This window comes from Hemicordylus capensis, chromosome 4, assembly GCF_027244095.1.
Source record: "Hemicordylus capensis ecotype Gifberg chromosome 4, rHemCap1.1.pri, whole genome shotgun sequence".
Classification (NCBI taxonomy): domain Eukaryota; kingdom Metazoa; phylum Chordata; class Lepidosauria; order Squamata; family Cordylidae; genus Hemicordylus; species Hemicordylus capensis.
Genome location: NC_069660.1, coordinates 285044815 through 285524444, shown reverse-complemented (window position 1 = coordinate 285524444; position 479630 = coordinate 285044815). Strand labels below are relative to the sequence as shown.

Sequence of the window (479630 nt, the reverse complement as noted above, 5' to 3'; positions counted from 1 at the left end):
GGCAGCTCCCCCACCTGTCACACTTCCTTCTCCCCTCCCTCAGAGTGCTTGCTATCTATCTATCTATCTATCTATCTATCTATCTATCTATCTATCTATCTATCTATCTATCTATCCATCCTGGCGTATTCTCATTCCCAGCTTCCTTACTTTCAGGCGATTGAGTGAACCTGTCCAATTACTGTATCTTTCCAATCTGATGATACACTACAAGCAAGTATTTCCAGGTGATTCATGCTACTAAGAAGAAAATTTTATCTTGCAATAGAACTGCTTAGGAGTGAATAGTGAAGGACTTTTTATTTTATTTTATTTTTAAATTTTATTTATTTATTTATTTGAGTTATTTATTTTATTTTATTTTATTTAACATATTTATATAGTGCCCCCAAAGCAAGTCTCTGGGTGGTTTACAACAAGACAATAAAAACAACAAATAAAAAGGTTAAAACATTACAAAAATTTAAGATTTTAAACCATGTTAAAACTATTAGAAACCATCAAACCCGAAGCTTTGGAACATGCTCCCTGTTAAAACAGTATCTATTTAAAAGCCTGGGTGAACAAATGTGTCTTGGCTGCCTTTTCAAAATTTGTAAGGGATGGGGAGGTTCTTATTTCGGCAGGGAGCATGTTCCAAAGCCTCAGGACAGCAGTGGAGAAGGCCTGTCCCCGAGTAGCCACCAGACAAGCTGGTGGCAACTGCAAACAAACCTCTCCTGATGATCTCAATGGGCAGTGTGGTTCATAGCGAAGAAGATGTTCTCTTAAGAACATTAAGAGCAAAGACGACGTTTTCTGATGACATCCAGCAGAATGTAGTGTTGGTGGGGTCCTGTAGGCCACGTGGGCCAACGTTCTGCTCAATGCAGGGAATCCACGGCTAGAGCCTCCCTAACAGCTGGTTGTCTAACCTCTGCTAAAATACTGCCAGTGAAGGATAAGTCTATCGCCCTTCTAGCTAATTGGGTTCCATTGTCAAATTGCCAGTTAAGTTTCTTCTGATATTCAACCAAAGTCTTCCCTCCTGTAACTTAAGCCCATTAGATCTAGGCATGCCCTCTGGGGCAGTAGAGAGCAAAAGTTTGCCCTCTTCTGTGTGACAGCTTGTGAAACGAAGAATATGGGATTGTCTAGATGTATATTTGTGTGGAAGGGGTGTGTGTGTGTGTGCATCTACCTACCTACCTAAAGGAAGAGAATCAAGAGATAGAGATATACGTTGAGTAATCAGACAAGATAGGGGAAACCGTGTGAAAGCCAGAGTTGGAGGTCCCAAAATGTATTTTTCTTCACATTAACCTCAGAGTTTCCATCCTATTTAGGACTGAGTTCTGTCCCCTATCAAGCCCACCGTCCTCTGCAGCACCTTTCCCAACCGTTACCATTGGCTGTTGGTGCTACTGGAGGAAGAGGAGCATGCCAGGACCTGAGTTAATATCTCCCTATCTGCTGATGAGTATTTGGGGAAATTGTGTAATGTGGGAGTCAGAATTCCATTTCCATTTTTTTTTTTAAATGGTAATGGCTATGAGCTCATGAAGCTGTCTTCTGTAGAGTCAGACTGTTAGTCCATCAGTATTGTCTTCATTGACTGGCAGCAACTCTCACTCCTGCCAGTCCTTTTATTTTATTTATTTTATTTTATTGTTGCATTTATATACCGCCTTTCGTTAAAAGACAACCCCAAGGCGGTTTACAAAAGTTAAAACATGCAATAAAAAGACAATAAAAACATTAAGCTAAAATATAAAAACAATCCATTCATCTTCACCATTCATCTTCAGCAAGCAAAGCACATGCTTTACCGTGGAGTTTATAGCCTTTTCCTGAGCTTGCACAGCTACAACATTCTAAGGGTTCACAATAGCAACAGAGAGGCCCTTCTCTGGCTTCCCTGCCAAGCAAAGTAGTTACCAAACAGAAATGTCTTCTCTGTGGTGACGCCCTGGCTTTGGTCCTCCTAAGGCAACTCTGGGGCCATCATTGCCCCCATTGAGGTGCTAGTTAAGACTAAGACCATCCTATTTCTCCACACTTTCAGTTAATAGCAATGACGTTTATTTCCTTTCATCTTTTTGGTTGCAAGTGTTGCTTTGTGCAGCTATTTAATTCTTGAGTTCTGTTTTGTTATAGAGTTTATTTTTCTGAAGCTGTTATAAGCTGCTGATAACAGCTTTTCTTAAATGGAGAGACGGAATATAAATTCCTTAGATATGTGCAGGGAGATTGGATGGGACTGGGGGAGGAGGGGTTCCCACTCCTCAATACATGAGGCCAACTTACACTCATATGAATCAGGCTGTCATTTATTTATTAAACAACCCAAATAAATAACCCAAAGTGCTTAATTAAGAGAAAATATGGAATGCACATGTCTGCCTTCTGGACATGCATAGAGGGACAATGGAGTTGAATGTGGAAATGAGAAGGAAAACTATAAGCAGCAAAGAAAGTGATGTCAGGGAAGACTGGGCAAAAATGTTGGGGGAAAGATGGTTTGATGGAAAGAACTTTTTTAAAAAGGCAGCAATGTTCACAATTGCTGTCGATGTAAGCCCTGTTTAGAAGTTACATACCCTAATGTTCTAATGTGAGTGTGTGGCTAACCCCATTCCTTTGCTGCTGTAAACAACTGTTGTATGCGGGAAGATATGGGGCATGCCAGCACAAACAAACCCAGGGAGTGTTTCTCCCCATGACCAAGAAAACCATGCTGAACCAGAGACAATTTCTGAGACTCTGAGGATTTGTTTTTAATGATATGCACCAGATAATAGGGAAGAAGGTAAAAATTAAGCTATCAGGGAAAGATAAAGGATGAAGACATATAAAGGGAAGGCTGTTGGAAAGCTGTTATGTTCAAGGAAAAAAGGAAGGGAAGAAAAGAAGGCATGTGCTGTTAGAAAGCCATGGCTAAGACAGGAGACTACAGGAAACTTTAAATAAGGGGCTTGTGGAAGAATTGAATGTGAGTACAAACCTAGGAATCCTGTGAGGAGGAGGGAAAAAAAGCACCACTGTTAATAAAAAGGGGTGGAATGTAACAACAACAACAAAAAGGTTGTAGCAAAATATGCAAACTTCACATTGTTTTTCACAGATTGTAGACTTGTTTTTCAGAATTCACTTGTTTTAATTCTGGCCTCCAAAAAGCAGCCCAGAAGAATGTGTTACTGGACATCTGCAGTCCAATATCTGGGGACCCAAACTGGAGAACATAGGAAGCTGCCACATATTGAGTCAGACCATTGGTTCATCTAGCTCGGTATTGTCTACCCAGACTGGCAGCGGCTTCTCCAAGGTTGCAGGCAGGAATCTCTCTCAGCCCTATCTTGGAGAAGCCATGGAGGGAACTTGGAACCTTTCTGCTCTTCCCAGAGCGGCTCCATCCCTTAAGGGGAATATATTACAGTGCTCACACATCAACTCTCCCATTCATATGCAACCAGGGCAGACCCTGCTTAGCTAAGGGGACAAGTCATGCTTGCTACCACAAGACCAGCTCTCCTCTCCTAGACTAGCTCTCCTTAGAGAGCTGGTCTAGGAGATACCCCCCTGCGATGAGCGCTCTAGGCAACCGTGTCTGTGTCCTTTCGGGCTGCAAGCAGCCCAAGGGGTCACATGACCTCGGAACTGGAGTTAAAGTTGCACTTGCACCCTTAACCTCAGTAAAAGGCTGGGATAAGAAGTAGGGTTAGGCGGGCAGGCAATGCTAGGATCCACACAGATCCTGGTGCTGCGCACAAGCAGCTTAGCCTAGGCTGGGCTGCCCTAGCGTGGGTTTGGCTGCTCGTGAGAATGGGCTTAATAGCTCCTTCCTATGTCAATCATTACACTATTGTGGATGCTTACAGGAGATACAAGAGGCAGGCACACAGAAAACTGCCATATACTACCGCTATCCACATCATATCAAAACAAAGGTTGGAGGCATGCAGTCCAGGTTTGGAGGCTCATGAGAACCCATGAAAGTCCCTCCAACTTAGCTCGCTCAAATGTGGGTAGCTCAGCTTCTCTACCTTGTTCTTTACCAAGGTAGGAGGAAAAGAGAGCTCCCCTACTTTGATGTTTTTGGTTATGTGAAAGCATTTCCCTTCTGCAGCAGCTCCTGGCAGCTGCCATGTTTGCCATAGAGAGCAGTAGCTACAGGGGCTGCTATGTGATTGTGGACATATGATCCAAATTGTTGACTGAATGCAAGCACAGGCTGTTTTCTTAGTGGTCTCTTATATTAGTCAAGGATATTGAAAACTGAATGCTCTACTTTAAGGGAAATCCAATGGCATCCAGGTTTGTTTATCTTCCATAATGCAATTTTCCTTCAGTTACTAGTAGCTACCCATAGTGCTGCAGGATTTTGAAAGCCTACGCTTGTCCCATAACTGCAATAATCATTTCTGTTTATACACCCAAAGCTGTCAAGTGATCTTTGGTTAAATACAGAGAAGAAAATCAGGAATTTTAACAGGCAGAATGTGCATATGAATGTTTGTGTAATAGATATTGAGGGCATTATGCCTCTTTAACGTTCCAGAATCCGTAGCAGAACTATTCAGAGTTTTGTGTGTATGTCCATTAGCACAGAGGTTCCTAAGCCTGGATTCCCAGTTGTTGCTGACTTATATCGCCCATCATCACCAGACACAATGGTCTTTGGAGCCATAGTCCAACATCTGGAGTCCTAAAGTTGGTAACCACTGCATTAGCACAAATATAAAATACAACACCTTAACATCCCAGATCATAAGGATGATCTGCAATGCAAGCTGATATCCAATGCAATATTTCTGCTTGTTACTGAAATGTCTTAAAAATTCTAAAATCAAAATATTCTCCTTCAAGTTTCAGGGTGGTATAAATAGGGTTATATATTATTGACTGCTAATGGAGCATGTGGATAGGCCTCAGCAAGCTCCTTTTTAAAGGTGACATATTTTGGAGTGTTGGAAGTCAAGTCCAAAAGTCTTGGGGGAGAAGCCTCAACCTCCCTCTGAAGAAGCAGAGAGCACATATGCTTTGCAGGTACAGAATTTTCCGAAAGAAAGTTCTTCTCCTTCCATCACTCAACAGACATATCCAATAACACTGGAAATTTGTGACGGAGGATATTTCAGACATGACGTGACATTTTTGTTGTGGATTTCCCTTGTACTTAGGGTTACCCAAAGCAATCCTATGAGGTAGGTTAGACTGAGAGACAGTGCTTTCTCCATGCTTTCCAGTGAGTTTCATTGCTGAACTCTGGTTTGATCCCAGATCAATGTCTGGTCAATATCCAATATACTATCACACCCAGGACCCACCTTTAACCACAACCTTCAGCATTGTGCTCACTTTAAAATGTTTTAAATATTTCTCTGCCTTTTTCTCCTTCTATTATTACATTTGTGCTCTCTTCCTTTTTACCTCCCTCCCCTTATCCTCTAGGCCAGTGTTCCCTTTAACAGAGCTTCCCAGATGTTGTTGACTACAACTCCCATAATTCCCAAGCAAAAACTATTGCAACTGGGGATTCTGGGAGTTGTAGTCAACATCTGGGAAACTCTGTTAGAGGGAACACTGCTCTAGTCTATTACTCTTTTCTCTATCTTAATGCTTCTCTTAAAAATCTGAAAATGGTAGAGATGCTATTAGTACAATCCACCTTTTCCCAGGGTATCCCGACTCACCCACTGAAGAGGGTATACCACATTGATGCTTGAATCTTTCAGTTAGAGAAGCAATGTGCACTTTTTGGACAAGATTTCAATACACACTTTTAGAAACAGACTCCAAGGCTATGGACAGCTCTTAGGCAGAAAAAGAACCAGCAATTTGCTCTATATAATTCTTTATGTGCTGTCCCTGCTATTAATATAGCACATTATTATTCTCTGGTGGAAAGTACTTGTTCTCTCTTTAGGATGTATTTAGCTTAAGGTACTTCTGAGAGCCAGGGGGAATGTCATTATATCTCTGCCTCTTTGCACACAGCTGGAAAGTAGAAACACTGGACCAAATTCACCCTAGGTGAAACTGCTGAAAATCAGGCAATCTGAAGAATGAAAGAGCAAGAAAGGCCTGGCACTGGTGTAGGAGCTTTCCAAGGAGCAGAAATGGTGACAGCAAGATGAATGTTATCTGAGCATGCTATTAGAAATCCTTGGGAAGCTTTGAGAACAACAAACAAAAACTGTTGCGAGTGGAAGTAAAGAACCAATACAGTAAAGGACAGTGAGTTTGAGAAGCACTTTGCTCCGAACAATTGCACAGCTGGGGCCTCAGGGGAGAGGGTTTGTTATGGAAGAGCTGAAAGGTCATGTCATATTGATTTAGCACCTCTACGTATTATTGATGCTTTGCTCAGTGCCTGATCCGTCCAAAAGAAAACAGGAATTTTGTACCATCTGTTTATCAACGAGGAGGAGAGGGAAAATAGAGGCTGCCTTTCATTCATATGCAGTTTAACAAAATATTTATAAAATGAAATACATTTTCACCAGCCATTTTAAAGTTCACAGCTAATGTATGCTGTTTTACAGTGGACAGCAAAATGAAGACCTTTAAATGTAATGTGACAGAAATCTTATCTCCAGTGGTGAATCAGTATGTGGGTCTTGAAAATAACTGGATACACATCTAGTCAAGTTCTAGATTTCTACATACAGCATGACTGCAGGCTACACTGACTGGTCCTTTGCCTCTCCCCATCTATCCAGGCTCATGACACAGGTGATCACAGACAGAGGTGTTCTTCACCCTGGAACTTGGGGCCCCAGTCCGTGGCCTCAGAGGTCTTGGGGGGCCCTCCAAAGACTAGGGGGAGCTCCTGCCACCATCCCGCACCCACTCCGCTGCTGCGCCAAACTGTGGCTTTTCTGTAATTTTTTCCATCATGTTCAGGGGTTTGGGGTGAAGTGAGCAGGCCTCCCCCCCTGGTGGTGGTGTGGGGTGGAGCGGCTGCAGTGGTCTTCTAAAACTGCGAGGCGCGCCTGCACAGTTCGACTAGATCATTGCAAGCCCGTGATGTCATGGGCTTGCGATGATCTAGTTGAACTGCGCAGGCTTACCTCTCAGTTTTCAAAGACCGCTTGGCTGGACGGACAGACCCAGTGGCTCCTCTGCCCACTGCCGCCAAGGCGGGTGGTGGTGGTGGGGAGGCCTGCTCAGCTCATCCACCACCTCCGCACATGGTGGCTAAAATTACAGAAAAACTGCTGTTCAGCATGGCTGGGCCTTGTGGCAGTGATGGCAGGGAGAGGCCTGATGGTGGGTGGGTGGGTGGGTGCTTGCGGTGGTGGTGGTGGTGGGCGGTCTGGGCATCAAAATCAGCTCAGTGTGCCACTGATCCACAGAGGCAGGATTACTCTGCATGACTTGTGTGTTTCGGAGATTAGGAATCCACCAATAGGATTAAAAATAAATCGGTGGATACTTTGACTTCATAAGTGTAGTCCACCCTGAGCTTCAAGTGTGTAGAGCAAACATCATGAAATAAAAAAACTAAAACTCCTACTAAAAGTGAAGCCAACCAACGCCAGGTTTCCTGTTTTCAGTCTTACAGAGAAGCCTCTTGGTATGCTGTGCAAGACTGGTTTAAGAGGGTAACATGTATGCAGCCTTTGCAAGAGTAGTCTAGTTTTCAGTCAAGGATGAAATTGGTAGGTGGATCAGAAATTAAAGACAGAGTTTTTGAAATCAGTGCTAGCCACTGGGCTGTGCACAAATTGATTTTTGCAATTTAATTTGACCTAGAATCAAATCACAAAAATTTGAATTGATTTGTTGAACCTGCTGGTCATTGCTGACCATTTCGACAAATTGAATGGAAAATTAACAAGAAATCAGCATTTTGCCCGTAGGGAACAACAGGGAACTCGAGTCACCCTATTGCTCTCCATTGGTAGGTCCTAGGGACACCAAGGTGGGTTGGGTGGTAGGGCATGACGTGATGGGTGCCAACTACTGTACCACCCAACTCATGAAAGAAACAAGCAAGCTTTTAAACTTTTCCATACAAAAACCCCATAGGATACTATGGTGGTTTAGGTTAAAAAAAAAATTAAAAGTTGTCTGCTTGTCTGTTTCTTTCACATCAAACTGTAGCACCCAACCCACCCTTGGGGAACAATGGGGTGATTTGAGTCCCCCATTGTTCCCTATGGGTAAAACAGCACAATGTACTGTGCCCACATTTTGCAACCCTGCCTTGAAAAACAACACTCCAGAACAGAATCAGTACACACATACAACACATGTTGCCAAATGCACAGTCCAAAGATGGACAAAAACGAATCACACCGACCCAGAATTTGCTGCCAGCCACAGTGCTTGTGCTGCAGTAACATCACTGGCACAAGTTGCTCTGTCTCTCACACAGTTCAGACTCCTTACTCCAGCATTACAGCTCCAGCTGCCACAGCAGCAGCACTACCACCCTTGGCAGCCAGCATAGCCATAAGCTCAACTAGAATGTCTTCAGCCACATTTTGACTGAGTACATCTTGCAATGCAGAGCAGTGAGTGAAGCACAAGTTAGTCTCAAGGTTAGACATGGAGCTCATAACAGCAGTCACCAAGAAATATAACAGGCACATAGAGCTGAGCTGCCACTGTCCGTTTCTCGCCACAACACCATCTCACAAACAGACCAAACCACAGCTCCAGGCAGGCACCCAGACAAGCAGCTAACCAAGAAGCAAGGAGACCTCAAGCCAATTGGCAGCTAGTGCCAGAAAACCAATCAGCAAGGGTTTTGGTTTGGTTTGAAAAGCCCCCAAATTGGCTGAACAAATTGCTTGAACAGATTCATGCCGAATCAGGGCTGATTAAATTTAACCGCAAACCTTAAATAACCTCAAACTTTATTTAAGGGGTGATTTGATTTGTGGTTGAATCTGCAAATCGCCCCATGCACAAATGAAATTGCACATGCCTACCAACCACAGATAATGTCAACAGAATTCTTCTGGGCTTAATTTCATGGGTGCTATTGGACATGAACCTGGGGCCCCAAGTCTGTGTGCCCACTCTCCTAGAGGGGCACATGATGTTCCCCAAGGGAAAAGGGGGCACCTCTTATACTGTATTTCTAGAATGGCTTGTCCTAGAGTTCTGAAATTTGGCACAGAGGTAGAAGAGCTTTCAGGACTCTGAGTATTGATTTTGAAGCAGATTGGTTAATTTTAAATTTTAAAAAAACTCCCCCCCCAAAAAAAGTCATATAAGTGGCTTGTTTCATGGAAGAACATTACAAAAAAGTGGAACTGTAGCCCCCCCCCCCCGGCTTGGGTCATCATTCCACCCCCATATAGAGGAATCTGCCCATTGCCTTTATAAAAAAGGATAACCACCACTCTCTTTTCACCCCTTTTTATATTTCCAGAATGGCTTGGGCTAGAGTCCTGAAATTGGGCAGGTTAGCAGGACAGTGTGAGCTGATCTTGAGGTAGATTGGTCAATTCATTGATATTTTTTTAAAAAAAACATTAAAAATAAATAAATAAAAGGTCCTATGTGGCTTGTTTCATGGTAGAAAGTTACAAAAACATCTGGAATTGAAGCCCCCCCCGGAACATCATTCGACCCCCCCATGTGAAAGATTCTGCCATTTGCCTTCATTAAAAAGTGCAACTTGTCCCCTCGCCCCTTTGCCCAACCCTTTATATTTCAAGATTGCTTAGACTTCTGAAATTAGGCACACACGTGTAGTCTCTCCCCCACCCCACCCCCACCCCCATCCCAAGTGCGTGTCTGGCCCAGACCTGAGTGAAATGCATATACGTATACAGAGAGGATGCTTAGGGGTTTTTTTGGACGGGGCAGTGCAGCATAAGCTCATTAGGTCCAGAGTCCAAAATTACCTACTTGTACCTCTGGTTATTTTGAATCAGATCTCAGACCAATCATCTCTTTACAGTATGCCTGTACAGTCATGAAGACTATAATGGAGCTCTGGTGAATGGAGTATCTCTAAGCATGTACAGAGTGCCAGTCACTACTAAGCAATCAACTAGTTGGAATGAGAGAGAAAGACAAACCATTCCAAGGCCATGACTCCCAGGCAGATCTAAGTGCCAGTACCAATGCATTATTATTATTTGTTTAAATTCAGTACTGGTTCTCTTATTGCTGCTGCTGAAGACTCCCAAGATATAGGCCCTCTTGCAGCTTTTTGCTCCTTTGCATTCCTCTGAGGGAATCTGCCAGACTGAGTGTATAGCTTGCCTTGGCTACTATTACCCAGTAGACTGTATATTTCGATGAGAAGCAGTCATGGGAACAAGAAGAAAAAACTACTACGTGGTTTTTCTATAGCCTGCAGTTCTTTTGCACTGTGAGCAGGACTGGGATAATGGGTATGCTCCCATATACCACAAAATGACCACAAAAACAAAACACCTGGAAGATCCAGGTAGGCATGACAAACAAACAGGGGCCCTGTTGTATCATTTAGAGTTTACCATAGTGTCATAGTCCAGTCTCATGCTGCTCTGTAACATTGGCAGAGGAGGAGTGTGGAGAGAAACAATCATACAGTGGCCCCATTCACATGTAATGGGAAACTGGAGTCGAAGGGGCCTATGCTTGAAATTTCTGTACGCCTGAATGTGTGCAACTGTGTTTTGGACCCAAAAGCAACACAAGGTTTCCTTTCCAAAACTCCAATTTCAGTTTGTAGAGGGTTTCACTGCTTCTGCCTGAGGTTGTAATCTGGCACCATTACATCTGAACAGTACACTGAGCTGTAACTAGAGTCGAGCTGTAACTGGAGTCCTCAATTGCTCTGGCTGTGATTGGCTGCGTGGGCTGTCCATCACCCCAGAAGGAATCTAATGCAGCCAGTTCCCCTCCTCTCTGCAGTCTCCCTGACTGCAGTAGGGGTCCCATAGGTTATGGGAACAAGGAATCACAGGGTGGGGGCAGGGGTGGCATTACGTGCAGATGCGTTATTATTTTTTCTTCCCATTCCATTAAGTAAAAGAAAGCAAGACAGGTCTGTTTCAACTATTTTGCCTCTCTACGGCAAGGAAAATAAATAGCCAGATAATATGCTGCCAAATTACACACAGCTACTCTGAGAGGGTTATGGAACGGAAGTAAAGAGTACTTCATATGCAATAACCTCCAGAGGGGCAGCCACGTTGATCTGTGCAGCAAAAGCTCTTGTGGCAGCACCTTAAAGACAGGCACTTTTTAAATAGCATGAACTTTCAGAAACGAGCCCACTTCATCAGATGTGTGTGAGGTGTACAGGAGGCTGGTAGATGTACATATAGGTATGCCTCTGCTGACTAGGCAAAGAGGCACCTTTTTCAAGTACTGCCTGAGTGCAACAACTCTCTCTCTTCAGCCCAACACAGCATCCCTCACAGTGATTGTTGCTGATGTCCTCCTTATGAAACTCTCTTTTAGGATGGGGAATCCCTTAGGGACAGAGAATTAGGCTGGGGATGATGGGAATTGTAGTCCAGAAACCTCTGGGGACCCAAGATTGGGAACCCTATGCTAGAAAACTGTCTCCAAAGGCCATGAGTACCATCAATTACCTCATGGTGTATACCATGGATTCTCAACATTGGGTCCCCAGATGCTATTGGACTTCAATTCCCACAATCCCCAGCCCCAGTGGCCTTTGGTTGGGGATTATGGGAGCTGAAGTCCAATAACATCTGGGGACCCAATGTTGAGAATCCCTGGTGTATATCACCAATTAACTTGGAGAAACATCAAGTAACAGGTATGAATGATCAAGTTATCAGGAGTTAATGCGGCTGCCTTGTATTCAGTCCTGGTTTTTCCAGTGTGAACCCTATTCACCCAGAGTCACTTATTCACTACACACCTGCTCCATATAGTAAAGTAAAAGGTAACGTGTGCTGTGGCGTCGGTGCTGACCAGAGAGCCCTGTGATTTTCTCTGGTAGAATACAGGAGGGGTTTACCATTGCCATCTCCTGTGCAGTATGAGATGATCTCTTTCAGCATCTTCCTATATTGCTGCTGCCCAATATAGGTGTTTTCCATAGTCTGGGAAACATAGTCTGGGAAACATACCAGAGGGATTTGAACCGGCAACCTCTGGCTTGATAATCAAGTCATTTCCCTACTGTGCCATTAGGTGTCTGCTCCACGTAGTAAAGGATATAAATTCATCTGAAGAGCCTGCAATCTGGAGGCCAATCCATGGGTCAATTTCTGAATTATTGCAAGTACCAGGAGGTTCATTAAAGGAGTGTCAAATTGAATTCTTAAATAGCCTAACCAATTAATCAGTGAGGACAACATTGTTAAGCCAATTCTTTTGGAAAAAAAGTTTGTCCGCTGACAGACATAAGTAACAGCTAATATAATTAATGTTGACTCTAACTAGACCTGAGCAAATATTAATTACTTCATTGAAAATGATAAAATAATTCCTAGGCTGTCAAAGGGGCTGAATGACATGTAATTTTTCAATGGCACTAGCTAACTATATATTAGGAATCTAAGTTCCATAACAAATCTGTAATCCTTTTAACAAAAGGTTGCTCGGTTGAAAATAACATTGTAATCTTTATTTAACCACTTAGAATCCTTTCAATATACAGTGAGTAATAGCCACATGTGTGTGGTTCAGTGTATCTGCTGATGCCAGAAATGTGCCCTTAAAAAACATACACAGACAGAAAGAGCATGCAAGGACGCACACACCAATGACTAGAACAGTGATTATTACACTGTGTTGACATAACAGGAAATACAGTCCCCAAATGTAAAAAGTAAGATAAATCTTGTTTCTGTATTTACTAGCCTGCCTATAAATTGCTCTATTGAGAAACCGCCCTGAGCCATTTTTGGAAGGGCGGTATGAAAATCGAATAAATAAATAAAATAAATAAAATAATAGCGGCCACATTCAGACACCACAGCATAAGAACACAGGAAGCTGCCACATATTGAGTCAGACCATTGGTTCATCTAGCTCGGTATTGTCTACCCAGACTGGCAGTGGCAGCGGCTTCTCCAAGGTTGCAGGCAGGAATCTCTCTCAGCCCTATCTTGGAGAAGCCAGGGAGGGAACTTGGAACCTTTCTGCTCTTCCCAGAGCAGCTCCATCCCCTGAGGGGAATGTCTTGCAGTGCTCACACAACAAGTCTCCCATTCATATGCAACCAGGGTAGACCCTGCTTAGCTAAGGGGACAAGTCATGTTTGCTACCACAAGACCAGCTCTCCTCTCAACAAGCCATGGCTATGTGATGTGATAAGGTACCAGCATGAGCCTTGGACTCTCATGCCCCCTCCTCTTCCTCACATGTGACAGGAGGAGATTAAAAACTTATCTTGTGGTTTGAAGAAACTGCTGTTCCCCATGCTATCAAAATATGAGCAGCTGTGGCTTATTAAAGCAGTTTGTTCACAGTCCGGAATACAAAACCATTATTTGACCCTGATTTGTAAGCTGGATAGGGCACTAGTGATTTGAACAAATCAGCAAAGATTCTTGTGGCACCTTAAAGACTGACACAATTGTTTAAAGACTAACACAATTGATGTGGAATAGAGCCCATGCCAATAGATACAGAGAAGGATTTTCTCGGTGGATATACATAGCGGAAGAGAAAAAGAAAAGAGGGAAAACTGGGGTAGAAAAGTTATGGAATTTGAGATTATTTAAATGTAATGGACTGACCACAGCAACAATAGCAATATTTATGAGTAATAAAGGCTGCCATTATTGCTGTGGTCAGTCCCCACTATGCAAATTTATTAGCACTAGAAGTGAAATGGTGTCAATGGACCACCATGTAGACAGATGGGAAGCTTAAGCAGCAACTCCTCACTTAAATTGGTTATTGTTTTTTGTGGTGATGGGGTGGGGTGAGGGGGAGAAAGGCACTCTTGGGAGGCGGGAGAAAAATATGTTTTGGGGATTGACGACGTAGATTATTAAGGTTGGCACTGGGAGTTCAGTCAAATGTGGTGGAGGGAGAGTTCTCAAATGCTTTGGGGGGATCTGCACCCCTGCAATAGATTATTTAAGCTTAAAAGGGGGATTCCAGACCTGTATTGTTGCTTTTGAACTTTGGTGCTGGAGAAGACTTTTGAGGATACTATGGACAGCCAGGAAAACAAACAAATGGATCATAGAACAAATCAATCCAGAATTTTCACTCAAGGCACAAATGACCAGGCTCAAACTAGCATACTTTGGACACATTATGCGAAAACCCAGCTCCCTAGAGAAGTCCATAATGCTGGGCAAAGTTGAAGGAAAGAGAAGAAGAGGACGACCAGCAGCAAGGTGGATGGACTCAATTACGAAAGCAATGGATACACCACTGAGAGACCTTAATGGCCAGGTTGAAGACAGATAATCCTGGAGAGAATCTATCTATGTGGTCGCTAAGAGTCCACACCGACTTGACAGCACTTAATCAATCAATCAATCAATCAATCAATCAATCAATCAATCAATCAATCAATCCAGACCTGTGATGGCACCAAATTAGTGTTGACTGCAAGTGGTTCAGGAAGTGACTGCTTAGTATGCAACTTAAATGTATGAGATGAGCACAGAGATTATTTGCATAAGCATTGCAATAATAGATGATATGCAGTCTTGCTCAGGGGTGTAGCTATAACTGAGTGGATGGACTCAAAGAACTTGGGCTCCCAGCTCCTGAGGGCCACCCAGCTCCACCCCTCCCTATTTTCTTTATTATCTCCCTCACTCTGAGGGGCCTCCGGGGAGAGGGGTGAACATGGGCCTCTTCCCCCCTAGCTACGCCCCTGGTTGCAATGCTACCCCTGAAAACTGGCCCACAATCTCCTGACTGAAGCTGTCCATTTCCCTTCTTCATGGTAAGGTCAGCCCCAAGGATCAGTAGCAAAGTTCTGTTTAAATGCAGGGCAAGCTTTTATAGAAGAAAAAAATAGGCTGGATCTTCAGGATTTCTTCCAGAAACTTTGGGCATTTCCATTCACACAAGACGGGGCTGATTGTTGCTGATTCCCCTCCCTCTCTGCTCCTGAGGACTGGGGGACCCTCCAGAATGACTGCATGGAGAGCTCCACACCTCCCTATTATCTCCACTATCTCTCTCACTTGAAGGGGCCGCCGAGGAGAGGGGCGAACACCATGGGCCTCCTCTCCTCTAGCTAAACCCCTGGATCTTCTTGCTGGTTGAAGCTGCAGCCCTAAACACACTCACAAGTAAGCCCCACTAAACACCTTGGGATTGTAGTCTACTGTGTTGCAAGTCAACATGCACAAGATTGCCCTGTAAGTAAGTCACTTGAGATGTGTACTGAGATAGCGAACCCAACCTCCCTGTCTTTGTTGTTCAAGCTCAGACAAACAGAATCCAACCTCTTGATGAATTCTAACTGCAGTTTCACACTGGTACCTTGCTTTGTAGTCCCTTTGCTGGAAAATGGAAACTTTCAGGTCAGCACCAGCTTGTCCTGGGAGACTGAAATATTCTCCCACTGGCTTCTGGATGTTGCCATTTTTACTGTCGGGTCTGTGTCTGTTTATTCTTTCCAGTAGAGATTGACCAGTTTGTCCTATGTAGATAGTTGGGTGGCATTGTTGCCAGGTGATGGTGTAAGCATTTAGACAGAATCTGAGATGGAGTCAGAGAGTCCAGACAAACACTTGTATGGAACCAGAAGTTACCTTTATATTCTGATACTTTAAATTTGGCAAATGTTCAGTGTGTGTCCCCCCCCCCCGAAACAACCTTTTGTCCAACAGGCCTCAGTCCAACAGAATGTGCACAGAATGGCCCAGATGGTACAAGGCAGTAGTTTGAAATTTCCTGCAACACTTGAGTCTTTTAGGGCACTAGTGTGCCAAGCTACTTGCTGACACCTGCTCCTCACAGTCATTCTGTCCCCTAATGGTCTGATGGCTGATGGTTTCCACCAAAATGCCAGCTCTCCACTCCCCAAATAAATCCTCCTCCTCTTCCACTTTTCTCCCCAAAGCTGCTCTACAGCATTCCACATCTCTTGGTAACAGTTGCTTAGCACCCATTGCTTAGACGTTGCCTCTGACACCAGCTACAATGCCATGCATCACTTTGGAGGATGAGCAAATAAATGGGCCCCGATGGTACAGCTGATGTTGTTAGGCCCTGTCATATTCTTGCCTGAGTGAATATAGAGACATAACTGGCACCTCTGTTTGCTGAAAGTTCTGGTTCCTGTGTTTGTGTCTCCATCCTGTGGCCTGTTGTTGCTGGTGGCATGGCTAGATGGCTGAGGCGATCTGTAAGCAAGGACAGGTGTGCATGCACTCTCTCTGATCTGGAGGCGGGCCAGGCCAGCAGCCCATTGTTCACAATGTTGCTCCTGTTGTAACACAGCTTCTGATTGGCTCCAGAAGATCTCACAATACCATACAAGATCTCACAAGGCCCACAGAGGTACAGCAAAATCAGCTCACATAAACCTCCTCAAAAGTGACCTGCAATTTAGGCTCAATTTTTAAGTCATGGTGAGGGGCTTGCAGCCGAGGCCAGCCGTCCCATATCTCTGGTCATGAGCAAGATGTCCCCTCCCCTTTCCCCCCCATACTTGGGACCTGGGTGGATGGTTGGTCTGGGGCATGGGAAACCCAGATTCTGCGCCCTGTTCCACTCTGCAGGTTTTTGGCTGGCCTGGGGCTCAACGTGTGCTCTCTCATCCTGATTTGAGTGTGAAGCAATGCAATTTGAAACTTTACAGAGAAGGACAGATAAAAAAGAATACATAAAATAACAATAGTAATAATCAGAAGGAGAACAGATCCTATTTGCATATAAAGATAGCTGTTATCCAACATCCTAACTGAGCCAAGAATCTAGAGGACAGGACAGAAGTTAGTTGCTGTCGAGTCCTAATAGCAATAGAGCAAAACCTAGCCACCTTATACGTAATGGAAGGAATTTTATCTGAAAGCAAAAAAGCAACATAAAATTCTTCTCAACGACCAGGTAAAGATAATACAATTGGAGTTAATAAAGTCTGTCGTATGTCCTTATAGAATAAGCAATGCAACAGAACATGTTGTAAATTTTCAACATCCCCTAGACCAGAAGGACAAAGTCTGTCACTCCTTGGGACCTTCAAAAATTCCCCCAGAAAGCACTGCAGAGGGCTGTACATCGTGTCTCGCCCGATTTGAGTGTGAAGATAAAATGCTTTATTGAGATCCTGGGAGAAATCAGGGGATACAAGCATAACACCTGCACAAAAATATAGGTATGTACTCCTTAGTAGCCATATGAAAAGAAAAGAAAAAGCTGAGCTCAAGGACATTCTGAAATGTGGGAAATCTGTAAATGGAACACTGGAATTCATGGGATCTAATCCAGCAATGCAGTTCTTCACTGCATTGCTGGATTAGATCCCACAAATTCTGGTGCTTCTTGTGAGACGTTAAACCACATCTCTAGCTTCTTACCTGATTCTTCTCTCATTTATTGGTAGCCATAGAAAATGTTATGGTTTTTCAAAGGAAAGGATCATTTACATGGCAAAAGGTTAATTCTGGGCTGCAAAGAAAACAATGGGCAGCAGCTCAACATAGACTAGCCTCTAATTTACAATGTTCTGTCATTTGCCCGGATTTGGGAACTTTGCATTCAGTGATTCCAGTGTTCCAATTATTTGACTTGGTATTTGCTACTCGCTATTTTCTAAATAGCTCTGATATTTCACCCCAGCAGTCTCCGCTAATAAAATCAATCCTTAATTTGGTACCAAAAAAGTCATTTCTAAAAGTGCTCTGGGAAATGATGGAATGAAAAGATTCACTTTAGTGTAGCTATCCTATTGAATCAGGACAGTGAGTGCATGCAAAATTGCAATATGCTTTATTCATTAAGCATGTATCAACCAAAGCCATTGTATACAAAAGAGCGTTAATGAAAATTTCTTCCAAACAATGCAATAAAAAAAGAGTGTCTCCTTGGAGCAATTGGTTTTTGGTAGTAAAATGCAGCATGGGGAACATGCCAACCCATTTCTGCAGAACTGACTCAGCCTGGGCTTAATGAATAATCAATCTATAACATGAGACAAACTAAAAATTATTTATATGACCCAAATGCAGCAGGCCTAAACTCACTAGAGTTTAAGGAGCATGTGAGCTTGAGGGAATATTGCCACTTCTACTTCTTTGGGCTAGGTATTAACAACATGATCTTTGGTATGAAATCTGAACTCTTTGAACTCTTTGATTTTTAAGCCAAATAAATTAACTCTGTCTGAAGCTAGAAGTTGCCAGAGGCCAAAATGACAGATCAAGCTAATTAGGTATCTGTCTGGCTGTGTGCTGCCATACGATGTCTTTTGCTTCTGCTATATCACAGTCTTGTTCCTTTATATTGTTTTATTGTTCCTATCTTTTCAAACTTATTTTTAATTATAAGCCACTTTGAAGGCTTTTACAAGTGGATAGCAGCCCATAAATATTAAAATAAATAAATGTGTGAGAGAGGATAGGAGACATTTTCAACTGTATATGGAATTCCACCTTTATTGAATTCCTCTACATATTTCTGTCAAGGGCTGAAGAGCTTGGACATAAACTGTGTAGTTTATGTGCTGCTGTTTATTATGGCCACAAGCATTTTGGCAGTTTCCATACACCTAAATGAGACCCCAGTCAAGACCATCAGAACATATGGTGCTTGCCATACCTACATGTCAAAGTACTGCCTGTTATACCTGGGGGTGTATGATGTACTTTGAACTCAGTCCTGTGCTGAAGGGCACAAATTATGTTGTATCTGGATTCCTAGTTATAAGCACCACATTTGACCTTCAGATACATAAAATGGAGTACCTGATATTCTGGACTGTTGTACATTCAGATCTCTCACTATCACCTCACCTCTGATTATATAAATAAATACAGATTTAACACCCAAAGTGATATGGGTCTTTCTGGTTTGGTGAACCTATTGGCTTCTAGTTCAGAGACATAAATGTTGCTACCCAATGTGAACCCAATAAATCGCAGATGGAACTATTCCTTTGTGTGACTACAGACACCTATTTAACAAGTGATTCGCTTCCCATAACATTATGCTTCTGTTTGGGAAACAGGTTGTCTGTATTGTCCTGCCAAATGGTGAGACAATCTTATCACATTTCTACACTGGATCAGGACTGGGGAAGCAAAGGAGTATGTACTCACTTGGCAGCAGGGTGTAAACAGATCCCCCAATGGTTACACACATGCTGTGACAAGTTTCTGTTTGGTAAGCTGTTGCCTATATGTGGTGGTGGTGGTGATGGTGGTAGTGTGTGTGTGTGTGTGTGAATATAGCTAAGAGCAGTGAATGCATGTAGCTTCTTTTCCCGTGCATTCATGTATGATTAAAGATGCCTAATTTTGTTCTATGATCCAAAGCCCTGCAGGGATCCAATGTGGACTCAGAGTTCCTTATCAGCAGGGGCTGCAACATCGTCTTCAAAGTTGGGGGACATCCTGTATGTGTACAGATCTGCGTTCACTGGATCCCTCAAACTGAGACAATTATGTAGAAAACAAGTCTTATTGAAACCAATGGCATTTCATTCCAATTAATGTATGTTGCAGTGTGTTCATATAAAACCATTCTTTGAGCCCATCTAGATTACAGAATATAACACCTTAATACTGCACAGTGCTCTGCAGATGGATGAATGGGGTGTATGTTCTGGTTCTATGACTCTCCAAAGCCTATCGACACTGCTAGTCAGGGGCGTAGGGAATGTTTGCGGGGGCTGGGGGACAAAGTCTGGCCGGCAGCTCCCCCACCCCCTGGATGTTCTTTTGCACATGCCCTGCATCTGATGTCAGATGCCAGGGGGCGGGGCCAGTACAGGGAATGGGGCTGTCACAGCCCTGGCATAATTTCATTTCCCTTGTCAGTGGTTGGTGGAATCGCTGAAATGGAGCTCCCAGCTGGCAAGCACTTTGCTCACCAGCTGCATGTGGGAGGGGGCAAGGGCGCAAAGGGGGCACCCTTGGGGCCTAGGGTCAATTGTCCTCCCTTTCTCAATGGTCACTACACCCCGGCTGCTAGGAAACACAGAGAGCCTCCATGTCTCCTAAAGATTGTGTCTGTGTTCTAGGATGCTTCCCTAAAGGAGGGAGCATCCCATGGCACAGATGCAATCCTTAGGAGCCACAGAGGCTCTCCATATTTGCTAGCAGCAGCAGCAATGGGCTTGGAGACTTATGGAACCAGTGTATAACCAGCACAATATGGAAATCATCATCAACAACCTTGAATCTACTTAGATACCCAATCTAACATGGGTTGAACTGTAGCTGCAGCCAAAAGAAAGCCATTTCTTACGTTGCATTTTTCCAACCTTGCAATTAACCTCTGTGATGTAGAGCAAGCATGTAGTTTGACAATATATGAATGATGGCCTCAGTGAGTGAGTGTCTGTCCATTTGCCATATGTAATTGGTGAGGAAGACACATTTATATATCACGGAATGCCCTCCCAGGTGAAATTTATTAGACTTTTTCAATTGTAATCTATAGATGATTGGGCAATACCATTTAGTTCTATTCACACATTCTGTTAAATGCACATACAAGCTATGTACAGTGTGTGCATGTACAGATCTATACACACATCATTATTCACATCATGTTTAGTGCATGTACAGTAGTACACTTCCTATCTGTAGCCTGCATTTGAGAGATCCTTTACCCAGGTTCACTTCTGAAGTGAATGCATATACATTCCACACAATAACATGTACATGAGTCAGACAATGTACATGTTGGACGCACATACAACATAGCATCTGATTAGGGTTTTTCCTCTTCTGCCAGCCTTTCTATAGCCACAGAGTTGGTTGTTTTTTTTCTTTCAAAGTATATTTAATAATTCTATTTTTCTGTCTTTTAATGCAATTTTACTACATTTTATTTGTTTCACTGTAAGTCACTTGGAGGGACGGTGTGTCAGAAGAGCAAGATATACATTTAAACAGAAATTCCATCGGCTTCCTGAGCTGTATATAGGTAGGGAAAAAGACTCTCATGCCATTATTCAAAGGTTTAAAAACATGCGTTCCCTCCACTCTGTCAGTTAGATTTATCTCATTGCTCAGCTCACACACAAAGCACATAGTGTTATTTTGATGGTTTTATGAAGAGCGGAAGTTCTGAAGGATTTCTAAGTAACAGTGATACCTTAAGCTTCAGTTCCAAGTATACTCACTTGGAAGCAAGGGAACAATCCAATCACAGTTAAGCACTTTTAAGTCTCATTGATTTCCATGGGAGAGTGAAGCACACACTTGGCTCTCTAAAAGTACTTAATTTTGACTGGATCGTTCCCAAAATGTACAATCAAGTCAATGATACTGAAAACAGAACACAGGAGGAGGTGCTAGTGACTGTATTTACCTGGATCCAAGACTACGCCCGCCCCTCCCCCCCGCCCCAGCAAATTTGTTCATGTTAGATATCAGGGGGTCATCTTAAATCCAGAGTCCTCTTCCTTTTGAGTAAATAAGGGTACAACCTGAGCTTAACCTCTATTTTCTTAAGGGGAAATAATTTAAGACTTAAATAAGTCTTAGACTGATGAGCAATCTTGTATTTGGGTAAATAAAGTACTTAGGGCTGCTTAACATTCCTTCCCAACCATTTGTCCACTCAAAATCCCTCCACCACCAAGTTAATTTACAGGGCCTCATATCCATTATCTCTCAGGGTGGGAAAAACACATTTTTGGAGAGAGGTTGGGATTTTGAGTGGACAAATGGCTGGAAAGGTTTCAACACTAAACAGCCACTATCTGCCCATTCACCTGCCAGTCCTCTTCCCACCTTCAGCTGCTTTGCATTATTTTTAAAAGAATATTTTATAATATGTTATACCTTAAGGGCTGCCCTAAGGTATAAAAGTGTTTGCGAAGAGGATATTTGCTGTAGAGCTGTGGCTCGGGGGTAGGGCTTTGTGTGTAGAAGATCCCAGGTTCAATCTCTGGCTTCTCCAGGTAGGGGTGAGAAAAATCCCTGTCTGAAACCCTGGAGAGATGCTGCCACTCAGAGTAGACCAGGGCCACAAAATTTCAGTTCTCCAGCTATGGTTGGACTAGAACGCCCATTATCCCCATCCACAGCAGACACATGGATGATGGGAGCGACAGTCCAACAATAGCTGGGGGGTGGGGCTGAAGTTCTGCAGCTCTGGAGTAAGGAGGTGTATGAACAGCTCGTGTAGCTGTGGGTGTTGGGGAGCAGCGCTGCAGCCACATGCGGCCTTTTGGGCAGTGAGCACCACACGTGGAAAAGTGGTGGGGCAGCAGAGGAGCAGGTAAGGACCTGCTTACCTGGTTTTTAAGGGAACCGCCCTCTGTCCTGCTGGACTGGTTCGAACGCCAGTGCCCAAACTGGTTAGGCACTTCCCTAAGGAGGCGCCAAACCGGTTCGGGTGCATCCCTACCCTGGAGTAGACAATACTGAGTTACATGGACCAATGGCCTGACTCAGTATAAAGCAGCTTCCTATGTTAATATTTAATTCACCAAAATTTTAATGAAGTACTGCCTACAGGACACAAGTGTTCATTCATGCGCAAAGCTTAATATTAGTTCTTTACGATAAAAACTGGGGAGTATTTGGGAAATATATATGATATCACTTTAATACATTTTTATCCACCAGGCAATTCTTAGCTTCTCTAATACGGTCTTTATCACTCACTTTGGAATATTTCCCTTCACTTGGCAGTCACAAGACTATCTCCTAATTGTATAGATATCTATGTTGGTCACCTAACTCAGCCAGCTTTTTTGTTTTGTTTTGTTTCTGAGAAGTGGTGGGCGGAGGGGGGGGACTTCAGTTGTAAATGAAATCAACAGGAGCTGTTTTCTGGCATCTGTGGAGATTAGGCCTTAAATACCTTTTGGGGCACACAAAAATTGGGGTATCCAAACTGTGAAGGCATTTTTGTGAAGTCAGCCTGATGCATCCCACTAACTGGAGTAGATGGAGTAGATCAGGGCTGCACAACTCAAATGCCCTGGTGGGCTGGAACCATCTACAATGTGGAGTGCAGGGGCCAAGATCAATTTTTTAGCACATTATTACATTAAAATTAAAATTATTATATTAGTTACTTGTGGATCTATCCCCCCGTCAATGGACCCATAGTTTTAACCAAGGATAGTGGTCAGAGAAGAGGTGCTGTCCTTGTGCTCAGTGAGTGGGGCCTCTAGAGTGCATGTCAGCCCCAAACAAATGCCAAGTCCTCTCCTCTCCCTAGTTGTTGTTGCTTTCAGGCTGCAATACTAGGCATGCTTACATGGGGGTAAGCCTCACTGGGCACATCTTGGAGCATATTTCTGAGAACGCACGCACAGGATGGCGCTATAAGGCATTTCCCAGCTCTTGTGTTGCTGCAGGATACCTGAGGGGCCAGTAAAATAGTCTCTGTGGGCCGAATCTGGCCCCCGGGCCTAATGTTGTGCAGGCCTGGAGTAGATGCATTTCAAAACCTCTCTTTCCAGGTCTAACTCAGTTCCTGCTCAATGACTCCAGCAGAAAGAGAAATGCGCTGATGGTGAATGGTCCTGAAGATATCAGCCCTTTCTATACAGATGTTAATTCTCAATGTTCTTGCATAAGCCCTGTTCAGACATTACACTGTACGAGTATACAGGTGTCTGTACATGTTTTTGTCTGAATGACTGTTCCTGCATTCATTTTAAAACTGAATCTGGGTACAGAGCCCTCAAATGCATATAACAGCTAGGAAGTGCACTGTTGTACCTGTGCGCTACATAAAGTGTGAATAACTGGGCCGGTATGCACTGAAACTCATACGAGTGTTCAACCTAGTGTCTGAATAGGGCTACAGTTTTGCAATATCCCTCCATACACTCTAGCATAACCAAGACACTGAACCAAGATGGGGCTCTGCCAATAAGAGAAGATTTGATCAACCAAGTCTGCGATCCCGTGCTTGGTCTGAGGGGCAGGTTTTGAAAAGCAGGGCTGGAGCTGTATCTCGCTCTTCCTATGGCAATTCTTCCTCCCTCCTAGCAAACATGGCAAGCCTTTGACTAGCTTAAAGTATCACACTGCTTGGAATCCATACCTGTTTCTGACAAATAATTAAACCCCATCATGGTTGAACAAATGTGGTTATGACAGCATTACTTCTTATAAAGGGGCAGTGAGATCCCAAGTGAATTCTTAATTAGTCAGAAACGTATAAGGGGGAGGGGACAAGTGGCTTTCAGAAAGCATTGAGGGTACTATAACTGCTTCAGGTTGGGGTAAAATTAAGCAGCAATTGGGTAGCTTTTCTGCTGTGTCACATCCTAGTGCATGGAACAGGGATAATTGTAAACTATAAAATCTAACTTTGCAGGTGATTTTGTTTTTGTCTTCCTGGAAATATTCTCGTTCGTACTCACACAGGGACTTCCAAAGCAAAACACACATGTGACAAAGAAGCATTGCACCAGCACTAATATCATGGAGAAAGCAACAGCTGTATAGAAAACCCAGGAGGTTGCTTCTATGCAGCAGGATGAAAAAGTACTAAGTGCCAACCTGTAATTAAACTACATCTCCTTCAGCAGTGCCAAGGGAAGTGGACTTCCACAACTATTGATTCCCCATCAGGTGACCCTTTGCATGTGGTGAACCTATTCTGGTCAATGACCATAATAAAGATTCTGATCATGTGGAGAACCATTCACAGGATTGACGTACATGTGAATTCCTACCAGAGACCCACTGCAAAGAAGCCACCTTATGGCGGAAGGAGCAGTTATGTGGATCTGTCCTTGGTGCAGCATCAACAACATCACCAGACACTGGGGTGAGAGACACAACAAATATCAATGCAGCTCTTGGCTTTCCATCATGCAAACTGGCCTTAGAACCAAGGACTAATGAAGTGAATCATTTAGACTCAGTTCACTGGGTGTGCTTCGGCTCATGTTGGTGAGACTGGCCATAAGAGACTTAACCTTATAGGCATAGTAATCCCTTAAGTTGACAGAAGGAACCACTTTCATCCCATCATCAAAATCACAGCTCCTCATGGCACTTTCTAGTTGCTTTTGGCGCCTATAAAAATGGGAGAACTTGTTAAAGATGAGTGTGATGGGAAGGACTACCACCAGGATCCCAGCTAGGATACATGCAGAAGCTGTCAGCCTGCCTGCTGTGGTCACTGGGACAACATCTCCATAGCCAACTGTGGTCATGCTAACTGTAGCCCACCACCAGCAAGCAGGAATGGTCTCCAGGCCCCTGTTTTCTTCTTTTTCAATTGTGTAAGCCACTACAGAGAATATAGAGATTCCAACTGAGAGGTAAAGCAAAAGAAGCCCTACCTCCCGGTAGCTATACTTGAGGGTAGCCCCCAGGGATCTGAGACCTGTTGAGTGCCTAGCAAGTTTTAAGATGCGGAATATCCTCATGAGTCTCAGGACTTGGGCTACTCTGCCTAAATTAGCTAAAGCAGGACTACTTTCCACCACCAAGTTAACAATTAAAGTTATATAAAATGGAAGGATAGACATGAGGTCAATCAGATTGAGTGCATGCTTAAAAAACTTCAAGAAGTCTGGGGCTACCGCAAACCTGGCCACCAGCTCAAATGTGAACCATGCAATACCAAAATGTTCCACGATTTCAAATCGGGGATCTTCCTCAGAGTTCCCATTGCTGTTAACGATCTGAAAGTCTGTGAGGCTGTTCAGGCACATGGTTACAATGGATCCAAGAACAACCATGATGGAAAGGACACTGAATATTCGGCTCAAGACAGAATAGCCAGGATTGTCTAACGCTAACCATAGCTGCCGCCTGACTTTCCCAAAGGGTTGCTTGTCAAACTTAGCGGCATCATTGTAGAAGGCCAAGATCTCATCAAAGGAAGAAGTGGTGCTTTCCTGGTGACTGTCATCTTCCCACTTTTCTTGGTCAGGTTCCATTTTTCTCCCATGGTAGCTGTAACTGCAGCAAGAATCAATAAAGAATTCATTGATTCCCCAATATTCAATCTCCTGGCTGAAGGAAAACACACAGAGCTCACCCATCACATGCAGCTTCCCAGTGTTATAAAAATGTAGCACATAAGGGAAAAGTTCAGGGTTCCTGTCAAAGTAGAACTCATTCTTGGTGTCATCGTAATCATCACAAAGCTCTAAAATAGATTCCTTTGAATTGCAGCTCAGCAGTTTACCCAGTCGTGTTTCAGGGAATCGCAACAAGGTGTTGGATCTCATCTTTTTCTTAAAGCCCCCAACATTGATGCTGATCTCATTGTCTTCAAAATCAGCCTCTGTTAAATCCCTCAGGCTCAGCCCTTTCATACTGAGTGTCTTCCAGAACTATATGGGGCAGGGGAGATGACCTATGGAATAATTAAAGTAGGCAAATCAGTGTTAGCTAATACCGGGAAAAATCTTCATTCTCCCCTCCCACCTTTGTCTTCTCTCTGAATACAGACAGGCACCCCACCCTCCTCCACTGGGTGGCTCCTCTCTTGGAGATGCAGCTTTTGTTCTTAACTAGAGGTGAGAGGATCATTAATTCACACTGAAGCACAGAGCAACACCCTATCCTTCCTCAGTCCTTTCCTGGCTTGCCTTTCCCTGCTCATCCCTTCGGCAATGCTGTAACTGACAGACACAATACCATGCATAGCCCTCGAGTGTCACAGCCCTTCCTTGAAAGAGCCTGAAGCGACTGGAAATAGGGCATGGATTTTAATGGCTGGATGGGCAGCCAGAAACAGCTGTAGGGCGCCAGGTGACATTTTAACCATGCTTTGCTCCGGAGTGTGTAGTGCTGGCGAGTGAGCGCAGTGAAGACACCACCCTTCGCTTTTTTCTCTCCACCTTCCAGGTACAAAGTCAGGGCTCCCCACCAGAACAAAGAACTATCAACGCCAGTAGCTTCAGGAGCCCAAATCCCTATATTCGGCCAAAAAAAGGGGGTCACCCCACCAGTCAAGTCCTCGCACCAACCGCCGCCCATTACCTCAAGAGCTGCGGTGGCTGCTGAAACCCCGTTTAGGAGCGTGAAACTTCTCCAAGCACCTCGCCAGCATCGCCGGGGCGGGGTCCTTCCTCCAGCGTGGAGATGCCTCGACTCCAGGACCCGATCCTCTCCTAGCTTTTGCCTGGCTGAGGCAGACAGGCAACAGTCAGTGCCGGGAAGCGTGAGCTGCGGGCACGGCTTCCATCCTAAGAGTTGAGCTACTACAACTACTAGCCAAGGCGCGCCGCCGTGGTGCTGAAGGGACAGCTCCCCTCCAGCCGCGCCTCTCCGCTTAAGGCAGCCGCCGCCGCTGCAGAGCAGCAGTCATGGCGACCACCGACAGCCCCCTACACGGGCAAGCCAAGCCCTGCTTAGGGATTGAGTAGGAACACAGACAGACGCTCCCCAGGTGGGCGCCGCTTGCTTTTCTCCCGGTGCCGCTGCAGTGGAGAGGCACCTGTGCTGGGATCTACAGCGGGATGGACTCGCTGCACACCTTGCATGTGGGAAGGGAGGTTTTGAAAGCGTGTCAGTGCGCACAAGAGCAGCCTGGCGACTGAACGGGCGTGAGTGTCCTCGTGGGAATTTCCCTCCACGTCCCCACACCTCTCCACCCCCCACCGCCGCCCCCAGCCTCCCCGCCCTACCTGCACATTCCAGTGCAACCCGCGAAGACGCTCGTCTCCAGTGAGACAGAGAGACGCCCCTCCCCGCGTCTTCCCGATTTGCCCACACCTTGTCTTAAAGGTCGAAGTTCGTCAGGCATCGCTTGCAGCAGGGAAGAAATGCCTTTAATTGACATCGACAGGCTGGGGCGACGCCGCTGTTTTTCCTCTGCGTGAGCTCGCCTTCAATTATTGATCTGTGCACAAAGCGGAGGAAATGGGTGTGTTTTGTGGAGCTCGCCTGGAGAAGCGTCTCCATTGCCCACACAGGCATCGGAAGAAACGTGGCTCTTTTGCTTTATTCAGGGCTTGGTCAGATCTGTTGCCAGATTAAGCAGCCCGTCAGTACGTGTGCAGTGCGAATGCCTGCCTGAGGACCCTTCCCCACCCACGTGCAGCTCCTGCCACAGATGCCAACCTACTCCGGTACCGATGACAGATCTATAGTTAACAAGCTGCCTCCCTCCCACTCCGATGAATGGGAGCTTTCTTGCCCTCGCCACATGCTGACGATTGTAACCCGGTTGCCCCAAGTCCAGAATCAACGTGTCCCACTAGTCACACCTTCCTGGTTGGCACAACCCTTAACGCTGAGAGGTGAGTCGTGTCCATCTTCTGAATGGAAAGCAGATCTCTCTCCACCCGCCCTCTGCTAGAACGGGTCAGCTAATGATATTTATAGGTATTAGGTTCAGAATGGACAAAATGAAGTATTGTTTCACACAATGCATCCTTACACTTAAATAGCCTTCAGGGGAACTAGACAAATGGATGGAAGTCAGGACTGGAAATCGGCATTAACCATCAGAGTTAAATGGAACCTCCATGTTCAAAATCAGTTTATCACTGAATACCAGACTTATTTTACGTATTTACTAACAGAGGGGTGGTTGTTTTTACCCCACCCTTCAAGCAAAGCTTCCTAGGGTGCCTAACAATGTTTAAATAAACAATGACAGTTATTATAACCATACAAAACAATCACACTAACAAGTCGCAATGAATACAGAATCACAGGGGGGGATGGGGGCCATCTTATTTATGGACTATTTCTTGTTCTGTGTAAACCGCTTTGAGAATTTTGGTTGAAGAGTGGTATATAAATATTCGAAGAAGAAGAAGAAGAATCAGCAACATCTGCTGGGAGCCCATTAAACAGTGCATTCTGGGGATATTCTGGGCTGGAGCGGGCTTTTATCTTTTTGCCTTGCTTGTAGTCTTCCTCCAGGCATTTGGCTGGCCAGGGGCCAGCGGCCAGTGTGGCAAAGGGGCTGTTGAACTAGATAGCCCCTCAGATAGATTCAGCAGGGCTTTTCTTATGAGAGTCCAACGGGCCCTCTCTTACTCCCTTCTCCTGACGTGTTCTCTTGCCTTTTACGTTGAAGAGTGAAAGCAAGACGTCAGTCCCTTTTAGTTTGTGATCATAGGGACTGCTAAGGGTTGCTTTTACCATAGCTGAATCACAGACATTTTAACATATGAGACTCTCATTGATCTGTAATGGGATGTAAAGCCTTTGTTGCCTAGAACTGGCATTTGATGTCTCTCATGCTTATCTTGCATTAGTGTTGCAAAGGAGTGTTGGCTCAGACAGTCCTTTTCCATTGACTTGCTTGTGTGCAAGTGAAAATGACTGCTCATGTGAGCAGACTTCCCTGCACATGAGCAGCAAAGCATCTATTGTTGCCTGGGTTTCTGTCCCATTCTGTTCCCACATAGTGGGGAGGAGATGGCCAAGGCATAGGAACACAGGAAGCTGCCATTGACTGAGTCAGACCATTGGCCTATTTAGCTCAGTATTGTCTTCACAGACTGGCAGAGGCTTCTCCAAGGTTGCAGGCAGGAATCCCTCTCAGCCCTCTCTTGGAGATACCAGGGAGGGAACTTGGACCCTCAGATGCTCTTCCCAGAGCAGCTCCATCCCCTGAGGGGGAATATCTTGCAGTGCTCACACTTCTAGTCTCCCATTCAAATGCAACCAGGGCAGACCCTGCTTAGCTAAGGGGACAAGTCATGCTTGCTACCATGAGACCAGCTCTCCTCCTTGAGGCAGGAGGTGGCCAACCTGAAGTGCTCCAATTTAATGCTAAGGATTATGGGAGTTGTAGTCCAGCAACAGCTGGAGTGTCTCAGGTTGGCCCCCCCTGCATTGTGGTCTTTGCCTTTATACAAATCAGTGGTGGAGCCACATTTGGAGGACTGTGCACATTTCTGGTCACCATATCACAAAAAGGACATTGTAGAACTGGAAAGGTGCAGAAGAGGGCAACCAAGATGACCAGGGGCCTAGAGCACCTTCCTTATGAGGCAAGGCTACAGCATCTGGGGCTTTCTAGTTTGGAAAAGAGGTGACTTATGGGGAGATATGAGGGAGGTGTATAAAATTATGCATGGTGTGGAGAGAGAGAGAATTTTTTCTCCTTCTCTCACAACACTAGAACCAGGGTCATTCTGTGAAACTCATTGCCAGAAAATTTAGGGCTGACAAAAAGAAGCACTTTTCACACAGTGCATAATTAATCAATGGAATTGTCTGTCACAGGATATGGTGATGGCCACTAGCTTGGATGGCTTTACAAGGGGCTTATACAAGTTCTCGGAGGACAGATCACTCAGTAGCCACTGGTCTTGATGGCTATGGACTGCCTCAAGCTCTTTCCTGGAGATTTCCAGAGGCATCTGGTGGGCCACTGTGGGAAACAGGATGCTGGACTACATAGGCCTTGGGCCTGATCCAGCCAGGCTGTTCTTATGTAGGATTTACATAACCTGTTTCCCCAGAGAACATAATAGAAGGGTGGGGGGAGAATTGTGTGTGCTCAAAGACAATGCTAGTGCTAAGTTTCTGAAAACATGTTGCTTTCAAGTCTGTAAAAAAACAACAACACTACTGTTATTGTCCAGTCTTTGTCTATATTCATAGAAGGGTACAGTTCCTTTCTTGAGAAATGCAAGAGTCTAATTCAAGTCCTATTGACGTTTCATTACCCCCACCCCACCCCATTTTGGAGGATTGTTTGGTTTTGTCCTAGTTATACCAATCTGGGAAAACTTAGACACAGAGAAGTTGGGAAAGAGGAACAAATAGAGAGTAAGACGCCACATGTTCCTCACAGCAGTTCCAGTGATAGCAGAAACCCTTGTATTTTCTTCATTCTACCCAAGTCCTTCTCTGACTGATCTCAGTAAATCTAGATGAGGATTTGTTTAACAAGGGAGCTGCTGCCATCAATATATCAATACAACAAATGCAGTGGGAATCTAACTACAGGGACAGAGGGACATCAGGGCATGGTTCACATATGCAGTGCATCAATGATGCTTTTGCCATGCTGGTGCTCCATTTGGAAGACCATCTGCATGTTCTTTCCTTTGCCTTTTGAAGAGGAAGACTCCCGTAAACCTGTTCTCCACATGGAGTGCCCACTCCACGTGCACACATAGATTATGTGTGGTGCTGCAAGAGGTGCACCAGTCAACTTCTACCAGTCAACTTCTACTCTAGGAAGAAGCTCATCAGCTTGGTAAGCATGGCCTTGTGGTGCTGTGCTTATTAGTGCATGTGTTTCCTTATTCCTTCCTGCTTTTGACTTGCCCTGAGGTCTCAGAGTCCGCTGGGGAGGGAGGGTTTGCACCACCTGGTTCCTCCTCCAGTCAGGTCAGTCCCTCCATTGAGCTCCTCCACAGAGAAACTCAACTGTATTGAGGGAGCTCCCACAGGGACCTCCCTCATCATTGACCTGGCCTCCCTAAAATAGCCCCAAATACTCTGAGCACAGTCTCTGAGCACAAGACGGCTCCTGGAAGCCCTGCCCCTGCTTGCACCTCTGGATCCAGCAGCCCTGCCCTGGGTACCGTGCTGCGATGTACAGGCACATACCAGAGCCGCATGGAGTCCTGGTGCCTTCAAAAGCCATGGCAATACACACCTGGCAGTGTGCACCAGCGGCCTCATGGGAGCATCTGAAGAAGAAGAGGTTCCTGCTGCTGCAGAAGCCAGGGGACAGGTGAGTCCATGGCACCACGCACAGCAGAGCCCCAATGATCAGTATAAAGTAGTAATGCACCAGACAATTCTCATTCCTTCTTTGTCAATTCTCTAGTGACCTTTCTCTGTACATCTCCTCATACCATGACTCATATCTTGCTTTTGTTATTGTTCACAAGCAGAATATGCATTAGGAAGATTGTACTGATACAGGGCTGAGCAGAAGGATTTGTTAAAACTGACCCAGCCAAACCCATCGGTAGCACTTATACTGGAAATTGGCATATCTTCAGTCCTTGTTTCTGCTTCTCTGTCCACCTTATATTGAGTGACAGTGCTCTAGTCCTCTTGTCAGGGGTGCAGGCAGAGGGGAGGCTTAAAGAGCAACTCCTCACTTACATTTTGGATGGTGGTGGTGGAAGACATGGGGTGTGTGTGTGTGTTGGGTTATTACATTTGGCAGGAGGGGTTCCTATAAAATGTGGGGGCAGTCCACAAAAGCTTAGGGGGGATCTGCACCCTTGCCAGGAATAACATTTCACAGATTTGTAGCCAGCTTGAGACTCCTACCCAGATCCCCCTAAAGGATGAATAGAACTTCAAAGAGCCAGTGTAGTAGAGTGTTGGACTAGGACCGAGGAGACCTGAGTTCAAATCCCCACTCAGCCAAGAAACTCACTGGGTGACTCTGGGCCAGTCACTTAACTCTCAGCCTAACCTGCTGAGAGGTTAGGGGTTGTTGTAAGTATAAACATAAACATGTACACCACTCTGGGCTCCTTGGAGGAAGAGCGGGATATAAATGTACTAACTAACTAACTAACTTAAGTAAGTAAGTAAGTAAGTTGCAAGTGATCTTGGTCTTCTAGTGCAACCTCCAGCTCAGCACAGGAATCTGCTACAGTAACATTGACGGATGGCGATCCAGCCTCTGTTTGACAGCCCACCACTGAGCAAGGCAGACGGTTCCACTGTCAGACAATTCTGAGATTCCTCCTAACATTTAGCCCAAACCTGCTTGAACTTTTTTGTAATGTCAGCCTGTGGGTTGGTTCCACCAGTCTGTGTGGTATGATTCATACTGAGCCCTTTCTCACGATCACAGAGAAAGGGCTCCATGCTGCAGGGGAGGAGGAAGCCTTAAAACACTTACCTCCTCTGCAGATGATCCTGGCCTTCTTGTTGGACGAGCGGATCTCTCTCCAAGATGTTCACCAGCTGCTACTGGCAGCCGGGAAGTTTGGGGGCAGTGAGGCCCCTGGAACTTTCATAATGCACTGTGTGAGTGTGCAGTGCATTGTGGGGAGCCCTGAAGTCTCCCAGCCCCAGCTACAAGCAGCTGGGGAGCCCCACTTGCTCCTTCTCTGCAAGGGCAGCAGCAACTTTGTTAGAGGTTGTTGATTTTTACCCACAATAGGTAAAACAGCAGAGCACTAAGGAATGAGCACACACTCCAGTTACAGAGTAGGTAGCAGAGGATGGTTTAGATATTGCAGCTGTTTAGAGAAAACACATGGAGATCCTTGTATGACTAAACACTAAACATTTATTGGTTAAATACACTTAGACAGGAAAGACCTATCTCTAATCTAAAGGACTACATAGTGGATAGGTAAGGAGAGAGAGAGATGTTTCCATCTGCTCTCTAGGAGGAAAGGAAGGATTGTGACTCAGCACAGGAAGTGCTGCAGAGTCAGTTCAGGGGTCATAGAGTAGGGGCAGATAGGGAGACCCTGACTCACTGTCTCTACTCCCAATGCCCCTAGTGGTCATTAGGACAGTTGGTGGAAAAGGTCGATGCACTGGAAGTTCCTCTCCAACAGACTTCCCTGAACAGCAGCAGCAACCCCAGCCCTCTCTGGAGATGCACCCGAGCCGCCTCTCCATTTCCCACTCTTTTCTTTGCCTCCCTCCAACCAACAAGGCAGTGCACTCTGGGGCCTGCAGCCCAAGTGGCACCTTACCTTGCCAGGGAAACTGCGGAGCGACTCCTCCGAGCGGATGCAGGCCAATTCCCAGGACACAGGCAGCTGCTGCTACTGTGCCTCGGCTGCTCTTCTCCCCCCCATTTCGTGTATGTCTTTCGCTCCAGCCTGGCAGCAGCCATGAGAAGCATGTGGGCGAAGCAAAGGCGGCCAATTGGAATCAGGCAGCAGCGACCAACTCGGGAGAGAATGGGCAACGAGGAGAAGTGGTACCGGGGTGTGTGTGTGCAAGTGAGAGACCAGAAGGGGCATTCGAGTCAGAAGCTGTGCGGGGCCCTCGAAAATGCGGGGCTCGTAGCATTTGCTACTTTTGCTACTAGGTTAAGCTGGTATAGCTGGGGCTGGCAGACGATAAGCAAATTGGGTTAAGAGAGCACTCGCATGGACTCTCGCACGGGCATCTTTGGAGGATGAGCACAGATAGTTAATAGGGCACTTGGGCAAGGGAAGACTGTCTTGGACTCAAACCAGACCTCAGCGGAGTGAATTTTAGTGGAGGTGCCCTTTAGGGTGCAAATTTGGACTGAGCATTGTTGGCTGGCCCTAGCCTAGAAACAAATACAAATTCGATGAAAATTTATATACCGCTTTTCAACAGAAGTTCCCAACATGCTTTACATAGAAATGAATGAATGAATGAATGAATGAATGAATAAAATAGCTCCCTCCCTGTCCCCAAAGGGCTCACAATCTAAATAAGAAACATGAGATAGACACCAGCAATAGCCATTGGTGGGAGGGATGCTGTGCTGGGGATGGAGAGGGCCAGTTGCTCCTGCCCCCGCCTGCTAAATAAAAGTGGTAATAAGAGTTCCCACTTCTAAAAGGTGCCTCTGTGCTCCGTTAGATGTGCTTAGCTGGGCCTATAACCCCCCTGTTGCCAAGCCAGCCCAGCCACAAGCGACCCGGAGGACTAACACAGATGCATGCCTTGCCTCACCCTTGCTCCAGCCCTCTCGCTGACTCTCTCATCCAGTACTCAGTCCTGGCCCATCCTCACCAGGGATGTAGCAGGCTTGGGAGTGGCCCAAGGACAGACCACCACTTGCCTGTGCTAGTCACACCCCCTGGGTCAGCCAGTGCAGAGGGCATGGCCAGCACTGGGAATGGGGCGGGATGGGCAGCCCCTTGCCTGTTCTCAGTCGGTGCTTTGTTCACCAGCTTGGGGCAGGAGAGGGGTGAGGGGGTGCCATGGCAGCCCCTAGACCCCAGCGGCCCAAGGACATTTGTCTCCCCTTGTCCAATAGTGGTTACACCACTGATCCTCATCCACTCTTCAGTCACATGTGTCTGAACGGGACTGTCCCACTGCAGCCTGTCCCAGCGCTTAGCTGAGGCAGTCCTAATCATGCTTATCTACCTGTCTGGAAATCAGCCCTATTGAAATCAGTAGGACTTCTTTCCCAGTAAATATGCTGGTGATCAGGGCTTTGAAAGATGTAATTGCTTTTAATAGCCTCAAACTGCCACAGTTTAAAGGACTGTAAAACCCTTGGGCAGATGCAACTATTAATCATAGGCATGTATAAAACCTTGGGACTGTTTTTCCTGCTGATTTCTTATCCAGACTGGCTGGACCAGATGGAGTTTCACTAAAGCTTGCCTTCCACTTGCTCTGGCAGGGCACAATGACACACTTGACATTGACTCTGGCATTCTTGGGTATGTATGTATGTATGTATGTATGTATTTATTTATTTATTTATTTGATTTATATACCGCCCTTCCGATACGGCTCAGGGCGGTTCACAACATGATAAAAACAATTAAAAACAAATTAACAATTAAAATCAAACTATTAAAACACAATAAAACCAATAAAACAGCTAAAAGCCCTGAAAATCAGGGCAACAATTTAAAACAGTTTAAAACAATTAATCACTTTTATAATGCTGGTTGCCTCACTGCATTCAATGGGAACTTTGTTGGCATAACGTCTGTGAGGTTTGTGCTTGCTTTGCAAAAATCCCCCCCCCCCGCTACTAGGTCAAGCACAGGTCAAGTATTTGCCGGGCAAGGACAATCAGATCTGCAGTTGGAAGAATGCCAATTAGTGTGATGACAGATCAACACAGGGTATGGATGAATTGCTCCAAGAGAGGTGGCAGAACAATTATCGATTCCTTGCACAAAGCAGATGGTTGCTGGCTGTAGAAATAAATACAAAGGCCACAAGTCAACACAGAGTTAGGCATGCTTAAATCCATTAGTGTTATTATACATTACAGTTGTGCCATCGAGTCGGTGTTGACTCCTGGCAACCACAGAGCCATGTGGGTTTTTTTTGGGTAGAAAACAGAAGGGGGTTACCATTGCCATCTCCCGAGTAGTATGAGATAATGCCTGTTATCATCTTCCCATACCGTTACTGCCTGATATAGGTGTTTCCCATAGTCTGGGATATCTACCAGCGGGGATTCGAACCAGCAACCTCTTGTTCCCTAGGCAAGTAGCCTAACCTAGTTCACAGGGTTGTTGTGAGGAGAAACCTAAGTATGTAGTACACTGCTCTGGGCTCCTTGGAGGAAGAGCAGGATATAAAATGTAATAATAATAATCATCATCATCATCATCATCATCATCAGCAGCAGCAGCAGCAGCAGCAGCTACTTCCCCATTAGGTGGCTCTACTATACTTTAAGCACATCTTAAAGCTGGTATGTTTCCCAGACTATGGGCACACCTTGTTCTAAGTCCCTGTCCAATCCCAGCACAGAATCCTTCCTGTAGTTATTGCTAGTGTTTACATCATGTTTCTTTTTAATTGTCAGCCTTTTGGACTCCGAGCATCTTAATTGAGTGAGTGAGTGAGTGATTTGTTTTATTTATTTATTTATTTATTTATTACATTTATATCCCGCTCTTCCTCCAAGGAGCCCAGAGCGGTGTCCTACATTGTGGCCTGCCAGAGCAAGTGGAAGGCAAGCTCTAGTGAAACTCCAGCTGCTCCAGCCAGTTTCTCCTCACAACAACCCTGTGAAGTAGGTTAGGCTGAGAGAGAAATGACTGGCCCAGAGTTACCCAGCAAGTATTATGGCTGAATGGAGATTTGAACTCGAGTCTCCCCGGTCCTAGTCCAGCACTCTAATCCATCATCATCATCATCATCATCATCATCATCATCATCATCAATTCAATTTCTATACCGCCCTTCCAAAAATGGCTCAGGGCAGTTTACACAGAGAAATAATATATAAATAAGATGGCTCCCTGTCCCCAAAGGGCTCACATTCTAAAAAGAAACACAAGATAGACACCAGCAACAGTCACTGGAGGTACTGTGCTGGGGGTGGATAGGGCCAGTTACTCTCCCCCTGCTAAATAAAGAGAATCACCACGGTAAAAGGTGCCTCTTTGCCCAGTTAGCAGGGGATAACAATTCATTATGTAACTGAACTGATGTCAGGTAGCCCAAGCCCAAATATTTAACTTAAATGGTTTACAGGCCAGACAGTTAGAAGTCTTGTGGTAGCAAGCATTAAATGTCCACTTTGCTAAGCAGAGTCCATCCTGGTTTTCATTTGAATGGGAGACTGAAGCACTGTAAGATATTCCCCTCAGGGGATGGGGCTGCTCTGGGAAGAGCACCTGCATGCTTGCATGCAGAAAGTTCTGAGTTCCCTCCTTGGCATCTCCAAAATGCCTGCAACCTTGAGAAAGCTGCTATTGTGTAGACTTGGGAAACTGTCTCTTGTGTAGACAATACTGAGCGAGATGGACCAGTGGTCTGACTCAGTATAAGGCAGCTCCCTATGTTGATCAGGGGGCACCATTTAAAGAGGGGTGGGTAGGGGGCCAATAAACCATAAGTCTTTACATTTGTATAGTGGTTTTGAGTGTTCAAAGCACTTTGCATGCACTCTTTTGTTACCCTTCCCACAAACCTGCAAGGCAGATTCATGTTCCATGCTTGCTCCCCACTTCTCTGAACACTGAGAAGTTCAACAGGTGCTGTTAAGGGCAACATTCTGCTTCCAGAGGCAAAGGACCATACGACACCCCCACCCCACCCCAATCACCTACTGGTGAGTGCTCAGCATCCTCAGGCCAGGCTGCCAAAACAGCAGTGGCAAGACACAAGTACTCTCAGACTCTGCCACCAAGTCAGGCCCTGGGGGTAGGTGCACTCCTGTCAGGATTGGAGGTCCGGACTGAGAGACTCATGCTTAAACATATAGATGTGAAAATAAGCAATGAGGCTGTTCTTACGATCAGCCGGAACTGGGCTAAGGAAGCCAAGCCTGGTCTTGGCTGATCATGAGAACCGCTGGGATTGCACCCATTCCCGGTGGCAGAGCTTCGGCAGCAAACCCACCTGTGAAGCCAGTCTCTTGAATGAGGTTAAGGGAGCAAGGACTCCCTTAGCCCCATTTTTTACACTCTGTGCAGCGCTGGATGCTTTTATCTGGCAGTGCAACACAGACAGGTGCCCGCCCGCCACTGGGGGTTCCCCATAATGCACTGCACACTTGCGCAGTGCATTATGGGATTTCGGGGGGGGGGCAGGATGATGTGTCCTGACCCCCTAACCTCCGCACTGTCAGGGGCAGTGGAGGGTTGTCTGGGTGTGTGACCTGCACACCCAGCTTCCTCAAGGGATTGTCTGCGGGGAAGGGAAGATTACTGAACCTTCCTCCCTGCCTGCCCATCAAGCCCTTCTCTGGATTGTGAGAAAGGGCTCAATATGTTTGAGACACTTTTGATCTGGGAATCAAAATCTTATTTATTTTGCTGCCACCACCAACTTAAATCCTAATTTGGGCTTCTAACACTAACTTTGGAATTGCGCCTAACTGGTAACATAGGGAGAAGTAAATAGACACAGTTGAAACCGTTTTGAAGTTCTAAAACAAAGGAAATAACTTTATTTTTGTACAATAGCATCAGTGGTTTCTGAGTCACTACAATGTAGGGTCAAATGTGTAATGGTTTCTGAGAAAAAGTAACAGAACTGGCAAGACTGCACAACACCTCTTATATTTTAAACTCAGGTACTGATAGAAGATTGTACTTCTATTAGTACATTTTCCATAGAAAATGTGGTTCAGTGTTGGCAAGTGTAAAGTGATCCACATAGGGACGAAAAACTCCAACTTCATATATACGCTGTGAGATCTGAGCTGTTGTTGACTGATCAGGAGAGGGATCTTGGGATCGTGGTGGACAGCTCATTGAAAGTGTTGACTTGATGTGCGGCAGCTGTGAAAAAGGTCAATTCCATGCTAGGGATGATTAGGGGATTGAAAATAAAAATGCTAATATTATAATGCCCATATACAAAATCATGGTGTGGCCACACTTAGTACTTCTATGCACAATTCTGGTCACTACATCTAAAGAAGGACATTGTAGAACTGGAAAAGGTGCAGAAGAGGGCAACCCAGATGATCAGGGGCCTAGAGCACCTTTCTTATGAGGCAAGGCTACAACACCTGGGGCTATTTAGTTTAGAAAAAAGACGACTGCGGGGAGACATGATAGAGGTCTATAAAATCATGCATGGTGTGGAGAAAGTAGATCAAGAGAAATTCTTCTCCCTCTCGCATAACACCTGAACCAGGGGTCATTCCATGAAATTGATTGCCAGGAAATTTAGGTCCAACAGACAGAAGTACTTTTTCACACAACGCGCAATCAACTTGAGGAATTCTTTGTATGTACATCTTTGGGCAGTTTATAATTAAATTAATTTAGATGACATTAATGGGTCTTCATGATGTTTTCCTGCATATATTGTGTAGATCTTTGCTGTAGTAAGTAACTTTACCATTAATTCCATATCTATTTCTGGTGCCTCATCTTTTAAATGGCATGACAAAACCATTGCCTCTCCAGTGATTTCAATTGCCCCTCCTTGTTTTTCCACCCACATGTGACCATTCTGTTTCTGGCCAGCTAACAGAGGGGCAAAGTAGATGTGGTCCATGACTGGAACTCCTGATGGCTTTTTCCTTCTTCACAGCCACACCATTTCCCAATTTAAATCACCCTCTGAAGATATTATTAGCTGCGTAGGGGGAAAGGATAGATACAATATGAATGCTAACTGCAGTTGGTGGTGGTGGTGGGGATTATTTGGATCAGGACCACAACACAAGGGAAATGGTGTGGCCACAACAGAAATGGCCCCTGGGCTGCTTTTTACGGAAGAAAAGGCATTGGGAGATCTGATGGTCCACACGCAGCGCATGTGTAGTTTGGTTTTCTTGGTTCAGGCACATTGTTAAGATCAACTAGTGATCCTTGTTGCAGAATCCACCTTCTCTCTCTCTCTCTCTCTCTCTCTCTCTCTCTCTCTCTCTCTCTCTCTCTCTCTTTCTTTCTTTGGGGGAAGAGAGGGAATCAGGCAGATGCAAGCGTGTGGTTGCTATAGAAATGCTAACTTAATGGGAACACAATAAAGACAATTTCAAACAGTTATTCTTTATTGCAGTCTTGGACAAAGCAATTGTTTCCGACAATGTGGATTCCTTGTACACAGCATCCGATAGCGGCATGGTGAACAAATGGTGAGGACATCTGACTTCCTCGTTCTTGAAGGCCACAACTCTGAGATTTGCTCAGTCTAAACGACTTGATTTCTTCTCTCCCTTCCCCTGACCTGTTGATCTAAAATGGATTCATCTGACACAAGACCCTGTTGCTCATTACTCGATCCCACAGCTATGAGTTCCATGGACTAATTAGACTTTACTAGCTAGGCTGGGCACAGAGCATCTGAGCCTCCGCCGTCCCGGTTGGCCCGCTTCTCCTCCCCTGCCCGCGGTTTCTGGCTGGTGGGATGGCTGGAAAGCTGGCCTGCCACCTCCCCGCCCCCACCTGTCCTCCAATTCCCAATTGTGGCCCAGCCTGGCCCGCTGCCTGCACCCGGTGGCCGGCCTGCCACCGCCTGATGCTCCCAGTGGCCGGGCAGCCTGCTGCTGCCTGCTCCTGCTGGCCGGCCTGCTTCCCCCCCCCCGTCCCTGTTGCTAATTGGCAGCTGCTCGCGAACACTCACGGGAGCTGCCATGCATGGGATTAGCGATGGGTATGCCTAGGAGAAATAAATACATAGATCATGAAATTTGACTTGTGGCACTTCCCGAATATCTTCTTCCACTAGCTGCATAAGACTTACCTTGTTTGTGGCCAGGGGTTTCTTGATTGTTTCAATGTTCATTTCATTTTAATAGCAGTGTTGCCTTAACTTCTGGGATAGGTTGGAAGGAATACAAATGGAAAGAATAAATGACATTTTATGCACGTCAGTTGTTTGGCATGTGTTGAGGGCAGGAAATTCCCTCTAACAGGGATTCCCAGATGTTGTTGACTACAACTCCCCGAATCCCCAGCTGTAATGGCTTTTGCTTGGGGATTGTGAGAGTTGTAGTCGACAACATCTGGGAATCCCTGGTAGAGGGAACACTGGCTGTTGGGGGACACATGCTGCTAACCTCATTCACTTTTTGTTTGAAACAATTCTTTGCATCAATGAGGGCTATCACCTTTATCTTCCACAAAATGAGAAGTTGAGGGGCACACTGTGGCCCATGGGGTGGCAGATGCCTGAAACAGAGGTTAAAATGCAACACAGATCAGCATTTGCATTGGTGCACGAAGAGTTTCGGAAGCTCTTTCTTCCCAAGAAAGAATGTGAACTGACAATTATGAAAAGAAAAGTAGAAGAGGAATGCAATACGGTGCTGCCTACCACCCACTGACTGATGTCTTCATGGAAAAGTCAAGGCAGAGCTAAAAACGGTTACAAGAAATGTCTGAAGATGGTTTTATTTGTGAAAGTAGGAAACCTATATTTGTTCATTCCTTACTAGTACTGCTTGGAAAAGCAAGTGTACATCAGGAAGATGAAGACTCAGCATACCGCTGTTCAATGCACAGACTAAAAAGGGAAAGGAGAAAGAGGGGGGCTCAATCCAGGTCATTTTTACTCCGTGGGAGGAATTAGTCACAAAGGAAAAGCTCTCTTGCAATGTGGAATGTACCTATGTGAACAGCAATGGTAAAAAAAACAATGGGGGTCTCCTTTCCCTATTGCTTTTAATATACTTCAGGTTTTGCTCCACCTTAAGGAGTTCCCAGTCCTCGGTGTTTTTAGTGAAACAGAAATTAAATGTGACAGCTCCATCTCTTCCATGAATTTCCCACAGAGATCTCAGATTGGCGGTTGCAGCAGGCCAGACAGCGTTCGACTGAATGCATCTTTTTCCTATGCAGGTGGTCTGGGAGAACAAATCAAGACATCAGCTGCTCCCATTGCAAGATCTCAAAAGAGCTTTATAAATATCAATTAGCTTGACCTCAGTGCATGCCTTGGAGGGGATGGTTAATGCTTTAGAACATAAATCATGCCTAGAAGACGGTTAGCATGACGGCTTATTGCTGTCTGCATAGCATTATTTGTGGCTCCCACAGGCTTGTCAGGTGTATAGATTGCCTCCTCTTTCAGCAGAAACATTCTTGATGCAACTGTTACCTTGTCTTGCAGTCACATTTTCTATTATTTTTATGCAGCTTCATCTCATTATTCATGAAGAGCTGGAGGAGAGCTTCTAGGGCCCAGGAAAAAATGTTGTTGTTGTTATTTGCCCTGGGGCAAACAGTAGCAGTGGGGAAATGACTTGACTAGCAAGCCAGAGGTTGCCAGTTCGAATCCCCGCTGGTATGTTTCCCAGACTATGAGAAACACCTATATTGGGCAGCAGTGATATAGGAAGATGCTGAAAGGCATCATCTCATACTGCATGGGAGGAGGCAGTGGTAAACCCCTCCTGGATTCTACCAAAGACAACCACGGGGTTCTGTGGTTACCAGGAGTTGAAATTGACTTGACAGCACACTTTACCTTTACCCTAGGCCTGTTTTAGGTGACCCTAGGCCTGTTTTCACCTAACCTGCTTAGTTGAGTTGTGAGAATAAAATTGCATCATCCAATCTACTTTGCCCTGAGATTTCTGGAGGGAAGGCAAGATTCATGTAGGATGATGGCACACTTTACATTAAACAGTAGCTCTAGAAGTGTGAGTCACTCAGTGCCGTGGGTAAAGGGTTAACTTCACCACCCTCCAGCAGAATGACCTTGATCCATGGCTACATTTGTCGCTTAAATAAACTGCAGGGCTTCCGAATCAGTTTCAGATCTCCTACTGTCATATCTAGTTTGGCTCTTAAATAGAGCCTTATTCAGACATTGGCCTGATTCACACAATCGTATGGATCTAGGTTTAAAGTTAGTAATTGACATTAGCATGATTGTGTTAAGTTGAACCCATGCCAAGGTGGGAATCTTAGATTTATCTCAGGACACAAGCCGACATTGGTAATCCACATGCTCATGATGATGTCGGTTACTGAGTTTAAACCTAGATTCAAAATTATGTGAATCAGGCCAATATATGGTTCATGCATACAGATATCTGTACACATATACACATTTTTGTGTGACTGACTGCACATGTGTTCATTTAAAACTGAATCTGGGCACAGGCCTTTTCAAATACATGGTATAGATAGTGTACTTTTGTATATGCATTGGACATAATATGTAAATAACTATGTGTGTACAGATCTGTACATGTGCACACTATACATTGCTTTTACATGCACTGAACATAATGAGGTCATTTACACAACCAAAAATGGTGTTCTTCCCAGGTTTGGGAGCTGTGTATGCTCCCATTTTCAGTTGTGTGGAAGCAAGGTAAGAGGAAAACCTGGGTAGAAATGATTGGATGGAAGCAAGGTAGGAGGAAAAGCTAGGTTTTCTGAGGTAGAAGTTGGTTTCATTGAAATCCAAAGTGATTAGTTCCAAGCAAAGATATTTAGGACTGGGAAAATAAAAATAACTATGTTGGAAAAGATTTATTGCTATTGAACCTGTTGCTCAAGCTGCTTGCACTGTTTAAAGAGTGAGATCATAGATGTTAAAAAACAAACAAACCCTAGTTTATTTGCTTTTACTTTAGGAGATGGTGTCTGCTCTTTTTTTAATTGGAGAAAGGGAGCTGTAGTAGTCTGGATTGCAGCGTTGGGGGAGGTCGCTATGTAGTGCCTTCAAAGACCTTTCCAAGGGCCTGCAGTAGAAAGAGGACTTGAAGATTGAAACTCAACATGAGAAGGGCAAAGTCCAGCCAAGGATCACAGCGGGACCAAATTCTGCAAGTCCACGATTAAGCTCCTGTCTTTTTACAGAGTCGACTTGAGAGATCAGTGTAGGCTTTTCCAGCTGGGGATATCAGTCATGTAGCTGCTGGTATCTCATACCAGCCTAAGAAAATTACAGCAGACAATCCACTGAATTATAAAAGCTGGCTGATCCTTTTAAAGAATAAAATGTTATGCAACGTGTTGTGCATGGCTGAAGAGCCAGCATTGGAGAGAGGGGTTTAAACTCCTTAAGTGGTGCAGTGGGGAAATGCTTGACTAACAAGCAGAAGGTTGATGGTTTGAATCCCCGCTGGTACTATATCGGGCAGCAGCGATATAGGAAGATGCTGAAAGGCATCATCTCATGTTGCATGGGAGATGGCAATGGTAAACCCCTCCTGTATTCTACCAAAGAAAACCACAGGGCTCTGTGGGCGCCAAGAGTTGAAATTGACTTGACGGCCCACTTTACCTTTAGGTGACCCAAGGCCAGTAACACTGTTTTCACCTCACCTGCTTAGTCGAGTTGTGAGAATAAAATTGCATCATCCAATCTACTTTGCCCTGAGATTTCTGGAGGAAGGGCAAGATTCATGTAGGATGAATACCTCTGATTTCAAACAGCTCAACCAAGTAAATGTGAAATAATTTGGTGAAATCATTGAATGTTCTTGGGGTTTAAATTAAACTTCACCTGTTTAAATAGGTGAAGACCTTTTTGTTCACTCAGGCCTTTTAAATTTTGATCTGATTTTAACTGATTTTTTTAAAATGTCTTTTAAATCGTTTTGAATTGTGTATTGTATTTTCTCCCCCCCCACACACACTTATTTTGGGTCTGTTATTTTTTAATTTGTTGTATGTTTTTATTTCATGTTTTAATGTTGTGTTGTAAGCCACCCAGAGAACAATTTGTTATGGGGCAGCTAATAAATAAAGATGACATCTCATCTCATCTCATCTTATATATTATAATTTTATTGGGCTGACATCCAGACGAATGTTGGAGATGTGACTTTATACTCTTAACCCCAATAACTCCTATTGGCCACTAGGGACAAGTGGACAAGTAGAGAGTATAGGACTGCTCCCTTGTTCTTTCTTTGCTCTTGTTTCACTGCTCTAATTCTCTTGCTAGTGGTAGACTGATACTCTTAGGACACTCAGTTCTTCTTTGTTCTCCCTGTTCCTTCTTCTTCTAGTACAGGATGCAAGCTTTTAAATTAAAGTTTGTAACTCCTTTACACAAACCTTTACTTGTTTTAGCCCATAAAAAATTGTGAGCTCTGTTCTTATCCAACTGGGTTCCTCTGCTAAATAAGGGGTTGACTCAAATTCTCCCCTACAACTAATGCTGTGCTTGAGCAATGAACAGAGTTGTGCCCATGCAAGGCAGTCACATAGCTGTGCCAAGTTGTGGGAATGCTTGAAGTTGTGTTCTGGTGCTCTTGAGCAAAGGTTCCCTGGGAAATGAGCAAGGAAGAGGTCTCACAAGAGGCGTGTGGCCTTCTTGTGCAAGCACAAACATATTTGTGCTTGTGCAATCCTAGTCTGGAGTGCAAGATCTTGACTGAGTGCATCTGGTGAACACAACATCTTTGCACTAGTACAACTTGTTTGCCCAAGCACAGCAGTAGTCTGAATGTCGGCCTCTTTGACTAAATAGAAACTCTCCACATTTGGAGAAGATTGCTTTGAGATAAGAAGCTCAGGCCTACAAGTACTGGCCCACATGCTGTGGTGATATGAGGGGGGAAGAGGGGCTGTGTCCTTGCAGAGAGGCTGGAGTAGCTGGACCTCTTCAAAGCAAGCAGCTACCAATCCAGCCAATTTCACTATTATGAAACAAACCGTACTTTTAAAAAATTACTAGATCACCATTTCTGTGCCTATGTTCTTAAAGTTGAACCAAACCAGTTAAACATTGTTAAAGTGTTCTAGATCCTGGATGCTGAAGATGGGGGGGAAACTGTGTTAGTTGTCCTGGGCATTACACTGGCAATCTTCATGAGAGTCACAGCAAAATGTACAAATGTCTATGGCAGCAGCTTCTCCCTGCTTTTCCAGGTGGGAACATGGAATAACAACAACAACAACTAGCTGAACCAGGCGCAGACCATCTGTGCCTCTAGTCCCCCCGGCTCCCCCCCACCAAGCCCACCTGCCCACCGCCGGTTTCTCCCACCCGCCCGCCGCCACTTTCTCCCACCTGCCTGCCGCTGCTTTTTTCCCCCTCCCGTCTGTCCACCCACCACCACAGTTTTTTCTCCTCTTCCATCTGGCCGCTGCCAATGCCACCGCCACCACTTTTCTCTTCCCCCATCCACCCACCGCCGTCGTTTTTCTCTCCCCCTGCCATCTGCCTGCCGCCGCTTTTTTCTTTCCCCCATCCGTCTGCAGTCGCCTCTTTTTTCTCCCCCGCCCCCCCCACCACTGCTGCTTTCTTCCTCCTCTTCTCCCTCCTCACTTGGCTGGGCCGGGCCGCCTCCATTATTAATGCCGGAACTTTCACAGCGTGTCGCGAGAGTTCTGCCGCCAAATCCTGGGCACGCATGCCAGCTAAGAGAATTAAATATATAGATGATGATGATAAAAATACCACCACCACCATTTGTTAGCCATCCCATAACAAATTATTATTATTATTATTATTATTATTATTACATTTATATCCCACTCTTCCTCCAAGGAGCCCAGAGCGGTGTACTACATACTTGAGTTTCTTTCACAACAACCCTGTGAAGTAGGTTAGGCTGAGAGAGAAGTGACTGGCCCAGAGTCACCCAGCTAGTTTTCATGGCTGAATGGGGAATTGAACTCGGGTCTCCCCGGTCCTAGTCCAGCACTCTAACCACTACACCACGCTGGTTCCCTGTTCTTTTTATATACCTGCTCAGACTTTCTAAAACACACACAAAAAACCCACTGTATACAGTTACAGCACTGAGAGCAGATCCAGAAGCCCTACCCTGGCATGTCACCCCCTCCACAGCACTGCTTACAGTGTTGTCAGCATTTGCCTGAAGAGGCAAATACTGTGATGGTGGTGGCTTCTGTGATCGGCAACCTGGGATGATCCAAGCTGTCAATCATGGAAGTGCCTGCCATCAGGGTTACAGCGGTTGCAGACCAACGCTGCCGTAACCAAGAGCAGTGCAGTGGAGGGAGGGAGCAGAGGTGCTCTTACCCCTGGACTTTGGGGCTGAAGTCCAGGGCCTCCACACCCCTTGCCCCCCCCCCATAATCTTTAGTCTGTCCTGGATGGTGTGTTTGTGCCCTCAAGAACCAGAGGTGTACTAGGTAATTTTGAAGCCTGGACCTTTGGAGCCTTTGGAACCTCCCCCCACAGCTGGATGACCTCCCACTGCAAGGTAAGCATCATCCCCCTACACACACACACACACACACACACACAATTTTTAACACGTGGGTTCTTGAAGAAAACAAACAGCAACTGAACTCGTAAGAACATAAGATTATAAAACCGGTATATTTATGCAAAGATACATTGGCAGAAACTTTTCAACACGCAACTTAACATATTCCCATCCCTCATATTTCTTTCCCCACTCCCCCCTCTGTCCCCCCTCTGTCTCTAAAGCACCCAGCACAGGTCACAATCACACTTGGCTGCCCGCCAATGGCAACCACACCACCCAGGACAGACTAAAAAGGATTTGGGGGTCCGTAGGGGGTGTGGAGGCCGTGGACTTCAGTCCCAAAGTCCAAGGGTAAGAGCGCCACTGTCAAGAACCTACATGTTCTGAGCCAGCGTGGTGTAGTGGCTAGAGTGCTGGACTAGGAGACCCGAGTTCAAATCCCCATTCAGCCATGATACTAGCTGGGTGACTCTAGGCCAGTCACTTCTCTCTCAGCCTAACCTACTTCACAGGGTTGTTGTGAAAGAGAAACCTAAGTATGTAGTACACTGCTCTGGGCTCCTTGGAGGAAGAGTGGGATATAAAATGTAAAATAAAATAAAAATTAAAAAAATGTTAGATCCAGGCTCCAGAATTACCTCGGTGCACCTCTGAGAGTGAATAACATGCCAGGGTAGGATTTCTGGATCCACTTTCAGGGCTGTAACCGTGTACAATGAGTTTGTTTAAACACATACACATTTGAATAGGGATTTTGTCTGCTGCAAAACTGGGTTGGCCAAAGATCAAAATGGGTCATAAAAAATAATGGTGGTAATGAAAACTCTGTAGCACCATTTCAACGTCTCTAAATCTAGCAACTGCCATGCAGCCAAACTAGAAGTGGTGTGGGAATTCCATGATTTGAACTCCTGATCTCTTTTTCTTTTTCAAAAGGTATCCATCGTGATTTGGATCATGACATAGTGCAGGTAGGAAGGGTAACATTTAGCACTTCCACTAATCCCCCAACTCAGATCCCTCCTGAAGCTGTAATTAGTTGCAGAGAGGGAAAGTAATGTGTGCTTTGGGTACAACAAATACTATTGTAGTTGCATGCTTTCACTGCTACAAAATATGTTTACAAGAATTCTCATCTGAAAGTGGATTAAAGGACAGAGATATAAACAGAGGAAAAACTGGGAATATAGAGCAGGGCAGTAATCAAGGAAGTGACAAAAGTTAAAATTTGCTTTTCACCTCTGAAAGTGTGTGAGCTTAAGTAAAGTACACATGCCTTTAAAGAGATTAAAGTATATACCAGCTGAGCAGCCGTTGTAAACTCTGAGCATCCCTTGCTTAACACAGCAAACAGTATCCTAGAAACATATGTGGTGAGCAATAACAGTCATAAATCTTATGAGATTATGTGTTCCTAATGTGAGATTTCAAACTGATCCATTCTGTTAACAGTGCCAAACTTCAACAGGGTTCAATCAAGTTTGGCTTAATCTGAATTTATTTACTCTGGGTGAAGATGATGATTCATTGACTATGTCTGTAGTCCAGACTGTTGAACTAATTTATCAGGCATTTTGATGGACTGGTGATTTGTTTTCTCTGAATATCTCTTTGTTTATTTATATCATGATCATCAGATGAGAGCTGGGCTACAGAGAGCAAGAGCTGCGTGTTCTGCTATGAATTAAACATTCCAAGCAACTATTCCATCTGTTAGCAACAGTAAACACCTTGCAGATAGGCATTCGGCTGTAGCTGAACTGGAAATGAGTAAGCTGAGAGAGTTGGCATTGCCTTCTGCAGATAGGCACTCGCCATTTTAACCCCTGGATCTGTGTTATGGCAATATAGGTGAGGAGATAGTTTTTACTCTAGAACTGAGCATCTGCATCCCATAATGGCTGAAGATGTTTTCATTATAGGCCCTAATGGCTAGAAGAGGCTGGCTTAAATCAGCATCAATGGCCTATAATGTCTGGTGGCTACTAGCCATTGAACACCCCATCTACTTGAATGGAGGCTGGAGAGGAACTGGCAGTAAGCATATAGAGCTCTTCCAGATGATAGTAAAATGCAGGACCTGCCCAGCTCCTATACAAGCTCCAAATGAAGTGGTGGATTAACGAGGAGGCAGGGTAAGCATTTGCCTAAGGCGGCAAAATTTGAGGAGCAGCAAATTTTGCCCCTCCTCAAATTTTGCTGCCCCTCTCTGTGGGCAGCGGCAGCTACAGCAAGGGTGGAGTGAGCTAGGAGAAAGTTCCCCCCTTTACCTTGTTTTTTAAAAAGGCAAACCTTTTTTGTTTAAGGTAAAAGGGCAGCAAAAGCCTTTTTGTCTAGGGGTGGCAAAAAGCTTAATCTGCCCCGTCCAAATGCTATCTTACTCATAATCCACACACTTGTATAGGCTTCCTCACACCTTCACTGCATGATCTTATCATATGGCCGCACACTGAGCAGGCTCCTCGTGTGCTTTTTGCAGCACCGCCTGCTGAGCAGCTTTTGCAGTCGTAGAAGAATGTGTCCCTTTCCACAGTCACTGCAAAAGTAGCGGGAGGTCCTTCTCGGATTGTAAGAGCCAGCTGGCAGATTCTGCAGCAAAAAATTGTGTGAGGTCCTTACTGGCTGTGTGGCCAGAGGGCAAGATTGCACCAGGAAGGAGCACAGCGCCTTCACAAGCATGTGGACTGTAAGAAGGCATCTGGAGCGTGGATGGGGCTTTGCAGATCCTGCACTGTAGTCAGCAAGGAGGAGATAGAAGTCTGAGTTTTGCAGCTGGGTGGCAAGTGAGGGACTCCAAGAGCATCGTGTTTGCTTTTGGGCGGACCTGTCAGTATTTCTTTTGTCATGGTAGTTGCAGGCTTCCCCATGCTCAGTGCATATCATTTTAAATTAATGGAGACTGCAGAAATTCTGTTCATATCTAGTGCTCTCTCTTCACAAGGAAAAGGAGACTAAAAGGATGTCCCCTGAAATATCCTACTGGCATGCACAAAAAGAGAGTTAGAGGGGGAAAGTGGTTAGAGTGTGGGACAAGGACCAGCAAATTCCCTGTTTCAAATTCTCCCTCAGTCATGAAATTCATTGGATAATTTTGAGCCAGTTATCTCTCAGCCTAGCCAGCCTCACAGGTTGTTGCAAAGACAGAAGCCGGAAGGCGGGGGGGGGGGGGGGGGGGCATATACATTGCCCAGAGATTTTTGGGGACTGGTGAGATAAGCATATTAATAAATGCATGCACAGTTGCCAGGGATAGTCTGTCAGCAAAATATCATGGATATTCTGTCAGCAAAAGATCAATCATGCCCATGAGCTTTTTGCTTAGGAAATTGGAGCAGGGGAAGGACTAACTCCAGCCTCCACTTCCCTCCCAAAGAGCTGGTTGGCTCAATCACCAGTTTTCAAACTGGGGCGGCTTGCATATAGCAAGAGCAAAGAGAAGGATGATCTATTGCCTGCCCATGGCAGCTGCCTGAACCCTCACCCTTCACCATCAGGAGTGGCTTTTCAGGGTGCTCAGGGGGATGCAGTATGGAGAAGTGGGAGGGGAAGAGCACTTGCCCAGGAGACATCGCGCTTTCACTGCGCCAGAGCCAATCCAGAGTTGTTCTCACATCTTGCTGTGCAATATTATCTCTGTCTCTCTCACCATCATGTCTGGTGGCCACTCAGAGGTGGGCCTTCTCTGTAGCTGCTCCTGGGCTGTGGAATGCACTCCCGGCAGAAATCCGCAATTTCAATTCTTTACTGGCCTTCAGGAGAGCCCTTAAAACCTATCTGTTTGGCCTGCCCTTCCAGGGTTTTTAAGTAGTTGTAATTGGTTTTTATCGTTGTAATCTGGCTTTCAGGGTTTTTTAATTGCTGTGATTATTTAATTGCTGTTTTATGATGTTTTAATTGTTAATTGTTATTTTATACTGTTTTATAATTTTTGTTTTAATTGTTAACTGATTTTAATGGTTTTGTTTTAATTGTAAGCTGCCCTGAGCAGGGGTGTAACTATAATAGGGCAAGGGGAGACAGTTGTCTGGGGGCCCACTGCCTTGGGGGGGGCAGAGGCAAGTCACATGACTGACTCCCCCAGCCACGCACCCACCCGGGCTTCCTTCAGTTATATTCATCCTCCGAAATTGATGTGAGTGTTAAGACCTGGAGCTACCAGAACAGCATGTCTTTCTCGGCCCATTTTAAAATCTTCTCTTTGGGCCCACTCCAACTTTGCTACGCCCCTGGCCCTGAGCCATTTTGGAAGGGCAGTATAAAAATCAAATAAATAAATAAATAAAAATAAAAAGAACATAAATCACCTCTTTCCTAGTATGGGTTTCCTCTTGCCTAATACGTTTTCTCCATTTGTTTTGTTTGTGTTCATTTGTTTGCTTTGCATGCATGAATGCTGTTTGCTTTAAAGAGTTGCTGTGGTCGGAGGAGAGGTGGCGTGCCTCACAGGCCAGAGTACCTTTTGCCATTTTGCTTCACCAATTCTCATGAACTTTCAATATGGCAGTTCCATTCCCCCCCCCCGCCCCTGTAATGGTTAAAAGACACTGAAATTCATATTCTCCACAAATTTGTCTAATTCTTTAAAAAAACACCCCCAAACCCCAACCTCCAGCTAAGCTAGTGGCCATCACCATGTCTTAAGGCAGAGTAAATGACAGGCAGTCCTTGGGCCCACACGTATACTTGCCAAATTGTACTCCTTCACAGAGGTGTAGCAAGGCTGGAGTGGGCCCAGAGACAAGATTTTAAAATAGTCCCCCCTAACTGAAGCTCAGCTCATGAAGTACAGAAATCTTAAATGAGGCTGAATAGTGGTAACAAAAAGCATAGTAAAATTTATTTTATATCTATATCTATATCTATCTATAACCTATGTGCCACAATAGAACATCATCCTAAATTATTTTTAAAAAGGCTTTGTAAATTGTGGACGATGCAAGTCATTTAATGGTACTAGAGAAAGACATGCTCTTCTGGTAGTTCCAGGTCTTAATACTCACATCAATTTTGGATGATGAATACAACTGAAGAAATCCCAGGTGGGTGCATGGCTGGGAGAGTCATTCATGTGATTTGCCTCTGGGGGGCCCCCAAGGCAGTGGGCCCCCAGACAACTGTCTCTCCTTTGCCCATTATAGTTACACCCCTGCTCCTTCAGTTTGATCCTATGCAGAATTATTCCTCTCCATTTCTTGAGGCCAGTCAGCTTAGGCACACAAACCTAAATATGTTCGGATTGGACTGCAAACCCACAGAGAGCTGTAGAGAATGAGATTCTGTTGGTACCCAATTTAGTAGAACTCCTGTTCTTTTATTAATTGCATAAAAGGAAAAGCACCCCCCACCCTGCCAACCTTTCTCATAATTCCATGGCCGTTGGGAGAGAAGCAGCCATCGCTGAAATGGCTCCTTCTATCCAACCAAAATTGTTTTAAACAGTTTTATATTGTCGGGGATTGGTTGTTTTGTTTTTTTGGTTGTTTTATTGTTGACTTATTAATTGACCTTGTTTTATTGTTGTGAACCACCAAGAGTTGATAGGGTGGCATAGAAATATAAGAAACAAACAAACAAAATATTCAATGCACAGGAGCTTTCTTCCAGTTTGAATATGGCGATCTTTCCTTAAAGTAAAGTAAAGTTGTGCTGTTGAGTTGATGTCGACTCCTGGCGCCCACAGAGCCCTGTGGTTGTCTTTGGTAGAATATAGGAGGGGTTTACCATTGCCGCCTCCTGCACAGTATGAGATGATGCCTTTCAGCATCTTCCTATATCGCTGCTGCCCGATACAGGTGTTTTCCATAGTCTGGGAAACATACCAGTGGGGATTCGAACCAGCAACCTCATGCTTCCTAGGCAAGTTACTTCCCTGCTGTGCCAAAAGGAAAAGAAGACTGTGTTACTAGCAGTGGCAATTGTATTTTACATTGTGTTTTCTGTGACTCAAAATACTTTACCTGATCATCATCCCTATCTGCAAAATAATCTACAGGGAGCACCTAAGAACAATATAGTGTGAGATACTGCAAACATATCTGGCATGTTTAAACACATCCTTTCAGCTTATCCGCCTTCCTTCAAACAGCTCATGAGAAATGGATGATTGATTTTTCCATCCCTTCATTAAGGGATGAAATTATTGCTTTCATCTCTGATAACAGATTCCAGATGAAGGAGCTTGTTAGGCCTATATTTGTAAACTATCGAAGATGCATCTTTTCTCCTCTTACCTTCCATCACTTTTGAATCAATCAAGCTTTTTTTTATTTTCCAGATTCATATTTATATAGGCATCAGTATCAGACCAATCAGATTTGCTGTAATTAATTGCATATGAAGAAGGATCAAAGGCCCATGCCGTCACAATCTGCCATCAACAGTGGCCAGCCAGATGCTCTGGAAAACTCACAAAATGGACATGATGGAGATAATCTGCTAGTGTGCCAGCTGTGACCATTTCTGAATCATATGGACCTGTCTAGGATTGTCTATGCCCTTTTCACCTTTGGTCTTGACTACTGCAACACATTCTGCACGGGGCTGTCCTTGAAGACCCTTCTGAAACTTCAGCTGGTAACAGCCAAATTCTGGTAGATATATGATTGATGTCCATAGCAATGGAAAATATAAGATGTATCAAGTGACTTGATAAAGGTGTGGGGGCGAACCTTTTCATTTTTAATTCAATGGCTTGTTGATTTCTCAAAGCCAATTAAGAGGTTTAAAAAATGTATATTAAATCAAAAATCATTTTAAATCAAGAGGTATATATATATATATATATATATATATATATATATATATATATATAAATGTTTATATCTGGTAGGTTTATATCTGGTAGGTTTTATATCTGGTAGGTTTTATATCTGGTAGGTTTCTACCTGTTTATTTCTGGTAGGTTTCTTAGTTTTTAGCATTTTATTTATAACTTTTGAAACTTGTGAAATTTGAAACTTTACTGTTTTAGTGGTTTGTTTTAATTGTAAACCACCCTGAGCCATTTTGGAAGGGCGGTATACAAACAAACAAACAAACAAACAATATTGGCAGCAAGGAAGGGTCCAGTCAACCACTGCTGCTGTTTGGGGCTACCGAGACCATTGGCGGAGGTAGACAGGCAAGCAAGGGATGGGCCTGGGCCTGTCAGCGGCCTGAGGGGAACGAGCGGCCATGGCGGTAGTGGTCACAAGGAAGGGCCTGGTCAACTGCTGCTGCTCCTGTGGGGAGGAGCAGGAGCGGGGCTTGGGTGAGGCTGGGGAGGTCTCTGGGGATAGGGGGCTGTAGCTTGGCCAATAGGCGGCAGCAACACTGCAGCTGCAACCAAGAGGGGTGAAGGTGAGGAATGGAGTAAAGGGATGGAGGAGTGGCCAAGAGGGGTGAGGGGGATGGAAGCAACTGGATGGAGGAGGAGGAGCAGGAGTGCGGCTCAGGTGAGAGTGGATAGATCTCTGAGGTGAGGGGAGCTGTGGCAGGGGGTGAGGGGAGCAATCAAGTACTAGCGCACAAATGCTCTGTGCAGGTTAAGCTAGTTCAAGATATTTTGCTATGACTGTATCAGTTACACAAGTTACCAGTGTGTTTCCAGGTACAATTCAAGGGTCTGGTTTTTTGTTTCTGATTTTACATTTAAAGCCCTTCATGGCTTAGACTAAGTTTCCTAAAGGAGCTCCTACTTCAATCAGCCTGTTGCAAGAGATCCTTCGGAGAAGTTCTCTTGTTCATCCTGCCAATCTCTAAAGTTGGGCAGCAATGAGTGAGTAAGACTTCTTGGTGGTAGCCCCCTTCTTCAGATCTCCCTCCCTCCTAATCTTTGGGTGGCAGCTCCCCCCCTTCTAGTTTCCCCCCTTCTGCTGCTGCTGCTGCTGTTGTTAATAACATTTATAAAACACCCCATCCAGAGGCTCTGGGCTCTGTCTGGCTCTGCTGTTTTTATGATCATTATATTTTTATTGCATATTATATATTTTTCGCTGCCTTCAGTATGCAAAGAAAGGCAGGACACAAAATTTTAAACAAACAAATGCAAATACAAACAAGCGACTAATAAACAGCCACTTCTTTTGGGCTTGGCTCCAGCATCTATTACTCAGAGAGATGCTGCCTTTTAATGCAGAGGTTTCATTTTAAGTTTTTATGGTTAATTGCTATTCAATGAATTAATTTCTCTAACCTTTTAAAGCCATTGATCCTAGTGGGCATTGTGTGGTGAACTGCATGTCCATCATATGCTGAGTGAAGAAATACTTCATATTTGGTTTGTATGTAACCTGCTCTCAATAAGTTTAATTGAAAAGCCTCAGTTTTTCAATTCAGAGGGGATAATTTATCTTTATTTATTGTCTCCACTCTGATTTATTTAGAAACCTCTGCCATGTCCTCTTCAAAAGCCATATTTATTCTCAGCTAAGAATTACGGGTGTGTGTGTGTGGTTTTCTCAACTAAGAACTACACCCTTATTTGCCAAAGTGTGTAATGAAAACTTGGTGACCATTTTGCTATATAAATGTGCTTTAGGAAGAGGCAATTTGTTCCCCACAAAGCAATAGGGATATAGGGTACTTAACACTTCCATTGCCACTACTTTCCTCCTCTAATTCTTCGAAGCCACTCCCCCCCCCCCACAGAATTCTAGATGCAAATTTAGAGTAATAGTAGGATGCTTGAATGGCACACACTCACAATGACCCTTGTAGAGTAGTGAATTCCATTCAAAGGTGTACTTTCCATCCAAAGTAGCACATAAGCTACTGAAATGAACAAGAACTGCATTAGGCTAGTAGAGCACTGCTGTGTTATTGGGTAAATCCTACTCATTTCATTTGGGCTTTTACAGGAGAAGTTTCCAATGGACAGTGCCCAATAATAACCTTTCCACATCTGGTACTAAGGGGCAAGGTTTTGAGGTACAGTTCCAAAACTCAAAATCCATATACAAGCCCTCCCTGCCATCCAAAGAGGCTTATAATACCACAATAAAATATAAAAACAAACACATATTCAATAGAAGTACAAGATGCAATGCTTAAAACAATCAGCGTGAGAGATTAAAACCCCAGCAAAAAAGTGTACCAACATTAAAACAAGGCAGTATTAAAAGGCCAGCTGGATCAGAGGCTTGACTTGGATGATAATGTCCTTGCTCATGCAGCTAGGAAGAGAATGCACTAAGAGCATTCTGGATAGGATGCCCTCCATGGATGGATGTCCCAACACCATCCTGGCATGTCATCTATAGACATCCTGACAGGTGCATTTTCAGCACATCCCCTTCCTAATTGTCTGGGCAAGGTATCATCTGAACCAGCCACAGAGAAGGAGCCAGCTAAACAGAGAGAGAGAGAGAGAGAGAGAGAGAGAGAGAGAGAGAGAATTCCCCAGCTTGAGGGGCTACTGTAAAGAAGGCCCTCGCTCAGAAACTCTGAGAGCAACAAAACACGCAAGAGGTCCCTCTACAAGACCTTATAGGGTAGGCAGATTGATGTTGGGGATGCGTGTAGAATCCAGAGGAAAGAGCTGTAGCACAGAAGGACCAGGCAGTGGAGTATATTTAGCAATATTAATAGTTTAGTGAAAGAAGTCTTGACTGCAGCAAGGCAAGTACAGACAGCATTCTATTCTCCTGCAGCTTGTTGGTTGGGTTTTTTTTGCCCTGCCTCCATTCTACAACTGAACGAAAACTGTAAATAACCTAGAACAAGACCTGGATCAAGGAATGGATTCACTAGGAACACTACCAAGTGGGCCTTCAAGTACCCTGGTTGCAAGCTATTTAGGGCTTTATAATGGCTTGGGACCAACACCTCGAACCAGGCCTGGAAGCAGATTGGCAAACAATGCAGCTGCACCAGCACTGGGGTTTTGTCCCTGCCAAAACTCTAGTAACTGCATTTTGCACTGGCTGTAACTTCCAGAGGGTCTTCAAGAGCAGTCCCACACAGAAAGGCTTTCAAGTAAACTCACCAAGCCAGGTCTGTGAGCCAGAAGCTGACACAGCTGGCATATAGGCCACAGCTGGGTGATCGCTCCATTGCCATCATCCGACCCTTCAGGTACGAGGCTGGAGCTGAACTTATAATACATGAAGTGTGTGATTACAAGAAGATGATAGAAACCTATCCTAGTTTATGCCCCATCTGTCATTCTATTGTTTCACCCACACTGTGGCATATGGCAGCAGAGCATGTTAATTAATATTGTTTTTGTAAGCCATTAGAGACTGGTTGTTTCAATTAGCTGACTGCTGTCCCTTTAAGAGGCAGCCCAACCAAATCTGAAATGCAGCATTTCCATAAAAAGCAACAAGATTAGAATGATCCTCACTTGTCCCTTACTTTCTTATCTTCTCTGTGCAGCCGTAAAGCTGGTCCCATGGCTCCATGTTGGGAAACGTGGCTCTGAACAAATCTCTTCTTACTCTCTCTTTTTTCCGCCTGACACATACAAATCCATTTTTTTTTAAAAAAAATGCATGTGTGTTGAAGCCACTTGAATCAGGTTGAAAATTAAATAAATATCTTAAAATGGTAGATTTCAAGGATAATGAAATGACATTGATGAATTTTGATTCTTTCTATGAGAACGGAATAAAGATGAGACACCACAGGGTGTGTGTGTGTGTGTGTGTGTGTGTGTGTGTGTGTGTGTGTGTGTTGCAGGGGTGGTTGATCTGGAAGTACAGGTGTAAATACTGATCAAGTCTCTTTGATGGATGCTTGTGGCTTTTTTTGTGGCTTTTTTGTGGCTTTTTGTGGCTGATGCTTGTGCACTCCCACCAAATTGGGCAGTCCAAGACATTGTGACCCGGGAGCGAAGGACATTATACTTCAATTCATCTCTAAAAATCCCCTCCCATGGAGGAAGTTGCATGTGAGCTGATGAGACCACACAGAGGTCTCATCAGGTAATGCAGAGGTGCACCTAGGTAATTTTGGAGCCTGGAACTAAAAGCCTTTGGAGCCCCCCCCCCGCCACCACGTTAAGCATCATACCCCTAGACACACACACACATACATGCACACATCGTAACACACACAGTATTTTGAACACGTGAGTTCTTGAGGGCACAAACAGCAACTGAACTCACAAGAATGTAAGACTATTAAAAAGGTATATTTATGCAAATATGCATTGTCCCAAGACCCCAAGGAGACGCGGAGATGTGTGATGGTGAAACAGTCAATATTTATTTTGATTTGATTACAACCATACAGGCTGGGATTGGCTAGCCACCCCCCATGCAGTGCGGTAGCTAATGGGCCGGCCACGCTGTGGCCGCCACCTCCTAAAGACCGTGGCGATAGCACCCTGGCTCCAGGTGAGTCCTCCGCCAATAGCGGAGGTGCCTTTCTTAGCCGACCTAAAGTCAGGCATTTAACTAACAGCACATCATCCCCCGACGCTGCAGAGCCATACGTTGAGGATGCCGCCTGTAGCAAGGCATGGGCCACATCCCTGATCTGTCAAGCCTCAAGGGATCAGCCCACCCTCATAGATTTACGTTACCTCAGGTGCCACACCCATTTAGTTAGCATTTTTTACCGCACTGTACCTGCCCACCCCATGGAGATGACTTGTCAACTAGCTAGCTAGCCACTAATTAAAAAAACCCTTGATATAGCCTGAGGCAGGCGAAAAAAGGGAACGCACCAATAGCCAATCAGGTGTGTGCCCCCCAAAATTCCTGCCCGGCCCCAATTGGCGACCAGTGAGAGCCCAGACTATATGTGAGGGATGGGAGGGTGGGTCTGCTTGCTCGAGGAGGACTGAACTGGCGCAGGCGCGCTGGCGGCCACCTGCCTTCCGGCCCTGCCCCCGGAGGTGAGCGGGGCCAATCAGGGCCAGCTCCCAGCCCCACGTGCTCCTTGCGGAGGGGGCTGGGACAAGCCAGACGTGCCGCTGGAGGGCGGCGAGCGGCTCCATTAGCACAAACATTTCAGCACACAGCTTAACATTTCCCCATCCCACATCTTTCTTTCCCCACTCCCCCACTCTGTCTCTCAAGCAGGGGTCCCACCTGGCGCAGGTCACAGTCACGCTCAGCCACCTGGCACAGTGTGGGCCGGCAGCAGCGTGATGTGTCAGCCACACCACCTAGAACAGACTAGAGAGGATTTGGGGGCCCCCTGGGGGTATGGAGGGGCCTGCCCGGAAGTCCGAGGGAAGAGTGCCTCTGATGGCATGAGGGCAGTAGCCTGTTTTTAAACAAATGTTGTTGTTGTTGTTGTATCGTGCTGGTTAAATTCACTGCTGAGAAGCTCATGAAGAAGAGATCTATTAGAAATCCAGAAATCCGCAATTTGAATTCATTATTGGCCTTCAGGAGAGCCTTCAAAACCTATCTGTCTGACCTGGCCTTCCAGGGTTTTTAAATTGTTGTAAATGTTTTTAACTTTCTGTAACCTGGTTTTCCAGGGTTTTTACACTGTTTTGAATGTTTTAACTGTTAATTGTTTTATGGTGTTTTATAGTCTCTGTTTTTAACTGTTAATTGATTTTAATTGTTTTTGTTTTAATGTAAACCGCCCTGAGCCATTTTTGGAAGGGTGGTATAGAAATCAAATAAATAGATAAATAAATAAATAAATAAATAAATAAATAAATAAATAAATAAATAAATGGCTATTATTCATCATGATTATATGGAACCTCCATGTTCAGAGGAAGTATGCCCCTGAATACCAGTTGCTAGAAAGAAACAGCAGGACAGTCCTACCCATTTCAGGCACTGCTTGTGGACTTCCAAGGCAGTAGCCTACCCACTGTGGAAGCAGGATGCTGGACTAGGTGGACCTTGGATTTCATCCAGCAGGGATCTTGCGTTCCTAAGCCAGGAGTTCTCAGACTACCCGAGCCAGTTCAGGCACATCCCTCAATCTGACCACATGGGCCCTTTTGGCTATTGTTTTACAGCCAAGTTTGCCATTCCTCACCAGTCTATTCACTCCATTCCTCATTAAGCAATGTACTGTTTATTTTTATACCGCACCATCCAGGTACAGGATGCCTTTACAAAGAACGAGAGGGTTTGCCATCTAAATATTAACACAAGGGAAACAACAGAGCACGGGGATGGAAGTGGAGGCAGGGTTAAATGGGAAAAAATACGCAGTTGTTTCAGTTTCATGTACTGGAGCTTAGGGCCTAGGGGGTCGTGCCAAAAGCTTTGTGGGAAAAGTGGGTTTGAAGAAGGGATCTGAAGAAAATACGAAAGGAGGCATCACACAAAAGGTTCCGAGCAGAAGCGGCAGCAAGCAAGAAAGGGTGGAGTCATTTGAGAGAGAAGGAGAACTTATCTGGCTTATCACCCCAAAATGTGTGTCATGTTCTGATCTTTTATAACAAGCTTGCTGCCCATCACAGTTGGATTGGAACTTTCCCCATGATTGCCTTCCAAATCTCTCTTTTCCAATGAGTGTCTCTTTTCCAGATTACTCTATTTCCAAATTATTAGTTTACATTAGTTGAATTTCATTCACATTTCATCACTTTCAACTCAGATTTGCTCCTCTCATCAGTTGTTTGATATTGATTGTCCTCAGTCAGTAGGGGGTCCCCCCCATTTTTTTTTTACACAACACCCCAATTTGTTATAATCAACTACAGTGAATATAAACGAAGTTAACATGATGTTTATCCATCTCTTCCAGATCATTAATATAAATGCTAAATAAAACCAGATTTAACCCAGATCCCTCTAGTATCCCACTGGATACTTCCTGATGAACGCTATGCTGTTTATTATTCAATACTCTTTGCTTATGGGGCTCAGCCTGTTTTCAGTCTATCTGACAGTGTTTGCATTTCAGCGAATATACATTAATTTCCCCCCAGTAATATTTAAGTCCCAAACACGTCATTCAGGTATGCCTGCGCTATATTTGCTGAGCTCCTATTACCCACCAGTTTTATTATAGTTTTGCCATCAGGAAAGCTTGTAAGGACCACACTTTTTGGTTTAGGGAGAGGGGCCCCAACCAGCTGGTACCCAGCCTCATTTTGTGTGTATCCTTTATGATGAAAGAAGCATTCAAGTTCATGGGAATCCATACAGCAAAGCGGTGTCACGACTGAGCAGCTGGAGAAAATATATGTAAGGTTAGCCTCAGCCCATCTACATCTCCAGCAAATGTTGTTGTGTGTGAGAAAAGCTGGTTTTGTGGTAGCAAGCATGACTTGTCCCCTTTGCTAAGCAGGGTCCACCCTGGTTGCATATGAATGGGATACTACGTGTGTGAGCACTGTAAGACGTGTGAACACTGCAACATGTTTGAGCACTGGTTGCATATGAATGGGAGATTATATGTGTGAGCATCTCTTAGGGGATGAAGCTGCTCTGAGAAGAGCACCTGCATGCTTGCATGCAGAAGGTTCCAAGTTCCCTCCCTGGCATCTTTAAGATTGGGAAGACTGGGGGAGGAGTAGCACTGTATATCCAAGAAGGGATAGATTCCAACAAGCTAGAAAACCTAGGTGGACTGGAGTCCTCCACGGAATCATTATGGGTAACATTACGAGGACTGAAAGGAAATGTGTTACTAGAGATGTGTTATTGCTCTCCGGATCACAATGCTGAGAGTGACCTGGAGTTGGAGAAGCAAATAAGAGAGGCATCAAAGAGAGAAAGGGCAGTAACAATGGGAGACTTCACCTACCCACACATAGACTGGGTAAATTCACACTCAGGTAATGAAAGAGAGGCCAAATTTCTAGATAGGTTAAATGACTGTGCCTTAGAACAATTAGTCGTGGAACCAACCAGAGGGATGTAGACCTTGCACTTAATCCTGTGTGGTGCCCAGGACCTGGTGCGAGATGTCAGAGTTGCAGAATCACTGGGTAGCAGTGACCATAGTGTGATCCAATTCAGCAAATATGCAAGTGGAGAATTGTTAATGAAGTCCAACACAGATGTGATGGACTTCAGAAGAGGAAACTTTTCAAAAATGAGGAGACTGGTAAAAAGGAAGTTGAAAGGGAAAGTCAGGAGGATCAAATCACTCCAGAAAGCATGGAACTTATTTAAAGCCACAATACTAGAAGCTCAGTTGGAATGTACACCAAGAAGGAGGAAAGGTACCACCAAGTTCAGGGGACACCAGCGTAGCTAACAAGTAGAGTCAGGGAAGCTAAAATAGGGAAGTAGACTTCCTTCAGAAAATGGAAGTCCTGCCCAAATGAAGAGAACAGAAAGGAAGAAACTCTGGCAAAGGAAATGAACAGAAAGGAAGAAACTCTGGCAAAGGAAATGCAAGGAGACAATAAGGGATGTAATAAGAGAGTTTGAGGTGCATATACCTAGTGTCAAGGGGAACAATAAAAACTTCTTTAAATATATCAGAAGTAGAAAAACTGCCAGAGAGGTGGTTGGTCCCTTAGATGATGAGTGTTTAAAAGGGATTATTAAGGAGGATTAGGAGATTGCAGAGAAGCTGAATGAGTTCTTTGCATCTGTCTTCACGGTGGAGGATACTGACCATATACCCTCTCCGGAATTGAGCTTTTCAGGTTTAACGGCTGAAGAACTGGACCAAATTGAGGTGACAAAGGAAGATGTTCTAAACTGTCTTGAAAAACTAAAAATTAACAAATCGCCAGGGCCAGAAGGCATTCACCCAAGAGTTCTGAAGGAACTCAAATGTGAAATTGCTGATCTCCTAGCAAAAATATGTAACTTGTCCCTACAATTAGGCTCTGTACCAGAGGACTGGAAAGTAGCCAATGTAACTCCAATTATCAAAAAGGGATCCAGGGGGGATCTGGGAAACTACAGGCTGGTCAGCTTAACTTCGGTGCTTTAGAAGATCTTTGAGAGAGTCAACAGGCATGTGGATAAAGGTGACCCAGTTGACATAGTATACTTGAACTTCCAAAAAGCTTTTGACAAAGTTCCTCATCAAAGGCTCTTGAGGAAACTTTACAGTCATGGAATAAGGGGACAGGTTCATGTGTGGATCGGTAACTGGTTGAAAGACAGGAAACAAAGGGTAGGAATAAATGGACAGTTTTTACAATGGAGGGAAGTAGGAAGTGGAGTCCCCCTGGGATCGGTACTGGAACCAGTGCTTTAGATCATAAATGATCTAGAAGTTGAGGTAAGCAACAAAGTAGCCAAATTTGCAGATGACACTAACTATTAGGGTAGTAAAATCCACAACCGATTGAGAGGAGTTGCAAAAAAAAAATAAAATTAAAAAAAATCTCCAAACTGGGGGAGTGGGCGACAAAATGGCAAATGCGGTCCAATGTAAGCAAGTGTAAAGTGATCCATATTGGGACAAAAAAACCCCAACTTACTTCACATATACACTGATGGAATCTGAGCTTTTGGTGAGTGACCAGGCGAAAGATCTTGAGGTCATGGTGGACAGTAGGGATGTGTGAAACATTTCGGGTACAGAACAATCTGTACCAGAAACAGCCAATTTAGGGTGATTTGGCCCCGAAATGAATCACCCTCCTAGCCCCCCGAAATGTTTCAGAGCCAAAACGAATCACAACCATTTCAGTTCTGAATTATCTGTTGTTTTGGCCCTCCATTTTGTGGCCGCTAAGTGCCTTCTTCTTCCCCTTCCATTTTGAAGAATGACGTCTATTTGAATTTCCCACCTTTTTGCCTCCCATTGTCTTCAATGAAAAAAGGTCCGATCTGACATCTACTTTAATTTCGGGTCCCAGGGCCAAAAAAGTGGGGTGGGGTGGTAGTGCCTAATGAGTGGAGACTACCACCCCAATTGCAGAGGGATTGAGCAGAGGGCTGATTTTTGGTTAACTTTTGAAGTTTTAGTGTCTTTGGGGCAGATTTGGGGCATACTGTAAAGTGGGTTCTGGGGCTGAAGAGTGGGGTGGGGTGGTAGTGCCTAATGGGTGGAGTCTACCACCCGAATTGCAGAGGGATTGGGCAGAGGGCTGATTTTTGGTGAAGTTTGAATAAGATTTTCAATGAGACACCATGAATCCACTCTCATTTGCTATCATAGAATCGACACATAGAACACCTCAGAAACCCTTTACCCCATGGGTTAGAAACCCATGGGGGTGGTTGGCTCCCTATGTGCACTACACCACCACTCTCTCTGGGCCACTCCAGCATCCCCCAAGTGCACTTATGGAGCTGCTGAAACCTCCATTATACCTTATGAGGAAAAACCTTAAAGACGCGTAAACTTCAACAATTCACCAAAAATCAGCCCTCTGCCAAAATCCTTTGAAAAAATTCTGCTTCTTTACCCCTACCTTGCACTATCACCAGCCCCACACTGCTCTAGGCCACCCCTTTCCCCCTGACGTGAAGTGATACATCCTCCATTATACCTTATGATGAAAACCCTTAAAGACGCGTAAACTTCAACAATTCACCAAAAATTAGCCCTCTGCCCAATCTCTCTGCAATTGGGGTGGTAGCCTCCACCCATTAGGCACTACCACCCCACCCCACCCCACTCTTCTGCCCCAAATCCCACTTTATGTCCCAAATCTGCCCCAAAGACACTAAAACTTCAAAAATCCACCAAATATCAGCTCTCTTTCCAATCCCTCCGCAATTGGGGTTGGAAGCCTCCACCCATTAGGCACTACCACCCCACCCCACTCTTTTGGCCCCAGGACCCAGGTTTTTTTTAGTGGATTTGGATTAATTCAGATCCGAATCGAATCTGGCGTGATTCGGATGGGTCAGATTTGGACCCCAAAACAAATCAGGGGTGTTTTGATTCGGATCCGAATTGAAACACCAAAAATCTGAATTGCACACCCCTAGTGGACAGCTCATTGAAAGCGTTGATTCAGTGTGCGGCAGCTGTGAGAAAGGCTAATTCCATGCTAGGAATAATTAGGAAGGAGGTTGTAAATAAATCACTAATATTATAATGCCCTTATACAAATCTATGGTGTGGCCACATCTGGATTACTGCGTACAGCTTTGTTCACCGTATCTTAAGAATGATATTATAGAACTAGAAAAAGTGCAGAAGAGGGCAACCAAGATGATAAGGGGCCTTAAGCTCCTTCTTTATGAGGCTAGGATACAGCCTCTGGGGCTTTTTACTTTGGAAAAGAGGCAACTAAGGGAAGACATGATCGAGGTATATAAAATTATTCATGGAGTGGAGAGGGTGGACAGAAAGAGATTTCTCACAACAATAGAACCAGGGGTCATCCCATGAAACTGAAGGTCGGGAAATTTAGGACTGACAAGAGGAAGTGCTTTTTCACACAGCGCATAATTAACCTATGGAATTATTTGCCATGGGATGTGGTGATGGCCACCAGGTTGGTTGGCTTTAAAAGGGACAAATGGAGGACAGGTCTATCAATCAATGGCTGGTGGCTGTGGGCCAGCTCCAGCCTCAGAGGCAAGATGCCTCTCAATACCAGTTGCAGGGGAGAAACAGCAAGAGAGAGGGCATGCACATACTTCTTCCCTGTGGGCTCCACAGAGGCACCTGCAGCCCATTGCTTCCTGCCAGTCCTCAGCACCACTTCATGCCCATCCCCAGCGCTGCGCTACATGGCTGGTAGGAGCATGCTGTCACTGTGAGGCAGGGCAAGGGGAGGCTGCTGCCGACACCAGGAAAGATAACGTGCCACCACCGGGGTAGGGAGTGCGCTACCACCATGGGGGGCTGCCCAGGAGGACCCAGGCCACCTATGCCCTCACGACACCATTGGGTTAGAGCCCAGTACCTCTAATTTCCTACTGTTTAAGCTGCAAGGGTAGGTGATGCAAGGAGCCTGACAACTGTTAAAACACACTGCTACGGGCAGGGGTGACCCTTCCAGGAGGCGAGGTGGGGCCGTTGCTTCAGGCAGCAGATTATTGGGATGCCAACAAGGCAGACAAATGCCCTCCTGCCGCCTGCATTAAAAAGAGAGAGCGCGAGAGAGAAAGCAGGGGAGGAGGATATGCTTCCCAACAGGGTTGGGAAGTGCTGTGCTGCTTCAGGTGGGCAGAAGTTTTGAGCCACCACTGAGCACCGGGTGAGTTTATATCACCTCCTCCAGTTCCTTACTCCATTGGGTCCCCGTGGATTCTATCACATTTAACAGAACAAAACAAAAAACAAAGAGCAAAGTGAGGTGCTGTGATCAGGACCCACAAATAAAGAAGTTGGTGGAAAGATGGGAAAGAGTTGAAAAGAAGTACTAAATGACAGAGTTTACTTTCTGCCTTTGTCTTTGTACATGAGGTTTTTGTTTGTTTGCAAGGCACACCATGTGTAGGTGGTGTGTGTGAACCTTCTGCTTTCCATCTCAGGAAACAAATCTATGATAGTCTGATATTGTGGCATTGTGATAGTTTGCATTATGATCACGTGAGACATGGCTTGAGCAGATACCGTTCATCTGTCTGAACAGTTTATGTAGTAGCCAAAGTTGCTGATCTTGCAGAGACTATTTGAACTTCTTAGTCATTATAGTTGTCTCTCAAAGGACTGGTGTCTTTTGTTCACCTGAGGTATTGGTGCGATTGCCATTGTGGCTAATTGTGTGGAAACTATCTAGGCATTTAGGTCTCTATGGCTACAACGGGTTATGCATCATGGGATGTTTTTCAGAGAGACAACCCCCGTCCCCCAGAACATCATGATTGACTGAACACATCATGCACCAATGATATATTGTTAAGAATAAAGAATATACATAGCAACACTCCACCTTTATTATCACACTCGATCCTATATCTGTAGTAATTGTAATATGTACATTACCTCTGGTCATCTTTGCATGTAATATGAAACCAGAGTTTGTAGAACCTGTGCTTAATTTTTGTAACCCTAAATCACATCGCAGACGTTTGTCCAACCACAGCCTGGCAACCTCTGGTTTCAGGGTAGGGGAGTCCCTCCCTCTTCCTTGTCAGCTGAGGCCACATCTCTCATGTCGCCAGACTGTGGGAAAGGTGTCAGAATATCTGCAGGGTGGTAGGCCTTGGCCACGATTGTGGTTACTGGATTGTGTGCCAAGCATGATCAAGCCTTTTTGGAATGAATGGACCACCTGCCATGGGCAGAGAAAGGGCATTTAAATCCCTTTAAATGGCATGCAAGCCCTTCTTCTGACAGCAATTGCACTGCCACCCTCGGAAGAGCCCCACACCAAAACAGTCTCACACAAGCACAATTGCTGCCAACAGGAGGATGCCGAGGGGCACTATTTTTCTGTTACTCAGGGAAGGGATCATGAGGACTTCCTAGGAGGAAATATTTATATGAGGGAGAGCAAAGGATCCTGGGGTCTGGTTCACTGTGACGCTCTAGCGATGGCCAACCCTGGCTGATCAGTCCAGGGGTACACAATCCACAATCCTGCGCCCATGTTCACTGGGGGGGGGAGGGGGATCAGAGGCTGCAAGACCTTTGGTCCTCCATCACATCGAACTGTGCTCTCATGAGGTTGGCCATCTAAATAAAGGGGCCCTCACTTGTGTGGGGCTCCCGTTCTCTCTGATTAATAATAAAACTTTTACACAACAACCCCCTCCTCTCCAGGCAACCCTTTTATTCACCCAATGGAGAATTTGCACTCCATGTGTCCGAATAGTACCGGGTGGGCAGAGCAGGGAAACACCAGGACTTGGGATAGATCTTCCCTCTCATTCAAATATCCTGGGGTCGGACCCCATGTTGCAGCATATGCAGATCAGGTGTACAGGAATTCCAACTTCTGCCCCATTTAACTCCAGTTTAGTGTTACATGCAAATTGGTCCTCTGTGTCCCAATGGTCTGGCTTACAAAGACCTCTGGACCTATCAAGATTCAGTACAGCCACAGTCAATCAGGCCCTTCCATTGACTGGTCTATCAGGTCTCTCCATGCTTTAGGCTATATTTCTATGCCTTAGTCATCAGAAGCGCTTGGGGGTTAGAAGTTTTCACCCACAAGCACACTGGTTCAAGCCCTGCAATTTTAACATGTCCATCAATGTAAGCCAGGAGTGTTCAATGTCAGCTGCTCTGGCTTCCAACAGGGGCTGATTTGACCCACAGCTGCCTCCAGGAGAAGGTAAGGTATGGTTACTCTCACTTGGCCTGGAGTACATATCTAAATTCCAGCAGAGCATATTACGTTTTATCCCATTGCGACAGTAAACTTAGCTAGTAACAGGTTTCCCTCTGCCAGATTTTTAACTTGGAAAGCAGCACTAAAGCAAAGCAAAGGGAAAAGGTCGGCGCTCCCATTCCGTTCTACTTCTGTACTTGACTGTGTTTATGTTACATTGTTATTCCAGGAGTTCAGCCGTATCTCTGTTGGGAATAGTTTCGGCATATCAGGTTTAATGCCATTTCTTCTGTGGCCATGTGGAGGAAGACAAACAAGAATATAACTAGCTGACAGATCTCCTTTCAAGCTGCTGCTTGACTTGCGAGAATGTTAATTGTGGAATGTTAAACCTTCAAGAGGGCAAACCTTCTTTGTATAGTGCAGCAGTCAGTATGGAGGCATATGATGAGGTGATGGAAGAACTCCTACCTACCTATCTCGGGCTTTCATCATGCTGGTCTGGTGTACACGTTTGTATGTGGTTCTGAATCTAAACCATGGGTCTTAAACTGCTGCCTTCCAGCTGCTGTTGGATTACAACTCCCATCATCCCCATCACAATGCCAGTAGCCAGAGATTATCAGAGTTGTAGGCCAATATCTGCAGAATGACTGCAGTTGGAGACCTCTGATCTAAACTATCAGGCGACACACATAAAAATGACGTCTCTCATTGCTACTACTACGAACATTTCTATGCCACTTTTCAAGAAAATTTCTCAAAGCGGTTTACATAGCAAGCAAGCAAACAAAATTCCCTGTCCTAAAAAGGCTCACAGTCTAAAAAGAAACACAACGAAGATACCAGCAACAACCACTGGAAAAATCCTGTGCTGGAGTTAGAGAGGGATAGTGGCTCACCACCTGCTAAATTTAAGAGAACCACCACTTTGAAAGGTACTCCACTCTCAGTTAGCAGGGACCTAACTGCTCTCAGGGATGAATATAGGGGCAGGTGTCATATGTGTCATGTGACACATTGCATCACAATGAACTCAGGTTTGTGCACACTCAACAGGGAACTGCACCTGGACCAGCCTTTTTGATACAAATGAACCTGTTGGTATCAAAAAGCCTGGTCAAGATGCAGTTCCCTGTTTGTCACATTCACATGTTACTTGTTTGGGTGGTGCATTTCCACACCACCCTGTGCATGTGTGAATACTGAAGCCACATACAGTAGATGGGGCCAAACACATGGGTCTTTCTTCATTTGTTCAGGAAGAAGGATGCTAGAGGGGTAGGAAGATCCTTGCAATTGGCTCCACTCATGCGGTTCCTGTATTCATGTTCATTCCCACAGTTGTTCAGAATTGCACCATGGGGGAATGGGTGCTGTAACGGATTGTGCGTAGTGGAAAATTCCTTTCCTGACTCAGGCCAGGTTACTGGATAATCTCCCTGACTGGTCTAAACCAGTTCCGTAACAGAGGGAGACGTTAGTGCCGAGTCATCCCTGTCCTGTGCTCTGAGAGGCAGACTGGCTGGTTTAAAAATCTGTAACTTTCAAGACCCGAAAGTTAAGAAAAAGGTTCTGGGGAAACCCAAAAGTTCTGGTAGGTTCCTGCTGCCATCAAACACTCTAAGACTTACCTAGAACCAGATTATTGGATTGAGTGCTTTAGTTCAAGGTCCCTCTATAGCTGATTATTTATTTATTTTATTTAGCAAATGTATTGACTGCCTGACTTCTTTATACTCGAGGCAGTTTACATAAATTAAAACAACAACAAAGACAAGGGGGGGGGGGAAGAAAAGGAGAGGAAAAAAGAAAAAGATCCCCCCACCAACACACACATTAAAAACTAAAAGCCTGGTTTTCAGGAGCTTCTTAAAGGACAGAAGGTAGGGGGCATTGTGAATCTCAGGAGGAAGAGGGACCCATAAGTAAGGGGCTGCAACACAGAAGGCCCTCCCATGAGCCCAGGCTCCACGTACCTCCCCTGGGCCCGGAACTCTGAGAAGGCCCACCTGAGACGACCTCACAGGGCGGGTCGAAGTTGGACAGGAGAGGCAGTCCTGAAGGTGCACAGGTGCCAAACCCTGAAGGGTTTTATAGGTGATAACCAGCACCTTGAATTGGTATGGGGAGATATGATCGACATGTATAACATTATACATGGAGTAGAGAGTGAGGAAGCAACCTGCCTAGAGAGCAGGAGGCTGTTGGTTCAAATCCCTGCTGCTGTGTTTCCCAAAATATGGGAAACTCCTAGATTGGCAGCAGCGCTATATGGAGATGCTGAAAGTCATCATCTCATACTGTGCGGGAGAAGGCAATGGTAAACCACACCTGTATTCTACCAAGAAATCCTGGCTCTGCAGTTGCCAGGAATCGACATTGACTCGACGACACAATCTAGAGAGAGTGGACAAAGTGAAATTTGTCTCCCTCTCTCACAACACTGGATCCAGGATCATCCCATGAAACCGAAGGTCAGGAAAATACTTTCCCACACAGCACATAATTAATCTATGGAATTATCTGTCACAGAATGTCATGATGGCCCACTAGCTTGGATGGCTTTAAAAGGGGCTTGGACAAATTCATGGAGGACAAGTCTATCAATGGCTTCCAGTCTGGTGGCTGTGGGCCACCAGTTGCAGGGGAGCAACGGCAAGAGAGAAGGAATGTCCTCACCTGGCTTCTCAGAGGCATCTGGTGGGCCACTGTGTGAAACAGGATGCTGGACTGGATAGGCCTTAGGCCTGATCCAGCAGGGCTGTTCTTATGTTCTTAATCAGCCCTATGTGAAGCAGTTGGTGAGTGGGAGCTCTCTCAGAGGGCAGCTGTGTGTAAAGCTGGAGTGCTTTTATGTATTATTTTCTAGCAACTGTCAACCTCTTGTAGGATTCCTTTTATTCTACCATTTCTAGTTGATCTGTAAGCTGACTATGGGTCATAAATAAATATATCTTATCTTATCTATCTATTCTTTGTATAATGAGTTCACAGGACACCAAATTGCCATTCTAAGGGTGGAAATTTAGCGACATACACCCAGTTCAATATGGCAGTTCAGGTGGAATTTTAGGCTCTGAGATTTCAGCAGTAATCCCAGTGTACTAACGCAAAAACACAAATAGAATTCACAAGTTTTATCTGCCTTTGTGGTGGAGGCTGGAACACTACACTGAGGTGTAAGAAGCTAGGTGGAGGAATCTAGAAGAGTAGTGTTGTGGAAGTAGGTCGAGCATATCCAGCGTCTTCTGATTGAATAGCAGCTGCCCCTTTAAACATTTTGCATCTTCTTCTATCTCTGAAGCCTGCTCCTTTAAGCTGCAGGTAGGGGGAAAGAGGAGCAGACTGCTCAGAAGAAGAGCTCTGGACAGGCTGAGGCATGACTACAGTGAGAGGAAAATGGGACTGTTTTTTCTTATGGAGGGCAGCTGTTCCAGTGTACCATCCCTGCTACCTTGTCATGCCTTTGTTTGTAGTCAGTCTGTGCAATCTTTTTACAACAGCTGATTAGATGGTCCACTGTTTCATCTGCTTCTTTACAAAGGCGGCACTTGCTGTTTGTTGTGGATTTTTCTACTTTTGCTCTTATTGCATTTGTTCTTAGTGCCTGTTCTTGTGCAGCCAGTATTAAACCCTCTGTTTCTTTCTTCAAGTTGCCATTCTTAAGCCATTGCCAGGTCTTGGTGATGTCTGATTTTCCACTTATATTGTGCAAATATTGACCATGCAGGGGCTTATTTTTCCATTTTTCTGCTCAGTTCTTGACTTGTTCTTTCTTGTAGGCCTGCTTTGTTTCATTGGTGTTGAATAGTTTCACATTATTGACCATTTGAAGTGCATCTTCTTCACTGTCCTTGATATATTCTTCAAGGCCTCTTTTCTCCTTCTCTACTATTTGATGGACTTGCAGCATTCCTCTTCCACCTGAGCTGCGAGGGAGGTAAAGCCTATCTACATCACTGCGGGGGTGCAGAGCATGACTGACGGTCATTATTTTCCTGGTCTTATGATCTAGCGTCTCTAGCTCTGCCTGGGTCCAGTCTATTATTCCTGCAGTTTATCTGATAACGGGTATAGCCCAGGTGTTTATGGCGTGTATGGTGTTTCCGCCATTGAGTTTGGACTTGAGGATTTTTCTAACTCTCCTGATGTATTCACTTCCAATTTTTCTTTTAACTTCAGCGTGTGCAATGTTATCAGCTTGGAGAATGCCCAAGTATTTGTAATGTTCTTTATCTTCCAGGTTCTTGATCTTGCTTCCATTGGGCAGTTCTATTCCTTCTGTTTTTCTTATTTTCCCTCTGTTCATTATTAATGCAGCACACTTGTCTAGTCCAAACTCCATTGCTATATCGCTACTGAACATACGGGCAGTGTTTAGCAGTGATTCAATTTCTGACTGGGACTTTCCATACAACTTCAGATCATCCATGTACAGCAGATGGCTTATTTTACTTGATGTTTTAGATGTTTGGTATCTGAGGCCTGTTTTGTTTAGTATTTGTGAAAGTGGGGTCATGGCGATTACAAAGGGGATAGTGAGTCCCCTTGGAAAATGCCTCTTCTAATGCTAACCTGTCCAAGTGTCTCACCATTGATTCTTAACTGTGTACTCAGAGGCATATCTAGGGAAAATAGCGCCGAGGGCAAGCATTGAAATTGCGCCCCCTGTCCAAACATCTGACACCCATCTTTCAGATAACTTTACCATGATATCAGTTGAAAAATACAAGTCTGAAGGTCACATACAAGTCACATATCTGAATATGTGTACAGTGACTTATTTTTTTATATATCTCTATATCTATCTATCTATCTATCTATCTATCTAGATATAGATATAGATATATATAAAAATTGCCTGTAGCCCCTATGGGGGGCTTCCTAATGGCCATGGGGGGGTCTGCAAAGGTTCCCCCTCCCCCCTGCTGGCCTCTAGGGCCTCACAGGCACCATTTGAGCATGTGCGGTGGCCATTTTTAAAGATAATTTTTTTTAAAAAAAATGGCAGCTCTAAACAAAATGGCCACCACGCATGCTCAAATGGCCTCTGTGAGGCCTGGTATGGCCTAGGGCCTCACAGAGGCCATTTGAGCATGCGCAGTGGCCATTTTGTTTTCAGCAGGCTTTTAATTTTTTTTTTAATTTTAAGAAATGGCGCCCCCCTTCAAGTGGTGCCTGAGGCATGTGCCCTGCCTGCCCCACCCTAGATACGCCCCTATGTGTACTCCACATGCTCATTGCTTTTTAAAATAAATATCTAAATGTTTTTGCTGACACCAGTTGTTTCTAAACATTTTAGTATCCATGTGTGAGGCAATGAATCAAAGGCTTTCTTGTAGTCAATCCATGCAACACTTAGATTTGTTTTTCTTCTCTTGCAATTTTCCAAAATCATTTTGTCAATCAGCAGCTGGTTGTTTATTATTATTATTATTATTATTATTATTATTATTATTATTAATTTGATTTCTATACCGCCCTTCCAAAAATGACTCAGGGCGGTTTACACAGAGAAATAATAAATAAATAATAATTGTGTTGGGGAATGTAAATTAACTAAAGGGAAACTGGTATAAGGAAATCTACGTGTGAAATTAATTCATGGAGATATGAGTGGGAAATTAGTGTTTTGGGCTAAATTAATTGAAGGGGAATTGATTCACAGCGTTTGGGGCTCAGACCCCCAACTTAGTCACGTACTCATTTTGGACAAATAACCTGTTTCCATCTAGTGGGAGGCTTACATCTGTGGGAGGCTTACAAGCTGGTTGTGAGAGCAAAAGGGTTCCCTTGTCGTTTGTTCTCAGCCAATGCTGCTCACAGGTGTAATGCCTCTGAACAAAATGTTACATCTTCTTAACCCAAATGCCCACCTCCAAGATAGTATAAAGCTTCAAGCAGGATAATTCCTTCGCTGCAACTCCTTCTCCTACTGTTCTGTTGTTGTGGCTTTTCCCTCATGGACACTTTCAGCATTGCATGACCCTTGGGAGCAACTGAGCATGCTCAGTGCACATCTAGTACTGTGTGTGTGTGTGTGTGTGTTTCATTTTCTTTAACATTACTAACTTATTTACTAATTTACAAACTTACATTTTCTGTTGCATATCTAGGGAGCCCCCTAAGTATGTAGAAACCACCACCTTTTGGTGTGGCCCTGTTAGGCATTGATAGGCACTCAACCACTTGAGCTTCATTAGTATATATAGACAGATATATGGTGTTAGGAATCGTGTTTTCATTCTTCTCCTTGACAATGGGGGAAGAAGGAACTGTGGCTCACATATTACTCAGTGAAATGTGATGGTTAGGAGCTGCCTCCACTTCTAGAAGGCTCTACAAAGTATGTCCGCGCTGCTGCAGAGCTGGGCTGTTCTGTTTCATACTACTATGTATGGCACAAATGCAGTTGAACCGCTATCTTCATTGAGAATAATGGAAGAGAGAGAGTTGATCTTGTGGCAGTGAGCATGAATTATCCCCCTTGCTAAGCAAGGTCTGCCTTGGTTTGCACTTGCATTATGATGATGATAATAATAATTTAAAAAAACTTTATATGTTAGCCGCTCCATAACAAATTGTTCTCTGAGCAGCTCATGACACAGGATTAAAAAAACAATAAGATACAATAAAAATACATAACATTAAATCATAACTGACAAAAAGGGAGAAAAGAACATACAAAATACAATAAAACCAGTTTTAAAACTCATTTTAAAATTAGCTGAAAATCAAATCAAATCAGATCTGAAAATCCGAATTTAAAAGGTCTGAGTGAACAAAAAGGTCTTTACCTGGCATCTAAAAGAACAAAGTGATGAAGCCAGGCAAACCTCACTGGGGAGGCTATTCCACAAACAGGGTGCAATGTTACAGACCAGGCCTGATCTATACACCAAATATGCTCATTAGCTGGTATATAAAACAGGTCTGGACCAAGTTCTTTTCTATTAGTGGCCACGTATGATCTGGATGCAAAGAAGAAAAAGAGATCAAACCACTCAAAGATTCAATGGGCTTTATTGAGTATAAAAGGCTAATCTAGCAAAGCAGAAAGTAGAACACTATATTAATATCAGCACAGTATTTAAACCAAACTTCCTAGCCAGTACCAATATTCACCCGTGTGCCTAGCTACATATGTGTGTGTAATTAAATCTTCCTAGATTCTAATACATTTCAGATACAGGCAGAAAGGAAGGGGGGGGATGAAGGCTGTGGGCTGGCATGGTTTTGGGGAGATTAGTAGAAGGGAAGAAGGAGGGGAGGAGAAGGGAGCAGGGACAGGATGGAGGAGATTCCAAGCTTGTAGGAGCAGCATATTTATCAGGAACGGAGGCTTGAGAGAGAAGAATCACTTCAGCTGAAGGGGTGAGGCACTTGGCGGAGACAGGAGTTGTTGCAGTGCCCAGATCATGGCTGATAGCTGGAGCCTCGTGGCTTGGGGAGTCTTGACTTTCTCACTGTGCAGTAGAAGTCACAGACAGCCTCTGACCATGGCAGAGTTCCTGCTTTGCCCCATGGCTTAGCAGCAAAACCCTGGGATTCTCGTGAGCAGCTTTGCTGTAGGCAAAGATTGCTAAACTCTCTGTCTCAAAAGCCTCATTCTTATAGTGATTTTCTCTTTGATCCTTGAATAGAATCTATTCAAAGATCTCCTCTTTTCCTGTGTGTCCAAAAGGTGATAATTTGCTGCTACCTTCTGAACAAAATCTTAATTATTCAGGATATCAGCTAGTCCAGAGAGATCTCTGAATCTCATCTTCTGTAAACTCTGTGCGCTCAGGAAGGGAGGGGTGGGGAGCATTGCCGAAGGCAAATCTGCACTTGAGAACCACAATGGCATCTCCCCAGAAGGTGTTAAAAAGGTCAGTAAGGGGATTCATCCTATTTGGTGTGAGACAGTCATTCCATTATTTCTTGTATATCTCTCATCTAGTGTGTAATTATATTTAAAGTAACATATATGAGCGTGAGACATTCAATACATTTGTAGCATCAGTGAGGTGTGATTAAAATCTACAGACGGATCTCTGTATGTATTTGGCTATGTTGAACTTCCATGGAGAACAATACAGTTAATCACTGACAAAGATTTAACACTAATAGGAAGGAGGGGGGGGGAATCAGCCCCCTGGCTCCTTCCACAGACACTTGGTAGCCAGTGGTATTAGCATATGGATTACAGCATTCAGACCTGGCTTCATTGTGTTTCCTTGCATATCCATTTTAACAACACAATGCTGGATTCCTCCTGCTCCAGAGAGCAGTTTGACCTGGGTGCCAGTTCACCTCGAGTTCAGGTATCATCTCTTAATAAACTGAAATCAGACACAGGCCTATATTTCACCATACTTCTGAGTTGGTATCTCTGGTTCTGATAAGTTATGACTGTTCATAACAGCAACACCCCCGCCCCCCAAGGCCCTCTCCCTAGTAGCCACCCGCCTCACTTTGTTTGGCAGGAGAACCTGGAGAAGGGCTTCCGAAGAAGATCTTAAGGTCTGGGTTGGGACATATGGGGCAAGGCGCTCTCTCAGGTAACCCAGTCCCAAGCCATTTAGGGCTTTAAAGGTTAAAACCAGCACCTTGATTTGGGCCTAGAACTGGGCTGGATGTGTGACAACATGTGCACTGTCTGCTTCAAGATATCCCCCTTAAGGGATGGATGGGGCTCTCTAGCTCAGTGGTTGCATGCCGAAGGTCCCAGGATCATGCCCTGGCATCTCTATGTAGGCCCGGGAGAAAATCCTTCCTGAAACCTTGGAGAGTCGCTGCCAGTCAGTGTAGACAATACTGAGCAAGATGGACCGATGCTCTGGCTCAGTATAAGGCGGCTTGCTCTGTTTCCAAGTGGTGTTGCAATTGTAATTACGCAATGGTTCATAGGAATGGAACAGCTCTGCAGAATGGAACAGCTCTGCAGCAGCATAGATGTGCTTTGTAGACCTTCACAGTTGCTCTCTCACCTCTTTGTTTGTGAGCTGCTCAAAGAACAATTGTTACGGGGTGGCCAGTAAATAAAGTGGTGGTTGTTGTCCATCCACGTTTTGCTGTGCAGTATTTGAGCCTGCATCTTTATGATGTGAGCTGATCTAGGTAGAGGGCCTGGGCGCTCCATTTTGTTGGCAGATGGCCCCTTGAGCTCCTCTCGCCCACAAGAGGCTGCTTTAGCTGACACCAGGCCCACAAAAGCTGGACAAACAATCAGGGAGCTGTAACCAGATCACTGACCATCCCATGCTCTGCCTCTCTGAGTAGGAAGTCAGTTGCCGTGGAGAAACCATCCTCTTCTGCTTATAAGTAAGAAAATGCTCTCCAACCAAATTTATGAAGGGTCCAAGGGTCAGCTCACAGAGGATCAGATTGTTGACGGTTTCATCTTAAAAAATGTAAAATTACCCAACTGTTAAAAGCTGCTTGAACAAGCCTGACCTGCAAATGCTATTAAAAGACTCGCTTTCGGGCCAGTCTCGGTGACTTTATCCTCTCAGGGGCTTCTGAGTGGAGGCCTGTGTTGCTCCCAGAAAACCTTGGGTTGTGTTGTAAGCACAGCTGCAGTCATGACAGCCAGGCTGGAAAGTTCTGCTCGCTTCCCCCTCTGCTCTAAAGGGAGGCTTGAGAAGGACTTTGCACCTGTGCTGATAGAACAATGCCCAGCACCGGTGAGGCTCCTCTGCTCCAGGGGAGCCGATGGTGTTTTTGAAGCTTTCTGCAGCAACGTGGAGTCATCATAAACACAAACAAAGGAGGCATCTATTAAAAGATTTGCAGAGGGGGGAGAAGGGAGGCCTCAATGGGTTTCTTGTGCGATTTGGCTGCCTTTACAGAGGTTAAAGATGCAGCCAGTGCCAAATGATAAGCATTACACTCCGGAGACCAAGAAGAAATCTGCAAGTAATTGTTTTAAGCTAATTATTCCCTGCAGGTTGATTGATGCTTATGTGCTTAAGGGTTAAGGACTGTTAGTTAAGGAGGTTATGAAAACAAATCACCTCTTTGGTAAGGAATGCCAAGCTGCCTGTTCAGTTTGAAACTCCTTCCCCAGGTTTTGCTCTGGGTGTGTTTAGAGAGTGAATTTTTGTTTGAGGGAGGTAATGCCTCTTTCCTGATTGAAGGAGTCTATTAGGGATCGTTTAGCAAAGGTAAAGCAAGGGTGAGTATAGCCGGGCCTTCTGGTTCAACAGAATCCCTTTTGAAAACCAGGAAGCGTAAGCCTATGATAGGACTGGGTCAAATGGCAGAGAACACCTCACAGTCTGTCATTACCTGAAAGCTGTAATGGCAACTTTAATGTGTTGGTTCACACATTATACAGTAGCAAACCCAGGTCTGCCACAAATGCCACAAACCCAGGTTTGTACTCTTGGCCACCAGTCCCATCTCTCTGACAAATGTAACTGGATGATGCATGTGTTTGCAAACAAGTTTTGCTACGTTCACACTTTTCTTTTCTTTCTTTTTAAAAAAAAAGGCTGTACACCTAAAAACCTGAAGTGTGTAACACCACCTTTAGCCAATGTCATTTTTCGCGTTTTATTATTTTAGTTTGTTTATTTATTTATTTATTTAATTTATATACCGCTCTTCCAAAAATGGCTCAGGGCAGCTTACAACAAAATAAAAACAAAACTATTAAAATCCAAACTAAATCAATTAAACAATTAAAATCATGTAAACATTAAAATAATTTAAAACCAACATTAAATAAAACTATAGATCTAATTAAAAGCTTAATTACCTAGTGAAGTAAAACAGGTTATGTTAGCCCTGAAATTTTGAGTGCAAGATCATTGGCCATGGTTGTATATGTGTTCCGACATGGAACACATATACATGGATAAGCCAACATGGATGGTGTGCAGAATGTGCCTGAACACTTATCCATGGGTCCGAATACCCAGTATGGAATAACCCATATATATCGCCCTATTCACATGTTATGTTCAACTCATGTACAATCTATGTATTGTGAACACAAGTACAGTTATTCACACATTACCAGGGGCAGAGCCATCACTGGGTGAATGGGTTCAAAGAACGTTTACAGGGAGAGTCGCTCCTTTCCAAATGGGGCTGTGTGGCCCCATTTGGGAGGGAGACCATGCCCTCACATCTGACGTCAGATGCAGGGGCGTGGCTAGCCGGTCCCCTGTGTCTGACATCAGACATCAGGGGCGGGGCCAGGGGTCTGCAGTGGCGGCCAGACATGGGCCATGGCCGGCCTCGCTCCGCAACTGCACATTATGTTTAATGCATGTACAGTCTGCATCTGAGAGGGCCTTTACCCAGGTTCACTTTTAATGGGAACACATGTACAGTCAATCACATTCACACACACCATGTGTACAGATACCATGAAAATATGAATAAGATTTATTAGAGCCCAGCTTTATTTATTCATTTAACAAGTTTCTATAACACTCAAAATTCACATCTCTGGGTAGTTTACAATTAAAAAGTACGAATAAACAAAATTAAAACATTAAAACAACATCACATTTAAAATATGTTAAAAGTATTAAAACTGTAAATCTAATTAAAAGCCCGGGTGAACGAATGTGTCTTGACTGATCTTTTAAAAGTTGTCAGAGACAGGAAGGTTCTTATTTCAACAGAGAATGCATTCCAAAGCCTCAGGGCAGCAACAGAGAAGGTCTGTCCCCGAGTAGACACCAGACGGGCTGGTGGCAACTGTAGATGAAACTCTCTGGATTATCTTAATAGGCAGTGGGGATCATTGCAAAGAATATGTTATCTTAAATACTCTGGGCCAAGCCGTTTAGGGCTTTATAGGTTATAACCAGCACCTTGTTTTTTGCCCAGAAACTTATTGGCAGCCAGTGTAGTTCTTTCAGTACAGGAGTAATATGGTTTCTCTGAGATGACCCAGAGACAAACCTGGCTGCTGCATTCTGGGCCAACTGCAGTTTCTGGACTACATACAAAGGCAGCCCCACAAAGAGCACATTGCAGTAGTCAAGTCTTGAGGTTACCAGCATATGTACCACTTTTCTAAGGTCATTTATCTCAAAAAACAGATGCAGCTGGCGTATCAGCCAAACCTGATAAATAGCACCTCTGGTCACCACCTCAATCTGGGACACCAGAGAGAGGTTCAGATCCAGAAGCACACCCAGATTGCAAACCTATTCCTTCTGGGGAAGTGTGAGATGGAGTTCCGGTGCATCGACCTGCATACTGCTCTTGTCACCACATCTTTAAAAAGGACATTGTAGAACTGGAAAAGGTGCAGAAGAGGGCAACCAAGATGATCAGGGACCTAGAGCACCTTTCTTATGAGGCAAGGCTACAACACCTGGGGCTATTTAGTTTAGAAAAAAGACAACTGTGGGGAGACATGACAGAGGTCTATAAAATCATGCATGGTGTGGAGAAAGTGGATAGAGAGAAATTTTTCTCCCTCTCACATAACACTAGAACAAAGTGTCATCCCAATAAATTGATTGCCAGGACATCTAGGACCAATAAACGGAAGTACTTTTTCACACAGCACATAATCAACTTGTGGAATTCTCTGCCACAAGATGTGGTGACAGCCAATAACCTGGATGGCTTTAAGAGGGGTTTGGATAACTTCATGGAGGAGAGGTCTATCATCGGCTACTAGTTGGAGGGCTATAGGCCACCTCCAGCCTCAAAGGCGGGATGCCTCTGAGTACCAGTTGCAGGGGAGTAACAGCAGGAGAGAGGGCATGCCTTCAACTGCTGCCTGTGGCTTCTAGCGGCATCTGGTGGGCCACTGTGTGAAACAGGATGCTGGACTAGATGGGCCTTGGGTCTGATCCAGCAGGGCTGTTCTTATGTTCTTATGTTCTTAAAGATGAAATGTCAGAAATTTTACCAGAAATTCAGATGAATGAGGAGCCATGTGATTGGACTCAAATGAATCTGGAATTAGACAGCAATCCCGAGGAATCAATGCTAGATTCAGAAGGGGCTGCACAACCTGAACCCGAACTGAGGCGCTCACAGAGACCCAACAAAGGGCTTCCACCCAAAAGACTCTCACTCATGGCCAAAGGAAGAGAGATGCAAGAACCCACCACATGGGAAGACATGGAAAGGATGCCAACTGATGAAATTCTTGCACCAGTTGTAAACCACTCTTCAGTCAGAACATTGCTCAGCGTGGCAGCAGCCAAAAGGATGCAAGTTGAACACTTGGATGTAAGGACTGCCTTCCTACATGGGGAAACCGAGGAAGACATCTACATGCAACAGCCACCAGATTTCAAGGAACCTGGAAAGAAGGGGCTAGTGTGCAAACTGCAAAAGAGCATCTATGGCTTAAAACAAGCAGCCAAAGCATGGAATGAGAAGCTGAATCAATTGCTACATAAGGAGGGGTTCACATAAGGAGAGGCTGACCCCTGCCTGTATCCCTGCAATCGGGCTCTGTACCAGAGGACTGGAAAGTAGCAAATATAACACCGATTTTCAAAATGGGATCTAGGGGTGATCCGGGAAATTACAGGCTGGTTAGCTTAACGTCTGTTCCAGACAAATTGATGGGAAGCATCCTGAAGGATAAAATTGTAAGCACATAGAAGAACAGGCCCTGCTGGGAGAGAACCAGCATGGCTTCTGCAAAGGTAAATCTTACCTCACAAAACTTTTTGAGTTCTTTGAGAGTGTCAACAAGTGTATGAATCAAGGTGATCCAGTTGACATAGTATACCTGGACTTCCAAAAAGCTTTTGACAAAGTTCCTCATCAAAGACCCTTGAAGAAAATTAGCAGTCATGGGATAAGGGGACAAGTGCGTGTGTGGATTGCTAACTGGTTGAAAGAAAGGAAACAGAGGGTAGGTCTAAATGGGGAGTTTTCAGAATGAAGGGAAGTAAGAAGTGGGGTCCCCCAGGGATCTGTACTGGGTCCGGTGCTTTTTATGAAAAAAATTAAAGGGATAGGAAAGTCCGGCTCAGAGGTGGGGTCAGTGGAGGCCACACACAATGTGGTGTGGTGGGAGACCACCTACTCATCATGGCCAGGGCATGTGTGTCTGGTGTGTGTGCGTGTGTGCATGCGCGCATGTGTCAGCAGAACCAAACGAAAGGAAAGAGATGGGGGAGGAAATAAATATATACAGTACACATTACACAAGCATATATACAAATCCAGCTATACAGCAGCTATACAGTAATATTTATACCATCAACAACTATCTATACAAAACCGGACCAAAAACACTATCTACTGAAAGGAAAGAAAAAACTTCTACTAGTGACAACATACACACACACACACACCAGAAGAAACCTCCACACACGTACGCACGCACGCACGCACACATACACTCACACAACACCTATCTACACAAGCACATATTTACACATACTGAAATATTTACAAATACACATTCTGGCAGTCGTGCTGCCAAGCAACACAAAAACAACACATTTTAATACACTTAAAATCTACATTTTTACACATCTACACAGTGCCACACTGGCACAAACTGCCTAGTGTCTGTGTGTGTGCCCACAGCCCCCCAAATGCTGTGGTCAGGTGGAACCAGGGGCTAGTTCAGCATTGGGTTGCACCAGTGGGTGTGTGTATCCAGTTGCCAAGTCACAGCACTAGCAGGCACGCTGTGACTTGGCATGGCTGAAGGAAGAAGAGGGGAGGGGAGGGATGAGTGTAAGCTTCTGCTGGGCAGGTGACCGGCACCGTGGGTCAACCATGGGCCAACCATGGGCCAATCACTCACCCAGCTCAACCTCCAGCTCGGGGTAGTCCAGCAGCGGGAGGTTAACCTTGAGGAAAACCAGCTGCTCGACCAAGCCAGGGTCCAACTGGGACTGAGCGGGTGTTACCACGTTGCCAGCACGTGAAAACACCCGCTCACTCTGGATGCTGATTGGCAGGCAAGCGAGGAGGTGCACAGCAATCACCGTAAGGTCTGGCCAGACTTGGTGGTGGGTTGCCCAGAACTGCACGCAGTCCATCTGGGGGTCTTCCTCCACAGGCTCCTCCAAATATTGGGCAAGGCATTGCGCAGCCCTGGTAGGCCGAGCCTCCAGCAAACCGAGCAAGGCGCCAAGGCATACCTGCTTAAACCATTGGGCTGATTTACCAGGAGGAACTGCCTGCTGCGTTGGCATCACTGCCTGGGATGCCACACTGCCGGGTGTGAAAGAAGAAGGAGCAGGAGCTGAAGGGCCGCCTACACTAAATAAATAAACTACTGCTGCTGGGTGTGGGTCGTGCATGCTCGGGGGGTGCACCATCACCACCCTCCTGGTCTTTGCGGGTCCTAGTGACCTCCTCCTCCTTAACTCTCTTGACCAGGAGGTCCCTCCACCTGGGCGAGTCATTGGTGCAAACGACATTGCCCTTGATGGTCAGGTCACAGAGACAAGCCAGGAATACTCCTCCCTGTCACCCAATGCATTGACCAGCCTGTCAACAACCCTGACCCTCAGCCTTCCAGCCAGAACACGTTCCTCTGGCGTGGTCAGCGAAGTCCAGAGTTCACCCATCAGCTTCTCCAGGAGGAGAACTGCGGGCAGGGTCTGGCTCAGAGGAGTAGTGTCGCCACACAAGCTCTTTGTGGCAACCAGGAAGGGCTCAAGTGCCAACACCATCTCAGACATGAGCTTCCACTTCGCATTGGATAGGTTGCACATGCCCAAGGACTCGTTCCTCACCAGGTCGTCAAGGGCCACCTCCTGCTCCAGCAGGTGCTGAAACAAGAGGAAGGTGGAGGTTCACTGGGTATCTACATCCATGGGGATGAGATGTTGTGGAAGCCCATGGACATGCTGCCGCTCACAAAGCAGGCACCTGGACTTCTCACTCTGGTGGAAGTGGGCTGCAATCTTGCAGGACTTCTCCACAAGCGCAGCCGTGGCAGCAACAGCACCTAGCATGGTGTAGCCATGTTCCCTAGATGCCTTTGCCTCCTTGAGGCCAAGGGCATCCCTGACAGTCAGGTGGTGCATGTGTGCCATGCAGCGGATGTTCACACACTCCATCACTGACTCTACCACTGTGGTAATGTTAGACCCATTGTCTGTGACAATGAATCCCCACGAGAGGTGTGGCAATCTGCTGATCCACTCCTCTATCTGGCGGCCGAATACGGCTGCCACCTCCTCCTTGGTGTGCTTGACAGCCAAGGTCTCCACATGCAAGACTGCCCACCTGTGCTGAAATGCGGTGTGGGATGCGGTGGAGCCAGAGGCAGCACCACTGGAGGTCCCTTCTCTCTCCAGACCCCACCAGTGGGCAGTCAGGGCCAGGAAAGCAGCGTGCATCCCACTCACACTGTTCCAGAGAACAGTGGTGAAATGCACGCTGGTACCAGCTGGTGCTGCACGCAGCATGGCTGACACAAGCTCCCTGCACCACCTGTACAGGGAGGGGACCACATTTTGGCTGAATGTGGTCCTTGATGGGATAGTGAGTCGGGCACTAACAGCTGGAGTATCTGGTGGATGCCAGAGTTCTTGACCACCTGAAGAGGTTGGTTGTCAGTGGCCATCATCTCCCCTATGAGATGGGTGAGGAGGTGTGGGTCCACGTGACCAGACTGCTTGGTGCCCGATGACTGTGTCCACCGCTTGACTGGCAGCGTGCCCTGCTTCATGGAAGCTGGCGCACCACCCTTGTCAGAGCTAGTCGCAGGCACACGAGATGCACTAGCGCTGCCAGCGGAGTCAAGAAGATCCAGGTGACACCGTCGCATGTGTTGCCACATGGAGGTCGTACCCAGATGCTTTGCAGTCGTTGCCCTGACTGACCTGTGCCCTGCAGTGGACACAGCGAGCAGCGGTTGTGGCATCTTGAGGGACCTCAAAATACTGCCAAACATCACTGTATTGGGGGGTCTCAGATGCCCTGGGTGCTGTCTTAGACCTCTTGGGTGACTGCGGACCCAGGGGGGCTGCTGGTGCTCATCCACCAGCATCACCCCCCTTCTGCCCTCCGCAGAAGAAGAAGGGCCTGGCTTCACTGGAGGAGGGGCCGCCCCCTCCACCTCAGCAGCAGACCCTTCCTCCTTGAAGCCATACTGGGAGGACACAGCACTGGACTCTGTCATGACCTGGACATCATCAGGGGAGCCCCCATTGAGTAGCGAGAGAAGTGTTGGAGGGGCTGCAAGAGGGAGGGAAAATCTGCCTGCACTGCTAACAGTCAACTCCCTGCCCTCCGCCCCCACTACAGAAGGAGCTTCCCTGGCAGGAAAGCCCTCCGCACCACCAGGTTCCACATGGGGCGGCAACACTCGTGACGCACCCCCGATGGACTTGCAACCGGTCCAGGAACTGGTTCAGCGGCAGCAGGCTCCTCCGGATAGGAGAGCCTTCGCACCACCGCCTCACCTGGGCCAAAGAATTCACCCAGGATTCTATGGGACCCCAGGACGGCGTCTTCTCTGCCCCCTGCGACCCCCTGGACCAGCTTGGGGATTCCTAACACCTCTGCCTGCCACCCTGCTGTAAGCTTTGCTCGCAATACGGCGCTCAGATATTCCCGCGAAAAAACCTTTAAAAAAAAAACCTATTGGGGGAAAACCTTTTTTCTTTTTAAACCCCTATTTAAAGAAAAACCCCTTTAAAAGAAGCCTACCCACCCACTCCACCTACAACAATACAATACAATAAAGAACAATGCAATCAATAAACTACAAAATGGAGGAAGGGGACCTGTAAAAACAAGAGATAACCTACAAAAACAAGAAACAACCTGCAAAGAAAAAACACAGAAAATATACCTTCCCATACCCAAACATGAAAAAGAAGGCCCTATTTAAAAAACACTAAAGGGGGAAAAGGGGACAACAAAAATCAACCACTTACCCCCTCCGTCGTCCTGGAGATCTTCTGCCCCACACACTGGTCAGGGGGGAAAAAGAAGGAAGGCTCAGACCATTGGCAGGCTGGCACAGCGCGGGCGGGCAGGCACAGCGCGGGCGGGCAGGCACAGCGCGGGCAGGGGTAGGGTGGAATGAAAAAGCTTTCCAGCAATTTCACCTACCCAAAAAACAAATTAAAAGTAAAAATACAAAGAAAATAAATAAAAAGGCTGGTAGGAAGAAACGCTGTGGGAATGGGGAATGGGAGGAAGGAAAGGGGAGGGGGAGAGTGGCGTCTGGAACAGGCGGTGTGCTAAGCACAGCAAGAAAGGGATTTATTTATTTATTTATTCATCAAATTTGTACACCGCCCCAAACTTTCATCTCTGGGCGGTTTACAATAACACACTTATTGTAAATTAACAAAGAAAAGCACCTGCTCCAGAGAAAACAAGTCGGGGGAACCCCCAAAAAGCCCAGAAAAACAACAACAACTGGCAGTGGCTACTGAGCTGAGGAGGGGCTCTCAGCCAACATATTATCAAGCAGCTGCTGCCACAGCCACCAAAAGCAAAGAAGGTGGGGGAAAGTCTGGGTGGATGGGCCAGAGAGAGGCCTCAGCCCAAAGGGCCTGGGAGGGGAAAGAGAGACACAGACACTCACTCAGGGGAAACAAAAATAAAAGCAGCAGAAACACACAGCAGAACAGACACACACCGGGGGGGTGGGGGGGGGAAGGGTTTAAAGAAGCAGGGGCAGAGAGAAACAGGCAGAAGGGAACAGGGTATTGGGGGGGAAACACAGCAGTGACTGCCAGGCAGACTCACCACACCAGCACAGCTACAGCAGGCCAGAAGGAAGCCCAGGAAGACTGCAGCCAGAGTGATTTGGCCAGGCCAGAGGCTTGGCTTTAAATAGGATTTGAAACTCCCTCCTTTGGGAGCTCCCACCTCCCCCCACCCCCGCCAGTAGGGTGCCAGTTCTCAAGGACTGGCACAGTGCACAGCCTACCAGAGAGCCCGACTCATCTGGCCAATCAGGGAAGCAAGAGCTCAGCCAATGAAATCAAGCAAAACATAATGGAGAACAAGATTGAAAATGGCCACTATAACCTTCAAACCGGTTTGAACAGGCTTGAACCAAGCCGGGCTTGATTGGTTTGAACTTGGACCGGCATTGCCAGTGAAATGCCCTGTTTGGTCCGAGCTCAAGCCTTCGAACTGAACCAGTTCAAATTCAAACCGGATCGAATTCGAGCCAGTTTGCACATCTCTAGTGTGCATTTGCAGCTGCAACCTACTCCCACTATTCCCAATGGCGGTAAGTTGCCACTGCGATGATGCACAGCTTCGGAGAAGCCCGCACCTTCAGAAGCTGCACAGATAAACTAGAGGAGAGCTGGTGGTCTTGTGGTAACAAGCATGAATTGTTCCTTTTGCTAAGCAGGCTCCACCCTGGTTTGCATTTGAATGGGAGACTACATGTGTGAGCACCGTAAGATATTCCCCTTAGGGGATGGGGCTGTAGCTCAGTGGGAGAGCATCTGCATGCTTGTGTGCAGAAGGTTCCAAGTTCCCTCCCTGGCATCTTCAAGACAGGAGCAGGAGAGACTCCTGCCAGAAACCTCGGAGAAGCCGCTGCCAATCTGTGTAAACAATACTCAGCTAGGTGGACGAATGGTCTGACTCAGTAGAAGGCAGCTTCCTATGTTCTTAGTCCTTTAGGTATTTGAAGAGTGCTGTCATGTCCCCCCACCATCGTCCCCCCCCCCGCCAGGCTAAATGTCACCTGAATCTGTATAAGGCAGCTTCCTGTGTGTTCCTATGAACTCTTGGTTGGCTTGGAAACAGTGAGAGCACATCCCTCTTGGACAGCTCTTGCGGCACAGTATGTAAGTCACTGGAACTACTTATGAGTAATTTAGTAAGGTTGTCAGCCACAATCTAGAAAGAAACACAAGAGGGATACCAGCAACAGTCATTGGAGGGATGCTACACTGGACTGAACAGGAATAGTTGCCCTCCTGCCGCTAAATGTATTTTTTTAAACCCAGCACTTTTAAAGATGCCTCTTTGTTCAGTTAGCAGTTCTGCACCCCACGTAGCACAAGTTCACTCAAAACAACCATAAATCAATCTCCAAAAGAAATCATATTGTAACATACTGGATGAACAAACAATAACATCCCATTAAGCACTGCAAACCAACTCTACAAATAATTATGTAAAGCCAAAATGAAAACAGCATGGACAAATATAATGCTGCAATGAAGTTGAGACTGTATAAAGGAGACAATAAAAAATGAACTTATAAAACTCACCATAAAATCTAAGAAACCATGAAGACAAAACTAGTCTCTCTCCAAAAGGAAATTCTTCTGATGACATAAGTTTCAACAGAATGAGAGCGATGCTGGCAACTCTTCTGCATGAAAGGAACAGGACAATAGCTGTTCCCCTGTCATAATTTTCCTACAATTTATGTCCCATTGATTCAGGATTTACTTTATGAATGGTCGGTTTGTTGATGGTCTGATGGATGGAGGGTCCAGACTAGATGGCTTTTCAGGGATATAGCTATAATTCAACAAAGAGGGAGAGAGACAAATGTCCTTGGATCCCTGGGGGTGGGGTGGGGGGCACTGGCTGCTCAACAGCAGGCTCTTCACTCTCCCCCTCCCACCTCCCCGACTCACTGGCATGTTGTTGGCTCCTGATCGGAAGACTCATCTCAGCTTCAAAAAAGATGAGCCCTCTCCAGGAGGTATGTAGGTAATAGGTAACACCTATTATATAAATTATATATAATTATATAAATAGAATGTTAAATGCATATATCTTTCTGAGCTGGGAAATGCACATGTGAAAGTGTGTGTGTGTGTGTGTGTGTGTGTGTGTGTGTGTGTGAAAGTGCCTGAGTGGGTGCAGAGTATGTGATATTAATTGCTTAGGAGTGAAATAAAGGGTGTGCCGAGAATGCTTTGTTTTTCATCATGTCCTTACAATTCTTCTGTAGCAAAAACATGGAGAGGGAGAGAAGCCCAGGGGTCCTCTCAGCCCAGGAGTCCCAGGGCCCACTCCAACCTTGCAACACCCTTTTGCCCTTTGATTCTGTTAATGAAATGACCTTGATCCAGAATGTATTAAGTTGTATATTTATATCAAAAACTCCACATACTTTCCCAGGGATGCTTGCTTGGAGCCTACGTATTGTCTTTTATGGGCCACTTGAAGATCGTTTTATTCTCCCTGGTCTTTTAGAAATAATGGACAGCATCCAGACTAATGCTGTCCTTCCATTAGAATGTTTCATGTGCACAACAATTTCCCCCAGTCCTTCTTTCTCTCTGCTGATTTCAATGAATGTCCATGAGGGCCCTCTAACCCTCAGGGACATACTGGGGGTGATGGCACTGGAGAAAGCAGAGGGAAAGTAGGGGATCTGGAAAAATAGTTGTGTGCAGAGGATGTTCTACAATGAGATCAGGATTAGTCTGGATGCTGCCCAGTGTTTTTCACTGCTGTTTTAACTGCTGTTTTAGTGGTGTTTTAACCTGGGCACTTTCCAGATTAGACCCTGCAACGGGGTCACGGCGTATCTCTGAAGTGTACTTCCACACTTCCTGTGTTTTGACACCGCAGTCCCAACGCTGAAAGCAGAGTGCCATTTATATTTCCAATGTCTTGTTTTGAATTTAATCACTGCAATATAGTGCTATAATGTATATCCAGTGTAAAAAAGTTGCTGGTTTTTTCGGGTTTTTAGTTTTCGCGAGACTGCTCCCTGTGCTGGGCCTCTCACTATTTATGTTTTGGATGCGATTTGCCTGAAGGGAAGCATTCAACAGTTCCTGTGGTGCCCAAATGGCACTGTATGTGAGCCATTCTGCATATTTGTAAGTAGCCTAAAATTTTCCTTAATACATAAGATATAAATATATGTCAGTGAATACCTATACAATTGTCAGTCAGTTTTTTATTTGCTTTAAACCAAAGGTCAGCACAAAAGAATAAAAAGTCCAATTATACATACAAAATCTCTGCAAAAGTGACAAAATGTTCTACACGCATAGAAGATGATCACCCCAGCATTATACAGCCATAGAAAGTACATTTCTTGTGGATTTTTTCAGCAGCTACTACAAACATCACAGTCGTGTAAGACACATTTAATATAAAACTGTATGCCTTTTTCTTTTAAATTTCATTGTGGTTTCTAATGTTCCTATTGTAAACCTACACTGCAGATCAATTCTACAACAGAACAGCATAAGCTTTTCACTAAAAAGATCCCTAGCTTCTTCCAATTTCTGACCTTCCCGTTTCATAACAGAAGCTTATTTGATCATTTTGAGCTCCGAGGTTATTCCTGTGATTTTGGTTTTGGTAAAGGTGTGTGAATACAAAGTGAGATTGATCTCAAATGCAAGTCAGGTTCTATCAAGAGGCAGCCATTTCACTTAGCCAAAGCGCTAGGTTTTTTCACAAAGCTAACCAGCACCCTTGGAAACAAAAGCAAATGCAATTTTATAGCAACATTGGGTGTTGTTGTGGGATTTATGCTAAGGCTGGGATTTCAGAAAAACATGCTCAACAAATGCCACACAATTATGGAGCAACCTTCATCCATCCATCCATCTATCTAATTTTAAACTGTCTTATATAAAATCTCAGGGCGGTTTACAATTTAAAACAAAGAACTAAAACCTAAAAATTATGTAAAAACAAATTAAAATTACTATCAATAAAACTTTAAAACACCTCTCTTCTCTGGGAGGCTCACCAAAACCTGAGTCTGAGAATGTTTTGGTAGTCCACTCTACGACCTTTTGTCTGAATTGGTTTTAAAGGATGAGGTTAAGCTGTTATTTTAACCTTGATAGATGTAGAATCCAGAGGAAAGAGTTGTGGCAGACAAGGACAAGGCAGAATCGGGAATATTAATAGTTTAATGAAATAGATATTAACCACAGAGAGGCAAGTGCAGACGGCTTTCAATGCTCTTGCTGCTGGTTGTTTGTTAGCCCCATCTCTGCTCCAGGACTGGACTAAAGGTAACTAAAGCACCATTTAAAAGCTGGTGTTGGAGACATCTCCAGCAGTTCGTTTAATGAGTGGAGGCCACACCATCCATCAGGTTCAAGGTTTATTATCATGACATGCTGGGTAGAGGTGTGCAAACAGGTTCAACGTTGAACATGTTCGACATCGAACCATCCCGTTCAGTCCGACCCCGGACCGAACACCTCCCAACTGTTCGGGAGGTTTGAGGATATTTATTTATATATTATTACGTACCCCCTTTGGGGGAGTTGTTGGAGGCGGCGGGGTGTGTGTGTCTGCGGAGATTCCACCTCCCTCCGCCGGCCTCCCTTTATGCTGCCACCGGCCGTTCAACCAGCTCTTTGGCCCATTCGGGCCTTCCCCCTCCAGTGTGGTGGCCATTTTGGAGGTGCAATTGGCATCTGCCGAACGGCCGGTGGCAGCATAAAGGGAGGCCAGTGGGGGGAGGGGGGACCTCCACAGACCGCCCTGCCTCCTCCAACAACTCCCATAAAGGGGGTAAGGAATTTATTTATTTTTTTAAAGTTTGCGAACACTCCCCCCCCCGGACCGAACCGGGGGGTGGGGTTCGAGGGGGTGCCAGACTGAACTGGCCTGGTCCAGTTTGGGTCCAGTCCAGACTCAAACTGAACCAGGCCAGCCAGTTCCAGGCACACCCCAAATGCCGGCCGGGTGTCTGTACACCCAGTAGACTTTGCAAGAGTGCTTTATACAGTTACAGATCTTAACGCAAACATAGACCCACCAATTAGGGGCTTAGAGCAAACTGAACCAATCATAATAGAACAAAGTTTCAGCATTATGCAAAGTAAGGATTGTAAAGTTCCCACTATTCAGGAGCTTATAACATAACCAGTTACCAAATTACAGTAAAGATCAAACATCAGACCATACAGCTAGTAACATTGAGAGCATGCACCAATCACCATTTGCCAGCAGTTCTTAACCTCCAGTCTATATGTTGTCCCAATTCCTTCAATTCCCTCCAAATAGCATATTGATACATTATGTTACCATAGCAACCCTTGCAGCAGTACTGAAGTTCATAACTCACAGGCCTAGCTTAGATACTTGACTAGGCCCAAACCAGACCCAAATAAAGGTTTTTTTCATCACTGGCCTGGATCAAGGAATGGATAAACCAAAACAAACAAATAAACAAACAAACAAACAAACAAACCCCTACAACAGGAAAGGACTGTAGCATGGGGAAATATCTGAAACATACATTCCCCCCTACACCAATGTTCATAGCCCTATCTCTACTCATGTATAGCCCAGTCCTTGTGTGCATGTTCAAGTGTTTGTACACATGTACATATTTTTGTCTGAATGACTGTACACATGTTCATTTTAAAAGTAATCCTGAGTGCAGCCCATGTCAAGTGTGGGCTACAGATATGAAGTGTTTTACTGTATGTGCAGTGAACATAATGTGTGAATAACTGCATGTGCATACAGCTCTGTCTGTATGTACACTGCACACAGATTCTATTGCGCTGAACATAAAGTGGAAATAGTTCTATTGTCTGAATAGGGTTTAAGTTTTTAAAAGCCAGTATTCTGTTTATACAGAGCAAGAGCAAGGAGCTGGGAGTGGGTGCAAGAATGGAGGAGGGCAATGGACTCTCCCCAGTGATTATCCTCTGCAACCAGCCTTCACAAGCATATAGACTGCCCCCCAAAATGGAGGCCCCATTTAGCTATCATTAATAAGAATTGCTGTTATTTTCTCCTCCGTGAATTTATTATTATCCTTTTAAAGCCCTCTAAGCTAGTGGCCCTCACTAATACCAGCAGTGAATAGCTTGTGTGAAGGAGGTTTAGCTGTTCTGAACTTAATGCTAAACAGTTGCATTGGCTGTCCCTGAATGCTATTATTATAAGGTTGGGAGGGATCTCTCTATCCATTCCCTCTACACAGTTCCCATCCATTGTGTTCTCTCTCGCTCCGTCTCTCTATCAAAAAAAGAAAAAGAAAACAACTCCCCCACCAAGAAACAAACAAAAAACAAAACCAAAAAACCAATGCTCCAGTTTCACAAAACTATATAGAGGCAATTCCCACAAGCAGAAAAAAATTAGGCTAGGAGAGCCTAGCCCCATTATTTGCAGGCAAGCCCAGTGGTTTACAAGCAGCTAGCCCGCTTAAGTAGCTCGCCCCTTAGCCCAGGTTAGCGGAGCGAGTGCTCTGCTAACCCAGGTTAACGGATCGAGAATTGCTGCGGCGTGACTCTGTGCCGCAGCAACTCACGAGTACACCCCCGACCAGGAGGCTGAAAAGCAGCCTCCTAGCTCAGGGGTCTCTCCAGCATGCCCTGCGCACTCGCGCAGGGCATGCTGGAGCTTCTGGGGGCTGCTTGGCCCCTGATCCTCCCAGCCCCTGCCGGCTCCGTAACAGAACCGGCAATCAGGGCTCCCTCCCTGCTCATGTGCAGGGAGAGGGGGCTAAGCCGGCTCTCCCAGCTAACCCCTTAGAGGCTCTTCTCATGGATCGTGAGAAGAGCCTCATAGTCTCTCCTGCCAAGGAACATCCACCAACTCCTTGATCATTTTGATTGCTCTTCTCTGCACTTTTCTCAGCAATATGATATGCTTTTTGAAACTGAGCAACCAGACCTGTACAGTATTCCAAATGAGGCACCACCACCATAGATTTGAATAAAATCTGGTATGGGGTGTGTCTGATTGTGCTATGTGTTTAGGAAGTCAGACTGATGGGTATTAGCTAGAGCGGGGGCACAATTAAAGGCGGCCTAATAAAAAGCATATCCATTATTTGCTAAATGCCAAAACTAAATGCATATGCATTTTATTGCATTTATTACCAGCTGAATTGCATATGATCATTTTATTATATCTTGTTGCTTATTGCTTTGATATGATTGTTGTGTTTCATAGTGATGTAACGTGGATTGTCAAATATAATTGTTATTTTTGTCATTTCACTTGTGAATCTCTTTAAGTGCAATATCCATGGAAAACCAATATACAATTACGGTGACTACCAACCTACAAAGGCATTATTATATGGACTGTTTTATTTCCAGTCCCTTTCCTAATAATTGCACATGGACTTATTCGCTGATACATTGTGCAACATTCCGTCTGACTTGTAAAGAAACATGCACACAGACACAGTTGTGTGATGAATTGTTTCCAATGGCCGTCCATCACACAACTGCATTTGCACAATTCTTGCATCGTGCACAAGAGCACTCTTGTGTAACTGAGTGCATGTTCTGTTACAAGGCAGATGGAATGTCATACCATATGTCAGCCAGTTTTTCACTGATATTTTCACTGCCGTTTTTCACAATGGAGATTGATATTTTCATTGTACACTGTATCATGACCCCTGGAGCTCTCTCCTGCATATTCACAGCCCGCTCAAATCATAGGTACATAAACAAGCTGCCTTATACTGATTCAGACCATTGATCCCTCTAGCTCAGCATTGTCTACTTTGATATCTCACCTGCTCTCCAAGTTTCCAGACAAGACTCTTTCCCAGCCCTACCTACCTGGAGATGCCAGGGGTTGAACCTGGGACCTTCTGCATGCAAAGCAGATGCTTTACCACTGAGCTACAGACTTCTCCTAATGGCTCTTCTTAGCTTGTGATCCACTAAAATAAACACATCCAAAAGCCCTTAGTGTAATTGTGATATTGGGAATTTTTGATCCAATGTGTAGCATGCACTTACATTATACCTATTTTTGTTGCCTATTTATCCAGTTAAGACTTCCACTTTATTCCATGTTAATTAGAGAACTCATGGAGTACTGTGTGCAGTTCTGGGTGTCGCACTTTAAGAAAGATGGAGACAAATTGGAATGAGTACAGAGGATGGCAATGAAGATAGCCAAACAAAAACAAGCCCTATGAGGAAAGGTTGAAAGAGATGGTTACATTTAGCCTGGAGAAAGAAGACTGAGGGTGCGGTGTGGGGGGTGGGGGTGGGACATAATAGCACTCTTCAAATACGTAAAGGATGAAGAACATAGGAAGCTGCCTTCTGCTTAGTCAGACCCTTGGTCCATCTAGCTCAGTATTGTTTACACAGATTGGCAGTGGCTTCTCCAAGGTTTCAGGCAGAGGTCTCTCCCAGCCCTATCTTGGAGATGCAAGGGAGGGAACTTGTAACCTTCTGCATGCAAGCATGCAGATGCTCTTCCCAGAGCAGCCCTATCCCCTAAGGGGAATATCTTACAGTGCTCACACATGTAGTCTCCAATTCAAATTCAAACCAGGGTGGACCCTGCTTAGCGAATGTGACAATCCATGCTTGCTAGACCACAAGAACAGCACATAGAAGAAAGCAAATGCTTGCTCTTTGCTGCCCCAGAAGGCAGGACCAGATCTAATAGGCTTACATTACAAGGGAGATGGTAGGAGCAATTTGACAATGGAACCAATTACCTAGGGGGCATAGTAGGCTCTCTCTCATTGGGGATCTTCAAGCAGAGATTGGACAGCCATCTGTTGGAAATGCTCTAGGTCTGGATTTCCTGCATCAAGCAGGGGGTTGGACTAGATGGCCTGCAAGACCCCACTGACTCTATGTTCTATTATTCTCACCCTTTTTGAGGTCTTCCCAGTCTGCTTGGGGTTTCTCCATCCTGAAATTCTGTATAACTGGATGTCATCTAAAAACTGGCAACTTCACTATTCACTCCTCAGCAGTTCTACAGCAAGTTAAAAATCCCCTTTTAGTAACATGCATCACCTGGAAATACTTGACTGTAATGTATCATCAGATTGTAAAGGCACAGAAATTACATAGGGGGAAAATCACTCTGCAAACTGCAGATTTAAGGCAAAATGTTCAATTCAAAGGTCGTAAAACAATACCTGGAATGTCTATAAAGGCTTCTATTCTTCTTATGATTTCATGTCAGAGAGCAGAGTAGATCTTACTGTGCTGACTATTGAAGACATGAATGGTTTAATGTTTGCATTTTACTTTTGGTTTATCAGTTTTCCTAAGCTTCCATTTTAAGTCTGCTCTTCAGAGGGAGAAACATATATTTTTGCCACTGAATATTTCAGAAATGGAGCTACATCTCAGAACCCAGGAACTTTATATTACTAGCAGGCTTTGAAGCTAATATCAGCGGTTATTTTTTCAAACAGCTCTAAAGTTACAAGTTACACACACGGATTCACAAATTTGGGCTTAGCTCACTAGCCAGCCATTACTTGTGGACACCAGCAATCCCTTCTCTTCTGTTGAATCCTGCTGTTTCTCACAGCACTGGAAATGAGACTTCTGGGGAGAAGATCTGTTGGTGCTAGGAGTCCTGCTTGCCAGAGAGCTGGGGACACTTGCAAATGGCAAGTGGATTTGTAAATACCTATACAGTGTGTGTATATGCATGGCTACTGGGGGGGAAAAAATCCTCTCTACAATGCCTGACTGCTGCTGTTCACGGAGAAAAGTGACGCATACACAAACTGGTGGATTTATGCAATCCAGTAGCTGGAGGGATCAATTCAATTACTAGGGGTTACTTATACTCTGTGTGAATAAATATCACTGGAGCATAAAGTAAAAAGGTCAAATATTGTTAGATAGAATACAACACATCCCTCCCCTTTATAACAACCAGAATTCAATTGATTTAAAATCTGTTGACAGTCTTGAGGTCTTTAGGTGGTCTCCTGTCATGCACACTTCTCCTAATTCTTGGGGTCTCTGGCAAAGGAGATGTTAGTGATTTGTTTTCTGGTACAGAGGTTTGTCCATCACTTTCAACAGCCTCCCCTGTGAGGTCAAAACTGGAGGCAAGATCAAATTCCTCTCCAGTTTCTCTCTTGAGATCAGACTCCCTCCCCTCTTTTCTCATAATATACATGCTTGAAAGTCTCAAACTGTACAATTTCTTTCCATCACCCATTAGGATACAATATCCTTGGATTTCAATTATTTGTTTTGGCCCAGAATATCAGGAACATCCCTTTCTCACTTTATAAGGTAGCTGTACTCGAACAAAGTACCCCACCTGAAATGTTCACCGTTTCGCACCCCATTTCTGATCCACATACAATTTGTATTTTTGTTGCTTCTTCCCTACTCGATCATGAATCTTTGCATCCTCAGTGTGGGATGGCATGGAAAGTCCTATCAGTTGCTGCTACTGAGTATGTTTGGGGGTAGCTTTGCATCCTCTTAAGTAGTTCAAAATGTAATTTTCCTGCAGTAGAATGAGGAGTAGTTTGATAAACAAATGGAGTTTCATGGATTGCCTCTTTCTAGGGTTGCTGTTGCATAGTAGCCAGTTGTAAACTTTCTATCACTGATCTGTTCATTCTTTCCACTAAGCCATTCCCTTGAGGATGGGACAAGGAAATAGTCTTGTGTTTTATCCCATGGTTGTGCAAATATCGCTCCATTTCAGATGAGGTAAGCTGTGTCCCATTGTCAGTCACTAGTTCTTTAGGAAGACCTTCTGTTGCAAAAACTGGAGCCATGAACTGGATCACCTTGTTTGTAGTAATGTTGTCAACAAATGAAACTTTTGGCCACCTGGAATAGTAATCCACCATTACTATAACAGATCTTTGTTTTGTGGGTTGGTTATCAAAAGGCCCCATTACATCCAGAGCAAGTTTTTCCCATGGACCATTGGGATACTCTACTGGAGTCAAGAGGTGGTAAAAGTCTTCTGCGATTTGTCACATATAGAACAAGTCATACAGTGCCTGTATTTTCAATGTGTTTATCTATACCTGGCCACCAAATACTTTCTCTGATTTGCCTTTTAGTCGAGCTCATGCCCAGGTGGTCTCAACACCAGCTTGTTGAGAAGGGACAGCTCACTTGCTACATGCATGTATGGCTGAAGATGTTCAGGTACCTTGTTTTTGCATGACCATCCATTAGTTATGTAAGGTTTAAGCTGAGTAAGCACTTAATCAGCACGGAGGGCTGCTTTCCATTCAGAAGATGTGATCACTCCATTAGTGGATGCAGCTGTTTGAGTAGTTATTACTCCTCCATCCTCTTCTTTTGGGATCTCCTCTTGGCCTGGATGGAACTGGAAGTTTTGATAAACAATCTGCAATTCTGTTACGAATACCTGGCAGATATTCCACCTGGATATCAAAGTCCATAAGTCTGGTGATTCATTTGGCTACTCTTGGGGTTGCTCAACTAAATCCCCGAGTAGTAAATAAAGCAGATAAGGATTTTTGGTCTGACCATAAAGTGAATTCTCTGCCCACAAGTAAGTCCTGAAGTGCCTCACCACTCAGAAATGTGCTAGAGCTTCTTTTTCAATGACATAATACATCTTCTTTGATGCAGTAAGCACTCTGGAAGCAAATATAACTGTAACTTCCCTGTCCCCTTTTTCCTGGGTCAAGACAGCAACTAAACCATATTCAGAAGTATCAGTGGTTACAATAATCTGTCTGCTGGTGTCAAAAGAAGTGAGAGCAGGGGTTTCACCAATGGCCAATTTGATAGTCTGAAAACTAGCCTTGCAGGATGCATCCCAGTTAAATGCTACATTCTTTTTTAAAAGAAGACACAATGGAGCAACTTTGGAGGCAAATTGTCTCACAGATTTAGTAATGCTCGCAGAATTCTAAAAATCAGCGGAAAAGTGTATCCTTGTTGTGTGGCTCTGGTGCTTCCCGAATAGGTTTCACCAATTCTATTTTGGTATATATGCCACTCTGAGATGTTAAGGTTGTAACCATGATTGGGTTGGGGAGAGTAAGTGGATGGGGGAAAGCAGGGATGAACCTACCTTCCCCTAGATGATTGATGATCTATCACACACTCACACTATCTGTGCTGCTCTGAGTCCCGACTTCCAGGAATCCCAAAATGTATTGTGTGAGCAGCGTGGTGCATTTGGGGATTCCTTTGTTAAGTCAGGTGCTCTAGGCACCCAACTCTGTGTCTGCTCGGGCTGTATGCAGCCCAAACACACATGCAACCCCATACCAGGGGTAAAGGGCATGCTTGTGCTTAACCCAGGTTAAAGCCCAGACTTAAATGGACTTTTGGGGCAGCCAGTGCCAGGAGTGGCCTCAATCCCGGCGCATCAGACAGGCAGCCAAACCAGCCAAGGCTGCTCAAGTCTGGATTTGGCTGCTCATGTGAACAGCCTTGTTTGGTGACCCAAAAACATCACCAAGAGTGTGCAAAACTGACATTTCTCTGCAGAGATATTAAGTCTATGTTATCAGAATTTTCTTAAGACTTATGTCAATTTAGCATCATGCTCTTCAATGGTTTTGCCACACACTAATATGTTATCCTGAAAGTAAGTGATGCCATCTGTAGCCCCCCAAATTGCATGCATCATTCTTTGAAATACTGAAGCTGAGGAGGCTAATCCAAAGGGTAGTGTTTTGAATTGAAAAAGACACCATGGGGTAATGAAGGTTGTGAATTTGTGAGAACATTTGAGCAGAGGAATTTGATGATAAGCTGAAGACAAGGCCAAAGTTGTGAACATGGAGGCCTCTTTCAGAGTAAGAAGCATTTCATTGATACTGGGTAATGGATGGCAATCCACTACCATGTTGGAGTTCACATCTCTTAAATCTGTTGGAAGTGAAGGACTCTGCGCTGTCTCATGTCTGAATGACAGAGGGGAACAAATTAGTGAGTCAGAGAGCTAGAGGGGTCAAGACATTGGTTATCCCTTTTCTACTGCTCTGACACTATCCCTTTGATATGTAGATTGCTACTCTCAGGGACTTCCTTCCTTCCTGCCTCTTCCTCTTCCCTTTTCTTCTCCCTTGCAACACACACACTCCTCTCTCCCTGGACCATGTGTGCAGAGATGCAGAAAACATCCCTCTGCATCCAGCTAGCTAGCTAGATTAGAGATCCTATCTCTCCACTTTCCTATCTAGAATGGAGTTCTCCAATAAAGACTCCTTATATTGATTTGAAACTATGAACTGGCTCCAAGTTTCTTTTACTCTCAGCATACATGCATGCCTAGGCAGACTCTGCTGTGTTTTGCCTCTGTGCACTCTGCTGTAATAGAAAGGTATCTCTTAACAGAGAGAATTCCCAACAAAATCTACGCACATTTTAAGTGTACCATTTGATTTTTGCACAAGAACAATGGGAGAGACCCATTCTGATGAATCAGCAGGTTCTATGATGTCAGCATGCCGTATTCTTAAGAGCTCCTCTTTAAGTGGTTGGTGTAATGCTAAGGGTACGTCCCTCGCTTTGTGTTGTAAAGGTATTGCATTTGCCTTCAACTGACTTTTATGTTTGAAATGTTTGGCAGTGCCAGGAGTATCAGCAAAAATACCAAAGAAATCAGATCAGTGTATGGATGCTCCATTATCTGTAATATGGGTTCCATGCTATTTGGGTCTAACACGATCCATATATTTTTTCTGATGTTTCCAGCCCAATATTGAGACTCCTTTTTGTGACACATACACTTTCCCTTCTGCAGTACATCCTTTGTATTCCAGGACAACATTGATGTATCCATTTATGGGATAGGGGGCCCTCCATAACTCCGTAGGTGGGTGTCTGAAGGCTACAGGTTCAGATCTGACATAGTAAGGAGTTTCTTGTAAAGCAGATGGGAAATGATAGTGTACGGAGAACCAGAACCAGCCATCATCAGCATTTTGTGGCCATTAAGTTTAACTTGAGAGTGTGGAGAAGCAGCCTCTAAGTCTGTTACACTTAAAACACTGTGAAGCAGTGGTTCATCTGCCTCATCCTTATCATTTGATGAATCAGTAATGGAGTGGAGAGCAGATCTGCAAACCGTAGCAAAGTGTCCCATTTTATTGCACCTGTTGCAAGTGACCTTCCATGCAGGACAGAGCAAAATCTGCTGTGTGGGCAGAGTGCTGCCACTTTCTGGGCCAGTGCCATATGAGATTGGGATTGGAAGGATTTAGACTGAACAGCCTGGATTTCAGGAGGTTGGTTTTGGGGTACCAAAGAGAGCAATTTGGCACACTGAAGAGGATCATAGGAAGCTGCCATATACTGAGTCAGACCACTGGTCCATCTAGCTTAGTATTGTCTACCCCGACTGGCAGCAGCTTCTCCAAAGTTGCAACCAGAAATCTCTCTCAGCCCTATCTTGGAGATGCCAGGGAGGGAACTTGGAACCTTCTGCATGCAAGCATGCAGATGCTCTTCCCAGCGCGGCTCTATCCCCTAAGGGGAATAGCTTACAGTGCTCACGCATGTAGTCTCCCATTCATATGCAACCAGGGCAGACCCTGCTTAGCAAAGGGGACAAGTTATGCTTGCTACCTAGAGACCAGCTCTCCTCTAAAGAGCATTTTCCACCCTCCTAGCCATCTCTATAACTTTGTCCAAGATAAGCTTCCACTCCAGTAGCAGTTTTTTAATGCAGTTTGGAGCAGTTTGTTTTCATACAAATCTGATCCCTGATCAGTTCATCAGTAAAGTTGGCAAACTCACAGGTTACACTGAAGGCATACAATGCTGTGGCTGACATATTGATCGATAGATTCACTAGGCAACTGGGATCTAGAATAGAACTTGTAATATTCAGCAATCACATTTAAAGTAGGGTTGAAATGATCATCTAAGGTTTGAAGAGCAGTTTCATAAGGGCTGGAGTCCCCTTTCAAGTTGGTAAGAAAGGGCAAATGAGTATATATTCTTTGGCCTTCAGGGCCAAAGATATTGAAGCAATATAGCCTTTTGCTTTGCTGGAGTAAAATCAGGGGCAGGGGCGTATCTAGGGTAGGGCAGGCAGGGCACGTGCCCCGGGCGCCACTTGAAGGGGGGCACAATTTCTCAAAATAAAAATAAAAACCGCCACCAAAAACAAAATGGCCACCGCGCATGCTCAAATGGCCTCTGGGAGGCCCTAGGCTATGCCAGGCCTTGCAGAGGCCATTTGAGCATGTGCGGTGGCAATTTTGTTTTCAGCGGCCATTTAAAAAAAAAAAACCAATTATTTTAAAAAATGGCCACTGCACATGCTCAAATGGTCCCTGTGATGCCCCAGAGGCCTGTGGAGGGAGGGGTAATCTTTTCAGCCCCCCCCCCCCCATGGGCTCTAGGAAGCACCCCAAAGGGGCTACAGGTAAAAAAAAAAATTAAAATTTAATATAATATAAGTCACTGTACACATATTCAGTTTGGCACTATGTACAGAGAATCAGGGTTGTGAATACTGAGCTGAAGCTTATGATCTAGGATTGTATTCATATGTTCTTACTTTGCTTCTTGTGATAAGTGTGTATGTATGTATGTATTTGTTTATTTCGGCCCAAGGCCAGCATAAATACAAGAAAAAGAAGGGAAACAACAACAAAAACTTGTGATAAGTGAGTTAAATGTGATAATATGGCTATTAATGGTGAGTTTATCTTTGAATCAGTGTGAAATTCTTAGTATTAAGGCCCACTGGGAGCTTCTTGCTCTCTTTTTCTCATTTTAACTGTCTGAAATACTAGAATATATTCCAAGCAGTGCCACAGTTTACTCTGCATATCCTTTAATTATTTTCAGAGTATCTGGGAAAAGCCAAATTCTCCATTTATTTTCAGAGGCGTATCTAGGGAAAATAACGCCTAGGGCAAGCACTGAAATTGCGCCCCCCTGTCCAAACATCTGACACCCATCTTTCAGATAACTTTACTATAATATCAGCTCAAAAATACAAGTCAAGCTCGTTAATCTTTTAATATTTCAAAAACTATTTAGCAGTGGACGTAGCCAGACCAAAAAATGCTGGAAAACTACAAATTTCAGTATTCTGGGGCTCATGAAATACCCAAATACTATGTGGAGGTGTACTTGGGAAACTAAACAGAAATGCCTGTCTAATTCTCTACTATGCATTGTAGCATCACTATTACATAAGTTTTAAAAATAAATGGAGAATTTGGCTTTTCCCAGATACTCTGAAAATAGTTAAATGATATGCAGAGTAAACTGTGTCACTGCTTAGAATATATTTTAGTATTTCAGAAAGACAGTTAAAATGAGAGAAAGAGAGAATGAAACTCCCAGTGGGTCTTAATCCTAAGGATTTCACACTGATTCAAAGACAAACTCACCATTAATAGCCATATAATTAAGACATCACATTTAACTCACTTATCACAAGAAGCAAAGTAAGAGCAAATGAATACAATCCTAGCTCATAAGCTTCAGTTCAGTATTCACAAGCCCTGATTCTCTGTACATAGTGCCAATCTGAATATGTGTACAGTGACATATTATATTATTATTTTTTAAATTTTTTTACCTGTAACCCCTTTGGGGGGCTTCCTAAAGGCTGTGGGGGGTTCTGCAAAGTCCCCCCCCCGCTGGCCTCTAGGGCCTCGCAGGGACCATTTGAGCATGTGTGGTGGCCATTTTAAAAAAATATTTGGGTTTTTAAAAAATGGCATCTGAAAACAAAATGGCCACCGTACATACTCAAATGGCCTCCGCGAGGCCTGGCATGGTCTAGGGCAGGCATCCCCAAACTGCGGCCCTCCAGATGTTGCTGAACTACAACTCCCAGCATACCCAGCGACAATAAATTGTGGCTAGGGATGCTGGGAGTTGTAGTTCAGCAACATCTGGAGGGCCGCAGTTTGGGGATGCCTGGTCTAGGGCCTCACAGAGGCCATTTGAGCATGCATGGTGGCCATTTTGTTTTCGGTGGCCATTTTTTAAATAAAATTATTTTTAAAATGGCGCCCCCCTTCAAGTGGTGCATGGGGTACGTGCCCTGCCTGCCTCACCCTAGATACGCCCCTGTTTATTTTTAAAACTTATGTAATAGTGATGCTACAGTGCATAGTAGACAATTAGACAGACACTTCTGTTTAGTTTCCCAAGTACACCTCCACATAGTATTTGGGTATTTCATGAGCCCCAGCATACTGAAATTTGTAGTTTTCCAGCATTTTTTGGTCTGGCTACGTCCACTGCTAAATAGTTTTTGAAATTTTTAACGATTAGCGAGCTTGACTTGTATTTTTGAGCTGATATTATAGTAAAGTTATCTGAAAGATGGGTGTCATATGTTTGGACAGGGGGGCACAATTTCAGTGCTTGCCCTAGGCGCTATTTCCCCTAGATACGCCTCTGATCAGGGGTCTCTATAGTGAGGAGGTAATTGCAGAAACAGGATCTCCATTGTTTCCAGAGAAGAACCGGTTCTCCTGGGGTGGACCTGATGGTGGGATCTGAGTCGTGCTGCAGTGGACATCCAGTGAACAACAGAGTAGGAAAAAGTACTTCCAGGGGTTGTGCAGGCCAGAAAGCTGGATAAAACATCATCATCAGTAATAGTAGAAAGCAACAATCCAGGAACGTAGGCCCAGTAATGCAGTGAAATGAAGATGCAGGAACCTTCACAAGCTTTGCAGGCTCACATGTATAGGTGGTTCAAAATCTCACCACCAAATTCTTTATAACTGCTTGCCTCTTAAACACAAAGCAATCTTATGTTTGCTTAACTTTATTCAGCAACAACTCAATTTTTCTCCTCCTTTCCTTCTCTTTCCTTTCTGACTCCACCCCCCCCCAGTTTCTACAGGATCCCCACTGGGACAAACTTCTAATTAACAAAACAAAATATTGTCAGATAAAATACAACACAGGGTCCAAGAAGTCTTGTAAGAGATGGTTATTGCTTAAAGCGATGTAATGTGGATCAGCCAGCTCTCAGAAGGCAAGTACGATAGATTGCCTACTCATGCATGTTTCTCTTTATATATTTTAAATTGATTGCACTCCTTGAGCAGCTTTTTCTTATACCAATTATAACGCTCAGGGCAGCCATACCTAACAGTGAGCTTCCAAGTTAAATAAGCCAGTAAGTGCATACACATTTATGTTTCTCTGGGTAATCATGACCCCTCTATACCATTGTGCAGTAAATGCTGTAGCTGTCAGTGATATAATACAGACGCAAGTCCCTCCAATCAAAGAAAGCTGTGCAGTGAACATGCAATCATACTGGTCTTGAAATAAAATCAACATAGAAATATATATATTACAGTAACTTAAAAATAACAGGAAAATGGCAGCTGACCATAATCTCCAAGCAAGTAAAATGGTATGCATTTCGGAATCAAATAAGTTGCCTACTACCATCAATATGGTTTCCATCAGCTACACACACACACACACACACACACACACACTTTTCTTCTTCTTCCCCTATGGAATGAGGCACACACACAACTGTTAAGTCAAAAGATATTCAGACCTGTGAGTTATTACAGCAAATATCCATAATAAAGTTAATAGAGGATCATCAGGTACATGTGAGCGCTCTTGGCAGATAGTATTGACAAAATTGTCTGACTCTGAACTGCTCACTGTTTGGTTTTTGTATTCATTAATAAATTCAGCATGCAACTAATCAGGCCTAGATATCGCCAGTGTTGTAAACGTGAGTCTGGGCTGCACCACCAAACTGCAGAAAGGGACTCCCATAACTGAATGTTCTTCCATGTGAAACAAAGACAACTTTCTAGGCTAGCCTTCTCCCTACCATGCAAGTTTTTTATGTACAAATAATTTCAGGGGGATGGAGCAGCATTCATTCATTTGAGCACCCACCTGCAGGCCGAAGTGGTATAGCCCAAATGCAGGTTTACCACCTTGGTGTGGGTCAAATTAGACATGACAGTGGCAGACCAAACTTGGCTTTTACAGAAGTTTTATGACACCGTGGCTGAAATGGAGGCAATTGTAAGCACAGCATGGTGGGAAGCAGGAGCTGGCCCCTGCCCAAATCCTTTGCCCTGAAACTGCTGTTCCTCAGTCATTTTTCTTCTGGCAGGGATTACCTCCAGTTCCACCACTCCTCTGGGGAGAAAAATCCAACTGGAAGACAGCAGTTCTAAAGAAAGAAAGAAATCACAGGTGGGTGAACACCCAGAACTACTACACATCCAGAATTGCCTTGAGGACCAGATTCTAGTTACAACTTACAGTGAGTTCAGTATAGAGGTTATTGGTTTTGCAGATCTAAGAGTGCTGATATGAGAACTGTGAATGATCTCTGCTAATCCTTGCTGACTGAGCAGAGGCACTTTTAAAAGCAGGGAACTCTAATATTTAGCAGGGAGAGAGCGACTGCCCCTGTTCAGCCCAGCATAGCACCTCTCCCATGCTTGTTGCTCATGTTTGTGTGTGTGTGTGTGTGTGTGCAAAATTATGCATGGTGTGGAGAAAGTGGATAGAGAGAAAATTTTCTCCCTCTCCCATAATACTAGAACCAGGAGTCATCCTATGAAATTGACTGCCAGGAAATTTAGGTCCATCAAATTGAAGTAATTTGTCACACAACGCATAATCAACTTGTGGAATTTTCTGCCACAAGATGTGGTGACAGCCAACAACCTGGATGGCTCTAAAATGGGTTTGGATAACTTCATGGAAGAGAGGTCTATCAACGGCTACTAGTCGGAGGGCTGTAGGCCACCTCCAGCTTCAGAGGCAGGCCTCTGAATACCAGTTTCAGGGGAGTAACAGCAAGAGAGCGGGCCAGCCCTCAACTCCAGCCTATAGGTTCCCTGGAGCATCTGATGGGCCACTGTGTAAAACAGGATGCTCCGATGCTGTACTAGATGGGCCTTGGGCCTGATCCAGCAGGGCTGTTTTTATGTTCTTGTGTGTCTGTGTCCATCTGTCTATTTCTTTTTAGGCAAGCATGTCACCATTTTGGAATTTTGTCTTTCATCTGTTTGTAGAAGGGTTGACTTTGTCTCTTGCTGCTGTAAGGTATGGACTGCCTCTTATAACAGACTTTTCACAAATGTGGTCCAGTAAGGGAGGACTATTGCCTCCATAGCCTGCTAGTGGGCTTCTTGGAAGCATTTGGCCAATCACCGTGGGAAGCAGGATGATGCACTAAATGGGCCTTTAGTCTGATCAGGGCTTCTGGCAGTGTTGGCTTGGCCTCTGGAATGGCTGAGGATCATTTTTATTGCCAGCACACAGCATATTTTACTTCACCTATCCCAAGGCAACACGATGTAGTAATCTCACTAAACTCTGTCCCACTTTTCCTATGTACTTCTACTACCGTTGAGATTCATCTAGATCACCTTGACAGCTGAGTTATTCTCTGGGCCAGCCCAGATGTCACATGGAGCCTCAGTTAAGGCTGGGCTCTGCATCAAATATCTTAGCCTTGGCTGCATGTTCTCTGTCCTACCATCCCTGCATGAGTGTTGACTTCCTATCTAGCCTACCTGCTTCAAATGCTGAGATCCTTAACTTACTTCAAACCTTAATTGCAGATCTCAGCATATTTGAAGTAAACAAACCAACCAAGATTGGTTGGTTCAGACAGACAGACAGCCTTGGTTAATTTTAACCTAGATAGGAAGTGGATACTCACATGAGGTTGGGAGTGGAGAACACATGCACTCGAGGTTCAGAGATATTGCATGGAGCCTGGCTTTAACTGAGGTTCCAGACAAATTTGGACATAACATGAAACCAGAGTTAAACGTGGCAAAGGTTATCGCTCCATTACGTCCGAATTCATGCAACTGCCATTTTGCAGTAAAAGCAACCTGTAGTTTGCCTTGCCAAACTCCAGTCTGGACCTTCGTTTTGCAGTAAGGTTCACCGCCAAGACCAGAGGTTTGGCTGCTGAAGTGCTACATCTGAACGTGGACGGTGCCATAACCACGATTCTGTGAGGTTTTTGAAACCGCAATCATAGAGACGCTGGCACAGACCCACCTGGGATTGTGGGTCCATGCCTGTGGCACTTCTCGCTGGCCACTTCTCCAAGCACCAGGCCCGCCCCTCCTATCTCCGATGCAGCTATGCGGTTGCCCAGCAACAGAGATGACACTGAGCCGAGTCTCACAATCAGTGAGACCTAGTTTTGGAGAGTTAGCGGGGAGAGTGGGCGGAGTGCTCACTCCGCAAACCCAGTTTTAGGGGAGGGGTACTTAAGCGGGTTAACCGCCTGGGAGCCACCGGGCTTGCCTGTGAGCCCGGTGGCTCCCACGATCAGGCAAAATCGGGCTAGGCTCCCCTAGCCCAATTTTGCCTGATTGTGGGAATAGCCCCACTATGTTCCATCCAAAACTTGTCAGAATATCAAGCGGCAAAGTAGCACAGGGGTATTCTCTCTCCCCACTTTGTCCTTTGCTCCTCCCTCTTGGCAAGCAGGGGGGAAAGGGGAAGAGATGACAAGATGGGCAGGAAGTGCTTCACTCCCTGAGAATATAGTGACAATGATGTATGTTCACAAGCACAAACACTCCAGGTGGCAACATAAGCAGGTCACCATGGGAACATTTGAAAGGGTGGGTGGATTTAAAAGACAACTCCAACCAGTGATTCTTGGACAGCCAATTTCTATTTGTTTCACAAATAAGTTGGGGAACGTCCTTTGGGGACGTTTGCACTCCCTAGGCTTACACATGAGAAGGGCCAGGCAGTAGGATCAGCATTGCCAGCACACAGAGGAGTGATTCCTCATATGTGATAATGATGGATTCTGATTCCAAGTGGACCAATCACTCATGAGAGTGTACAGTCATGGGGACACCCCCTCACAACTCATGAGGAGAACCGTCTGTGGGGACCAGGGTGTCATGCAGAATCTCTAATAATGTGTGATGACAAAACAACCCCTTTCCCCACATACAGCTCTCTCATGAGAGTGTCAGACCATGGGGGCTCTATATCGAGCCAGGTTGTTCTGTGCAGGAAAGCCACGGGGAAGGGTACCCCAGCAATTGCTCTCCTTTTCTTGATGACTGCCACCACATAGATGTCAAAGCATATCCCCTGCCAGTCCTTCCACCCATGTGGACATGTGACACCCTTGCTTGTGCCCTGAAATGGCAACCCTGCTTTCCTGAGGTCATGGGAAATTTGGGCTCCCCTCTCCTGTGATTTCCCACGGCAGCAGATCTGCATACAGCACGATGGCCTCACTCAGGAATTTTGAAAGGGAGTAAAGATCCATCCCCACACATGGTATTCCCCCGTCTGCACATGCGGCTAGGCTCGGACAAGTGGAGTGTCACAATCTCCTTTGTGTCCATGCAAAGCTTCCTAGGTCACAGTGGGACAGACCCCCTAGGATCCTTCGCCTTCCCTCATATTCATATCCCCTCCTGGGAAGTCATCATGTTCCCTTCGCTTTCCTGAATAACATGGAAATAGTGCCCCCCCAGATCCCCCCCCCCAATTGTGCTTGTGTGGGACAGTTTTGTATTGGGGCTTTTAGGAGGTGGGCAGTACAATTGCTGTCAGAAGAAGCACTGTCATGGTATTGCTTTTATTTTATTCTATCTATCTATCTATCTATCTATCTATCTATCTATCTATCATATTTCCATACTGCCTGATATGTACCTCTCTAGGCGGTGTACAAAATTTAAAATATTTAAAAGTCATAAATTAAAATACATGACAATAAAAACAAGAGAATAAAATAGTTATTAAAGCAAAATTTTAAAATTATCAAATAATTTTAATTTTAAAGAATAAAAAGCCTGCAAAAACAGGAGAGTCTTGAGGTTCTTCCTGAAAACAAACAGAGAAGGAGATGCTCTTATTTCAGTCGGGAGCATATTGCAAAGCCCCAAGGCAGCCACAGAGAAAGCCCAGTCATGGGCTACCACCAAACAATCTGGTAGCATCCGTAACCGGACCTCTCCAGAAGACTGTAATGTGTGGCAGGGTTTATGACAAAGAAGGCGCTATCTTAAATATCCTGGACATAAGCTGTTAAGGGCTTTATAGGTAAGAACCAGCACTTTGTATTTCACCCGGAAGCATATTGGCAGCCAGTGCAGTTCTTTCAAAATTGGTGTTATGTGGTCCCTTCATATTGCCCCAGAGACCAATCTGGCTGCCGCAATCTGTACGAATTGTAGTTTCCAGACTACGTACAAAGGCAGCCCCACGTAGAGCGCATTACAGTAGTCACGCCTGGAGGTTACCAGCATATGTACCACTGTTGTTAGGTCATTCACCTCTAGAAATGGACATTGCTGATGTATCAGCCAAAGCTGAAGCTGATAAAAAGTGCTCCTGGCCACCGCCTCAACCCGAGAAACCAGGAAGAGCTTTGGTCCAGGAGATTTAAATACCCTTAAGGGATTTAAATGCCCTTTCCATACCAAGGGCGGGCAGATCATTCTGAAAAGGCATGATAGTGCTCAGGACGCCCCTTTCGAGATCGTGGCCAATCACAGCTGCTCTGCTGATGCGTTGCCCATAGTCTGGCTACAGTGCTTGCTGGGATACAGCTTCGGTGGCCAAGAGCAGGGAGGGGCCACCCTGCCCTGAAACCGGAGGCTGCTGAACCATGGTTGGACGAACGTCTGCAATGCAATTTATGGTTTCAGATTGAAACCGCGGGTTCGTCTACTTCCAGTTTCACATTATGTACAAATGCGGCCTCATCCAGCTGCCTGAGAACAACTTCAAAGGCATTAGTGGGTAACTTGATGTCCATATATTCCGCTCTTTCCCCTGCTTAATCAATCATAAAACCACAGGTGCAACTTTCTTGCAAGTCCTTTGCTATTTTTCTTTTGGGAGGGAGAAAAAGACTGGTAGGTTTTGAAAGAAATGCCACTCTTTTATTGCTTGCGTGCTACAGCAATATTAAAAGTAAACCAGCCAGTGGTTGCATTGAAAGAAAATGTATATAAATGAAAAGCAGACTAGTGAACAATAACTCAAAGAATCCACATCATGAAAAGCTTAAAGGGACACTGTCAAGTTGATTTAGGTCAACATTTCTAGGTTTTGTTAAATAGGAACAATGCAAAAGTTTCTGTCAAGTAGTTTTTCTCATCTGAAATGTCAGTGAAATAAATCTCTAGTTTCCATGTATTTATCCAGTTTCCATATTTGTAGTCTTACCACTGGATACATCTCTTTAAACATGACCACCAAGAAATGAAGCTGGGTGCAAAGTAGCGAATGGAACAATTAGGTGATGATGACCACTACAAATTCAAACTCATTTAAAACCAGTGTAATAGAGGTGGGTTTCCTTTACATGGCAATCCATGTCTTTCAAGAAGGCATGGGTTCCCAACCTTGGACCCCCAGATGTTGTTGGACTACAACTCCCATCGTCCCTAGCTGTAACGCCATTGTGACTGGGGCGATGCGAAATGTAGTTCAACAACATGTGGGGACCCAAGGTTTAGCATTAGGGATAAATCTGTAGTGGGATTTATTTTACAAAACTGCTCCATTTCAGTTCATAGGATTCTTGTGGTTCTGCTTTCTTATACCTTTCATTAAGCCTCACAACAGCTCATAACTTGAAGAGCGGATGACTTTGCCAAATATAATCCATGTCCCTTACACTCAGGGACTTTTGAGTCATGCTTGTAGTTCAGCTGCAGTTTAGTCTGCCAGCAACACACAACATTTTTGGTATGAGGATATGGCATGGTGAAAGGACATTTAGGAACAATATGAAGCTGCCATCAACTGAATCAGACCATTGCTCCAGCTTTCCTGATCCTGGTTAATCTTACTGGCAGAGGCTTGCCAAAGGTCTCAGGCAGAGGTTCTTTTGAATTGGTAACAATTCCCAGACTGTTTGCAAAGCTGCACTCAAATACTGAACCTTACTACAGATCAGAAAAGGAAGTGGCATAGGTTCTCTGATAAGTAGTTTGGTTAAACTCTGATTGACATTGTTCATGTTGTGTGGGAATTTGTCCTTGCATGTGTAAGTCAGTCGTGTGCTTGCCTCTGGCAGGGCCCTTCTACAATATTTTTGGTGCATTTGTCGTAGAGTTGCTATGCCCCCCGAAATTCTGGGTTTCACCCGGATTTTAAGCATCTCACCCAGATTGCTTAGCCCACCCAGATTCATCCAGATCTCAGCTTTCTAGCTTTCTTTCTTTCTTTCTTTCTTTCTTTCTTTCTTTCTTTCTTTCTTTCTTTCTTTCTTTCTTTCAAAAAAAAAGCTAAACTTTAGCCCTTGTAGAAGCAGAATTATGGAGCAAAACATGCAGTCACTATTCTGCTCAAAAATTATTCTCAGGCCAATATGCAAATTAGGCACCCGGATTTGGAAAGCCAGAATATGGCAACCCTAATTTGTAGAGAACCCCATATCCCTTCAGTCCACAATGCACAACTTTTGGGCTGGGTCTTAGATTTCTTTCAGGTGCAGCAAGAAGAGAGAGCCTCATTTATCTCAAAAAACAAACACACACACACACACACACACACAAACAAGGGCAGCTCAAAGGAGGGGGGAGCACCTCTCAGACAAGCAGTTTGCCTCCCTTCTGTTTCAAAAATCTAATATGTGGCATACACAACTCACCCACCCATAAATGCACTTTGCCCCTTCTGTGCCCCCCTCAATTTTTTTCTGGTGCTGCCACTGAACGTTAGAGAGCTTTTGAGTGGGTGAGCGGGAGGAGGTTCCTCTTCTCCTGCAAGAACTAGAGCATGATTAGGGTCATTCTTCCTGATAGTATTTGAAGTAACTCAGACCAACTCAGTGACGATCTCCAAGGGAAGTTGAACAAAAGCAAAGATAACAATTACAGCTACAAGAATGAAATGTAGCACAAAAATGAATTAAACCTAAAGTGCTCCCAGAGAGAGCAAGAATGAGCTCTTTATCTTGCCTAGGTTGTCAGCAAATATCTCACTGGTAAGGAAAGTGGAAGGCATTTAAATGCATTCTAAACTAGACATCCCTGCAGACTCATAAGACATACACCTCGTAACTCAAGTTACTCATAGGCAGAAGCCCCAGAACATAAAATCAAGCAGTATCTCTATCTTTTAAAACAATTCTTTCAAATAATTGCTTTTACATTCTTTCTGGACTGAGACATGGGGAAGATTCTGAAAACCAGGGCCGGCGTGAACCAGTGGCTAAACTGTTGTACTTATGTTCAGTGCCCATGTATTCTTTCTCTGGGCCTGATACATGCCAGGGGGCCACTTCCTCCTCCCTGATTGGTTCCAGAAAATCTCACGAGACCTTACAAGATCTGGACACTCCTCATACATCCACAGTTATAGGGAAATAAGTCTGCATCAACAACCTCAAGCTTGGCCTACAATTTAGCCTCAGTTTTCCCCTCATGGTCATAGGCTTGCAGCCCAGGCCTGGGTTCCGGAATGTCTGGGCCTGGATAAAGTGTCCCCTTCCCTGCTCCTGCCCATGCTTGGGCTCTACTTGCATTAGAATGGCAAGTCATTCACTGCTCTCAGCTAATTGTTTCCTTTCAGCATAGGTGAAAGGAACACAAGTGAAACTTGAGGATGGCCCGAGAAATAGACCAATACTTAACACTACTAGTAGTGAATGCTACACCTTGCTGTGCGTGCAGCAGAAGGATGGGGCAATCCCATCAAATGTTCATTGCTCTCTCCACCCCCAGATAGAACACGCCAAGCATTCTGCCTCCTCCATTGATAAATGAAGCCCTGATTAATCCCAGCCTGCTAAGTAATTCCTGATTAATCCCAGCCTGCTAAGTAATTCACTAGACCAGGGCCGCATTCGCACGTAACTGCAATTAAATGGGACAGAAGTTGGAATTTGTGAACGTCCAAATGCATGCAACTGTGGTTTTGCGGCAAAAGTTACCTGTGGTTTCAATCGGCAAACTCCGATTTGAACCTTCAATTTGTTGTGAGTTTCACTGCCCCAACCTGAGGTTTTGCAGCAGCAGAGTTACATCTGAATGCGGATGCCTCCATAACCATGATTTTGTGCAGTTTTTGGAACAATAATCACAGAGAGGGTAGCCCAGACTTGCCTGGGATCACGCCTGCTCCATGCCTGCGGTGCTTCTCGCTGGCTGCCTCTCCAAGCACTTGCCCCACCCCCTGCCTCCGTTGTAATAAAGCAATTGCCCGGCAACAGGGATGTCACCCCATCCCAAGCTTCCAAGCCTGTCAAATGGGAAAATCAAAGGGGGCCATCCCCTTTCCCCACTCTGTCCCTTGTTCCTCCCTCCTGGCAGTCAGGAGAGAAAGGGGACAGGATGGGAAGGTGAGCAGCACTATGTGCTTAGCTCTCCGAAAATGAAGCAATCAAGATGTATGTTCACAAGCACATGTAGTCATGGTGGCAAAATAAACAGGGCAACCCCATTAGGTCTCTGGGATGGGAACATATGGCAGGGTGGCAATATTCAGGGTCAAGTTTAAAGGGCAGCCCCAACCAGGAATTCTTGAATAGTTCAGGTCGATTTATTGCAAAATAATGTTGGGTAAGGGGGACCCAGCCCCTTCCCCTTGGATGAACGTGTGCAGGCCCTAGGCTTACTTATGAGAAGGGCCAGGCAGCAGGATCAACCTTGCCTCCAGTGAAAAGAGAGATTCTAGGGGTGTGCACGGAACCGCAGAGCTGCAGTCCGGCACTGGGGTGGGGGGTTCCTTTAAGGGTGAGGGAGGGTTTACTTACCCCTCCCACCGCTTTCCAGACTTGGGCGCACATATTTCTTTTAGTAATCGGGGCAGCAGGATACCCCCCTGCCGCCCCTTCCCCCGCGTGACGTGTGCGCGCGCAAAAGTGAAGTGTGCGCACAACGTGCTTCTTAAAGCCTTTTGCAGGCTGCAGCAGCCCTGCGGGGGAAGGGGTGGTATCCTGGCACCCCGATTACTAAAAGAAATACATGCTCCCGAGTTTGGAAAGCAGCGGGAGGGGTAAGTAAACCCTCCCCTGCCCTTAAAGGAACCCCCCACCCCAATCCACCCGAACCCAAACCACCCTTGTCCGGACTGGTCCGGAGGCCTGTAAAATGGCCTCCAGACCGGTCCGGGCACATCACTAAGAGATTCCTCACATGTGGTAAGGATGGATGCTGCTGCCGAGTGGATTGCTCACTCATGTAAGGCCATGAGGATAACCCTTCACAACTCATGAGAAGAACCGTCTGGGGGGACAGGGGGATTGGGCAGAATCACTAATAATATTCCCCACCAAAGGCTCTTGAGTAAACTTAGCAGTCGTGGAATAAGGGGACAGGTTCATGTGTGGATCAGTAACTGGTTGAAGGACAGGAAACAGGGCAGAAATAAATGGACAATTTTCACAATGGAGGGAAGAAAGTGGGATCCCCCAAGGATCTGTACTGGGACCAGTGCTCTTTAACTTGTTCATAAATATCTAAAAATTGGGGTAAGCAGCAAAGTGGCCAAATTTGCAGATGACACTAAGCTATATAGGGAAGTGAAATCCACAACAGATTGTGAGAAGCTGCAAAAAGAGCTCTCCAAAATGGGAGAGTGGGTGACAAAATGTCAAATGCAGTTCATTGTAAGCAAATGAAAAGTGATGTATATTGGGGCAAAAAAACCCAACTTCACATATACAGTGATGAGATCTGAGCTGTCGGTGACTGACCAGGAAAGAGATCTTAGGGTAGTGGTGGACAGTTCATTGAAAGTGTTGGCTCAGTGTGCGGCAGCTGTGAGAAAGGCTAATTCCATGCTAGGAATAATTAGGAAGGGGATTGAAAATAAAAATGCTAGTATTATAATGGCCTTATACATATCTATGGTGCAGTCACATCTGGAGTATTGTGTACAGCTTTGGTCACTGTATCTTAAGAAGGATATTAAAATGGGAAAAGATGCAGAAGAGGACAACCAAGATGATCAGGGGCCTGGAGCACCTACTTCAGGAGGCTAGGCTACAGCCTCTGGAGCTCTTTACTTTGGAAAAGAAGCAACTAAGGGGAGACAGGATAGAGATGTATAAAATTATGCATGGAGTGAAGAGGGTGGACAGAGATAAAAGTTTCTCCGTCTCACACAATACTAGAACCAGGGGTCACCCATGATATTGAAGGTCGAGAAATTTAGGACAGACAAGTGGAAGTACTTTTTCACCCAGCACATAATTAATCTATGGAATTTTGTTGCCATGGGATGTGATGGCCACCAGCTTGGATGGCTTTAAAAGGGGCTTAGACATATTCATGGAGGACAGGTCTATCAATGGCTACTAGTCTGGTGGCTGTGGGCCACCTCCAGCCTCAGAGACATGATGCCTCTCAATAGCAGTTGCAGGGGAGCAACAGCAGGAGAGAGGGCATGCACATACCTCTTCCCAGAGGCATCTGGTGGGCCACTGTGTGAAACAGGATGCTGGACTAGATAGGCCTTGGCCCAAATCCAGCAGGGCTGTTCTTATGTTCTAATGTGTGATGAATACCCTTCTCCTGTGGACCGCGCTCCCACATGTATGCGGGCCAGATGGCAGATGCCACCCAGTCTGCTTGTTCCACAGAAGCAAGCTGTGGGGACAGATGAGCTGTTCTTGTGGTAGCACACATTAATTGTCTCCTTTGCTAAGCAGGGTCTGCCCTGGCTTGCATTTGAATGGGAGACCACATGTGAACACATGTGATCATATTAGGGAATGGGGCCACTCTGGGTAGAGCATCTGCATGCTTACATGCAGAAGGTTCTAAGTTCCCACCCTGGCATCTCCAAGATAGGGCTGAGAGAGACTCCTGCCTGCAACCTTGGAGAAGCCACTGCCAGTCTGTCTAGACAATACTAAACTAGATGGACTAATGGTCTGATTCGGTAGAAGGCAGCTTCCTGTGTTCCTATGTTCCAGCAACCCCAGCAACAGTTCTCCCTATCTTGGCTACTGCTGCAAAGAAGCAGTCAAAGTGGGCCCTCTACCAGCCCTTTCACTGATTTGAACATGTCCATCTTTATTTTTGCCTGGAATAGCGACCCCACTCTCCAAGGGATGCAGATAATCAGGGCTCCCCTCTCTCGCAATACTCCAAAGTGGCAGATCTGCATACGCTGCTATGTCAGTCCGATGGCCCTGGGACACAAACCAAACATAAAACATATAAGGGATTGCTAGCAAATGTTACATTACCACAGGCCATTTGGATAATTGTGTTTGCAGTCTCTGTGATATGTATTCAAAACCAGTTTTCCTTTAGTTGGACACATACGTCATCATACTGCATATCTTTCCCATACTAAATGAGTTTTATTTTTCGACACACCAAATCAAGAGAGCGCTTATGTTCGTAAAGAAATCCTGCTGATTTTAAAGGTCTGGTGCATACTGAAGGGCAATCCAGAACACAGCCTCTATCCTGAATCAGATCCAAAATAAAGTTCCTAGTCTGAATACTTATTGTAAACCCATCATTCACTTCTCATGGATGTTAATGCAAGAGTTGATTAAATTTGTTTCTTCTGGCTGATAAACCTAAAAACTGGATTCACACACCCATGCATTGTATGGCTAAAGTATGTACCACAAATATGACCCTGTAATTCTTAGTTTGGAAATAGAGAAATACTTCTTACTGTAATGAAAAGCCCCTTAAACAGCCCTTGAAAAGTTGGAGCGGGGTGAAAGCAGTCTGTTTTTATTTTGGAGAATGAGATGATGTACCTGCCAGAGCATGCTAACAAAGACATTGCCTAGGAATGCAACTCTCATTTTTATTATTTGCTAAGCTTGGATGGGAGATACTGATTGCATTCTAAACATGAGTATATGCATTATAGCCATTTCTGGCTCCTCATAAAAGTAGCAAGACTGCATGGGACAGCTCACTGTGTTACCACTTTGACGATGATGCCACCTAGATTTTGCCTGAGTTAGGGTTTGGAGTCAATTAAGTTCATGAGAGCAGAGTAGTCTAGTTGTATAGTGACAGGAAATTAAATTATATAAAGGCCAAAAATATTGTGCCCACAAGAACAACAAGAACAGACAAACAGCCCTGCTGCATCCTGCTTCTCAGGGTGGAAACTGCCCTCAGACATTTTTGGAAGGGCGGTATAGAAATCGAATTAATGATAATAATAATAAGAAGAAGAAGAAGAGGAAGAAGAAGAAGAAGTGAGGCACTACCCCCAGTGAGGCACTACCTGGGCCCCCCAGTGAGGCACTACCTTGGCGTGGTTGTGGGGCTTGAGTGATCTGATGAAGGTGAGAGCTATGCCAGAGGTCCAACCATACTGGACAGGTCACACCAGAGGAGCCAGACAAAGAGTGCCTCTCCCATCAACAATATGGTGAGACGTAACTTTAATAAATCTATACCGGATCGGTCGTTGCCCGGGTCAACAAGGACCACGCCAGATGCTATAGTCCCTGGACATCTGGTGGCAAGTGGGCAACAGGACTCAAGATCTTCAGTTGAGCAACCAGGGCTAGAGACAGGATCTTCAGTTGAGCAACCAAGGCTGGAGACAGCAAAGTTACTGGAAGAAACGTCGCTTAACCAAAAAAATATATATGAAAAATGCCAACAAGGAAATAATGATCTGCTATTACAAGTCTAGTCCAACTAGAAGAGGTTATTTAAAAAGAATGTACAAAATTTGGAAAGAGAAGCATCCAGACACAGAAATAACAGAACAAAGGCTAGCAGACCAGAGAAGATTCATAATAAGAAATAAAGTATTCACAGGAGTTGAGCTGGAAGAACTGGAAAGAGCAACAGAGGCTCAAGATATGGAAGAAGAATTATCACCAATTGAAGAAGTTGCTCAGGCGCAGGTGGAGGAGGTGTTGGAAATCGAGGATGCCACTGTTGCTGAACTGTTTCAAAATCAAAACCAGGCAACCTCCCCTTTGCCTGCACCTCAAAAACCCAAATGCCGTTTAACAGAAAAGCAACAAGAACTAAAGCAAAAAATAACTGAGCAGATGAACCAAACAACCCAGGGGCGTAACTACCATTAGGCAAGGGGAGGCAGTCATATTGGGGCCCCACTGCCTCAAGGGGGCCCCCAGAGGCACATCACATGATTCCCCACCCGCCATGTTGCACCCCCTATGAATTATGTTGAGTCTCTTGGAGATCGGCAGGAGTAGACAGTAAAGAAACTAGATTCAATGTGAACTGGATATTCACCGTATTCATAATGGGGATGTGAGTGTGAGTGCAGGATATATTGTGAAGTGTGTTTGTGTGTGTGTATCAGCGAGGGGCCCATTTTAAAATCTTGTCTCTGGGCCCCCTCCAACCTTGCTACACCCCTGAAACAACCACCAGGGTTCGACATCCAGCTCTAAAAATAGTTGCCAAAAAACAACTTGCTCAGGCATTAAAAGATGTCAATGCTGCACTTGCAGAAATAACAACCAATAATTTGCAAGAAACAAACCAACTAATGTACAGTGCAGCAACAATAACAACACAAGAGCTTGGATATAAGATCAGTGGACCTGTCAAAAAAGAAAGCAGTACATCAGCTAAATGGAAGATTAGATTAGAAAATAAAATCTCCAGGCTTAGATCAGATGCTAGTAAATTGAAAGATATGAAAGACAAGAAGCTGAAGAATGAAAACACCAAACAGTATCTGATCCAAAAATACCACCTAGATTCAAGGAAAATTAGAGAAGTCCTGGAAATAATAAAGCAGCAAATAACAGCAGTGTCAAAGAAGATTAGCAGATATGAAGCCAGAATTACACAACACAGGCAGAATCTCCAATTCCAGTCGAATCAGAGACGTTTCTACCAAAGCATAGAAGGAGAAACTGCAAGAAACCTAGAAACACCAAATCAAGAAGAAACAGTGCAATTCTGGGGGAAATTATGGGACAATCCAATAGATTATAATAAAAAAGCAGGCTGGATGAAAGAGGTCAAAAATGTAACCAACAAATGCAAGATCCAATAATAACACCAGAATTAACAAGTGAAAGAGCAAAGAAAATTAAAAATTGGACTGCTCCAGGCGACGATGAACTGCATGGCTTTTGGCTTAAACACCTAACAAGCCTTCATAAACAACTATCAGAACAGTTCAATCACATTATGAAAGGCGGTGATATTGAACAATGGCTAACAACTGGGAAAACTCATCTCATCATGAAAGACCCAGCAAAAGGTGCAGTTCCAAGTAATTATAGACTGATAACCTGCCTGCCAACCATGTTCAAATTATTAACTGGAATAATAGCAGATGAAGTCATGCAACACTTATTAACTAACAAACAGCTTCCAGTTGAACAGAAAGGAAATTGCCCGAACACCAGAGGCACAAAAGACCAGCTGCTGATTGACAAAATGATTTTAGAAAACTGCAAGAGAAGAAAAACAAATGTAAGTGTTGCATGGATTGACTACAAGAAAGCCTTCGATTCATTGCCTCACACATGGATACTAAAATGTTTAGAAACAACTGGTGTCAGCAAAAACATTCAGATATTTATAAAAAAAGCAATGAGCATGTGGAGTACACAGTTAACAATCAATGGCGAGGCACTTGGACAGGTTAGCATTAGAAGAGGCATTTTCCAAGGGGACTCACTATGCCCTCTATTGTTTGTAATCGCCATGACCCCACTTTCACAAATACTAAACAAAACAGGCCTCGGATACCAAACATCTAAAACATCAAGTCATATCAATCATCTGCTGTACATGGATGATCTGAAGTTGTATGGAAAGTCCCAGTCAGAAATCGAATCACTGCTAAACACTGTCCGTATATTCAGTAGCGATATAGCAATGGAGTTTGGACTAGACAAGTGTGCTGCATTAATAATGAACAGAGGGAAAATAACAAAAACAGAAGGAATAGAACTGCCCAATGGAAGCAACATCAAGACCCTGGAAGAGAAAGAACGTTACAAATACTTGGGCATTCTCCAGGCTGACAACATCACACACACTGAATTTAAAAGAAAAATTGGAAGTGAATACATCAGGAGAGTTAGAAAAATCCTCGAGTCCAAACTCAATGGCGGGAACACCATATAAGCCATAAAGACCTGGGCTATACCTGTTATCAGATACACTGCAGGAATAATAGACTGGACCCAGGCAGAGCTAGAGACGCTAGATCGTAAGACCAGGAAAATCATGACCATCAATCATGCTCTGCACCCCCGCAGTGATGTCAATAGGCTATACCTCCCTCACAGCTCAGGTGGAAGAGGAATGCTGCAAGTCCATCAAACAGCAGAGGAGGAGAAAAGAGGCCTTGAAGAATATATCAAGAACAGTGAAGAAGATGCACTTAAAATGGTCAATAACGAGAAACTATTCAACACCAATGAAAGAAAGCAGGCCTACAAGAAAGAACATGTCAAGAACCGAGCAGAAAAATGGAAAAATAAACCCCTGCATGGTCAATATTTGCACAATATAAGTGGAAAATCAGACATCAGCAAGACCTGGCAATGGCTTAAGAATGGCAACTTGAAGAAAGAAACAGAGAGTTTAATACTGGCTGCGCAAGAACAGGCACTAAGAACAAATGCAATAAGAGCAAAAGTAGAAAAATCCACAACAAACAGCAAGTGCCGCCTTTGTAAAGAAGCAGATGAAACAGTGGACCACCTAATCAGCTGTTGTAAGAAGATCGCACAGACTGACTACAAACAAAGGCATGACAAGGTAGCAGGGATGATACACTGGAACATCTGCAAAAAATACAAGCTACCTGTAGCCAAACATTGGTGGGACCATAAAATTGAAAAAGTTGAAGAAAATGAAGATGTAAAAATATTATGGGACTTCCGACTACAAACAGACAAACATCTGCCACACAATACACCAGATATAACTGTAGTCAAGAAGAAAGAAAAACAAGTCAAAATAATCGACATAGCAATACCAGGGGATAGCAGAATAGAAGAAAAAGAAATAGAAACAATCACCAAATACAAAGATCTACAAATTGAAATGGAAAGGCTGTGGCAGAAAAAGACCAAAATAATCCCAGTGGTAATTGGCGCCCTGGGTGCAGTTCCAAAAGACCTTGAAGAGCACCTCAACACCATAGGGGCCACAGAAATCACCATCAGCCAATTACAAAAAGCAGCTTTACCGGGAACAGCCTATATTCTGCGACGATATCTATAATAACCAACAGTATTGATGATAAAATTCTGGCATCCCAGGTCCTTGGGAAGGACTCAATGTCTGGATAAAACAAACCAGTCAATAACACCTGTCTGACTGTGTAAACAAGAAATAATAATAGCCTGTCAGATCCTCCAGGAAGCTGACAAACAGAGTGTTAAGGCAATGACCCTTCCCTGCTTTTGCTTCCCAGAGTTCCTTTACAGCCGTGGTATGACTTACAAGCCAGTTAATTCCTGTACTTTTGGAACCTTGTTGTTTATGCATATATACATTTTAGCTAGTTTGACCAAAAAGCAGAGGACCGGAAGCTTGTATCTTCACCCAGGTCAGGACCAGGGGTGCCGTTAATGATTTTTTAATTTTGGAAAAGGAAAAAAAAAAAAAACCCTTCCAAAAAGGTCCTATAAGTGGCTTGCTTCATGGCAGAAAATTACAAAAACTTCAGGTACTGAAGCCCCCCACCCCACCTGGGGGCCATCATTCCACACTTTTGTGGAGGAATCTGTCTATTGTCTTCATAAGAAAGGGTCAACATGCCCCACTTTTTGCCCAACCCTTTACATCTCCAGGCTGGGCTTAGAGTTCTGAAATTGGGCATATCTGTAGCCCAAGATGGCAGGACTCCATGTATTTTTATTTCAAGGAAATTGGACAGTCCTGTAGTTTTTAATGATTTCCCCCGCTACTGCAGTAAAGCTGCCAGAAAGAGAGTATTTCACACCTAGTGAAAGTGGAACTTTTATATCTGAATAAACAAACTATGAAGCAAGGGACATGTGTTGTGCTTTTAATTTATTTTCCTTACAAATGCACTATATGTCCAAGTTGGTTTTGTGTTTGAACTGTGCAGCATAGGACATGTGTTGTGTCCCAGTTCATTTGTGAATTGTCAAGAAGCTATGTGAATCCATTGGGGCTTCCATAGTCTTCCCCCCACCCTTTCTTTTCCATAGTCTTTCCCCACCTTTTCTTTTCTTTTGGCAAATGTACTCTGGGCCAGATCTGTGGGTTGGTGGTGAATGATCAAGAAGATGTATAGATCTTTTGTTGGTTGTATAATCCTCCCCCACCTCCTAAATGCACTCTGGCCTAGACCTGTGGGTTGGTGGTGAAATGAGAGGATGCTTAGTTTGCTGAGGGGGCCCAGTAAGCACATTAGGTCCAGAGTCCAAAATTATCTAGCTGCACCTCTGGTCAGGGCTGTACAACTTTGGCCCTGCTTTGGTTCTTGGACTACAACTCCCATCACAGCCAACCATAATGACCCATAGTCAGGAATGATGGGAGTTGTAGTCCAACAACAACTGGCAGTCCAAAGTTGTGCAGCCCTGACCTAAGTCTTTGTATTGCTCATTTGCGAATTAGAATGCTGCATCTTGGCATAGAAAACTTCTTTTTTCAACTATGAATTCACTGGGTGGCTTGTAAGGATGAATTCACATGTCATACTGATACAGCAGTGAGATAACTGTATTATGTGAAACCTTTGAAACATCTGACTTTAGGAATGATATGGTTGGTTTTCTGTGGTGTGTGTCTATGTGTGTGTGTGCTTGTATCAAGAGCAGAGTGACCCTCAAATGAAAACAAAAATTAATGTGGTCATAATCCATCAAGATCTGCCATGAAATGTTTGAAACTGCTAATTGTGCAACCTGATCCTGTCCATGTTTACTTGGAAGTAAGTCCTTCTGTGTTTAATGGGCTGACTGCCAGGTAAGTGTCATAGGATTGCAGCCTGAATGTATGAATGTAGAGCCATATCACATGATATGCCAGGTTAACACAGCTTGTGACCTACAAAGCCAAACACAACCACTCAACAATATATTGTAGCCTGCATGTGCTTGACAACCCCTTGTCTTTGCAAGCCCATTCCTTCAGTGTCCAGTGGCAAAGGCTTTTTCTGCAGCTGAGAGAGCACAGAGGGGGAGGGTGGAGTGATTTTCATTTTGCTGCAAAAGACCTTTCTGCTTCCAGAAATACGTCCATGAGAGCTGTGCAACCCTCACAAGAAGAGTTCTCAAACCTGGGTTCCCAGATGTTGTTGAATTACAATTTCCATAATCCCCAAACACAGTGGTCAAAGGCCATTGTGGCTGGGGATGGTGGGCATTGTAGTCCAACAACATCTGGGGATCCAAGTCTGAGAATTCTTGGTCTACACCTGTGGTTCCCAACCAGGGTTCCTCCAGATGTTGCTGAACTACAACTCCCATCATTTTCAGTTAGAATTTATTGTGACTGGGGCGATGGGAGTTGTAGTTCATCAACATCTGGAGGAACCCTGGTTGGGAAACACTGGTCAACATGAACTGGCAACGACCCTCTAGAGCGTCAGATGGGTATTTTCCGGCTCTCCCTGGAGAGGCCATGCCAACCTGGGGCCCTCTGTATGCAAAGTAGATGTTCTTCTAGTAAGCTACAGTTCTTTCTTACATCTACATCTACGGTAGTATCTTCATATTGATAGCCAGAACTTACTGCCTTATAAGCTCATAGAGACAGGAGGAACCCAGCAATATATAGCATGGTCATCGTGGTTTCTGAGAATACTTTCAGGGCTCAAGATCTGAGCCACCAAGGTATGTGGCCTGTGGGTAGCCACCCTACAAGTGTGAGGTAATAAGATTCATATTTTGGGTAAGCCAGGAGAAAGTTAGTTCCTTATATTCCAACACATCTTCCTGTGATATATGAATATCTCCTCCTGCAGTTCTTCCCAGCTCAGGCAAGACAAAGAGACTTGCACTTTGGGCGGTATAAAAATAAAATAAAATAAAATAAAATAAAATAAAAACTTTATAGGCAGCAGTCTGATTTCCTTATGTATCCTGGGCTCCATTTGGCATCCATTTTGATTCTGTAGGGGAAAGGGAATATGCAGGCCAGAAGACTGAAAAGGTCCAATCAGCATTACCAAATGGGATCCTTCTTCTTCTTCTTCTTCTTCTTCTTCTTCTTCTTCTTCTTCTTCTTCTTCTTCTTCTTCTTCTTCTTCTTCTTCTTCTTCTTCTTCTTCTTCTTCTTGATTCCTACATATGGTGTATGTTAAAGAAGAGAGCTGTGTTGGTAAACACACCCATGGCAGCCTTCAGGGGAACTGCTGCCAATCACCAGCAGAACAATAGAGCTCTGAGGCTGAAATTGGCCATGAAGTGTGATATGCCATGCAAAGGCGCATGCCTTTGTTTTTCCAAATGTGTTCATGTTTCCATATGCAGTTTACTAAAACACAGAGCGTCTCTGTGGAGCTAGAAGCGGCTGTCATTTGGCAAGAGCCTTCTACCAAACAGAACATCAGTCTGGGAAAAGAGGAAGCCTGAGAATCAGCCCAGTGCTTGTATTTCTTTGCATGGTATCATCTCCATGACAATAAGAATGAACACTCAATTCCTCTCCATTGAGGGATTTGCAAGGTTCTTTGTGGATGCTAGAATCCCTCCAACCATGGTTCTGGAACACCTTCTTTTTTAAAAAAACTGAAAGGATGTGAAGCAATGGGTTTGAATAGTATGATGAAAGATGCAAGACAGTTCTTCACGTGTTATGCACTGCACGTGAGGACCAGTTCAAACATGCACTAAGGGGTTATGCATCAAAACTGTTCATCTGTACGCTACCAGTGGGCTCAAGCTGGAGAATCTGGCAGCAGGACTCAGATATATGACTTTCTGCTCCACTGGGTTACTCCACAGTTGGAGGAAACGTCTGGCCTGATCCTTGTTGTCAGCATTAGTGTAATAATGACTAATGGACATAGCATGAGTCTGACAATGGCTAGAAGGTATACTGCTGATTGTCAGCCTAGCCAGATTACGTGATCTGGAGATTCAATAGGGCTCCTGTACCATGCTGCTCATTTCTGGCCCCTTGGGCAACTAATACCCTGTTGACCTGAAACGATCACTTTGGACCACTCCACTGGGTCCAGATACCATCTCAGGGAGGAGCCTTTCTTTATCATGGGGCAGTTTTGAAACAAGCTGCAATTTTCTTATGGGGTATTTCAAACAAGCCATTCATCACTTGACAATGGAGACAATAATACCCCTCTGAGAGGATTCCACCACCTCAGATAATGAATTGGGTCTAATACATTACTGACAAAATCCAAGTTTCAACACAACTAGCAAGTAGTCCAATAGCTTCAGTTTGATTATTCACTTTACTTTCATCTATATGTTCCGGGAGCTGATGTGAAGGTTGCCACTTTCTGACACTCTAAAGCTATTTCTTTGCCTCAACCTCTCCAGGGACATAGCTACCTATGTGATGTTCCTAATGGATTTCTTGCTACAATGCCAACAAACACTCATCACAGAGATTGGGGGTGTCATGATCTGCAGCTATGCCCCCTCCCCCCATCACCCTGGACAAAACAGAGACAAGAAGGAAGATGGGGTACAGAACCTACCTGGAGGGTCCAGGACCCTCGGGGACACCCAAGTACCCTGCACTCAAAAACAGGAGGACACCAACAGGAGAACTTGCTGCCTCCATACTTGAATTCTGAGGAATCCACAAGTGAAACAGAGGCATTATAGCCTTGCCAGTGCCAGAGAGTAAGACAGCAGATGAGGCAACTTTCAATTACCAAAGCCTTGCTCTTGCAGGTGGAATCACCTCCCTTCAAACCTGGGTGACACTGAATAAAAGTCTGCAGTCTGCTCTAGGTCTGTGTTGGATCAACCACTCATATGAAGTTCATCTTGGGTCTGCTTCTCTAGCCTGGTTTGCAGTTCCAATTGGTTTGACTCTTGGCCTGCCTGACTCTGCTTTGTTAGCATTCTGTACCTGCTGCTCACTGTATGACCCTAGACAGTCTGCCTGGCTTCTACTGTACCCTCCTGTGAAACCAGTGCTACCCCTCCCTGGCAGAAGCTATTTGGTGAGTGTCAATATGGACCATAGCAGGTGGCCTCATATTGTTAATGTCTTGATGTTACTGGCAGCTGTACAGGAGGGAAAGTGATGGTACTGAGCTATATGGTATTGACAGGTGATAGGACAAGGACAGGGGTGGTGGTGATAGTTCTGGATAGTGGTGGTGGTGGTGGTGGTTCTGGATAGTGGTGGTGGTTCTGGATATATGTGTTCTCATGCTTATATCACAGAGTTGATGGGATGAATGCAAAGATAATGGAGCAGTTGCTTCTGTGGGCTGACATCTTTCCCATCAGCCAGCCCGAGTCCATCTGCAGCACCTTCTGCCTCCTCCCTCTGAAACAAAGAGCCTGAAACTTGTCTTATATCTCCAACTGCTAGGGGGACAGAAGAGATTGGCAGACACAAACCAACATTTCCATCATTATATTGTACTTGAATTTGGATTTGGATTTTAATTATAGGTTGCTTTTTCAGTGAATCTTGGCTGAAAAGTGGGATATAAATAAGTGAATAAATATAAGGCTGGTACTGACCTTCCTGAAATATTAGCATCTTATGACAGCTACTGGGAAGCCTAGCAGACAGGCAGTTAGCTCAGTCCATAGCTGAGTCATCTTTAGTACATGCTAGTAGAAGTATAAAGAAACGGTGGATAGGTGCAGACATGGTGTGGATCCATGGTTTATTTTAACTAAGGTTTATTTAGCAAACCTGGATTGGAGCCACAGAAGATAATCAAATCTTGGTTTGCTTCACCATATGATGATTTGTTCAGGTCCCAAGTATTCTCCTTACCTCCAGTGATCTAGGCTTTCCGCTCTCTATGCAAGTATCCTGCGAGGGTGGAGCTACTGAGCCAAACCTAGATTAAACCACAGTTGTGGGTTCATCATGAAAGACCATGAGGCTGTTCTCATGCACAGGCTAAACCAGGCTAGGGCCTGCACATGAGAACTACTGAGATTGGGCCCAATCCCGACAGGCCAGCACCACATAACCCCATTGTGAAACCCACCTCCTAAACGAGCTTGAGGGAGTGAGTGCTCTCTTAGCCCTGGTTTTTTAAAAATCGTGTGCAGTGCTGGCTGCTTTTAGCTGGTGCTGTAGCATTGATGGGTGCCCGCCTGTTGCTGTGGAGATCCCCACAATACACCATACGCTTGCACGGTGCATGATGAGATTTCTGGGATGGTACAACACATCCTGGCCCTCCACGCTGCCTAAGGCATCTGAGGATCATCTGGGCACGCGGTGAGCATGCCCAGCAAGAGAGAAGTAGTCATCTTCAGGGAAGGCAAGTTAAGCAGCCTTCCCCACTACCCACCCAGTAGCCCTCTCACTCAACCGTGTGAATGGGCTCAATGGTTAGGACAAAGCAAGAACCAACATCTGACCTTGGGTTCAGATAGTGGTTTTACTGCTCAAAATAAACCACAGGGGTTTTGTTTGTTTGTTTGTTTGTTTGTTTGCCTGTGTGGGTTCAGACATACAAACTAACCTCAGTTAGACACACATTATAGTTCCAGGTGATGTCTGAACCCACCCTGTCTCACAAACTGCCAACATTCTTTGATTCTTTGGAACGAACACTATTCATAACGGAACGCAGCACATATAAAACTGCCTTAAATTGAGTCGGACCTTTGGTTCATCTAGTTTAGTATTGTCTAGTGTGGTAGCAGCTAGACTGCCTGGAGATGCCAGGGATTGGACCTTCTATGTGTGAAACATGTGCTCTTTCACTGAGCTACAGCCCCATCCCTGGTTTTTGTTTGTTTGAAATAGCTGACTGTCTTATATTGTGTCAGATGATTGGTCCATCTAGCTTAGCATTGTCAGGACTGATAGGCAGTGGCTCTCCAGGGTTTCAGGTGGGGGCTTTTCCTAGATCTATCTGGAGCTGTCAGGGATGGAACCTGGGACTTTCTGCAGACAAATCATGTGCTCTACCACTGAACTGCATTCCTTTCCTTATACCCTCACAGAATGCAAGTGGGAAATTGTTTCTCTGAATAAACGGCCACATCACCATTTTCCTGAGCATGGAAAGCTTTCACATTTGAGAGAAGACAACCCCCCCTTTCACACACAGAGACATATATTTGGCAGTGGTACGGTCTCATGAAAGACCATGTGCACACCTGAACAATTTGTTCCATGTGCACACCTGAACAATTTGAATTGGCTTGGATTTGAAATGAGAAAGAAGGCATGGAGCCTAAATAGGAAAATATGTCCATAGAACCCAATGTCCCTGATTTCTCAGACCACTCCTGCACTTTAGGAGCAGCTGGGAATAAATCACCAAAGACCGTCTCTTTAATTCTGGGTGCAATACGTGCCTTGAAGCCAGATCTATTTGCCGGTGGAGCTGTTACAGTGTTTGCCTCTGCTGGCTAAGCGAATAAAGTTGAAGGGTTTTGGAAAGGTTCCTTGTTGTACACTGCTGTAGCAATTGCTATAATTGTGTGTGATTCAAGACTGAAGTAAATCAACAGTGCCACCTCACTCTTTACCAAAAAAAAAAAAAAAAAAGATCTGTTCCTTTGGCAGTCACTCAGACAACTGCTAAGTTTAAAACAGAATTCATTGCACCACACCTAGTATGTTTAGTGTTTGTCACAAGAGACTGGACATGGAAAATAAAGGTATATGATGCTTGTGGTGCTTTATCGGGCAAAGGGAATAATAAAAGGTATTAACCTGACTCCTGAAGTGATTATGGATCCCAGATCAGATAAACTGCTGTTTAGAAGGTCTTTGTGTATACTCTATCCAGCCACATTTATGGTGTAAGTTGCCCCTTCCCCCAGAGAAATATAGTGAGGGCTCAGTTCTAAACAGTAATGTTTGGGAAACACACAATCTAAAACAGACAAATCTGTATGTGTTTAGGTTTTGCTTTCTTTCCACTTTTAAATATTAAAAATTGACTCCAGCTGTGGGGTAAAGTAACGCCCAGCCTATAAAGACATTGACAAATAAATCACAGTGCAATTTGCTGCGCATTTTTGTGAGGTCTAAACACCAGTTCTTGAAGGGAATTTTCCATTATTACATCTTGGGAAGAGGTCTTTGCCACCAACAACTCATTTGACTTTTATACTTCATTTAAAAAAAAATATCACTGAATTCTAGTGGGGCCAGGTCCTGCCATGACTCCTCTGGCAGATGGGCCATCACTTTTAACTCTTGAGTTGTAAACTAACTCCATAGAAGCAGCCATGTTAATCTGCTACAGCAAACACACAAGAGAGGGTTTCAGGGACTGAGGAGCATGGGGATGGTTCTCACGACCACAGGGCTGCTCAGCTTCTGCCCTCCTGCAGATGTTGGCCTACAACTCCCACAATCCCTGGCTATTGGCCACTGTGGCTGGGGATTATGGGAATTGTAGTCCAAAAAAGAGCTGGGGGGCCTAAGTTGAGCACGCCTAGGGTAGAAGGAGCATCCAACCAGGCTCCAAGCCCTGTGCGCACTCCTGAGAACTGGTCATGTGTTGGCAAATGTCGAAGTAAGAAGAGGGGAAAGTAATCGTCTGTTAGCCTCATCTGGATAGGACAGTGTGGGGTGTGCTTTTCCTCCGCCCTCAATACAGTGCTGGATGTATGAGATGGGTTGGCTGCTGCCATCCTACCCAGAGTGGGCTAGCAGACAATCACTTCCCCTTCTTCCTCCTACCTTGATTTTTGCAACACATGCCTGTTTCTTCGGAGCTCCCACAGGGCTTGGAATCTGGCTGGCACCTCCTCCCACCCTGATTTGGGGTGGGAGAACCAGCCCATGGTGTAGCATAAGCTTTTGTGAGCCAGAGTCCACTTTGTCAGATGCAAGATTTCAAATCCCAAACTCCATTATGAATACGGCCATACCTTCAAGGTGGAAATAAGGGCTTGAGACTCTGGTGTGAAGGTGTAGCTGAAAATACAACCTCTATGGCCTTCCTGTTAGCTCTCTGAAGAGTTTACAAAGATGTTGAGGCACCCAGTTGCATGGAGCCACAGATTATCTCTCAACAGCAGGGCTTTGGGTGGCCTCTTTATAAGATGAGTTGAAAGATCCTGTGGGATCTTTCACTTTGCCAGATGTCATTGGCTGACATTCAGATGAGTGTTGCACTAGTATAATACTGTTGCGCTAGAACAAGGACCTAGTGCAAGGGCATTGTGCAAAAAAAAGGAACCTATGTTTCTGACTAGTTTTTCACTAGTGGATGATGTTGACAAGTTGCACAATGTGTTTCACAACTGGTTGCACAATGCATTACACAGCCTGATTTATGTACTGTTAGTAGTACATGTTGCACAACTGGCTGCACAATGTATTGCACAACCTGTAGCATACCATCATCTATGACCTGGAGAAGGTCTTCCACTAGCAGTTGCACAACATAGCAAAGCACTAAAATTTTGCATCGCTCCATAAGCTTCTGAAATGTATGCAACTCCAGTGGTGCCAGTACAACACTAGTCTGGATGTCAGCCACCAATAGTCTTTTTAATTAATTAATTACATTTCAAAAACAAATGTCTCCTGGAGGTTTACAGAAAAAATAAAACAATAAACCACAGATTAAAACCAAACAATTAAAACCAGTTGAAATAATATAAAAACAGCAGCAACAACAGCAGCAACAATTAGGGGTGTACACAAACTGGAAATTGTGATTTGGTTGGAATTCAGACCAAATTTGAACCGAGCCGCTGGTCCCCGAATCGGTTCAGTCGAAGTGACCGGCTGTCCATTTCATTTGACTGAACCAATTCAGTGGTTCGAGGGGCTATCATTTTAAAGGGGAATCTGGTGAGGATTCCCCTTTACAAGCAAAGAGGTGGGGGAATCCTTGAAAAGTGTTCTAAAGGGCAGCTGGGTGGTGGGGGGCGGCAAGAGAAGTAAATCAAAGTTCTTACCAGCCCAGCAGCCGCCGCCACCACTCATCCCCTGGTGCAGTTCAGGCATGCAGTGCTCCATCTCCAGCAACCTGCCAGTGTGATGGCAGCACAGTTCTGGCCTCCACAGATGTCCGGAGGCCATACAAATGGCCTCTGTGCATCTGCAGAGGTAGGAACCATGCCGCTGCTGCACAGGCAGATTGCTGGAGTGGGAGCACTGTGTGCTTGGGCTGCACCCGTGGGGTGAGCAGTGACAAAGGCGGTGGCTGGCATGATCTACTTCTCTTGCCACCCCCCTGGATACCCTTTAGAACACTTTTCAAGGATTTTCCCGCCCGTTCGCATGTATAGGGGAATCCTCATCAGATTCCCCTTCACAAGCATAGCCCTTCAATCCCAAACCAGTCTGCCATGGACTGGGCTTGGTTCATTTTAATTGTGGACTGGACCGCCTCTGGTCTGGTTCATTATTGAACTGTCAGACCTGCCCAGTTCGAGGTGAACCAGTTCAGCACCGAACTGTTTGTGCACACCCCTAACAACAATAAACCCACCTGCAGATGATCAAAGGCTTGGTTAAACAAGAGTATCTTGAGAGTTCTTTTGACGACTGCTAGAGATAGTGAAGCTCTGACAACAACAGAGAGTTTATTCAAGAGTATCAGGCAAGAGACAGAAAAAGCCCTACCCTGAATCTCCACCAGATGAGCTGGTGGCAACCACAGGCCGACCCCTCCAGTAGGAACATGCAAACCAGCTCGAGGTTGAGCTGGTTCGCCCTCGAGCTAGACCAGGCCCACTTTGGCTCAACCTCCATCACTCACACACACACACACACACACACACGAGCCAGCTCGGAGCTGGTTTAGGGGTTCTAAGTAATTTTTTTAAAAAATTAAGATTCACTGCTGGATCTGGGTCGGTGGTGGGGGGTGTCTCTGCCATCTCCTCCATGCCCGCCAGCCTTCTCCCACTCTAAAAAGGACTGGTTCGATCCACTCTCTATTTTGGGAGGTCGCTGCGCATGCCCAATAGGCCTCTGCATGGCCTGGGTCATGACGCAGCCATGCTGAGGCCCAATGGGCATGTGTGGCAGCCACCAAAATGGCCACTGCCAGCAGAGGAAGGGCCAGAATGCCCCTAAAATGGACCAAACTGACCCTTTTTAGAGCGGGAGAAGGCCGGTGGGCGGAGGGGGAGATGGCAGAGACACCACCACCCCCATGGCCACTGCCGCCGATCCAGTGGTGAGTCTTTAAATATATATATATAAACTTAGAACCCCCCAACTAGCTTGAATTCAAGCCGAGCTGGGAGTATGTTTAGGGGGCACAAAACCGAATATGCTTGGTTCAGTTCAAGTCCGGACTGGACTTGTACTAAACCGGGCAAACCAGTTGTGTAATACCCCTATTCTCCAGAAGATCTTAATAAGCAGTGGGTATCCTAAAGCAGAAGGCACTCTCTTAAATACTCCTAAAAATATTGCTGTCTAGTGGTCTTAGAAGAGGAAACCTGGTGTGTTAAAGTAGCTTTTTAACCTTCTCCCTTATTTAGAGAGGTTGTAGAGAAGAATCTCCTTCACATGACAGAAGATTATATTCTCATTGCTGTTGTAACATGCAGATTCTGAAGGGCCCAAACAGCAATGGAATTTGTAAGACAGCATTAAAGGTAAAACAAGAATATTTATGCAAATATTCATTAACAGAAACATTTAACTTAACAGTACTCACGCACGTCTTTCCCACTTTCCCCTGTTGTCTTTAAAAAGTCCAATGTCCAGCTGATCCAATCTGCTTTGGGGAGAAGGAAAGTAAAACAACTGTCCAACTGGAACTCCTGGCTTGATCCAGCTCTTCTGTTTTCAAGCACTTTATTTGCAGCTTTCCATGAAGGTCCACAAGACAAACTCAAACTCATTAACAGCCCTAAGCAAGGGGTTAGGACTGGCTCAACTTCTGCCTTATTTATCAGACATCATTTATCCATCCATTATCTCTCTCTGGGTCTACTCACAGCAGAGTAGATACTTGACCACACCCACCAGCCTGAACCAATTACTACACCCTATGGGTGGGGTTACACTATACCTTGGCAACTGCTGCTCTGAGGGATAAAATGGTGCCTCCAACCTTGTACTAGTGTTACACTTCTATAATTTATTCAGAAAAGCATAATTCTTTATTGACCTCATCCTCCTCACCCAGATTTTGTACCCCCTTCGCACTGCTCCCTTTTTACTGAAGAGGGACCTCTGATGATGCAGGTTTAAGGCTGGAACTGAATTATGATCCAAACCCAAGCCCTACACGCTGTCCACTGAAATGCATGGTTGCAAAGCTGCACTGGCAAATTGTACAATGGCACTAGGCATGGAATGATGTTATTGGCTAGGACCAAAGTAAACATAATGGGATGGAGACCAGGGAGATGCAGAGCAGGTATGGAGAGGACAAGTAACATCCCTAAAGTGAGCACAAGGCTGCTTTCCAGATGTCTGCATCAGTACAAATGGAGGGAAATACCCCCATTTAATGTGTAACCAGCACTTATTTCTACAGAGTCTAGCTGATCATCCAGGGAAGTAGAGTGGTTTTTAGTCCCATCTTCCCCATACATCTTGAGATAGGTTAATCAGGCTGAATAGGTTGGTCTGAATATGCTTCTGCCTCCCTGCTCAACAAGCCACAAGGAGATTGGCAATTTTCTGTAATAGCTGAAGCTCTTGAACAACCTTCAAGGGCAGCCCCATGTCAAGCACATTGCAGTAGTCACTCCTCAAGATCACAGAGGTATTGATAGCCCTTTGTATGTTCTTCTCCTACGTCCAGCTTTGTGACCTCTGGCGTGTCACTGGGCAAAGATTATTGCGCCCGTACTCTGTAGAACACCTAGCACACTGGTGCTTCTAAATAAATGTTAGCATCATTTAGCAATGGACATTGAGAAAATACTCTGCTCAAAAGAATATTTAGGAAATGGAACCAGTTACAAAGGAAGACCTTTGAGCTTCCTTCTTTGAAGATGTTTGTGCCAGATGGGCAATTACGCTAGGTATGCAATAGAGTGTGGAATACATCCTATAGTTTAGTTTTCTGAACATTAATTGAATAATGCATTTATGACAAGATTTGTTAAACAAACACTGCTCTTTATGCTGTTCATCCAGCTATGTCATCCATTTCCATTTTGGAAAGCAATTACAGTACCACTCAGAAATAAATTAGATAGATAGATAGATAGATAGATAGATAGATAGATAGATAGATAGATCTCCAGCTTTTCCTGATGGTGTAATTCAAGCCATATCACTATAAAAAGCATATTAATGAAATGATATAACCATTAAAATGTAAATAAAACATACACCATACAAACAAAACACAGACCTAGCAGCAAAAGCCTCCAACAAATTCCAAAATACCAAGAGCTGGAAGCCAAAACCAACTATAACTAGAAGTCAGGCCATAGCCACAAAATTAGTCTCCCACCAAATATACGATGAAAGCCAAGCTTGGTGTCTAGAATCATAAAGTGTAGGGGTCATATGGATCTCTGTGGGTAGAAGATTCTATAAGGTTGTGGTTACCATCGAAAATACTCTGCTCCTTGTGGATGCTCACTGTACTCAGATGGAAAAGGCACCTGGAACAGAGCCTCAAACGATGACTGGAGTGTACAAATAGGCCCACGTGGTAGATAAAGTGGTGATCCTCTTTATTTAGCAGGAGGAGAGCAACTGGCCCTATACATCCCAGAACAGCATCCCTCCAGTGGCTGTTGTGTCTATCTTATGTTTATTTTATTTTATTTTATTTTATTTTATTTTATTGATTGATTGTTAAATTTATATACCGCCTTTCATTAAAACAATCCCAAGGCGGTTTACAGTAGAATTTAAAAACAAGATTGTTAAAATGACACAATTAAAATATTAAGCTAAAAATATAAAACAAATCTGATTTGTTTTATATTTTTAGATTGTGAGCCCAAATTTTAGATTGTGAGCCCTTTGGGGACAAGAAGCCATCACACACACACACACACACACACACACACACACACACACACACCACTTTGGGAGCTTCTGTTGAAAAGCAGTATATAAATATTAGTCGTAAAAATACATACTGATAAGCAATATTGTTAGCATTGTCCATGAACATTGGTGTTATGCAGTACTTTGAGTTAGTAACATTTTGTCCCCAATATCCTCTAAGACAGGGCTTCTCAACGTGTGGGTCCCCAGATGTTATTGGACTTCAGCTCCCATAATCCCCAGCCCCAGTGGCCTTTGGTTGGGAATTATGGGAGTTGAAGTCTAATTACATCTGGGGACCCACAGGTTGAGAAGCCCTGCTCTAGGATAATAATTAGCAGAAATAAACTTTTTGTCCCTGATATTCTCTATTACTGTAATTAGCAGAAAGAATGATGCCTGCATTTCTCCTCCACATTTACAGAAAATTGTTGGCTGCATCATTTTCACCCTGCAATAACTAAGCCGATTAGAATAGAAAATATTTATGAGAGTTTTTTAAAATGCAAATGGCAGTACATTCCCAGTGCTTTTCAGTGACAGGTTCTACAGACAAGCTGTGACTGACTGGAAACTCTCCCAGTGCACTGAAACAGTTCACATTTGAAACTTGCAGAAATGATTTTCTATCAGAACACAGGATTATGCTCTGCGAATGGACTTCAATTTCCCACAAGATATACCTAAATGGGAAATGAAACAGGTGCATATGGCCCATTCTAGCTGTATTCACGGAAACAGGAAGCTGCCTTCCACCAGGTCAGACCAGTGGTCCATCTGGCTCAGTACTGTCTACACTGATTGGCAGTGGTTCTCCAAGGTTCCAGTCTTCCCCAGCCCTACCTGGGTGCTTTCCGGATTAGCTCCTCAAAAGCAGCAAAATGCTTCTGTTCAGGCAAATAACATTTGAAACATAAACAGCAGGGGGAGCAGTCTCACGGAAACTAACAACCCGAAAAAGCAGCCTTTTTATACTGGATACATGATGTCATAGCACTATAGCACAATGATTAAATTTGAAACAAGGCATTGCAAATGTGAACAGGACCATGCTTTCAACAGAGGGACTGCGGTGTCACAACACATGAAGTGTGGAAACACACTTCAGAAATCCGCCATGACCCCGTTGCAGGGTGTAACCTGGAAAGCGCCCTGGAGATGCCAGAGATCAAACCTGGGACCTTCTGCATGCAAAGCAGATGCGTTACCACTGAGTTATAGCCCAGCCCCATCCCATCCCATCAACTAGGATGATGTTGATTCAAACATTACTCTTCTAAGCAAGGAATGGGTGTGTAACATCTTTATTACCCTGGCAACCCGAGGAAGGGATCCCTAATTGGAATGTCATAGGAAGCCAATTGTTCCAGCTTTACCATTGGGACTAGAACCACCCTACAATATCCCAATAGGTGCCACCACCTGTTGAGCTAAAGAACAGTTGGGCTTTTGTATTAAAGGGGAGAGATTTAACTGGGGTACCGAGTTACAATCCTGCCCATTTCCAACATCTATCCACCCAAATTTCCTAGAGGAGGAGCAAGTTCTTTTCCAAGTAATTTGGCTGAAAGAACTGAGAAGACATCAGCAGAGAGTGAGAAAGGTTTAGTCAAAATCCCCCCAGATCAGAACATACTAGGAGCCAGTTTGGATGATATTCTGACTGGTCTTTTTAGGTGCATGGTGATGGAACATAGACACACATCTCTCCCCCTCATTTGACACACCATCCCACTACAGTACCACCTAACTGTGTTCAGGCTGAGCCATCCCTCAACACATAGTTTTGATACTACAGTCACCTAATGGCACAGCAGGGAAATGACTTGACTAGCAAGGCACAGGTTGCCGGTTCAAATCCCTGCTGGTATGTTTCCCAGACTATGGGAAACACCTATATCGGGCAGTAGTGATATAGGAAGATGCTGAAAGGATGCGGGAGATGGCAATGGTAAACCCCTCCTGTATTCTACCAAAGACAACCACAGGGCTCTGTGGTTACCAGGGCACCAACTCGACAGCACACTTTACCTTTAGGAAGTAATAATTACTTCATTCATATATAAAAAGTTTGTTCACATGACTTCTGGCAGGGTAGGAGAAGTGCCCAACTGAGGTAGGGGAGCTGGGCACACTCCTGATTTTTAGTCATGTGCTTGGAAACAGTAAGTTGGGAGGCAGGGAGAATGATCGTGTGCAAGGCGGCCACTAGGTAGGATGAACACACTCTACCCAGTTTCTGTCCCCAGCTTCTTACCAAAGTAGGAAGAAAAGCCGTCCTACCCAGCTGCTTCCTTGCACATGTTCATGCTCCCTGCTTCCTACCTTAAACATGAAGGACTGTCTTATTCCTTTGCTTTCCTCCTCTCACTTGTGAAGAAGAAGAAACACCACACAACTCGGGAAGCAGCTTCTCTCCCCTTACTCTTAAGCAAAGACAGTTGCTGCTTGAGAAAGATAGGTACTGAGGCTATTCACACAACTGAAATCAGTTTAGGACAAGTGTTCTCTCCGTGTTTGGAAGCTGTGTGCACTCCCAATTTTTGGTTGTGTGGGAACAAACAACTAGGTAGGAGGAGGAAAAAGTGACTGTGTGGGAGACAGGAGCTGAGGAAGACAGCACTGTTCTACCCAGCTTTCATACCCAGTATTTGACCAAGGTAAAAGGAAAAGCTGTCCAACCCATCTCCGGCCTCCCACACAATCACATCTCCCTCCTCCTACCTAGTTGTTTGCTCCCACACAACCAAAAATTGGGAGCGTGCTCCCAAACCTGGAGAAAACACTTGTCCTACTCTGTTTTCAGTTGTGTGAACAACCTTAATAGCGGTCTTTCTCAAGCAGCAATTGTTTTCAGTTGTGTGAACAGCCTCATGGCTTCCTTAACACATTAGGTGCTGCTACCTGGGATAAGGACACTATTAGCAGGGCTAGCCTTTCAAGCATTCAGACTGAGTCGTAAGTAAGATAACTATAAATAAACTTCACTTTAAAGGTAAAGACCAGGGAGCTGGCCTTCTGATAGTGAGCATGAATTGTCCCCTTTGCTAAGCAGGGTTCACCTTGGTTTGCATTTGGATGAGTGACTACATGTGAGCACTGTTTGTTGTAAGATATTCCTCTTAGGGGGATGGGGCTATAGCTCAGTGGGAGAGCATCTGCTTGCATGCAGAATGTCTCAGGTTTACTCCCTGGCATCTCCAGGTAAGACTAGGAGAGACTCCTGCCTGAAACATTGGAGAGCTGCTGCTAGTCAGCAGGGATGTACCCAAATCATTTTGGCGCCCCATTGAGGAGGCGCCAAAATGATCCAGCTCCCTGTAGCTGAAAGGTTTCAGTGTGGGGTGAGGGGTTTCTTTAAAAGGAGACAGGTAGGTCCTACCTGCCCCTCCTGGAAGCCTCCCCCACCCCACACTGCTCCATCGTGATGCTGTCCTCAGAAAAGCATCCCTGCTGCGGTGACAGGATGCTTCCCCTAGCATCCCTCCTGCCTACGCCGCACAAGGAATGCTGGGGGAAGCATCCCGTTGCCACGGTGGCGCAGTTTAAAGGAGACAGGGATTTCACGGGGATGCTTTTCTGAGAACAGTGCCACGATGGGGCGGCGCAGGACAGAGGAGGCTTCCAGGAGGGGCAGGTAGGACCTGCCCGGCTCCTCTTAAGGGAACCCCTCACCGCCCTTGGGATGGCGCTGAAGCAAACCGGTGCACATCCCTTCCAGTCAGTATAGACATTACTGAGCTAGATGGCCCAATGGTCAGACTTGGTATAAAGCAGGTTCCTAAGTTCTCTAGTCTCCTCCACCTGTTCTGGCCTGGACTGGAAGAGTGCTCTCTTTCTCCTTTAGGATTCTAAAACAGGCAGAAGAGAGTCTCAAGTAGGAGCAGTTCCCCATTAAGAGGACAGTATGAATCAGCCTTAAGGAAATATTTGGTTTAGAGCTACAAGATACAGCAAACCAATTTGTTTGCCCTGGAAAATGATATCATGTTCGTACATGGCTCAAAGCAAACATGGTACCCACACAGATGATCTCCAGAGCTTCATCATGCAGATAGAATTCATCCAGGGAGATGAGCCCAGCACTCATTCTTGGCCTCCTTCCTAGAAGGATAATGTCCTATGATTTCAGACCACAGCAGAGCCGCACAATTCAGCATCAATTTATTCCTGGCGTGGCATAACCGTTTGGTGTTTGATCCTCTCCTGAAATGTTTCGTGAAGAACAAGTGAAGAAAAGGAGAGAGGAAAACAAGAAGTCTTTTGCTCTTGTGCTAGCAACAGATTTGGGCAATGATTATTAAAAAAACCCCAGGACAGACTGGCCTCCAGGTTAGGGTTGCTCAGTACTGGGACTGAAATTGGCAGATAGTCAAGGAGAAAAGGATGGCGGGGAGGGGGGAGTTGTACGGACCACTCTATTCTCAGCTGTTTAAAATTCAGGCTCTCTTTAGCAGCAAGGAATCATCTGCTCCACACCATCTGGCAGCTGTGAAGAAAAATAAAATTGCATATACAAGCACTGCCAATTTACAATTTAAATAGGGCTCTTATGTATGGTAAAAAATTAGGTACAAGAGATCTGTTTAGATGTGTTCTATATTAGGTTAATTATGTCTAATACATATCAAGGGAGGCCAGCACTGCTCCTTTATGCCAGTTAGCCTTCCCGATGGGATGGTCCAGATGATATGCCTGTCGGCTCAATCTAAAGGCATGGGGGAGGAGGTCGGACAAGCCCGTCTCCCCTTCCTCCCAGCCTCCAAATTGCAAGGCTGGGCTGTTCACGCTAACTGCCCCTCCACATGTGTGTGAATTGATGTCACATTTAATTCACGTGTTTAGGGGTGGCTTGGATGCTGTGGGCCCTGTGCTATTATTTTATTTTATTTTATTTTATTTTATTTTATTTTATTTTATTTTATTAGCACATTTATATACCGTCCAGAACTCATGTCTCAGGGGAATCATTGCACCAAGCAGTGGGGGAGACAAGCATGCCCATGCTCCTCCCCCAAGCATTTCAGAGGGCAGGATGGAGTATCGCCCAAACTGGTCGGCCATAGGAGGAAAAAGAAGTGTATCTCCAATCAAAGAAGTGGGGAGTTTGGAAAAGAGGTGACTGCACCTAATGGCGCAGCAGGGAAACATTTGACTAACAAGTAGAAAGTTGCCAGTTCGAATCCCCACTGGTATGTTTCACAGACAATGGGAAACACCTATATCGGGCAGCAGCAATATAGGAAGATGCTGAAAAGCATCATCTCATACTGCGCAGGAGGAGGCAATGGTAAACCCCTCCTGTATTCTACCAAAGACAACCATAGGGCTCTGTGGGGCACCAGGAGTCAAAATTGACTTGATGGCACACTTTACCTTTACAGGGAGACATGATAGAAGTGTATAAAATTATACATGGAGTAGAGAGAGTGGACAGAGAGAAATTTTTCTCCCTGTCTCACAAAACCAGAACCAGGAGTCATCCCATAAATCTTGCCAGGAAATTCTGGAATGACAAAAGGAAGTACTTTTTCACACAGTTCATAATCTATGGAATTCTCTGCTATGGGATGTGGCAATGGCCATTAGCTTGGATGGTTTTTAAAAGGGCCTGGACAAAGTAATGGAAGACAAGTCTACCAGTGGTTACTAGTTTGGTGGCTACAGGCCACCTCCAGCCTTAGAGGCAAGATGCCTCTGTATACTAGCTGTAGGGGAGCAACCGCAGGAGAGAGAGCATGCCCACAGCTCTTGCCTGTGGGCTTCTCAGAGGCATCTGGTGGGCCACTGTGTGAAACAGCATACTGGACTAGATAGGTCTTGGGCCTGATCAAGCAGGGCAGTTCTTATAGCAATAGCAATAACATTTATATACCCACTCTATAGCCGGAGCTCTCTAAGCGGTTTACAATGATGTAGCATATTGCCCCCAACATTCTGGGTACTCATTTTACCGACCTCGGAAGGATGGAAGGCTGAGTCAACCTTGAGCCCCTGGTCAGGATCGAACTTGTAACCTTCTGGTTACAGGGCAGCAGTTTTACCACTGCGCCACCAGGGGCTCCCTGATGTTCTTATGTTCTTATGAGTACACAACAAGAGAAAGAAGTCAAGCATCTCTACTCAGCCCCAGCAGGAAGTGACCAGATAATCCAACACTGATTGAAAGGCAGGTGGTTGGGCAGGCTGCCACATCACTGAGACACAGCTGCAGGGGAGAGCAGAAGCACTTTAAAACATTATTCTAACAATGCCCTTCCAGTAACTGGCCAGCATAAGGCCCTCACGAGCCAGCTCCTCCGAGGCCTTGTGCTCTAGTGTGTGGAAGTGGTGGAGGCAGAGTACCCCACCTCTCTTCATACCATCTTCCACTTACTGCATGAGGGTGTGTATGTGTGAGTACATAGGAACATAGGAAGCTGCCATATACTGAGTCAGACCATTGGTCTATCTAGCTCAGTATTGTCTTCACAGACTGGCAGCAGCTTCTCCAAGGCTGCAGGCAGGAATCTCTCTCAGCCCTATCTTGAAGAAGCCAGAGAGGGAACTTGAAACCTATTTTGATACCAATAGTGTGAAAGAACGTCATAGGCCTCATATTCAAAATTAGGTTAAGGGCGGAGGGAGATGATAATATCATGAATTGTGGAGATGGTGGATAGGGAGATATTAGTCCTATACCACTGTTATGTTCAAAGCATGTACATTCTGTGTGCACCTCCTATCTTTACTCTGTATTTGAGGGGACCTGTACCTAGCTTCACTTTTTCAAATGAGCAGATTTACATTCATACAAAAATATGAACATGTATACAGATATCTGTATTTATGTACAATGTAGTTTCTGAAAAGAACTATATATGAATACGAATACTACAAATATGTATATACTGCTTTTCAACAAAAGTTCCCAAAGTGGTTTACATATAAATAAAGGAAGGAAGGAAGGAAGGAAGGAAGGAAGGAAGGAAGGAAGGAAGGAAGGCTCCCTGTCCCCAGAGGGCTCACAATCTAAAAAAGAAACATAAGACAGACACCAACAACAGCCACTGGAGGGATGCTGTGCTGGGGTTGGATAGGGCCAGTTGCTCTCCCCTTGCTAAACCTTCAGGGGAGATTTGTCTGAGGGTGCCACCAGTTTGCCTGGTGGCGACTGAAAGGTGCACCTTCTCTGTGGTTGCCCCAGGACTGTGGAATGCACTTCCTGCAGAGATTAGCTGCTCCATCCTAGGTGACTTCTAGGAAACAGTGGAAGATACATCTCTTCAGCCAAGCTTTTGAATTAGTTGGTGTTTTAAAGGATATTTTAATCTGGTGTTATGTTTTAACTGTTAAATTCTTGGTTTGTTTTATTCTTGGTTTGTTTTATGCTGTAAACCAGCTAGAGCAGCGGTTCTTAACCTTTCCTTTACCACGAACCCCCTTTAAATATCTTTTGTTGTTGCAGACTCCCAGGACTTAACTCAATATTTGAAGTCCTACCTAAAGTGCATCAAATATTTCTTTAAAGTTGCTCATCAAGGGTCTTCAATTTTAGGAAGGGAGAAATAAATAAATGCAGACACTTTTATTACAATACTCATATTTCTATTGGAATGAACCTATACAAATTTAAAATAATAATAACAACAATAATACTGAACAGTGAATGATGGCCTAATATTACTTTTTAATTTAAATTAATTAATGCGAAAACTGGTGCTGTATTTCACTTACAAGTCTCATTATATTGGGCTTAATAGCGGAAACTTGTATTCTGAGTTCTGACTCTACGTTTGCCAAATGGTTTCTATACTTATTTTTAAGATAAAGGAGAGCAGAGAATGATTTTTCACACAAGTATGTTGTTACAAAAGGCATCAATACTTTCAGAACCCTCTTCGATAGTTCCAGAAAGTCTTTGTGTAAGTGAGCCCAGAAATTCGCAAGGGACTTTTCCTTGAACTGCAATTTCAGAGCACCATCCATGGATATTTCTATGAGCTTGTCTCCCTCTGTTGCTGTGAGCCCTTCTAGTTCATAAACATGAAAATGGATCTTTAATCCAGTTATTGCTTGCATCAGGAACAGCAAAATATTCATGGAAACTATGCAGCAAATATTGTAAATGTCGTGCCATGAGTGATGTGTCCTCCTCGGACAATTCTTTGTTGAGGGAACCAAGAAAGTTTGTGAGGTTTGAAAATGCCTCATAGTTCTGTTTCGATAGGCAATGATGCCACAATTCCAACTTTTTAATCATTGCTTCAATCTTGTCTTCAACTTGAAAAACTGTAACTAAATCCTTGAAGATTTAAGTTGAGCATATTTAAATGGGTAAATATATCTGACAGATATGCTATTTTTACTAACCATGAAAAATCACTCAAATGATCACTGAGGTGAAATTGCTGCTCTATAAGAAATAATCTTATCTCTTCTCTCAGTTCCCAAAGACGAGACAAAACTACCTCATGATAACCAATGAACTTCACAGTGTAGTAAAAGTTAATAGTGTTCACTGTCCATTTCTTTTCAAAGCTGCTCAAAAAGTCTTGAATTCAGTGCTTTGCTTTTTATAAAATTGACTATTTTGACTGATTCGTTTAAGGTCTGTTTTAGTTTTTCTGGTATATTCTTAGCAACTAGAGCTTCCCTATGTAAGCAGCAATGGTACCAAGCCACCGACGGTGTGATTTCCTTAATCCGTGCTATAAGTCCAGTAAGCTTTCCAGACATTGCTCATGCCCTGTTTGTGCTAATTCCAATGCATTTCAACCAATCAATATTACGATTTTTTACAAACTCATTTAAGCTGTTGAGTATTTCTTCAGCTGTGGTGTGTACCAATGAGGAGATGAACAGTAAATCTTCGACAATATTTCTCTTGTGCTCATATCTAATGGAACACATCAAGGTTGCTATCTTTGTTATGTCTGTGCTTTCATCCAGTTGTAGAGCAAAATAGGGGGACATGCAAACTCTTTTAATAACTGTTCCTTAATATTGGCTGACAAACTGTGGATTCGCTTCTTAACTGTGTCATTTGACAATGGTATTAAGGAAAGATCCTTGGCAGCTTTCTCACTGATCAATGCAGAAACCATGATTTTTGCAGCAGGTCATATAAGTTCTTCAGCTACTATGTGTGGTTTTCCGGTTTTCACAATTAGTTGAGAAACTTCAAATTAGGCCCTCACAGCATTTTCATTGTTACAACCAGTTGCAGTCTTTTTTTACCATTTTCTTGCTTTCCCGAAGCTCCAGCTCCTTACTTTTGAAAAAATCGATGCTCTTCGTGGCATGTTCTTTATGTTTAGTATCAAGATGTCTTCGCAGTTTTGACGGTTTCATGGCCTCATTGGACAATACATCGTAACATCACACACACTGTGGTAGTTGCTTGTCTTCTGGGCCTGTATATGTGAAGCCAATAGACAGATATTCCTTGCTATAATGGCGAAACTTTCTAAGATGACTGGAAGAAGCTTCACTTTGCTTTGAACAAGATGCACCCTCATCATCACCATTAGTACTTTTGCATTTCAGATTCAGCCAGCGATCCATCCTGAAGGTCAGTCAAAAGGTACTGTCACAAAATTCACCACGATGACATCAAAAAGTCACATTACTTGACAATATGTAAAGAAATGAACCAAACAACCGTAGAAATCGAAGAAGAAACACGATCATTCCGAAGTGCATCCGAACACTCACTCAGTGACTGACTCAAACGCGAAAACAATCGTCCTCTTATACATGAATTTCTTCGAGAACATTCTTGACACGGCCAAAAACAACAACCGGCTCCTCGCGACAAGTATAAATGCTTGTAACATTTATTCAAGCCTTCACGGACCCCCTGGGAGGGCATGGCAGCCCCCCTGGGGGTCTGCGGACCACAGGTTAAGAACCGCTGACCTAGAGACTTTGGTAGTGGGTGGTATACAAATTTATTAAATACATAATACATAAAATAATAAATAAAGAGAATGAACTACTTTTAAAAGGTGCCTCTTTGCTCAGTCAGCCAGGGAGATATTTCCCTTCTCATACTCATGATCATCCAATGAAGCTGATTTGCTGTAGGTCAGAACCAACAAAAGAAATTACTTCTTCACACAACATATAACAAGAAAGGCTTATAAAGAGATTAGATAAATTCATGGAGCATGGGATACATTCATGGAGCATGGAACAGGTATTAGCTATGAAACTTCTACTTGGCCAGACACACACACCCCCAATGTATTGAAGTATTGTACTTTAAGTGGCACAGCAGGGAAATCCTTGACTAACAAGCAGAAGGCTGCCGGTTCAAATCCCTGCTGGTACTATATCGGGCAGCAGCAATATAGGAAGATGCTGAAAGGCACATTCTCATACTGTGTATGAGGAGGCAATGGTACACCCCTCCTGTATTCTACCAAAGAAAACCACAGGGCTCTGTGGGCACCAGGAGTCAAAACAGACTTGACGGCCCACTTTACGTTTACCACTGTGTACCAGATGATGGGGACAAGTGATAGGGGGTGTCTTTCATGCCCTGCATCTAGAGGCATCTGGCTCACCACTGTTGGAATCAGAATGCAAGACTATGTGGACCTTGTTCTGATCCAGCCATGCAATTTTGCTGTTCTTTTCACTGCAGTAATACACATAACGTAAGTGTGCCTGAATATGCCTGTGTAGGCACATTTTTTTACACCACAGTCATGCAGGATCATGAAATAGTACCTTTTCTTTTCATTTCCCCTCAACATGTGCCTAATTTAGAAGGTGAACAGCAAAGGCTTTAAGGAGAAAGATAAAAGTAGCTGTGAGCTTGGAAAGCAGCGTGGAAATATGGCTCAGGTACAGCAAAGCACATGTGTAGTTCTGTTCCCGTCCAAGGTTCCATCAGCTGCAGTGGGCAGCAGATCAGATCGACCAAAGTGACTACCAGATATATGCACAAAGATAAGAAAGTGCTAAACTTGCTTGGTATATTAAGGAGCACCAATGCTTTAGATGGAAAGATATATAAAAAAACAGTGAGACAAATGTAGGTGCAATCTTTATACAGATAGCAAACAGATTCATATATTCATTGGGCTTTTCCAGATAAAAATTGCTCTGAAATTGCAAATAAGTATACACTGAGAGATTGCAGAGCATCCAGAGGCTCCCAGAGATTCTTGTCTTTCTTTTCAGGATCTGATGGGGACATCACCCAGGCATCAGGCTTCTTGTGTTATTTCTGTTGCATACCCTGCTGGCCAGCTCTTGCTTTCTTTGATTAATTTATATTAGCTGGGAAAGTAGTTTGAAAAGTGGTGGGTCAGTCACATGATAATGCTGGGGACGCCCCGAGAGCATGCCCATCTGATGTCATCAGAGGGCATCCTGATGCACTCTCTGGGTGTCTTTTAATTGTGCGTTCATCTGAATTGCTCCTCTACAGGCACTGCAAATCCTTATTAAAACCTGATGCTTTCAGGGTGACCTCATCCTACTCAAGTGTGCTGGCTGGCTTTTATCTGAATGAGCCCATGGTGGATTGTCATGCCCACTCTGTCTGGGTCCTCTCTAGGACTCTTCCCATGCACCATGAATTTGATTTGTATTGTGCGGTTAACACAAAAGTTATTAGAGGGGAATACATGGTCACACACATGGACATTATATGGTGACCTCAGAAGCCTTCTGCCCTTTGGAAGGTGGCTAAAAATTAGTCTTTGGTGAATTTGTGCCATCCCAAAGTACCCACAGGTCACCTTAAAAACCTATTAATTTAATACAATGGCCTGGTTCACACAATCATTTATTAATAATAATAATAATAATAATAATAATAATAATAATAATAATAATATGATTTCTATACCACCCTTCCAAAAATGGCTCAGGGCGGTTACACAGAGAAATAATAAATAAATGAGATGGATCCCTGTCCCCAAAGGGCTCACATTCTAAAAAGAAACACAAGATAGACACAAGCAACAGGCACTGGAGCTACTGTGCTGGGGGTGGAGAGGGCCAGTTACTCTCCCCCTGCTAAATAAAGAGAATCACCACGGTAAAAGGTGCCTCTTTGCCCAGTTAGCAGGGGCATTTGAATCTTGGTTTAAGGTAGGTTACCAATACAAGTGTGATTGTGTGAACCCATGTCAAAGTGGGAATCTCAGATTCATCTCAGGTCATAAACCACCTTAGCATGGGTTCACACAGTCACACTCATGTCAGTATCCCACATCAAATCTAGATTTGAATGACTGCCTGAATCAGGTCAGTCTAAAAAGGACATCTAGCTAAAATGACCACACCCAAAAGCTATAGAAGCCAAGTTTATTAAAACATGGATGATAACAGGGACTACATTTACACAAAAGAACTACATTTAGGGCATCTGAGAGTAACCCTCAGTAACTTAAGACATGGAGCAAAATCTTTCCTTCCATTTGTACAGCTGTGATTAAGCAGCGCTTGTAATGATGCCTTTCTGCTCCTGTGTTCATATTACTGCTTCTGATTTAAAGCTGCTCTCACTTTCTGTCCAATTTGCTGTTTAGTTTTCCTTTGTGGTTAGTGTCATGCACAATCTCATCAAGCAGAATCTCATCAAAAGCCACTTCAAATACAATTTCCCCTTTTACAATGGTAACATCATCTCTCATTCTTCGGCAGCACTAGTATGCACTGGAAAACATCTATGTACGCGGGGAAACAATGCATCACAGAGGGAGTCCTTAAAAGGCATCAAAACCAAACCAAATATCCATGATTGCAAATTCTTTCAAGGCCTGGGAGTGGTGGACCGAATTCCAGGAGTGTGGCCAGATGCAAGGATTGCTGCAGCTCTCAGAATTAAAGTTATTAGTTAGCACACCCCCTGGTTTGAAATATCAGATATGGCAGTCCGCATTTGGGCCATTCTATGAGTTTGGCAATCCCAATATCAATTTTTTTAAATGTCCACAAAACCGAGCCAGAGTTCGGCAAGTTTAAGTTCCATTGCTTTCTGCTGGAGAAAAGTTCAGCATGTCTTCACTCTTCCACTGAAACCAACAGTACATATATAGCCTGATCTTATGCATATGTTTTAAATGATTTAAATTGTAAACCGCCCAGAGATGCAAGTTTTGGGCGGTATAGAAATATTTTAAACAAAGAAATAAACAAATATTTCTTCAGAAGTTAAATCCACTGAGTGCAATGGGGCTTACTTGCAAATAAAGGAATCCTTTGCATAGGATTCCAGCCTTCAAGCACTTACCTTGACTGGATTGTGCCCCATGAGACTGACACTGAAATGTCCAAGCAGCTTGTGTTGGCCCAGTGGCACAGAGAATTGTCCAGGGATTGCAACAGTGCAATGGTCTGGCCAGAGCCTTTTGCAGTAGCCACCACGGATGTTGCTGCAGAGGATCTATTTGACTCCAAAAAAGGACCATACTTCTGATAAGAAGTAGGCACTACTGCTGATTCCTTTCTGTGTCATGCTGTGAGCCTCTTCATTTCACCACATGTGGAAATTGGTGCAAATCTGCAAAGATTCGGGTGATACTAAGTTGCCAGATATTAGCAACATAGGAAGAAACATAGAAAGTTGCCTTCTGCCGAGTCAGATCATTGGTCCATCTAGCTCATTTTTGTCTCCCATTCAAATGCAAACCAGAGTGGACCCTGCTTGGCAAAGTGGATGATTCATGCTTGCTTCCACAATACAAGTTCTCCTCCACTAGAGCAGTTTGACACTTCTCACAATGGCCAATCAGACACCTATTTGGCTATCTCAAGCATCAATAAGCAAGAACATAATTGCTGCTATTGAGACCTTTAAATGAAGTATGACGTATTCTTCTTCTTCTTATTATTATTATTATTACATTTATATCCCGCTCTTCCTCCAAGGAGCCCAGACGGTGTACTACATACTTGAGTTTCTCTTTCACAACAACCCTGTGAAGTAGGTTAGGCTGAGAGAGAAGTGACAGGCCCAGAGTCACCCAGCTAGTTTCATGGCTGAATGGGGATTTGAACTCGGGTCTCCCCAGTCCTAGTCCAGCACTCTAACCACGACACCACACTGGCTAATGAGACATGATAGGGCAACCACAAGTATAAGAACATAAGAAAAGCCCTGCCTAAGGCCTATCCAGTCCAGCATCCTGTTTCACACAGTGACCCACCAGATGCCTCTGAGAATACCACAGGCCTTCAGTTTCATGGGATGATACCTGGTTCTAGTGTTGTGAGAGAGGGAGAAAAGATTCTCTCTGTCCGCTCATTCTAAAGGTAAAGTGTGCTGTCAAGTTGAGTCCTGTGGTTGTCTTTGGAAGAATACAGGAAGGATTTTCCATTGCCTCCTCCTGTACAGTATGAGATGATGCCTTTCAGCATCTTCCTATATTGCTGTTGCCCAATATAGGTGTTTCCCATAGTCTGGGAAACATACCAGCGAGGATTTGAACTGGCAACCTCTGGCTTGCTAATCAAGTCATTTCCCCACTGCGCCGGTAGGTGGCTCTCTCTATTCCATGCATAATTTTATAAACCTCTACCATGCCTCCCTGTAGTTGCCTCTTTTCCAAACTAACAAGCCCCAGATGCTGTAGCCTTGCCTCATAAGGAAGGTGCTCCAGGCCCCTGATCATCTTGGTTTCCCTCTTCTTTTCCAATTCTACTATGTTCTTCTTAAGATACGGTGACCAGAACTGCACACAGTACTCCAAATGTGGCTGCACCATAGATTTGTATAAGGGCATTATAATATTAGCATTTTAATTTTCAGTTCCCTTCATAATGGTCCCTAGCATGGAACTGGCCTTTTTCACAGTTGCCACACACAGTCGACACTTTCAATGAGCTGTCCACCATGACCCCAAGTATGTTACCCTTGTGTCTGCCTCATTCCTATATAATGTGGGATTGGGTCTATTCTTCAAATAGAATGGAATGCATGAAGGAGGGAAGCAAAGCCAGCTCCTTTCCCATGCCCTGTTTCACTGCTCACCATTTCCCCCCACCCTAGTCTCTTCTGGGACTAGAACTAGAAGGCTTGAAGAAAATTGCCTAAAGCAAAGGAGCAGAGATAAGGCAGGCTGGATACTTGGCGACCTCCTCCATGTTCTCCTTTTTCTGAAAAGGATAGACTCCCCCACTTCATATGAGAATGGACAGAAATGTGAGTGACTGCCTAGTGGGTGTCATTAGGGTGAGTCCCTAGTGGATGGCTGCCTAGAAATGTGGCTGCCTGCAGGGGTGTAATTAAGGGGTGGCCCATGGAGCAAGGACCTCCAATGGCTCAGTGCCCCAAATCTCATCAGCCACCTCTCTCTTCCATGACCTCTTCCAGAAACAAATTTCAGCTGTAGACACACCTATACAGAGCATGGGAGAGAGCTCTTGGCCTTAGCTAACTTTCTACCGCTTCTGCCCTTAAAAAACATACATAATTGTTCCTGGGAGTTCCGTTATCAAAAGGGTCCCAGATCTTTTAAGTACTTAGCAACGTCCCTGGTTCTTTGGCAAGATTAGTGTTTCCAGTTGATAGGCATCCTCTTTCCAGTGGACATCACTGACTGCTGTTACTGAAACAATATCTGCTTTAATAACTATTCTTTATATATACTCCATCCTTTAATCATGATTGACTTTATAACTTATGATAATCAAATAAGAAATTCTTGAACTCACCAAGCAGTGCCTATTTTATGGAAAGAAACAATTGCATGGGATTTATATCGATTCATCATGTATTTCTCCATGCGGCTCTATGTTTTCTTGAAAGAAAACCCAACCCAACCATTTGCAATCAACTAGAATGTGGAGTTGCTTTCCCTTACCCCACCCCCACTCCGTCATGCATATGTGGTGGGATTACAGTCCTTCCAAAAAAAAAAATAAAATCACTCTTATAAGAGTAAATTACAAAGCTGAAGAAAGCCTTGGGGGCTTGGAACTTGGGTGGATTCCATTTATTCCATATGTGTGAAAACTGGACATGGAACAAGATGATCCACAACAACCAACTCAAGACTTCTCCATGTGTGTTACACCCATAAGCTTTTCTGATTGAAATCCCCATAAATCTTTTCCATTATAATCAACTTCCTTGTCTAGTACAGCTTGATTTCAATTTAGGACACTCTTAAATTTTTTTTTAATTCTTTCCATCATGTTTATACCCATCATAAAAAGCCAATCTCTAAATACAGTATATCAAACGACCTTTAATACACACACACACACACACACACACACACACACACACACACACGTTATTTTCAAAAGAAAGATCAGTTCCTCATGACTAAACAAGCTGGAAAAGGGTCACAGCTATGAAGGATAGGATAAACCACTGACCTTTTAACTTTCAAATTGTTATAATATGGTGAAAACATAATAAATATAAGGAATGCTCTGCAGATTCTAAACACAGAATCAAATTCATGACAAGAAAAGATTTACCTCCCCTGAAGGAAGGTAAATCTCACATGGCATCTCTGGAAAGCATATTTTATATACCGATTGTTTTGAAAAAGGCTTCAGTAATATTTCTAACAAAAAACTGGCACGTGTTGAAGTATGAGCATGTGTGTGTTGGAAGTAAGCACAGTATATAACCATCCAGGTCATTTATAAATTTTATTCACATGGGCTGCTCTGAAAGAACTCTGTTTCTCAGTTCAGACATAATGCTAATTCATGGTTTAGCACTATGAGAACAAGCCTAAATGATTGTACGGTTGGTACAGCTTGTGTGCTCCCCTTCTCTTACCCACAAGAAGAGGAGGTTTAAATCTTCCTCTTTCACTTTAGAACAAGCCATAGTTCTCCATTACGTATGAACTCAGGGAACCGTGGTTTATTCTAACTACAGTTCAAACAGATCAGGATATCAAATCAAGATTTGTTCTCATAGTGCTAAAGCAGGGGTGGCCAAACCTGGCCCTCCAGCTGTTGTTGAACAATTTATCGTGGCTGGGGATTATGGGAGTTGTTCAAAAACAGCTTGAGGGCCAGGTTTGCCCACACCTGTGCTAAAGCCTGGGTTTCATCTGAAAATAATCTTTAAAATCTCTTTGTGATTGATATGGCAATCTGCTCAAGGGCTGTGGTGATGTAATAAAATCCCTGGCAGTGAATTGGTTGAGCTGCCATAATGTCACAGAAGGATGGGCAAGCAGAAGGATCTAGTAGAGGAATAGAAAAAATGGACTTAGGAAATGAAGACCTGAGAAGGTAGCAGGCCAAAGAAACAGCCTAGGGAAAAGGGAGTGGGGCCATTCACACAACCAGGCAGGGTGAGGTGGGGATGCTGCTCAAACTCACTTTCCCTCCTGACAAGCACAAAAATGCTGCTGGGATCATGGATGGTGCTCCCAGATGTGCCATGCAGTGCAGAGCAGGGGTGGAGCCACCACTGGGCAAATGGGTTCAAAGAACCTCGGCCACCACCAATCAGGGGCCACGAGCCCAGCCCCAGACATGTCCCGTGTGGCCCCGTTTGGGAGGGACACCACACCCTCGTGTCTGACATCAGATGCGGGGGTATGGCTAGCCAGGCCCCTGCATTTGACATCAGACGCAGGGGGCCAGGCCAGGGGGCCATGGCTGCAGCCGCATACAGCTATCACCAGCCTCCCTACTCTACTGGTACAGCGCTCCGGAAGCTGGGATGATGCATCCCAGCCTCTGAATATCCCACAATGTATCGCACCATGAGTATAGTGCCCTGACAGGATCCCCCATCAAACGGGCGCTCTAGGTGCCCATCTCTGTGTCTCCTTGAGCTGCGTGCAGTTCGAGGAGACACACAATCCCGGCAGCCAGGTTAAGGGAGAGCTTGCTAAGAGCCCAGCTTGGGAGCAGGGTTAGGCTGGGCAGGAGTGCCGGGATCCACGTAGACCCCAGCGCTCCACACGAGCAGCCTCATAGTCTCACAGGAATGAGGGGTAGAGGAGGCAGCCAAACTGAGAGATGTCTAAAAGAAAATGGAAAACTGGCAGAGGGAATCAATGGCAAGCAGAGATGGGAAGGCCTCCTGCCTCAGCTGTCTCTCTAGCAGGCTTGAGCTAAATGTTGATTATCAAGCCCTCAAGGTAGGAAGTCTTGTCTTGTACCATACACAATGATAGCACTATATAAATAAGGTTGAAAATCGCATTGTGATTTAGAACAAGTCAGATCTTTGGCTGCAGGCCTTTTATTCTTGACATCTTGAGGAGCATAGTAGTTTACTATTTCTGGGAAAGAAGAAGAAGAATCCCTTGGGATGTGCTGTACCCAGGCATAATGAATTAACTGTTCACTTAAGTATAACCCAACCTCCTGACTTCCCTTCTCCCTCTCTTCCCTGGGACTAGGAGAAACCTTGCTTAGATCCGTGTTGAACAGACAGGTAGTAAGGTTTATACTAAGCCTTGTTTTCTACTGCACAAGTTTTTGTGCAGGTGGGCCTGTGGAGCTGAAGAAAGCAGTAGGTTGTTTCTCAAAAAGGAATAAAAGAGAAAAATAAACCCCCCAAAAAGATGAATATTTCCCCCCTTTCAATATCTATAATTTTCTACAAAGCTTGTTAAGTGCAGCCTACCCCATACATGAGCATCTCCTTGTGCCAGAATTTTCCAGGAAAAAGGAAGGAAGGAAGGAAGGAAAGAAGGAAGGAAGGGAGGGAAAATGAGAATGAACAGAATAAGAAAGAGACTGGAAGGGAGAGAAATAGCAAAAGGAGGAAGGAAAATGAGAAAGACAAAGAAAGCAAGAAAATTTGAGGTGTCCTGCAAAGAATAGGAGAGAATAAGGGGAGACTCTGATATACCTTTTGTATAGGGTTATGAAGACTGGAAAGAAACAATATTCTTCTTCTTCTTCTTCTTCTTCTTCTTCTTCTTCTTCTTCTTCTTCTTCTTCTTCTTCTTCTTCTTCTTCTTCTTCTTCTTCTTCTTCTTCTTCTTCTTCTTCTTCCCCCTAAGAAACAACCTATTTCCTTCTTCAACTCCATAGGCCAAACTGCACAAAAACATTGAGGCGGGTCTCATGAACCGTGAGACCCGCTTTTGCTAAAACTGCGGGGTTAGGGTTAGGCAGACGAGCAGGCAGGGAGCCCTGGGTGGCCGGATCGGCTGCCCACATGATGGCCGGCCATGTGACAGAGCCGGCGGGGGGTGAGGGGAGCAGGAGCCGCGCGGCCCGCGCTGGGCATACTGGAGAGACCCCCGAGCCGGGAGGCGGCTTTTTGCCTCCCGGTCGGGGGTCTACTTGTGAGTAGGTGCGGCGCAAAGCCGCGCCATGGCTACTCACAAGCCTAAAAAGCAGGTTTGCTGGAGCACTCGCTCTGCAAACCTGCTTTTTAGCAGGGGTTCTCGAGCGGGTTACCCGCTCAAGAACCACCGGGCTCGGCTGCGATGGTTCTTACGACCAACAAAAATCAGGCTAGGCTCTCCTAGCCCGATTTTTCTTGGTCGTGAGAATCGCCCCATTGTTTCCATGGCACTTTTTTTTTTTCCCCCACTTCACAAAATGTGTCCAGTTGCTCATTAGAATGAACCTTGCCAGGTAGTTGTATATTATTACCTTTTTTGTAAATTTTAATTATCAACAACTGTGTGGAGCTTGAATTCAGCAGTCAGTTCAACAGAGAACACACTGTAGGAACAATTTTGTGCAGTAAGCTGTTTTGGTTCTGCTTTCTGTACTCTCCCTGCCTCTACTGAAGCCAGTGGCTATCTAAACAATCATTTGAGTAATTGGCATCAAATGGAACTTCTCAGAACTGGCTGAGTTTAGAGCTGGGAGCTTTTTCCTGGGAAAACACAATGAGAACTTGTGTTGCTTGGCGATTCCTATCTTTCTGGTATCTTGAAGTTAGCTTATGTGTTTGTATGTTAGACCAGGGGTTCCCAGCCTTGAAACCTCATATGTTGTTGGACTAAACTCCCATCATCCCAAAAGCCACCGTGACCGAGGATGATGGGAACTGTAGTCCAACAACATCTGTGGACCCAAGGTGGGAACTTCTTTCTTGATAGCAGTCTGTTAATTCAACTGGAAGGGGAAGGTGTGTGTCCTGGGAGGAGAGATCATACCTCCAGTATACAGTACCTCCAGTGACTGTTGCTGGTGTCTGTCTTATGGTTCTTTTAGATTACAAGCCCTTTGGGGACAGGGATCTATCTTATTTATGTATTATTTCTCTGTGTAAACTGCCCTGAGCCATTTTTGGAAGGGCAGTATAGAAATTGAATAAATAACCACAACAACAACATTGATAATAAAGTTCAGCCATCCCAGGTCCTTGGGAAGGACTTAATGTCTGGATAAAACAAACCAGTCAATAACACCTGTCTGACTGTGTAAATTATTATTATTACTCCTCCCTTCCTGTCCTGCAACATCAATCTGGCTCCTTCCTCACTTTATGCTATTTCATTATTTTAAAAATGAAAAGAAAAAAATATGCAAGGAATCCAGTAAGGTATCACAGTAACATACACACAGATCCTGCAAGGAACAGACACTGATGAAGAAGTGGCAATTTATCACAAATTTGCCAGCTATGCTGAAAGGCAAGCAACAAAAGCAGCAGAACTGACAAAAAGGAAGCTTTTTTAAAAGCTGTATTACCCTGAAAAGTTTCAATAGCCAGTCCACACTGAACTAAAAGAGTGCATTCGATTAAAAAATGACAGGGCTGGTTCGGACAATACCTTACCTGCCCAAGTGATTATAAAAGGGACTCACCAAAAGTGCACCTGTCATTATGTCTTCCATGGGGGTCCCACCAGCACATCCTTTTATCGCATGGGTAGACTGTTCAGCTGAATGGCTGCTTTACGGACACTCCATATACAGGTTTAGACAAATATCTGGAGCACATGTAGAGCAGCCATTTGAATGAACAGCCCCCCATGTGATAAAGGGGCATTCCAGGGGGCACAAGGATATCCATGAAAGACCTCATGATGGGTGTGCTCCTGCCACATCCCATTTTTAATCAAATGGGCCTCTAAAGTATCACTCAAACCAGTCCATTGCCACAGATCAAGACTGGAAAAGCATGAAAGGACAATGAAGAAAACGAGGGATTACCACAATCTGACGTTGTCTGGATGCTCTGTACAAAGTGAGTGAGCAAATGGTGGCAAATCCCAGAGAAAGAGGCTAGTGTGGAAATAACTTTAACATAATGACTATGTTATTCAATAAACATAATGAATATGTTTTGTACTGAAACATGACAAAAAGACAGAAGCCATAAAATGACTTGTATAATTATATAGTAAACAATAACACACAATGGTTTGGTTCTGAACTTTATTTAATTATTTTTGTTTGTTTATTTATTGTTGAATTTGTATACAGACTTTCATTAAAACAATCCCAAGGTGGTTCACAACAAAATTAAAACAAGACTATAAAAATTACACCATTAAAATATTAAGCTAAAATATAAAAACATGGATCTGACTAAAAATATTTAAAAATACAGGCACAATATAACCATACAAAATAGAAAGAAGCAGCAGTAGAGACAATCATATAAAAGCCTGGGTAAAAAGCCAAGATTTAACACACTTTCTAAAAACTGTGATGGGGACCGAGGAGTGAATAGCCACTGGGAGAGCATTCCAGAGTCTGGGGGCAGCAACAGAGAAGGCCTTGTACCACATGCACGACTGCCAAGCCTCCTTCATTGTCGGCACCCATAGCAGAGCCCCCTCAGACGACCTCATCAAGTGGGCAGCAACCTTTGGGAGCAGGCAGTCCCTCAAGTATCCCGGGCCCAAACTGTTAAGGGCTTTAAAGGTCAAAACCAGCACCTTGGATTGGACCCAGAAACAAACTGGTAGCCAGTGCAGCTTTTTCAAAATGTGTTTGATGTGATCCCAGCAGGCAGCTCCAGATAAAATCCTAGCTGCCGCATTTTGCATTAGCTGCAGTTTCCAAATATTCTTCAAGGCAGCCCCACGCAGAGTGTGTTACAGTAATCCAGTTGTGATGTAACTAAGGCATGGGTAACTGGGGCCAGATCTGCCTGCTCAAGAATGGGACACAGCTGGCACACTAGCCGAAGCCGTGCAAAGGCACCTCTGGCACCGCCTCCACCTGAGCTTCCAAAAGCAGAGCCAGGTCCAGCAATACCCCCAAGCTGTGTACTTTCCCATTCAAGGGGAGTGCAACCCCATCCATAACCAGTAAAATCTCCTCATCCTGACTGGCTCTCCTACTGACCAACATTACCTCTATCTTATCTGGATTCAGTCTCAGTGTATTAGCCCACATCCAACCCATCATGGCCTCCAGCCCCCAATTCAGGACATCCACTGCCTCCCTAGGATCAGGTGACAAGGAGAGATAGAGCTGTGCATCATCTGCATATTGCTGGACTTCTGACATATTAGCAAACTATGGTGCCATAGCTCAGTGGTAGAGCATCTGCATTGCATGCAGAATGTCCCAAGTTCAATTCCGGGCATCTCCAAGTCGGGCTGGGAAAACCTTCTGCTTGAAACCTTGGGAAAGCCTCTGTCAATCCATGTAGATCAGGGGTTCCTAACCTGTCGTGTTCCAGGTGTTGTGGACCTACAGATCCCAACATCCCCAGCTGCAATTTATTGTGTCTAGGGGTGATGGAAGTTGTAGTTCAGCAACATCTGGAGTACCACCAGTTGGGAACCCCAAGTGTAGACAATACTGAGCTAGATGGATCAATGGTCTGACTCAGTATAAAGCAGTTTCCTATGTTACATGAACAAGTTCTGGGTTCCCACATGTTTATAAACCAGTGCCCAAACTGATTTGTAGGTCCTTTTCCGGACCACCAGACCAGTTTGGAGGTCCGGCGGTTTGGATGATTCGGTGGCGGGGTTACCTTTAAGGGACCAGGAGGGTGCTCTTACCCTCCCCCATCATGTTTCCCCCACTGGCGCTGTGCCCAAAATTGCTGCATGGGGCAGCAGAGTACCTTCTTGCCGCCCTGGTCAGTGTCAGACCGGAAGTGGCCACTTCTGGTCTGAGGCTGACCAGGGTGGCAAGAAGGTATGCTGCTGCTCCGCACAGCGATTTTGGGCACAGCACCGGTGGGGGAAACATGGTGGGGTGTGTGTAAGAGCACCCTTTTGGTTCCTTAAAGATATACACACACCCCGCCAAACCATTGGTTGGATGGTTTGTGCACATCCCTCCCTCCTTCCTTCTCTCCTTTCACCACTTGCATTTCATCTTTCATGGCAAACTATAGTTTGCCATTACATCCAAGGCAGGCAAAGTATAGTTTGTGCAAACCATCATTTGCTTGTAAACCAGAACTGGAAACCTCACATAGACCATTCAACAAGTGATGGTTTGTTGCAAAAGAGGACATATGAAAGTGATGACGTGGACCCGTGGTTCCGTATTTTGTCTAAACTGGCCCTTTGATAGCTCAGCCGGTAGAATGCAGAACTGTAGGAGAATTGGCTGCTGGAATCCTTAGGTCACTGGTTCAGTTCTGGCTTGAAGTCATTTTGGGGATGGGGTAGACAGTGGTAGAACATCTGCTTTGCATGCAGAGGGTCCCAGGTTCAATCCCTGGCATTTCCAAATAGGACTGGGACAGATCCTGCCTGAAATCTTGGGAAAGCCACTGTCAGTCAGTGTAGACAATACTGAGCTAGATGGCCCAATGGTCTGACTCACTATAAGGCAGCTTCCTATGTTCCTATATCTGAATGGAGGCATTGTCATTTTCATTAAATTTTACAGTAACTTTAAAAAAGCATTATCCTTTTAAAACTCCGCTTTAGACTACATTTAAATGCACTCAGGCTTAGTAGCTATGAGTTGCTAAAGAACAATACAGGACACAGTTAAATAACCAGTTGGTTCACCTTCAATCAGAAATGTTCTAACGTAAATAAATCAGTAGCACTTACCTACTCTCATAACAGTCAAACTTTCATCAACCTTGTTTGCATGCTCTGCCTTTGTGGCTGCCACACCCCTGAGGCTCACAGATGAGCAATTTCCTGAAAGACAGTTTATCCATCATTAACCAACCTTGCTTTGTAATGCCCGTCTGCAGGGGAGTGTTGGACATGTTCTAGGATATATCTGTAGTCTGTGCAGGGCAACAGCTAGACCCAACATGCCTGGTCTTTGCTTTGCACAAACTAAGAGTTTCTTCTAGACCACATCCCAGAGTCCTTTGCAACACACAGGAATTCAGTGTCAAATGCTCAGAAGGTTCATTAGTAGAAAATCCACATAGAAAATGGTCCCTGAGGACAGGCTATTTGAAAAACCACTAGGAGGATAAAATATGATTTGTATTATATATCCCTACGATACTTGCCATTCTATGACAGACTACGAAAAGCTATCCCAATGTTCCTCAGTTCAGGGCTAACTTTTGGGAGATGGTTTACAGACTAGAGCCTTGCAATAGAGAAGGGGTTCTCAAACTGGGGTCCCCAGATGTTTGTGGACTACAATTCCCATTGGCTATTTTGACTGGGAATGATGTGAGTTATAGTTCAACAACATCTGGGACTACAGTAGAGGATATGCTGATTATCAGGGAAATCTTAGGAGAAGAGATCATCATCTGATTGGTCTTCTTTGGATATATGCAGACTGGAGAATGTGTGGCACTTGAGATTTGGGACAAAGGACAGTCCACTGTCGGTGAGGCTGTTCAGAAACAACTAGTTGCCATCAGCCACTTTCAGTAATCTGTCCAAAAGTGGAAACTGACTACTATTTACAAAAAGAACCTGCTTCTATTTGGGGATTTCATTGTCAAAAGTCTTATGCGCTTGCTTTCAGTCATGTAGTGTATGCTGACATCTGGTGGTACTGGGGAACCAGATCTCTGGTAAATGGAAAAACCTTTTGATTACTGTTTCAACCTCAGCCTTTCCTGCTTAGCATTTCCATTTTTTATTAATTTCAAACTTTGAATTACATGCCAACTGCAGTGTCTAGGAGTAATACATTTTCAGTATTGTATGATAGTTTTGCTTCAGGTCTTTTCTTCTCCTTCTCCTTCTTCAAACAATGGTTTCTAACAATGGTTTCCAAACTATGTGCCCATTGAAAAAGTAGCTGGAGTTTCTCATTGAGAAGATCCGTAATAGTGGACCAGAGTCACTGAAAGACATGTGTAGGATAGTGCTGGGTATGTTTAATGAGGATTCTCAGTTTGTACAGAATGATAGTGAGGCCTAAGGGCCAAACTACCTGCGACATTAAATCTGTTTTAAAAGATGGGCTTAAACCAAGAAGTGGACGGGAAGTGATCTTTCCATGTCAAAAAAACAGGAGGTGCTGATCTAGTTCAGGGGAGATGGTTTACACTCCCCCCCCCCATGCCACCTTTGTGCCAAAAATCACTCCCCGATGTTCCTGTTTGCTGCAAATAGCTGTTTCAGGCAAAAAGCTGCTAGGGCAGTTCACACGAAAAAGCAGCTAGGGCCATCCTAGTTTGGGAACTGAGCACATGACCCACTCCCAATATTTCTTCATTTGTTGGTTAAAAACAAGGTTGAAGGCACCGTCTGTGATCATGTGCCAAGTAGCAGCTGTGTCGGAGGGCTTTTCATCCTACCTCATTCAGGAGCTGGGTACAGCTGCTGAGTAGAGGGAGCTCTTCGACCCAGCTGATGCTGAGCACACGATCATAGATGGTGCCTCTAATCAAATGTTGGGAGTGTGTGCAGCTTCCAAACTTGATCATGTAACAAATCATGTTAGTAATAAATATCAAACTCTTTTCTCAGTTAAAGTTGCTTCTTGATCAATTAAGTATAGAGGATAAATAATTTCTCTGCAACACTGCTGCCATTTCTGTGTTGTCAAAACCCAGAAATGTCAGGTGGAGAATGTTGGTAACCCATCTCAGAGCGACATTCTCCTGACATTCTTATCCAACAATGGTTGAGCTGAGGTGAGTGACTTATATTCTCCAACCAAAATTTCCAGGTTCTGACAACATAGAAATGGGACCAGGAGCTCTATGCGAACCTGTGGTTCTTCTGTATTTAGTTGCTGCCATTATATGTAAACCTATCCATGGTGATGTGGCTTCTCCAGAGAAGGCATTAGAAAGTGTTGGCACTACAACCAAAAAGGCCCTGCTCCTCTTACTCACCTCCCAAGTCTCAGTTAGATGGAGTAGGACCTCAGATGTTGAATGGAGTATACAAGAGGGCACATATGAGAGAAGATGGTCCTTAAGGTGTCCAGGTCTCAAGCCATTAGCACTTTAAAGATCATTTAAATTTAATTAAAGGTAATTTTAATTTAGCTAGGTCTTAGAGCATGAGTTGTTCCACAGATAAAATAAAGCAAGACTTCAAATAGAATACTAGAATCTCTCCTGTTCATATGGAATCAATGGCACGTGCTCCAAAATAACCAAAATAAAACAAGAACCATATTCAAACAGGAAGCACTAGAATACTGGCTCAATGGTTTTAGGCAAACATTTATAGTATTATCACAACTGACATTTTAAAGACGCTGTTGGGATATGAAGAGAGTTAGTCATGTAACAAACGAAAGAGAGCTTGTTTGACAGACAGTTGTCAAGGTTTAAAGAGATCCATTATATGGCTATTTCTTGCATTAAATTTTGGATTAAAATTACATTTAAATTTCACTTCCTTTGCTTTCACCCTGCTTTTGATTAGCTTTAAGAGTAGTTGATGGTCTTGTGATTTGGGATTTTTTTATGTTAATATTTTGTGTACATGGACTGGAATTTTATATGAAATTGTGGGTTTGATCTTTGACCTCTGTTTACTATAATACTGATTTCCCACTAATTTGATAGCGTAGGTCCCTACTAGTATAGGGGTCTACTGTAAACAAGCTGCTCATTTTACATAGCTGTGTTTGGCTCCTAAGTAAAGAAGTATGCATGGTGTATACTTTGGGTACTGTAGTCTACTATAGGAATAATAAAAACCGCATAATAACAGTTCAGCTTCACAGGTAATGTACACGTTTGAATAAATATGATTCATGCCTGTTTGGAAGAAAAATATCATTTCTTTACAGTTCAATCCTCTCCATGTTTACTCAGAAGTAAGTCCACATGAGTGGTTCATCCCATGCAACTGTGCTGAGAACTGCAGTGGTAGTTAATAGATGTAGTATTGCTTTGTATTACATGGAATGTTTAAGAACTATAACCTGCTTCATTTATTGAAGTCAATGGGATGCTTTACTTTTTGGTATTTTGGTATTTTTGCTAACAAGAAAATAATACAAGAATATCAAATATGAATTAGAAAAACTGGGTATTCTGTTCAGTACCTACACTTCAGGGGAGGAAAGCTGGTCTTGTGGTAAAAGTAAAGTGTGCTGTTAAGTCAGTTTCGACTCCTGGCGCCCACAGAACCCTGTAGTTTTCTTTTGGTTACCATTGCCGCCTCCTGCACAGAATGAGTTGATGCCTTTCAGCATCTTCCTATATCACTGCTGCCCGGTTCATGCCAGCAGGGATTTGAACCGGCAACCGTCTGCTTGTTGGTCAAGCATTTCCCTGCTGCACTACTTAAGGTGACATTCTGTCAGTGATACTGTATATTAGCATAAGTCTCAGATGGCCTGTATCCACTGATATTTGAATAAGCTCTGAGCTCTACTAATTTAATTTATAATCAGAAAGAGTAGCTATAATAATTAACACAAACATTTGAAAAATGAGTTAATGTCAACATTAAATCACAATATTGGGGGAGCAGAGCACTGGTGGGTTTTTTTAGTGTCCTTTTTTATCTAGGAAATGTTATTGCAAACACAAATGAAAACATGGAATTTGGGTGTATGACAATGCCAAGAGAACATTTCAGTATAGAGGAAATTTCAAATTCATCTGCTTCCAGAAGATTCTAAGGACCTTCTGAGCACTCTCCACTACCAATTAAGAAAGAGGAGGGCAGATCACTAGCCCCTTTAGTTGCCAAATTCAGGGAGCCTCTATTGTTGTTAATCCACACCGCAAGCTAACAATAATACTGGTACTAATGATGGAGGTTACATTTAGACTGCAATTTACACAGCTTTCCAACAGGGGGTGGGGGGAGCTTCAGTATATTGTATGTATTCCTGCCTATAATGTATTTACTATTTTCACAGTATGACTCATGAACATTCTGACTTAACTAGTATTTCAAGTTGCTCAATATACATATAAATTAAGTAAACAGGTGTTTCTTGGTATTGAATAATCTTTAACTGCAGACATCTTTTTAAAAAGCCATCTCCCATAATTTTGTACACAGTTCAGTTATTGATCATTCTGCACAATCTGTTTCCCAGCTACCAACATTCTACTGCATTTCTTATGCATATTCAGGATTTCCGGTACTCAACAAGCAGCATGCAAAGGTATGAACGAGGAGGAGGAGGAGCACTGTTTCAGAGAAGTGCATTAGCTGTGCCCCTTTTGGCAAAGAGCTGCTCAGATGGCAGTAGTCAACAGATAGAGGCGGGGCAGCTAGGTAGTATCTTGCCGCCTTAGGAGCACCCAAATAATTTGCTGTTTGAGGCTACCTCCACATAGGAACATAGGAAGCTGCTTTATACCAAACCAGACCACTGGTTAATCTAGCTCAGTATTACCTGTACTGACTGACATTGGACCTCCAAGGCAGGAGTCTTTCCCAGCCACCTAATGGCGCAGTGGGGAAATGACTTGACTAGCAAGCCAGAGGTTGCCGGTTCAAATCCCCGCTGGTATGTTTCCCAGACTATGGGAAACACCTATATCGGGCAGCAGCGATACAGGAAGATGCTGAAAGGCATCATCTCATACTGCACAGGAGATGGCAATGGTAAAAAGGAAAGGAAAGATCATGCCATTGAGTTGGTGTTGACTCCTGGTGACCACAGAGCCATGTGGTTTTCTTGGTAGAATACAGGAAGGGTTTACCATTGCCTCCTCCTGTGCAATATGAGATTATGCCATTTCAGCATCAATATCGCTGCTGCCCAATATAGATGTTTCCCATAGTCTCCCAAGCTTGTCAGCTAAAGGAGGCTTACAGGTGAGCAGTGCTAAAGGCCAAAGAAAATGGGCATTGCTTCCAAGTGTTGTGTGTACCACAAAAACAGAAGAGCCACCATGCTGGATCAAACCAGATCCAGAAGTCCATCTAGTGCAGCATTCTGATTTCCACAGTGGCAACCCAAGTTCTTCTGGAAAGCTAATGAGTCGGACATTAGTTCTCTCCCACTGTTGCTTCTCAGCAACTGCTACTGCATTTACCTGAATCTATGACGAGGTTTTTTCCAGTGGGGGTGTTCATGGGCTGCGGTTTGAGGTCCAGTGTGAATTCGAACCAGTTTGCGGTTTCCCATAGGGAAACATACCAGCAGGGATTCGAACCAACAGCAGGTTGCTGCCCCACTGTGCCATTAGGTGGCTCTGGCAATGGTAATCCCCTCTTGTTTTTTTTTACCAAAGACAACCACAGGGCTCTATGTTCACCAAGAGTCGACACAGACTCAATGACACACTTTACTTTACCTTTTACCTGGAGATGCCAGGGATTACACTTCTGACCTGTTGCATGCAAAGCAGATGCGCCTCACCTTGGCTCAAAGAAAGACCACCTCTGACTCTGGAGGGGCATCAGCTGGCTCAGTTTGGAGGAAGTCAAGGAGAGGGGCTTCTGGGTTTCATTCATCTTAAGATATTGATGGATCTGTCATCACTGTTCCCTCTAACAGGGATTCCCAGATGTTGTTCACTACAACTCCCAGCATCCCCAGCTGCAATGGCCTTTGGCTGGGTATTATGGGAATTGTAATCAATGGCATCTGGGAATCCCTGTTAGATGGAACACTGTCTGTCACCCACAAATTAATCTAATCCTTTTACGAGCCATCTAAGGCAGCAATAATCAATATGTGACAAGTGAATGCCTGAAGGAAAACTACCTTTTAATTTGTTCGCTTCTGTTCTCCTTTGCCTGTTTCCCATTCTAATTATTATTATAAATATTCCTCAATAGTAATATGTGCGTTCATTGACAATGGAACCATGCATATATTCTCATAGTCAGTGAACAGAGATCTATTAGAAGCTGAAGGACATGCTGTTATAATTGCTGTGTGGCTTGTGTTCCTGGGAGTATTGCCCAATAACAACAAGCAAACCTGGAGGAGACTAGGAAATGACTAATTATTCAATCAAAGGGCCTTGACTGACAATACAGTTTCCTCCTGTGCCAGTTTACGTCACCTTAAGTGGCACAGCAGGGAAATGCTGGACTAACAAGCAGAAGGCTGCTGGTACTATATCGGGCAGCAGTGATATAGGAAGATGCTGAAAGGCATCATCTCATACTGCATGGGAGGAGGCAATGGTAAACTCCTCCTGTATTCTACCAAAGACAACCACAGGGCTCTGTGGGCGCCAGGAGTCAAAGGAAATGGGAGCAGCATTCAAGCTTGTCAGCTAAAGGAGGCTTACAGGTGGACAGTGCTAAAGGCCAAAGAAAATGGGCCTTGCTTCCAAGTGTCTTGTATCACAAAAACAGAAGAACCGCCGTGCTGGATCAGACCACATCCAGAAGTCCATCTAGTGCAGCCTTCTGATTTCCACAGTGGCAACCCAGATTCTTTTGGAAAGCTAACAAGTCGGACAGTAGCTTTTTGCCACTGTTGCTTCTCAGCAACTACTACTGCATTTACCTGAATCCATGACTAGGTTTTTCCCCAAGAGGGGTGTTCATGGTCTGTGGTTTGAGGTCCAGTCTGAATTCGGCCTGGTTTGCTGTCTGGTTTGGCCAAACCATCAACTGGTCAGGTGGTTCAAGGTAGCGCCGGGGTGGAGGGCAAACAGCACCTTTAAAAAGAAAGATGCAAGTCCTTGCCAGCATGTCTGCCACTCCAGACCACTTCCTGCTGTGGTGGCTCCCCCCTCCCTCAGCAACCAGCTTGTGGCAGCAGCATGGCTTCATTACTCATGTGGCCTCGGGGCATGTGCGGAGGCCAGGTGAGTGATGGAGCCATGCCACAGCCACGCTGGGCTGCTGGGGGGAGTGCCACTGCAGCAGGAAGCTGCCCTGGAGTGGTGGTCACACTGGTAAAGACCTGCATCTCTACTTTTAAATGTGCTGCTCCCTGCCTCCTCTCCAGCACTGCCTTGAGCTGCCAGACTGGTTTGTGGTTCGGCCAAACCAGACCAAACCAGTTTGCTAGACCGTGAGCTGGTCTGAATTCGGACCGTGCACAGCCCTATTTCCAAGTTCCTTCATGTTAGAAATCAAGGGGTCATCTTAAATTCAGAATCCTTTTGGGAAAGTATAGGTATGATCTGTATTTAAACTTTATTTTTAACAGGCCCGTCTTAAATTCAGAGTAATCTTGTATTTGGGCCTTTGAACCATTTAGCCCTCATGACTATTAGCCAGTGATAGACTTGTCCTTGATGGATTTGTCTTTTAAATTTGTCTTTAACGCCATTTTAAAGCCATGAATCTGTCTTTAAAGCCATCTTCTAGACTACTCACCACCACCAGGGATTCAGACAGAGGGAAAGCTTGAGCAGCAACTCCTCACTTATATTTTAGGGGGAGAGAGGAAAGACACTTCTTTGGGGCAGAGGGAGAAAAAATAAAGATATGGGTTATTATGTATCTTGGGAGAGGGCAGTTCAGTAAAATAAGGCATCCCTGGTCATCACCACCTCCTGTTACAGAAAACTCCACAAATTAATTATGCACAATGTGAAGATAGTTCCTTTTGTATCGCTTGCCAATTAATTTCATTTGCTGATCCCACTTTCTAGTACTATGAGAAGAAAATCTCTCTATCCAGATTCTCCACACCACGCGTAATTCTAAAGACCTCTATCATGACAACCTTTTACACCTTCAGACAACTCCCCCCCCCCCAAATCTTAGGGCTTATATAACACCAGGAACATAGGAAGCTGCCTTATACTGGATCAGACTATTGGTCTACCTAGCTCACTACTGATGACACCGATTGATCGTGGCTCTCCAAGAATCCTTCCCAGCAATGCCAGGCATCTCCAGGTAGAGATTCCAGGTAGAGAGATTCCTGCCTGAAACCTTGAAGAGCCATTGTCCTTCAGAGAGGCTCTCCACATGAGCAGTGCGGAGAGCCTGCAAGAGGTTTTTGGGAGGAGCACAGGCTTAACTCGCTCTCCCCACACATGAGCCCAACCGGCCACCCACATCGCCAAGGAGCCAACAGGAGCAGTGGGGATCGGGGGGGGGGGCTCCTGGCCCCCAGAAGTCCAAGAATGCCCCATGCAAGTGTGGAGGGCATTCTGGGGAGCCCCTGGACGCCAGGAGGCTCTCCAGAGTCGCCACACCACGACAAAGGGGGGGAAAGGGTTAGCAGAGTGCGCGTCCCACTAACCTCATTTAATGGGAGGGCTGGCGGCATTTAAGAGGGCTGGCTGCCGGGAGCTGATCTTACTAGATGGCCATAGGCCAGTCACCATCTCGCAGCCTCACTGGGGTGTTGTGAGGATAAAATGGAAGGGAGTGTGACCAACCATGTATGCCACTCTGGGCTTGGGGGAAAGGGGGAAATCATCCATCTATCCATCCCTTGGCAGGACTCCAACACAGAGACCCACAGCAGGGTATATCTCCTAGGCAAAAAGCAGGGGTGGGATTAGTCTGGTGCTGGGTTGTTGTTGGGTTTTTTATCCCGCTCTTCCTCCAAGGAGCCCAGAGTGTACTACATACTTAGGTTTCTCCTCACACCAACCCTATGAAGTAGGTTATGCTGAGAGAGAAGTGACTGGTCCAGAGTCACCCAACTAGTTTCATGGCTGAATGGGGACTTGAACTCGGGTCTCTCCAGTCCTAGTCCAACACTCTAGCCACTACACCACGCTGGCTCCAACTACACCCTCGCCCCCAGATGTTGTTGGACTACAACTCCCATCATCTTCAGCCACAAAGGCCATGTCTGGGGATGATGGGAGTTGTAGTCCAACAACATATGGAGGGCCCAAGGTTAAGAAACCCTGGTCCGGGGATTTAGATGCCTCTCAGAGGCCGCCAGTGCAGAGATAATTCACAGTGCCTGAATACAAGCTACCTACTTGCCACTGCATTGCTCAAGGGAGCTCCATACGCAATATCTCAGTGGCCACCATGCCTTAGCCAAAGTTCGTAGGATGGGAAACAGCCCTGAGCGAGGCCGAGGTCGTGCTAAATTCTGCATGCGCACTGTCAATTTGCCATGCCTTGAGCAAACACGGAAGTGTGTAACTGGTGTCGTCGGCTGACTTATCCACGTTTCTCTCCTTTTTTAAAAAAAAAAAAGAATCTTTACTGGGCATGCGGAAGCAAGCGATCCTCTTTTATTTATTTATTTATTTAACATATTTCTATACTGCCCCCGCCCAAACTTAAGTCACTGCATCCCAAACGCCCGAACCAAAGCAATGCAATGCAATGGCCATCCGCTGCCATTTTTTTTATTTTGGCACATCCCCGTTACTGAGATAGGGGAAACGTTAAATAATCCCAGGGGCTCTTGGTGCTCGGACAGAAGCCGGGTGGGGCCCGAAGGCCGCGGAAAGAAGAGCAGCTGCTGATTTCCTCTTGTCTCTTTACAGTCCTCTGCCCAACTCGTGCAATCACAAGTGTGTGTTCTGAAGGGAGCCCAGCCAGCCAAGCCCATCCATCCCCAGGTCATAGCGCCACCCCGCCTTGGCCCAAGCCTCTTCGATGCACCTGCTCTCTATTCCGGCTGGAGGGAAGGACGACCTTTTCCCCAAACAGCCCTCCCCCTCCTGCCAAACAACCCCTCCCAGCCCAGGAAGTGGGAGAAAAGTTTGAAACCCGGCTTCCCTTCCTCCCAGTGCTCATGGCATCGCTCGGGACGACCCGGTGGACCGCAGTCTGCTGCCGCTGAAAACAGCGGAGGGGGCGGGGTTTAGAGGGTCGTCTTAATTATGGCGACGCTACAATTAACCCAAAACGTCACTTTCGAGGGAGAAGAGATGAGCAGCGGGTTTCTTTCCAGTGGGTGGTACTACGCAAATCAGGTGAGCAAATGACAGGCTGCGTTAGAAGTGCTGGCCTCAGTCCTAAGGGAGGCATTTAGCCGCTGGAAGCGAAGAGAGCCGTTTGCTCTTGAGAGAGCTTACTTCCAAGTAAACCTTACTGAGTTCAGCCCAAGAGAGGGGCAGATGTTTGGTTCTGCGGCCAGGCTCCCCTTTGGTCACATTTGTTTGATTGATTAAGTGCCGTCAAGTCGGTGTCGTCGACTCCTAGCAACCACATAGATCGATTCTCTCCAGGATGATCTGTCTTCAACTTGGCCTTTATGGTCACATTTAATTCGCCTAAAATGACCCTTCACAATTAGAGGCTGTTTTCAAACCGATGTGGCCCGTGACAAATGTCTGGGAAATATGGGTAGCTGCGGTGTTTGTTCTGTGAAGTGATGCGGATGTTTGAAATATAGCCTGTTGTGAAACACAGTGTAATATGAAACTGTCCTGTGTTTCCCCAATAATGTTCAGTAAAAGGATGTGATGGAACATCATCACAGTCAGTGTCTCTCCTTCCTATGCAAGTAGCAGCCAGTGAGTTGAGGCAGCAAATGCTGAATGATACCACATCACATTTGGTTCTGCTAGACCCAGGGCTCTCAAATGGTTGGATGAGACCACCCTGTGGGGGCGATCTCAAGAGGGCCATTAGTCCGGAGGGGGCTGGGAGCCAGAGGTTTCCTTTGCCCAGTGTCTCTGAGACAGGGCCGGACTGGGGGCACTGGGATGGCAGTGGAATGTATGTGAGGAAGGCGCTGGGTTTTGAGCAGAATGGGTAATTAAGGGTGGGAGTATTCACTGCTGCTGAGTGCCCCACAGATAAGGCACACTGGGAATATGCCCTGTGGGCCAGTCCGAACCTGCTCTGAGACACAGGGGCAGTCGGGAGTAGCAGGAGGCCAACAGGGAGACAGGAGCTAGCAACCACCCAACTCCTCCTCCTAGAAGAAACCCTGCTGCAGGCCAGTGTTAGGAGCCCAACTCTTCCACTGCTCACAAAACCCAGGGCAGCTGGACTTCTTTGGCTGATGGAAGAGGCTCACAGGAGTTTGTTTCTCAAAGGGGAAATCTCTTCTAGCCCATGGGCCAAAGAAGTGCTGCTGCTGTGCCAGCCCTCAGCTTTGTGAGTCGTGGAGCTGGGTGTTGCCGGCTCCTGTCTCCATATCTGCCACCCGTTGCCCGTACTGTCTCTGTGCCTTAGAGACATCGACTAAAGCCTCTGCCTCCCAGCTGCTGTTCCTGTCCTCAGCTTTGTGAGTGGCAGAGGAGCTGAGTGGTTGCTGGATTCTGTCTCCCTGTCCACCTTCCTAGGCCTCTGAGATATTGGAACAGCTCTTTGGGACTGCTTTAAGTTCCTTCCCAATGATGTCTGTTCCTGAATTTTGGATTTGTATGCAAGCTGAGCACAAAGAATTAAGTGAGAAAGTGATGAAAATACTGGTTCCCTTCGCAGCATCCTACTTGTGTGAATCAGAGTTTTCAGCAGTTGCTGCTATAAAAAGCGAATTCCAATCAGAAATAAACTTGGAGCCCAAAATTAGACTGGCAATCTCAAACATAAAGTCCAGGTTTGAAAAAGTTAAGAAGGAGCAAGCAAGCTCATCCTTCTAATTGAAAAGGTTGATGTGCTTTATTTATCTCAACATAATTAAATCAGTAGCTTAAATTATATGAGGGGGCAGCGGGGGTTAATGTAACTTTTAATATTGTTTTAGGGGGTCAAAAAGAACCCCTGTACTAAACATTACCAGAGAGATGTATGGGAAAGGCACAGGTTGACAGTAAGCCTGTATTCCTTGTATTGGCAAGTATCATTCATTCATTCATTCAATTTCTATACCTTCCTTCCAAAAATGGCTCAGGGCAGTTTACAAGAGAAATAGCAAATAAATAAGATGGATCATTCCTAGGACAGCAACCTCTTGGAATGTTATCAAATTCTAATGCCTGTAGAAGGTGGGTGAACAATACTGATTTTCTATCATGAGCTTTTTAGGGTCAGTTAAGAACGCCCTCTTGACTGTGCCATAGGTACAGGTCTGAACAACAAGGACACACAGAACATTTCTTGATGGCTGTCCCCCTACTACTACTACTACTATTTATATACTGCTTTTCAAACAAAGAGGTCATTTGCACAATCAAGAACTGAGGCTCTTCACATGAGCAGTGTGAAGAGCTTAATGGGGGTTTGTGGGGAGAGCGGGTCAAACCCGCTCTCCCCACAGACAATCGCTTAATTGTCCCTGGCTTTGCTGGTCAAATGACCGTAACAATAAAGATTTGATTTGAATTGTCCCTGGGTGACTGGATAGGCTGCTCAGATGATTACCGGTTCCGTCACTGAGCCAGTGTGAGCGGTGGGGTTTGGGGGCCTCTTGGCCCCCAGAAGTCCCTGAAAGCACTGCCCAAATGTGTGGTGTCTTCTGGAGAGGCTTAGCCTCCCCATCAAGGGGCTACTGATGAGTTGGTGTGGAGCGAAGCTGCATTGCACCGACACACCATCATTTAACCCACTTTTCAGATGCCCTTGCACCCGAAACCTGGGTTAAGAGGCAGGCTACCAAGGAGGGCTTGCTGCCATGCTGCGTCTGGGAGCCGTGTGGCTTCCTTGGTTCTCACGCGCAGCTAAAATCAGGCTGGGCTCCCATCCATAGCCCAATTTAGCCATGCATGATAATAGCCTCACTGTGTTCTACCCAGATTTGGGAGCTGTGTGTGAAATCCCAGGTTTTCTTCCTGCCTGGCTTTCACACAACCAAAAACTGGGAGCACACACAGCTCCCATACCCAGGTAGAACACAATTTTTGATTGTGTGAATAACCTCAAAAAGTTCTCAAAAAATTACACAGGAAAATAATAACAATCATAAAATGGTTCCCTGTACCCAGAGGGCTCACTGTCTAAAATGAAACACGAGGGAGATACCTCCAACAACCACGAGGCATGCTGTGCTGGGATTGAATGGGAACAGTTTTTCCTTCCCTGCTAAATAAAAGAGAATCCCCACTTTGAAATGTGGCTCTCTGCCTAGTTAGTAGGGGATATCTCAATACCGAAATGTTTATTCAGCCAATGGAAACTTTTCAAAGTCTGAGGTTCAAGATGCTGAAGCACCATAAGACTTCTTTGTCTGTATTGGCTTCTAATGGCAAATTAAGCAGATGTGAGATAATTTAATCTATTGAAGTATGAGGACACACTCCAGCCAATGTTTAGTGTCTTTAGATCATGTCTTAAATCTGCTTAACTGTGGCTGGTCACGCCCATAGAATTTTATATTCTAAATGACCATTTAATCTTCATGGCTCTATCTTTTTAAAATTGTGCCATTGTTGTTTGTCCATTTCATGTGTTATTACCAGCTTCAGTTCTTTGGGATGAGGTCTATTATACATTGAAATACTTTTGTGATGGTCTGGAGGCTGTTTATACACATGCTTGGTGACTGTTGTGTTGCCAGGACTGCTGGGAATCTCATGAATATCCCCTTCCAAAACGCAATTCCTTTTGATATTTCTGCTTTACATTAACAGAAATAAGAAACAACCACGTCTTTAATAAGCTCTCAGGCAATTCATTCATTTATTTATTTTTAAAAGAACTTTCGAAAGATTAATTGCAGTGTTCATTAAGCCTGCTAGTATATTATCTGTGCTTACTTTTATATTCCATGTTTCTCAAAGGTGGTGCTGTTATTTGCCTAAGCATTTCAAGTGCCTCACCCTTATGCATTGACAGAAATAGCAGTGTGCAGCAAACCATACCTGATTCAGTTTTTCCCCTTTAAAGCATGTTAATTTCCCTTTTTAAAGCATGTTTGTTACAATTGTGGTGTGAGCTATAAATAGAACTTGTGGACTGGGAAGTGTGAGTTAATTTATCACTCTAACAATCGACACTGCTAGAAAGAAGAGACCTGGGAGGTTCAAAGCTTCTAATTATTGATTTAGTTCATCTTAAACGTTAAGCTGACTGAATCTTTGACCTTTGAAAATTCTGTATATCTGTATCTATCTGTTTACAAAATAACTTGCATTCAGCAGAAGGACCTAAGCAATGTTAAAACCATTTTGGACCTACTCCAGTTCTTTTCTTTTAGGTGGTGGAACTTGGATTTAAACCGATCTGCTGCTCCTGAAATGTAGAAACTGAGGGGCTGTGACAGAACACAAATATTTGGCACACAACCCTGATGCTCTCTCTAGGGATGCAATCATACTTGGCCATGCTGAAGCCCATTTATGTCAGTAGGAATAAGTCTATACAGCAGGATTAAAACCCACAGGTGCAACCTGGCAGCAGTTTCCTATGCCCCTTTGGCTATTGTGGCTGGGGATGATGGGAGTTGTAGTCTAACAGCATCTGGCAACTCAAGGTTGGAAACTGCTGCTGTAGCACATAGGCAGGCCTGGGAGAAAGTGTCACAAGTGCTTATATACTCTGGGATCAGCTGCAGTGACTGGCAAATCCTGTTCCCTACATTAACATTGTGTTAAATACTTCATTTCACCCTGTAGGGTGCATTTGGGATGGTGGTTGAGGTTTTTTTGGTAAGTTAAATACCTGCTGGGGAAGCCTGATCAGGACCATGGTCTGCAGAGAGATGGTATTTAGATGCTTTCCTGCCATACCATGATCTTAAAGGAAGTCGCACTCACCAAAGCTCCTGCTAACCTTGGGCAGGAAGCCACTAGGTATGCTTGGTGGCTGCCAGGTTCTCTCTCCACCATCTGGATTCCACAGGCTGGATGCATATCTAACCCATTTGCAAGCACATCTGCCCAACAGCTGGTGTTGCATACTGTGTTGATACTAATGGAAAGGCCAATTCTGTTGTCATCTATGGGGTTGTCCCACACTGTGTTGTTTCTAATTAAACAAGTGTATCTTCCAGTTTTTTCTGCACGGTCCTGCAAGAAATCAGGAATGCCGGCAATCTTCTCATTTTTAAAGAATAAAAAAATTATGTCTTGGTGGCTTTCAATACTATCAACCATAGTATCTTTCTGGAGAGTCTGAGGGAGTTGGGAGTGGGGGGCACTGCTTTGCAGTAGTTCCGCTCCTACTTTTCGGGCAGGTTCCAGATGGTGTCCCTTGGAGACTGCTGTTCTTCAAAATCTGAACTTTTGTATGGTGTCCCTCAAGGCTCCATATTGTCTTAGTATGTTGTTCAACATCTACATGAAACCGCTGGGAGAGATCATCAGGAGATTTGGTGCAGGGTGTTTTCAATATACTGATGACACCCAAATCTATAACCTCCGTAAATGCCTGCCTCGAGGCGGTGATGGGCTGGATGAGGGAAAACAAACTGAGACTTAATCCAGATAAGACAGAGGTACTCACTGTGTGGGGTCAAAACTTGGGAAATGAGTTTGATCTGCCTGTTCTGGATGGGGTCATACTTCCCCAGAAGGACCAGGTAAACAGTCTGGGGGTTCTTCTGGATCTGAGCCTCTCCCTGGTGTCCCAGGTTGAGGTGCCTTCAGCTGATATGCCAGCTGTGCCCACTTCTTGAGATAAACTACCTCAGAACAGTGGTCCTACAGCTGGTTCAGAATGCGGCAGCCAGGTTTGTCTCTGGGTCATCTTGAAGAGACCATATTACTCCTGTATTGAAAGAGCTACACTGGCTGCCAATAAATTTCCATGCAAAATACAAGGTGCCGGTTATAACCTATAAAGTCCTAATCGGCTTGGGCCCTGAGTATTTAAGAGAACGTCTTCTTTGACATGAACCGCACTGCCCATTGAGATCATCAGGAGAGGTCTGTCTGCAGCTGCCACCAGCTTGTCTGGTGGCTACTCGGGGATGGGCCTTCTCCTCTGCTACCCCGAAGCTTTGGAACACGCTCCCTCCTGAAAGAAGAGCCTCCCCATCTCTGACAATTTTTAAAAAATCTTCAAAGATGCATCTGTTCACCCAGGCTTTTAATTAAATAACATTTTAATAGTTTTAACATTGTTTTAAGATACTGGTTTAAAATTGTTGTCATGTTTTAACTTTTTGCGGTCATTTATTTTAACCAGTGTTTTAATTTCTCTGTTATTTGTTTTAACTAATGTTTTAACTTTCCTGTTGTCATTTTTGCTGTAAACTGCCCAGAGACGTAAGTTCTGGGTGGTATACAAATATGTTAAATACATAAACAAAGAAATAAAATAAGAACCTGCTTTACTGGGAGGGAAACAGATTTGGGCAATGGGTATAATAAGACCACAGGAGAATTCTGCTGGCTCAGACCAAAGGCCTCAGTGTTCCAGCATCCTGATTATGCCAGTGGCCAAGCAGTTGCCTATGGGAAACATGAAGAAAGTCGTGAAGGCAACAGCCCTCCCCAGCAACTGGTGTTCAGAGAAAGATTGCTCATGAACCTGAATGTAGCATTCAGCCATCTTGACTAATAGTCCTTGACAGATGTATTCTCCTTAGAATGTGTCCATCTAAGGCATTACCACACCCTGTGGTAGCAAATTCCATAAATTTTGCATGTGCGATGTGAAGAAGTAACATAGAAACATAGGAAGCTGCCATATACTAAGTCAGACCATTGTTCTACCTAGCTCAGTATTGTCTACCCAGACTGGCAGCAGCTTCTCCAAGGTTGCAGGCAGGAATCTCTCTTCTCCCTATCTTGGAGATGCCAGGGAGGGAGGTTGGATCCTTTCTTCTCTTCCCAGAGCAGCTCCATCCCTTGAGGGGAATATCTTACAGTACTCACACACATCAATCAAGTCTCCCATTCATATGTAACCAGGGCAGACCCTGCTTAGCTAAGAGGACAAGTCATGCTTGCTACCAGAAGACCAGCTCTCCTCTCCACTGGTACTTCCCATTGTCTAGATACAAAATGTTTGCAAATATTCAGTGTGCCTTAAACACCTATAACATTAGGCACTTCTGTTAGAGTAGGATAAATGTTTAGGAACAATTTAGAAATCAATCAATCAATCAAATAAATAAATAAATAAATAAATCAAATAGGATAAATGTTTAGGAACAGTAGACAATATAGCTTGGTTATGATCTATTAACAGCAGTAAGCCCATCTCCAATCGAGAGAAAGTTAGTGGAACCAAAATCTTGTTTATTTTATTTTTATTTTATTTATTTTTGCATTTATATACTGCCTTTCGTTAAAAAGATAACCCCAAGGCGGTTTACAAAAGTTAAAAACATACAATAAAAAGACAATAAAAACATCATGTTAAAAGTATAAAACATATAAAAACAATACAACAAATACATTTGTTGAAGTCCATTTGAAAAGGTAGATACAAATAACATATCCCCATGTTTTCAACTGGATTTAGGCGCAACTAACTTTTGCCAGACTGAGGCTGAGTGAGTTTTTTGCACAGCTTCCCTGCTTTCTGGTTCAACTATCCTACCCAAAAGTTGTTCTTCTATCTTTTTTTTTTTAAAGCTTTTCACTGCTCAATTACTTGTCAACGTATTTTGAACCAGGCAACAAAAATAAACATTGCAATCTAAAAGAGACTGCGCTATTTGCATGGGAACATGGAGAGTCAATATGGCTTAAGGAAGAATTACACGAAGGATGTGGCTGTACAATGTAACAACATTATTTCATCTTTACCACTCTCCTTCGGTTTAGGTTTAGAAGACTCTGGTCATCTGCTTTGGATTGCCTCAGCTGAGTTGAGCAAAGCTGATATAAGGCTGAGGAATAATGTTTGGCCTTGAATATTTTGATTATATATTTGCTTTCATTTCTGTATCGCCCTTTGTCCTAAGACCCGGAGTAGTGAACAACACATCAAAACATTAAGTTCACTTGGTCTGGATGCAAGAAGAGATCCTGGCTTGTTCTAAGTGACAATCTGAGTGCAAAGAGGAGGGGGTATGTGTGGGAGGCAGGGGCATAAACTTTGTGGGGGCAGCAGGGCTCAAGTCCCCTCTGGGATTTCCCAGAGGGGGCAATGCCCCTGCTGGGCTGCCAGGTGAGGGCGGTGGGGCTCAAGCCCCCCTCTGGATTTCCTGGGAGAGACAATGCCCCCCCCCCCAGCTGACAGGTTGCATCCGCAAGCTCTCATGCTCAAGTTGATCAGTCAGTTGAACAATACAGGCAGTCCTGTGTTGTCTTTGTAGCAACTCAGCAAGTTCTTAGGAGGCACGGCTACCTCTCTGGGCTCTTTCACTATGATTCTCTGATTAAAAGTAGTATAACAAGGAGAAAAGCTAGTGGTGCTCTATGCATGCAGGTGCTCTGCCCAGAGTGACCCCATTCCCTAAGGGGAATATCTTACAGTGCTCACATTTATTCTCCCATTCAAATGCAAACCAGGATGGACCCTGCTTAGCAAAGGGGACAATTCATGCTTACTACCACAAGACCTCTCCCCCATGTGCCCAGTGGGACCCCCCCCCCCGCAAACTGAGAAGTCTACACCCCTTGAGGGAAGGGAGTGCACACTCCCAAAGCAATGTTATGTGAAGCCATGATTTAATGCTGGCTCCATGTTATGTCTGAACTGGCCCATAGTTTGGTTTTATCTAGATGTACTGAATGCAGGAGTCAACTCATAATGACTGCTAGTTCTCATGCATGCTAATAACTGTTTGATATTATATGGACCAGTAGCAAAATTATTTTTTAATTATTTTTTAATTTTAATAAAAAATATTTTTTTTATTTTTGTTTATTAAAAACTAAAAATAGCATGTATACATCTCTTGAACTTCCAGAAGTTATAAGCAACAATCCAATTATAAGTAACAATACAAGATTCAACTTCCCTTCCTTGCCAACTCTCCCCCAACTCTCCCCCTCATATCAGATATTGCAGAGAACGAAGAACAATGAATTAATCAAACTCATACTCAAGAAAACCCAAATCTTGGGTGTGAATATTGACCAGAAGCTGTATTAAAATTTATAAAAGGTTCCCAATTTAGAGCAAATAAATCATCTGAGTTACTCCTTAGATAAGCTGTGATCTTAGCCATAGAGGCATATTCCCATAACTTTAATAGCCACTCATCCAAGGCCGGGACTGCTTGTAGTAATCTCCAATTAGCCGTATAAAGAATCCTGACTGCAGTAATCATGTATAAAGACAACTCTGTATATTTAGTAGGTATATAAGGTTTAGTCATATTTAACAGAAAGAGTTCAGGTAAGTAAGTAAGGAAAGTTTATCTTTAACATTTCTTGCACCTTAGAGTAGATTTTCTTCCAGAATTGTTGTGCTTTACTGCAAGTCCACCACATGTGATGAAATGTCCCCACATGGGTCTTACATTTCCAACAAACTCCAGAATAATTACCGTCCATCTTTGCAATCTTCGTGAGAGTTATGTACCAATGGAGATACATTTTGTACCAGTTTTCCCTTAAGGTAATATTTGCTGTAAACTTAATATTGACTTTACATTGATATTCCCATTGTTGCATATCAATTGTCCTGTTTAAATTTTGCATCTGCTTTATCACAGTAGCAAAATTAAATATGGGACATTCTGTCATATTCAGCTGAATGCTATCTAACCTTGGAGACTGTAATAAAATATAGCCAGCTCCAGAATGAGTCTGATCGACTACTTTATCAGCTCAGGGAATCTGTTCCCTCTGGTGGAGTGATCTGAGATTACCCCCAAATTTGACAGTGGTCATCTCCTGATTTTGCTCCTTTTAAAGCCCTTCATTCACCTTTCCCACACAGAGAATCATTATAATCCCCCCATATCCTTGGCAGGAGGATCATATTGCCATCCTAAATGGTCCCCATAACTGATTCAAGCACTAAGTGAGCTACTTGCCTCTGACCATCTGCACTGCATTCAATCATCTCTACTAACAACCCTGCTAGTGCATCCTTGGAGTCCTACAATGCCCTAGTCCAGGAACTACAGCAGCTCCTCTCTTGTAAGGACTGTGAACCATATGAACAGCGCCAGTAGGCCTCCAAGCAGTGGTTTGACAAAGACTGTGTTAATGCCAAAAAAGCCCTTGCCACCACCTATCAAGTCTATAAATCTAGTTCTGGACTGTTGTCCACCTAGAAGCTCCTTGAGCAGAGCAGTCAGTGCAAACTCCTGCTGGCTCATAAGAAAAGAGATGCCACAAAAGATGCCTGAATGGGTCTCATTCAAGCCTTTAGATCCAAAGTCTCTGCCATGTTTTGGCATCTTACAAAGTGCTCTCCTAGCTACAGTCCAAACCACTTGGATTGTTACATTCACCCAGCAATCTGGGAGAAATACTTTCATTACCTATACAAAGACCCTGCTGCTGATTGCGGAAGCCCTGCCTGTGCCATTAAGGATACTCCAGCATGGGCTCTGGTGTCAACCTTGTAGATCCACGGTCTAGTTGCCCAATTAAAACCGGGGAAGGCTCCAGTGGAGGACCTTATTCCGCCGGAGGCTGTTAAAAATAATCTAGACTGGTGGGCCCCTATTCTGGCATCGCTCTTCACCTATATTTATTTATTTGATTTTTATACTGCCCTTCCAAAATGGCTCAGGGCAGTTTACAATTAAAAACAGAAACCATTAAAACCAATAACAATTAAAACAGAGATATAAATATTAACACCAATTAAAACATCTTTAAAAACAATTAAACTATCATAACAATTAAAACCCTGAAAACCAGGTTAGCATTAAAACAATTAAAATAAATTAAAAACCCTAAAAAGCCAGGCCAAACAGATGGGTTTTAAGGGCTCTCTTGAAGGTCAATTAGGAATTGAGATTATGAATTTCTGCTGGGAGTGCATTCCACAGCCCAGGAGCAGGCACAGAGAAGGCCCGCCTCTGAGTCGCCACCAAACGAACCGGTGGTAACTGGAGACGGACCTCCTCGGATGACCTTAACGTGCGGTGGGGATCATGTAAAAGAAGGCGCTCTCTAAGAAATCTCGGACCCAAGCCGTTCAGGGCTTTAAAGGTAATAACCAGCACTTTGTATTTTGCCCGGAAACATATCGGCAGCCAGTGTCATTGTTTCAAGACAGGTATAATATGGTCTCTTTGGGTTGCCCCAGAGACCAATCTGGCTGCCGCATTCTGAACTAGCTGAAGTTTCCGTACAAAGTCAGCCCCACATAGAGCACATTGCAATAGTCAAGCTGGGAGGTTACCAGCTGATGCACCACTGTTTTGAGGTCATCCTCTTCAAGGAATGGGCGCAGCTGTCGAATCAGCATCAATAAGGTTTTAAAGGCTGAAAGGGAGGAGGCAGTCCGAATCGGGGGGGGGGATTCTAAAGTGAAGGGGTAGCAACAGAGAAAGCCCTTCCACGGGCCCTAGTACTATGGACCTCTCTAGTCCTACAGTATGTACTATGGACTAGTCATGGTATGGACTATGGACTAGTACTATGGACCAAAAGGAGTTCTACAGTACTTCATCGGTAAATACTCTTCCTGCAGTGTGACCTCTCTTTATGCTGCCTTCATGGATCTTAAGGCAGCATTCAAATCCATCTCATGTGTCAAAATATGAGATAGGTTGGAAGCCTCCTCCATTAACTGTGCCTGCTATATCTCCTTCGCACCCTGCATGTAGACACATCACTCAAGGTGAGATGTAGCCCCCAAGGCCACCTCACAAGAGCTGTTACAACTCAGTAGGCAGTGAGTCTTAACAGCCTTAGTCTGACCCTCGGTGACTTAGGGTGGACTTTACATTTTACTCACTCAGTACTGATTCAATAGAAAGACTTACACTCCTCCTTTTTAATTTTATTTTACTGCTCCTTATAATCTGGCCGTTATCCATTTTTATTACTTAGGCTTTTATGTATTTCTGTCTTCTCATGTCTTTTAATTCTTTTGCATCCATTTTTATGCCCCCCTTTTTATGCCTTTTATGACTTTTATTACTTTTCAGGTTTTTATGCCCTCATGCTGGTATACTTTCTACTATTTTTAGTATTATTATGTACCTTACCATTCCATATGTAATCACTTTTTATCTACTCTCACTTTTAACATGTAATCACCCTTATACTTTATGCTGGTCTATGTCCATAATAAAGACTGATTGATTGTAATAAAATATGAACTACCAAATTAGTGAAGGGGGAAACTGCACAACTGAATAGATTCCGTTACTGCTGAAGCCAGAGGCAAATGCACAGTGGTTATCATCTGTAATGTTATTTATGCAGAAATAATCCTCATCCATTTACTTAGCTAGGCATGAATTCAGTAATTGAAAAGTTCATTTTTCCTCATCCTGGAGATGTTATAAATAAATGAAAGTGTATGAATATCTGCATGCTGTTCTGCATATATTCTGTATAACATACATTTTATTTTTGCAGACTTTGCTCCTAGGTATCTTGTTGGCAATCACAGGAAATTTTCTCATCAGCATCTCTTTGACTGTGCAGGTATGAAAATTTACATCATATGACAGGCTGCAATTAACTGCTTGTAACTAATCCCTGAATATGTGTAAATTAAATAATAGCATGCCCTTCACCAGTTTGAACTTGCTTTTACTCCTCTCTAAGACTAGATGGCTCCCTAGGCCAGTTCACATAATTGGCAAACCATGGTTTGTTGTGACTGAGAATATAGCTTCCAATCATATTGAGCCTGTACACTCCTTCCTCCTGAGCTCTGGTGCAGAGCTTGGATTTGGACATTTTGTTTTGTTATTAAACCACAGCTTTTCTGAACCTGGAGCTGCTGGTTAACTGTAGTTTACAAATCACAATTGAACCAGAATTTGAAAGCACAGTTGAATTTCAGTGTCACATCCTGGTTTAACTGCAGGTTGTAAAAACGGCAGGTTGGTTCGGCTCAAACTGGCTCGGAACATACTGGTAAAGGGTAATCTGGTAAGGATTCACCTTTACCGTAAGGGGGAAGGGGAGCCCGGGGGCTTAAATAAAGAGTTGGGGTGGGAGAAAAGTAAAACTTTACTTCAAATTTTGCCAGTTGTGGCAATTTCGGAGGTGGTCGGGAGTGGCGGTGTGGACTCTCTCCCCCCCACTCTGCCAGAGTGGGCAGGCCTGGTTCAGGCCTCTTCATGTGCACAAAGGTTAAAAAAAATGCCTCCACACATGTGCAGAGGCCACTTTTTTTACACACGCACACACCCCTGAAATGGGCCTGCCTGCTCCGGTGAAGGAGCCCCACCCCCATCCCCGTGACTGCCTCAGCCACTGCCACCGACAGTAAATTTGAGGTAAAATTTTACTTTCCTCCTACCTCAACTCTTTTTATTTCAGCTCTCTGGTCCTCCCCTTGCCCCATACTGGTAAAGGCGAGTCCTTATTGGATTCCCCTTTACCAATACGGTCATGAACCCTTCAAACTGGGCTTGAATTTGAGCCGAACTGGGCAAGGGTATAGTTATAACTGAGCAAAAGGGTCCAAAGAACCAGGGCCTCTAGCTCCTCAGGGTCGCCCAGCTCTACTTCCTATTGTCTTCATTGTCTCTCTCACTCTGAGGGGCCACCAGAGAGAGAGGTGAACACAGGCACCCTCTCCCCTAGCTACGCCCCTGGAATGGGCCCAGTTTGGGTGTGCAAAAAACCAGACCGGACCCAGTTTGACTTGAGTCTGGTTCGACTCAAACTGGTTGTGTGCACCTCCCTACTGGATAGAACACAACACTTGTGTGGCCCCACAAATAAAGGGGTCATCGAGACATCCTTATTTGGCCTGAATAAACTCCTATGGGTTGCCTGTATATATCTAATTTTTACTGCTATTTTTGGTTGTTCGATTATGGCTTTTCCATTGTTGTCTTTATTATTGTTTCTGTGTTTTTAATTTTACACTACTTTGATGGGCCACAACTGGGTAGAAGAGTGGCCTATACAAATTAATTCTAAATAGTGAATGACTTTTCTCCAGTTGTTTTCCACTTTTGTGGATAACTTAAGCAAGGGTGCAGTGATATCAATTCAAACTGATACATGTCTGGACTTCCTTCTTTTCTGTTTTAGGTGACATGGGAATTAGCATTGGCATTAGACTGCCTCAAGCCTTCAAAGTTGCAGAAAAATTAATATTTTGAAAGTAACTCAAAGTCATGCTTTGCAAACCACCTACACGACTTGCTAACTTTGGCTCATGTTGACATTTTTATTCCAGAAGAGTTATTTAGGGGATTGAAGATTATGTAATATCAACATTTTGTATAATAAGAGCAAGCAGCATCCCGATTAACACTGCCTTTTTGTCAATGTGTGTTTCATGTGTGTAACCATTTTTCCTGATCCCCTCCGCTGCCCTAAAAATATGCCCCCGAGGGTCTCCCAGAGTCTCAGGGACATATTTTTGGCAGGGAATTGAGGACACTAGAAGGATGTGAGGATTAGGAAACATTATTGTGCATATAAAACAATCTAATGTGAGGTCAGCATCGGTCTGGATGCTGCTTAACATTATTTCACCCACGTAGCACAAAACGCCTGTGATAACATATTAATATCAAGTATCAATATTGATAATATATATCTCACAATCAAGATAAGCCTAGAATCCAATTTTGACTGATCCCATCTTATACAGATTTAATTATGCAGATAAATCCATGAAAAATCATTCATTTTTGTGTTCTTAATATCTAACTTCCAGAAATCCTCTCATCTTCTCCTGGCACGCCAAGCTGATCAGAAATCCTATTACAAAAGCAAGCTCTGGTGGTGTGGAATTGTACTTATGGGGATTGGAGAAACAGGGAACTTCGCAGCTTATGGGTTTGCATCAGTCATGCTAATTGCTCCATTAGGAAGTGTGGCTGTCATAGGTGAGACATTCTCCCTCCCCCACCCCCAATATCTTATTCAGCTCTGTTTATCTCTTGGTTTCTCTGTCTAAGATAATTGCATAATGATGAAGGCGGGGGTGGGGTGGGTGGGTAAGAAAAACATGAGAGAGGTCTTTGGAGAAATAAATTTACCGGATGAGATACTTTTTCATTAGATAGGATGAATTATTGAATTCCTGCCCTATTCCATGTTATAGTCACTAGTTTGTGAACTGCCTAAAGCTTGTTTATTTGGGTGGTATAAAAATGCAACAAATAAATAAAACATATAAACCCAAGCTAGGGTTCTCTTGTTCTGATCTCAACTGGAAAGCTTATCTTCTTCTTTCTGCATTATATCTGAACTCAGTAAGCATTCTGGTCAAACACATAGTGGATCAGTCTCATTCAGGACCTGTTCTCACAATCTCTGCAGTATATGGTGACCACAGGAAGCAGCTAGTGGTATGTTACCATGCTTCTTGTATGATTGTTGTGCTGCTGTGTCCATGTAGATCTTATGCATGGATTGGGCCGTTGTGGACAATAATCTGCTGGCACTTGGGGACATGCCAAGAGGGCAGCTACCCTGGTGTCACTGACAGATGTCCCAGCGCACTCTTGGGGCATACCTTTGGATCTATTACTAATATACCGCTTTTCAACAAAAAGTTCTCAATGAGGTTTCCATAGGGAAAAAGACGAAGAATGTTCTTAAAAAGACAGACAAATAGACACCAGCCACAGCCACTCTGCATTTTGAAGTACAATTAATGGATGCCCTGAAAACACATTAGTTCATCTGCCAGTGATGTCAGGGTGTGCATGCGTGCATGTAGATATTGAAAAGCATTCTGTGCAGGCAGCAGACAATCGTCCGAACTGACCCATTATTTCTACTGGCAGAGGAATGCATGGAAGGTCCAGCCAGATTCCAGTGAGGGGCTGTATTGTGGAAGACATTCTGTACTGGGAGTGGGTTGAACAGTTATTCCAGTTACTAGGCCCAGTGACCACAGTGTACCAATCTAATGACTCCTCTCTGTTCCTTCCATGCCCTCAGAAAGTGGCAAGGCCTACATGCATTTTCCAGCATGGGATTTCCCCCCTCTTATGTGTGCTAACAGGCATGTGACCAAAATGTTTCTGCTGGAACATTCTTCCCTGTAGAGCTGCCTCTGCAGAGTTTCAGAATTTTATTCTAAGTGGTTCTTTCTAAAGATGGGGTGTGTGTGTTTGTGTGTGTGTGTGTAAGATATTAGTATTTCAGTCCTTTAAAAAGAAAGGGAACCTAAGCACTTATAGCAACAAACTGTCAAAGTGTAACTGATGCTGCGTTTTGTTGTTCAAGAGAAAAGAAAACCAAAGAGCATAAATAATAAGGAAAAGGTCACATTTAATTAATGAGTTTGACTTGAAGCCTCCTAAGATTGTTCTATTCTGTATTTTTGTATAAATTACTTGGAGAGGATGCTTATCAAATTTGTCATCAATATGAAGCTAGGGAAAATAGCTAACACCTTAGAAGATAGAATCAGGATTCAAAACAATATTGTTTATCTTAACAGCCTTGAACGTTGGGCCAAAACCAACAAGATGAAGTTCAACAGAGACAAATGTGCAGGCCTGTATTTGGATACAATCTAATGCACAAGTATAGGATGATTCAGATCTGGAACATAGGAAGCTTTCATCTACTGAGTCAGACTATTGGTCCATCCAGCTCAGTATTGTCTTCTCTGACTGGCAGTGGTTCTCCAGGGCAGCCTTCAGGGAGGAATTTTTCTCAGTCCTACCTGGAGATGCTGAGGATTGAACCTGAGACCTTCTGCACACTACGCAGATGCTCTGCACTGGGGTATGGCACCATCTTGCTCAGTATTATCTGCTTCAACGGGTAGCTGCCATACTCTCCGGGGATTCAGGCAGGAATTTTAATCATTCCTATCTAGAAATGCTGTGGATTGAACCGGAGACCCTTTGCACATTAAACAGATGTTCCACTGAGCTTTCGTCCTCGGCTTGGCAGCAGTACATGTGAAAATGATCTAGATGCTTTAGTGGACCACAAGCTGAATATGAGCCAACAGTGTGATGCAGCTGTTGAAAAAGCTAACGCAATCTTGTGTTTAACAAAGGCATAGAACCAATGGGTTGAAATTGCAAGGAAGCAGATTTAGGGTAAACTTTAAAGGAATTTCCTGACTGTAAAAGGTTTCCAACTGTGGAACAGCCTGCCTCATGCCTTCTCTAGAAGTTTTCAAACAGAGGCTGGGTGGCCATCTGTTAGGTATGCTGTAGCAGTTTCCAGGACTCAGCAGGGGGTTGGATTAGATAGCCTCCAAGGTCCATTTCAACTCTAAAGTTCTATGAGTCTAAGGTTGCAATCCTAAGCATACTTCCTGGGAGTGAGTACTGTTGAACTCAAGAAGATGTATTTCTGAGTAAACATGCTGAGGGTTCAATTAACGGACATGAAGGGTTATGCTTAAAAAATCCCCTTCAAAGTGATTGGATAATTAGCAGCTTGAGAGAGTATTTATATGCTATATGTATATAGGTTTGTAGGGACATTATAGCCCTTTTCACCTGCACAATCTGTGTACAGTGTTACACATTATGTTCAATGTGTGTGTATGTATGTATGTATGTATGTATGTATTTAGCATATTTGTATACTGCACACTACCAAAGTCTGTAGGCGATTTACAACATTAAACCAAACCAAGAAATTTTAAAACATAAAAGTTCAAATTAAAATAGCTAAAAACCACTAAATAGCTAAAAAAAGCTTGGCTGAAGTGATGTGTCTTCTGTTGTTTCCTAAAGGTCAACAGGGATGGAGCAGCTCTAATCTCAGCAGGAAATGTGTTCCACAGCTGTGGGGCAACTACAGAGAAGGCTCACCTATATAGTACATAGGAAGCTGCCATATACTGAGTCAGACCATAGGTCCATCTAGCTCAGTATTGTCTATACAGACTGGCAGCGGCTTCTCCAAGGTTGCAGGCAGGAATCTCTCTCAGCCCTATCTTGGAGAAGCCAGGGAGGGAACTCGAAACCTTCTGCTCTTCCCCGAGTGGCTCCATCACCTGAGGGGAATATCTTCCAGTGCTCACCCTTCTAGTCTCCCATTCATATGCAACCAGGGCGGACCCTGCTTAGTTAAGGGGACAAGTCATGCTTGCTATCACAAGACCAGCTCTCCTCTGGTACACTTCCTATCTATGCCCTGTATTTGAGGGGACCTGAACCCAAGTTCACTTTTAAGATGAATGCATGTTCACACAAAAACATGTACACATGTACACCTGTATGCACATATAATTTAATATCTGAGGAGGGCTTATGCTATTTGGCTAGTTGGATGACAAAAGTTTAGATTACAGAGGGTTCCATAATTATATTTTGCATTTTATTTTGTAAAATTTATATTGCATTTGTACTTCAGTGGCAAGTGCATATGGTGTAAAAATATAGCTACAGGTGGACCACGGTCCCAACATCCAAGGTTCCACATATCTGTGGTCAGGCAATTGATACCCAACCTTGGGATATATGGTAATAAAAAAGGGTTTAAAAACGTGTATCTGCAGTTCCTAGATGGCCGGTCATTCCCAGCCACCATTTTGCATCAGAGCCATTTTGTGGGGGGGATTGGGGGGGATTTTAAATTCATTTCTTGGTGGGGGGAAACCCAAATTGGGGGGAGGGCATTGCTGGACAGCTGGAGACCTGTGAAGCACGCTATGGCACTTAATCTCTCTTAGAGGAGATTCTCACAATCGGCCAAAAGCGGGCTAAGGGAGCCTAGCTTGCTTTTGGGCAAGCGTGACAACCACCGGGCTTGCAGGCGAGCCCGGTTTTCCCAAAGCGGGTAATCCGCTTAGGTAGCCCTCCCCTTAGACAAGGTTAGCAGAGCTAGCGCTCTGCTAACCCTGTCTATTTGATCGTGAATTGTTGCGCCGCGGCTCTGTGCCACGGCAACACATGAGGAGTCCCCCACCAGGAAGCTGAAACAAGCCTCCCCGCCCTGGGGGTCTCTCCAGGATGCCCTGCGTGCTTGCGAGGGGCATCCCGAAACTTCCGGGGGCCACGCAGCCCCCGATCCCCGCAGCCCCCACCGGCTCCATAACTGGGCTGCTGGTGTGTTCGTCTGAGGGGAGAGTGGGCTAAGCCCGCTCTCCCCGCTAACCCCATTCAGGCAAGCCTCACTGATCATGAGACTCACCTCTTAGTTTCACTTTTTAAAGCCATTTCACCCCCTGCAGGAACCTAACCCCTGAATTGCCATTGACTCAATGCCTCTTTACCCACAGTTTCGTTACTGTGGAAATGGACAGGATCGGAAACCCCCATCCCCACCCCGGATAACGAGGTCTACCTACTCCTATGTTAGTGAGAAACTGCCAATTACAGACTGACTGACACCTCATGAAAAAAGCAATATCTATGCTGATGTCTAGCTGCTTCAGCATGTTCCAAAACTAAAATTTGCTTTTGCTATGATAAAGCTGCCACCTAATGGCGCAGCGAGGAGATAACTTGACTAGCAAGTCAGAGATTGCTGGTTCGAATCCCCGCTGGTATGTTTCCCAGATGATGGGAAACACTTACACCCGTGGTCAAATGTGTTGGTACCCCTCTACAAAAAAAGAAGAACCCACAATTGTCTCTGAAATAACTTGAAACTGACAAAAGTAATTAGCACCCATCATTGTTTGTTCCGCGTTTAACAAAAATCAGACTTTGCTTTAGAGCTTTGATGCAACGGAATATTTCAAATAATAACACAAATGAAAATGGCATGGACAGATATGATGGGACCCCTAACCTAATATCATCTTTAGAGGCAATCACTGCAAACAGGTGATTCCTGTAGCTCTCAGTGAGATTTCTGCACCTGTCAACAGGTAGTTTGGCCCACTCTTCCTGAGCAAACTGCCCCAGCTGTGTCAGGTTTGAAGGGTGCCTTCTCCAGACTACATGTTTCAGTTCTTTCCATAGATGTCCGATAGGATTCAAATCAGTGCTCATAGAAGGCCACTTCAGAATAGTCCAATGTTTTGTTCTTAGCCATTCTTGGGTGCTTTTAGCTGTGTGTTTTGGGACATGATCCTGTTGGAGGATCCATGACCTGCGACTGAGACAGAGCTTTCTGACACTGAGCAGTACGTTTTGCTCCAGAATGTCTTGATAGTCTTGAGATTTCATTGTTCCCTGCACAGACTCAAGGCACCCCGTGCCAGATGCAGCAAAGCAGCCCCAAAACATAACCGAGCCTCTTCCATGTTTCACAGTAGGTATGGTGTTCTTTTCTTTAAAAGCTTCATTTTTTCATCTGTGGACATAGAGCTGATGTGACTTGCCAAAAAGCTCCACGTTTGTCTCATCTGTCCAAAGGACATTCTCCCAGAAGCATTGTGGTTTGTCAATATGCATTTTAGCAAATTCCAGTCTAGCTTTTTAATGTTTTTCTTTCCACAGTGGAGTCCTCCTGGGTCGTCTTCCATTGAACCCACTGTCGCTCAAAAAGCGATAGATGGTGCGATCAGACTCTGATGGACCTTGACCTTGGAGTTCAGCTTGTATCTCTTTGGAAGTTGTCCTTGGCTTTTTGTCTACCATTCTCACTATCCTTCTGCCCATTCTGGGGTCGGTTTTCCTCTTGCGGCCGCATCCAGGGAGGTTGGCTACAGTCCCATGGACCTTGATCTTCTTAATAATATTTGCAGCTGTTGTCACAGGAACATCAAACTGCTTGGAGATGGTCTTATAGCCTTTGCCTTTAACATGCTTGTCTGTCATTTCTTTCTGATCTCCTCAGACAGTTCTCTCCTTTGCTTCCTCTGGTCCATGTTCATTGTGGACACACAATGATACCAAACAGCAGAGTGACTACTTTTCTTATTTAAATAGGCTGAATGACTGATTGCACGACTGGAGACATGTGTGATACTAATTAAAGAAAACAGCTAATTTGAAAAATCACTCTAATCCAATTATTTATTATCTTTTCTAGGGTACCAACAAATGTGTCCAGGCCACTTTATAATATCTTTGTAGAATGCAATACTTCATCTCTTTTCACACTTGCTTTGCTTTACTCGATGACATATCAAAGGCATGCAGGTATACATGGGACAACTGCTTTTCATTTAATTGCTTTTCAGGAGGCATAAAACACTTTTTCAATGATCTGTAAGGGTACCAACAAATTTGTCCACGTATGTATATCAGGCAGCAGCAATCTAGGAAGATGCTGAAAGGCATCATCTAATACTGCACGGGAGATGGTAATAGTAAACCCCTCTGGTATTTTACCAAAGACAACCACAGGGCTCTGTGTTCACCAGGAGTCGACATCGACTCAATGGCACACTTTTACCTTTGTGATAAAGCTAAGAGGAAACTTCAGTTTGTGGCAGTGGATATGCATGCAGTGGTGGGCATATGTGACTTAAGCAGCTACAGGTCAGCATGGGATTAGGCTGTTTGTGCAACTCTCAGGGATAGGAATAGTTGTGATAATAAGCTCTGTGCTCATTAGGTACTGTGTTGGTGATTGTTGTAGCAGCTGTCTTGGTACCCTGGTGATATAAGGAAGAACATCAGCAGCGGCAACATTAGACCTAGTTCTTCTCAGTGAAGTAAAATCTCTCTCTGGGCTGTGCCATTTTAGAATGCAGATGGTGGCTCACATGATGGAATGCTTAGTAAAGTGTGCTGTCAAATCAATTTTGGCTCCTGGCGCCCACAGAGCCCTGTGGTTGTCTTTGGTAGAATACAGGAGGGGTTTTCCATTGCCTCCTCCCATGCAGTATGCCATTCAGCATCTTCCTATATCACTGCTGCGTGATATAGTACCAGTGGGGATTTGAACCGGCAACCTTCGGCTTGTTAGTCCAGCATTTCCCTGCTGTGCCACTTAAGATGACGATGATATGCTACTCCATTCAAAAACATCCCCCGCCCAGCCCCCACATAGAAAACTAGCAGGGAAAGTAGCAGGTTAAAATACCTTTATTTTGTTGTTTTAATATTTAAATATTTGTAAATTGGCTTGGATGCCTTGGCGGAGGTAGTGTATAAATGCAAGTTATGCAATAAATTATATAACCCAGACACAGATTTACTCTTACAGTGAGAGCTAGGCCTCAGAGTGAGCAGTAATTTGTATTCTGGATGGTATATGTCTCCCCATCACACTGCTTTTAAATCATCCAGCTCTAGTTTTACAAGATGTTGCTTAGATACCAGTACCTTCTGCCATGAAAGCTGTCATCTTAATGTTTCACAAGAAGTGATAATCTAAGTGGATAGGTTTCTTCTTAAGTGCATCTTTTAAAAAAGTATTATTATTTTATTTTGCAGCATCCAGAATAGTCAGTCATGACTAACCACCACTGAAAACAATGGGTGTCGTGGTTAATTTGCATCCCATTAATTTCTGTAGGACTAATTTGTGACTAACTTTAGTCCAGGGATTCTCAGCGTTGGGTCCCCAGATGTTATTGGACTTCAGCTTCCATGATCCCTAACCAAAGGCCACTGGGGCTGGGGATTATGGGAGTCGAAGTCCAATAACACCAGGGGACCCAACGTTGAGAATCCCTGCTTAGTCTGAATGCTTCCCAATATTATCATTATTATCCTTGGTTAATCCTTATAGCAACTGTATTTCAACTATTTATAGGGGAAGAAAAGATATGTTTCCTCAGGAGGGGGTTTCCTGCTGATGAAGCAAGTGTTCAGGCTGCTGTTTATCTCTGCTTAATCCCTTGACAGCATTTGAAACAGGACCCTGAGTCTAACAAATGTTTTGTAATTCAAAGCACCATTTGTGGGCTTTCTGTTACACATGGCATTTTCTCTGCTGATTGCTTCTATAAGTCATTGGCAGAATTTGTTTATTTTGATTGGATGGAAATATTCTAGATATTTTCGAATGTAAGAACAGCAGAAACGTTTGCAATTCCTTGAACTGATGTCCCTTCTTATATGGGGCATAAATGGGCCCCTTCTCATAGAAACTGTGAAGTTAGGCCTGGTCTACATGTAACCCCTCTTACTCAGGAAATGGGGTTTTTGGGTTCAAGTCTCTATTTACTGTGTGTGTGTGTGTATATATATATATATATATATATATATATATATATATATATATATACACACACATATTTTAAGACAGTGTATTTCCCGGTGGTTGCGAGAAAGAGAACAACAACAACAACAAATCATTTCTTATGCCAAACTCAAGGGTTTATAAACATTTACATTTGTTTTCTTTGTAGAACTGAATTTGCCAAGCATGCATAGAGGTTAACTTAAAATACCCAATTACAAATTAATAGAAAATCATAAAACATACATACATACAATACCATCATAGGGCCACTAAATAAAACCCAAACCAACCCCCAGTCTCTTTCTTCTAAAGGAACTATCCCAACAGTACTCCTGCATAGTCCATAGTAGGGATGTGCACGGAACCGCGGAGCTGCGGTTCGGCACTGGCGTGGGGGTTCCTTTAAGGGTGGGGGGAGGGTGTACTTACGCCTCCTGCCAGTTTTACCCCGCCAGCGCGCAGTTTTTGGTAAGCATTTGGGGCGGCAGGATACCTCCCTGCTGCCCCTTCCCCCTCTTGGCAGCAAAAGGCTTCAGAAGGCCTTTTGCGTGTGTACACGTCACGGAGGCGTGTGCACACGTCACGGAGACGTGACGCGTGCATGTGACGTGCGCACGCGCAAAAGGCTTTCTGAAGCCTTTTGCTGCCAAGAGGGGGAAGAGGTGACAGGGAGGTACCCTGCCGCCCCAAATGCTGCTTACCAAAAAACATGCGCCGGCAGGAGAAAAGCAGCGGGAGGGGTAAATACACCCTGACCCCACCCTTAAAGGAACCCCCACCCCAGCGTTCGAACCTCGAACCCCCCCCCCATGATTGGACTGATCCGAAGTCCTGTAGAATGGCCTCTGGACCGGGCTGTGCACATCACTAGTCCATAGTCCAGACGTCCCGTGGGTGAGCAGCCGAAATGACAAAGATCTGGTGTAACGAGGTCAGGTGGACCCCTCCAGAATATCAAACCAGCATGCAAATCTTGCTCAAGAAGAACTGCAATATATAAGCAAGTTCATAAAAGAACAGAAGATCTCCAAATCTCTCTTTCCTTCTCTGCTCAGGAGCTTTCTGCTGGGTTTGAAAACTCTAGAAGATTCTAAGGACCTTCTGAGCAGGCTCCACAACCCATTAAGAAGGGTGAGGGGAGATCATATACCCTTTAGCTGCCAGTTCAGAAAACCTACTAATAGTACTGGTCGTAATAGTGGGGGTTACATACACATACAGAAGAATGAGGTAATAGAGCTTTGAGGTGGTAGAGGACTATACCACTTTAAGCTGCTAATGTATGTTCCCTGCATGGTGATATGTTGCCCTGTGAAGAAAACAAACAAACAAAAAAGCCAACCAACCAACAACTTCTGCAAGTAGCACACTAGAACTGCAAGAAGTAGCCTGAACAATAACCTTTCTCTCTGATATGCTCATTTTTGCTTTCTTTTGTTTTTTGTTTTACTTTCAGGGTATTGTTCACAGATAGGATCATTCAAAATCAGAATTTTGTACATACAGTCTGAAGGGATACAGGCCGGCCCACTCTAACGCCTCTGGATTCTTACCACTTCGTTCTGTCACAAGTGTGGACTGGGCCTTAGTGACAGAATCCATACTATCATTGCTACTGGGGAAATTGTGCCAAATATAATCTCTCCAGGGGAGTCTTTCTCAGCCATGACATGGACAAGTATTAGCCATGTGAACCAGCACCATCAGTGGGTCTCTAAGAATGTTAACTGGGATTTTGATAGCACAGCTGAGTATTCATAGACAGTGGCTGACATATTGTGCAATGGCACATCGGCCTAATAATGTTGTGTGCAAAAATGGAGTTACACAAGAGCAGCAACCCCGTTAATTCCAATTGGCGTACTCGTGTAATGCTATTTATGCAGTTTGGGCATTTGTGCTCCTTGTGTGCATGCAACACTACTAGCCTGATGAAACGCATCTGACTGTACAATGACTGTATAAGGAATTACAAGGACTTGAATTCAACCAAGAATCACAGGACTACAAGATTCATCCAGCATAGATCTGAGGACTTTTTATGATCAATGAATTAACCAGCAGATGCATGAGGACTTTTTATATACTATGATTTTTAAAGCTTTTAATTTTAAGCATATAGATAGATAGATAGATAGTACTATCAACTTTTATTATTACAATATCAAGTTTATATGGGGTGTGTGTGTGTGTGTTATTAATCTAGGACTACATTGTAGTGACATTTATGCTGGGAATGATCAGCGGGAGAAGGAGAAGGGGATGGCCTTATACTCGGTGGCTGGATATTATTAAAAATGACACTGGAATGACCATGGCGGAATTAAAGGAAGCTGTACGAGATAGGACAGCATGGAGTGCATTGATCTATAGAGTGACCGAGAGTTGGACACGACTGAACGGATAGAGAGAGACATTGTAGTTACTCCTGATCTTTTACATTACTTCCATTACACAGTATGTCAGCCCAGTGGCTGATAGGCTGAATAAGGAAGCGCTGGTGAAATGGGAGAAGCTCCAATGTTTCTGAAGAGTTCCATACTAAGTTAGCACCGGTGTGTGTGTGTGTATGTCTGTATGTGTGTGTAAGAATTTCAGTGACCTCCCCTTCCCCCAGAAGTCCTCTGTGTCACCCAAAAATATGTCCTTGAGGGCTGCAAAACCTTAGGAACATATTTTCAGGTGGTAGAGAACACTCAAAGGTCGTCTAAATTTGTCCCTGCTGCTGGGCCAGCAGTGGAGCAGAGTTAGCTGAACTTTTCAGAAGTGCCAACACTTCTCCCATTGCATTAGTGCTTCATCATCAGTCAGGATGTCAATCATTATAAATGGAACAGGGTTGACTCATCATGTTGGGAGCCCTTCCAGCAGCATCCTTATGGTTACCATACGTGTGGTCCAGCCCTTACGGTTTGTGAAAGGAGGAGACTTCTGATAATTGAACAGTTTGGAGCCTTGTCCATGTACTGGGCAGCTATGAGTAGCAGGGAAGGAAAAGCCATGATGAAAACAAAACACGTAAAGGCTGCAGGTGTGAACCAGATGATGGGCACTGCTGAGACATTCAACCATTGGTTACTAAGTGGGTGTCTGATGGGATTTGTATGTGTCGATTGTAGCAGAATAAGATCTGTTTGGGGCAGTATAAGCAATGTCTTTAGGATGTATTGACAAACATGGCCTGCTGGATTATATCCAAAGCCAGATTGCCCAGTTTACCAAGGATTTATAAAGAGTATAAGTGGAAGCTAACTAAGAGCCTAGTTGCATTGTCAGGCAGAATATTATCACTGAAACAGGTACAATGGAATTTATTGTCGTCATTATTACTAATGGAATACAATTTTGTCACAGCAACAAAATGCTGCTTTTGTAGATTTTGTGTGGTTTTTGTGGTTAATTTGCTGGCTGTTTTGAATGCTGGTTTTGTGGGTAATTTCCTGTGGTCAAAATTGGCTCTGATTTTTTATGCTGTAACCAACCTTGAGTCATATTTATTCATTGGGCATGCAAATTATCTTTACTTTTATCATGAACTCTTTGGGTAACATGAGGCAATTTATTAGGGGGGGAAATCACTAGTAATCCCAACATGTTTTGAGCTGAAGTTCTTCTTCAGGAGATATGACAGAAGTGTTTATTTAAAAAAAAAAAAAAATCCAGAGGAACGGAAATCATTGGGAATATCTTGAAAAGCTGTGTGTGTGTGTGTGTGTGTGTGTGTGTGTGTGTGTGTGTGTGTGGTTTTGCCTCCTTGTTTTTTGCTTTAATTTTATCATGACAGGATGGATAATAGATTGGCAAAGAGTGAACAAGAAACCTGACAAAAATGGTAAGTGACAATTGTGGTGTCATGGTTAGAATGCTGGATTAGTACTAGGGAGTAGGGATGAGCCCGGACCGGTCCGGAGGCCATTCTGAAGGCCTCCGGACCGGTCCAGACATAAGGGCGGACCGGTGGTCCGGCACTGGTGTGTGGGGCTCTTTAAGGGTGGGGGAGGGTGTACTTACCCCCCCACCGCGTTTCCCCCGCCAGTGCGTTTGTTTTGAAAAGCTTTTGGGGCAGCAGGATACCTCCCTGCCGCCCCTTCCCCCAGTCGTCGGCAAAAGGCTTCAAAAAGCTTTTTGTGCATGCGCACGTCACATCTCCGTGTCACGTGTGCGCGTGTGTCGCAGAGACGTGACGTGCGCGCGCAACGTGCGCATGCGCAAAAGGCTTTTTGAAGCCTTTTGCCGATGACTGGGGGGAGGGGCAGCAGGGAGGTATCCTGCCACCCCAAAAGCTTTTCAAAACGAACGCGCCAGCAGGGGAAACGTGGCGGGGGGAGGGGGTAAGTACACCCTCCCCCGCCCTTAAAGAGCCCCCCACACCAGTGCCGGACTGCAGCTCTGCGGTTCCGTGCACATCCCTACTAGGGACGCCCAAATTCAAATCCCTGGTCAGCCCTGAAATTTACTGGGTGACTCTGGGCCAGTCACTAATCTCTCAGCCTAACCTACTTTACAGGTTTATTATGAAGATAAACATAACCATGTACCCCATTCTGGAGTTCTTGAAGGAAGAGTGGGATATAAATCAGTTCCTTGAAGATTATGATTCTTCAAGCTACGTCCGTTCCGTCAAGATAATGATCTCAGAACTGTGGTGCATTCTCTGGTAACCTCTAGGCTTGACTACTGCAATGCACACTATGTGGGGCTGCCTTTGTAGTTCGGAAACTTCAGGTGGTCCCAAATGCAGCTGCTAGATTGGTCTCTGGGGTTTCTCCAAGAGACCATATTAGGCCTGTTTTGAAACAATTGCATTGATTGCCAGTAGTTTTCCAGACAAAATACAAAGTGCTGTTAATTACCTTTAAAGCCCTAAATGGCTGACGACTGGGTTACCTGGGAGAGCAGCCTTTAAAAGAGCCCTTAAGGTACATGGGTCATGATCTGGCCACGCAAATGGCCAGAGTGCATGCACAGACACCTCCAAAATGGCCGCTGGAGAAAGGGCCAGAACAGCCTCAAAATGGGCCCAAAGGGCCCTTGGAAGAGCAGGGGGAGCCCGGCGGGGGAGGGGAAATGGCAGAGTCACCCATCCCTGGGCACAACAGTGAGGTTGTTTTTTTTTCCTTTTAAAAATTAAAACACTTTAGAACCCCCAAACTGGCTCAGAGCTGACCAGGGTGAGATGGCTTTAGGTTGAGCCAAACCGGGCCCAGTCCAGCTTGAGAGTAAGTCCTCGAGTTGAAACAGTTCAATGGAGAAGTTGGCTAGATCTTGAGCCAGTTCGCACAGCCCTACTCAAAAGTTGATTGTACCCACCTAAAAGGCTCCGTGCAAGAGCCAAGACTGTAATTGTTTTATTTATTTAATTTATATACTGCCTCCAAAGGCTCTAGGCAGTTCACAAATACAAAATAAAACTAACGGTTAAAACAATTTTAAAAAACATTCAGAGATTACTAAAAGCCTGGCTTTTTAAAAACGTGTCTTAAGGGCTCTTTTAAAGGCTGGTAAAGATGTTAAATTACGAACATCTATAGGGAGCATATTCCATAGTCCAGGAGCGACTACAGAGGAGGCCCATTCTCAAGTCACCACCAGACGAGCTGGTGGCATCTGGAGATGGACCTCTCTCGATGACCTTAATGTGCGATGGGGATCATACAGAAGCAGGCGCTCTCCCTGGTAACCCAGTCCTAAGCCATTTAGGGCTTTAAAGGTAATTACCAGCACTTTGTATTTTCCCCGGAATGGAAGTCCGCTGTACCCGGCAGTAAATGTTTTTAAAAATATACATATTATTATTTTACTTTAGAACTGGCTCAAATTCAAGCCAAGACAGGGATCTTTTCAGGGGCACAAAACCGAACATGCCCGGTTCAGTTCGAATCTGGTTCAGACTCAAACCGAACCAGGCAAACAGGTTTTGTGCACACCCCTACCTTTGAGACCAGATTGGAGTAGCCTTTTGGATATTTTGCAGTTGTCCTAAACTTACTTAATCTTCTTTAATATCTTATAATGATGTTAAATAATGAACTTTTTTCTCTCCAGGTAGTGCAGTTGCATCTGTCTTATTCCTAAAAGGGAGCATTAGACCTGAAGGCATATTAGGTAAGTAAGTGACTGCTGCCAAGTAACTTGGTGCACTGTTGTTTATAATGAACAGATTGTGTTTCTCAAACTCTTCTCAGTCACCAAGCCTCAACATTTAAAAATGCACATTCATGGCTTCAGGAAGGAAAACCCTTTTCCATGCCCTCTGTTGTCAGCGGAAGATAAGCATGAGCTAGAATGTTCTGGTTCTGCTCTGAAAAAGGTACAGCAAGCCTGAGTTTTATTTTGTTGCTTAAAATTTGGTACTGTACAATTATAACCAACAAAACAATACAAATTAAATGGTAACAGCTAATATTAACAAAAGTATTGGTTTCATTTTGTATATAAATTATTAAAGAGAATCAAATGGGGGGGGGATATCCTACAGGATGCCAGTTAACATACTAAGAACAGCCCTGCTGGATTAGGCCCAAGGCCTATCTAGACCAGCATCCTGTTTCTCCCAGTGACCCACCAAATGCCACTGGGAAGCCCACAGGCAACAGATGAGGGCATACCCTCTCTCTTGTCGTTGCTCCCCTACAACTGGTATTGAGAGGCATCTTGCCTCTGAGCCCGGAGGTGGCTTCTCCTTCTCTTGTGACAGCCCCGTTAAAATGGCTATTTCAATGTGCTCCAAAACTATTCCAGCTTTCAGCATAGTTCCTGAGCTCACAGATACCTTGAGGTCATTCACACAATCAAAAACTGTGTTCTACCTGGGTTTGAGAGCTGTGTGGGCTGCCAATTTTCAGTGAACCTGGGTAGAAGTGACTGTACGGAAGCAAGGTGGGAGGAAAACCTAGGTAGCTTTTCCGCCTACCTTGCTTCCACACAATCACTTCTACCCAGGTTTTCCACTTACCTTGCTTTTACACAACCAAAAATTGGGAGCACACACAGCTCCCAAGCCCAGGTAGAACACAGTTTTGTGTGAATGACCTCCTTGTCTGTTTTCTGGAACCAAACCAAATGGATGAGTTTAACCATATTCAGTGTGCTGTTAACCAATCTTCTACAACCCTGGATTTTGAATCCCAACATCCATGGAACCTTCTGTCTTCATTTTTCTGAAAAACCTTTTATTTGCATTAGAGGGCATTTTCTATTTCTGTTCATACTTTTGCTGCCAACATCTAAACTAGAAAGTTATATTTTGATATTTTTATGGCAGCAGAAGTCATATTTAAAAAGCGTGTTCTTACTTATTCTAATCAAATCTCATTTAATGTTGATATTTGTACACAAAGCTCCTTTTCATAAAAAGCAACAATTTGTTCCATTTGTACTAATTTGACTGTTTAAAAAAAATATTTCAGCAATATTTGCTGGCAAACATGATGTTCATTGCACAAAACACTGGACCTTCTGACTGCTTTAAAGCTATTTCTGCAAATAAAAACGGTCTTGCGTTACAGTCCGTTTATTAGATATGTTACAAATTCCAGCAATTTTTTGTTTGCTTTACACAGTGATGTGGCAAAGAAAATATTCCATTGCTATTTTTTCTGCTGAATTTTTTTTCATTTCTGAAAATGCATTGTAAATTCATTAGTAAAGTACTGCAGTCAAAGGAAACAGGCCAAAGTTGTAATTAACATTTTTCCTAGAAATCATGCATGTATGTATAGGACACAGAGATGCATAGTTCTTTGGGTGTGCTAAAATTAGTATGTTAATAGCTTTTTCAGTATTTCCGTTTTTGTTTCTTAAAATTTAACCCATGCAAAGAAGTGTATACTCCTGGGTTCTGATGTGTTAATATATCTACCAGTGTCCTATTTGTTTAAAAATCCATACAAAACATTGCACTTTTGTCTGAATGTGTCATTTAAGGGAGATAAGGATATTTAGATGCGGTGATGTGTCTACACCTACAAATATTAGAATAGTTAGGACAGTGGTTTTTCCCGTGACACTCTATGGATGCGAGAGCTGGACTTTGAAGAAGTGACAGAAAAAGTATTGATGCTTTTGAACTTTGGTGCTGAAGAAGACTTTTGAGGATACCATGGACAGCCAGGAAAACAAACAAATGGATCATAGAACAAATCAAACCAGAATTTTCACTTGAGGCACAAATGACCAGGCTCAAACTATCATACTTGGGACACATTATGCGAAGACCCAGCTCCCTTGAGAAGTCCATAATGCTGGGAAAGGTTGAAGGAAAGAGAAGAAGAGGACAACCAGCAGCAAGGTGGATGGACATGATTACGACAACAATGAATGCACCACTGAGAGACCTTAAGGCCAAGTTGAAGACAGATAATCCTGGAGAGAATCTATCTATGTGGTCGCTAAGAGTCGACACCGACTGGACGGCACGAAATCAATCAAAGTCTGAGGCTTACTGTACTTCAAATTACAGTCAGGGAAAATGCACCAGGATCAAACAATAGTTTCAGATCCTTGTCTGTTCTCTAACCGTTATGAGTTCTTCTTTTAAGCAAAGTGCCTCTGTGTATATCAATGTGCTGGGGAGCAACAGTGGGAGAGGGCTATTGATTTCATGTCATGGTTGTGGGCTTGCTAGGGGCATTCATTGGCAACTATGGGAAATAGGATTCTGGACTAGATAGGCTTTTGGCAGGATCCAGCAGGGCTCTACTTAGCTATGACAAAACAAAGAAAGGAGATGGTTAAATTGATACATCACTCCTGAGAAAATGCAACAGGCCACTGCATTCTAATCTACTATGGGAGGAGAGTTGGTCTTGTGGTAGCAAGCATGAATTGTCCCCTTTGCTAAGCAGGATCTGCCCTGGTTACATTTGAATGGGAGACTACATGTGTGAGTACTCTAAGATCCCTTAGGGGATGGGGCCACTCTGGGAAGAGCACCTGCAGGCTTGCATGCAGAAAGTTCCAAGTTCCCTCCCTGGCATCACCAAGATAGGCCTGAGAGAGATTCTTGCCTGCAACCTTGGAGAAACTGCTGCCAGTCCTTGTAGACAATACTAAGCTAGATGGTCCAATGGTCTGATTCAGTTTAAGGCATCTTCTTATGTTAGTGCATGTATGTATTGTAAATACAGCAACATGCACTGTGTGCCATTGTCATATGTGACAATTTGCACGTAGCATACTGTTCTTGCCTTTTCCCTTGCAGAAGTGCTATCCATGTTAGGGGATTTGTCATGTTCAGAGTGTCCTCTGCACAACTTAAGAAGAATGACTTCTAGGACTTTTTTTGTAAATAAGGAGACCATGTGTCTTGTAATGTAATGTTTGTAATTGTGCAGCTGTTTGGAGAAAGAAATCCAGTATTGCTCCAATAGCCCTGTAATATTTAGTTTTTGGATTTAAGTGATGCACGGAGACTTCATCCCTTAGCTGATCATGTTCCCCTTCAGTCTTGTGCACTGCACATAGTTTTAACTCCAGTTCTGTTCTGATTTATTTTATTTCTGTGAGTTCGTCTTTGCCATGAAGTTTTTTTTTTAACAATGTTGCTGCATTCCATTGGCATTAGCTGTATAATGGCAGATACGGTGGATATTGGGAAGGTTGTGCAAGCACATAAATATTGTACGCGGCAGGGTTTTGTTTTGTTTCCAACTGAGTGTGTGCTATAATGTCCCTCTGATGTTCTGTGCAGAGTTTTGCCCCCCAGAACCTCACGTTCCACATTAATTCATGGGCTGTGGGAGTGAGGAACTAGAAGCCACTCTGCCAATTTTAAACTGGCCAGTCAGCAGCACCAAAGAACATGAGCTGCACTTAGGAAGTAAAGAACATGCCTCTGTAGCTGTTCAGGGACACTGTCACGAGCCTATGTCCTCTTTTGTATGGATGATGCATGTGCATGTTGCATTAGAGCAATGAATAAACCCAAAGAGAAACAGAAGTAGAAGCTACTCCTGAGAACTGTAGGATAGGGGAGAAGGATCAAGTACTTCTTCATGAAATGCATACTTTATGACATTTGCTTCCCTTGGAATGTGGTGATGGTCACCAGTGGAGATGGATTTAAAAGGGGACTAGACAAATTTGTGGAGAGCGATAGGATGTCACTGGCTATGAGTTATAATGATTGTGTGGAACCTCCAAGTTAAGAGGCAGTTTACCTCTGAATACCAGTTGCTAGAGGAGGGTGGACAATAGCAGGGGAGGGCTATTGCCTCCGTGTCTTCCTGGTAGTCTTCCCAGAGGAATCTGAATAGCCACTGTGGAAAATGGAATGCTAGAACAGGTAGACCTTAGCAAGGATCCAGCAGGGCGCGTATGTTCTCCCTATTTCCGATGCTGCATTTCCTACCCTTTACACTGCTCTCCCCTTCCCAGGAAATACTCTTGAGCCATCAAAGAATCCTTAGGCTGAAGACTCCAGGCACACGGATCTCAGTCTTCAGCCTGAGGAGTTCTGACAGCTTCCAGTAGCAGTTGCCATTAGACTTGATAGACAGGAGCCAAGAGAACAGTGGAAGCTTCCCAAGTAAGGCCTCAGAGCCATGTTAGTGGCTGCCAGCTCTGCATTTATGCAACTGCCACATGGACAGTTAAATGTGTGATTGATAGATATAGATATATAGATATAGATATATTCAAAATGACTATTTCCTCCATCCCCCAGTAAAGTTATATGTCAAATTCTATTTTTGAGCCCTTTGCCTTCTGTGTAGGACATAAATGCCTAGATATTATTGTTACATATTGCAGATCTATCAACCTACTCATCTATGTGAAATCCAAATATCATCCACGTTTGAGTTTGTCACATTAATATAGCCCCATGTTACGCATTTGGCTTTCAAAGGGGGCCCTGCCAGCCAATTCCTTCATAGCCTTTCTCAGACCTGCTCTTTTTTTTCTTTGTGTTAGTTTCAACATAGTTATGTAGCTGAACTGTGTCTGATGCACTCACACTCCATGATGATATATCTTTACCTGGTGTAAATTGGTTAGGTACCATCTGGAATTCTAACCCTCTGTCTCAGTGCAAATCATATATTTTAACCTGATGATGGTTTCCTTATGGTTGATAGCTTTATGTTGATTAAAATATGCTGAGCCTATGGAAGAAAATAATGGACCAGCTGCTTAGGATCAGTGCTCCAACCCAGTATTCTGTAGCTGACAAGCAAAAAACCCAGTGCTACAGAGGGAAAATGGGTCAGCAATAGGGTAACTCACCCAATGTGAGCGAGTGGATAACAAGTTGGACTTAGTCCATAAGCTCACATCTACCTTATTTCTGGCTGGAACAAAGAGTGATTCACACATGCACATATATTTCTGGATATCTCATCACTCAGTGACTCACAACTGAGCATATGAACTGCCTCTGTTGAAAAGCATTGTGTTGGAGGTGTTGTGTGAGTAGAGGAGCACTTACCATGTCTCCAGCTGTGTCCACCCCCCCATGTGCCTCCGCGGTGTGTAAAAGTGCACGTTTGTGACAACATGCCACTGAAAAGGTGCTTCTTGGAATTTTTTCAGTTATGTGTTGTCACATCACTTATATGTTAACACAATCGGGCATATTCCCCTTTTTGTGGAAAAGCGAAGCAAGTTGCCCTCGTGTGTGTAGAGAAAACTGTAGCTGGAAGTAGGGTAAGTGCATGTCAGACTCAAACAGTTTGGAGGATAATCATGAATAATTCAGTCATGTGAAATTAATTGAGAGGGGTATTGACAGATAACGGAGTAACTGCAGAAGAACAATGTGATAAGAATGAGAACTGGGAGGATGATCTAGATGCTTTTGTGACATTTTCATCATAAAAACTGATTTGTATAAACTTGCCTGTAATGTGAGATAGAGAGTGATACCTTATCTGCAAACATAACCTGTTTGTCTAAATGTCTTTATTTAAAGGTGGAACTGTGACAGTTACAGGAATATTTTTGTTGGTGACATTTGCTCCACATGTTACTCAGGAACCCACGGCAAGGCAGATACAGACTGATATCGTTAGCTGGCGGTTCCTGATTTATGTGGTGAGTGTAATGTTCGTAATTCACTGTATATAATTCAGGCACTCTTGTTTAGCATTGCAAGGCAAAGAGTCAAAGCCGCTTCCCGTGGGACGGATTGTTCTTTAGATCAAGGATGTTGCTATGCTCACTTCAGCTGCTATTCCTTCCACATTCCTTGGGTCAAACAGAGTGTGAATGTAAGAGTGCCTCTCCATCTGAATGGAAACAAGCAGAGAAATGGTAGATGGGATTCGCCATGATAGTACACAAAACACAGGGTAATGTAACAAAAGTAGCATTCATGTAGTGCCTTCCTGTAAACTGAGGTGTATTTTACATAAGATTATGTCAGTCTAGAGACCTGTAACCAAGAAGCTGCTGGCTATTTTTAACTGATCTATGCAGAGTAGTTCTCTCTATCCTCTCTGCAACCTTTGGAGTTCTTCCAACATGGTTTTGAAGGAGGATGGTGTATTTAACTGTTTTTGTGTCCAGGGTTGCAGGTCACCTTAGCATTCCCGAATAACACACAGCGCCTCTTGTTTCCAGGATCAATTAAAGGTATTTAGAATTGCACTCTTGCCGAAATGCACAAAAGTTTCCTGCAAAACATATGAGGCATTCCACAGGTCGCACACTTTATTGCTCAAGCACAAACATAGGAAGCTGCCTTATAGTGAGTAGACCATTGTTCCCTATGGCTAAGCATTGTCTACACAGACTGGCAGTGACTTCTCTAAGGTTTTAGGCAGGAGTCTCTCTCAGCCCTATCTTGGAGATGCCAGGGACGGAACTTGGAACCTTCCCAGAGTGGTCCCATCCCCTAAGGGGAACATATTACAGTGCTGACACATGTAGTGTCCCATTCAAATGCAAACCAGGGTAGGTCCTGCTTGGCAAAGGGGTCAATTCATGCTTGCTACCACAAGACCAGCTCTTCTCCCTAATGTTTCTGCTAGCACAACACTATTCTGGAATACAAGCTCGAGACTTAGCATACCTACGTAGCTCAGTATTGTTATATGTGCTCTACACTTCCTGAAGTTTCGAAAAGTTATAGGGGCAGCCAGGGGACGTGCCCCGGGCACCACTTGAAGGGGGGGTGCCATTTTTTAAAATTAAAAAATGGCCGCCAAAAACAAAATGGCCACTGCGGATGCTCAAATGGCCTCTTTGAGGCCCTAGGCCATGCCAGACCTCACAGAGGCCATTTGAGCATATCACATTAATGTCACAAAAGAAATTTTGTTTTCAGCAGCCATTTTTTTAAAAAAAGATTATTTTAAAAAATGGTCACCGCACATGCTCAAACGGTCCCTGCGAGGCCCTAGAGGCCAGCACAGAGAGGGGGAACCTTTGCAGACTCCCCACAGCCTTTAGGAAGCCCCCCCCCGAAGGGGCTGCAGATAAAAAAATATTTTTTAAAATTTAATATAATATAAGTCCCTGTACACATATTCTGTTTGGCACTATGTACAGAGATTCAGGGCTTGTGAAGACTGAGGTGAAGCTTATGAGCTAGGATTGTATTCATTTATTCTTACTTTGCTTCTTGTGATAAGTGAGCTTAATGTGATATCTTAATAATATGGCTATGAATGGTGAGTTTGTCTTTGAATCAGTGTGAAGTCCTTAGTATTAAGGCCCACTGGGAGTTTCTTGCTCTCTTTCTCTCATTTTAACTGTCTTTCTGAAATACTAGAATATATTCCGAGCAGTGACACAATTTACTCTGCATATCCTTTAATTACTTTCAGAGTATCTGGGGAAAGTCAAATACTCCATTTATTCTTAATACTTACGATATAGTGATGTTACAATGCATAGTAGAGAATTAGATAGGCACTTCTGTTTAGTTTTCCAAGTATACCTCCACATAGTATTTGGGTATTTCACGAGCCCCAGCATACTGAAATTTGTCATTTTCCAGCATTTTTTGGTCTGGCTACATCCACTGCTAAATAGTTCTTGAAATATTAAAAGATTAACGAGCTTGACTTGTATTTTTCAGCTGATATTATGGTAAAGTTATCTGAAAGATGGGTGTCAGATGTTTGGACAGGGGGCACAATTTCAGTGCTTGCCCTAGGCGCTATTTTCCCTAGATACGCCTCTGGGGGCAGCATTACCTCAGTGTTAGCTTCCTTTGGAGTCGAGGTCACTAGAAGCTGAGAGTGCCTTTGCAATATTTGGTTTATTTACAGAAATACCAGTTGCGCAGAGGTAAAGGGATCCAGCACCTATGTACCTACAAGCCAGTGGAACCACCACTTTGCATCAGACCCTCAAAGAGAGACCTTGCCCCACAAGGTAGATTCCAGCCACGCCACACCGCACCACCCCCCCACCCCACGATCCATGAGAAGAGCTTCTGTTGGGTCTGCCCAGATCCCTGGGCGGCTGGGTTGGACGCCCACACGACTACCAGCTCCGTCATGGAGCCGATGGGGGCTACGGGGATCAGGGACCACCTGGCCCCCAGAATTTCCAGGATGCCCCACGTGAGTGCGTGTGGCATTCTGGAGAGAGCCCCCGGGGCTGGGAGGCTTGTTTTAGCTTCCCGGTGGGAGTCTCCCCATGTGTTGCCATGGCGTGGAGCTGCGCCACGGCAGCATACAACTAAACAGGATGAGTGGAGTGCTCGCTCTGCTAGCCTGTTTTAAGGGGGGGGGGGCGGGTAGTTTTGGTAGTTTGATGCTGGGAGCCATGCGCCTCCCGTGGCAGCAAACGACCAGGAGAGATCAGGCTAGGCTCCCTTAGCCCAATATCTCCTGGGCGCTTTCTAGACTAGCGGCTGGAACAGCAGGAAAATGCCTCTGTTTGGGCAAGTCGCATTTGAAACATGAACAGCAGGGGGAGCAGTCTTGCAGCAATTAACAACCCAAAAACACAGCAACTTTTTCACACCGGATCTATCTATCTATCTATCTATCTATCTATCTGAAACATTTAATATACCACCCACTCTGAAGACTCCGGGCGGTGCACAAAAACATGCAAAACAAGACAACATTAAAATTACATTCTAGAGCCCATCTCCCAACATAATAGGGAATGTCTACTGTTCATTAAAGACCTTGAGTGGCACAGCAGGGAAAAGCAGAAGGTTGCCGGTTCAGATCTCTGCTGGTACTATATTGGGTGGCAGCAATATAGGAAAATGCTGAAAGGCATCATCTCATACTGCATGGGAGGAGGCAATAGTAAACCCCTCCTGTATTCTACCAAAGACAACCACGGGGCTCTGTGGTCACCAGGAGTCGAAATCGACTTGACGGCACACTTTACCTTTTTACCTTTACTGTTCATTAAGGAACATTGACCTGACCTCCTGGACTGTTAGCCAGAAATCTGCCTCACAAAAGAAATGGCTGGACAGCTTTCATAAGAGGGTTGTCTACACTGCCAGGCAGTGGCTCCCATAGGGTTTTGGACAGGAGTCTTTAAGGCTATTCACACGAGCCGCCTAACCCAGGCTAGAGCATCCCAGCCTGAGCTAGGCTGCTTGTGTGCAGCATCAGGATTGGGGCCTATCCCGGTGCTGCCCACCTGCCTAACCCTGCTTTTAACCGCGTCCTTTAGCCAGAGTTAAGGGTGTGAGCATGCGCAGGGTCGTGTGGGTGCTGCATGCAGGAGCCTAGAGCACCCAACTCCTGAGGGTTCCCTCAATGCACTGCACTCATTGCATGGTGCATTGTGGGATATGCAGAGGCCAGGTTGCATTCTCCTGGCCTCCAGAAATCTGTGCTGCTCCAAACAGTGTATCTGTTCTCCCACCACCAAAGGAGGATCATCTGGGGGGAAGGTGAGTTCCATGCATAGCCGCCTTCTCTGTCCCTAGAGATGCCAGGGACTGAAGGTTGGGCTTTTTCCTGGGAAATAAAATGGTGGCCATCATGGGCCAGTTGCCACAAAGAGCCACAGCATTTGAAGCACTGCTGCCGGTCACAGTGCAGTTTTATGAAGCAAGACTTTAAAGGATAGGTTATCCACACATTCCTGTGCTTCTTTGGACCCTCAAAAATGTTGAGATAGTTTTGGGGTTCCCCTGTGAAATGACATGTTTTCAGCTCATGTATTAACCTCTTTGACTCCCCCCTCCATGCCCGCACCATTGAACTGAATCTTTGCCAAATATTTTATTTGGCAGTATAATTGGGTCAATATTAATTTAAGCACTCAAAATAGCTATGCAGATGCTAAGTATTGTTGTTATTTCTTTCACGTTTTGAGGGTTAACTTGACCAGGTTAGGAGACATGGTGCCACGTCCTCCCCTCTTGCAGGCAGATTCCTCTTCTCTTCCATTTTCAGAGGTGAACATGGAATACTGCTGTGTTGGTATTTAACCTAACCATGGTTGGCTTCAAATGTGGCTGCCTTCGCACATAACTCCAAACTGGAGGCAAACAAGCCAGAGGTTCCATTTCGTGGTCTTCCGAATGCGTGAAACCATGGATTTGACACAAAAGAGGTTTTTGAGCCAAAACTGAAATCGGAGCCTTCAGTTTGTAGAGAGTTTTGAGGTTTGAAGGCAGCATCGTATCGTTCGAACTCTGCTGCCGCCATAACCTGAATTTTGTGCTGTGGCTGCTGCCAAAAGCATAGAGAGGGTGGCTCAGACCAGCCCCTAAACCCACCAGCTCTGTGCCTGCCATGCTTCTTGCTGGCCACCTTACAGAGCACTTGCCCCACCTACCACTGTGTCTGTACTCTTGCAGCCATTGCCCAGCAACAGGGGCACCAAAGGGAAAATTGGTGTTGGCAATCCACATTGGTGGATACCCCCTCTCCACTGTGCCCCATGATCTTGTGTTCCTTTGACCCACTGTGTCCCACTGTGTCCTTTGACAATCTGCAGACAAAAGAGATGGGATGAGAAGACGGGCACTTTGTGGAGAGGTCTCCACAAATCAAGTGATAAATCAAATGAATTAAATAAATAAATAAACAATGAACTATTTGCACAAGCACAAGCAGTCCCAGTGGCACCATGAACCAGGCAATCCGGTTGTTTCCCAACACAGACCACACACGCCAGGGGAGTGATACTCAAGGTCTGGGTTGGAAGGCAGCCCCTGGAATTCTTGAGTGGTTCTGTTCTATTTGTTGTACAAATTAGTAGGGGAAGGAGGGTCCAGCCCCTTCCCCCTTGGGTGCAAACACATAGGGGCTATTCTCACAATCAACAAAAATCGGGCTAGGAGAGCCTAGCCTGATTTTTGTTGATCGTGTAAACCACTGGGCTCGCGGGCAAGCCCGGTGGCTTACAAGCGGATCATCCACTTTGGTAGCCCTCCCTAAAGCCCGGGTTTGCGGAGGAAGCGCTCCGCAAACCTGGGCTTTCTGATCGTGAGTAGCTGTGGCACAGCTTCATGCCGTGGCTACTCACAAGGAGACCCCCGGAGGGGAGGTGAAAAGCCACCTCCCGGCTCCAGGGGTCTCACCAGCATGCCTTGCGTGCTTGCGCAGGGCATGCTGGAGCTTGCAGGGGCCAATTGGCCCCTGCTCCCCCCAGCCCCCGCTGGCTCTGTCACAGAGCCGGCAATTGTGTGGGTGGCTGATCCGGCTGCCCAGGGCTCCCTCCCCACTCATCACCCCAAACCGGGTCTCACTGATCGTGAGACCCGGCTCATACTCTGGCATTACTCATGAGAAGAACCAACTTGGGGTACATCGGACTGGATCACTAATAATAGGTGATGACGCCCCTTCTCCCAAGGACTACTCTCTCATGAGAGCGGCAGGCCATAGAGATTATAGCCCGGAGGGCTGTTGTTACCCAGCCCCTTTACTAGAGCCACACAAACCCCAGGGAAGGGTACCACGCTAATACTGTACCTTTCTGTGTTATGGCGACTGGTGCACAGCAGGAGTGAAAATGTCCACTCTGGCAGTCTGGTCATCCCTTGGCTCACATACATGGTGATTTATACCCCGTACAGCCACCTGACTGGCTTGCAGCGTTTCCTGAAAATAGGGGCTCCCCTGACCCACTATTCCCCGCCACAGCCAATCTAGATAGGCTGCAATGCTTTCCCCAGCCCAGCAATTTTGAATGTGTACTAGGAGCTGTCCCTGAGCTTGTCAGACTTAGTCCACAGAGAAACATCCAGACACATGGAGTGGTTCGGAGTAGCTCGGACTCCTTGGGAGTCTTCAGGGGTTGAGTGTGGAGGGGAAAAGAAGGCATATGAGTTCTATTTTTAAATCGCTATTCTGGGGCCCCCACGTCAGCAGGTCCCCCTACAGTTGGATGGCCTAACTTATAAGGGTGCAGTCCTATGGACACCCAGAGCTGCCCTCCCTAGAGGACTGGCCCTTTCATGAGAGGGCTAATCCCCAGCTGGCAAGCCAACATGGGAGCAGGAGTGTGTTGTGGGTTCCTGGACTGCTTTGACTGGGTGTGCCATCCCAAGAGCATCCTTTGTTACAGTGGACCAGACCCCAGGATCTTTTGCCCACTCTCCATATACATAGAGCCTCCTAGGAAGTCGTCATGATCCCTTCCCGGAGTAACAGGAGAATAGTGCCCCCCACCCGTTACCAGTAATCGTGTTTGTGCAAGACTGTTTGGCTGTGGGGGTCTTGCAAGGGCGGTGGCACAAGAAGGCTTTAAATGCCCTTTCCCTGTTGAGGGCAGGCAGTCAATGCCAAAAATGCACGATCATGCTGGGCATGCCGCCTTGAGGATCATGGCCAATGGCTCTTAGGGATGTGCACAGACCGGTTCGGAGGCCATTCTGAAGGCCTCCAGACCAGTCCGGACACGGGGTGGTTCGGTTCAGGAAGATGGGGTGGGGGGTTCCAATAAGGACGGGGGGGGGGTGCTTTACTTACCCCTCCCAACAACCGTGCCATATTTTATTGAGCAATCGAGCGGCAGGATATCTCCCTGCCACCCGCTTCATTCCCCACTCGGCGGCTCCTCCTTTTGTATACAGAATCGGGCAGCAGGATATCTCCCTGCTGCCCCCTTCAAAACCCCGCTCGGCTGGCAGCCGCCCCCTTCAAACCCCCTGCCGCCCCCAAGACCCCTGCCGCCCCCTTCTTGCTAAATCCCTTCCCATTGCAAGAGGGAGGCAGGAGAACTCCCTGCCGTCCCCTTCCCCTTTGCTGGCTTGGCTGCAAAAGGCTTCTTAGAAGCCATTTGCAGCCAAACCGGCAAAGGGGACGGCAGGGAGTTCTCCTGCCGCCCGTTTTCTAAAAGGAACTGCTCCTTTTAGAAATCGGGCGGCAGGAGAACTCCCTGCCATCCCCTTTGCCTGCTCAAAAGCCAAGCCGGCAAAGGGGACGCAACGAGTTCTGCCGCCCGATTTCTAAAAGGAGCAGTTCCTTTTAGAAAACGGGCGGCAGGAGAACTCCCTGCCGTCCCCTTTGCCGGTTTGGCTGCAAATGGCTTCTAAGAAGCCATTTGCAGCCAAGCCAGCAAAGGGGAAGGGGACGGTAGGGAGTTCTCCTGCCGCCCTCTTGCAATGGGAAGGGATTTAGCAAGAAGAGGGCGGCAGGGGTCTTGGGGGCGGCAGGGGGTTTGAAGGGGGCGGCCGCCAGCCGAGCGGGGTTTTGAAGGGGGCGGCAGGGAGATATCCTGCCGCCCAATTCTGTATACAAAAGGAGGAGCCGCTGAGCGGGGAATGAAGCGGGCGGCAGGGAGATATCCTGCCGCCCGATTGCTCAATAAAATACGGCACGGTTGTTGGGAGGGGTAAGTAAAGCTCCCCCTATCCTTATTGGAACCCCCCACCCCAGTGCCGGACCGCAGCTCCGCAGTTCCGTGCACATCCCTAATGGCTCTTGCCCTCCTGACATGCTGACACCTTTCCTGCAGTCTGATGATGTGAGTGCTATAGAGCTAGCTAGGATGCAGCCTCACCGGACCAGAGAGGGGGAGGGACTAATCTGCCCTGAAACCGGAGGTTGCCCAACCCAGGTTAGAAGATAATCTGCAGGACAATTCCGGGTTGTGGCGGCAGCCTGAGAATTTGCAAGCACAGTTCAAACTCCAGTTGCAAATTCTAGTTTGAAGCTAACAATGGTTAGGGTTGATGTTGATGCACTGCAAACGTAATGCTATACCTCCATGGTTAGTTCCCTAATGAGAAGGAAAAGAGAGCTCATACAAGCGGGAGGGGATGAGGGGTGAGCCTGTAGCATACTCCTGATCTCCTAACCTTGGTTAAGAGATTGGGAACATATATCTCCGTTATTTCCTTTTGTTCCCTCAGTATATTAAAGAAGCACCTTGCCTTTCCAAATGCCAAATGTTCAATGATATTTCATTCCTGATGAAATATCTTAAAATCATAGGCTTATTAGGGGGAAAATACCTTTCTTCACCTTCTAAGCTTTAGGCTGTAGTCCAGGAAAGCACTTAAACACATGTTTGAGCATGTTTTCTGAACATTTACTGCTGATGACCTAATTTTTCTGGGAGAAGTGAAAAGGGGAGTGCCAGATTTTAACTATGTGCTTTTTATTGATTTGAACATATTGGGGGCAGTTTAGAATTATGAATTGAAAGTTCCAGATTTTGAAGCCAGGATACCAAAGATTGCCTACACCTGATTGGTTGTTTTATTTATTTATTTGAGTTAGTTTTTATTGTTTGACCATAAACCATAACAAAAACTGAAAATACATATAAACAGAATGCAGTACAGATGCCTAAAATCATAACGGAACAGAATAATCATATAACAAAACACAGATGATTGAAATCAACCAATTTCCTTAAAACAATCTACTGCATGCTTTTCCATGTAAATTTGTCTCGCTCTTTCCATAACAAATGCAAAAAGAGACCATTTTTTCAGTTACTTAGCTCTCCTTACTTGGAGGAAAAAATAAAGATCTATTTTCTGAAATGCAGATTAATAACCAAAGCAAGAAAGGAATTTGGGGGAACTCTTTTCTTTGTGAAGGTCACCTTAAGTGGCACAGCGGGGAAATGCTTGACTAACAAGCAGAAGGTTGCCAGTTTGAATCCCCGCTGGTACTATATTGGGCAGCAGTGATATAGGAAGATGCTGAAAGGCATCATCTCATACTGTGTGGGAGGAGGCAATGGTAAACCCCTCCTGTATTCTACCAAAGAAAACCACAGGTCTCTGTGGTCGCCAGGAGTCGAAATTGACTCGATGGCACATTCTACGTTTACCTTTTCTTTGTGGATGGTATAGATGCTGCTGTGTAAGAGGGCAGTACCACTCCTTTTACCTATTGTGCAGTTGTGTCTTATGCACTGCATTCATTATTCCGCCACCACGGTTGTGCAACGGTTAGAAGAAGTTGGGGTAAGCAGCGAGGTGTCCAACTTTGCAGATGACACCAAACTATTTAGGGTAGTGAAATCCAAAACGGATTGTGAGGAGCTCCAATAGGATCTCTCCAAACTGAGAAGTGGGTGACAAAATGGCAAATGCAATTCAACGTAAGCAAGTGTAAAGTGATGTACATTGGGACGAAAAACCCCAACTTCACATATACGCTGATGGGATCTGAGCTGTCGGTGACTGACCAGGAGAGGGATCTTGGGGTCGCGGTGGACAGCTCGTTGAAAGTGTCGACACAATGTGCGGCAGCTGTGAAAAAGGCCAATTCCATGCTAGGAATCATTAGGAAGGGGATTGAAAATAAAACTGCTAATATTATAATGCCCTTATACAAAACTATGGTGCAGCCACACCTGGAGTCTTCCTGCATACAATTCTGGTCACCACATCTAAAGAAAGACATTGTTGAACTGGAAAAGGTGCAGAAGAGGGTAATCAAGATGATCAGTGACCTGGAGCACTTTCCCTATGAGTCTAGGCTACAGCATCTGGGGATTTTTAGTTTAGAAAAAAGATGACTGCGGAGAGACATAATAGACGTCTATAAAATCGTGCATGGTGTGGAGAAAGTAGATCGAGAGAAATTTCTTTCTTTCTCTTACATAACTCTAGAACCAGGGGTCATCCCATGAAATTGATTGCCAAGAAATTTAGGTCCAACAAATGGAAGTACTTTTTCACACAACACATAATCAGCTTGTGGAATTCTCTGCCACAAGATGTTGTGACAGCCAACAACTTGGATGGTGTTAAAGACCAGGCCTGATCTATATACCAAACATGCTCATTAGCCAGTATACAAAACAGGTCTGGACCATAATGTCACCAACGTGACCTTGTTCTTTTATATTGATGACCACGTATGATCTGGATTGCAAAGAAGGAAGGAGATCAAACTAGTCCTCAAAGAGGTTCAATGGGCTTTATTGAGTATTAAAAAAACTAACAACATAATCTAGCAAAGCAGAAAGCAGAGCACTCTATTAATATTAATTAATAACAGTATTTAAACAGAACATCTTAGCCAGTACCCATATATTCCATTCAGTGTGCCTAACTGATGTGTGTGCAATTAAATCTTCCTAGAGCCTAGTACAGTTTAGATATAGGCGGAAAAGGGTGGGGGGAGGAAGGAAGGCTCAGGGCTGGTAAGGTTTTGGGGGAGATCAGAGATTAGTAGAAGGGAAGAAGGTGGGGGGGAAGGAGAAGGGAGCCGGGGGAGGATGGAGGGAATTCCTAAGGCTTGTAACGGAGCAGCATAATTACCAGGATCAGAGACTGGAGAGAGACGGATCACTTCAGCTGAAGGAGGGGTTTGGATATCTTCATGGAGGAGAGGTCTATCATCGGCTACTAGTTGGAGGACTATAAGCCACCTCCAGCCACAAAGGCAGGATGCCTCTGAGTACCAGTTGCAGGGGAGTAACAGCAGGAGAGAGGGCCTGCCCTCAGCTCCTGCCTGTGGCTTCCAGTAGCATCTGGTGGGCCACTGTGTGAAACAGAATGCTGGACTAGATGGGCCTTGGGCCTGATCCAGCAGGGCTGTACTTTTGTTCTTATGAGTGGTAGTATCACTGTCCTCTTGCACAGTAGCATCAGTAGGGGATTTAGAACCACACAGCAGTGCAGGCAGGATCTGTACCCACCCGCATTTCACAGCAGAGAATGTCGGTCAACATTTGTTGGAAACTTAACTGTGTGAATGCTCTTCTTTTCGGAAGTGCTTTTATGTCACATAGGTAACGTGTGTAATTATGAATGGGTTTTTATCCACCGAACAGGTTTTCAGGGGGGCTACAGGACTCCATGGGGACAGCTAGTGATCCCCCCCTCTCTGTATGAAGCAACCTTTGAAGCAAACCTCTCTCGGTATGAAGCAACCATGAAGCAATCTTTGCTTCTGGACCTAAACTTTGGAGAACTCATACCCTTCAGCTTTATCTAATACCTTCAACACCTAGTTTTGTTTATCTAAAAATAAGAATTACTGGCATAATGGGATAGATGTGCATGCCACCGGCAACAACAATTTAACCATATCATTCATGGAAACATCTGAACTGGCTCAGGGCAGTGGCAATGGCAGAATGAGGGTGTTTGAACCTTTCCCATGCCAACTTCTCGATCAAAAATCCCCTCCTAAAATTGCTCCACTGGTGAAAGAAAGGTATAAATGAGCTACAGCCCATCTCCATTTGTGTTGCCAAGACGCTTCCTAGATTGGACACTAGAACAGTGCCTTGACCTGTCTATTAAGTGTACTTCTGAATTGTCTGTGTTTTGACATCACAGTCCCTGCGCTGTCAGCAAAGTGCCGCTCACATTTCCGATGCCGCCTTTCGGATTTTATTGCCCAGTGCTATCTTCCACCTGCATCTCACCTTCTCATGTTGTTTCTGTCCTTTTTAATCACCTCTTCCTTGATGTTAGAGATTTGGAGGGGTGATCATTTATCCACCCCACCTGCAGCAGAAATGCCCATGGTGGCTGGTGAGGGTGGCACCAGGGGGCAGGCAGGACGGCGAGAGACACCTTTAAAAGTAAATTAGAAGGTGCTTACTAGTGGTACTGCCACACCTGCAAGCTGCCTCGGGCAGCAGCGCTCTGCCCGGCATCCAGCGTGGCGGTGGCACAGTTCCAGCATTCTCCTGGCCTCTGCGGGAGAGCTGGGGAGAGCTGGTCTAGGAGAGGAGAGCTGGTTTAGGAGAGGAGAGCTGGTCTTGTGGTAGCAAGCATGACTTGTCCCCTTAGCTAAGCAGGGTCTGCCCTGGTTGCATATGAAAGGGAGACTAGAAGTGTGAGCACTGCGAGATATTCCCCTCAGGGGATGAAGCCACTCTGGGAAGAGCAGAAGGTTCCAAGTTCCCTCCCTGGCTTCTCCAAGATAGGGCTGAGAGAGATTCCTGCCTGCAACCTTGGAGAAGCCGCTGCCAGTCTATGAAGACAATACTGAGCGAGATGGACCAATGGTCTGACTCAGTATATGGCAGCTTCCTATGTTCCTATATGTTCCTATGTGTGGTCAGCAACACCATGCCAACCATGCAAATGGCCTCTGTGCATGCGCAGAGGCCAGGTGAGTCCCGGAGCCACACCACTGCCACCACACAAGATGCCGGGCAGAGCGCTGCTGCCCGAGGCAGCTTGCAGGTGTAGCAGTACCACAGGTAAGCACCTTCTAATTTACATTTAAAGGTGCCTTCCGCTGCCCCCCACCCCAGTGCCACCCTTACTGGCCACCACTGAGAAGTGCATAAGTAAGGAGAGCATAAGTAAGGAGAGCACTGCAAATTAATATTGTCTGGAGACATGGAGTTAAAGTTCTAAGTAAAGTGGTTTATTTAGGAAATACATCAGAGAGATAGGAAAGGCCTCCATCTTGCTACATGGGGAAGGGAAGGAGGAAGAGGAAGTCTGTCTCTCAGGTGAGAGAATGAAACCTGAGACTATCAGTCTGACAAGGGGGAAGTAGAGCAGAGAAAGCATAGTCAGAGAGAGGATCCTCTTGCCCACTTTCTCTACCCCTAGTGGTCAATAGGGTTGCTTGTGCTAAGAGTCGATGCCATCCGGAGCTGCATCTCCAACATTTGGCTGAAGGGTGAGAGATACAGCACACATGTGACAAAATAAGAAATGAGCATTAGAATTTTCAAACTCCAGTCGTGCCCTCAGTCAGGGCCTTCCCTAGACATTGGACTGAACCACAGAATTAAGTGGGCTACAGTAGAATGAGTTATGAGGTAAAATATTAGCTACATATAAGCGCAATAAAGATAATTCAAAGAAACCTGGGGGCCATTCAGATAGGGCTGCTTTTATAGGGTTCCTGTTGGTTCCTTCCAGTTTTTCCCCATGCACCGTTGAAGTCCGTGTAGGGTGTACCACTCCCAGAGTGGTACTTTATGATTAACATAAGTAGGCTTTTCTTAAAGCCTCACTTTTTGCTTTTATTTTAAAAAAAACATTTGCTTAGTGATTTTGCTGGAATTCATATGTGCCAGCCTCATGCGGGTGCATATGATGTTCTGCAAGATCATTAAGCAACTGTTTGTTTGTTTTTAAATACACACACACATATATATAGCAAAAAGTGAGGCTTTAAGAATAGCCTGGGAGTCAAACAGGGTCAAGAGGCTCTTCAAAAGGGAAAAAAAAGAGATGAATTTCATTAAAAGAGGAAAACAAAATGCACCATGCGGATGTATTGAATGATGTTCTGCAAGATCACCAAGCAAATGTTTAAAAAGAAAAAATTTAGACTTTAAGAAAAGGTGCTCTAATACTATGGCCCTTCCATACATCTCTGAAGAAATATAGGGGTACTTCAAAGTAAAAAGTGGAACTTTTTAGCACAGTTACAATTCAGGCTAAGCTCCGATGTGCAGGGGGAAACCTGAATTGTGTATGGAGTGCACCTTGATATCCCACAGGGACTTCGAGGTAAATCCCCCTGGTGTGTGAATGCACACCAACCATTCCCATGGTGAAGCAAAGTAAATTTGCCTCCTGGAACAGCTCAGGCTGAAGACTAGAGCAGAGAGGAATAATTAGTGCTTTGTTGTGGTCTACACAGCCTCCACTTACGTGGCAAAATCCAGGCCAATGCATTCCCATTCTCTGGCCCAGGATGCACACACCACACCAATCTGTTAACCATACATAAGAGACCAACTTACATGCTTCCTCCCTTCCCCTCTCATCTTCTCCCACATAAAATCTCTTCTCTTTTCCCTTGATTTAGTGTTGCATCTGCTGCACTAGTGTCAGTCATATTTAGTTGTAGCTTTTTAACTAGTTTGAAGCCGATTTGCTGGTTAAAGTAAATCCTGACTAATGGTAACTATAGCAAGTGCTGGTGAAGGCATCTTACAGACAGTGTGGTGTTATTAACCCTGCCGAGGAAAGGAAAGAGGGCACTGACACAGGAGAGGAAAGGGAAAAGACCCATGGCCAGGGCTCTCTGGAGAGGGAGCTAAAAGGCCCAGGTGCCTATGCTTACTGAAACCCCATGCACAGCAACAGCAATTCTTGCCATTGGAACAATATTGATTCATCATGTGGAGGGGGAGGCTGTATTGCCATTCCCTTAACCAAAAACACCACAGAGGCTACAAACTATTTTTGCCCCGCACAAGCTAGAGACATCTGAGAGAGATGTTCACATTTCTCTAGGACTGTGGATTATGAGACCATGATTAGTCCAGAAAAGTGATTCTATGAAGAAATAAAAATGAGATATATGCATTTCATACTTAAAGCCATTAAAGATGAGCATGGAACCAACCTTTATTAAAAGCAAAAATACCCTTTCTTGACCTGTCATCTCAATGTGTGAAAAAACACCAGTTGCATCTGAAACATGAACTGTTCTGCAAGAATTAATTTTCTTTCAGTTGCCTCTGGGAATAAAAGTGTGATGTCCAGTTGAAAAATTACTTGGGGCGGGGGGAGATCTGGATTACTTACTAATATATATTTCATATTACAAATTGACTTTTGCATTAATATGACACATAATTTACATAAATGAGTCTTGCAGATGAATGTGCTTGCTTATCCCATCTTTCTTCATATTAAAAATAGCAATGGCAAACTCTGAAAACTTAGTTAAGTGCATGTGTGGGCATTTCATCATTGCTACAGCCACGACTCTTTACAATTAGAGAGCTTTGAAAATGAAGAATAAAAAAACCAATCTCAAGATAAGGGCTAGAAAGAGAAGAAAGCAGTTCTTTTATGAAACAATGGGACTATGAGAATTATTGCAGAGTTTGAGATGTACTTGCTTTACTTTTCTAACATTGTGTTTAATACTTGTGTTAAAAAGCGGAATGTGTGAAGCAGCCCATAGATCTTACAGTTATTGACCAACCATGGTCCACAGGCATAGGGTCTGCTCCAGAGGCTGGTGAGGTTGGACATTTGTTAGGGCCCTAAACTGTTCAAGATTGCTTCCTTTCTCATTCTGCACCAAGAAACCAAGATGGTTAGAGGGACAGCAAGATTTGTCCTCCTTTCCTGGTTAACAGGTTCTTCCCCACCCTCAAATCCTAAGGCCGGCACTAGAAATGCACTTTCTGGAACAGGGTTGGGCAGGCATCAGGCTTAGAAATTAGAATCAACTCTATTTTTACTGCAACCCTGAAGTCCATCAGTCAGATCCAAGTGCAAAGGAGTGGCTGGGAACAAGAGAGGGATGGACGTACACGTGCAATTAAAAATGTGGCGTGCCTCTGAACACATACTCAGCTCAGTTTGTTTTCGGGACCAGAACCACAGTCCTTTCCTGCAAAAATCTGCTCCTGGTTTCCCCCAAAGCTTTCTTTATTTCAGCAGTTAATTTAGGGATGGTGTGTGTGTGCTCCAGGTGGGGGCAGTTTTCTTGTTGCTATTGTTAAACATTTGGGAACTGGAACGCTTGCCAATCTACACAAATCATCCCAATCGATCTCCTCACATTATTGTAGAATGTGTTTACTGAGCAGCAACCTATGGCCCAGATGGAAGCAACTTTGAGGTGTGAATGCTGTGCATATAGGGGTGCTGGTGATTATGAAGCACCAAGCCTGGACCATATGCAGTGTTAAGGCAATTCCATCTGTAAAATGTCTTGCAAGGCAGCCTCTCTTGATGTATCATTAAGCTCGGCTGGTATATTTTTCTTTTATGCAGCCTTCTGACAGGTAGTTGGCTAGGCAGTGATTGAAAACCCATGCTTGGTTACAAATGTGTTGCAGGTGTTTTGAGCAGAACTGTAAGTTTAGCCCAGATTTTGATTAGGGAAGAGGACAGAAGAACAAGTGAAGGTAATTAATGCAAATGGTAAGTATGATGAGCCATATTTCAGAACTGGAGTATACACTTATAGCTGGCAATCTTTAAGCTGCTTACGCTGGAGTAGTCTCACTGCAATTAAGTGATTGCAGGCGATCCGTATTTAACATTTCTTGCCAAAGTGCTATGTACAGTGATGATGGCTCTATAGCATTATTATAGTTAAACTGGGATGCCTTTGCTTGTCAGATTATTGCTGCCGGGGGGAAATCCCAAACTCCACAGTCCTTTGTTTTAAACCTTTTCAAGGCTATAAAAACAAAATAAGTGCTTGAAAAGGTAAGAAAACTAGACAGCAAAATGTGGACTTTTCTTCGTCTTCTGAAAGGTTTATGGGAATAATTATTTGATACATGGTAAAAAAGTTACTCTGCTTACTCATCCTTAAAACTGTTTGAAATAGGAATTAAGTATGTGACATATTGTTAAAGATTTTTCCTCTGAAGCTTTTATTCTACTTTCTAGCAACTGAAGCTTTTTACCCCTTTTCCTTCCAGATCTTGGAAGTAATAATATTCTGCATTCTTCTGTATTTCTATAAAAGAAGACAAGTAAAGCACATCATGCTCCCATTAACAATGGTGGCACTGCTAGGTAAGAATGTCATGTTCTGTTCAACTCCAGTGATGTTTTGTGCTGCACACAGACCCTTTTTGGTTCTCTCCATTCACTTATATGTTGTGGTGGCAGGTCCCAAGCATCTCACAGAGTGTCAGAACTGTGCCCAATTCTGCTTCCCCCACCACCCTATGCATGCGTATATGGATCCCAGTTAGGGGTGTGCATGAACCAAAAACTGTGGTGCTGTTCGAATTTGGATCAAATTTGAACCGAACTGTGTGCTGCCGAACCGGTTCGGTCAAACTGACTGACCAGTCCACCCTGTTTGAAGATACTCATTCAGCGGTTTGAGTGACTTATACTTCTAAGGGGGGGGGGTCCTGAATACAACCTAAGTAGTAGCCAGGTGGGGGCAACGAGAAAAGTAGTATGGTTTTTTCCTGGCTGGTGTGGCTGGCAGCACCACCACTTCCCCCCCACCCCCGGCACAGCCCCAAGCACACAATGCCTCGTTAGTTCCAGCCTCTGCGGAAGTGTGGCGACCATTTGCCAGACATTTGCACATGCGCAAACACCATTTGTGTGGCCATTCAATTTGCATAACCACACATATAGCCTTCATGCATGCGCGGACGCCAGAACTGCATTGCTGCCATGTGGGCGGCTTCCTAACAAGGCATCACACATGCTTGGGGCCATGCCAGGTGGACGAGTGCCAGCAACTGCACTGGCTGGGTAAAAACCTTATTATTTCTCTTGCTGCCCCCGCCCAGCCGCCCATTCACTGTTGAACTGGTTTGCCCAAACCAGACTTTGAACCAGGCAGGTTCGAGGTGAACTGGTTCGGCAGGGAATGGTTCGTGCACACCCCTAATCCCAGGATGCACAGGTAGCTGGAAGAGATAAAATGCAAAGGTGGACTTACAGACCATTTTTGGATCCTACCCCATTTCTCTGCAAATAGAAAATTAGCCCAGCCAGGAGAAACCTTGTCTCCCAGGTGCTTACTTGCTGATGTTCTATTTTTAGGGAGTTCTTAACTGTGGAGAATATCTAGAAACTGTATTGCCCACTTTTAGTCTGAAGTGATACAGTCCATTTTACCAGTTTAGGTCTCTACCATCTCATTTCTACTGCATGTGTAGACCACATAACTGGCTCTGCATTCTATATGAAAAGAGAGAGACTACGCCTAGGGCAGTTATCCTGTGGCAGAAGCATGCTAGGACTCCTGTCTGCCTTCTCTTGGCTAGCAATACAACAAATATTTGACCACTGAGCATGTGCAGTTGAGATGCAGTAGAGACATACTGTCAGTTCCAACAACAGGCTTTGTATCGGCAGGATGGCACTTGAAGTGATTTCCATAAGTGGATTCATGCAGACGGACCACTCAGGCAACTCACTACATAGGTGATTTTGTTGATCTTATACACTGAAGGTGGATTTCTGAATAGTTCCAGTTAATGGAATAGATGGCCCATTTGAGTTAAACCCAAATGAATCTCTTTAGGTTTTTGATTGATTAAGTGCCGTCAAGTGAGTGTTGACTCTTAGCGACCACATAGATAGATTCTCTCCAGGATGATCTGTTTAGGCCATTTAGGTCTCTCAGTGGTGCATTCATTGTTATCGTAATCAAGTCCATCCAATTTGCTGCTGGTCGTTGTCTTCTTCTCATTCCTTCAACTTTCCCCAGCATTATTATTTCTTGTTTACACAGCCAGACAAGTGTTATTGACTGGTTTGTTTTATCCAGACATCGAGTCCTTCCCAAGGACCTGGGATGCCAGAATTTTATTATCAATGTTGTTGCTGTTATTATTATAGATATCGTAGCAGAATATAGGCTGTTCCCAGTAAAGTTGCTTCTTGTTGTTGTTGTTGTTGTTGTTATTTTGCATTTATATCCCACTCTTCCTCCAAGGAGCCTAGAGCAATGTACTACATACTTAAGTTTCTCCTCATAACAACCCTGTGAAGTAAGTTAGGCTGAGAGAGAAGTTACTGGCCCAGAGTCACCCAGCTAGTATCATGGCTGAATGAGGATTTGAACTCGGGTCTCCCTGGTCCTAGTCCAGCACTCTAACCACTGGGTTTTCACATAATGTGTCCAAAGTATGATAGTTTGAGCCTGGTCATTTGTGTCTCGAGTGAAAATTCTGCTTTGATTTGTTCTATGATCCATTTGTTTTGTTTTCCTGGCTGTCCATAGTATCCTCAAAAGTCTTCTCTAGCACCAAAGTTCAAAAGAGTCAATACTTTTTCTATCTTGCTTCTTCAAAGTCCAGCTTTTGCATCCATAGAGTGTCACAGGGAAAAACATTAGCAGTCTTCCTGTAGTTGCATAATTTTGAATTGGAATGTTGATTGATTATCCATTCCCTACTGCAGCTGGAGAAAGGAAGAAAATAACACAAATAGTTTTATGTAGCGCTTTCCCAAGAACCTAAAGATATTTGCACACATTGTGAGATAAGATATAAAGTACTTTACACCCTCTACAGTTCTATTTAAATCATAGATCTTTTCAAGTACTTAGCACAATTCAGTTGACAAGTTTATGAGGCTATTCCCACGATCAACGGAAAGTGGGCTAAGGGTGCTGAGCCTGCTTTCCGTTGATCATGGGAACCACCGGGCTCACAGGCGAGCCCGGTGCTCCCAAGGTGGCTAGCCCACCAAAAACACCCTCCCCCTAAATGAGGTTAACAGAGCAAGTGCTCTGTTAAACTCATTTTGTTGTTTGTGTGTCACGGTGGTGCGCGGCGACACATGAGTAGACCCCCGGCTGAGAGGCTGCAAGCAGCCTCCCCGGCTCAAGGGTCTCTCCTGCGCACTTGCACAGGACATCCTGGGACTTCCAGGGGCCACATGGCCCCCGATCCCCACAGCCCCCACCACTTCCGTGATGGAGTCAGCAGTTGTTTGGGTGGCCGATCCGGCCACCTAGGGCTCCACCGCTGATCGTCTGTGGGGAAAGCGGGCTAACCCAAGCTGTTTAGGGCTTTAAAGGTTACAACCAAAACCTTGTACTTTGCCCAGAAACTTATCGGCAGCCAGTGTAGATCTTTTAAGATAGGAGTGATATGATCTCTCCGAGATGACCCAGAGACCAACCTGGCCGCCACATTCTGGACTAACTGCAGTTTCCGGACTACATACAAAGGCAGCCCCACATAGAGCGTATTGCAGTAGTCAAGTCTGGAGGTTACCAGCAGATGTATTACTGTTCTGAGGTCATTTATCTCAAGAAATGGATGCAGCTGGCGTATCAGCCGAAGCTGATAAAAGGCACCTCTGGTCGCTGCCTCAACCTGGGACACCAGGGAGAGTTTTGTGTCCAGAATCACCCCCAGACTGCGTACCTGTTCCTTCTGGGGAAATGTGACCCCATCCAGAACAGGTAGATCAAAATCATCTCCTGAGTTCTGACCCCGCACAATAAGTATCTCCGTCTTATCTGGATTCAGTCTCAGTTTGTTACCTCTCATCCAGCCCATCACCGCCTCCAGGCAGGCATTTAGGGAGGAAGAGCTGGCAGGACAGCTGGAAGGGGTAACAGCTAATAGATTTCTGACTTCCCTTCCCCTGTAACAACACGGTGACCTGCCAACTTTACTTCCTCTATTCCCCACCACCACCAGAATAGCCACTCCACAGTCAGTGGACACACCCCCTGTCTCCCCATCTTCAGACAAACCAAGACACATCTGAAACACCCAGGATCTGAAAGCAGCAGAAGCCAAAGAATATCAACAGGCCCTTGCCCTTGTTACCCCCCAAAGGGGCGACCTCCTTAGGTGCCGGCCCACCGCCACAGGGCAGCAGCCCTTATATAAGCCCAGAAAGATGCCCAAACTGGGCAGCTGACCCTCAGGAACTGCTGACTCACCCCCTTTGGCCCCGATCCTGCACAGACTCACCTGCAGGGCAGCCACGGTCCCAGACGCTAGGGGACAGACAGGCTGGCAAGCTGTCAACAGCAGACAGCAACCACACACAGGCTCTCACCACTGGGCAGCCACTGTCTCTAGGAAGCAGATGTTAAAGCCTCTACCTCCTCCCTGCAAGGCCTCTGGCAACTGAGGCACAGAGCACAGGGCAGTACTTAGAGAGTCTGTCTGAAGAGAGATTTTGACTAGCACCAGCCAAAGTCAACAAACCAATAGCTCAAGCATAAATGCCTGGACCTATCTAAGAGCTTTGCAGAAGCATATGCAGGCCACATGGCTAGATGGGCAATGAAAGACCAATTCAGTTTTTGTCTCTCTCTGTGCACTGGTTTATATATACCTTCTCCCCCTGGAGTCAAAGAAAATTAAAATTAAGTATTGTACATTTGTTTGTGTTCTTCTTCACAGTACACTCAAGCAGCAGTAGAACAGTCCCACCTTGCAGAATAAAAATTATGGAAATGTATTGCAGCCCCTGGGAACTTACTCCTGGGCAAGATCACTGAAATGAATTGAATATGGAGCATAATGAGTGGGATATAAAAGCTCAGATATTTATTGTATTGTGCCTGTGCAGGAGGTAGTTGTGCATAAAAAGGAAATGTAATGGACCCCATAGTTTTAAAAGAATTTAAAATAGCTCAGGTTCACACATTCCAGTTTATCAGCTTGGATTTAGGTTGCCGAGTGATTATATTTCATGCAACACTCTCGCACTGGAAGTTTTATCTCCATTCTCAGTATTTTTCAATATCAGTTCAGTGTGCTTGCCTCAAGGTACCACGTGACATTGTGAGGAAGCAAATTTTGGGAAAGTTTGAAGTGTCTTAATCTGTATCTCTTGTGGTAAATGACCCTCTCCTCTTTTGCTGGGACAAAAGCATAACATTGGTATATCAGAGCAATTACACAGTTTTCACAAAAAGCAGGTTTGCACAAGTATAATAGTGTTACACTGATGTTTCCTACATATCAAGTTCAAATAGCACACCTGCAACCCTAAGCCCCCTTGTATGCATGCTTGAGAGCCTTTCTTGATCTGCAGCTTCTGAGACTTGTACACTGATGTTACATAGGAACATAGGAAACTGCCATATACTGAGTCAGACCATTGGTCTATCTAGCTCAGTATTGTCTTCACAGACAGGCAGCGGCTTCTCCAAGGTTGCAGGCAGGAATCTCTCTCAGCCCTATATTGGAGATTCTGCCAGGGAGGGAACTTGGAACCTTCTGCTCTTCCCAGAGTGGCGGCTCTATCCCCTCAGGGGAATCTCTTCCAGTGCTCACACTTCTAGTCTCCCTTTCATATGCAACCAGGGTGGACCCTGCTTAGCTAAGGGGAAAAGTCATGCTTGCTACCACAGGACCAGCTCTCCTCCTGTGAACTACACATTATGTTAAGCACATCTCTGGCCTTTGCATGTTTGCTTGTTGTTTCCTGAATAGCAGCTGCAGGGGTGCAAAAATCAAAGGGCAAATAACATGCTTATAACATGTAGTTTATCCCTAAAGGAAGTAACTATAATGTAGTGACAGACCACATGCTTTGCATGCAGAAGGTGCTAGGCTTCTTCCGAATAGTGAGAAGGGCTCCAGTGCAGTACTGCAGGGAAGGTGGGTTAGAAGTGTTTCTCAACGTTTTTGGAGTCATGGACCGGGTACATCCTTTGTGTGCAGTTTCCAGGACCTGGAGTTAGTAAAAGGGTCACCCCCCCTCACCCCCACCCCCAGGCACCCCCAAATCAATTTCAAGCTCGTGGAGGCACTGCTGCTGGGAGCTCTCCAGAGCTCATTTCTAGGCAGGCAGCCCTCGCTGCTGGGATGACACTTATTTAGCTTCCTCCAAATGAACATTATCCCAGCAGTGAGGACTGCCTGCCTAGAAATGAGTACAATAAGTACTCGTTTCCAGCAGCAGTGTCCCCCACTGGCTCCCAGCAGTGGTGTCCCCCACTGGCTCGAAATTGTTTGGTGGGGGGATTAATTCCTCATGGACCAACATGGACTGGCACTCAACTCCTCGCGGACCGGAACCGGTCCACAGACCGGTGGTTGAGAAACACTGGGTAGACTTACCTTCCCAGCAGACAACCGCTTCTTCAGTGCTGGGTGCGCTTCCCACGTGCCCAGATGATTCCCTGTGTGTCCAGGCAGCAGGGAGGGTCGGGGCCCAGGATGTGTCATCCCGGCCCCTGGAAATACCAGGATGCACCACCTGAGTGCCTGGTGCATCGTGGGGATCCCCCTTCCCCTCCCCAGGCTCCCTGCAGTCTGGCAGCTGTGATTGCAAGCAGCCACGGCTGCTAGACCAGGGTTTCTCAACGTGTGGGTCCCCAGATGAAATTGGACTTCAACTCCCATAATTCCCAACCAAAGGCCACTGGGGCTGGGGATTATGGGAGTTGAAGTCCAATAACATCTGGGGACCCACACGTTGAGAAACCCTGTGCTAGACGATCAAAACAGGGTTACAGGGTGGCTGCTTAGGCAGCTTTGCCACCATGGTGACGCCAGGATTGGCCCGATCCCAGCAGTTCACACAGGCGTGCAAAACTGGGCTAGGGAGCCCTTGCACACGTATGTGAATGGCCTGGCTCTGACTTGGTATAGCGCCGTATATTTCTATGTATGTGATTAACACTGTGGGTTTGCTGCGGAAACACGAGTGAAATCCTGATGTATCCACAGCAAACGTGATTGCCACATAAAGTATGGACCTGCTCTCGGAGGCGCCATGTCACAACTGGCAGTCAGAGTCTGTATGGTGATAAATATATCTGTGTAGAGACATTACTACTACGGTTGTGCCGTGCAGTGCCCTAAGGCGACATATGGGCTGGCACTAGGGTGTCAGTAGCCACCAGGTGCAGCAGAAGCACAAGAATGATGATAATTCTAGGGAAGAGGATGAGGAGATAATGAGCTACTTGTTCATTGGCCATAGGAAATGGCCATACACTGGGTCAGACCATTGGTCTGTCTCGCTCAGTAGTTTCTACTCTGACTGACAAAGGTTCTCCAGAGTTTTAGGCAGAAATCTTTCCCAGTCTTACCTGGAGCTTTCCCAGAGAGCAGGCTTTACCACGGGTTTTCTGTGAGGCTTTACTGTGAGTTCAAAGGTGCCCCTATGCAAAAAGTGGATTTTTAAAATTCCATATAAATCGGGCTACACTCTAACACCAGATGAAAAACCCAAATTGTCTGTGAAGTGCTCCCTGATAGCTTGTGGGGACTCCGGGGTAAATTTGGCTGATGTGTGAACACACACCTCCATTCCAGAAGAGATGCGAACCTCCATGCCTCGGGGTATCTGAAGAATGAATCTGCTTTGCAGCAGATTTGAGGCATTTTAATTCAAGGGATTAGATGGGCCATTCGTATAGCCATCAGCACCTCCTTTGTTGATCTCCATCAACACCTTTGGAGAAAGCAGAAGCCCCTGAGTTTTTTCCAAAAGCTGCTGGAAATAGAGGATTTTTTAACCCTGGACATAACTTGGGCTAAGCCAGAATTCACAGCCTCCCTTCGGAGAAAAACAAAGCCCTGTCTGTCCTGGTCCCTGATAGCCCGCAGGGAGGTTGGGTTAAATCCAGCGAATATGTGGACTGGCACACTCCAATCAGGAGTGGATTTGGTGGTGGTGGGGAACCCTGTCTGTAAAACCTCCTGGAGATGCCAGGGATAGGGATGTGCATGGAACTGGCTGGCCTGGTTCAGTTCGAGTCCAGACCGGACTCGAACCAGACTGGGCCAGTTCAGTCCAGCAACCACTCAAACCTCCCCTCCCCCCCAGTTCGGTTCGGGAGGGTTTGCAGAATTTTTTTAAAAAAATAAAAAATTGCTTTTAGGAGGTTCAGCCTCCCCCCACCAGCCTTCCTTGCAGCCCAAACTGGCCATTCGGCCAGCTCTTTGACCTGTTCGGGTCTTCCCCCTCCAGCGTGGTGGCCATTTTGGAGGCCACCATGCCTGCAGTAGGCCTCTGCATGACCCAGGCCATGCAGAGGCCAGTTGCACAGGTGCTGTGGCCTCCAAAATGGCCACTACACCGGAGGGGGACCGAACAGCCGATTTGGGCTGTAAGGAAGGCCGCTGGGGGGAGGGTGAACCTCTGTGGACCCCCCCACCTCCAACTCCCCTAGAGGGGGTGTGACATTGCAGCCCAAACGGCCGGTTTTGGCTGCAAGGAATGCTGGTGGGGGGAGGGGGAACCTCCGCGGACCCATCCCCCCCCCGCCTCCACCTCCAACAACTCCACCAGAGGGGGTAAGTGACATAAAAATATTTTTTATATTTTTAAAAAAGAAAAGAAAGTCTGCAAACCCCTGAACAGTCGGGGGGTATTCTGTCTGGGGTTGGACTGAACAGGGGGTGGTTCGGTTCGACTCCGGACTGTCGAACCAAACCAGCTTGACATCGAACTGGCTCGAAATCGAGCCGGTTTGCCCATCCCTAGCCAGGGATTTAACTTGGAATCTTCTGCATGCAAAGCAGATGCTCTTCCACTGAGCTTCCATCTCAATTAAGTAATCTGGCAGTTAACCTGTTTTAAGTAACCCAATTAAGTAACCTGTTTTCTAATTCACAGTCAAGGAGCAATATTCCTTGACTAACCTTGCACTAGCCCTAACTCAAGCCATCAAAGGAAGAGTTAATGTCTTCCCTATTGGTTCAAACAGAATCAATATAATACCTTTAGCGGGACCAACTGATAATCACAAAGCAGTGAATTGGTCCTAATCAATATAATGCCTGTTATGGCACAATGTGATGGCATGAAAGAAGAGTCTGCTGATCAAAAGTCCACCCAGTCCAGCACCCGCTTTCCACAGTGGCTTACCAGATGCCTCTGGGAAACCAACATGCATGCCATGAAGGCAAGACTCAGCGTTGCACTCCAGCCACTGGTATTTAATGGCATAATGGCGCTGAATCTAGAGATTCTATATAACCATCCAGACTAGTAGCCCTCAACCCTATCTTCCATTAATATCAATTCCAGTTTGCTGAGGAGCCAGGGTTGTTGCTAGGTACATAAAAGATCTGAGCCGCAGGCCCACAGCCCCCCTTTTTTAATAATTAAACTCAGTCATACCCCCCCGCCGCAAGAATAATTATGGGTGTTTGTTTAAAGTCTTTAATCATATAGTACCTATGGAAGTGGAAGCAGCAGAGAACAAAGTGATGCTAGGAGCACTCGTCCATGCTCTTCGCAAGTGCCTCCACTGCTGCACTTCCTTTCTGGATGAAATCATGGAGGAGGGAGGTAGTAGATGGGGCTACCATGGGGCTCTGCTAAATTCATTGGGGGCCTGTGCCCCATCCCCTAATGACACCTCTGGGAGGAACAACAATGGGAGCAGACTATTGTTTTCATGTCCATGATTAATCCAGCAGGATGCTGGATTAGATGAATTTAGGAATTTAGGAAGCTGCCATATACTGAGGAGATTCTCACGATCAGCAAAAAGCAGGCTAAGGGAGCCTAGCCCGCTTTTTGCTGATCATCTGCTGCCACGGGAGCCATGCAGCTTCTGGCAGCAAACCCTCCTAATTCCCCCTTCCCTTAGATAAGGTTAGCAGAGCGAGCACTCCGCTAACCCCATCTTTTGGATCATGTATTGCTGCAGCACAGCTCCACACCATGGCAACACACAAGGAGACCCCCGCCAGGAAGCTGAAACAAGCCTCCCAATCCTGGGGGTCTCTCCAGGATGTCCTGCACGTTCCCGCAGGGCATCCTGGAACTTCCGGGGGCCATATGGCCCCCGATCACCACAGCCCCTGCTGGCTCCATGACGGAGCCAGCAGTTGTGTGGACGGCTGATCAGGCCACCCAGGGCTGCTTTCCTGCTCATCTGTGGGGAGAGTAGGCTAAGCCCACTCTCCCTGCAACCCCCTTCCCAGCAAGTCTTACCGATCATGAGACTCATCTCACTGAGTCAGACCGTAGGTCCATCTAGCTCAGTATTGTCTACACACAGGGGCGTAGCTAGCCCGCCGGTGGCCCGTGTGCAGCCACAGCGGGCGCCCCGATAGCCTCGCCCCCTGTGTCTGATGTCAGACGCAGGGGATAACCACACCCCTGCATCTGACGTCAGACGCGGGTGCGTGGTCTGGCTCCCGAATTGAGCCTTGAGGCTCCGTTCGGGAGTTGCTGCTGCTTGCCATTTTTAACTGCTGAAGCGGCCACGTGGCCCCTTCGGCAGTTAGACGAAGCCTGGTGCTGCGTTCGCAGCGCCAGCCAGGAGCGACTCTTCCCTGCCTTTGCAGGGAAGAGCCACTCCTGGCTGTCACTGTGAATGCAGCGCCAGCCTTTGTTTAGCTACCGAAGGGCCCGCGCGGCCCCGCTTGGGAGCTAAACTACCGCCCCCGCGTCTGACGTCAGATGTGGGGGGGCGTGTCGGGGCTGCTCTCGCGGTTCCTGATTGGCCACTGGCCCGGGTTCTTTGAACCCGTTGGCCGAATGGTGGCTCCGCCCCTGTCTACACAGACTGGCAAAGGCTTCTCCAAGGTTCCAGGCAGGAGTCTCTCTCAGCCCTATCTTGGAGATGCTGCCAGGGAGGGAACTTGGAACCTTCTGCTCTTCCCAGAGCAGTTCCATCCCCTAAGGGGAATATCTTGCAGTGCTCACACATCAAGTCTCCCATTCATATGCAACCAGGGTGGACCTTCTTAGCTAAGGGGACAAGTTGTAGGCGCCACAAAAATTATAAAAGAGTTTTCATTCTCTCTCCATTACCTGTAAGTATGTACATGTTGGCAGAGAGTGCAGCAATGGAGGGGAAGCTTTTTTATATCTGCCACACCACCCTTCATAAGCAGAAAGGTCAATGTTTCATTGGCAGAGGAAGGCTGTATTTTTCCAAGAAGGGAAGCAAAAAAACAGTTGGCATACACCTGCAAACTCTGGGAAGGATGCAGTTCTGGAAACTGACTCACTGGGAAGCGGCATGCCTAGCCTGAAATTTGCAGTATGGTAGATTGCAGAGAGGTGAAGCAGGGGAGACTGGGTAGGATTTCTGCGTTTCCCGCTGTTGCAAATGATGTCACTTTTCAGCTGCTGCAGTGCTAGCTAAATAGGATCTGTTATCGGAGTCAGCAAAACCAATTCATCCCTCTTCAGTGCTGCATTAACCAGAAGAACAATTTCTGTGTTTAATATTTAAAGAGGCTCTTAGGGGCTTCCTATGCCTGATCATTAAACTTATATAGAAACTGAGTGGAAATGGCTCCGCCGTCTCTGATAATACTGTCAGTTTTAATGTCTTCACCTTCCTGCAATATAGCTGTCAGCAGGAAGGACGGAAATGGCAAGTTTTATGGACAATTTTTTATTTTACGCCATTTGACTCATGTTTCTACAAAGGTGCATGCCAACGTTTTGCTTGCCTAGGTTTATCTCGGATCGTTTTGCTTTGGTCTTCACAATGTATATAAATGTTGCAGAACTGTGCCTAATGGTGGGAAATGGCCCTTCTGCTAGGGTTTCTCAAATGTGGGTCCCCACCAGTGTTCCCTCTAACAGGGATTCCCAGATGTTGTTGACTAAAACTCCCAGAATCCCCAAGCAAAAGCCATTGCAGCTGGGGATTCTGGGAGTTGTAGTCAACAACAACAACATCTCGAAATCCCTGTTAGAGGGAACACTGCTCCCCACGTGTCATTGAACACAATGACACATAATTCCCAGTCACAGTGACCAAAGGCCAAGCTTGAGAATCCTTGCCTTATGCCAACGGGTAACTTTAAACTTATAGGATACATGCAATAGAGCTATTTTGCTGGAAGATTCTGTGGCTGACATCCTGACTAACAAAGCGGTCATTCACACAGTAGGTCATTCACTCAATCAAAAACTGTGTTTTACCTGGGTAGTTTTTCCTCCTACCTTGCTTCCACGCAATTACTTCCACCCAGGTTTTCCTCTTACCTTGTTTCCACACTACCGAAAACTGGGACCGCACACAGCTCCCAAACCCAGGTAGAACATAGTTTCTGATTGTGATTGTGTGAATGACCTCAAAGTGTATGTGCTTCAAGAGACTGCAGGAGCATGAGGGGAGCCCTCAAACAACTTGTCTATTCCCCCTCCGTGCACACTATTGTGCAAGAACCCCTAGAGTTCCAGGCACTTCCCATGCTTTGGAAAGTCTCCCTAAGATTGGAAACGCATACCTGAGGGTCAGCGATGTGTTTCCAGTCTTAGAGAGCCCTTCAGGAAGAGCTTAGAACTCTAATGGTTCTTGTGCGACAGTGTACGTGCAAGGGGAATGGAGCAGTTGAATGAGGACTTCTATGGGGGTACTGAAATAGATTAGATTGTCGCCCCAAGCAAAGAGTTAGGATCAGGTAAGGTACCCTTTGTCAGAGGTTCATATATGAAAATTACTAAGTTTAGTAAAGGAACTCAAGTGACATGATCAGGTGAGCTGTGACCCATAGTTTTGGGGGGAAGGAAAGGCTAACTAGGGGCTGTGGAAAAACTTTTAAAAATCAAAATATCAAGATCGTACAAGGACACCCCAGCTATTACAGATGTGGGAAATCCAGAGGTTTGTGGGTAAATACATAGTCATAAGGCAATAGATGCACTGTGTGTGCTTGAAATAGGTGTACCATTTGTGTAGAATTACAGGCTCCCCTTTCCATTAAAAGGGATCCTTGCTGTGCTACCCTAAACTTCATTACAGAGTATGAGGGATCTCTGTGGTATTTTTTACTCCTCACTGATAAGTAGGGATGTGCACAAATTGATTTGTTCAATTTGATTTGTGCCCGAATTGAATCACCCCTGATTTGTTTTGTGTCCGAATCTGTCCCCCAAATCATCCCAGATTCAATTTGGATTCAATATTTGGATTGATGTGGACCACTTATAAAGGTCCTAGGGGCACCAAATTTGGGTGGTGGGTAGGTCCCTGTGGGTGCCACCTACCACCCATATCTCAAGGCACTTGGCTGATTTTTAATGAATTTTTTAGTTTTTACTTATTTTGTATATTTCCATCATAGGAAATAATGGGTATTCAAAGTCACCTATCCTAATCCTAACATTGATCCCCAGCTTTAATTTAAAAAGAAAGCTAAGCTCTAGCCCTTGTAAAAGTGGAGTTATGGAGAAAAAAGTGTGGTCACTATTTTTCAAGTGTTTGGATTCTTTGGTTTATAATAACTTTTCCCCATAAAGAAGCCCTATGAGGATTCATTGCACAGCTTCATTTCTTCTGTTCATTTTGACTGTCATTGGACAGTGCCAACTGTCCACTGCCATGTGCCAATTAGACCCCCCCCACACACTTGCAAGGCAGTGGGGTACTCAGTTTATTTTTTAGGAATATTGAAATGTTTAGATTCTTTGGTGTCTAATAACTTTTTCTCATAATGAATCCCTATGAGGATTCATTGTACACCTTCATTTTTTCTGTTCATTTTGACTGCTATTGGACAGTGCCAACTGTCAACTGCCATGTGCCAACTACACCCCCCCCACACATACACCCACATACACACACATACACACACACTGGGATAGTCAGTTTATTTTTACGGGATTTTTGAAGTGTTTAGATTCTTTGGTGTCTCCATTTCACACCTTCATTTCTTCTGTTCATTTTGACCCCACTGCTTTGCATCCCATATACCAACTACCCCTACAAGCCACTGGGTACTCAGTTTATATTTTAGGCATTTTTGAGGTGTTTAGACTCTTTGGTGTGTAATGAATCCTCATAGGGTTATTAGGCACTAAAGAGTCTAAACACTTGGGGAAAAAATCCTAGAAAATAAACTGAGTAGTACCCCACTGCCTTGCGGGTAGGAGGGGGGTATAGTTGGCACATGGCACAGTTGGCACTGACCAAAGACAGCTAAGACGAATAGAAGAAATAAAGGTGTGTAATGAATCCTCATAGGAATTCATTGAGGAAAAGTTATTATAAACCAAAGAATCCAAACACTTGAAAAATAGTGACCACACATTTTGCTCCATAATGCCACTTCCATGGGAGCATCTAGACATGCATAGAGTGTTTCACCCCACCACAAATAAATCATTTTCAGCAGAGGCTGTTCACACATTCATGCAACAGACATCGAGCAATGAGAAATTTAGCAAATATGCTTTTGTGAATCAGCCTGTTTTATGTATTTATTTTCCAGCATCTCTGTCCATCATTTGTGTGAAAGCTGTGGCAGCCATGATTATACTTTCTGTGAAGGGGAACATGCAGCTAACCCACCCTATTTTCTATATCATGCTTACTATAATGGTAGTAACGTGTGTTTTCCAAGTCAAGTAAGTTTTTAAAAAATATATGTCCATGTACTACTTTGTTTTCCCATTATCAACCTCATTTGTTAATTTCTATTTTTCTTTACATTAATGCTTAGTGTCATAGTTTAAAAATACAGTCAACTCTAGACAAATCCTTGTCAAGCTCAATGGTGATTATATGAGGCACAGATGCATTATTATGAGTTCCCTTCTAGTTCTGATTTATGAACATTATGCTTTATTTTGTATTTAGCCTTGCAGATTTTCTAGAACCTGGACTTTTATATTTACTGTACATTTCAGACCAACTGAACTTTACTGTTCCCTGCTGCTTTTTCTTTATTATTTTTACCATAGATTTTAGATCCAATTCCCAGATCCCACTTTCAATGGGGAAAATTCACATTTTCCTCCATTCTGTGCTGCATTGTATTCATGGGTTATAGGGAGATCATTCCTTATGTCTTCCTCCTCTTCCTCCTCTTCCACTGGCTTAGAACAGCTGATCATAGATAATGAAATCCATTTTCTAAATATGGATTGGCTACACTAGGAAACCTCAGGGTACAGAGGAGGATCATTTATTGCCACATTTTGAGCATTTGAACTCTTTGTCCAGGTGACCCTAATTCAGTTATTTCAAGAAGATCCTAGAACTGTATTCCATCCCATCCCATCCCAAATTTTTACCATCTCTGATTCTGAGATGATATGAATGGCAATTCTGAACTTTCCTTAAAAGAAATGAGTGCCAAATCCAATGTAATGTGGAGTTCTCTGTTTGGAATGTCTAATGTCTTTAAAAATAAAACAGAACAGAGGAGAGCTAATTTGGCTAAGGGCCACAGCACTGAGGGAGGGGATGTCTAACCCTTTCCCCCACTACTGCAGACTCAGTTGAAATTGCCTTCCCAAAACTGCTGTTAGTCATAGAGAGAAAACTTAGGGGCACATTTTTTGTGACCCTAGGTTTTCCCTTTCATGGCTAATAGCAATTTAGGGGTTGGGTTAAAGGCAGGGAATTGGTGAGGGGAAGGATGAAGGTTAAATTCTGGTCCCCTCACACCATGATCTCAGTACATTTCATTCCTCTCATGTAGGTTCAAATACCCACTATACCATGTAGTTCAATGGAAGATGCTGGGCCAGTTACTGTCTTTCTATCTGACCTTCCTCACAGAGTTTGTGTGATGATAAATAAAATGTGGAGAAAAGAAGGGCAAAGTACAACTTTCAGAAAGGGCAGCATGTGAATAAGCTAGACACAAAGATCCTATTTTGATATGAAACTGCCTGAGTCAAACCCTTCATCCATCTAGCTCAATATTGTCTATACCAGAGGTGCAAAACTTTAGCCCTGCTACCGATGTTTGGGGTGGAGAGCTAGTCTTGTGGTAGCAAGCATGAATGGTCCCCTTTGCTAAGTAGGGTTCACCTTGGTTTGCATGTGAATGGGTGACTACGTGTGAGCACTGACTGCTGTAAGATATTCCCTTAGGGGATGAGGCTGTATCTTCGTTGCGGAGCATCTGCTTGCATGCAGAAGGTCTCAAGTTCAATCCCTGACATCTTCAGGTAGGACTGGGAAAGACTCCTGCTTGAAACCTTGGAGAGCTGCTGCCAGTCAGTGTAGACAATATTGAGCTAGGTAGTGGTCTAGATCAGGGCTGCTCAAATTCGGCCCTCCAGCTGTTTTTGGACTAGAACTCCGATTCAATAGCCAGGGATTATGGGAATTGTAGGCCAACATCTGCAGGAGGGCTGAAGTTCAGCAGTCCTGGTCTAGATGGACCAGTGGAGGGCCAGGTGTACAACCCTGATCTACACTGATTGGCAGCCACTCTCCAGGATTTTGAAAGGAAAACAAACAAATGGATCCTAGTACAGATCAATCCAGAATATTCACTCGAGGCACAAATGATCAGGCTCAAACTATCATACTTTGGACACATTATGCAAAGACCTAGTTCCCTTGAGAAGTCCGTAATGCTGGGGAAAGTTGAAGGAAAGAGAAGGACAACCAGAAGCAAGGTGGATGGACAGAAATAAATGAATGCACCACTGAGAGACCTTAAAGGTCAAGTTGAAGACAGATGATCCTTGAGAGAATCTATCTATGTGGTTGCCAAGAGTTGACACCGACTTAACGGCACTTAATCAATTTCTCAGTTCCCCCTTGAGATGCCCTATGGATTGAACCTGGGACCTTCTGTATACAAAGGATGTGCCCTACCACAAACCCCTATACAGTGAAGCAATCATTTTAATAGCCCTGTAAAGTAAGTCAATATTGGTAGGTACCCATATTGCAGATGAGGAGTGATTCTGATAAAATAGTGACATCTCAGTTCATCTGGTGATCATAGATTTGAACCAGGAACCTCACTGCTCACGCATTCAACCACTAAACTACTCCAGCTCTCAAGGAGCAACTTACAACCAGGCATAGCTCAAACCTTACTTTAGTAGCTCATTTGAACAGCTCTTTTTCTGCAGCGTCTTCATGAATTTGTGTTGGATTCCTTCAGAGCAGCATTGGGACAAATGGCCAAAAGTAATGAGGTGTTTTCAGTGACTTTGAAATCCTAACTATCCCACGAATACGCAGGATATTTTTATTTTTAAAGCTCCATGGAGACTGCTCAACAGTTGCTGAAATAACCACGCAGTCACTCCTAATGTCTAAAACAGATTAGAAGTTGGCCGTTAACGTTGTATCAATAAACCATTTGGAGAGTTGGTCTATTTAATGGATGCACACAATTTTCTGCATCGCCTCATGACTTATATATTTAGGTCCTGATCCAATCATTTGTGCATGTAGCCCTCTCAGAAGATCAGTAATTGTGAATAAATAAAGTTTAGCTGGTAGCAGGGAGGAAGGCTAAATCCAGGCTAAATCCAGCAGGAGGAAGGATAAATTCTCCCTTGGCTTTCCCTCTGACACAGCTGAATGGTGCTATCCTTGTTTTTTTCCTGAAAGGACTACATGTGTACAGCTGGATCAGCTGAGGAAGTTTGCATAGAACCCATTTGGACATGTAGTTCCTCAGGCAATTAGGGACACTTATGCTTCCTACCTAGATCTAGGCATCCATGTGTCATGGTAAGAAGATGATGTCAAGCCAGGGCTTTTCAACTTGTGGTGCAGGTACCACTGCTGGTGCTTCGTAGCACATGGCACTGCTTCCCTGGGAACCACATGGCACTTCTCCACCTGGCCCAGTCTTAATGGAGGTGGAAATGGCTGTGGCACCAACAGTTCTGTGGCAGCCCAGCCCTTCAAAGGAGGTGCTAACTGAGCAAAGAGGCACCTTTTAGAAAGTGGTGATTCTTTTTATTTACTAGGGGGAGAGTAACTGGCCTTATCCATCCCCCCAGCACAGCATCTCTCTAGTGGCTGTTGCTGGTGTCCATCTTATGTTTCCTTTTTAGACTGTGAGCCCTTTGGGGACAGGAGCTATTTTATTTATTTATATCTATGTATAAATGGGAACTCTGGGGAACTTTTGCTGAAAAGCGGTATGTAAATATTGGTCTTATTCGTATTGCAAGTCAGGGAGAAGGTGGCAGGTGCAAAGTAGAAGAGAGACTGGGATGCAGCCGCATCTGGAGGAGCCTCTCCCTTGCTTCAGGAATGGTTATCATGCTTGCCAGCGGCGGATTAACGGAGAGGCAGAGGAGGCATTTGCTTATGGTGGCAAAATTTGAGGAGCAGCAAATTTTGCCACTCTTCAAATTTTGCCACCCCTCTTTGGGTGCGGCAGCAGCTGCAGCGAGGGGTGTTTGAGGAGAAACCCCCCCCCACCCTTTTATGTTTAAAAAATGCTGCTGTGCAGCAGCAACAGTAGCTGCGGGGAGGGGGAGATGAGAGGAAGGTTTTCCCTTTTGCCCAGTAAAGAATGTTGCTGCCGGCGGTGGGATGGGGCATGGTGGTGGCTGCAGGGATGGTGGGTGAGGAGGGGACAGTTCCCTGTTTTACCTTTTGAAAAGGCTGCTGCGTGGCAGGATGGGGGGGCGGTGAGCTCCTTCCAGCTCCCCTCCTCCCAAGGGACTCCAGGCCTCTCTGCTGCGCAGCCCATTTTTTGCCTCCCTCCACCTGCGGAGGAAGGCCGGAAACACTTAAAAAACAAAAAGGATGCAAGGAGAATTTCAATAGCAGCTTGTGATATAGTGGGGCGGGGTGTGTGTGTGCTTGCTGTTCAAAGAAAATAGGCTTGTTCACGTGATTATGAACAGGGCAGGAGAAGCCTCCTACCCTAAATAGGGAGCACAGTACACTCCCGTTTGCTGATTCCAGCTTAAAGCCAAGGTTGGAGGGGGAGGAAATGGCCGCGTGGGAAGTAGCACTGGGAGGGAGAGGTTTGTACCCAGCTGCTGATTGAGGTAGGATGAAAAGTTCTCCTACCCAGCTGCTGCTTCCCACACAATCACTTCCTCCCACTCTGACCTTGGCTTTAAGCTGCAGACAGTCATCCAACGATTTAGGGTAGGAGGCTTCTCCTACCCTATTTATCATCGTGTGAACAAGCCTAGTGATACATAAAGCCCACCAGGAATGCCCAAGCCCTTGGGGACACCTAAAGCGCTAACTGAGCGGCCCCTGCTAATTGAGCAAAGAGGCACTTTTTAAAGTGGTGATACTCTTATATTTAGCAGGGGGAGAGCAACTGGTTCTTTCCAACCCCAGCACAGCATCCCTCCAGTGGCTGTTGCTGGTATCTGCCTTATGTTTATTTTTAGATTAAGAGCCCTTTGGGGACAGGGGGACAACTTATTTATGTATTATTTATTTTTCTATGTAAACCACTTTGAGAACTTTGGTTGAAGAATGGTATATAAACATTTGAAGTAGTAGTAGTAAAGTAGATTTTTGGATCCTGGCCGTGGTATTTTATATTTTGATTTTGTCCCGGACATGCAAAACATTAAATCTGAATGTTGGAAACCTATTTATTTTTAAAGCAGTTCATGCTTTTCTTCAGACTTGTTAAAATTAGCTTTAAATCCTGTGACTTCCCCATGGTTTTCTAACTCTGGACAATATGGGAATTCTGATTCAGAGATTAAAACATCCTCTGCAGTGCAAAACAGGCTAATGAGATGTTGCTCATATGATGTATGTCGGTACTTCAGATTTTCCTGTTCTATTTTAGTAACTGACTATAGGCTTTTCAGAATGGCTTCAGAATATGTATTGTTTCTGCTACTTGGAATGTTCGTATGCCAAGAGGCAAATTGCCAAATTGTTAATAAAACTGTAATTGCCCTGGGCTGTGAATTCTTGTTGAGGTGACTGTAAAAAGCACACTTCAGAACCTAAATGCCCTGCTGGATCAAGCCAAAGATTCATATAATTCAGCATCTTGCTTTCTACAGCATCCAACCAGATGTCTCTGGGAAACTCTCGAGTAGAGCATGAAGCTGGTAACTCTGCCCCACTGTTGCCCCCTTCCCCAGCAACTCATATTTGCAGATATACTGCCTCTGAACATGGAGTTTTCAGATAGTCTCTCTGGCCAATATCCATTGATAGACCTCCATGAATCAGTCTGATCTTTATTTAAAGCCGTCTAAGACAGTGATCATCACCATTACGTGAATAGTCATTCATAGACTATAAACCTTTCCTCCATAAATCTAATCTAATCACTTTTGTTCTCATAGGTTCTTGGATGAAGCACTGCAACTCTATGGTACAGCAGAAGTCATCCCCATGAACTATGTCTTCTTCACTGTGAGTGCTGTCATGGCAGGTCAGTGTTCACTGAGTAGCCAACAAAAGGCACTGGAACTGCTTCTCACCCCCGCGCCACCAGTTTGGATTAGGAGAGCCCTTGCAGCTTGTAGATATGGCTTCATCTCTGTAAAAGACAGTCCCTGGGTGCCCAAATAATGGAATCTGGGTGGGCAGGGGGGTGGCCGAATGTATTGCAGTGTCTGAGGCAAGGTGCAAAATGCCACCATGCCCCTTTTCAAAACCAACCCTTGCAAGCTTTGAAGTGCATGGGGCAGGGGCAGGGGCAGAGAGGAGGGAAGGTTGCCAGCTTAGAATCCAAGGGAGAGAGTTGTGGTGTGCAAGGACAAGGCAGTGGAGGGAATCGGGAATATTTATCATTTAATGAAATGGATATTATTTACAGAGAGACAGGTGCAGTCTGCCTTCAGTGCTCTTGCTGCTGGCTGTTTGTTAGCCCCGCCTCTACTCCAGGACTGGAATACACGTAACTAAAGCCTCATTCAAAAGCTGGCCTGGATCAAGGAATGGGTTAACCAAAAACACCACAGCCAGCAGCCTCATCTCCTCTCCTCGTGCTTCTTACATGCTTTTGTGCTTTTTGCAAGCTCTTCTTTCTTTGCAAGGAGAGGCGCTGCTTGCAGAGTTAGCAAGGGTCGAGTTGGCCCCAAAGAGTTGCTCTGATGGGGATGGGGTGGATGGGATCTTGCCACCTGCTGGTGCCCTGACAATCTGCTGCCTCGGTCAACTGCCCCAGCTTGCCTCATGAAAGGGCTTCCCTTGTGGGAGGGATTGTGTAGCTAGGGGTGGGCTTGTTTTTTACGGTGTCTCCAATAACATTGATAGGACAAAGTGAAAGGTCAAAACCTGCTGCCTCACATGAGAAATTTTGAGGGGTGTGTGCGCGCAGGGGTATAGCTATAATTGAACGGGGCGGGGGGAAATGTCACCTGAGCAACATCTTGTTCTTTGCTCTCCTCCTGCTGCCTCTTCAAAGATGGAGGTGGGGGTGGGGGCAGGGGCCTATCTTCATTTTTTTCCCCAGGGCCCACTCCAAGCTTGCTATGCCCTTGGGGGTGGTGGGTGGGATTACACTGAAAGCAAAGAGCAAGTTTAGGCCCCAGTTAGGCAGTACAGCCCTTTACTTACTCCCATATACCAACACAAAGGCCAATGTGGTTTAGTGTTTAGAGTATTAAAGTACTACTGGGGAGACCTAGGTTCAAATTCCCACTCAGCTATACAGCTCCCTGGTTGATCTTGGGCCAGTCCTCACCTCTCAGTTAATCTACCTCCCCAGGTTGGAGGATAAAATGAGACGGGTGAACCATGGTCATTGGAGAAAGGATAGGATAAACATGTAATGAATCAGTGAAACAAGATAATGGCTGCCCATTGCTCCTTGGGGGGGGGGGATAAAGTGCACTTGGGGACACCATTGCAGTGGGGACAAAATCTCCCTAGGTCATAACATGGCTGTCAGGACACATCCCAAACTTGTCTCATTGGTAGCAATGAACAAGGAGTTTATTGCTACCAATGGAAGCTTCTATCCTGGCTCCTGCTTCAGAGAAGAAACTTTTGTCAGGAATGCAGCCCAAGGGTTAAACTCTCCTTCTCCCCACCCCAATTCTGCCCCTCCCGCCCCATGGTTCCTATTTTAATTGGAAAACTGAAACAAGCACAAATTATAAGTCTGGTGTCACGTGTAGTTTGACCCTTCACTTTCCCCTTGAAATCTATGGGTCTTTAAAAGTGTGTACCAGTGACTGAAGCGTGCCTGGTCCACTATCCAGAAACATATTTGCTTATTGCTTCAGATGGGCCAGTCCAGCAATCCAATGCCATCCAAATCCGGCTTTCTTGGGGTTGACATTCCCCATCTATCCTGTTTTAACAGTTTATTACAGGTACCTGCAGTGACATACAATGAATGTTTTCCCCATGTGGATGTTGGCTTCCCATTCCTTTACCTGCTAAAGTAATTTCGTCAACGAAGCAAGCCCCTAAGATAACAACCAGCTGTGCTCTGTAGCCGTCAGCATGTATTTTCTGTTTCATCCGTGCTAGGCTCAAGCAAAGGAATTAGAATGAATCCAAAGCCATTTTAAGCTATTAACATTTTATCCTGGGTGAGAACTTTTGAACTGGATATGATTGAAAAGAAACGCCAATTCCCTAAGAATTGTATGTGGTGGTAAGAACAAGTGAGCAAAGTGGGACCAATATGCCGCATTTGCAGTGAGCCAAAAAGTTATTGTTACTATAACTTTTATGACCCCTCCAACACACACAGGGGCCTGCTCTGTCGCTGGTTTTCAGGAGATCTGCATACAGAAATTCCATTAGTTTATGTCAATTGCTTGTTTGGAGCTAACCAAAGCTTAAAAATATGGATTGGTTCAGCAGCTGGGTTAAAACAGCCCTGTGCTGCATGATCCAGAGGAAAGACTGACCCCTGACCAGCTGTAATGACGTCGCCAAATGGAGAATCTTATTCTTTGTGCTTCTGGGCCAACTCTTAAACATTCTTACTCATACTGGGTCTGACCTGAATACAATCCTATTAAAAACTAAAATAAAGGTACACAATTAGCCCATATATGCCAAGTTTGTTAATTTTGAACAGTTAACATTAATTATTGGCAATGTGAGATGCCCCTATGCAAATCCATTAACATTAGGAAGAGTTCCCAGTCTGCTTATGCACTTGCCAGCATTATGCAATTACTGGATGCTTAGTTAAATGGCCCAACAAGCCATAAACAATGGAAACAGGCATATGTTCTAAACATATCTGCAATCATTTTTCTAGCCCGGGGTTTCCATCATTAAGGTGGCCTGAAGTTTAGTGCTTCGCTTCTTGAAGACCACATGACCACATGACCACATGAAACTCTGGATGGGAATTATAGCTGCTTGCTTTAATCAGTTTAATTGGTGGGTTACTCAACAACAGTTTTAATCACAGGTCAGCATTTATTTCCAGTTAATTAGTGGGGCTAAGATGGAAAGGCACAGTGCTACACAGGCATATTGGTTCCCTCCCCCATGCAGAAAGTCCCAGATTCAGTCCCTACTATGGTTTCCATTTAGAAGGCTCTCAGGTCTGTGCAGTTTGAGACTCTGAAAAGCTGCTGCCAGTCCAAGAAGACAGGACTGGACTAGATGAGCCAAAACTTTAATTCCATATAAGGCAGCTTTGTAACTTGCACATTAAAGAGCGAAACCACTACGGATTTTCTTCTAGTGGATAAGAACCTCAGGCAACCCAAGTGGGTTATAATGCTCAGATGAAATTGGTGGCTGACGTGATGCACAGAATTATGGAGGACTTCAAAGGGAGAATTGGGGCTGCTCAGAAGAGGCAGTTGCACAACCAGTGTGCTCCTGCAAATTTTCCCATTCAGGACAAGGGGGAAACTTGCAGAAGCACAGGTTGCACAACGGCCCCTTCTGAGTAGACCCAACACGTCATTCTCTCCCCACCGCACCAATGGCACCAGCTTCCACTGCTAGCATTGAACATGTGCTGCCTTGCAGGGAAACTATGTTCTTCCCTTAGGATCCTTCAAAAAGCACCAAGACTGAAGTTTCAGCAATGTGCAAATGTATTTAAATGTAATCAGGTACTTGTTTAAATGGCTGATGATTCATCAGCTGAAAGTCTTTAACTGGTTGATGGCATTAATGAGTAATCCTACTTAGGGGCCTTTAAATTTTCCATCACATTCTGGATTTGTAGTTTTTATAAATGTTTCCTGTGTCTTTATCATCTCACTGGCACACATTGCAGAACTTGCCACATAGGTGAACAGCAGTTAAGATAGCGCTTTTACTTTTCTAATACTTAGAGGCAAAAGAATAATCCTTCTGGTGCTCAGTGACAACCATGCAATCAAAATTTTGTAACTTAATTTACATTTGCAGTAATGCATTGCATTAGCAAAAGATGATGGAAATTAGGTATATCCTCTTTCTATATTTTTTGTCTACTTTCCTTAAGGAAAGTTTTATGAGATCACCAAGCATTGTGATCCATGTGTGTGTCCGTGTGTGTGTGTCCCCACCCCCATCAACTTCACAATGCCTGAATCTATATGAACCAAAATGGGTACAGTTGTATAGACATATAGGGACACCTCAACGGCATAGTTTGTGATGATGTCATCCACCCCAATTCAAGATGGCGGATGCATAAATGTCTGCGGTGCAAGTGGACTAACTTGTGGACTGTATAACCTATTTTAACCAAATTCTGTACAGTTGTAGTGAGTGACACAAAGAGACACTTCAACAGTTTTATTATTTATTTTTATTTATTTATCAAATTTGTACACCGCCCCAAACTTTCTTCTCTGGGTGGTTAACAATAGCATAAAACCAGTTAAAAACATATTAAAAAACTTTAAAACAATTTAAAAATTTAAAAATTAACAATTTAAAAATAAACCAGAGATTAAAACCCAAATTTTTTTTAGGAAGCTGAGAAAGCTTGGGCTCAAAGATGGGTTTTCAGGTGTTTTTTGAAAATTGCCAGAGATGGGGAGGATCGTATCTCAGCAGGGAGTACATTTCACAATCTTGGGGCAGCAACCGAGAAGGCCCGTCTCTGTGTAGCCACCAAACGAGTTGGCAGTAACTGGAGATGGACCTCCTCAGATGACCTCAGTGGGCAGCGGGGCTCATAGTGAAGAAGGAACTCTCTTAAATACCCGGGTCCTAAGCTGTTTAGGGCTTTATAAGTTATAACTAGCACTTCGTATTTTGTTTGGAAACTGATTGGCAGCCAGTGTAGCTCCATCCATAAAGGAGTAATGTGGTCTCTCCAAGATGACCCAGAGACCAACCTGGCTGCTGCATTCTGTACCAACTGAAGTTTCCGGACTACATACAAAAGCATCCCCATATAGAGCACATTACAGAAGTCAAGTCTGGAGGTGACCAACAATTGTACCACTGTTTTGAGGTCATTAATCTCGAGAAATGGGCACAGCTGGCATATCAGCCAGAGCTGATAGAAAGCATCCCTGGCCACCACCTCAACCTGAGAAACCAAGGAGAGGTGTGAATCCAGAAGTACTCCCAGACTGTGAACCTGTTCCTTTTGGGGAAGTGTGACCCCATCTAGAACAGGAAGATCAAAATCGTCTCTAGAGTTCTGACCCCGCACAATAAGTACCTCCATCTTATCTGGATTCAGCTTCAGTTTATTCTCCCTCATCCAGCCCATTACTGCTTCCAGGCAGGCATTTAGGGAGGATATGCCAGCTCCTGAAGAAGTTGACATGGAGAAGTAGATCTGGGTGTCATCAGCATACTGGTAACACCCAGCTCCAAATCCCCTGATGATCTCTCCCAGCAGTATCATGTAGATGTTAAAAAGCATTGGCGAAAGTACGGAGCCTTGAGGGACACCATACTTAAGCTCAGATTTTGAAGAGCAACAATATCCAATTGACACCATCTGGAATCTATCTGAGAGGTAGGAACCTCTGTAAAACAGTGCCTCCCACCCCCAACCCCCTCAGATGTTCCAGAAGGATACTACAGTTGATAGTATTGAAAACTGCCAAGAGATCCAAAAGGACCAACAGAGTCACACTTCCTCTGTCAATTCCCAATTGGAGATCATCCATCAAGCTGACCAAGGCAGTCTCTACCCCATAGCCCGCCCAAAAGCCAGTTTGAAATGGGTCTAGATCAGGCCTACTCAACTTCGGCCCTACTGCAGATGTTGGCCTACAACTCCCATAATCCCTGGCTATTGGCCACTGTGGCTGGGGATTATGGGAGTTGTAGTCCAAAAACAGCTGGGGGGCCTAAGTTGAGCAGGCCTGGTCTAGATAATCAGTTTCTTCCAAGACCGCCTGGAGCTGAGAGGCCACCACACTCTCAATTACCTTGCCCAGCCATGGGAGGCTGGAAACAGGCCTATAATTGCTCAACTCCGAGGAATCTAATGCAGGCTTCTTTAGAAGAGGTCTAATGATTGCCTCCTTAAGACAAGGAGGCATCCTGCCCTCCCTCAGAGAAACATTTATTATTTCCACCAGGATGTCTACAACAACCTCCCTGCTAGATCGAACAAGCTATGTTGGACAAGGGTCAAGAGAACAAGTGGTAAGCCTCACCACTCCAAGCAGCTTGTCCACATCCGCAGGAGTCACAAACTGAAACTGATCCAGTCAAATCGCATAAGAGGAGGTGTTGGGCACCTCCAGCTCAGACATCAAATTACTTGTGGAGTCTCCAAGTCGGCCAAAATCAAAGAGATTTATCTGCTAGAAACTCTTTAAACACATCACAGCGGGTAACTGATGACTCCAAATTCTGATTCAAGGGAGGGGGAGCAGATACTAGTCCCCTCACAACCCTGAACAACTCCGCTGGACATGAACTCACAGAGGCAATACGAGCAGAAAAGAATTGCTTCTTTGCTGCACTTATCGCCTGAGCATAGATCTTTAAATGTGCTCTATGTCACAGTCTGTCAGATTCGAGTCGAGTCTTTCTCCACTTGCGCTCCAGTCATCTACCTTGCCACTTCAGCCCCTGTAGATCTTCTGTATACCAAGGGGCCAAATTTGAAGCGGGTAGGAGTGGACGCTTGGGAGCAATCGTGTCTACTTCCTCTGTGAGCAAGTTGTTCCGGTTCTCAACCAGGGCATCAACAGGATCACTGGCAAAGCCTGAGCCATTTTGGAAGGGCGGTATATAAATCAAATAAATAAATAAATAAACATGGAATCCCTCCAAGGCTTCTTAGAATCTTACTGAATCCAATAACCTCTTCGGGTGGACCATTCTAATGGGCCCCTCGCCCCTGCGGAGGTGGGAAGTGGTTGTTAGTCCAACCTTAACCAGATGGTGGTCTGTCCATGACAATGGGGAAATCACAGGAGTCTCCACCCATGGAACACCACCCTGATCAGAGTAAAAGAACAAATCAAGCGTGTGACCTGCAATATGCATCGGTCCAGAGATCACTTGGGATAGGCCCATAGTTGTCATGGCCACTACGAACTCCTGAGCTGCCCCGGACAGATTGATCCCGAAATGAACATTGAAGCCCCCCAGCACCAAGTCTGGGAGACTCTAACGCGAGTTCCGCAACCAAATCCATGAGCTCAGTAAGGGATTCCGCTGGACAGTGGGGCGATCGGTACACCAACAGAAGTCCCAATCTATCCCTGGTCCCCAAACTCAAGTACACACATTCAATATGGTCCGATACCCTAACAGGGACCCTGGTAAGGGAGATGTTATCCTTATAGACCATAGATGCATGGATGTTTGAGGCATTTGGACCAAATTTGATACAGTTAGGTAAACATAGGGACACCTCAAAGGCAGTTTGTGATAATGTCATCCACCCAGGTTCAAGATGGTGGACGCGTGAACTTTTGAGGTGCAAGTGGGCTAACTTGAGAACTGCCTAACCAATTTGGACTAAATTTAGTGCAGCAGGGATAGTGAAAGGAAAGTAGGCAGTTTAGTTCTTACCAGAACTACTTATTAAGTAATAGGTCTGGCAGGATTCAGAGAGCCATATGAAACCATCTTTTACTGGGCAGCTTCATTCATAACATGAAACCTGAGGTTCCCCCAGCCTGTCATATGGAGGGAATCTGAAGTTAGTGCTGCAGACAATCACATACCTCTGTTTGTTGGAACCAGCTAAGTTGGGCCAGAGGTACATCCTCTGGCCGGGCCTCCCCAGCCTGCTTTGCACTGCCTTGCAGCCAGTGGTCCTGATAGCGAAGGGGGCAAGCTTGCCTGGATCAAACCAGAGATTCATGAAGAGTGTGGGTTCAGACATAATGTACATCTCAGTGGGAGCAGCACATGGTTTGACCAGACAACTTCAAATCTTGGTTACACATCTTGACCTGAGGTCCTGAGTGAACCTTGGTGTGGGTTCGGACAGTCACAGACAAGTTGGTTACCAACGTGTATTTACATGTATTTATATATGAAGCCATCCACTGAGTCAGACCATTGGTTCCTCTCAATTAGTACAATGAATGGCAGTAGCTTTTCAGGGCTTCAGACAGGGGTCTTCCCCAGCCCTACTGGAGATATCAGGGATTAAACCTGGAGCCTCCTTCTGTAGGCAAAGTATGTGCTGTCCCACTGAGCTACAGTCCCTCATATGTGACTTTCTGATTACACACTGGACCTTTGGGGGCATTCCTATTGCAGCCTCTTGTGCCCTCTACAAAGCCATTCCTGAGGGTCAGGGCCATTCCAAATAGCGAGCAATGTAGCACAAGAGACTGCAGCTGGAGGGGGCATCAGTATCACCTCCATGCATGCATTCAAGTGCCTTAGCTGCATAGAAGGAGCTTTTGGATCCCAGCCTACCTCTTTATATATGATTAAGAGCATTTTTAGTATTTTCTCGTGTTAGTATTTTCTTGTGTTAGTTAAAGAAATTTGCTTTCTGTAAAATGTAGTCATCATTCAAAGTGATGAAGTTATTGGTTTGTCTCAATTCAGGGGCAATATTTTATCAGGAGTTCCAAGCTGCAAGTCCGCTGAGTGGTTTCATGTTTCTCTTTGGGTAAGTACATCCTTTGAAAGACCATTAGCCAAGCTTGTGCAGATGCATAACCAAATACAACTGGACTAGGAAAATGTCAGCTCTGTTGCAGGGATCCAAAGAGCCCTATGGACACACCGAGGCTTTCTGGAGTTGCCTTTCTGACTACAGATTTTTGTGTAGGGGTGTGCTAACTGGTTCAAATTGAAGGTTCTGGGTCGAGCCGAACCACCCCCAGGACATGACCTGGCCACGCAGGGTCCCACTGCACAGGTGCGGTGGCCTCCAAAATGGCTGTCACACCAGGGGATAGGCCCAGAAAGGGCCGAAGATGCCCAAACTGGGTGATTTTTAGGAAAAGGAAGGCCGGCAGGAGAGGGGGAACCTCCACGGACCCTCCTCCACCACCTTGGAGAAGCCCCCCAGAGGAGGGTAAGTTAAAAACCAGAAAGAAAGAGAGAGAGAGAGAAAGAAAGAAAGAAAGAAAGAAAGAAAGAAAGAAAGAAAGAAAGAAAGAAAGAAAGAAAGAATTCCCCAAAATTGTTTGTCGAATCCCCCTGATCCGAATGGGGGCAGAGTTTGAAAGGGGCCAAAACCAAGCTGGCCAGGTGCAGTTCGAGTTCGGTTCAAACTTGAACTGAACCAGGCCAGGTGGTTTTGTGCACACACCTATTTTTGTGCAGCATAAAGATCATGCTCCAAGGTCCTCTAACTTTCCAGAGTGGCATCCCACACCAGGGACTGGAAAGGTGTGGCGTAAGAGTGGCTCAGAAGCCTTAAGGCCTGCACAGAAGCTCTGCCAGGGGCAATGTGGATACCTTCCTATGCATTGAACTCAACAACATTGCAAAGTGACACAAATGAGTGCAAAAGCTTATTGTTTTTATGCTCCGGCTCACAGGGATAGTTTTTCATACTAAATACACAGAACCAAGGACCTGTATATAGGTTATTCGAGTGACCCTTGGTAGGTCACTTGAACGTATGTAGCTGCCTTATCCCAAGTCACACCATTAATTGGTCCATCTTGCTTAACATTGTCTATTCTGACTGGCAGTGGCTCTCAGATGAGGACTTGGATCTGGGGCCTTTCCAAGGCAAAACAGGTGTTCCACCATTCAACTGTGGCCTCTTCTTCCGCTTCTCCTCCTACACTCCACACCTGGCCTATATCATCCAACTCAGTTTGTCACATGGATCCTCCTGACTGTGTGGAGAGCATATCTGCATCGATGTTGGATGTTGCTGCTTATTATTTCTTAAGTATCTAAAGGAAAACTAGGTGCTGTGCACTGTAAAACGCAGAATTAACAATAACATCCTGCCCTTAAGCTTACAATCTAAATAAATCTGCTCATGAAGAAAAGGAGAGAGGAAGAGGGTGTAGAAGGATAATGGAGGAAGAGAGGCACTAGATGAGGAAGCCACTGAACAGAGAAAGCTGCCTTATAACATCAGCCCCTCTGGCTCAGTATTGCCTACACTGATTGGTAGTAGCTCTTCAGGGGTTCAAGATGGGGGATGTAAAACATGCATGCTGCCACTGAGATACAGCCCCTCCCATAAATTATAAACTCTCTGCACAGTTGGGGGGATCCATATTGCTATACATTATAGCCAGGGTGTGAAATAGTGCAATGTGGAAGCATCCTCTCCAGTTAAGTTATTGTGTAGAGGTTGGTGAGGTGGGAATGGGGTTGGAGGGGGAGGCAGGTGGGGCTAGCAAAGGGCCAGGGCCAGTGAGGGAAAGAGTCAGGGCAGTAGAGATGAGGTGGAGTTGCACCTGCAGCAGGGCCTCACGGGAAAGCTGCCTCCAGGGCTGGAAGTAGCTATAATTGAGCGAAAGGGTTCAAAGAACATGGGCCCCCTGCTCCTGAGGGCCCTCCAGCTCCATCCCTCCTTATTTTCTTCATTATCCCCTTCACTCTGGGGGGCCACCAGAGAGAGGGATGAACAAGGGCCCCCTCTCCCCTAGCTACACCCCTGGCTGGAAGGATTTCTGCCACCTCAAACTTCTTCATCATCATCAATGGATATTTATATACCGCTAGTTCTGTCATAAATCTGTTAGCTCGCTAACCCAACAGGATTTATAACCCTCTTCAGCACTTCCCCTGTGAGTTAACAGAAAGTAGCAGTGAAGCTGCACGAAGGAAAACAAAAAGGCTCGCAAATAAAATAGTAAATGAATCAAGTCCCCCTGAACTGCACTAGGTACCCCCCTCTAACAATAACTGAGTAATAATTGAAAAGAAGACAACAGAGCAAGGAATGAAAAAGAACAAAGGATACCAGAGCAAAGAATTAACGGAACAAGAGATCAGAGCAGGAAGAAACAGAACAAGGGCAAACTGGAACTTGGAAAAGTTAAGGATTCAAAATAGAACATAGTCCATGGTCAGCGAAAGTTGCTAACAGCATTGGCAGAAAGCACCAACTGCTTGATATATGGCTCAAGAGAGCCAGCAGCCAATCAGGCTTCCCTGAGTCAGCACTTCTGTTTCCTCTCTTGTGATCTTCTGCACCTGCGTGTCTCCCACTGAGCTTTCCTCTTGAGACATCTTCTCAAGACAGGTGAAATCCCAGCCTCCTCCTGATCAGCCTGCTGCTGATCAGGATTCATGTCTAACACCTGTTCCGATTCCTCAGCTGCAGAGTCTGGTCTCCCTGCCAAATCCTGTTGCTGTGTCTCTGAGCCCTCACTAGCAGGCGAATCCTCCCGTTCCTCCTCTGACTCTTCTGAGTCAGAAGTCTGAGCCATGACAAGTTCCCAAAGTGGTTTACAAAGAGAAATAAAAATAAATAAAGATGGATCCCTGTCCCCAAAGGGCTCACAATCTTAAAAAATATTTAGTACCCCATGCATGCTTTGTGTGAGCAGGCACCTTTGTACGATGGGTGGGGGGGCAGGGGCACCTGTGCAGGTGAAGAGGTGGGAGTGCTTTTGGCTCACTGGGTGGCATGTGATCCAAGCCATAGGTGCCCCTCCCCACTTGGCGCCCTAGACGACCACCTAGTTCACCTGGCTGCCTCTGTGTGATATCATAGCTCAGACATGTGTCTTCTGTACCTAGTGTGCTGAAGGCCAAATGAGAAACCGCCCCTTGTGAGGCATATGTTCAAAGTGGCCCCAAGGCAGTGCCTTCAATGCCCCACTCAAGTTATCTCATATCTTCCAGAAGTGTAATTATCACAGCGCCAGTCAGCAGGCTATAACCATGTCCCATCCAGTTCATTTGGATATTACTCTATACAAATGGGTCCCCGGGAATAGCTTGGGCTGCTCTTTGGCAAAAGAACCAGGGTGAACCAGCCAAGCCCAAGCCCATACAGAAGAGTAGATAATCCTCAGGGCCAGCCTTTTTTCACCACCTGAGATAAAAAGGTTAAGAGCTTGGACAGTATGGAGCTGCTTATATACACATATGCCCCTTCTGCTCTTCATATGGTCAGAAGAGCTAAGTCTTGTGGGCGGAGCAATGCCATAAGCTCCTCCCATGAGAGTTAAATGAGAACAAAATCTTGAGACGTTATTGAACCAATGTGGTTCACGAACCATTAAAGTATCATCAGATGGGGCCCTTAAGATGCTGTGGTCATTTGGAACATTTTCCTTAGTAGAAGTCTGTTTCTTATGGAAATGATGATATTGCATGACTTTGATTATGCTTCTGCAGGTGTTTTCTGTCCTTTCTCGGGGTATTTATAATCACCCAAAATGGAGGCAAGGATCATTTGAAGAGTTTTTATATCGACTATGGACACATTCCTGGTAAGCTTCTTCCTGGAAATACTCTGGGAAATACTTTGCCTGTCATCCCTTTTCACATAGCTGAAAAACATCCATTAATTGACTGTCTGAGGAGAAAAACCACATCAGATATCTCCTCCAATCACTTTAAATAAAAATTGCTTTTCACTTAATTTCTGTTCCTATTTCCAGTTGTGTTTTTTTAAAAAGATCTTGAATTATTTCCAGCCCATTGCCAAAGTCTATCATGACAAAGCCTTGTGGCAAGAAAACCTTTAAGGGGGAAATAATTAAACTTGTTAGATTTGATTCATCATAGCTTCTCTGAGTATTTTTTTTTTATTATTATTCTAATCCCACAGGGAAGAAAATGAGCAGCAAAATACAGCCAGATTCCCACAGCTTATCCTATGGCTCTTGTTGTAATGAAGGTGACTCTGTGAAGGCTCAAAGCATCTTAAATTCCAGTTAACAAGAGAAACCTTCTATTTATTGGCTTCAGACTCAGTACCACCCTTTCATTACACATGTTCATTATGTGTCAAGTTATTTTATCCTGACAGCTCTTATGGTTATTTAATCCTCTTTGAGGATCCCCTGGCTATTGCAAATGCAATGCAGTTTAAGCCAGCTATTGTGTCTGAAGAAAGCAAGCAGTCATTAAATGGACCTGGGTGTTTTCCGGTGCAATGGTTCTTTGTGCAGTGGTTCATTCCATGATCACTTCCTTTTCCACAGCCAAGTGATCCTTGTCCACAGATAAGCATGCTGTTGAGTCGCATCCTCCTTGCCTCATGTAATCGGCCTGGGTGGAGAGCCGGCCTTGTGGTAGCAAGTATGAATGGTCCCCTTTCCTAAGCAGAGTTTGCCTTGGTTTGCATTTGGGTGGGTCATTATCAGTGTCCCCTGTAACAGGGGATCCCAGGTTTGGTTGACTACAACTCTCAGCATCCACATTTGCAATGGCTTTTGGCTGGGGATGCTGGGAGTTGTAGTCACAACACCTGTGATTCCCTGTTCCAGGGAACACTGGTCACTATATGTGAGCACTGTCTGCTGTAAGACATTCCCCTTAGGGGATGGGGTCAGATCTCAGTGACACTTGCATGCGGAACGCCCCAGGTTCAGTCCCCGGCATCTCCAAGTAGTACTGCCAGAAACCTTGGAGGGCTGCTGCAGTCTGTGTGGACAATATTGAGCTAGATGGTACAATGATCTGACTTGGTCCAAGGCAGCTTCCTATGTTCCTAATTTCCATTTCAGTGGAATAGTATGAGGAGGATATATATCAGATGTGTACCTGATCCCACATATACAAGATTGCACCCTTGTATGCCGGGTTAATTGGAGGGATCATAGCTCAGTGGTAGAGAACCTGTTTTGCATTCATATTCAATTTCTGGCTTCTTCATGTAGGAGAAGACATCCCACCCATCCCATCTGAAACTCTGGAGAGTGCTATCACTCTGTGTAAAGCATCCTTAGCTAAATGAACCTGTGGTCTGATTCAGTATTGCACCCTTGTATGCCTGGTTAATTGGAGGGATCATAGCTCAGTGGTAGAGAACCTGTTTTGCATTCATATTCAATTTCTGGCTTCTTCATGTAGGAGAAGACATCCCACCCATCCCATCTGAAACTCTGGAGAGTGCTATCACTCTGTGTAAAGCATCCTTAGCTAAATGGACCTGTGGTCTGATTCAGTATAAGGCAGCTTCATATGTTTACATACCCCTTCCCCTTGGTTCTGTACTGACATCACCTAGCTTGGGATTGCCACTTTGCCTAGAAGTATGCCTTGAAATCTGCTCTTTTACCACCTTTTAATTACCCCGATTGTGCAACAGCTTAGTTAAACAATGTTAAGAAATAGCTATTCTGTGTTCAGTGATCCCGAGTCTGCATTCTGGGATTGCAAACACGTGTAATTGGACATAGTGAAAATAATTATTACTAGCCGACTCCGCACAGAACATCTGTGAGGTATTTGGAGTCGGTGTTTCCCACCTGGGATGGTCCTTCCCCCACCCTCCCCACCCACAGTTTCTGGCTGACTTTAAAGCTGGCCTATCCCCTCCTGGGCCGTATCCTCTACCTGGTGGCGTAGTCACCTCCTCACGCCGCCACCACCTCGCCACCGCTGCTGGGCCCGAAACCACCGCCAGCACAGCCGGACCTGCCACCGCCTCGCCACCGCAACCCACTGGCTCGCCGCGGCCCAACCTCAGCACCGCCTCAGCCTATCAGGCACCTCCGCCACCCAGCCAATCAGCTGGGCTCTGGGACACACATTCTAAAGGCGCACCCAAGAGGATTAAATATATAGATAAAAACTCTTCCAGAGGTATGTTTTCCAAAGTGTAGGTTTCTAATCTGTAGTCCTGCATAGCCATACTTTGACTGACAGTGTAGGGCAGTTCACACGATCAGAATTAAGTGTAGGAGAAGCCTCCTACCTTAATTCGGGAGCTGTGCATGCTCCCAATTTCCAATCGTGTGTCAGTTAAAAACTAGGTTAGAGGTGGGGAGCTTGATCATGAGCTAAGCCCCAGCTGGGTAGGATGGTTTTTCCACTTATCTCTTTCAGAAGTTGGGGACGGAATCTGGGTAGGGTGTGCTCATCCTACCCAGCTGGGGCTTGACAGACAATCAAGCTCCACACCTCCTACCATGTTTTTATCTAACACACAGGCAGCAAACAGGAGTATCCACATCTCCCAAATTACAGTAGGAGGCTTCTCCTACCCCCATTCTGATCATGTGAACTGCTCTAGTGTGTCTATATATGAGCCTGCTTCTTTCTAATGCATTTCAGAGCTTTTCTTACCTGGGTGAAAGCCACAGAGCCTTATGGACCAATGGAAGGGCACTACCACTCATGCAAAGGGAGAGCTCTGATTCCTGCCGATTCCTCCCTCCAGCTGCAGCCCTCCATATCACATTCAGCGCCAATCTGTAGGATGATGAGACCCTGAGAAGCAGCTTTTCAAGGAACGGCAGCAAGGAGGTAGCAGCAGGAAAACTCCATTGCATAGCTGGAGCTTCACTCATGGTTGGCTGCCATCCAGTGTGTTTGCTTTCAATCATCTGCTCCCAGATATCATTTACACCCCACCCCACCCCGCTAGTTTTTGTCTTGGGTTAGGTTGAAACAACTCATTTGGCCTTTGGAAATATCAGTCCCAAAACATGAGGGGGAAGAATAATGTGGCACGGGGATTTGGCATGTTGGTGGTTCTCCTGTCCCAGATGGACTGTACCATGCATGCACAGCTTGCAGAGCTCTTTGCACTGAGGTGCTGCAAAGTAGAGGCTGTGAAAAAATGAGCAATACCATGCAGAATCTGGATGCATTCTACTATGCAAAACTAAGAGTCTCCAGTGTGGACATGGTCTTAGTATTTGGGAAGAGACCTGGAAAACCTGTTGTTTAGGCCTGTAGTTTTCAAACTATGTATCTTCAAGGGACACTTTATGTCTTGCAAATGATTCTGGGGCAAATTATCAGTTGCACATTCAGTTCATCTGCATCCTTGGCCTGTTGGCCTCCCCGTTGCCTGGCCCCTATGTGAACTGTGTGCTCTCATACATACCCAACACCACATATGCAAAGAATAAGCAATATTATTTGGCAACCCATCCTTTAAGGGAACTTATCATCCATTTCTGATCTTCCTATTGTGGAACCCCTGATCATCTTCCAAAGAAATTGCAGGGCTGCCTGGAAGAGAGTTTGGAAACCACAAGTTTGAAGATAAGGATATTTCCTGAAGCTAAATCAAATGTTAAACGAAGCAATAGATGTGTTTCAGGCATTTATTAGGGAATTATTGACCATGGTTGGATCCAAAGGTGCCCTATTACAAACCTCTTAACTGTTTTACACCCCACAGTAGATGTGAGGTAAAATAAGCCTAATATACTTTTCACTTCCCTTCTGCACCTTTCCAGTTCTACAACGTTATCCCATGTCAAAAGTATGCTTGCTTGCTTGCTTTATCTATCTATTTATTTATTTGCATTTGTACACAGCCCCAAACTTTCGTCTCTGGGCGGTTAACAATAGTATAAAACAAGTTAAATTATATACAAAAACTTAAAACAATTTAACAATTTAAAAATAATCCACGAATTAAAACCTTAAAATTTACATTGTAGAACTGGAAAAGATGTAGAAAGAAGAAACTAAACGAGCAGGAAACTAGAGCATCTCCTATAATACAAAAGGCTGAAGTCAGAGGCATAACTAGGGAAAATGGCGCCCGGGGCAAGCACTGAAATGGCGCCCCCCGCCCCCCCCCCACATACTACATTATACTTAGGTTTTTCCTCACAAGTGCCCCCCGCCGCCGCCAAGCCAGGCCACTGACTGGCCGCCAGGTGCCAGCAAAGCAATGGGGGGGGGGCACGGGCAGCGTGGAAGGGACCGATGCGCTCCCTTGACTGCTGCAGCGTTGCTGCACTGAGCAGGAAACATTTGTATTAACAAAAAAAATTTAAAAATTAAAAAAAAAATTTTGTCATGGCGGCGCCCCCCACGTGACCAGAAAAGATGGCGCCCGGGGCACGTGCCCCCCCTGCCCCCCCATAGTTACACCTCTGGCTGAAGGGTTCGCAGCTCATTAATTTAGAAAAAGGACTACTCAAGGAAGACATGATAGAAGTTTATAAAATTATGCATGGTACAAACAAAGGGGAATAGAGGGAAGATCTTCTCTCTCTTTCACGATACTAGAACTCAGGATGATCCATTTCAACTGATTAGTGGGAGATTCAGGGAAAGGTATTTCTTCACTTAATTGGCATATGGAATTCACCATTGTCTTGGAATGTGGTGATACCAGTAGTATAGATGGCTTTAAAAGGAGATAAGCCAAATCCATGAAAGGAGAGATCTGTCTGGGTCTGCCAAGAGGTGGGTACTGGAGAACCTGCTGTACGGGCGCCGCACAAGAGAGGTAGGTGCTTGTGTGTGTGTGTGTGTGTGCATACATGGGGATAATCCCATTGACATCCTATATGCATATATGTGAATAATCTCATTAAAACTAATAGGATTTTCTCTTGTGTAAATATGCATAGCATCGGGATGCCTCTCACACAGGTTGTGTGTGCATGTGTCGCTGGAGAGGGAGGAGAAATAGCTAAGTAGCAAGCTGAGCACAGTAAACTGCAATAATAGCAAGGGACACTTGCTTAGCAGCAGTTCTTGCTGGTAGATTGCGCCGGGAGGCAATCTACATGCAGCGTGTTGTGTAGAATCCAGAGGAAAGAGTTGTGGCACAAAAAGACAAAAGCAGTGAAGCAGAATCCGGAATATTAACAGTTTAATGAAATAGATATTATTTACAGAAAGGCAAGTGCAGACTGCTTTCAATGCTCCTGCTGCTCGTTGTTTGTTAGCCCCCACCTCTACTCCAGGACTGGAATACAAGTAACTAAAGCACCATTCAGAAGCTGGCCTGGATAAAAGAATGGATTAACCAAAACACACCACATACTAGGCCCAGAAAATCATGTTGGCACTGGCTCTTAGTCATGATGGGTATATGGAACCTCCATGCTGTTTTTGGACTACAGCTCCCATGATTCCCAACCACAGTGGCCAATAGTCAGGGATTATAGGAGCTGTAGGCCAACATCTGCAGGAGGACGTAAGTTGAGCAACCTAGCTGTATTAGTGAGGTAGGAGGGAAAGCCCTCTAACCCAGCATGAGGCTCACACATGATCACTTCCCTTGCCCCTTACCTTGCTGTTTTCTTGCACACAGCTACTGAACGAGGGTAGGATGCTTGGTCCACCCAATTAATTGGTTACTGTGTTTACACGCAATTAATTGTGTTTATACCCCTGCTAAGTTGGCAAAGTGGCACCTTCCAAGGTGGTGGTTAGCAGGGGGAGAGTAACTGGCCCTATCCACCCCCAGCACAGCATCCCTCCAGTGGCTGTTGCTGGTGTCTGCCTTATGTTTCTTTTTAGATTGTGAGCCCTTTGGGAGACAGGGATCCATCTTACTTATTTATTATTTCTCTGTGTAAATCACCCTGAGCCATTTTGGAAGGGCGGTATAGAAATCAAATATATAAATAATATTGTGTGAATTAGCCTAAGACTTGCCTAGCTGGATCAGCCATCACCTTCAACATTCTGTTTTCTACAGTAGTCAACTGGGATGCATCTGGGAAGCACATAAGACATAAGCCCTTCCTTGCTGCCCTCCCAACAATGGGTATACTGCTTCTGAACAGTAGAAGGTTCAGTAGCTAGGTTCAGCTGCTGGGTAGGATGGAGCCCTCCTACCCAGCATAAGCCTCACAGAAGGGATCACTTCCTCTGCCTCCTGTCTTGCTTTTTACTCACTGACGATTGCAAAACGGGAGCACATACAACTCCCAAACTTGAGTAGGACAGCCCGTGACCTACCAAGCTAATGATCATTTGAACTATCCTTTTCTGTTCTTTATATTCCACAGCTTGTGCTTCCTCTTGCACAATCAGAAACATAAGAATGACCACAGAACAGGGTTGCTCAGCTTAGGTCCTAACGCAGATGTTGGCCTACAACTCCCATAATCCCTGACTATTGGCCACTGTGGTTGGGAATCATGGGAGCTGTAGTCTAAAAACAGCTGGGGAGCCTAAGTTGAGCAGGCCTGCCATAGAACCTACCCTATATAGCACTGTGCGAATGTTTTAGCATTTGCACAATAGTATTCATGGCTCTTTTCCTGCCACTCACAGTTCTTTGGACCCAAACTACAAGATTGGATCCAAAGCTGCATCTGGAGAGCAAGAGGAAATAAGAAGCTGTAAAGATTAGTTACCGTCTCTAAACAAATTGGCTGAAGATGTCTCCTCTGTAATGGGCAGCACCACATCAGGATTCCCCTCTGATCAGCACATGGTGTTGGGAGGAGAGAAGGGGGCAGCTGGACTCTGTCACACACACCCCACTTGATTATCAGAGCCGACAACACTAATCATCTGCATGATGGCATATGTGTAGCACATGAGCACCACACACATGCTGCCCCCAGGTGCTGGCTCTGTAGATTCCCCCGCTAACTTCCATAAAAAGAATGGCTAGTTTTCTACCCCAGGAACTTGCCTACAAGAGGCCCCAAAGGATGCTCTGTAGGGGAAACTGGGGTGCAAACCTGGCAATTCTGTTCAAGTTGCCTAATATAGTTTCCCCACAGAATATATCTCATCTGTGCTTCAGATGGTAACTAAAATTCAAAATGTTTGTGGTGCCTTTACAGTCTGCCAGCAGGCTTCATACAACGCTAGCCTCTCTCATCTCTTCTGCACACTGTATTGAAAGAGAGTTTAAGAACATTTCCTGGTGTGCTGAATTGTTCAAAGAACTACACCTCTCCTGGTGCCAAGTTTTCCATTCTTTTGCATTGTTCTGATTATGTGCCTATGGGTATCAGTTGTCATCCGGAAAAGAACCAATAGCCCTGGTGTGTGGGTGAATAGACAGACACTGTAGTAGCAGTCACAATTCAATTTACCAAGGGCAGCTGAGGTTTGTTCCACGAGTAGAACTCTGAAGCTGCAGGATTGACAAGTATACATGCATTCATTGGAGGCTAAAATCAATCAACTCCGTTTTTCCAAATGGGACTTGGCAGAATCTCAACCTTGACTTCATCATGAACAGCAAAGACCACTTGTCACTTTGCATACTCATACTTTGCATACACAGTACTGTAGCAGCTACATTCTGTATCAAGCCACTTTTAGTCATTTTCTTAATGGCACTTTTTCTGCACCTTTTCGGAACCTTCTATTGGGATGGTTAAACTCTCTCATTCTGTATTTGTTTCTACACATGCAATATAACCTGTGGTTATGATGCTAGCTCTGCAAGTCAAATATTCTTTACTTAACTCTTTAGTGCGATGCCTAATTTCACTCCAGTAGTGTAGCTCCAAAATAAAAGTAAGTACTGTTACTCACTGATACTGGATTGTCTCCTTACGTTGGCATTATGGACTAGGATTGCCAAACAGCCAGGGAGAAATTCCCCTCCAGATAGTCCTTTAAGAGGGCTGTCATCTGCTGAAATGAGCAGGTGACTGTTTTTCATGCTACTAATGTCTCCTATTCAGACTTGTAGATTTGGCAACCCCTCCCATGCACAGATCTGAATAAGTGTCAGTCAGAAAACACATGTGGAATGCCCTTTGTTTCACTTGGATTGGCTCATCTCCTCCCATTGGTGCAGAGTTTGCGGGGAGCAGGAGCCACAGAAAGGCAAAAAATAATTTCTTTGCTCAATAGCATCTAGAATCCTCTTGTCTGCCAGAGCAGTGTTGTTGTTTTTAAGCACTCTTCACTATCCAAGCATTATATCTCATCCACTACCAGAGACTGAAAAGATAATCTACTTTGTATAATTGTGGTAAGTCTCTAAATTTGAGGTATCTTTGGACATGATGTTTTATTGAAGACAATTGTATGTGTTATGGATTTCCTGGTGTTTTATTGATATTGGCTATTTTAGATTAGGTGGATTCTAATTAATACTAGAACTACCATACAAGAGGCACCTTTTCAAGTGGTAGCTCTCTTATATTTAGCAGGGAGAGAGTGACTGTCCTTGCTCAAACCAACACAAGAGACTAAAACAGCCAATATAAATAAAAACACCATCCAATCCATAACACATACAATGAGCTTCAATAAAATGTCATGCCCAAAGATACCTCAAATTTACAAAGTTACAATAGGTTACCACGATTATACAAAGTAGATTAGCTTTTCACAATCTCATTCCATTTTCATGTAAACTGCTTAAAAAGCCTTTTTATTGAAAAGCAATAAATTAATAATAAAATATGAGGGATTCATAAGGGCACTTCTAAAGCCACCCATTGAAACCATCTGTGGGGTAGACCTCAAATGTGATCCAATGCTGAACCCACTACACTATATTCACTCCAAAAAAGGTGGAATTTACAGCCATATATACATATTTCTAGAGACCCTGCTTATACCACAGTTCCACAAATGCAATATACAGGACTCTTGTAACCTGTGGTGCTCTGCAATGAACTGTCCAAATGCAGTAGTTTGTTGGAACATGCATGCATGGGGCAGCTTTACAGCTCACTCTACAAACCCCCGCAGCAGCACTCACACTCAGCCTACACATAGATCCTTTTCCTGGAAGAAAATTGTGGAATTGTGGAATTGTGGAATTCTCTGCCACAAGATGTGGTGACAGCCAACAACCTAGAGGGCTTTAAGAAGGGTTTGGATAACTTCATGGAGGAGAGGTCTATCAGCAGCTACTAGTCAGAGGGCTGTGGTCCACCTCCAGCCTCAAAGGCAGGATGCCTCTGAGTACCAGTTGCGGGGGAGTAACAGCAGGAGAGAGGGCATGCCCTCAACTCCAGCCTGTAGCTTCCAGCGGCATCTGGTGGGCCACTGTGTGAAACAGGATGCTGGACTAGATGGGCCTTGGGCCTGATCCAGCAGGGCTGTTCTTATGTTCTTATGCTCTTAGAAGTTCCACATGCTGAACAAGGATAGAAGCTGTGCATGTAACAGGAATCCAGGAAACTTAACCCTCGGTCCACCTAGGACCATGTGTGTGTGGGGGGGGGTAAGGAGGCTTCTGTACACATATCCCTAGAACAGGCCTGCTCAACTTAGGCCCACCCCCAGCTGTTTCTGGACTACAACTCACATAGTCCGCAGCCACAGTGGCCAATAACCAGGAGTTATGGGAGTTGTAGGCCAACATCTGCAGGAGGGCTGAAGTTGAGCAGCTCTGCCCTAGAACAAGGAACATCACTTAGAGAGGGGCTGTGCAGGTAGTTCCTCTCCCTTGATCCAGCTACCAGAGTTGCATACACATCATCCTAGGGTTGCCAACTGTCCCTCATTATGCAGGATGTCCCTCATCTCAGGGATGAAATGTTAGTCCCTATAGGACTAAATAAATGAGCATTTGTCCCTCATTTATTCAATAGCTTATAATTCAATTATATATACACATCAATGATACTCAGGCTCTTGATTCCCACACGCCTCCCTGCCCCTGCCCCTGCCCCTGCCAGTGCTCACAAACTTGTGCCCCTCATTCTGGCAATGAAATGTTGGCAACCCTACATAGTCCTGACAAAAAAATCAGTGATAGCACCAATCACCTGTTTAGGAATGGGAACAGAGCAGTAGAGGTCACTTTCTCCCTGCCAAACAGCTGGCTGCAATTGCCAATTGTTTGACAGGGCTACATGCATGCATAGTTGGATCAGTGCCTTAGTCCACAATTCTAAGCACACACGCATGAAAGTGTAGGGAATCCAATTAGACTTTTCATGGAATATGGCCAGAATGACGTTGCACAACACTTGAACGAAGAACGGGTCAGTAATATCACCACCAGTGAACTGCTCACTTTGACTAAATTCCCAGCAGATCTTTGCTCTGCCATGCCCAGCCTAACATGTGTTCTCTGAGTAGCCTACAGTGGTTTGCTCTGCGCTTAAGATGACTCATTTGCTAATGGCTATTTTGCGACCAAGACCTTTTCAAGTGAACCAGGGTTACTGCTCTTTTCCACACAGAACATGAAAAATAGCCTTCCACCAAGCAGAGTAAGCTATAGCACATCTGCTGGAACTTGGCTCTCATTCACTTAAGCATTACACATGCCCTTTGGTAAAGCAAACCACCTGTTGCCTGTGCACAATTTAGCCCTGAGCGCTCTAAATGTTTCTCTGAGGAGGAAATCCATCCAAACCACTGATGGGGAGTGACAACCTTGGCATTCTTTTCTACTCCATTTGCTGGTGTGCCATTTATTGTACTCTGCACAGAGCCCTGCGGTCTTTAGCCTAGCTTTTGCCCTTGCAACAAAAACAAAGAGGTTCACACAATGCCAAAAGCAAACAGATTCTGTGTTTCCTATTTCTTATGCGCTCTCGTTTCCTAAGTGGGACTGATATCCCCTACCATTCCAGAACCAAAGAAAGTACATAGCAAATAAGAAGGGGGAGGGAAAGTAACAAGGAGAAGAGGAGAACAATGGTAGGAACATACCACACTTAAAGTCTGCAGTAGGATCAGGGGCGTAGGTAGGGGTGAGGGGGCCCGTGTTCTCCCCTCTCCCTGATGGCCTCTCAGAGTGAGGGAGATAATGAAGAAAATAGGGAGGAGTGGAGCTGGGGGCCACTCAGGAGCTGGGGAGCCCAGGTTCTTTGAACCCATTCACTCAATTATAGCTACACCCCTGAACAGGATGCTGTTAAATAAGCTGCTCTACTAATCTATCCTGTATTTTGTTTCTGGTCTAGAGCCAAAAGGTTGCTCGTACTTAAATGTTTTATTTTTTAGAAACATAAGCTAATTAGGAAGAATGTGCCAAAAGTATGTTTGGGGCCAGGTTTTGAGGTGGTTAAGAAACTGTTTCAAGAGGGGTTCTTGATTCTTGTCAATATTTTGGGTGACAAATGTCATCTTTAACCTTTCGTGTGAGCTGCAGATGATCTCATCTAGCAGAAATGGCAAGAGGCAGCCTAAATGTTTGGAGAGGGGGTGCTGAAGAAAGTGGGGGTGAGGCTTATCTGACACCCCCATCAGTCCTATGTGCAAGCAGCATTCCATTATTTTAAAATGGTTTTTAAAAAAAGGTTTGGGGGCAGTAGAGAAAAATGCGGGGCCCACCCTAGTCCTCCCTCCAGCTACAGGTCTGACAAAAGGCAAATTTTTGGTGGCCATCCATCTTTGTTTTTTATATAGCAAGTTCACCAAAAGGTGGCAGTGTCAACAAACACTGGCTTACGTGTCCAGTGCAGGTCCACTTGCAGTGGTGCAGGGCTCTAGAGCAGACAGCAACTTGCTGTCCAAGAGGGCAGTATCAGAACGATCGACCCCTTGTGTGATCTCAGGTCACACACTACATCAGGTGGGAATAGTGGAAGTCCTGCGCAACATGTGATCACACAGTCTGCCTGTAGTTCCAAAACTGCCTCCTTGTGCAGCGCTACGACCACATGTGTTAGACCACTGCAATGGCATAGGCAGCTCTTCCATGCCCATGCTATGCTGCGGACTGTGTAAAGCAATGAAGACGCTCCTCGGATTATTTGAAAACTACGTGCATTGAACACCCCTTGTGAGACAATCCAGCAATCTGAAGTGTCCATATGCAACTTCTCATGCATGCAGAGGTATTCCAGCTCATAGTGGTATAAGTGTCAGTAAGCCATAGATTATTTCAGGAGTTTCTCAGGCTTTATTTTTAATACTGTCCAGGGATTCTATGTTGTCTCCTTTGCTAAGAAATCCCAGCAAGCCTGTGTGTCCAAAGGGGAGCACTGGGCTTCCCTTTGAAGACAGTCAGGCAGCAGGCAACAAGCCCACAGAGGTGGTGACAAGCCCACCTTGGCCCAACTTCAGTGGCTCAAAAATTTCACTCAAAAGTCCAGGCGTTCCCAGACAGTAAAGCACAGGGGTTAGCCCATGACAGGCCCACATAGAGAGCCCTTTCTCACAAGCAGTGAGACAGTGCTACCCAGTTTGCAGGGAGGAAGCCCAAAAGCACTTTCCTTCCTGCAGATGATTGATCTGAAGTCCCTGGGAGGGCGGATCACCTGCCCACATAAGCACCAGCAGCATCAGCTGCTGCCAGTAGCTCTGAGTGCTGAGATGCCAGGATGCATTGCTGTGTCACCCTGTCCCCTGGAGCCCCAATGCACTGCATGAGTGCATGATACATTATGGGGATCCCCCTCCCCAAGTCTGCCAGCCACAGCTGCATGCAGCTGCAACTGATGCACCATTTTTTAAAAAGGGGTTAGGAGAGCCTATTGTGAAGGGTGGCTCTGTAGGCAGGTTTGCCACCATGGTGCTGCCGGGATCAAACTCAATCCCGGTGGTTCACATGTGTGTGCAAAACCGGGCTGGGCTCCCTTAGCCTGGTTTTGCACGTGCATGTGAATAGCCTCAGAGAGTAACCCAAGGAACCCCAATTCCACCTGTGTCCAGGGCAGTCTTTTGTGGGTATCCGCACAGCACAGTTCTTTGTTCAGCTCAGCAGTTCTGGACCCCGTGGCACAATGTTCCAACTTGAGGACTTAGCAGTCCAGTGGTTCAGCTTAGGGGGAAAGGGCAGCACTTTGGGCAGTAGAGTACCACTAAGGTCGCCCAACAAAAGAATTCACATTGAAGTTTGAGAGCAGAGGCTTTTTATAAGGTTTTTCCCTCTGCGAAGTTCCCAAAGCAGGAAAGCTCAGAAATATAAGGGGGACAAAAGGGAAGGTTCTAGCACAGGATCTAGAGGAAATGTATGAGTGGGACAGCTGTGATTCAGATGGATCCCAGGACAAAAGGGCTCTTTTGTTTCAAATCCAATTTTCTGCCCGGACACTAGCCTTGATTGCATGGTAGTGTGTGGTTGTTCAACTCCTCAGGAACAAGTTTCTGTTCACAATCTCTGGCTTGCCTTCTTGGAACCTTGACCTCATTAGGTATGCAAGGAATCCCTTGATTAGGTGTGTTCCTTCTCCTCATGCAGCTTACACAAGTGCAGCTATACATGACTTGGCAGTTTGATTCATTTGGGGACTCACCACCCATTTTGATATCAAACTAATGCCTGTCAGCATTCAGGGTTCTGCTCTGCCTTGCTTTGGTTAAAGGCCAAAGATTCCAAGATGGGAGGTAGGCTCTGCTTTGCACAACAACAGATGGGAGTGGCCACCATAATGTCCAAATTGTCCCTAAACAGACTGGGAAGATGCTAGGATGTAGGCACAGTAGTGCCTATGGTGGACATCCAGATTAAGTTACTTGTAAGTAGTCCCATTGAAATTAATGGCTTGTATAGTTATGGTCAGGAACATTAAAACAGCATTCCACTATTAGACGCCCTAAACATTAGATTGCTCATAAAATCTATAAGCCATCTCTGAAATTTTACACATATGATATACACCGACAAGCTGAACTATACCAAACCAGATTACCTAGTACTTATCTTATTAGCATCTGTTGTAATATGGAGAGAGATGCCAATGACCCGGTTAAAACTAATTTACCCTGAGGTAAGTGTTGCAACAATGTTATGTGTGCGCACACTCATTTAACCTTCAGCAACATTTTTGTTCCATTGAGCAAGAATGGACTATCACTACGGGACCATATGCGATTGCCAGATATTTTATCATTAGTCCCATGACTTTAGGTAATTGCTTACAATCACAGCTGTTGAAAAAAGTGAGCTGGTTCTTATACATTTGTGAGTAAGCTGCTTTCTTAAGAGTTGCAGAGAACACACAAATATTCTGAAGACCAATCAGCCAAAAGCAACAGTAAAGAGTCCATTTGAAACAGTTTGTGAGTTGTCTAACAAGTTGTGCATTCCTATTAATATCAACACAAGATCAATATTCTACACAGACCAAAATGCAAGCCCAAAACTATCTACCCAAAGCTGCAAAGCCTTCTAGGTGTCCCAATCCTTATATGTTTAAAGGTAGAGGTATTGTTTTTATACTCAAACAACTTTACACTCAGATAACATTTCAAAACAAAAATCAAGTGTTTCCTTGTTACGAGTTTATAAAAAGATCATTGGGCTGGTTTTGATGATGCAGTCCCCAACCCCAGCAGAAGGGGATGCACCAGGAGCAGACCCATGAAGGAGATGAACCAAGGGCTCATCAAAGGCGCATCATGACATCCTCTGTGGATGTCACAACAACAACAACATTTATATACCACTTTTCAACAAATGTTTCCAAAGCAGTTTACATAGAGAAACAAATAAATAAATAGGATGGCTTATTTATTGCCTGGAAATAAGTTCCAGGCAAATTGATGGAAAGCATCCTCAAGGATAAAATTGTAAAGCACACAGAAGAACAGGCCCTGCTGGCAGTGAACCAGCATGGGTTCCGCAAAGGTAAATCTTGCCTCACCAACCTTTTGGAGTTCTTTGGGAGTGTCAACAAGTGTGTGGATCAAGGTGATCCAGTCGACAAAATATAACTGGACTTCCAAAAAGCTTTTGACAAAGTTCCTCATCAAAGACTCCTGAGGAAATTTAGCGGTCATGGGATAAGGGGACAAGTACATGTGTGGATTGCTAACTGGTTGAAAGACAGGAAACAGGGGGTAGGTATAAATGGAGAGTTTTCGCAATGGAGGGAAGTAAGAAGTGGGATCCCCCAGGGATTTGTACTGGGACCGGTGTAGAAGCAGGGGTAAGCAGCAAGGTGGCCAAATTTGCAGATGATACCAAATTATTTCGGGTAGTGAAATCCATAACTGATTGTGAAGAGCTCCAAAAAGATCTCTCCAAACTGAGTGAGTGGGCGACAAAGTGGCAAATGCAGTTCAATGTTGGCAAGTGTAAAGTGATGCACATTGGGACGAAGAACCCCAACTTCAAGTATATGCTGATGGGATCTGAACTGTCGGTGACTGACCAGGAGAGGGATCTTGGGGTCGTGGTAGACAGCTTGTTGAAAGTGTCAACTCAATGTGCAGCAGCTGTGAAAAAGGCCAATTCCATGCTAGGGATCATTAGGAAGGGGATTGAAAATAAAACGGCTAACATTATAATGTCCTTATACAAAACTATGGTGCGACCACACTTGGTGTACTGCGTACAATTCTGGTCACCACATCTAAAAAAGGACATTGTAGAAGTGGAAAAGGTGCAGAAGTGGGCAACCAAGATGATCAAGGGCCTAGAGCACCTTTCTTATGAGGCTAGGCTACAACACCTGGTGCTATTTAGTTTAGAAAAAAGACAACTGTGGGGAGACATGATAGAGGTCTATAAAATCATGCATGGGCTAGAGAAATTCTTCTCTCTGTCACATAACACTAGAACCAGGGGTCATCCCATGGAACTGATTGCCAGGAAATCTAGGACCAGCAAACGGAAGTACTTTTTCACACAACGCATAATCAACTTGTGGAATTCTCTGCCACGAGATGTGGTAACAGCCAACAACCTGGATGGCTTTAAGAGGGGTTTGGATAATTTCATGGAGGAGAGGTCTATTGACAGCTACTAGTTGGAGGGCTGTAGGCCACCTCCAGCCTTGAGGGCAGGGTGCCTCTGGGTACCAGTTGCGGGGGAGTAACAGCAGGAGAGAGCGCATGCCCTCAACTCCTACCTGTGGCTTCCAGCAGCATCTGGTGGGCCATTGTGCGAAACGGGATGCTGGAGTAGATGGGCCTTGGGCCTGATCCAGCAGGGCTGTTCTTATGTTCTTATGTCAAAGGGCTCACAATCTAAACAGAAACACAAGAGAGATGCCAGCAACAGTCACTGGAGGTACTGCGCTGGGGTTGGATAGAGCCAGCTACTCTCCCCCTGAGAATCACCATGTTAAAAGGTGCCTCTTTGCTAAGTTAACACCCTCCAAGCATGCCCTTCTACCCATGGGGGGCATTGTTCATCTGAATGGCCCCTATACAAATGCTCCTTATACTTATTTAAACCAGTATTTGGAGTGCATATATAGGGGCCATTTGGAGTGCATATATAGGGGCCATTTGGATGAACAGCCTGTCACCATGTGATAAAGGGACACCCAAAGAGGATGTTAGGATGGCCCCCTCCATGATAACATTTGATGGGGGCTATATTGCTGGAACCAGCCCAGTATTTAAGACCTTTGAAATGATGTGCTTCCCATGCAATAGACTCCCAAATGAAGAGCCCCCAACATGTGTTTGACTCTCCACTAACCATCTTTAGAATTGGAAGAAGGCAGCTGTTTGAATATATATAATCTTCACTGGTTATAAAAACTCTTTACTGCATTTTGTTGCCTCATTTCCAAAACAGATCTATCTACATATGCTAAAATTGCCCTCCGCCAGAGTCTTGAAGCACAACTGGGACAAGCAAGTATTTTAGTGTTTTTGCTATAAATTTATGATTGAGGCTTTTCCCTGGCTGTTCTGAGTAATAAAAATGGCTCTGATGTGATCCGTTTGTCTGTTTGCTCCATCTACAATATTATTCCAGCAATGTAGCCACAGGCATTAATGATACATTCTATTAATAAAAAGAGAACCAAATGGAGATATTTTTACAAGATAAAATATGGCACACAATTAAAATTCCCCTTCTAAATAAAAAAACAAACGTCTGTTTTCCTAATAGAGGACTTATTTTGACTCTATCTTTTAAAGAAGCCATTTCTGACCGCTGGGAGTTTAAAATCTACATGGTTTTAAAGCCTTGTGCAACCATAAATAAGTAATTTGCATATTCCCCAACAGACATAGACAAACCATCTGCATTATGAAGCAACAGCCTGCTCAGCATGTGGATCTCCTGATGGATGCCAAGATGTAACAATCTGCATATAGACATCTTTCAGCTGTGGTTTACTTCAGTGTAATGTCAGTGGTTCTTCTAAAGAAGAGAGGCCAACATCCTGGCAATGCTCGATTATCAAATAAATATGCAGCTCAGTTTTTTCTGCTTTGGAGTTCACTCAATGCAAACTGTTCACTCAATGCAAAAAAGGAGGAAAATGTAGTTACCTATTTGCCTGAATCCAAGACTAGTTCTTTAGTGTTAGAAATGCGGTGGGGCAGGGGGTTCATCTTAAATTCATAGACTTCCTCCTTTTGGGTAAGGAGATATAGGGTAAATACAGATATAATCTGTATTTAACATCTGTTTTTAAAGGGGGTCATCTTAAATTCAGAATCATATTCCATTTGGATAAATACAATATGCCTATTCAATTCACTAACAACCATTCTAAAAGGAAAATATGACCCAATTTCAGAACTTTTTCTCCTATGTTTATAGCTTCCCTGCTGTATAGCAAGTTGCAAAGCTCTAGAACATATATAGAACATACATTACCTGCCAGAATATATAGGAAGCTGCCATATACTGAGTCAGATCATAGGTCTATCTCGCTCAGTATTGTCTACACAGCCTGGCAGCAGCTTCTCAACGGTTGTAGGCAGGAATCTCTCTTCCCTGACATCTTGGAGGTGTCAGGGAAGGAACTTGGAGCCTAGATGCTCTTCCCAGAGGGGCTCCATCCCCTAAGGGGAATATCTTACAGTGCTCACACTTCTAGTCTCCCTTCCATATGCAACCAGAGTGGACCCTGCTTAGCTTAAGAGGACAAGTCATGCTTGCTAACACAAGACCAGCTCTCCTTTCTCTTATACATCTTATACTAGTTCAGGATATCAGTAAGATAACCAGTATATCACGAAAGTCTGAAAAGATAGTAAAACTTCAGAGTCATTCCAGTAATGATGTTCCTGAGATTGGCTGTGCCCCTAGACTGGCAAGGCTCCACCCATAATCCACAAATCTCAGTCAGTGGCCAAGCAACCCAACAGCTCACACTCTGGTTCCCAGCGGTGGACCGAGACATCTCTGCGCCTGAGAAAAGGCGCCAAATGCTGTCTGCCCTTCCTTTTTTCAAGCAGTGGCAGGGAGCATCTTGGCAGTGCCCAATAATCTGCTGCTTGAGGTGATCATGCTCTAGAGTCCTCTGAAGATGCTGTCACTTTTCATGAAATACCAGACAGATTGAGAACACCACTGGGATTCACCGTACCCTCTTGCTGGTGAGTCTTGTTCACTCACCATATGCCCCACACAGGCACTTCTGTTCCGTCCAGAACGTTTCCACTTCCTACCATGTATACTCTTTCATTGCTGCTATTGTTGTCAAGCTTTCCTCTTAATCCTGCAGGAGGCCACTCCGGACTGTAATGGTGGAAAGGAAGTGTCGCTCCACTTGTTCACTTGGAGCTTTCGAGATCCAGTGAAATGCTTTGAATATGCTGAAAGAAGAAAAGACAAGGTGGTTCTCATGACCAGCTCTACCTGGGTAGGACAAGACAATCCCAGGCAGAGCTCCCGATCTCACCACTCCTCCCCTGGGTAGCCCCAACTAGTAACCCAGGCTTAAAGTGAGGTAGGACAAGTGTGCACCTCCTACCTCACTTGATGGTTGTGCGGAGCTCTGTGCTGCCAGCAGTGGCTTCTGGTCTGCCGGCAGCCATTTTTAGCATAGAGCCAGGTTGAAGGAGTGGCCAGGCAGCACAGATCTTTTGCAATGCACTGTGCTACTTGTGGGATATCCAGCAGGCCTGGCTTGCTTCCCCACTCCCAATTGCTGCTGGGCTTGTCGCCACACCACTCAGGTGGGCACATGGGTGAAGGAGCCCAACAGAGGCTGAAATTGTGTGGGAGGGAGCAGGCAGGTTCCTGCTTTCCCTCAAGCTCTCCCCCCAAACACACACATTTGGTCATAAGAATGACTCCTTCACTCTGTGGGAAGAGGAAACACTAGGTGCTCTTGCTTTCTGTCCTCACACTCCATGATGTCCAAAGACACTCTGGGTAGATCTCATTCCCTCCAAGAGCAAATGCAGATGGTTGAGTGCCTATCAGTTTAGATATGGAAACAGGGACATTCCAAAAGAAGAGAGTGTTTTCTTCATAGTTAGGAGACTCTCTAGGTATGTGGTTTTGCAATAGAATTTTTAAAACAATCTTAAGATAATGGCCCTTTGAGATTACTTTCAGAACATTCAGGGCATGCAAGAGAAAAGAAAATACTAAACTGCTTTCATTATCTGGAGCCGGTGTGTGTGTGTGTGGGGGGGGAGGGGTGCTTCTATCTTTTCTGCCACCTTTTGGGCCAGAAGGTAGTATGCTTTTGCTGCCCGATCACAGCTTTGCTAAAATCCCAGCTTTCTCCATTGTTTTCTGCAGGCAGCTCTTCCTCCTGCCTGTGGGAGAAATCAAAATAAAAGGGGTCTTTTCAAAGACCAGAAGACAGACAGACTGCACGAATATATCAATTACGTCTATGGATGAAAGCAGCTGAAGCATGTTCTGTCTGTCTGTTGAAGGCCACGGCACAGGAGAATGAAGGTTTGTGGGGGTGGGGGGAGGAAACTGGACTGATTAAACCCTTAAATGGTTTATAGTGGGGGGTGGGATTAAAGTTGGGGAGATACATAAAGCGAGGCTTAAAAACCCCTCACCCTGCTATAGTTTCAGGAGGGAGGAAGCACTGCAAATCTGGCTGAACAGAACTCCTCCTCTAAGGAATAAGCAACATTTTGTTAGAGGTCCCACTGTTTATACAGATTGTACATTCATTTGACAATTGCTGTTGACTCCCACTGGGGGATGCTTCAACAGGAACTCAAGCACATGGCTTCAAAGGTTACCTAGTAACAATCAACATGCTTCCAGTGGGATTAAAGTAGACTTTTTAAAAAAAATCTGATTGCAGAGTATATTCAAAGGCCTTCTCCGCTCTCCTCTTGATACTCCTCTGCTTCTCTTCATCTGCTTTGCTGTGGAAAGATCTGGTTGTAGTTCTTAGCTAATTTGATACATTTTTGCGATAATTTGGAGGCCCTTGATATATTTGCCAACTAACTTACAAGAGCTATTGCACTGTGAAAATATTCAGAAAGCCTGGATGCAATTAATATGCTGACAAAATGACTTGCAGAAAGAAGTTATAGGTTTGTTAACTCTTTAATCCTGGCAACAGACTAAACACCCCAATTGGAGTGTCTGTATTGCCACATCAAGTTGGTCATGCCTTCGGAAAGTCCCTTTGAGAATGCTAGTGTGGGGATTCTCATGGTATGGCCCTCGGGGGCTGTTAGAGAGATTATAATCTGCTGTATGTAGCACTTCACAGAAGAGTCCCAGACAGTGCTTCTGAGTGCAGTAATAGCCCAGCTAAATGGAATTTATTTGGTCAAGGAGCCACAATCAAAGAAATAAGACATCCAATGGGAGACAAGTGTGAGACATCCAGGTTTGCCACATTTGTCTGAAACTATTTCTGGAATCTGCCCCTCCCCACCCGCAACATCAAGCCATTAGAATTTCCAGGGCTGATTTCCATCATCACCTGGAGACTGATGTGGATTCCTGGAGAATCTGAGCCAAGCTCAGAGGTTTGGCAACACTAGAGGCACTGTGTTCATAAGATCCAGCAGATATGTCCTCTTCATCAGCATTGGGATCATTTCCTCTTCTTGTTCTTCCTTCCCCCAGACCAGGGTTTCTTAACCTTCAGCCTCCAGATGTTGTCAGACTACAACTCCCAGAATCCCCAGCCACAAAGGCCATGTCTGGGGATTCTGGGAGTTGTAGTCCAACAACTTCTGAGGGCCCAAGGTTAAGAAGCCCTGCCCCAGACCATGTGCGACAGATTCTGTGAAGGCATGGCCATCAGCTTTTAAAACCAGCTCGTTAAACCACTAGCTGTGGCATTACTGAAAAACAAGCAAGGCAATAAGAGACTTACTTGACCACAATGTAATACTGAAGAGCATTAAATTCAATGGGACTAAATTTCAACTCAAGAGTAGTGGAAACAGGTAAACACAACTAGAGCCCTGGTTCAGATATTCTATGAAGTGTGGATGCTTGTAGCATCTGAGAGCTCGCTTGGAAGCTCTGCCCCTGTGCAGACACACTCAAAATCCCTCCACCACATACTTACAGTATTTGTCTGATGCGACAAATGCTGTGTATGCTCACCTGTGTATTCCTCACCTCATGGTGAAGAATGCTTGGGTGCCAGTGCTCCACATCACAAGGAAGGATTCATCCTCATGAACAGGTGTGTGTCTTCAGAGAACTGCAGTTTTCGGGGGGAGATTTCAAAGCACATCAGTGCAGGGGGAGGCGGGGCTTCCAAGAATTCTCTTGAGGCTACTGTACATGAGTACAGCATCCTCACTTTATAACACAACTGCATAGGGCTAAGGCAGGCCTGCTCAACCTTGCCCCCCCTGGCAGCTGTTTTTGGACTAGAACTCCCATAATTCCCAGCCACAGTGGCCAATAGCCAGGAATTATGTAGGCCAACATCTGCAGGAGGGCCAAAGCTGAGCATGCCTGGGCTAAGGGTTTGCTATAATGGCCTTTAGGCAGGAGTAACCTAACAGGGCTCTCTGGATTGCAGTCAGATATTTGAACCCTGGTATCCTAAATTCTCTCTGCCATTTCTTTTTCTCATAATTAATCATGGCCAATTCCTTCAGCTTCTCAACGCCATTTCACATATTACAGGAACAAAGCTGGGTTAGCTATTGAGTGTACACCATTGAAACCAATGGGAACTTCCCTCCTGGAGCAAATATTAGCCATAAGGCCATCAGCGCCCTCTCTCCACAACACAGTTTTGATCTGAACATTTACAAACAAACACACACACACGCACAAAAACAATGCATTTAGTGTAACATGTAGTTTGGCCCTCTGGTAAGTGCACAAGTATGATGCAAGTTATCAAACACCTGTTTTCCCATTCACATTTTATCTAAAGACATAAACATGGAAAACACTGGCATTCTACCCAACAGCTACAAAGCATTTCTTTTTCAAAACAACCACCACCACCAGGCTCACAGAAAGCTGGATTTGCTCAATATTGCCTGAGGCAAATTACGAGGAATGCAGCAAGAAAGCTTATGGCCTCAAGCTGATAAAAATTAGAAAGATCCCCAAAATAAACATATGAAGCATTCAAGAACATTTATTTAAATCTTTAGCCCTTGACCCAGAGGAGTTGCAGGACTTTTTCAAAAGCTTCCAAATCAGACAGACCTGTTATTTGAAACTTCTCAGTCAAAACAAATGAGGTTAGGACTTGAAGAGTACTGTGTAGGGGGAAGTTCCAGAAGATACGGCTCACCAAAAAGGTGTCGATTTCCACTCCTTCGAGCTTCTACCCCTGCTAGCTGATACCAAGGCCTGCTTCAGACGTAACAACCATCCATGGTTTCTTGTTACATGCATTAGCTGTGGTGACTCTTGGGCTCAAGTTATTCCCCCTCCTTCACACGAAGGCAGGAGATTAGAAACTGAAGCTTCTAATCCATGTCTGCCATTTTGCTTGATTGAGACAAACCATGTTGTGCAAAAACTAACAAAATATATTTTCCAGGACTAGTCATTCAAATAAATGAAAGTCCTAATTGAAGGGACTATCAGATACAAGAGCCACATTAATGCTGACAAGCAGCACCCTCAAAATAGCCTCCGATTTCAGCCACTGTAACATTTGGAACCTGTCATTTGGTGAGAGAAGAAGAGCTGTCAGGATGAATGCTCTCCCTGGTTTAATTCGCCTTGAGGGAGCTACTACTCTCAGTCTTTCCTGAAGCCTAAAAAAAGATTAATAGGCCATGTAGCAGATGGGCTATGCCAAACTGCAACTTTTAACAATGGGAAATAGAATTTCCCAACCTGAGGATATATCATACAGCATTTTTTGCTTACTCTGGCAGCCAGATGGAGAGGATGGCTCTGTACAGACTTCTGATTGCTCCAGGGTGGACTTAATCTCTGCTCATCCCTCCTGATTTTTCAGCTTTAGCTTCACATATTTAAAATGTGCTGTACCTACCTGTGCTGGCTGACCCACACCCAAAGGTTTCAATGCTGCTTGGACAGCATGTGCCCAGTGATCTAAATCTCATCAATTTATCTAATCTGAAGTCATCATCGAATTTGCAGAAACTCCATGCTTCAAATACTAGCCTAGTCTTTAGCTCAACATTCTGGGCAGGAAGGTAATTAATATATGCATGGGGATCTAGGAGACAATTGAGATATATTAGAAACATTTGCCAACACAGAAGTCTGTATATTCCTTAGGGGCTGGTATTGCAACTGCAATTCCCTAGAAGTGGAGGAGAGCTGGTTTTGTGGTAGCAAGCATGACTTGTCCCCTTAGCTAAGCAGGGTCTGCCCTGGTTGCATATGAATGGGAGACTTGATGTGTGAGCACTGCAAGATATTCCCCTCAGGGGATGAAGCTGCTCTGGGAAGATCAGAAGGTTTCAAGTTCCCTCCTTGGCTTTTCCAAGACAGGGCTGAGAGAGATTCCTGCCTGCAACCTTGGAGAAGCTGCTGCCAATCTGCACAGACAATACTGAGCTAGGGTCTGACTCAATATATGGCAGCTTTCCTATGTTCCTAAGTGTCCAACTTCAAATTCACCCTCTCTGGGCCAGCTCAATAATTAAGTTTTACTAAATAGTTTTGGGGAGGGGGCTGTAGCTCAATAGTAGAGCTTGTAGAAGGTCCTGGGTTCAGTCCCTGGCATCTCCAGGTCGAGCTGCAGAATGCTCCTGCCTAAAACCTTAGAGAGCCAGTAATGCCAGTCACAGTTGACAATGCCATCAACAGCTAGATGGACTGGTAAAAGGCAGTTTCCTGTGCTCCTAATTAGACAGACATGGAGTTCTGACTTTTCTATACAATTTTTAGGGCAGTTTGAACACAAATCCCTTGACAGAACCAGCTGGCCATGAAATAAGAAAGCAAGGGAAGGAAAGGGACAGCTCACCCAATGGGAAAAAATAGTTGTCTGTATTTGAAAATCTGTATTAGATTGTTGTTAACTTAGATGAAAACAATAACATTTAATGGACACCTATACAGCTACTCATCACAAGATGACTGGTTCCAATAATTCCTGGCCATGTCATGTTACCAAGACACACAAAAGACACGTGGTGTGGTGGTTACAGTGCTCATCTACTAGGACTGAGAAGACTTGGGCTCAAATCACATAGGATGATGCCATATAATGAGTCAGACCATTGGTCCATCTAGCTCAGTATTGTCTACACAGATTGGCAGCAGCTTCTTCAAGGCTGCAGGCAGGAGTCTCTCTCAGCCCTGTCTTGGAGATGCCAGGGAAGGAACCTGGAACCTTCTGCATGCAAGCATGCAGGTGCTCCTCCCAGAGCCGCCCCAACCCCAAAGGGGAATCTCTCTTACATGTAGTCTCCCATTCAAATGCAAACCAAGGTGCACCCTGCTTAGCAAAGGGGGCAATTCATGCTTGCTACCACAAGACCAGCCAGCAAGTTGAGTGGGTGACTTTGGGCTAGTTGCCATCTTTCAACCTAAGCTACTTCACTGGATTGTTGAGAAGAGAAGAACGCACACTGCTTTGAGCTCTTTGGAGAAGGGTGGGATAAAAATGTAATAAATTGTTATGGGCAGCTATAACATTTTAGATGGAAGGAGCAACTCTATTCAAAGCATAGTAAGCTGCACTTACAATCTAATACTAATAGATTAGAATACTTACTAGCCATCTGGACCCTCCCCAAGAGCAGAGAAGCAGCCGATTGCCAAGATGACTGGCATAGAGAGCCAGCCAAGACAGCCATGTGCCTGCAGTCAAGGCGCTTAACTCATGGAGCTCATCAAGATGGCAGCCCAGAGAACCAAGGCTATCTTGGTAGAGGCAAAACGGACTGCCAAGGAAGCGTAGCCCCAATCCTCTAGGACCAAAGAGAACGGCAGTCTTCCGTTTTCTCCTCTTGTCCACTTTCTTCCTGCACCCCAACCCATGAGGGCCCAAATATGGAGGCTGTGAGGCAAAGGAAAGACATTATCTAATTCTTGTTCAGGGTTGTAAAATGTGAGATGTAGTTGACCTTGCTGCTGGCTGCTGTGGACGATTTTCTTCATTGTGTTATTTAGGCAAACGCTCATACTATGAAACCAATTAAGGAGTTCCCCGTAAGGAAGAAAGGATCCCAAACCTACATGATAAATAGCCTTGAACTATCATTGACTTTCATTTCAAAAGATTTGTGAAATCCATCATTGTTGCCATGAGAAAACCTGCTGTCTAGTTACAGATTATTTGAAGATTTTTATTTGCACATTTATACGATCCAAAGCATTGGTAATATTTTTCCTATGGGGACCTCTTGTGGCCAGTTTCAATGTTCACAATTTTCATGATTACCTCAAATGTGGTATAATAGGAACATAGGAAGCTGCCATATACCGAGTCAGACCATTGGTCTATCTAGCTCAGTATTGTCTTCACAGACTGGCAGTGGCTTCTCCAAGGTTGCAGGCAGGAATCTCTCTCAGCCCTATCTTGGAGAAGCCAGGGAGGGAACTTGGAACCTTCTGCTCTTCCCAGAGCGGCTTCATCCCGAGGGGAATATCTTACAGTGCTCACACAAGTCTCCCTTTCATATGCAACCAGGGCAGACCCTGCTTAGCTATGAGGGCAAGTCATGCTTGCTACCACAAGACCAGTGCTGGTCCATCTAGTTGAGTAGTGCCTATAGTGATTGACAGCCACCTAATGACACAGTGGAGAAATGATTTGACTAGCAAGCCAGAGGTTGCCAGTTCGAATCCCTGCTGGTATGTTTTCCAGACTATGAGAAAGACCTATGTCGGGCAGCAGCGATATAGGAAGATGCTGAAAGGCATCATCTCATACTGCATGGGAGATGGCAATGGCAAACCCCTCCTGTATTCTACCGCAGGGCTCTGTGGTTGCCAGGAGTCGACACAGACTCCACAGCACACTTTACCTTTTATAGTGCTTGACAGCAGCAAAACAGGGTCTCTGCTTCTGAAGATGCTGGGAACTGAACCTGGAACCTACAACCTACTGCATGCAAAGGCTCCTACAGACCTTGGCCTCTTCCCAAATTGTAAGTTAACTGTTCATAAGAAGAAAAAACTTCAATACACATCAGATGTCTTATGTTCAAGCCGTCCTCCTCTCTCCCCACCCACCCCTCATCGTGGATAGGCTATTAAAATAGCTGACAAGTGCTTTAATCTACCACAACCATTAGTATTGTGCTGGCATTTCTATCTAGCAGACAGGTATACCACGTCAGGCTTAGCATAGGAATGACCAATGTCCTTAAAACACTATGTGAAAACCATTGAACCAGAAGAATGGAGTCAATCTGTTTCTGAAATATAATTAGAAGACTGTCTCGTTGTACAAACATCTACAAAGCATTGCAAATATAGTCTTTGAAAAGTCCTATGAGCAACCAAACCCCTTCAGAGCCTATTAATATCTTCCATTTCATTTAACTGCAAGTCAAATAGCTTTAACCCATATTTACTCCTTCCACAGGAAACACAACTTGCCCAGCTCAAGCACTTATACCCTAAAGCTTTTTTGAAAACCTTCAGTTTCTACAACCAAAGCTTTGATCTTAAATGGATTTAAATGGAAGAAATTGCAAAGATGCAGAGATGAGGTCAGTTAATGCTTATCCAAACCAATAGGTTTGTATAGTTTAAATTACACTCCACAGTATTCTATATATCAATATGAAAAGGCCTATTTCCCAAATATTTCTGCTACATTAACCACATTATTGACACTGCTCTGGATTCCTAGAGTTGTCAAAGCCCATCATTAAAGAACCTTAATACACCTAGATACTTCTCTCTCTGACAGGTATATAAATATGATAAACAAATACTCTTGATCAGGACAGTACTAGAATATCACCATGTTTTTGACTCTTTAGCTGCTTCCTGGGGAACTGCAAAATAACTAACCAGCAACATTACTATGGCTTTCCTCTTTCAGGAGTATATCACTATTTAAACAAATGTGCAATTTCATCAAGAAATTCCTGTTCTAGACATAATTATAACAAAAAACTCTAAATCAAATGAAAATATTCATATGAATTATATACTGATCTTTAAGCTTAAACACAAAAATACCTGAACTTAATATATTATTTCAAAAAGTGCTGAAATTTGGGACTCTTATTAATGGAGAACTGGAGTGGCTGCAGGAACGCGGGAGGTACCAGCAGACTTGGGGTGACAAAAAATGTTCAAGGCAAAAAAACCTGGGGGGACGGGACTGCAAAACTGCCCCCATGTTAGTCAATGGGATGGAATGTTTGTGAGCTCAGATATTCAACACTTGACATGCAGGTGGCAGAAGTAATGGAACTCTGGTGATGGTAGGGAGGGCTTGAACAAAGAGAGCAGGAAATTTCAGATTGAAGAATACTCCTTTCAGATAGTCATGAGCCTTTATGCTTCTGAGCAGGGAAGGTATGTGAAACTCTTGTTTTTTCACCAGCCACTCTCATAGATTTGTGTTTCTGATGCAGGTGATCTGAAAAGGAGCTGGGTCTGAACTCCCGTGTCCACCAAGACAAAAACCACTCCAAAAACAAACTAACAAAAATGCATATGAAGTAAGATTGAAGTTAAAGCAGGCATTCTTGGCTTTGCTGCTAACTTGTTTTGTCACCATGCTCAGCCACATGTTCAGGCAACACTTGCACACTAGGGATATACTGCAGCATTTTGCTGCAGGTCCATTCTTGTGCCATCCTAATTGCAGAATTCTAGGAAAAGGAAGGCAGTTTATAGATAGGAAGGCACTTCGGGTTGCACAGCTGGGACAGAGGCGATGTTCACCAAGTCTCCCTTCCTCTGCAGCTCTGTGCCCCGAGCCCCACCCCAGACTGACTCCTGAGAACTCGGAAGCAGGATGGCGTGTAGCACAGGGGCTTCAGGAGGAATGGAAGGATCTCAGAAAATCACACCCCTAACCTTGCATGAATGGAAGAACTCGGGATACAGCCCTATGAATACTGAAGACTGTCAAATGTTCATCCAGCTGTGGTAAATTAGCCCACTCAAATATCAAGGGTTCCATTTATTGGGTTCTCAATTATCAAGGATTGTAAGATACTTCCTTATAATTTTCCATCAGTTCAATCCAACTTTGGGAAGGGAGGGTTAGACTTATTACTATTGCTGTATTTCTCCACCTTCGGCAGATTTAAGTCTTGTGGTCTTCCAACAGACAGACAGACAGACATGGAGCATATTCCTATGTCTAGTGACAAGTGCTGCATCTTTAAGCACGAGCTATAGAGATAGCTATAGAGATAGCACAGGACCAAAATTCAGCAATCCGCTTGCTTCATGCACATGGATGTACAAAACTGTTATAGGCAACCATTTATGGTGGTGCTGTGAAAAGAAGCATGGCTTTCTCAAGGACACAGAATCATAAAATTTGGAAGGGAATTGGGTGGTCTTCGAGTCCAAGCCTTGCTCCATAAAGAAACTCCTAAATCTTCACAGTCAAGTTCAAATAGATAGACAGACAGACAGACACACACACACACGTCCATATTATTTCTACATTGTGAGGAAGATTGCCTCAATATTAAACATAACATTTGACTGTACTGAAGTTTATTTTAGTGGTCATGGATTTAATGATGGGTGCAGAGTTGTCTCATATGAAGCAATGTTCATATTTAAACTAAGTAACATGATTTCACATTCCCAACATAATGACTGTGTGGTATTAAGGACAAGCCAGTCCAAGTTCTTTTAATGATAATGAACACCTGTATCCCAAAGCAGAACAAAATGAAAGTTGCAATTCAGTTGGAAGAAGAGGTGAGGCTAAGATGGGTGCCACCCCTCAAGGCAATTCATAGCTTTAATATTATTACATTTCATTTCAGCTCTCTGGATAGACTCAGACAAAATGCATGTGATCTCTTCTGAATAGGATGGGAGGGATAACTATGTGTCACATGCAGCATTCACAGCTCCGCCCATACACAGCTAGTCTCTCCGAGGGCTTTTTTTTGGGGGGGGGGTAAAGCCCCTAGGTTCACTAAACAGATGGGCTAAACAAGCCACTGCCAGACTCAACAATTTTTAAAAGAGAATTAAATTATTAAAAAATGTACATGACAGTGGTTTCAGCAGCATACAATGAAAAAAAGAACCCTCATTTGAGGAAAACCCATTATAAGGTAGGGGGAGTGCTGGCAGAAATACCAGTTGCTTGTTTAAAAACAAACTAAAAATCCATTGTGTACATATTCAGGAAAATATATGTGCCTCTTGAGTAATGGAAGAGGCAACTTACATCAATATCAAACTATACAGAACAGTTTTCAGTCTACTGACACTTCCCTCGCATTTTACATGCTAACAAGAATGTGAAGTACATTTTTGCAAGCTTTGGATCTAAACTAAGAAGCCTGCAAACTTTCAGGAAAAAGGTGTATTTGGATTTTTTGTTTGTTTTTAAACACTGAATTTAAACCCAGGTTAGACTTCAATAGTAAGCCTAGCAAATCTGTACTGTGGCGATGCTGGATTTCTTAACAAAACAAGCCCCCTCTTATCTCCTGGTTGACCAACCAACATTTGCAGTAATCCTGTCAGACAGACAAATCCGAGCGCTTCGCCACATCCGAAAGCCAAGGAGAAGTCGCCTTGTGTGACAAACCCCAGGAGAATTCTGGAGCAATGCGATGTGACATCTGGCAGCGGGTCAGGCCATAAGCCCAGCATGGCGTCTTCTTCCTGCTCTGCCGTCATTACAGTCAAGGCAGAAGATGCGCTACCTTCAGTTGCCTTCTTAGCCCGCTCCCTCTTTTTTCTCGCCTTTTGTTTTGAAACCTTGTTCTTGAACCTGTCACTGTGTCTGGGTTCCTGAGGACCACAGAAATGCGGATCTTTGTCAAGCTCCAACAGATCTTCCTCGGCTGGGATGCAAATCATGGTATGCAATTCAGGGCTACCTTTTTTGAGAAGGGACAAGCTGACCCACACTAATGCCCTGGGGTAATGCTGCAAGATAGGCAAGAGAGCATCTTCTGTCAGCTCCTTCCGATCCAGCTGAGAAGCAAGGTGACGCATTCTCTGACTTTTGCTAGCTGTAGAAAGACACCAGGCTGAAACTTGCCTTAAGAGTTTTCTGGCCCTGTAGAAAACATACAACCAACAATTGCTTTCTTGCAATATAGTCCACTATGTTTTACTAGAATATCTGCAAATATTTATATTAGCAATATAACCATATGCCGGATGGTGGTGGTATGGACACCAACACATTTACTGAATTAAGCTTTGAGCAGAAGCCCGTGCAAATGTTTATCCCGCCCTGTCTTCAAGAACCACAGGGTGGCATGCATGCATTCTCACACCACCACTACAGGCAGACTAAGCCAAGAGATAACTGGCCCAAATAAACTTTGTGGCTGAGCAGGGATTTGAACCCAGGTCTCTTTGGTCCAAGTGCAATATCCTAACCCTTACACTACACAGCATGCTCTTGTCGAAAAAGTCATGGGCCTTTTTCAGACTATGCGGGCAAAAGGTGCTTAAGAGCTAATTGCTACATCACTGGCTTCAGTTTATTGAAAGGAGCTGCTGAGAACTGAGCACGCCCACTTGAAGCAAACATAAAGAGGCTCAAGAGAGGAGTGTGTATGTGTGTGACGAGAGCCAGTGTGGTGAAGTGGTTAGTATTAGACTAGGACCAGGGGGACCCAGGTTAAAAAACCCCGCTCAGCCATGAAACTCATTGGGTGACCAGTCATTTATTTCTCAGCCTAACCTACCTCACAGGGTTGTTGTGGGGATAAACATAACCATGTACACTGCCCTAGGCTCCTTGAAGGATATATAAGTGTATGTATGTATAAATAAAATAAAAGTCTGCTGACTTTCTTCATTGTCAGACAAAAGCAGCTCCCAGCTTAACAGTTCATCAACAGTCCTGAAATACAGGTTATTGGAGGGGAGCAAAACTAGGAACAGAACAGGAAAACTGGGAGGAGAGACCTGGTCTTGTAGTAGCAAGCATGACTTGTTCCCTTAGCTAAGCAGGGTCTGCCCTGGTTGCATATGAATAGGAGACTTGCTGTGTGAGCATTGGAAGATAATTCCTCTCAGTGGATGGAGCCGCTCTGGGAAGAGCAGAAGGTTCCAATTCCCCTCCCTGACATCTCCAAGATAGGGCTGAGAGAGATTCCTGCTTGCAGCCTTGGAGAAGCCGCTGCCAGTCTGTATAGACAATACTGAGCTAGAAAGACCAATAATCTGACTCAGTATATGGCAACTTCCTATGTGTTTAAAGCTCAAGGGCCTAAGAGGGCGGAGTACTCCGGGACCTAGCTTTTGACCCAAGACAACAACTTGCACACTCGAGTCTCTACATACGAACTCTTATCAGAAGTCTGTTTCTCCCACTTTGGCCGACAAAGAATCAATTTGTTCTATTTACCTGAGAACACAGAATGCCTGGCTTGATGCAGCTTCCTCTTTCTTACACAACTCTGCCATTTTCTCAGCCCCTTCCATCTGTGTGCTGGTTTGGGAGCATGGCTCCATTTGCTCAGCCACCTGGCCAGCCATCGGCGCTTCAGCTACGAGTGTTCCAGAGCTGGGACCACCGGAGACCTGTTCTTCAGTAACACAAGCCTCACTGTCTAGGGCTGGTGTGTGCATTTGTTTTCCATGAGCTCGGTTTCGAGCCTCCCAATCCTGAGTGAGCTTGTCCCAGGGGCACAAGAACGGCGCCAAGGTTCCATGCTTTATATAATTTGCTCTTTTTGCAGGAGGGTGCCTGTGACAGAAGAAGGAGGTCAGTTTTCCTGAATATTTCATTAGATTTTACCATATTATTAAAAATAATTATATCACACCCCTCCAGCACAATACTACTCAGGGAGGCTGAGAGATATAAAAAATCAAAAAATCACACCACCACAATATGGAAATAAAAGTAGACAGAAGAGCACTACAAAGTTAATAAAGACTAGCTAAAAACTGGAACTTAATTACAACTAAGCTTAAAAACTCATCATCAGATACAGAGTGCAAGTAAGAGCACTAAAATTCCTGTCTAAAGAAAAGGGGGCTTCAAATATCTTCTTCTCTTTATATATATATATATTTCCCTTAGGTGTACCCGTCGCTAATCCCGTGTGTCGCAGCTCTCATGAGATTTTGTGAGCCGCTAGTGATGGGGATGGGCGGGAGGGAAGAAAATGGCGGTGGTCAGCCGGGGGAAGAGGGAGCGTGGGAAGAAAATGATGGAGACGGCAGCAAGCAAGAGGGGGAAGTAGCGGCCAGCAGGTGGGAAGCACGGGTGCAGGGAAACAGCGGCGAAGGCTGGCTGGTGGGTGGGGGAAATGGTGGAGGGGGAGGGGAAGAAGACTATGACAGCAGCTGGGGGGTGGATTCGGCAGCAGCCAACTAGAGGCGCAGATGCTCTGCATGCAGCCCAGCTAGTACTTTTTTTAAAAATCCTAGGAGGAGTCTCCATCACAGCTTTTAGAAAGCATGTTAAATCGTGGCTTTTTACCTAGTCTTTTATAAGTTCGCTGCTGCTCTTTGTACTTTGTATTGCTTTTATGCTTGTGTTTTAAATTTTTAATCAGATTTGTTTTTTATTTTTAGCTTAATATTTTAACTGGGTCTTTTTTACAATCTTGTTTTTAAATTTTGCTGTAAACTACCTTGGGATTGTTTTAATGAAAGGCAGTATATAAATTTAACAAACAAACAAACAAACAAACCAAAAAGGCCCTGCCTCTAGTCCCAGCCAACAGAACCTCAGCCAGTAGAGGGCTGCAAGCAAGGCTGATATACCACAGATGCATATCCCCCTCCAAGCTACAATATCCTACAAGCTACTTCTGAAAGTCCCCTTTGTTTCAAAAGCTGTGTGCGCCATGTGGCATACTAGGCAGCGTACAATAGCTATTCAAGGAACAAGTCCAAGGGCCCTTTGCAGAGCAGAAGGAGTTGTGTGGATCTTTGATCCCAATCATTTACAAATGTGATTAGAATTTTTTTATATATATATGTGTGTGTGTGTGTGTGTGTGTGTGTGTGTGTATGTGTATGTGTATGTATAGTGCTTCCAAGTGTTTGAAGCACTTCAGATGTATCCATATATTTAATCCCTGTAGACGTGCCTCTGTGGGGATGTGTCCCGGCAACCCAGCAGATTGGCTGGGCAGTGAAGGTGCCAGATTGGCTGGGCTGCAGGAGCCGTTGGGATTGGCTGAGCGAGTGGCAGGAGGCTGTTCAGTTGAGCTGCAGCTCTGGGGGGAAATGGCGGCGGCCACGGCAAGGAGATGGTGGTGGCCACCGCGGCGGCAGCCACAGCCCTAGCTCGGCCATCGCAGCTGTGGCCTGGGCTGGGAGGAGGCGGAAGGTAGCGGGACAGACTGGCCCTGGAGGCGCCTGCAGGGGTGAGTGGGGAACGGGCGGTGGGGCGCAGCCCCCTCACCTGTTACAGTCTGGGGTGGGAAGGAATCGGGCGGCGGGGCTTCCCTGTTCACCATCAGAGAGGAGGAGCGGCGGGCCCTTTTTGGCCGCCTGCAGCCCGGTGAGGTTCTCTGTTGGGGGAGGAACGGAAGGGAGGGAAGGCAAGAGAGCACGAGCCTGGAGCGGGGGGGGGAGAGAGGAGAGACCAGGGCAGGAGGGAGAGGGAGTGGAAAACAGCCAGCCCCAAAGCACACAGATGCTCTGTGCAGGTCGGCTAGTTAACTTGTAATCCTTACAATAATCCTGTAAGGCAGGGACTCTCAACCATGGGTCCCCAGATGTTGTTGGGACTACAACTCATTTTGGCCATTGTGGCTGGGGGTGATGGGAGTTGTAGTCCAACAACATCTGGGGACCCAAGGTTGAGAATCCCTGCTGTGAGCTAAGTATTATCGTTTGTATATGGGAGTAGGGGAGCTGAGCTGAGGCCAAGGAGCAGCAGTTTGCTTAAAGCCACCTATGCGTTCGTGGCAGAGGAGAGACTCGAACTAGGGAAGTTCCCATTCATAGCTTACTCTGTCACCTCTTTACGCCAGTTCTCTTTCTCTCTCTTTTTTTGCTTTTTTTAATTCACCAAAGGAAGTAAAAATTAAGGGGGCAAAATGCGGAACCGACTGAACAAGACGGCTGAAGAAATTTTGACACACGTCACAGACTTGACTTAAAATGACTATCCATTTAAGGCACTTACCTCTTAAACTTTTCCAGAAGATTTCTCTCTAGTTCTTTGGCAAACTGGATACCAGCAGGGCAGTCCGGATAATCATGCGGAACATGAGGTGTTCTCTTATACAGGGAATGTTTCAGAGCCTCTTGCAAGCCACCCACTCGTGCCCCGTGATAGATCTACAAGGCAAAAAGCATCAGACTCCCTGGGGTGCAGAACGACAATACAGACAAAATCCTAAGGAAACACTCCCGCAGTAAGCAAACTAATATTCTTCCATCATCATCATCATCATCATTAATAATAATTTGATTTCTATACTGCACTTCCAAAAATGGCTCAGGGCGGTTTACACAGAGAAATAATAAATAAATAAGATGGATCCTCCATCTTATTTGTTATGACAAAGACAAGTTTCAAATGGGTTCAGAAAGAACTGTGAAACTCAGCACAAGTCCAGTACAAAACTTTTAGTATTTAAAAGTCAGTTTTGCTGAAAAACGTAATAGGATCACAACAACAAATATTTATATAACACTTTTCAACCAAGTTCCCAAACGGTTTACATAGAGAAATAAAAATAAATAAAGATGGATCCCTGGTCCCCAAAGTCTCACAATCTAAAAATAAACATAAGGTAGACACCAGCAACAGCCACTGAAGAGATGTTGTGGTGGGGCTGGATAGGGCTAGTTGCTCCTCCCTGCTCAATAAAAAAAAATCACCACTTTAAAAAGGTGCCTCTTTGCTCTGATATCAAATAGATTAGGATCACTGGGTGATTCTGGGCTTATCTCTCAGCCTGACTTCACAGGGTTGTTGTGAGGATAAACAAAACCATGTACTTTATATCACTCTGAACTTCTCGGAGAGAGAGTGGTATATACATGTCAAAATAAACACATGAATAAAAGAAGTGGAGCTACCACTGCTAACTGAGTGCAGAGGCACCTTTTAAAGTGGCAATTCTCTTATATTTAGCAGGACAAGAGCATCTGCCCCATCCAGCCTCAGCACAGCTTCGCTCCAGAGGCTGCTGCTGGGGTCTGCTTTATGTTTCTTTTTAGATTGTGAGCCCTTTGGGGACAGGGAACCCTTTTTATTTATTTATTTCTCTACATAAACTGCTTTGAACATTTATTTTAAAAGTGGTATATCAATATTCAGAGTAGCAGTAGTAGCGAAACTAGAAAGAAACATTTTCTACAAAATGAGGGCAAGGCTATTTCAACATGATTGATATAGCAATCATTTCAGGAGGACAAGTGGTTGCAAAGGGAAGGAGAGATGGCAGAAAATCACAACCCCATCCCATACAGCAAAGAACTCTGGCAGGTCAGTGGCGGGTTAGTCTGGACATCAAGCTGCTATGTTTTAAGCATACTGCAAGTAAAGATATACTAGCAATTATATCAATTGCTAGTTTGAAAACTAAAAGCAATTTTAAAAAAATTAATTTTTTTAAAATAAAAAAAATTTTTTTAAGCAGTTACATGTCAATTTGTAACTGACAAATTGTTTAAAGCAATTAAAGTTACGTGTCAATTTATAATGCAGGGGGAAATGTCACTTACAAAAGGAAGCCAGAAAGCCATGCCCCAGCCTTTGGGCAGATAAACATCCCAGCCACTTCCCCACCCTGGTCGATCTTTTCCCGCTACTTTTCCAGAATGCTGAACCAAGAGTATAGGAATCTGGGATTCTCGAGGGCCCAAGTCAAGATGAGATCCAGGTACCAAGAGTTTGCTTCTTAGACGATTCAACTCCTAAGATAAAAACAGACAAAGCATTATAAAACTAAGGGTGGGTGGGAGGTGTTTTGTTTTGTTTTGGGGGGGGGGACAGGAAGGGAGTCCAAAAAGATATGCTCAAGGAAAAGGAAAAGGAAAATCTCAATTCTGCACTATAGAAACTTAACTCTACTGTTAACTTAAACACAAAGCTACTTAATAGCCAGAACATAAAAAGCATGGAGGTAGGCAAGTTTTAGAAATAAGTAGTCCAAGTTTATGAACAGCTGCTGCTTAAAACCAAGCCTAAGGGAGGGAGATGCATTGGTGGTCTTCATAGTTCTTTATGACATTCAAGTTACCTGTTCCGGCATTTTATTTTCTGTGACACTCCTACAGATATTCTGGTCCCAGAGAAAGCTGTGTGCACACTCTGCAGGCACACCTTCCAAGATTAGCTGTCTAACTTTCTCATCATCTAAAAGAAAAAGGAGGACCTTGTTGTCACTGAAGGGCTAAGAGCACACCAAAACAAGAGCAACAGGGGAATATGCAATAGCAAACTATGGAAAGATTATTACAACTCTTAATGAAATCAATTTCCATATTAAAGCCATTTCTAGGTTTATCTTAGGAGTGAAGCAACCTTTAAACTTCATTCAAGGGGATGGAAATTTTTTTTTTTTTTTACATAGGGGAGAAGATTTTTTTTTTAAAAATTGGCTACACACATTAACACCTGGGAAAGTGAACCTTGGTTAATCTAACAAAAGTCATAATATTCTTTCCAGGAGTTTGTGGAACTGCAGGAAATGTTCTAATCTTACAGTGTTCTGAAGCCATTAGGAGATGTTACATAATTGCTCACTTTAAAACACTGACATGATTATGGCAATTTCTGATGACCATCATCATTTTAAATCGTGCAGCTATTGTCCTTCTGGCCCTTTGCATCTGAAATGCTATTTCCTGATCATATGGCCAAACGAATGATACACAGTTCCTTCTTTTTACAAACTCATCCATCAAGCAGATAATGGACAGAAGATTTTGGGGATGTGGGTAGGGAGAGGGAGGAAAGTATGCAAGTTAAGAAGGATGGTCTTGTTGAAGAGTCTGGTTTTTTTGTTTTTTTTTGTGTAAAAATTATTCCAGACAGTGGAGAAGGGAGAAAAGTGGGGATTGTACTTGTATGCTTTACAGAATGGTATATTTTACATAAATATGTACAATGCATGCTCTTCAGAACACTGTAGCTACTTAAAACAACATCACTAAACTACAAATGATTACAAAGTAAGAAAACACTATTACCACCACCATATACCTTGGAGAGACTGAAGAACATTATGAATTCAGGGCCTTGCTAAGAACATGAATAAAATGGTCTTACCAAATAAACAAATGGAATACTGAGCAATTATAAGTAAATACATCATTAATGATACAGAAAACTAATGCTACGTATTCTCCATAACAGCTATGCTATTACAGAAAAGAGCTGTGAGGCCCGATCCAAATGACAAAGCTTCCTTATTTTTTTTTTGGTAGCATCTTCCCTCTGCAAAACTGGCGTCTTCAGCCCACCAGGCCCCATGCAACACTGCATCCAAATAAGATCTTCTTTCTCTACCCTTTGTTCTTCTGCCATCAACTTTAGCTTGCATGCACCATTTGCAGAATCTCTCAAAACAGAAAGGGTTGTTAAATTGAAAAACAGATCCACCCAATCAGTAAGGGTCAACAGAGACCAGGATTACACAAACTTGCAAGACCGGATGTGCCTTCTCTGTCTCATACATCCGGATATAGTCATTCTTACAAGACAATAGAAAGATATAAAAGATCCTGAAATGTTTGTGAATTTAGACCAAACACTGCCATTGACTATTGCCAGTAAAAACCAAAGCATTGCTATTTTAGAGCAGACACATGGATGAAGAGCATTTCACTTGCTAAACCCAATAATGTGGCACTCAAACCTGGGGAGTAGAGAGGGGTCCCACAATCTAGAGTAACCAAAGCTTTAAACTCTTGATCAGTGTGACAAGAGAGGGCCCACAGCTAAACAAAAAAGCACATGCTTTGCACACAGGAAAGCCAAGCTCCAATTCCTTGCTTCTCCAATTAAAGGATCCAAGTTCTGTGACCTGAAAAAGAAGTTGTGACCCAGTTCTTTGCAAAACCAAAAACCACCACCTGGAGAGCTGTTTCCAACGAGAGTAGATATTGCTGGACTGGATAAATTGTCTGAATTAGCTAAATCCCTAGAAAAAGATCAAGATGCAGATACCAAAACATATTCCGATATGGTACTCTTTATAGATGATGACAATGACGGATTGCGGATTTTTTTTGCCACCAAACCCCACAACTACTGACAAATGATTGTGTAGAAAAATGGTTACAAATGAAATCATGATGTTTTACTTTCATGCCAGCAAAAACCTGCAAACAAGTTTGACGACACCGAATTATGGAACTCCTGGTTCTTCCTATTACAGAAAAAGATTTCTAAAGACACACACAAAGACTAAGTTGAACACTACAGTATCTTCTAAGAGGAACTTTCACTTGCCCTAAATAGGGTACAATACAAGCAGGCAGAAATGAAGTGTTGCATCTTGGGTTATAGCACCTGTTGGCCTCGCCAGGATTCGAACCTGGATCATCTGTATGGTTTAACAGAGGCTTCCATTGAGCACAAGACCAGTTTGGTGCCAAGTCCCTTCCTCACAACTGTTTTTCTGTATATAAATATCTTTGAGAATGTGTGCATCTAGTCAGTTAGTGTAGTATCTGCAATTCTGAAGAGCCATGAGAGATAATGACAATAGTGGATATGTTAAGAAGAGCATGAACTCAACCAGAAATGGTAGGGTCTATTACCCTCTATGGTTACATAATGATGGGTGGAGATACTTTACCTTGATATTTTTCTGGATTTGGCATGGCTTTTGACCTCTTCTTTGGCAAATTGACTCGAGGATCCTCAACTGTCAAACCAAGTACAGTACCTGATGGAATGTCTGATGAACCTAACCCTTAAAACACACAAAACGGAAGCACCCATAAAAATAAAAGTTTTATGAACAAGTATAACCAAAATACAGTCTCTACTGCATCTTTACCTTTTGTCTTCAAGATGTGAACATCCCCCACCCCTCCCAGTTTGGAAAATGGAATGCAAGAATGACTAGTCCTATATCAGAAGTCTTGGGACTGAAAGTAAAGGGGGCTTGCTGCATAATCCAACCAGGAATGCCACAGATGGCAATTGTCTGTGGTTTAGTTGTTCAAAACAAATTTAAACACCTTAAGGCTGGTGGGAGAAGATAACTCTTCCTGGCCATAGATGCTTCCCAGGCAACTTTTGATGTTTCAGAGCAAAATGTAAGCACAGTCAGTAAATATGTGTAGCTTAGACAATGCAGATCTAAGTTTACACTGGAATTAAAGTAATGTTTTGAAGGAAGAATGAACATCCATTGACTGCCTGCTAGCAAAGGAGTCAAAGAGATCTGAAGGAGTTGTTTATCCTAGCCAATACATTATCTTTCTATTTTTACCATGGTAGGCCTGGCATTAGCCCATGGCACATACATACATACACACACATACACTCTTCTCAGCATCAACAAGGCTGTGCCACTATGCCCAAGGTGTAGCATTGCTCTAAAGCAGGGCTACTCAACTTCGGCCCTCCTGCAGATGTTGGCCTACAATTTCCATAATCCCAAACTATTGGCTGGGGATTATGGGAGTTGTAGTTCAAAAACAGCTGGGGGGCCTAAGTTGAGCAGGCCTGCTCTAAAGCAACACTACTTTGGCACTGCAGGGGATGGCAACTCTGGTCATGCCAGAAGGGGCACTGCTGCTCCTCTCCTGCCACCAATCACATGATGAGGGGAGGGGCACCAGGGTAGGAGGGACCTCATCAGAGGGCATTCTGCCCAGGGACCTACCAAAGTATGAAGCCCTCAAGAACACATGAGGGCAGTTTACCTGATCAGAACTTGGTTCAGGAAGAGCATATGCTCCTGTTTTCTGATCGTCTGCAAGTTAAAAACAAGGTCAGAGGTAGGGAGCTTGATCATGTGCTAACCCTAGTTGGATAGGATCCTTTTTTCCTCCTGCCTCATTCCAAAGCTAGGAATGGAATCTGGGTAAGGAGTGCTCGCCTTACCCAGCTGGGACTTGGCACATGATCAAGCTCGCCACCTTCGACCATGTGTTTAAACTCAGAGAACGGGAGTGTGGCTAGCGAACTTGGGCAGGACTCATCACTTACCCAAGTTCTAATTGTGTGAACTGCCCTGACGACTTTTGTTTGAATGACACTTCATAAATGCCAAGTAGAATGAATCACCCCCACAGACAGCCATATTTCAAGGAATGAAATGCACCAATAAAGCTATGGCCCTTAAGAACAGAATATCCTGCAAAGCCAGAAGGGGAAGAGCACTACTAATATTTACCCTGCAAGAGGTCAAAGATGGCTTCTTGACGACGATGAAGAGACACCCGATCAGGATGGCTGCAATTTTCTATCCACCAACTGTTAACTTCAGCATCTGTAGAATCCAGCTCCTATAAAGTCAGTGACTACATGTAAGCTACCGGGGGGAGGGGGAGGATAATATTCTGCTAAGCGGAATTGTTTCCTTTTTGCTGAAGATGATTTAATGACATTTGTGTGCGATCATCTTCTAGGGAACCAGTGTCTGCATTGTTCCAATAAAATTGCTTCGAAATTGACACCAGCCTTTCAAGTGGAGAACATCTGCGGGGAGCTTGCCACCACAGACTCCAAAGTACAGGAGTGCATCACTCCACTACATACCCAGCGCCATGTGCTTTAGATCAGTTCCATTTCTAATTTACCAAAACAAGGAGCAGTGCAGCACACAGACCTAGTACTATGAGCCAAGCTCATTCCTGCTCATACGGAGCCGTGCCAGTGCTGCTGGCGGGTGGCCCAATATTTCCACAAAATTCCCACTGCATTTGTTTTTAAAGGAAGCTTTTCCTTACAGTTTGTCAGTGCAATACCACTGACCACACAAAATGCCCTTGAACCTCTTCAGGCAGTGTGTGAAAGCATATGATACTGTTATACAAAGATGGGTAACTAGTTCTGATGCAATGCTGCGTTGTGGCATTTGATATCAGTATTACTAGGCTAGTATTATATTTTAGGAACAAAACAAATATGCAAAATGTGGATCTCCTTACAGTATGGACAGAAGCAACTTTGAGTGCCTCTGTCAGGACACAGTGCGAGAGTGGGCCAATCAACCGGTATCTGAGGATCTCCATTGTCAAGTCACTGGAAGAGAAGAGTTACAGAACGGAGATATCAAGCACGCATTCAGACAGCTTGAACAGACCAACAGAGCAAAGTGTTAAAAGAACCCGAGCATTACACAGTGCAAGAATTACCTGATCACAATTCCAGTAGTTTGCGATGTCCAGGAGTATGGCTGATGTGGATCTCTGGTTCCATCTCCAATAATTTTTTTCACTGGAACAAAAGCTTCTGCATCTTTCCTCTTCCTTTTCTTGCCAACGTTTCCAGCTACATCCATTGTGCTTTCTTCTTGAGGCAATGCTACAATAGGTTCAGGGTTACAGGATTCCATGGGCTCAGAACACTGGAAGGCTTCCTTTAACTCAGCCAGGATGTCCTAAGGGAAGATGGGGAGATAGGCACATCACACACAAATAAATCCTAGAATGAAGCCGACGTGTTCATAGTATAGTCCTTTCAAATAAGTAGCTGGAAATGAAGGCCGGAAGATGGGCTCTATAGCTCAGCTTTCTGTATGACTTCAGAATGAGCTGCACATTGGGTGATATTGCTGACAAAACAAACTAAGTTTTAAAAGAATTACTCTTGACTAAAGCTGAAGTCCTATGAACTTACTCCATTGATTGTATTTTTGAATAAACATTCTTAGGATTGTGCTGTATATAAGGAAGGGGCAGAACTCCCTTTAGAAAGGATTGTTTCCCCTCTAACTTGAGCAATACTGCACAACATGAGTTTCTTGGGTCTCCAGATATTGTTGAACTGCAACTCCCATCATTCCTTTAGCTAAAGATGATGGGAGTTGCAGTCCAACAGCATTTGAGGACCCACATTTGAGAAGCCCTACTGTAGAAGATGAAAAACTTGCTTTAGGCTGGTACACATTGTTCACTCAGTTGAAGATCCATTGTATCTATTAGCCATAATGGCGATAGGCTATCTCCAGATTCACAGACTAGGGATGTGCACAGACCGGTTGCAGTGGTTCGGTCCAAATTTGGTCCAAACTGTGGGTTTCCGAACCGGTTCGGTCAAACCCTCCAGCTGGGTCGATTCAAAACAGCTCGCATTCAAACTGACCCAGTTCGTAGCAGACCAGTCCATGCACACCTCTATCACAGACAGCATGCCTCTGAACACCAGTTTCTGGGACATACTACAGCAGAAGAGGGCTATCTGCCTACATACCCTACTTGTGGACTTCCTAGAACCACTGTGGGAAACAGGTTTCTCCACTAGATGGGAGCTTCTTTTTGCAGCAGAGGAGAGGGTGGATCCATAACACTACACACATGAACTAACATGAGTCTCTAGCCCCTGGTGGCGCAGTGGTAAAACTGCCACCCTGTAACCAGAAGGTTACAAGTTCGATCCTGACCAGGGGCTCAAGGTTGACTCAGCCTTCCATCCTTCCGAGGTCAGTAAAATGAGTACCCAGAATGTTGGGGGCAATATGCTAAATCATTGTAAACCGCTTAGAGAGCTCCGGCTATAGAGCGGTATATAAATGTAAGTGCTATTGCTAGTGCTCCACACAGTGGGTTGCTCACTTATAAAGGGACAATTCATGTGGCTGCCCCCATCTTTTTCATGGAAAAAAAGCGTAAATTGATAGTTGATAATTTATGTGCACAATGGAAGGTGTCACACACATGCTCCACCACACAAGGAGGATCATTGAAAAGATAAAAGTGGGACTGGGCTCCAAGTTTCATCTTGGTAAGCACCTGTCGGGGAAACACCGAGGCAGAGCCGATCGCTGTGAGGAAACATGGCAAGCTCCGGGGCGGGGCTTCCCCCACCTCAGTCTTGCAGGGATGTCCCGATCAGGCACGGGGAGGAAACAGACACCCAAACACCCACATGGAGGTACTGTCACTGCCCCAAGCAGGAAGATATGGTCTCACCGTCAAAAGACGATGAGGCCTCTCAGGATCAGGAGCGGCTCTCGCGAGATCTTGTGATGGGATCTGCCGAGACTTGCCCCAGCTGTCAGAAGCTATATAAAGGAGGAGTAACCAGTGAGGAGGGGCCAGTTCTGGAGGAGGGCTTGGACTGGAAGGAGCCCTGAGACTCTGACTGAGCAGTGAGGGTAGCTAGGCTAGGGCAGGGCTGGTGAATGTTAACAAGCCCTGCCCATAAGCCTGAAAAGCTCCCCTGGCAAGGAACTGAGGCCATCTCAACCCAGTGGAAAGCGGATGGCCATACTGACAGCCTGACAGCACCAGAGCTAACATATATCAGAAGGCTACTGCACCTCATGTACTCTTTTCAATAAAAGATTTGGGGGCGGGGGGCAGGCAGTAGGGCTCATACAGTACCTGCTTACAGGCTGGATGTGTCCAGATCCACAGCTGTCTGTTTTCAGCAGTACTGTCAGGCCCCTGCCTGGGTTTCCAAATGAAAGTAACAGGACCAAGTGCCTCTTCAGAGTACCGATCCACCTTGTACAACGTGAGGGCACCCTGGCGCTTTCCAGCTAGGCAAGGAATAGCTGCAAATGTTGGCCCTGAGGAAGGGCACATAAAAAAAAACACTCTTAAAAAAAAAAGATTACATAAGAAATATCATTTAGATATTGATAAGAAGCACAATGAAGACATCTGGAATTTTGGATGTATTTCCCCAAGCCCAAAGATGATCAAGTTAGAGACGAGCCCAAGTACATCAAGTAGTTCTTTCTGCTTAATGTTTCAGAGCCGATTGTTTCCCCTACCCACTGTGTCCTTTCTGGAGATGACATTATTCTGTCCAAGTCATCTTCCCCCTTTCCCTCTCTCATGTAAACAAAATGATTGCTTAGTTTTCGACCTTGCCCTCAACCCGGCATTTCCCTCGTCACCTCTGCCAAGCTGGAATAGCCTCCCAACAATCAGACAAAGAAGTTTTTGTAAATTAGATGAGCTGGTTCTTTCTTCCCTTGTAGATCAATGTGCCATAAATGACTAATAAAGGCTGCATGTGGGTTTACAGACTAGTAAAAGGTTTTTTGGAGGACTAACTACTGAGAACTTGCAATGTTGCTCTCAACACAGCAAGAAAAAGGCACCAGAAAGGTCACACACTACAGGCTGGTTGTCGCAATCATTCATGTTCAAGAGCTGCGCATGCTTCCATTTTCTAATTGTCTATGAGTAAAAAGCAAGGTGGGGGTTGGGAAGTGATAGTCTGCTGCTGGGTTGGAGGGCATTTCGTCCTGCCTTGTCAATGGACCCCTCCGACCCAGCTGCTGCTTAGCACACAATCACTTCCCCCACCCACCCCCACCTTACTTTCAACTCACAACTGGAAAACAGGAGTGTGCACTGCTCCCAAACTTCTCCTTTCCAATTAATCATCATGAGAACAGCCCTTATGCTTATTTTAAAGGTAAAGTGTGCCGTTGAGTCGGTGACAACTCCTGGCGATCACAGAGCCCTGTTATTGTCTTTCATAGAATACAAGGGGGGGGGGTTACCATTGCCTCCTCCCGCGCAGTATGAGATGATGCCTTTCAGCATCTTCTTATATCGCTGCTGCCTGATATAGGTGTTTCCCATATTCTGGGAAACACACCAGCGGGGATTTGAACTGGCAACCTCTGACTTGCTAGTCAAGTCATTCCCCGCTGTGCCATTAGGCGGCTATTTATGCTTATTTCACAAACATATAATTAGTCATAACAATCACAAGCACAGAAGGCCTAAACCATATGCAATAGCAGAACGGGTTAGCTATGGTTTCCTTGATGTGGTTTCCAGCAGGCACCTGGCAAGGAGGGAAGAATGGTGATTAGCAATGTATTGCAAAGATGCACCTAATCCTCCCTTAAGCCCTTTTCTTTGTAAAGTACTTGACTACCCAGACATAGAACTGGCAGGAACAGGCTCTTATGCCAAACTCAGTGGTGTGGGCTTGTACAGAGAACCAAGATACCTCTCAAATACACATTTTTAAATTTTTGCAGGACTGTATGTGAATATTTGTCAAGCTGTGGTCTATTATGTTTTAGATTTGTTAACATTACACAGCCTTCTAGATCAGACCCACCTGATTGTCCAAAGACATGTAAGGATATTTACCTGCATCTACGTTACACATTCGAGCAAGCACTGCTAGAAGTTTCTCCTCTTTTCCAATCAACTCCAAACAACAGTAATATGATAAGTCCTGATGCAAAAGAGAAGCCATTGAAATTCAGTCAGTGGAAAGGAAACCTGGCATGCTAGAATAGCAATTTTATTTATTTGAACCTCACTTCCAGCCAAATTTAGGGTGCTCAAAGCAGCACACAAATAAAAGTCAGCACCACAATGCAGCTTTGGAATTACCAACAATAAAAAACCTAGAAGAGAGGGGAGCAGTGTTCTCTCTAATTTTTTTCATCTGTGTGTGGAATGAGTTGTGTTCTTGGCGGCAGCATCAAGGCAGTGTGCGCGCACATGCATTCAGAGTGGGGCCTTCCTGATCCAAGCTGAGTGGGATCTAAAATTTACTGAGCAGCCATCAAAAAACTTGTGAGCACGCACACGTGCACACGCCTTAGAGGGGACACTGGAGGGGAGCCATTTGCCAATTCAATAAGCTAAAATAGCGGACAAGCCTACAGATCCTACTCAGTTAAAACATTTTCAGCTGGTGACAAAAGGCTTAGAGGCAAGGAATCAACAAAACCTCTAAGTAGGAAATTCCTGAGAGACTGTGACAAGCCTGACACATCTCAAGGAGACAGCAGGGTTTTTATCAGACTACCTTAAGGGGAAGTACATATGGAAGGACCCAGACCATTGAGATCAAACCCAGCACCTGCATCTGGGCCCAAATGCTAACTGGAAAGCCAAAAACTAGTCAAAAACTATTCCAACTCTACAGTACAATCTGCACTAAGAGCAAGAACTAAGCCAAGTCATCTATAGATGCAGAAGGCCAAAATGCTCAAGTTATCAGACCCTTATTCACACATTAGGTTGCATGAGTGTACAACTGGGCCTGTACCAAATGAATCTTGGTACAGGCCCCTCAAATGTACGGTAAAGATAGGAATTGTAGTGCTATACCTGTGCTCAACATAACATGTGAATAACTATACCTGGGTACAGATCTGTACTCATTTACACTGTACACTCATGCAACGTAACGTGTGAATAGGGCTCAGCAAGAACTCCACCACATCCAAGATTGCTGAAGATATGGGAACACAGTGCGACACAAACATCGGTCAGATGGGTTTAAGTCAATCTGCTTTAACTTTGGCCTACCCAACAGGTGCTTCAGAATGCTAAAGGGAAAAGCTATTGAATGGTATCTACTATCCTGAAGAGGATGATGCCTAAACATGCATGGCTTTAAAACTAGGCTCTTTATCTTGCCAGTAACAGATCCATGAACAGTCACAATACCTGGAGGAGGCAGTGGTTTGTCATGGCTCGGTAGCAAGCCCTATAGCTCTTGGTGGTGGGCTTGTCTCCCAAGCAGTAGCCCCATTTCTTCACCATGTGAAACCGTTTTGCATGCCAGATGTGCGTTTCTAGCCAGATGTTCTTCTTTTGCCTGCGATTGAATGCTGCCACCATGTCCGTATGGCGCCGCCTGGCTTTACGACACTTGCTCTTTGGGATCTCTTTTTTCTGATGTTCAGGTCTCTCTGCCTGTAGAGGGAGAGCACAGAGTACAATATTATTCAATGTCACTTTATGGGAAAAGGGGAGAGAAGAGCTCGTCTTGTGGTAGCAAGCATAATTTGTCCCCTTAGCTAAGCAGGGTCTGCCCTACTTGCATATGAATGGGAGACTAGAAGTGCGAGCACTATAAGATATTCCCCTCAGGGAATGGAGCTGCTCTGGGAAGAACAGAAAGTTCCAAGTTCTCTCCCTGGCTTCTCCAGGATAGGGCTGAGAGAGATTCCTGCCTGCAGCCTTGGAGAAGCCACTGCCAGTCTGTGAGGACAATACTGAGCCAGAGTCTGACTCAGTATGTGGCAGCTTCTTATGTTCCCAAGGACAGCAAATTGTAACAGCTACCAGGCATGGCTGCAGACAAGCAGAACAGTCTTGCAGCTTGCTACCCACCTGGGGCAAGTAACAATTGCTTTGAAGCCTGGCAAGTTTTTCCTATGTACTTGCAAGCTTAAAATGTGGTTTTAAAATAAAGACGGCAGTCTAAAAATGCCTGATGAGTGTTCCATCTCTGAAGCTAAACAGGTCTAGCCTAAGCATTACCAAGATGGAAGCCTGCCTGGGAAACATATATCCATCACTTTAGGTTCCTTGTAGGAAGAGCATGTTCAGATGTCAGAAGAGAAAGAAAGAACGTTCTACTTGCCGAATTGACACCACCAATCCCAGGCTCTTAAAGAGGACCTCATCTGACAGCATTACTACTACTACTACTACTACTACTTAAATACCGCTTTTCAACAAAGGTTTCCAAAGCAGTTTACATAGACAAATAAAATATGTATTAAACAAATAAGAAAATACCACCACGACATAAATGACTGTTCCCAAAGCAGCTAACATAGATATAAATAAATAAATGGCTTCCTGTCCTCAAAGGCTCACAGTCTAAAAAAGAAACATAAGACAAGCAACAGCCACTGGAGGGCTGCTGTGCTGGGGTTGGAAAGTTAAATAAATAACCTCTTCACAACCAGATAGCACCTTTTCAAAGAGATTTAAAAAATAAATAAATCATAAAGCTTGATGCTGTTATTAAAGAGGAAGGTTTAATCTGATGCTTGGAAGTTCAGGGGAGGACTCCTGTACAATCACAGAGGCCAATACAGGCCTTTCAGTAAAGAAGAGGCCCACCTATGACCCACTTGCCAAGAATGTAGCACTAAAGGAATATCGAAATTGGTCTGTCCAGCATCAAGCTCTGTGGACATAAAGACTAGAGAGAGCTTGTCCCCTTAGCTAAGCAGGGTCTGCCCTGGTTGCATATGAAAGGGAGACGAGAAATGTAAGCACTGTAAGATATTCTCCTTAGGGGAATGGAGCTGCTCTGGGAAGAGCATTTTGGTTCTAAGTTCCCTCCCTGGCATCTCCAAGATAGGGATGAGAAAGATTCCTGCCTGCAACCTTGGAGAAGCCGCTGCCAGTCTGTGTAGACAATACTGAGCTAGATGGACCAATGGTCTGATTCAGCATATGGCAGCTTCCTATGTTCCTTGGTAACTAAAGCTTTTCTATTCCATCAGCATGGCAGCAGCTAGGAACAGACCTATACAAAAAGTGTTTAAAACTTTATTTTACTTGCTTCCTAGCAGTTTTGGTGGTTAGTCTGAATCATGCTTCACATTTTTTTGTATTTTAGGACATTGTTTTGCTTTGTTTTACACTGGCTGCTTTGAGTCCTGAGAAAAAGCAGCTTACGTATCTTAAAATGTACACTGTAAATCAGACAACTTATGAAAAGAGATCAGGGGAACCTGACACAGGGAGTGTCTTAAGGTGCCATCACGCCCCTGCAGGACCTCCCTGCAAAGAATAAGGGGATCCACTTGAAAAGGGATCTTGGAGGCCTGCCACATCCTGTTGCATTAACTTGTTTGTTTCCACAATCAATTCAAGATGTTGGTTCTTCCCTTTAAAGCTCCAAACAGCCCGATACTTGGGCACCTTAAAGGCTGACTTTTCCTTCGGTTCCCCACTGTATCCTCACAGTTCAAGATATGCTGTGCTGCTCCATGTTCCCCCACAAGACTACAGGGCAGCAGGTGGCCTTCTCAGCTGTGGCACCTACTATTCTGACTCCTTGTGAAGCACCATGCACAGAGACAGTGCAACTAAAATATATTTAGAATGCCTTACCAAGGGAAGCCTGCCTAACCACACTGTTGTCTTCCTTCATCTGGTTAAGTGTGGCTTTTTAGACCGGCTTGTGGTGGTAGGAGACTGTTGGTTTGCTTCTGTGTAGGGTTTGTGGCCTTTATTGTCTTGAACTGAACTTTCTTCTTGCTGGCACTGTTGTTAGTGGCAGACATCCAGATTAACATTGCACCTTTGCAATGGGAAGGGGTAATTTTTTGTCCCTGGGGGCCCTGAAACCCTGAGGAACTTATTTTGAGGAAGCTCAGAGAGCTGCAGAGGGAAGAGGTGGGCGGGGGGAATAAATGAAAATAATCCCTCCCCATTGCACGGGCAAAATATTAGTTGGGACATTGGCCACAGTTCTCAGTTGCTTATTTCTACTGTCAGCAGCTTTGGTTTGAGAAGCCAAAAAGCAAGAAATGGTTTTTATACAAACATTATATCACCAACAGCAATTACATTCCCATACATGCAAGAAAAGAGTAAACAGAAGTATTATTTAGTGCATAGAGATGTTACCCGACTTCACCACTTAACCCATTACTATAAGATAAAGACTGACTTCTCTTCTGGCAAGTTCACGAAGTCGTCTGGGTAGGCGTTTGATATTGTGGCTCATTGCTCGTCTTCTCATATGTCTAGGTAGAGACTGAAACACTAAAGTATTGGAAGACTTCTGTGTAACAGCCTTCAACATAGCCTTTATTTCAGCAGCCCGAGCTTGAACAAAAGGAGACACTGAAAGAAGAAAATGTGTTCAGAACATGCAATATGACAAAGACAAAAGAACTAAATGAGGCAGTTCTTTATTTTACAACAGAGATGATTGGAGAATACAATAAACTTGGGCTTTTTCTAATCCTTCCCTTTTTTGCACACCAAAAAAACACAAGAGCAAGGGCTTGCCTATAGGTACCTTGCTGGCTGCCTACAGCTTGCTTCTAAGAGACCAAGAACAACATCCAGCCTAAGTTAGTCATGATTCAGTCCCATCGAAATCAATAGGACTAGTCATGATTAACTTCTCTCACTGATTTCAGGGGTGCTTGTTTATGAATAACTAATCAGGATGTTCTCTCACATTTTTCAGCTCATATAACTGTTCTTTGGTCTCTCTCCGCTATTTCTATAAATTATCCTTTCTAAATCTACTGACTGTACTAAGACCCTTATTTAGAACCTTATTCTCTCTTGCGTTGATTAGCATGACGTTTTGATCATTGGTCTTTCTGTCCATCAGTTCAGCCATAACTGTTACATTAAATCTTTTGTCAAAGAACAGTCTGTATTAGTCAATGCCAAAAAAACCCTACAAACCTGCTGTCAATATACAAGTTTGCTGGGTGTTTCTTCCTAATCATGAGGGCTAGTTTATATTTTAAAATCTGCAACAAATGTCAAGAAAGATTTATAGTGACTTTACAAATTACTGGATTGAATTCAGAGGCAGGATACCTCTGAATACCAGTTACAGGGGAGTAACAGCAGGAAAGAGGGCATGCCCTCAGCTCCTGCCTGTGGGCATCTGGTGGGCCACTGTGTGAAACAAGATGCTGGACTAGATGGATCGTGGGCCTGATCCAGCAGGGCTGTTCTTATGTTTTTGTGCTGTGAACAGCAACCCTTCCATGACCAGAGTGAGAGTTTTCGACCCAACTCACTACGCTGACAAAATCACTTTACTATATAAGAAAACTCAGTGTATTACTGTGAGCTTTCTCTTATGGAGAAAGTGGTATATAAGTACAATAAATTTTATCCAATATTATCCAGTTATTATTATTATTATTAGTTTATAACTTTAAATTTAAAAACACAGGCCCCATAGCAAGGATAGTTTAACTTAATGATGCTTACCTGTTATATATTTAGGCATTTCATTGGATTTTTTTTGACGCAAAAATCCCTGTTGCAAGGCTTCAGAGCGCAGTTCTGTTGAGAAGTCAAAATGTTTTATATGTAAAATGACTGAAACTACACATTGCATACCACAGTCTGTATTTGTAGCCTTCAAGTTAAACCGGAGTTATTTTGCAACCACTGTCAATGTAAATTAAGTGCCTAAATTATTAAAACCTTCCTTAATTAAAACCTTCCTTCCCCCTGCTAACTGGGCAAAGAGGCACCTTTTACTGTGGTGATTCTCTTTATTTAGCAGGGGGAGAGTAACTGACCCTATCCACCCCCAGCACAGTACTTCCAGTGACTGTTGCTGGTGTCTGTCTTATGTTTCTTTTTAGAATGTGAGCCCTTTGGGGACAGGGATCCATCTTATTTGTTTGTTATTTCTCTTTATAAACCGCCCTGAGCCATTTTTGGAAGGGCGGTATAGAAATCAAATTATTATTATTATTATTATTATTATTATTATTATTATTATTATTATTAATCTAAACAGCATTCTGAACCATGAGAGATTTACGATACTGTATAGTATGTTAATAGGTTGCAAATTAGATGTACATAGCAATACATTTACGGATACTTAATAGAGTCAGATTTTGAAGAACTGAGCAGATCTGGAATTAAGCTAAAATCTGCACTTATTATTATTTTACATTTATATCCCGTTCTTCTTCCAAGGAGCCCAAAGCGATGTACTACATACTTAAGTTTCTCTTTCACAACAACCCTGTGAAGTAGGTTAGGCTGAGAGAGACGTGACTGGTCCAGAGTCACCCAGCTAGTTTCATGGCTGAATGGGGATTTGAACTCGGGTCTCCCCGGTCCTAGTCCAGCACTCTAAGCACTACACCAGGAGTTCAAATCCCCATTCAGCCATACTTAAGCATGAATAAATAAATATGAATAAATATTTATGTAAATAAGTAAACCACACAGCAAGTCTATACCCCGCGCCCGCCCAGGCAGCCCCCCGGCCAGTGAGGGTTCCCCTTTACAAGCAGAGGGAAGAACCCTGCCTTTAAAATACTTCTTCTAATAGCAGCTTGGGGAGGGGCAGTAACCACTACTGGCAATTCCTCTAAAGTCCGAACTGGGTCCGGCACAGCCTGGTTCTACCCACATGCAAAGGCTGGAACCAGGCTGTGCTAGAGTGCAAAACCTGGAGTCACCACCGCTGGTGGTCGCCACTCCACTCCCACCCCCCACTATTAGATTAAGTATTTTAAAAGGCAGGGTTCTGGCCCCCACCCCCTGCTTGTGAAGGGAAAGCCTCACTGGACTCCCCTTTACAAGCATGCCCCTCAAACTGCCAAACCAGTTCAGAATCCGTTCCATTAGAACCATGGTCAGTTGGGTTCGAACTCGGACCAGCACTCCTTTGGGGGGGCCAGTCCGGTTCGAGTTCAAACCGGGTTCAAGGAGAACCCAATTCTGCACATCCCTATTGCTACTCATCTTCTTATTTCTGTTGCTTAAAACTTCTTTTTGTTTCAAAGTAGAATAGGTATGAAGGAAGGGAAATAAGGCCAACGCATAATGCTGCTGTTCCCCTACCACACTTCCTTTGCACAGTATCAAGATCTGCATTGTGCAAGGCATCTCAAAGTATTCCTGGCTTAAAGAATTATATTTCCTAAAAAGAGACAGCCAGCTTGCAGCTGCCAGCCTCCTCTGGGCACCCAGCTGGAGGTGCTGCATCCAAGCAGAAAATAAGAAGTGAGCTTTCATTTCCATTTGGAGAGGTATCTGCTGACCAACCGATAAACAGCATCTTGTACACAGCTTTTGGGCTGGCCAAGGCTGTCTCGTCCATAGAAAGTGCAACAAGCTGCTTCTTAGTCAGTCAGCAGGTGCCTTTTCCATTGCTCCATGCTCTGTAACCTCTCATTTTCCAAAGTTATGCTACAACTTCTCCTTAACCTCTCCATTTGCTAAACTGCACCCAGATTCTCCCCCCCACCGTTATCTGCTACTATAAAATTTCATTCATCGCTAGTATAGATCTGTTTTGATAGGCCTACTGGAATATTGTCGATATGGGGCATAATGCATTGTTAGTTATCTATCTTGAGATGCTATTATGGAATTGTTTTCTATGGTGGGGCATTGTGGACAGTATTATCTTGTTGATGAATCTGGAAAAGTTGTATACAGATAACGTGACTGTGACTATTCATTTCTCCAGTTTACTTTACTAATAAAAATATATTTTGTCTATATTAAAAAGTCAATTCATTAGTCAGACCACATGCCAATGTTACTGCCATTCCGTCTAAACGGTTACCTCGTTTCTTATGATAAGGGGTTCCATCACCTCCATTCTGAAAGTATATCTCACTGTGACTAGGCCCACTGTCAGAGGGAAAAGTCACACTGGTAGGTTGGTTTTTCATTTTCTTGGCTTTTTTCTTTTCTTTTGCATTCGACATTTCTGCAGGAGGAGGAAAAGACATCTGAAATGCTAGCTTGCCTCTACTGAATAACCACCACCTTTGACTCCAGCATTTAGAAGAATATCCAGACAATGGGCACCAACCTCTCTTTTGCACACTCAGAATTGACTAAGATCTACGGGTCTTCTAGAGATTCTCTACAAACCCCAACAACTAGAAAACTATCCCTTGGTTAACGTCAGATAAAGACATTTCCAAAACCAATAGGAGCTGTCGAAACTGAACACTACACATTAATCTAAGCAAGAGTAATAAGTTACAGTATTTAAACACAATATTTATTACTTCATACTACCAAAAATGAGCATCTCATGGCATCTTACAAAAGAACAACAAAACCACAGTGAAAACAAAAAATTAAAAGTAAACAACAATAGTTATTGTTGTTTAAAATACTAATACATGAGTATAATAATACTTTGCCCTGTTAACTTGGCAAAGAGGCACCTTTTAACGTGGTGATTCTCTTTATTTAGCAGGGGGAGAGTAACTGGCCCTGTCCACCCCCAGCACAGTACCTCCTGTGACTGTTGCTGGTGTCTATCTTATGTTTCTTTTTAGATTGTGAGCCCTTTGGGGACAGGGTTCCATCTTATTTATTATTTCTCTGTGTTAACCGCCCTGAGCCATTTTTGGAAAGGCGGTATAGAAATCAAATAATTAATAATAATAATCAATAATAATAATAATAATTAATAAAATGCATCTTGAGAGCTCTTCTAAAGACAGACAGAGCTGAAGCTTTTACAGCTACAGACAGCTCACTGCAGAGTCTCAGGGCGGCTATGGAAAAGGCCTCTCCCTGAGTCATCACCAGATGGGCTGCTGGCAACTGTAGGCAGATTTCTCCAGATGATCTTAATAAGTGGTGGGGATCCTGAAGCAGAAGGTGCTCTCTTAAATACCCTGGGCCCAAGCTGTTTAGGAATTTATATTTGCTTCTTAAGTATACAGAGCCAAAATTACTATTATCTAAGCTATACTTCTCTGTAGAGTCATTGTGCAGATTGACAGGAACTCTCAATTACTATAATACTGACAGTTTTCTCCCACACTGGTATGCATTTTTGTGGAGTCATCCCATCACTGCAGAGTCTAATGCTGAGTCAGCACCTACCTCTTCCCCCTGCAGTACCAGCAAGGTGCAAAAGAGACAGAGCTGCTGTTGGATCACAGGAGCTGAAGCTACAAGCATCCATTCCATCATCATTTATTTGTGCAGTATCACTACAGTATTCATTAACACCATTTATTTGTGCAGTATCACTACAGTCTATTCATTAATACATCTGTCTGAACAGTTACCCTGGCTGAATTTTATAGCAGCTTGTGCTGTTTCGAACAGGCAGATCAAGGAAGTGGTGTTGTATTTTTCTAATTTTAGAGCTCCTACTTGTAGGTGGTGCAGCGGGGAAATGCTTGACTAACAAGCAGAAGGTTGCCAGCTCGAATCCCTGCTGGTATGGGAAACACCTATATCGGGTAGCAGCAATATAGGAAGATGCTGAAAGGCATCATCTCATAATGCATAGGAGAGCACAATAGTAAATCCCTCCTGTGTTCTACCAAAAGAAAACCACAGGGCTCTGTGGGCGCCAAGACTCAAAGTCTACTTGACTTTACATTTACTTGTAGGCAAGCATATGTATCAGAGATCTGGGCTTGAGTCACAAGACCCTGCCAACCCCAGAATCACATCCGTTCTGTAAATTTGGGATCCTGGACTCTGCTGTTTCCCTTCACTTCTGTTCAACTATCGCACACACCATTATTTTGGGGGCTTCTTTTGTAAATGTAAAATACAACACTCAATAGATACGTGCACTTGTGTGTACATACGTATACACGGATGCACATTTTGAATGCATGCACATTAAACACTGAAGAGAGAAGAAAAAGCAGAATCCCCTCCTCACGTTTCAAACACAGCACACTCCGTGGTGAATCAGCAGAAACGCGGTCTACTCTCCATTTGTGCAGAGGCACTTCCCCCAGCCCGCCGCAACACAAGCAAGATGCACGTGTGGAATATTCGGACCTGGCAGAAATTTGCTGACTACAAGCCAGCTCTGGGGCACAACGGCAGCAGGCACTCCCTGTGTCCCAGCAATCGTGCCTCGCAGAAACCGAATCGCCCCCACTGTTCCCATTAATATTGGGGTTTTTAAACTTTCATTAATGGGGTTAAAAGAGCTTCTTCCTCCATGCAGTTCTCCACTACCTGAGGCTCAAGTTCCGCGCTCCCGCTGCAAAATGCGGGCAACCAAGAGTCGACTAAAAGGCACTCCGCTTCTTTCTCCGCAGGACTCAGGTCTCTCTCACCACCACCACGCTACGTCCACTCACTTCCGACCGAGGAAACCACACATGCGCAAACGACAGCGTCTACTACTTTACCCTTCCCTTTCCCCTCGCGCCTACAGTAACACCCAGACTACATTCCCCACAATCCCTCGCGAGAGTAGGCGGTACACGGGGGCGGAGAAGCCCTGGGGAAGGACCATAGAGAAAGCCCCGCGCAGTTTGGAGGCCTATTAGGCAAATAGGGGCGGGGCGTTGGGGCTCTCAGGCTACCCCTATGAGAGGTAGGAGGGGCGGGCGCTGCCTGCCAGTGCCTGTTGAGTGAGCTGGAAGAGCTGTGTTGTATGCTTGATGCTTAGCAGTTCAGAAGGAACAAAATTCAAGAGCAGCTGCTGCTTTCGCCATGGCCACTTTAGTGAAGAAAATTATCAGCACCGCTAAGGCTCCGGCTGCCATGGGCCCCTACAGGTGCGGTGAACGTGAGAATGGGGACCAGCAGATGCGAACTAACAAAGAGGGACTAGTGAGCTGAGAGAGTACTAGAATAAACATGTTTGGAGCCGACCAGTTTGGAGTAGCATTGTAATAAACAGGTGACTGCTGGTGCACGTGAGTAAGGTAAAGTTGCATCGTCGGGTCGGTGTCGATTCCTGGCGACCACAGACCACCACCTGTGCTTGTCTTTGGTAGAGTACAGGAGGGGTTTTCCCATAGTCTGGGAAACATACCAGTGGTGATTCGAACCAGCAACCTCTGGCTTGGTAGTCAAACCATTTCCCTGCTGTGCCATTAGGTGGATTATACACATGAGTAGTTCTACTGAAAATAATAAGTTAGAAATGACCAACTTGTCCCATTAACTTCAGTGGAACTACTCATGAGTAGCTTAAACGCTGTATATCCACCAACCAAAGACAGCCACAGGAGTTGACACCGACTCGATGGCACACTTTACCTTTACCTTATTTAAATTCCAGAGAAGTAGCTGTGTTAGTCTGTAGAAGCAAAACCAAAGAGGCCTGGGGCATCCAAGACTAGCCTGTTTATTGTTGCAAACACTCTTGTGTGGACTACATTTCTCTGAGTCAGATGCATCAAATGAAGTTGATGTGAATTAGGTTCGTCCCTGGGTCCGCCTTTTAGCCAATCAAACAGACTCAGTGGGAATCATTTAGAGGCTTTTTATTGCTACTGCAGTTTAGCAATAGGTAATCACGGCTTACGCTCTCAAACTGATTACAGTTTGGTTACAGGTGCATCTTACATTTATACAAACAATCTGAATGATGCTGACGCCCTAGACACAGTATACGTGACAACAAAATGGTGGACTAAGTATCTAGTACGCATGCGAATGATTCATTTTTCATCTGGTGATTACTCCTTATTTGGTTAGATCCTGTTTTCTTAACTGTCAGCAAAGAACAGTGAGAACCTTGTGAGAACCAAGTTTCTTAGATACAATTTAGTGGAGAGAGATAATGATGTTGATCATGAGAGGCCGTGATGTCCCTGAGCTGGGCTGGGGTTACTTTAAGTCAGAATGAGGTATTCTAAGTAAAATGGAGTTGCTTTGGTTTTCTAAACACATCAAATTGGAACGTCACTTTCCACAAAGGCCTCTCTTGCAATAGATGGTTTAGTCTTTGAAGTGCCATATGGCTCTTTGATGTTTTGTTTATTGGTCATTTTTACTGTGTAGATTGCTTTGAGAACTTCTGTTGTTGAAAGGTATTGTGTAAATTAAGTGCATCAAGTTGGTGTTGACCACATAGCGACCACATAGATAGATTATCTCCAGGATGATCTGTCTTCAACTTGGCCTTTAAGGTCTCTCAGTGGTGCATTCATTGCTGTTGTAATCGAGTTCATCCACCTTGCTGTTGGTCATCCTCTTCTCTTTCCTTCAACCTTCCCCAGCATTATAGACTTCTCAAGAGAGCTGGGCCTTCACATAATGTGACCCAAGTATGATAATTTGAGCTTGGTCATTTGTTCCTCGAGTGAAAATTCTGGATTGACTTGTTCTATGATACATTTGTTTGTTTTCCTGGCTTTCCATGGTATCCTCAAAAGTCTTCTCCAACACCAAAATTCAAAAGCATCAATCCTTTTTCTATCTTGCTTCTTCAAAGTCCATAGAGTTTTGCATCCATAGAGTGTCACGGGGAAAATCATTGTCTAAACAATCCTAATCTTTGTAGGTGTAGACATGTCACGGCATCAAAACAGCTTTTCCAAGGCCTTCGTTGCAACCCTACCAAGTGCTAGTCTGCGGCGTATTTCTTGACTGCTGGATCCTTTACTGTTGATGGCCGATCCTGAAAGGCAGAAGCTATCCACCACTTCAGTGTCTTCATTGTCAATTCTGAGGCTGTTTGCTGTACCCATTGTCATTAGTTTAGTCTTCTTTACATTTAATTGTTGTCCCATTTTTACACCTGCAGACTGCTCAGATCCTCAAGTGTATATCCCACTCCAAGGATCCATCACTCCATTTATCATATACTAGCTGACCCCGCACAGAGCCGGCGGTTACCACTCTCCCCACCCCCACCTTCTGCCCCAGTCTCCGCTTCCCAGTCTCCATGCCGGGCACAGCCGCCTCTCCTCCCCACCACCACTTCTCCCCTGCACTTCCCAGCTGGACCCGCCACGGCTCCTGGACTCCATGGCTGGGCCTGCAGCTGCCACGGCAACCAATCTTCCTGGGTGTGCATCAGCCAATCAGGCGCCTCCGCCGCCCAGCCAATCAGCTGGGCGCCGGGGACGCACATCCCAAGGCACACCCAGGAGAATTAAATATATAGATGTTCACAAGACTGACTCAAGTCAAAATTGGAATTAAAAGTAAGTGCTCAGGGTAGTTATTTTAAACAACTTTATTCTGTGCACAAGAAACAAATCAAATTGAGTGCAGCAAACATTTTTCACCGACTACCTACACCAACCCCAGGGGGCCCATGAACCCCAAGTTAAGCACCTGTGCTCTGGAATTTAAAAACTGTGATAGATGTTCCTGATGATCCCAGTGTGTGATGTTTTTGCTTTCTTGTGACTTCTCTCCTGACTGGGATATGAATCCTTTGCTTGTGTGTGTGGGTGGCGGGGGGGGGGGGGTTTGTTGTTGTTTGCTGTTTTAAAACCAGAACTGTTGTGCATTGCAACAAAAGTGAAAAGCTACTGGTAGTTTATATACAGTGACTTTTTAATGCAACATCTCTTACTTTACGTGTTTGACAGAATAATCTCTGAGTTACTCAACAACTTGAAATCCATGGTTAATGAGTAATTTTTAGCAGCCCTTGTCTCAGTTAGGTTTTCCTTTAAGTTGCTGTGGACTTAAGGCCTATTAAAAATTACAAGGTTTTCCAAACTAATGAAAGAATATCAATTTGGGTTTCTAAATGTATATGTTGCAGTCCCAGAAACTAAGAGAGAAGAAGTGTTGGGGGTTCTTTTATCATTTTTTTAAAAAATCATTTGAAGTAATACTTTTATTATTTTAGTGATTCCAGTTGTAGCAGAAAAGATTAGAGTTTGTACAGAACATATAGACCTGTGAGTGGTAACTTACTGCTGTTAACTTCTAAGAAATCTATTAAAATTGCTAAAAACAGATTTCAAAGTCACTTTCAATGTGTAATAGGGTGCCTTCTGGACAGACAAAATTTCTAACGAATTAAGAAGGTATAGCAAAGTAAGTCACAGTGATAACTGCTCAATCCTGGAAAAGGCTACTATGTAATTAGAAAATTTCACACATTACACTTGCTTGCCCATCCCCTAAACATGATGGGGCTCATTCTTTCTCTCACCCCCTTCTCCTACTTCCCACTGCATATGTCATGTGTCTACGTTTTTTACAGATTGGAAGACTGACTGTTTAAGTGACAAATATATTTTAAAAATTGAGTTTGGCCACAAATTGCAAGAGGTGTGATACTACACACACACCCCGCCGCTTATAACAAGGAATCTCTTATGTGCGTGTATCTATCTATTATGCAAAAGAGATTTCATTCCCATTTGGGGCCTCTGCTAACTTTAAAACTAGGCATGTATATATAATATGTGTTTGACCACAAATTCCTGCATTGGTGTATAGTACAAACAATGTACATGTGGTTAATAAGTTATGCCATTCATTAATAAATGCTTTTGTTGCAAAATCTCTTGTCTGTGGAAAAACCAAAACTGGATAATTACAGTGCTAGACTGTTTGGCATCTCTTACATAAGTATGTAGATTCTCTGATCATAGCTCATAAAACAAATTCTTCAAAAATGCACAGATTTAATGTTTCATAGGAATCAGTTGCCCTGATACTTTTATATATCTTCCTGAGCCTTTTTAGTTTTTTTAGTCTCTTCTATTTTATATTATCCTTGCCCTGTAGTTCAGGGACCATTCTAGAAATTTGAAGTGAATATATAGTATCCAGGATGAAATACTGCTTGATCAGTGGATTGAAAGGTGAGGTTTTCTATAAAACCTTGTCTTGAAATTAGTGAGAATGTAACACTGATTCAGCATCTCTAATTTATAAACTTGCATATAATACAACTGAATCCTTTTGACAGAAATACCTGATTTGTTGTAACTTTTGATGCAACTCTTCTTATATTCCTTTCTTAAGCAGCCCATAAAACTGCATGCCTCTTCAGTACTGTGGTTGACACCCCTGTCCGGCATTCATTCCTGTGTTCAAGGATGAGGAACTTGTTTGTTCATCTCTTAAACTACGATTATTTTTAATATACGTAAAGCTTCTTGAAATCCTAAAGTAGAAAGTGCTTTCATAGTTGTAATCAGCCCATTGAGTCAGAGTCCATTGAAGTTTGCTGTTACTGCACTTTTCTTTCATTCATTCATTCATTCATTCATTCAGTTAATGAGGACTCTATGGATTAATTAAATAATCCATAAATTAAATTAAAAATAATTAAAAGATTAGATTAAAAAACAGTCACTGTTAAAAAATGCAATGGGGAAAAACCAAACCTTAGAGTCTCTCATCATGACAAGAGCCTGAGTAAGCTGCTGCTGCTGATATAATTATTCTTGAAGAAAATGTTTTTCAGAGTCTGGACCTTTACCTGTTGGTTTAATGGTGCAAAGATATTCCCCTTCCCAACAATATGAACTGCAATTTGACCCTGGTTTCTGTAATATTGTAGATTCTGTTTTGCACACATGTACCTGCTCAGCTTTGGATCAAGCAAGTTGCCAAGGGGTTTCCATATTGCACAAAAGACCAAACTACACATGACGTTAAGCCTGTCATTAATAGATGGGTTTACACCAGAAGTGTTGCTTTTATGTTAAAAAAACCAAAACAGACCACCATCAAAACTGCTCGTGGTGGTAGGGATCCCATCTGAATCAAGGTCATGGGGAAGGAGAGTTAAGCACTGGCTGCTGCACTGTTTTCTCACCAAAAATCCTGCCCCCTGAAGCAACTATGTGCAGCAAATTATTGCAAAGAGCCACTTCAGGAGGGGGTGATCTGGGGCAGAACGGTGACTCAGAAGGAAAGTGCTACCCTACATGTCATGGTACTAATCCAGATGGGGCCTCTTGCAGTTGTTTGGTGGGTTTTTGTTTTGTTTTTTTTAATAAAAGCAGCTCTTGCTGTGTACTTCCTGGTTTAAGCACATCTATTAATGATAGGTTTAATATCATGTGTAGTCTTAGGTGTTGCTATTTGCATGTGTAACTCTGTAAAGGCATGTTCTTACTTCTGTACAACTGATGGTTCTGCTATCTTGCTTCTAGGTACTAGATGCTGAGTAAATGTATGAGAAGAGACAGAGTAGTTTCAGAGGCTCAGTCCTGCAACAAACTGCATATGCAGCCAGAAACGTTAATTATTCTAAATATTTATATCCCTCCCTTTCCCCAAAAACAGGTTTTTGAGGCAGCTTACAAAGAAAAACACAATCTATACTAAAATCTCATAAAAACTGTGAAGTTTATATGTATCTCAGCAGCAATAAAGCAACAGTTCTTGTTCTCATTTGCCAAAGCTTGGGCAAATAAAAACCTGTAAATTTGCAAAGTGATAGAAGTGAGTATACCACACTAATGTTTCTGGGGAGGCCATTCCACAATTGGGGCACTGCCACCAAGCTCTAGTCCCTGGTAGCCACCTCATTACTCCCAATAGCAGCACATCTGGGGCAAGATCTCCAATGAAGATCTTGTTGACCAGCCACATACATATGGAGAAGGAGGCCATTGTCCATGTCGCTTTCCAATACACCCAGTATGGGATATCCCACACCAAAATGGTGAGGTCTTGTTTGATCCTGAAAAGAGAAGGCATCCTTTGCAAACACGAACAACAAAAAATCTTTGAATACTGTATTGTAAGGTCAGTGACAAAGGATGGGAGAATACTGCTTGTTTTTCCGATGGAGGGTGGGGGACACCACATCTAGCGTAAGCCCGAGCCTATTTAATTGTCAGCTAATGAGATTCTTATCCTTTTGCTACATACATTTGGCTTTATTTACCAATTTGTTTTAATTGACTACTCTAATTTTTAATACAATGTTCTGCCAAGGATAGCAGAAAGCTTGGTCCTAGGCTCATTTAAGCTTGTTTGAAAGCTTGCCAATTTACTCCTAGTGTTGGTATCTGCATGCCCCAAGTGAACCAGTGTGTAATAAATTCCAAGACTCCTGTAAAGTTCTGTGACACATCATCCAATATAAATTACCAGGAAGCTACATGTTAGCAAATTATTTGTGTCATGGGTGTGCTGCTAAGACCTGCCATTTTTATGATTAGTGATTAAATAAATGTATTGCAACATCATTTCTTTAATTGGCTTGGAAAAAGCATTGGCGTTGCAAATTGTAACCTGATTAATTACAACCTTTCAACCTAACTTTTCCCTGCAAGTTCCAAACGTCTCACTTAGGGCTGAACCTAGGTGGCCGGTAGCATCTTAAGAGGAATGCCATGGGGGGGGGGGGCTGCTTAACTCCAAGTTGTGTTTTCCAGGTAGTAATCCTGCATTGGGGAAGCAGCTTGTGACTATTTATCAGGATTTCTTAAGTGCTGGATAAATTGTTTCTACATTATGGATGGCAAATCTTTAGGAAATCAAACCAAGCTTTAAAATAACTAAGATGGTAAAATCAATCAATCTCTCTCTCTCTCTCTCTCTCTCTCTCTGAACTGTATCATTGAATATTAGTCAAGCAGTGTTGGTAGACCGGACCATGTATATTGCAGGACAGCTAGGCATGGATCCTTCAAATGGGCAACTTGTACCTGGAGGAGCAAAGGAACAGGCAAAACAGGTGAGCCATAACCAAATAGTGGATCTGATGTGATCATTGGTGCAGCATGCCTTAAGTGTTTAAGGCCATATCCATAAGGCTCAGTTCAGGGGCCAGGTGTACAGTTTCAGCATGCCTCTCCACATGGACAGAATACATCAGCTTACAGCCACATAGCTGCTAGAGTGTACTGCACAGGAAATTATATTGGGTAGGGAGGTACCTGTCTTTTTCAGAACAACTTTTTGTATTCCCAATTGTGTGCTGTAGTGCTGAGCAGAGCATAGTGAGCCACTGTGTAAAATATGCCCTGGAGGGGGCAGTGCAACAAAAGCAGTTGCCATTCATTCATCGATGCTTGCATGCTGGGGCCCCAGTCCAGCGGAAGTTAGTTGCACTTAACTTCCATTGAAATTTATGGAACTGATTGTGTCTAAATTGTTCCATTGGTTTTAATGGAGCTTAATCACAACTTTGGTGTCTTAGCCTTTGCTAAATTATAGGTTGCTGGGGTTTGTATATGTGTGTTTTCCCAATATCTCTTTGTATATACTGGTACTGGCCATGAGCTCTAGGGATGGACAAATCCAACTAAATAACTGAAACTCATTGGTGTGTTTTCCTCATTAGGCCCTTCAAAATATTGGAGAAATTTTGAAAGCTGCAGGCTGTGACTACCATAATGGTGAGTAAGCCTATTCTAAAACAAGTCACTTTGGGAATATTACTTTATATTTGGAGGTGAAAAGAGAGTGGAAAAAGAATAGCAGAGATGCTATCATGTGAATATCTGCAGCACTGGAACCAAGACCATTCCAGCTTCACACTGTGGCACAAGTTCCCAGGTCTTTCAGGTGCTGTCTCTTATTTTGGTCACAGAAGTGTTCAACTTACAACTCTTCTGTTTGATACAAACAACTTGCTGGGCTCCTATTCTGTAGTTTTAAGGTTTTGAAGGTTTCTAGAACTTCACCTTCTCCTTTTGAAAGGATATGTCTGTTCTTCACATGAATGTCTAAATTAATTTGTTACATTAAATTAATTATTAAGTTAATTTAGATTATCTGTGCTGCCAGTGAGCTGACCCATCAGTGATCGCTGCTCTGTATCACTAAGCTGTTCTCCAGGTGACACAGCAGGGAATATTATTGTTGCACCAGGGAAATGGCAATAGCAGACATCTTGCTAGATACTTGCAGACAAAAATGGTAGGATTTTCTTTTACTTTATCTTTGTGCATTAATTGCCCCCCTCACAAATTCTATGCTTCTAATTTGTTTGTGTTTGTGTTTGTTTTATAATCTGCCTCATATAGTCATCTCTGGGCAGTTTATATATGCTTTTAGACATAAGCCCTAAATGGCCCTGGTATTTAAGCGAACACCTTCTACGTTATGAAACCTGGGGCCTATTAAGTTCATCAAAGGAGGTTCATCTGAGGGTGCAGTCAGTTTGCTTGGTGGCAACTTTTATCATTGATCTGGAGCTATGGAACACATTTCCTGTTGATGTTGCTTGTATCTAACAGAAGAGTTGTAAGTTGAACCTTCCTATGACAAAAAAGCACTGCTTCTTCCCTGTTCAGCCAGGTTTGTAGCTGAATTTTTACTGACATTGATTTAAACTGTATTTTGTATATGTTGGTTCTAAAATTTTTGGCTGTTTTTCTTTGTTTGTGAACCACCTAGAGACTTTTGTAATGGGCAGTATATAAATGTATTAAATAAATAATACAGAAAACAAATAAAACCAACAATAAAACCAATAAAATATATTGTTTTTAACTAAAAACCTGAATAATAATAATAACCGACTCAATCTCATTAGCATTACAGGGACATAAATGGGCCTCTATAGGCCAGTGCTGGAATCTCCCTCTGAGCAAAACTGACAGTAAAGCATTAAAGTGAGCCCTAGAGAAGGCCCAACAGAATTTAGATTATAAATATGGAGCAGCAGCAATTCCTGGCCGTGACTTAAAAGTCCTATAAGAGTTTGGGAGGAAAGCAGTCTCATTCTGTAACTCAATAGCAGTAAGATGTTAGTATACCAGAGATTTTGCTCTCTTGAATCCCAGCTCCAACAGATGTTCGGGGTCTAAACCTAACGTGAGTAATTTATTAATTATCCCCGCAGACCAAGCAGGCTGAGGGGTGACTGAGGTATTAGACCTACCGGCTGTAAAAAAAATTTCAGCCAGTAGTTGATGATAATCCTCCAGGTCCTGCTATCCACCTTTAATAGCCATGCCTCTTGCCGGAGTACTGCATTAGCAGTACATTTAAGGGTATTAAACAAGGCTCTAAGAGAGCCAGATTGAATTCTTTCTAACACAGTAAAGTTGTTATAAGGGCCCAATTGTGCTCCATAAGTAAGTTGTGTTAGGGATTTAGCTATAAACAGCCTAATGGCCGCAGGAATAAAGCCTCCACTTCTGGTTCTATAAAATCTAAGTATAGCTGTAGTGCTCCTTTGAGCAGAATCAACTACTGATTGAATATGAGCAGTCAACTTCCCATTGTATTGAAAGACTACACCCAAATACTTAAAACATTTCACCTGATCAATTTTGTGACCATCAATCTGCCAAGAAGAGTTTTTAAACCTATTGTTAAAACACCTTATTTTAGTTTTGGTATAGTTGATGGTTGAATGCTCTTCCTCAAAATGTAGGGCCAAAATTCCTAAAGCCCGCTTTAGTCCAACCTTAGCCTATGATAAAATTACAGCGTCATTTCCATACATAAGAATTGGCAGCTTTTCCCCAGCTAGTTTTGGAGCATGATTGTCTATATTCTGAAGTCGTTTTATGAGAGAGTTGATATAAATATTAAATAAAAAGGGGGCCAATAGGCATCCCTGTCCCACACCTTTCTGTGTAGGAATTACGTTTGACAGATGACCCTCATGACTAAATCTCACTCGGAGACTTGTATTCTCATGAAGCTTAATGATCAGAAGCAATAAACGTTTGTCAATTGTAGTACTAGCAAGTTTTTACCATAGATGCCCCCTAGAAATAGTATCAAAGGCAGCTTTAAAATCAACGAAAGCAGCAAAGAGTGAACCTTTTGCAGATCGCACATTTCTCAATTAAATAACGCAAAATTAGACCGTGATCTATGGTTGATCTGCCATATCTAAAGCCGGCCTGTTCATCTTCTAAATAGCTTTCCTGATCTAACCATTCACATAGTTTAAGACAAAGATGTTTAGTATATAACTAACTAATTATGTTTAGAAGGCTTACTGGTCTGTAATTGGCCGGATCCACTCTACAACCCTTCTTGAAAATATGGACTATAATGGCAAGGCCCCAATCTGGAGGAATTTGAAATTTGGGAAATGGTTTGAGAATAAGGAAACGGGATTTTTTTAATGGATTGATAGTTTTAGGAATGCTTGACATATATTATTTTTTGTTTTGTTAGTCGCATTGGGTTTAGTGAAAGAAAAGCAGGATATAAATTTTATAAACAAATGAATGGCTCGGAAATCATAAGTGGATGAGTCTGAAAAGGGAATGGGTGTGGTATATCTCAGAAGTGTTGAGGGGTCTGTTTCATTAAGACGGAACCTGAATATTTGGAGGCAGGATTGAGATGCTAGAGTAAGTTCCAGAATACCATTGTGCTTGTTGTCTATAGCTATGAGAAGTCTCTAGAGTTTAATGGATTGTTGGGTGTATTGATTATGTGTTTGTAGGAGTGGTTTTTGGGGACAATAAAGCACAAGCGACTTAAGAGGGTTTCCACATACAGATCTGGGAGCAGAAAAATGTGCCCCAAATATATATTCCCATTGCTGGGTCACCTTGGGGAAAATTAGGAACTGATTTAGCCATTTCCCCCAGTCTTCCAATATTGCTCCAAACTTATTTTGTTTCCTGATGGTATAAAACCAAACATCTAAGTCGACATGCATAAGACATACCAAAACATTTTTACAGCTTTATCATTTGAAACTCCTTTATTTCTGATTTTTGTAACTTCCAGTGGTAAAGACTACTGTTCTGATGGCTGACATGAAGGACTTTGATGATGTCAATGAAATCTACAAGCAGTGTAAGTACGGTTGGTGCTGAATGGCATTCACATACTGCCAACTGTGTGCTAAGTCGTGTACAAAACATGGCCTTTGCCAGAGAGCTTGAAAGGCACAGAGAAATGAAGGCCTGATCACTAATTATGGGCATGGTCGTTACTCTGCAATTGTATTTGTTTAACCAAACCCTGTGTCTGTGAGCTTCTTCTTTGTAAGTTCTTTAATGTCAAGTAGGATATTCAGAATGGTGATTCTGCATGGAGGAAATCTGCTTAAAATTAAATTATTTGTAGTTCAAAGGTGCTCTCCTCCCACTGCCTTTGCCTTCCAAAAGTGTACGTGCGTGCAATGGGAAGGGACAATCTTTGCTACTAACCCTGCTCCCCCCCCCCACCGAGGCTTGCGCAGGGAAAAGTGAAAATCCTGCCGCCAGTTGTATGTGCACAATGTTGGTTTGGATGTCCACCACTGAATGTTCTAAGCACAAGGTGTTTAATTCTGTGCTTGCATAGTGCAACACAGAATACACAGAGCCTTGTGTGTAATTAGTGGGGTGGTGGTAGTTCTGATTCTACCCTGTTTGGGGGTAGTACAGTCCAAATAAATAAAATCCATACTTGGTATAGTCAATATATTCATAGAAATATCTTTCTCATACAGTTTTCAAGTGTAACTTCCCTGCCAGAGCAGCTTACCAAGTTGTTGCTCTTCCAAAAGTAAGTGGTGGCTCATTTTCTTCAAAACCCAATTACCTAACTTTTTCATTTCAGTGGGATTACTTTGAGTAACTTTTTTCAGTATATTAACCAGTGTTCTAATCCTACGTGCACAACAGCATCTCCTCCCTGAGTCATAATTGGTGTTGGAAGATGCTGGCACCAAAGATCTCAATCGGCTCCCAATTAGGCAGATCTGAGAGTATGACTGTTCTGATGCCACCTTAATGGTGGGACTTCCCAGAGCAGTCTCTATCCCATTAACAGTAGGCCACATCAGACTGAGTGGCATGAGTTAGCACAGGAGCTCTGCAAACAGAAGGGACCTACATATGGAATTTCTCTTACAATGGAAGGGGCAGCTTTGCCCGCTTGCAGTGGATGAGATATAGTCAAGAACTCCATCATATGCATTCCAATGGCTACAAAATTCCTATTTCCATGGGAAGTATTCAAACTATAATGTCCCCCCTCCCTGCAAAGAAAAAGCAAAGTGGTGCAGAATAAGCTGATTCTGTTTGAATGTGTAATCTGGCTCTTGGGGCCTGCGTAATGTAGTAGACATAGAATTGGATATGGACCAGGAGAACTGAAGTTCAGAACCACATTCTGTCCAAAGGCTTGGAGTGTGGGGGCGGGGTGTTAGAGGAAGCTGTAAGCTACATATCAGCTACCTGAGGAAGGAACAGAGCATCTAAAATGAAGACTCGTATCCTGATCTTCTAACGAAGTTATTTTGACATCTTCTTTGCAGGGTGCACGAGTTGAGATTGAAGCTGTTGCCATCCATGGACCCCTCCAAGATGCTTCAGCATGACTATAAATACATCACTTAACATAGTGGCTGGGGGTTATTAGTCAAGTTCGGTCTTGCTTTTTGTAGGCCTTGGTTCACCAAAGGCAGCCAGTCCCCGGACTAAGCTCTTCTGGCAGACCTTAACACATGTACAGAGCTGTTCTGCCTTCCCCCACCCACCCCCTTGTGCCATGAAGGCTCTAAGCCTATGCAGGATTTGGTATGTATGTACTGCAGAACGGAATGCTAGTTGCTTGGAAACACTTTGGTACTCGAAATAATACTTTGAGTACAGTAGCAAATAGACTGTGAAATGATTAATTAATATGGAAAAGGAAGCTTCAAGCAGTAACTTCTGTAACCCTTCATTAGGATAACAGCATTCTAACTGTGTTATTTTGTACACTACATTAACTGGAACTTAACACTTAGAAGGAAAAACAATGAAGGGTAGACGGACAAGATCATATCTAATGTAGGTAGATTCAGCTTTAACAAATTGAGTTTTGGCCTGTTCTAATTAATTGTTGCTATTTAAGCTAGCACTTGGATGCTACTGACTTTATGGCAAGAGAATGCCCTTTTTGAGATGAACTAACTTCTGTTTCATGTTTTCAAATCATTTCATTACCTGCTGGGAAGATAGCTTGATTTTTCTTTAGCCTCTTGGGGGGAAATAAATCAGTTACTTGAAATGTAACATTTGTAGGCCAAATCTTTTCTTGAAGTATGCTATTCATGCCATGTATCCATGCTTCATTGAATTAAAGGGCAGAGGTTCAGTAGTTATGGTCAACCTGTAAACTTGTGAGTTGATTCAATAATACATCTGCAGCTTTGTGTTACTACTATAGGACTCACTTACTCAAATAAATCAAGCATGGGAGATACCATAACTACAAACAGTTTAAAGAGTTTTCCTGACTTTTTTTTTTTAAGGCAATATAGAACTATGGTTTGGGGCTAAACATAGCCAAGAATCCACACCAGCTTTGAGTTTTTGTTTCCCCTCTGTTCAGGACTCTGCTTTGTAAGTTCATTACCATATCCATGGTGCAAAAGTCTCTTGAGATGATTCAGTGACCCCTAACTGTAGTCTAATAGCCTCTGAATTACCGGCGGCCAAAAAGGGCCCTGCTGCCCCCGCTCCTCCTCCCGGGTGGTGAACAGGGAAGTTTTGCTGCCCGGTTCCCTCCCGCCCCGGCCTGCCACAGGCACCTGGCCTCCACGGGCAGGCTGGGCCTGCCACCGCCGCCTGGCCTCCACGGGTGAGCCGGGCCCGCCACTGCCTGGCCTCCACGGGCGAGCCAGGCTCGCCGCTGGGCCAAGTACCGGCTCCGCGGCCTGCCACTTGCTTCCGCGGCCGCCGCTTGCCTCCCAGTGCCAGCCAGTCCTAGCAGGCTGGCTCGCCATCACCACAGCCTTGCCGCCGCAGCCGGGCCTGCAGGCCCGCCACTGGGCTGAGTACCAGTTCTGTGGCCCGCCACTGGCCGCCGTCACCGCAGTGTCACAGCTGGGCCGGACCAAGTACTGGTTCTGCAGCCCGCCACTGGTCTCCCAGTGCCAGCGAGTCCCAGCAGGCTGGCCGCCACCGCCATTGGCATGTGCATCGACCAATCAGGTGCATCTGCCACCCAGCCAATCAGCTGGGTTGCCGGGACACATCCCCACAGGCACGTTTACCAGAATTAAATATATGGATTATGAGAGGCACAGTCTAGGGATGTGCATGGACCGCAAGCTGAGCTGTGGTCCAAATTTGGACCAGTCCGCCAAACTGCGAATCGAACCACAGACTGGTCTGGCAGTTTGAGGTGGTGCCAGGGGAGCAGCTTGGAGTGGTGGTCATGCTAGTAAGGACCTGTGCCTTCACTTTTAAAGGCACAGGTCCTTACCAGCATGACTTCTGCTCCAAGCAGCTTCCTGCTGTGGTAGGGCCCCTCCCAGCAGCCCATGTGTGGCAATAGCACAGCTCTGTCACTCATCTGGCATCCACACATGCATAGAGGCCAGTTGAACGGCCATCATGGTCAGATATATCGGGTGAGTGATGGAGCTTGCACCGCTGCTGCGGGGAGTGGCAGTCACACTGGTAAGAACCTGCGCCTTTATTTCTAAAGGTGCCACTCACCCACCCTCTCCCCATGCCGCCTCTAACTGCCAGACAGGTCTGCAGACCAGCCCAAATTCGGACTGCACTCTGTGCACACCCCTAGCACAGGCTGCTCCATCTACTCTCACCTTTTGCACCTCCTCTTTAAACCTCCCCACATATCAGCTGAGAAGCAGGGAGAGTGGGTTTTTAAGCCAGCTTCTCAGCTCATGTGTGGAGTTTAAGTTTAAAGCTACTCTCCTCCACACAAGCTGCTCCATCTACTCTTGCCGTGAGATTGGATTGTTTAGCTAGTGACCCCAACTCCATCTTTGGGGGTTAGGACAAACACTCCCAATATTGCAGTTACCATAAATGTTAGCCCAGTCATAACATTTACCTCCTGGTAACCCCCTGTTACCACCTGGATTTCATTTCTTGAACTTTCCTAAGCAGTATAATCTACACAAAATGGCTTTGCCCAGTCAATGATGGACCTTATCAACGTGTGTAGTAGTTTATTCAATGTAAAACTTACTACTTGAATACCTACAGATACCAAATTTGGCATACACAATCCTGTCACTGAATGAATGTACTTTTTACAGTGGAATATACAGGGGGAAGGTGGAAGTGTTTTATATTTTTAGAAGAAATTCTGAATACAATTAACTTCAGATTTAACACTCAGATCTATAAGCATTACACCCAAGAGAAGCAGAAGATCTCTCAGATTCAAATTTACTATGATTCAAGTTTACCATATATGGTAACTATTCCATCAACTGAGTATGGTTTGAAGTTGAAATTCTACAAATTCCAAACTCTGTCTTCCTTAAATCTCCCCACACCATCTGAGATGATGCAGGGAGAGTGGGGTTTTTAGACTAGCTTCACAGTCGATGTGTTGGGAGTTCTTTTGTTTTGCAGGAACATTTAAACATTTTTACGTTTAATTTCTTGAACTTTCCTATAAGTAATCTATGCAAAATGATTTTACCAGGTCTACAGTGGGCCTCACCTAGTAGTAGTTGATAAAGTTGACATTTTTTTCATTGTTACTCATTGCAGTAATTTAAGTGCAAGTCATACTAATACATGTCACTGAAGTATTTATCCTAACTTCTCTACTTTACTCTCAGATGTCAACATGGAAAGTAGTTGCAGTTTAGCTTTGAGCATTGTACACACATTTAGTGCAAGCTGTTTCCTCACAGTGAGCCCCTTAAGGGCAAGGAAGGTAGTGGTATTTTACATAACTTGCTTGTATCTTTAGAACAAGGTGAGTTACGTTAGCCCTACTTTAAAAAGCTTTTCATTAGCACCACATGTGATTTAGAGAAATACTAAGATTCTTCCAAAAGACCCTGGAGCCCAAATACTGTGTTCTACCTTGTTAGTCGTAACTGACCAGGTGGTAACCCTAACACCAAGTACCATCACACCAATTAATGGGCAACTTCAACATTGTGTGTGTTTCCATGTGTTAAATGCAATGGATATTTTTTCTAGGAGACACGGCAGCACCACAACCTCCATCTATTAAAGAGCTTTCTATGTATAACAGTATACAATGCTATTTTGTATTGTAGTAACAGCAAGCTGACGTGTCCACTTCAGTTTCAATATTTGAAAGAGAAAAGTGACAGTATTTTGGTAGAGAGCACTATTATCATATTGATCCTAGACAAGGAAAAATGAGCTAGCAAGTCATGGTCCACTAAGTAGTAATAGTACACTCTCTTCCAAGTTAGGTAATCTAAAGGTTCTGTGTAATTCTCAAGTTACTTATTACTGGAAATATTTTTAGTTACTACGGAAAGATTGTATTTCACATCTTGTCATAAAACTGTTGTACATCAACCAATAGGGTGTTAACCTGATCACCTTAATATTCAGTTTTATACCACATCACACAGGTTCCATAGTTTCATTTGTTTTCTTTATTCCAATGTGTTTGAGATTACATTTTGTAGACTTTACCTGAAGGGGCACAGAAGCAAACCATATCATATGTACTCTGGGATAGAAGTATTCAAGGTTTCCTGGTCCAGAACAAGATGAGTGAAGGTCAGTTCTGCTGAAGTTTACAGAAGTCTTCTCTAAACCATACAACCAATGAAGTTACACTCCAAATATCTGTCAGTTCCCTTGCTTTGTGTGTCAAATTCTTCTCTATTATACAAGATGTGCACTTCAAAACTTCCTTCATTTAAAAAACATTGAAGGATTTGTTTTTCCTATATATTATCAGCTAATTTTCATCAAATAGGTTTATAAAAGCAAGTAGAATGTATAGGTATAGAGGTGGCCCTCATTATCTACAGTCCTGACACCTGAGGTTTTGCAAATCTGCTGTCGGCCCATGTACACCTGGACTGGTTATCTGCGGTTCTAAAAATAGTTGAAATTTGCCTATCTGCAGTTCCTAGGTGGCCAGAAGTGACCACCAAGGTCATTTCCGGTCACCATTCTGCTGAAGGGAGCCATTTTGTGGCTCTTCCTTTAAAAACCTCCCCCACATTTTGTGTGGGAAATTGACAGAATTGGGGGTAGAGGGGCATTGCTGGAGACCTAGAAAACATAGGATGCTACTTTATTGATCATTTGCCTTTTGAAGCTCTTCTTAAGCTTCTAGGAACCTAGCCGCCCCACCACCACCACTTCATTCACTCAAGGTATTATCCATGGTTGTAGGGGAGAATGGAACCCCTGCTGATAATGAGGGCCACCTGTATTTTGCAAAATATAGTCTAGAAGTGATCCAGAAAGACCAACTATTGCACACTGGAAGCAATAACTCATTTGGTTACAATTCATATTTCTATACTATGGGCTGTCAGATGCACAGTGCCTTAATAGGACCAGTATCTTACATTTTACAGATTTGCAACTTTAGAGTAAAACACATTTAATCTATTTAACACACTGTTACCACATAATGAGCAAGTATGTGTTAATGTGCTCATCGGTCACTTCTCATTAAGTATACAGGATGTTTGCTTTGTCAAGGGATGGTATATCTTGTGATTGCAAAGTGCTAACTTTATACCAGCTCCCACTCCACAAGTGTTTTGAAGATTATAATCATTACAGATGGCAGCTTGCCTTTTCTATCTTGATTGTAGTAAAGCAGCACTATTAATCTCAACAGTAAACATGTATCAAGAATGCATCAAGAATTGTTCCATACAGCTCATGGCTGCAAAATCTCTACTAGAGTCTGAATTATCCTTAGCCAACTTTTACACACTGGGATGGTACTAGGGTAAGTCTACATGCATTTAAATTGCATGTATCCTCAGTTTACCCTGGTTTATCCTTCACATGTTAATTTAAAACTTCCCAATTAACTCTACAGAAAGTTATTTTGAAACACAGTTCCTCTTGAATGAAAGTTTGCAGAAGGCATTCTATGGCAGACATATAAAAGGTTTAAATTTGCAGTTCCTCAGAGGTATCTTGGCAACTTGACTTCCCAAAATACAATCCTTAAAATCCTCTACACCCTGCTAGTACTTCAGTAGTTGTAGCAAGCTCATAGAAGATTTTCTAAAAATCCAGTTCTCAAACTGAAGTATTAATACTTGAGCAACCAAAGTCCAGGAGAAAACATTCACTCTTCATTATCAGTAGCTTCTGTAATATTAAACACACAATTTAGTGTAATAAGGACTTTTAACACTATATTTAGGAACAGCTTGAAATAAATTAGATAATACATTGTTCAAAATTTGTTCTAGTATTTAGCATGTCAGAATACCAAACAAATACCCAACTTACTTGAAAGATTGTGATCTCAGCTAGCAGCTTTGCTCTCAGCTAAATATAAGTGTATGATCTTTTGTAAGTTAATGACTGATTCAGCACTTTGGCATTGTTATGTTGCAACAGCAGGAATCAATGAGAACAAGGATGCAGAGTTTATATTTTAACAGACAGGTTTCAGAGATAAGAGCATTTTGAGCTCTAAAATAAGAGGGAAAGCTTTCTCCCTTTAACTTACCCAATTTTCAGTTGACCATCAGTAGTATCCTTTATAAATCATCACCACAAAATAAAACTTTGTTCACCCTATTTATATAACTACTTTGGTGTATAGTTTATTTGCATTTTAATCTTCAGCTTCCAGTCAAGTTAGCATGAGGCCTTCAGTTTCACAGAAAGGAAATATCTACCTTAGAATGAGATTGATGGAAATTAGAGTGGTACTCTAGCTGTAATCATAGATCTGGCTTGAGTGACGAACCCTTTTGCCCTCCTTTTTAATCTGCTTTTTTGTCTTCAGTTGGCCTGTACTTTGTTTTGTCCGCCAGATAACCATGTGAGTGAGCTTCTCAACGTCTGTCCATCCCAATCCTCACTGCCAACAGCAAGAGTACAGTGGGGGCAAGGAATCCCAGAGCCATGATAGTAATCTGATAGTTAATTCTACATGTTTGGCAAATAGTAACTATGGGATTAAACATGCTTAATTAAGCCTGGGTTAATTTTCCAAGGTTACTTCCTTTAAAACCTATCATTTTCAATTAGGTCATCTACTGCAGAAAAGACTTAAGAGCAAGTTAGATGGGAGGGTGGCAGATTGAATATTATTTAAAGCAGGGATCTGATTAACGGGGAAAGGATTCCACGACTGCCCTTATTTGTGTTTTGGGATCTGATTAACAGCAAAAGAGGTGCACAGACTAAGCTAAACTTTTACTCACCTGTGTCTTGCTGCTGCAATTTCCCCCCTTCCAAGTACTTTACTCATGAGCTATGCTTCCAATACCAAAAGCGAGTAAAGCAGAGGAGAAAGTACATTCTGAGAGGAACTACAGGGAGGTAAGAGGGGGGCAGGCTCCCCCCTCCTGTGCCCCTATTACCATTTTAAGAACCCCAACCCAGACAATCCCCTTTAGATGCAGTTAGAGTAAACCTGGGTTTAAACACACAGCTCCATCTTTCTTACTAGTTGGGCCTTTACATAAAACCAAAGTGGATGCACAAGCAGGCATCAGCTGCAAAATACTGTATGAACACCTTCTTTAATTGGAGTAAGGCAGGAGCAAGCCAGGAATGGTTGATGAAAGGTTATGAATACAGCTTTTCGAGCTCTTAATATCTTAGTCCTTTACTTCTGTCAACATACCTATCTCTGTTGCTGTTGTAGCTTCTCCCATTTCTTCTTTTGTTTCAGAGCCCTCACTTACTATCTCACAGTGCATCTCAGTTTCCACCTTTTCTCCCGTCTCACCTGGAACAGTAACCATAGAATCAAGTCAGGGAACACTGACCAAGTATTGAATGCCCAGAACTTTATGGATATAAGTTGTCAGCTTTATGATTTTCTAAGCATCAAAAAAGAGAGGAAGTTAACACAGGAGTTATTCAGCAATTGCTAGCTGATGTATGTGCCATGTTTTCTGTGTAGCTAACATAGTCCTCAGCTTATGTATACAGCTATCTGTGTTATTCAAGTTAGTCTCTCAATTATGTATGCTTTTAGAAAAGTACTCAGCTGCACAAGTGAACAAAAGTCATAGTACTAAAGCTAAAAATATGGGTTGAGCTCATTTAAATTGATTGTCTCGAAGCCTCAAGTAAGTAGCCAATTCACCCAAGCATCTGATCTGTTAGGAGTTCTTTCCGGCCATCCATAAGAACACAAGAGCAGCCTTGCTGGATCAGACCAAGTCTTACTTATCTAGTCCACTATCCTGCTTCCCACAATAGCCCACCAAGTATCTCTGGGATGCCCAGAAACAGGACATAAAGATAAAAGCTCTTCCCTGCAACAGGTATTCAATGGCCTCTGAATCTGGATGTGCATATATAGCTATCAAGATTAGGAGGCACTGAAAGATATGTCCATGAATTTGATTATGGCCTTTTTAAAGCCATCTAACTTAGTGGCCATCACCACATTTTGTGGTAGTGAACTCCATAAACCCCTGCTAACTTGGCAAAGAGGCACCTTTTAACATGGTGTTTCTCTTTATTTAGCAGGGGGAGAGTAACTGGCCCTATCCATCCCCAGCACAGGATCTCCAGTGACTGTCGATGGTGTCTATCTCATGTTTCTTTTTAGATTTAGAGCCCTTTGGGGTCAGGAATCCATCTTATTTATTATTTCTCTGTGTAAGCCGCCCTGAGCCATTTTTGGAAGGCAGTACAGAAATTGAATAATAATAATAAACCATGCACTGTGTGAAGTATTTCTTCCTTCGGTATACAATAAACATAGTACATGATGTTTTCTAGTGGTGTGCACGGAACCACTGCAGCGCGGTTTGGCACTGAGGGGGGTCTACCTTTAAGGGCGGGGGGGGTAGTACTTACCCCTCCCACCGCTCTTCCCCCTCCGGCGCTACATTTAGGCTTGTAGTTTTGGGGGAGGCAGCGTTCCTCCCTGCCGCCCCTGCCCCCGTCGTTGCCTGGAAGTTGCAAAAATACGAGCACGCATGCGCCAGTCGTGGCACACACGCCTGTCGCTGGACAGCTCATTCAGCTGGTCTACTTTAAACATGTTACGCAAAATATTACGAGCCAGCGTGGTGTAGTGGTTAGAGTGCTGAACTAGGACCGGGGAGACCTGAGTTCAAATCCCCATTGAGCCATGAAACTAGCTGGGTGACTCTGGGCCAGTCACTTCTCTCTCAGCCTAACCTACTTCACAGGGTTGTTGTGAAAGAGAAACTCAAGTATGTAGTACACCGCTCTGAGCTCTTTGGAGGAAGAGCGGGATATAAATGTAATAATAATAACAATAATAATAATAATAATCATCTGTTCTTCTCCCCCCGCCCCCAGCCTTTTCAGTAGGCTGTACATCAGACACTTTTATACAGGGAACCTCCCTTCAACTCCTTAACTCTTCTTTCTAATTAAACATTTTTAAATTGCCCCCCTTTCTCCACTAGGGATTTACTAGGCTGCAGGGCTCTTCTTGCTGGACTTCCTTAGTATTGGCTTTAACCTTCTTGCCAAGGTAACATTCCAAACCACTATATAGCACTAAACATTCTTTTAACATGCATCAAACCTCATCACAAAAGTGCAAGAAGATATTCTTATGGGGGACAGATCTATACATGACTATGAGCCATAACTAAATCCTCCATGTTGAGAAGTGACAGATCTCCAGTTACCAAATGCAGAAGCAAAACTTTCTAGCCACTGAAGGAGAGATGGTATTGGACAGGATATGGTGTAATGTAGCAGAGTAATTATTTAAACACTATCAGTTGTAGCAACACCAGCAGATTGAACTTGGCAATGTTGCCGTTTTAGGTTAACAGTTATATCCTAGAAACATATTTTGACTGCACAGTTTCTAAACACAAGCTACTGTGATGTTTCAGAAATAGCAACAGGCAAGCAGGTACATCCCCAGATCAGCATGGGGATGGCTTTCTGCTAAGAGACTTCAGTTTCAGGCGGTATACAAATGTTAAATACATATTTGTTTTCTGCAAATATGCCACAGCGCATGGCTCTTCCACATACAAATAGTGCAGACAAGATTCTGCCCACCAGGTACTTGCATGCAAGTTGTATTTACATACTGATCATAACCTAACCTTCCAAGTCTACCATAACACACTTGTTACCCTCAGTTAGCGGTTCCTCTTCACCCATTTGCAACTCAGTCGCAAATTCTGTGACAAGATGAGGGTTTGCTTCTTCGGTCCCTGCAGACTCAGCTGCGTTCCCCTCTGCTGATCTGGCAGGTTCAGGCTTCTGTGCAGTTTCTGGAAGCCAAGCACTGGCAGCTTCCGTGGTAGGCTGAGACTCCCCACTCTCTGTTGGTTCCACGGGCTGAGGCTCACCGGCTTCTGCTAGGCCTGAAGGCAACAAGTCACCCCTACAGAACTTCTCTTCTGATGCCGCTGGCAAAGGCTCAGTGCCCTCGGGGTCTACTCTTTGACTGGTAGAAAGAACACATTTTGTTAATCCTGGAACCAACACATCCATCTCTTCTTTGGTAAGATCCTCACTTTGTTTTGTTCCATCCAGTCCAAGATCCACTTCTTCCATGGCTCCAAGTTTGGTCTGGTCAGGTATGGTTTCATTTTCATCGGTGGTTGGGAACTTTTCATCTGGTTATGCATTTCAAAGAGAAAAAGAAAAGGAATCCAAATTATTAAGTCCATTGGTAGATTCATGCATGTTTATACACATACTCGCAATTTTATTTACTTATTTTTGCATTTATATTCCGCTCTTCCTCCAAGGAGCCCAGAGCAGGGTACATAGTTAAGTGTCTCCTCACAACAATCCTGCAAGGTAGGTTAGGCTGAGAGAGAAGTGACTGGCCCAGAGTCACCCAGCAAATATGGCTGAATACACAAACATGCACACACACACACACACACACACACACACACACACACTCTCAACGGAAGTCTATTATGCACATAGCTACACTTTGGGTACCATGTATGTAGAAGTGTAGCCACTTCTCATTCTACATACAGAATGAGCTGTGCAGAGAAAGTTTAAAAACAAATTCTTTTAAAAGCCAAGTGTGTGAAAATATTCTGTAACAGTCAAAACAGTCCTGCTACAAAGCAAGTAACTACACTACTAAGTAGAAATCCAAGCTAACATTAGAACTTAAAATAGCTTATTTTACATACATGGGTACTATATTTATTATTATTATTAATTATTATTATTATTATTATTAATTCAATTTCTATACCGCCCTTCCAAAAATGGCTCAGGGCGGTTTACACAGAGAGATAATAAATAAATAAAAAGGCTCCCTGTCCCCAAAGGGCTCACATTAAAACCACGATAGACACCAGCAACAGTCACTGAAGGTACGGTGTTGGAGGTGGATATGGCCAGTTACTCTCCCCCTGCTAAATAAAGAGAATCACCACGGTAAAAGGTGCCTCTTTGCCCAGTTAGAATGGTACCCATTCTCTGTATACAGCTGCACATCTCAAGGGGTCAATTCTGGTAAGATGCATAGGTATAACACACCACAGCTACTTTTGGTGCTTTGGTTCTCAAGAAGCATTCTGACTAGAAGAGGCCTTTTTACATTGGTTCTTCTATGCATGACACACAGAGCAGAAATGGTGGTGTGTGTTGTAAGTACATATTTATTTAGTGCATTTATATATATAAATGTCCTATACAAGAAGTCCCTGGGTGGTTTACAACATTAAAACATTAACATAATTAACAATTTTAAAAATAAAAAATCTTTAAAAATGAATATTTAGAGCTATAAACCAAAAGCCTGACTAAACAGGTATGTTTTTAAAGTTCCTTCTTTAAAACATTCAGAGAAGGGGAAACTAATTTCATTAGGAAGTGAATTCCAGAGTCCCGGGGCGGTGTTCTCTCAAATACCTCGGACCCAAGCCCTTAAGGGCTTTATAGGTAATGATGATCATATGCATGATATAGATATGCTGTCACATGAGGTTGGTTGATTTTAAAAAGTCTTTTCTACTATTCAGTTGAGGTACCTGCAATAAGTAATTAGTCCCTTACTGATCTTATCCTGAGGATGCGGCCGAAGCTCAGCCATTTGCTTTCATGCAGAAGGTCCCAGGTTCAATCCCTGGCATCTCCAGGTAGGGCTGGAGAACCACTGCTAGACAGCATGCACACTACTGAGCTAGTTGCATTAATGGCTGGACTTGCTGTCAGGCAGCTTCCTGTGTGCAAATGAATCTGGCATTGGCAAGTCTTCCTACACTACCCCATTTTCAAGGAGCTCAGAGTGGTGTATGTGGTTATTTTTATCCTCACAACAACCCTGTGAGGTAGGTTAGGCTGACAGATTCATGACTGGCCCAGAGTCACACAGTGAGTTTCACGGTTGAATGGGGATTTGAACTCGGGTCCTCCCATTCCTAGTCCAACACTCTTAACCACTATGCTGTGCTGGAATGATTTACCGATGATCTCACATCACCACTGTGGCATACTTCCTCTTGTAATAATCCTCCAACATCTTCATATCAAGCAAATGTGACAAATAGTTACCTGCAACTTTCTCCCTCTCTGGGAAGTCTACCTCAGAACAGGGGTAAAGGAATTGATTCCAGTTTGCAATTTATCAAGAGTGTTTCCCAGTCTCCCATCTAGGCACTGGTCAGACCCAGACCTGCTTAATTTCAGCAAGATGGCTTTAACATGTGCCCTTGGATGTACCCAGACAGGTAAAACAAGAAATCTGGTTTTTAGGATAAAACTGTCATGGCTTTCTTTCTACCAAAAATAACCATGAACTGAAGCAAACAATGCCTATTTGAAATTGGTGTATAGCAGGAGCTTTCCAACAATATCATGAGGAGAGCTGGTCTTGTGGTAGCAAGCATGACATGTCCCCTTAGCTAAGCAGGGTCTGCCCTGATTGCATATGAATGGGAGACTAGAAGTGTGAGGACTGTAAGATATTCCCCTCAGGGGATGGAGCCACTTTGGGAAGAGTAGAAGGTTTCAAGTTCTCGTCCCTGGCTTCTCCAAGAGAGGGCTGAGAGGGATTCCTGCCTGCAACCTTGGAGAAACCACTGCCAGTCTGTGAAGACAATACTGAGCTAGATAGACCAATGGTCTGACTCAGTATATGGCAGCTTCCTATGTTCTTTATAATCAAATTTGGGACTGCAGAGTAATGCAAATGACAGAAGAATTCAAGCTGTTCTTTGCTTCTACATAAATGGTAGCTCATGATTATTAAGATTACAAGTTCTCTTATCCTGTTCCTCAAAAATCCTTAGAGTGCCTTCACTGGAGATGTGAATGCCTGGGGGTGAGGGTGGGAAATCCAGAGTTGATTGGATCTAAATCAAATTCATTTAAATAACAATTTATATCACATCACAGAAGGACTTGGTTTTAATGATTTAAATCACTAGTCAGGAAGGTTCTATATAATCATCATATTTTTTTTTAGTAAAAGTACATTATTGCTGGCAAATATAACCTAAATACACAGAGATATATGTAGGTTTCATTTTTAGAGAGTAGATGCACACTATCATAGGTACACACTTCTGATAGTGCTGTTTAATTTGGACAACAAGGCCTTGCATTTCTTTATTGCACTGTCTGCATTTTGCATGCATGCCTGTCTTATTCACAGGTACAAGAACTTCATTGTTAGGCGTGTGCACGAAGCGCGGTTTGTTCACTGGTTCGAATATGAACTGGTTTGTGGTTTGCCAAACTGGTTTATTCCAGTCCTGCCACTCCAAAAAGCGGTTTGGCAGTTTGAGTGTGGCACCAGGGAGGCAGGGTGAGCTGCACCTTTAAAAGTGAGTAGCGCAGGTTCTTACCTGTGTGCCTGCCGCTCCATTCAGCTTCCTGCTGCAGCGGCAGCACTTCCCTCAGCAACCCGTGTGTCATCACACACATGGCCATTTGCATGGTCAACAGCACCATGTTGACCACGCACATGGCTTCCATGCATGCGGAGGCTGTGGCGGTGGGGGGAGTGCAGCAGCAGGAGGAAGCTGAAAGGAGTGGTGGGCATGCAGGTAAGGATCTGTGCTATCCACTTGTAAAGGTGCAGCTCCCCTAGTGCTATTTATATCCCGCTCTTCCTCCAAGGAGCCCAGAGTGGTGTACCACATACTTAAGTTTCTCCTCACAACAACCCTGTGAAGTAGGTTAGGCTGAGAGAGAAGTGACTGGCCCAGAGTCACCCAGCAAGTCTCATGGCTGAATGGGGATTTGAACTCGGGTTTCCCTGGTCCTAGTCCAGCACTCTAACCATTACACCACGCTGGCTCTCATTCAAACTGCCAAACCCAAACCACTAACCGGTTCGTATACAAAACTGTAGTCCGTGCACATCCCTAATTAAAATATTCGCAAATAGGGTCTATTGTACAGACTGCTGCCATGTTAGGAGTTTCCCTTCTACAATGAAGGATACACTCTGAAAACATTTCCTTGGAACTGCATTAATATGTTCTGTTCACTTTTGTTTCCACTTATTCCCCTCTCCTATCCCTTGCATTTATAACCTGACACCATCTCCTTACTCAGATATACTCCATCCCCACAATCCTCCATTTATTGGCCTTCTTTGTCTTTGCACTTTTGGAGAGACAGTCAAGGTCTGGTGTCTGTGTGTGCATGCGCTCTGCATGTACACCACCTGCAGAATAGGATTCATCAGGTCTGTTATCTCTCATCCCCATATACGTTAACATGTTCAGAGAATTATGTTTAATATTCATGATGATATCTTTGACTTAGGTTCTATTTTTATGATTTTTAAATCATTTAATTAAACTGATTTTTTAAAAATCAATTTATTAATCCTGAAAAAATGGGGAAAAACATTTTTTATAGGAAAAAATGAAAAGAAATCCTTCCCCTCCCACCAGTTTTCTCCCTCCACCCAGGGTTTTTTCTCCTCCCCACCAGGTTTTTTCTAGGCTTTCACATCTCTAAGCTTCACCAAGGTAATGCATTTATTTAAAGTGACTGATTAAAACCAGATAGTTACCCCAGAAAATAGGTTGACAGTTTAGGAGCCCAACATTCAGAGACTGTGGAGTGTTAGCTGATGCTCATAACAATTCCTGGATAAATGTGGAATGTGAGCCACCACAAGGAAAGGGCAGGGACTCTTATCCAATATCACTGCACAGGAAATTGCGATTGGGCAACATCAGACATAGGTTGGAAAATGCCACTAATTTCTACAGCATAAAAAGCACAGGGGTACCAGCTATCTAACCACACACTATCTAAAGTGACTGGGTATTTCCTTTTGAAGACTGGTGCATTTCACAAGCACTTCCACTCCAACAGAGATCAGCGTATTAACAAGTCAATCTGATCATTCATTCATTCAGAGGACCCCTGCTAACTGGGCAAAGAGGCACCTTTTTAATGTGGTGATTCTCTTTATTTAACAGAGGGAGATTAATTGGCCCTATTCACCCCCAGCATAGTACCTCCAGTGACTGTTGCTGCTGGTGTATCTTATTATTATTTTTTAGATTGTGAACCTTTTGGGGACGGGTTCATTTTATTCATTCATTCATTCATTCATTCATTCATTCATTCCTCCCTCTCTCTCTCTCTCTCTCCCTCTAAACCGCTTGGGAAACCTCTGTTGAAAAGCAGTATATAAATGTTGTTGTTATGTATTTATTATGATGTATATTTCACCTGATCTATCTAGGTGGTATACACAATCCAAAATACAACACCACTTTCACAGAACAAACACAATTAAACAATTCACAGAATGAAATAGTTAAAATTTCACAGGATAGTTAATTAAAAGCCTGAAAAAACAGGTGTCTTAAGGGCATTTTAAAAAGCAATCAGAAATGGAGCAGCTCTTATTTGGACAGGAAGTGCATTCCAAAGCCCTGGGGCAGCCACCGAAAAGGGCTGGCCTTGAGTCGCCACAAGATGAGCCGGCGACAGTAACCGGTAACCAGACATTAGCACCAATATAATACTTCTTGCTTCAAGCAAGCAGTTTTGCTTTTGTCCTCTCCTCCAAAATATCCAGCTGCTAGTCCTCTGGGTATTGTTACACAGTAGTTTTACTCAGTAGGGCTCTGATGTGCCACAGAACTCAGTAGGACAAATTAGGGGGCAGAGCTGGGAGATGCAAAACCTGAATAAAGGGGATCTGCCCCATCCCAATTACTTTCCTCATACAGTACAAGTTACATGTGTCAAATGAATAGTTGCCCTTCACTCCCTTGGCAACAGTAAAGCTCTGCATTTGTACTGGGAACAGCATTGAGGCAACAGTGGGTGGCCTTGACTAGAATGCCATTGGCTGCATGCAAAACATAATTCCTCCCCTCCATGCATATCCTGCCTGTCACAGTGCAGGGTGTTGTTGATAGTTGGATAAAGTGGTCAGTCTTTTAGCCCCAGGAGGTCTAGAAGCCAAAAAGCAGAAGCAAGATTTCAGGCTACAGCATGTTATACAGGTGGTGTTTGGGGGTGGGAGGGAGGAGGCAAGTCTCAAGGAAGCAACAAGTGAAGCATCCTCTTCTATCCAAATCAATCTTGACAACTACCTGAACTTTAATGATCATACATAAAGAAGTCCTGACTAAAGAGGCTTTAAGGGAATTCAAGAGAAAACTTGTTAATTATGACAGGATTATGACAAGCTTGTTTTCTGGTATGATAAGCTCAGTTGGTTATATCATCTTTTTTCGAATTTCATGAATTTGGTATCCTCCACCCTGTAAGCTTCTAAATCCTCAAAAAGGTTCCTTTGCTGAAGTTTTGCCAAACATGCATTTATTTAGATGGAAGGTCAAAGCCTTACTTTGTTCCAGCAGTGTAAGGGAAGTAGTTTGCCAGCACTTTCAGCTTAATCCTTACTCTTCCCCAGCATTTTATTTTCTTGATCTTTTTCATGTAAAGCTTAGTATTTCATGCAAATGTAAACTTATAATTATTAAAGTTTGCAAGTTGCTTCTTCTGAATTAGTAATAAACTATATCAGTGGTTCCCAACATTGATTTGGGGTCTGTGTGTCTGTGTACACACCTCCTGAGACTTCAGACAATTGCAGGTATGTACTCCAACAACAAATCTTGCTGCAATAACAATTTTGCTTACACTTTGCATGAAACAGAGAGGTTCGGTTGGCCTACAGGGAAGCCCTCGAGAAATCCTAGTACTACACAAACTAGTACAGTTTGGGAATCAGAACTACATGGTTGAGCAAGCAGCCTAAAGAACATTCAAAACACTCATCAGGATACTTTTGGCATGAGTATCCTTTTAGTCCCCTGCCAACAGCAGAGGCACCTTTTTAAAGTAGTAAGTCTCTTTATTTAGAAGGGGGTGAGCAACTGGCTCTTTCCATCCCCAGCACAGCATCCCTCCAGTGGCTGTTGCTGGTGTCTATCTTGTGTTTCTTTTTTACACTGTGAGCCAGGGGGCCATATTATATATATATATTATTTATATCTAAGTAAACCGCTTTGGGGACTTTTGTTGTTGAAAAGCAGTATATAAATATGTCATATTCATTGTATAATAAAATTGTATTTTGTTACACACAGCATGAATAGGATTAAGTTCTGATCTATAGCCCGTCAATCAGTGCAGGTCCTGCCAAGATGAACTATGCCAATCCAGCAACAAGACATAAAGTTGCTCTCTTTGAACTGCAGGATCAAATCAGGTGACAGGTTATGGCAGCAATTCCTGAACATCAAAACATGACAACTCAAAGGCTGCAATGCTATATACATACATATACTAAGTTGAAGCCGCCACTGGGAAGGCACTATTTCTTTTAAAAGGCAATCTTGCTTTTCTCAGTCATGAGATCTGTAATAGGGCTTCATTACTCTTAGGCACTCAACTCTTAGCAGGGCAGTCAGGGGGTGGGGGGCGGGAATCATGCAGTCCCTGAAACCATGTTGGAATTTAGCACAGAGGCTAACTAAAAGCCACTGGAGTCCTCACAGAATCAGTATAACATGCTTTATGTTAGAGGCCCAGATAACAACTAAGCCACATCCTAAATATAAAGGAGCCACCATGCTCCAGCATGGTATAGTGGTTAGAGTGCTGGACTAGGACTGGGGAGACCTGAGTTCAAATCCCCATTCAGCCATGATATTTGCTGGGTGACTCTCTGGGTCAGTCACTTCTCTCTCAGCCTAACCTACTTCACAGGGTTGTTGTGAGGAGAAACTTAAGTACTATGTAGTACACCACCCTGGGCTCCTTGGAGGTAAAGCAGGATATAAAAAATGTTGTTGTTTTAAGTCTTTCTGTCCAGTTACTAACTATGGTATGAGAGATCGGAGCAAGATTCTTATCTATAAAGGGACCAGGTGGCACACCAATCAAAGCTGACAGTTCACTTCTGGTCAGAGCTATCACCTGAAAATCTAGGAGAAAAGTCACACCTAGGGATATTCCCATGTTTGAACTTTTTTGAAATGTGACTCCCATCTAAGACCAGTTATTCCATAATTTCCTGGGTTTCTTGGAACCCATCAGAAGGTCTGTGACGGTTGTTGACCTTGATATGATTCCTACCCAGTGCTTTGCCAAGCTTTTTAGCTATTTGCAGTTTTTATGGATAGTTATTTTAATTTGAACTTTTAATATGTTTTAATTCTTTTAAAATTTCTTGGTTTGTTTTATTGTTGTAAATTGCCTAGAGACTTCGGTAGTGGTGGGGGGGATACCACTACGTTAAATAAAATAAAAACAATTCTGTTGCATCTGGATTAAGGGTCAGTTAATTCACCATCAACCAATCCATTACAGATTCCAAGCAAGCAATCTAACTACTACACTTAGATCAGGGGACCATTCATGCTTGCTACTGCAAAACCAGGTCTTCTCCAGAAAATAGCAAATGGCTTTGCAAGGAATCCCCTGCCCCATCACTTAGTGGGCCCCCAAAAGTCAACCCACCAGGCACCAGCACTACACAAAGGTTATATGATGGGCAGAGGCAGCCTCAGGGATCCCTACTATGCCTTTGGCAGCTGCCCAGCTCCTGACACTGGCCCCCGCCGGCCCCTCCAGATGATCAGGTTGCACATTTTCAGAATGGTAGCTTATCAACAGGACAAGCCACAATACACCACTATGGGCTTTCCTTCACCAGTCATGGACACCATAAAATAGGAGGGGGAAAGAAGAAAGCTCAGTCCTTATGATCTAGAAACAGCCTGCATGGTTTCTCTGAAGAAAAGGAACACAGAGCAGAAAATATATACAGTACAACTAAAGCAGCCAGTCGCACAGGATGACCTAGCGCCTGTACCTTGAATAGTTTTTCAGAAGAAAGACCTTTCATGAGATACAGTTGTCAGACAGGCGTGAGAAAAGCTGCACTTTCTAAAATCCCCCCCTTCGATTAAGAGTACAGGACTCTGTCCCCCTTTACACCAATCTGCTTCCTCCTAAAAAACAACAATACTGCCCCATAAGGATCTAAACCCCTCTTCCCGGCCCTCTGCCAATCAAAGCGCTATCCTCCCAGGGTACCCTCGTCTTGCAGAAGTTTTAGAAGAAGAAAGGCTACCCAGCCTCTGCGCCTTTCCTCCTCCACATCTGCTAGCAAGTAGTCACAAGTACGCGCTTCGGGTACGGGGCAGAAAGCGCCGGACGGTGGGGCCTGGGGGTAGCCAGTAGTAGCAAGAAGCCGGCACGGCGCTCACCGCGTTTCTGTAGCCCGTTGGCGTCCGGGGATTTCGGAGCCGGCCGGCTGCAGTCCTTGACCTGCGTCTGAGCGCTACTCGAGCACCCCATGGCGTGACACAAGCCAGCCGGTGCGCCAAACGAACGAAGACTGAGGAGAAAGCCCAACGCACTGAGGACAGCCCGGCCCAGCTAGAGGTGCGGAGGCACAAACTTGCCGCTTTGCTCTTGCAAAGGGAATGCAGCACGCAGGTGTCTCCTCGCCAGGCCAGACGCTTCTTTGGAGGAAGAGCGGACAAAAATGAACCAGCTGAGTTGCGCGTGCCGAGGGACTCCCCTCGCATAGGCTCGCGCGGGCGTGTTTATGGCTCGAGCTCGGTTGCCATAAGAACGGCGCAGTCAGGGGTAGCCTAACGCACTTCACTTCAAACTTTTGGCATTCTTTGCAGGAGAGTGGTGCCCAGTCCCGCGCATTGCGCACGCGCGTCAGGGACGGGGCAGAAGCTGCTGGATGGTGGGGGCTGGGGTGGTGGCCAGGAGGAGGAGGAGGAGGAGGGCAAGTGAGGTGAGATACCTGCCGGCGTGGAGGACACTGTGCTTCTCTGCGTGATATTTTAACGCCGAACCGGTTAAGCCAAGGTTACGCGCCGGTTAAACCACCTGCTCAGTTTACCTTGGGCTTCCCCGCCGAGCCGACCTTTAAACACTGCTGTGAGCTTAAACACGACCTGCGAATTGGGAACCCCTCCAAATGTGTGGGCAGCAGCTAGAAGGCGTTTGCTGAAAGTCTTTTCTTTGAATTATTTTGTAATGTAGGTCCCAAGGGCTGCTTTGAGGCACATCATGACGACGAACCTCGACAGATCTGGGTCCAGTCAGTGGCTGGCTGGCTGGGAGACTGCTTGGACATCCCATCTAGCCTGGCTCCACAGTCCATGGGATCGGAGCGGGGCGGGGGGGGGAGGAAATAAATAAAAGAAAGATAGCAGTGTGTGTGTCCAATAAAGGAGTGGACCAACTTACATACATTACCTGAAGGCAATGAGACAGCAACAATTCTAGCCCTGTTCAGGTTATGTTGAACACTTGGACAACCTATGTACAGGTTCACAGGTACAGCTATTCATATGTTATGCTGAATGCAGGCATAGCAGTTATATCCTGAGTTTAAGGGGCCTGTACCCAGATTAAGAACATAAGAACAGCCCTGCTGGATCATCCTGTTTCGCACAGTGGCCCACCAGATGCCGCTGGAAGCCACAGACAGGAGTTGAGGGCGTGCTTCCCTTTGATTCACTTTGAAAATGAATTTGCACAAAGGCATGTACAAGTGTATGGACTTCAAAATGCAGGTGCACCATAATCCCTCTTCAAATGTTATAAATCTTAAGCAGCGCTCAATTGGGCTCAGTTGATCAAGGTTGCAGCTCACAGATTTGTCTGTGAATATGCTTATGGCACCACCCCCTTCAAACAAATGGTGTCCTAAGTGTGGTCATCAGGTGTGGCGGGTGAATGACAGTGGGGGTGGATGGGATTTCCTCCCCCTTTTCCCCATTGTAAGTGTGAGCGCTGCTCAAGATTTATAATGTCTGAAGAGGGCTATAATGGTCACACAGGGCTTGTCATTAGCTCTATTCACACATTATGCTCAACACTCATACAGGTTAAGTATCCCTTATCCAGACTGCTTGTGACCGGAAGTGTTCTAGATTTTGGATTTTTCCGGATTTTGTTATATTTGCATAATGAGATATCTTGGGCATGGGATCCAGAGCACCAAAACAGATGCCAACAGAGCAGGCGCCAAACTGAGCAGGGAGTGGAGGAGGGGGGCTTTCCCTTTTCCCTCTAGCGCCAAAGTGAGAACATCAAAAACATTACAAAGCTTCACATTAAAAACAGAGCCACAACTAGAGAGAATTACAGACAAAACCTCTGTCACTAACAGCCTTCTGAAATAAGTAAGTTTTGACTGCATGTTTAAAAGCAGCAAAGTTGGGAATCTGCGAGCGAGTGAGCTGAGGCATTTTGTTTTTTGTTTTTGTTACAGCGTGGTGTCCGGACTGTGGAGCACTCCGGATTTCAGATGTCTGGATAAGGGATACTCAACCTGTACAACAAATGTTCTTGTTCAAAAGGTACAAATCTTGTATACAGGTGTTACGTTGAACATGGGAATGGCAGTACACTTCCATCAGTACCATGCATTTAAGGGACCTGTACCCAGGTTCACTTTTAAAATGAATGTAGATATAGTCATTCAGACAAAAACACGTATGAACGTACAGGCATCTGTACCCTTGTACGACATAATGTCTAAATAGGAGGCTTGTTCAGACATTATAGAATTGCATCACTGTAGCCGTGCACAGCAAGGCAAAGAGAGAGGAAGTCGATCAGCAATTCACGCCGCCACTCACACAGCAGGTCTTGTCTAAATAGGGAAAAGCCAAAAGCACGATGGCTGGCAGTTCCGTGATTCCGAGACTGAATCAATGGTTCCAAATTTGGATCATATTAGCCCTCTCGTAACCCTAGACAACTCTGTTGGACATGAACTTGTGGATGCAATGCGGAAAGAAAATTCCTTCTTTGCCACGTGTATTACCAGGGTATAGATCTTCAGATGTTCTCTATGTTGTAACCTGCTGGATTTGGGTCAAGTCTTTCTACATTTGTGCTCTAGTCATCTACCCCCCTACTTCAGCTTCCATATTTTTTTCCGAATACCATGGAGCTAATTTTGAAGTAGGTCACGGAGAGGACGTGTACTGCTCTAGTTAGTCCGTTATTCCAAGTTTGCACCAGAGCATCAACAGAATCCCATTGGATCCAATAAACTTCTTGGGCAGACCAACTTAATGGGTCCTTCATCCCTATATAGGTGGGTTGTGGTTGCAAGTCCTACCTAAACCAGATGGTGGTCCATCTATGACAATGGAGAAATCCCACTGGGGAGTCCCACCCATGGAACACCACCCTGATCAGATTAAATCTATAGTAATCAAACTATTAATAATAAATAAATAAATAAATAAATAAATAAATAAATAAATAAATAAATAAAAGACCAAATCAAGCATGTGACCAGCAACATACATCGGTCCAGAGACCACCTGGATAAGCCTATAGTCATCATGGTCGCTATGAACTCCTGAGCTGCTCACGGCACAATCCAGTCCCATTGTGAACACTGAAGTCTCCCACCACCAACAATCCGGACGATTCCAATGCCAATCCTGCAACCAGGTCCATCAGCTCAGTTAGGAATTCCATTGAACAATGGGGTGATCTGTACTTCAAGAGTAGTCCCAATGCCAGTAGTCCTTGGTCCCTAGGCTTAGGTACAGATAGTTAATATGGGCCAATTCCCTGACAGAGATCCTGGTAAGGGAGACAGTGTACTTATAGACCACATCCACACCACCTCCCCACCAACATCCTCTCACCTGCTCCACCACAGAGTATCCTGCTGGGAGAAGCTGGGGCCAGACTGGACCAGTGGCCTCCCCCAACCAGGACTTCGTAATGCATAGCAGCTTAGCTCCTTCATCCAAAATTAAATTATGGATGATCTCCAGTTTGTTTTGGACCAACCTGGCATTACAAAGTAGCAAGGTGAAGCTGTGTGGGTGACTGGCACTACTCCCCAAAGTCTAAAAGCTGATAGGCCAACTGGAAGGGGAAACAGCTATTAAGTTGCTGGTTTTCCTTCCCTTGTAATGGTCTGCTGATCTACCAAAGCCATGTCTTTGTTGATTCCCCACCACCACTGGAATGGCCACCCCTGAGTCATCCCCCCATCTCCCCTCATCTCTGGGGACCCAAGACCCATACCTGTACCAGACACAACCAATAATAAGGCAACAATACTCCGCTATCAAAAGGTCCTTCCCCAGCCCTCAGTCTCACCACTGTGATTGACACAGCAGGGGTGGGACTTCCTTCCCCTTCACACAGCTACAGCAGTGCAATTTCATAATGTTTGGATGAGGCTAGTGCTATTGTCATTTATGAACAAGACTTTAATGGCTCCATGGGGTAGCTGTAATGTGTGAACTGGTGCTTGAGCCTTAATAGGACCTATCCTCTGATGAAGAGCTGGAGAGGAGAGCTGATGGAGAGGAGAGCTGGTTTTGTGGTAGCAAGCACGACTTGTCCCCATAGCTAAGCAGGGTCTGCCCTGGTTGCATATGAATGGGAGACTTGATGTGTGAGCACTGCAAGATATTCCCCTCAGGGGATGAAGCTGCTCTGGGAAGAGCAGAAGGTTTCAAGTTCCCGTCCCTGGCTTCTCCAAGAGAGGGCTGAGAGAGATTCCTGCCTGCAACCTTGGAGAAGCTGCTGCCAGTCTGTGAAGACAATACTGAGCTAGACAGACCAATGGTCTGACTCAGTATATGGCAGCTTCCTATGTAGCTTTCAGTGGTTTCACATATTATGGTCACCACTGGAGCAGCTTTAAGAGCCTCTTCATACATTACGACTACAACTTGGCACCTCTTACTGTCCATTCCTGTCAGCTTCTTTGGCACCAGAAGAGATATTTTTCTGTGTAATAATGGCAATTCAGACAAGATCTGCATACACATATGATGGATGTCAGGTAAAGCTTTTGTTATACGAAAGAGTGTTCTGTGGTCACCTCTACATGGCTGCTGCAATCAGGAAGTGGTCAAACTGCATATTCAATCTCACTGTGCAGATTAGGTGTTCTTGTTTATTCATGTCACCACAGATTTTTCATGTATGTGTGCACTCACAGGCACTTCATTCATGTGGATAAAGTTGCCTGATCAGTGTGGTGAGTGACTGTGCACAATGTATTTTCTAGATCTGAAATCCTTTGTTTTCATAATCTGCCCATGATAACCATTGCCTAGCACTTCATATACAGTAGACATCATACAAAGGCACTTTATTATTATTTCTTGTTTACACAGTCAGACAGGTGTTATTGACTGGTTTGTTTTATCCAGACACCGAGTCCTTCCCACGGACCTGGGATGGCTGAATTATAGATATCATTGTAGAATATAGGCTGTTCCCAGTAAAGTTGCTTTTTGTAATTGGCTGATGGTGAGTTCTATGGCCCCTATGGTGTTGAGGTGCTCTTCAAGTTGTTTTGGAATTGCACCTAGGGCGCCAGTTACCACTGGGATTATTTTGGTCTTTTTCTGCCACAGCCTTTCCATTTCAGTTTGTAGATCTTTGTATTTTGTGATTTTTTTCTATTTCTTTTTCTTCTATTCTGCTATCCCCTGGTATTGCTATGTCGATTATTTTGACTTGTTTTTCTTTCTTCTCAACTACAGTTATATCTGGTGTATTGTGTGGCAGATGTTTGTCTGTTTGTAGTCGGAAGTCCCATAATATTTTTACATCTTTATTTTCTATAACTTTTCAATTTTATGGTCCCACCAATTTTTGGCTACAGGTAGCTTGTATTTTTTGCAAATGTTCCAGTGTACCATCTGTGCTACCTTGTCATGCCTTTATTTGTAGTCAGTCTGTGTGATCTTTTTACAACAGCTGATTAGGTGGTCCACTGTTTCATCTGCTTCTTTACAAAGGCGGCACTTGCTGTTTGTTGTGGATTTTTCTACTTTTGCTCTTATTGCATTTGTTCTTAGTGCCTGTTCTTGTGCAACCAGTATTAAACCCTCTGTTTCTTCAAGTTGCCATTCTTAAGCCATTGCCAGGTCTTGGTGATGTCTGATTTTCCACTTATATTGTGTAAATATTGACCATGCAGTGGCTTATTTCTCCATTTTTCTGCTCGGTTCTTGACTTGTTCTTTCTTGTAGGCCTGCTTTGTTTCATTGGTGTTTAATAGTTTCTCGTTTATGGCCATTTGAAGTGCATCTTCTTCACTGTCCTATATATTATTATAATATTGTTATTGTTTACACAGTCAGACAGGTGTTATTGACTGGTTTGTTTTATCCAGACATCAAGTCCTTCCCAAGGATCTGGGATGGCTGAATTTGATTGTCAATGTTGTTGCTGTTGTTATAGATACAGAGACATAAGTTTTGGGCAGTACAGAAATATCAGTCGATCAATTTATTACAGCCATAGGCCATACAGAGAACATACAAAGATTAAAACAAGATTAAAAGCAAAATATGCCAGCAGTAATATAATACATAATAATAAGGACAAAACAATAGCTCCTATGAATTAGATCTTAAACAAGATCTTAGTCTAATAGTGACATAAAAGAATTTCACCACCACTTTAGTAACCTCATTATCTTGATCCTCAAGACAAAAATTCAAATAAAAGGAGTCAGCTGTTCCTGGGAATTGCGCTAACAGAGGGAATATGAGTTCTTTCCTAGTATCAGAATGAAGGGAGCAATATAACAGCACATGATAAACTGTTTCAGGGAGGCCTGCACCACAAGGGCATAGGTATAGAAATATGTAAAATAAATAAATAAAATAATAAATAGATATCATTGCAGAATATAGGCTGTTCTGAGTAAAGTTGCTTCTGGTGTATCATCCCTGCTACCTGGTCATGCCTTTGTTTGTAATCTGTCTGTTCCATTTTTCTGTTCGGTTCTTGACTTGTTCTTTCTTGTAGGCCTACTTTGTTTCATTGGTGTCTAATAGTTTCTCATCATTGACCATTTGAAGTACATCTTCTTCACTGTCCTTGATATATTCTTCAAGGCCTCTTTTCTCCTCCTCTACTGTTTGATGGACTTGCAGCATTCCTCTTCCACCTGAGCTGCGAGGGAGGTATAGCCTATCGACATCACTGCGGGGGTGCAGAGCATGATTGATGGTCATGATTTTCCTGGTCTTACGATCTAGCGTCTCTAGCTCTGCCTGGGTCCAGTCTATTATTCCTGCAGTGTATCTGATAACAGGTATAGCCCAGGTGTTTATGGCTTGTATGGTGTTGCCGCCATTGAGTTTGGACTTGAGGATTTTTCTAACTCTCCTGATGTATTCACTTCCAATTTTTCTTTTAACTTCAGTGTGTACCATTTTTGGAAGGGTGGTATAGAAATTGAATTCATCATCATCATAAAAAAATAATAATATGACTGCAGGGTTACTGGAAGAAACGTCACTTAACTGGAAAAAATATATGAAAAATGCCAAGGAAATAATGATCTGCTATTACAAGTCTAGTCCAACTAGAAGAGGCCTGAAGAATGAAGAATGCCTGAAGAATGCCCAAGTATTTGTAGTGTTTTTTCTCTTCCAGGTTCTTGATGTTGCTTCCATTGGGCAGTTCCATTCCTTCTATTTTTCTTATTTTTCCTCTGTTCATTATTAATGCAGCACACTTGTCTAGTCCAAACTCCATTGCTACTGTATATCGCTACTGAATATACAGACAGTGTTTAGCAGTGATTCAATTTCTGACTGGGACTTTCCATACAACTTCAGATTGTCCATGTACAGCAGATGATTTATTTTACTTGATGTTTTAGATGTTTGGTATCCGAGTCCTGTTCTGTTTAGTATTTGTGAATGTTGTTCATTATTGACTATTTTAAGTGCATCTTCTTCACTGTCCTTTGCAACATTTAGATTTGTTTTTCTTCTCTTGGAATTTTCTAAAATCATTTTGTCAATCAGCAGCTGGTCTGTTGTGCCTCTGGTGTTCGGGCAATTTCCTTTCTGTTCAACTGATAGCTGCTTATTAGTTAATAAGTGTTGCACTACTTCATCTGCTATTATTTAGCAGTATCCAGTTCATCGTCGCCTGGTGCAGTCCAATTTTTAATTTCCTTTGCTCTTTCACTTATTAAGTCTGGTGTTATTATCAGATCTTGCATTTGTTGGTTACATTTTTCGACCTCTTTCACCCAGCCTGCTTTTTTATTATAGTCTATTGGATTGTCTCATAATTTCCCCCAGAATTGCACTGTTTCTTCTTTATTTGGTGTTTCTTAGTTTCTTGCAGTTTCTCCTTCTATGCTTTGGTAGAAACATCTCTGATTCAATTGGAATTGGAGATTCTGCCTGTGTTGTGTAATTCTGGCTTCATATCTGCTAATTATCTTTGACACTGCTGTTATTTGCTGTTTTATTATTTCCAGAACTTCTCTAATTTTCCTTGAATCTAGGTGGTATTTTTGGATCAGATACTGTTTGGTGTTTTCATTCTTCAGCTTCTTGTCTTTCATATCTTTCAAGTTACTAGCATCTGATCTAAGCCTGGTGATTTTATTTTCTAAAATCTTCCATTTAGGTGATGTACTACTTTCTTTTTTTACAGGTCCACTGATCTTATATCCGAGCTCTTGTGTTGTTATTTCTGCTGCACTGTACATAAGTTTGTTTGTTTCTTGCAAATGATTGGGTGTTATTTCTGCAAGTGCAGCACTGACATCTTTTAATGCCTAAGCAAGTTGTTTTTTGGCAACTGTTTTTAGAGCTGGAAGTCAAACCCTGGTGGTTGTTTGGTTCATGTGCTCAGTTATTTTTTGCTTTAGTTCTTGTTGCTTTTCTGTTAAATGGCATTCGGGTTTTTGAGGTGAAGGCAAAGGGTAGGTTGCCTGGTTGTGATTTTGAAACAGGTCAGCAACAGTGGCATCCTCTATTTCCAACACCTCCTCCACCTGCGCCTGAGCAACTTCTTCTTCAGTTGGTGGTAATTCTTCTTCCATGTCTTGGGCCTGTGTTGCTCTTTGCAGTTCTTCCAGCTCAACTTCTGTGAATACTTTATTTCTTATTATGAATCTTCTCTGATCTGCTAGCCTTTGTTCTGTGATTTCTGTATCTGGATGCTTCTCTTTCCAAATTTGGTACATTCTTTTTAAATAACCTCTTCTAGTTGGACTAGACTTGTAATAGCAGATCATTATTTCCTTGTTGGCATTTTTCATATATTTTTTCCAGTTAAGTGATGTTTCTTCCAGTAACCCTGCAGTCGTATTATTATTTTTTTATGATGATGATGAATTCAATTTCTATACCACCCTTCCAAAAATGGCTCAGGGCAGTATACACAGAGAAATAATAAATAAATAAGATGGATCCCTGTCTCCAAAGGGCTCACAATCTAAAAAGAAACATCAGATAGACACCAGCAACAGTCACTGGAGGTACTGTGCTGGGGGTGGATAGGGCCAGTTACTCTCCCCCTGCTAAATAAAGAGAATCACCACGTTAAAAGGTGCCTCTTTGCCAAGTTAGCAGGGGTTAGCAGGGTAGCAAGTTAGTTATTTAATAAGTGGTTGACTCTCATAGGAACACAGGAAATTGCCTTCTACTGAGTCAGACCATCTAGCTCATTATTGTCTAGACAGACTGGCAGTAGCTTCTCTAAGGTTGCAGGCAGGAGTCTCTCTCAGCCCTATCTTGGAGATGCCAGGGAGGGAAACTGGAACCTTCTGCATGCAAGCAGGCAGGTGCTCTTCCCAGAGTAGCCCCAGCCCTAAGGATTATCTTACAATGCATACACATGTAGTCTCCGATTCAAATGCAAACCAGGGCAGACCCTGCTTAGCAAAGGGGACAATTCATGCGTGCTACCACAAGACCAGCTTTAAAAACAATAGAGTGAAGGCTTACCTACAGGCAAGCAGAACAAGAATGTTTTGAAAACCATCCTCAATCTCTCTGTACTATACAAGAACATAAGAATCTGCTGTCCACTTCTCTGTGTTTATCTCAAAGAGTTATATCAGGTGGCAGAGCATGTGATGCTGGTAACTGTTTAACACGGACTGAAGCAATAGTGGTGGCATTGGCAACATCTCATTGGGTAGATATGAAGTATCCAGGACACTGGCTGAAGAAGACAAGTTTGTGCAAAGCTGTATCGTCTAAAAGTATGTTATTCTTTGCTCTGATAGAAGCCTTTTACATACAGGACCAAAATAACTAAATGCAAAACTCTCAACTCTTACATATTATTTAAAAATTGACTTAACAAAAACAGTGAACTCAAAACACTTAAAACCATCCACTGTTAAAACTTTCCAGAACAAGTTATATCAAGGTAATTTTATTGGTTTAATTTGTTGAACAGGCAACAGCTGCCACTGACCTAATAACCACCACATTTCTGTTTCCTGGCAGGGATTCAGGAATCTATGCCTTAGGTCAGAATGCTTTCTAGAATGGGAAGATGGGTATCAACCAGTTTCATTGCTCTGAGCAGGAACTGCATGACTCACAGTGCAACCCTACACAAGAGATTACTCAGAAGTAAGTCCCACTGAGCTCAATGGGAGCTTACTCCCTCCCACCCATTTACCTGGGAGAAAGTCCCCTTGAACTCAATGGGACTTCTGAATAAGCTGTAAGAGGTTTTGAATGTCAGCTATGATGACACCGCACCACACCACTGAAAACCGTAAGGCACTTTGGGTTGCTGCCTTCCTAGTTCCTCTATTGACTGCTGCTTGTCCAAAGAGCAGATCAGGAATTAGCACAATGACTGCAGGCATGCAGTCTAGAATAAAGATGTGAAGTGAACACAAAATCCCCACAAGTTAAGAAAGATTATACTGGATTAGGCCAAGCTTCCATCTAGTCTAGCATTTCTGACGGTCAGGGGTGGTCCTTTCATGGGTTTGGCACAGTTGGTGTTTAGCACTTGTGACCTAAATCAGGCATATTCCAGAGAAAACAATGCACCAAACTCCTTTTGAAATATAAATGGGAAAGGTGTTAGCTTTCCACATCACTTTATGTCAACAGCAAATCAACAACAAATGTTTCTTCCGAGGCCAGAAGAGAGAATGCTACCTAAATGGTCTGCAGATTTTCACAAATCTTTAGCCTGTTGAATCTGCTCATTTTTCTTCTAGAGATGATTCTCAGTGCCAGACATTGGGCATCCACATGTCACTACACTGAGATAATATGCTGCACTAAAATACTGTTTTGCAGTATGTTATCCGCTTATACTAGATGCAGATATTACATGCAGTTGTGCACACCCGCACTGATACTGAGTGTCATCCGGAAGAAAAATAAATAGATGTGGCAGAAAAAATTCGTTCCAAGTGACAGGTAGAAAAGGGCGGTGGGGAAATGGTGAAAGGAGAAGGCAAGCGGAAGTGGGGGAGTGATGACCAATGGTGTAATTGCAAATTCAGAAGTGCAGGCACTCTCCATGACAGCCGCTACAGCCACGCCTATCCCAACCGCCAGCCATGCCCCCAATATAAAACACCAAATGATCTCTTTATATAACTTGTATTTTTAGTGCAGTTTGATGGTAATCATTTTACTGTTTTGTCTGCAGACATGCAGGCTGTAAGAAACCTCTTTGTAAAATAAATCTGCCCAAAGCATACAGGATTATGAGACAGTGCTAATAAATGGTATTTATAACATATATGAAGTTCAGTGGACACCCATAATGACTTATTTTAGTTGTTTTGCTTTATGAACTGTATGGGCACCCAAACTAGATTTCTTTCAACTTCCCAGCCAGCAGCCACTCTGGTTCTGGTGTAATCAGCATCATGGTGAGTTCTTAGCCACCACTCAACATCTATATCCAGGCCATTAAAGGTGGCCCATTAATTTTTATGTACAGCAATGAGAAGAAGACACGTTGAATGGTCAGTCTGGATCACTCTTCTGAGAGAATCAAGTGTTAGAGGTTGTTGATTTGTAACCACAATAGGTAAAACAGCAGAGCACTAAGGAATGAGCACACACTCCAGTTACAGAGTAGGTAGCAGAGGATGGTTTGGATATTGCAGCTATTTAGAGAAAACACATGGAGATCCTTGTATGACTAAACACTAAATATTTATTGGTTAAATACACTTAGATAGGAAAGACCTATATCTAATCTAAAGGACTACATAATGGATAGGTAAGGAGGGAGAGAGAGATGTTTCCATCTGCTCTCTAGGAGGAAAGGAAGGATTGTGACTCAGCGGCACAGGAAGTACCTGAGGAGTCAGTTCAGGGGTCATAGAGTAGGGACAGATAGGAAGACCCTGACTCACTGCCTCTACTCCCAATGCCCCTAGTGGTCATTAGGACAGTTGGTGCAAAAGGTCGATGCACTAGAACTTCATCTCCAACATCAAGTTCATACAACAGAATCCTCTCTCACATTCGGTGGCACTGCTTGGGATGACCTTTGTGCATTACATCAAATGATTTAAATCAGGCGGTATCTGCTGGCCACAATGATTCCTGTAGTCTCTTAGTAGTCTTCAGCTACTTAGAACTAGAACCTACCCTTAGCACCAACCTAAAACACGGGGCCCACTTTAACAATATATATTGAGGCTATTCACATGCATGTGCAAAACCGGGCTGAGGGAGCCCAGCCCAGTTTTAAACACGTGTGTGAACCGCTGGCATCAATCCCAGTGGCACCATGGCAGCAAACCCACCTATGAAGCCTCCCTTTAAAACGAGGTTAAGGGAGTTTTACCTATCAATTTACCTATCAGACTTGGGGAAGGGGGATCCCCATAATGTACTGCACACTTGCACGGTGCTTTATTGGAGCTCCAGGGGGTGATGCAATGCGAGGCAATGTATCCTGACTCTCTGACCCTCGGAGCAACTAGCAGTAGCCAGTGATTACCTGGGCGGGCGATCCACCCACCCAGAGGCAAGGACCTGCTCATCTGCAGGGGAGGTAAGCTTTTCAAAGCTTCCTCCCTTCACCCCGTCAGAACCTTTTCTGTGCTCGTGAGAAAGGGCTCATTCCCACTTTTGTGTCTCTCATGCATTCTTTTTACTTCCCATCTTTTCCTGTGTTGGGTAGTGTACAGAGGGCCCTCAAGCAGTCTCCTGGCCACAGTGACTGACATCCTAACAAAATGCATGCATAAGGAGAGGCTCTGGGGTTATACCAGGAGCCCTTGCACCGTTCTACAATCGCCCAGCCTCCCTGTGTGTGGGCTGTTGTGCAAGAGCCATTAGAGTTTAGTGCACTGCCCACGCCTTTGAAGTGGAACATAGGAACATAGGAAACTGCCATATACTGAGTCAGACCATTGGTCTATCTAGCTCAGTATTGTCTTCACAGACTGGCAGTGGCTTCTCCAAGGTTGCAGCCAGGAATCTCTCTCAGCCCTATCTTGGAGAAGCCAGGGAGGGAACTTGAAACCTTCTGCTCTTCCCAGAGCGGCTTCATCCCCTGAGGGGAATATCTTGCAGTGCTCACACATCAAGTCTCCCATTCATATGCAACCAGCGCAGACCCTGCTTAGCTATGGGGACAAGTCATGCTTGCTACCACAAGACCAGCTCTCCTCTCAAGTGCTCTGTAAGATCAGAAACATATGACCCTCCGCAATTTGTTTCTGACCTTACAGAGCACTTCTGGAGCATAGGCAGAGCTCTGAACTCTAATGGCTCTTGCACATCAGCGCATGCGCAGGGGGCCTGGGGGAATTGCACAAAGACTCCCAGCATGTCCCCATGGTCCTTAATGTATGCATTCTATTAGGGTGTCAGCCACTGATCAGGCTCCAACCTGCTTAGCTTCAACAAGGATACTGCATTTGCCTTCAGGCCATTCCCTGCCTGCCTCCTCTTAAAAACATCCTAAACAAGCCAAATAAGAAAATGGTGATGTTGCTGATGCAACCCACCTCAGTAAGTCATGGTATGACCAACATGTCAGTTCTGACCTATCAGCTGAGGACCAATGGCATAGGACACTTTTGAACGTGGCGTGGGAGGGGGCATGGACTAAAGCTGTTTCTGGCACATGGGAGCATCTCAGAAGTGTGGTTTGTTGAATATCTTATCCTTTTCCTGAACTTCATTTCCATGTTTTGGAATATGATTAAACAATCAACTTCAGAGTTTTCTCTGCACTCTGGCAAACCTCAGCCCTTTCCCTCTCATTTTTTAAAATGGTTCTTTTGGTGGCTGAATGACAAGAAATGCGAGTGCTGATTCAGCAAATGCCTACCTTATTAGTGTCCCAAATTCCTCATTGTGCTGGGCTTGGAACAATGAGGTATACTTGTTTTCCTGACAGTAAATGAATAGGGCAGTGCATGAGCCAGGAGAAATGGAATGAACATGTTTATACTTGCTTTAAATATTGATCATTATCATAAAGCTGAGTCTGCCACTTTTAAAACCCATGGAGAGAAAACTAATTAGTGCAGGTGCCAGAACGGAATTTTAATAACCCCTCTGATTTAATCTGGTGGTAACAAGTATAAAAGGAATAACTAATTTCTGCCTCTTTTTAGGGCATGTTACAAACAGTTTAGTTTGATTTTAGAATATAGGTTAGTGTGTCCACATTGATAAAACCTGAAGCTTGTATGAGCTTCATGGCTCAACCCTCAGCATCACTATGGATCCGTCCAGCCTTCCAAATGATGGATCTGAAGTGACTAAGGGGAGGCATGATAGAGGTCTATAAAATTATTCAGGGTGTGGAGAGACAGAGAGCTATTTTCCCTTTCTCACAACACTAGAACCAGGGGTCATCCCACGAAACTGATTACCATGAAATTTAGGGCTGACACATAGTTTTTCACCCAGCACATAATTAATCTTTGGAATTCCCGGCCAGGGGGTGTGCTAATGACCACCAGCTTGGATGGCCTTAAAAGGGGCTTAGATAAATTCATGGAGGATAGGTCTATCAGTGGCTATAAGCTACCTCCATGTTCAGAGGCAAGATGCCTCCGAATACCAGTTGTGGGGAGCAACAGCAGGAGAGGGGGCATGCCTTCATCTCCTGGTGCTGTGGCTTCCCAAAGCATGTGGTGGATCACTCAGTGGGAAACAGGGTGCTGGACTAGATAGGCCTTGGGCCTGACCCAGCAGGGTTCTTCTTATGCTATATTCTGCACACTTGAGAAAAATAAACCCCTGCTCCAGAGCCCCGGAGGCAACGTAGTTCTTCCCATCTCTAATCAGGCTTAAGAGATTGGAAACAGTCCACCGTGGCAGCCCAGCTGCCAAGCTTGCTGAAAGAGGTGGCAGGAAGCTCAAACACCCAGCAGAAACCCCTGTGTTGAGCATCGTGGAGGGGTAGTGGGTGGCCCTTGTGCCCAGTGGTAACTCAGCTGGTAGGCTTGGTGGTGGGAGCGGCAGGTGGCCCTTGCACCCAACAGCAACCAGTTTGAACAGTAGAAAGTGGATTTATTTTCGAAGCTGGATGTGCCTGTATTCATTTTTCCAATTCCCCTCCTCAGTTTGGTACACCTTAAAAGCATTTCCAAATTAAATGCCAAATAAAAATAGTCACAAAGACTATTTGGTAGCAGTAAAGCAAATGTCAAAGCATAAATGTATATCTGAAGAAACACAGAATTGAAATGTATTAATTTGCCGCGTATGAGTCCTTGTTCCTTTTTAGAGACAGGATGCACAATAACTTTGAATTGTTTCCCAGCATTATATTATCTTGACCTTGGCAAAGTTCAAAATTTCAGTATAATGTATGTCACAGTTTTCTGCTATTAAGAGAAATTTCATTCTAATGCACAAATAGAAAAAGATGCTAATGCATTCATTTCCCCTTTATAATTATTTTTCAGTTTGGTTCCTGTATCTTCCCCTTCTTTGGCCATTGAGATTATACACACACACTCTCTCTCTCTCTCTCTCTCTCTCTCTCTCTCTCTCTCTCTGGTGCTGCATGCAGCAGCTTTCTGGTGAGTTGTGTTTTTTTTTTAAGTAAAATTGCTAGAAGGAGGCGGGGGGGGGGAGGGGAACCCTTGCCAGAGACTCATGTCTTGTTTTTAGCCTACTTTCCTTAAGGAAAGTAAGCTTATGAGATAACCCGGCAGAGACTCTGTGTGTGTGTGTGTGTGTGTGTGTGTGTGTGTGTGTGTGTGTGTGTGTGTGTTCCCACCTAACAACTTTGCAATGTCTTGGCCAATATGAACCAAATTTGGATACGTTGTAGGGACACATAGGGACACCTCAATGGCATAGTTTGTAATGATGTCATCCACCCCAATTCAAGATGGCAGACACGTAAATGTTTGAGGCGCAAGTGGGCTAACTCATGAATTGCCTAACTGATTTGAACCAAATTTGCTAAAGCTGTAGAGACACAGAGGAGGGCTTCAATGGCAAGTGGGCTAACCTGTGAACCACTTAACCGATTTGAACCAAATTTGGTGCAGTTGTAGGGACATATAGGGACACCTAAACGGCGTAGTTTGTCATCCACCCCAATTCAAGATGGCGGTCACATGAACGTTTGAGATGCAAGTGGGAACCAATTTGAACCAAATTTGGAACAGTTGTAGGGACACATAGGGACACCTCAGAGTCATAGTTTGTGATGCTGTCATATACCCCAATAAAAGATGTCAGATGCATGAATGTTTGAGGTGCGAGTGGGCTAACTTGTGAAACGCCTAACCAATTTGAATCAAACTTGCTACAGCTGTAGGGACACATAGGGATGGCTCAAGCGCGTAGTTAGTAATGATGCCATCCACCCTGATTCAATATGGTGGACATGTGAATGGTTGAGGCACAAGTGGGCTAACTTGTGGACTGTCAAACTTGGTAACTGTAGGGACACATAGGGACACCTCAACGGCATAGTTTGTGATGATGTCATCCATACCCCAACTCAAGATGGCGGACATGTGAATGTTTAAAGCTGAAGTGGGCTAACATGAAGATGGTAATTATAAATTAAGATTATAGTGAAAGGAAAGTAGGCAGATTAGTTCTTACCATAACAACTTGGGGTTGTTGTTTTTTTAACTTTAAAAAATGATTTAATGCTTCTATTAAGAGGTGGTACTGTTGGAGAGGGGGTTAACTAACTAGTGCAGTTAAATTATCACAATCTTCACCTTATCAAATGCATTTTTCTTGCTGTGAATGTTTCTGTTGGGTGGGTTGAAAGGGGGAAGCATTGGGGCTCAAGTCTGTAATCCATGAACTTTGCACATAGGCTTTATAGCAATTTAAAAATTAAAGGAGCAGAGCACCTGTATTCCCACATTATGTCCAGTGCATGTATAATCTTAGCAGTGTATGCACATACACACACTTATTCAGACATGCTCAACACATGCTTCATTTGAAGGGGCCTTTACCCAGCTTCACTGTTAAAATGATTGCATCTGCAGTCATTTCATTGAAACTCTGCATGATATGGTTGTGTGTCAGCTGCAGGAAATGGGGATGACTCCTAAATCTCATACAGTCAAGGGCATATGGACCACGCAATCTGTGAAGTACATGGTCAAGTACAAGGCCTGAGAGCCAGGGTTTATGATCCACCTTGTTGAAGATTGTTGAAGAAACGGATCTAGGTCTGATCAGTGTCTGGGTGAATGAACACTTGGGAACCTCATGTATTTTATCTTATCAGTCTTATGCTATTTGCTTAGAAATAATCCTATTTGGATTTAATTCTGAATAAACCTGTCTAGAGTTGTGATTCATTTGGTTTAAAATTTATGAATTATCTAGAAAAGGGTTTGCAATGCCATGCGGTTCAAAAGAACAGGATAGGGCGTTATTTATTTCAACATTTACATATCTCACCTTTCTGTGATAAATCATTGTAATTAAACACATTTAATTGTGTTTTAATAGTTTTAACTTTTTAAATTTTAATTGTTGAAATATGTTAATCTTTTATTATCTTGTAAACCACCCAGAGAACTTGTGTTTTGGGTGGTATAAAAATATGCTAAATAAATAAATAAATAAATACACAAGGTGACTTAGAATAAATATAAATATCTCCCAAAAGATGTTAGCAGACATGCCAATCCATTTCCTCCTAAAATAACATTGCCATACTAACATTTTTTGAACTACCACCACTTTCAACTACTGATTTGTCTGGTTTTAATGAGACCCAATTTCTAAACTTCTTAAACAAACATGCCATACTCCTATTTTACATAACAGTTAACATTTATATTTTACAGTTTAAAATGTTCCAGTAGGGGTAACACTCCTATTTTTAATATTTCTTCCCTTTCCACTTTTTTCTGAATTGGCTTTATCTAGAAGATACATGCATTTTATTTGCACTATTTGAGCCATTGCTTAATTTTCAAAAATTAAAAAAAAAATTGGATGGGAGGATATTAGCATTCCCTTTTTGATCTAGGGTCTTTGCCCCTTGATCACAGGTGTGTGAGGATAGGTTTTGGTTAGTTAACAACAAAGGAAAGCACTCTGCAGATGCACAGAGGCGCTTCAGAACAGTAATACATAGAAATTAATAATACTTTGCACTAGCTTTAAGTACCCAATGTTGCTTCGGCTTATGGTGTGAGTTTCACCATAAATGTGACTCTTTGTTATTGCATCCATAAATTTTGTGGATATAGCTGCTGTATATTTGTCTGTATGTGTGAGGTGGTTGTCGGGGTTCCCAGGTACCCTATGTTACTCATAGGGTCATAGGAAGTCACTTTGCAAAGTTTGATCCCAATAGCTCAAAGGGTGTAGGAATGTACAGGGAACAGACAGACAAACAAACAGACATTCAGATAGATAGACAGACAGACAGATAGATAGATAGATAGACAGATAGATTTGTATAATGCTTTCATTGTTTAAAGCACTTCATGTGTATTATCTATCTGTAATACTTACAATGACCCTTTAGGGTATTATTATCAGGGAGTATTATTATAAGGGATGAGGCCGTCACTCAGTAGTAGAGCATGTGAAAAGGTTCCAGGTTCAATCTCCAGGGCTGGGAAGACTCCTGCCTGAAACCTTGGACAGCCATAGCCAGCCAATGTGGACAATACTGAGGTAGATGGACCAATGGTCTGAATCAGTCTACATAAGAACAGCCCTGCTGGATCAGGCCCAAGGCCTGTCCAGTCCAGCATCCTGTTTCACACAGTGGCCCACCAGATGCCTCTGAGAAGCCCACAGGCAAGAGGTGAGGACATTCCTTCTCTCTTGCTGTATTTAACTGGTGTTTAGAGGCATCTTGCCTCTGAGACTGGAGGTGGCATATAGCCACCAGACTAGCTGAGAGACCTTTCCCCATGAATTTGTCTAAGCCCTTTGTAAAGCCATCCAAGCTATTGGCCATCACCACATCCCATAGCAGAGAATTTCATAGATTAATTATGCACTGTGTGAAAAAGTACTTCCTTTTGTTGGTCCTACATTTCCCAGCCTTCAGAATTAGACCCCACCAGGCCCATCTCTGTAAATGTGTATGGGAAAGTAAATGCAATGGAGCCAGATGACAGAGCTGAAGACTGGAATGTTAGTGGAAAAGGTACATTTTGCTAGCATGAGTGAAAGTCTCAGCTAGGCTGTGGAAAAAAGATAAAGTTGCAGTAGAAATGTATCTAACTTGCAAGGCTGTGAAACAGAAGCATATTGTGCTCAGTAGAAGCTAAAGCTAAGCTGGTCATTGTAACAATTGTAGGAACAATGAAAGTTCTCATTGCTTGTCGGACATGTGCAGTGTGTCAGTAGCTGCTTGCATGTATTGCTAGAATCTGACTTGTATAAATATGCTTGGAGAACTCTGATCTTGGCCTTGAGCCTAATAACTGCTTGGCAGCTGTTGGCACTTGGCCCGGTTCAGCTAAACTGTGATTTTCTAAGTACTAAAATAAAGTCTGATTGAAGGTAATCAATTAAAGAGTGAAGCTTTGTTTCTTCCACAGTTTGGGGGCTCATCCATGGTGAATGCACTTGATCTAGGGGCACCCGAAGCAGAGATGGACTGAAAGCAACCCCCACAAGCTAGCACAATTAGGTAAGGGGACCTTTTGAAATCCCTGGTGGGGCTTGCCTTGGCCCTCCTTTGTGAAGGATGCACCTGGACTGAGACACTCCATCCCATTTGAACAAATCCTTCAGAATCAGACTAGGTAAGTAACTTCTCAGTGGGACTGAGAAATAGGTATATAAGTTCTCAGTGGGACTGGGAAATGGGGAGTGGGCAGTCTAAGGGTGACGCTCTGCCAAGGGCTGGGACACCAGCAAACTACATGTACATGCATTTCGGGAAGGATACTGTAAAATTCCTGGGGAAATGGAATGCACTACAATTTCCTTTGGAAGGGAGTTTTGATAAAAATCAAATATTACATTTAAGAGGGGCTTTGGAAAGCCTAGGCTCTAAAATTAGCCAGCCTGAATGGCAAGCCTTCTTCAGCTGGTATGATGAAGTTTTTAGAAGAATCCACGAATCTCAAGTGAGGAGTCTAAGGGACTCCCTGGATAAATTGCAACATCAAGTTAAAACCTTAACAGACAAAAGTCAGATGCCGGTACCTACTGCCCCACCTCCTACGTGTTCGTATCCGCAACTAATGAATTTTCAAACAACCTCTTCTCAGGAAGATGTGATATATTCCTTTTCAGGCTTTCCACCTACTCCGGCAGAACCACCACCAGCAGCAGTGGGAGTAGCACTGGCAACTGGACTGTCATCACCATCACAACAGGTCGTATGTCCCCGGGTCCACCTAACACCTACCATTGGAAACAGTCCTACAGACACAACGAATGGGAATCCAACAGAACCACCAGCAGCCTACCAGAATTCAGGTACTAGTCCCTTGGGGCACCTGGTAAACACCCATTCCCCCATTCAGACCAGGGCACAGAGGGAGCAAGCAGCAATGGAACGAAGAAAGAATGAGTTCCACTCAGATTCGGACTTCCTTTAACTTCCATTGTGTGAACTCTCTAATCCTCAAGGCAAGCTCATAAGTGCACATGCCCCATGGACCCTGGGAGACCTTAGAAATCTTATCAGAGATTTCCCTGATATTAGGGAGCAATCAGAAAAATTCAAGGAGCAACTAGAAGTAATAATTCAATGCTATAGACCAACTTGGCAAGACTTAAATAAGCTCCTACGTTTAATAACAACTGCTGAAACCAGACAGCACCTGTATACGCAATCACGTTGGCCTGCAGCTGACCCAGGAACAGGGCATGAGTTAACCCTATTGTGTGCAAACCTTTTAGCTGCTGTACCAATAGTGTGCCCACCTCGGGCAGATTGGGCAAAAATTAATAGTTGTAGACAAAGAAAAGGAGAGCCTGTAGCTGATTATATGCAACGTTTAAAAGAAAGCTTTAAACTGCACTCAGGAATAGCAAATCCAGAAAATCAGGCAGTTGAATCAATTGCATCATGCTTCGTAAATGGGCTCTTGCCTCGAGTTCAACAGCAACTTAAAACAATCTGCATCAGCTGGCAAACAAAATCTCTAATGGAAGTAGTGGCTACTGCCAGACATTGTCAAAACACTCGAGAGAGAGAGAGAAAAGAACAACTTGAGACAAAGCTCATGGCATCATGGATAAATTCTATGCAGGGTAACCAAAGCAGAGGGGGTTGGCAAAGAAACAGTGGAAGACAGGGAAGAGGAGGCATGAACCAAGACACCTACCACCAAGAAACTGCCCGTCAGCCCGTAGGGGAGTGCTTCCAATGTGGTCAAACAGGCCACTGGAAACGAGAATGTCCTAATGGCTACTTCCCACCCCCTCCACCTGCCTCTCCGGGACAAAGGGGAGCCAGATTTGGGAAAAGCTTTTGAAAATCACCTATAGTCTGTCTCATAATGAAATAGAAACAGCAGCAAATGCCACATCACTCATGCAGCTTAGCTTTTTACAGAACCTAAAGACCCTTTTGTTGGATGTCAAGTAAATGGAAAAAATGTCAAGTGTCACTTAGATGCCGCGGCTGTTCGGTCTGCTTTGACTGCCGAAGCAAGACAGCAATGTCCAAGATCTGGAGTTAGTGTAAATGCAATAGGAATAGCCAACAAACCTATCCCCCACCGTCACACACCCTTTATCTGTTATTATCAGCCCATTATCTGACCGACAGGCCTTCCTTATCAGCCCTACTGGTACTGTAAATTTGCCGGGTTGAGATCTTCCATGCAAATGGAATTGCGCCATCTACTGTTCACCAGATGGGTTTTGTTTTTGTTTTTTAGATTTTCCAGAACACAATGCCTTTCAAGCTTTACAAGTGTTTTCTGGGGCCTGCCCCTTATTGCCTTTAAACCTAACAGACTCAGAAGAAGGGCATGTCTCCCAGAACCCAGATTTAGTCAACGCTGGAACAAGTGCCAAAGTCTTTATGGGTTTCCCATGCTAATGGAGTTGGACGTATTTGGACAGCAGCCCCAATAAGAATCAATGTTGACCCCACAAAAGCCCTACCTTGAAAAGCTCAATATGCTTTAAGCAAAAAAGCCGAACAAGGGATCGCCCTAGTGATTTCCTCTCTTTTGTAGCAAGGAGTCATAGTAGATGCAAAAGGGCCCTGTAATCCCCCAATATACCCAGTTAAGAAGTCAGGTAAAAACACCTAGCACTTTAGACAAGATCTAAGAGCTGTTAAAGCAATTCAAATTCCATTTTTTCCTTTGTTCCTAACCCAGACACCATTCTGTCCTGCATTCCTCCATCTGCTACCTATTTTAGGGTGGCAGATTTATCGTCTGCTTATTTCTCTATTCCGGTGCACATTGATTCCCAATATTTATTTGGCTTTATCTACAAAAATAGAGGTTTTAATTGGTCCTCATTGTCACAGGAATATACTGAAAGTGCAAGCTTGTTTTCATAAGCCTTGTAGGAAGATCCTGATGATCTCCGTTTTGAGGAAGGGTCTGTTTTAGTACAGTATTCTGATGACCTCCTTTTGGCCTCGCCTTCATTTGAAGCCTCCTTGGCTGACACTCTAACTCTTTTGCAGGCCTTGGCATGCAAGGGACACAAAGCCTCATGGGAAAAACTATAACCCTGTCAGCAGAAGGTTTTGTATTTAGGTCACTATTTAACTGCAGGGCACTGTCATCTTACCCCACAGGAGGTTCAAGCTATTCTGTTCCTTTTCCAAATACTGCCTCTAAAATGTGTACTTTCTTAAGAATGATAGGCTATATACGACAATGGATCCCGGATCATGCTCACTTCACAAAACCATTGCAAGTCTATACTCACAATAACGTTCAGGAGACTCTCGCAGGCCTGCTCAACTTTGGCCCTCTTGCAGATATTGTCCTACAACTCCCATCATCCCTGGCTATTGGCCACTGGGGCTGGGGCTTATGGGAGTTGTCGTCCAAAAACAGATGGGGGGCCTAAGTTGAGCAGGCCTGCTAGTGCCAACAGAGGAAGCCAAGGCCTCTTTTGTGGCCCTAAAAAAGAGCTTTGATAAGTGCACCTGCTCTGGGCTTACCTGACTACACTAAACCTTTTACACTTTATTGCCACAAAGCTCAAGGCTGTTGTCAATCTCTTCTCACTCAACTGCATGGGGATCATCATAGGCCAGTGGCCTATTATAGTATAGCTCTTGACCCAGTGGCAGCAGGTCTACCACTATGCCTAGTGGCAGTGGCAGTGGCCGGTCAGGCAGTGGAGGCCTTTGCCCGTATGATTTTAGGAAATCCTTTGACTATTTCTATCCCTCATTCATTTGCTGCTTTATTACTCTCTGATATTATGCAACATCTATCTGCCAGTCGTCTTACTAAATATTAGTTACTCTTGCTGTCCTCTTCACGTGCGTCTGTTGTACCTTGTCCTGTCTTGAATCTAGCTATATTGTGTTACCTGTGACAGCGCATTTAGAAGCAGAAGACCATCATAGTCATAGAAACTATGAAACTACATAGTCTAGAAACTACAGCCGTTTTGCTGACACCATGCCTAGATCTACGTGATACTCCATTACAAAACCCAGACTGGATCCTCCATGAGAAATGAAAACATTTCAGTTATCGCCAGCTATGCTGTATGTACCCAGTACACTGTCCTAGAAAGTGCCCCTTTGCCATCAAACATGTCTGTCCAAAGAGCTGAATTAGTGGCTTTGACCCATGAATACATGCTTATGAAGTACCGTTCAGCCACCATCTATACTGATCCTCACTATGCTTTTGGCTGTGTTCATGATTTTTGAAATTATCTGTAAGCAGAGGGGTTTTTTAACCTCCAGTTCAAAATGGTGCATTTATGGCTGCCCTATTGGCTTCTGTCCTTTTACCTTATCAGGTTGCTCTTGTAAAGTGTGTGGCTCATCAGAGCCAGGAGAGTGATGTGGAAAAGGGAAATGCTTTGGCAGACCCGACAGCCAAGACTGCTGCACAGGCTTCCCTCTTGACTGCTGTTGGTTTGTACGTTTTGTGCCCTGAACCGCCTGTGCTCACTGTGGAGCTGGCATCCTTGCAGGATGCTGCTAGCACAGAGAAGAAAGCCTCTTGGGAGGCTGCAGGATGTGCTCAGCATTTAGACCATCTTTGGGTCAATCAAGACGGCCGCCTGATTGCACCCACTTGTTTGTTACCCTGGCTTGCTATAGTGAACCATGGCATGGCTCACTTGGGCAAAGGAGGAATGGTCACCCAGGTTTCACAAGGTTGGTTTGCCCCAGGTTTCTTGGCTATGACACACAGCAGGTGTGTGCCAGTTGTGTGATTTGTCAACAACATAATGCAGGCAAGGCAGAGAAAATTGCCAGACATCCCCCACTTTGGGGACATTTTGTAAACTTACAAATGGACTTTATTCAGTTACCCAAATGTGCAAGGTTCAAAATTTCTGCTTGTGGTCGTGTGTTCTTTCTCAAAATGGACTGAAGCCTACATGTGCAGGAAGGCAAGAACCAGAACAGTGGCCAAATGCCTTTTAAAAGAATACATCCCAAGTGTGTTGGGCACGGGGTGCATGTCATAATCTACATTGTGCCTATCACCCCAGAGTCTGCAGGTATCATGGAAAGACACCACACCATTTTGAAAAATAAAATTACTAAAATATATGCACAAACTGGACTCAAATGGCTGGATGCCCTGGCCCTGGCCCTTATGAGTATGAGTTCCCGTGCAAGTAGAAAAACTGGACTTGGCCCACACAAGATCATAACTGGATGCCCTATGAGAGTCCCATCTCAACTCCTGGAGACTTACAGAGACTTACAGCCTCTGGCCCTTTTGGATGATGTCTTGCTTAACTACTGTAAGGGTCTAATGAAAGTTGTGAAGTCTTTTTCCTCACAGGTAAAAGAGAGGCAGCAGAAGGAACCCAGTATACCTTGTCATAGTCTGAAGCCTGGAGAGTGGGTATTGGTAAAAAGTTTTCTGATGAAAGAATGCCTTAGCCCCAGATGGACAGGACCCTGTCAAGTTTGCTAATAACAAATACTGCTGTAAAATGTCAGGGTCGCCGAAATTGGATACACACATATCCCATTGCAAGAGAGTCCCAGCTGCTCCTGAAAGCAAGCAGTGAAGAGAGAGCCTTCCCTGCATCTAACTGGGGAGGGAAAGTTAAGGTGATGTGCTTGTAACCTCTCCCTTACAAGGCTAGGTTGGGCGGGTTAGGGATTTTGCGCAAAGTGGAGAGCCAGGGTCTTTCCCCTGCGTGAAGAATTCCCACCAGCTGCCATCGTGGACTATCCACCAGAGGAGTAATTAGTGCTATGATTGCTCCTTTGCATTAAGAGGATTGCCCCGACGTGCGAAGAGGATTTGCCACAACTAGAACTTTTCTGCATGCCAGTTTGGCACACAAGCAACATAGATTGCTTCCAAGAGCAGCTGGCAGTGGCCAACGTTCTGAGGTCATTCAATATTCACAGTGACTCGTAACCCTTTTGCCCATGTGTAAGTAGCATGAGGATCTGAAATTCCCTCATACATACCAAGGCTGGTATAGTGGTAATTTTGGCACCCCAACTGCCCCTGCCAAGAACCCCTCCCACTGTGAGGCCCGGCCACACCGAACCGCCGCTTTTCTGTAATTTTAGCTGCCATGTGCACGGCGGGGGGAGGGGGGTGAGTTGAGCAGGCCTCCCCCCACCCCTGGTGGTGGTGGTGGTGGGTGGAACGGCCGCTGGGCTGTCCATCCGGCCCAGCCGCCCTTGATAACTGCGAGGCGCTTCATTGCGCCTGTGCAGTTGGAATATAGAGTCGCAAGCCCATGATATCACATGAGGCCTTCTTGGCTCACCACCCATCCCCGCACATGGTGGCTAAAATTACAGAAAAGTGGTAGTTTCGGCACTGCAGGGCCTCATGGCAGGGCGGGCGCAGGGTGGTGGAAGGAGGCCCCCCCCAGTCATGTGGAGGCCCCCTGGACCTTGGATGCCATGGATCGGGACCCCAAGGTCCAGGGGTAAGAGCGCCTCTGCAGTGGTATATTGTAATCAGAGAGATTACTTTACTGCAGCCCATTGGGGAGGTTTCCAGAAAAGAGCAGTAGATACTAGTTAGCTCCCTCTAAAGACCATGATCCCCACAGGTGGGACTGCCCCACTGATTGCTGCACCAAAACCCTTAATTTGTTGGAGCAATTGGAGCATCCGTCACTATAGCTGGGTTAATGATGTTGGTTTTAGCAAGCGCATGGCCCGCCCAAGGCTACAACTCCTTTGTCCAGCTTTCTCAGCAGTTTGCTAAAATGAAAAATAAAAGATAGTTGGATCTGTACTCATGCCCCTCACCATTCAGATGGTGGAGTTTCTATGGCCCCAGTGCCTTGGAGTTGGGATGACTATTGTGCTTCCTAGAAAGCAGGCAGCTTCACAGTCAACACAGGTGCACAATGCCAGAATTGGGGTTGGGATGTAAATCTAACCTCTACATCACAGAGCCTAAGTAACAATGCAACCATTAAAAGGGAGAGGATTTATATTAAATTGGCCAAACCAGCCAAGGCCTGATAGGCCTAGAAGGCAATGGAGCTCTTCCCATGGGCAGAAGCACATGTAATTATACCCTGAACTGCACTCATGAAGTGACTGTCAATAATGTGACCCTATATATGAACAATGAATCATGTAATGACCCCCGCCCAACATTCCAGGGAATTTATTACATGTGCAAGGACTGGGCTTATGTCTGGCTACCTACTAGCTGGTCAGGGAGTTATCTAAGATATATAGCCCCTGCCATAAGATATATAAATACTCTACATGAAGGTAAGATAGATAAGGTAAGAGAGCCAGCGTGGTGTAGTGGTTAGAGTGCTGGTCTAGGACCGGGGAGACCCGAGTTCAAATCCCCATTCAGCCATAATACTAGCTGGGTGACTCTGGGCCAGTCACTTCTCTCTCAGCCTAGCCTACTTCACAGGGTTGTTGTGAAAGAGAAACTTAAGTATGTAGTACACCGCTCTGGGCTCCTTGGAGGAACAGTGGGATATAAATGTAATAATAATAATAAGATAAGAAGTGTGTGTGCTATTTCAGAGTCTGACAGGGTCGGCTCCATTATCCTTCCTTCATATGGGGTAGCTCGCACCATTAAATAAGTCCATTTATTAGCTGGTATCCTGGGGAAAGTGGTTAATGAAACTGCTGGTGCTTTGGAAAAGGTATCAACGAAGGTGGTTGCTATGAGAACCATGGCCTTACAAAAACGGTTGGCATTAGATTATGTTTTAGCCAGTAAAGGTGGGGCCTGTGCTTTGATTGGGAAAGAATGTTGTATTTATATACCAAATTATTACAATCAATTTTTGATCATGCAAAAAAGATACAAGATGAAGCAGCAAAAATGCACCAAACTGAAACAAGAAATGTCTGGACTTGGTTAGAAAATCTTGGGATAAGATTTCTTTATTTTGCTTTTCTGATTATATATATGCCTGATAGTTTTATTGCAACTAATATTTTGCCTTTTAAAGAACTGTTCCTGCCCAGGATTGTGCAGAGAACAGCCAGAACAGCCAGCAAATAATTTAACCCCTGTATACCTTGCTGTGCAAAGAATGAAAGAGGAAGAATACAGGGATGTGATTGAAGAGATTTGTGATAAGATGCAAACAGACATGGGTTAGCAGCAATATGGGGGAGGTTGTGCTGAAAAGCACAAAAGGATGAATTGTAGAAGAAGTTGACCCCCCACACCCGCCAGGCCCATCTTTGTAAAAATGTATTGGAAAGTAAATGAAATGGAGCCAGACGATGGAGTTGAAGACTGGAATGTTAGTGGAAAAGGTACATTTTGCTAGCATGAGTAAAAGTCTCAGCTAGACTCTGAAAGAGAAAGCACATAGTGCTCAGTAGAAGCTAAAGCTAAGCTGGTCATTGTAACAATTGCAGGAACAATGAAAGTTCTCATTGCTTGTCAGACATGTGCAGTGTGTCAGTAGCTGCTTGCATGTATTGCTAGAATCTGACTTGTATAAATATGCTTGGAGAACTCTGATCTTGGCCTTGAGCCTAATAACTGCTTGGCAGCTGTTGGCACTTGGCCCGGTTCAACTAAACTGTGATTTTCTAAGTACTAAAATAAAGTCTGATTGAAGGTAATCAATTAGAGTGAAGTTTTGTTTCTTCCACAGTTCCATGGGATGACCTTGGTTCTAGAGAGGGAGAAAAATTAATCTCTGTCCACTCTATCTACTCCATGCATAATTTTATACACCTCTACTATGCCTCCCCATAGTCACCTCTTTTCCAAACTAAAAAGCCCCAGTTGCTGTACCCTTGTCTCATAGGGAAGGTGTTTTAGGCCCTTGATCATCTTGGTTGCCTTCTTTTGCACCTTTTCTAGTTTTATAATGTCCTTCTTAAGATACGGTGATCAGAACTGTACACAGTAATCCAAATATGGTTGCACCATACATTTGCATAAGGTTATCATAATATTAGCACTTTTATTTTCAGTCCCCTTCCTAATGATCCCTAGCATGGACTCTGCCTCTGTCAAAGGCAGCTTCCTATGTTCATTTCCCCATATTGTAGAAGGTAGAACTGAGGCCGAGAAGGAATTCATAGCAGAGGCAAGATTTAAACCAGGGACTACCTGATTGGTAGCTTAGTCTCTTCCTAATCATTGCATCGCACCAGCTTCATCAGTATGTGATACTGTGAGGAAATGGTGCAGAACTACTTTTATGGAAATCGGCTTGGAACACTATGGAGCTGTCAATCATAAGAGGCAGTATATTTATTTTATGTCTAAAATATTTCTATACTACTCAAAATTTGCGTCTCTGGGTGGTTTACAATTAAAATAATTTAAAACTTTAAATCAAGATGTGACAAAAGTTCAGTTAGTGTGGGAATTTGGGTCTGGTGAGGGGCAGTCCCAAGGAGGAGCTGTTTGGAGTCTCAAAATACAAGACAATCTGAAATAAAGGACTGGTTTATAAGGAAATAGGACAGTCTGAAATAAAGACTAGGTGATGTACAGTTCTGGGAGGGAACTGGGTTCAGATCTACAAAGCTTTATGTATGTTGTATTATGTAACAACATTCAGTTAGAAAATAAAACAACTTTGTAACCAAGCAAGATTTCAACCCTACTAGACCGTAGTTAAAAGCAAACAAAACTCATGTATCAACTTAAACATTTACTCTTCTTTGTTTTGTTTTATAATACATATGCCTGAGTGACATCTGTCAAAAAAACCTCCTCATGTCTGCAAAGCTATGTTATCAGGCTAAAAAAACCCAGAAGAGTTCCAGAGGTGTCATCATATCATTGGTGGCAGCAGAGATACAGATAAATTTATACAATCCTAAGCAACTTCCAAGACGAAAACAAATTAAAAACAAACATAAAGACATCCTAGTCTTAACTCAAACGCCACAGACCCCAGCTCATGCAGAAGCACATGGAATGGGCTCCTCTCAGTGGGTAATACCTGATCTTAAAATAAACCTTTCTGGGCGTAAGAGTTAAATGTGCCTCCAGTTTTAATTCAGAGAGGAAACAAACAAAAATGCCCACATTCTGTATTAGGAGTTTGGGAACAGCTTATCTTGGAACACAAGCCACTTAAGGCTTTCCTCACAAGTAACAGAAATACATGGAAGGGCAGGTGTGTGTTCACATATCATCCAGATTTATGCCAAAGTCCCTGTGAGCTATTGGGGAGCACTCCATACACGGTTTGGGGTAAATTTGAAATGTCCTATATGTCCCATAACTCGTAGCATTTAACCCCGTTTAACTCCAGGTAAAGCCTGCTGTCTGGGAAAGGCCCAGGTAACAAATTGGTATTAGATTTTTACAATCTTGAAAATAGCTCCCTCTTCAGGAGATAAAATGGGAATTGTTTCTGTAAAAAGGTAGCAGCAACTCAATTGACAGCAGGGAAATGCTTGACTAATAAGCAGAAGGTTGCCCGTTCGAATCCCCGCTGGTATGTTTCCCAGACTATGGGAAACACCTATATCGGGCAGCAGCGATACAGGAAGATGCTGAAAGGCATTATCTCATACTGCATGGTAGGAGGCAATGGTAAACCCCTCCTGTATTCTACCAAAGAAAACCACAGGGCTCTGTTGGTGCCAGGAGTCGAAATCGACTTGACGGCACACTTTACCTTTATACAGCCTTTTAGGTGATAAATTCTGGAATTCCCTTCATCTTCAGGCTAGATTGGCACATTAGCCTTTGGAAATGATTAATGGCCTATTTATTTTGTTGTGTCTATTCTGTTTGATTTTACCTTGTGCCATTTCCTTTTGCTGGGTTTTTTTGGGGGGTGGGGTGAGGTATGACCAGTTTTAAATTAATAGTTATTTTAATTTTTATATATACACAACTAAATATATATTTAAATAAATATAAAATATACATTTTAAACAAAAACAAAGAATATATATATAAACAAATAGCCAAATAACTTGGGCGGGATATGCTTGCCATCTAAGAACTATCTTTACAAAAGAAAGGCACTCTGCACCCATTGACTGTACGGCATTTCTCTTTCCCATAATCAAAAAGCTCTGCACATGTTGTCAGTCTGTGAAGACAATACTGAGCTAGATGGACCAATGGTCTGACTCAGTATATGGCAGCTTCCTATGTTCCTATTTGGGATTTGCTCCGATATGCGAGAATTTTGTAAACAAAGCATTGCAAACCTTATTTGTAGATAGAAGAAGTAAGGCTTTAATGGGCCATATAATTTATCTACTTATTATTCACTATTATCCAAAAAGCATCCAAAAGAGCCCCTGGTGGCGCAGTGGTAAAACTGCCGCCCTGTAACCAGAAGGTTACAAGTTTGATCCTGACCAGGGGCTCAAGGTTTACTCAGCCTTCCATCCTTCCGAGGTCGGTAAAATGAGTACCCAGAATGTTGGGGGCAAGATGCTAAATCATTGTAAACCGCTTAGAGAGCTCCGGCTATAAAGCGGTATATAAATGTAAGTGCTATTGCTATTGCTAAGTGCTATTATGAGGCTGCACAGACGTCAATGGAGCCAAAGGCTTCTGCAGTCAACTGAGCACTGGATTTGGACTGGGAGAGTCTGAAGGGGCAAATGAATTAGACCAGGGTTTCTTAACCTTGGGTCCCCAGATGTTGTTGGACTACAACTCCCATCATCCTCAGCCACAAAGGCCATGTCTGGGGATGATGGGAGTTGTAGTCCAACAACATCTGGGGGCCCAAGGTTAAGAAACCCTGAATTAGACTGCTGCAACTCGAGGGGTGTTTTGCAGGGAGGACTTTTTTTGTCTGCAAACCCAAATCAGCCTCAGCCCCATTTCTAACCTATAAAATCAACTGGGCGATATTGCAGCGCTGGAAGCCACAGCCACTCCCTGGTTCCCAGACCCTGATAAACAGGAATAATGGATTCTATTGCCACTGGCAAGACAATATTTTAAATACTTTGAATCTAAAAAAATTAAAAAGAAATAAAATCACTTTTTGCACACGAAACCACCCAAGTCAGAAAAAGCAACGACAGCTGGTCAGGCTCGGCCGGTGTAGCAGCATCATTCTCTCTTATCCACAGCCCTTTCCCTGTGCATCTGAGCATGCTCAGTACTGGAGCATGCTCAGAATGGTCAAATGACGCTCCTTTTTGTTTTCTGCCCACAACCTCTATCACATTTTCATTCCTTCTTAAAATATCAAAGAAAGGCAATCCAAAAAGCATCAGATGTTGTTGTATGTATTATTTTGCATCAAAACTACTCTAGAGACAGCCGTCACTTCCTGTTCCCATTTGAACGGCACCATATTCGGAAAGGAACCAAACGCAGCTGCGGAGAGTCACACTACCCCAGTCCCTCAGGCGCTGTGTCCTATTGAGAAATTGCCCGCACCCACGTTCAATTGGAATCCAGAAGTCCTGTCATGGTTTTATCGAGCTTGTATCCTCTTTGAGGTGCGATCACCATGTGCCGTAAGGAAAGCGGGGCGGGGGGCAGAGTGGGTAATCTCGCGAGAATAGGTGGCGCCGCCGCGTAGTTAGGCGCGTTGCATGGTGGGAGGTCCTTCCTTTCCTCGTTGCCCGGCCATCTTGGAGGCGCCTCTCTGGTGAGTGGGGCTCCGGGGTTGGGTGAGGGGAGCTGCCCCGCGACGCCGGGATGGTCGGGCGAGGCCGTGAGGAGGCTCAGCTTTAACTCTTTCCCCCCTTCTTACCCCCGGCAGGTAACGGTAGGCCGGACCTGAGCCGCAAGGATGGTGGCCGCCAAGAAGACGGTAGGTGGTTGAGTCGGGCAGAGCTGGCCCCGGCTGGGCGGGAGAGGCTGTTCACGTGGCGGGAGAGCCAAGACGGGGAGCGAGGCGGAGGGAGAGGCGGCAGGGGTGTGGGGGCGAGGATGCCAGAAGACCTGCCCCTGCTTCCCGCCGTGGCGGAGCAGATTGCCCTTTAGGAGGCCACGAGCAGGACAGGGAGGCAGTAGTCCTTCCCTGCCGTCATCCTTCACGCTGCCGGCTGGTATTCGGAGGTATAAATGGGGCCTGCAGCACAATAAGAACCGGGCTCAAGGCCTGTCTAGACTAGCGTCCTGTTCCCCACTGTGGCCCATAATCACATTCAAAGCAGGAGTGCAAACAGGGCAATTCCTAGTCTCTTTCCCTGTTAAGCTTTCTGTCCTTCTAGCATGCTCAGTCAATCCTCTTGGGCTCTAGGGTTTTTGGGTTTACTTTAATCATCAAATGCAGTACTTCTGCATAGCAAATCACTCTCCTGAATGTGTAGAAACCGCTGCCTTATTTTGGAGTGATCTTGTTTTGCTTCTAATCTGGTAGGTACTCATTCTGCTGAGAATGCTTTTTATATGTAAATACTGCCTCTGAACGTGGAGGTTTCACATGTGGGTAATAGCCAGTGGTAGACTTCTTCTCTATGTGCATGTTTGATGCCTTTTCAAAATGATCTAAGCCTGTGGCGAGCACTACATTCCTTCATGATGAATTTCATAGACTAACTAGGGTTGTGTGAAAAAGTCCTTTCCTCTGTTTATCCTCAATTTTCTATTAATCAGTTTCTAAGTTTCAGTAGGCGGCAGCCTGTGCTTGGAAACTTCTATTGCACACTGTAAAGACTGGGGTGATGATGATTAGCAGGATCAGGAGAGCCAAACAGTGGCTCCCCAGGCATTGTTGGAAATCCAGCTTTAGCAAAGGTTACCCATTTTGTCATTCCATAGAACCAGACACTTTGCAGGACTTTCTTTTTTTATACCAAAGTTGTTGGCTAAAGCTAAAAAATGTAGAAGTTTCTTTCAGCGTTCTCTTTACTTTTTTTCATGTGTGCAGAATGAGTTTTGTTTTTGATGATAGTGTCAAAGCAGTGTGTGTGCACATACATTCAGTGTAGGACTTTCCTGATTCAGCCTTAAGTGGGATCTAAAATTGACTGAGTGGACATCAAAAAACATGTGAGCGTGTACACATGCACACACCTTAAAGGGAGCATTGGTCTCTTTCTTTTAATAAGGATTGGCAATGATTGTTTTGTGGGGTGGTAGAGGTGGTTTTTATTTAGATACTACCCATGTATAGACTACCTCATGGCTTCAGTTATCAATTTGAGAAGGAGAATTTTTTAATAATTCTGCTTAATAGAGATGTTATGTCAATGACAAACATGGAACCTTGGTCTTAGGTGTATGGTGAGTCATAAGTCTTTTATTCTGTCTTTGCAGAAGATGATTTATAAGCATAATGATAACTCACATGGGTAGCTGTGTGCATAGTGTCTTGCAAAGAGGAGAGGTCTCTGCTTCAAGAAGCTGAGTGAGACCAGTACAGGAATGTCAAATGGTTTGGCTAAGATTACATTTCATATCATATCTGCACTGGATAATGGTGAAATAATTTGGAAGTTAGTACATCTCCACATTTTCTTACAGAAAAAGTCCCTTGAGTCCATAAATTCTAGACTTCAGCTGGTTATGAAAAGTGGCAAATATGTACTTGGATACAAGCAGACTCTGAAAATGATCCGGCAGGGCAAAGCCAAGTTGGTCATCCTAGCCAACAACTGTCCTGCTCTGAGGTATGTATGCATCTACTGGAAATAGGCTTTTTATAAATAATTGATATGCTTCGCTGATTACATTTAAAATACCTAAGTTTCTTGTTGGAATGATACTTTTAATATTGTCCTGCCTCTCATTATATAAGTAAATTGATGGATTGATAGAGTAGCTCCAAATGATGTATAGCAAATTTATAGTCTTGGCAAATCCAGGTTAGAAACAGGCCATAATTTTTTGCCCTATCACAGATTCTTGGTAGCAAGATCAGTAGCATGTATTATACAAAGGCAAGGGTTCGGCAGCAATTCTGGGAATCAAACCCAGACCTAGTGAAAGTGTTTATCAATGATTCCAGCCAATATTTATTTATTTATTTATTCATTCGATTTTTATACTGCCCTTCTGAAATTGCTCAGGTTGGTTTACAATTAAAACAGAAACCATTAAAACCAATAACTATTAAAAAAGAAATATATTATAACAATTAAAACATCTTTAAAAACAATTAAACTATCAGAATAATTAAAACCCTGAAAACCAGGTTAGCATAAAACAATTAAAACTAATTTAAAAAAAACTGAAAGGCCAGGCCAAACAGATGGGTTTTAAGGGCTCCCTTGAAGGTCAGTAAGGAATTAAGATTTGGAATTGCTGCTGGGAGTGCATTCCACAGCCCGGGAGCAGCTACAGAGAAGGCTCTGAGTTGCCACCAAATGAACCGGTGGTAACTGGAGACCACCTCCTCAGATGACCTTAACGTGAGGTGGGGATCATGTAGAAGAAAGCACTCTCTAAGATATATCTAACCCAAGCTGTTCAGGGCTTTAAAGGTAATAACCAGCATTTTGTATTTTGCCTGGAAAGATATCGGCAGCCAGTGTTTACTGGTTCAAAACAGGCATCATATGGTCTCTCTGGGTTGCCCCAGAGACCAACCTGGCTGCCACATTCTGAACTAACTGAAGCTTCCAGACTACGTACAAAGGCAGCCCCACGTAGAGCGCATTGCAATAGTCAAGCCGGGAGGTTACCAGCTGATGCACCATTATTTTGAGGTCATCCTCTTCAAGGAATGGGCGCAGCTGTCGAATCAGCCGAAGCTGATAGAAGCACTCCTGGCCATGGCCTCCACCTGAGATACCAGGGTGAGGCCTGGGTCCAGGAGTACTCCCAAGCTGCGCACCTGCTCCTTCTGGGGGAGTGTAACCCCATCCAGCACAGGAAGATCTAACTCACCCCTCAGATTCTGAGCCCCCACAATGAGCACCTCCATCTTGCTTGGGAGACTACTTGGGAGAATATGATAGGGATGTACATAAGATCTTCACAAGTCACACTTTTTCTTTCCAAACTCACTTCCCAGTGTGCAGGGAATGCTTCATTCTGGTTGAGTTAATGGAAGGACTCCTCTTTCTTGCTGAGGTTTCATTAGAAACCCAATGAAATTAATCATTAATTACACTAAGGTTCTTGTGATTATCATACATGATTCAATATGTTAGATCTTTCCTGGCAGGGTTCAAAGATTTTATGAAAGAAGTCCCCCCTTCACTGTCAAAGGCACAGTCCAAAGCACCAGGGAATGCAATATGGCAGGAGATGCCATTTTATTCTCTAGTAGTGTGTTGTAGGTGAGCGGGGGGGGGGGGGGAGAGTTCCCTCATCACACCTGAGTGCTCAGAGCTAGTGTTCACCATCTCTTTTTGGCCCTGTATTCTATATTGTGAGGAAGCTGTACTTGATGCTTACAGCTTGGGCACTACTTCCCTTGCTCACAGCTTTGGGAATCAAGCATGCAGTTTGCCAAGTTAGTGACATTCTCGAAGACTGGAAAGAAAAGGTATGTGTGCTGCAGTAGTTTGAAGTAAAATCAAGCGAAGTTTCTGAGCAAGAAATACAGCAGAAGAATGATTGGACTTCATGATCGTCAGTCATTTAGTGGAAGAATTACATTGGTGTGTTACAAATGTAGAAAACAGAAAAGGTGTTCCATACCAAAGGTAGAGTTCATTTATCCTGTGTGAAAGAGACGTTGTTTTCCATAAGAATCTTTATAACTGCTTGTCTTCTCATCTAGGCTGGTAGAATTTAGGTGTACATTAGAGGATTGCGGTCTCAAAAATTGCAGGCATAAATCTTTACGGCCCTTCCACCAAGTGGCAGGAAGATACTGTAGTTATCTGGATCCAAGACCAGGCTTTTTCCAAGTAGTTTGATGTTAGAAATCAGAGGGTTGTCTTAAATTCAGAGTACTCTTCCTTTTGGGTAAATACAGGTATAATTTCTATATCTGTTTTTAAGTGGGTCATCTTAAATTGAGTCTTCTGTTCAAGTAAATTTATTTAGTTTTGATGCACAAAGCTAAATTTCAAGTAGAAATTAAAATTGATAAATTTAAGCATGTATTTCTTCATCTGTTTAAATCATCAGGAAATCAGAAATAGAGTACTATGCTATGTTGGCCAAAACTGGTGTGCACCACTACAGTGGCAACAATATTGAATTGGGTACAGCTTGTGGCAAGTACTACAGAGTATGTACACTGGCCATCATTGACCCAGGTATGTATGCTGTATTTGAATCCACAAAATCTTTGGATATGGTTAAGATTCTGAAGTTGTTTTTTCTATCCTGGTCCTTGCACTAGGTGGCCTTCCAGAATTTTGTTCTTGAGCATTTCCATACAGAATGCAGTTTCTTTGCAGCAATAATAATATAGTACAGTTCTTGAATGTGGTTTAGCTTTGATAACACACCTTGTGGCGCAGCAGGGAAATGCTTGACTAACAAGCAGAAGGTTGATGGTTCTAATCCCCCTGGTACTATTATGAGGCAGCAGCGATATAGGAAAATGCTGAAAGGCGTCATCTCATACTGCAAGGGAGATGGCAATGGTAAACCCCTCCTGTATTCTGCCAGAGAAAATCATAGGGCTCTGTGGGCACCGAGAGTCAAAATTGACTTGATGGCACACTTTACTTTTTACCATCATTTTATATCATCTATAGAATGAAGTCTGAGCTCATGCAGCACTCTAGAATTGGCGCTGTAACTTCTGGAAATGTAATTTTAGGCAGCAGTTAATCAATATTCTGTGTTTTTTAAAATAACTCACTTGCCAGTAACGATTGATGGCAGTCTGATCAGATGTGTCCATATGACAGTTGGTTTTCATTGTGCATGTCTCAAATCTCTTAGACAGTCCATATTGATTTTAAAAACGTTAACTAGAATAAGGACAGCCTGGTCAGACGAGATTCTCAAAGCAGAAACACTGAAGCTAGTGTCAGGTCTATAGAATTCTGTGGAATTGGGTGATTAGGAAATCTACAGGGGGCCTTGGCATGTAATTTCCCCCACCTCCAAAGGATTTTTAAAATGTCAAGTTCATCAATAGCATATCTTGCTGCCCAGAAGTAGCACTAGTCAGAAACTACTGTATACTACTAAGGCTATTGCAGTTGGGATAAAATGATATAACGGTGATGAAATGCACCTGACAACACTTCACAAAAGCTACCAAACCACCTCTTTAATGCATAAAAACAGGATGTTAAAATAAACTTACAAACTTAAAGCCATGTAAGCAAAGCAAACATTTCGGTATAAAACACCATCAGTGCTCCTTTCAGCATACCAGCTGGTAAAACTTCAAGCCTTAAATACAGCAGCCAAACCAAAAGTAGAAACAAATGAGGGTGGGGGCGGGGGGAGAAGAAAACAAGCAAACCTTTTCAGTGACCAGTATATCTCATGGCTGCTTTATTCTCTTCCTTTACATTAATATTTGGTTGCAACTGCTGTATAAACATTGCTTCTTTAATCTTACATATCATTAAATTCCCCTCAACTGCCAGTATTGACACTTATGTTTGTGTTACTCCCCTTGATGTTTTCCTCTCAAGTACATCACCCACGGTTTAGTTTGGTTTTTATTGTGCTGCACATTCCAAATGCTCTTTATATCTTTTCATTAGTGGCTTTCCTGTTTCCCCAATATAAACACTGCACATTCCACACATTCTATAATATACACTTCCCATTCACTTTACACCACTGCTTATCCTCGCAGATGGAACAATCCTTACCCTCACATTTATTATCATATAGTTGGGATGTAAGTAGATGATGTTTCAGTGCCTTAGGTGCTGTGCATACAACATTAGCCTTAACACCATGTCTATTAAGAATTTCATGTGCTTGCCATGTAAATCTGTTACAAATTGAACTTTTAAAACTGGCAACCCTTTTTCAAGCATTACTCTCCTACTCTTACACAGTGGAAGTTTATACTCTAACTTGAATGTCAAAAACACTGCGAATTTTCTCGCTGTCCTGATAGTCTTGTGATCAGGGCAGGCTAGACATTCGCTATATTAACACTATGCAGTGTGTCCCCAGGGCTAGTGTTTCTCCCTAGTTCTGGTTTTAACTGCAAGTGACATTTGCAGATTTTATTTCTCAGTATATATAGCCTAACATCTGAAACAATATGTGGGAACTTGAAGCCTCAAAATGTCCTCTAATGTATGGAAACATGTGCAAAAGGATGACTGCTGTAGTATAGCAAGTTCTTTAATTTGGCAGATTTAAGCATCTGCATGTGAATAACTTGTTTGTGCCAACCTCTTTGCTAAAATGTTTTTTTTCTTTCAACAGGTGATTCTGATATCATTAGAAGCATGCCAGAGCAAACCAGTGAGAAGTAAATTCTGCAGAACTTTTAATTTTATGTAATAAAACTGGTTACAAATCTATTGTTGGCATGAGTGTTCATAAGCTAGAGCCCACTTTATCAGAAGTTTGAAGTGGTATGGTAATTTGAGTAAATGGGTACATTGGAAGAAAGTAAGTTATACAGGCTTCAAGTTAAAGAAAAAGCAAAATTTAGCACATGGTCAGTCAAAATCCCACTGAAAGCAGAGAGCACAGCTTGGTAACTTTTACTGAAGTCAGTGGGGTCCATGTTCACATTATCGTTTAGTGGCTATACATTGGCTCTAGTACAATCAGATTGTACATCAAAGATGAAATTACTTTATCACAATTTACTTGATCTTTGCTTATGTTACCTGAAGTTCAGGTATCTTAAAACCATAATTATTTTGAGTTGTTGAGACATGCAAAATTCTGGAATCTGAAATGAGTCTACTAAGGAAGTAATATTCTATTAGATGGTTCGCTGCTAGTGGTTGAGATTGTTAAGCCTTTTTAAATGGAACAGTAATAACTCCATAGCTTTATACAAAAGATCAGTAAAAACCTCTGGAAAAGGCACTGAGAAGGAAAGTTAAGAACACAGAATTTGAATGAAGCTTTCTTCAGTCATTAAGAATAAGATTAAAAGAAAATAGTTTGTGGGTAACCAAAATGGGAAAAACTACTGAATGTGCTCAATATGGGGTTATTTGAAGGGATCAAAAGTTTCATTGAATACAATGGGACATTTTTTGATTTAGTATTAGCTTTGCATTTGGAGGCATTTCAAAGTAAGAAGATACTTGAAAAAAGCAAGCAAATTCAATATATAAACAGCATTATACTGATTTGCCCGCAAGCAAAATAAGTATTCTAGTTGAAACTCACTTATTACCAGCTTAACCTTGGCTACTGCAAAAAGATCTAGATACAAAAGGTTTTGGATACATCTCAAAGATCCGTACATAACCTCCCTATGCCACAAGTGAATGTTTCTACAGATTTTGTGCACAGAGGATACAGTAGTTTGTGTCCAAGGTGTTCAGGGTCTTAAAGACTAATATACATTTTTTGTTGAATGCAGAGGTCAGTGGCCATGATAAAAATCATGCACAATAAGCATTCACAAGTGCAATGGGAGTGCAAGCTGTTCGGGTTTTAACAAGAAAGCCAATGTACATGGAAGTCTAGGAAATCTTGTAGCATTGTTGCTATGCTTTCGACAGTGTGCAGTTATCAAAGATATGCTGCTTTATTCTCTTGGATATAGACTCCTTGGTGCATCTTGCCTCAGAACTGAAAACAAGTGTCTTATCATCTTCAGCTGATAAGAACAGCCCTGCTGGCTCAGGCCCAAGGCCCATCTAGTCCAGCATCCTGTTTCATGCAGTGGCCCAACAGATGCCTCTGGGGAGTCCACTGGAAAGAGGTGAGGGCATGCCCTCTTTCCTACTGTTGCTCCCCAGCAACTTGTACTGGGAGGCATTGTGCCTCTGAGGCTGAAGGTGGCCCACAGCCACCAGACTAGTAGTCATTGATAGATCTGCCCTCAAGTTCCACAAAATCCACTATCGTTTATATTCCACTCTTCCTCCAAGGAGCCCAGAGTGGGGTAGATAAGTTTCTCCTCACAACATCCCTGTGAAATAGATTATGTTGAGAGAGAGAGCAATGACTGGCCGAGAGTCACCCAGCAAGTATCATGGCTGAATGGGGATTTGAACTAGAGTCTTCCCGGTCCTAGTTCAGCACTCTAACCACAAGTTAACTAAGAAAAAGTGGTTGATTTTAGGTTGTCATAGGTATCCATTCCAGCCACTAGTAGCCTTTGCTTTGCCAAACGGGCCTGTATCAATCAGAATGAACATGGGTGGAAACTTAAAATTGACCTTCCACATATGGGTGCCTGAAACTGATACAACAAAATAAGATTGGACCCCAGGCTTCAGACTAAAATTAGCAAACTAGTACACTAGGATTAATGACTTGGAAGAGCCATAACCCCCTGTAATTTGTCAAAACTAGTGGGGTCAGAGTGATGTTCCACAAAGAAAGCGGCTATTGGTCTGTTATATTAGTAGGTTATTGAAATTGTTTTTCAGAAATATTCAGAGCTAATTTCCAAGTGCTATTAAACAAGCTCAGGATGTAGATTTTTGTTTTAGGTTGGCCGAAAGTATTTGTATGAGCCCTAAACTGGAACCAGGCCATTGATCCCTGAAACAAGTGTTTTCAGAGGCACTTCAGATTCTTATCCTTAACTGGAGGAGCTTCTTGTGGTCATTGTGTTCAGAATAGCCTGAGTACGTAACAGCTGTACACAGTAACAGTAGCAACTACCTTTTTGCTGCCGGCAGATGCCTGAGTAGCTCAAGAGGAAAAGGCAGCTAAGAAACTAAATCTTGAGAGAGAAAATGGAGATCTTTGCATTGTGCTTTATTGGAGTAATTCCAAGATTGACTGGTCTGGAGCAATCAAGACTTGTTTTGTATCAAACTAATAATTATCCAAAATGTACATTCTGGTATAAAACTATGTTCCTGTCTGTTGTCCCCATTGGCCAATATGTTTAGAATATGTGCCAATACATTTATTGTGATGCCCTTTACACAGTTGGATTATGTAGGCCTTTAATATTAAGACAACTAATGACAGATGTGGGGACAGTGCATTGTAAGACTGAAACAGTTCCATCAGAGCCGAATTTAGGTGAGCCATGAAGCCTAGCAATGCAGTCTAAAGAATATACAGGATTCATAGGATTTTGAAGGATACAGTTAAAAATGGAACTACATGTTGAACCACTAAGCATGATTTAACATGTAGTTAGGTCATGGTGTGTAACATGAATGCAGGGGAGAAGTGTAGGGGGCAGTGCTTAACCCTCTGTGTCTAATTCTCCCTGGCCAGTTCCAGGGGAGGCATTGGCAGAGAAGAAGAAGCAGGAAGGGGAAGGATTCGGCACACTTTCTTGCTTATCTCTCCAAGCTCCTGTATTAACAATACAGGCCAAATGTTGGAGACCTGTTTTCCTGCGCAGAGTCTGCACTAACATCAGGCCTATTTGCTAGTGGTATTGCAGGTTTCTGGCTTGATTAAAATGCTCAGCAGTACTTTTTTTTTTTTTAAAGCACCATTTTATTATATTACATAGTTTCTCAGTTGAAAAGAAAATTGCACAATTTTATAAAAACATTAGATCTTGCAATTCTATCTGCATTCAATGCAAAAATATTATGTGATACTTTATTGAAGCCATTAATTTCTTTTCTCTTGCTGGAAAGCTGGACCTCTGGTACTTAGCTTTGATACATTATCTTCATATGTATAAAATATACACCACACACTTCTGCTGAACATTTTATCGGTATCTTAATTGGTTTTCCAGGACTTCCACTCTTTTTGACATTTCCTCTAGTAGTCATGAATTAAGGAAAAAACCTTTTGTCTACATCCAATTAACAATATAATATTGCAATGCATTGCATATGAAGTAGTATGACTAGTTACAAAGCCGAAATTCAAATGATTGCCTATAACTAGAGCGTCCTACATGAGGATGTGTATTCTCATCTGCATTGGAAGTGATATGTAGCCAGTTCACTGGTGACTGGGTATTGCGATGCTGAAGCAAAATGCATCAACATCTGCATGTGAAGACCTACTTCCATGTATGCATCTCCTTAGCTGGATTGGGGGTACAACACTCTCTCATAACATCACCTATTTGTGCAAACCTACAGTAAGTCTCTCCTAGTTGTGTGTTTTGAAGAGAAGAACAGGAACCTGCCGTATACTGAGTCAGACCATTGGTCCATCTAGCTCAATATTTTCTACACAGACTGGCAGTGGCTTCTCCAAGGTGCAGGCAGGAGTCTCTCTCAGCCCTATCTTGTAACTGCCAAGGAGGGAACTTGGAACCTTCTGCATGCAAGCAGACAGGTGTTCTTCCCAGAGTGGCCCTGTCTCCTAAGGGGAATACCTTACAGTGCTCACATGTAGTCTCCCATTCAAATGCAAACCAGAGCAGACCCTGCTTAGCAAAGGGGACAATTCATGTTTGTTACCACAAGACTAGCTCTCCTCCCCTTGATCCAAGAAGATCAAATTCTTAATTTGGTAAAATACATTTTTTAAAATCTGAAAGGGATGAAAATGGAAAGCATTTTTTAAATATTATTTAAATAGAAAAAAATGCAATGTTCTAATTCATAAAGAGCATTCCATATTCTATAGTATCCTGTACTATAACTTCACTTTTCTTTTTGAAAAGTCATTTGAAGCTTACATAGCAGAGAGATGTATTTGGGGTGCACAGGGTGTACATACAGATAGGGAAAGCCTGCCCTAGTATGCTCTATACTGTATTTGCCCAAATCAAAGATCCCCTTTAAAAATAGAGGTTAAATATAGGTTTTACCTGCATTTACTCAAAAGGAACAGGACTCTGATTTAAAAGGACATCTTAATTTCTAATATCAAAAAACTTGTGGCGAACCTAGTCTTGGATTTAGGCAAATACAGTATCAGCTGCAAGCTCACTGAAGCTATAGCTATCATATCTGTGATATATATGTTTGTACTGGAGAAGCTGAGGCTTAAGGAAGGGCCTGCAAAGTGCATAGATTATTAGCACATAAGTGATGCACCTCCAGATAGCCAATATGGAGCCAGTAGCAGTTGGGGGGGAGATTGCTCTTCTGCAGCTAGTGAAGCTTTTCTGAACAGCAGCAGTCCTAAATATTTACTTATAACTGCAACAGGCAATAAGATCTGGCTGTAAACTCACTGCAGTCTTCTAGATCTCAAATAGATTAGTGTATATACAGTCAGGCACTTCACCCAACCTCACACTGCTGTGGGGGAGCTGGCCTGCCACCTTTGGCAGATGAGCATCGCCTTTGTCCTTGCCGAGCCGTGCATCCACACGAACAGCAGCGCAGCTGGGAGTGGTAGCACTTCCTCCCCCCACCCCCACCCCAGGGTGCCCTGTGCCACAAGCCCAGCCACTCCTCCCCAGCTCGCTGCTGGAAACATGAGCAGGCCGGGGGGGAAGTCCATTTATCTGGGGGCGGCCATGCAGTAAAACCCGGGGTAAAAAACCCCAGGTCAGTGAAAGCCTGGGTGGAAAAAAAACAGAGCTACCATGTCCTGGTTCTGCAGCAGCCAAGAGCAGAGGGCTCCCATCGCTCCAGATGACAGGAGCCACCTCCTGGGTTACCCCAGGCAGCAATAGCCTTAATACTTTGGCTGGAGTTATGAATTTCCACCTTGCCGCTAGAGGGAGCTTGTGCTTCACAGTCATCATCACCAGTGTTTGTATAACACCACTGCCTACCTTATTTCAAGTGATGCCTTTGCACTACTGTACCACTGTATTCGTTCCAATAGAGAAACCTTTATGCATATTTGAATTATTACATTGATATCTATCCTTTGCTTCAAGGAGCTTAAAGTGCCATACCTGATGTACCCTCCATTTTATCATCACAACAGTCATGTGAGGTAGGCTAGACTAGGCTAAGAGGCAGTGAGCCCATTCTCATGATTGTAGGATTGGCTCAGACTGGGTGAAAAGATTGCCTCCCCCACAGATGATCCCATCCATATTGCTGGGTGGCCGGATCGGCGGCCCAGACAATTGCTGGCTTCTGCCAGTAGCAGGGAGGGAGGAGGCAGGTTTGGAGGCCAGGAGGCCCCTGGAGCCTCCAGAATGCACCGCGTGAGTGTTCGGTGCATTTTGGGGAGCCTCTTGACGCTGGTTGGGAGGCTACTTGTGTGTAGGTGCCACGTAAAGCTGCATGTAAATGCACACGAGCATTTAGTCCACGTTTTGGGCACCTTCACACCCCTAACCCAGCCTCCTAAGTGGGTTTGCTGCCACACATGCACACCGAAATCCGGGCTGGGCTTCCTTAACCTGGTTTTCAGTGCGTGTGGGAATAGCTTCAGTGAGTAGCTAAGGGCCAAACCGCATGTTATGTTAAACTCATAGTTTGCTCTTGCACGTGTGTGTTTTTACTTTAAAATAGAAACTGCAGGGGATGAGGATAGGGCCTGCAATGTGTTCAAGGATTTAACCCTTTCCTACCTGCCCCACAGGCCCAACAAAAAGCCTGAGTTAATTTGGCTGTAAGCAGGTTTGCACTCAATTTGAGTTAGCCAAAACCTAGTCACAAAGGGTGGTAACTACCCCACTTCTGAGCAAACCTGGTAACATGAGTCAGTGCTGAAAGGCCATCACATTTCTCAGCCACAGCTCCTCTCCCCTTGGGTCTCACTCAACACGCACAGACCGCTTTTTCCAGAGCAAGCCAATAGAGATGACTGTCTGAAAAGTACTTCTTGCTTGTCATTTCTGATAGGCCCTTTGGCTAGAAGATACATACAAAGGATATGTTGGTGTGTTAGTTTTTTAATTTCGGCATTTGCCAAGTTCTGGAATGTTAAAAGTTTTTCACATTTGCATTGATCCTTCTTGTCTTCTGAAGGATTACCTGAAGAGTAGGCAGCAGAGGTTCATAAAACAAGAATACAAAAACTAATAATACAGATTAATCCCAAGAACAATGCCACTAAATTAATCTATTTTCAACACACGAACTGCAACTAAGGTCATCAAGGAAGTCTGGAGGACACTGACAGGAGTCTGAAACAGCTGTATGGGAAAGAATTTTGCTTTTAGATACTGTGGCTGACAGCTAGACTAAATTACTCCTGAGTAGCCCTACTGAAATTTAGTCCTTCGAGTAGCTCCTGAGTAGCACAGTTGAGTAACTTAGCCTGGATGTCAGCCTGTAAACTTATCCACCTTTAGCATTTAGAAGGAAATCCATTCTGATTATAAGAATGCAAAGGAAACCATTCTAGATCTATCTGACTCTTTTACATCAAAAAAATTCCTGGGGCATGGAATGGGGACATACTATATACATATTTTTAACACTGGCTTTGTGACTAACTCAAGTTCATCTAGCAGAGTCCTCTCTGTTCTCCACTCAGATTAATCAAAACTGGGTGTAACAGGTTTTAGTACGTAGTCCAATAATTAGTAGAAACTGAGGCCTAGTCCTCACTAAAGTGGAAAACCTGTCTACACTGCACCACTGTAGGTTGGGACTCATATGAAGGATATTCCCCTATACCAAACAAATAAATTTCACTCACACACTCACTCTCTCTCTTTTCCATGGACCAACTGGACCTACCCATGGAGTTTCAGAGATCCATGAACTCCTGCTCTGCGTTGCAAGCAATAGTACTAGTGATCTTTGAGTCTCCAGGGTTAAAGAATATCAATTTAAAATCAAATTCAGTACTTATTCTTTTCTCTAATTATTACTGAAGCTTTATGAAAATGTATCAGGAGTTCTTAACTTTGGGCCCTAGTTGTTGTTGGACTACAACTTCCATCATTCTCAGGAATGATGGGAATTGTAGTCCAACAACATCTGAGGACCCAAGGTTGGGAACCCCAGTAGTATATAAATGGGGTGGGAATCCATGGGTAATAGTTGAGGAGCTGGGGAGTCCATAGGTGCAAAAAGGTTAAGGAACCCTGCCTAGAATGGGAAAAGGCTTACCTGAAGCTACTGTTGATCGCAATCTTTTTTCTTCAAAAAGATATTTATGGTGTACAGCAAAATTGGAACAGGCAAGAACGTCGGTGATTGCTAGGGTAGCTGCTTCAGGTTCTACAAGGAACCACACAAAAAACAAACCTCGGATTAAAACAGTATACCAACATTGATATATATTATATAGGATCTTGCTCCTTATTGCCATCTAGCCTTTTATTTCAGAAGTGTTGTTTCTGTACTTTTTCTCCCTCCACCAATGGACAGAAGACCTAACTGCTATATACATCTGTGAACCTAATATATATAGCCAACAGTATCATGTACACACTTGGTTCGGCTGTATGGGCTGCCTATGGCAATGCGTATGCATTATACCAGTAAGAGTCAAACCGTATCCTGTGCACACAACCTGGCACTGCCCTCCTTATCTTGTGATTTGGGATCCTCTCTGTCCCATTCCCTTTCCCCTGTCCCTCCCTCTAGCCACTGAGTTTTTATTTGTATTGTAGTTATGCAGAAATGCTGGACAAAAATACAGTAAAATTACACATTTTCAGAAATGTGTTTTTCAGCATTGTAGAATGGCTTTTGCTGAGATATCTAGGGTAAAAATCTTCTCTTATGACACAGATCAAATTGTGAGAAATGTAACAAGGGATCTATGTTCATTTTCAAACTTGTATGAATTTGCCCACTGATGTTTATATTAACACATGGAGATAAAACCACAGACAGCAGTACCATGAACACAGCCCAACATTCCTTCCTCTGAAAAGTACAGAGTACAAAAAATGCTTAGAGAAGAACCTCCAGCTGAAGTGGAAACAAACACAATGAAAATTTCAGACCTTCAGAATATGAATCCATTGAATGAAGCACACCTGTTGGTAAATCCTTGTGCTCCTTCAGACCTGCAAGAAATATTGCCAAAATAAAGGGAAATAGTAAAGCAATTACTGTATTGCAGTAACCAGTAACACTGCAACAAAGAACTTGAAGCAACATCGATATTATTTCAAGTGGACTTAGTAATAAAAATTGCTATGAAGCCAATGCATGCATGTTGATTCAGAAGTAAGCCTCAATGACTTCAGCGCACAAGTAACTCTGCATGGATTGCAGCCTTTGACAGCTTGAATTATTTTCTGGCAACAGAATAAATTAAACAGGACCATTTCTGTTATGCTTTGCCGAATCATTTCCAGAGCCTTGAGTGTATGCACATTTGAGCAAATGTAACATGTGAGCTGGGAGCTCTGAGTTCTTGGCCACAGCAACTTTTGTGATCTCAGAAACAGGGAACATGTCTCCAAGATCACAAAGATTGCCACAGACATCTGTGAAACAACTGCTGTGAGTGGGGGAAACTCCATAAATATCTGGAGGGTGGCTGAAGGTGATAGGATAAAAGGGATCTTATTGGAACAGCTATAAAATATTGGAAGGTACATGGCAAAGCATCTTAGGCCCAGGAACTCCAATATTCACTTGCTTCCATGGTATTCCAACATAGCCTTTCAAATGTGACTAATACTGACCCTCAGGCCATCTTAACAGAAAAAGACAAATTACTGAATTTCTGCCCAGTGTTCCTGAAGGAATGGATCACAATGTTTTTCAGCAGCACTGCTGTGATCTTACTGCAGTGTATAGGAAAAGGAGGGCGTTCCCAAATCTCCTGGGTTTTTGAACTGTACATTTCACACATGACTTGCTAAACTGGCAGAAGTATTACAAATGATTGTATATGTTCTTGGCCTTAGAATAAAGTTATATATTCCCCAAGTGATAAATAGCTGAAATATTATTCTTCCCAGAGGCTTATTGCTCATCATGTTTTACACGTATCTTTGTGATTTTGCAGATGTTCAGGCCAAATGGTCAGATTGCTCCTGTCAAGTCTCATATTGAATCTGCATGAAGTGTTCAGTTGTGTGTGTGTGGAAAGAATATGATGCTTTATACCTTCACATATTCTTTTTTGGAGCTTTTCAGTAATCCCTTTCATTGCACTAAAATCCTCAGCATAAAAGAGATGTCTGTCTGGAGGGTCAGATGCAATTTCCCGCAATTCTTCTTCGATAGCTTTTCCTATTCCAACAGCATATATGGTAATTCCTAAGAAAGAAATTGCTTGTTATCATTATTACAATATTAAAATGTTAAGGCTTGGCATAGCCAATGGAAAGGATACGCTTCACTATTCAGTATTACATGTCTCCTTAAGGGGGTTTCACAGGAGTGGGGAGGACAATCAATACTAATACTCATTTTAGAGAGCCTGTAATTTGAGGGAATTGGTGTTCATTTAATTTCAAATCAATCATGGTTACAAGCCTCTTGCTCAAAACATGACTCAAACAACAACAAAAGCAGTACACACAAGGGTACTGATACAGAGAAACTTAGTTGTGTCTAAGTCTCATTGTTCAATGGGCAAGTTCCAAGCATGGCTATATGTCAAGCAGAATTAATTTTCTCTGGATTGCCCAAAATGTAGGGCTCTTTATACTTCTTATTCCAACTGCTTGCTCAGTTGGTGTGTCTTGTTCACTTTTCTAATACTCCTATTTATGCATTGCCTGTTTCTTTTCCATTCAAATTCTTTTTCTGGCCACTATGATCTCAACCAAATATAAGGAAACCATCCAGGCACGAAGTTTGAACCAAGACATGTAGAGTGATGTTCTATGGGCTGGTTGGTTAGTTAGTTAAGTAATTATTAAAGTATTTACATCCCATGTTTTCTGTCCCAGCAAGGCAGCTAATAACAACTCAATGAAAAGCCACAATAGTTCATATATGTGTGCTAATCACTTGATGTCTGCATGTCTGAATAAAGCAATTGTAGATCAAACACTAAATAAAGCTTTCAGATTTCCTCACGTCACCTCTAACAAAAATGTTTCCCCCCCCAAAAGACTCAGGATCTAACTATGCATGATATGCAAGTGCATGAACTGAAACACAATTACCTGCTTCTTTGTTGCAGAGCAGTGTTGAGAGAGGTGATTTGGGTTAGAGAAATGCTGCCAGTGTGCTTAACTATTCCCTGCTCATAGCTTTCTCCTTTCACTTCCTCCCTCCTGGGCAGGCCTGTCCACTGGGCTGACCTAGGCAGCCCCTTAGGGTGCCAATTCTTGGGGCGTGCCAGGCTGACCCCTCAATGGCTGGGCAGTGGCACAGGGTGGCATGGGCAGTCTTATGGGTTTCAAAAGGTATAATCTCCTTCCTCACCACCCCTTGCCTCAGCAAGCGCTAGTCACCAAGAATGGCCTCCCCCCTCCCCGCCAACACCCAGTTAATATTATATTCTGTTCTTTGCAGAAAATAATTCTAACCAAATGTGGGGGGTGTCAAAGTCATACTTTGCCTTGGGTGCCAGAAGCCCAGCCCAGCCTCCCTCCAAGCTGCCTGGATATCTGAAACCCTGCAGGGCAAAGAGTGTTCTGGGCTCTCCTTGCCTGAGAACTGACAGAGCAGCAGATGGGGAAGGTTGATGCACAGGCATACATACAATTCTGCACAAATCACTCTCAATGCTTCTTTGTGACAAATATCTTTGGGGCTTCATTGCACACATTTATGTGTAACATGGAGTTAGACCTTCAGTGCACACCGTCAGCTGAGAGCCATCAACTGTTGAGTAACTGGGTGATAAAAAAATGAAGCGATATGCATCCATATGAGACAGCTGTCTGATTTGGAGCTAGCCCAAACTGAAGGCAACGCAAGTCATTAAAAAAAATAATATTCAGCTTTATTGTAGTGCTATATGGCTACATGTATAAAATTGTCCCTCTTCAATTCAGGGTTGCTATTAACCCTGAGACTTCATGTATTTTACAACATGTATTTTAAATCCAAAATATCCTGATGCTGCTTTGCAACAAAGATGAAGATCATTGGGGTTTCACTACATACATTCATGTGTAATGTGTGATATGTTGCAAACCGCCTTGAGGCTATTTGAAATGAAAGGAGTTATACAGGTATAAAAATGAATAGAATTAATAACTGCCTAATATTTATTTTTGTCCAGATTGCCCTGGTACTAGAAAATTCTGTCTGGATCATTTGATTTGCCAAGTATGTTTTTTTTTTTAAAGTTATTTTAGGTTGTTCCTTGTCCTTGATTAAATTTATTAAGGATTCCTTCCACAGTATGCTTGTGGAAAAGGTAGGTCCACAACTAGTTGTTAAAGCGATCTGTGCTACTGAAGATATCTTCATATGTGTAAAGACAGCTGCTATTGCCAGTCTCTTTATTTCAGTAAAATCCCTGGAGGAGGGTGTGTGTACTACCTCAGCAATAACATAAAGGCCTACGACTTTCTGTCATTTTTTTCTGTTCCAGCAAAACACAACAATGTCAGTCTTTTCCTTTTTGAATTCCCATACTACTGCTCTCTGAACAGCTTTGTATTTGCCAGGAAGGGAAGCGGAAGCACACCCCTTCTTTGAAAAACTTGATTTTCATGAATGAACTATCCATGTTGGAGTCTGTTCTTTAAATGGGGAGTTATCAATAATGGAACATTCAAGTCCAAAATTCATACTCCGCATAGCTTCATTGGCTGCTATAGGGCTGCACTGAGACTCGTAAGGTTCATTCTGAGTTAATCTTTGGCGTAGTTACCAATGTGGAAAGTAGCAGAATGTGCCATGGTTGATGTATGACTTTGGATGCAATCCTAGACCTGGATAGTCTCAGAAGTTAACTCATCACAGTCCAGTTCCTAGCAATGTATAAAGGAATGCTGCTAGTCCTAGGCATCTCTTCCATAGCCCCAGAATTGACACAGCTCATCACTCATGCACTCCAGAATACAAAAAAGTCCACATGTGCCATATATTTTCAGCACTTAAGGAGCAAAACTGCATGTACCTGCAAATGCAGAATGTAAAAGGTACAGACAGTATTACATTATATCCTAAAATGTTGCCTCAAATTTCAGTGTTCAAGTATCCATGAAAATAGCCATGGATATAGCCACAGACTCCAACATGGATAGTTCATTCATGAAAATAAATCAAGCAATGTTTATTAATACTGTACATAATTGCTGCTGCTTTATGCTCCACGTCAGCTTCTTAATTTTAGAGGCCACAATCTGTCACTTTATTTAAAAACTGAAAGCATTTTAGAAACAAAACTGCTTTGGGGATTGGGAGAGGGAGGTGTGCTGCTGACATCAAAGGCACTAGCCAATCAACAGCCCCAAACTGACTTCTGATGCAAATTTGAATAACCTTTTCTCACTACTTGACAATGGAGGAGAAGGAAGGAAGGGTCTAGGAGGGTGCTTCCAAACTGGCCCCCAAGTGCTCAACAAACATTACAGCTGACTTCGCCATTAAGAAATTTGCAGTATTGCTCCTCGAATACAAACATACAAAAATTTATCGTGGTGGGGTGGTGGTGACATATACACATACTGATAACCAGCCCTTCAGCTAACTTATTCTCTGCATTTCCTTATAATTACAGGAGGCTATTCTTACATTCAGCCAAAACTGGGCTAAGCTGATTGTAAGAACCACCGGGAGCCAAGCATAGCAACAAAGAGGCCAGCCTCTTAAACAGGGGTAAGGGAGCGAGTGGTCCCTTAGCCCTGTTTTTTAATCATCCTCCAGCACCAGGTTCTTGCAGTCAGGGCTGGGAGACAGCAGGACACCCGGCTGGCTCTGGGGAGATACCCACTGTGCACCGCATACTCACACAGTGCATCATGGGATTTCCAGGGGCTGGGGTGATGCGTCCTGGCCCCTGACCCTTTGCGCTGCCGGGGAAAGTCGGTGTCTGTGCGGGCACAGGATCCGCACACCCAGCACAGACAGGGCAATTGTCTGCAGGGGGTGGGGAGCCACCTTATGAGGCACCATGTTGACACAAACTACAACAGACTACAGTTTATGAAGAATCCATTTGATCCCTCCCCAAATCCCAACTCTGCTTCCTAGTCCCCACCAGTGTTCCCTCTGAAGCGTGTGCACATGTGTGCGCTCACAAGTTTTTTGATGTCCGCTCTGTTAATTTTAGATCCCGCTCAGGCTGAATTAGGCAGGCCTCACTCTGAATGCATGTGCGCGCACACTGCCTTGATACTGCCACCCAGAGCAAAACTCATTCCACACTCAAATGAAAAAAAGTAGAGAGAACACTGGTCCCCACACTTCCTGTTTTTGGCTGCTCCCAAAGCCACCTCATATTTTAGAACAATGAACTTTGAAATACCCCCTCAAGAGCCAGCATGGTGTAGTGGTTAGAGTGCTGGACTAGGACCAGGGAGACCCGAGTTCAGATCCCCATTCTGGGCCAGTCACTTCTCTCTCAGCCTAACCTACTTCACAGGGTTGTTGTGAGGAGAAACTTAACTATGTACCCTGTTCTGGGCTCCTTGGAGGAAGAGCAGAATTGAAATGAATGAATGAATGAATGAATGAATGAATGAATGAATGAATGAATGAATGAATAAATAAATAAATAAATAAATAAAATCTTGAAACACACGGAAGTTTTTACAGCCTTCCTCCCTGCACGCCCCCAAGCCCTTTCTCACTCATCATGAGGAAGGGCTCATGGTCTAAGTAGACTTCTATCTTACCACTTTGCTTTGCTTTGGTAGCCCATTCAGAAACTTCATCTTGGGCCCGTCCATCTGTGAACACAATAGACACTCTGGGCACTTTTGCTGAGAAGCGCCTGGCTCCTTCTGCTTCTGTGAAGCTTCTCTCAGTCATTTGCTTCAGGGCAAGGCCAGTCATGGACCCTTTCCCCATATATTTCATTTGGGACACTGCTTTCTTCATATCTTTGGCTGTCCTGAATTGTTTCAGTGTAAATTCTGTGCGGACCTGAGTGGAATATTGCAGCAAACCAACTTGCGCAGCTTTAGGAGATATTGTAAGAGAGTCCAAGATTCCAGTGACAAATTCCTTGACGATTTCAAAGTTATTTTCTCCTAGGCTTTTTGATCCATCGATCACGAACACCAGATCAACTGGGCCTTCAGTGCATCCTGTTTTTTTAAAAAAAGGAAGAATGAAAGAAGGAAATGTTATGTAGACCCAATAAAATAATGTGAAAGGATGAAACAATCTCCTTGTGCAGTCTAAAAGAGTGATAAAGCTTTTGCATCCACAGGGGAATAGTCTGGGGGCATGGAAAGAGAAGGAATGGATGTTGCCTCTTGACTGGGTTAAAACAGGCCAAATCTTATTGCTTAAGCTTCCAGAGAATTCATTGCTGTATGGGACCCAAGAAAGGGCAACAAAACCCTGGTCAACACCCAAATCAAGACCTCCATTTGCAGCCCAAGAGTGGATCAGAGAGGAAATTTTTTCTGGTCTAGTCTAAAGTTCTGCCCTCAGGCCATCAGCACAGAGCCAATTAGTGGTCAGGCCATGCACATGGTGGGGCAACAGAGCTGTGGAATGAGCTACATGCTGCTGGCCAGCCACACCTCCACCCAATCCCTTCTCTGCATTTTCTTACTCTTCCACAATTGGCACAACAAGGCACCTCAGTTGAAGGCAGAAAACTGGCCTTCTCTTCTGAAAATTCCTGATAGCAAGTGAAAATGAAAACCAAAACAAATGACATCGAGAAAAACTCAAAGTGGACAAGTCTCAAAATAAATTTTAAGAAGAGCAATCACCTTCATTTACAAGTATTTACTGTTGTAAATGAAGGTGATTGCTCTTCTTAAAATTTATTTTGAGACTTGTCCACTTTGAGTTTTTCTTGATGTGTATAATGAGACTCATACTGATGAAGAATTTGAAAATGGTGTTTGGCGCTACATGTTCTGGTTCTTACTTTATATAATTAAATTTCCCATGAAGGTTGTATAGCTCTTATTCTATATTCTATAATTTATTTTTTCATGAAAGGCGTATACAGGAGGACCTTGATATTTGCGGAGATTCCATTCCATGTTACAACCACGGATACAGAAACTGTGAATATTGAGTCTTTGCAGCAATAGGGAATTGGGGGTTAGGGTCCCAGTTACTGGAAAACATTGAGAAGAGATCAAATTGGTGGTGGGGGGGGGGTGCTAGGGGAAGCTGCCTACCACACTTAGCTTCTCGTGCTGTGCCCAAGTCGTGCTGTGCCCAAATGCCACCAAATCATCTGAAAATCGCCATCCCCCCTTTTAAAAACAGAGCCATTTTGAATCTCCAAAACAAACCTTGGATATGTTATAAATAAACCTCAGTCAAATCATTTCCCTCCTGTTTTTTTCTGTGCATGCAAAGGTTGGGTGTCTATTACCCATCTGTGGATATGCAAATTGGAGAATAAATCACACGTAACAAGGTCCACCTGTATTCTTATGGTTGTTATCATATTTATTGCTATTTCATGAATGTATTTTTGACATTTTTCATATGCTACTAGTACTCTGACTTTATACCAAACCAGAACACTGGTCCACCTAGTTCAGTAGTGTCTACACTGACTGGCAGCAGCTCTCCAAGGTTTTAGGGGGTAGCCTTCCCCAGCCCTACCTGGAGATGCTGCCAGGGATTGCGTTTTGGACCTTCTGCATGCAAGCCAAGGCTGAGTCTAGAAATTTTGGGGTTTACTTCAAAATTAGGTTGGGGGGGGGATGCTATGTACTGCTAATTTTCTTTGGGCTAACGAGTAGGGAGGCTGTCGGCATCTTGATCCCTCAGCTGCTCCTCTGCTAAGTTTATTTATTTTATTATTTATTTATTCGATTTATATACCGCCCTCCAAAAATGGCTCAGGGCGGTTTTACACATTGTTGACAACAATCTAGAACAAAAGAAAGAGAACCAACATCTCAAAGCAACTTCTCCTTTCCTCATGTTTGCCTCATTTTCATTGCGGGGGGCATCCAACGAAGCTGATTTGCAGGAGATTTAGGATGGAGGAAGGAAGGACTTCTTCACACACTGTGCAGCAATCTAAGGAATTCAGTGTGCAGAACATACACTTTGCATTCAGAAGGTCCTAGGTTCAATTTCTAGCTGCACGATTCTTGGGTAGCAGAGCTGGGGAGGAGCTCTGAGAGATGCTGCCAGTCAGGGCAGACAATACTGGGCTGGGTGGACTAAAGTCCTGACTCAGTGCAAGGCAGCTTCCTATGTCCAGAAAAAGAATTATGGGATACAGCCCCTGCTTTGCATGCAGGGAATGCCAGATCCTTTATCTCTCCAGGGCTGGCGTCATCCTTGGCTGCCCCATGGCTCCTGCCTCTCCTCTCAGTATCAGTAGAGGGTCAGCCTGTCTGAAATCATGTCTCACAATAGTACGCTCGCTCTCTCTCTCTCTCTCTCTCTCTCTCTCTCTCTCTCTCTCGTTGCTGTACTTCTGCACAGGCCTCAGCCCAACATGAGACCCCCACAAATGCTCTGGCTCTCTCTGCAGTTGCAGTAGTTCCAGTAGCTTTCAGCTGGCCCTCATGCAAGCAAATGCTCTACCACTGGGCTACAGTGGCCCTATCCTCTAAGGGGATTATCTTAAAAGCTCACATCACCCATCCAATGCACACATCACCCCTCCAAATGCAAACCAAGGTGAACCCTGCTTAGCCAATGGGACAATTCACACTTGCTACTGCAAGACCAGCTCTCCACCCCATTGGCTGTTGTGAGCCAACTTCTGAATCAGCCCTATGGCACTGGGATCACTAATGTTGTTCCTGAAGAGCTGACATCCATGAAGGTAGACTCAAACAGGATGACATGCAGTCCCATCCATGGATACTTAAGGTCCACATCATTGATCCAGGCCAGCTTTTGAATGGTGCTTTAGTTACCTCTATTCCAGTCCTGGAGTAGAGGCGGGGCTAACAGCCAGCCAACAGCAAGACCACTGACGGCAGTCTCCACTTACACTTATTATTTACAGCAGTCTCGGAAAATAACATCTGTCTCATTAAACTGTCAGTATTCCTGATTCAACTCCACTGTCTTGTCCTTACACATACCACAACTCTTGCCACTGGATTCTACAGTCTGCCATACACATCAAGAATATCAAATGAGCTTGCACAGTAGCTCCCTCCCAGCCAAATGGGGCACCACCCTGAATATGGGAGATACACTTATGCAGATTTACAAGAACTGTTAGTGTTTGCAAGGAAGACAGGCTCTATGACTTCAAAGTAGAGTAAACTTGGAATGGATAGCTTAGAAACCTCTGCAGAAGTTCTTAAGTCCAGAAGCTGAAACAGCCTAATCTTGCTCAGCCTAACAGCTGAGAAAGAATTATCGTTGTTTATTGGTTTTGTAAGGGCAACTACAAAAGGGCTGCAGTGTTTATAGGGTTTGTGAGGGCATTCCTTCTTGGTAATGTTGGCTCCTGAAATATATGCTGTATATTTCAAATACGTTTTCCATTTTTCCAAATCTGTTTTCATGAGGATGAGCCAGGGTACAGCCATTTTACCCCTCCCCTGTATGTAAGGTCACTAAGTCAGCTGATGGCTTTAACTGCTTAGCTTCGCTTAGCTTAGCTTAGCCTTTTGTTTGCAACGAATTAGCCTTTGTTTGTTTATCAAACTTCTATCCCTTTTGTCTCTGGGCAGTTAACATAAAACAATTAAAACACATATAAAAAGTTAAAACCATTCAACAATTTAAAATCAACCATAAAATTAAAACAGACAATTTTTAAAAGCTGGGAAAGCTTAGGTGAAAAGATGGGTTTTGAGATTTTTTTTAAAAATTGCCAGAGATGGGGAGGATCGTATCTCAACAGGGAGTGCATTCCACAATCTCGGGGCAGTAACCGAGAAGGCCCATCTCTGTGTAGCCACCAGATGAGTTGGCAGTAACTAGAGACGGACCTCCTCAGATGACCTCAATGGGTGGTGTGGCTCGTAGTGAAAAAGAAGCTCTCTTAAATAGCCAGGGCCTAAGCCATTTAGGGCTTTATAAGTTATAACTAGCACTTTGTATTTTGCCTGGAAACCAATTGGTTTCTGGGCAAAAGTACCTCTACTTCCCATCATAAAGAAGGGAGCATGGCCCCTTTGTTCTGTGGCCCACAGGAGATCACGAATATACAAAACACGTTACACTGGGAGCCTAGAGGGGGATAGTGTGTGTGCTAAAGAATGTTTGCTTATGTAACTAAATGCTTCAGAATTAGCAGGGATGGGAGAGGGAAGCCAGCGGAGGGTGCGGTGACTGGAACCTTGGATATAAGCCTGATGCTAAGTTTGTGGGGTGTGCTTGCTTTTGGGAACGATCCTCAGCACCTTATTCTGAGCAGAATAAACTTTGAAAGATTTCCACCCTTGGTGTGTCCAACTGACTTATGCACGCCAAGCAGGAACCCATTTGGGGGGCAACAATGACTTCAGATTCTATTGTACATTTGCATGATGGATCCATTCCTTTTACAAGGACATCTGCTGAAGCAAGAAAGGACTGCATAATAAAGTTCAGGTTGCTTACTTCTGCACATCTTCCCATCCTCTCCCAGTATGAATCCTTCATGGCATTTGCAGATGTAGGAACTGTTATTATTCATGCAAATGTGTTCACAGCCATGCTCAGTGGACCTGCAAAGGTCTTTACCTGAAAACAGATGAAAAAGCTTGAGAATAGTATATCAGTTAATTTTTTTTTAAATTACAAAAATTACAAAGCAGTCAGGCCAGGAATTTTAATCTTAACAGCTAGAGCTTGATGGCTGGAGGAAGGAAGCAGATCAGTCCAATTCTGCCTGCCTGCCAGAGGATTCATTGACTATCCTGACTCAATCCAGCTTCCCAACTAGTCATTAGAACTCCATAACTGATTAGAATTTGGGAGTAAGATGCATTTCATTTGCATGCTGCAGCTCATCTTTACAATGAAAATGATATAATTAATACAAGAACCTTTGGAGCTACTCAAACAGAAGCATAGGAAGCTGGCAAAAGAAAAAAGGAGGAGGAAGAGGAGGAAACACTTTAATAGTAGAGCTACACAACACCCTCTACCCGACAAAGCATCTTGGGAATTGTTGTGTGCTCATAGTGCTGAACATGCTTTGTTAGAGATCGCTAGGCTCCTTCACAGAGCTACAAATCCCACAGTTCCCAGGGGAAAGGGAATGTGTTAAACAAATTTAAGGCCCGGGTCATACGTAATGCAGAACCGCGGGTCCAATGGACCTACAGTTCCATGCTTCCTCTGCTACGGTTGCCATATTCTGGCTTTCCAAATCAGGGTGCCTAATTTGTATATTATGTAAATTGGCTTGAAAATAATTTTTGAGCAGAATAGTGACTGCACGTTTTGCTCCATAACTCCACTTCTACATGGGCTAGAAATTAGCTTTCTTTCTTTCTTTCTTTCTTTCTTTCTTTCTTTCTTTCTTTCTTTCTTTCTTTCTTTCTAATGAAAGCTGAAATATAGGCAAATCTGGGTGGGCTAAGCAATCCAGGTGAGATGCTCAAAATCTGGTTAAAACCCGGAATCTCGGGGGGCACGGCAACTCTACCTCCCCCTGCTCTCCTGTCTGCATTTGTACTTTCAGGAGAGCAGTCTCTCTGCATGACACAGAATCTTCTGAACAACCATGCCCTGCCCCCCAAAAGGATAGGAAAAAAACTGCTTACTTCTACACGTTTTCCCATCTCCTTTTAGTACAAATCCCTCATGACATTTGCATATGTATGAGTCTTCCTTATTGACACAGACATGTTGACATCCATGGTCAGTGGACTTGCAGACATCTTGATCTGAGCATAGTTAAAAAGTTTGCTGGTTAATCCCCTTCTACAGATGCAACAGATTACAAGAATGTCTTTCAATAAAGATCCAGCTGCTTACTTCTGCAGGTCTTCCCATCATTCCTCAGTATAAATCCTTCATGGCATTTGCAGACATAAGAATATTCATCGTTGACACAGAGGTGCTCACAGTCATGGCTAACTGATTTGCAGAAATCATTACCTGAGGATAATTTAGATAATGCATGCAGTTTGCTAAGTGAAACAAATGACCCATACTGCAAAAATTAAATAAAACCAAAATTACATCCTGCTTTTATGCAACAAATAAAGTTACATGATAAATAGTAGAGTGCTATTCACTGGGTAATTTCTGCATATTCTCTTGTCCTGCCCCAGTATGAATCATGTCTAGCACTGCAAATGTAAGAATTATTTCATTTCTTGACACAAACATGCACACAGCCATGATCACCTGATCTGTAAGTCAACAGGCACCCAAAGGTCTTGGGTTGCTGCATGTTACACATTATGTTACACTAAAGGCAAAGCTTGGCCTGGTGGGTTTTTTTTGCTTGTAAGCAGCAGTCACTGGGGATCAGGCGTGGGATAATTTGGAATGGCAACACAGTGCGCAGGGACATAGGTCATAGTCCTATCCCAGAAAAATCACCACTCCAGAACTATTTGTCTTGGCAGGGAAGCTGTAATTGGCACAAATGGCAGTATGCCTTTAATGAGGCTATTCACACATGAGCGCAAAACCAGGCTAAGGGAACTCAGCCCAGTTTTGCACGTGTGTGTGAACTACCAAGACTGCGCCCGATCCTGGTTGCACCATGGTGGCAAACCCACCTACAAAGCCTCCTCTCAAAACAGGGTTAGGAGAGCAAGTGCTGTCCTAACCCTGTGATTCTGCTTGTGTGTAATCCTCAGCTAGCAGACTCAGGGAGTCATGCTTGCACGGTGCATTATTTGGGCTCTGGGTGGTGGGGCAACACCAGGCGCTGCACCCCGGCACCCCGAACCTCGGATGGTGCTTGTCTGGGTGGGTGATCCGCCTGCCCAAGGGAAGCAAATGGATCGTCTGTGGGGAGGTAAGCACATCAGGGCTTCCTCCTCACAAACCCTGCAGCCTTTCCTCACTGCTTGTGAGAAAAGACTCCATGTATGTAATTTGGCCCTTTTGAAGAGATAAAAGAATGGCCATCTCCATGACCCACAGGCAGGCACCAGTCTGTCAGCTATTTTTATCTGCACCCCCGTACCTCCTCAAGCCTCTCTCCTTAACATCAGAAGGGCTAGGGAGCTGCTGAACAGGCTGAAGAGCAGCAAACAACTAGCCATTTCCTAGTCCAAGATGTTTAAAAGCACAAAGAATGCAAAGATAATCTTCAGTGGGGGGTGGGGGGAGGAGAAAAGACATAATCTTTCTCCTGGAAGTTCTATATATGGGGCTTTTAAAGCCCTTTAACTCGCATCTCTTCCAGAATGGAAGGGGTGTGTTCACATAACAGCCAGATTTACCTCGAAGTCCCTGCGAGTTATTAGGGAGCAGCTCACATACACAATTTGGGTTTTCCACTGTGCCAGAGTGTAGCCCAATTTACATCCGGAGCAAAAAAAAATCCACTATTTGCCATGGTTTTTTGGAACAACTTTAAGTCTGCAGTAAAGCCTCCTAGTAAACCCACGGAAAAACCTGCTATGTGTAAAAGCTCCTGCCCTCATTTGCTGAGGTCTTTGCACTTTGCAAAAAGAAGATATGCAAGTCGCACTCATATGCAATCCCACTTTGTGCACCTTCTTGTAACATGCAGAAAAGAAGGTTGTGCTTCTCTTCCACTGGAAGATGCACAAGCTCCAGCTGCAGACAGCAGAAACTGGAAGCATGACCATTTCTTGCAATGTCTAAAGAAGCTCAGAGGTCAACGGCATGTCCACCCTTCCCCATGCTACATCTGGGTGCTACAGTGTACAATGGTGAGCATGTGCAGTACCTCTCCAGTCGAATGTGCACACTCATACATTCACAAATTGCACAGATCTCATCAACCTTCTTTCTACCTGCTACTCCCTGCCTGCTGAGTGGATGAGGACAAGCTAAAGAACATCATGCATATGGATTGCAGGGATGAATGCTGAAACAGCATTCCCAGCTTCTGAAACCAGTACCTGCAGAGTGTTTAACTTATTTGCTTACTTCTGCAGGTTTTTCCATCCTCCCGCAATGTAAATTCCTCGTGGCATAGACAGACATAGGAAGTGCCATCACTGACACATTGGTGCTCACAGCCATGGTCCACTGATTTACAGACATCTCTCCCTGAAAAGAGTCAATGCATATATACCTGTTTTTGTAAAAACACATTTATAAACATGAACAACAGTTTTAAAAAAACAACCCCACAATATGAAGACTGCAAAATCTTACACTCTACTTCTCAACAATTCCACCCCAACTACCCCAAATTTGGGTCAGGATCTCCATTCCCATTCATTGCCTACTTCCAAATAATGCTTAAGAGAAAAAACTGCTAGTCAATTAGTTATTAATCAAGTCTGTAAGCATTTCTCCATCCCCAGGGAATTCTTTAAATAATGGGAAGTGTAGCTTAGTCACATTAATAGCTACTGACTTTTTTATTTTATGCAGTATAGATGTAAGGATCAAAAGTTACAAAAACAATGTAAATGGACTAGAAAAATTAAGCTTACGTTTACAGGTTTTCCCATCACTATGAAGCACATATCCTTCAAAGCACTGGCAGATGTATGATCTTTCACCATTCACACACAAATGTTCACAGCCATGATTGCTCAGCAGGCAATAGTCCACTCCTGAAGAGGGAGGTTATAACAGAAAGCATTCAAAAGGCTCATCATGATTTAGCTTTCTCTGCAAAGATTGTGAATAAACTAGGAAGAATCCCCCCTTCCACTCATGTCACATCTGATCTCACGGGGGAGATTTTCTTGCACTTCTAGTTCAGCATTAAGGTGCCAGACTGAGGGCAGGCAGAGGTACCCAAGAAATGAACCACAACTGGCTTATTGGTGTTTACCACTTGAGGTGAACAACGGGTCACCTTGGTACTGATGCCCCCCTGCCACTTAGTGGCCCCGGCCCCACATCCTGCACTGGCCCAGACACTGCTTTCTTCCCCTTGCCACCAGATGGTTTGTGCTACTGCTGCTTGCTATTTTCATACTTCGAGGCAGTGGTTAGAGTGTACCCAAGCACTGGAAGCTTTGCGTATTTGGCCTCTCTTCCTTGCTGATGCGCTAGCACCATCTCCTGCTGTCTCTCCCCTCCAATCACCAACCTTGTCCGCTTTGTCTCTGGACAGGTTTGGTGCTCGAAAAGAAACCTGCTGGGGTGGGGGACGAGAGAGAGAGAGACACAGACAGACAGCTGGTGCTAACGTAGTGGCAAAGAAGAGAGACCACCACATGAAGCTGCCAGTGCCTGGATGCACACTAACCACTGTCTTGCAGCACATACAAACAGCAAGCAGTGGTGGCACACTCCACCCAGGGTGAGGGGGAAGAGGGCGGCATCTGGGCCAGCGAGGGGCGCCTAGAGTGGAACTGGCAAGAGGGGAAAGTACAGAGGCAAGGCCAGTGGCAGCACAGAGGAGACAAGGGTGGCAGCAGCAGGCAGGTGGAGTAATGCTTGCACACCGGCACTGGCTGTCTCACATGGCCTCGTGACAATGCCACCCTTGAGATGAACCCTATGACTTTGAGCCAACACCTAATCTGTGCCCTAATGTACACACAGAGTTTCTGGTTGCATCAGAGGGAGACCACTCCATTGCCTCACCTGAGACCAATTACAATTTGGTTTCTCCCCTCCCAGACCGTTATCCTGAAGTAGCTATTCCACTTACTGTACAGGTACATAGAAAGCTGCCTTATACTGAGTCAGAACTCTGGTCTGTCTAGCTCAGTATTATGTACACTGACTGGCAACAGCCCTCCAGGGATTCAGAAATATTTCCCAGCCCTACTTTAAGATGTCAGGGAATGAATCTTAGACCTTCTGCATGCAACACATGTGTTCTTCCAATGGGCTATGGTCCTTCCCCCAATGGGAAACTATGGGCTATGGTCATTATAACAATTAGATAACGTTGTTTAATCATTGGAGCTCAGTTTGCTTATTTTCTTCTTCCTTTCCCTCACCTTATTCCTTTTCTATCATGTCTGTTAGATCGCAAACTGTGAACAGAGCCTGTATTGCTTTTTAATTTTTGTATAATCATGCATGATATTATGCAATAAATACTTTAATAATGAATTGCTATTACAGTATTTACCCAATAGCAGATGAATCTGATTTTAAGATGACCTCCTTAAAAACAGAGGTTAAATCCAAGTTATATCCATATTTACATGAAAGGAAGTGGACTGAATTTAAGATGCCCCCCTGATTTCTAGCATGAAAGAACTTGGGGGTGGGGGGAGCTCGTCTTGGAATCAGGTAACTATGGTATAGAAAATATCAACAGCAATGATAGTAAAGTACCACTTGGAAATTAGATCATGCAAAGAAGCTGATTTCTCACCAGGATTGAAGGGATGCATTGTTGCACCCCTGCTAACTGGGCAAAGAGGCACCTTTTAAACGTGGTGATTCTCTTTATTGAGCAGGAGGAGAGTAACTGGCCCTATCCAACCCCAGCACGATACTTCCAGTGACTGTTGCTGGTGTATCTCTTACGTTTCTTTTTAGATTGTGAGCCCTTTGGGGACAGGGAGCCATCTTATTTATTATTTTTCTATGTAAACTGCTTTGAAAACTTTTGTTGAAAAGTGGTATATAAGTATACCACCTATAAGTATATCAAGTATTTGTTGTTGTTGTTGCTGCTGCTGCACAAGTAGCCATAGGCACCTGTTGCTATATGCTAGCATTTCTGTATTTGCACTAGAATGACTTCCTACACGCTGCTGCTGATTTAAACCATTTTTTTTTGGTGACAACTGAGTTATTCAACCTGTGGTGTTTTTTTAAGCAGCTCAACAGAAAACTCCAAAGTAGAAGAAAGTCTGCAGTAAACTGGCAAATGGAAAAAGTATCCAGGAGGAATGATCATAAGATCAGGGCTTAACACAGAGAAGCCCAGCAGCGAATGTAAAATTTTAGAGCTTTTGATGGAAATTGCAAGTGCTGCCTGGAAGACAATAAAACACCAGATTGGATTTTTCCTACTATGCAGGAAAGAGCTTTTTCCCTTGGTAGGTTGATAAAACTCTTTCAGCAGGCCAGTTGCTTTTTTAGCTAGCATGGATTCAAACAAATATATTGGCCCAGATTAGAATAGTGACTACTAAAGCTGGGGTAGGCACCCATGGCTCTCCAGCTGTTTGTGAGCGACAACTCACATCATCCCAAGCCACAATAAATTGACGAGCTGTAGTTCAACAGCAGCTAGAAAGCCAAGAGTGCCCACCCCTGCACTAATGTGTTCTGCCTCTTAAGTTTATTTTTCCACATTTCCTCTGAACAACAGCATCACACTCTCTATCAGCTGCTCTGCCACAAGCGTAGGGTCTTGTCAAATGATTAAAAGCAATTCAGGATTTTATCTAGTAGTATCCTTGTGCTAGCCGCAATCTAGCAGCACTAGATGATATGACAGACAGCACTCTGTTGACATTACTGAAGTGTCCGGGCTGCTGTGCAACTTAAAAGGCAGCCCTGATGTTGTTGTGTGACAAGGCTGCTGGAGAATGACTTAAAACCTCTTCCAGGCACCAGGACAGCACTCCCTCCACTGCAAATGGATGTTAGGGTTCCTAATGTTGACAGAGTGCTGCCTGTCATGTTGGCCAGTACAGTAGCAGCAAAACAATCCATTTCCGGGCACTGGAACATGGTGGGGATAGCAGTGCTACAGGGAGAACAGCAATGCTTGAAGTGTGGCAAGATGGGTAGGATGCTATCCCTAAAAGCATTCTACTTTTAAAAAAAATCTCATTTTTAATGTGAAATAATGGTCGACATTCAGACTAATGCTGTGCTTGTGCAACGGACAAAGTTGCATGAGTGCAAAAAGGTCATAGGGCTGCGTAATGTTCTAAACAGCACGCTTGTGCAAATGTTTTCTGCAAAACATGAGGAAGATGTTTCATAGCAGGAGGCATGCCACCTTGTTGTGCAAGCACAAACATGTTTGCATTTCCACAACACTAGTCTTTGTTGTGCAAGATCCTTGCGCCAGAGCAGGGGTTCCCAACCTGTGGCACTCCACATGTTGCTGAACTACAACTTCTATCATCCCCAGCTGCAATATGTTGCTCTAGTTCAGCAACATCTGGAGTACCACTGGTTGGGAACCCCTGTGTTAGAGCAACTTGGTTGTGCAAGCATAACATTAGGATGTTACTGGACATTAAGATGTCTAACAACATAATCATTTGAAACTTTATAGAAATCATCAACAAAAACAGAAGAAACATATCACAGTAAATGTCATTAAGAACTGCATCACGAATCTCATCTGCTTTGTTCCCCCTCAACAGACATAAAACCATTCTGCTTTGCTTGGCCTAATTAGAAAGAAAGCAATCTCACTTACTTTTCCCTCTCCCACTTCCAGGGCTGGGGGATAGTCATGATGCCTGTTTCCAATTTTTGGCAGAAGTGGGGGCAGGAGGAGGAAACCGGGCTGAGTACTCTAATCCAAGAGCCAGAGCAGTATAGAGGTTTTTATAACTGCTTCCCTTGTAAACACGAAGAAATCTTATTCTGTTTTAACTAAGACTTTATTCAGAAGCAACTCCATTTTCCCCAGAAGCTGCCAGTCTGTGACAATACTGAGCTAGATAGACCAATGGTCTTACTCAGTATATGGCAGCTTCCTATGTTCCTGTGTTCCCCTTCTCCTTTTCTTCCCTTTTCTTTTTGACTCCATGTTTTACTTGTTTTAATTTTTATAATTGTTTATAACTGTTTTAACTGTTTTGTTTGTGCATTTTGTTTTGTTGTAAACCACCACAAGATTTACTGAGTGGTGGTATATAAATGTAATACATAAATAATTGCTTGAAATATCAAAATCACTCAAATCAAAGATTTATAGCATCACCAATGATGTGGGGAAATGTAGTCGGGAGGTCTTGGAAGCCAAATTTAGGCTGATAGGTAGTGTATTGAAGTCCAGGACCCCCAAGGTAGCATTCTCAGAAATGCTACCTGTTCCACGCGCAGGTACAGTGAGACAGGCAGAGCTGAGGGGTTTCAAAGCGTGGATGAGACTTTGGTGCCGGAAGGAGGGGTTTAGATTTGTTAGGCACTGGGACACATTTTGGGGCAAGCAAGGCCTGTACAAAAGGGACGGGCTGCACTTGAACCAAGATGGAACCAGACTGCTGGCGCTTAAAATCAAAAAGGTTGCAGAGCAGCTTTTAAAATGACACCTGGGGAACAGCCGACAGGAGCTGGGCAGTATCCCGTTTGGTAAAAGCCATCCCTTAAAGTGCGAGGGTGCAATGAATTCAGATAAAACAGAAGGGGACAGTGCAGAACCGCATAAAGAGCAGACAGGAGCCTGTGCCAGTAGGTCAAAGAGTCATAAGAATAGCATACTTCAGGGGAGAGATTAAGAGAATAGGTGCTTATATGCTAATGCCAGAAGCCTCCAAGCCAAGATGGGTGATCTGGAGTGCTTGGTTGCTAACACAGAAATAGATATAGTGGGCATAACAGAAACATGGTGGAACAGTGAGAACCAGCGGGGCACAGTCATCCCTGGGTATCAACTCTACAGAAAGGACAGGGAGGGGCGCATTGGAGGTGGAGTAGCACTGTATGTTAAAGATGGGATAGAATCTAACAAGCTTGAAAACCTAGGTGGACTGGAGTCCTCCACAGAAACCCTGTGGGTGACTATACAAGGCCGGAATGGGAACGTGCTACTGGGGATGTTCTATCGCCCTCCAGATCAAAACGCCAACAGTGACTGGGAGTTGCAGGACGAAATCAGGGAGGCGTCAAGGAGAGGCAGGGCTGTAATTATGGGTGACTTCAATTACCCACACATAGACTGGGTAAATTCACAGTCAGGTCAGGACAAAGAGGTCAAATTTCTAGATACACTAAATGACTGTGCCCTAGAACAGTTGGTCATGGAACCGACCAGAGAGAAGGTGACCTTGGACTGAATTCTGAGTGACACCCAGCACCTGGTGCGTGACGTCAGTGTCATCGACCCTTTAGGGACCACAGTGCCATCAAATTCAGCATACATGCGGGGAGAGAATCACCAAGGATGTCTAACACGGACATTTTGAATTTCAGAAGAAGAAACTTCGACCAAATGAGGAGTATTGTGAACAGAAAGCTGAAAGGGAAAATCAGGAGAGTCACTTCGCTCCAGAGTGCATGGAGTTTACTAAAAACCACAATACTAGAAGCCCAGTTAGACTGTATACCCAAAAGGAGGAAAGATACCACTAAGTCCAGGAGGATGTCAGCATGGCTCACGGGTACCGTCAAAGAAGCCATAAAAGGGAAGAAGAATTCCTTCCGAAATTGGAAGGCCTGTCCAAATGAAGAGAACAGAAAGGAACACAAACTCTGGCAAAAGAAATGCAAGGTGACAATAAGGGAGGCAAAAAGAGAGTTTGAGGAACATTTAGCCAAAAGTATCAAGGGGAATAACAAGAACTTCTTTAAGTACATCAGAAGCAGGAAACCTGCCAGGGAGGCGGTTGGGCCATTAGACAATGACAGAGTGAAAGGGATTATTAAGGAGGATATGGAGGTTGCAGAGAAGCTAAATGAGTTCTTTGTGTCTGTCTTCACAGCAGAGGATACTGAGCATATACCTGTTCCTGAACCAGGATGGAGGCTAGAGAGCTGAATCAGATAGTAGTGACAAGAGAAGATGTACTAAACTGTCTGGAAAAACTGAAAGCTAACAAATCACCAGGGCCAGATGGCATCCATCCAAGAGTCCTCAAAGAACTCAAACGTGAAATTGCTGACCTCCTTGCTAAAATATATAACTTATCCCTGAAATTGGGCTCTGTACCAGAGGACTGGAGAGTAGCAAATGTAACACCAATTTTCAAAAAGGGACCCAGGGGTGATCCGGGAAATTACAGGCCAGTTAGCCTAACGTCCGTTCCAGGCAAATTGATGGAAAGCATCCTCAAGGATAAAATTGTAAAGCACCTAGAACAGGCCCTGCTGGGAGTGAGCCAGCATGGCTTCCGCAAAGGTAAATCTTGCCTCACCAACCTTTTGGACTTCTTTGAGAGTGTCAACGAGTGTATGGTTCAAGGTGATCCAGTTGACTTAGTCTACCTGGACTTCCAAAAAGCTTTCAACAAAGTTCCTCATCAAAGACTCCTGAGGAAACTTAGCTGTCATGGAATAAAGGGACAAGTACATGTGTGGATTGCTAACTGGTTGAAAGACAGGAAACAGAGGGTAGGTATAAATGGAGAGTTTTCACAATGGAGGGAAGTAAGAAGTGGGGTCCCCCAGGCATCTGTACTGGGACCGGTGCTTTTAAATTTATTCATAAAAGATCTAGAAGCAGGGGTAAGTAGCGAGGTGGCCAAATTTGCAGATACCAAACTCTTCCAGGTAGTGAAATCCAAAACGGATTGTGAGCAGCTCCAAAAGGATCTCTCCAAACTGGGGGAGTGGGCGACAAAATGGCAAATGCGGTTCAAAGTTAGCAAGTGTAAAGTGATGCACATTGGGACGAAAAACCCCAACTTCAAGTATATGCTGATGGGATCTGAGCTGTCGGTGACTGACCAGGAGAGGGATCTTGGGGTTGTGGTGGACAGCTCGTTGAAAGTGTCGACTCAATGTGCGGCAGCTGTGAAAAAGGCAAATTCAATGCTAGAGATCATTAGAAACGGGATTGAAAATAAAACGGCTAATATTATAATGCCCTTATACAAAACTATGGTGCGACCACACTTGGAGTACTGCGTACAGTTCCGGTCACCACATCTTAAAAAGGATATTGTTGAACTGGAAAAGGTGCAGAAGAGGGTAACCAAGATGATCAGGAGCCTAGAGCACCTTTCTTATGAGGCAAGACTACAACACCTGGGGCTTTTTAGCTTAGAAAAAAGACGACTGCGGGGAGATCTGATAGAGGTCTACAAAATCATGCATGGTTTGGAGAATTTGGAGAGAGAGAAATTCTTTCCCCTCTCACACAACACTAGAAACAGGGTCACTGCATGAAATTGATTGCCAGGAGGTCTAGGACCAACAAACGGAAGTACTTTTTCACACAACGCGTGTTCCACTTGTGGAACTCTCTGCCACGGGACGTAGTGACAGCCAACAACCTGGATGGCTTTAAGAGGGGTTTGGATAACTTCATGGAGGAGAGGTCCATCAATGGCTACTAGTCGGAGGGCTGTGGGCCACCTCCAGTCTCAAAAGGCAGGATGACTCTGAGAACCAGTTGTAGGGGAGAAATGGCAGGAGAGAGGGCACGCCCTCAGCTCCTGCTTGTGGCTTCCAGCAGCATCTGGTGGGCCACTGTAAGAAACAGGATGCTGGACTAGATGGGCCTTGGGCCTGATCCAGCAGGGCTGTTCTTATGTTCTTAACATCCTGCACTGTGAAGTGGTACAGGCTATTATACTATCTCATGATTCTACCATCTCATTATGCTATATGTGTAGACCAGGTTCTGGATTTGCTAGGTAAGGTGGAAAGAGCTGCATTTTTCCAGCATCCCAGTGACTCCTGCCAGTTGATCTCTCTTGATAATGCTGGAAGAAGCAACTACTGAAAGTTAGGAAAACAAGAAGTATTACTTTCAATTTTCTAAGACCAACAAATGGAAGTACTTTTTCACACAATGCAAAATCAACCTGTGGAATTCTCTGCCACGAGATGTGGTGACAGCCAACAACCTGGATGGCTTTAAAAGGGGTTTGGATAACTTCATGGAAGAGAAGTCTTATCATCGGTTACTAGTTGGAGGGCTACAGGCCACCTTCAGCCTCAAAGGCAGGATGCCTCTGAGTACCAGTTGCGGGGGAGTAACAGCAGCAGAGGGCATGCCCTTGACTACTGCCTGTGGCTTCCAGCGGCATCTGGTGGGCCACTATGCGAAACAGGATGCTGGACTAGATGGGCCTTGGGCCTGATCCAGCAGGGCTGTTCTTATGTTAACACTCTAGCACTGCCTTTGGGCTATGAGATTTGCTTTCTCTTTCTTTGTACAGTACTTCCACAATTCTGTTTTAATAATGGCTGCAAACAAAGCAGAATGCACTTTATAATCTTGGGTGTTCGCAGAAATTGCCATACAATACACAACTCTTGCTGCCGCATCAGGTTGGTTTTCTGTGTCTAATTCTGCACAGTATCCCAAGTAAGAAACTTACGTGAACAGGTCTTTAGATCCTCATTAATGATGAATCCTTCAGAACACTGACAGACATAAGACTCCCTGGTGTTCAGGCACAGTTGCTCACATCCATGGTTGTACTCAGCACAGTGATCTATTCCTAAGTCATAATGTGTTAGCAATGGAAGAGAAACATAAGATCTTAAAATCCATATGCTTAAAAACAGGGCTATCCAATGCAATAAATAAAAGTTTCAGTTGATGGATCAGTCAATTCAATTTGCATTAACTTGCATATGAGCAAAAATCATAGTTCTTTTGTAAAAAATATCCTCTGAGGTTGTGAGGATGAGGTTGTACCGCATCTGTATTTTTAGATGAGGTTGCGAAGAGGCATCCCCTTCTATAAACGAAGGCTGACATCCAGATTAATGCTGTGCTACTGCAATGAAGAACATTGAGCAAGATGAAGCTTGTATAGCTGCACAGATGCTCAGAACTGCAAAATCCCTTGCACTCTTGGTCTGCTTGCACAAGCACTGCATTTGTGCAAGAAGGATAGCCAAACAGGATGTGCCCAACAACAAACAGCCAAACAGGATGTGTCCCACAACAGGAGGAGCCCCACAGATTGTGCACCTTGCACACAAGTGCTAGAGATGTGCACGAACCACGGTTTGACCTGTGGTTTGAGCACAGTTCAGTATTGCAGTTTGGGATCATTAAGAAAGTGGAAAGCAGGTCCCTACTTGCTCTACGCCACCCCAGGCAGATTCCTACTGGGGCAGCACACATCCCAAGAAGCCCAGAGCATCCCAAGAACCCCAGCGCCAGCATGCACATGGTGTCCATGCATGCACGGGTGCCATTTGCATGGTCAGCAACACCATGTGGGTGTTTCACAGGAGGAGGAGCCCCAGGTTGTGCACCTTGCAAACAAGTGCTACGGATGTGCACGAACCACGGTTTTACCACGGAAGCGGTGTGGGGTGGCAGAGAGCAGGTAAGGACCTGCTCTCCACTTTCTTAAAGATCCTAAACTGCAATACCGAACTGTGCTCAGAGCGCGGGTTGAACTGCAGTTTGTGCATATCCTTAACAAGTGCATCCTGTTAGTGCAACACTATTTTGTTTATTTTGCATATTTGAATACTGCTTACCGAAAATGTCTCAAGGGGCTGGTTCTCATGATTACCAGTCCTCTACACACAGTGGAAGTAGGATGAGCGAAAATTGTGCCTGCCATGGTGCCACTAAAGGACATCCCTTGTACTTTTGTTATAAAATTTTGTAGCACATGTAGAAGGGCAAGACGGATTATCATCTCTCTCACCCGAGTAAAGGATGTTACAACAGTGGAATGGGAATTTTTTTAGTGACATCAGGAAGGCATGTTCTTGGCGTGTCCCACCTTCATCACATGTAGGGGGTCAGTGATCATGTGAACTTACCCAAGCTGGTTTACACAAAAACCAGTTTGCATTCCACTACTTTGCATTTCATTAGTCTGGAATATAAGCTCTTGACTGAATGAAACTATCTAGTGGAACATTTGTGCGCAGAGTTATTCTGGATGTCAGCCATCTCTTGCCACCCGCAGGTTTTATAAGTATTTAATAAAAATTATATATTTATATCTATCTATCTGGCCATACACACATATATACACATGCATTTAAAAAACGTGCTGCCCAATTATTCAGGACCACGTTCTAGTCAATAGAAAGTTTTAAATAAATTAATCTAATTGATTAAACATTTAAAAGTTGCAACCCTACTTAAGGTCCAGTAAAGGCAACAACACTCTTTAGGGTGCTTTTTTTTTTTTTACTGTCAGACATTCCGCATACAGTAACTACTACTTAAACTTTTTAAATAGAAATCCTACTTGGTAAAATCCCCACCGTGAAACATTTATGGTGAAATCCTGGTTCAATTAAAGCCAGAAGGCTTGGTTGCAGAAGGGCTACAGTTTCACTATATGAGTTGAGAAAACATAACATCATCATTTTGTATGTTTTCATGGTTATGTAGCTGAGAGAGAGATGGTTCCCAACAAAAGAAAGGGAATTACAGAAATGCATGCAACAGAAATTAATTAAGGCTTGAAGTCTGGACTGTGTCTCATGAGAAGGAACAACTGGGAAGGACAGCTGAGACGTGCTTTTATAAATGTACAGTATAACTGTGCTGACTCTGGTAGAACAGAGCAAAACACTTTTTAAAGAATCTATTTTTTCCTCAAAAAAGAGGGAAAGGAAAGGAAACACAGATCTTTCAACTAAGTTGTTCTACTAATGTTTTGCTAGCTGACCTTCTTTCCTATTTTTATATCCCAGTGTTAGGGCAAGTGCAGGTAGACAATCTCCATGTGATTCCTCCAGATCATCCCTGGATATAGGAATGGCACGTAGAAGGGCATTGTATGAATCTGTGATCAGACATTTTTTTAAAAAATGTAAATGCAGGAGACCCTCGTTATCCATGTTTTTGTGGACTGCAGTTTCCTGCATTTGTGGATGGGTCTTAGAGACAGTTTCTTTATTCACAGCATGAAATATAGGTGAATTTCACCTATCCGCGGTTCCTGAATGGAGGAAATGACATCCTATGTTATTTCCAGCCACCATTTTGAAGCACAGAGCCATTTTGTGACTTCTTTTTTTTAAAAAATGTAAGCAAAAAAAATCAGAGGATTTGAGTGATTTGGGGGCATTTCTGGAGACCTCGAGAGCAAGGTACTGTGCTTTACTGCTCTTATTTCTGCCCTCCCCTTTCTGGGAATTTTTTCAGAATAAGGAACCTAACCCCTGGATTCCCATAGGGTAAGGTTTCTTTTTTCATGGTTTCCACATCTACGCTAATTGGTGGGAACAGAACCCACATGAATAGAGAGTGCCTCCTGTACTGACATGGGGGGATTTGGAATAGTGCTGGAGAAGAGGGTTTCAGCCCTCTTCCTGCACAATCCCCGCACCCTAGAACTTCTATTTTTCGCAAAGGGCATATAGCTTTGATGCAGGAGAGATATGGAACAGGAAAACAGCATGGGGGAAATGGTTACCCCCCCGCTTCCCACAACACCACAGCTACAGTCTCTCTCTGGGAGGGATCAGATGACATGGGAACTGGTGAAATTCCAGTTCCTGAAGCACAGAGATAAGCCTGACTTCCAGCGCAGGAACAATATGCAGACATCAGGTGTGTCGTCTAAACCCACCAGGGTGTTTTCCAGACTACGAGATTTGCGCTGGTTAAAGTGTTGCCAAGTGCAACGGTATGAGGCAGCAGCTTGAAACCACAAGTACAACATTTCTCGATGTGTTTTTCGTGACAGGGTTTTGGCCATTCATTTTGCCCACCACTGCAGTGTGTTTTCAGGGCAGGGTGTGTCCATATTCCACTGGAATAGCATTCACTGCCCCTCTTCTTCCTCCATTTCAGGCCAATGGGGGTTGCGAAGAGGGCAGGGAACTGATGATGCAACCAACTCTTGAAAAACAAATTTCAGTGCCTTTGTGCAAAGCAGGGGGAAGTGCAGCTAGGGCCAAAAGCTACCCTTGCACAAGAAACAGAGTGATTATACACACACACACACACACACATATATGCACATATATATATATACACACACACACCTTGCGCAAGAAACAGAGTGAATACACACATATTTAAAATTGTGGCCTTACATATCAACAGATCCTTGATCTGCTAAATAAGCCAGCCAATCCACAGCACACACAAAAAGGGAGGAAACATGAATGTGTCAGAAAAATAAGTCTAATGAAAAACAAAAGCAAACAAAAAATAAGTCTAATGAAAAACAAAAGCAAATGCTAATGAAATCAAAAGCTGAAAGCAGATGAAAACTGGGTTGCATTTTTGCGAAAATGCAACCCAGGTGGAAAAAATAAAATAAAAATCATTTCACGGAACAATTATTTCATAGACAGGACAGAAAGGGGCTGTAAATATCAAAAAATCATTGCACCACAATTTGAACTGTCCACACCACACCACATTGCAACGCATAGATGGGGCAAACCTCCTACAACGGAAAAATACAGCTACTTTCCTGCAAAGCATATACAATGTTATAGGGCTACAACGCATCAATAAAATCTGAAACAAGTCATTGGAAATATGAATGGCACCATGCTGACAGTGCAGCGACCACGATGTCGAAACACAGGTAATACGGAGGGGCACTTAGCAGACACATTGTGAAACTGTTGCAGCATGTAATCTGGAAAATGCCCAGTGTTGGCATATTTCACCTATGTGTGGTTCCAAATACCTGTAGCCAACTTCAAATCTTGGTTACAGATGGCAGGTTTGGAACGACAAATAGGGTGGAAAATGCAGATATTGGCAGGTTTTGACATGAATCCAATATTGGCATATCACACCCGCACCAGAAGTCAGTCTTTCCACCGTGCTCCAGGAACCGGTGATTCACCAGTTTTCATGTCATCTGAACCCCATCCACCCCACCTCTCTCTCACACTTATTTTTTTTAAAGCACACAGGAGATCAAAGCAGTACCTGCTTTGAGCAGTAGTGTACTGGAAGGGCAGGGTATACATATTTTTAAATAAATAATATTAATAATAATAGTCAAATCACAGATCTCTTGACGTCACATCTGGCTTGACGCTTACTCCCAAGTGTCTGCATACATGTGGGGATACAACTGGACTTTTCTCCCATCACCAATGCACAATCAGCCACTGGCATTCTGTTAGAGGCAATTTATCTGCTGCCCAAACTGAAGCACAGTGCTGTCACACCAGAGTGGTTATACCACTTGGTCTACGGAGTAGGGAGACTCATGCAGAACAGCAAAAATATTTGCCAGCTGAATTAAGTCTGACTGCAGCAATGAGGTTATACGGTTTCATGACAAGCAAGAGGGAACCAGCTAGCTTAACAATGCAGCACTGTTTCCAGTTGTGCTCCCTGCTGAATTACGACCCTCCTCATCTCTGGCTATTTTTAAAAAACATTTGAAAACACTTTTTTTAACCCAAGCTTTCTTAGGTATTTAAATAAAAATACTGTTTAATGTTATGGAATTTAAATTATTGTATTTTAACTTTTATATGTGTTTTAATTGTTGTTGGCCGCCCAGAGACATAAGTTTGGGTAGGGTATAAATTTGATAGATAGATAGATAGATAGATAGATAGATAGATAGATAGATAGATAGATAGATAGATAGATAGATAAGCCAGCCAGCCAGCCAGCCAGCAAGCCAGCATGTGAATTATTGCAGCCAAACCCAACCCATGCGACTGCTGTCCATTAAGAAAGCAGAGATTCCTATTATTTTAAGAAGTAAAGAAAATAAGTTCAAATGTGAGAGCAATAGAGAGGGGTGGAGGGAAGGGGAGAGATTTGACCCATTCTCTCTCTCTTCTGCAAAGTATTTACAGATATGACCAACTAGCCCTGTAAAATCTGCAACTGCTTTATGAAACAAACAAACCTTCCTCCCCAATACGCTTAATGCCTATTCCTTCTTAACAATGATTAACAAATTTTCAGGAATCGTCCCAAAATTAACATCAAATATTGCTGGCTTAAACAACTGAAGTTTCTGTTGGTTTTCTGTAAGTTCCAATTGGCTGCTTCTCTCTTCCCCCCACATGAGTTCCCTCATCATAAACACAGCAGTTCTCAGAGACAGTTATACAAGGGAAAATGTGAACTTAAAAACACACACACCCAAAACACTAACATGAAACAAACTAAGTAGCAATAGGCATGCTCAGTTTATTATTAGACTTTAACACAGATGTGCTGGGGTGTGTGTGAGAACAACTGGGCTGTGGCATGGCGGGGGGGGGGGGGCAGGAGTTTAACCCACTGTCCTCCTTGTGCTCTTGATCTGGAGGATCAGGCTAACTGAGCAAAGAGGCACCTTTTTAAAGTGGTGATTCTCTTTACTGAACAAGGGGAGAGCAAGTGGCCTCCCTGACAAGAACTTGCTTGTGTGAGGGAACACTCTACAAGTGGTTGTAAGACAAAGACATTGAAGCATGTGGACCAGTGTCATTTGACCAAGACAAGCTTCCCCTTGAAAAAGATATATTGATATATTTCCCTCTTGAAAAATATATAGAAACTGAGGTCGCCAGGTCATTGTTGTGTAGATTCATTTGTGCATCAAACCAATCTCCACATCATGGACTTTATTACTCCTTCCATACCATAAAATTGTTTCTTTTATATTCTATCCCATGGTTTTGTCTTGATATAGAGTGAATATATTTTCCACTATAGATTTATTGGGCTAAGTTGTGTTTATTCTGCATTCACTTCGGCGTGGAATCTTTTTGTTTCTTGCAGGTCCCAGAACCAGCCACCGGTCAAGTCACCAGGGAGGGGCACAACTATAATGGGATTAGCTGGTAGTGGGTGGGGACGGGGACAATTGTTCTAGGACCCTGCCAACTGGGTAACAACTCACTCTTCGCTTTTCACTGTTGTTGATGTTGTATGAATATATGAGGTGCCTGTAGTAGGTATATATGTTCAAAATGAAATTTCTGAACCAGGGGAGGTGTGTGTGTGTGTTGTGTTGTGTTGTGTGTGTGTATGAGAGTGTGTGTGAGAGAATAAGCCTATTCATACAACCCCGTGGGTGGTTGGCTGGGCGGGGGAAAGGCTGTCCCAACTTCTGTCCTCCTCTTTAGGCGCGCTATTGCACACCCACACAATCCGCACTGCTGCCAGCAGTACGGCTCTCCGGAGGCTGGGACAATGTGTCCCAGGAACCCCACAATGTACTGCACAATTGGAGGATCCCCCTGTAAGACGAGCACTCTAGGTGCCTGTCTCTGTGTCCCGTTGGGCTGCATGCCCCCCAAGGAGGCACATGATCCCAGCAGCTGGGTTAAGGGCACGCTTGTGCTCTTAGCCTTGGCTAGAAGCCAGGCTTCAGAGTAGGGTTAAGCTGTGCAGGAGTGCCAGGATTGGGAGTGATCCTGGCACACCACACAAGCCGCCTAGCTCAGGAAGCACTAGGCTGGGCTGGGCTGCTCATGAGAGAGCTCGTGAAAACAGCCTGACTGTGTGTGAGTGGAAGTGTCTCTGTATATGGAGAGTGTATGATATTATTTGCAGAGGGGTGAGTGGAGTGAAAGGGCAGGCTAAGAATGTTTCATTTTTCACCATGTTCTTACAGTTTGTCTGCAGTGCAGACACAATATGGGGTGAAGGGGAAGGAGGTGTTGGGGGGGCATCTTTGGTTCTTGTCTCAGGGCCCACTGCATGTTCCTGGTCACAAGCAATTATCTGCTGCTCACATTGCAGCACAACTATGTCACATCCGAGTGCTTATACGACTTGGCTTAGGGAGTAGGAAATGGACAGGGCCAAAGAAAACATATGAAACAGATATAAGCATTATCATTGTTTAGTCATTATCTGCACTTTTAACATTAAAGAATTGCAATACTCCCAGCAATAAACCACTCCTCTTTCTAGAGTTTTGTAGCTAGTTTGTTATTTATTGGGTAAACATGTATAAATCACTTGCTAGCATTACTTCAGTTAATTATGATTCTTGCTCTATTTACAAAAGCACATACTTAATAAAAGTCCTGGGAGATCTCTAGGATATGCTTGTTCTTTGCAGAACTCAGTCCATTTTACACTCCTCCAGACTGTGTGACATACTCACTTCTGCATGTTTTGAGGTCACGGTTCAGGGTGTATCCGCTTCGACATCTGCACACATACGAGTCTTCAGCATTAACACATTCATGTTCACAGCCATGCTTTCCCAAAGCACAGACATTTATTCCTGAAAACACAGATAAATAGGTCAGGAAACACAAAGCAAAGATGGTTAAAAATAATAATTAAAAAAATCAGCTCATAAATGCATTAAAAAGCTTTACAATTAAAATTAATTTTTAATTTTTAATTAAAAATTCATTTAAATGCATCAAATTTAGTCGTAGCTACCAAAAGCAAAAGACTTCCAAAAGACATGCTTATGCAAGGAGACTCTCTGGGGAGAAGACTTTCCAAGACTTTGTGGCTACTAATAATGTCTGTGTGCTATAAATCTGGCACTTGAATGGCATTATTTATTTATTTATTTATTTATTACATTTATATCCCGCTCTTCCTCCAAGGAGCCCAGAGCGATGTACTACATACTTGAGTTTCTTCTCACAACAACCCTGTGAAGTAGGTTAGGCTGAGAGAGAAGTGACTGGCCCAGAGTCACCCAGCAAGTATCATGGCTGAATGGAGATTTGAACTCGGGTCTCCCCGGCCCTAGTCCTGCACTCTAACCACCACACCACGCTGACATTCTCAAGAGGATGTTCTTGGCCAAACTTAGTATGGCTTCTGCCATATGAGGCTTCTCAGTTTGTACAAGAGTTGTTCTCCAAAGTGCATATTTCTAGTCATTTCTTAAATTAATATGCCACTGAAAAACCTCTTGTGCATAAGTGACTATATATTAAAATAAGATAAAATGTAACTCACTAAATCCCACAGCCTGGCCGGTCAAGGATTGGCTATGAAGAGCCAGTACATTTTTAAAAAATAGTTACATAGTGCTTTTGAAAGATGTTTATAGTTACATAGTGCTTTTGAAATATGTTTAAGATTGGTTTTGGCAGAAAGAAGGGAGTTTCACAAATGTGAGGCAGCCACCAAGAATGTATCTCTGTATGAATTTAATGTTTTAAGTTAGCACAGTTATTATATTACTGTATGCATGAGGGAGGTTGGTTGATCTTTGGGATTAAGATGAGGCTATAGGAAGGGGGTGGTTTCTTAGGCATGTTCAAGCATTTTCTTGTAATAAAAGAGGGAAGAGATCAGCATAATTGAAAAAAGGCTGTGACATTGGTTTTGAGAAGTAAAAGCAGATGAACTTACTATACACTTTTGCACAACATACTTTTGCAAGTTCTCTTATCTGGATTGAGGGTAAACCCTTGCCGGCATCGGCAGAAATAGGATTCGTCTGTATTGACACATTCCTGCTGACAGCTGTGATTTTGCAAAGCGCAGTAGTCTGGTCCTGAAGATTGAAAAACCCATTTATTTTTTTAAAAAAAGGACAATAGGAGAAAGTAGAAATGAGCAGACTGTAATGGGAACAAATGCCTTAGTCGTCTTTTCCTAGAGATTTGCTTGAAACCAGAATATTCTCTTTTCATACATATTGTCATAATACAGAAAGTTCTAGGAATCGTTATAAACTGGGAACAGAAGCTAAATAAGCATTAAAAAAATTGTCCTGCTGGCCACAGGTCCATCTAAGCTCAGCATTCTATCTTCAACAGTTGCCAGAAAGATGTCACAAGGAAACAAACAAATGAGGCATGATGGAGAAAACTTCTTCCTGTGGTTTGTCTTGAGCTTTTGATAATGGAAGCACAGAGCCTCCAAATAAAGAGGTTCAGTGTTTGACTATGGTGGCTATATGTCAAGAGAGATTAACCCTCTGTGATTTCCCTCCTCCTATTTTGAAAAAGCCCTTTGAGTTAACCATGACCACATCTTGTACTAATGAATGTATAAATCAATTGTACAAGATGTGAGCAGGTAATTCCATTTGTTTCTCCAAACAGTTCACAATTTTAGAAATTGCCATCATGCTTCCCCTTTGTCATATTTTTTCTAACCTATAAAACTCCCAGTTTCTTTAGCTTTTCTTGCTTGGGAAAATGTTCTATCTCCCCGATCATTTTAGTTGCTTGTTGCTATAGCCTTATAACACTTGTAATGGCAGCATCCACGGTAACATGTGCATAGTGGTGCTCATGCAAGTCATTTCCCACACCTTTTCCTCCCAGCTGCTGCTCCTGCAAAACCATTCCTGAAGGCTGGAGAGAACATTGACAACAGTGTGAGACGTACTGCTCATGGAAAGTGTCTAAATATAGTCAGCTTTCTACAGTGCATCCCATGCCACTGTTGGGAGACCGCCCAGGCAACTCTCAAAAATGGCCTTTTGGAGCATTCAGGGGGCTGAAGCTAGAAGGAGGGGATGAGAAAGGGGCTTGCATGAGAGTTATTGGAAGCACACCACTGTTGGTGCTCCCCAGTGTTCAGAGTGTGGTCTCATTATAGTTTAATACAGTGATATTACACTGAATTAGTTTAATAGTGATTGCTGTTTTGGTTTCATTACCATTCCTGTTAGTTTCAAACACTTGGCCTCATCCAGCCCTCAAGTTGAGATGTTTCACTTGTGCTTTTCACTTGTTTCATTTTCATTGATCTCCTCTTCACTGGCCCTGATGTATGTCCCTGAGGGTCCCCCAGCCTCCAGGGACATATTTTCATTGGGCATCCAGGACAGCAGGGGGAAGGGAGAGATTGGTGAAAATCACAGTGAGGGCAAAACATTCTAGCGTGAGGGCAATTTGAAATCAGAGACTCTATCATGTCTGCAGATGGATGTCTGAATCAGCCCTTAGATTCAGTTTAATTCATTAATGAACTAGTTCCATTAATCAACACATGCACACTCTAACTGGAATACAGCCCCTTCTAGATACTTAAAAATAATTAAATAGTGAAGGTTAAAACATTGTATCCCAGGGAAGCTAATGGTTTAAAAGGAATGCAGCAATGACATAAATATATTCAAACAGCATGAACGTATAAAATAAAATTCAAAATCGGGCCAGTTTCATGTGAGATAAAAACAAATAAAAAGAAACCTAAAAGGCCTGAGCAAATAAGGTCAACCAGATGTTGAAAGGGATATCACATCAGAGTCAGCACCAGTGAATACTCCATGGAGAGAGCATTTCTAAGATGATGCACCACCACTGAAAAGGCCCTATCTCCAGTCATCATACTCCTCATCTCCAAGGTCAGGGAAACACAAATGAAGGGCCTTGGGTGCAGATCTTAACATCTAGGCAGACTCTTGTGGGAAGTCATCCTTGAGTCAGGTAGTCCTCTAGTTCTAAGCCATTTTAGGGCATTACAGGTTAAAGCCCCTTGCTAACTGGAATAGCTCTCTTATATTTTGCCAGAGGAGAACATTTGTCCCCTTTCAGCCCAGCACAGCATCCCTCCAGAGGCGGATGATGCTTGTGCTTTTCTTTTAAAATGCATGCTTTAAATGCACGATTTTCTCTTTCTCTTTTTTAAGGAAACCACTTTGAAAACTTCTGTTGAAAAAAATAATAATAAAATTAATAATAATAATAAAGCAACTTTACTGGGAACAGCCTATAGTCTGTGACGATATCTATAATAACAGCAACATTGATAATAAAATTCAGCCATCCCAGGTCCTTGGGAAGGACTCGATGTCTGTATAAAACAAACCAGTCAATAACACCTGTCTGTCTGTGTAAATAAATAAATAAATAATACACCAGATATAACTGTAGTCGAGAAGAAAGAAAAACAAGTCAAAATAATCAACATAGCAAAACCAGGGGATAGCAGAATAGAAGAAAAAGAAATAGAAAAAAATAACAAAATACAAAGATCTACAAATTGAAATTGAAAGGCTGTGGCAGAAGAAGACCAAATAATCCCAGTAGTAATTGGCATCCTGGGTGCAGTTCCAAAAGACCTTGAAGAGCACCTCAACACCATAAGGGCCACAGAAATCACCAGCAGCCAGTTACAAAAAGCAACTTTACTGGGAACAGCCTACATTCTGCGACAATATCTATAATAATAACAGCAACAATACTGATAATAAATTCAGCCATTCCAGGTTCTTGGGAAGGACTTGATGTCTGGATAAAACAAACCAGTCAACAGCACCTGTCTGATTGTGTAAACAACAACAACAACAACAATAATAATGAGCTACATTTTGTGCAGTCTTCCATCAGGGTAACAGACCTACTGGGGCTGCTGTGCAACTTCAAATGCAGCCCCAATGGTGTAGCAATGAGGCTTCTGCAGAAAGACTTCAGTGTTTCCAGGCAGCAGTGCAGCTCTCCTTTCCATTGGAAAGCCCAGAAGTGCTTTGAAGTGCTGGAGATGGAGTTCCAGTGCATCGACCTTTTGCACCAACTATCCTAATGACCTCTAGGGGCACTGGGAGCAAAGGTAGTTAGTGAGGGTCTCCTTCCCTGCCCCTGCTTGCCTCTGCTCTATGACCCCTGCTTTGACTCCTCAGGTACTTCCTGTAGTGAGTCGGTCCTCTTCCTTTCCTCCTAGAGAGAAGATGGAAACGTCTCTCTCTCTCTCCCTACCTATTCATTATGTGGCTGATAGGATAGGTCTTTCCTATCTCAAATGTACTTCACCAATAAATCAATTTAGTTTAGACTCTACAGTGATCTCCAGTCATGTTCCTTGAAATAGCTGCAATAACTAAACTCTGTACTCTGTAACTGGAGCGGTAGCTTTCTTGGTGCTTTGCTAAAATAATCATGAACCCCAACATAAAGTAGAGGCTTTTTAAGAGGCTTTCTGCAGAAGCCTCATTACAACACCATCGGGGCTGCCTTTGAGATTCTGAAACAACTCTATCAGGTCCATCATCCCAATGGATGACATCATATAATGTAAGTAAGTAAAGAAAGAAAGAAAGAAAGAAAGAAAGAAAGAAAGAAAGAAAGAAAGAAAGAAAGAAAGAAAGCCAACACTTCAAATTTTGCCCAGAATCATCAGGAGTTAGTGTAGCTGTTCTCTTACATAAGATGGTAAAAATGGGTTTGCCATCTGTAATGTATGACATATGAAAGAAGTGAGTATAGATGTGAATTTAACCTACTTCTACAAGTTTTTTTATCTGGATTGAGGATGAACCCTTTTCGGCACTGACAGTAGAAGGAGTCTTCAGTATTAACACACTCATGCTGGCAGCCTTGGTTATTCAAAGCACAATAGTCCACAACTGAAAAACAAACAGGAGTTATTTTAGGGCATGGCCACTAGGAAGTAGAATATGACAACTGAATGTACACGATATCAGTAGTACCTACAGGAACATAAGAAGCTGCCCTGTACTGAGTCAGGCCATTGGTTCATCTAGCTCAGTACTGTCTACACTGACTGGCAGCAGCTCTCCAAGGTTTGAGGCAGGAGTCCCTCCCAGACCTACCTGGGATTGAACCTGGGACCTTCTGCATGCAAAGCAGATGCTCTGCCAATGAGCTACGGAAAGGCCCCATTCAGACCCTGCTGACCCTGTTCCAGAGAGGTAGCTGTTAAAGTGGTGATTCTCTTCTACGTAGCAGGGAGAGAGCAACTGGCCCTATTCAACCCCAGCACAGCATTCCTCCAGTGGTGGTTACTGGTGTCTCTACCTTGTGTTTCTTTTTAGATTGTGAGCCCTTTGGCAACAGGGTAAACTGCTTTGAGAACTTCAGTTGAAAGGTGGTATTATATAAATACTTGTAGTAGTAGTTCATGAAAGAGGATGACAATGAATGTTTTTTTTTTATTTTCACCCCTGCCAGCAGTAGCCAATGATGTGGAGAAACATACATTGGGATGATGTCACACACCTTTATATGCTCTGAAAAAAGCTACAGCCTCTATGTAAAGGTGCTCTTTAAGAAAGCACCTTCTTTGTCATGATCCCTGCTGCCTGTTATGATCTTCTGGAGAGGGCCGGTTACGATTGCCACTAGCTCGTCTGGTGATTATTATTATTATTACTACATTTATATCCCACTCTTCCTCCAAGGAGCCCAGAGCGGTGTACTACATACTTGAGTTTCTCTTTCACAACAACCCTGTGACGTAGGTTAGGCTGAGAGAGAAGTGACTGGCCCAGAGTCACCCAGCTAGTTTCATGGCTGAATGGGGATTTGAACTCGGGTCTCCCCGGTCCTAGTCCAGCACTCTAACCACTACACCAGCGTGGTATAGTGCTTAGAGTGCTGGACTTGGACTGGGGAGACCCGAGTTCAAATCCCCATTCAGCCATACTTAAGCATGAATAAATAAATATTTATTTTGTTTTTTTTATTTTGTTTTAAACTTTGTACACCTCTTAGAGATGTACATAACAGGTAGTATAAAATATGAATGATGATGATGATGACAATAATAATAAGAAATATGTGTCACACCACATTTCATCACGGATGTCTTTCAGGACTCTAACTGTGCCCCATAGCAAGTGGGGAAGGAGGATGGGCAAGCCAACTGGTGGAGGAATTGGCGGGATGAAAAATGACGCACTGCAGCATCATTAGGGGAAGGGCTGAAGCTTCTGGTGGCAGAGCATGTGTGTTAAATAGAGAAGGTCTTAATTTCAGTCCTTGCCATCTCCGGGTAGGAGACTGGCGGTGAGGGGAATGGGAAAGGCCCCTCTCTGCAACTCTGGATGGCACCAAATGCTGTCTTGCACACCATGCCCTTAGTAGGGGCTCCTTTTCAAATCTGACCTTTGCAATCTTTGAAAGAGGCATGAGAAGAGAGAAGTTTGCCAGCCTCCTCTTCTCTTTTGAAAGTTTTGTAAGGAGTATGAAAGTCACACCCTTTAAAGTTTGTATGGGTGAGATCGGTCTCCAAGCGTTGCTGTGGTGTCAGCAGCAGGAGGCATCTTGCTGTCCTGCTGCTTATTATCTCAATAATCTGCTGCTTGAGGCAACCATCTCACCTCACCTCATGAAAGGGCCACAGGCTCTCATTACTCTTTGTCAGAATAAGAGATTGGTCAACATCCTGACTAAATAAGTGCTGCTGCTGAGTCTCTGACTAATGCAGAACCAATGCTCTCTAGGCATGTGTTCCTTCCCCTGAAAGCCTTTTGAGCCACCTGAAAATATGTCCCCAACGGCTCTGTGACCCTCAAGAACATATTTTTGGGTGGCACAGAACATTTCCAGGGAAATGGAAGGTCATCAGAATAAACCTTCCCCGACATATACCAGTGCTGAGTTAGTCGAACACACCAGCAACACGATGCATCTCATATATGTCACTTCCTTAGACAGCCAGGTTTGTAATTATTTCCATAATTTATAGTCTTTAAACATAAACAAAGTACGAAGATTTATTTACAAGGCAGGATACCAAGACAAAACTAATTGGCAAAAGCTGGTGTAAAAGAGCATAAAATATTCTATGAATATGTTGCGACTGGCCAAGCTCCATGTTCCATAACTTTTTCTTATCAAAGCAGACAGTCAGACCCTCTTGGAAAAGGCCTTCTACATGCCCCAGTGTAAGCATATCTAAACAGGACTTCTCCATTAATCAAATCTTCTTCAGAACATTTTCAACTGTTTGGATTCCTCCACGACTTTTGGATAAATGATACTGAACTCTGTTTGTCTACACAGTGGTTAATGCCAGGTTTTAACAGAATTATTTAAACAAAAAATAAACACAATAAAATCACAGTGCAGTTGGTAAAAAGACCAACCTTTTTCCTTCTGCCCATGAAAACTGTGTGTTCTGTTTCACTTAAGCCCTAGAGAATGAAGCCTTCTCATCACTGCCAGCTAAGCCATTATGCGCTAGCTGCTAGATCCTGTTATATATCTTCTGCAGTCCAAAATCATATTACTTCTAATTTTAAAAATGTCAGTTTGTTTGGATTAATAAATTTTCCCATAATCCTAGAACCATAATTCTTCCACAGTCTAGGCAACTTTGGGAATATTGATCAAAAGCATGTCATCAGGCAAGCATATGCTAATATTCTTTTACATTATGGGAGTTCCTGCTTACACTTAAGAACAGTTGGTTTAAATCCAGACAGTTTAGACATTCCATCATGTAGGATGTGTAACCATTTTCCTGGAAAACACCTTCCTGTTTCCAGGCTGAAGAGTGTCATATGGAACATTTATTGAAAATTAAAGTAATAATCAGCTTTCCCTTAAAAAGCCAAATACAAATCTTCAGTTGTCTCATGAGACAAAATGATATTAACAGCAATCTCTTCTAGTCACAGTTTATTTTAAGAGACTATTAAATGGTCATTTATTGTACCAAAGTCCCCAGTCAATGGGAAAACATATATCACATTGATATTTTGAAAGGAATAGTTGGGTTGCAATATGGGGCAATGTATATATTTCAATACGGGGCATTATATTAAAGGTCCATCTTTTTAGAGAGGTTTCTAAAAAAAATTTGTATCCAGATATGTTGCTCATATCTCGTGGGTTTTAACTTTTTAACTTCAACTTGTTAATCTGTAGCTTTTAAATTTAGATTTAACTGGGTCTTATTTTTAGTTAATTTATATTAATTTTATATTATCTTTATATTTTATCTGTTTTTTTAATTTTGTGAGCCACCCCGAGCAGTAGTGCATGGGAGAAGTGGGGCACAAATATTTGATATAAACAAACATTACAAAACTATTTTCTGGTTTTATACAGTAGAAAATAATCCAATTGTAAATTTGTCAGGGTATCTCAAAAAGGGTGAAGAAGTCCCAAGTTCAACTAACGACAATGAAGAGGAAGCACAAGTGGGTGGGGGGGGGGATATTTTGACAGTATTAAATGATAAAAAACAACCCCAGCTGTTTTGTTAATTTCAATTCCCTACAGAAGCAGATATCAAGCACTACAGGGATTTCAGCATTGCTATGATTTGCTTTTTTTCTGTCATTGAACTTACTTTCCATTGCTGGGGTAAAATGAAGATGTTCAGGCACAGTGACTATTCTAGGCCTTGCAAATTAGTAATATTTGGCACAAGATGTTCCATTTGGACATATAATTAAAGCTAGAGAAGAGAAACATTGTGCAAAAATGAGAGAGAACCATATTTTCCCCTGAATAGATCCAGCCTTTTTATTAGTCTGCTACAACTCCCTGAGGCATACCATAAAAATTTAACAATTCCATGCAGCAATCAGAACTCTCATTTGAAATGATCTTTGTTTCATTAAAATAATATTTCTGCACAGCAGAAACTGATTCCACATAACAAATTATAGCTTTGCAAAAATTAACCAAAGCAGACATATTCCACAAAGCAGAAATATTCTGAATCAATATTGTAAATATTCATACTTAGCACCTCGCCGCACCTCAGCAGGAATATCCCTGATGACATTTTCAGAAATAAGACGTTTTGGATAAATTGCATGACTGTCATCTGGGTCAGAGGTAAAGGACTGTTGATCAGTAAGAAGGTGCATGAAAAAGATTTAGTGTTTTGTTCTGAGCTCAAAACAGGCCCTTTATTTAAAAGGTGTTTTGTTTTGAGCTCAAAGCACTCGAAATGGCTCGTTTTGAGTTGAAACATTTTCCAAATCCCTACTGATCAGCTGTTAAGAAGTGCAGGTGGACTGGGTTCTCATGGTTTTAAACAATTGTAGACTAGCATAAAGGTGGTACAACTAGTCTTGAAGCAAGTGGTTTGTACCTGAACTCTGGAATGTAGCTAGAATAACAGTTTCAAACCAAGCAACATATATAAAATACCTATTGAAAGACTTTAATAAATAATAAATAATAATTTAAAAAGAGATCCTCCCCAACTATTGGAGGGCAATACTGTCTACATAGAAAATACAAGTCATCTTGACAGCGCACCTGATAATTTGTATAATATGCAAATTTGCAGGCTACTTTGCATAACATGCAAATTAGGATGCCCAGATTTGGAGAGCTTGGATATGACAACCCGGCTCACTAGATTCTTAAAATAGATACAATATAAAATACAAGATTAATAAAGTTAAACAAGGTAAAAGACCAGGCTAAAATCACATTTAAAATTACATTTTTAAAATAAAAGTTTCAAATTAAAAGTTATTAATAGAAAGCTAAAAACTGAGAACCATAAAAACGATAAATTGGGATGACACTTCTCAGCACTCCATGGGTGGATTGTGCTGGGATTAAACAGGTCTCCATTTCTCTTAAAGCCCCCACCCCACCCCACCCCAGTGATGAGGAAAGTGCAACAACTGTGAAGAGGTAATTGTGGTGAACATCACTACTAGTTTCCAAGTCTTCATTGACTGATTATACTGCAGTGTCACAGAGACTAATCCCCTTTCTGCAGAAGTTTTCTATTGTCAGCCGTCCTGGTAGTTATCATTTTCTGGGCACTCATTGTCTCAGAGACTTTGATAAACTCTTTTTTAGATTTTAGTCCTACTTCTATCTTGACTGACAAGTTATGCCTAGTTCGGACAAAGTGGTCACCCCAACAGGAAGCTCTAGTTGTTAAAATTTAAAATTTTATCTTCAAAGCCAGTTAGATTCATTCAATAATTGTTGATGGTGGATCAGATAACTCCGTCCTGAGAAATTATACTAAATTTATTCAGTTGCTTCAACCAGTGTTAACTACATCAGGAACTCACAGTCCTAAAGGCAAGGTCACTGCTTCTTGCCCATGGTTTGATTCTGACTGCCATGAGGCTAAGAGAGAGTTGGTAAGGTACTTTAAACTGTATAAAGAAGATCCATCCTACTATGATACACAGGATTTGTTAGTGTGGAAAAAGCAGTATAAGTAGTTGCTGCAAAATTTTAAGAAAGGAGGATGTTAGAGCCTCTTGATATTGATTGTTTCCAATTAAAGAATTCAGCTTTGTTTGGGAGACTTATAGCTCCACTCTCGTCCAAGAGTTATCTCAGTTAATCATTTCTTATTCTGGTGGGAGTACGGGAGGATTATTTTCGATCATTATACACTCAGGAAGGGCTGAGCAGCATTGATTTGGAACTTGATGCTGGTTTGCTTCCCCAGTGGGTACCAGCCATGTGCAGAAATTGTGGCCTTGGTTAAGTGACTCAAACCCGGCAAAGCCACGGGTAAATGACTTTTATTACAGTAGAAGTCATACATAGAAATCTGGAGTGGTGGACTCCAGTCTTGGACTCTCTTTTTACCTTTATAGACGGCACTGTACTGGTTCCAAGGGACTGGGCTACAGCCATAATAATTCCCATTTACAAAAAAGGTAAAAGGGATACTCCTGCCAACTACCATCCCATTAGTCTTCTGAGTATAATTCAAAAGCTGTACGATAAACATTTAAATGAAAAACTCCTAGATTGTCTTGAATCCAAACATATCTTGGTGGAGGAGCAGGCTGGCTTTAGAGCTGGCCATTCTCCATTAGACCAAGCCCTTATTCTGCAGCATCTGGTTGAAAAGTACATGGACAAACCTGGTACTCTATTGTGTGCTGCATTCATTGATTATAAGTTCACATTTGACTCAACTTCCAGAGTAACACGGTGGTGCAAATTTAAGAATTCCATCACAGATAGATGTCTATTACTTTTAATATACAAATTGCACCAAAATTCCTGTTTAAAAGCCTGTTGCAGCACACAAGGTCACCTTACCAAAGAAATTCCAACATGGAGAGGCAAGGTTGTATATTAGTGCCATCACTATTTAATTCCTATATTAATCTTTTGGTATCCCGTCTGAATCATCTTGCCCACCATCCCCCAAAGCTGGCAAATAAACACCTTGCAATACTTCTTTATGAAGATGACGTGATTGTACTGTCTCGGACTTCGGATGGCTTAAAATAAGCATTACGTTCTCTAGCTCTGTATTGTAATGAGGAAGCTTTAGAGATTAATTAAGATCCTTACCTTTGCTAAGTGCCCCAAAGGTCTCACGGTATCTGAATGGTCTCAAAATCAAAAGTTTAAATTTTTAAATATCTAATTGTTGTCTTACAAGCCTCCAGTAGCTGGAGTGCTCATTTGGATTACGTTTTGCAAAAATTCCCAGAAATCGGCATCAGCCATTCAATCCTTCTATTATTACAGAGGTGTCTTATTTATCCCGGCAGCAATAAAGTTTTTTTTAAGCTGAAGTGCACACACAGTTCCTGTATGGACCGTACAGAAATTTTGCCACACTGGAGGCTGTGCAATCTAAATTTCTAAGAAATGTTTTCCAAGTAGCTAGATGTGTTCCAATGTAGTTCTCCGCCGGGAAGCTGTTGTGACCAAGGTGGAGACAGAGTTATGGCCAACTATCTTCACTTACTGGCTAAGGCTGCTCTTTTTCCAAGTTGGAATTCCTGATGTTAGTTGACAGCATTAATTCAAAATGCTAAAAATCTCTCCATCAGAAACTGTATTATTCTCTCAGGAAGCCCTTATGATGATGGGTTTTGAGCATGCCAAGATAGCGCTTAAACAATGGGTGATGAAAATGGAAGGGCAATTAGACCAATCTTGCCTTCGAAGAGATGTATTTGTGAATAACCAACCCTCGATTTCAAGGCCTCCAAGATATTTAAATCAAATAACAGTGTCTAAATATAGAAGAACTTTGACCCTAGTGCATTATAATGTGCTTCCTACAGCTGTATTAGAAGGAAAATTCAAGAAAATTCCATATGTAGCCTGGCTCTGCCCTTGTGGTGCAGGAGCCATTGAATCAACGACTCATGTCCTTCTATACTGCCTCTTTTATAAGGATATTTGTTCTCATTTTATTACCCACCTTTTAGTCAAATTTCTAGGCCACAGATTCATTTTACCTTCAATATTTACTGTCTGAACAGAATGATTTAATTTCTTTAAATGTAGCAAAATCTTGTTTTATAGCTTGTAAAATTTGCCAAGAGTTGGTTAAATGGTCTTAGCTTACTGAACAGTAGTAGTTTACTGTTCACTATTCAGTCATTACAATAAATATTGAAACGTACAGGCTGGATTAATCAGATAACACAATTTCTAAATTTTAAAAAATCTAAGAGATCAGAAATACAGCAGCAGATTTGCATGGTAGTTGCTCAGACAGTGTGACATCTACCTGTTCCCCCTCATTAACGACATTGGCTGTAAGCACTCAAATCCTCTTTGCAAAACTTGCACACGAGAAGACTGTTTCACTATCTTATTGTTTTATTTTGCTTCCTTAATTGCTTGTTATGTTTATTGTGTTTTGCTGGTGGTTGACCATAATAAAGACTTCTTCTTCTTCTTCTGATCACTGTTTTTATTTGCCACAGGTGAGTGGCCTATTAAAAAACTATATTACAATCAGACTAAAACCAAGATAAGCCAAAACTACATCTTAACTCTTTTCAGTTTAAGTTTTGGCCCCCCAAAATCAGCCCCCAAAGTAAAGACTTGTATCGTTATACAAGATAATTGGATATGATAACTCTCTGAAAGAAAGGAGTTCTGCAATTATGGAAGAGCTACTGAGAACACCTGCCTACATCCCCTGGCAGAAACCTAGTACATAAATAGTATACTAAAGCAGATGTTCTTGGTTGATTTTAGAGATCTCAGCAGGGCATAGGTCAGATGGTATTCAAAGAACTGACAATATTTAAACAAACAAAAAATGCCCACCATAGGTATATCTAAAATTGAATGTATGCAATTCTATAAAAATAGTTGTTTATGTATTCAGTATTTGGGGATTGCCTATAAAGTATTCATTAGAATACAGAATTCCCATTCTGCATGCAAAGTGGTAACCTAAAACAGCTGTTACTGTAACAGTAAATTTGTGGGTTTCAGACTGTCAAAACGAAAATAGCTGGAGAGAACATACAGCTGTGGGAAGCTGTTTGGCTTACAAACTAGAGAAGCTGCTGGAGTGTGGCTGTGTTTATGGGCACAGACTCTTATTCAGAGATAACATAGGATGAGATTGGTATGCTTTAATGCAGGGGTTCTCAACCTTGGGTCCCAGATGTTGATGGACCTAAATTCCCATAATGCCCAACCAAAGGCCATTGGGGCTGGGGATTATGGTAGTTCAAGTCCAATAACATCTGGAGACCCAAGGCTGAGAATCCCTGCTCTAACGTATTCTTTAGAAAGCTTTCTAAAACTGGAAAGGACAAATACCTAGTATCAAAGAGGCTTCCTTAATTAAATACAAAGATATACATCTGAAATACCAGATAAGGGAAGCCTAAAAGATGAGAAATAGCCCAATAACCATAATATTGGCAATAACCTATGTTTTCATTCATTCATAATTCACAAGCTCAAATGTTACATTGCTTGTAGGAAAGGAAGTGCTCCCTAAATTACCAATGCGTTTGGACAATTACTGGGAAGTCTGGTTCTAGAAAGGTGTGCGCCTCCAAGCAGCTGTGTAATCTGAACCTGCTCACCTCAGTTCCTAAGCCTTCTACCTGACATTCACCCAACATTCTCTGCCCAACTTCAAATCTATGTTACAAATGGGCAGAAAATGTCAGGCAGAAGGCTCGGGAACCAGACTTTGGTAGGTCTGAACAAAACACCCACTGGGAGAAATGAAGAGTTTCAGGAGGTACAAGGAATCCCAAGATAGATGTCATAATGACAACAGTATCTTTTTTGTATAAGAAAGCAGAAAGCGGTTGCCAAGTCTATGATATCCTGTTATAAACCTCCTAGAGATACAGAGAACTATTACAAAGAGCAAATATGTCAATCAGAGAAAAATAACTTCTCTTCATTTCAGGCAGGGCCAATGCCAGGGTTTCTGGCACACACACCCCCTGCAACATATAAATCGGCACCTCCTCCCTCATCAATATTAATAGCAGTCTATATCTCCCCCCACTTTCCCCAAACTCCTTTACGAACTCTCAGTTTGTACACATGATGCTATTATTTCCCCTTCAAATCGAATGCTGTAATAAGAAAATTGCAGTGAAAGGGCAAATGCACAGTCAGACTACAACCAAGCACTGAGCAGTAAATACTTAGCATTGTATGAACAGGCTGTCATAATCCAAGTGTTAATGTGATCAAAGCAAACAAAATCAAAATGAAACAAAAAACTAAATAGCCAATGACTCATAGCTCCACCCACAATCAGTGTTCCCTCTAATTTTTTAGAATTGTGAGCACAATGAGTTTTATTCTGGGTGGCAGTATCAAGGCAGTGTGTACACATGTGCATTATTATATGTCACTATAAATAATAAAACACGTGTGCGCACACGAACCCAAGTGGGAGCTGCTGTTACTAGAAATATATCTTGCCAGTCTGACTAGGATAGACGATGTGAGAGCATAAAGCAGCAAGTTTTCACAGAAGCAACTGGCAGTATACCCTTGAAGCCACAACACCTGACACTTCCTCCCAGCCAGCTTGCAAAAAGAAAAAAGAAAAAGCAGATTAAAATTCAATCTGTCAAGTCAAACTGTTTCTCTTCAACCAAGCAGTTAAAATAGGTACAATAGCTACTAGACACCAGTCATTTCAGGTCTTAAGTGTTACTTAACATAAGCACAGCTATTTTATATCCAAGCAGCCACTTTGAGAGAGGATAGGCAGGAACAAAACCGGCTAGAATAACAATACGTACTGAAACATCTCTTCCCATCTCCGTGAAGTTCATAGCCATCGTAACATTGGCAGACGTAGGATCCAGGTGTATTTACACAGATCTGTTCACAGTCATGCTTTTCAACCTCACATAGATCCTGGGCTACAAAAATTGAAATTAGTAACATGTCATTAAAATGTTACGAATTTGTTTTGTGTAATTTGTGGGGGTTTTTGCATTCTGTTTTGGGCTGCAGACTGAAAACAGTTCATGAACACATGATCAGACCAGATGATTGTAAATCAGGGGCACCATTAGGCAAAACCTGGGGGTCCGGGTCCATGTGCCCACTCTTCTGATTTTCCCCAAGGGAAAAGAAGTTCCCTCTTATATTTCTGAAATGGCTTGGCCTACAGTTCTTAAATTTGGCACAGATGTAGGACAGGTTATCAGGACACTGTATATTGATTTTGAAGCACATCAGTCAATCCATTGATTTTTTAATTTTTTTTAAAAAGTCCTATAAGTGGCTTGTTTCATGGCAGAAAATTATTCTGGAAGGGAAGCTCCCTTCTTGGACCATCATTTCACCCCCATGTGGAAGAATCTTCCCATTGCCTTTATAAAAAAGGGTAAACATCACCCTCTTTACACCCCTTTTATATTTCTGGAATGGAATTGCCTAGAGTTTTGAAAATGGGTTCAGATATGGGGCAGGTTAGCAGTACTCTGTGTATTGATTTTGACATGGATTAGTTAATCCATTGATTTTTAATCTTTTTTTTTTAATTTTTAAAAAAATTCAAAAAAAGTCAAAGTAGCTTGTTTCACAACAGAAAATTACAAACACTTCTGGAACTGAAGCCCCTTCTTGGACCATTATTCCATTCCCATGTGGAGGAATCTGCTCTTTGCTTTCATATAAAAATGCAATATGCCCTGCCCCCCTGCCCATCCATTTACATTTCCAAAATAGCTGGCCTTTGGGTTCTGAAACTGGGCACACATGTAGTCCAAGATGGCAGGATTGTGTGTATTTTTATTTTGAGGAAATTGGTCATTTTTAATGTGATTTTAATGATTCCCCCCCACTACAGTAAAACTGTCAGAAGTAGTTATTTCTATCCATAGAGTTCTTCACAGCTAGTGAAAGTGGAACTAACTACTACATCTGAATAAATAAACTTTTTAAAATGCACTATGCACAAGTTGATTTGTGATAAGGTCTGCATGAGAACTGTGAAGCAAGGGGCACATGCTGGGTTCTATTCCCCCACCCCTTACTAATACAGTAAATGTCAAAGTAGGTTTTGTTTTTGAACTGTGGAGCAAGGAAAATGTGTTGTGCCCTCATTAGCTTGTGATTGATCAAGAAGCTGTGTGGATCCAAGGTGGCTTGCATAGCCTTTGGGGGAGGGGGCAAATGCACTCTGGCCCAGATCTGTGGGTTTGTGGTGAATGATCAAGAATTGACTGGATCCTTTGGGGATTGTGTAGTCCTCCCCCACCACCCGCCCGCCCAAATGCACTCTGGCCCAGTCATGTGGGTTTGTGGTGAAATGTATATATACAGAAAGGTTGCTTATTTTGTAAGGGGCTGGGGCATACACTGATTAGGTCCAGGGTCCAAAATTACCTCGCTGCATCTCTGTTGCAAATATATGACAAAGAATAAACTTCTAGAAGAATTATGAAATTATCAGTAGCAAAATGATCATTATTGCAAGACAACAAACCATATAGAAAGGGTTCCCTGAATTAGAACATTTGAAAACCTTAGAACACCTTAGAACATTTCAAACATTGGAACATTAGAAAAATCTGAAAAAAATCAGGGAATGCTCTCTACAGGTGAAACTCGGAAAATTAGAATATCATGCAAAAGTCCATTAATTTCAGTAATGCAAATTAAAAGGTGAAACTGATATATGAGACAGACGCATTACATGCAAAGCGAGATAAGTCAAGCCTTAATTTGTTATAATTGTGATGATCATGGCGTACAGCTCATGAAAACCCCAAATCCACAATCTCAGAAAATTAGAATATTACATGGAACCAAGAAGACAAGGATTGAAGAATAGAACAATATCGAACCTCTGAAAAGTATACAGTGTACTGTGCTTGATTGGCCAGCAAACTTGCCTGACCTGACCCCATAGAGAATCTATGGGGCATTGCCAAGAGAAGGATGAGAGACATGAGACCAAACAATGCAGAATTCCTGAAGGCCGCTAATGAAGCATCCTGGTCTTCCATAATACCTCATCAGTGCCACAGGCTGATAGCATCCATGCCACGCCGCACTGAGGCAGTAATTGCTGCAAAAGGGGCCCAAACCAAGTACTGAATACATATGCATGCTTATACTTTTCAGAGGTCCGATATTGTTCTATTCTTCAATCCTTGTCTTCTTGGTTCCATGTAATATTCTAATTTTCTGAGATTGTGGATTTGGGGTTTTCATGAGCTGTACGCCATGATCATCACAATGATAACAAATTAAGGCTTGACTTATCTCGCTTTGCATGTAATGCATCTGTCTCATATATCAGTTTCACCTTTTAATTTGCATTACTGAAATTAATGGACTTTTGCACGATATTCTAATTTTCCGAGTTTCACCTGTATAAGCTGGGGATTGGTCATGCATTGATTCTGAGCAATAGAAATATGACTTTAGTTTAAAATCTGGAATTATCTTTTAAACGAGTGTGATATCGCAAATCACTGAAAAAGAAAACATCTAAAAAACCCAGCTGAGACATTTTTAAAAAGTAAAGGTTTTGTTTTGTTGCTTTTTTGATCCATACAGCAAGTAAAAGAAACCAATAACACTAAAATTGAAATAATAATTAAAAAACCAAAATCATAAACAAAATCATGAAAATATAAAAACTCTGTCCCACATACAGCACAGTGTTAAGTAGGCAGTAGCACACTGCCCATGTTGCTGTGTGGGTTGGAAACACAACAGTGATGCAGTTGCACAAGAGCACTCTTGTGCAAGTACCGATGCAGTTGCGCAACTGTGCAGTCACTGGAAATAATTGCCATATCTTTGCACAACTGCATTATGAAAATGCTCCGCTCTGCAGCCTCGCTGGTTTAGATCTCTAATAAGTATACATGTCGGGCTGGAACCCAAGGAACCAAGAGTAGAAGGAATACCACTGCTAGTGCCAATTTGCAAACACTTGTGAAACATGTTGCAGACTTGTTTAACAGGTTGCCCAAGAATTCCAGCAGTGCTATCAACAGCAAGTTCTTTTATAGGCCAGTTCAAATCCTTCCACTTGTGCAAGATATAGTGCATGTTCTTGTCCAAGTGGAAAAACATATTTGGATTTAGTCTCACATTTCTTTTTCTTCTTCTAGAAATTATATTAGCTATTTGTATTCTTGGCAAATCCTCTTACAGGTGTGAAAATTTGTCATCATGGCTTGTATTTGGATGTAATTGGGTGATGGATTTTTCAATGTAAGTTTGAATGAACAATACGCTGTGCTGCTCATGGTGAGGAAAGGCACAAAAAACCACTTCAGGAACATCTTTTGTAAATGTAAAAAAACAGTTTGTCAATCATAGCTAAACAAAGAAAAGTCATGAAGCATTTAAGGTTGCAGTCTTCAAGCCATTTACTTGAATGAGTCACATTGCCTCCACACACATCAGTGCCAATCCAATTAATGGGCCTTACAGGGCTTTAACTGGCAGCAGATCTGCAGCCATTGGGTGCAGTCCACAACCATTACGAGCAATGAGAGATGTTAAGAGATTATTAAAGGGTAAGCGATCTGAGGATTGCAAGGCTAGTGTGGAAATTCACTTTAAAGGAATTAACTGAAAACTGATGCTAACATTTAGATAAATACATCTGGTTTATGTTGACAATGTGTAAATACAATCATGTCTGATTGATTTCTGCAAGATTAAAGGCCATGTGAGAAATGCAACTTTGGCTAAATAGGATTTCGAAAACTCAAGAGCAAAGGCAATAGCTAAGCGGCCTTTGCTCTTGGGTTTTCCTGCTTAAACTAGGCTAGGACTGCTTAAACTTGTTCCTTACAGATTGTATCAACATCTAACTTCTACAGTGTTTCTACATTCAATACATATATAACAGCATCCCTAAATTCCACTGGCTACTCTACATTGCACAATTCTCTGAAACCACAGTAGTTGTGTCAGTGCCATCAACAGCATTCACCTCTCTAGTACCAACAGGGGTGCAGCTAGGTAATTTTGGAGCCTGGACCTAGTGGGTTACTGGGGGTCTCCAGGGTCGGATTCACATAGTAGCAAATGTAGCATTTGCTACGGGCCCCACGTTTTCTAGGGCCCCGCACGCTTGGCTTGCACGCCTGGCTTGAACGTCTGCCCCTTCTTTTGCTCTCCTTGCAAAATAAGCATCTTCTACACACACATCATGGTTTCACACAGCTTCCCATTGGCACAGTCAGGCAGGAACAGCAAGGTAGGCACAAACAGAAGAATGGTTGTGAAGAACTGGCTCAAACGCAAACTGGTCCACCATGAACTGGGACAGTTTGAGAGGTTCGACTGTGAACCAGACCGCCCTTCAGGAAAAGGGGCCAGTCCGAGATCTAACTGAACTGAACTGAACCTAGTTCAAAACAAACCGGTTCAATGGTACGAGTGCCGGTGAGGGCAGCAGCGAAAGGCAACTTTAAAATTAAATGAAAAGGTAGTTCCTTACCAGAAGCAGTGCCAGGGCAGCAGTGAGAGGCAACTTTAAAAATAAATGAGAAGGTCTTTACTGGTGGTCCTGGAAGCTGCCTGGAGCAGCGACTCTTCACCCAGCAGCCCATGCAGCGCCGGCACAACTCTTACACCTGGCCTCCTACATGCATCACCTGGCCTCTGCACATGCACATAGGTCAGGTGAGTTCCAGAGCCGCACCGCTGCACAGGCTGCTGGGAGAAGACTTCTGCTCCAGGCAACTTCCAGGACTGTTGGTAAGGACCTACTAATTTAATTTTAAAATTGCCTCTTGCCCACTTCCCACACTACCACCAGTAAAGACCTTCTAATTTAATTGTAAAGTTGCCTCTCAATGCCTCCCCCAGTGCTGCCCTCACTGCCCACCCGTCAAACAGCTGATAGTTGGAGGGGGGGGACCTGTAGCAGGAAGGCTGCTCCAGAGCATGGGAGCTTACCAATGAACAGGCGAGCCTCCCGATGATGGCCAGCCCCATGCTGCCAGTGCAGAGGCATCACAGAACCTGCGCTGGCTGTGCATCATGGAGGAAGGCACACTGGGGCCCTCCAGGAAAGAGAGGCTGCCGAGGCCAAAGACTTGTGGTCCAAGGCACCGCCGAGTACCAAACACTCTTTTCTTGGCGAGAGGCTAGAACATTATTTGGCGAGAGGCTAGAACATCATGCATGCCAGGCAAAAAGACCTTGGGCAGTAGCAGAGCCAGGGAAGTGGGGGTCTGTGCTCGACCCCTCCCCAACGGCGCTGTCAGTGGTCGGCTTGTTTCCTTCAGCAACACCCCCTGCATGTGACATCACACACAAGGGGGCATGACCAGAGCCCCGGAAGTGCCGCACAAGCTCTCTGGATCTCATTCCCAGTTGGTGCTTTGTTGCTGGGTGCCTGGGTTTTTTTTCTGTCTCACCCTCAAGGGAGAACAAACAAAACATGCACAGTTGGCAGCCAACACAGCTAGGAAATAAGGGCCGGCTGGGTGAAGCGAGTCAGGCAGCCCTCAGGAGCTGGGTGGCTCGGGTTCTTCCAACCCGTCCACCCTATTATAGCTCCACCATGACCTTGGGGATATGTATTTAACTGAGGCCACTGCAGAATTGTACAAGCCTTTTTGCATCAGCTGAGCAAGAAACTTCCTTGCTCCTAAGAAAGGTTTGTAGGGCTGGACTATAAATGAACCACCACCACCACCTTGCTTCTTCTATGCTCTCTTCCTGCCCCTCCAGTACTGTGAAAGCACCTCTGGATTGGATATCTGTGCTGTGTCAGGAACAAGGATCCTACTGGTCTCAGGCGCAAAGCCAGCTGTACGGCAGCTTTTGTCCAGCCCCGCCCGGCGGCCCCTCTAGTAATGCCACATGCACGGGGGTGTGGTTCGGACTCCAGAGAGCCAGAGCCAGATCTCCCCGGGTCATTTCATGCAGCACTTGCTGCTTGACAGCATTTATTTCCCTTTCTCTCCCTCCAGCAAAAGGGAGAAAAAGGGGTATAAACACTGTCAGGCAGGAAGCACTTGCTGCCTGAAACGACCGGGAGAAAGCTTGCTTGGGACTCTCTGGAGCCTGAGCCACGCCCCCGTGTGGGCTCCAGCAGCCTTTTTTATTGGCAGCCCGGATTCTTTGAACCTGTTTGGTCAATGGTGGCTCCACCCCTGACTGGTCTATAAATGCACATGGTCGCTGCACTGGTTCTCGGGCAAGCAAGTATGACCACTGGCTGTAGCACTGCCCAACATAATGTTCCTTGCAGCCAGTCTTCTGTGCCGTTGTCCTAAATTAGAACCTCACCAGAACCTTTAGAATATGCAGAAATGGCAAAACTTACAACACTGATCAGAGACCAAAGTTTAGAACGTTTCAAGGAAGATTGGAAACCTTTTTTGGTTTATTTAAAGAATCATTTTCCTACTATGGATCTTACAGCAGGATTTGAAATTTGAAATGCAGGTTGGGCAGATTAATGGTGGTGGAAGGTTTAAATTTGTGTTTTTCTTTTTTAATTAATATTACAATAAGGGTAAAATTTATAGTTGGTATCACGAAAAGAGGTGCGCGGGAAGTCAACTTGTAACTGTGTTTATTATGATTGTTATGGTTACTATTATTGTTAAAAGTTAATAAAAATTTGAAACAACAAAAAAAAAGAACCTCACCAGAGCAAATATTAAACAGCATGTCATGAATTTTTGATTGGTAATGAGCAGTAGCATCTGCTACTGAATTATGTCAATGTTGTACATGGATAGTGATACATGATGTTGCAGAACATACTGAATTATGCTCATGTTTTTGTCACTTTTTGCTTTAACTGACTAGAACATATGCATGAATTAAGACACACAGGCCACTTTGGATACAAAAAAGTATTAAGTTAGCAGATTGTGTAGCACACACATTTTCACAGTGCATATTTTGAGTCATAACTGGAGCAATGAAGAAGATATGGCTCTTATGGGTATTTTTTTTTTGCAAGAGGTGTAATAAATTTGTATAAATGTTTAGTACCATAACACCACATCTGTTGACATACATATACTACTGCAGTGAATTATTTTTCTTATCACTCTGCAAAGTGAAGAAAACAGGAAAGAACCCCAGTGTAAGATTCCAGTATTTGGATGCATTTTTATCTTAGACTAGAAAACAACAAGCAGTCATGATGACAGGATCTAAGGCAAAAATTAACAGTGTATACCATGCAGTTTTGGCAAGGAGAGTGCAGAAGGTATTGGCACAGAGGGAAAAGAACAGACTAGAACAGCAAAAGGGTTTTAAAGACTAGCTTTCAGATGGGGATGGGTGGGGTGATGACAATGAACTAAATCATCACCTATTATAGCAATTTCTGTTTTCCTGGGAGCAAACCTATACAAAAACCAGGGCCACTATCAAAAACACTAGCAATTTTCCCCTTGAAAACTGTGGGTTTCCTGCTTCATAATGTGCAGGGCAACTGCTTCATAAATGATGGGTTTCCCACTTTGTAATGTGTCCTGATGTCATTATGCTGAGCACTTTCCTGCCCCTGCGTCTCGCAGTCAGCAGTATGGAGCTACAGCGAAAAGGCACAGAGGTAAGTTGTCCACATCTTATGGAGGGGGAAACTTGCCTTCGGACTGTCATTGTTAGCAGCACTCTGTCTCCTATAATGTGTACTAAAAACATATTTATCTTTTTCTAGACTGTCAGGTGTGAAAGCACTAATAAATATCTATGTAACCGATGTATTTTGCAAGGTGAATTATTAAGATTGGGAATGAGATATTCTGATTTTCCAGAAAGAGATTCTAAGCATTCATGTGATATGCTTTCTCTCAGCTGAGATCATGATCATGGTGGGAAACTCACAACTGCAAGTCTTCTGGTCCAGATTCAGAATGTATCCCTGTTTACATTTACATACATAAGAACCAGGAGTGTTGATGCAGAAATGGTCACAACCGTGCTCAGTTTCACTGCACATGTGTTGAACTGAAAAAGAAAAGAAAAGTATTAGCGAGTACAATGATGTGATTACTGTCACTGCTAGATATACATATACATATGTGTAAGAGAATCCCTGAGGTGGAGCTGATTGCCGTGGGTTAAATGCAGCGAGCTTCATGTTGGAGTTCCCTCCGCCCAAGTCTTGCAGGGTGCATCAAGGGCAGGGTGCCTCTGAGTACCAGTAGCAGGGGAGCAACAGCAGGAGAGAGGGCACCCCATCAACTCCTGTCTGTGGCTTCCAGCGGCATCTGGTGGGCCACTGCGCGAAACAGGATGCTGGACTAGATGGGCCTTGGGCCTGATCCAGCAGGGCTGTTCTTATGAGACTTGCCCCAGCTGTCAGGAACTATATTGGGGAGGACTGGCTCGTGATGAGGAGCCAATCTAGGAGGAGGGCTTGGTGTGGAAGGAGTCCTGGGACTGGGATGGGGATTGAGCCTTGAGGGTAGGGTGGGGCTGGTGATTGGAACAAGCCTTGCCTGTAAGCCTCAAAAGTTCCCCTGACTGAAAATTCGGAGGCCACCTCAACCTCCTTTGGCAGCGGAAGGCAGATGGCTATACTTAGAGTTTGACAATATAGATATACATATACATAGCTGGAAGGCCCCAAATATTATTTTTAGCAGGCAAGGGGAAAAAATCATTTACATAAAAGTCAAACTGCATGTTGCTTTATATATTCCTTCCATTCTTCTTTTGTAAATGAACATAGCATGTGCAAAGATGGACCCGAACCATACGTGCTAAGTGCATTTACAAAAGAAGAATGGAAGGAACATATAAAGCAACATGCAGTTTGGCTTTTATGCTTTGCTGTCGGTATTGCAAAAGGGAGGGGAAAGGCCTGCCTAGGCAGCCCTTCAGATGCCATACTAGGGGCAATGAATTGTTCTTGCACTGTGCAAGCTCAGCACTAGTCTGAATCCTGCCCAGAATCTCCTGTGCAAACATGTCCCAATTTGTATTCATAATCCAATAACAGGAAACAGGTCTAACTTTCAAAAAGTGATAAGCCATCGGGTCTAAAACAGAGAAATGCACATGATTGTGTGAGTCAGCCCTAAATCTTTATAATTTCTGTTCCCCTTCCATGTTTTTCTAATGCTTAACACAGTAGATGAGAAGCGGTTCAGTAAATGATGTGTATGGTTTTGTTTTTTAAAAATTCCTATCCAAAACTCTGCATTTGGAAGACACATGTTTCTTGAACTCTATTTTGGAACAGTCCCTAGTATTTCCATTATTATTTATTTGTTTATTATTATTTATTTGATTTCTATACCGCCCTTCCAAAAATGGCTCATGGCAGTTTTGAAGCGAATGTACAAACCCAGCACAATTCCCCGCTTTCCTATTAAAATTTGTAGATGTCATCATTATCTAACATAGCCTTTTAAGTGTTTTTATTTTTATGAATAAGGACAATCTGTGACACTTGCTTCTTGACTTAATTATTAACGTCACTAAAATGGCTTTCTGAAAGGGAAGATGCTCTATGTTTTTCTAGGCATAAATCTCAGGCTGGTGTTTGTCATGATTGGTACCCTCTCACAACTGGAGACTGAAGGAGACTGTTTAGGTTGGGAAAACTCTACAACCCAGAATCCAGGCAATGCCACACTGCCAGGAAAGCTCCTTCAGACAGCTGCAGTAGTAGAAGTAGTAGTGAACAGAAGTCATCCCCAGGGAAAGGGTGGGGTCAACATAGCAGCAGCTACTGAAACCAGCAAGGAGCTCCAAACAACCACTAGAGCAATTAATCTTATGTTGTTGCACCCAGCTCTCTTCTTGCTCTCCTGCTCAGAGCTATCCAAGGCCCAGACCCCTTTTCCGTGAACTGCCCATGGTCTGGGTCCCTCCTGGATCTCTGCCTCAATGGAGGCCCTGGCTTGGTGTGGAACAGGATAGCTTAACATTGACAACCATAGGAAAGCAAGAGCCAATTCAATGGGCAAAATAGTCCTCTTCAGGTTGCAGATCATAGATGATACGTCTGAACGCTACCCAATGTAAAAAGCAATTTTCTGCATATAGACGAAGGCTTGATCTAGTATAATAAATATACATTTCATTCTTATGTTTTATTTTGGAAATCTACAGGGGACTGAGGCTAAAAGCAATTAAGGGTTTAAGTCAATTACCTTTCACCCACAGAAATTTCCGTAACATTTAAATAACATTTAGTTATTTAATAACTTCAAGTTCAGCTGCCCATTCTCTAAGCTGATTATCCAAATACATCGATTACAGAGGGATTGCAAAGCGCCTCTGGGGTAGGGCATGTGCCTGCTTTCTTTTTAAAACTCTGCTTATGTATATGTAGCACTTGTTCTATTTAAAACAGGGGTGGATCTTATCTATGAGCAAAGTGGGTGGCGCTCACTAGGGGTGTGCATGGAACTGGCTGGTCTGGTTCGGTTTGCATCCAAACTGGACCCAAACCAGACCAGGACAGTTCGGTCTGGCACCCCCTGGAACCCCACCCCCAAGGGTTGGTTCAACTTGAACTGAACCAGATTTCTGGAATATGGGAGGCTGGCAGGGGGGAGGGGGAACCTCCGCAGACCCACTCCCGGCTGCCTCAGACAATTCCTCCAGAGGGGGTAAGTGTTAAAATATATATTATTATTTTTAAAAAAGAAATAAATTCAGTGCAGGGTCGGACCGAATAGGAGGTGGTTCAGTTCAACCCTGAACAGTAGAACTGAACTGGTTTAACATCTAACATGGTCGGCACTGAACCTGTTTGCACATCTCTAGTGCTCATGTTAAATTTCTGTGAGCCATGTTGTCTCTGCCTCTATTTTGTGTGCCTACTGCCTCCCTCTGTTGTTCCCTGCTCCTCTTGCCTGCAGTCTGCTGCTGCTTTAAGAGCTTTGAGGTAGGTAATGGTAGCAAAGAACAAATGAAAAGCCCCAGATCTTTTTAAAATATTAATAATGCCAGAGCCAATAAGCATGCTCACTTTTGCTTTTGCAAAGTAGGCAGTCCTAGGACCACCCTATAAGCCAATCAGAGAGACACTAGGCTGATTGACACCTCAGGGAGCCAATAAGAGTGACCACAGGGTGGGGAAGTCTTTCTTTTAGCTACTCAGAAGAATACAATCACCATTTTGGTTAGAGAGCAGGCAGGCAGGCGGGCAGACTGGCTGGCTGGCTGTTGGTAAGTCTGAACTTTTGCTGGATTCTTTGTGTTTGTTTGGAGGGGAGGAATGCAATCTCTGCTTTCTCTCCCTTGCTCTCTGATCTGATCTGAATGCAAAGCATTATGGCCCATTCCCAAAAATGACATGCCATACAGCACTGGAAGGAACAGCAAACTGTTAGACTGGACTAATTAAATTAGAAACTGGGATAAGAAGTCTGAAAGGTTTTTTAGGGCATATGCATGGATTTCTGAGTCCAAACTGCTTTTTAAATAATCACAGAAGTGACTTTCCACACGGGTGTGGTATAGTGAAGAAATGGATTCTGTTGGAAGGATAATAATTTTAAAAATCCACTTGGTATGCAGAGAGCTAACCCGGTTTTTCTCTGGATTGTGGCCAGTATATGTAACATTAATATGTCCACTGGTGGTTATGGTTCAATGGGCAAGGAGGAAAGAAGTGTTCTCTATTAAAAAAAAATCTGCTGCTTGCTAGGATGAACACCCAGACTAAGTGGTGGGCACCCAAGGCGGGCAGAGAGTGGAACCCAACTTTTCAGCAGGCATGAGTAGGGAGAGGGTGTACCCATGCATCCTTGCTTCCCATGGTATCCTCTAAGTTACAGGAGATGGTTTATGGCTGCAGCAAGCATCATTGAAAAAACTGTGAATTCCCCCCCTCCCTATTATTTATATATGCATTTTTAAATAGGCAGGCAGGACTGCCCTTGTAACTTCAGAATGCATTTGTTCTCCACAGAAACAGCCTTTTGTATCTGGTCTGTGCTTTACTTGTGGAATGTGAAGTTCTTTTCCTGTGTGCATATGTGCTTGTGTTTTGAACCTGCCATGTTAGATACAAATGTACACACTACATTTGTTAAGCACTATCAAGCAACTGATGTTTTCTGTATTTCTCTGTATCTCTGCTGATGAGCAATTGGGATGTGTGTGTGTGTGTGTGTGTGTGTGTGTCTGTGTGTGTGTGCGCGCGCTTGTGTTTGTATTTTGATCCCACTTCTTAGCTACAAATCTGCACTTTGGCAGTTATTGCTAAGGCACCTGCCTAGTCCTGACTCCACCTCTGCATCTGCCCACAATTGGCTTTGCCACCTGCACCGTAACTGTTTGCCCCCTTCCCACAACTGGCTTTGCCTCCGGGCTCCATCTCTTACTACCTGTGGCTCCAACCAACACCTAACCTGCCTAGCTCCCCCTCCCCACCATATCAGGAACCACCAGCTGCCACTAATTTAAAGACTGAATACTTTCAACAAAACCTTTTAAAAAGTATACTTAAATGCCTCACCACAAAGTTTAGTCTGGAACACAGATGTCAGTGTTTCAATCTGGCTGAAATTTGCCACCAAAAAAACATGATCTTCATAAGGTTCACTCCCAATGGACTTGAGGGTGTTCATATCTACCCTTCCCACGCCAATAGCAAAAATTAGGATTCCTGAGTTCCGGGCTTTTGCTGCAATTTCAGCAACAGGATCTTGTGGTCTCCCATCTGTCACGATCATGATCACTCTGGGCACATTGTGTCTGAGTGGCCGAGCCCCTTCAGATTCTGCGAATGCAATGTTCATCGCATACTGAATGGCTAATCCTGTCATGGTACCAGTAGCCAGGTGCATCATTCTTTTCACCGCTCTCTCCACATCCTGCTTCCTCTTGAAGGTCTTCAGGGAAAATTCATTTTTTACCGTGCTGCCATATTGAATGAGCCCCACTCTAGTCACATCTGGACTAATGTCCAAAAACTGAAGGATGGTTAAGATGAATTCTTTCACTTTCTCAAAGTCATAAGGGCGAACGCTACGAGAGCTGTCAATTATGAACACAAGATCCAGCCGTTTGTTATTGCAAAAATGTTCTGGAAGGTGAGAAAAACAAAAACAAGATCTGTGCAACTAGTTGAATAAAACAAACTATCCCCCCACAATGAAATTGGAATGTTCATATAAAGTGCTTTTGTTTGGAAAAGGCTAAGAAGCAATATACAGACACTTCACTACAATTCACACAGATTTCACCCTTCAATTGTTGTTGTTGTTTATTTACGATCTTAGATCAAACATTAATATATGCAGAATATACACAGTAAAAAGAAAATAATGGAAACAAAGTCTAAAATGTCATCAAATATATAAAATCAGGAATCTTTGACAGTAACCAATTGCTGTGCTCTAGCTTCTCTTAGTTTGGTCAATGTGTAACAAAATTTAGCAACCGCCAGGGATATTGTTGGGTCCCTGTCTTCTAATAAGCATATAAGAATTGTCTCCACTGAGTGGCTTTGGAGATCTTTCAGATACTGAGATAAAAATAAATCTCTTTCATCTGTATGAAGTGGGCAGTGTAACAATATTTTCAGTATCCTTTGTATTGACAGTGTTCAATATTTTCAGTATCCTTTGTAGGTAAACATCCGTACATACAAACAAAGTTCCATAACTTATTACATAAAGAAAGTCCCCAGCTTACAAATGCTAACCTGCACCTACAAACAAGTCAACATTCTTGGGAACTATATGCATTTCAAGTTATAATCATCTGACTTACAACAGAATGTTTGAAACACAACCTGTTTGTAAGTTGGGGACTTCTCTACAATTCACTCAGTCTTCACCCTTCAATATTTTCAGTATCCTTTGCAGTTAAACATTGTGACCTGGTAGAAAAACCTTGGCTACAGCTAAGTTGTAGATAATACTTGTTACACCATCTTGAACACTACAGGCTACTGCCCTTAGTCTGCTTATTCTGACGTTACTGAAGTCAACACTGCTCCATCATCTATGGCTGGGAAGATACAAAATAAAAGGCCGTTAAATTATTTACTTGGTGACTTATTGCATTCTTAGGCAAATGGATGAAGCATTCTAACTAGAAGGTGGAAAGCCAGTCTTGTGGTAGCAAGCATTAATTGTCCCCTTTGCTAAGCAGGTTCTCCTTGTTTTGTGTTTGGATGGTGATTACATATGAGCACTGTCAGCTGCAATATGGCTGTAGCTCAGTGGTGGAGCATTTGCTTGCATGCAGGAGGTTCCAGGTTCAATCCCTGGCATCTCTAGTTAGGACTGGGAAAGACTCCTGCCTGAAACCTTGGAGAGCTGCTGCCAGTGTAGACAGTACTGAGCAGAACAGACCAATGATCTGCATAAGGCAACTTCCTATGTTCCTAACTACACGTTTTTGCAAATGGTTGGGCAACAGGAAATGCCCCTATTTCCATTTGGTTTATTACAGACCTTTGTCAGCAACCAGAAACATTTGTGGGTATGGAACAACAATACTATTTGTGGACTATGAAGTCACTGTATATTTGGAGTTTTTCATTTGGAGGCTACAGTCTCACTTTTTCACAGGCACATAATCACAAAATGGTTGTTAACATTTTCAGGATCAGAGGTTGCTGAACATGAGCCAGTAAGAACAGAAATAGCATTCCATTCTTAATGGGATGCAGAAATGTTGGCGTATTTATCCATTTTCCATATTATTATCTCACCGCTGTACCTAATTATTATTATTTTTAGAGAAGAATAATATATTGATAATCATGGGATAATAACTGTACAAAAATAACATGTAAGGGAATCAGATCAGAAAGTGGGGGGAAACCCTAAGCTAAATAAAGATGAAGGGCTAAACTTAGTTTGGTCACCACTGGAGATAAGCCCAAACTAGGAAGTTTGGACCTGAATCTGAGGAGCGGGATCTACATCATTGTTTTTCTTCCAGCCATGCCTTAAGTTGGAATTCTCTATGTTGATTCAGATGTAGTTGAAAAAGCTCATAAGGAAAAAAAGCCATGGGATGCCTAGGATTTTAATTTCACTTTCAATGTGGACTTTATGGCCCCAAGCAATCAGAAAACAAGAGCCATGCACACTTTCCACAGACACTGCCAGTTGCCACAAGACCCTAGGTGAAAGCTCTGAGGGGTAGGTGCGGATTCCTTACTGCACCTCTAGAAGCTTGTTGGAAAAAGGCATTAGAAGGCACTTCAGGCCAACTAGCATTGGCCTCTTTGAAAAATCTGTCTAGCCAGAGACTGAGTCAAGTGACCAAGGGGAACTAATCACTTTCTACTTCCTGCAGGGCCTCCTGATATTCTTCTGGCCAAGCAATGCACTGCCAAGGGGAACAAATAATCTCTTTAGCATATGCCATACCACACCCCTAGAGAGCGCTTTCCAGATTCACGTCGTATCTTGGATGAGTGCTTCCACACTTCCTGCGTTGTGACACCGGAGTCCCGACCTTGAGAGCAGGGTGCTGTTCACATTTCCAATGCCTTGTTTCTAATTTAATCGCTGTGATATAGAGCTAGGACGTTGTATATCCAGCGTAAAAATGTTGCTGGTTTTTTGGGTTGTTAGTTTCCGCGAGACTGCTCCCCCTGCTGTTTACGCTTTGAAAGCAACTTGCCTGAAGGCATTTTGCTGCTGATAGCTAGTCTGGAAAGTGCCCTGGTCTCCTGTGTTTGCCCACCTTCTTGCTCCTCAGCCTGTTCTGTTTTATTTTACTGATACTCTGGTCTGACATTCACATTTGGAATCACTTTTCCCCATCCATCCTCCTACTAAGGGCTAGGGATGGAGTACCTGGCAGAAACGCCCATTCCCTTATGTCTCTTTGGTGCTCTTGTTCAAGTGACTCTTAGTCCCTGTTCATACATTCAACTGGTGTGGCACAAAATAGTGCAGTGGAAGAGCAACACTGGCTTCATCCCTCCATCATGCAGTCTACACTATTCAGTGTAAACAAGGTCCTTCACATGAATGCCTAACTGCATGGAGGTCCAATTCATGAATTCCACCCCTCCCACCAAAGGGAGTGGTGGGGTGAATCACATAAACCTGGCCTTTGCACAATCAGGTGCTCACGCAAAGGGCCCTATTTGCATTGAGCCCTTCTTATGCCCCATGTACCTTCAGTCCCTAGCTGAAGGTACAAACCAGGGCTTTCATCAATTCATCCAAGAGCCATGCTTCTAGAATGTTGCTTACTGGCTTTGGTGCTAGTTTGAAAAACACAAGTTTCCATTGCCCTGTACAGCCAAGATGACATGGAAACAAGCCAGAACTGAAACTGTTTCAGTCCATTTAAAAATCCAGATTTACAAAACAGGCATCAATCACCATGAATGTCTGACATGATGAGGAAAATTATTCAAAGTAGTCCAATTGGCTGACATACTGTGCAACAGTACATAAACCTAGTGTTGATGTACATCTATCAAATGCAGACTTTACACACGTGTTACATGAGAGTAGACCTATTATTTCCAATGGGCTTATTCTCATGTTACATCATTTGTGTAAATGTTGCATTTGTACAACTTGCATGCATGCAAAATTAATAGGCTGATATACTGTAGGACATTGATTAGCTTGTCCTTTTAATTTCAGTGAGACTACTTTGAGTTGTTTCCCTCATCATGTCAGCCAATGTTCATAATTACAGGTTTGTGGATCTTTAAAGCAATTTATTCCTAGTATATAGCATTGTGCAGTACATTACAAAGATCAACATTATATGGCTCATAACTTTTGTTTTGATTCTGGCTGCCTAATATTATTGTCTTGATTAGCAATGATGCAGATTGAAATACTAATAGTTGGAGGGCAAGAATTACTAACTATTACTTGGTTGAAGACTATTATAATTCCAAAGCTGTGGATTGTTATATGTCCTATTATAAGACTAATGAGCTTTCAGGGGGGAAAAGATTTCAAATTAAAAGTTCTCTCCAAGGTAAAAAAAAGGTCAAATTAAAAGTTCTATCGATGGCCATTTTTGAGTGTTTGCAAAAGGAAACTAAGAGGCCTTGCTTCACTCATCTCATGCCAAAATCTAGTTTCTTCTTTTAATTATCTTCTTTTAATTAATTTACTTTTTAAAAGGGAAAGGGAAGATAGGGATGGGACTGTGGCTCAGTGACAGAGGACATACTTTGCATGCAGATGATCCGAGGTTAAAACTCTCCAGATAGGGCAGGGAAATAGCCCTGTCCAAAAGAGAGCTCCTGGGAGTTATTCGCACAAGGCTTCATGCTGTGGGGTAAATGTTGAGCGAAGCCACTTCAAATCACACTTTCGGTATTGAGGAAAGCAGCCCCTCCCCTCTGCTCTCTGGTTTCATTTTGATGCAAGTTCAATGGCATGTCTCTGTGTTTTCCTTCTAGCCAATGGGGTGGGGGAGAGCTTTCTAAAGAACTATATCTGCATTTCTAAAGAGGGTATCCTTCTCATCGTGCTAATGATTCTACGTCAGTGCCTCTCCCTATTTGCTCCAGCGTTTTCAGAAAAAGTAGCATAAAACCAGCATTTTAAAAACCCAGAAATACACCAAGATAAGCTAGAATTCGCAAGAGAAAACCTGATTTGGGTGTGCAGTGGGTCCAAGGATCTCGAAGGGACTTCAGGGTAAGTTTGGCTGGTGTGTGAATGCACACACTCTGTTTAGAAGGAGATTCGGGGTAACAGCCCTGTCTGTTAAGCCTCCTGCCAATCAGTGTACTGAGCTAGATGGTCTCATGATCTGACTCAGTATAAGGCAGCTTCATGTGTTCAGAACAAAATGTATTTCCCCCCACTGAGTTTTCTTCATCAGAAACATGTACAACATTATGTAGCAAAAATCAGAACATTAGGACTGTGACCCATATAATTTAATGTTTGTAATTTAGAACCCTATGCTTTACTGGAAATTCAGTCTTTATTTTTATTTTATTTTATTTAGCATATTTACAGACCGCCCAAATCATATGTCTCTGGGCAGTTTACAATAAAAAACTATACAAATTAAAACTTTAAAACAATTTAAAATTTAACATAATATTAAAGGCTGTTAAAACCTGAATGCAAATTATACATTCTCATAAACAATGGAAATGGAAAATACACATTAAGTCATCAAGTTAAGCTTCTAGAAGGATAGAATAGTTGTACAGTACTAGTTTATTCACTATTGCATGTGAGAAACAATCACATCATTCAGATAATTAATCTCCGGGGCTAGCATCCAGAGCAGCGCTTGTGCAAGCCATTTCCCCACCCCTTCCTCGTCACTACAGTCACCAAAGTCACCAGAAAAGCCATTCCCAAGGACTGAGGGACTCTTGGCAACAATGTGAGATGTGGCAAGGGGGGCTGTAGTGGGGAGGGGGAAATTCAAAGAAAACTGGAGAAGACGGGGAAGGAGCTTTCCACTAGTGGAGTGCTAGTCTGGATGCTGCCTATCAGGGGCCGTCCTCTCATGAGGCGAGGCGAGGCAAGGCAAGGCAGTTGCCTCAAGTAGCAGATTTAGGGCTCCAGCAGGGCGGCAAGGTACCACTTGCTGTCGCCATCACAGCATCTCTTTGGGACTAATCTGACCCTTGCACACTTTGCAAGCAGTGCATCTTCTCACACTCCTTACAAAGCTTGCAAGGTGCACAAAGTGCGAAGAGGCTGCTGGCAACCTTCCCTCTTCCCTGGCCCACACATGCGCCTTCAAAGCTTGAAGCCGTTGGTATTGAAAGAAGACAAGGCAGCATTTTGCACCTCGCCTCAGGCACCACAATACTTTGGGCTGTCTCTGCTGCCCACTGTCAGCAGCATTCTCCTGCCACCTATATTGCATTCTGAGAACCAACCTCAACATTACACATGGGTGTGTGCAACATGAGCCTGGTAGTCGTTTTTAAATAGTAAAAGTGACTTCTGGTGTGTGGAATAAGGGTTGGAAAAGCAGGGAAGAGAGTGCTTAACCAGTTCCCTGCTTCAAAATGCTCCCAAGTGGTTCTCCCCCCACTCCCCCTTTGCTGTTTAAATGAATGTAAAATCATTCTACTTACAGTTAAAACCCCATGAGTGGAAAAGTCATTTGGGATTTGGAGTAGGAAAATGGTAGACGGGGAATCAATTTTTCCTGTTTAAAAAGGGCAGCTGGAATAATGTTACAAGTACCTGCATGCAATGTCTACTTTTGCCCTAACACGTCTCACACAAATCCTACTTAGATTTCCATTTTTTAATAAAGTTTATACTTCGCTTAAAAAAAATCTGTTCCATGGGCAAGGCTATTCAGCAAAAGGAACTTTGCTTCCTTAATTTCTGAGTGTCCACTGATGCCAGCTGTTACTTTTTTCTTTTTAAACTGTGGCCCAAAGAAGTTCTACTTTTAAAAATACGTAATCACAATAACAAAGCCCTGAGCAAATAATCTTAATTTTGTTTTACTATACGCTGCTAACTGGCACATTGGTGAAACTTCTATACTTTTCAGGGGTACAACAATCTGTTTAACATAGCACAGCATCCTTCCCAGCCGTTTTCTTTGGGGTTTTTTGGAGGGTTTAAGCCTGTGGGGCACAGAACTATCTTCTATTAATTATATTATTTCTTGTTTACACAATCAGACAGGTGTTATTGACTGGTTTGTTTTATCCAGACATCAAGTCCTTCCCAAGGACCTGGGATGGCTGAATTTTATCATCAATACTCTTGGTTATTATAGATACCATCACAAAATATAGGCTGTTTCCAGTAAAGTTGCTTTTTGTAATTGGCTGATGGTGATTTCTGTGGCCCCTATGGTATTGAGGTGCTCTCCAAGTTGTTTTGGAATTGCAGCTAGGGTGCCAATTACCACTGGGATTATTTTGGTCTTTTTCTGCCACAGCCTTTCAATTTCAGTTTGTAGATCTTTGTATTTTGTGATTTTTTCTATTTCTTTTTCTTCTGTTCTGCTATCCCCTGGTATTGCTATGTCGATTATTTTAACTTGTTTTTCTTTCTTCTCGACTACAGTTATATCTGGTGTATTGTGTGGCAGATATTATTTTTTATTTTTATTCTCTGAAACCACTTTGAGATATATTTCTTTTGTTTGCTGGAAAGTGGTATATAAGTGTTTTTAAATAATAATTAAGAATGACATTTTTGCTGATCTTGCACAATAGTCAATTCTTGCTTTATGTCTGTTGGGGCAGCTACTATGTCTGACATATATCCTAGTGCATGCCCAGTTTGCCCCTGCTAACTGGGCAAAGAGGCACCTTTTTAACATGGTGATTCTCTTTATTTAGCAGGGCGAGAGTAACTGGCCCTATCTAGCAGTGGGAGAGTAACTGTCCTTTGGGGACAGAGATCCATCTTACTTACTTACTTACTTATTTATTTATTTATTTATTTATTTTTTCTCATTTCTCTATGAGAAAAGTTTTGCTTTGGAAACTTTTGTTGAAAAGCGGTATATAAATATTTGTTGTTGCATCAGGTACTCAGGTCCAGGTGAAGGCAAATAAATTGGGCCAGCAAGCTCCCTGTACAAAGGTAAAACTGATGGATGGGATGGGGCTTTCTCTCAGTGGTAGAACACCTGCTTAGCCTGCAGGAAACCTCAGGTTCAGTCCCTAGCACAGGAGATGGGGCCACAGCTCAGTGGCAGAGCATTTGTTTTGCATGCAGAAGGTCCCAGGTTCAATCCCTGGCAATCCAGGTAGGGCTGGGAAAGATTCCTTAGTTAGATGGACCAATGGTCTGACTCTGTAGATGGCACCTTCCTATGTTCCTATGACTGTCCATCTCAGTGAGAGAGGACATGAGAGAGGACAACTATTATGGAAGCGATCAGATAGCCTATGAGAGCCAGCTAATAAGACCCCAGAAGGAGGGAGAAGCTAGGAAGAAAGATCTTATGAGCTTCTTTCAAAGCCAGAAGAAGCCCAGAGACAGGGAGGATAAAGAGAACCAGTGATAGCCAAACTCCTTCCCTCCTTCTGAGACTGTGGGCAACCAGTTGTGATGGTCAGGAAGGAAAGTCTTGAAGATTCCTAGAGATAAAGCTTACCATTGACCCTGCACAAGCTTAATTCAATTTCTGAAAACGATTAAGAGAAAGAAAGAGAAAGACGGACATTCCCCAGTGATCAATAGAGTGCTGCGGGTTCATTTTCATGAATAGATCAATCAACTGGCGATTAAAGATTAATCAGTAGGGTAAATGTTAATAGTTAAGTGCACAGTTTGTTTATTTTTTGGAAGACACAGGATCAATTTTATTTTAGAAAGGCTGGGTCTAGAAGACAAACAGATGCTGGTGGAAATTTATGGAATGTACTTCAAAAGTATGTGGCTTTAATGGATTTGCAGTGTTCTCCATTATAAACTGTTTTAGCTTTTTATGAGTGTAGTTTCCTACATACTTGTTTTGTATCTGCTTCCCTTTGTAATAGGGGTGTGCACAAACAATTCATGCAGAAGCAGTTTGCCTCAAACCGGAGCTGATTCAAAGGTTAGATCGTGGACTGAACTGGGGTGGTGGGTCCATAATTGAAATGAACCAGGCTGGGTTCGGAGAAATCAGTTCTGCATAGTAAGGGGCAGCAGGTGAGGGCTGACAAAAGATGGGAAAAGCTGCTTACCCGGTGCGGCTGCCACTTGCTGCCGCTCGCCCTCCCAACACAGCGCCAAGCATGCTCCCCCATCCTTTACCAACCCACCAGCTCAGTGGGGGCTCTGTTCTGGCCTCCGCATATATCGGTTCTGCACAGTTTTAACTTTTTATGAGTCTGGTTTCCTACATACTTGTTTTGCATCTACTTCCCTTGTAATAGGGGTGTGCAGAAGCAGTTCAGCTCGAACCGGGGCCAGTTCAAAGGTTCTGCACAGTAAGGGGCAGCTGGGCAGGGGCAGTGAGAGAGGGAGAACGCTGCTTGCCTGACATGACAGCTGGTGCTGCTGATCACCACCGCTCGCCCTCCCGGCTTGACCCCAAGAGCATCCTCCCTCCTCTTCTAAGCCACTAGCTCGATGGTGGCTCAGTTCTGGCCTCTGTGCATGCGCGGAGGTAATTTGCATGCCACCCATGCATGCATGGAGGCCAGAAACGGGCCACTGCTGAGTCGGCAGCTTGGTAAAGGAGGCGGGAGGGCGTTTGGGACCATAGCAGGAAGACAAGCAGCGGTGATCAGCAGGACCGGCTGTTGTGCCAGCAAGCAGCTTTTCCCCTATCTCGCCGCCCCCGCCCAGCCACCCCTTATAGTCCCCCAGCCCTGTACTTGTAAAGGGGAATACTTGCTGGAGATACTTGCTCTCTCTCACAGAGAGAGAGCGAGAGAGAGAATAAAAATATCTAGATGTGCATTTTAAAAATTCAGGACCAATGCATACTTTGTGGCTTGTTTGTGCTGCCTACCATACACTCCTTTGGATAAAATATGACAAGCTAATGCCACATAGTGTGCAATTAGCATTCACACAGAACCATAACAGATGAGCAAATATGTTCATATCACTTTACCAGCAGTTAAGCAATTAATTATACAGTTAATAATACAGCAGTTAATTCCACAGAGTGAAGGCAAATAGGAGCACAGTTGTTCCACTTGAAGCGTAGGCCTGCCTAATTCTTCAAAAGACTCACATTGCTACATTCCAATAGTTTCCCTACAAAGTTCAGAAGTATCTTCTGGTACTATGAAAATGTGGTCCACATCATTCTAGGGCTCTTCCAGATGGTGATGTATTCTTACCTAGAAGAGAGCTGGTCTTGTGGTAGCAAACATGACTTGTCCCCTTAGCTAAGCAGGGTCTGCCCTGGTTGCATTTAAATGGGAGACTTGATGTGTGAGCACTGCAAGATATTCCCCTCAGGGGATGGAGCTGCTCTGGGAAGAGCAGAAGGTTTCAAGTTCCCTCCCTGGCAGCATCTCCAAGATAGGGCTGAGAGAGAGTCCCGCCTGCAACCTTGGAGAAGCCACTGCCAGTCTGTGAAGGCAATACTGAGCTAGATAGACCAATGGTCTGACTCAGTATATGGCAGCTTACTATGTTCCTATGTACCTTGGCTCAAATTACAATAAATAAAATTAGAATCCACATGGCATACAAGGACATTGCATAATATTCCTAGCACCATCTACTGGCAATCTGCAGCAGTCCAAGAATAAACTGTGCCTTTTTAAACTTATTTTATTCTAAATTGAAAACCCCCACAATGGATTGACACAGATCACTAGCAGAAAGCACTAAGAATATTAAGCAACATCCATGTATATTGTGTGGATTTCTCATTTTATTTATTGTCATAATTTGCACTGAGGTGAGTACATATCTTGAGAAACTGTCTTGGAAAAACTAAAAATTAGCCAATTGCCAGGGCCAGATGATATCCACCCAAGAGTTCTGAAGGGACTCAAATGTGAACTTGCTGAGCTCCTAGCAAAAATATGTAATGTGTCCCTACAGTCAGGCTCTGTACCATAGGACTGGAAAGTAGCTAATATAACTCCGATTTTCAAAAAGGGATCCAAGTGGGATCCGGGAAACTACAGGCCAAATAGCTTAACTTATGTGTCTGGTAAATTGATGGAAAGCACACTTAAGGATAAAATTGTTAAACATATAGAAGAAAAGGCCTTGCTGAAAGAGAACCAGCATGACTTCTTGAAGGGCAAGTTTTGCCTCACTAACTTTTTGGAGTTATTTGAGAGTATCAGCAGGCATGTGGATCAAGGAGATCCAGTTGACATAGTAAACTTGGACTTCCAAAGCTTTAGACAAAGTTCGCCACCAAAGGCTCTTGAGTAAACTTAGCAGTCATGGGATAAGGGGACAGGTTCATGTGTGGATTGAAAACTGGCTGAAGGAAAAGATGTGGGGTCCCCCAGGATCTGTACTGGGACCAGTGCTCTTATTCATAAATGATCTAGAAGTTGGGATAAGCAGAGAAGTGGCCAAATTTTCAGATGATGCCAAACTATTGAGGGTAGTGAAATCCAAAACAGATTTTGTGGAGCTCCAGAAAGATCTCTCCAAACTGGGTAAGTGGGTGACAAAATGGCAAATGTGGTTCAATGTAAGCAAATGTAGTGATGCATATTCGGGAGGAAAACCCCAACATCTTTTATACGCTGAAGGGATCTGAGCTATTGGTGACTGACTAGGATAGAGATCTTAGAGTCAAGTGGACAGCTCATTGAAAGTGTCAACTCAGTGTGCAGCAGCTGTGAAAAAGGCCAGTTGCATGCTAAGGATCTCTAGGAAGGAGGCTTAAAATTAAAATGCTAATATTGGAATGAACTTATAGAAATCTATAATGCATACTCCATTTGGAGTATGGGTGGCCCTTGTTATTCATGGGGATTCCATTCTGGCCTACAACCATAGATAATGAAACTGTGAATAATGAAACCTTAAGTCAATGGGAATTGGGGGGATTGGTTCTGGAGCCCAGGAAAATGATAGAACACATCACTGAAAAGTCAGGGTAAAAGCAAAAATAAGGATGGAGCACAACACTGTACCTTGGTCACCCCTGATCTTGTGCTCTCCTACTCTCTTAGCTCCTCCAGCAATGCCCCTCCCACCTCCTCCTTCATAATCATGAAGTTTCCTTTCCCCACAGTTGAAGTCCAGCACTTAGCAGCACAAGCCCCTGGCCTATTTGGTTGGTAGGTTGGCCAAAGAGGCAGCACAAAATTAAATCCATTTCTAGTAAGCACACACAGAGTGAATGAGAATCAAGGAGTGAGAGGAAAACCAAAAGTAGATACAAGAGGTTGCACTGAGAATTTCTTAAAAACATCACTCTCATCACACTGTTATAGAGAACTGTAACAAAGAGTTCTGACTTTACCCTACAGGATGCTGACACATCTAACCTGAAAGGCACCTAAGCATATACTCAGCTTTAAGCATGAAATTCTTCCAGTATACACTTTGCAGGAAGAAGCCCTGTGGAGATGAATAGGATTCAGTCTTAATTGGTTATGTAGTGGATTGCAATAAATGCATTCGGTGCATTTTAAAAATACTGCCCTCCCCCCCACCCACCCCCACACACTCATTATTTGTGGGGATTCCATTCTGGCCTACAACCATGGATAATGAAACTGTGAATAATGAAACCTTAAGTCAATGGGAATTGGGGGGTTCGGTACGTCTGGTTAACACACCTGTGACAGAGAAGTTCCTGTAGATACATTTTGATACCCCAACTTTCTATGAATTAAACCTGGCCCAAGAATGCCCCCAAACTAGTCACATTCTAGAATAGCATGGACCCTGTCTCACAGACTTTGTCCCTTAAAATCCAAAACACTTTACACCAGTGTGATTAGATAACTAAACAACCAATAAATCTAGTGCCCTGACAATCCTTAAAGGGCTGATAAGCCACTATCTCCCTTCCTGTCCCTTTGCCTTTGGTAATTAGCAACAAAACCTGGAAGGACCAACTTCAAAGCTAACTACCCATTAGCTGGTCCCAAATCTGTTTGTGATCCTCCTAAGTTCCAATTATCCCCTCACAAAAAGTCTACCTATAAATGCATACTTTTCAAAAGGAGAGATCATTATAACCAGCTGCATTTTTAAGGCTTACGACCAGCTCAGCAAACTTATCTCAATGCTGAACTTGAGTAGCGAAGTTATGTTTACAGAGAAGTTTTGTTTATCTTTTGGGTCTTTAACAAATTGCCCATATCTGGTTCCCTCCTCCCCCCCTGCTTGCACCTATAAAAACACCTCTGGAGCAGAATTTTGCTCTAAGCTGGTGGAGCTCTACAGCTCCATAGCCATAATATACAAATGAAAATACAATGACTCACCAACACAAAGAAACTAGATTTTTTAAAAGGAGCTACTGATAATGAACAAGTTTGAACTCAGTAAATCCAAACTTAGTAAGGAAGGCAGAATGTAGACCACTTCATGGAAGAGTCATGGCCAGTGATTATTTACCTGGAACCTAAACCTTCGTGAACTGGGATAAGCCAAACAAACATAAAACTGCATAAGTGTCCTAACTGAGCCTGTTATATGCACTAACTAACCTGGAAAGTCTTCAAAAGGAGTATGGCTGTCCCCCTCCACTGCGCTGGTGGCATACAGAGCACACTGCTCTCCCCCTGGCTCTCCCCTCCTCTTGTCTCCCTGGCAGGCAACTTACAGAGCACTTTAGTCCAGCACTCTGCTTTCCTCTTCCATCACTTTCCATTTTGGATTCTGAGAATGCCAGCAGTCAGAGCAGGAGGGGGTGAAAAGCAATGGCAACAGCTAGTGCACTTCTATAGGTAAGACTAGGGGGGATGCCAGGAGGTGGCAGACACCTGGGGGGCAATCTTCCATGGAGGCAGTTGTGGTTAATCCATTTCTTGATCTAGGCCAGCTTCTGAATGGGGCTTTAGTTACCTTTATTCCAGTCCTGGAGTAGAGGCGGGGCTAACAAAACATCCAGCAGCAAGAGCACTGAAAAGCAGTCTGCACTTGCACAGAATGAGAGCAGAGGGGATATGGGTGGGGGGTGAGGGGGAGAGAAGGGCATCAGCATGGGTGTGGGGGAAGGAGGGATGCTGGGGAGGGATGCCAAGTGAGAAGCAACGGCCCCAAGGGGGTGAGGGGGTTGTTGCAAGGGGAGCAAACAAGTACTAGGGTGCAGATGCTCTGCATGGGTCAGGCTAGTAATATCTATTTCATTAAACTACTAACATTCGTGATCCCACTCCACAGCCTTGTCCTTTCATATCACAACTCTTTCCCTTGGATTCTACAGCAGTCACCCTACTGGCTTCATTAGTGGGCTGGCCCTGACAATAGGGGGTGAGCATGGAGAGAGTTTTATCACTTTTTATTTTCTTCTTGTTCTTCTTTCCCCAATTTGAACTCCCCCCCCACCTATGCTATAACTATTAATACCCCTTCCACTAAAACCAACACCCTTCCCGAATGCAACACAATCCCTACATGTCTTGTTTACAAGCATTAGGAAGCACTGAGGTGTGTAGAATCATTTTGACCGACATGGCCTATTGCAACTCACCCAGTAAAGCAACATCATTTCTTTGACTTAAAAGTGTCCCTGGAAGGCGTCTCTCCCTGGCTGAAGCAGTGGAAAGTCCGATCAGCAAAAGAAAGCATAAGATCATTTTCTTCATTGCTCAGGAAGGAGAGAGTAGAGTAAAATGGGCAGCTGGCAGAACACTGTGACAAGAAAAAATGAGATGAATTTTCAATGAATGAAGAAGCCACTACTACCCTGTAAGACCTACCCCGAAAGTAAGACCTAGCAGTAATTTCTGATGTACCGCTAATTGCCCTAGTGCATTTTTTTGGGCTAAAATTAATATAAGGCACTGTCTTATTTCCGGGGAAACACGGTACCATTAATATGACATGGATTTTCCTCATTTTGCATTTTTTCAAATGCATATAAAGGATCTTACTACTCATAACAATCGTGTAAGGCAGCAGCAGGCTATGCTGACCAGATAGTGACTTACACAAAGCAGTACATGGCGCACATGGAGAGTAGGGGGTTTGCACCTGGGTTTCCTATGGTGTAGCCTAACACTCTACACCATGCTGGCTTGCTTAGCTGGTGTGATCTGAGACTATTTATTTTTAATTGCATATTTTCACCGATTACTATATTGTTATATTAGCCACCTTCTTTCTATTAAGAGGAATCAAGATAAAAACTTTGAACAAATATAAAATGAAATATTACACTTTTGTAATATTTGTAATGCATTTTGTAATTCATCCACACAGAATTATGAGCCACCTAATGGTTAGTGGGCTACAGTATTTATTTCTTTTATCATATTTATATACCACTTTCCAACAAAAAAGTTCCCAAAGCAAAATAAATGAAATGATGGTTCCCTGTACCTAAAGGAAATCTCTCTCTCTCTCTCTCTCTCACACACACACACACACACACACACACACACACACACACACACACCGCCCCAAGAACCACTGGAAGAGATGTTACACTAAGATGAACAGGAACAGTTGATAATCCCCTGCTAAATGTAAGAGATTCACTATTTTAAAGGTGTCTCTTAGAATGACTTAGATTTACTAAGGGCTAAGCACCTCTTCTCCCTGCTGATGAAAAGAAGAAAAGTTCATTAATTTGCATTTGCATACATAATTTGCATACTTTTGGCTCAAAAAAAAACCTTACTGAAAATACACTGTAAATAAAAGTAACCATATCAAAATCAAATCAAGATCAAGTTGAAACAGCTAATGCTCAATGATTCCTGAAAACCTTAGGCACAAGCCTCAGGAAAACTGCCTAGTTGTTCCCATTAAAAGGTACAGTTAATGTGGGAAAACTCTAAAGCTAAAGGAAACAAATAAGAAAAAATGGCCCAGTGCCATCATGTCATGGCATGAACCAGTCTCTCTCCCAAGGCAGGAACCCAGGTGTGACACAGACCTTGGACAGTTCCAGAACCTCTGCTAGCTCCAAGCAGGAGCACAAGAGTTGGGTATGGCAGCATAAGAGAGATATTGCTCCAGTGGCTTCTTGGAGCAGACCGACAGTTTTTATGGCTGCTGCCCAGCTGTTAAACAACTTTCCCTTCCCTGGAGAAGGCTCTTTCCTAGGGGAGTCTTGCCCTATTTCTTAGGCACTGGCTTCAGCATGCTTGGGGGGCCTCTATTGGGAGTGACAGGTCTTCAGGGGACTCCTCCAAGATAGAAGATGAAAGCAGGTCTGTGTTCTTTGTATAATGATGCAGATGCTGACTTGGGTTCCTCCAGTTCTCTTAGTGTGGAGGCCCCAATAGCATGGAGTCAGCTGGGGCATGGGTCATAGGGTCTTCCCACCCTATCTCATCCCCTGAAATGTCTGCTTCATCTTCTAATTAGGAGGAGATCCTGGATCAGGAGTCACAACAGGGAGGATTTGTGTTACTGTCCATTGGTGACATTACAGACACTATCCAATAGATCCTCATGACATTTACCCAATTTTAGTCCACAAAGCATTCAGAATACAAAAGTACTACCTGGTGGAAAATCCACGTTTCCTGAAATACAACTGCAATATGAGTGCTGTGAAAATGCAAGTTTTCTTCAATGGAAGCACTAGTTTGAGAGAAGATGTCTGAATCACCAACAACTGAATGTCAACCAGTGTTCTCTCTAATTTTTTTCAACTGTGTGCAGAATGAGTTTTGTTCTGGGTGGCAGTATCAAGGAAGTGTGTGCACACATGCATTCAGAGCCTTCCTGTTTCAACCTGAGTGGGATCTAAAATTAAGGGAGCAAACATCAAGTAACTTATGAGCGCATGCAGAGGCACATGCCTTAAAGAGAACACTGATGTCAAGTAGGGATGTGCCGAAATGTGATTCGGAAGCCGAATCGTGGGACACCTCCCTTCATAAATGAGGGCTTCCCCAGCCCCTTTAAAGTGGAGGAGAGCAGGTCCATACCTGCTCCTCCTCCAGTCACCACCATCACCATACTCCAGGCACTCCCCCCAGGATTAACTGTGGGGTGTCTCCCAGGTGCCCCTGCACCTGACACTGGCACTTTGGAATGCACACGGCCAGTATGTGTGTGCAGAGACCATTTGCGTGCTGGCGTTGGCATGCACATAAGATGTTGGGATCCCCAGAACATAATGTTTGGATACCCAACAACCAATGAATAAAGAACACATCAGTCTGAAAAGCTTCTCATTCATGACAAGCAGAAGCTGCAATGTTGCATAGGAACAAAGGAAGCTGCCATATACTGAGTCAGACCATAGGTCCATCTCGCTCAGTATTGTCTACACAGACTGGCAGCAGCTTCTCCAAAGTTGCAGGCAGGAATCTCTCTCAACCCTATGTTGGAGATGCCAGGAAGGGAACTTTTATCTTACAGTGCTCACACATCAAGTCTCCCATTCATATGCAACCAGGGTGGACCTTGATTAGCTAAGAGGACAAGTTATGCTCGCTCCCACAAGACCAGCTCTCCTCTCCTGCTATGCATGCTAATACTCAACCCACATTGAAATAACTAAATGTCATATTCATCTCAATCTCACATGAAGCCACTGGGATTGCTGCAGCCAACAGTTGTCAGAATACTAAAGGGAACCACATTACAGTGTATACTTGAAACAGTAAACCCACAGTTTGGTCAACTTTGCATAATTTCCACTGGATGTGGGGAAGCAGGATTTACCAAGGAAGATTTTTGTAATGACATCAGCCTCCTTGTTAGCAAGTTATATTCTACAGACAACAGATCTTTTCATCAAATTTATCCTTTCACGACGGATCCATCTGATCTCATTGAGTTAAATGAACATCAGTGTTTCCACAAAACACAAAAGATTAATAGCACAACCATGGAGCTGAATGAGTTAGGCTATCTGATGCAAAAAACCCACAAAAAACAAAAACCCTTTCAGGATGTTTCAACTGAAAAAATAGATTTCATTTCTGAACAGCTAGCACTTGAGAGGGACTAATATTGCTGTGTTTCATTAAGACATCAGCATTGGTAATCATAGATAACGTCTTGACAGCTACCATGTAAGTGTGTAGAAACATTATACGGAGAATGTAATGCCACATTTCCTAGCTTTCTCTGGGAATAGGATCTTAGATCATTCCTGTTTGGTTCTTTTCATGGATAAAGCTCTGGAAAAGTTGCTTTGATGTCTAACCTCCATACACGTGCATGTCCCTGTGTGGACTTTTGAGTATCGCTTTGGAAAGCATCCCTAATACCCTCTGGACATTTCGCTTGGTTCTGCCTCTGCGCCTCCTCCCACTTCTCCTAACTTCCTACGTTCCAAGGCTGAACGTTTTGAATGGAAAAGAGATGCTGCCGCTAGCCAAGCCCTCGCCAGCGCCGCCGGCACGAATTAACCCCCTTGATTCGAAGAAGATGCAGCAAGAGCTAGCTTGATGCCCCTCCTGCCTTATCTGTTGTTGAGGAAACCAGAGGCGAGGCATTCCTGTCTCCAGATTAGGAGGACTCTGTTCAAACAAGAGAAACCGAAAACTTGCTAGCTTGCCCATCACACGTTTCCCCCTTCCGCGTGGGGTGTTTATTGGTTTTGTAAAAAGATAGCTAATTGGCCCCTCTCGCGTGAGGGTTTAGCCATGGGCATCCCTCTCGCTCACCGGCAGCAGCGGCAATAAGTGCCGCTTAAGTTCAGGCAGAGACATTGCGCGGGGCGCCAGCTGGCTGCTGCTCCCAGCGTGCGTCCTGCTGCCTGGCACGCGCAGAGCCGCGAGGCGGGCAGAGGCAGCGGCCACAGGTCGGGCAAGGGGTTGGCGCCCAAAGAAGCGCCTCTTACCTGCTGCGCAGGCGTTCCTTCTTCCTTCCGAGGGGCAGCAGCAGCTCTTAGCCACGGGAGCCCGGAGAGCGGTGCGAAGAGAGGGGACCTCCTGGCGGCGCTGGGCGGGGAGGCCGGAAGAGGGAGCCCGCGGCGCAGTCGCCAGGCTCAGCGTCCGAACGAGGGCGCCGCCGGGCGCTGGCTGTGGAGAAGGGGAGGGGACGGCTGGAGTGCCAAGCCCTGCTGCTGCTGCTTCTGCCGCGCTCCGAGAAGGCGGCTCCTGGGTGGGGAGGGGGGGTGTCTAGTCCAGTCCAGCCGGGAGTCCTGAAAGCCCCCTTCCGTTCTTCTTGGCGAAAAAGCAGCAGCAGCACCGCCTCAGAGAGAGAGTCGCTCTGCTTTGGGGGCTTGCGTGGGAAAGGGTCCGCCTCGCCTCCGCGCCTGCTGCTGCTGCTGCTCCACATCGTTGCTAGGCTTAGGCTAAGAAGAGCGTGCAGCTTGCAAGCACGACTGTGTTGCTGCCTCCCAATACTCGAGTTTTACCCAGAACTCTCTAGGGAAAGAGAGTTGCTATTCAGTGTGGCGGGGGAGCGGGGGGCTACAACCCAAGCCTCCTCCTCGTTATTATTGCTGAGATTATTTATATACCGCTTTTGAACGCAGAGTGGGGGGGGGAGCAGCTTGCCTAGGGAGCAAGAGGCTGTTAGTTCAAATCCTGGCCGGTGAGCTTCCCAGACTCTGCCTAGTAAATATATACTTGTAGTAACCTAAGTTGCCCAGCGGGGAAATGCTTGACTAACAAGGAGGTGGTTGCCGGTTCAAATCCCCACTAGTATGTTTCCCACACTATGGCAGCAGTGCAATATAGATATATCTATATCTATATCTAGGGCATCATCTAATGCTGCACAGGAGGAGGCAATGGTAAACCCCTCCTGTATTCTAAATATTATTCTAAAACCACAGGGCTCAGTGGGCACCAGGAGTCGAAATCGACTTGACGGCACACTTTACCTTATACCAAAGACAACCACAGGGCTGGTTGCCAGGAGTCGATACCGACTCAACGGCACACTTTACCTTTATACTGGGCAAGGGCAGCAGTGATATAGGAAGGTGCTGGAGGCGAATGCTCACTTCAGTGACAAATGGCAAAGGCCAGGGGTGTAACTACTATTAGGCAAGGGGAGGCAGTTGTCTTGGGGCCCCACTGCCTCGAGGGGCCCCCAGAGGCACATCACATGACTCCCCACCCGCCCATGTTGCACCCCCTATGAATTATGTTGAGTCTCTTGGAGATCGGCAGGAGCAGAGAGTAAAAAAAACTAGATTCAGTGTGAACTAGATATTCACCGTATTCATAATGGGGATGTGAGTGTGAGTGCACGATATATTGTGAAATGTTTTTGTGTGGGTATATTAGCAAGGGGCCCATTTTAAAATCTTGTCTCTGGGCCCCCTCCAACCTTGCTATGCCCCTGGCAAAGGCATCATCTCACACTGCACACGAGGAAGGCAATGGTAAACCATTCCTGTATTCTACCAAGAAAACCACATGGTTCTGTGGTCACCAGGAGCTGACACCGACTCAACCAATCTTTTCATTCCTTTGAACAAAAGCTGTCCTCATAGCCATCCAGCAAAAAGAAATGAGAAGATGGTTCCCTGTCCCAAAGAGGCTCACAATTTAAAAAGACCATGTGGAGCGGGGAGTGTAATTCAGTGTCAACACTGCCAGCCACAGTCATCAACTGCAGTTCTACATTCCTCCTTTTCTTCCCTTCATCTACAACAACTTCTTTCCATGTTGGGTCCAGAGGCTGGAGGAGAAAAACGAAGGGTTTTGCTATCGCTTTCTGCCCAGGAGAAATACCTCACTGAGGCTCCTGTCTATGGGGACTGATTTTGCAGGATATCTAGAGTACTGTACAAGAAACTCATCAGGAGAGTGTCAACATCAGTGTGGCCTAGTGCAGAGAGTCAGAGTGGTGTAGTGGTTGGAGTGTGGGACTAGTATGAGGGAGTTTAGTATGACTGGAGTTTTGTAGGAGTTTAGCGGGAAGTGTGTGGGGGAGCCTGAAACAAGCCCCTGTGATCACGAGCCTGCTGGAGAAGAGAACGTAAGTACAAATCCCTCCCTCATATTCTTGAGAAAGGCTGTTTGGACAGTTAAATTGCTGACCATTACAGCTGAGACCTATCCTACTAATAAACTATCTCTAAATACTGTAAACAGCCAGCAAAAACAGTATGAAGATAGAAGGTCAGCAGGGGAGGGGGCACTTCCCAGTGTATTGCACAGAGTGCCACATGTATGACTATTTGCCCCATGGGCAGAAGTCATGGGTGTGTGCTCGGTGCAAGGAGCTCCTGGCTCTCAAGGAACAAATCCATTCCCTTGAGACCAAGGTGGCGGCTATGGAGAAGCTCAGAGAAACAGAGGGGCATGTGGATGAGACTTTCAGGGACGTGGTAGAGGCATCCCACTCCAGGGCTGATAGCTCCTCTGCTGTCAGGGAGAATGAGGGTCTCGGGGAAGGAGGACATCGGTCTGAGGAAGAGGGAAATGCTCCTTTAGAAGGTACCCCTTCCGTGGAAGATGAGCCCATATCCTCTTTCACAGGGGATACTCCTCCGGGGGGTGGGAGCCTCCTTGTAGTTGGTAATTCAGTCATTAGAAGTATAGAGAGATGGGTTTGCGACCTGCATGTTGACCGCACGGTGACTTGCGTGCCTTGTGCAAAGGTTGCAGACATCACACAGCGTCTAGGTAGGCTGTTAGGCAGTGCTGGGGAGGAGACAGCTGTCGTGGTGCATGCCGGCACCAACGATGTGGGGAAATGTAGTCAGGAGGTCTTGGAAGCCAAATTTAGGTTGATAGGTAGTGTATTGAAGTCCAGGACGCCCAAGGTAGCATTCTCAGAAATGTTAGCTGTTCCACGTGCAGGTACAGTGAGACAAGCAGAGCTGAGGGGTTTCAATGCGTGGATGAGACGTTGGTGCCGAGAGGAGGGGTTTAGATTTGTTAGGCATTGGCCTACATTTGGGGACAAGCAAGGCCTGTACAAAAGGGACAGGCTGCACTTGAACCAAGATGGAACCAGACTGCTGGCACTTAAAATCAAAAAGGTTGCAGAGCAGCTTTTAAAATGAAACCTGGGGAATAGCTGACAGGAGCTGGGCAGTATTTGGTTCAGCAGATGCCAGGATGCAAAGAATTCAGATAAAACAGAAGGGGACAGTGCAGAACCACATAAAGAGCAGACAGGAGCCTGTGCCAGCAGGTCAAAGAGTCAAAAGAAAGATAGCAGACACCAGGGAAAAGATTCAGCATATAGTTGCTTATATGCCAATGCCAGAAGCCTCCGAGACAAGATGGGTGAGCTGGAGTGCTTGGTTGCTAACGCAGAAATAGATATAGCGGGCATAACAGAAACATGGTGGAACAGTGAGAACCAGTGGGACACTGTTATCCCTGGATATAAACTCTATAGAAAGGACAGGGAGGGGCGCCTTGGAGGTGGAGTAGCACTGTATGTTAAAGAAGGGATAGAATCCAACAACCTAGAAAATCTAGGTGGACCGGAGTCCTCCACAGAAACCCTGTGGGTGACAATACAAGGCCTAAAAGGAAACGTGCTACTGGGAACGCGCTATCGCCCGCCAGATCAAACTGCTGACAGTGACTGGGAGTTGCAGCAGGAAATCAGGGAGGCGTCAAGGAGAGGCAGGGCTGTAATAATGGGTGACTTCAATTACCCATACATAGACTGGTTAAACTCACAGTTAGATAATGACAGAGAGGTCAAATTTCTAGATATGCTGAATGACTGTGCCCTAGGTCTTGGAACCAACCATAGAGAAGGCGACCTTGGACCTAATTCTGAATGGCACCCAGGACCTGGTGTGTGATGTCAGTGTCATCGACCCTGTAGGGAATAGTGACCATAGTGCGATCAAATTCAGCATACATGTGGGGAGAGAATCACCAAGGAAATCTAACACAGACATTTTGAATTTCAGAATAAGAAACTTCGCCAAAATGAGGAGTATGGTGAACAGAAAGCCGAAAGGGAAAATCAGGAGAGTCACTTTGCTCCAGAGTGCATGGAGTTTACTCAAAACCACAATACTAGAAGCCCAGTTAGACTGTATACCCAAAGGCAGGAAAGGTACCACTAAGTCCAGGAGGATGCCCACATGGCTAAAAGGTAATGTCAAGGAAGCCATAAAAGGGAAGAAGACTTCCTTCCGAAATTGGAAGGCCTGTCCAAATGAAGAGAACAGAAAGGAACACAAACTCTGGCAAAAGAAATGCAAGGTGACAATAAGGGAGGCGAAAAGAGAGTTTGAGGAACATTTAGCCAAAAGTATCAAGGGGAATAACAAAAACTACTGTAAAGTTTTTAAAGAAGCAGGAAACCTGCCAGGGAGGTGGTTGGACCATTAGACAATGAGGGAGTGAAAGGGATTATTAAGGAGGATATGGAGGTTGCAGAGAAGCTAAATGAGTTCTTTGTGTCTGTCTTCACGGCAGAGGATACTGAGCATATACATGTTCCTGAACCAGGCTTTTTGGGGATGGAAGCTAAAGAACTGAGTCAGATAGAAGTGACAAGAGAAAAAAGAACTGAGGCTAAGGAACTGAGTCAGATAGAAGTGGCAAGAGATGATGTTCTAAACCAGGCTTCCCAAACCTATGGCCCTCCAGATGTTGCTGAACTACAATCCCCATCATCCCAGCCACAATAAGTTATAGCTGGGGGTGATGGGAATTGTAGTTCGGCAACATCTGGAGGGCCGCAGGTTGGGGAAGCCTTAAACTGTCTGGAAAAACTAAAAACTAACAAATCACATCCATCCAAGAGTCCTCAAAGAACTCAAATGTGAAATTGCTGACCTCCTTGCTAAAATATATAACTTATCCCTGCAATCAGGCTCTGTACTGGAGGACTGGAAAGTAGCAAATGTAACACTGATTTTCAAAAAGGGATACAGGGGTGATCCGGGAAATTACAGGCCAGTTAGCTTAACGTCCGTTCCAGACAAATTGATGGAAAGCATCCTCAAGGATAAAATTGTAAAGCACATAGAAGAACAGTGGCTTCTGCAAAGGTAAATCTTGCCTCATAAACCTTTTGGAGTTCTTTGAGAGTGTCAACAAGTGTGTGGATGAAGCTGATCCAGTTGACATTGTATACCTGGACTTCCAAAAAGCTTTCGACAAAGTTCCTCATCAAAGATTCCTGAGGAAACTTAGCAGTCATGGGATAAGGGGACAAGTACATGTGTGGATTGCTAACTGGTTGAAAGACAGGAAATAGGGTAGGTATAAATGGAGAGTTTTCACAATAGAGGAAAGTAAGAAGTGGGGTCCTCCAGGGATCTGTACTGGGCCCGGTGCTTTTTAATTGATTCATAAATGTGAACTGCGTGAAACAGGATGCTGGACTAGATGGGCCTTGGGCCTGATCCAGCAGGACTGTTCTTCTGTTCTTATGAGACCCGACTTCAAATCCACATTCGACCATGAAACTCCTGCATGACTCTGGACTGCTCACATATCTCTCATCCTAACCTCCCTGACAGGGTTGTTGTAAGGATAAACATAACCATATTCAGCACTCTGGGATATAAGTGTATAAGTAAATAAAAATGGCAGAGCAAAGATGCTGGTGGTCCCTGTCCATCCCGCCGCTGGAGAGGCCCCCTCTGCCCAATCCATGCCCCCTGCACCTGATGTCAGATGCAGGGGGCATGGCCACATTAGCAAACGGGGGCCACGCCCACCATTTGCAAGTAAACTTCAGCTGGCGGCGCACTTGCGGTGTGGCCGGTAGTAGGGATGTGCCCGAAGACTCTTCGGCACTGGCGGGGGTAGCACTTTAAGGGCGGGGGAATGTGTACTCACTCCACCCCCGCCGCGTTTTCCCCGCCGGTGCTCTTCAAAGTCCAAGCCCCTCAGGACGGCAGCGTTCCTCCCTGCCGCCCCATTCCCCCCGTCGGCCGGAAGTGGCCGAAAGTTGCGAGCACGCATGCGCACGACGGGCACACATGTGCTCGCAACTTTCGGCCACTTCCGGCTGACGGGGGGAACGGGGCAGCAAGGAGGAACGCTGCCGGCCCGAGGGGCTTGGACTTTGAAGAGCACCAGCGGGGGAAACGTGGCGGGGGTGGGGTGAGTACACTCTCCCCCGCCCTTAAAGTGCTACCCCTGCCGGTGCCGAAGCACCGAATCCCGCCCCAGTGCTGAAACATTTCGGAGGCCTTTACAATGGCCTCCGAAACGTTTCGGGCACATCCCTAGCTGGTAGCACCTCTCCCTGCTTGCAAAAGCAGAGAGACACATTCCCGGCCAGGCTGGGACCCAGTGCTGGCTGAAACTTTTAAAATACGTAGCTGCACAGCTCCATTCTTGGAATGCTTCAGCCAGCACTGGGCTCCCAACCTAGCCTGATGTCAGATGCAGGGCATGCGGCTGGGGTATCAGGGACGGCCCCTCAACACAGCAGCCCAGGTTCTTTGAAAAACCACCCCCTGCACAATGGTGGCTCTGCCCCTGCTTTCAGCTTGTACCTTCCAAATGTAATCCAGTATTAGCAGAGCCTAGGCCAGCTCTGAATTACCCTTCCAAGGAAACCCACCTCATGGAAGTTTGGAAAATGGAAATCTCATTCATTCCTATATGAAAGTACTGCCAGCGCTAGGTAAAGCAAATAGTTTTTAATGAATTAATGTGACATTTCCTACCACCAGACATGTCTTGGGAGGTTGGTGTGTTAGGCAGGGATTGACTGAAGGGATGGAATGCCCTTTTTAAAAATAGAGTAGATGGGACTAACAAATCATTTTGTTATTTGTACTAGAGGGACTGTAAGGCTTTCTTTGTTCACTCCTCAGTCATAAATCTCTGGCCATTTCCCCAAGAGACGCTAAAATTGTTTTCACAAATGGAACTTTAAATCAGTTTTTGTTTTGCTTACATTTGTAATTCAGATGAAGAGCCTACATTGTCTAGAATGTATATTAATTGGTTAAAATGTCTCAAGTCTCTACAGTGCATCAGCATGCAATTTTCTCATTTTGAAAGTGCACACAGATTAACAGAATAATCTCTGGGTTTTGTGCAGGTTGTGCAGCCAGAGTATTTATTTATTGAAATATACTTTAAAGCCACCCACTACCAAAGACTCTAGGCTGTTTGCAATAAAAGAAAGAAAGAAAAGGAAAACAACAACAACAAAACCCAAATAACCTCAACGCATTAAACACATATATAAAATTAACAGTTAAAACAATCAACAAAATTCAACTAAAACATCAACTAAAATCTTCAACTAAAAAGTTTGGCTGAAGAAATATGTCTTCAGTTGTTTCCTAAAAGCCATCAGGGATGGAGCCTCTAATCTCAGCAGAAAGTGTGTTCCACAGCTCTGGGGCAACTACAGAGAAGGCTCACCTTTGAGTTGCAACCAGACAAGCCAGTGGCATCCTCATACGAACCTCCCCTGATTATATTAATAGGCAGCGGGGTTCATAACAAAGAAGGCATTCTCTTAAATACCTTGGGCCCAAGCTGTTAAGGGCTTTATAGGTGATAACCAGCACTTTGTATTTTGCCCGGAAACCTATTGGCAGCCAGTGTGGTTCTTTCAAAACAGAAGTGTTATGCTTTCTTTGGGATAACCCAGAGACTAACCTGGTGGCAGCATTCTGCACCAATTGCAATTTCCAGACTACATACAGAGGCAGCCCCACATAGAGTGCATTGCAGTAGTCAAGCCTGGAGGTTGTTGCTCCAGCATGTGTACAACTGTCTTAAGTATAGCAACAACTGTGTCAGTGCTGTATAAGGTGGACATAGCCACCAGCCTCTTAACCTAGAGAATAACCTAGCCATCTTAACCTGGAGAAGAGATTGGAAGCTATCTTCCTGCAAGGGAGAGGCGAGACCCTGACATTTGGGATTACAAAAATCTGCCTGAGATGCCAAAATGTTCAAACTGATATGCACTTTTTTGGTCCACTCTGACATTAGTGTCACAACATAAAGTAGTTATTTGCATGAACATCAAGAGACCTAAATCTTTTACAAGAATTACTCAAATCAGTTGTTCAAATAGTGAGATAGACCTGGTCTTAGATGCAGTCAAATTCCCTTGAAAGACCAAATTGAAAAACCAGCTCCGACCTCTTTTGCCTATGCACTGGTTACATTTAGATTGGATTATTGCAATGTGCTTTATGTGGGGCTGCCTCTGAATATGGTTCGGAAGCTTCAGCTGGTTCTAGATGCTGCTGGAAGGATGCTTGCAGGCACTAATTGCTGCACAAGTGCTACACCTATTCTGCAGCAGCTTCACTGCCAGTTTGCTTCCCAGTCAAAATGCTGGTTTTGACCTTCAAATGCCTATGTGGCTTGGGACCAGGGATCTTGTTGGACCACATTTGCCCATATGAACCTGCCAGGATCCTCCAATCTTCATTGCACACCCTGGTCTTGGTTGCCCACTGATGCAGATTCGGTTGGCAGGGACTAAGGACAGGGCCTTCTCAGTAGTGGCCCCCATCTTTGGAATGCGCTCCCAGAGGTACTTCTCAGTCTCCCTCCTTGATGGGTTTTAAAATAATCTGAAAACTCTTCTGTTAAGAGAAGCATTACAATTGGGGTTTATTCAGTTTTAGTCATGTCTGCTATTTTATATTGCTGCCAGTTTTGTTTTGTTTTATTATTGTTTTACTTTTGTATCTGAATTCACACACTTCTCAGAAAAGAGTGGTGGCATCCATTCTGAACTATCCCAAATATCACCGGGATCTAGGACTATTATAATTATGAATGGCTAAGACAGCCTAATTTCAATAAGCTATAAAATAAAAGGCCCGCCCTTGAGTGGCCACCAGAGGAACTGGTGACAACTGCAGATGGACCTCTCCAGATTATCTCAATGGCTAGCAGGGCCATTGATAATGAAGCACATCTGAGTAATGTTCTACTTTGGTTTTAGACACCATGTATATGCTTTATGTAGGACAAGAGGGGTGTAAAAGGTGCATATTTATTTAGAAATACAGACATGCCTATCTGCACCCATGTCTTTTAAAAGTAGTATGGAATCAGGCCTTCCAATGTCCCCTTGTCCTAATAGACAATGCACTGAATAATTTTAAAAGATGTACCTGTTGGATTCTAACATAATGGATTTATGCTTGGGTTCTTGAGAGACACTTTACAAGTATGTGAAAGATCCCTCACTGATTAAACAAATGACTACATCAGTTTGCTGTGCTGTTATGAATACTGTCTACTTTGTGTCCAAAGATGAAAGCCAACTTTAGTTGTGTCTATGTTTACTTTTTTTAATTCTACATTTGGTCCTGCTACTTCATTTGCTTCTGCTTTCCATTTTATCTGAAGAAGAGATCTACAAAAGCCTGACATTTATCAACCAATAAATGTTGGTACAAGAAAAACTATTATATTTCCCATTTCCTCTCTCTTACATTGTGTGGCCAGCTGTGATTGTAATTAGACAAGCTTTCTGCAGTGTGAACTGTGGAAAATTCATTGTGAGTGAGGTGGACCATAATGACTGTATCTCATCAAAAATGTAAGATATGAGTAAGAAATATTGAAAAAACATTGTCAGGAGAACTGATAGCAAGTGGATTCTATAAGTGTAGCAGTGGCATTGCACAGTTGTATGTTGAAAGCTACTAGCTGTCATACATAGCAACGATGCACCAGTGCAGCAAGCGAGCAGCCTAACAGAAGTGCCCAACTAGCTGCACTGGTACAGTGAGGAATTTGAGCACAGGAGGGACCATTTTTGACACCCTCCCCTTCCTCAGGAAGCCCACTGTGCCACTCAAAAATATGTCCCTGAGGGCTGCAAAATGATGCAGAGGACTTCCTGGGGAAGGGGAGGGTGTCAAAAATAGTCCCTCCTGTGCTGCACCCATGCAGTTAGTTGGAAAGTTCTGTTAGATTGCTCTCTAGCTGCACCCATGCATCCTTGCTCTGTATGTCAGCTGCTAACACCAAGAATTATGATTGCAGAATTATGATCGCACTGCCATCGCTTTGCATCCTTATCCTTTTGAATGACTGCAATCCATTACTACTTTACTCCTGCCTATTTACAAGAACATTTAAAAAAAAAATCCAATCTGTGCTTCCATCTTGGTCCTGAGAACTTTGCCCTGCCTCTATATCTTCTTGGTATGTATTTGGTTTGATTCAAGGTCACAGACCCGTGCATGGTTGTTGACTATCCACGTGAATGGGTACAGACAAATCAGGGACCAGCACACTATGATGTTTTCTCTGTGAGGAAATCCTCATGTATGGTCAGAAGGTGCATGATACAGCTATCTTGCTGAAACTATTCTGGTTTAGGTTTGGTCAGTTCCTGGATGGGAGGCTGCCTAGAAACCTACATATGAGTTTGGGGAGCAAATGTGGTGTAGTAGTTAGAGTGTTGGACTAGGACCAGGGAGACCCGAGCAGGGGCGTAACGAGGCTGGAGTGGGCTCAGAGACAAAATTTTAAAATGGGCCCCTTGCTGATACACACACACTCACTTCAAATGTGACTTGCCTCTGGGGGGCTCCTTGAGGCGTGGGGGGCCCCAGGCAGCTGCCTCCCCTTGCCTAATGGTAGTTACGCCCCTGGACCCGAGTCCAAATCACCCAGGCATGAAACTCGCTTATCTCTCAGCCTAGCCTACCTCACAGGGCTGTTCTGAGGATAAACATAACCATGTACACTGCTCTGGGCCCCTCAGAAGAAGAAGAAGATAGAAATATAACACATAAAATAAAATAAATATGAGGACTGATAGAGTCAGATGCACCTTCCAGATGTTTTTCCTCATGGTTTGAGAGAAAACTTATTTCAGACTAAACTATAAACTGCCCCTAAGCTGGTTTATCCCGGCAATTTTCCTACAGCAGTTAGGATGTGACCACATAAGAACCATTTCAGTTTTGCCAAGACTGAATCTTAAACAATGAATTTCAAAATTTAGTAATTCTGCCCAAAGCATGCTTGAAAGGAACAGATCATTACATTTCAAAGTACAGACTTCTGTCACTCTGCCTAGTCCATACATGAAAACATTTGAGAAAATATTAAAGAGGGAACACAGCAATGAGCAAAACAATCACAGCCTCAGACATTGCTCAGCTGTTGAAAGCATTAGTGAAAATGCTCTGAATTTCATAGAGTGCCATTTCAGCAAAACAATGCAACTCTGCAAACAAAAACATTACTAATTTACAATATCCAAAAGGATTTTAGACATTCAAGGTACTGAAATAATGTCCTTGAGATTCAGCCTCAGCTCACGTAATCTCTTCAACTTGTTTCCCCAGTAAATATCATAAACATGTCTCTGTCTTTGCCAAACTGGATCATGATCATAAACTGTTTGCTGGATCACTCAAGGACAAAGAGGAAAGGGGGGAAACTTAGCAATACCAAATGGTTGTTCCCTCAGCACCAGCTGTAAGAATTCACACTTAAGTGTTCAGAAATATTTTAAGAAAATCAGTAGCAACTATCCTGGAGAAAAAATTAGCAAAATCTGCTTGAAAGCAAAGCTAGCCCTTAGTGTTAAAAAAAAACACCCTCTAGTCGGCTGTAAGGGCACAACTTTGTTATGGGGAGAGGAGGGAAACATTGGAAAGGAAAGGCAATATTTTTGCGGCAGCTGAAAACAGGAAAATCTCTTTGCCAGCAAAACTTTGGTGACTGTATGTCTGATGCTCAGGGGGTAGTGAATGATAAGGATGGATGGATTACAGAGGGCCAGAAAATACACAGGACAATATAGTGCTGATGGGTAACGACAGGCAAGAATCCAATTGCTTGGGATCAAGTAAAAAAGTGATGGCAGGGGGCCACTGTTGAGCAGACTCAAGGAAGGCGGCTAAGGAGAGACCCTACAAGCCCCCTTTGGGGGAGGTGACCTTGCTTGGCCTCTACAGACCAGAGAAGGAAGTATGGTTGAAGAGTGTACACCATCTTGAGAGTTCCAAGTTCTGGTTTGAAGCAGTAGGGCAAACATGTTAATATTTTTCCTAGGATACCAAACTGCCACTGGTCCAAGACTATTTCAGTGGCAGCATCAGAAACAAAAAATGAAAGAGGGGCACAGAAAAGGCAAAGTGAGCTTATGGCTGAGCTGTCTCACATGTTAGATTTCTAAAACAGAAATGCCTGGCAACTAGGAAGCACTTCCCCCATTCACAAGTCACCCTTGGCTTGTTTAAATCACTTTTAAGTCCCTTGTGCCATTTGTCTATAAAACCCAGTCTTCTGGTTCCTTTCATACCTATGCTATCTTGTATAGTACAGATTTTCCCCCTTATGTTTTGATGCAGGGCAGTGATGGATATACAGCTCTGTTGTTTAAGTCACTCCTTTGCTACAACCCTTTCAAAACAATGGTAGTATGTGAAATGTGGTGTGATGTGAGAGGGAAGGCAATCAGATGATGGCTAGTTACAATTTTGGACACTGAGAAAATAGCAACAATGAATGATATCTCAGACATCAAGGGCATACAGACCTTTTCCAGAACTCTCTTGTTTCTCCTCAGTGAAAAACCACTGGCTTGTACGCCTCTACTTGAGAGTCACATTGGTGGCTGCTCCCAAGTAAAAATGATTTGGGCTTATGAAGGTATTGCTTTTGTTAGTGTGTGTGTGTTTTTTAAATGGGATAGTGTAGTATACACAAATACCGCTGCATTTAGATGCACACAGTTAGTAGCTCAGCTAATTCAAAACAAGCAGATGTTTCAGGTAATTGTCAAGATAAATGGGACACATTTCAAACATTCATTCACAGTTCCATATAATTTTATC

General features: G+C 43.9%; 8 protein-coding genes and 1 non-coding gene across 17 annotated transcripts; 5 read left to right on the top strand and 4 right to left on the bottom strand.

Annotated features, from left to right (window-relative positions):
• Positions 1-17803: 17803 nt before the first annotated feature.
• On the bottom strand, positions 17804-28039 carry KCNS2 (potassium voltage-gated channel modifier subfamily S member 2). 5 transcript variants are annotated; one of them, XM_053248427.1, is made up of 3 exons: positions 27717-28038; positions 26982-27127; positions 17804-26352 (listed from the first exon to the last, which is right to left on the bottom strand). In XM_053248427.1, the coding sequence occupies exon 3, from the start codon at positions 26309-26311 to the stop codon at positions 24878-24880; it is 1434 nt and encodes a 477-aa protein (XP_053104402.1). In that variant the 5' UTR covers positions 26312-26352; positions 26982-27127; positions 27717-28038; the 3' UTR covers positions 17804-24877. The 5 variants fall into 5 exon arrangements, with proteins under 5 accessions (XP_053104402.1, XP_053104404.1, XP_053104403.1 ...); XM_053248429.1 differs by having other exon boundaries at positions 26982-27123; XM_053248428.1 differs by lacking the exon at positions 27717-28038 and adding an exon at positions 27629-27711.
• A 63479-nt stretch (positions 28040-91518) lies between these two features.
• On the top strand, positions 91519-254233 carry NIPAL2 (NIPA like domain containing 2). Of its 2 annotated transcripts, XM_053313702.1 has the most exons (13): positions 91519-91534; positions 104552-104695; positions 105815-105897; positions 181972-182040; positions 184244-184415; positions 198589-198648; positions 204455-204576; positions 221218-221314; positions 235396-235531; positions 241178-241266; positions 249750-249813; positions 253470-253564; positions 253906-254233. In XM_053313702.1, the coding sequence occupies exons 2-13, from the start codon at positions 104671-104673 to the stop codon at positions 254013-254015; spliced, it is 1122 nt and encodes a 373-aa protein (XP_053169677.1). In that variant the 5' UTR covers positions 91519-91534; positions 104552-104670; the 3' UTR covers positions 254016-254233. The 2 variants fall into 2 exon arrangements, with proteins under 2 accessions (XP_053169677.1, XP_053169678.1); XM_053313703.1 differs by lacking the exons at positions 91519-91534; positions 104552-104695; positions 105815-105897 and adding an exon at positions 169293-169662.
• Positions 254234-282700: 28467 nt separating this feature from the next.
• Positions 282701-309796, bottom strand: POP1 (POP1 homolog, ribonuclease P/MRP subunit). Its single transcript, XM_053249804.1, has 16 exons — positions 309556-309796; positions 307166-307312; positions 304834-304908; positions 303539-303714; positions 300565-300813; positions 299248-299335; positions 297508-297695; positions 295318-295562; positions 295111-295204; positions 294354-294465; positions 292803-292919; positions 290238-290353; positions 289720-289911; positions 288170-288324; positions 285425-285766; positions 282701-284119 (listed from the first exon to the last, which is right to left on the bottom strand). The coding sequence occupies exons 2-16, from the start codon at positions 307308-307310 to the stop codon at positions 283462-283464; spliced, it is 2952 nt and encodes a 983-aa protein (XP_053105779.1). The 5' UTR covers positions 307311-307312; positions 309556-309796; the 3' UTR covers positions 282701-283461.
• Positions 309797-309925: 129 nt separating this feature from the next.
• On the top strand, positions 309926-323279 carry RIDA (reactive intermediate imine deaminase A homolog). Its single transcript, XM_053249805.1, has 6 exons — positions 309926-310103; positions 316843-316948; positions 317558-317612; positions 320923-320991; positions 321632-321687; positions 322442-323279. Exons 1-6 carry the CDS (start codon positions 310039-310041, stop codon positions 322502-322504), a joined length of 414 nt encoding a protein of 137 aa, XP_053105780.1. The 5' UTR covers positions 309926-310038; the 3' UTR covers positions 322505-323279.
• Positions 323280-326495: 3216 nt separating this feature from the next.
• ERICH5 (glutamate rich 5) lies at positions 326496-342163 on the bottom strand. 3 transcript variants are annotated; one of them, XM_053250747.1, is made up of 4 exons: positions 341720-342163; positions 332141-332659; positions 329710-329814; positions 326496-328214 (listed from the first exon to the last, which is right to left on the bottom strand). In XM_053250747.1, exons 1-4 carry the CDS (start codon positions 341808-341810, stop codon positions 328192-328194), a joined length of 738 nt encoding a protein of 245 aa, XP_053106722.1. In that variant the 5' UTR covers positions 341811-342163; the 3' UTR covers positions 326496-328191. The 3 variants fall into 3 exon arrangements, with proteins under 3 accessions (XP_053106722.1, XP_053106723.1, XP_053106724.1); XM_053250748.1 differs by having other exon boundaries at positions 332171-332659; positions 341720-342162; XM_053250749.1 differs by lacking the exon at positions 326496-328214 and having other exon boundaries at positions 332164-332659.
• Positions 342164-361051: 18888 nt separating this feature from the next.
• Positions 361052-369896, top strand: LOC128324404 (uncharacterized). Its single transcript, XM_053248934.1, has 2 exons — positions 361052-362152; positions 366640-369896. Exons 1-2 carry the CDS (start codon positions 361531-361533, stop codon positions 366681-366683), a joined length of 666 nt encoding a protein of 221 aa, XP_053104909.1. The 5' UTR covers positions 361052-361530; the 3' UTR covers positions 366684-369896.
• A 3870-nt stretch (positions 369897-373766) lies between these two features.
• On the top strand, positions 373767-380582 carry RPL30 (ribosomal protein L30). The gene is made up of 5 exons (XM_053247720.1): positions 373767-373873; positions 373988-374038; positions 375697-375842; positions 378256-378386; positions 380485-380582. Exons 2-5 carry the CDS (start codon positions 374018-374020, stop codon positions 380532-380534), a joined length of 348 nt encoding a protein of 115 aa, XP_053103695.1. The 5' UTR covers positions 373767-373873; positions 373988-374017; the 3' UTR covers positions 380535-380582.
• On the top strand, positions 380141-380272 carry LOC128325460 (small nucleolar RNA SNORA72). The gene has a single exon (XR_008307458.1). It is a non-coding gene; the product is annotated as a small nucleolar RNA SNORA72 (small nucleolar RNA).
• Positions 380583-383492: 2910 nt separating the features above from the next.
• On the bottom strand, positions 383493-467039 carry MATN2 (matrilin 2). Of its 2 annotated transcripts, none has more exons than XM_053247719.1 (20): positions 466782-467039; positions 462501-462661; positions 447988-448557; positions 443391-443513; positions 435347-435469; positions 424886-425008; positions 421082-421204; positions 419840-419962; positions 412190-412312; positions 403526-403648; positions 403011-403133; positions 400908-401030; positions 400694-400816; positions 399543-399665; positions 394712-395125; positions 390069-390221; positions 388985-389014; positions 388107-388217; positions 386924-387020; positions 383493-383942 (listed from the first exon to the last, which is right to left on the bottom strand). In XM_053247719.1, exons 2-20 carry the CDS (start codon positions 462613-462615, stop codon positions 383885-383887), a joined length of 2901 nt encoding a protein of 966 aa, XP_053103694.1. In that variant the 5' UTR covers positions 462616-462661; positions 466782-467039; the 3' UTR covers positions 383493-383884. The 2 variants fall into 2 exon arrangements, with proteins under 2 accessions (XP_053103694.1, XP_053103693.1); XM_053247718.1 differs by having other exon boundaries at positions 388952-389014; positions 466782-467038.
• Positions 467040-479630: the final 12591 nt, after the last annotated feature.

What these genes read in the sequence shown, in the direction of transcription:
- POP1 (XM_053249804.1), bottom strand. Translation starts at nt 307,310, where the DNA reads ATGTCGAATGCAAAAGAAAAGAAAAAAGCCAAGAAAATGAAAAACCAA. An exon ending in AAAATAAAATGCCGGAACAG is followed by an intron (nt 289,912 to 290,237) that starts GTAACTTGAATG and finishes TTTTTATCTTAG; the next exon opens with GAGTTGAATCGTCTAAGAAG. An exon ending in CTTCTGGAAAAGTTTAAGAG is followed by an intron (nt 285,767 to 288,169) that starts GTAAGTGCCTTA and finishes CTTCTGTCACAG; the next exon opens with GCACCCTCCTGCAAAAAGAG.
- ERICH5 (XM_053250747.1), bottom strand. Translation starts at nt 341,810, where the DNA reads ATGGGGTGCTCGAGTAGCGCTCAGACGCAGGTCAAGGACTGCAGCCGG. An exon ending in CAACGGGCTACAGAAACGCG is followed by an intron (nt 332,660 to 341,719) that starts GTGAGCGCCGTG and finishes ATGCATAACCAG; the next exon opens with ATGAAAAGTTCCCAACCACC. An exon ending in TGTTATGGTAGACTTGGAAG is followed by an intron (nt 329,815 to 332,140) that starts GTTAGGTTATGA and finishes TTACTGTTCCAG; the next exon opens with GTGAGACGGGAGAAAAGGTG.
- NIPAL2 (XM_053313702.1), top strand. Translation starts at nt 104,671, where the DNA reads ATGTGGATCAGCCAGCTCTCAGAAG. An exon ending in AACAATGGTGGCACTGCTAG is followed by an intron (nt 221,315 to 235,395) that starts GTAAGAATGTCA and finishes TTTATTTTCCAG; the next exon opens with CATCTCTGTCCATCATTTGT. An exon ending in CGACTATGGACACATTCCTG is followed by an intron (nt 253,565 to 253,905) that starts GTAAGCTTCTTC and finishes CTAATCCCACAG; the next exon opens with GGAAGAAAATGAGCAGCAAA.
- KCNS2 (XM_053248430.1), bottom strand. Translation starts at nt 26,311, where the DNA reads ATGAAAGGGCTGAGCCTGAGGGATTTAACAGAGGCTGATTTTGAAGAC.
- RIDA (XM_053249805.1), top strand. Translation starts at nt 310,039, where the DNA reads ATGGCCACTTTAGTGAAGAAAATTATCAGCACCGCTAAGGCTCCGGCT. An exon ending in AGGCTGTGACTACCATAATG is followed by an intron (nt 317,613 to 320,922) that starts GTGAGTAAGCCT and finishes TGTAACTTCCAG; the next exon opens with TGGTAAAGACTACTGTTCTG. An exon ending in AAGTTGTTGCTCTTCCAAAA is followed by an intron (nt 321,688 to 322,441) that starts GTAAGTGGTGGC and finishes TCTTCTTTGCAG; the next exon opens with GGTGCACGAGTTGAGATTGA.
- RPL30 (XM_053247720.1), top strand. Translation starts at nt 374,018, where the DNA reads ATGGTGGCCGCCAAGAAGACG. An exon ending in AACAACTGTCCTGCTCTGAG is followed by an intron (nt 375,843 to 378,255) that starts GTATGTATGCAT and finishes TTAAATCATCAG; the next exon opens with GAAATCAGAAATAGAGTACT. An exon ending in ACTGGCCATCATTGACCCAG is followed by an intron (nt 378,387 to 380,484) that starts GTATGTATGCTG and finishes TTCTTTCAACAG; the next exon opens with GTGATTCTGATATCATTAGA.
- MATN2 (XM_053247718.1), bottom strand. Translation starts at nt 462,615, where the DNA reads ATGAAGAAAATGATCTTATGCTTTCTTTTGCTGATCGGACTTTCCACT. An exon ending in AGATAAAAAAACTTGTAGAA is followed by an intron (nt 421,205 to 424,885) that starts GTAGGTTAAATT and finishes TTCAATCTTCAG; the next exon opens with GACCAGACTACTGCGCTTTG. An exon ending in GGATGGGAAGATGTGCAGAA is followed by an intron (nt 395,126 to 399,542) that starts GTAAGCAACCTG and finishes TTAAAAAAACAG; the next exon opens with GATGCACTGAAGGCCCAGTT.
- LOC128324404 (XM_053248934.1), top strand. Translation starts at nt 361,531, where the DNA reads ATGGGGAGTGGGCAGTCTAAGGGTGACGCTCTGCCAAGGGCTGGGACA. An exon ending in AGCAGCCTACCAGAATTCAG is followed by an intron (nt 362,153 to 366,639) that starts GTACTAGTCCCT and finishes TTTTCCTCACAG; the next exon opens with GTAAAAGAGAGGCAGCAGAA.